The sequence below is a fragment of the Sphaeramia orbicularis genome, chromosome 15, assembly GCF_902148855.1.
Source record: "Sphaeramia orbicularis chromosome 15, fSphaOr1.1, whole genome shotgun sequence".
Classification (NCBI taxonomy): domain Eukaryota; kingdom Metazoa; phylum Chordata; class Actinopteri; order Kurtiformes; family Apogonidae; genus Sphaeramia; species Sphaeramia orbicularis.
The window spans coordinates 4,638,235-5,100,734 of NC_043971.1; the positions used below are offsets into that span (position 1 = coordinate 4,638,235).

General features: G+C 37.4%; 20 protein-coding genes, 1 long non-coding RNA gene and 1 pseudogene across 38 annotated transcripts in view; 16 read left to right on the forward strand and 6 right to left on the reverse strand.

Moving 5' to 3' along the window:
* The window catches only part of LOC115433801 (uncharacterized), an 18,138-nt gene extending 8,190 nt beyond the window's left edge, over positions 1-9,948 (reverse strand). The window contains exons 1-2 of the long non-coding RNA XR_003937426.1: positions 9,841-9,948; positions 334-339 (exon numbers count right to left, since the gene is read on the reverse strand). This is a non-coding gene — a long non-coding RNA (uncharacterized LOC115433801). The remainder of the gene's footprint in view (positions 1-333; positions 340-9,840) is intronic.
* A 26,813-nt stretch (positions 9,949-36,761) lies between these two features.
* Positions 36,762-56,867, forward strand: LOC115434547 (alpha-synuclein-like). 4 transcript variants are annotated; one of them, XM_030156581.1, is made up of 6 exons: positions 36,762-37,090; positions 47,902-47,943; positions 48,479-48,606; positions 49,179-49,205; positions 54,185-54,237; positions 56,308-56,867. In XM_030156581.1, the coding sequence occupies exons 1-6, from the start codon at positions 36,970-36,972 to the stop codon at positions 56,357-56,359; spliced, it is 423 nt and encodes a 140-aa protein (XP_030012441.1). In that variant the 5' UTR covers positions 36,762-36,969; the 3' UTR covers positions 56,360-56,867. The 4 variants fall into 4 exon arrangements, with proteins under 4 accessions (XP_030012441.1, XP_030012443.1, XP_030012442.1 ...); XM_030156583.1 differs by having other exon boundaries at positions 36,765-37,090; positions 54,185-54,241; XM_030156582.1 differs by lacking the exon at positions 49,179-49,205 and having other exon boundaries at positions 36,779-37,090.
* Positions 56,868-68,251: 11,384 nt separating this feature from the next.
* prkg2l (protein kinase cGMP-dependent 2, like) lies at positions 68,252-97,356 on the reverse strand. Its single transcript, XM_030155489.1, has 19 exons — positions 97,020-97,356; positions 92,929-93,303; positions 89,361-89,527; positions 87,981-88,094; positions 85,352-85,457; positions 85,077-85,140; positions 84,896-84,973; positions 84,512-84,606; positions 83,551-83,619; positions 81,186-81,284; positions 80,590-80,737; positions 79,640-79,776; positions 76,551-76,640; positions 75,298-75,439; positions 74,293-74,456; positions 71,829-71,951; positions 71,523-71,585; positions 70,307-70,373; positions 68,252-68,678 (listed from the first exon to the last, which is right to left on the reverse strand). The coding sequence occupies exons 1-19, from the start codon at positions 97,130-97,132 to the stop codon at positions 68,583-68,585; spliced, it is 2,310 nt and encodes a 769-aa protein (XP_030011349.1). The 5' UTR covers positions 97,133-97,356; the 3' UTR covers positions 68,252-68,582.
* A 9,105-nt stretch (positions 97,357-106,461) lies between these two features.
* LOC115433920 (leucine-rich repeat flightless-interacting protein 2-like) lies at positions 106,462-138,573 on the forward strand. Of its 6 annotated transcripts, XM_030155490.1 has the most exons (15): positions 106,462-106,638; positions 107,795-107,951; positions 114,019-114,105; positions 125,160-125,201; positions 127,363-127,494; positions 127,850-127,921; positions 128,747-128,917; positions 129,971-130,063; positions 130,370-130,462; positions 131,741-131,842; positions 132,893-133,025; positions 135,495-135,665; positions 135,751-135,830; positions 137,583-137,687; positions 138,171-138,573. In XM_030155490.1, exons 2-15 carry the CDS (start codon positions 107,862-107,864, stop codon positions 138,279-138,281), a joined length of 1,482 nt encoding a protein of 493 aa, XP_030011350.1. In that variant the 5' UTR covers positions 106,462-106,638; positions 107,795-107,861; the 3' UTR covers positions 138,282-138,573. The 6 variants fall into 6 exon arrangements, with proteins under 6 accessions (XP_030011350.1, XP_030011352.1, XP_030011351.1 ...); XM_030155492.1 differs by lacking the exon at positions 130,370-130,462; XM_030155491.1 differs by lacking the exon at positions 127,850-127,921.
* Positions 114,906-125,153, forward strand: LOC115433922 (leucine-rich repeat flightless-interacting protein 2-like). Its single transcript, XM_030155497.1, has 12 exons — positions 114,906-115,098; positions 117,475-117,534; positions 117,677-117,715; positions 117,935-118,006; positions 118,460-118,507; positions 118,623-118,691; positions 120,395-120,481; positions 120,978-121,037; positions 122,490-122,543; positions 122,675-122,731; positions 124,315-124,386; positions 124,620-125,153. The coding sequence occupies exons 1-12, from the start codon at positions 115,003-115,005 to the stop codon at positions 124,758-124,760; spliced, it is 855 nt and encodes a 284-aa protein (XP_030011357.1). The 5' UTR covers positions 114,906-115,002; the 3' UTR covers positions 124,761-125,153.
* A 3,337-nt stretch (positions 138,574-141,910) lies between the features above and the next one.
* mlh1 (mutL homolog 1, colon cancer, nonpolyposis type 2 (E. coli)) lies at positions 141,911-163,046 on the reverse strand. Its single transcript, XM_030156781.1, has 19 exons — positions 162,805-163,046; positions 162,483-162,573; positions 160,527-160,625; positions 160,362-160,435; positions 159,185-159,257; positions 158,668-158,759; positions 157,862-157,904; positions 157,279-157,367; positions 157,066-157,178; positions 153,457-153,550; positions 152,177-152,330; positions 151,756-152,096; positions 148,333-148,493; positions 146,953-147,061; positions 146,814-146,877; positions 145,467-145,631; positions 143,822-143,914; positions 143,328-143,438; positions 141,911-142,293 (listed from the first exon to the last, which is right to left on the reverse strand). Exons 1-19 carry the CDS (start codon positions 162,909-162,911, stop codon positions 142,138-142,140), a joined length of 2,229 nt encoding a protein of 742 aa, XP_030012641.1. The 5' UTR covers positions 162,912-163,046; the 3' UTR covers positions 141,911-142,137.
* A 31,719-nt stretch (positions 163,047-194,765) lies between these two features.
* Positions 194,766-216,561, forward strand: LOC115434365 (protein FAM83H-like). Its single transcript, XM_030156283.1, has 5 exons — positions 194,766-195,008; positions 201,952-202,406; positions 202,940-203,104; positions 207,599-207,723; positions 209,256-216,561. The coding sequence occupies exons 2-5, from the start codon at positions 201,960-201,962 to the stop codon at positions 213,214-213,216; spliced, it is 4,698 nt and encodes a 1,565-aa protein (XP_030012143.1). The 5' UTR covers positions 194,766-195,008; positions 201,952-201,959; the 3' UTR covers positions 213,217-216,561.
* On the forward strand, positions 211,861-228,598 carry LOC115434360 (androgen-dependent TFPI-regulating protein). 4 transcript variants are annotated; one of them, XM_030156278.1, is made up of 7 exons: positions 211,861-211,873; positions 220,308-220,461; positions 221,452-221,577; positions 221,664-221,765; positions 225,224-225,339; positions 228,185-228,336; positions 228,430-228,598. In XM_030156278.1, the coding sequence occupies exons 2-7, from the start codon at positions 220,309-220,311 to the stop codon at positions 228,465-228,467; spliced, it is 687 nt and encodes a 228-aa protein (XP_030012138.1). In that variant the 5' UTR covers positions 211,861-211,873; position 220,308; the 3' UTR covers positions 228,468-228,598. The 4 variants fall into 4 exon arrangements, with proteins under 4 accessions (XP_030012138.1, XP_030012136.1, XP_030012135.1 ...); XM_030156276.1 differs by lacking the exon at positions 211,861-211,873 and adding an exon at positions 220,120-220,234; XM_030156277.1 differs by lacking the exon at positions 211,861-211,873 and adding an exon at positions 220,132-220,244.
* A 7,834-nt stretch (positions 228,599-236,432) lies between these two features.
* herc4 (HECT and RLD domain containing E3 ubiquitin protein ligase 4) lies at positions 236,433-260,985 on the forward strand. 3 transcript variants are annotated; one of them, XM_030156250.1, is made up of 24 exons: positions 236,433-236,620; positions 237,505-237,773; positions 240,219-240,378; positions 240,542-240,618; positions 241,594-241,815; positions 243,237-243,328; positions 244,228-244,358; positions 244,498-244,649; positions 246,148-246,224; positions 247,227-247,351; positions 247,450-247,509; positions 248,937-249,048; positions 249,979-250,168; positions 250,260-250,432; positions 252,444-252,563; positions 252,661-252,759; positions 252,844-253,011; positions 254,535-254,678; positions 255,649-255,815; positions 255,959-256,025; positions 257,148-257,230; positions 258,000-258,183; positions 258,310-258,412; positions 260,037-260,985. In XM_030156250.1, exons 2-24 carry the CDS (start codon positions 237,548-237,550, stop codon positions 260,243-260,245), a joined length of 3,141 nt encoding a protein of 1,046 aa, XP_030012110.1. In that variant the 5' UTR covers positions 236,433-236,620; positions 237,505-237,547; the 3' UTR covers positions 260,246-260,985. The 3 variants fall into 3 exon arrangements, with proteins under 3 accessions (XP_030012110.1, XP_030012109.1, XP_030012108.1); XM_030156249.1 differs by having other exon boundaries at positions 243,237-243,324; positions 244,224-244,358; positions 260,037-260,245; XM_030156248.1 differs by lacking the exon at positions 236,433-236,620 and adding an exon at positions 237,210-237,391 and having other exon boundaries at positions 260,037-260,245.
* A 2,361-nt stretch (positions 260,986-263,346) lies between these two features.
* Positions 263,347-268,639, reverse strand: cox5b2 (cytochrome c oxidase subunit 5B2). 2 transcript variants are annotated; one of them, XM_030156273.1, is made up of 4 exons: positions 268,453-268,639; positions 266,213-266,289; positions 263,658-263,757; positions 263,347-263,573 (listed from the first exon to the last, which is right to left on the reverse strand). In XM_030156273.1, the coding sequence occupies exons 1-4, from the start codon at positions 268,553-268,555 to the stop codon at positions 263,461-263,463; spliced, it is 393 nt and encodes a 130-aa protein (XP_030012133.1). In that variant the 5' UTR covers positions 268,556-268,639; the 3' UTR covers positions 263,347-263,460. The 2 variants fall into 2 exon arrangements, with proteins under 2 accessions (XP_030012133.1, XP_030012134.1); XM_030156274.1 differs by having other exon boundaries at positions 266,213-266,283; positions 268,453-268,635.
* A 5,167-nt stretch (positions 268,640-273,806) lies between these two features.
* LOC115434367 (cytochrome P450 2J2-like) lies at positions 273,807-281,939 on the forward strand. Its single transcript, XM_030156285.1, has 9 exons — positions 273,807-274,004; positions 274,716-274,878; positions 275,034-275,183; positions 276,798-276,958; positions 277,158-277,334; positions 277,605-277,746; positions 278,141-278,328; positions 281,387-281,528; positions 281,625-281,939. The coding sequence occupies exons 1-9, from the start codon at positions 273,807-273,809 to the stop codon at positions 281,804-281,806; spliced, it is 1,503 nt and encodes a 500-aa protein (XP_030012145.1). The 3' UTR covers positions 281,807-281,939.
* Positions 281,940-288,462: 6,523 nt separating this feature from the next.
* LOC115434556 (cytochrome P450 2J2-like) lies at positions 288,463-293,817 on the forward strand. Its single transcript, XM_030156592.1, has 9 exons — positions 288,463-288,660; positions 289,000-289,162; positions 289,316-289,465; positions 290,900-291,060; positions 291,261-291,437; positions 291,664-291,805; positions 292,208-292,395; positions 293,398-293,539; positions 293,636-293,817. Exons 1-9 carry the CDS (start codon positions 288,463-288,465, stop codon positions 293,815-293,817), a joined length of 1,503 nt encoding a protein of 500 aa, XP_030012452.1.
* A 4,170-nt stretch (positions 293,818-297,987) lies between these two features.
* LOC115434354 (cytochrome P450 2J6-like) lies at positions 297,988-304,110 on the forward strand. The gene is made up of 9 exons (XM_030156265.1): positions 297,988-298,314; positions 298,872-299,034; positions 299,187-299,336; positions 301,003-301,163; positions 301,368-301,544; positions 301,770-301,911; positions 302,395-302,582; positions 303,588-303,729; positions 303,826-304,110. The coding sequence occupies exons 1-9, from the start codon at positions 298,117-298,119 to the stop codon at positions 304,005-304,007; spliced, it is 1,503 nt and encodes a 500-aa protein (XP_030012125.1). The 5' UTR covers positions 297,988-298,116; the 3' UTR covers positions 304,008-304,110.
* A 2,726-nt stretch (positions 304,111-306,836) lies between these two features.
* Positions 306,837-313,109, forward strand: LOC115434557 (cytochrome P450 2J6-like; annotated as a pseudogene).
* Positions 313,110-317,498: 4,389 nt separating this feature from the next.
* LOC115434355 (cytochrome P450 2J2-like) lies at positions 317,499-323,111 on the forward strand. Its single transcript, XM_030156266.1, has 9 exons — positions 317,499-317,696; positions 317,933-318,095; positions 318,249-318,398; positions 320,037-320,197; positions 320,405-320,581; positions 320,832-320,973; positions 321,314-321,501; positions 322,635-322,776; positions 322,873-323,111. The coding sequence occupies exons 1-9, from the start codon at positions 317,499-317,501 to the stop codon at positions 323,052-323,054; spliced, it is 1,503 nt and encodes a 500-aa protein (XP_030012126.1). The 3' UTR covers positions 323,055-323,111.
* Positions 323,112-330,125: 7,014 nt separating this feature from the next.
* Positions 330,126-332,970, reverse strand: dnajc12 (DnaJ (Hsp40) homolog, subfamily C, member 12). The gene is made up of 5 exons (XM_030156279.1): positions 332,668-332,970; positions 331,680-331,758; positions 331,352-331,491; positions 331,118-331,265; positions 330,126-330,688 (listed from the first exon to the last, which is right to left on the reverse strand). The coding sequence occupies exons 1-5, from the start codon at positions 332,743-332,745 to the stop codon at positions 330,606-330,608; spliced, it is 528 nt and encodes a 175-aa protein (XP_030012139.1). The 5' UTR covers positions 332,746-332,970; the 3' UTR covers positions 330,126-330,605.
* Positions 332,971-333,930: 960 nt separating this feature from the next.
* On the forward strand, positions 333,931-342,230 carry sirt1 (sirtuin 1). Its single transcript, XM_030156257.1, has 9 exons — positions 333,931-334,326; positions 334,707-334,826; positions 335,955-336,190; positions 336,285-336,437; positions 337,423-337,570; positions 337,658-337,737; positions 339,331-339,514; positions 339,611-340,147; positions 341,822-342,230. Exons 1-9 carry the CDS (start codon positions 333,981-333,983, stop codon positions 342,109-342,111), a joined length of 2,094 nt encoding a protein of 697 aa, XP_030012117.1. The 5' UTR covers positions 333,931-333,980; the 3' UTR covers positions 342,112-342,230.
* Positions 342,231-344,184: 1,954 nt separating this feature from the next.
* Positions 344,185-358,603, forward strand: cacul1 (CDK2 associated cullin domain 1). The gene is made up of 8 exons (XM_030156268.1): positions 344,185-344,697; positions 344,853-344,979; positions 350,795-350,897; positions 350,979-351,074; positions 351,167-351,269; positions 353,108-353,197; positions 353,306-353,444; positions 358,065-358,603. The coding sequence occupies exons 1-8, from the start codon at positions 344,379-344,381 to the stop codon at positions 358,102-358,104; spliced, it is 1,017 nt and encodes a 338-aa protein (XP_030012128.1). The 5' UTR covers positions 344,185-344,378; the 3' UTR covers positions 358,105-358,603.
* A 5,959-nt stretch (positions 358,604-364,562) lies between these two features.
* Positions 364,563-410,084, forward strand: mypn (myopalladin). 4 transcript variants are annotated; one of them, XM_030156236.1, is made up of 21 exons: positions 364,563-365,119; positions 369,494-370,585; positions 381,745-381,920; positions 382,004-382,055; positions 383,786-384,224; positions 385,205-385,279; positions 385,984-386,125; positions 387,143-387,166; positions 387,518-387,634; positions 390,321-391,050; positions 394,923-396,155; positions 397,061-397,193; positions 399,608-399,685; positions 401,336-401,557; positions 402,584-402,733; positions 402,966-403,045; positions 403,699-403,825; positions 405,895-406,102; positions 406,175-406,340; positions 407,311-407,444; positions 409,072-410,084. In XM_030156236.1, the coding sequence occupies exons 2-21, from the start codon at positions 369,495-369,497 to the stop codon at positions 409,248-409,250; spliced, it is 5,556 nt and encodes a 1,851-aa protein (XP_030012096.1). In that variant the 5' UTR covers positions 364,563-365,119; position 369,494; the 3' UTR covers positions 409,251-410,084. The 4 variants fall into 4 exon arrangements, with proteins under 4 accessions (XP_030012096.1, XP_030012098.1, XP_030012097.1 ...); XM_030156238.1 differs by lacking the exon at positions 399,608-399,685; XM_030156237.1 differs by lacking the exon at positions 387,143-387,166.
* An 8,033-nt stretch (positions 410,085-418,117) lies between these two features.
* On the forward strand, positions 418,118-419,193 carry atoh7 (atonal bHLH transcription factor 7). The gene has a single exon (XM_030156280.1). It carries the CDS (start codon positions 418,328-418,330, stop codon positions 418,736-418,738), a length of 411 nt encoding a protein of 136 aa, XP_030012140.1. The 5' UTR covers positions 418,118-418,327; the 3' UTR covers positions 418,739-419,193.
* A 4,678-nt stretch (positions 419,194-423,871) lies between these two features.
* On the forward strand, positions 423,872-438,071 carry pkd2l1 (polycystic kidney disease 2-like 1). Its single transcript, XM_030156256.1, has 14 exons — positions 423,872-424,163; positions 424,937-425,050; positions 427,499-427,626; positions 427,986-428,239; positions 428,554-428,778; positions 431,661-431,889; positions 433,283-433,453; positions 434,040-434,221; positions 435,678-435,798; positions 435,885-435,983; positions 436,067-436,188; positions 437,096-437,213; positions 437,656-437,789; positions 437,889-438,071. The coding sequence occupies exons 1-14, from the start codon at positions 423,872-423,874 to the stop codon at positions 438,046-438,048; spliced, it is 2,349 nt and encodes a 782-aa protein (XP_030012116.1). The 3' UTR covers positions 438,049-438,071.
* A 5,617-nt stretch (positions 438,072-443,688) lies between these two features.
* Positions 443,689-457,134, reverse strand: tial1 (TIA1 cytotoxic granule-associated RNA binding protein-like 1). The gene is made up of 12 exons (XM_030156267.1): positions 456,947-457,134; positions 456,231-456,327; positions 455,746-455,844; positions 455,558-455,612; positions 455,372-455,459; positions 451,696-451,771; positions 451,303-451,411; positions 450,535-450,630; positions 450,312-450,396; positions 449,437-449,560; positions 448,993-449,159; positions 443,689-447,288 (listed from the first exon to the last, which is right to left on the reverse strand). Exons 1-12 carry the CDS (start codon positions 456,973-456,975, stop codon positions 447,165-447,167), a joined length of 1,149 nt encoding a protein of 382 aa, XP_030012127.1. The 5' UTR covers positions 456,976-457,134; the 3' UTR covers positions 443,689-447,164.
* Between the last annotated feature and the right edge of the window lie 5,366 nt (positions 457,135-462,500).

Below are 462,500 nucleotides of genomic sequence, written 5' to 3' on the forward strand. Positions count from 1 at the left end.
CTTTGCTTTGTTCCATCCTGTACGTACTGACCCATGTGAACTCCTCATGTCGTACACTGCCACAGTACTGCACAGGCCTCGACATTTGACTGATGAAACCTGCCAGTACGCATCATTTGACTGAAGTATAAGACTGTACGTTTGGTCAAAAGTCTTGTTCAGTCAGGACTTTTTTTTAGCAGCTAAACATGGGCATCTCATTTTATATGAAGAGTTGGTTTTGTGTCAAATATGCAACATGTGGTTGGTGTGACAGATTTTATTTGTAACAGTAGTCTGTCTGTGCACTTTGTTTTTTTGTACTTTATGCCAAAAACGATCCCAATAATGGACTTAAAGCTTCTGTCCCTGATAGAACAGAGTCATGGGTGGAGTGGAGGTTCCATTATTGAGCTGGAAACACTGTGGAGGCTGTGGGTTCACCACGTCTGCTGCTTTTACCACCAAGCACCAGAAGAAGATTCAAACACACTGTGTACAGTTCTGCTGTCAACTAAAGTTATTATCGTTAACGAAAACCAAATGACCAAAACTAGAAGTGAAAAAACAGTTTTGTTAACTGAAATAAACAAAAAGTATAATTAAAAGAAAAAAAGAATAACTAACTGAAACACTACTGTGTGTGTCAAGGTTCGAATAGTTTTGGATTTTCATTAGAGTTTAGTTTTATTTAGTTTTGACATTTTTTCTCTAATTCAGTTTGTTTTAATTCGTTTTTAGAGCAGGTTTGCTAGTTTTTATTTTTTTCCTAAATGCTTAGTTTTAGTTTAGTTTTAGTTTCTTTATATCTTTTCTCTTCTTCTCTGTCGTCGTATTCAAATAATTCCCAGACAGGACTCTGCTGCTTTAGTCTCCATGTTTCCAGGTAGAGTGGGGACCAGAAGACGACTGGAAACCACAAGTGACGAGAAGTGACGGACCGTCAAGTGTCGTATGGTGCCGCTAGCTAAAATTGCTAGAGCGAAATAAATCGATTTCATATCAATCTGACAATGACAAAGACAAAAACTAAGGGAATTTTATCCATAATTTTTATCTGTTTTAGTTAGTTTTTCACACAATACAGTTTCAGTTATAGTTTTTTTCTTTTAATTATAGTTTTTATTTATTTCAGTTAACGAAAATGTTTTTACAATTCTAGTTTTCATCATTTCATTAGTTTTCCTTAACGATAATAACCTTGGTGTTTAAAAAACTAACTAAAACGTATAAAAATTATGGATAAAATTCCCTTCGCTTTCGTCTTTGTCAACGTCAGATTGATACGAAAGTGATTTATTTCACTCCGTCCGTCACTTGTGGTTTCCAGTCGTCTTCTGGTCCCCACTCTACCTGGAAACATGGAGACTAAAGCAGCAGAGTCCTGTCTGGGATTTATTTGAATACGACAACAGAGAAGAAAAGATATGAAAAAACTGAAATTAATACTAGAACTAAACTAAAACTAAGCATTTAGAAAAAAATGAAAATAAAAACTAGCAAACCTGCTGTAAAAACTAATGAAAACTAACTGAATTAGAGAAAAAAAAGTCAAAACTAAATAAAACTGAACTATGATGAAAAATCCAAAACTATTAGAACCTTGGTTTGAACAAACTGATTCATTAAAAAGTGATACAGACATTTTTTGGGGGGGTAAGATGCACAAAAATCAAGTTCACATTTATTTATTGCCTTTAATTGTTTTCAACAGTCGGATTTCTGCAGTTATTTAAGAAGAGTTTTCCACCAAAGGATTAATCGTACAAAACCTTCCTTTTCGTCCCATCTGTGACGTGGTTTTCATCCTGTTATGTCCTTTCTGCAGTTTTCCTCTTGTTTTGTCTTTTGTGTTGTTTCACACCGGTGGCGGCTGCTCGTCTTTCAGACAGGGGAAGTTCACTGTCGGCTTACATCAAAAAAATTGTCAAGTTCTTTAACCCTTTCATGCATGGTGGTCACTCCAGTGGACAGTTCTTCTCTTGTATATTCACAGGTTCTGTAGTTGTAGTTCCATATCAGCCGACACAGTGGACACTTATGCACCATCCCATACACTGACATTCAGACCATTACTGTAACTTTATGTTCTTGATAAACCTGATCATATTTGGGTGTAAATCAATTGCTAATTGTTATTAGACTGTAATTAACAGGTTTTTTTTTTTTTTTTTTAACAAAAAGTTTTTTTTCCATATTATTTGAGTGAATAATAACTAGCATAAAATGTGAGAAAACATCAGATCAGCGACATTAAAAATGTTTTTATTTCATAGTTTTCACACAGAATACACTGGTCTACAAGGAAAATGCTTCCAGAATAAAAGTAATGAAATTTTACCACATGAGAGTCACTGATAAAGAAAAGTCAAGTCAAAAATGCTGGTTGGCTGAACTTTCCAAGATACAGCCTTGGGTCAAAATGTGAAATTCAAGAATTAACAAGAGAATGGGTTTGACTCAAAAGGAATATTTGTCTCAGAGCTACAAGATCTACTTCAAAACACTGTCTGCACATTAGAATACATTCACTTTACAGGTTCTGTTTAGTGGAAGATTTATAAAACTATTATATAAATGTACATAAACCAACATATATGTGTAATAACACTTAATCATATACCTTGAAAACATCAGCAAACCAGCACTTTTGTCATTTATTTTCCAATTAATCTTATTAAAATACGTAATATTTAGCACATTTAATGTCTGAAGCAAATCATTTCTAAAAAAAATTGAAGACCAGTGATATCAGTAAATACGTGTTTCTTTGCTTCAAAGATTTCAATAATTAAATGGTGTCCTGCTAAGTGGACATTTTTGTAACTCCCTGAAAAACAGGTTCATGAAAAAATTTCAGTCCCATTATTTTTTTCATGCCTAAAGCTAACTAAAAACACTCAGGGAAAAAAATCTTGATTAAGGTTCTCATAAATCATACATGAAAGGGTTAAACCTCCGTTCCTTTTGAAGAAAATGCTCAGTGACCTTATCGAACCAAGCGGGCGTCTTTTCCAGGGTCTGGACCAGTGTCTGCAGAGCTGGGCTGTTCAGATGGTTTTGGCCCAGTGGGTTCCCGGTGTAGGACCGGAGCCTTTGAAACAGAAGCTCCTTTTACACCTGCACATGGAGCGGACACTGTTGAACTACTGACAACAGTTAACGATATTAAACTCCAACAAGAAATGATTAAATTATGGAACTGAAACAAGAAAACGTTGAAATTATGTTAAATTGAAACAAGGAAGTCCAATGAGTGGGTTTTATTTACAGCGCAAGAAATGAACAAGTAATTTGGTAGTGGTTTCTCTGTGGATTTCACAGCAGAATATGTGATGGTATTAAACTGAACTGTGTCAAGTGGAGAAAAAAAAAACCATACTTTGTCTGAGCAAAAGAAAAAGAGGAAAGTATAATTACTGTAAGTACAAAAATAATTTGGGGGTAAAATTGTTGGAGACCGGATCAGAGTCTTTCTACACTGAGTTTCCCTCCTGTTTCCTCTGGTTTTCCATTAAAAACAGAAAAATACACATTCATTCTTGTGTCCGTTCCATCTGATAACAGTACTGATAAAGATCCAGATTTGAGCACCTCCAATAGCAGCTCACTGTTCCTAATGTCCTCATCACTAATGCTAATGCTAATGCTAATGCTAATGCTAGGTAGGGTGTAAATTACTTAGGGGAAATAAAGTGTATGAACCTTTGTGTCTTTTAAGCGTTTTTGTAAGGTTGTGTTTTTTCTTTTGCGTTACTTTCATCTCCTTACATCTTTTTTGATCGTGTTTCATTTTCTTGCTGTTCCATTCATTGTGTGTGATATGCACATGCAGTAAAAACACCACATGATCAAAGCATCTGTACGTTTTTGGGACAAATATTCGGACCGTTACTCTTCTAATCCTTGTAACTCTAAACCTTATGGAGTTTGAAGTTTGAGAAAAGAATTGAGTCTGTATCGACAAACTGCAGAATTCCACACAAACCTGCCGTCTGTACGAAGGAGAGCAGCAGCGAAAATAATCTGAACTGACCAGAAAATGTCTGTATTCACTTTTCTCACAGCAGAACATGTGTTCTGAACGGTCGGTGTGTTCAGTCTGACGCCCCACAGTGTTTCTCCAACGGCGTGTTCGGACACTCTGTATTTACACGAACAGCTGTTTCTTAAGGTCACGGTGTGTGTTCAAGCAGATGTAGTCTCATTATTATTATTCTGTACAGAATGAACCTGCTGTATTTTGCTCGTATTCAAACTCATGGTGTATAATTTCTTGGTTTTAAACTTGTCAGATTATCTGAGAATGGATAAGAGGGCATTATACCAAACTGTTAGCATGCTTGTATTGTTTAGCCTTTTACAAACTATTATTTACTTTAACTTTGTTGTTTTTTTTTGTTAACTGAACATAAGACAGAATGTATGTTTTCCTTTTATTCGCAGCCACAAAGAAATTTGCCAGTTTTTGTCTTGCAGATTTTTGTGCAACATAACATTGAACTGAGATGTATAAGTTTGTTTCTGAAGATTCAATGTTTCCACATAACGAGGCATTCACTTCACACTGAGTGCCTTCTGTTTTAAGGCAGAGTCACAACTGAATGTTTATGAGGTAATGATATTGTTTGTGTTGTCTGAGGAATAAAAAAATAATCCTTTTTACTTTTTATAATCCAAACAAAGGCAGCTGTCGTCAGCCAAAAACAGATTCACTGTTCAAAAACATTTTGAAGCAATTTGTCTCTGATTCAGAATAAAGAAACCTATTTTTATCTGTGTGGGTTTGACGCTTGTGTCTGCGTGTGTAAAGTCGTGATTTACGGGCTCAAAAACCAGCCTCGAACGTAGCATAAGATACAATACGTGCGAGGGGCGGGGCTTGTGTCTGGAACCACCTGTCATTCATTAGTTTATTCTATTGTGGACAATCCCAATTAATGAACTGTATCCATAACAGTAAAAAGGGCAGCTTTAGCCAACATGGCTAGTATCCTGCTGTAGTCGCCCCCCCCCCCCCCCCCCCCCCCCCGCAATGACAATAGGCACCCTAAAAAAACATATTACCTATATTAACAATATATTCTATATGGAAGTGATGAAACCTGTTACAGCTGTAATGAATCAGCCACAGCTGTTCACACACACACTTTAACAGAACTGTTAACTGGACATGAACCAGGAGGAGTAAATACAAGTCAGAATAATAATGAACAGACGGAGTCAAAGGACCATATATGGACACACGGAGCATTACAGAAGGAAAAGTATCACAGGGAATGTCATCACTGATACATGTTGTAAATGTGTCCATCCAAAACTCAGACTGCTGTCTTCATCTGAGCTTCAGTCTGCTTCACAGGAAAACAAGAACCAAACTAAGGCAGCGATAAAAAAAAAAAAAAAATCATACAAGAAGTCCGGACAAATACCTTAAATATGTACAGAGATAAAAATGAAACCTGACAGGTTTAGCAGACACGTCAGCAGGTGGGACAAAGGCTGGGGTTTCCATGGCAACGGCCAGCATCCCGTACATCTGTCAAATACAAGTGACGTCACATCCTGAAGCACTGAACCTGCTTTGACTTTAGGGCCTCGAGCCACAGTGGAGAAGCTTTAGTACAGCAGAGACTGAGCTGTAGGCAAGGCTGTTATCATTAACATTTTCATTAACTGGAATAAATAAAAACTATTATAAAAAGAAAAAAAAAAGATAACTAACTGAAACTGTATTGTGTGTTCACAAAACTAACTAAAACGTATAAAAATTATGGATAAAATTCCCTTCGTTTTCGTTTTTGTCAATGTCGGATTGATATGAATGCGATTTATTTCGCTCTAGCAATTTTATCTGCTGGCACAGTATGATATTTAACGGTCCGTCACTTGTGGTTTCCAGTCGTCTTCTGGTCCCCACTCTACCTGGAAACATGCAGACTAAAGTTGGGAGAAAGCAGCAGAGTCCTGTCTGAGATTTATTTGAATACGACGACAGAGAAGAAGAGAAAAGAAATAAAAAAAAAAACCTAAACTAAAACTAAGCATTTAGAAAAAAATGAAAACTAATAAAAATTAGCAAACCTGCTCTAAAAACTAATGAAAACTAACTGAATTAGAGAAAAAAAAGTCAAAACTAAATAAAACTAAACTATAATGAAAAATCCAAAACTATTCGAACCTTGGCTGTCGGCTCAGATCACAGTTCAACAGTAGACTGTATGTACACGATAGACACACAAACACAGGACAGACTGACAGAAAAGCACAGAGACAGACTGAATAAAAACTAGAAAAGCACTCATAATTTAATCATCTGTTCCTTTTGCCAGTATCATTTCCTGAAAATTTCATGAAAATCCATCCATAACTTTTTGAGTTATCTTGCGAACAAACAAACAGACAAACAAACAAACAAACAAACAGACCCTGGCAAAAACATAACCTCTTTGGTGGAGGTAACTCCAAACTCTAGAAGAACTCTGGTGTTAAACTAATGCCGCATTTCCACTACATGGGACTGACTTGACTCGGCCTTTTTGCGTTTCCATTACAAAGAAGGACCTTTAATCTGGTACCTGGTACTAGTTTTTTGGTATCACCTCTGCTGAGGTTCCAGGACTGAGGACCAGATACTAAAAGGTGACGTGTAAACACTGCAGACCACTGACTGGTCAGAGCTGTCTGTGTGACCCGCCCTTTTACAAACACAGATGCAGAAGCTGACAGTGAATCTGTCTGTGGGTGAATCCACATGATGACAGTAAACTGTAAAACTACAGCATGGTGGGTCCAGGAGGTCCAGTCTGTAAAACTACAGCATGGTGGGTCCAGGAGGTCCAGTCTGTAAAACTACACCGTGGTGGGTCCAGGAGGTCCAGTCTGTGGTGGCCGATGTAACAATTCAGCATGAGTTTGACGAGACAAAACACAACGAGTGAGTTTATCAGCCACTCTGAGCAGATGACACAGAAGTAACGCACTGCATCGCTATGACAACCAGGTACTGTAAAGTGGGTGGTATCCTGTAATGGAAACGGTCTGGAATAGGACCTGGTACCAGAGTCAAGTCAAGCCGGTTCCACATAGTGGAAAGGTGGCATAAAGGACCAGTCCTGTGGAAGTGTTGAATTCATCCATGTGTTTGCAGCTGCTTTCAGAGCAGAGTTCATGTGTGAGCATGAACCGAAGTGTTGAACAGCTGCTGTGCTGTCCTTTGAGTCAGGACTGAACAGGTCTGAGTCCAAGTCCAAGAACCTGAACCCTAACCCAGGACTGAACAGGTCTGAGTCCAAGTCCAAGAACCTGAACCCAAACCCAGGTCTGAGTCCAAGTCCAAGAAGAACCAGCTCAAACACAAACACACTGAACATTCAGACTGGACCAGGACTCCAGGACCAGAACTGGGACACAAACAACACACACACACAACTATTCTGCAGGGTGGACGTGGATGTGGGCGTGGACGTTGAAGTTGGACGTTGAAGTGGACGTTGCTGTGGACATCAGTGTGGACGTAGACTGTGTCTGTGTATCTCATGGTGTGTTGCATGCCTTCACTCTGCAGCGCCCCCCACTGGCCTGGAACAAACATGTCATCATCATGTGCTGCTGTCACTCGTGTGTGTGTGTGAGTCCATGTCCAGTCCATGTCCAGTCCATGTCCAGTCCATGTCAAATCCACTCAAACACTGAATCCAATCAGCTGATCAGTGAAATAATGCTGACATGGGACGGCTCTGAAAGCGCACAGACGTTCAGTCTCAGTGTTTGTTTGTCTGGGATTTTCCTGCTGGAACAGACGGGAGGTGGATTTACTAAATCCAGCACGGCTCCCACAAACAGACGGGCCGGTCTGTGTTTGTCTCCACCACCATGTCCATAAAGACATTCAAACTCATCAACACCATGATCCGGTTCAAAGACCAGATACCCCAGCCACAGCGTGGACAAACCACAGGTGTGGACAAGTGGACAGGTGTGGACAGTCTAGTTTAGTTCGAGGCAGTCCAGGACAGCCTAGTTTGGGTGGTGGCGCCCCCTTCTGTGGACATTACAAATCCCACCGTGGAAAAGGACAATTAACTGACAATTAATAATTGAATGGATCCAATAGTTGTGGACAGTGACCTGCTGGTGGATGAACAGTGTCCACCCCTGGTCCCATGTCAGCATTGAAGTGTGTTCGTGAGTTGAATAAAGGAGTGAACTGACCCGACAGTAGAAGAAGAGAGAGATGGTCCCCATGATCAGGAGGAAGGGGACCACGACCACCCTGATGATCAGGTTTGTCACCAAGTCTGAAACACAACGACAACAATCAGGTCTGGGCTCCAAATGGGAAAATGGAAAATTAAGCAGAGAATGGGTTTAAGTCCAGATGAATATTAGTGTCAGACCGACTGTAAACACTGTCTGCACATGACAACACATGGACTGGACAGGTTCTACCAGTGGAACATGTACACACCTGTTGGATAAATAAACCAACGCTGTGGTCATTAGTTTAACGGTAAATCTGATTCAGATCTGGAACATTGAACACATTTAATCTGAGGCAGATCATTTCAAACCCAGTGGTGTCAGGCCCAACAAACCCCGCCCCCTCGCACCTATTGGATCTTATTCTACACCCTGGTGCCGTGATAATGTTCATGAAGTTGAATAAATAAATGACTTTTGACCGTTTTGATATTATTTCCTTGATGTTATTTCCAGGTCACAGACTCGAAGCTCAACATTTTAACCCACAGCACCTTTAATCACTTCCTCAATGGCAAAGTTCATTTGGTTTTTCAGAATAAGTTTATTAGAAATTACACATTTTTGATGAATTTTTTTTTTTTTTTTTTAATTAATTTGATTTCCTGACACTTTATAATGGCAGAGTACCACAATGTCGGGGAAATGGGGGGGGCGGGGGGGATGAAAATAATTCACCCAAAATGTGAAAAAATACATAAGTATGTCTCAGCTTTATGTCAGAGTGATGGAGAACAATCACCTCTATATTTGTGCCAAGTTTGAAGTAAACTGAAACAAAATTAATGGTTTTACAGACATTTTAAAAGTCACCCATTATAAGTAAATAGAACAAAAAACGATTTTAAAAAATGTGAACTTTGACCTACTGTTCCCAAAGTTTAATCCCATTTATTCTGGGTCAGTGGTTTTCTATAAACCTAATTAGGTCTGAATTCAACCAATAGATTTACTGCTAAAGTGTAAACAAACAAACAAACTGAACCAAAAACAACAGCCCTCGCCTCCCCTTTGGGGGCGGGGTCATAATTGTAGACCAGTGTATTCAGTCTGAAGAAGATCTGCACCAATGGGACAGATTTACATCCTGAGGATGTTTGTGCTGAGCTCAGTGGGATTCTGAGTCTGAGTTCAGACTGAAGTCACATTTGAGTCTAAGGGAAATGTGTCCATATGTGACCTGGATCTGATCTGGTACACACAGTCTGAACAGCACTAATCTGACCCGGACCACTGTCATATGTGGTCCTAAATCTGACCCGGACCACTGTCATATGTGGTCCTAAATCTGACCCAGACCACTGTCATATGTGGTCCTAAATCTGACCTGGACCACTGTCATATGTGGTCCTAAATCTGACCCAGACCACTGTCATATGTGGTCCTAAATCTGACCCAGACCACTGTCATATGTGGTCCTAAATCTGACCCGGACCACTGTCATATGTGGTCCTAAATCTGATCCAGATCTGATATTTTCCAATGTGACTTCAGTCTGAACGTCCAGGTCGCATTTACCTGACCTTCCTGTCATTGAAATGCGACAAACATCCCAGTTGTTGGTCGGAGCGGAGGAAAACCATATTTCCTTCTGTTAACACAGAGTGTGTCTGCATGGTCTGGTATTCCATCAGGACCTCTTTAGTGCATGTGGGTCACTTCAGGACCTCTTTAGTCCATGTGGGTCACTTCAGGACCTCTTTAGTCCATGTGGGTCACTTCAGGACCTCTTTAGTCCATGTGGGTCACTTCATGGCCACATTCAGTTCACACTCTAAACTGACAGAAGTCACATTTAATGTGGAATATGAACCAACACACAAACCAATCAGATTTGACCCAAATGCATTGTGGGTGTTTCGTGTGTGTTTGTTACCTCCCACAGTGAGATAGAGGGCGGGGCTCTGAGACGACGAGAAGCTGTGGTTATAAACGTCCACGTGATAAACACATGTGTAGTTCCCTCGGTGGGCGTAGCCCATGGAGGACAACAGGAAGTGGGCGGAGTGATTGACAGCCGGCAGGGTGAGGTTCAGCGGCTTCTCGGTGTCGGAGATCAGCTGGAAGGAGCCTCCTGGGTACTGTGGTCGGACGGAGCAGGTGACGGTGAAGTCGGAGAACACCAGCACCCGGAACCCCTGCCGGTAGACCTCAAAGACCCCGTCAGACAGGGAGATGTTGGGCTGAGGCAGCAGATCTGTCCACACACAGAGACATGATTGGACCAAGCAGCACACATGAGCACAAACAAGCAGTCAGAGAATCCATCCTCCTCAGAGACACAGATGGATCTGATCCACAGGAGTTTGGGATGGGATGAACACTGACCCATGAAAACATGAGGAATGGGTCATTTAGAGCACAGCTGACCTTCAAAGGCATTATGGGTAAAAAAAGGACACACATGTGGTGCTTTTACAGTCTCACATGTCAACATTTGGTCCTTTTGTCCTAAATGAGACGAATGGGAAATCTGTTTGTGTTTTCAGCCTCATCTGGTCCAAATGAAGACGTTCATTTGGGATCTGGACGTTCCAAAGGTCAAAGGTCAAACTTTGACACATTTGACAGAAAAAAAATGAACTGAGACAAAATAATCAACTGATGAAATGAACAGATTCATTAGATGAAACTTTAAACGTCAGAGTCAGAACCATCTGGTCACTGAGAATTCAGTTCAGACAGTTTGTGTCCGTTTGTACCTGAACACACCACGTCCACAGCAGAGGAGAGATAATAGGGATTCTCTAGTTCAACACAGTCCATCGGTCCAGATGTCAGCTTTACACAAGGAACTGAGACCACCCACACAGATCTGGATGAAGAATCATCTGTTGTGTTGACTGAAACAGCTGATCCACAGTCCAGATACTGACACACAGCAGATCCAGACTTCAGGTCCCAGAGTTTATCAGGGTCTCCTACTGGTCTCCACTGTCTCTGGTGTTGGATCTCCAAAGTACCAGCACAGCGGCTCGGCTGTCCCACCAACCTGACCCCACCTGGATGTGAGCAGAGACACAAAGACAGGAGGACTGGTTCAGCTGTTTAGGAAATGTTTGGACTCTCATCCAAGAGATGGAGAGAGACGAAACATTTTCAAAAGAGCTGAAGCAGACCAGCTGAACCGAGAAGAACCATGACCTGGACAAATGACAGCCTACAGACAAAGAAAGGAGGAGAGGCAAGATAAGATAAGACAAGATAAGACAAGACGAGACTTTACTGATCCCTCCATGGTGAACTTCCACAGCTGACAACAGCAAATACAACAATAAAGTGCAGGGAAGACGATCTGAAATTATACACTTATGAAACATCAAAAATCTGCTATTTTTTATAAGTATTTATATAAATATTAGAATTAGATGTAAATATTAGATTCATTTTTACATTATATTTGCACATGCACATGGTGTGATATGGGGGGGTTGTTACTGTGAACTGTTGTGTATTCTGAAGGCTGTGGGAAGGAATGACCTGTGCGATCCCTCATTCTCTCATTGGACGTGTAAAAGTCTGTCATATGGAAGCCACGCCCCCTTGGTACCTGAACAGGTGAGTCCTGCAGCTGTTCCAGGTGAGCAGGTCTTCCCAGCTGAGCTGGACCTTCTACAGTCCAGGACCGCAGACTCATGTCCTTCACACTGGAGCTCACTGGTCCAGACTGGAGCCTCCCCCTCTCCATAGAGCGCCCCCTGGAGGAGCCCAGGAGCCCCACAGCCCAGCTCCCTACAGACCACCTGGGTATCGTTCAGGTCCAAATCCTCTTCACACACCGAGGACCAGGACTGGTTGGACCGGACCTCCAGTCTGCCTGAACACAGACTGGAACCATGGACCAGTCTGACAGAGTCTGTGGACACACAACAACACACACACATGTTTAAAGACACAAAAGCCCCTGGACAGACGGCAGTGTGAGGGTGGACTCTGTCAAAGCCTCCTGTCAGTCATTAGTGACACAGGAACTAAACTGGACTCATGGACCAGTTCAACCAGAGACACAACATCCTCAAAGAAAACAGCAGAACACAGAACACACCAATAAAAGGCCCTTTAGTGTTGAATGTGGAGCTGAAGGACACAGTGAGTGTGTGCTGTTGTTGAACTGGATTCCAACAGAGGGCACTGTCTACATTCAGACTGGACTCAAACAGGCCTCAGGTCCACTCTGTGGATCCTCAGTCACAGGTTAGAGTTAGTTGAACGTCAGCGCTGGTGGACACACAGTCATTCTGAAGTCAGACTGAACATTCAACATGTGTGAGTGGGGTCTGTTCAAAGGCACACACACAATCCCAGTGGTCAGTGAATGCACCATAATGCAGTGGGTTTGATCAGTGACCTGTGCACTGGTTCATCTCAGACCACTGGAAACATGTGGCTCATGTCAAACATCTGCATTTAAGGACATGGTTTAGTGTCAGTGATGTTTCCATGGGGTCCTCAGAGTCCAGCAGACCCACATAGAGCTGGAAAAAAGAGCACATGGACCAACACAAAGTCCAGTTCAAACTAATGGACTCAGTCCTTCTGAGCTGTTCAACAGCCTGTTGGAAAGCAGAGTCATGTGACCACGTTCATGGACTGGAACTGAATTCAGCTGCATGTGTTTGATGTTTCAGTCCAACTGTCCAATGTGTGGACCTGGTCTGACTGGGTTTGGTTTGACCCAGCTCAGATAAAACACACCTGAATGTACTCATGGAAGAACTCTAACAGAATCAGGCCCATCCTCAACAGACTTACCTGAACAGGTGAAGGACAGGATGAAGCCAGTGGACCGAGGATCTGCTCTCACACAGTCCCTCAGTGCAGATGTAGACAGAAGACAGGTGGGGCTGATGAACCACACACGACCAGATGAACCAGATCTTCTCACAGAAACAGCAGATCCACAGTCCAGTCGACGACATATGACATCTGCTGCCTTCAGGGTCCAACGGTCATTATAAGCACCATATCTCATGTATCTCCATTCTCCATGTTGTTTGATCTCTACTTCACCTTTACAGCGACTGGCTCCTCCCACCAGTCTGACATCATCAGGATCTGATCAAATACAAGTGACAGATAAATGAGCTCAAAGTGAGTGAACTGATGTCAGCTGGTGTCAGTCAAAGCTCCGCCCACCTGTGCAGGTAAGGTCCACAGCTGTTCCAGATGAGCAGGTCTGTGCCCCTGAGCTTCCACAGTCCAGCAGAGCAGACTCATGGCCTTCACAGGTGAACGTCTGCACCACAGGAGCCTCCGCTGCTCCAGAGAGCGCCCCCTGGAGGAGCCCAGGAGCCCCACAGCCCAGCTCCCTACAGACCACCTGGGCACCATGGAGGTCCAAGTGTCCTTCACACACTGAGGACCAGGACCTGGACTGGTTAGACCGGACCTCCAGTCTGCCTGAACACACACTGGACCCATTGACCAGTCTGACAGAGTCTGTGGACACAGATGGAAGAAGACTGGAATAAAACTAGAGTCTGAAGTGGACTCGAAGGGACTCTAGTGGACTGGAGTAGACCAGGGTCTGGGGCTTGGACTATATAGTGGATTTTACTGGACTGTAGTGGACTCACATTCATATGGGTTTGGTTTGGATTCTTCTGTGTGACATGGTGTTCAATCAGCTGTTTGTTTGGACATGGATATTATTGATTGATTGATTGTATTGATCAGTTTGTGGGAGTTCACATTAAATCTGAGTTGACGTCTTGGACAGACCAGGATCTGAGAGTCCACAGAGTCTGGAGCCCACAGTGACAGTGGAAGGGTTAGGGTTCAGTGATAATGCTCTTACCTGAACAACTCAGCTCCAGGAATGAACGGAGAAATGAACCAGATGTAAAACAGTCCCTCAGTGCAGATTCATCACAGTCTGATCTGATCAACCAATTATCTACATCTGAATCAGTGTTTCTGCGTTTCAGTGAAACTGCAGATCCACAGTCCAGTTCTGCACAAACCCTGTTTCCTAACTTCCTGTACCAGTTATACCCTTCCACTGGTTTCCAGTTTCCATCCTGTCGTTTCATCTCCAGGTCACCATGACAACGACTGGCTCCTCCCACCAACCTGAAGTGGACCGACTCTGTAGAAATAAGACAGACCAGTCAGAGTCCAGTCTAGAACCACAACACCCCATCTGGACCACATGGACTGGATTGTTGACCACATATGGTTTCCATGTGTGAACAGTGTTTTCAGTCTAATTCACAGATTTTGTGTCCAAACGGACTCAGTTCATCCCTCATTCATTCAGTCAGTGAAGTGAATGGCTCAGTCTGCTCCTGTTTGTCAGTGTTTCCTTCACTTGTGGATCTTCAAAGCCACACTTGTCCAACTTAGAGCCCGCCCGATTATAGTGTTTTACCAATTAATCAACATCGGCCAATATGTAGCCGATGTGGCCGATATATTAACTTTTTTGCTGCGTGGAGATTCTGTCGCTCGCTGCTCCTGTGTGTGTGTGCAACACAGAGAGTCAGACGAACAGTAAAGCGAGTTAGTTTCACTTTCACTCCTGCTCGGACAATGACGCTATCACCCCCACACACACAATCACATTATCACGGAGCTACTGCTAATCCCCCTGCTCCGACTCCGACTCTGACCCCCCCCCCGGCGAAAATCACGGACTGCTACCATGCGCTCTGACAAGCATGGACCGCTAAACCCCCCCCCCCAAAAAAAATCACGGACCCCCTGTCTTATGAAGTATTCACACCCCCACACACACCCATGTCCATCCATTTCCTGTCTGCCTCACAGTTTCCTTCTGCAGACAGGCCTGGGTGTTAATAGTGTAGGGGAGACTGGGGACAGTTGTAACACAGGTCAGTTGTTACTCTTGCAGTTGCTACAATCAGGAACAACTTAGGACTCACCTAATTCACTGTGCACATGCTCAGTTTAGTCTGTAGTCCACATGGGAAGTTGTAGTGCCGTGAGGGAGACACATCAAAATTTGTGAGTGAAAACAGAATTTTGTGGTAAGTAATATTTTTTGCTCTAATTATTTTTGTGATAGCATAGTTTGCATTTGAAAGTTGTGTAAATTATCTTTGTCAGATAAAGATTTATGCAACTGTTAATCCACCTTTCCACAATTATCTGATAAAAGATTATTATATCCTGTGTAGATCAGCGTTCTTATTTTATATATCGGCCAATATATCGGTTATCGGCCAATATCAGATATCGGCCGATATATTGGATATCGGCTTTTTTTAAGCCCCCAATATCCGTATTAGTCCCAAAAATCCCATATTGGTCAGGCTCTAGTCCAAATGTCAGGAACAGGAGCTGAGCGTGCTCAGTGGAGCTTCTGTAAACCCATCCTTCCTGAATCCTCTGCATTGGCTCCAGTTTGTTCAGATGAAAACCACCTGAACCAGGATGTTCAGCTTCAGCCCAGTTCACATCCCTCCTTTGTGCATTTCTTACCTGTTGAAGTGCTGTTGTTTTCAGACAGGAGCCCTGCAGGAAAAACACAAAGGACAGCCATGAAAACAGGACAAGACTGGGATTAGAAATAAAACATGTTCACATTTGGAACCAAACAGGAAACTGAGGCTGATCAGGTTGGATCGAAATCTGTCTGAACTGTGTTTGTGCTTTGACTGTGACAAACGGCGTCTAAATACCAAACCAGTACATGGGCGGAGTCAAGGGAAGGCTCACATCTGGTCCAAAAAATTAAATGACAATCATCTACACCAAACTTATATTTTTAGGTCGGTAATTACTTTTTTTTTTTAAGAAAATGTATTTTGAAATGAGGAAAAACATGTGAGAATCATATATACATAGAAACATCTATAACCAGATAGAGACATAAACCTGCTGACCAAATGTAAACTGCATACAAACATATAGAAACCACATAGAAACATATAGAAACCATATAGAAACATATATAAGCCACTTATAAACAGATATAACCCAGTTCAGCAGTAAACCACACCTTAGCAGATATCTCATCTGTTAATCATTGTAACGGGCTAAGTACAAAGGCTGAACCCAAAAGCAAGACCACAGAGTACAAGTAAAATTGAGTGTTTTTATTAAACACTTTAACAAGTGAACAAATACAGCACAGAGAGAATGTTATGGCTGTGAAGTCACTGAGTCTGGGGATAAACGTCTGGGCTGCGGGTGGAAATGGCTGACGACCAGCAAGGCTGAGCCGGGGAAACCCCAACGGAATCCCAACTAGGAGCAAACAGAGGGAGGTCAAAAAACAAGCCAGGTCATACACAGGGGAGCAGACAATACGACAACGGTACATGGGGGACAGGCAGAACTCACGGTCAGTAATCCAGGCAAATGGTCGAAGCACAGGTAACCGGTGGAGGCTGAGGTATCAAAGGGAGAAGGCAGAGACAGAGTCGGGTACATGAACCAGGTCGTAGACGAGCAGGCAGGAAAGGAACAGGCAGATTTGGTGGTCGAGGGACGAAAACGGGTCGAAAACAGGCAGACAAACAAACAGGATCCAAGAACGCTGGTGAGTGAGCACAACAAGTTGTAGAACACAAACTGGCAACTAGACAGGGGAAGACACAGGGTTTGAATACACAAGAGGGCGGGAAGACAATTGGACACAGGTGGAGACAATCAGGGAAAGGAAGTAAAGACACCAGACATAACACATGAGGGAAACTTAACAAAATAAAACAGGAAATGACAGACAAAACAGAAAAGACAGACAAATCCAGACACAGTCTGGAAGCCGACATGACAATCATCTACAGTTCCATTATTAGCCAACATTTCCATTCAGCTAACTGTTGCTAGAACCATCAAACGTTTTTTAACCTTATAAAAGGTTACATACCTCTGTAATTGGATTATTTTTCTGCCTCCTCTTCTAAACTGTGCAGCTAAGGCCTTGGAAGACCTTTTCATGGTGATCAATTCTCCACCTTTACCTGGATGCTTAGTTCTACACCGGTCTGATTCTGTCATTCAGCTCCATTCTGTCTCTGTCACTCACACTCACAGTAAGCACCAGGTCTGGGAGAGTTCACCTGAGAAATTACAGGAGGGGTGGTTGTGCCGTTTTTGTTTTTTTTCTGTTTTTGTTTTTTTTTATCATTTCTTTATTTTTAAGACAGTTAATGAGGAATTATCATGTTATCAACACTAGTACTTCTTTATTTACTATCATTATTATTATTATTTTTTTTTTGCCTTCCATGACGCCCCCTCCAGCGGTTGTCGCCCTAGGGAACCAGATATGTGGTTTATCCCATGAACCCTAAACCAGACTTCTACCATCCTCTACCACTGGACTCTGACCACTGCACCAGTTTGTCTGTTTGCTCCCCTTTCTTTCTTTCTTTCTTTCTTTCTTTCTTTCTTTCTTTCTTTCTTTCTTTCTTTCTTTCTTTCTCTGTTACTAAATCCATCTCAGTGCATTTGAGTCCTATCATTCACACCACATGATAAGTTAGTACTAGTGATGCATGGATCAGCAGGTTAACCTGGGGGGTTACATTTGGGTCGGGTCAAAAAATGTCACTGTTTGCAGGGCGGGTCAAATAATTCCACAAAAGCCAGACCCAGGTTGGAAAAAAAAAAACCAAACAAAAACCCTGATCCATGCATCACTAAAGTAAATGCCATCCAGGGCTGTGCTGCTTTGTCCCAGCTTCAGTCTCCATATTTCCAGGCAGAGTGGGGACCAGAAGACGACTGTGAACCACCAGTGACCAGACAAGAAAGACTGTGAAGTGTCGTACGGTGTCACCAGCTAAAATTGCAGGAGTGAAATAAATCAATTTGATATCAATCCGACATTGACAAAGATGAAAACAATAGGAATTTTATACATAATTTTTATATGCTTTTGTTAGTTTTGTAAGCAGCAGAGTTTTTATTTATTTCAGTTAACAAAAATGTTCTTTCAATTTTTGTTTTCGTCATTTTGCTTGTTTTCGTTAACGATAATAATCTTGACATGCATCCATGCACACACACACGTACACACAAATACACACACATACAGTACATGCACACATACATACACACACAAGCACACACATACACTCACACACATGTACACACACACGCACACACCCTCTCAGTGCATTTCTCTCCTCCACGTTTGTCATTTGTTCACAGCCTGAATATTCCTCTTTCTAATGTGTTCTTTTATTTCTTCCTTCTCTTCTCTCTTATATATGTATATTTATATCTTCTCTTCTGTTTTGTCTCTTCTGCTGTTGAAGTCTTCACAGATGTTGCAGTTCAGAGTAAATGTGTCCAGTTTTGCCCCAGAGGGTCCCCAGTGCATCATGGGAGTTTAGTGGACACAGTGGTCTGACCACTGAGGTTTACCCACTAACAGAAGATCTGACCCTTTGGAATATGAGCATTTGCAGATACATGTGTGTGTTTGGTTTTAAAGGGTTCATGGTTGTGCTCCTCCACCTCTGAAGGCACGAGTTCAAATGGATCTGAACCAACTGAAGAACCAGGAGTTCTAGATGGCAGCGCTGCAGCCCCTTATACCAGTTCTTGGTTTTTTTTTTCTTTTCCTTTTTGTCTTTTCTTTTTTTCCCTTTTTTTTCTGTCTTTTTCTTCCCTTATACCAGTTCTCTCAAACTCATGTTAGTTCAGTTCCACATTCAGCCCAATTTGATCTCCAGTGGGCCGGAGCAGTAAAATTATAAGAGTGAAAAAAGTCAAATTACATTATGATAATGTTTACATCTACGTTTCCTTCAGAGAAGTACATGTAATTTACCATTATTCTGCCTGTTACTAAATGTTTTGTGTATTTGTAATTGTAATGTAACTTGTAATGCACATGTGTAAAGGATAAAGTGATAAACTGAGGCAGAATATTAGTAAAACTGCACTTGTTTTTCTTAAAACATTTCAAGTGATTCATGTTATTCAGATTTTTAAGGTATTTCAGGTTGTGCATATTTGTGCAGGTTACTCACATTTTTGTAAAAGGACAGTTTGTTAATATAAACATTTTCATGTAATATTACTTTTTTACAATAAAACAAAGATAAAATCTGCAGTTTTCATTATTTATAGGTTGTTACGATACTGTGTCTCTTATTTTGCAACACAATCTTCCAAGGACACACACAAGCACACACATTTTTTTTTCCCCACTCCCCACTCCAACCATCTGCCCTCAAACTCTGTTCTTTTTTCACCCTGTCCCCCAAATCCTACCAAATCCATGGAAAAAGTACCAGCATGTGTCCACATATAATGTGTGAAAACTGTATGACGTCTTATATTTGTGCTGTGCATTATCCTCAGTTCTTCACTGCAAATTTCGAAGAAAAGGGTTCTGTGGTGGCACACCAGTTAGGAGCAGCGGCCCGATGTCCCTAATCATCAATCTCAGTTTTGTTTGATGTACTCTGTGCTGTTGAATGACAATAAAGGCAATTCTGATTCTGATTTTACTGGTCTGACCCAAATGAGATCTACTTTTTCTGTATGTGGAACCTGAATTAAAATGATTTTTACACAATTGATTGTTAATATCTTCAGTATAATTCATCCCATGGGCTGGATTGGACCCTTTGGCGGACCAGATTTGGCCCCCAGGCCTTATGTTTGACACCTGTGCCTTATACTAAAGTACCTTTGGACGGTCAACTTTACTGGTCCAAAGTCCAAACAGAACAGAACCCAGTCCCACTGAACTGAAGGACACCACACATGTTCGAGACAGATCCACCAAGACTCCAAACATGGATGGAATAAACCACACCTGCACTGACTCCGCCCTCCCACTGGATTCCACACCTCCAGCAGATGGGACATCTTTGAAGTGTGTTGTTGTTCTTTTGAATTCTGTGGTACCGTTTGCCTTTTTAATGTCCATCTTTCCTGCTACGGGGACGACAGACAGACATGAACATGAGCGTTCTAATCTGCTCTGGGTTTGAAGGTTTTCTCTACACGGTCTCTGACAAATAAACCAATAAACTAAATCAGCTCAGTTTGACCCTCATGACAGTCACATTATCAAAGCAACAAAACTCCTTAGAAAGCCACAAGAACATATGAGGAACCTCTGAGACGTCTGTTGTACTTTTGAAAATGTATTTCCACAGTAGACATATACATATCCAAATGTCTCCACTTCTGGCCTCTTGCACTCACTCACATATTCACTCAGACTCCAACACACCAACATATCCTGCATTCTCATCTACTCACAGACATTTTTTTTTACCCATACTCCCCTGTCCTCTGCTCACTCACTTTCCACACAATCACACACGAACATCCAATACAATCCAATGGACACATACAACAGCCATGCAACATGCAGGATTATTTTAGCATCAAGCAGGCGCAGGCTAATATTACAGCATAAAATTCTAGTTCAGATATAACATTATTCTGGAACACAGGTGTCAAACATGCAGCCACAACCAGCCAAACCAAAGGATCCAGTTTGGCCCATGGGATAAATTTGTAAAATGCAAAAATTACACTTAAGATATTAACAGTCAAGGATGTTAAAACCATTTTAAGTCATTTAAATCTAAAGTGGGTCAGACCAGTAAAATACTATCTAATAACCTATAAATAATGAAAAAAGCAATTTTTTTCTCTTTGTTTTAGTGTAAACAAAGTAAAATTACACAAAAATTTTTATATTTACAGACTAGCCTTTGGCAAAATGTGAAAAACCTGAACAATTAAGAACAGCCTGAAATGTCTTAAGAGAAGTATGTGGAATTTTACCAGTATTCTGACTGTTATTAAATGTTTTGTGTATTTGTAGATCCACTGTGATCTGTAAGCTGTGATGCACATGTATAAATGATAAGCTATGGTGCAATTTTGTTAAAATTGCTCTTACTTTTCGTAAGAATTTTCAGATTGATATTTTTTCATGTTATGTTCACGTATAGTTCGTAGATGTAAACATTTTCATTATAGAATTTTACTTTTTTCACTCAAAAACATAGAGAAAGCTTTGGAGTTGATGTTATTTGTAAGTTCTTATCCTATTATTTGACTGGTCTGGCCCACTTTACATCATATTAGGCTGAATGTGGCCCCTGAACTAAAATGAGTTTGACACCCCTGTTCTAGAATCTCCCCATAAGGGGCCCACACAGAGGACTGCATGAATCTGCAGAGTCCTAAACTCACTCACAAAGGCCCACTACTTTTTTGTAAACTGGACAATGGGCAATTCATTTACACAACTCCTTGCAAACTAGATGACAGGTGACCTTTGAATATTTCAGACTCTGGTCCCTTTTTCTACCAGTTCCTACACCTTCTGTGCAGTACTTACACCACAGGCTGGAACGCAGGTATGCAAATGCTTGTCAGAGAACACTAGAACCACGACTCCTAATAATGCAATTGACCTTTTTCATAGATCCAATCCTGTCCCCAGGGCTGGAGGACTGAGACAGCAGTCACACACATTTACTTCTGCTCTGTCTCAAACAGAACACTTGGTCCCTCATGGACGGCACACAAACTCTGAACTGCCTATTCTGAAATACTAGACCCGGGTCTATTTACTGACAACACCAAGGGGTCCCAGGGCCTGTTGGGGAGTGGAGATCACAGATCACATCCAATCACTTTACATCAAGAGACAAAGCTGTCAGACAGCGCTGAAGCCTTTCTGCTGTGTGTATGTGTGTGTGTGTGTGTGTGTGTGTGTGTGTGTGTGTGTGTGTGTGCATGTGTGTGTGTGTCTGTGTGTGCGTGTGTGTGTGTGTGTGTGCGTGTGTGTGTGTGTCTGTGTGTGTGTGTGTGTGTGTGTGTGTGTGTGTGTGTGTGTGTGTCCATGTCTCATACCTTGGATCCAGAAGGACATACAGATGGTCATCAGTCTGCGGTCCATGTCCAGTTCAATGCTCGTCTCTTCTCTGAGTCGTCCTCTTCTCTGTCTCCGTCTTTGAACAGGACACTAGTCAGCTCTTCCTCGTTCTTATCTCCTCATCTCCTCTGCTGTGGTTGGGCTTCTACGTCACACGCCTTCACACATTTGAGCAGAAATATTTCACTGTGAGTCCCAACCGCTGTTTTCTGGACACAACTGTTCAATCATTTACAAAAAGGTTGAATCTACAACAGGGCTCTCACACTCATGTTCTTTCAGGTTTCACATTCAGCCTGATTTGATCTCCAGTGGGCCGAACCAGTAAAATAATTGTATAATCTATAAATAATGACAACTCCAAATTTTTGTCTGTGTTTTAGTGCAAAAAACCCCATTAAATTATGAACACTTACTTTTTTAAACTATTCAAACAAAAAAGATGTGAATAACCTGAAAAAACTGAAATTTCTTAAGAAAAATAAGTCCAATTTTAACAATACTATGCCTTAACTTATCATTTGTCCGTGTGCATTATGGATCAGATCTACAAAGACACTGTTGTTGGTCCATCAGTCTGGATGACGACCTTGACTTCAGTTTCTGTGGGTCCTGCAGTGGTTTGTAAGCCCTATTTTTGCCCTGAAGTATCTGCCACAAAGACACTAAACACTGAGGAACAGGCAGAAAATAGTTCAAATTGTGCTTAGTTTTCTTTAGACATTTCAGGTTGTTCATATTTGTACAGATTATTCATGCTTCATTGTTTCAGGATAGTTTGTAAATGTAACTATTTTCATAATTTAATGTTATTTTTTGCACTAAAACAGACAAATATTTGAAGTTGTCATTATTTATAGGTATAATGTAATATTATTTTCACATCAATCTGAGAAGAAAATCTGGAGTCATTCTTTTTTCTCGGTTCTTCTGCTGTTATTATTTGACTGTAGATCATATTGGTCTGTATAGGCCCTTTCCCGCCACAGGAACTTTTGCAGGAACTTTCTGTATTACCCTGAACTTTCAAAGTTCCTGGTGCATTTCCACCGAAAATTACCCTGGTAACTGACCCTCCCCCAGCCCTGAATTTACCCCGAAGAAGTTCCTGGTACAGAGGTAGTACTTTCCAGATTACCAGGAACTTTGAGGGGCGGAGCTGTGTGCTGGAGAAGGCTGAGTGGTGGACTAGACTGGCAGCATTTCCGCATTCTGTTCACTGCCAATATTTAACTCATTTAATTTCCATAAGCTTAGTATTTTGATCATTCGGAAAATGGACCAAAAGAGAAGCTACAACAAGTGGACGGACAACGAGGAAATTCAGACGGACTTTGAATTGCCGACATGAAATGAGCGAGTAACAGCTGTCGGAGCCAAATGTAAGACACATGCCTAAAGAAATACAAGAAAAGCCCAAGAAATTTATGCAGGATTAAAAGAAACTAAAGGACCACAACGGTCGCAGTGGATCTGACTGTCGAACAAACCAATGGTATGTATATGACAGAAATAGTCACTGTTTAGTTCATTCCATGCTGTAACAGTAGTCAGTGGAACATCAGCTGCTTAGACAACAGTGAAGGCTAAAGACGTTCATTTTGTCTTCTGTTTATGTAAATATACTATTTTCTTTTGTTCAGACAAGGAATAGTTTTTAGATGTTACCTGCTTGACAGTTTCGACTGTGACTCCAGTCTTCCTCAGAAGCGTCATCCGACATGCTGATGACTCGTCAGCAACACGTCCAGATGGATTAAGTGATTCAACAACCAGTAAAACGTTAAACCCAAACTGTCCACTTACAGAACTGTGTCCTTTTATTGTGCTAGAGGTTAGTTTGTGAATGTACATGAACTGGACTACAGTTTCTGTTACTGCTCCCTCATACATCATCAACCTGATTTGAATAAATTACCCTGAACTTTTGGGTGCGGTGGAAACGCAGTTACCAGGAACTCTTTTACCCCAAAAAGTTACTGGTAAATAAGTTCCTGGGAAAAAAGTTCCTGGGCCTTTTGGTGGGAAAGGGCCTTATGTGGAACCACAACTAAAATGAGTTCCACAGCCTTGACTGTGGAATTTTTGCACTTTGCTAATTCATCCCAGGGGCCAGATTGGAACCTTTGGTGGGACGCATTTGGGCCCCGGGACGCATGTTTGACACCACTGACGTAGCGGTTCATAGTAGCTCAGATTATAGTTAAAGGTTATTATATAAAAAACAGAGAAAACTGCTGTAAAAGTGTCTTTTTCAGTCCGGTCTGTCCTTAGCTGAACTGAACCCCAGTGTGTCCATCCACTGTCTCTGATCCAACTCCATGGGTGTTAAAGCTCAGTCAGTGTAGTCATATGTGTCAGTGTTAAAGCTGACTCTGTTCCTCTTTTGCTGCAGATCAGTTTTCAGATGGATCTGCTGTTTTACCCACAATCTCACTCATCACTTTTCTGATCCATATCACAGGATGGAAAGACTTGAACCCAACCACACTGGGTTCCTGTGGTCCCTGGTTACCATGGCGACTACAGTAAGAGATGCAGACCTGTGGATAGCAGATGCTATTATCGAGCCTCGTGACGCCTGTATGTACAGAAACAGGAAGTGGGTGATGATACAAATCAGCTCAACCCCGTGGGTTCATGTTTCCGTGTCTAGATTCAGTTCAGATACTGAGTTGAACATGATCTTGATCTGAAAGCTTCAGCTGAAGTAAACAGTAAAACTGAGTCAAACTGAAAAAGTCTGTTCCACACAAAGAACAGACCGTTCAACACAGCTGTGAATCCACGGTTTATTGGACACCGATGGCACATTCCATGGGTGGAGGTTAGAATCGACGCGGTTTCCATGGAAACAAATGTGTGTTTGTCCTGGATCATCCCATGAGTGAATACGATGGTGACAGAGGTTCTGAGCCACTGAGCAGTAGATTCAGATTCAGTTCAGACTGGAACAGGCCAAAGGATAGACCCAGGCCACAATAGATCTGGGTTAAAGCGTTCTAGGCCACATTAGACCCCCCTGGGCCACATTAGATTAGACCCCCCTGAGCCACATTAGACGCCACCCCCCCAGGCCACAGTAGACCCCCCTGGGCCATATTAGACCCCCTGAGCCACATTAGACCCCCCCCCAGGCCACATTAGATCCCCCTGGACCACATTAGACCCCCCCCCCCCTTCCAGGCCACAGCTGAACCCCCTGGGCCACATTAGACCCCCTTGGACTGACTTTTTCAACATTTGACTGGTTTGTGCTTATCGTTGTTTACCATGTTGGTCTGTGATTATTGTTGAAATATACTGTATTATAAGTTCTGCAGACTATCATTTAGATAATTACTAAGTTTCGTATACATCAGTTTTCTGTCTGTTATTTACATGAGTAGGACTGTAAACAGATGGAACCTTATCGTTAAGGAAGTAAAAGTCATGTGTTCTGTTGTATAAATGTGAGATGAGGGTGGGATTTAATAAGTTTTCTTCTTCCCACTCCTTTCTGAACAGTACATATTGAATTTATTTTGTTATTACTAGTGTACATGGGAATTGCTATTTTGTCTTGATCACCTTTATTTATAATGAATGTATTTGCTCTGATAATAGTTCTTTGTACACAAGAAATGTTTAATTTTTTCTTCTGCTCAAAACAAATAAATGAATGAATGAATGGAAACTCCTCAACGGCACTAATCTCTTTTAAAAGCCGTCAAACCTATACTTCCAGACAAAATTAACTTCAGTGGAATTCAGGTAGAACAGGCACATCATTTATATTTTCAACATTCTAAGCAAAAAAAAAAAAAAAAGTTTCATTTGTGAGTTATTTACAATGAATGAATGAAAATCTTTATTTTCAAGGATGCAGAACAAAATAACAAATACATAATACAATAATAATAATAATAATAATAATAATAATAATAATAATAATAATAATAATAATAATAATAATGCATACAAACTGCTTAATATGTTGGAAATGGTGTAGGCTAAAACAAAAGCTTATTCATTCTTTACCCAAATCCAACTTATTACAATTTAAAACATAAACTCTGTCAGTCTATATTAATATAACATGTATGTTTATATCAGTCAGTACAATAAGTAAAGTAAGTAAAGTAAAGTAAATTTTATTTATAGAGCACTTTTCACAGACAGAGTCACAAAGTGCTTTATCAATTCAAATCAGAATCAAATTAAGTTTACAGACCCAACAGAATCCTTCAGGGGCAAACACTTGTGATTGGTGACAGTGGCGAGGAAAAACTTCCCTTTAACGGGCAGAAACCTGGAGCAGACCCAGACTCCTGAAGGATGGCTGTCTGCCTTGACCAGTTGGGGTTAAAGAGAGAGAGAGAGAGTAAAGGAGGAGAAAAGAGAGAGCGATAGAGATATAGAGAGACTGGGGGGGGGGATATGATAACAATAGTTATCATATATATAATTCTACATCATATCCACTATATATGTGCTAAATATAAAGCCATGTAAATACTGTACAATACGCAGTTTTCTATCGTTTATAATCACATACAACTTTATTTATAATTTATACCATGTATGACTCTCTCAATGATGTTGCCTCTCTGCAGATCAGTCCCTGGTCCACCCCTCTGATCCCAAACCTTTCCAGTTTATGTGATTAGAATGTTGTGATCAACTGCATCTAAAGCTTTTCGACTGCATACGTTTTATTGTCAGTGTTTGTGATGAGTTCAATGACTGGGCTGTTGGTCTGTTACACTGACTGGATCAGACAGTAGTCTGTGTTTCTCACTGACATTGTCTGGTCATTTGTAAACTGCTGTTTGTCCAGTTTTTTTATAATTCACAACAATTGAAAAGAAAAATTCAGTTCAATATTCAACAAATATTGCAGCAGCAATAATACTTTTTTTCTGTTAAACAAAAGTGTTTTTTGTGCAGAACAAACACAATGCATAACATTCCACTGCAGTGGGATGCACACAGCTGTGTCACTGATGACACGTCAACTATTAAAGGAGTTGTCGACTACTTTTACCGTTGACTTTTGGTCGTCTGTCATTGCAGGCCTTCTGTTCACTGCCCTGGGTGGCCTTACCGTCTGCGGTGGAAACCCTGCCCAGGACCCTCTACAGGTCTGTGTGTGTTTCTGTACAGTACATATGGACACATCTGAACTTCAGCTGTTCAACTGATCCAAACTGTTCCAAACTGATCCAAACTGATCCAAACTGTTCCAAACTGATCCAAACTGTTCCAAACTGTTCCAAACTGTTCCAGACTGTTCCAAACTGATCCAAACTGATCCAAACTGTTCCAAACTGTTCCAAACTGATCCAAACTGATCCAAACTGTTCCAAACTGATCCAAACTGTTCCAAACTGTTCCAGACTGTTCCAAACTGTTCCAGACTGTTCCAAACTGTTCCAAACTGATCCAAACTGTTCCAAACTGTTCCAGACTGTTCCAAACTGATCCAAACTGTTCCAAACTGTTCCAAACTGATCCAAACTGTTCCAGACTGTTCCAAACTGATCCAAACTGTTCCAAACTGTTCCAGACTGTTCCAAACTGTTCCAAACTGTTCCAAACTGATCCAAACTGTTCCAAACTGATCCACACTGATCCAAACTGTTCCAAACTGATCCAAACTGTTCCAGACTGTTCCAGACTGTTCTACTGTGCTGTCATTGTTCCTGTGTGTGTGAAGGATGCTCATTATACAACCAGTGTGTGTGTGTGTGTGTGTGTGTGTGTGTGTGTGTGTGTGTGTGTGCGTCTGCAGACAATGGAGTCTTTAATTCAGATGAGACAGTGGAAAACAGCCTCAAACACATACACACACACACACACACACACACACACACACATACACACATATTTCTGTCTGAAACATGTTTGTTGTTACCCTGTGAGGTCTGATTCAGTCTGGAGGACAAACTCAAAGAGGACAAACTCAAAGAGGACAAACTCAGAGGACACCCTGAGTCTGTCAGACTCATAAAACCACAGATGTATGACTGTGTGTGTGTGTGTGTGTGTGTGTGTGTGTGTGTTTTTAAGCAGTCTGTAAAGGTGCAGTACCCCACCCCCCCACCCCCCCCAAACTGGCTGCGATCAAGTTCTTATCCAGAATATTCTTTGCTGATACCCATGACCATTCCTCTGGCCCCGTACCCCTCCCAATCTACGAGATACTGACACCAAGGTTATTATTGTTAACGAAAACTAAGGAAATGACGAAAACTAGAATTGTACAAACATTTTCATTAACTGAAATAAATAAAAACTATAATTAAAAGAAAAAATGAAAACTAACTGAAACTGTATTGTGTGTTTACAAAACTAACTAAAATGGATAAAAATTATAGATAAAATTCCCTTTGTTTTCGTTTTTGTCATTGTCGGATTGATACAAACTTGATTTATTTCGCTCTAGCAATTTTAGCTAGAGGCACCATATGATATTTAATAGTCCGTCACTTCTCGTCACTTGTGGTTTCCAGTCGTCTTCTGGTCCCCACTCTACCTGGAAACATGGAGACTAAAGTTGGGAGAAAGCAGCAGAGTCCTGTGTCCTGGGGGCCAAATGCGTCCCACCAAAGGTTCCTATCCAGCCCATGGGATGAATTTACAAAGTGCAAAAATTCCACAGTCCAGGCTGTGGAACTCATTTTAGTTCCGGTTCCACATACAGACCAATATGATCTACAGTCAAATAATAACAGCAGAAGAACAGACAAAAAAGAATGACTGCAGATTTACTTCTTGGTTTGATGTGAAAAAAATATTACACTATGTCTATAAATAATGACAACTGCAAATTTTTGTTTTTGTTTTAGTGCAAAAAATAACATATAATTATGAAAATATTTACATTTACAAACTATCCTGTAACAATAAAATATGAACAACCTGAAATGTCGAAAGAAAATTAAGCACAATTTGAACAGTTTTCTGCCTGTTCCTCAGTGTTTAGTGTCTTTGTAGATCTGATCCATAACGCTCATGTAGAAATGATAAATGGAGGCCGAATATTGTTAAAATTGCACTTATTTTTCTTAACAAATTCTAGTTTTTTCAGATTATTCACATCTTTTTTGTTTGGATAGTTATAAAAGTAAGTGTTTTCATATTTTAATGGGGGGGGTTTTGGCACCAAAACACAGACAAAAATTTGCAGTTGTCATTATTTCTTGGTTATTCTGTTATTATTTTACTGGTCTGGCCCACTGCAGATCAAATCAGGCTGAATGTGGAACCTGACAGAACATGAGTTTCAGAGCCCTGGTGTACAGTGTGATGTCTTTTCTCCTGATGATCTCAGCTGAACAACTTGCTCCAAATGACCTGTGTGAGGAATCCAACACCTGCCTGCTAATTGACTAGTACAGAGTTATAATGAGGGTGTGTGTGTGTGTGTGTGTGTGTGTGTGTGTGTGTGTGTGTGTGTGTGTGCCACCTGCATGTCCTGGTTATAATTTTGTCCTTCTAATACCAGTGACATGACTGTTTCTGCAAACACAGCAGCCTCAGGACACCATGTCGTGCTTCAGTTTTTGAGCCGTCCAGGTCTTTGTCACGGCAGACTACGGAGGCCTCTGACTGGCTCGTATCAGCCCACAGACTCCAGAAACAGGAGACGCTATGAGAACATGCTGCCAGATTTGAGCTTTTCTAATATTCAGCGAAAATTTGAAATGCTACCGATTCAAATATGAGGTGAAATATCCACCTGAACATGTGAATATGTGCAAAACATGTGCATGTGAATGCACCACCATTAGAGTTCAGCATTTTTAGACTGTACATTATTGGACTCCAACTCTGTCTACTGTTTACTTTCTGTGAACAATCCCACCGTACCATTCATTACATTTTCCAGATCTGAAACTTACATTCCTGCATCTGGGTTTATGTAAAATTATGATATTCTACCCACAGTTAGGGCCACAGAGTCTAACAACAACATTTATAACTTCAGTATTTTACCATATCAAGGTTATTATCGATAAATATAACGAAAACTAACAAAATGACGAAAACTAGAATTAAAAAAGACATTTTCATTAACTGAAATAAATAAAAACTATAATTAAAAGAAAAACCACAACTAACTGAAACTGTATTGTGTGTTTACAAAACTAACTAAAACGGATAAGATTTATGGATAAAATCCCCTTTGTTTTCGTCTTTGTCAATATCGGATTGATACGAAAGCGATTTATTTCACTCGAGCAATTTTAGCTGCTGGCACCATATGATATTTAACGGTCCGTCACTTGTGGTTTCCACTCGTCTTCTGGTCCCCACTCTACCTGGAAACATGGAGACTAAAGTTGGGAGAAAGCAGCAGAGTCCTGTCTGGGATTTATTTGAATATGACGACAGAGAAGAAGAGAAAAGATACGACGAAACTAAAACTAAGCATTTAAGAAAAAAATCTAAACTAATAAAAACTAGCAAACCTGCTCTAAAAACAAATTAAAACGAACTGAATTAGAGAAAAAAAAGTCAAAACTAAGTAAAACTAAACTATAATGAAAAATCCAAAACTATTAGAACCTTTTACCGTATATGGGCTGGTAACACACACACACACACACACACACACACACACACACCTACACACACACACACACACACACACACACACACACACACACACACACACCAATATCACTTTGCCAGTAAATATTCACACATACACTGATATTTAGCAGGATTTTTGAGTGAAATGTTAGTTACTTTTAGTTACTTTTCCATTGATCCTCAAATTGCACAAATAGAACTTGCCCATAAAAATTTGCCTAATGGAAAATTTTCACCAAAACTTGATTTTGGATGAAAAGTTTTTGCACTTGCAAGAGGTGGTTTTTCTGGCGTAGCCAAATTGGTATATCGTGCAAAACTGCAATGGAAAGACCGTTTTGAGTCACATGACAAAAAAAACAACAAAAAACCCCAGATGTTGATGAATGTTACAACAAGGAAAGAAAAAGAGCTTTAACCTCCTGAGACCCAGGAAATGTCAGCAAAGTACAAGCTTTTTTTTGTGTTTTTTTATTGAATAAATGCCAATATTGGAAACATCATGATGCAAGAGTTTTCTCAGATACAGTTTTTAAAATTTTTATGGAATGTCCATTGTGGTGGACAGTTTTCCTTTCTTTTTTTTTTTTTGTGTAAAGCTGTGAAACTCTTGTCCACAAATGTGGACAGAAAACCCATAGCTGGGTCTGAGGAGGATAAAACAAACATGTGTTGGTATGTGTGGACACACAAGGAAATCCAATCATTTTTTAATTTAGTACAAGATCGAGGGGTAACGAACATTCTAGATTCAAAATATAGATATTTATGTTCATGTTTATAGGAATGACTTTTACTGACATCTACCAGAATCAAGAAAATAATCAGCACATTTAAGATGTAATGGAAAAAATGACATTAAGCATTTCTGTTTTTTTGACATTTAGTAAATTTCGGTAAAGTTTTGCACATATGTTTAATGGAAAAGTGACTACTGTCTGTCATCCACATCTACCTTTAAAACAAGGAGCTGTTTGTTCTGCTGTAAGAGAGGATTTTTTTTATATATATAGAAATCGATATGTATTCTATTACTGTATGAGTGTGTGTGTGTGTGTGTGTGTGTGTGTGTGTGTGTGTGTGTGGAGACTGATGGTCAGTATGGATCTGTGATGCTGGGCGGACAGCTCTCAGCGCCATGGTAACCCCATAATGCCACTGATCTGCCACCCATCGATCCAGGAAATAAAGGAGGGAGACAGCTCTAAAAATAGAACTCCATTGGCTGCGAGCCAATCAGAGGATGAGAGGCACAGCTGGGGGTGTGTCTGACAGTGTGTGTTTATGCTGAGTCACAATCAGATTCCTGTCAGGACGGAGGAGGAGGACGACCTCTCCTGTCCTCTGAGACGACACAAAAAATCATCCCTTTAACTGACATTAAGTGACCAGCGGAGGTGTTTATGCTCGGACCCTATTTCCACCAAGGTTATTATCGTTAACGAAAACTAACAAAATGACGAAAACTAGAACTGAAAAAACATTTTCGTTAACTGAAATAAATAAAAACTATAATTAAAAGAAAAATTATAACTAATTGAAACTGTATTGTGTGCTTACAAAACTAACTAAAACGGATAAAAATTATGGATAAAATTCCCTTCGTTTTTGTCTTTTGTCAGAGTCAGATTGATACGAAATTGATTTATTTCACTCTAGCAATTTTAGCTAGCAGCACCATATGATATTTAACGGTCTGTCACTTCTCGTCACTTGTGGTTTCCAGTCGTCTTCTGGTCCCCACTCTACCTGGAAACATGGAGACTAAAGTTGGGAGAAAGCAGCAGAGTCCTGTCTGGGATTTATTTGAATACGACGGAGAAGAAGAGAAAAGATATGAAAAAACTAAAACTAAACTAAAACTAAGCATTTAGAAAAAAAATCTAAACTAATTAAAACTAACAAACCTGCTCTAAAAACTAATTAAAACGAACTGAATTAGAAAAAAAGTCAAAACTAAATAAAACTAAACTATACTGAAAAATCCAAAACTATTAGAACCTTGGTTCAGAGTGCAGAATTCGGAGCAAAGCACTGAATACACTGAACTGACACAGAACTGAAGTCACATGGTACACTGTTGCATCTAACATGTAGCTCCGCCCACCTTCTCCAGCCTCACTGTCTGCGCAGAGCAAAGAACACCATAAAACAACATATAGAGTATTTACAACAATCATTCCTATTCTATACTATATACTGTAATAATTAGTGGTTTCTTCCATCAGTTGCCACCAAGGTTATTATCGTTAACGAAAACGAACGAAATGACGAAAACTAAAATTGAAAAAACATTTTCGTTAACTGAAATTAATAAAAACTCTAATTAAAAGAAAAAAACGATAACTAACTGAAACTGTATTGTGAGCTTACAAAACTAACTAAAACGTATAAAAATTATGGATACAATTCCCTTCGTTTTCGTCTTTGTCAATGTCGGATTGATATGAAATTAATTTATTTCGCTCCAGCAGTTTGAGCTGGTGACACCATACGACACTTCACAGTCTGTCATGTCTGGTCACTGGTGGTTTCCAGTTGTCTTCTGGTCCTAACTCTACCTGGAACATACAGACTAAAGCTGGGACAAAGCAGCACAGTCCTGTCTGGGGTTTACTTTAGTGATACATGGGTCGGGTTTTTGTTTTTTTTTCTAGCGTACCGTGTGTGTGCGCGTGAGTGACAGAGACAGAGCAGAGCTAAAGGACAGTCAGTGTTGAACTAGCATCCAGGTTAAAACTGAAGAGTTTATCACCATGAAAAGGCCTTCCAAGGCCTTAACTGCACAGTTTAGAAGAGGAGAAAAGAGGAGGATGAAAACTACTCCAATTACAGAGGTATGGAACCTGTTAGAATGTTAAAACACGTTTGATGTTACTAGCTACAGCTAGTTGAACTGAACTGAAGCAAAGTTGGCTAATAATGGAACTGGAGATGATTAAGAGATGAGATATCTGCTAAGGTGTGGTTTACTGATGAGGAACTGGGTTATATATGTTTATAAGTGGTTTATATATGTTCCTATCTGCTTTAACTGCTGGTTAGCTGGTTTATAATATGTTCCTATCTGCTTTAACTGCTGGTGAGCTGGTTTATAATAGGTTCCTATCTACTTTAACTGCTGGTTAGCTGGTTTATAATAGGTTCCTATCTGCTTTAACTGCTGGTTAGCTGGTTTGTAATAGGTTCCTATCTGCTTTAACTGCTGGTTAGCTGGTTTATAATATGTTCCTATCTGCTTTAACTGCTGGTTAGCTGGTTTGTAATAGGTTCCTATCTGCTTTAACTGCTGGTGAGCTGGTTTATAATAGGTTCCTATCTACTTTAACTGCTGGTTAGCTGGTTTATAATATGTTCCTATCTGCTTTAACTGCTGGTGAGCTGGTTTATAATATGTTCCTATCTGCTTTAACTGCTGGTTAGCTGGTTACCTCCGCCAAGGAGGTTATGTTTTTGCCAGGGTTTGTTTGTTTGTTTGTTTGTTTGTCTGTCCGTTAGTGTGCAACATAACTCAAAAAGTTATGGACAGATTTGGATGAAATTTTCAGGGTTTGTTGGAAATGGGATAAGGAAGAATTGATTAAATTTTGGTGGTGATCAGGGGTGGGGGGGCCCACGGGGGGGGCCACTGATCAGCCTTGGCGGAGGTCTGCGCTCTTTGAGTGCTTCTAGTTTATATATGTTTCTATCTGCTTTAACTGCTGGTTAGCTGGTTTATAATATGTTCGTATCTGCTTTAACTGCTGGTTAGCTGGTTATATATGTTTCTATCTGGTTTAACTGCTGGCTGCTTTGTGCATCTCCTCTCATGCTTTGCACATCTTCGCATTGTTTCACGTAAGTGACGTTGTGTATGGATTGCACCCCCACTCAACCTGCTATAGGGAATTTATACATTGTACGGTACATTGTGTCTCTGCTCAGTCCATGAGCCGCCCTAACCCGACCCCCAAATAAAGTGTCCAGGGTAACCCATATCCGCGCCTCACTAATTTCTTTGAATAGGATGATGAGGAAGATAAAATATATGAAATAACTAAAACTAATACTAAAACTAAACTAAACTAAAACTAAGCATTCAGAAAAAAACGATAACTAATAAAAACTAACAAACCTGCTCTAAAAACTAATTAAAACTAACTGAATAAGAGAAAAAAAGTCAAAACTAATTAAAACTAAACTATAATTAAAAATTCAAAACTATTATAACCTTGGTTGCCACAGTACTGTGGAGGAAAAATGCACAACAGAATGAAGTTTACTCCATATATGACCACAGTACTGTACAGTATACTCCATATATGACCACAGTACTGTGGCAAAAAGAGGACAATGACTTAATGGAACAGAATCTGTGATTGGCTCTGGTACAAATACTAACATTTGATTAGTCTGTGGAAATAGACCACAGTACTGTGGCAGGAGCCATTGCCAAAAAAAAAAAAAAAAGTTTGTTTCTATTACAAACCTGGCATCTGAAGGGTTAAAAGCATGACAGTTATTAAGTATTTGGTATTTTTCTTCATGACTCTAGTTGATGAAATCCAAAAAAAAGTTAAAAAGTTAAAAACAAACTGTATGAAAACATTTTGACATCACTGCAGCGCTGTGCAGGTTACGCTCTGTAGGTGGGTAGGAGGGGCCTCTGTGGGCGGGACATTGGAGGGTTAAATATCTTTGAATTCCAGCAACTGAAAATGCTTACTTACATGTTTGTTTGTTTGTTTTTTTTCTTTAATATACATACAACCAATGGGACTTCCAACCCGAACAGCAGTGGTACTTGTTCCTGTGCTGTTGGACTGAGGGCAGACTAGATGCTACACTGTGGTGTTACATTCTGTTGGACCTTAACATGGTAACTACTACATCTGTGGAATTCAGTACAATGACCTTTTTGACCTGGTGTCTGAACTGTCAGTGGTTTCCAACCTTTTTTTACTCCTGACCCCATTTTAACATCACAAATTTCTGGTGACCCCAGACATTCAAAACAGAGACTTTTTTTTTGGCTAAAATTAATTTGTTTTTGATCGTGTAATAGTTTGCTATACTACATTGCAAATAAAAGTTAATTTTAGGCAACATTTAGGCTTTATAATGTAAAATTTTATCAGTAACTTTGAATTTTTTATCAATTACTAGAAATTTCAGGCGACCCCACAAGGGGTCCAAGGTTATAATAGTTTTGGATTTTTCATTATAGTTTAGTTTTATTTTGTTTTGACTTTTTTTCTCTAATTCAGTTAGTTTTAATTAGTTTTTTAGAGCAGGTTTGTTAGTTTTAATTAGTTTTTGTTTTTTTCTAAATGCTTAGTTTTAGTTTAGTTTTAGTTTTTTCATATCTTTTATCTTTCTCACTGTCATATTCAATTAAATTCCCGTACAAGACTTTCTCCAAACTTTAGTTTCCATGTTTCCAGTTAGAGTTAGGACAAGAAGACGACTCTAAACCACAAGTGATGACAAGTGTCGGACTGTGAAGTGCCGCTAGCTAAAATTGCTCGAGTAAAATAAATTGATTTCATATAAATCCGACATGACAAAGACAAAAACGAAGGGAATTTTGGCCATCATTTTTTTTATGTTTCAGTTAGTTTTGTAAGCACACAATACAGTTTCAATTAGTTATCATTTTTTCTTTTAATTATAGTTTTTATTTATTTCAGTTAACAAAGATGTTTTTACAATTCTAGTTTTCGTCATTTCATTAGTTTTTGTTAACGATAATAACCTTGGTGGGGTCCCAACCCCAAGGTTGAAAAACACTGTTAAGTGCTTATTAACTCTCTAATTGTAACTGTACTGGGGTTTTTTTTGGACTGTTTTTGAAAAAAAAAAAAAATCCAAAGTGCCCCTTTGATGGCCACCCAAAACTGGACTGTGACCTTGGCAGGAAACCAGTGTCATTACGACTGTGAATGTGCTGAAGCTCTGAATGCAATCAGTGAATAACATTCGACAGAATAATCAGCCGTGACACGTGAGCAGAACACACCGTCCTCTCCTCCCTCTAGATCTGTTTTCTCCCATGATGCCTCTGTGTTTTACTCTTTCATATCTCTACCTCCCTTTCTGGTAAGAGCTCCGACTCTCTCTCTCTCTTTCTCACGTGCCCTCTCTCCACCCCTTCTCTCTCTCTCTCTGTCTCTCTCTCTCTCTTTGGTCCATTAGCAGGAAGAACAGATCATAGACAGACGAGAAGAGACACCCAAGGCAGACGGAGCGCAAGAAGAAGAAGAAGAAGAGGAAAAAGAAGAAGAAGGAAACAACAAGGGATAGAAGAGAAGAAGACAAAGGAGAAGCCAGTCAGCATGGATGTTCTAAAGAAGGGGTTCTCCATCGCCAAGGATGGAGTGGTGGCGGCCGCTGAGAAGACCAAGGCCGGCGTGGAGGAGGCCGCTGCCAAGACCAAGGAGGGCGTCATGTATGTGGGTAAGAAGAGGGAGGAAGGAAGGATGGAGGATGGACACGAAGGAAAAAAAGAGTTCTTATATTTATAGGGAGTAAAAAGTAAAGAGGAAAAAAGCAGCATCTTTGTTCTGAAAAGAAGAAGATAAAATGAGTTTGAGCACAGATGGGTGGGGAGGGGGGGGAGGCCCAAACAAGTGTTGATGAATAAAAGAAAGAAAAGTTAAATTTAACATGAATCTGGACATTAAATTTTAAGATGCAGGAGGGATTTTTAGTGGGAGGGAAAGAGGCGTGGGACAGACGGAGGAGGAAGAGAAGGTTTAACCCAGGGCTTCAAATTATCATGTTCTTTCAGGTTCCACACTCAGCACGATTTGATCTGCAGTGGGCCGGACCAGTAAAATAAGAACAGAATAACCTAGAAATAATGACAACTGACAATTTTTGTCTTTGCTTTGGTTGCAAACCCCCCCCCCATTCAATGATGAAAATACTTACTTTTATAAACTATCCAAACTGAAAAGACGTGAATAACCTGAAAAAACTGAAATTTCTTTAGAAAAATAAGTGCAATTTTAACAATATTTTGCCTCAACTTATTATTTCTACATGTGCATTATGGATCAGATCTACAAAGACACTAAACCAGGGGTGTTAAACATGTGTCCCGGGGGCCAAATGCGTGCCGCCAAAGGTTCCAGTCCGGCCCCTGGGATGAATTTACAAAGTGTAAAAATTCCACAGTCCAGGCTGTGGAACTCATTTTAGTTTCGGTTCCACATACAGACCAATCTGATCTACAGTCAAATAATAACAGCAGAAGAACCGACAAAAAAGAATGACTCTAGATTTTCTTCTTGGTTTGATGTGAAAATAATATTACATTATGTCAATAAATAATGACAACTTCAAAGTGCAAAAAATAACATAAAATTCTGAAAATGTTTACATGTACAAACTTGCCTGTAACAATAAATTGTGAATAACCTGAACAAATATGAACAACCTGAAATGTCTAAAGAAAATTCAGCACAGTTTTAACTCTTTTCTGCCTGTTCCTCAGTGTTTAGTGTCTTTGTAGATCTGATCCATTATACACATGTAGAAATGAGAAGTTGAGGCAGAATATTGTTAAAATTCCACTTATTTTTCTCAAGAAATTTCAGTTTTTTCAGGTTATTCACATCTTTTTTGTTTGGATAGTTTATTAAAGTAAGTATTTTCATAATTAATTGTTTTTTTTGCACTAAAACATAGACAAAAATGTGTAGTTGTCATTATTTATAGGTTATTCTGTTATTATTCTACGGGTCCTGCCCACAGCAGATCAAATCAGGCTGAATGTGGAACCTGAAAGAAAATGAATTTGAGAACCCTGATCTAAACACTTGGTAATATGCAGAAAAACTGTTAAATTGTTAAAATTGTGCTTAAATTTCTTTATACATTTCAGGTTGTTCATATTTGTTTACATTTTATTGTTAGAGGATAGTTTGTAAATGTAAATATTTTCAGAATTTTATGTTATTTTTTGCACTTTGAAGTTGTCATTATTTATAGTCATACAGTAATACTATTTTTTTCACATCAAACTGAGAAGTAAATCTGCAGTCATTCTTTCTTGTCGGTTCTTCTGCTGTTATTAGTTGACTGTAGATCATGTTGGTCTGTATGTGGAACCGGAACTAAAATGAGTTCCACAGCCTCGACTGTCGAATTTTTGCACTCTGTAAATTCATCCCAGGGGCCGGACTGGAACCTTTGGTGGGCTGCATTTGGGCCCCGGACCGCATGTTTGACACCCCTGTTTTAAAGGCTGGAGCTGATGGAGTTGGAACATCTGTCTGACAGAAATAGGGTCGATTTAGAAAAAAGCAAAGAGAAAATAGAATGGAGAGATGGATGTAAAAAAGGACAACATGATGGTTTTGATAAGGTTTTGAGTTTTTGCTTTTCTGTTTCTCACATTTCTAACATTCCACTCAGTTTTGTCGTCACATAAATCACTAAATTACTGAATGAAACGACTCAAGCGCATAAAAAGAGTGGATGGAAAATGAAGGACAGGACGGATGGACTGATGGAGGACTCTGAATAATTCAGTCTGACGTTAAACTGCATGTTCAATGAGTAGAAATAGAAAGGAGGAGAAAACTGACCTATGTCTAAGTAACAAAAGCACAGTTTTACTCAAATAAGTACAAAAGAATAAAACGCAAAGTGGAAAAAATGAAGGGGAAAAAAAAGCTAAACAGACGAGAAGACGACTCTGAACAACAAGTGACGAGAAGTAACACACCGTGAAGGGTCGTATGGTGCTGCTAGCTAAAACGAAAAACGCTTTCGTATCATGTTACAAAGACGTATGATGTTGACAAAGACGAAAACGAAGGGAATTTAATCCATAATTTTTATCCGTTTTAGTTAGTTTTGAAAGCACACAATACAGTTTCAGTTAGTTATCGTTTTTTTTTCTTTTAATTACAGTTTTTATTCATTTCAGTTAGCAAAAATGTTTTTTCAATTCTAGTTTTTGTCATTTTGTTAGTTTTCGTTAACGATAATAACCTTGGTCCAGATCCATGAACCCGATCACAGACTGGTCCAGAGTCAGCGCTGTACGGGTGGATGTGGCAGATGCAGTTTCAGTTTCTGAATGTAGAAGCTGAAGCTGAGGAGTCAAGGGAAAGATGATGTAACTGTGTCATGGTGAGGGCACTGGGGGGGGGGGGGGGGGGGGGGGGGGGGGCTGTGCCATTACAGCGAAGTGGAGCGGAGTTTATTTTAATTATTCTCCAGAGATCCAGGAGAGTAAATGTTTGGGATTTTTCAGATACTTTATTTATTTATTTGTTTGTTTGTTTGTTTGTTTGTTTGTTTGTGTATTTATTTATTTATTTATATGGAGTTCCCTTTGCACCTTTGGATAGCATTTTTATTTTTTTATTTTTATTTTTATTTTTTTTTCAGGGTAAAGCTGTGAAACTCTTGTCCCCTTCAGATTACATAAATGCCTTGCTGGGCCTCAGGTGGTTATTTTAAAGTCAAAGTCAGCTTTTGCCATATGTGCAACACATACAGAAAACTGAAATTACAAGACTCTAAGCCCCCCCCCCCTCCCCCCACCCCCATGGAGCAAAGTGAACAGAGAAAAAAATATTTAAAAAAAACAGAACTACAACCGATAAACATTAATCATAGAATATAAGCATAAACAGCAGAGGGTTGAGGAGTCAATAAACAGACAAAGGTGCAACAGTGAAGTTGAACAGCTGAGGTATTGGTAATCAAAGTTATTGATTTAAATCAGGGGTCTCAGACTCATTTTAGTTCAGTTCCACATTCAGTCTGATTTGATCTCCAGTGGGCTGAATCAGTAAAATAATAACAGAATAACCGATAAATAATGACAACTCCAAATTTTTGTCTTTGTTTTAGTGAAAATACTTACTTTTATAAACTATCCGAACAAAAAAGATGTGAATAACCTGAAAAAACTGAAATTTCTCAAGAAAAATAAGTGCAATTTTAGCAATATCCTGCCTCAACTTATCATTTCTACATGTGCATTGTGGAACCAAACTACAAAGACACGGAACACTGAGGAACAGGCAGAAAAGAGTTAAACTGTTAAAATTGTGCTAAACCCTTTCGTACATGAATTATGAGAGCTTTAATCACAATTCTTTTTTTTTTTTCCTGATTGTTTTTATTCTTCTAAGCATTGAAAAAACAATGTGATTAAAACATTTTTTGTGAACCTATTTTTCATGGAGTTGAAAAAATGTCTACTCAGCTGGAAACCATGTGTTTCATTTTTGAAGTAAAGAAACATATTTACTGCTATACTGTGTGAAAACTATAAAATAAGAACATTTTTAATGCAGTTAATCTGATGTTTTCTCACATTTTAACAGATAATATGCAAAAAAAAAACCTTTTTGTATAAAAAACCCAAACTGTTAATTACAGTCTAATAATAATAATAATAATAATAATAATAATAATAATAATAATAATAATAATAATAAGTAACTGATTTCCACTCAAACATGTTAATGCAGATCAGGTTTATGAAGAACAGCAAAGTTAACAGTATGAATTACAGTGTATGGGATGGTGCATGAGTGTCCACTGTGTCAGCTGATATGGAACTAAAACGACAAAATCCATGAATATATAAGAGAACAGCTATAATAACTGTCCACTGGAGTGACCACTGCGCATGAAAGGGTTAATTTTCTGTCCCAGTTACATACATGTATATAGTGTTTTGTGAATTTCTGAGTCCATTCACTCCACAATAACCTGATTGTTGTGGTCGAATAAGTGTAGGTCGTTGGTTCAGAGCCAGCCCAGGTCGTCCCCACATGAACATTACAGTCCATTTGGAAAAGATGCACCAGCAGGTGTGTGTGTGTGTGTGTGTGTGTGTGCGTGTGTGTGTGTGTGTGTGTGTGTTACAGGAAATGATTAAAGGTTCCAGTCAGAGTGTGCATTCAGTTATCGACATGCAGGTGGATCCTCTGTGACTCAGGACATGGTCAGAGGTCTGGGGGTTGGACATAAACCCTCTGATCCTGTTACAGAACGGATCCATTTGCAGCTTTTATCGATCGTTTCCTCATGGATCTTTCTTCACTGTAAGACCGGATAAGTTGAGTTTACTTTGAAAAATTGAGTGAACCGGTTGCTTTAAAAAATGTAAGTAATGAGTAATGAAAACTTGAGTGTATTAAACTTAAATGCTTGATTTAAATGGAACTGCTATTTTAAGTCCAACACACTAAATGCCAAGTTAATTTAACTTAAGATTTGTTGCAACGTCAGTTGCTTTGTAAAATCATTAGACTTCATCTCATCTGTTCATTTTGCTCAGTTCCAATTTGATTTATACCAGGGGTCTCAAACATGCGTCCCGGAACCCAAATGTGTCCCACCAAAGGTTCCAATCCGGCCCCTAGGATGAATTTACAAAGTGTTTAAATTCCACAGTCCAGGCTGTGGAACTCATTTTAGTTGCGGTTCCACATACAGACCAACATGATCTACAGTCAAATAATAACAGCAGAAGAACCGACAAAAAAGAATGACTGCAGATTTTCCTCTCGGTTTGCTGTGAAAATAATATTACATTATGTCTATGAATAATGACAACTTCACATTTTTGTCTTTGTTTTAGTGCAAAAAATAACATTAATTTAGGAAAATATTTACATTTACAAACTATCCTGTAACAATAAAATGTCAATAACCTGAACAAATATGAATAACCTGAAATGTCTAAAGAAAATTCAGCACAATTTAACTCTTTTCTGCCTGTTCCTCAGTGTTTAGTGTCTTTGTAGATCTGATCCATAATGCACATGTAGAAATAATAAGTTGAGGCAGAATATTGTTAAAATTGCACTTATTTTTCTTGAGAAATTTCATTTTTTTCAGGTTATTCAAATCTTTTTTGTTTGATAAGTTTATAAAAGTAAGTATTTTTATAATTTAATGGGGTTTTTTGCACTAAAACAAAGACAAAAATTTGTCATTGTCATTATTTTTAGGTTATTGTTATTATTTTACTGGTCCGGCCCACTGGAGATCGAATCAGACTGAATGTGGAACCTGAAAGAAAATGAGTTTGAGAGCTCTGATTTAGATTAAAATGTTTTGCTACATAAACTACTTTGTATAATTATTAAACTTAATATATTGAAGTGTGTATGGAAGTTAGGCAGGAAGTCTGCTCACTGTAATATGTCAGTATAAGAAGTGCTTTTAACTTGGCAAGGCATTGAGATTTAACTTAAACAAGAGTTATTCTAGCTGAACAGTAAATCCATAGTTCTTCCTCTGGCTCTGACTCATGGTGCAGCTCTACAAAAATACAAACACAAAAAGGCCAATAAACACTGACATACACACATTCAGTCCAAATGAACACTAACAGCACAACCCGCTGAACCCCTGCACAGGAAAAGAACACATTTACAATAACATGCCCAATACCCACAATGCAATGCACAGATGAAAAAGGTGTGGTCATGACTTGGGATGTAACCATATGAAAATTTCATATCATGGTAATTGTGACCAAAATTATCATAGTTATCATTATTATCGTGGTATTGTTGAAATTGTGCTCAAAATGTTCAAAAAGTACTTATATACACACTAAAATAATTTAACCAAGTTGTATTTAAAATAAATAAATAAATAAATAAATAAAACAGAATAAAATAACAGGTACAGTGTCCCTTCTGTTGCAGAAACATTCAAATATTAACCCTTAGTGGTCTGAGCCTATTTTGTCTGTTTTTCAGTCCTTTTGATTTTGCCTTTATATACTATATAAACAAATGTTTACTATACCCATGTTTGGTATCTGTTTTTTCAGCACAACTTCCTCTATATCTTCTGCCTATTATTTTTTCACTTTAACCTACTATAAAAACATAAAAGGCCAGAAAACACACACACACAAAAAAATCCGATTTGAAAAATGTATATAATTTATTGCATAAATAACACACAGATGCTTAACGAACCTTTCCAAAGACTTTAAAAGTGAATATTGGTTCCAAATATTAGGTATATAAAATTAAAATTGTAATAAATTAAAATTATACTCAAATATTTGACATAAAAACAGATCTTTACAAAGGGTTTTTTCCCCTAAAAGTGTGGTAATTAAACACAGTTATCATGATAATTAGAATTTAAACGGTAATACCAACCAACTGCAATTTTACTGCAGTTTATAGTTATACCAGTAATCATTACATTCTTAGTCATGACTAAAACTTAGTGATTTAAATCCATTCAACTTTAACTGTTTTTCATACTTTCGACTATGTCTACAAATTAGTAGAATATACTGAACATTTTATAGTAACAGAATAAAACTGAAATCATTTAAGTACGTTGTAATTAAAGCATTTTAGTAAATACAAAGTCCGGGCTCACAGTGTGTGTGTGTGAGCTCTGCACTCCTTTAGTTTTACTGACAAAACAAATACACAGGTCGCAGTGATGTCACACTCCCATGAGCCACCTGTTGTTGTGTTGTTTTCCCAAATGGACTGTCGACTGCTGCTGGGAGTGGGGGGATGAGGGGGGATGAGAGGGGATGGGGGGGGGTGGGGGTGGTGGAAAACAGCAAGTGCAGAAGACAGAAGAATAAAATGTAGAGGCTTAGTGGGAGTAGGGATGTAACCATTACCAGTATAAGGATAAAACGCAGTCAAATTGCAGACGGTTAGTATTACCGTTTAAATTCTAATTATCATGATAACCATGTTTGATTACCGCACTTTTAGGGGAAAAAAACCCTATGTAAAGCTATGATTTTATGTCAAATATTTGAGTATAGTTTTAATTTATTATAATTTTAATTTTATATTCCTAATATTTGGAACCAATATTCACTTTTAAAGTCTTTGGAAAGGTTCATAAGCATCTGTATGTTATTTATGCAATAAAGTATGTACATTTTTCAAATTGGATTTTATATATTTTTGTGTGTTTTCTGTCCTTTTATGTTTTTATAGTAGGTTAAAGTGAAAAATAAAAGAGGCAGTCAATATAAATGAAGTTGTGCTAAAAAAAAAAAAAGATCCCAAACATGGGCATAGTAAACATTTGTTTATATAGTAATTTGCTTGTTCACTCTAAAAAAATATGTGTTCTATTGATTTGCGTGTCACATGTGATCAACTCAGATTTCCTGCACTAATGCCAGCAGGTCAAAGTCTTGGAGACCGCCCTGTTTAAATGAGCACTTTGTGTGTGCTTCTGGTTGTCGTCATGGAGACAGTCCGCTGTATAAACTGCTGTGGGATACACCAGCACTAATGACAACAGTGACTGGAATGATCCAGACGAAGGAAATGTACCGAAGAAGGAGTTTAGTTATAGAAGGTACTGATGACTCCTCCTGTGACTGGACCCAGACCATCCTCCTCCTGGATCAGACCTTATCCTGGTTTTGATTCTCCATGGAGGTTTGAGGTTAGCAGTTAGCGGTTAGCAGTTAGCGGTTAGCAGTTAGCACTGCTGCCCCACAGCAAGGTTCTAATAGTTTTGGATTTTTCATTATAGTTTAGTTTTATTTAGTTTTGACTTTTTTTCCCTCTAATTCAGTTAGTTTTAATTAGTTTTTAGAGCAGGTTTGATAGTATTTATTAGTTTTCGTTTTTTCCTAACTGTTTAGTTTAGTTTTAGTTTTGTCATATCTTTTATCTTTTTCACAGTTGTATTCAAATAAATCCCAGACAGGACTCTGCTGCTTTCTCCCAACTTTAGTCTCCATGTTTCCAGGAAGACGACTGGAAACCACAAGTGAACACAAGTGACGGACCGTTAAATATTGTATGGTGCCGCTAGCTAAAATTGCTTGAGGGAAATAAATTGCTTTCGTATCAATCTGACATTGACAAAGACGAAAATGAAGGGAATTTCATCCCTAATTTTTATCCGTTTTAGTTAGTTTTGTGAGCACACAATACAGTTTCAGTTAGTTATCGTTTTTTTCTTTGAATTATAGTTTTAATTTATTTCAGTTAACAAAAATGTTTTTACAATTCTAGTTTTCGTCGTTTTGTTAGTTTTCACTTAGGATAATAACTTTGGTTCAAACTGTCGCCTGTTCTCCTCTGAACTCAGCTCCAGCAGCTTTAGGGACAGTCTGAATACAGTCGTACAATGACAACAGTGTACTTCTACTGAAGTTTAACAGTCTGATAAAAACATGGACTGTTTCAGCCTCATAATACCTGTGTGTAAAACACCAAAACATCTACTGCCTTTGGTTTGATTACACTGGTCTACACATTTATACAAATGACCTGCTTCACACATTAAATGTGCTAAATGTTATGTATTTTAATCAGATTAATTGTTAAACTAATGACCAAAGTGTTGGTTTGTTGATGTTTTGCTGGTATACTGTATGATGGTGTGTTCTAACACATATATGTCGGTTTATGTATATTTATAGAGCAGATGTATAAATGTTCCACTGATAGAACCTGTACAGTTTCATGTATTGTCATGTGCAGACAGTGTTTGAAGTAGATCTGACACTAAAATTCCTTTGGAGTTAAACCCTTTCTATCATTAGTTCTTGAATTTCACATTTTGAGCTCAGACTGTATCTGTGAAACTACAACCAACCAGCATTTAGGACTGGATTAGTCTGGATCAGTGACTCAAATTTAAGTTGAACTCCTTTTCTTCTGGAGCCTTGGACTTGTAGACCAGTGTTATCAGTGGATCCTCCGTAAATGTCATGAGTCATTCTGTCTGTTCTTAAACCACACATTAGAACGGTTTATTTCAGCTGCACTGACACAGCGTAAAAGAACAGCAAAGCAAAGCCATTAGCACACATTAAAAGTGCACATTCATCAGATAGGTGTGTGTCTGCAGTCCTGGAGCTCTGCAAATGTTTATCAGCTTTTTCAGCCTCAGCTTCAGCTTCAGCTTCAGCTTCAGCTCATCTGCTGCTGGTCGTAAACAGATGCTGCATTACACAAACATACTGTTCAGACAAAGACTCCGTTCAGCCTCATGTGTCACATGTCCACAGCGCCCACTTAAAAGTCTGAAATACTAGAAAAAAAATGTTGTTACCGCCGTGTGGTTTCATGCCTCCGCTGATCAAGTCTGTTACAGTCTGTTCAGACTCTGGGAATTTAAGGAATTGAAGCACACATATTACGTGTATTTCAATTTAAAATGGTCACATACATAAACACTTAGAGGAGCATTAGTTTAACCCTTTATAGTTCAGTCCTCTCAAATTCAACATTTCAGCCTTAGTGTGTTTTTGGAGGACAGAACCAGACTTTATTACTTTTGTGAAATTTTTCAAAATTTTTTATCATGTAGAAAATCAAGGTTAATGAAGTTACCATATTTGGTTTCTTGCACATAAGTGGCAAAAAAAAAAAAAAAGTCCAAAAGTATATACACACACACACACACACACACACACAAGAAAAACTCATGCAAGGTTGAAGGAACATGTATTTGATAACATTAGGACATGACTTTTGTCCCAATGCAGATATTGTGGAGGTTCATTTTTGTTTTTGTTTTTGTTTTTTTGTTTTATATTTTATTTATTATTATTTAACACTCTTTTATTAAGTAATGTTAGTTCCTTTGTTGGGATTGAACAAAAATAATGTTATGAACTAATAGAATCTGAACATTTGAACAGGATGTTAAACTGTAATGTTTGTAAAATAGAATTTCAGTTTGAACACAGGAACATTTTGTGATATAACATTAGATCCTGTTGTGATCAAATAAAAATGTGTTTAGTATTTGTCCATATTTCTGGTGTAAATCAATTCTTCAAGGAAATACTCATTTAAAAAAAAAGAAAGAAACAAAAAAATTGCCTTTTTAACAGTATCGTGATATATCGTGTTGTGATCCTAGTATTGTGATTTGTATCGTATCACCAGATTCTTGCCAATACACACCTCTACACGTCAGCACACACACAATAACCCTGGACATGCAGAACCTCCAGAACCTGGGGTTTTGGACATCCCATCATGTCCTGACAACAAAATACATGCAGAAACGTTTGTCCTCATACCAGGCTCCCATGTTCGAAACATGACATGAATAAATAATGCAGACATCAGCTGAGCTTGGTTTGTCTCTGGTGAGAAACCAGGTCAAATTCAGTCTGCAGCAATTCAAAGGTCCCTCCAATCCCATTTTATTTACATTTAAATGACCGACATGGAACTGGAAATAAGACACGGAAGAAAGACAGTCAAGGTTTCAAAGACATATTGAAGTTTTTTTTTCTTTCTCTCCAGGGAACAAGACGATGGAGGGAGTAGTCACTGGTGTTAATACAGGTAAACCAGAAAACAAGTCAACAATTCAACTGTCATTATTCACTGACATTTTCTTTTTACTTCCCCTTTCTATACTTATGTACATGATAGTATACACAACACTGTATGTCATTATTTTCATACAGTGTCCATGTAGTCGTACCAACTTCAGAAGGATTGAAGAACTTTTTACTTGTAGGGAATGTATGGTGGTAAATCTGTGTCATCAGATTCTGAATTATAAAAGAAATTGAATTTGTGGCACTGACATTTTTTTTTTTGCACTGAAATTAAGTATCTGAATTGTTTGTCTCTGAATTCAACTATGTTCATAAATTTAGAATTTAAAAAAATCAGATGCAATAAATCCAGATGCAAACATTCAGGTGCAAAAATTCAGATGCAAAAAATTCAGATACTTAATTTCAGTGCAAAAAAATCTAGTGCTAGAAATTCAGTGGCTTTTGTAATTCAAAATCTGATGACAGATTTACTTCCATACTATTTTTTGTTGTCAATAGTTTACGTAGTGGTGGTTATTTCCTTTGTCCTCCAGTCGCCCACAAATCGACTGAACAGGCGAACATCGTGGCAGACACCGCTGTCACCGGGGCCAACGAGGTTGCCCAGGCAACAGTGGAGGGGGTGGAGAATGCAGCCCTGGCAAGTGGATTCGTTGCCAAGGTGAGTGAGGTCACCTGACCCCAGAGGGGATTCTGGGTATATACACTAATAATGATAATAATAATAATAATAATAATAATAATAATAATAATAATAATAATAATAATGATAATAATAATAATAATAATAATATTGTTCACGGTGAAATTATTATAGATGATATCATATAGTTTTTTTGTCTTTTTTAGACATTTATTAGAACAAATTCCTTGACGTACAGTTCAGTCTCATACATATTGCAAAGTTCTTGTCTTGTATATATTTTTTCCTTCTGAATTATATCAGATTGGGACTATAATTATTATTATAAGTCAATAGACAAGTCAAATATCTCCTTGAGAAATCTTGAGAAATATTTTTTAAATTTTCTTGCATTAAGTCAAAGTAAACACACATTTAAATCCTTTAAATGAAATGAAAATGAAAACAAATTACCTTGTACTTGTGTTTTCAACCCATATTAATTAGAAAATAAATCTGGAACAGATATTTAAATATTTAACTTGTTATAATGTGTAACATTTACTCTGTCTTTCTTCATTTCCAAATTCTTGGTGATTGGCTGAGAGCAGGAGGAGGCGGAACCTGTGAGTGAGGAGGTGCCTGATTGGTTGCATGGCTTAATGCTCATCACAGCTTCATTAATCTGACATAACCTGCATTCAAACCTGCTGAACGTCAACATTTACTGGTAGATTTGCACTGACTGGTTAAGAACCTACATATTAAGACAGTTTAACTCTTAAAAAATGTTATGATCACAAAAAATGATCTTTTTTCCAGTACACTGGTCCTCAACTCTTAATTTATTAAAATGTTCCAAATATTAAAGTACTTTAAACAACACATACTAAACCACAGGTGTCAAACATGTGGCCCGGGGGTCAAAACCGACCCACCAAAGGGTCCAGTCCGGCCCATGGGATGAATTAGTGAAATGCAAAAATTACACTGAAGGTGTTAACAATCAATCAAGGATGTTTAAATCATTTTAGGTCAATTCAATCAAAAGTTGGTCAGACCAGTAAAATACTATCAGAACAACCTATAAATAATGAAAACTGCAAATATTTCTCTTTGTTTTAGTTTTAAAAATGTAAAATTACACAAAAATGTTTACATTTACAGATTAGCCTTTTACAAAAAATGTGAATAACCTGAACAAATATGAACAAACTTAAATGTCTTTATAGTAGTATATCTAATTTTAATAATATTCTGCCAGTTATTAAATGTTTTGATGAAGTTGTGATGCACATGTATATATGATAAACTAAGGTGTAATATTGTTAAATTTTTAAAAGAATTTTCAGGTTGTTCATATTTGTTCATGTTATGTTCAAGTACAGTTTGTAGATGTAAACATATTCCTCATGGAATTTGACTTTTTTCAGTCAAAAGCATAGAGAAAACTTTGGAGTTGACATTATTTATCAGTTCTTATTGTAATATTTATATATTATTTGACTGGTCTGGCCCACTTTAGATCATATCAGGCTGTATGTGACCCTGAACTAACATGAGTTTGAAACCCCTGTTCCACAACATTGATTCACCAGTAAAGCCCATGGAGTTGGATCACTGACAGTGGATGGACACACTGGGTTTTTGTTCAGTTAATGACAGATTGGACTGAAAAAAAACACCTTTTCTTCAGTTTTCTCTGTTTTTGGTAGAATAATCCTCAAATGTAATCTCAGCAGGATGATTAAAGCACATGATCAGTAAATTAGATATCAGAAAATAGGTGAACTTCACTAGAAAAAATGCAAAATACAGAGGATAATATTATGATAAATGAAGATAAATCACTTAAAAAAGGTTAAATTCAGAGAAAAATTCATTTGGGAGCTGACACAAAAAAAAGTACCACTGGGTCTTTATGGGTTAAACCCACAGAGTTTTTAGTCCAGTGGAGGTAAAACCAGATCTGATGGAGTCGGTGTCAGACCTGAGTTTCTCCATCACATGAAAAGAAACTTTAAGTTCTTCTTTTATTCTGTGAATCTGTTAGAGAGTGTGAACAGATGGGGTTCAGCTCCATTAAAAATAAAACACAGGATTATTTATTTATATTTATTTTTTTTAACATTATTATTATCCAGACAGAGGCCCAGGACCCACTGAAAACAGGTTTGGACTAGGGCTGTGTATTGGCAAGAATCTGGCAATATGATACAAATCACAATATTAGGACCACGATACGATATATCGTGATATATCACGATATTGTTAAAAAGGCAAAAAAATTTGTTTGTGTTGTTTCTTCTTCTAAGAGAATCTTTCCTGGAAAAATGTAATTATACCAGAAATATGTACAACTACTAAATACATTTTTATTTGATGAGAACAGGATTTAATACCATATCACAAACTTTCCTCTGTTCAAACAAAATGTTAGAAATAATAGTTACTAAATAAATAACATTATGTTTACAGACATTAGAGCTTAAGATTCTGCTCATATGTTCATATTCTATTAGTTGTGAATAGAATGCATAGTGCACAGTCCATGAATCATCCAACATCAGAACATTATTTTTGTGCGATCCCAACAAAAGAATTGACATCTGCCTCTCTCAGACAGTAAAAAGTGCCTTTAGGATGATTGAAATAACACTGTTTTGTTAAATAATGGTTATCAGTTTTTTAAAAAATTATGTGCATGACCTGCAATATCACAATAGTACTTTTTTTAGTACAAACAGAGCAAAATACCCATGTGAATATAGAAATAAAAAAAAAACACAAAAAAGAAAAACAAAAACATGAACCTCCACCATATCTGCATTTGAACAAATACCTAAAAATATCCATACAATACTTTTTAATATTCATACAGTATAATGAAATGAAATATCACGATATATTGCAGAACTGATATTTTCTTACACCCCTAGTTCGACCCCCCAGTTGAGAACCACTGGTTTAAAGAACTCAGTTTCAATATGTGGATGACGCATTTGTTTAATAATGTGATTAGATATAGATTTAACATTTCCCCATATTTCCAGATTCACTCACTAGAATGGTTGATTATGTTTTTTGTTTTTTTTTCCTGAAAAATCTTGAAAATAAGCCCAACAAAGTAAGACAGGATAGGTGTTTTACTCACTGACTGGGTTTCATTTGAAATTAATAATAATAATAATAATAATAATAATAATAATAATAATAATAATACATCACACTTATATATAGGGGTGTGTGTTGGGAAGGATCTGGCGATACAATACAAATCACAATACTAGGATCAGAATACGATATATCACGCTATATCACGATACTGTTCATATGGCAAAATTTTTTGTTTCACTTCTTTTTTTAAAAGATTTTTTTATGGAAAAACTTATAGTGCAGTATTTGGATAAATAAAGTTTTAACACACAGCTTTACCAGTACAAAAAAAACCCACACAAACAAATAAATAAATAAATAATATTTTACAGACATTACAGTTTAAGATCCTGCTTAAATGTTCGTATTCTATTGCGAAAAGAATACATAGTGTTCAGTCCCTGAATCATCCAACATCAGAACATTATTTTTATGCATTCCCAATAGAAAAAACCAATTTTCTCTTTCAGACAGTAAAAAGTACTTTTAGGATGATTGAATTATCCATTATTTAACAAAACAGCGTTATCAATTTCAAAAAACTACATTTATGACCTGCGATATCACAATAGTGCTTTTGTAGAATACAAACAACAGAACAAAAAAACCCATGTGAATATAGAAACAAAAGAGCTGGAAAAACAAAAGACAAAAATGAACCTCCACAATATCTGCATCTGAATAAATACCTAAAAATATCGATACAGTACTTTTTAATATCGATACAGTATCGTGAAGTGAAATATCACAATATATTGCGATAACGATATTTTCTTACACCCCTGCTTATATAACGCTTTTTTGGACACTCAAAGATGCTTCACAAACAAACAAAACAAAAAGAACAGAGAGAGAGAAAAAAAGAGGCTGAAGAAAATGCACGTTTGAACCGGTGAGTTTGGATTATTTTACCTGAGTTCATCTGTTGGTGTCTCTCATGGACTCTGGTCGGTTCTGTCCAAAACAAGGGATGGAAAGAAGTGGATCAGGTTGTTGTTGCTTTGTACAAATGTTTCCTATTGCAGGATTCGATCCAGGTCAGAGACGGGGAAAAAAACAGGCATCAACATTCTCACAGTCACGTATACGCTGACTAACACGGCTTTTCCTTCAACCTAACATCTCCTTGGCTTCCTCCACTCTATAAGCAGTTGCTGTTTCTTTTTGTATAACCCTGGTGCTCATGTAAAGTTACATTTCTCCTGAAACACATACAGGCTAAACCAGCAGAACGCTGATCTGCAGATCTGTCAATAGTTTGGGAATTAATGGTTTGTGAAAATTCAATGGCTTTCTTTGCTATAAATTTGACAAAACTGAATATTTCAGGTTTTTAGACCAAATCAGAGTTTGTTAATGTTTTAAAATCATGGATGAGTCATGAATAAATCAGCTGCAGTTTAATATATGACCATAAGTAATGACCGACTCTCAGCCTATTATTGGTGTTTTTATTGTGCTGGTCTTAGTGGTTAAATCCATGTTTTAACAGCAGTTTAATATAGTGTTGGGCCAGACTTCACACAGATTCATGTAATTCCAATGATTTTACAGATGAACAACAACAATTTGACAATTCTGAGATTAACACATGAGAGGAGTAACAAATAAATTGTGGAAAGAAAATCAATAGAGTAGAAAAAGAATTAAAAGTAGTAAAAATATAAACATAAATGTAAACATGAAAAGTTGTTCAAATGGTTAAAAACAATACATTTGATATGAGCTTACGGAAGCATATTGCATTCACACAAAAAATTAAATTTGGCTCTGTTTTTCTGAATAACGAGATAATTATCTTGTAAAAACAGAGCCGAATTTTTATTTTTTCAGAAAACTGTAACTCATTAATTCGGATATTCAGAAAAACAGAGCCGAATTTTTTTAAACTTATTTTTTCTCGTAATTACGAGATAATTATCTCGTTAATTCGGAAAAACAGAGCCAAATTTATTTTTTGTGTGTGTGAATGCAATACGCTTCCGTAAGAGACAGTATTTTGTTTTGAAGGTTATTTTTGTCATTTCCCCTAAACCTGCCCCATGGTGGTCACAAATGCATAAATGAATGAATTAAAAAAAAGAAAATGTGTCTTTTATTGGAGTTTATATTATCTTTGGATGACCCATTTCCACCCTGGTAAACTAGTAGATATGGTCAGCATCATCTGACATTATCAACAGAAGGCTGAACTTTAAACTGATGTGGGTTCTGACTGTTTGAACCTGTTATTGGTGAAAAAAGCTTCAGTATTTCCATAGAAGCTGATCTTCAAGTCCACAGCTTCAGTGGAACCTAATGACAGTAGATTAAAACCTGGGAATGACAGTGAGGTGGGACACAGTAATGAGTGTACTTATCAAAATAATTAGCTTTACATGTTTACGGAGAAATGTAGCTGGAACTGCAGGTGCAGGTTGTCATGGTTACCACAGGTGTGTGTGTTTGGTTCGTTCTGCAGGCTGACCTCCCAAAAACAGAAGCAGGAGGAGAAGAAACTCAACAGGATGCACAGTAGGTAAGAAAACAAGCCAACACAAACTATGAGTGCATTTGGAGTTCGGAGTTTTAGGCTACGATTATATGTAGATGGGTATATTAGAAAACGGATATTTCCCGCTCTCTGTTTCCAAAAAAAAAAAAAACTCGTGCAGACGTGATTGTTTTTGGAAAACTCTGTTTGCATGGCCTCATATATCTACACCGTTCAGAGCATGCCAGGCCTGTAGATGGCAACATAGTGAGATGAACGAGTACCATTAATTAATCAGAAACCTGAAAAGAATCACAACTAGGGATGTAATGAAAATTTCATATCACGATTATTGTGATTAAAATGATCATGGTTACCATTATTATCACGGTATTATCACGGTTGAAATGTGCTCAAAATGTTCAAAAAGTACTAATACACACACTGAAATAATTCAACCACAATTGTATTTTGAAAAAAACAAAACAAACAAACAAGCAAACAAAAAACTAAAATAATAGGCACAATGTACTTTCTGTTGCAGAAACATTCAGATATTAACATGTAAACATCAAACATACAAATGTGCATTGAAGATGACACCTTATGGACACGGTTTGACCATTTTCCAGATCAAGTTTGAGTTGTTTTAGTTTCTTTTTCAGAGATAGATAAACAGTCTCTCTCTTTCTCTGTGTGCTTGGACCAGGTCTCTCTCTCTCTCTCTTTGTCTTTCAAAGTGTGGTAATCAAACACGGTTTTCATGATAATTTGAATCTAAACGGTAATACTAACCGTCTGCAATTTTACCACAGTTTATCGTTATACCAGTAATCATTACATCCCTAATCACAACAAAACGATACTTATGCTGCATTCCAGGCTGTTTTTTGAGCCCGTAAGTCACGACTTCAAACCACGACTCACGACTTTGTAATGTTCCAGGCAAGTCACGCCAAACTGCCTGAACGCAAGGAATTGTGGGAGATGTAAACAAACCAGCATGGTTTGTTATGTTCATTTACAATCATTTCTATCACTAAAGGTGTTTGTTCTTTGCTTATTTGAGGGAAACAGAGGAGGAAAAACGGCGCATAAGGCAAGAGAAGCTGTTCTACCTTTGATGTTATTTGTATATTTGGATTTGTATTTGATATTAATTTATTCTTGCACTCATCGGACTAAAAACTAGCTAACACTAGAGCAGCTGCTGATTATACAGAACATTTGCAGATAAATAATGTCAGATCAATACCTTGTTTTAATAAACAACCTGCATAAACACCACATCCATGGGGGGGCGCCATTGGTATGTGACGTCAGAACTCGGAACTGGGAGAACATGGATGTCGTGCGAGTTCACGGGTGGGAAGTCACAGGTTTGACTGACATTCCAGTGCATTTTCACCAGTAGAAGGATGGAAAAAACACCAGTTATGGGTGGACTGGAACGCAGCATGAACTGAGCTGAATGTGGCCCCCGGAAGAAAATGAGTTTGACACCAGTGGATGAAGCTGAGAAGTAAAGTTAAAAGCATTAAACAAATGAGAAAATAAAGAAGTTTGGTGCTAGCGAGTGTTAGCATCTTCACTAATTAATCTTGATAAGGCTTTTATGAGGAGTTTCCACATCTTCATCCATCATATTGTGTTTTTCAGTCGTTTATCTGTTCTGTCCAGTTCAGTGGAAGGTGCATGACGTCAACATTTACGTCTGTGTGCAGCGGTCATGAAAACTGTGGCGTTCATCCAAGATCTCCGTTTCCCTGTGTTTATACACAAACGTGAAAATGGAGATTAGCCAAAATCTCCATTTCGGTTGGAGTTTTAGAAACCTCTGTTTTTGGTACACATGCCCATTGATGTCGTGTAAACGATAAGCGCAAACACAGAGAAAAATCTCTGTTTCCAAAAATCCCCGCCTATGTGTAAATGTACTCTCAGCCTGTCACACATTGGGCAACATAGAGGGGGCGGGGCTTATGACTATAACTCCAACCAACCACAAGGGGTTAATCATATTTTGAATAACTGTTGTGTTCCTTGTAAATATCACATGCAAATGAATTCATCAAATTTGTCTGTCATTGATCTTATTTATTCATTTATAGACTCTCAGTACGACCAACCAGAAGTCACTTCCTGTTTCTTCCCGTCCAATGAGGAACAAGAAAAGAGGACCCTTCATTGTAGCCGACAGCGGAACTTCTAACCTTTGACCTATTGACCCTGATAACCCTAAAACACCCCTCTGTGTTCTACTGTGTGTAACTTAACCTCATTAGCCGACAGCAAAACTCCTCCTCTTGCCTCCTGTTGTCATGGTAACACTGCCTCTGCTTTACACATACACAAACGGCGAATTCAATCAGATGTCTCACCTGATTGGTCGGTGTGGAATGACATCATAGGAGCTGAGCGCTCACATAATTACGCTGCCTCTGTGTCCTGTAAGCCACACCCCCTTCCTGTCAGTCACTGGGCTGACTCCGCCCCCTGTCAGAAGGACATCTGAAGCCTTTCTGTGCATGTTGCTCTACTCACACACTAAAAATAACCACAAAACACACACACACACACACACACACACACATACACACTGCTGACATTAACGATGCTTCAGAACCAATTTTATAGAACAATAAGTGAAATAAAGACAAGTTTTAAACCAAACTCTTCCCTGCGGTTCTTTGTCTCTGGGGGTTTTGGGGAAACAATAAAACAAACTGTACTTTTGGGTATTACTGTCTAGTTCGTTAAATCCTTGATCTAAGGTTGTTTATGAAGAGAAATCAGTCCCAATAGTGATTTCTAGTTTTAAGATTCACTCAGATCCAAATCAGAATCAATTTGTACAGAGAAATGAAAATTAGAATCAGATCAGCTCTAAATAAGAAACTGATGCTAAAGAAACATTCAACTAAATACATGAAAAAAAGTGGGAGGCAGTGTTCAATACTAATAACTCAGATGACGATTGGCCAGATATGTGGAAAACACATCAGATATGCACTGATTCACAGATGTGGAGGGAGTTCTCTGGGAAGAATCTGATACGTTCTTTTGTTGTTGTTGTTGTTGTTGTTGTTGTTGTTTAATCACATCTAAGGTTAAGAGTAAATATCTGAGTATAAATGACCATTCTGGAGAGAATGTGGAGAAATGGAAGCAGACCACTCACATGTATTTTAGAAAATCTCATAAATTGTCTTTGTTTTGGGAAAATATACACAGATGTTTCTATGAAACTGGGTTTATTTTAGTATCTGACACTTTTCCATCTTTTTAGACCCAATAATAAGAGGTAAATGTAGACATATTTCCCCCCAGGATGAACCTAATGATGACCTCAGATAAACGCACAAAAAAAATTATACTCTTGCTCTGAGCCCATTAGCCCCACCCCCCATCAACACATTAGCATTAGTTGTCCGCTCCAACAGAAGTGAAAGTTGCTGCTTCGCTTGTTGCGTTCACTGTAACCAGAGACTCAACAAGGCTTAAGGTTTACAATTTATAAATTGTGACTTTTTAGTGCACTATTGCAAATTTATTTTCAAAATATTACGACTCTAATCACATAAAAGTAGGACATTATTTTCATTAAATTATGAGGTTTTTTAAAACTATGACTTTATTCTCATAAAATTATCACATTGTTTGTATTTGACTTTATTCTCATAAAATTACGGTTTTTATCTTGATATATTATGACTTTATCCTCGTAGTGACAAATGTTTTTATTTTCTTATGTGGCATTAATACACTGTTGTAGTTTATAAATGTTGAAAATATTCATAAAAATTTAAGTAAAAAAAAAAAAAAAAGCTTCAGTCAGAGGAGCAGATGCAGACAGAACAACAAAGACAGAAGTGCAGAATCCTGTACATCTGTCCAGCTGCATTATGGGAAATGTAGGCATTAACAGCAGACTACAGATCTGATTGTGTTTTCAGCTCTGTGGGGGTGAAATATAATCAGTGCATTTGTCCTTCACATATTTTCGCTTACTTTAAGTCAGTATCAGAGCATACTGGAGCATCTGGAAACACCTGGGTGTGGTGTCAGCCACGTATGAGGATGAAGATCGAAGAAGACGAAGAAGATGCAGCAGCAGATATTGAAGACAGTGAGCAGATGGGAGCAGCAGCAGCTGGTGGGACTGTGCTGGTATTTATAGAACACATTTGTGCAGTATTGATGTACGTTCACTCAATGAAGGAGGGTTTGTGCTGAAACGGGGTCAGTCTGATTTATTTACACCTTCTGCTTCTGGAACTCCTGCCTCACACTCGGTTCAGTCATTTAGAGTTTTCTGTCTTCGCTGTAAGCCCGGATGAGTGGAGTTTACTTAAAAAAACTGAGAAAAAAAATCAAGTAATGATTAATGAACTTTTTAAGTACATTTAACTTCAAATCTTTGTCAGCTGCCTTGCATAATTATTATGTGACAGGTTAAAATGCCTTATTTTTTGTAACTTAGAAAGTGCATTATTTTTTTGAAATGTTCCTCATGGGTCATTAATAATTGTATTTGTTCTCAGGTATTATTATATATTTATATAGATTGGTACTGGAGTACACAGGTACAGTATAATTACATTTATATTGAATTAATGAGAGAAAATACAGGTTTATATAAATTTAATATTACATTTAAAATGGTTGTTATTAAAATCATTACATATTTTGTTTAAAAAGCTAATGCATTTACAAAGGTTTTATTTAAAACAAGCGATGTACTGCTTTGTTCCATGTTTCATGTCTGATCGATATACTAAGAGGAAGTTGTTGTACGCATGTGCGTTGTTGAGATGAGTGTTGTAATGGCTGCCGTTGAATAAATTATGGACGAGTAAGGAGACGTAGCGAGTTCATGGTCTTTTCACACACACAACACAGCCATCTCCCTCGAATGTCCGAGCAGAGAGGGCAGCAATTACACTTAAAAAATTTCAATGCACTAAATTCCAAGTTGATCAAACTAAAAATATTTAGTAATAATAACTATGCAAAGCAATGCATAGGTCCTGGGTTTGATTCCAACACCAGTCGACGGGGGGTGGGACCTTTCTGTGCGGAGTTTGCATGTTCTCCTGTGTCTGCGTGGGTTCCCTCCGGGTACTCCGGCTTCCTCCCACCATCCAAAGACATGCACTAATAGGTTAACTGGTTAATCTAAATTGCCCATAGGTGTGAATGTGAGAGTGATTGTTTGTCTCCATATGTTCAGCCCCGCGATGAACTGGTGACTTGTCCAGGGTGTACCCCGCCTTCGCCCCTATGTAGCTGGGATAGGCTCCAAGCGACCCCCGTGACCCTAGTGAGGATAAAGCGGGTTCAGAAAATGAATAAATGAATGAACTATGCAAAGCAGTTGATATTACAAAAGAGTGTATTCACACCTACTTCGTTTAATCCGTTTAAAACAGACCAGAGTTTGTTTCCCCAGAAAGTCCAGACTTTTTTTTTTTTAGATTTATAGGTTATTCTGCTATTATTTTACCGGTCCGGCCCAGTTGAGATCAAATCAGGCTGAATGTGGAACCTGAAACAACATGAGTTTTAGAGCCCTGCTGTAGAACATGAGCTGCATTAATGACACTATCATCTTCCACATCCTTCATTTCTGTAAAACAAAACTCAGATTATAATAAGTTATAGAACTCCATCCACTGTGACATGTTTAATAAAATCAAACATCAGTGTTTATGATCCGTCTTTTAATCAGTGACAATCAGAACATGGATTTATTTTATTGTTTTCATCAAAGGGACGGTGCAAATTAACAAACACAACATGTGCCTAAACACACCATCAAAGCCGATGCTAATGTCCATCTGTTGTTCCTACATTCAGTGGTCCAGTCCAGCGGACTCTTTCAACACATGGATTCATTGTAATGGATTAAAATCAGTGTTTTCATTTGTTTGTTCAGAGGGATACAAAATAGCTCAGATGCACATTGTTGTTTTTTTCCCCAAATCAAGGGTTAATGGACTTGTTTTTTAAACAACATCAATATGTTTCTGTTTGAATAATTCATAACTAAAATACATTTATTCAATTATTATCATTGTTTTCATATTTTTGAGTCAGCCTCTATGTTTAAAGTTGTAGTTTTTACTTTAGATTTCTGTTCTCACTGACTGGCCCTGTGCTGCTGTCTGCCCTCTACTTCCCTCTAGTGGCAAAAACAACAAACTGCAGCTCACTGTTTTATTATTCATGTAACTCAGGGGTTCCCACAGTGGGGTACGTGTACCCTCAGGGGTACTTGGAAGAAGCCCAGGGGGTACTTGAAATATTTTGGGAAAAATACATTAAATAAGTCATAATGTGCTGAAATATAAAACATAATAAATACATTCATATAATATTTTTATAAGCTTTGGTAATTGAATGTACTGAAACTGTGGACTATTAAACAGCTCAAATAATGTACAAAGCTAAAAATAATCTGTTATGTATACAACAAATATACAGAAATTATTCAGTATTCATGGGGGGGTGGGGTATAATTTAAGGGAGAAAATTAACTTTAAAATTCACTTAATACACACGACTAGGAAAGGTTTTTGTGTTTCAGTCAGCGGGGTGAGACTGTGGAACAGATTTAATATAGAGTTAAAGCAACGTCCAAGCATGAAACTATTTAAAAGAACGAACAAAAACATGCTTGTTGTATAATTTGTTTTTATATACAGTGTCTGTGTGGTTCCTTATGCATAAGTACATATTTATGTAAATAATAATGGAAAAAAACAAAACAAAAAACCCCTAAACGTGTGCTAGGGTCATGGGTGTGCAGACTACTGACTTACCCCCTCTGTGGAGCAGGTACGTGTTCTACAAAGTAAAGAGCATTATTACTCACCCTGACCATGCGCTCGAAAACAGGTTTGTGTTGATGCCCTCTGGGAGGCACTATCTCACTCCCAGCAGGAAAACCAACCATTACACCAGTGTTGGGCAAGCTACTTGGAAAATGCAGTGAGCTAAGCCAACAGTTACTCTGCAACGAATGAAGTTTAACTACACAGAAGCACCAGCCAGTCTAAGTTACAGTTACACAAACTCTGCAGAAGTAGCTCACTACATGTGAAACTACTTTAAGTTACACCAACTAAACATGGTGAGAAACATAAGAAACTACATGTTTAAATGACCAAACACATGCAAAGTCATTTCCATTGGGTTATCAATATACATGTCAGAGTAACTAGAGTTAAAGACCAAAGATTACTGGCCAGTTACTGACATCTGCAGATGAGGATAGAGGTAACGATGCTCACTATGCTCCGACTGGAGTTCAAAGTCACATGAAGTCAAGGGCAGTAAACAGAATGCTGTGGATGGCTGTGCAGACAGGAGACCCACTAAAAACCAGAGGGGGGGGGGGGGCTCTACGTCCTGCGTCACACACATCGTGGACAGTGCACTTTGAGTTTCTTTTTGATGTGTGGAGGAGAATGATTTATTTTAGGTGAAATATGAACAAGGATCTGCTGTCAACTTCAGATTTAAGTATTTTATTTAAACAAATGTTCAAAAATAACTGTAACCCTATGTTTGCCTCATGTTGAATATATTTACATTCATGCAGCTGCTTGTGTTTCCAGTAAAACCTACAAACTGAACCTGATCAAACCAGGATCATTTTATAATAGTGAACAAATACTACTGACGGATTTTGGGTAAACTAAATAGAGTAGTCTGACATGTCACTGTTTCTACAACAGTGCATTTTTCTGGACGACTTAAAAAAAAAAAAAGAAAGCAAAAATTGAGAATATATCCACCTCTCCAGGGACCAGTACACCAGTGACAAACTGGTTCCTTTAGTGCAGTGTTTGTCAAACTGGGGGTGTGAAGTCTTTCAGGGGGGTCATGGGTTCACTCCTGGGTGTTTTGTTGTTCAGGTTAGAACATGTGTCAGGTGGAACTAATGTTTTAGTGTTGTTGCACCCTGGACTCATTTTACGGATGTACACCAAACCAATCTACTGCCATGGTGATCTGTCACTGGACACAGAGTTTAGGTTTGGACAATGGACAAGGACTGGACTGGAAAAGACACATGGACACACAGGTTTGTGTTTTGGACCAGTTTGGACTTTAATGTTCTCAGATGTCCAATGGAAATGGGCTCACTGACCCACTGATACTGGTCACATGTTCATCTGTGGAACCAACATGTGTTTGTTGTTCTAAAAAAAGTAACTTTATTGTCATAGTTGTAGATAACTGCACATTTCCTATTTTTATTTGGAAAAAATTTTGTCTCAGTGGGCAGTCTGGTTGAGTTTATTTAGCAATAATCTCAGTTATTTTTCTGAGGGAATCCGGCTGTACTGCTCTTCACTGTGGGTTTGTCTGCTCTGAAAAGAGCCTTTGTGGTGATCATTGTCCACACACCTCAGCCAACAACCATCAGATGTTCTGCACAACACAGGTCATTGAAGTGAACGCCTTCACCTGACAGGTGTGCGGTGTGGGTCTCATCTCCAACTCCGCCATGAAAACTCAGCCTCACATGATGTGCCTGGTCCGCTCCATCCCCTGTCTGCTGTCTGTTCACTGGTACCACCAGCAACGACAGGAGGATGTCAGAGAACAGGAAGTGGGAAAAGCTCCATCACTGTCCAGAGTTTGCTGAGCTGTCCACAAGCGCGGGCACGGCGCTTCCAAGAATGTGCACGATGACGTTCCAGTAAGACACGACCATGTTCTTAAAAAGGAACGGAGGGCCGAATTTATGTTTAAATAACTTGACTTTTTTTTTTTTGATGTAAGCCGACAATGAGCTTCCCCTGTCTGAAAGACGAGCAGCCGCCTCTGGTGCCTACCAATATGGCGGTGTAAACAACAATCACATGACCAGTGACATCAGCTGCAAGTCCCGAATAGTGAGTCCTGTGTAGACAGAGTGTGCCCCGTTCTCAACAGTCTGGAGTGCTTGTGTTGTGGATTATATAATTACATTTTATAGTCTACAAACTGCTTCTCCACTGTGTTAACCCATATAAAAACAGCATCTGTGGTCGTTACCACGCTACTGGATCAATAAAAGAGTTAAGCCACTGAAACCTTACTTGATTCAGGAAATATTGACGTTACCGTCAAGCTACTGAGAACTGTAGTAAGTTACTACTGCCTGACACTGCATTACACCAGTTCTTGTATTCCTTCTGCCATCAGGCTTTTAAACACCAGTGACAGTGTGTAGTGTAGGGTCCACTGTGCATTTACATGTGTTGTTTTTAGGTTTTAAATGTATGTGATCTGTTTATTGTTACTGTTGTCCTTATAGTTGGACCCTTCAGCTGTCCTGTCCATGTACAGATCTGAGTGGATTCTACTGTGGAATGTGTGTCTACTGTCCTGTCCTGCTGTGACCCATATCTGCAAACTGAACTGCCCCTAGGGGATAAAAAAAAAAGTGATCTGGATCTGAATCTGAAAGGGTCTGAATACTGATAGCCATGGGATATTTGACTTGTTCTATTTTTTATAGTTTGCAAAAATATCTACAATTCAGTTTTTTTCTGTCAAAATGGAGTGCTGTGTGTACACTAATGAGGAAAAAATTACCTTAAATGATAAGAAGAAGGGAAAAATTTAAGGGAGTCTGAATCCTTTCCATACCCACTGTAAATACTGGTCCAGACTCAAATCCACATGACCCCTTTGAACATCATTCCTTACATTAATTCCATTACTTCATGGAACCGAACAAAGCACAGGTGGACCTGACAGACCCTGGAGACCACATTGGACCTTACAGACCCTGGAGACCACATTGGACCTTACAGACCCTGGAGACCACATTGGACCTTACAGACCCTGGAGACCACATTGGACCTGACAGACCCTGGAGACCACATTGGACCTCAGATTGTTGACTCACTGTCCTCACTGGAACTGTTACTGTCACTGTCTTGTAATGTGTGTGGAAATGACCAAAAACAGTCACTTGCCTGATAAAGGGTTAACAGAAAACCACCAACAATTTTGTCCACGTGTGTGAAAACCACTGAAGGCTCAGTAATCGTATTCAAATGTCTGCCATTTCAATCCCACATCAACGTCCCACCACAGACTGCAGACTAAATAAGACAACACACACTCACAGGTCTGAGTGGAAGTGTTCCAGCTGTGAACAGAACCAACACTGATCAGCTTCTGTTCAGGGAGAAAAAACAACAAGCAGACTGTTTGTCAGAATCCACCAGTGGAGGAATTCAGAAACAAATGTGTTACATGCTTTCCCATTTCCATCTGCTGTCTGCCTCTGCACCCACTGCAACACAAAGAGCGGCACAAATTAGAAACACCATTCCATCCCCCTGATGACAGACCACCAGGACAGATCAGACCAGATCCATGTGGTCTACACGTCCTCATACCTGAATGATAGAATATGCAGAATCTCAAACCCACATATGGATTAAATCTGCAGACAGAAAACAGTAAAAATGCTACAGAATTTATATTTAAGCCCCATTTGTAGAATATGTATAACCAGGGCATTTAGAAATTCACCCCTGACATTTGTGTTATATTTAGGAATTCACAAGAGAAACATCTGGGATTTTCACTGAGTTAGTGACATTAACTCGACAGATTGGATGCTTATGCTCAATATTCATCAGAATCTGAATATTCTTTTAATCTCAGGGGAAACTGTTGTGTGTTAGAGTTGCTCCATATACGTATAATGAAAAGCAGCAGGATAGATAGATAGATAGATAGATAGATAGATAGATAGATAGATAGATAGATAGATAGATAGATAGATAGATAGATAGATAGATAGATAGATAGATAGATAGATAGATAGATAGAAATAAGCAGATGGGTGTGTGTTAAAAAGTTAAAATAATAAATAGCATAAATACATAAATACCATAAGTTCATAAGTGGAATACAAAGGGTTAAAAATAAAACCATTTCAGTGTGGGAGTATTAAAAAGATCATGTCTTTGTGAAAAGGTATGTCATTTTGTTGTGAGTTCATGTATTGTATTATTTACAGGATGTTAAATGCAAAGTGTTTGTTAAAATATTTCGTTAATATTAATAATATGGAAAAGTTGCGCAAATGTTTTATGTTTTGTTAAAAAGTAATGAAAATGTATATTTTACGTTATGTGTTTTATGATCTTGGAGAATAGTTTGGGGTCATGGGTAACAGGAAGTAGGAAGTAGAAGAGAGAGGGCGTGGTGAAGACGACGAGCGCGTGCGTGTTTGAGAATATGGCATAACATGGACAGTGTATTCAGTAAGAAAAGAACACCAGTTTAGTTCATGGAAGTGGTCGGACAGATCACAAAAGTGACTTTAATGGTGAGAGACTCTGTTTTGTAACAGTACTTCGGCTAGAAGTCCAACGTTAAAAAAACCATAGATTGCGACCTCAGTAAGTTAGCTGCATGTGGCTAGCTGTGGACTAAGCTAGCAGGTTAGCTAACAGCTAACTGCAAAATGCACGGAGACCCGGAGGACCCAGACTGAGCCCACAGCAGCACTAGAGCAGACGGACAGGAGGACTGCCGATTACCGGATTCTGGATTTCCTTTTTCCCTGGACGTATGGATTAACATTTCTTGGGAGCTGGTGATACAGGTACCTTTTTTTTTTTTTTTTTTTTTTTTTAATTTTATTGCCCTATGAGGTGAAGAGGCCATTTGGTTTTAGGCTGCAGCGTACAGGCCTGTAACAGTGAACATTTGAGTTTATTATTTAAGTTATTATTACTGATTATTGAAAAAAAACAACAACATTTGATTGTGAAAGCAATGATTTTTGGTGTGTTAATTGAATATTTAAGTAAATAGTTGAATATTTTGTTTTATAAATTGTGTGTATGTTTTGCATTGTAAATGGAAGATTTAAAGTGCATACAGTGTGGTTAAAGTGCTCACAGTGTTTAGAAAAGATTTAATTTAAAGGGTAAATGCTTTAAAAAAAAAAAGTATATTAAGTTACATTTCACTAAAAATAGTATAAAAAATAAAATAGAACCATAGTTTGAATAATCGTTAATATTGTAAGAGATTACATGTTTAACAAGGACCCAGGTTAGCTACCCCTGGCAAAGCAATGAAGAGCAAAGGGGTGCTACAGATAGATAGATAGATAGATAGATAGATAGATAGATAGATAGATAGATACTTTATTTATCCCATAGGGAAATTTACAGGTTCCAGCAGTATCACAAACTTAAAAACAACAGTAGTAAATACCTAGTAGTAAATACAAATACTAGTAATACAATACTAAAAAAGATTTATGTGTGTATATATATATATATATATATATATATATATATATATATATATATATATATGAGGGGGCGTGTTATCAAATCCCAGTTTGAGTGACTGTATGTGTGGATGAGTGGCCAAAGAAATGGACAAAAAGGTTGGATTTGAACCTTATCCATGTTAATGTGAGCTCAGCCTCAGCTGGATTTAAGGAGGCTGCCACTTGAAGGTAGTCAGACCCCTGTGTGATGATCAACGTCAGCTGTTGCCAGGCGATGATGGATGGAGGAGCTATTGACTTCAATCTGCAGGACGGCAACTGATTCATAGAAGACAAGCAGTGTGGACAACAGTGTGTGGGAGGAGTGAGCAGAGTGGGCACAAAATAAACCCACGTCTATATTAAGACCTTACACATAGGATTTGGATTTACTCATTATTGTCCTATTTTTAACCCTAACCCCCCCAAAGGGGGAGGCAGGGGGTTTGGTTCATTTGTTCCTTTGTTTGTTAACACTTTAGCAGCAAAACTGTAGGTTGAATTCATACCAAACTGGTTTATAGATTGCCAGTGACCCAGAATAGATGTGGTTACATTCACAAGTTTTTAATGAATATTTAAACTTCATAAAGGGGCGGAGCTTGTCGTGCCTAGCACCACTTGGTTGGTAGCTATTTTCAGATAAAATCCACGTTTTTCAAAAAAAAGTCCACGTTGCAATGACCAAAACACAGTCCTGAATTAAAATGACACCAACTAATCTATGCAGCAAGAATAATACAGATTCAGTCAAAAATATAGGCATGTTTATAATATTGTTATGGAATTAATACAAATGAGATTATTTTTACTAGGGATGCACCAATACCACTTTTTTCCAGACCAAGTACAAGTACTTGCATTTGAGTACTTGCCGATACCGAGTACTGATACTAGTCTTTAATAATCCCATTCCAGTTGTTAGTTCCTTTTGTAAATGTGCTTTATTGTCGTTGTCATTAGTCTGACTGGAACAAAGTGCTGCTACTGACATTTAATGTGTTGGAATGAGCGTTTCTCATTCAATCCACCAGGGGGTGCTGCTCTGAATTAACCATACTGGACAAATACCACGAAGAAGAGGAAAGTTTTTTGAGAAGAAGAAAGTCAGTAATAACAAACATGGAAACGACAGAGGTAACACCAATGTGATACTAATATTTCAGCGTTTTCTCTGGTAAGGTTTAAAAGCTTAGCTTCAGCAGGAAGAGAAAAGATAAATGAGCCAGAAGTTTGGTTTTCACTTCCGCTGGCGGCGGTCCGCACCGCTCCGTACCTCCATAGTATTATCAGTAGGATGTAAACCGGCCCAGCCCTGGGTAGTTGTCCTAAATGTGTCAGTAGTTTTTCTCTAACTCACACAGTGGCTCTTTGAACAGATCCTCTACCTTCACGGTTCTGCTGGTATTCTCTGTCTGAGTACTCATCCTCCAGCACCTGGAAAACAGATGGAATGTACGCAGAGGACGGACAGAACGCTGCGTCTGTATCTGTCTGTGTCTGGAACGTTACTGTCAGTCAGCTTTACTTTTATCACCGTCATTTATTTGGTTAAATCTTCACACTCCACACACATTATTCCTCCTCCTCGTACCTGCTGCACTGAACTGTGAATGTCACACGGCTGTAAGTGGAATCGGTGCAGTTGTATCGGATTACTTTTACGAGTACGAGTACAAGCACATACACTGAGTATCGGAGCCGATGCCCGATACCGGTATCGAATCGGTGCATCCCTAATTTTTAATTCACTGTGTTAAAAGAGTATTTGGGGTCCTTCTGGAATACCTTCAGAATCTGCCTCTACATTTACTAAGTCTGGGTTTATGAAATACATCAGCAGACACATGGAAGAGGTTATGGGAAAGCAAGAATTTCAACATATGTACAAAATCAAATATATAAAAAAGCCCTTCGTAAACCCACAGAGGGGGTTTGTTAATAATCATTATTGTATAACTGCCTGATAATGTGTATCTGGACTTAATTAAAACACAGAAAATGACAATGACAGTGTGGGCTACATTTTGATGTTGTTTTTGTTATAACTTTTCTTCTTTGTTTTCTGTACATTCCTTAAAAGTCCTTATCCCAGCCAGACGACTCATCGGGAGGCTCCTCTAGATCAGGAGGGAAAATGTCAAAGTGGCTGTGATCCGTCGGACCCTTTATCTGTGGACGGAATTCACACAAGATTAAACAGATAATTAACGGTCATCTTAAAATTAAATGAACAATCTGTCAATAGTCTTTGTTTTACTGTTTATTGCACCTTGAATACGAATGCACAAATGTCACTGAGCCCGTTTACATCCACACTTGTACTCTGATTAGTGTCCCATTTCCGGAGGTATCAGATGATTATTGATCATGCAAACAGCAGTGGCGGCTGGTGGAATAATTTTTTGGTGGTGCAGTATACAAGTCAGTTCTTGGATGTGCTATAACCACATATCACCACTAGGGGTGTAAGAAAATATTGGTTCTGCAATATATCATGTATCGTATATTACACAATACTGTATCGATATTAAAAAGTACTGTATCGATATTTTTTGGTATTTATTCAGATGCAGATATTGTGGAGGTTCATTTTGGTTTTTTTGGTTTTCTTTATTGTTTCTATTTTATTTATTATTATTTAACACTCTTTTATTAAACAATGTTATTTCCTTTGTTGGGATTGCACTGTTGGGATTGCACAAAAATACTGTTCTGATGTTAGTTCTGAACTAATAGAATATGCACATTTGAACAGGATCTTTAACTGTAATGTCTGTAAAACAATTTCAGTTTGAACACAGGAACATTTTGTGATATAACATTAGATCCTGTTGTGATCAAATAAAAATGTGTTTAGTATTTGTGCAGATTTCTGGTGTAATTCAATTCTTCAAGGAAATAATCATTAAAAAAAGAAACAAACAAAAAATTGCCTTTTTAACAGTATCATGATATATTGTGATATATCATATTGTGATCCTAGTATTATGATTTGTATTATATCACCAGATTCTTGCCAATACACAACCCTAATCACAAAATAGAAAGATTCCATATTTTCTTCTCGGTTTGATGTGAAAAAAATATTACATTACGCTTATAAATAATGACAACTTAAAATGTTTGTCTTTGTTTTAGTGCAGAAAATAGCATTAAATTATGAAAATATTTACATTTACAAACTATCCTGTAACAATGCAATGTGGATAATCTAAATAAATATGAACAACCTGAAATGTCCAAAGAAAATTAAGCACAATTTTAACAATTTTCTGCCTGTTCCTCAGTGTTTAGTGTCTTTGTAGATCTGATCCATAATGCACATGTGGAAATGATAAGTTGAGGCAGAATATTGTTAAAATTGCACTTATTTTTCTTAAGAAATGTCAGTTTTTTCGGGTTATTCACATCTTTTTTGTTTTAACAAGTAAGTCTTCTCATAATTTAATGGGGGCTTTTTGCACTAAAACAAAGACAAAAATTTGGAGTTGTCATTATTTATAGGTTATTATGCTATAATTTTACTAGTCCAGCCCACTGGAGATCAAATCAAACTGAATGTGGAACCTGAAAGAAAATGAGTTTGAGAGCCCTGGTCTAAACCACAGATTTGGATTATAACACTTAAGTGCATGTAAAGGCGTCAGATCTGATATATGATCTGATAATAACACCACATACCACAGCAGAACACTGTGAGCATGTGGTGAAACAAATGCAACATTTACTATACATTCATTCATATTACAGCAACGTTTTAGAAGCACTGTTGGATGATACGATGGTTGAGCTCTTACCTCCCTCCTCAGTGGAGACAGGAGTTTGTGTCGTCTCAAACCCTCCCAGTTAAAACCCTGGAACCATCTACGGAAAAACAAAATCACACTTTGCAACTTTATTGGACACTAATCAGATTTAGTTTAAAGATGTAAAATTAAAACATAGCACGTAGGAGTGTAAGAAAATAACGGTTCTGCAATATATCGTGATATTTCATTTCACAATACTGTATTAATATTAAAAAGTACTGTATTGATATTTTAGGTATTTATTCAAATGCAGGTATTGTGGAGGTTCATTTTTGTTTTTTTGTTTTTATTTTATTATTATTTAACACTCTTTTATGCACAAAAATAATGTTCTGATGTTCATTCTGAACTAACACAATATAAACATTTGAACAGGATCTTTAACTGTAATGTCTGTAAAACAGAATTTCAGTTTGAACACAGGAACATTTTGCGATATAACATTAGATCCTGTTCTGATGAAATAAAAATGTGTTTAGTATTTGTGCATATTCTGGTGTAATTCAATTCTTCAAGGAAATAATCATTTAAAAACAGAAAAAAAAAAAAAAAAAGCCTTTTTAACAGTATCATGATATATCGTGATATATCGTATCGTGATCCTAGTATTGTGATTTGTATCGTATCGCCAGATTCTTGCTGATACACAGCAGAATAACGTGCACACACTTGAAACCCTAAAGTTTTTGGACAGACGGACGGACAGACGACCAACTGATGACAAAACCCCGCGGCTAGTGTAGCCGAGGGTAAAAAAAGGCTGAGTATAGAGCTGATGTTTGTTGGTGAAGCTAACTCCATATGTCGCCTGTGGATCCAGAGGAGACTGAAACTATGAACCCGATGCATGTGTGATGGTTTGTTGTGTCAGATATTCCCCATGTTTCACTGTACGTTATTGCATCACAATCTGTTCATTCAGTTGGGTCGGTCCACTTTATTGCTGTAACAGATACACCTTCATATACATTTGCTCCATGGATGCATCTAAAAACCATAACATGAAATAATCTGTTAATATAATATCATCACTAAATATCTATGACAGTCATGCCTACATGCTGCATGCAACTCCTTCCTTAGATATTTATCTGTATTTTGGCTCATTGACGTAGTGATTCTACGAAAGAGAAAGAAATCCAGTCCCAGTGGAAACTTGTGAGAAGAACAGAAGAAACGTCTTTCCTCGTCAGAGTGAACCTACTTGTGTTTCTTTATGTCGATGATGCCATTCTTTTTGTTTCCGAGTCTTTCCACTGGGTTAAGCCTGAGGGTAAAAAAACACAGAAACATGTCCACCTGATGTTTACCCTCAGCTGTAATAAGGCTGTGTTTGTGTCATTATTAAATTAGTCCAACACAGGACTCAGAACCAGAACCTCCAAACACAGTCCGACTTCAGCTTCTGCTCTAATATCTGTGACGCAGTCATTATGAGTCGTAGAGCTAACCTGATCAGCTCTGGTCACATGACTGATGTCTCCGATGAACAGGGGTGTGATGCACCTACTTGCAGAGTCTCCTGATGAGGTCGTCCGGACGTTTGCGGATCCGTTTGGGGAAGTCCACCTTCTCAATGCCGTGGAGGACCATGGTGTAGGTCTTGATAGGGTCTGAGCCTCCAAACGGTGGACTGAAAATTAAACCAGTGCTTCAGTTTTTATCCAAAACTACTGAGGAGATTTGATGCAAAAGTCCATGAAGTATTAAATAACACTAGTCAGTCTTGAAATCCAGCATCAAAACAGGGTTTAGTTTGATCAGGTGTTTATCATGTGTCTGGACCAGTGGTGGTTTAAACACTATCAGAGACACTGACCTACATTTACAAACTAACTTCTAATATTTGTGCCATGAAATTGTATTTATTCCCAATAGACTATTTTCTTCATTTCTTAGTATTTCTCGTGGCTCCACTGTTTCCAGTTCATGAATGTGGATGGAAGATATTTGGTCCAATCAGATTTCAGCGTCTCTGTGTTTCCAGGGTTCATCTAATCTGCCCTAGTCCTTCAGAATCAGTGGTGAAGGCCCATGGAACTGGAACTGTAGAACATCAGGACAGTTTCTGGAACCAATCAGATTCCAGCTAGTTGGTCCCCAATGTTGTCATCATTTATCCTTCCTCTGATTGGATGGTCAGAGCTAAACTACTATTGGATGTTACGATTATTTTTGATTCATGCCAAGAAAGTGTGAAGATTTTTTTTCACCCACAATGGCTGACAGAGGAGAGGAAAATGATTTGGTCTACGACCAACTTAAAAATCCATTTTCAAGACGGACTTTAACAGAAAAATTGGACATGGTGTGTAGAGGTGGTCCAACCCCGACGCTAGCTAGCTGGTGGAGTGGACATTCTGTGTCCTCCAGAGAATCTAAACTTATGTGAGGAATCTGAGTGGACAGAAGAGACCATCAGTCTTGGCCTCCATGGACATAAAAACAGATTTATCAAAGATTATTCAAAGAAAGGAGGTTGTGCCGCGTCAAGTAGTTCTAGTACTTTTTGGGTAATTTTTTTGTAGATTAACTACTCAATTTGCAAACTACAGTTTTGGGCAACAACATAAAATTAAGGGTTTTTAGGGACTGAGCCCACGGGGAGAGGCCCTATTGTATTTTGTTAGTTTTTTATTATACCGAGATGCAATAAACTGGAATTTGACCTCCTTAACATGCTCAAAAACTCACCAAATTTGGCACACATGTCAGGTCCGGTGAAAAATTTGATGAAATAGAAAAATCAACTCCGTAAGTGCCAACATGTGCTCTCTAGCGCCCCCTAGATACACAAAAACAGCCCTAGTGGCCAGTAGGAATGTTGTAGAAACATGAAACAAGCACCAAAACTTTTGTCTCATTGAGCCCGACAAATCATACGCTGATACCCATGAGCTAACTCCAACAGGAAGTTCACAATTTGCCTTTCAAAATAAAACACTTGTATACAAACTTCCAGTAGGAATGTCGTAGACACTTAAAACAAATAAACCAAAAAAAAAAAAAAAAAACAAAGGGTGGAGGGAGGCATGACTGGTAACGGGTGGCAGCATGGGAGGCAGAACCTGGCCAGAGCGTGAGGTCCCACCCAATGCTGTTAGCAGCTTTAATTTATATTTATTTTTTGTTATATAAATTGTATTTCTCCATTGAACACAGATACTTTTTCTTTTTCCTCCTGAATTGTTTTGAAGCCATGATCATGTCATGACATCACAGCCAAAGCTGCCTCTGATTGGCTGGTCCTGGCACCACTCCAATACTTCACAGATGTGCGATCCTTACTAACATTGTGTGGTCGTCACTACCATGGACAACCCTCCCACCAGCGCCACCCCCGATAGCGACATACTGCCCCAACTATGTCCATATTTGGTTTCATTTACACCACATGTACATTCTCAATTTTAACGCTGAAAATAAAAAGCAGTAGCTAAAACTACTTTTTCAAGCTGTAGTTTTACAAACTCCATTCCTCCAGGGGTAGTACTGTAGTTTGTTTGAACTACTGCCATGATGAACTACTGTAGTTTTATAAACTATGCTTGCCATGTAGCTTCCCGTACACTGGTAACACCCTACCAGTGTTGTTTATTTGATAACGAGTGTGTTTTACAACACATCCTGATTTGTGTTGTTTGTTGTATCTGAGCTCAATAAAGAGCCTTTTTCTGTCCACTGGTGAGTCTGCTTATGAGTCCTTCATCTGGCCTGACAGGTTTCTTGCTATAGTAGTAACTGCATTCACCCTTAATATGCGAAATGTCTCTCTCTCTCTGTAATGCCACGCCTTGTTATTTTGAGTTTTTTGTCTAGTATTGATGGTTTCTAGAACTGTGATATCATAGTGGTGGTTTTAAGAGGTGGATTAGGTCGAGTAAGTCCCCACTGAAGGCCCAGGTACCAATGCACGGCCCTACACTGGTCTGTATTTGTAACAGTCTGAATAAAATCTGTCTTTCTTGACTTACAATCCAGTGAGAAGTTCAAAGATGAGGATTCCCAGAGACCAGCAGTCAGCGCCGAAGTCGTGTCCTTTGTTCATGATGACCTCTGGGGCCACGTACTCCGGGGTTCCACAGAACGTCCACGTTTTCTTTCCCAGACCGATGTGTTTAGCAAAGCCAAAGTCTGCCTAAAAAGAGAGGGATGGGTTTAAAGTAGAGCCGCAGACATTGAATATTTTTGTAATTGATTGATCTATCAATTATTTCCTTCGATTCGGTTCAATGACTATTTGAACAGGTGAAAAAAAAGCTAAAAATGTGAAAAAGTTGATATATCTATATCTATATATATAGTTATCCTCAAAATTATTCATACCTTTGCCATTTTTTGTGATTTTGTTGTTTTTGTGATGGCATCAATGAGTTTTGTCAAGTTTGTGTGTGACTTCTATGTGATACACAAGTGAAGGAATAACAACAAATGATACTTGAAGAAATCCTTTATTTCAGGAGTATTTTATTAATGGATTTCCAAAAAAACACCATGTTCTAAATTCTTCCGCTCCTAGGTTTACTCAGTCCGATGTCTGTTCTTAATAGTCAGTTGTAGCCTTTGTTCTGGATGATGCTTCCTGTTAGTGTCCACAGGTTCTCTTCTGTCTGCTGTGGGATGGTGGTCCACTCTTCCGGAGTGGGTGTAGGGTCAGAGTGTGTCCGGGCCTGTCTATGTTCCTGTCCTGTGAGGATGTTGTAACTGTAATGTTCTGTAATGTTCCGTATTGTTCTGTTTGTTTCATGAATGGTTGTGTGGTGTGTGGGTAGGGTTGCTTCTTCCATCCCCTTTTCAAACACGTGTTTATCTGTCTGTCCAGTTGTCATCTGTTAATTGTTAGACTGTGTTAGCAGCTTTGAAATAAACACGTGAACTGAGGCCAATTAATCAAATAATCGTTCTAGTTCTAGTTTAAAGTAACCCAGAGAGCTGTGCCGCTGAAACACCTCCAACTCCGACCCCGTTCTTTTTCTTACCAGTTTGACGTATCCATTTGAGTCCAGCAGAAGGTTTTCCGGTTTCAGGTCTCTGTAGATAATCCCCTTGGTGTGGAGGTAATCGAAGGCCTCCAGGACACAGCAGGTGCAGAATCTGGCTGTGGGCTCCTCGAAAAAACTCCTACATGGATGGACACCACATGGGGTCAGAGCATGGAATCACATTTGTATCGATAGAATCAAACAAGAAGGGTTTTTTTTTTTTTTTCAATTGATTTATTTCAAATATGGAAATGATACAAGCTTCCTGATTGCTACTAATTGACTTCTTTGCACAACATAACATAGAAATGAAAATTCAAGGAAGCACAGAATAATAATACACACGAAAAAAGGAGTTTGCGAGTGAATGTCAGTCAAGTGATAGATAGATAGATAGATAGATAGATAGATAGATAGATAGATAGATAGATAGATAGATAGATAGATAGATAGATAGATAGATAGATAGTTTCTTTTTCCATTCTACTTGGCATTTTCCATTTCATATTTTAAGTGTCTGGTTTAGACTGGCTCTAAATGTCAGACTAAAGTGTCATGTGATAACTTTTGCTATGATGTGACACAACATAAATACAATTTGATTGATTTCCGACTAAAATTTCTATAGTAGTAAAGTCAGGAATATATAAAAAAGGAGCACTTGCTATAGCCAAATATGATTATTATTGTAAAATACAATTATACATATCTTTTAACATATAACAGGCTACATCTGATTTCTTCAGTTTTCATTGAGATGAATGAATCAGCCTTCAAATTAGAAAAAAATAATGATTTGAAATGCATGTAATTATAATCTGTGCTGATAAAACATTTACATTTAGGAAAAGGAAATATATAACATAAATAGTTTAACCTCCTCAGACCCAGCTATGGGTTTTCTGTCCACATTTGTGGACAAGAGTTTCACAACTATACAAAAAAAAGAAAACTGTCCACCACAAAGGACATTCCATAAAAATTTTAAAAACTGCATCTGAAAAAACTGTTGCATCATGATGTTTCCAATATAGGCACTTATTTAATAAAAACAAAAAAAAGCTTGTACTTTGCTGACATTCCCTGGGTCTTAGGAGGTTAAGACATTTGTTCATGTTGTTCAACCCTACAATAAAAATGCCAGTTATTGGATTGATCTGATGGACACGTGGTAAACAGTTAGGAAACCAGAACATGTGGCTGGTTTCACTAGTTGTTGGTTCAAATGTAGTAAAAGGACCTACACTCACATGTCCCGCAGCACCGTCCACAGCTCCCCCCCTAGACACACCTCCAGCAGCATGTACACAAACTTCTGATCCCGAAAAGTCCGAAACAGCCTGGCACACATTCAGACAGAGGGAACGGATCATCAAGAGACTTTTGATTTACAGTAAAACTCAGTATATTCCTAGTCACACTACAGTTAGGAAGTAGAAGTTACACACTGACATCGATTTATCAGAGAAGAATGACAAATTATCAGCCATAAGTGAGCTGTAATCAAGGTTCTAATAGTTTTGGATTTTTCATTCTAGTTTAGTTTTATTTAGTTTTGACTTTTTTTTCTCTTATTCAGTTAGTTTTAATTAGCTTTTAGAGCAGGTTTGCTAGTTTTTATAAGTTTTTGTTATTTTCTAAATGCTTAGTTTTAGGTTTTTTTTTTATATCTTTTATCTTCCTCGTCGTCAAATTCAAATAAATCCCAGACAGGACTCTGCTGCTTTCTCCCAACTTTAGTCTCCATGTTTCCAGGTAGAGTGGGGACCAGAAGACGACTGGAAACCACAAGTGAACACAAGTGACGGACTGTTAAATATCATATGATGCCAGCAGATAAAATTGGTACAGCGAAATAAATCGATTTTGTGTCAATCTGACGTTGACAAAGATGAAAACTAAGGGAATTTTATGCATAATTTTTAGACGTTTTAGTTTTGTAAGCACACAATACAGTTTCAGTTGTCATTTTCTTTTAAGTATAGTTTTTATTTATTTCAGTTAACGCAACTGTTTTTACAATTCTAGTTTTCATCATTTCGTTAGTTTTCGTTCACGATAATAACCTTGTGGGAGACGGGACTATTCCTCAACTGTAGGTACCAAATTGGCCAGTTAAAAACATCTCAATTTCTCAGAACCACGCAGACAGAGAGACAGACAGTATTATATCGATGGGTGAATAAACTTTCGATGCATAAAAACCTTCTGACCCAAACAAGACCTCTCTTGTAATCCTGGGTCTTCTGTTCCTGAAAATCCCCGTTTTGTTTGAACTTGTGTCTGACAGTGAACTGCAGCTTTTGTTCTGTAAAGTCCCAGTGCGTAGAAACCCCAGAGCAGCAGCGTTCTTTAAGCAGACTCCTTAGAAACAACACTGGGAAAGTAAAACAGCGCTTCATACATCCTCCTCTGTTTTAGGGATTCAACTGTGTGGGAGAGAGAGGGGATGCTTTCTAGGTTCAGTTCTCTGTTAAAATGGACCAACAAACATACTGGGAGTCAAAGTTGCTTGGTACCCACTTCTTCTTCTTTTCTTCCTTTTATTCTGTGTACTTTGGCTTGTTTAATGAGGTTTTCTGATTTGTTTGTTTTACTTCTGCAAAGCACTTTGGGTTTGCCCGTGGGTCAAATGAGCCCAAAAAGGCCCCACTTGGATTTAAGTAATCCAGGACTACAGATCCTTCCACTGGATAATTACTGGAGTGATTAATATATTTTATCTACAACAAAAACCCTTTAACTAATGCAATGAATAGCCTCTCATTTCATAAACAACCATCAGTTTAGAGAGCAAAAAAACAGGACTGTTTCAAAAGTTATGGTCATGTGGTCTGATGGGTCCACACTGACCCTGTTCCACAGTGATGGACACGACAGGGTGAGAAGTGAGGTGGGTGGAATGATTTCCCATCATGCCAAGTGCCTACAGTCCAGGCCTGTGGGGGCAGTGCTCTGATCTGGGCTTGGTGCACTTGGTCAGGTCCTTACTAAACCAAGGTTCTGTAAAGTTATTTGTCTGTGACGCACCCAGGTGGGTGACCACAAAGGTGTAAATGTATGGAGAGAAATTTGTTTCTTTATTCATCAATCAAAAAGCATGGATTTGCAATTATAAAGAATAGATTTGCAACCAAAAAAGAGATTTGAGAGCAAAAGACAGTAAGAGGCAATCAAAAAAAAAGATCATTTTGTTTATAAATCAGTCCTCTTTGTTTGGAACTTCAAAAGTTCAAAACTTCAGAAGGCTGTAACCGACGCCATTTAGTGTAATCCATTACTTATGAGATACATTTCAATTTCAAAGAGCAACAGACTATCAACTTACCTCCCAGTAACATAAACACAACGGAGGAGTGGGTTTAACATAGAAGCTGGAGCTGGAGTCAGGTCAGACCCACCAATAGAAACTCTCCTGTCATCCATCAGCGTAGGCCACGCCCATTACGTGCAGTTAAATTCGCAAGCAAAACTTTTGAAGTTGCAAAGAGGAGTGATTTTCAATCAAAACTTTTGAAGTCTCAAGCAAAAGTTTTTAACTCACAAGCAAAGAGGACTGATTTATAAGCAAAATGATCTTTTTTTTTTTTTAAATGCTACTCACTGTCTTTTGCTCTCAAATCTCTTTTTTGGTTGCAAATCTATTCCTTTTAAATGATGAATAAAGAAACAAATTTCTCTCCATATTTTTGCTGTTATCTGAATATATACATATTAATCTTCTAACCCTTGGCTATATTCTGCTGGGTGTCTCTGTCAGTAGAATGGCACAGTCTAGTTTAGAATGCTGGGGGACACAATAGAACAGCTGCCCCCAGGGGTATTTAAAGGTGCTGAATGTAAGAATTCTGTTGCCAGTAATCATAAAACGGCCCTGAATGTCACCAGACATGAAGGAATCCTGTTCATTTCAAATACTGGCATCACTGACAGTAGTAGTCCAGACAGAATATTCGCATTTGTAAAGCTAACTGTCAGCCCACAGGTAATGTTTCTGTTGTCATTTTGTGTTTTGGTCTGATGCCCCGCCCACATGACAAATTCATGGGGTCCAGTGTTCCTGGGGGGGCTCATACAGTGGTGGAGGGGGCCCAGAGAGTTAGAGGAATAGTAAAGTGTCTTCAGTTTCACTCTCACTTTGCACCGCTCCTAAAATCATGAACCGCTATCCCCTGAGACGCCGTTAGCATGGCATGGCAATATGAAATGTAACTGAGACATTACATGGGTCAAATGAGTCCTCTGTCAGTCTTTACTGGTAGTAGACACTTAGTGGATTTTGATGGTCATGTAAACAAGCTGATTGAAGCCTACAGATAACCCTTCTCCTGTGTCAGACCTGATGATAAATGGTGAGTTTATCTGCTGGAGGATGTTCTTCTCAGAGTAGATGTGCTCCTGTTGTCTCGTGTCCACAATGTGCTTCTTCTTAATGCACTTCAGGGCGAATGTGACGTCCTCATCCTGTAACTTCACCTGAGAAACAGCAGAAAAGAACAAACATGGCTGTTTGAACCCAGTCTAATTGTGTGATCTGCTCAGTGGTGTAGTGGTCCCTGGAGAAGTGGGTATACTCTCAATTTTTGCCCTTTATATATATATATAGTCCAGAAAAACATTTTTGAAACAGTTTTAGAAACATAGGATAACGTTAGCCTTTCATAATGTTAGCCTACTCACATAGCTGAACTATTGCCTATAACATGTCTCCTCTACATGTGCATTCATGTGTCCACAAGTTTAAAACAATGACTCATTCTGAAACCACCTTAAAACTGACCTCAGAATTATATATTCCATGAAAGTAGGTTCTCTCAATACATGTCACTCATTAGAAAGACATTTATTCTGCCTTTCTTGTTCCATTTCCAATCATCGTGCACCTGTCAATCAACTGAGGTGGCACTGGCACCTGAGGAGGTGTCCAATCAGGTTCCAGAGGTGGACAGTGTGAAGTTAGTAATATTTTCCTCAGCATGACCCGCCCTCCTCTGCCTCTGATTGGCTCATCAGTCCTCATGCCTAAAGTTAACCAATCTAATCAGTGAAGGCACCGAGTACCAGCCAATTAGAGGCAGAGTAGGGCGGGTCATGGCTTCACTATCCTAGGGGAAAACATGGGCAATTTGGTTCAGATACGACTGAATGGAGCACATCAGGGGGATTTAGAAGTGAGTATACGCAATACTGACTGAAAAATAAGTAGTTATACTCCTTATACTGCCGTATACCCTGGAGTAGACCACCAGCTCTACTGAAAAGGAAACCCCTCCAGTCATTGTTCCTCACCAGCTCCACTCGTCCAAACCCTCCCATGCCCAGCGTGGCGATGATCTTCAGCTCAGTGAACGGCTCATGTGGAGGCAGCAGAGCGATTTTGTCCTTCAGCCTTCGCAGCTCCTGAGCATCTGCAGACTCTATGGGAGGAGAGTGAGGACTGACAGCACAACAAGACACAGTTAGATCATCTACAGTTGACCCTGAGCATCAACACTTCAACACCATCAACAAGAGCCATAGAAGGCCCTTTAACCACTGGACAAGGCACCTGGAAGGGGTGGAAGTCACTGCAAACAGTTTCATGAGGCTGAATGTGATGATGGTGTACCAGCGCCGTGGTAATGAGAATAGATTAGATACATTAGATTAGATTATGCACTACAAGGCTGGCCCCTTTCTGTGCAAAGAAGATGTGTTGAAAAAATGGCCAATTCACTAAAGAAAAGTGCAGTTAGACTGGTCATACAACACAGAAAGAAAGATGAACAAACTTAATCTAAGATTATATTATATTACATTACATTACATTAGGTTAGATTAGATTAGATTAGATTAGATATATTCCATGTAAAATGAGTCCAGTTGTGGATGAAGCTGAAACTCACATGGCGTTTCTCCTCTCATCACTCCTGGAAAGCTCCTCCACGTATTCCTTAAGGTATGATTGAAGCTCCTCATATGTGCCGACCATCTGGTTAAAATTACTGAATTGTGGACAGAGCATAAATACATTTAGTCTAGTCTTAGTGTACACATGCTGAAAGCAGAACAACATTAACCCTTAAAGACCCAAACATCCTCCTTTAACCTAAACCATCTACTGATCTAAACTGTTAACTTCCTGTTGATCCACTAATTCTATCAATCCATGTCAATAATTGCTGTAAAATACAGTTCTTCATCTTTTCATGGTCATCAGATATGACCATATTTGGACGTTCAGAGGCTCCATAGTTACTGTGGAAACAATGTCATCTTCTACAACATTAATTTACCAGTAAAACACATGGAGTTGGATCAGTGATAATGGATGGACACACTGGGTTTATGGATTATATATATTAGATCCATCCATTATCCACTGCTTCTTCTGGGGCCGGGTCACGGGGGCAACAGTCTAAGTAGGGATGCCCAGACTTCCCTCTCCCTAGACCCTCCTCCAGCTCTCCTGGGGGGACCCCGAGGCATTCCCAGGCCAGCCGAGAGACACAGTCTCTCCAACATGTCCTAGGTCTTCCCCGAGGTCTCCTCCCGGTGGGACATGCCCGGAACACCTCCCCAGGGAGGCGTCCAGGAGGCATCCGAAACAGATGCCCAAGCCACCTCAGCTGGCCCCTCTCGATGCGGAGGAGCAGCGGCTCTACTCTGAGTTCCTCCCTGGTGACTGAGCTCCTCACCCTATCCCTAAGGGTGCGCCCAGCCACCCTGCAGAGGAAAGTCATTTCGACCGCTTGTATCCGGGATCTTGTCCTTTCAGTCATGACCCAAAGCTCATGACCATAGGTGAGAGTAGGAACGTAGATTGACCGGTAAATTGAGAGCTTTGCCTCTCGGCTCAGCTCCTTCTTTACCACAACTGACCGATACAACGACTGCATCACTGCAGACGCTGCACCGACCCGTCTGTCAATCTCACGCTCCATCCTTCCCTCACTCGTGAACAAGACCCCAAGATACTTGAACTCCTCCACTTGGGGCAAAGACTCTCCACTGACCCGAAGAGGGCAGACCACCTTTTTCCGGTCGAGAACCATGGCCTCGGATTTGGAGGTGCTGATCCTCATCCCACTCGCTTCACATTCAATGTGAATAACATGAACAAACTGAATAAATAACTGCAATTTTTAACAATATTATGCTTCGGTTTATCACTTACAGACAGAATATTGTTAAAATTGCACTTCTCTTAAGACATTTCAGGTTATTCACAGTTTTTGCGAAATTATACTTTGTTTTAGTGTAAATACATGAAAATGTTTACATTTAAAAAGGAAAAAAATTGGAGTTGTGAGTATTTATAGGCTATTACAATAGTATTTTACTGATCCAACCCACTTTAGATACACACATAGACAACTTGTGCAATAAACTGCAGCAAAGACTGTATTTTTTGAGACGACTGAGGCTGTATGTGGTCAGCAAGCAGATTATGCTGATTTTTTACAGAGCTATCTTAGAGAGCCTCACCAGATATGGCATCACAGCCTGGCACGGACACTTAGCAGTCCAACTGAGGAACAGGCTGGCCAGTATGCACAAAACAGCAATGAAGATTATAGGTATGACAGAATATCAGTCCATAGATAATCTGTAGAACCAGTCGGTCATGAAACAAGCAACAAAAATCTCTTTAGACCCGACTCATCCATTGTCCTCCGAATACGAACTTCTTCCATCAGGAAGAAGATTTCGTATGCCAAAGTATAAAACTAACCGCCTCAAATTATCATTTGTCCCAACGTCCATTAAGCTGCTGAACAATGTTGAAAACTAGTGTAATAGAGCAACGTGCAACAAACACACAGCACTTTAACACTTTTTCCTTTTTTTTTTCCTGCACTTTAGGCGTCTCTACATGTTCTGTGTTGTGGTTGTCAACTGCAGTCCGTGTCTGTTTTATATGACAGACTAACTGTCATTGTTATAATGTGTCCATGTGATGTTTATGTTTATGTTTTTTGATCTTGTCTTGTGAAGCAGTGATATATAACACTGTGCCCAGGATGAATTTCCCTCAGGGGACAAAAAAGTTTATTTTACTTTACTTTAGATCATATTGGTCTGAATGTGGAATCTGAACTAAAATGATAGTTAATATCTTCAAAGTAACTTTTACATTTCACATATTCATCCAAAGGGCCAGACTGGACCCTTTGGTGTGCTGGATTTGGCCCCTGGGCCGCATGTTTGACACCTGTGGTCTAGGGAGTAACTGACTAGTTTCCAACTAAAGTGACTCCAGACACTCACTCTCTGTCCACAACCAGACACTGTGTATCGTTCTCATTACAGATGATGTTGGCTGAACGGACGTCCTCACTGTAAACAGAAAAACAAAACAAAAAAAAAACAGCAGTTTAGTCAATCCACCACCAACGCCACATGTTCAGAACACTGAGTGGATGTGAGCAGGCCTTTGTTGGTCCACATGCTCCTACAGCTTGGATCAGGAACATGAGGTTCAGTGGGAAGACAGATTCATCATCACATTGTGTACGGAATGTTCTCAAGGATGTTCTCCACTGTGGAAGCCCCATCAAAGCTTTAAGTCTTCATTTGTCACATTAAACACAAGTCTGAATCATGTCCGTCACAAACATCTAACACTATGTTCACACAGCAGGTCTTAATGCACAATTCAGATTTTTTGGTTAAATCCAATTTTTTTGTGTACTCGTTCATATTCTACATTAAATGCGACTTCTATCATTTCTGAGTCTGAACTGAATGACCATCAACATGAACCACATTTGATATCAATCGGCCTAATATTGCTTGATTTCTTACCAAAAAACTGATTTTCAACTACAGCACCCCCATGTGGATGACTTATAATACTGATAGAGAAGCTTAAATCTATAGGGTTCTTCCACTAGGGGTCCACTATGTTGGTTATCAAAGAGAAGAAATCCCACCAAATCTGTCCAAGTTATCGACAAAACACCAAGGAGATCCAGTGGCATTTGGCCTAAATATATAAATCTGTGAGGTGAAGTGTGAAGAAAAACGTAGAAACTAGATACAAAACAGGCCCAAATTACACTGAGGTGCAAACCCTAATGGGGGTGTTTGCATCAGCAAGTCATTCGTGCAAAGTCTAATGTGAGTGGATTCATAAAGTGGGCCCATTGTGACTCAACTCAACCATAGCTGTTTGTGGAGTCCACCTTTAATGTGGCTGTTCTGTGTCTTCAGACTGTTAGAACTGTACCTGATTAGTGCCTTCTCTCCAAAGTAGTCCCCCACCGTCAGCGTTTTGATTTCCCGAGGTTCAGTGAAGCCCTCTGTGCTCTGAGTAACAACGACCTACAAACAGGAAACAAAATGAGAAACAAGTACTTTTCCATCCATCCATCCATCCATCCATCCATCCATCCATCCATCCATCCATCCATCTATCCATCTATCTATCTATCTATCTATCTATCTATCTATCTATCTATCTATCTATCTATCTATCTATCTATCTATCTATCTATCTATCTATCTATCTATCTATCTTTTCATGTGTACGTATTTAAAGCTGATGAATAAATGACTCGATTATCTAAACTTCTTCTTCTTCTTTATCGATACCTTGCGTTCCTTTCCTCACCTCTCCTTTAGCGATTATAAAAAAGGTGTCCCCTTCTTCCCCCTCTCGGATTATGTACTCCCCTTTCTCAAAGTAGTCCTGAAAACATACATATAGGACAGCAGTTGAGGCTGTTATGGGCTTAGTTTGATCATTTCAGTTCCAAATATGCAGAAATATTCTCATTTTCAGATTTACTCACCACTTCCAGACAGTCGACGATCTTGGCCAGTTTCTCCTCTGGCAGCTCTCTGAGCAGAGACACACTGACGGACACAGTCATTTAACAGACGAATGATTGAAAGGCTTCACAAACCCATGCAGATGTAATACAGTATTTGACAGCAGTCGAACAGAAAAACCTCATTTGCGCTCATTTGCCTAATTCTTCCATGTGCATGAGTCTGGGCCCACTGATGGACCAGTGTTAATGAACATTCACTCTCAGGCAGATGTCTCTGGTTCCTCTGGTTGTACCTGCGCAGAAAGCTGAAGTACTCCTCATGTCTGGCCTTTGTGGTCCGCATCATGATGGCTTGGAAGGTCTGCCGGTCCAAAGCCCAGATGTGAGACTGGGACACAGCTGGACAAGAACACCAACCATTATTAAACTGATCTAATTAGCAACACTGACTAATGAGTTCCTCTGATATGTTCATGTACGAACTAATAGAATATTTTTTTTGTAAATACTGTCCTGGTGTCTGATGTGACCCCCAGGAACACATGGGGATGGGGGGGGGGGCATCTGTGACTGTCAAACAGGGGTCCATTCAGCTGTGGCAGGCTGGACAGGAGAGCATTTCACAGGGGGGCAAAGCTTTTCCCTAGGGAGGCACCACACCCTCCAGCCTCTGTGCATGAGTGAGTTACACTGACGCACAAAAAAAGTGCAACACTGTTTGTCTCTGTATTGGATGTGTGACTTCGGACTTAAATGGAGTGATGTGTAAAATGTTTCTTTTTCCGTCTGTTTTGCTTTCATTGTGTTTTACTTGATTTAAATAATCTAAATGAGGCTTATGCTGGCGGGGGCTGACGGCAAGGGTATATCCCCAAATCCCCACAATCCTCTGCTATATAACAAAGCGAAAGTCTCATAGTTATCATGTTCACACCAAGGACATCTGGCCTGAATAATGTTAGAAAAGATATTAGATATTCATTGGACAATCAATATGAGCTAAGTTTAGCTTGATTGGCTGACTATCTATATTATAAAAGCCAAGTGGCCTCTGTGTGTGTGTGTGTGTGTGTCTAGGGATTCACACTAAATCCGCACACAGCTGACTGCTGCAGTTTGTCGTACTTATGTATTTTTGGTCAAGGAACAGACTAGTGAAAATGGCAAGTTAATAGGACCAATATTTTTGGTGATGTTAGTCATTTTGAATACAATAGCCTTATATTTACATCGCTATGGCCAGAACCCTTTGGCAGTGACTGCTGGACAAATGCAGAACAACATGCACAAACACACAACAGCATACAAACTACCACATCTAGAACCTGTGGATCCCCACAGGTCAATGCGCTAATGTGCCTTAATAATGTCCAAAAAACAGATTTTTCAACAGAAGCTCCCCCACCATTTGGAAAAAAACACACCCCCTGGTGTCCAAATATGACATCATATAAACTCAAGGTAGTGATATGAAGAAAGAGAACTGTTAGACAAAGGATATGAACTGAATTTGAGCTACATGGACCTGAGAGTGTCAGAATAATGGTCAGAAAACCAATTTTTCCCACAAAACTCCACCTAGTGAATGAAAATGAGCCCATACAAACTCTGGATGGTAGACAGAACATGGACATTTGGAAGACCATCAATATGAACCACATTTGATCGCAATTGGACTAGTATTGGTTGACTTATGTCCAAAAAACTGATTTTCAACAACAGTGCCCCCATGTGGATGAATCATAATACTGATAGAGAAGCTGAAGTCCATAGGGTTCTTCCACTAGGGGTCCACTACGTTGGTTATCAAGGAGAAGAAATCCAACCACATCTGTCTGAGTTATTGACAAAACACCGAGGAGATCCGGTGGCAGTAAAACCATTCAGGGTAAAACCATTACATCCCCGAAACTCCATGTCAGGGATATAATAAATAACAGGTATGACAGTGGGTTAAACAAACATGATTCCATATAATCTGACAGTTGAATCTGTTGGTCTCTGTTATTTTAACTGTTTATCTCCATGAAGCAAAAATAAACAGATGTAACTGTAAATATTGATATAAAATACCACAGGTCAATACAGGACACTACAGTTTAAACTGTAACAGCAAAATTAGACTGAATGTAAATGAATAAAGGCACTCCTTTTACCACAGGTGTCAAACATGCGGCCCGGGGACCAAAACTGGCCCGCCAAAGGGTCCGATGTGTGATGAATTTATAAAATGCAGAAATTACTCTGACGATATTAACAGTCAAGGATGTTAGAATCATTTTAGGTCAATTCAATCTCAAGTGGGTCAGAACCAGTACAATACTATCATAATAACCTATAAATAATAATAAAAACTACAAATTTTTCTCTTTGTTGTGTAAAGAAAAAGTAAAATTACACAAAAATGTTTACATTTAGAGACTAGCCTTTTACAAAAAGATGTGAATAACCTGAAATTTCTTAAGGGAAGTATGTGGACTTGTACCAATATTCTGCCTCTTACGAAATGTTTTGTGTATTTGTAGATCCACTGTGATCTGTAAGTTGTGATGCATATGTTTAAATGATAAACTAAGGCGTAATATTGTTCAAATTGCACTTATTTTTCTTTAGAAGTTTCAGATTCATATTTGTTCATGTTATGTTCAAATACGGTTCGTAGATATAAACATTTTCATTACAGAATTTGACTTTTTTCACTCAAAAACAGAGAAAAAAAACTTTGGAGTTGACATTATTTATAAGTTCTTATCCTATTATTTATATTATTTTACTGGTCTGGCCCACTTTAGATCATATTAGGCTGAATGTGGCCCCTGAACTAAAATGAGTTTGACCCCCCTGCCTTATACCAAATTTAGGCCCTCATTAAACCAAATAAAGGCGCTCCTGAATGGACCTGTGCCTTTGTGTGCTCCTCACCTTTGACCGTGGCCGTCCTCTTACAGTTGTACAGAATGGCCAGTTCTCCAAACGCTGTCCCAGGACGCATCTCCCCCAGCAGCTTCCCGTTCTGGATCACCTCCAGTAAACCCTCTGGTCAAAACACACACATTTCAGCCTCTCCACCTTCATAAACATATGTTTTCATTTTCATGATCTAGACCACAGGTGTCAAACATGCGGCCCAGGGGCCAAAACCGGCCCGCCAAAGTTTCCAATCCGGCCCGCAGGATGAATTTGCAAAGTGCAAGTTATGGCATCAAACTCAAAAATAATATCATAATAACCTATAAATAATGACAACACCATTTTTTTTTCTCTTTGATTTAGTGCAAATAACATTAAATTATGGAAATATTCACATTTACAAACTATCCTGTAACAATAAAATGTGAATAATCTGAACAAATATGAACAACCTGAAATGTCTAAAGAAAATTAAGCCCAATTTGAACTATTTTCTGCCTGTTCCTAAATGTTTTGTGCCTTTGTAGATCTCATATGTAATGCACATGTATAAATGACAAGTCGAGGCATAATATTCATAAAATTGCTCTTATATTTCTTAACAAATTTCATTTTTTTCAGGTTATTCACATCCTTTTTGTTTGGATACTTTGTAGATGTAAATATTGGCATAATTGAATGTTATTTTTTGCACTAAAAGAATTTGAAGTTGTCATTATTAATTGTCTATCATGCTATTATTTTACTGGTCCGGCCCACTTCAGATTAAATTGGACTGAATGTGGCCCCCCGGAAGAAAATGAGTTTGACACCCCTGATCTAGACAAACAAAAATGTTTAAGCACATGGAAAATAGTTAAAAGTTTATTTCTGTAATCTCATAAAATTTCATTATGAACAGTTACGGTTGTTTTTCATAAATATGATAAAAAAAAATTCAAGTCATGTTTTTTGTTTTTTGCTCTAACACCGTTTAACACACATTTATCGATATTATAGAAGCCAAGTGGCCTCTGTGTGTGTGTGTGTGTGTCTTTGGCATCACACTAAATCTGTAAACAGCTGACTGCTGCAGTTTGTCATACTTCTGTATTTTTGGTCAAAGAACAGACTAGTGAAAACAGCAAGTTGATCAGACCAATATTTTGGAAGATATTAGTAATTTTGAATACAATAGCCTTACAATCATGTTGCAATGGCCAACATGCTTTGGCGGTGACTGCTGGACAAATGCAGAACAACATGCACAAACACACAACAGCATACAAACTACCACATCTAGAGCCCGTGAATCCACACATATTTTTTTTTTTGCACTACTGCTGTAAAAAACTCAACAAAAAGTAACTGTGGAAAAAAAACCTAATCAAAGGAATGCATGTGTGGGCCGACCTGCCAGTACATAGAGGTAGTTTCCGGGTTTCCCCTCCTGGATGACCAGCTGGCCCTCGGTGTAGATCTTCACGTACATACAGTCCACCATCTCCCTCATGTGCTGCGGCTCCAGCTTCTTCAGGAAGTCGTTGTTCATGATGGCGTCGTTGATGAGCTTCTTGGTACTAAAGATGAAAGGGGAAGTGGAAAAAAAAAAAAGCATTCATAATATTTTTCCCCCTTGTATCATTTTTGTATCGTATTTACTTTTTTAAAAATCTATTTTTTATTGTATATTCTATGTATTGTCTTTTTTATCCTCTGCTGTACAGTGTCCTTGGGTGTCGTGATAGGAGCTTATAAATAAAATGTATTACTATTTAGTATTATTATCTAAAAATAAAAAGCAGCTCATTATTGTCCTAATAGAAAAGTTAGTGGATTTGCATATTATGTAAAATGAGTATATGATTTTCCTCAGTACAAATGGCAGCTTTGAACCCAAGTGAACTCCACTGTTTTTAATATTAGCGCTGTTTTAACCTTTAACGACCCAAACATGCACCTTTAACCTAAACCATCTACTGATCTAAACTGTTTAATACCTGTTGATCCACTAATCCTATCAATCCATGTGAGTAATTGGTGTAAAATACAGTTCTTCATCTTTTCACGGTCATCAGATATGACCCATTTAGACGTTCAGAGGTTCTGTAGTTACCATGGAAACACCATCATCTTCAACAACATTGATTCACTAGTAAAACCCATGGAGTTGGATCAGTGACAGTGGATGGACACACTGGGTTTATGATCAGATAATGGCAGATTTGGTCGAAAAAGTCACTTTTTCTTAATTTTTTTGTGGTTTGATATAATCACCTTTGAATTTTAGTCTGAGCTTTTATGAACATATACATGATCAGTGAATTAAATATAGTAAAATACCTGATTTTCATAAAAAAAAAAAAAAAAAAAACATAAAATGCAGAGGATAATATTATAATAAGTGGTGATCAACCACTAAAGAAAAGTTAAATAGAGAGAAAAAATAATAATTTGGAAACTGACAAAAAGTAGCACTGGGTCTTTATGGGTTAATATGAAATGCTTTTTTTTTTGCTTATATTTTGACATTAACAGTTCACAGATATGTACTCAATTCATTGACAGTGGATGAAGATGCTTGTTTTTACATTCAGTTATTCATATCTTTCCTGAAAAAGTCCCTTTTTCCTCAGTTTTTCTGTTTCTGATTTAGTAACTTTCAATTTTAATGAAATGAATTTTAATGAACATCTACATGATCAGTAAATTAAATATAGGAAAATACCTGATATACACTAAAAAAAAAAAAGCAAAATACAGAGGATAATATTATAATAAATGGTGATAAATCACTTCAGAAAGGTTAAATAGAGAGAAATGTATTTGGGAACTGACAAAAACGTAGCACTGGGTCTTTATGGGTTAATATGAAATGCTTTTTTTTTTTTTTTTGCTTATATTTTGACATTAACAGTTTGCAGAAATGCACTCAATTCAATGACAGTGGATGGAGATGCTTGTTTTTACGTTCAGTTATTAATATCTTTAGTGCAAAAGTCACTTTTTCCCCAGTTTTTTCTGTTTCAGATTTAATAACCCTCAATTTTTAATGAACATCTACATGATCAGTAAACTAAATATAGACCTGATATACACTAAAAAATGCAAAATACAGAGGATAATATTATAATAAATGTTGATAAATTACTTCAAAAATGTTAAATAGAGATAAAAATGTATTTGGGAACTGACACAAAAGTAGCAGTGGGTCTTTCTGGGTTAATACTATTGTGTTTGTATATATCTGAGCTGAGACCCCAATTAAATCTTGCAAATATGTTCCTGAGTCTGTGTTTTTCAATATATTGCGTGGATGTGGTGGTGCTTGTGTGCTCCTGATTACCACATCACACAGACGTCGTGTTCATTCAGTCAGAAGGATGAGGCTGAATGGCTAATAGGTTGTCTAATTGAAGCCAATAATGAGCTGGAGCCTGTGTTTGTGGCACATAGCTTTTTGTTTCCTCTGTCTTCTATTATCCTCCTCATGCTAATGCACACGGTCAGCTGTGCACACTGGGAGGGAAAGGCTGTTGGACATCATGTTCAATATTCAAGTCAGTATTATACGTGCTCATATTTGACACATTTCTGCTAATCGATCACTATATGATCATATTTTACAGATTTAATCCTCATACTCTGATTCACAGGTGTCAAACATGCGTCCCGGAGGCCAAATCTGGCCCGCCAAAGGGTCCAAGCCGGCCCGCGGTATGACTTCGTGAAATGCAAAAATTGCACTGAAGATATTAACAATCAATGGTGTCAAAATCCTTTTAATTCAGACTTCACATACAGTCCAATTATATTTCAAGTGGGTCAGACCAGTAAAATATTATCATAATAACCTATAAATAATGACAACCCCAAATTTCTTTGTTTTTTTGGTGTAAAAAAAGCAAAATTACATGAAAATGTTTACATTGCCAAACTATACTTTTACAAAAAAATGTGAATAACACAAAAAAAATGAACAAACGGAAATGTGTTAAGAAAAGTAAATGCAATTTTACCAATATTCTGCCTGTTACTAAATGTTTTGTGCGATTGTAATGAACACGTGTAAATGATGAGCTGATAAACTGAGGCAGAATATTGTTAAAATTGCACTTGTTTTTCTTTAGAAAATTCAAGTTCACGTTATTCAGATTTTTAAGAAAACTTTGTAGATGTAAACCTGATCATAATATAATTTGACTTTTTTTTACTGTTATTTTACTGGTCTGGTCCACTGGAGATCAAATTGGGGCAAATGTGGCCCCTGAACTAAAATGAGTTTGACACCCCTGCTTTAATTATTACACCACCCCCCCATCCCCCACCAAAAAAAAAAAAAAAAAGCGAGGCAATGGGTATTGTTTTTGACTTGGTTTGTTTGTTTTTTGACACTCTAGCAGCAAAACTATTGGTTGAATTCAGACCAAATTGGGTTTACAGATTGCCAGTGACCCAGAATAGATCTGATTACATTTTGAGAAAAGTAGGTCAAAGTTCAATTTTTTTTAGGAATTTTTAAAGTCCCCCCTTTACTTTTAATGAAGTGAAATTTCAAATGTCTGAAGCAGCAAAACTATTGGTTGAATTCATCCCAAACTGGCTTTATAGATTGCCAGTGATGCAGAATAGATGTGGTTACATTTTGGGAAAAATAGGTCAAAGTTGGTATGAATTCAACTAAAAGTTTGGTTGCTAGAGTGTTAACAGACAAACAAACAAACCGAACCGAAAACAACATCCCTTGCCTCCCCTTTGGGGGACGGGGTCATAATATCAAATAGAGATTTAATAGAGAACGGTAATGTCGACTATTTGTAAAAACACACATTAGCAGGGTCGCTGAAAGTCCATATGTCATCATGTCACCCTGTGTTTGTCTGTGGTCTTCATTATAGAGGTTCATGTGGTTCTGGTTTTGTGTGTGATGTGCCTTTACTTCATCGTGTTGTGTTTTGTGATGCCTCGTCCTTTGACTCACTGTGAGTCTTTGTGTGTGGTCTTGGTGGTGGAGGTGTGGGCTATTCTGAACCCCCCACAGTAGTGGTCTGAGGTGGGCTCAGCAGAGACCCCCTCCTTGGCCTTCAGCCTTCGGTGGACTTCCACAGCGACCTTGTGGAAGCGACTCGGGCCTTGGTTGATGATGCTGAAGCGGCGGTTGCCATGGTGACCAGGTCCCGAGGGCGAGCGTCCCAGGCCGTCGGTGTAGACGTTGTATCCGATGGCGTCCTGCAGCTTGTCGATCTGGGAGATCTTTGCGTCCAACTCCCTCTGAAGGTGCTGCAGCTGAAGCTCCTGGGCTCGAAACTCCTGGTCCCGACGTTCCAGCTCCGCCTCCAGCTGAGTGATCCGCATCCTGAGGATCAGAGCAGAGGTTTATTCATTGAACTACTGGACATCAGTGGTACAGTATCTTGGAGTTTTCCACACCAAATATTGACCGAATCTAAGGATAAATGTTGTTAAATCTAAACCAGGGGTCTCAAACTCAGATCCTCGGGGGCCGGTATCCTGCATGTTTTAGATGTATCCCTCTTCCAACACACCTGATTCATATGATAAGCCTATCATCAAGCTCTGCAGAAGCCTGATAACGACCGTCAGGTGTGCTGGAAGAGGGAAACATCTAAAACATGCAGGATACTGGCCCTCGAGGATCTGAGTTTGACACCCCTGATCTAAACGTTGTCATTTCACGGTTCAGTGTAATCTTCAGTTCCATCTAGTGGTGAAGTTGCAGATTGCGACCAGATGGACCGCAAGTGATCTACCCTCCAGTGGCCACTAAAACCAAACCCCCCCCTCCAGACCTACTTTACCTGGTTTGCCAACGCTAGACTGTAGAAACATGGTGGTGCACCGTAGTGGACTCTAGAGTCTGGGATGATCCACCACCATGAAACCTGGGACAATAATTACAACCATGTTTCTTGGGAACCATTGGCACATCGAAGTCTAAATCAAACACATGGTGGTACTGTTCCCCCTCCCCACCACCACCTCTAACCCCCCCACCCCCCATGATCGGTCCAGTCATGTTGCAGTTTAGGTCCATTTAATATACAAAGAGGTGTGAAAAAATGAATACTATGAAAAACAGTAGTTACATCTCCTTAAAAAAAATGGACTCCATCATTACCAAATTTAATGCACATTGCTGGGCTGAGCGACATGAATCTATCATGGCCGCCCACGGGGTGGCCATGGCTCAGGAGGCAGAGCAGGTTGTCCAATATCCGAAGGGTTAGTGGTTGAAGTCCAGCTCTATCCTTGTCATGTGCCATGTGTATTGGGAAAGAATCTGCTGATACAATACAAATCACAATACTACGATCATGGTACGATATATCATGATACTGTTAGAAAGGTGGTTTTTTATTGGCTTTGTTTCTTTTTTAAATGATTATTTCCAGGAAGAATTGAATTACACCAGAAATATGTACAAATACTAAACACATTTTTATTTGATCACAACAGGATCTAATGCTAGATCACAAAATGTTCCTGTGTTCAAACTGAAATTCTGTTTTACAGACATTACAGTTTAAGATCCTGTTCAAATATTCATATTCTATTAGTTCAGAACTAACATCAGAACAGTATTTTTGTGAAATCCCAACAAAGGAACTAACATTATTTAATAAGTGTTAAATAATAATAAATAAAAAAAAAACAAAAAAGAAAAACTAAAAACTAAAATGAATCTCCACAATATCTGCATTTGAATAAATAGAAAAATATCAATAACAGTACTTTTTTAATATCGATACAGTATTGTGAAATGAAATATCGCGATATATTGCAGAATCGATATTTTCTTACACCCCTAGTTATCTGTATGCATTATAAGATTTCTGTGTGTATGTTCTAGGGATGTAATAATATGAAAATTTCATATCACAGTTATTGTGACCAAAATTATCACGGTTATCATTATTATCGCGTTATTATTGAAATTGTGCTCAGAATGTTCAAAAAGTACCTATTCACACACTGAAATAATTTAACCAAGTATTATTTAAAAAAAAAAAAAAACAAATAAAATAATTGGCACAATGTACCTTCTGTTGCAGAAACATCCAAATATTAACCCTCAGTGGCCTGAGCCTTTTTTTTTTTTCATTTTTCAGTCCTTTTGATTTTGCCTTTATATACTATATAAACAAACGTTTACTATACCCATGTTTGGGACCTGTTTTTTTAGCACAACTTTATCTATATCATCTGTCTATTATTTTTTCACTTTAACCTACTATAAAAACATAAAAGGCCAGAAAACACAAAAAAATATAAAATCCGACTTGAAAAATGTATATAATTTATTGCATAAATAACACACAGATGTTTAACGAACCTTTTCAAAGACTTTAAAAGTGAATATTGGTTCCAAATATTAGGTATAGAAAATTAAAATTGTAATAAATTAAAACTATACTCAAATATTTGACATAAAATCATAGCTTTACATTGAATTTTTTTCCCCTGAAAGTGCTGTAATCAAACACGATTATCATGATAATTAGAATTTAAACGATAATACTAAACGTCTGCAATTTTACCGCGGTTTATCGCTATATTGGTAATCGTTACATCCCTAGTATGTTCAAATACCACGCACTGAGGGTTAGGGTAAAGGTTTGGGTTATGTGAACCGGAGATCTTGGTGTAAATTGACACGAGATCAAATGACGTTGAATAACACACAAAAGGTCCAAAATACACACGTATGTCACATCAAATGCCAGAAGAACTGGTGTAACACACAACACAATGTCACTCATCAACAAAAAAAAACAACATACTTTGACAATAAAGGCCATAATGACAGATTTCCAGTGTGTTCATTCGTGTTTTCTGATAAACAAAATGTATGTGACCCTGGCAGTAGATGTGTGTTTGAATGTGTATGAATGAACTGCAAGACCTCATTACAGCCACTAAGTATTATTCAAAAAGAGCTATACAGATCATAATGTTGACTACCAGGAACACTCACACTCATTATTCTTACAGTCAAAATTACTCAAGTTCACAGACATTGTGGACTATCAAACAGCTCAAATAATGTACAAGATAAAAATAATCCATTACCAACAAATATACAGAAATTATTCAGTATTCATGAGGGGGTTATAATTTAAGGGGGAAAATTAACTTTAAAATTCACTTAATACGCACGACTAGGAAGGGTTTTTGTGTTTCAGTCAGCGGGGTGAGACTGTGGAACAGATTCAATATAGAGTTAAAGCAACGACCAAGAATGAAAGAATTTAAAAGGACGAACAAAGACAATTTTTCAGAGGTACAGGGATGAGGGAGGGGTTGGGTATCACTGGGTGTTATAAAGATGTACAAGTATGTGGTATGTGTATGTATATGTATGTATAGGTGTGTATGTGTGTGTGTGTGTGTGTGTGTGTGTGTGTATAGATCTGTGTATGAATATGTATTTACATGTATGTGTTATTGGATTATGTGTTGATGTAAATCATATTATATTTGTTCATAATAATATAAAGCCAGAAACCAAATTATTTAATAATAAGTATCAGTCATATTATGGTATATAGTATAGATCTGCTTAGACTAGGAAGGTTATTATTGTTATTAATTATATAAGGAGAAGGGATGGGAGTTTATAAGTTGTACTTCTTCTCACTCCTTTTTGAATATTTTATATGTCTTATGTTTAAGTCTTTTGTTTATTTATTTTCTTCTGTTTTGACATTCATATTCAAAATAAATACATCAATCAAATCAATCAGTGTTGGGTGGTGGGAGTTCACCACCACCGGTGTGAATGTGAGAGGGAATGAATAATGGATCAATAATGTAAAACACTTTAGGTGTTTTAAAAAATGTTCTAGAAATCCAATTCAAATAGACAATTATTATTGTTATTTAATTTATGAAAATAAATTCACACAACAAAAACCACAGACAAATGCTCAGTAAAACCTGGATTAACTATTTTAAATATTTTGATGTTAAAGCACAACCACCAAAACAAACTGCAGATGACAAACAAAACAAACAACCCCAGATTTCCCAGAATCCTCTGCACACACTAACCTGAGTACTTCAGTGAACAGAGCAGGAGGTTCAGGGTGAATGGAGGCCAAACAGCTGTTCTCCTCAGCCCTTTGATGAGGGGCTTTGATCGAACCGTTCCCCATTTCAGGCATTGGCTGGTCCTCAGGTCAGACCCGGTTCTGGACTGGTCCTCAAGTCAGACCCGGTTCTGGACTGGTCCTCAAGTCAGACCCGGTTCTGGATTGGTCCTCAGGTCAAACCAGGTTCTGGACTGGATCTCAGGTCAAACCAGTTCTTGGGCTAGTACTGATGTCTAAGCGGGTTCTAACCAAGTCCTGAATGTCAAACCAGGTCCTGGACTGGTCTTGAGGTTAAGCCGGATGGTCTTGAGGTGACTCCAGGTCCTGGACTCATCCTCAGGTCAATCCAGGTTTTGCACTGGTCCTCAGACCAGTTCAGATCCAGAGCACAGACTCTGCAGGATCATCTCCAGCCCAGCAGTCCTCCCATGACTCTACAGAAATTTAAAAATAATCAATCCTTTGTTTTTCTGTGATGATTCAGCTCCAGGATGTGGTTCCAAATAAAAGCCCTGGACCTGTTCTGCTCGCCATCCTCAAACACAATGACAGTGTGAGCTGAGGGGCTCTGAAGTGTTTGAATCCAAAAGGAGGAGGATCTGCTGTTGAACTGGAGCTATGGGGCGACCCCTGGTGGACTAACACTGACATGACAGATCAGGGGGGTCACAGTTCAGGTTCCACATTCAGACCAATATAATCTGAAGTGAGTCGGACCAGTAAAAGCATAACAGTTAAAGAAGTAAAATTACACCATGTAAACGTTTACATCCAGAAAGTGTCCTTAAAAATGAGAATAACATGAAGAACCTGAAATAGAAAAAAGAAAAATAATTACAATTTCAACAATATTCTGCTTCAGTTTCAACTCACAGATCACATGGATCTACAAATACACAAAATATTTAATAACAGACAGAATATTGGTACAATTACACTTTTTCTGAAAACATTTCAGGCTGTTTCACTTTTTGCAGGTTCACTTTATTGTGAAAGGATAGTTTGAAAATGTAAACATTTTTGTGTAATTTTTACTTTTTTAACACTAAACAAAGATTGGCGTTACTATTATTTACAGGTTATTCTGTTGTTATTTTACTGGTTCAACCCACTTTAGATCATATTGGTCTGTATGTGGAACCTGGACTAAAATTATTTTAACATCTTTGATTAATGTTCAGTGTCATTTTTGCATGTAATAAATTCATCCCAGGGGCTGGATCGGTGGTTGGCTTTGGCCCGCGGACCATATGTTTGACACCTGTGTATTAGATCATAATCAAAAAGAAAGATCAGAGTAAATAGAATTAAACTGAAAATGCTGATTGAACTGATCATATTTTATATTAAAGGGATCTGATAATGGGATATAATCAGGGGCGATTCTAGGATCTGACCTTCGGGGGGGCTCAGCCCCCGAGAAGCAGCTGACATCCATTCTTGACACAGAATTATTAGGCTATTGAATTGAATCCAGCTTTGAAATTTCTTAGAAAAGCCAAAGAGTTTTCCATAAAAGCATACATTATACAACAAGAATATGTGATAATCCAACCATGATCTATGTACAAATTCCACTGACGTACAATCCCACCACTGTAACAGCCATTTGACCAGATGAGTCTAACATCATCTTATACCTATGATGTTTAGTATTAATGATTAAGGATGAGCAATGATCAGCTTTTCTCCAAAATTAGTGAATGTAAACTGAGGAAAAGGCTCAGTTGACCACAGCTGTCTATGGTATTTTGTCTCAGCCTTTTTTGGCCTATTAAAAGGATAAAAGACCATATTGAACTTTAGGCTGTTTCTAAAAGCCTATGCCTTCTAAATGGAATGTAGTACTGTGTAAATATGATACTGTGTGCTGTCCATGGCATGGAGGAACGTAGTTCATGTCTCAATACATACCCCTTTTCCTCCAAAAAGAATGGATACGCTGAGCTCCTCTCTGCTCCTCCTCCTCTCTGACCTCCTCTCTGCTCCTCTTTCTCCCTGACCGTCTCTCTCCTAATTTTCTCCTCTATTTACACCCCAGTAAATACACGTTACTGACTTGACTTCTTCCTGAGAGTCTCTGTGCTTTATCTCCTCACAGGTTTTCCCAGGATCATCTCTGGACCTGCTGCTGTGGTCCTGCCTCTCTCCTCCTTCATCATCATCACCATAGATGTTCTAGTTCAGTTATCTGTGCATCAGCTGCATTCATGTGTCTCCCCCTACCTCCCCCCTTCTCCCCCAGTCTCTCTCTATCTCTATCGCTCTCTCTTTTCTCCTCCTTTTACTCTCTCTCTTAACCCCAACTGGTCTAGGTGGACAGCCATCCTTCGGGAGTCTGGCTCTGCTCCAGGTTTCTGCTGTTAAAGGGAAGTTTTTCCTCACCACTGTCACCAGTCACTAGTGTTTGCTCCTGGAGGATTCTGTTGGGTTTCTGTAAATTGGCTTAGAGTCTGGTTTTGCCCAACTCTATATGTAAAGTGTCATGAGATAACTTTTGTAATGATTTGGCGCTATATAAATAAATTTGATTTGATTTGATGTAAATTGGTGTGGTCTGTCTGTTCTCTTTACTTATTGGCTGATGAGAGTTCAGCTTTGGTGGCTGTGAAAGCTGGGGGTGGAGATGATTATAATACAAGAAAACACCACTTTTTATGCCGTCAAAAGTGACACAGAGCGACGTAAAATATGAGGTTTTAAAGAGCCATAAGATGGCGCTTTTTGCACCGCTCTTAGAACAGTACATGACGGCGTAAAAAAAAACTGTTTTTGTGGGAATTTACGCCGGTTTTTATGGCGTTTAGGTGGTTTGGACGAAGTTTTTTACGGCGTTTAAATGACCAGACGTGTTGTAAGAGTGGCAAATAGTGATAGAGTTGGCTTGCCATACAAAAGGTCCCAAATTTCCATATAACCACCGAAAATGCACAAAGATATGTATCTGCACAGTTTTGTGACATAACTTTCACTTTACCGTTCATAAATTCCACTTCTCTGTGTTATAAAGTGGACACTTTTAGACCATATGGGACTTCCATCAAGCGTGACATTACCTGACGTTTACTACTAAGGAAGCAGTCAAATTGTATGGTGGGAACGACTGGTCTAACACTAGTCAGTGAAGGATAGTGTTGAAAAAATTAAAAGAAAACAAAGCCAAATGACACTGTTTCAGTAAGTCCACCATTACTACTGCTGATTCGGGGGACAGTCCAGCTGTGGACAGTCCAGCCGTGGACAGTCCAGCTGTGGACAGTCCAGCTGTGGACAGTCCAGCTGTGCTGTGGCTGCTGCTAACACCAGTATTACTGTCAGAGGGCCTGCAGACTGCAGAGGCCACAGCAGCTTTAGCAGATGGAACAGAAGGACAGTCTGCAGACGCCATCGTCCTACCTGTAAGTGTAACTCCTGTATGTTATTATAAAAATAGTAACCGCTATTGTAACAGCAAGTGATTGGAACATTGAATTATATTGAACACAAGCTAACTGGTGTGTGTGTGTGTGTGTGTGTGTGTGTGTGTGTGTGTGTGTGTGTGTGTGTGTGTGTGTGTGTGTGTGTGTGTGTTATGGGTGTCTGCAAGGGGATTCCTGCACGTCCTGGAGGTATTGTGGATAAAAATCCCTCTTCCAGTTGCTCTGCCGCCTAAAAACAAAAACACTAGAGGAAGGTGTTTCCAGATCAATCAGTTCAGTAAAAGTATTAATACCACACCGTGAAAATACTCAACTAAATGCGAAAATGCTGCATTAATATCATGATCATACCATAATAACATACCATGATTTATATTATTGTGCCCACACCACCCCACCACCCCTTTTCTTTTTTGTTTTGTTTCATGCTTAGTGGTAGTTTGTATGTACGTGTGAAAGTTAAACTAAGAAAAACAATTCAAGACACTATATCTAAAATGCAGTATCCTCCTCAGACCCAGCTATGGGTCTTCTGTCCACATTTGTGGACAAGAGTTTCACAACTTTATACAAAAAAAAAAAGAAAAGAAAACGGTCCACCACAAAGGACATTCCATAAAAACGTTAAAAACTGCATCTGACAAAACTGTTGCATCATGATGTTTCCAATATAGGTACTTATTTAATAAAAAAAAAAAAAAAAAAGCTTGTACTTTGCTGATGTTTTCTGGGTCTTAGGAGGTTATATATTGTTTTTCCTTTCTTGAATAAAACAAATATTTTAAAAAAAGAAAAAATGAAAGCGCTGCATTAAAACAATTACCCAAGTACTCAATTCACAGTAAAATGTCCTCTATCCATGTTTTACTTTTACATGTGATGGTTTTGATTCATTTTCCACGGTACATGTTTAAGGTTGAGCTCATTAACATAATTTTATTAAATGTTGTGTAATTTTACACAGCAGTGCATCATATTTTATAATCTTATATTTGTCACGATCCCATGTTATGAGAACCACATACATGCAAAAAGGCAGTCCATTTTCCAGTGAATGGAAGTGGGTTTTTAAAGGGTTTATTCAGCTTAAGAAGGTGAAGGATTTTCTCAGGCCATAAAGGAACATAACAAACAATAAAAATCTACTCATTTGGAGATACGTAGTTTTCACTGAGCAGGAAGGGAATGAGGAACTGTAATCTGACAAGTAAATAAAGCTGTCAGAGGGGGGTAAATAGGGGAGTAAATAGCCCAATACTTGCCTCTGAGATGCATTAAAATGACACTAAAGTAAAGAACAAGGACCTAAAATATGTATCTGGTAAGAAAAAAAAAAAAGAGAATATAAAAGTCTGTTAATATGAATCATGCAGTGACTGTTGTCATTTTATTTCAGTCATGTTTTCAGTTTGAGGTCAACTTGGTGTTTTAACCAAATCAGACTCTTTCAACATTGGGAAACAATAGTTAACACTGTATTTTATTTATTAGACTGATTAAAACAGTTCCTCCTCACCCTTTGTGAGTGTAGTGAGTCATTTTACCCAAAACAAGAATCTATCATTATCTGCTACTGCTCTCTTGTGGATGAGAGTAAAACTACAGATCAACTTTCTGTGCAACGTTTTACCAGGTTGTATTTAGACTGGGAACTATATGGTATATTGACTGTAAAATACAACTTGTCTGATAGGCAGTGACAGTTCAAATCCAGTAATTTTCTTGCATTAAATCACAGGTGATGAGACTGTGATTGGTCATCGGAAGTAAAAGTTAAGATCGTTTCAGTTGCTACATTACAAGTTTAATGCTAAAATGAAGAGCAATCATAGAAAACTTAAAGAGACAGTTAAAAAATACAAAATAGTATGTAAAATATATATCTAAATAGATGCTTATAGAAAAGAAACATTCTATGAGGGTGCAAAAGTGCAAATTAATGTTAAAACTGTACAAAAACGTCATTCATATTGAATATATGCACTGAAAACTCCTCCATATAAATTACATTTTGAAAAAACTTTGACATTTATTATTAGAGACTCACAAAGACTTGTATTAGTATCAGCCAATACTGGCCCTGTTAAGACATCTGCAAATAAGATTATATTTATCTAGTGTTATATGTAGGTTGTTTTACACATTTTCAGGTCTGAGTTTGCTCTCATTCAAAAATATTATGATGAAGACCTCAAAGACAAAATAATTGGATAGATTTTTTCTTTTCTTATTATGAAGACTTCTTTGTTTTTCTGGCAGAAAAAGGTTGAAAAATGATGAATACATCAATAAATTAAAAAAACAAACAAACCAATAATAGCATTCTACTTGCATTTGCTCAAAGTTTCCCATCCATGCCATGTGCAAACAACATATTGTTACTCTTTTTATTTTATCAGAGAGGTTTCATACCCATCAATTAACAGATGCACTAGTTGTGAAATTCTTGGCTAACACCAGCCTTTTTAATATTATTTTCAGTTTGCTGCGGTTTCTTTCCTTGCAATTCATCCTCCTGTCTGTGCCAAATGAGCAAAGAAATTTTATTAAGAAAACTGTACTGCTATTTAGGGGTGTAAGGAAATGTCAGTTCTGCAATATTTTATGATATTTCATTTCACAATACTGTATCGATCTTAAAAAGTACTGTATCAATATTTTTAGGTGTTTTTTCATATGCAAATATTGTGGAGGTTCATGGTTGTTTTTATTTTTGTTTATATTTATTTATTATTATTTAACACTTTGTAAATTAAATAATGTTAGTTCCTTTGTTGGGATTGCAAAAAAAACAAAAAAGAATGTTATGGTGTTAGTTACGAACTAATTGAATATGAACATTTGAACAGGATCTTAATCTGTACTGTCTGTAAAACATAATTTAAATTTTAACACAGGAAAATTTGTGACATAGCATTAGATCCTGTTGTGATCAAATAAAAATCTGTTTTTGTATATTTCTGGTGTAATTCAATTCTTCAAGGAAATAATCATTTAAAAAACAAAGAAACAAACAAAAAAATTGCCTTTTTAACAGTATCATGATATATCGTGATATATCATATTGTGATCCTAGTATTGTGATGTGTATCGTATCGCTAGATTCTTGCCAATACACAGCCCTACTGCTATTAGCTCTATCCCTGTTGTATAAAGACATAAAGTCTTTGAACAAGTTGATAATATGCATTTTAGAAAAATCTTCATTATAACACAGCAGATAAACATCAGCCACTGCCATCAGTGAAACGATGTCAGATAGCTGAAGTAGCTGATGTAAATGTATTAATTCAACCTCTTTCAGGTGGTTTCAGACTGAAAATGGATGTTTTTATTTTAGGTGTTTCATCTATAGAAATTTACAATGCACTTAATTATATATTACTTGTTTTTGAGAGAACTGGGCTGTCATTGTTATCCATTTAAATACTGCATTGTCAGTCGGTTAAACAGTGTGATCAAAACACAATAAAATGTGCAAAAGTTTATAAAATGATCTCACCAAACAATCAAGTAAAAACAACACATACTAAAAAAATGTACTGTCTCCGAAGTAATTGTGTGTGACTGCTGAGAGCTCAAACTTTGATGAAATGAAGCAGAAATTTTTTGAATTGTGACTAAATTTAGCTGAAGAGCCTTAAAACACTAACAGAATTAAAGTGAGCAACTAAAGCTGAAGGAGCAGATGAAATGGTTGTCGAGACAAGACAAATAATCTTATCATATTTTTATTTACTACATTTGCCAGAACATTTCACCCATCTTTGCCAGATTTTTGACTTCAACATTTAAGACTTTGACAGTGTTCCAGAAGTATAAAAACAGAAATACAGTATTGGTCTGGATAAGTTTGTCACTATTTTCTGTTCTGTTTTTGTCAAATAGACTGCTATGACTACTTGTTTGTATATTCTTGTAAATAAATATGAAAATATTTATAAAAGGCTGAAGGAATTAGCTACTTATTTTTTTTAAATTAGACAATTGTCGTATCTATTCTGTACTGATTACATATCAATATACAATACAGTTCATTAATTGGGATTGTCCACAATATAATAAACTAATTAAAAAAAAAAAACAATATTGGATTTAAAATAAGAATTGTCTTCTTTTGGGTAAGGTGGGATTGTGGGAGGGATAAAAAGAAAAATGAAAGAGTATATGTTCGTTTTATCTCATTACGCTGCCATGCTGCAGCCTGTGAATTTACTTCCAATAAAGAAAGTAAAAAAAAAAAAAAAAAAAAGACTGAAGGAATGTCCATATTGGAAAAACAGTTTGTGTTTGTAGATTCTGGTTGCCATTAAAAGTCAGATTTTAATACAAGATTGTCATTCAACTATATAACTTTAAAACTATATAATGCAGCGGTTCCCAACCTTTTTTGGCTCGTGACCCCATTTTAACATCACAAATTTCTGGCGACCCCAGACATTCAAAACAGAGACTATTTGTTTTTTTGCTAAAATTAATTTGTTACCTCCACCAAGGAGGTTCTGTTTTTGCAGGTGTTGGTTTGTCTGTTTGTCTGTCTGTGTGCAAGATAATTCAAAAAGTTATGGATGGATTTGGATGAAAATTTCAGGAAATGTTGATACTGGCACAAGAAACAAATGATTAAATTTTGGTGAGGGGGGGCGGGGGTGTGTGTGTGTCACTGATCTGCCTTGGCAGAGGTCTGCGCTCTCTGAGTGCTTTTGTAATTTTTAATCATGTAATAGTTTGCTATACTATGTTGCAAATAAATGTTAATTTTAGACACATTTAGTCTATATAATGTATATTATTATGGACGGAGGCAGTAAATCCAGGTGTAGATTACTGCACAAAGTGAGAATTGGATTTTCCTTGGTCAGGATATGTACAATCAGTCCACCTTGGATTTCCAAGGCTGACAATTAATACTGAACAAACAAGAACTCAAACTATGAATTATGAAAGAGCTGCAGCATCTGAAACTGACCACAATGAACATTTGACACATAAACAGAACCACAGTGCTTCAGTTTCAGCTTCAGTTTGTCTTTTATATATTGTGATTGTCTCTGTCAACTCACCATATATTTTTTATTAGTAAGTTTTGTATTTTTTTTTATCAGTTACTAAAAATCAACCTGTACCACGTATCTCAATAAGATTCTCTTAATTCAAAAGAAATTTTTAAGAATGATCAGTTTTTCTAAGAGACTCCACTCATCTGCTCCTCTTTTCCAAAAATTCAATCTTCTCTCAGTTTTTGATGTGAACGTTTACCAGACCTGTGTCTTCATGTACAAATATGTTCACTTAACTCATATTCTTCCTAAAGTTTTTCACAATTTCTTTATGTTGTCTTCTGTTATTCACAACTTTCTGACACAATCTTCAAACAAATTTTATCTTCTGTACTGCCGAACTTCAGTCTGTCAGTATTCTCTGAAATATTGTGGACCAAATCTGTGGAATAATCTAAGACCTGAACTTCAATCAACATCTACTTTATCATTGTTTAAAAAGCATCTGAAAAGGACTTTAATTCATGAAAAAATGTAAGGCTGTGTACTACTTGATTTGTATTTGATGATTTGTAATGTGGATTACTTTTTTATTGTTTTTACTTTAGTTTATTATTTCAGTTATATTGTATTTTTGAATTCTTTTTTGTGTGTGTGTGTGTGTTGTTCTTTTTGGGGGAGGTATTCATATAAGCCTTCTTTTTGGCTTCTAACCTCTCCTGCACAATTTTGTTACTTGTTTGAATGTTTGTTTTTCCTATTGCTGTTTTTATTTTGTGCAAATCAAATCAAATCAAAATTTCAGGCGACCCCAAGGTTGAAAAATACTGATATAATGGTTTTGCAGCTTGCAGCTACTTGAACTGAAGTATTTTAGCCTGGAAAAACGGCTCTTTCTCTGGTGGTTTTAAAGTGTCCTACGGCACTTGAAGGCAGCAACACACCCTGATTTCTCCCAACATCCGGGGCTTTGGAGTGAGTCGGTGCGTGTGGAAAGTGGGTAAGGAGGGCAGCGGAGGAGCGGACTGATGACAGCTGTCAGTGGGAACAAAAACACTGCCAATATCTGAGGAGAACACGAATGGCTGCCCCGTAAACCGGCAACAAAAAGGGGAGCTCTCGTCGGTAGCATCGCTGGTCACTTGAAGGTGTTGTAAAGGTAAGGTTTTGTGTTTTTGGGGTGGGGAATATGACGTGAGGACCAGTGCCAGTTTGCCCTGTCTGTCTCAGGAGAGTCGAGGTTAGCAACAGCGGCTATCCCGGCTAACTAACCAGCTAAACGGCTCTGCTAGCCGGAGTCCCGGGGAATGTCTTCGGCGCTGGGGTCATAGCTTCGGAAAGGACGTGGCTAGGTGGTTTTTGTTTATATTACCTACAGCGGAAGCAGAGTAAGGAGCTTTTGGTTTGACGTAAGAGAACTGAAATGGGAATTTCGGGAGGAGGACATGCTAGTTAGCAACTCTGGTTAGCTTACCAATGAGCAGGCTAACCGTTCAGTGAACGTTAATCAGCTACCAAACGCCAACGGGCAGGACATGGGTGTATATTTAGCGTTAACCGGGCTGAAGTAGGTATAATATTTAAAATTAAGGAGTCATTATTGGGACTTTAACGAATGTGTGGAAAACCCTTTGATTTAACTTTAATTTTGAAGGAGTTGCAAACGTTTACCTGTCGCAGTTTACATTTATATATTTAGCATAACAATATTATTTGCTAATTGTACGGGCAGGTAACTCTTGAAACTGTCGGCTTTCCTAACTTCTCTTACTGCTACTGTTCACTAATCGTGAATCTGTGGTATGTAGTTGGATCATCAGACGCCCTCCAGGACAACTCATGCTTCGCTTGGGTCCTCTGACTCAGCCGCGTCCTGATCTAGGCGTTTTCCCTTGTGTTTATGGTTTGTACCAGTCAGCTTCAGGGCTTTTGTCTGCCTGATCTGTTCACTTTGACAGGTTCTGTGTACTCATGAGATGATGATAAGTTCTGTTATAACGGCTCCATCACTGAAGAAGCAAGAGTTTAGATCAATTCCAAAGTAATAATTATTGTTTTTAGGTTTTATTCATACGTTTTGTTTGAATACTGATTTGGAGTCCTGTATGTCAGGGTTAAAACTGGTTCATGTCAGCCACAAGTGTTTATCCAAAGCCCTTGAAGGTGCCATACATGAGTGAGTGTCTGTTTTTGTAGGAGTGACAGTAGAAGATAGGGAGTGTGTGGTTTGTTTGGGAGGAAACCCACATAAAACATATGCAATAAATGGAGTTTTAACTGTACTCTTCTTTGGTTTTTTTTTTCCTCCTTCCTAGGTATTTAACTACAGTCTTGTGAAATTTCTGGACACATTATTGGTGGTACTTGAATTCCAGCAGCAACATGGGGACACAAGGATCGGGAAGAAAGCGTGCCCCTCTTAAAGATCGGTTCTCAGCAGAGGATGAGGCCTTGAGTAGTATTGCACGGGAGGTAAGTTCATACTATATCACATGCGCTCTGTCTTTCCACTGCAAATCTGACTAGGACGCTCCTCTACTCTCCTTTATTCCACATTTATCAGTAATTTCATCACCAGATCAATCCTAATCTGATTTATCCAGCTCAAATTGCTGTATTTACCCTTGCACGGTTAAATAGACGTGATATGATAGGGTGTTCTAAATTTGAGCAGCAGGGCCATAACATGCTGATATAAAGGGAACATGAGAAGAAGATAGTTGAAACCATTGTCAGCACATATATTTGGTTGGCTGACAGTGCACCATAGGGCTGAGTAAGACGCCTTTTAAACCAGGTGATAAAATGTTTTGTTGTGCTGTATCTAGGCTACTTTCAGTTTGAACAATAGCCCCATAACCTCATATTGTTTTTAGTAGTTAACTAAACCAAAACACACTGATAATCCTACGTTTTGTGACAAATTTGTGCAAAACTGAATCCTTTTTAATCACTGGAATGGGCTACCTTTTATTTTGTTACTGGTTGAAATTGGTATACGAGTTACGTTTACATTTTCACAGTTTTCTAGACTTAACTTTGTAGTTCAGTTGTTTTCTAGAATTTATGATTAACTGAAATTATTTGGTATGATTACATACAATCTTCTGGTCATGGAAGTAACTGAAGGAACAAAAAAGACACTGGTTAAAAGTTTAGTCTGTGATTGAGAATTTAATTCGAATCCTAAATTCTGAGGTTTTGAGGTAGCAACTTGGCTCAAAGTAGAGATCAGTTGTTTGGTGATGGTGTGTTTTGAGCCAAATTTACATTATGGTCAAAACTTTTGCAATTTATTCTAAAATATGGACCTGCAAGTCTTTCTAGTTAATTTGTCTCCAGCCCAAGCGAGTGGAGACAGCTGGTTTGGACCACAGAGAATGAGTTGCCTTGTAGTGTTTTCATTTGGGGGGAAAACACAGGCAGAGGAGAGAAGCTGCCTGGCCTGTAACAACTTGCCCCAGGATTATTCCATTTTGTTCCACAGCAGGCCTTCCATTCCTTTGCCTTTTTTCACAGTGGAATGAAATGAACGTGAAATGCAAAGATCTCTTTCTCAGACTGTAAAGGAATAAATGATCCGGCAGGCAAAGATGAAATATCTACAGCATTTACACATTCACTGTTAATGTTTCTGTTCTAGTCCAATAATTTCTCACTTTTTTTTTACAAGTATGATGCAGGATACGTCAGGTTTTCCTAAATATTTGGCTTTTAATAATGATTTGTCTGTGGTGTTTGAAAGCTGTGCAGTACCTCATTCTTGGACACTAAGCACAAGGCTCCATTTGCTCTCTTTATAGTCATGAAGGCCAATCATAGAAACATGAGTCATCTGACCCTCCCAGTCAGGTCCTAAATCTGAATCTCTTTGTGGAGCAAACCAGAGATTAGATCAACTGTGCAGGGAGTTCAGGGGGTCAGTGCTTAACTTGTTGCAGATCACCACAGTCCCAAACAAATGTTGAAGACAGCACCTTCATGTTGTCTATGAGAGGTTTAAGAGATCTTTGCGGCTGCTTGTGCTTGGCACAGCTTGCTGCTGCGAATGACTGTAAATTTGAGCCCGTGCCGTTCTGAGGCCTCTTACATTACGAGGCAGTCAGTTCATTTGAATACCAGCCTGCTTACTAATGTCAGTGTCCAAGTGTTAGAATTAGATGATTATCTCAAATGCTTGTCCCTCAGATTAAGATCTAAGGGAGCTCATGGCACTTCAACAGGACAATCCTTGACTCTCCTTAGTGTACAGAGGGGGTGTGTTTTTTAGTGAAAGGAGTAGTTCATAGTTCGTAAGGTTTGTTGATGATTTCACTACTCGAGGCGCTGCTGCAGTGGAAAATGTCACACTTTCATTTTCCATGTCGCATCGTAGCTGTTTATGCAGTAGTGAACAGAGCACACATTACTTTGTCTGTCATTGGCTGATGGACTCATGGGTGGCTGCAAAGTGGTAAACAAAGTCTGACAGCTTGATCCAACTTCATCCCCTGATAATGCAGACTTTTTAACAGTTGGTGGAGTTTATTTCACGCCTAAAGCTTAGTTTTGTCTCTTTAAAATACCACTTATGACACTAGAAGTAAAGAAAACACTATTCAGATGTTACCTTGGCTTTGTCTTTTGCGTACCATAAACCAGTTTAGACTACGGTTTGTGTCTGATGTGATCATCAGTGTGTAAAAACTAACATGCCCATATTACCTTTATATCAGTAATGCACTGATTGAAATTTTGACCAACTCTTGAGTTTGCAGAACAGCAGCAAACTGAATATTCTTATGCATGTGGTCAAATGGGACTGCAACATACAGTGTTTTGGAACTGTTACTAAATAAAAATCTATATTATGCATTGTTCTGGATTATGTGAACCAACCATGAAGATCTTGATGCAATCTAATTTGGTGTAGAAACAAACTAAATTAAAACAAACTAAAGTAGGATTTTTAAGAAAGTGGGACTGAAATTATTATTTCATTGTAAAAAAAACATTGTTGTCAATCAGCTAGTCATTGTTTTCATTACAATTTAGTCTGTGTATTTCAGAAAGGACACTGGTTTTGTACTTCATATTTTTAGCTGGGATAGGCTCCAGCAACCCCTGTGACCCTAGTGAGGATAAAGCAGGTTCAGAAAATGAATGATCTTAACTGGTCTATTGGTGGTCAGTAGTGGTCATCTCACTCTGTACAGTGAGTAATCCAGGTGATTCCATAGTGGAGTGGTGGATCCATGCACTGCCCAGAGTGCTGGAGGTGTGTTTGACGGTGCACTTCAGCTGCTCAGGTTACCCTCTGAGCCCTATGATGTGGCAGTCGGAGAGTTGGGGCCGGATGGGCCAGGCTATAGATAGGACAGAGACAGAGGGCTCAGCTGCGCTGCTGTGCAGAGCAGGTCACACTGTCAGACAGCTCAACAGGTGCAGAGCACAGAGCCAACCACCTCTTGCCTTCTCATTTAGCCTCTCACTTCATGCACTCACAACTTTACTTCCTTTTCCACGTTGTACGACACAGGGTTGCAGTGGTGTCGTGATCTGACTATCGATTAGACTAAAATCACGCAGAGAATCTCCAGGAGAGCATTACAGAATGGATCATGTGGAACATGCAGTAATTTTAGAACACATGTCACTGACACACAAAAATATGTACAGTTCAGGACATGTAGACAATACTGATCTGTACCAGTCATAGTTTCACTTAACATGCATTAATTGCAAAGTGCTTTGAAAATCCATAATAAATATGCAAAGTTCAGTTGTATGTGCAAACCCAAAGCCTGTTCCCGCCCTGGGTCATAAACCAATAATCATATTTTTTGATAAAGGAGGGTGTTACAAGTGATTCACAGACAGTCAAGTCATTTAACAGGTGCGTTGTTTGGTTGCACCATCACTATGCTCTTGAAAAGTAATATCTGTCAGTTACAATATGACACAGCTGTGACATGGATGTAATTTTCACACAATAATATCAAGACCTGGTGAGTTATGGCTGAACCAGCTGACTGTGGTACATGCTTTACTGTTTATATATGTGCCATTTAACTATTTTCTCTACTTTGTGCTTTACTTACTTGTATGCCTTAGTAAAGTGGTTTAATTCACTGTTATGTGATTGAATTATCATTAAGCTTAAACATTTAAATTCAGCCATTATCCTGAACTGTATTAAATGTAGCTCTTGAACCATTAATTATTGACTGAAATGGGACATTTTTCAGCCACAATCACACAACCCATAAAGGTTAAGTATGCAATATTTTTCAACTTTATCACTGTACAAAATAAGAATTCTGTCTTGGATGTATTAAGGTAGTTTTTGTTTTTTGTTTTTTTGTGGGGTTTTTTTTACATAGAGATGATTCTTGAATTTCGCTCACCATTCCAACTGTGCATGGGTGACATCATGGGGTTCATGGTTTTTACTCATTGTCTCAGTTCGATAAGCTATCTTATCAGTGTAAAACAACATGGTTATACCATAGCTCTTGCCAAGTAAATACAGGTTACTTCCTTGTCTGGTGAACTTGGTATATTTTGTTTCGGTTCATGTACAACTAAGTAGAACCCAACTCTGGGTCATGGGTTGTTTAGCCTAATTGACACAGAGTTGTTCGCTTCAATAGTGTATACCCACAGGCCTTGTTTTCTACCACTGCAGATAAGAAATATGTGGAATGCTGCTGTGAGATACTGTATGCACTACACACAGTATTTATGGACTGTCATTTAGCTGGAGATAAAGGCCCAGCTCCACAAACAAATGTACCATTCTTTGCTGGTAGGATGTTTAGTTTCACAGTTTTTACAGTATGTAGTTGGTGATATGGACATAATGGAAGGACAGTCCACATCGTCACCTGTATGAATAATCTGAACCGTGTGGGCCCGCCCTTAAAATAGCCCTCTCCGCTGAGGTGCTTTTGTAAAATTAGCTCCCGTTCATAGTCTGACTCAGTTGGAAGGAAATCACTGTAACCGCTCCTCTCACTTTCAGAGCTGAGTTTCATGTAGAGTCGATTACTCCTGGGCTGGTCGAATTGTGAAACCACCTCCATGTTTACCGACCAAGCTGAAACCCAGTATAGTGACTCACTTTGTTCTGCTGTTAGTACTGTGGGTATTTTTCCTCTTCTGTTTGTTTGTGCACTATTGGAATTTCTCCCAAGAGGTCCTCAATTTAACCCCCCTGAAATTGATGGCTAACACATGTTGTTGCTGATGAGGCATGCCAAACACTCACTGTGGACATGACGACGAAGCCCACACAGGAAACTGGTCAGATAGGGCACCAGTGTGGCCTGGACTTCGACAGTGAAACCTGTAAAATGCATTTATTTATTTATTTACATGGTGCATTATCTTCTCCATCAAAGGCCTGCTATAATTACTACATAATCACTTGAGCTGACTGTGATCATTTGCTTAATCCTTAGAGTCATTTGTATTGACGTGTATACAGCCGGATGGTGCTAACAACATATCTGCATTTGCACATCATTATTGACTGTTTAACTGACACTTTCTAATGAGGTTGTATTGTTGCACCCCCCTCCTCTGACTTGATAGCAGCCGAGTGGAGAATTAGTGTCACCAACTGTTTATCTGAAGGGGCTTAACTTCTAATATTCAACTGGCCGCGTTTCGATAAGCATAAGACATTAACATCATGGATTTAACTGCAAAGCCAAACAACGCAGCACAGATGTGGGCACACTCTGGTTTTAAGCCAAGTTAAAAAGTTTGTCGACAAAGCCTTGAAGGAAAACACAAATTCAATTATTTCTGTGCATATGTTTCGATATTCACCACTGTTTGTCTGTATATTATTAAACTATTGTTAGACTTATACAGTATTGGTTATTTAAAGTAGAGCCCGACTGATATGGGATTTTTGGGGCTGATACTGATATTGGGGGCTAAAAAAAAAGCCGATGTCCAATATATTGGCCGATAACCAACATATATTGACCGATATATGAAAATAGAACATTAATATACACAGGATATAATAGTCTTATATTAGATAACGGTGGACATGTGAATTAACAGTTACAACTTTGTTTATTTCAAAGATAATGTACACAACTTTAAAATGCTGTATAATAGTCTTATATTAGACTAGTATGTGACCCGTGGGGAACTGGGGGTTGTAGATGTGGTAGATTTTATGCCAGGGAGACCAGACTTCTGGGAAAGGATGCGAGTCTGTATTTTATAAGTAGTGACATCAAATTTTGTAGACCACAACAGCAACAACATCCAAATTCTTTTTCTTCTGTTTCCATTTTAGAAAGTTTTCCAAGTTCACATCATTATTTGAAACTTTGTTTTTTACACAGTCAAACTTCCAACTCTCCTCTGATATGCTGATGCAAATTCTGTCATTTTTCCCTGTATATCTAAGCTGTCCTGTCTTGTTTTGTTTGTTTTTTTTTTTTCCTTTTGTGTTAGTTGGGTGTGTCTGCCAGGAAAAGCACCTTCACAAGTTTGTTTTCGTGGCTAACAAGTGTATTCATGTTGTGCCTGACAGGCGGAGGCAAGGCTTGCCGCGAAGAGGGCAGCTCGGGCGGAGGCCAGGGATATTCGAATGAGGGAACTCGAACGGCAGCAAAAAGAGGTACAGTACATCATAGAAACGTGATGAGACTGGCAAAGATGCACTGGGGTCGTTGTTCAACTGAGAAAATAACACCTGCTGATCTGGACTCAGATCTACTGTGACTCATGCACATCGACTTTGTTTTCTCTCATGTTTACCTATTTATATTTATGCTTAATATGACCTTTGCACATTTTGACATGAACTCTCCCAGTGTCCATAATGATCGGAAAGGTGCAGAGGATCTTAGGCTACATTCAGACTGCAGGCAAATGTGGCCCAAATCCGATTTATTTTTTTTTTTCCCCATATGTGGCCTCTATCTGATCTGTTAAAGACAGTTGGAACAGCACAAGTCCGATTTTTTTTTCAATTCTGACCCAGGCCACTTTCATATGTGGTCCTAAATCCAATACGTATCTGATATTTTACAATGTGACTTCAGTCTGAACGGCCAGGTCGCATTTATCCGACCTTTACGTTGTTGAGATGTGACAAACGTCACAATTCTGCAGCCCAGGAGGAGAAGCGGGGGAATAACATATTTCCTTCCGTAAACACAGTGCGTGCCTGCGTGGTCACGTATTACGTCAGGACCTCTTTTGCACGTGTGGGTCACTTCAGGGTCACATTCAGTTCATAATCAAAAGTGATAGAAGTCGCATTTAAACTTTAATGTGAACGAGCACACAAAAAAACTGGATTTCACCAAAAAATCCGAATTGTGCATTAAGACCTGCTGTCTGAACGTAGCCTTAGTTTTCAAACTTCAGAGGAAATGGATCGTATTTTAGATCGCTGGGCAAAATAAAGTGGAAAGTGCTGCATGTCCACAGATAAAACCAGAATTTCTATTCCTGAAGTAAATGTCACCCAGTTTTTACATTTCAGCAGTTTTGAGTGGAGTATGATTGTATGTTTTTCCTGGCACCTCGTCCCTCCTTCCAGCTTTCTTACCACTCATCCAGCAGCAGTAGCAGCAGAAAATGGGGTCAGATCCACCAATGGATGGTAGGCAAGCACGAGAGGGCTGCCTCCTCTTGTTCCACTAACAGTGCCTGTTGTGTGGAATTGAACCTCAGTCAACCTTGACCGTTTAGCTACACTTGACTCACTGTACCTCACTGTGGAAATATGCCTCAGCAGCAGCGTATTTGCTTTGGAGACACCATAATCTGTAACTGTGTGTGTGTGTGTGTGTGTGTGTGTGTGTGTATGTGTGTGTGTATTTGTGGAGCAGACTTTGGCCTTTGACTTTATTTAGGTTTGGTGAGTCTGCATGCAAGAACGTGGTTTGGACCTTTGAGATACAACTCCTCCAAACTTCAGTTGCTTCAGAACTTTGATGGCACAGCTTTGCATGGAAATAATGTGTGTGTGTTCACTGTGTCTGTGTTTTGACATGTGAAAAGAATTGGTGCCCTTGTTTTTTCTGAGTCAGATGTGCAGCATGTTGTATTAACAAGAGGTGGGACTATAGTGAAACGGATACCGATACTGAATCTCAATATATGTGACTGGTTTTGGTCATGTGACCCATACAGATAGTCCTAATTGAATACTTTTTTTTACCCTCTTCTAGGGATGCACCGATATGAGTATCGGCATCGGCTCCGATACTCAGTGTGTGTACTCGTACTCGTAAAAGTAATCCAATACAAATGCAGCGATACCACTTACGGCCGTGTGACATTCCCAGTTCAGTGCAGCAGGTACGCAGCGGTGGAATAATGTGTGTGGAGTGTGAAGAGTGTGGAGATTTTTCAAAATAAATGATGGTGATAAACGTAACGCAGACTGCAAGTAACGTTACAGACACAGACAGATACGGACGCAGCATTCTGTCCGTCCTCTGCATACATTCCATCCGTTTACCAGGTGCTCGCGGATGCGTAAACAGACAGAGAATACCAGCGGATGTACGGAGCGGTGCAAACCGCCGCCAACAGAAGTGAAAACGAAACTTATCACTCATTTCTCTTTTCTCTACCTGCTGAAGCTAAGCTTTTAAACCTTACTAGTGAAAACACTGCAATATTGGTATCACATTAGTGTTGCCTCTGTCGTCTCCATGTTTATTATTACTGACTTTCTTCTTCTTCTTCTTCTCAAAAAACTTTACTCTTCTTTGTGGTATTTGTCCAGTATGGTTAATTCAGAGCGGCGCCCCCTGGTGGATTAATTGAGAAACGCTCATTCCAACACATTAAATGTCAGTAGCAGCACTTTTTTCCAGTCAGACTAATGACAACGACAATAAAGCACATTTACAAAAGGAACTAACAACTTGAATGGGATTATTAAGTACTCGTATCAGTACTCGGTATCGGCAAGTACTCAAATGTAAGTACTCGTACTCGGTCTGGAAAAAAGTGGTATCGGTGCATCCCTACCTTCTGCCCTCGCTGCAGGGTATTGTCATCAGTTCATTGTTCGTCTGTCTGTCCGTATGTGTAAAAACCTTGGTGTGGACTGAAGGCCGGGGGTTTTCAAGTGTGGACATGTTATGATATGTAGTTACTTTGGTAATTATTTAGTTAATATGTCCATTGGTAAGGGAAAGGACATTTGTCTATTTCTATAATACACAACTTATTTAAAGCTAAATAAAGAAAAGTCGTTCTTTGTGTGAAGTTAATTTGTTTTCTACTTTCATACAATTTTTAGTACATTTTACAGTTTTATGGGTTTTTTTTTTGTCAAGATTTCAAAAGTTGTTTTTAGCCTAACTATACATCCTATATTTTCAATGTCAGTTAAGAATAATAAAAAAACAGTACTTGCAAAGATGCAGTATTTGATAAAAATTTTTTTTATAGTTTTGCATAAAATATATACAAAATGATCAGTGGTATGTACTGAATGTATTCAGTGTGAATATGCTACTTTTGTTACTAAAGATAAATCTACAGAGAATGTACTCATTAGGCATTTTTTAAAAAGTTAAATCTCTAATGAATGTGATATAATGTCCACCCCTACTTCATAGTGTCTTGTAGTGTAATTATACTCTAAATTATGAACAATAATACAACACAACTAAGAACTACAACTAAGGTAGTTGCTGCCATTGTTCTTATTCATGAACCCCTAAACAGAATGACAAGATCTGACCCAAACCCTGGCCCCAAATATGAAGACCTGAACTGTGACTTTAGAGGATCATCACACGCCTTCTAGTATCTGTTCCTGTGTGTCATTAATCGTGCTGCTGAACTCACAGAGGAGAAGCTATTTACAAATGTTTATGACCTCCATTTGGCTATAAACATGATGACAGAGCTTGTTTTGCATGGTTTGGTCTTTGCATAGCAACTACTGAGCATTATCTGTGAGCCTCTCCACTTTCGCTCTGTAATCTTCACCAACTTTCCTTCCTGACTCCAGGCTGACACCGAAAAAGCCAGATCCACTAGTAGTAGTAGAGCCAGCAGTCGTCATCGCCGGGTCTGTATCACCCCCCACACTTCCTTTTTGTCTGCCTGTATTTCCTTTCTTTTTTCTCCTGTAATCCTGCCATTAATCTCTCATCACCCATGTTTCTCTCTGTCTGCCTTTGTGCTGTGACTCCATGTTTCCACACCAGCAGGGGCTCGATGATGACGTCATGTCAGTCCGCAGCTACAGGGTGCGTACATAGTACAGCCCCACCACCGTTATTAAACCCATGCACTCATAGGGCACTTTCATGTGTGAAAGTCACTGTGGTAATCAGGAATGCACTAAAATGAATACATTTGGCTGAGATTCTTGTATTGGTTGGTGCTTATTTAGGTCATGGTGTAATCTACTTGTTTTAGAAAAGATTTTGTACTAATGGTCGGTTGGGTCTGTTTTGTATTTAAAGTCAACCTCATCAGCATTACGTGACTTGAGCTCCAGTAAAAGCCGTTCCAGTTCCCGTAAAAAGGATATACTGGTGCGTTGTATGTGCATGTGTGTGATCATAATGAATATTTTTGACGAACTGAAAATGTGGATTCTCAGCATGTAACCAGGGTTTATGTGTGCACAGCAGAACAAACCTGCATTTTAAAGGACACGCTTCACTTGGAGTCTTTTTTTTATATGCGAACTTTAATGTGGTGTGGAAAGAGACGTGAAACTGTCTTTGTTGAAAGTCGGCTGATTTTTGATTGACTTCTCAAGAAAGTAGGGTTTCTCTCTGGTCAAGCAGAACCATCATGGTTGTCCACTTAGCTTTGGCAAAAAGGGAAAAAAAATAAGTGGTTTGTTTGATCAGCTGCTGTGTCGGACTAACTGACGTACTGTGTAAAACCCATAAAATATGTTTTGGCTGTGCTGACCTAACAGTCTAACCACCTGTGCTCAGATTTTTTTTTCTTTTCATAAACTGCTTTTTCCTCTTCAGTCTGACGGCCTCTCCACTAGCTCCGCCCTCAAGAGCTCCCGCTCCACTGTATGTACTGTACCAGTGTGACGATCATGTATTTTTCTCTGCTTCCCTACTTCTCTTCTCGTCCTTTTGTCTTATTTTATTTATCTTTTTTTGAATGTTTTTGCGGACTGAACAGAGCTCTGTGTACAATGATCTGCATGGCTACAAAAAGGCTTCGTCCAGCTCCTCCAGGAAAGACCTGCTGGTCAGTGTATTCCCGTAGCATTCTGCTGCAGCCTTGTGCATGGAGGCCGTTTACAGTTATGTCAGTGGTTTGCTGTGGTGATTGACTATGTTTACATGCACATGATTTTTCAGAACTATCTAAAGGTAGTATTTTCCAGTTAAGACCTATAATCTGCTGATATTATTATTAATTATTATTATTATTATTATTATTATTATTACAGTGCATTCAGTATATGCGTCTAGGACTAATTTTTATTACCACAGTTGGTCTTTTTACAGCCTTGTACATTTTAAGGCTGAACAATAAAGATTGCCTCAAGGAAGTAAATTCCCGTATCAGGATAGTAAATTGAGTAATTCACCTGCGTGATCAGGCAAGTGGTGGAAAAAAAAACACGTAGCTAAGGAGTGAGATCTTTCACTTTCGTATCTTTGCTGTTGTTTGATAACTGCTGATTTAATTAAACAATATATAAGGACAAGAAGAGTCAACTGCAACCAAATGGATTTATGATCTATTTGCTCTTCTATGTCAACATCAAATGATAAGGCTCTAAAGAAAAGCCAACATTAAACAACATTAAAGGTGCCCTGCCACACAAAACTGTTTTTACTTGTATTTTTTGAAATATGTTCGGTCCATATGTGTTTGTTTTATGTAGTGAATTTTAAAATGAACCGCTGCCTCCTTTGTCTGTTATTTCCACTGAAAAGAAATAAGTGGAGAAATCAGGTCAATTAGAAAAGCTGGTCAGTGTGATGTGTTAATGCCTGAGCTCATTACTATTCACAAGTTCGCCCTGGTTAGACCACGCCCACAGAATTCGTGTAGCTCAGTGACAGTTTTCGTATACAGCAAGCTGGGGTGCTGTAAAAGGGGGGTAAACATGACAAATTCATGGGGCCCGGGGGGGGTGTTTCAGTGTAAGGTCCGCAGTACAAGAGAGGCGTAGAAGCCGGGAGTCAGACATTCAAAGTATGTTAAGATTCACTTTCAGTTTCCTGTAGTTCTTCTACTTGTTGTGCAGGGTAAAGGATGCTGAAAAAACAGGCTCTCATTCGCTAGCTGTTAGCCAATGAGAGTCAAGCAGATTGGCATGTTGAATATTCATGAGAACTGGCTCAAATTGAGTTGAGTCTTCCAGCAGGCTCTCTATACCACGTTAGAATGGGTGGAAACTTGGTGGCAAAGGTATTTTTTCCACAAAAAATGTTAGTCTATGGTAGAACTTCAGACATGACCACAAAAGTAATGAAATACATGTGGCAGGGCACCTTTAAACTTTAATGAAGGCTGGGAGAAGGATTTACAGAAACTTTTTGACACTAAATTTGTCTAGAAGGTGGTTGAAGTAATGACAGGAGGATGATGTGTTTGCATGGCCAGACAAGTCCAATACCAGTGGAACACATTTGAGTAATTTGTACCATTTTGCCTCTTCTAGTCAGAATGGGTTTTACATGCAAAGACTCATGTAAACTGGAATATGAGTGCCTTCTGGTTGCCATCTAATGAGCTTTTCTGAACCAGTGCCAGAAACAGTATGTGTGCGTGTAAATGTAGTCATAGACTTTCATCCTGACCCAACTGATAGTTCATTGTCTGAGTGTCACGCACTGTTAATGTGGACGCAGCGGTTTTAATGTGCCTGAAATGGTCTGACGTGACGACACTTGTAATGTCAGAGTTTGAGGGCGTATCGTGTTTTACTGTTCCAGACTGGACTGTACCATGATCAGAGGAACTACACCAGCCTAACGAAGACCAAACCTGCTCCTCCCTCCACCTCCTCTTATCAGCCACGGGTCGGTCCTCCCCTCACAGCGGTCCAACTGGTAGCTCTTTGACACTAGATACAGACTAAAGTGGTTAAAAGACAGAAACAAAACCCAACTCAGGCCACACATTCCTGTCTGGGTGAATTAGTTTATTAGATATTTGTGAAGGTGTTATGCAACTGCTGCACTAGCTGAAGTTTGTGTGATGAAAGAATCAAGAGCAAAGAATGTTAGTGTTCCCAGGTCACACAAAGCCAAATGTTGTCCCTCTTAAAACAGCTCTTAACCTTATTTGAATTGATGTAAATAACGTGTTCACTGATAAAGATGCTCCACCGGCTGTAGGGGAACACTCACCCTCACCTCACGTCTCCTCTCAGCCCTAAATGTTCCAGGGTCAGCACAACATCCGTCCTGTTTCCACTTGCCGCAGCTATTTTTTTAGTCAGCCCACCTCCCGTTCCCACCACAGCCCCCTCTGTCCTCTGCACTGACCTCTCCCTGCTCCTCTTCTCTCCAACAGGCCACTACTTCCTCCTCTGCCTCCACCACTGGCTCAGGGCTGTCTCGCAGCTACAGTGTGGTCAGTTTCAGTCCGCTGGGCTGCCAGCATCTGCTCCGCATGCGTTTAGTTACCTTCAGAAGCAAATCCTCCTCCTCCTCCCATGGCAACAATATTGACTTTTATTTAAATCAAGAAATCAGTGAAGACTCATTTTAGTGAGGGTTAAGGTTCAAAGACTCAATTCAATAGATACACAGGACATACAGACAGTTGAGATTCTGTTTCTCTTTCAGGTAGTTATTAAAAATGAGGTTAAAAAGAAATAGAAAAAGAATAAATAAGAGGTGTGAAGAATAAACTATAAAAGAATGTAAAATGAATACATCAATCTATTTACAGTGGTAGTGGTAGTGCAAAACGGTAATGGTTCAGTTTGTACTTTTTAGGAGGATTTAATCTAATGTTAGTAAGTAAAGTTTATTTATAAAGCACTTTTCACAGATAAAAATCGCAAAGTGCTGTACATAAAATGGGTGCAATAAAACAACATAAGAGTAATTTAATAAAATAAATAAAAAGGATAAAAACATCAACCAAAACTACAGACACCATCTCAGAGCAAATAAGATTATTGTTTCTGTCCATTTTTATTTATAAAGTACAAATTTAAATAAACACAAAGGTTTCCAAAGTGCTGTACAGTAAAATAAACACATAATAAGCAGATAAAATATTACTGTTTACTCTGCCACTGTGTTTCTACACTAGCCCAAACCTTAATCCTCCTTTTTTCCCCATTTTATCCAGAGTGGTAAGTAGTATTAAGGTCCACCACTGTCTTCTAATGTGTTTGTTATCCAGAGTTATCTCCTAACCACAAAGCCCAGAGTGGACAGACCAGAAGAACTATTCAAGGTTTTGCATTTTTCACATTTTTAGCAGCCATTGTATAAGAGTAGTGATTGGTATGTAGTTTGTGGTAGCCTGTTACTTTATCACCAGGTGCCACTATGTGTTTCACACTGAACCTTTAAACTGACATCACAGGCAAGATGAGATGTAAAATGTATATAAACAAATCTATATTCAGCGCATAATAAACGCAAGATACATGATGGCAATACTCTGCAAAAGCCAAACAAAGAGAAGATGAATATGAATGGTTGTGGATTTAAGTTCATTTATTGGGACCCAAGTGTTAGGTTTTTGGGTCAGAGCACAGAAACTAAAAGCAAAATATAGCTGATAGGATGCCATGGGCGGTTAGGATCATTTATATTTAGCCCCTGAACACTCAAGTACTTGAGATTTGTGCTTCAGTTCGATAAGACAGGACTTAGTGTGAAGCCAGGGCCTTTGTAGTTGGACTCTTAACACAAATGTCCTCCTTGATATGGGGAATACAGAGTGTTTCTGTTTATTGTTTGACCCTGAGCCATTCTACTCAGCCTGTTTAGCTAGTCTTTCAAAGGTTTATGCTCCATCTCTTGTTTTGCTGAGTCCTGCATTGTCTCCCACGTGTGCCCTCAGGCCTCTATTTGCGACGACACCGGCCTTTACGGCTCAGGCTACAGTTCAAGAGCTGTAAGTCTTCTGAACGCCTGTCAAACAGCCTTTTAGCACCGTCACCATTACAGTGGCTTAACGTTGCGCCCTGTGGTTCCGACGTTTGTCTCCCATATTGATTCCGTGTCCTGTTGTAATCCTACCCACAGCCCTCTGAATACAGCTGGTACTCCTCCGGGGCCAGCTCCACTCGCAGCAGCCCTGTGGTGAGCTCCCGAAAACCACCGCTACCCTGCATGACGTCAGCTAATGCCTCACATACACCAACACTGCTAACAGGCGCACGCGCTGCCTCCTCATGCGGGCTTTGTTCAGGAAAATAGCTGACTTTACGGAACATTGATGTGAAGGAAGAATGTGTTTTGCAGTGCCTGACGGGGTGTTTTGCAAAATATTTTAGCAGGATTGTCTGATTCTACTTCTATTTGGTGTGTTTTGTTCATTATTATTGCATGGACTGGAAGGATTTTAAGGTTTATGATTTGGAGTAATGAAGTTTATTCGTGTGTTTATTAAGGGCTGTGTGATGCTATTCCAGCATAAGGCATTCATATTATTATATAGATTATCTGTAAAGTCAATGAATGTTAAGTAGTTTATGTACATATGGATGGATAGTTTACACACAATGACCACATGAAAACCTGTGTTTTAATTATGGTTGCAGCAGATTAAATTTACTTATTAAACCCATAAAGACCCAGTGCTACTTTTGTGACAGTTGCCAAATGAATTTTTTTCTCTATTTATCCATTCTTAAGTGATTTATCACCGTTTATTGCAATCTCACCTTATTTATTTTGCATCTTTGTCAGTATAAATCATGTATTTTCCTATATTTAATTCACTGATCATGTAGATTTTCATAAAAGCTCAGATTGAAGTTGAGGGATATTTTATCAGAAAGAGAGGAAATCGATTAAAGATATCATTAACTGAATGTATAAACTACTGTCTCTATCCACTGTCGTTGATCCAACTCCATGGGTTTTACCAGTGAATCATTGTTGTAGAAGATGAGGGTGTTTCCACGGTAACTACGTCCAAATGGGTCATATTTGATGATCATGAAAAGATGACAAACTACATTTTACACCAGTTATTTACATGTAGTGATAGAATTAGTGAATCAACAAGTATTGAATATTTTAGATCAATAGATAATTTTTGTCAACGGTGGATGTTTGGGTCTTTATGGGTTAAACTTGTTTCCTTACATTTAGAACTTTTGTGCAATTGTTCAGTTAAACAAAATACCAATGTATGAAAAATTGACTTGACTGTAGTCTTTGGCTTTTTACCCTTGGGTCCTTTAAAACCCAAACCAAGTCTCTTAGGTACAAGGTCCTCCTTTTTGTCTCAGCTTGTCCTTGGCTTCTTCTGAATTACTCTGCGTCACATTTACTCTTCTCCGTGGTTGTTTGCGTTGCCTTCCAGCATATTTTCCCGCCTGCATACACGCCATAAAAGCAAGGCGTCGTCCAAATAATGACAAATAAGATCATGACTTGCGACACAACAAAATAACACTGACAGTTCTCTGTCTTTGTTAGATTTCATCATATCACACAGCCCTTCTCTAGTCGGTGCAGTTTATTTCTCATTGCATGGATCAGTATTACTCACAGGCTTACAGTCGTTACGGTAATTGAGTAATGTGTTTAATGTAGATGGATTTGTATTGATTGTTTGTAAGAGGACCCCTGTATGTAGAAGTCTTGGGCATGCAGCTGTCTTACATAACTGGATCCTCATCATGAGTGTGTGTGTTTGTGTGTACTGTTGTCAGTCTTCCTCAGATGATGACACTGTAAGCAGCGGGTCCCAGGAACGCTGTGGCCGAAGCCGCAGAAACAGTGCGGTGAGCCATAGTGAATAGATGGTGAACTAATGACATGGATTGACGCTGTTCCTTCTCAGTCCTTCATTACATAAATGATCAAAGAGTCAAAGTTTCAGAGTTGCTTTTCCTTCATTGTGCCTCCACAGACACACAGCAGGTCATGTCTTTCACCCCGGTTTAACACTTGGACTCTGCTCTGTTGTTTGTTTCTTTGCTTCTGTCCTTCGTCTCTCACCGTGTGTTGTAAACAGTGTTCTGACTTCTCGGACATTAGTGAATCAGCTGCTGATTATTTCAGCCGCTCCAACCGGAGGGGCAGTATTGTGTCTGACCTTGATGATTTGGGCATTCCAGACCTGGACACTGTAAGTGCCTTTACGAGGTTCACATGAATGGGTTTGGAAATGGAGTGCAACACCAGTGATGGCTAAGCTGTTATACTGATTTTTAATGATGCATGAATGAAAATAACATTTGGTGCCAACTTACAGCCTGTGTGTTTTCTTTTATTGACAAGTAGATGTGACCATAGCTGAGGTGAATATGACTGGATGATGTGAAGCTGCATGGGCCTGAAGGTGGGATCTGTAATGAATAAAGTGGTGTGATTCACTCACTCTTTCATTAGTGCAGTCTGTGAACATGCAGCACTTCTCGCCCAACTCATATTTTAACTTGTAACTAACTCTTCCACTTGAAGGAAAAGAAACGGTAACAAGCATGAACACACAGGCAGCATGTTCCTCAAAAGACCCTGCTGCTTATTTTATTATTTTCATTCTTTGTTTCAGCTGGATGAAAAATCTGACAAGCAGTATTCAGATTACAGCCGGGTGAGTGCATTTAATTCTCTTTACTCAAAGTACCGTAATTTCCGGACTATAAGCTGCTACTTTTTTCACACACTTTGAACCCTGCGGCTTAAACAACAATGCAGCTAATTCATGTTTTACGGGCTAACCAGCTTCATGCCGCCAATACATTTAGGCTCGTCACACCAGGCCGATGAAATTACCGAACAGGTCACAGTGGACTAATGAAACCGTTCGAACGCACTCACACTAAATTCTTCAGATCAGTCATTTTGCGCGTCATGCACACACCCTCATGGAAAACACACGAAGAAATGCATATGAGGCAGCTTTCAAGTTAAAGGCAATTGATCTGGCTGTCGAAGAAGGAAATAGAGCTGCGGCACATAAGCTTGGCATCAATGAATCGATGCTGAGACGTTGGAGACAGCAGTGTGCGGCTTATATTCAGGTGCGCTCAATAGTCTGGAAATTATGGTAATCCACCAAACAATTAACATATTTCCACCAGGGAACCATGGTACATTAGACTCACATTCAGTACCAACATAAATACCTTTATTAAGTGTAGTCATCTGTGAATTTTTTTTTTTTTTTTGCTTTTTTGTTTTTCTCATTCAAACTTGTAACATGCATTAATATATCATCATATTAGCCTATGAGTTAATCCAAAGGGAGCATAGACTGACTCACACATTATTTTGCAGGTCTCACAAAACCATCACAACATATTAAGAAACATACACAGTCTGGCCTTTATTCACACAGTCTATGTATGAGCTCAACCCCAGATTAGCTAATGTTGGGAGGGTACAGAAAATGGACAGAAAACCAGAAAGAAAGCAGTGATTTCTAAATTTGATTGACAGTCACAAAGTGGAAAAGTGGACTGTAGTCCCTCCTAGGAGACTCAGAGCTCAGAGAAATCAGCTGTTTACTCTTTCTTCTGTACAATATTTTAGCTCATTGTTTTGATTGTAACTGTCTTTGTAGTTGACGAGGGTTTTCTAATGTCGTCCCGAGCCTTCATTGAGTCCTTCATTCTTTTCTGCACTGTAGAGGGTGACGTCTAAAGCCCTTCTAGTCTTTTTCTAGAATATTCCTAAATATTTCAATAATATTCTCATGCATTTATTGACCATCTGGTGGTTCTCTACCTATCTCTGCTCCTAAAGGACTAGACCTTTCCTGGATGCCGCTTTTGTTCCTAATTATGACTAGGGGTATGTATTGGCAAGAATCTGGTGATGCGATACAAATCACAATACTATGATCACGATACGATATATCATGATATATCATGATACTGTTAAAAAGGCAATATTTTGTTTCTTTTTTAAAATTCTTATTTCCTTGAAGAATTGAATTACACCAGAAATATTCACAAATACTTAACACATTTTTATTTGATCAGAACAGGATCTAATGCTATATCACAAAATTTTCCTGTGTTAAAACTTAAATTATGTTTTACGGACAGTACAGTTTAGGATCTTGTACATATTCTATTAGTTCAGAACTAACATCATAACATTTTTGTGCAATCCCAGCAAAGGAACTAACATTACTTAATAAAAAAGTGTTAAATAATAATAAATAAAAATATAAACAAAAAAGATAAAAACAAAAATGAACCTCCACAATATCTGCATTTGAATAAATACCTAAAAATATCAATACAGTACTTTTTAATATCAATACAGTATTGTGAAATGAAACATTGCGGTATATTGCAGAACCGATATTTTGTTACACCCCTAATTATGACCAGTCACCTGTTCACATCACATTAGTTTTTATCTCTATATTAATCTTAAACTGCCCTGTTCCAACTTGGTAGGATTGTATTGCATTAATTTATGTTTACAATTACAGTGAGACTGACTAGAAAAGACATGAGATCTGTCGACTTGAACTATGCAAAATAAAAAGAAAAAAACGAGTCAGTTAATGGAATTAATAGATCATTCTGTTTTTCATCTTCACTTTCGATACTGTACCAACTTTCTCTAACTTGTGGTCGTAGTCCATCCCTGGAGGATTAAGAAGGACCTGATACCTGCAGGAGTCAGGTGACGGTGTTAAATAACATGTTGGAGTCAGGTTGCGCTGTGCCGTGCCTTTCTGTGCTGTGCTGTATTTTATTGTTTTGGTTGATCTTGTACCGTTCTTTGCGTCCCAGCCGTCCTCCCGCTGCGCCACCCCAGGCCTCTCAGCCGCCACCTTGGCCTCACTGGGCGGAACCTCATCACGACGGGGCAGCACCGACACCGGCAGCGTCTACGACCCGGACACCAGTCTGAGTGAACTTAGGGTAAGGCCTTCTGTGTACACGTCAAGTATCGCATACACTTCAAATCTAACTGTATCGTAGCTGATCATCACATTATCGTAGAGCTTTAATGCTAATCCAGATGTGACATATCTCAGCCACAGCATCGCCCCGTTGTTCCCTCCCTGCTCTAAGTGTCCGCTCACAGTTTTTCTTCATGTGCACGGGAGGACTGGATGTGACATGTGTCCTATTTCTTATGTCTGGCCGTGCTGGTGAATGCCAGCTGGCCTCTCTTTGGGATGGCAGCACGGGTGCTTTGTTATCTCTCCTTGATAATCCCCTCCCTCTGTGATGCCCTCGTTTACCCCATCAATTCCCTCCATCTGCTCTACAGGATATCTATGAACTAAAGGACCAGATTCAGGATGTAGAAGGGCGATACATGCAAGGGCTTAAAGAGCTGAAGGTAGAGGGGCTTGAGCTCGCAGCATGCCTTCTCTTGTCGTCCGGGAGCAAATGTGGCGTCACTAACCCCACTCCCTCCCACTCATACCCTCCTGTACCCCCTCCCCTACCCTCTAACACCACCGTCTCTGAGTGCTCCCACTTTGAGTTGCATAATGACCCTTCTATTGCATGATCTTCCCCTCACTTCCTGTTTTGATCCAACTCTCTGGTTGTGGCCTGAAGTGAAGACACTCCCACACGTCTTCTGAGCTCCAAGTAGTAAGAAGAGCTACATGCTCCACCTGCTGACAGATAACCGACACTATAACTCAGTACAAGCCTCTTCTTCCACCCAGATCCTCCATTTTTCACAGCATTCGAAGGCCCTACGGTTGGACCTCTGCAACTTCCTGTTTTCTTAGGAAGAGCAACGTTTGTTTCACTGACAACAGTAGTTTACTAACAAACCGCTCAGTCATGGTAGATCCTGATTCAGCTGACACACTTGACTTAGTTCACTTCTCATCCTTCTGTTTCCTGGCTCACTCATAGTTCTCTCTTTCAAATCCCTTTTCAAACCGTTGCCTTGTTTCACTCCTGAACGTGATTCAATGCAATGTGATTGTGCTCCGTTTCATTTACATGTTCATCACAAAGTACTGTCAAAAGTCCTGTTTTGAACATAAGAAACACCAAAGAACTCAGTCTTTTTGAGCTAACATGTAATTTGTGGATACTTGCCTTGTGTTTAGTGTTGTTGTACCAGAGCGCCCACCTGATGCATGTAGGTGAGCTGTGTTTCACATGATTTTACTGTTTAGTAACACACTCCCAACTCTACCAGGAGTCACTGGCGGAGGTAGAGGAGAAGTATAAGAAAGCCATGGTATCAAATGCACAGTTGGACAATGACAAAGCCAACCTCATCTATCATGTGGACACACTCAAGGATGTTATAGAGGAAATGGAGGAGCAGATGTCGGAGATGAAGAGAGAGCTGGAAGAAAAGTCAAAGGTAAAATGTTCTGAAAACAATGACACATTTCTATGATAATTATTGTAAAACGCCTACAAATAAATGAATGGGTTGGAACAGATCTGAAACTGAATCCACAATAACAACTTTCTGGAGTAGCAGCTCCAACTTTATGTCACTGTTGAGCTCCTCTGATGTTATTAATGTCATCTTAGATTATTATTTCATCTTCAACACATGATAAAACATGTAAATAAATGCATATTTTGTCAGTGGTATACATCACACTGCTTTTATTTTCTTCCAAACAATACAAGGATTGTTTTTATGAATTAACTCCGTAAACATGTTGACTGGACTTCGGCGAAGTTTCATATCTTAATGTAATATTCATTTAAAACTTTCTACCTTCATAAACTATATGGAGCAGTTTCTCTGAACACATTGAATTATGGGGCAACAAAACCATAACGACAAATTTTATATTATACTGCGGATTGAATGTTTGGAATAAATGTTTTAATTTGGTCTTCAGGGTTAATTTTAAATTCATCTTCTAAGTGTTTTAGGCGAGAGATTTAGGTGTTATTTTATTATGCGTAACCTTTTATTGTTTAATTGTTCTACCTCTGAAATATTTGTCATGCTCCAGTGATAAATATTCATTTTAATCCATAAGTTACTATCTGGTTTCTTCAAGTCTCTAATAGAAATATTCATTTGATATTTATAGTGATAATAATTAGCAACAAATAACATGAACATTTGTTATTTACCATGATCATTTTTCATATCAGTGAGAATGGGAAGTCCTACAAGATGTAGATGTGATGTATCACAATATTTTTGTCCATATAGTGTGGTTATCTTTAATATATTTAATATTCTTAACTGTAGTTAATTTAGTAAAACACAGATTCATTTGTCTTGTACATCAATGGCTCACACACACAAAAAAAACATCTAAACATAAGTGTGAATTTGTAGAAGGGTTACAGTCCAACAGACATGAGAATCCATTTATTTGAAGCCTGTTTCTGTGGGGTGGATTCTGATTCTCTGAGCTGATGATAAAATGTTGTTTGATTTCAGGAACTAGAAAGACAGAAACACACATGTACAGTCCTGCAGCACAAACAAGAAGAACTGAAAGAAGGACTCCGCCAGAGGGACGAGCTCATAGAGGTACGGCTGCATCTGGACCATAAAGGTCCCACTGGTCACACTTGAAAGTGTCCGAGTCTCTGTGCAGGATCTGGAATAGGCCTAGATGGACCCGGGTCTGCCACCAGATCCTCCATTCCACTGCTCTGTCCCCTCTGATGTTTCTCTGTTTCATAATTCTCAGCCCTTTCGCTCATTCCATTCTCCTGCCGATGCTCTCCTGTGTCTGACTGTGTTCATTTGGACCTCTTCTGTCTTTGCTTCACTCAGTTTCTTCCTTCTTTGTCCTTTATCCCGTCATCTTGTTTACTCCTCACCCCGCTCCAGGAGAGCCAGAAAATGCAGACTAAGTTAGATGCCCTCACCCGAGAGGTGTTTGACCTGCAGGAAACGATAAACTGGAAGGACAAAAAGATTGGGGTAGGAGGTCCCACCTGGCTGCTCTGGCAGAACATGGAAGGCAAAAGATGGAGTCTGTTGTCCTGGAACCTCGTCATTTACACGATGCAGAGTGTTTCCGTTGTGGTCTTTTGCCTCCCACACTGCCTCTGCATGATGGAGACCCGTCAGCATTAGCACAAACCTGAACCCCTGCACATTCTGTTTGGAGTTTTGCATGTTGAAATAACAGGATTTCAGTTTGGATCCAATCATTTCAACCTAACAGTTCTAGTCCTGTGTACACTAGCATTGGCAGTGGCTGTTACACTGTGTAGATGTGTACCGTATGTGTCAACTCTGATTCAGTGATGATGCTCCGAGCTGTGTGTAGTTTTTATTCAGAAGATGGATCGGACTTTAGGCCTCCTTTCCCCTCCTCTCCTCTAAACTTGTGCCTGTAACATTCCCTGTGAGTATTTAGCAGAGGTCGACCGATTCACCAGCACCGATTGGACATTTCACTGATGACATGGGTTCACTCATGTCCTTAGGTTTAAGACTGATTTTTCCGTTTTATTGTTCACATTTTTGTCAGTGTGGTTCTGAAACAGGCAGTAAATTTAATGTTCATCAGCCTCCACCAGTCACAAAAAAACTAAACACACGTCTAGAACTGGAGTTGAATCCATGAACTACTGTTTCTGCTCCAACACTTTGATAATGGACCTGAAATAATTCATATTTGACTCAAACTTAATTTTGTAAAACGGCTTTATTTGTGCATTATGAGCATGATGAGGTCTTTGGTTTTAGTTGGTTCTCTGCATTTATCAACGTCTGAAGATGAACTGCTGAGTCACTGTTCTTCATTGACATAAATTTATCAGAGTTTTCTCCAGTTTCTGGGGGTTCAGGGGAGGAAGACACACACACACACACACACACACACACACACACAGGTTTTAGATTTTCACATGAAACTCAGACATTAGCAGTAAAAGTCTAATATATATACGAGCTGGAGAAAACAGTTGGGGTTTGACTAGTTCAGTTCAATCCTCTAGTGCAGATAAAATCACAGTTCATGTCAGACTGTGATGAAGTGCCTCGTTACCGTCGTTAAACCCGTCTGTTCAGACTCTATCAGTCGACCTCTGGCCTGTGTCCTCCACTGTGTGTGTGTCCACATGTTACTGTCGGTTGTGTTGTTCTCTGTGCATGTCCGTGCATGTGGGTGGTGTTTGCATGTCGGTGTCGAGCCTCTCCAACGTGTCCTCTTCCTCTTCTCTTCTCGTCCTCTGTCGTCTGTGTGGCCAGGCCCTAGAGAGGCAGAAAGAATACTTTGATTGCATTAGGAATGAGAGGGATGAGCTCAGAGATGAGCTCGCTGACATCAAGGGGAAGGCCAAAGGCGGAGAGGTAGGTCTGCCCCGGTCCTGCACCGGTCCCTGTCCAGTTCAATACCAGACCAGTCCCAGTCTAGTTCAGTTTCAGACTAGTCTCAGTCTAGTTCAGTTCCAGACCAGTCCTAGTCCTGCACCAGTCCATTATCAGTCCAGTCTCACAGGAGAATCCATCCTTTTTATGAAAGTTCTGCCAAATGAACCAGTGTTTTTCCTTTTGGTAGAATCCGGTTCATGCTGTTCTTCTTTTTACCTCTGCCTTTGTTTTTCTTTGCTCATGCGTTACCTGTTTCCTGTTACTGCGTAATACATGGATATTAAAACACTGGTGATTTCTAGTTACACATGACACTGTGGTAAAAAATACTATAGTCAACCACTGTTTGTTGCTGATTTGTATAAAAGGTCAATACAGTCCTGATGACCTTAAGATTTTCATTTTTTTAGTATTAATTGATTCATCATCAGATGTTCTTACTTCACCTTTTAAGTTTTTTGTTGCCATTAATGTAAATATAGTTTATTACATTTGTAAATTTTACACTTAAGGAGTGTTTTTCCAGACATTTCTGTTCGAATGTTGGCTTTATAGACTTAATATTGAAATAAGCTGCACTTATATAAATATATATTAAAATAAGAACATCTACTATTGAAAAACACTCTGAGGAAAAAATTAAAACCCGACTTTATTAGACAGACTATTATATGTTATTTCTTTTGTAAATCACAGGTCATTATTTTCAAAGCTGAATATAGAAAATGAAAATCATATCAGATGAGTTTTGGTTGAGATTTTTTTTTTTTTTTTTTTTTTTTTAAAAGAAATCCAGATTTTCCCTGCCTTTGCTGTTTGACCCAGAACAGCCAAAATACAGTCATGGGTCCACAGTGTTGTCCAGAACTGCCACAAAAACAATCCATAATTACAGACCAGGGTTAGACCGTCACAGTAAAGTGCTTTTAGTTTTGATATGACTGGCGGTAAATCAGGACTCAGAGGTGTTAAATGTTGGTGCAGACATAGCCCGAGCGTGTCCTCATGTATCTGCTTGTGTCGTGGCAGAAACACGGTCTGGTCATCATCCCAGAGGGAACGCCGAACGGAGACATCAACCACGAGCCTCTGTCCTCAGGGATCACCGTGGTCTCCCAGGAGGCTGCCCAGGTTCTGGAGTCTGCCGGAGAGGGCCCGCTTGGTGAGGCCCCACCCACTCCCACATCTGCACCTTATCTAGGAATACATCCAACACTCAGTCAAGTTCAACACACTGACGTCAGACGAACCCTTTAACCCCTGAGACATTCATTCAATTAAACGTGCTGCTGTGAACTTCGTTTTACTGTGAGTTTTAGGCTCAAAACAGGGTGAATAACAGCAAAAGACAGAGAGGAACTGAAGTTGGACAGGTTTTTATTCAATAAGGCACTCAGAATGCACATCAATAAGGGCCTCTTTAGCAGCATGGAGATCGTTGGGTGACCATTGAGTAAGGCTGTGTATTGGCAATAATCTGGCGATACGGTACAAATCACAATACTAGGATCATGATGTATCATGATACTGTTAGAAAGGCAATTTTTTGTTTGCTTCTTTTTTTAAATGATTATTTCCTTGAAGAAACGAATTACACCAGAAATATGCACAAATACTACACACATTTTTATTTGATCAGAACAGGATCTAATGTTATATCACAAAATTTTCCTGTGTTAAAACTTAAAATTATGTTTTACAGACATTACAGTTTAAGATCCTGGTTCAAATGTTCAGATTCTATTAGTTCAGAACTAACATCATAACATTATTTTTTGTGCAATCCCAACATAGAAATTAACATTATTTAATAAAACAGTGTTAAACAATAAGAAATCAAATATAAACAAAAACAAAAAAACAAAATGAACCGCCACAATGTCTGCATTTGAATAAATACCTGAAAATATTGATACAGTGCTTTTCAATATCGATACTGCATTATGAAATGAAATATTACGATATATTGCTGAACCGATATTTTCTTATATCCCTATCAGTGAGCGATCAAAAATTGGCCCGATCTCTCAACGATCTCCTAAACCTCAAAAAAGCCATTTGTGTAAATGTTTGGGGGGGGGGGGGGTGCTTATGGGCTCGTTGTGCCTTTGGCCCCTAATTTAAACTGTCTGGTCAGTCGGATCAGGCGGGGGAGGGGGTCATTAAGATAGTCGAACCCATGCCCTCATTGATCTCTAAACCATCTCTATCGTCAGGGTGGAAAAATATGTTGTTCATTGACAGATTGCTGAGAGATCGTTGAGGGCTCCATGAGCGTTCATTGACAGATTGCTTCCCTTGGCGATCGTTGAGAGACTGTTTTGGACTGAGTCAAACCTTTGAGGCGACCGTGGAGATCACTGGAAGATCATTGGGAGATCTTGGTGATCGCTGGGCGCTCATTTAAAGACCGTTGAGAGATCTGGACATTTTTTCATTGCTCAGCGATCTCGTAACGATCGCCACCCCTGTGTAAAGAGGGTTTAAGAGATTTAGGATGTTGAACATAAACTGTGAACTGGAGCACACTGAACAACAACCAGGATTTGAATTTGGGCCCAGGAGTTTGAGTTTTTGGCTCCTTTTTTCTAAATCAGTCCAGCTGCTTTTTTTCACCTGATTGAACTCCAAAAAGTAGTTCCACAGTCAAAACTCTGAAAAAAAACACAGTAAAAAAAAAAAAAAAGGAAAATCACCACAACACTGCAAACAACAGTAAAAATAAAAAAAAAACAGTGTTTAATAAAAAAAAAAAGCCCAAACCATCTATTTCTATATTGAGTCAGTCTCACTCACTGCTCTGTGTTTTACCCCCCATTCCACAGGGGGCGGGGGGTGAACTGAGCATGCTCAGATGTTTATGGAAAGAACAAAGTCTACTCTATCAGCATGTTTAGAAATTTTTCCTGTTGATCAAACGGTTGAATTTTTCTGAATATTTAAAATAAATCCTACGTCCGAACGCTCACCACAGACATGTCAGGGTTTAAAGCAGTGCTTTTCAACCTTGGGGTCAGGACCCCACGTGGAGTTGCCTGAAATTTCTAGTAACTGATAAAAAATAAGAAACGTACTAATATAAAACATATGGTGAGTTGAGAGAGGCAATCATAGTACATAAAAGACATGACCAACTGTGAGTGTGAAACTGCAGCACTGTGGTTCTGTTCATCTGTCAAATGTTCGTTGTGGTCAGTTTCAGATGCTGCAGCTCTTTCATAATTCATAGTGTGAGTTCTTGCTTGTTCAGTATTAATTGTCACTCTTGTAAATCACAGCTGGACTGACTGAACATATCCTGACCAAGGAAAATCCAATTTTCCCTTTGTGCAGTAATCTACACCTGGATTTACTGCCTCCGTCCACAATAATATACATTATACAGACTAAATGTCTTCTAAAATTAATGTTTATTTGCAACATAGTATAGCAAACTATTGCATGATCAAAAACCAATTCATTTTAGCAAAAATAATATCTCCATTTTGAATGTCTGGGATCTCCAGAAATTTGATATTAAAATGGGGTCATGAGCTAAAAAAGGTTGGGAACCACTGGGTTAAAGGGTTCGACTGTATTCGCAGACGTGTCGGTGTGTGTTCCAGTGAATAAAGCAGTTTGTGTTCCACAGACGTCAGGCTACGGAAGCTGGCCGAGGAGAAGGACGAGCTGCTGGCTCAGATCAGGAAGTTGAAGAATCAGCTGGAGGAGGAGAAGCAGAAACACTCGAAGATGGACAGCGCATACACGGACGGAGAGAGGATGGAGAACGGTACAGACCTGCACTTTATCGAGATGCAGAGTAAGTGTTGACGCCCACTTAAACATGAAGGCTGGTACGACGTCTGAATGTGTCCACACTCAGTGAGTTTGTCTTTTGTCCGTAGGAGACGCCAACAGACAGATTAGTGAATACAAGTTTAAACTATCGAAGGCGGAGCAGGAAATGGGTACGATGGAACAAAACGTAAGTAACGTCTAACAATTCATATGATGGAGGAAGAATTAGACAGATTTGGTTGAAATGACAGGATGTGGGAAATATTTGTGTTTCCAAGATATGTTTCCAAGATTTTGTGCATTAGACAGATTGAAGTCATAAATTCAAACAAACATGGTCCCATCACATGATCCTGCATCAGCCTCAGTCAAGTGAAGATACATGGAATGTTCTAGAAAGAAGTCAGCGATTGTTTTCCTCTCTGAACTGATGGACTGAGTCTGGATTAAAGAAGTTCATCTCTATCTGCATTTTAACCAAATCCATAGTCTTCTAACTGCAACCAGACAGCATTTCTTCAAAGATAAGATAAGATAAGATATGCCTTTATTTGTCCCACAAGGGGAAATTCCAGGTTACAGCAGTGACGCTCAAAAAGCACACAAGAACAGAAGTGCAAAATCAAAAATAAAGACAAATCGAAAAAGTTATATATACTGTTTACAGTTGTGCGTAGAACATCGATCTGTCTCCACAAACACTGGTGTTCACATTTTTTCTCCAGTGTTTGTGACTAATCTCAGACTGTTTTAACATTTCTCTCACACAAACTTAGAATTCCATCATTTCAGAGAATACTTCAGTTTTATTCTTGTTCCTAAATTGACTTTAACTGTGGAAATTTTGTTAGTGTTTTCTCCAGATCTTACTCCCCCATCCACACTCTTATATTATTTATTTTACTTAAATTTTCCCTGATGCACCATCATAAACAAGAGAAACATGAAATTGATTTTTTTTTTTTTTTTTTAGATGGTCAGTTTTAGATTCAGATGTTTTATCCATTTGCGAAATTTAGCTCCAGTGGCGGCCAGTGGGTGTTATTAGGCTTTGACTTTGAAGAAAAAAAAAAGTGTCAGAAAAAAGAATCTGTCCATCCTAGATGTATTTTTAATGTTTTAATGATTTTTGATGATTTTTTGAAATATTACAAATGTGCCTTTTCCTTCTAATGGTCTGTATTTAGATGGTTTCTAACATGTAAATGGTTCCAGATATCAGTCTAGATCCTATTGATCACTGATAGAAGTCATACATGGACTGTGATTGGATGAGTTGAGTTCTCCTCCAGTGAAAGTCCCGCCCACTTCTATTGTTAGATTGATCTGCATCCAGACCACAGGACTGGAACGTAGAACAGAACCAGGACTGGAACGTAGAACAGAACCAGGACTGGAACATAGAACAGAACCAGGACTGGAACATAGAACAGAACCAGGACTGGAACATAGAACAGAACCAGGACTGGAACGTAGAACAGAACCAGGACTGGAACGTAGAACAGAACCAGGACTGGAACGTAGAACAGAACCAGGACTGGAACATAGAACAGAACCAGGACTGGAACGTAGAACAGAACCAGGACTGGAACATAGAACAGAACCAGGACTGGAACATAGAACAGAACCAGGACTGGAACATAGAACAGAACCAGGACTGGAACGTAGAACAGAACCAGGACTGGAACATAGAACAGAACCAGGACTGGAACGTAGAACAGAACCAGGACTGGAACATAGAACAGAACCAGGACTGGAACGTAGAACAGAACCAGACAACCTCACACATTCAACTGGCAGAACATGACGCTGCTGTCCAGGGACACTGGTGTTCTTTTATCGTCCCAGAGGACATCAGCCTCCTGCTTCTTCCTCCTCTGTAGTGTTCTCTTCATAAATCCACTCTGGTGCCTCTGAACCCTTTTTCGTCCTTTTCCAGATTAACAGACTCGAAGGTCAGGTATCCAGGTACAAGGCAGCGGCCGACAACTCAGAGAAAATAGAAGATGAACTGAAAGCAGAAAAAAGGAAACTTCAAAGAGAGGTAAACGCTCACAGCATCTGTTCTGTTCATTCCACCGTTTGAAGTGTGAAGGAGGCGCAAGTTAACCTGCTGCCTCCTCCTCCCCTCCTCTTCTTCCTCCTCTCTTCCTTCTCCCTCTTCCTCCTCTCTTCCTCCTCCCTCTCCCTCTCTCCTCTTCTTCCTCCTCCTCTCTTCTTCCTCCCTCCTCTTCTTCCTCCTCTCTTCCTCCTCCCTCTTCCTCCCTCCTCTTCCTCCTCCCTCTCCCTCCCTCCTCTTCTTCCTCCTCCTCTCTTCCTCCTCCCTCTCCCTCCCTCCTCTTCTTCCTCCTCCCTCTTCCTCCTCTCTTCCTCCTCCCTCTCCCTCCCTCCTCTTCTTCCTCCTCCCTCTTCCTCCTCTCTCCCTCCTCCCTCTCCCTCCCTCCTCTTCTTCCTCCTCCCTCTTCCTCCTCTCTCCCTCCTCCCTCTCCCTCCCTCCTCTTCTTCCTCCTCCTCTCTTCCTCCTCAGCTGCGTACGGCTCTAGATAAGATCGAGGAGATGGAGATGACCAACAACCACCTAGTGAAGCGGCTGGAGAAGATGAAGGCCAACAGGAACGCCCTGCTGTCGCAGCAGTGAGGTGGTGGCTGCGTCGCCATGGAAACCCTTAAACTCGCACCTCAGACCTCTGACTGCCACGCCGTGTCTGGAGCACATTTCCACTTCAGCTCTAACACTTCAACATTTGTAGCTAACCAAAAAAAAAAAAAAAAAAAAACAACTTGTAGCACAGGAGGAAACTGAACTGTGTCCTTTTTTTTTTTTTTTTTTTTTTTTTTAAACCATTCATTGGTTTTGTCTGGTGAGCCACCAGAATTTTGGGGAAACGACTCAGAAACTTAACTAATAAAACTCTAAAGTTGCTGCAGAAGCATCTGAGGACATTTCTCAGTCACTACTTAATTTACAGAGCTTTGTACGACATCATGTTATCCATACGGTTTTCTTTCTCTGGCTGGGTGCTTGGCTGTATTTTGTTTTGTTCTTTTTTTTTTTTTTTTTTTTGATAAGTTGCATGAATGAGTATAACGATGCTTTTAAGCCCCTCCCCCCCACCTTCCCCCTCCCCGGCGTCCCTCACAGTGAAGTGCCTTTTCACACCCGGAGACTGGGGGTCCGCAGCGCTCCATGAACCCCGACAGTCAGTGTTTTAACAGGTACAGAATGATGTATTTAAACCAACCAAGGTGCAGTCGTCATGAGAATATATAGAACCAACTGTGTCTGCTGCGGTTTCATTGAAATTTTTCAGATATTTAAAAGATTTCTTGAAAATAAATGTGTAATTTACAGAAAGGTGTTTGAATCTGCATCTTTTCTTGGCTTTTGACGTAAAAGGGGGATACGAGTACACGCTAGGGGTGTCAAACGTATGGTTCACGGGCCAAAACTGGCCGCTGAAGGATCCAGTCTGGTCCACAGGATGAATTCATGAAATACAAAAATTACATTTAAGATGTGAGATATCATCCCTGTCGAGCGAAAAACCTCGTAAGTCCATTTTTAGTCTTTTTTTAATTTAATGGGGGGTTTTTTCTATCGGTCAGTCTTCATGTTGGTCTGACGGTTGTAGAAATATTTAACCAATGAAAAATGTTAAACTGCTTGTGACTACATCTCTTAACTTCATGTATTTATATTTACATCGTTTTTCCAGTTTCCTGAAAAATAACCGTTTTGGACATAAGAGGTTTCCACCCGACAGCGACGATATGTAAGTAGCAGTGACAGGTGTCAAACTGCAGTTCAGGGTTAAATACAGACATATTTGATCTCCAGTGGATCAAACCAGTAAAATAATAAATATAATGGCCTGTAAATACTTTCATCTCCAAACTGCTGAAAATTGTTTTCTGTTTTACAGTGAAAGTCAAATTACATTATGATTTTCATTCATACACACTGTTCTTTACAAATAGCGGAAGACGATGGATGGATGGATCCTGAAATTTAAGAAAAATAAGCACAATTTTACCAATATTCTGCCTGAGTTTATCCTTCACACGTGTACACTATAACGTACAGATCACAGTGGATCTACGAACAAAACATTTAATAACAGACAGAATATTGATAAAATTGCACTTATTTTTGTTAAGACACTTCAGGTTGTTTAAATTTTCAAACTATCTGTTCACAAAAAATGTGAATAACCTGAACAAATATGGACATTTTCATGCAATTTAACTTTTTTCTTTTACAGTAAAACAGGGAAATTTGGAGTCATTATTTCGAGGTTATTTTACTGGTTTGACCCATTTGAGATCGTATTGATCTGAATGTGGAACCAGAACTAAAATAATTTTAACTTCATTGATTGTTTATATCTATAATGTAATTTTGGCATTTTACAAATTCATCCCATGGGCCGGATTGGACCCTTTGACGGGCTGGTTTTGGCCCACGGGCCGTATGTTTGACACCCCTGATCTATAAGTATTGAAAACTTCAGATTTTAATTTTAGTGTAAAAAAGTTAATTGTGAAAATATTTACATTTACAAACTGTCCTTTCACAAAAACTTCAAAAAAAAAAAAAAACCATCCACAACTGTTGATGTCTTAAGGAAATGTAATTGTACCAATATTCTGTCTGTTATTAAAAGTTTTGCGTATTTTTAGATCCACTGTGATCTGTATGTTTATGTGTAAATGATAAACTGAGGTAAATATTGGTAAAATTCCACTTATTTTTTTCCCAAGAAATTACAGGTTGTTCCTGATTGTTCAGGTTATTCACATTTTTAAAGGATAGTTTGCAGACGTAAACATTTCATGATATAATTCTGGAGTTTTCATTATTTATAGGCTGTTATTATTTTACTGGTCTGATCCACTTCAGATCATATTGGACCATTTGATACTATTTGACATCATTAGTTTATGCCGCAGGTGTCAAACATGCGGCTTGGGGGCCAAATCCGGCCCACCAAAGGGTTCCAGTCCGGCCCTGGGATGAATTTGTGAAATGCAAAAATTATACTTAAGATTTGAACAATCCTTTTATTTCAGGTTCCACATTCAGATCAGTCTGAAGTGAGCAGGACCAGTCAAATGCTATCATGCTCACTGCATTCTCCTGTGATTTTAGTGAATCCTGCAGCTCTGTCTGTTTGTGTACAGCGCCACATATAGGTGTGGCATACATATTACACCGTTTTAACCCAGTTTTCCCGTTTCTACCAGGACGCAGATATTTCTTGAAATGATCCGTGTATGGACGCAAAAGTTTTAGAATCTGCAAAAGAAAAATACCACGAGTGTTGTCATCTGGACGTAGCCCACAGGTGTCAAACATGCGGCCCAGGGGCCAAATCCGGCCCGCCAAAGGCTTCAATCTGGCCCGTAGGATGAATTTGTGAAATGCAAAAATTACACTGAAGATGTTAATCATTTTAGTTCAGGTTCCACATTCAGATCAATTCAATCTCAAGTGGGCAGGACCAGTAAAATACTGTCATCATAACATATAAATAATGACAACTCCAAATTCTTCTCTTTGTAAATGTAAATATTTTCATGTATTTACACTAAAACAAAGATTAATTTCACAAAAAATGTGAATAACCTGAACAAATATGAATAACCTGAAATGTCTTAAGAGAAGTGCAATTTTATCAATATTCTGCCTGTTATTAAATGTTTTGTGTGTTTGTAGATCCACTGTGATCTGTAAGTTATAATGTACATGTGGAAATGATAAACTGAGGCAGAATATTGTTTAAATTACTCTTATTTTTTCAGTTTGTTCATGTTATTCACATCTTTTGAAAGGATAGTTTGTAGATGTAAACCTTTTCATAATGTAAATTTACTTTTTTCACTCTAAAACAGAGAAAAGTTTGGAGTTGACATTATTTCTATATTATGTTATTATTTTACTGGTCTGACCCACTGCAGATCATACTGGTGTGAATGTGGAACTGAACTAAAATGAGTTCGACACCTGTGGTCTACGCCGTCGTATGAACCACACAGATGGTGGAAGTGGTGCTTTTTCTTTTTCCAGCTCCTTCTGAACATTTGCCGTTAGATTTCTGACGCTTTGGGGGAAAACGCTGTAATCGAAGTCGTGGTCCCACTCTGAGACTCATGACCCAGTTCTGTTTTTTCCTGGATTCGTGTCACAAGACTCACGTTCAGAAACCATGAGGCGCTTTTAAGAAAACAGGATCTGATTTTATTCTTCACGAAGCAGTCGTTGTCATGTCCTGTTTCATGAAGTGTTTATTTACAGAAAGTGAAAAACGGCAGCATCTGCAGCTTTGGAAAACGCTGAGGAGACAAATGAGACCTCTGGGACCAAAGGATGGAAAGACGACGCAGAGACAGGAAATGAAACATAAACAGAGAAAGTCTGATGTGAAGCGTGCGGCGCAGACTCCCAGCTGGTCTGACGTCGACTGCTGCAGCGTCCGTTAGGGGTTTCGGTCCCGTTAACATCTCTCAAACACTTTGTAAAGGTCGGGGAGGTTGGCGATCTGCAGGACGGTCCCGTCTTCACTGAAGCCCCGAGGAGGACTGAACAGAGAGCGGAAGGCCTTAAAGAGGACGTGTTCCACTTTCCAACGCCACGACTTCGACTCCACGTCCTGAAACACAACAACATTTACCCCCGTTAAAACCTTCAGCCAATCAAATTCAGCTTCTGTCGACGTATGAAAACAGAACCAAAAAGGAGACGAACAAAAGCTGAAAGACGTCGTTTATAAATGAATCTGTTCATGTTTTATGAAGGAGACGTGGTCAGAAATGGAACTGTGAACAATTCTACAGTATTTTTACTTCTAGGATTTGTTTTTTTTTTTAAATTCTAATACTTCTTTTTTTGTTTTTGTTGTTTTTACATCATTTCTTGTCATCTGTTTTCTTTTTTTAATTCACAACCCTGACAGCATCACCACAAACTTATGTGTGCTTTTGTTATTGATGGTGTGATTTTATTTATTTATTTTTAATTCTAAGACTTTTTTGTTTTTACATCATTTGTCATGTCTGTTTTCTTCTACTTCCTCTTTTTTTTTTTTATCACAACCCTGAAGGCATCACCACAAACTTATGGGTGCTTTTGTCATTGATGGTGTGATTTGATTGTTTTTCAAATACTAATCCTTTTTTTTTTAGCAGTATCTCTAGTTGTCTCCTAAAGGTAAGTAAATGAATAAAACCAATTTATTTGTTTTTATAATCGTTATGTTCTTTCTAACTACACTTCTGTTTGAAAAACCTTTAAAAACGATTTTTTTGTGGGGGGGATTAATTATATTTCAGTTAATTTTAATGGTGAAAATTGATTCATAAATTAAGTAAATCACATTTAAACTCATACTGCGAGATTCCACTGTTTTATATAAAGTGTATTTTTATGGTTGGACCAACAGGATTTGCATCTGGAATGAAACAAAGCTTCCATCTGTTCTGAAAGATCAGTTTTCTTTTTTTTTTAAACAACCCTGAAGGCATCACTACAAACTTGTCAGTGATATCTATCGTTCTATCTATCGTTCTATCTATATCGTTCTATCGTTCTATCTATATCGTTCTATCTATCGTTCTATCGTTCTATCATTCTATTATTCTATCTATCGTTCTATCTATCCATCCATCCTCCCTCCCTCCCTCATACCTGTGTTTCTCCAGGTTCAGCCTCCAGGATGTACTGCTTCCTGATGGAGTAAAACATGCTGCATTCTTTACTGAAGTCTCTGAAACACTCCTTCTCATTGTCCCAGTTCACCTGCCATGGAAACAGATTCACACACTTTCATTTAAACTGCAAATATTTAAACCAAACTAACCAATCCAATGATATTTATCCCAATATAAAACTATATTCTGACATTAGTCATTATTGTTTTGTATCCCAGACCCCTGATTCAGCGTGTCCACATTCTTTTGTCCATTTCATGGATGACTTAGATAATTATACTATGATGCTATGAAAGACTTAATCCTTCAGTTTATCACAAATACCTCCACAAAAGACCTAGTTTTGACTGCACAGGAGCAGAAAACTAAAGGACTCTAAAGCGTTCAGATACATGTAGTGTACAGCTGTATAAATATAACCCTCCAGTAGTGTTTTTTTTTCAGTATTTGAATGGTCTGAGTGGAGCTCACCTCTGTGGCCAGGCGGAGGATGAACATGGGCAGTCCCTCCATCACAGGGGTGTACTGATCCAACAGTAACGGGAGTCCAGTCAGGTTCCCTTCCTACAAGAACCAGCTCAGGTTAACACTCAGAACATTCATACATGTAGACCGGTACCAAGGTTAGAAAAGTTTGGGATTTTTCATTATAGTTTAGTTTTTATTTAGTTTTGACGTTTTTTTTCTCTAATTCAGTTAGTTTTAATTTGTTTTTATTAGTTTTCATTTTTTTCTAAATGCTTAGTTTTAGTTTAGTTTTAGTATTAATTTTATTTTTGTCGTATCTTTTCTCTTCTTCTCCATTATATTAAAATAAATCCCAGACAGGACTCTGCTGCTTTCTCCCAACTTTAGTCTCCATGTTTCCAGGTAGAGTGGGGACCAGAAGACGACTGGAAACCACAAGTGAAGTACCGTACGGTGCTGCTAGCTAAAATTGCTAGAGCGAAATAAATCGATTTTGTATAATCTGACATTGACAAAGACGAAAATGAAGGGAATTTTATCCATAATTTTTATAGGTTTTAGTTAGTTTTGTAAGCACACAATACAGTTTCAGTTAGTTATTTTTTTCTTTTAATTATAGGTTTTATTTATTTTAGTTAACGAAAATATTTTTACAATTCTAGTTATTGTCATTTCGTTAGTTTTCGTTAACGATAATAACCTTGACCGGTATCTATAGAAACGGACATTTCCACTTCTGTTTTCAATAATTACATCGTTCACTTCAGATCATTTTCATCCACATCTGAGGTGTCCAACTCACATTCTATCAAGTTCCACAGTCAATTTGATCTAAAGTGGATCAGATCAGTAAAACAAGAACATAAGAACCTATAAATGATGACAACTACTCATTTTTATCTTTTAGTGCAAAAAATGAAATTAAATTATGAAAATATTTACACTTACAAACTATCCAAACAAAAAAGATGTGAATAACTTGAAAAGACTGAAATTTCTGAAGAAAAATAAGTGCAATTTTAACAGTATCAACTTATTTACACATATCTTTAGCCTCATAGTATGCTTGCATGTCATATTTTTTGGCCAAATTGTGATATGACGTATGAGGCTAACGGTGCATTACAGATCAGATCTACAAAGGCACAAAGCATTTCATAACTGGCAGGATATTGTTAAAATTACACTAAATTTTCTTTAGTCATTTTAGGTTCATATTTATTGAGGTTATTCGCACTTTTATTGTTAAAAGATAGTTTGTTAATGTAAATATTTTCATAATTTAATGTTATTTTTTAGCACTAAAATAAAGAAAAAATTTTTTGTCATTATTTATAGACAAAATGTAATATTTATTCCACATTAAACCAAGTCATTATTTATAGGTTTTTTTTTCCTACAAATCGTTTCTCATTTCAAAATACATTTTCCTGAAAATATAAGTAATTGCCTACCCAAAAATATAAGTTTGTTGTAGATTATTGCAATTTAAGTTTTTTGACCAGATGTTAACCTTCCCCTGACTTTGCCCTGAACTGCAGATTTCATATGGATGAAACACAAAAACACATGAGAAAATGTTTTCCCACATATTGGCTAAATATAAACATCAGTGAAAGCCTTCAGCAGCAGCAGCGTCCATACTGACCTGGTCTATCTCCAAGGAGAAATAGTCCTCCAACATCTCTGCTTTCTTTTTCAGGAAGTCCACAATGTACTGAGCCAGACCCTCTTTGGGACCGTCGTCCTCCGTCCAGCCGCTGTCCTCTGAGTCCAGAGCCAACATGGCCAGGTCGTAAAGAGGAGCTGGAGTCTAAAAACACCACAGAAAGTCAACCAAGACTGAAAGAAAGTCATGGTGGATCAAGAAACTGACCTCAAAACGGGTCTGACTTGTGTTTGGTCACAGTATGTGGACACGTTGAATTCAGGTGTTTCTTTTCTAACGGGTCAATAATGACTGAATGAATAATAACAATAATGACTAATGTCAGAAGAGAGTTTTATATTATGGGATAAATATCATTGCATTGGTTAGTTTGGTTTAAATTGTTATATTTGCTTCTAAAATGACTCGGACATGGTTTTTACTTAATTTCTCTCAACATTGATTTATTAAGGAAATATTGATCTTTATAAACTATATGGCCATAAAATTTGGGACACATCGTGTCTACAGCTGTAAGATGTTCTGTTCATGAGGAGTTGAGATAAAAAACATCAATATTTACATAAAGTTTTAGTTTTTTTGTTTAAAATCCATGATCATTAAACTTTAAGGAAATATTGATGTTTTTATCTCAAATCCTCATGAACAGGACATCTTACAGCTGTAGACATAATGATATTTATCCCATAATATAAAACTATATTCTGACATTAGTCATTATTGTTTTGTATCCCAGACTCCTGTTAGAAAAGAAACACCTGAATTCAGAGACACGATGTGTCCCAATATTTATGTCCATATAGTTTATAAACATCAATATTTCCTTAAAGTTTAATGGTAGATTTTTCTTCCTCAGTGAGATGTGAAGAAAGTAGATGGTTAGATGTGGAAGAAAATTATTATTTACAGTCAGAGCAGGAAAAACATTCTAGAAATTTAGGGGAAGAACATTTAAAATCATAGTCATGGATAAAAAAATAAATCAATGTTGAGAGAAATTAAGTAAAAACCATCTGAGCCATTTTAGAAGCAAAGATAATAAATTAAACCAAACTAACCAATGCAATGATATTTATCCCATAATATAAAACTATATTACAACATTAGTCATTATTGTTTTGTATTCCAGACCTCTGTTAGAAAAGAAACACCTGAACTCAACGTGTCCATATACTTTTGTCCATATAGTGTGTCTGCTTCTAATCTGGTGAATTCAGTACATAGAAAATGACAGTTTCCTCAGCTGTAAATGGACAGATGGTGTACATTAAATACATGACATGGAAAAACTGACCAGAATTATATTTTTTTCCGACTTTTACTTACAGAAAGTCTTAATACACCAAAGTTCCCGAAGTCGTAGATCAGTATCTGGTAGAAAAGTTCTTGGCTGCAACAGGAAGAACATGGGCTCAGACAGATGTAGAGGTATGAAGGCTGCTGGGTTTGGGTTTGTGGTTCTGACCTGAGTTTGCTGGTGTTGAGCAGGTACAGTTTGGTGTGATGTTGGATCAGGGTCCACTGGGGATTAACACAGCCCACGAACGAGTGGTTCTGCAGCATCTCCTGGAGACCTGCACCACCCACAGCTCATTAGGACGATTTAGACACAGATGCAGCAGATCCAACTGGACCATAAACTTCTAAACCAGGCCTGTCAAACATATGGCCTGTGGGCCAAAACCGGCCACCAAAGGGTCTGATCCGGCCCATGGGATGAAATTATGAAATGGAAAAATTAGACTGACAATATTACCGATAAAGGATGTTAAAACCAGTTTAGTTCAGGTTCCACCTACAGAACAATATGAACCTTTTACTTGAAAAATAGTTTTTAAAATCTGTGAATCATAGTTTTTTGATATTTGACACAGTTTTCACATGGAAATATATTTTACCTTCTATATATAGCAGTGGTGGACCGTGCATTTCACTCCTAGGCCTTCAGTAGTGCTCCGTCTGAATCAGTCCACCCCTCAATAACTATTTTATGGTTCTAAAAACCATCTTGTTCTGCAGAAATGCAGTATAAAGAGCCGTTGCATCGCAGATAGATAACTCGTGTAGCCACAATAAATGCCTTTACTGAATAAACTAGAAAAGCACTCAGAGAGCGCAGACCTCTGCCAAGGCAGATCAGTGCCCCCCCGATCACCACCAAAATTTAATCATTTGTTCCTTGTGCCAGTATCAACATTTCCTGAAATTTTCATCCAAATCCTTCCATAACTTTTTGAGTTATCTTACGGACGGACGGACGGACGGACGGACGGACGGACGGACAGACGGACAGACAGACAGACAGACAGACCACTGCCGGCAAAAACAGAACCTCCTTGGCGGAGGTAACAAACCCGGGGTGTACAAGTCTCCTACTGCAGCTACAGCTGCGGCACACATGAAGCCTCAGTCACAAATGCCGTTACGTACGAACGCAGTATATAACCCCCTTTCACACTAATGAATGAACAACGTAAGAACAACGCACGGTGTTCATGGATCAGGAGGTCTTTTCCAGGACCCACATGTTCCTGCGGTGACCACAAGTAGAACACATTACGGTGTTATTAGGGGTCCCATCTGACATTCACACAAACCAACACAGACAGGTGGATGTAAGGTGCAGTGCAGCAGTAGTACGACATCTGTGGCGTTCTTAGAGGGGTCGAATACAAACTGTCAAGACGGAGTGAATGACTGGTCTCAAACACACGGTGTAGAACATATAAAGAATTGGTCTGAATGTGGAACCTGGACTAACATGAGTTTGACCTGATCTAAACCTACTCATGTTCATGACCCACATGTTCTGTGTTGAACCTGTGTGTGTGTGTGTGTGTTGAACCTTTGTGTGTGTTCTCTGTGATCTCCGCTCTCAGCTCTTTGATGCTGGTCAGTTTAATGACTCGTCTCTTCGGCGTCTGCGCTGCTGTCACATCCTCCTCCTCCTCCTTTTCTTCCTCCTGCTGCTGCTTCTTCTGCTGCTGTTCTACCCTTGGACGCTTCCTGATGCAGAACATGAACAAACACATGAAGAGGAACAACAAAATATGGGATGTAGAACCCAAACAAGCACGTCTTCAGGACCATCAACATCAGTCAGAGGAAATCTAACTGAGGTTTGTTGTTTTATAGAATGTACTGAGTTTAATTTGCTCCATTCATGAGCTGCACTTCAGAACAGGAACCTTCGACAGAAAACACAAATAACCTGTGATTTTGTAACGTCTGTCCACTTTATCTGTACGTATAGAATCTAATCAATTGGACAGAAACCACCCTTATGGAGGAGATAGACATCATATATTGGAGGAAATTGGCAAATGAGTCAAATTCACCATCACTTTAAAGTCGACATGAAAACTTCAAATCTGGTAAATGTTCTTATATTATCAGAATCAGAATACTTTATTTATCCCAGGGGAAATTGTTGTATATTATAGTGGCTCCATGCATGTCTAATAAAAAGTAGCAGAAAAAAAAAGATCAATATAACAAAAAAATATGTATATATACACTATATGGACAAAAGTATGTGGACATGTTGAATTCAGGTGTTTCTTTTCGAACAGCGGTCTGGGTACCAAACAATAATAACTAATGTCAGAATAGAGTTTTATATTATAGGATAAATATCATGACTATGGTCATATGAGCTTTGGGTCATGACCGAAAGGACAAGATCCCAGATACAAGTGGTCGAAATGAGTTTCCTCCGTCGGGTGGCTGGGCGCACCCTTAGGGATAGGGGGAGGAGCTCAGTCACCAGGGAGGAGCTCGGAGTAGAGCCGCTGCTCCTCCACGTCGAGAGGGGCCAGCTGAGGTGGCTCGGGCATCTATTTCGGATGCCTCCTGGACGCCTCCCTGGGGAGGTGTTCCGGGCATGTCCCACCGGGAGGAGACCTCGGGGAAGACCCAGGATACGTTGGAGAGACTATGTCTCTCAGCTGGCCTGGGAAAAGCCTCGGGGTCCCCCCGGAAGAGCTGGAGGAGGAGTCTGGGGAGAGGGAAGTCTGGGCATCCCTGGTTAGACTGTTACCCCCACGACCCGGCCCCGGAAGAAGCGGAAGATAATGGATGGATGGATGGATGGGATAAATATCATTAAACTGGTTAGTTTGGTTTAAATTTTTATCTTCGCTTCCAAAATGCAACTTAATTTCTCTAAACAGTGATTTTTGTTTTTTTTGTTTTTATCCATGACTACTGCCTCTAAATTTCCAAAATATCTTTCATGCTCTGTAAATAATAATTTTCTACGACAACTAACCATTTGCTTTCTTCACATCTCACTGAGGAAGAAAAATTCCATTCCATTAATTATTTAAGGAAATATTGATGTCTTTATCTCAAACAGGACATCTTACAGCTGTAGACATGTGTCCCAATATTTTTGTCCATATAGTTTAGAAACAATATTTCCTTAATTATAAAACTTTATTATGATGACATTAGTCGTTGTTGTTTTGTATACCAGACCCCTGTTAGAAAAGAAACACCTGACTTTAATGTGTCCACATACTTTTGTCTATATAGTGTGTATATATACATATTTTTTGTTGTATTTATCTTTTTTTTTTCAGCTACATTTTATTAGACGTGCACAGAGCCATTATAATATACAACAGTTTCCCCTAGGAATAATGAAGTATTCTGATTCTGATATTTGGTTCTAATCTGGTGAATTCAGTACATATACAGATGTCCTGTTCATGCTCTTTTGAGATAAAATAATCAACATTTCCTTGTGTCTGGTCATTAGAACTTTACTAAACCACTAAACCTCGTGTTGGACCAGGTCTTTTGCACAGTCCATGGTACATTATGTCATCTTGTCCCAGGTCGTTACCGTCGTGGTTTTAACAGGATCAGACTCTAGATGTTCTAATTTCACTTTCAGCCACGTGGGGGCAGAAGACACACTCTTCTTCTTCTCCTTGACCTGCTGTGACCCTCTGGATCTGTTCTCACTGTGTTACTGATTATCTTGGAGGCAGATTAAATGAATCCTCTCGTCTTACTCAACTTTATTTGCTGCAGGTCAATGTTCACGTTTACTCACGTCGCACAGAGTCGATGATATGTCGAGTCCTGATCTGATTCGACTCGTAAAATCATGTCTCAGTTACTCATGGATGACTAACTGAACATGAATGTGAAGAACTCGTACCTTGAAGACCAGGTTCTTTACACTAGAACCAGCATGAATCACATTTAACAGTAACTGTCCCTGTTTCTGCTGTTGATTTACTGTTTGTCTTGTTTCTATTTCATCATTTTATTCTTATTTCTGTCCTCATGCAAACACTTCCAATAATGTGTAATAACTCTGTATGTGAACTATGTGCAATAAGTCGTACAATAATCCTCTGTTCTTGCAATAACAATGCAATATTTATCCAAAGATAAATGCGCTATTTTTAATAGACTTGAGTTCATAGATATAAATACTGTTAATATTGTGTAAATTCATATTTTATGTCCATTTTTATTCTACTTCTATTATATTTTGTAAAATTTTATATTCTATTGTATGTTTTTTTCTGTTTGAAAATGCTTATTATTATTATTATTATTATAAAACTCTAATTATGTGACTTATCGCTGTAGTCTTGGTCTCCCTTGAAAAGGAAACTCCCCATCAACAGGACATACCTGGTTAAATAAAAGTTAAATAAATAAAACATATTTGTTATCTTTCTTTAGGTTTTGTAATTTTATATTCGCTCTATTCTTATTTTCTGACATATTGGCATTTTATTCATAATTGTTGCACTGACTGGAGTAGCATGCTATGACAATAAAGTCTATTCTGTTCTGTAGTGTTCTATTCTACTCTATTCTATCTCTACTATATTATTCTACTCTATTCTATATAATTCTATTCTATTCTATGCTGTAGTGTTCTTTTCTATTCGGTAGTGTTCTACTCTATTCTGTTCTATTCTAGTTTATTCTATTCTATTCCCTACTATATTATTCCATTCAATTGTATTCTACTCTATTCTATTCCATTCTGTAATGTTCTCTCCTATCCTATTTTCTACTATCTTATTCTATTCCACTCTATTCTATCTTATTCTATTCTGTTATTCTGTTGTGTTCTAATCTCTACTTTATTCTATTCTATTTTATTCAATTCTATTCTCTACTATATTATTATATTTTATTCTGTTTTATTCTATTCTATCATATTCCATTGTATTGTATTATATTCTCTACTATCTTATTCTATTCTATTCTATTCTCTTCTATTCTCTTCTCTTACCTTTGAATATCACAGGCTTTGTCGCTTCTGTCTCCGCCTCCTTTTGCTTCCTCCACTTCCTGTTCAGCCACAGCCTCCAGTAGTTCTGCATCATCCATCTCATCCAGGTCTCTGCTGGACTGGGCCGGTTTGGTTCCGGTCTCTCTAGCGCTGGTGCTGGGACCGGCCGGTTCAGGTTCTGGAGGCGGTTTCTCTTTGGGCTGGAGGAAGGCGTCCATCTTCTGGGCTCGACAGTCGGTCCTGACCATCTGATGGGCGTAGACTCGCTCTCCAGACTCTGAGGTGGAGCTGGAGGGTTTGACCTCGGATCCACCTGAGACCGACAGACCCGGTAACAGGGTCTGCAGAGGGAACATGGGCCGGTGAGTACTCCATCACATTTCTGTCTACTGTCATGCGTTTATAGATATTCTGGTGGTACCTGGGTGAAATAAGTACGGGAGGAGTTGGAGCCCAGGAGTTTGTCCTCAATGTGCTTCTGGACGCTTTCAATGACGCTGTCTTCATGTAGAAAGTGAACCTCGTGTTTGGTTGGATGGACGTTTACATCTACATTCTGGGGCGCGATCTCTAAACTGAAGAGAAAAGACACGAAAGTCAGATGAATTTAACAGTAACAGGGTCATTGGGTTTGGTTTGGGTCTTAACTGGATGGTGGGGTTTAAAAAAAAAATCAGCTTCTAAACTGGAAACTTTGTGTTGGATTTTACTCCAAAAGTTTGCTACTTATAGAGAGTGTGCAAAAATGTTGAAGAAATTAAAAATCAATCCACATCATTGTGGCTGATTGTGGTAAATATGTGAGAGACAAAGGGTAAACTTACGGAATATAATGGCATTAATTTACTGATGTTTTATACCAGGTTTCATTCAAGGGGTCAGAGGTCATAATAAATGGAGCCTTTATAACACAATTAGTTCAGTTTTTAGACAATGAGATTTATGGCGTTTAACAAATTGAACAAAAATAAGCAAAATGAAGAGAAAGAATAATGAACAAAATGAATGAAATAATCAAAAAAATTAACAAAAATGAACAAAATAACTAACAAAAAAGAAAAACTTAATTGCAGAATGAAAAAAAAGAGTAAAAATTAACAAAACAATTAACAAAACAAACAAAAATGATCAAAATAATCCGGTTTCATTCAACACGTCAGATGTTTCTAATTGTTTGTGCTGCTTCTCGTCATGGGGTCAGAGGTCACAATAAATACTAACTTTAACCTTCAACATTTTTAGTTCAGTTTTTTTATGTGTCTCTTAAGGAGTCGCACACACATCCTGTATTTTCTTGTTATATGTGAAGAAAAGAGAATGAGATGTAAATATATATATGCTCATTTCAACCAAAAACAGCATTTTAGCTCTGTAGATCCATCTGACTCTTCAGGTCAGATATTAGTGTTGGGTCTCAGATACTGTTATTTAAGATGAAGTTCCACTCTCTTCACAGAACTCTAAATTTATTTTCTGGCCGTAAACAGACGGTCATCACCAATTAACCTGGTGTTAAAGCATGAATCAGGAACCAATGAATGTGTGACTCATGTAAATAAAGTGATCATTCTTAGTCATCATGACTCATGCAGTGATAGGATTATTCTTATGTTTATTCTGTGTGCTCTTTGTCACAGTGACGATGAAAACACTATTTATGGATCAGCACTAATTCAACATCCAACAGGTGGTTTTTCTTACCTGAGATAGAGGAAAGGGTGTGTGTTCTTGGGCAGGTATGCTGCATAAACGGTCTCGATCGCCTTCTTCAAAGCACTTGACTCCACCAGGCGATCTAGAACGTCCGAAAATACGATCAGACAATGAGCTGATGACATTAAAGGAGTGATAGTTTGCTTTTTTAAATGGAATTATTACAGTTTCCAACATTTCCCTGTGGTCTCCATAAACTGTAAATGCTCTGCTTGGGTCTGAATTCTTCATTCATTCGACTCCACAGGTCCATCTTCAACCCTATTTCTGACTGACACCAGAAAGGTGGTTTTGAGCGCTGGCCCTTTAACCTCCTCAGACCCAGCTATGGGTTTTCTGTCCACATTTGTGGACAAGAGTTTCACATCTTTATACAACAAAAAAAGAAAACTGTCCACCACAAAGGACATTCCATAAAAATTTTAAAAACTGCATCTGAAAAAATGGTAACATCATGATGTTTCCAATATAGGCACTTATTTAATAAAAAACAAAAACAAGCTTGTACTTTGCTGACATTTCCTGGGTCTGAGGAGGTTAAATAGAATAGAATCTTTATTCTGTCAGTAGTAGTTTGTCACACATGTAAACATGCACCACACACCAACATTTGTCTACTGCCTTTAACCCATCACTAGATCATGCATCACAACCACTGCATGTTAGGAGCAGTGGGCTCGCCATGTAAGGCACCTGAGGAGCAAATCGGGGGGGGGGTGTTAAGTGCCTTGCTCAAGGGCACATCAGTCAACAACTCTCTGCCAGTCCAGGGAATCGAACTGGTGACCCTTTGGTCACAAGCCAACTTTCCCCAAATGCACATGAGCCACTTCAGGCCCCGCCCCCTCCAGGTTGTCGGCTGTGCTGCTCTGTCCTGTTCAATCAACAACTGAACATTTGAGGTAATGGGCTCCAAATTTGGACATATTTTCAATATGGACTACAACCACTGCTGCTGATAAACAATTATGTTGAACTGGAGAAATGTTTGTCTGAAGTCTGGACCTTATATGTGCAAATGTCGTGACGTAACTAGTTATAAACCATAACAAATTTACATTTATACATGTGGCAGACGCTTTTTTCCAAAGCAACTTACAGGGGAAAAACCAAAATAAAAGAATAAAATACAAGAATAGATTAAAGCTGCAAGCAGCATTGGGCGGGACCTCGCACCGGGCGATCCGCCTCCCCCGTGATTCGCCCCCAGCGTGATCCACCTCCCCCACGATCCGCCTCCCGTGACCGTCGAAACCTCAGCTCCACTCACACCTCTCCGTCCCGATACCAGTTCCCACCCTAAACTGTCTGTCCTCCTTATATCTGTACAGAACACCAGCGACCCTCTGCTGAAACACCATCACCTTTAAAATGAGACTTTTATTTTGGAAACCCTACTGTGTGTATGTGCATTTGTTTTATATGTGAGAGAAAGAATCAGTTTGAAAAATGATTTGAAATTGTATGAATAAGTGAGTATAAAAGTGATGATTTATCACATTTAAGGCTTTTATTTTGGAAAAACCCTATTGTGTGAGCATGTGTGTCTGTGAGAAAGAGTACTTTTGAATGAAGAAACATTGTACAAACAGTTGAGCATTTGGTCATAAAAATGAAAAGAAGTTATGCAATAGACATTTTGTATTTTTTTTTTTTAATTGGGGTTTTATTTTGAAAAAATGTACTCCGTGTACTTTTGAATGTGTGCAAAATTTCCAATATCCACAATACAATGCAGTAAAACCTGTTTCAAAATTTAAAAAAAAATAAAAAAAAATTTTGGATTACCTGGATCTTGAACCAGGGTCATCTTGTTCCATAGGCTGCAACATGAACCACTGCACTACAGACAGACACTTACAAGTGTGCACCAGGAAGAGTTTTATAGGGATTTTGTCATTGTTAAAAGTGAAACCAAACATAGTCTTCAAAAAATCACCATTATTCCATAATCGTAGGTCGTATCTGAAAAATTCTTTCACTTTTGGATTCTGCAGACTTGTGGGAATTTAATGAGGTATAACTGTTTTATCAAAAGCCTGAAATGAATAAGCAGTAATTGCAGAAACGTAGGGTAACATTCAAAGGCAGATTGCCAACTTCCTGTTGGAGTTAGCTCATGAGTGTCAGTGTATGATTTGTCGGCTCAATCAGACCAACATTTTGGCATTTGTTTCATGTTTCTGTGACATTCCTACTGGCCGCTAGGGCAGATTTTGTGTGTTTTTTAGTACATAGGTGGCGCTACAGAGTCCATTTTGGAACCCATGGGGTTAATTTTGATATTGAATGAAAGTGTTCACCAGCCATGACATACATGGCAAATTTGGTGAGTTTTGGAGCATGTTAAGGGGGTCAAATGGCAGTCTAAAGTAGAAAAAGTATGAAAACAAAACAAATTGCTATAAATCAATAACCGTACATCGTATCTCAAATTTTTTTTGCATGTGAGCGTTGTGGTGAGTCCCGTGAACGCGTAGATATGTCACATGTGGGGGAAAAACTCCAAAGTGAATAATGAGTTCCAAACATCACAACTTTGCGGGCTTGTAAAACAAAAACTAAGACACTTATGGAAAAGGTGTGAAATTGTTTTATTAAAGAGGGTTCACTCTATCTTTTGGCACTATTTAGAAGTCAATACCACAAACGATGTAATCGCAGTTAGTTTTAAAAATTTTATTTTGAAAGGCATATTGCGAACTTCCTGTTAGAGATAGCTCATAGGTTTCAGCACGTGATTTGTTGGACTCGATTAAATGAAGGTTTTGGCATTGGTTTCGTGTGTCTACGACATTCCTACTGGAAGTTTGCAATTTGAGCATTTTACTTTGAAAGGCAAATTCTGAACTTCCTGTCGGAGTTAGGTCATGAGTGTCAGCGCGTGATTTGTCGGGCTCGATGAGACGAAAACTTTGGCGTTGGTTTCATGTTTCTACGACATTCCTACTGGCCGCTAGGGCCGTTTTTGTGTATCTAGGGGGCGCTAGAGAGCTCATTTTGGCACCTATGGGGTTAATTTTTACATTTTATCAAATTTTTCCCCAGACCTGACATGTGTGCCAAATTTGGTAAGTTTTCGAGCATGTTTAGGGGGTCAAAATCCAGGTCAAAGTGGTGTGTGAATAATAATAATAATATAAATAAAAACGAACGAAAAACAATAGGGCCTTGCTTGCAGGCAAGGCCTCTCACTGTGTGAGAGAGCCTTACCTTTCGGCTCGGTCCCTAATTAAAGACATCAAACAGCAGTACAATTAGAAACAGTGTTGTATAGAAGGATAAAAAAGCAAAATGATAGACTAAAATACTAGAATAGATTAAAAAGACATAAAAATACAAAATAATACATTTAAAATGGAATGTTAAGAAATTAAGAAACTAAGAGGGAATTCAAACAGGTTGTAGAAATCCACTCGATTTTTGCCTGAATAAATATAAAGATAGTTTTGCAGCACCTGGGAGGGTTCAAATTCAAACTTTATGAACTATTAGGGTCCAAATACACAAATAAATGAACCACAGATGAATAAAAGTGGGTTTAGATAAATATGAGCCCTTTAAATGAACAGTGAGGGGCGTTTCTGTGGAACATACGGTTGATGAAAAGAACCAGAATGCATTTCTTCATGGAGTAGTTTGCGTTTGAGACGTAGCCTTTCATCTTGTAGTTGAGCTTCTGATCCTCACAGCCGACCTCGATCAGCTCCCTGGGAACACACGCACATGCCGCAGAGGCAGTCATGCAGTTAAAGCCAGAACCGGAAACGTAACAACACACAACCAGAGCTCCCATCGACCCAGTAGTACCTGCTGACAGCGTTTCCAAAAACACCTCGAATGTTATCCACCACCGACGCGTTGGGGAGAGTCCTCACGTCAGCCACAGTCTCTCCTTGCTGTAAAAAAAAAAAAAGTTCCAATGTCCCTGTTTGTCAGCGTTATGTTCGATCAGAATAAATAAGTTCTGGAAATCTGCAACAGCCCCTTCCAGCACACAATGGATTAATGAGGTTATGTCCTTTTTAAAAGTAGAGAAAATTAGACATTCAAAACGGGGAAACTTGAACAAATTCTACGATAAATGGCAACCGTTTATGGATTTTTTGAGACAATGTAATCCCTGTTTTTTTTTCTCTCCATCATTATTTATTTATTTATTTTCCTACGTTTATGTCACCAGTTTAATTATTTTATTCAGACTATGTCTTAGTATTCTTTTCATTGTATTGTTTGTTGGGTTTCATTGTTATTTGTTCGTAAAAAAATATGCAAATCTAAAAGTCTGAGACGTTTGACACAGCCCCTTCACAACAGCTCATGTTCGATCGGCCGGTGAGATGATAATAATCAGACTGTAAATAAAAAGGAATAAAAGCGGAGAAGATCTCACCTTCTTCACTGAGAAACTTTTCCCTGAATTGTGAATGGCATATCTGCAAAATAACACAGACAAATAAGAATAACGTAGACCACAGGTGTCAAACATGTGGCCTGGGGCCAAATCTGGCCCGCAAAAGGGTCAAATCTAGCCCCTGGGATGAATTTGTGAAATGCAAAATTACACTGAAGAAATTAACAATTAATGATGTTAAAATCATTTTAGGTCAATTCAATCTAAAGTGGGTCAGAGCAGTAAAAACTATCATAACTACCCATAAATAATGAAAACTGTATATTTTCTCTTTGTTTTAGTGTAAAACAAAAAAAGTAAAATTACACAAAAATGTTTACATTTACAGACTAGCCTTTTACAAAAAATGTGAACAGCCTGAAAAGTCTTAAGAGAAGTATGTGGAATTTTACCAATATTCAGAATATTACTAAATGTTTTATGTGTTTGTAGATCCACTGTGATCTGTAAGTTATGATGCACACGTATAAATGATAAACTAAGGTGTAATATTGTTAAAATTGCACTTAAACATTTTCAGGTTGTTCATATTTGTTCATGTTATGTTCAAATACAGTTCATAGATGTAAACATTTTTATTGCAGAATTTTAATTTTTTTCACTTAAAAACATAGAGAAAACTTTGGAATTGACATTATTTATAAGTTCTTATCCTATTATTTATATTATTTTACTGGTCCGGCCCACTTTAGATCATATAAGGCTGTATGTGGCCCCTGAACTAAAATGAGTTTGACAACCCTGATGTAGACGTAAACGTAGTGATGTGAGCTCAGATTCCAGACCTGCTGACCACCTCTATGATCCTCGAGTACTCGTCACCAGGACTCTTCAGAGCTTTCCTCCTGGTGGACACGTTATAGAACAGGTCCTCCACCTGAAGACCAACACAGAAGATACTTATAGTTTCTGAACATCTGTACATTTCATTCTAAAGGAGGAGGAGATACAGCAGCATGAAGAAGACTAAGGTCGCCTATAGCTTTGTCATTTTTGCAGAATTAAAATGACCATGAATGTGCGTTTTTCAGTCTGTGTCGATGGACTGTACATAGAACTAGAATATACACGAAATATGTCAACAGTATTAACCCATAAAGATCCAGTGCTACTTTTGTGTCAGTCCCCTAATGAATAGATCTCTCTATTTAACATTTCTTAAGTAACACATAATAAAAATAACTACTTTTCATCTGCAGTCCCTAGATATGTTTTTCTACTATGTTCATTTTACAACATGGGGACTTCGACTCTTGTAATTTCAGTTTTCTGTATGTGATGCACATGTGTGCAAAAACGTACCAGGATCTGTGTTCCCTGGTTTCCAGCGCAGGGTTTGGGAGGAGTTTTCAGTTTACCGTCGCTGTAGTTGGCTCTAGGTCAACAGGAGAAAAACATCAACCAGCAGATAACACAGAGCAGTTCAGGGTTTTCACAACTGTTAGAAATGAGCATCAACATTTGGTGAAAGATTCAATTTTTATGATTTGAGTCGATTTATTCATTGTTTAAATGTATATTTTTTCAACTCAAATGCACAAAGTTGAATTAGTGTTTAAAACTAAATTGCATAGCTCTAATACTATGTACAGTAAGTAACACGAAAGACAAATGTCTATTGTTTCAAAGTCTCAACAGGAATGTTTTTCATCATTTGGATGAAACTTTGCATTTGGGAGCACGTGGGACATTTGTATGAAGTCAAAACAAACAAACAAATATGGGGGAAAATGAAAGTGAGAAGAACAGAGTGATTCTACGTTTTTGACCACATTCAGATTTTAGGCTAATACTCATTTTGTATTTTTATGGGTTTTATACAGTAATATTTTAGATTTTGTCAAATGCTTAAGATTCTAAATAAAAGGTACAAATACCTTTTGTTTGAGTGATTGAACCGCAATTATCAGATTAATTTATTAGTTGTCTAGAATTAAATGAATCCCTAACTATTTTAATAACTTTTTTGACCAGTTTGGGTAATTTTTTATGTAAATAGATCAAATTCCAGCTTTACAAATTGTATTATTTTCTGAATTTTTTGCTTCATCTCTCACAGTAAACTTAATTTCTTCGGCTTGTGGATCAAACAGGACACTTGAGGGCATTGTCTTGGACTTTCAGAAACACAGATAAACATTTTTCACAATATTTTGAATACTTTAGACTAAACAACAAAATGAGAAGGTACCCGACAGTTTACTCAACAGTGACAGTAATTCTTATTTGCAGTCCCAGTTGAGTATCAAATGTAATAATTCATTCACTGAATTTACAGATTGTGCCTTATCATGTCATTATCTGGATAAGAAATCTCAGATATTTTGTTCATATCACATCATTTAATGCATGTAATGTTGTGATTTGTGAACACGCCTGCAGCTTCTGTCTTAAACTTGCCTTCAGTGACTCCATAAACTGTACAATAGGGTGAATGTAGTGATTAATGTGTAAAACCTCATTGTAAAGGTAATAGTACCTGTAAGCGCATTTAGCATCAGCGGTCTTAGTGGTGATGGTCACATGGGCAACATGACTGATACTGGCCAGAGCCTGAAAAGACGGAATGAAGCATCAGAAGTAAAAGAAGCAGGACGACTGTGTTTAATACGACATGTGAAGCAGAGTTTAACAGAGGCCTCACCTCTCCTCTGAATCCATAGGTTGAAATAGATGAGAGGTCGTCAAACGTCTGGAGTTTACTGGTGGTAAAACGTTCACAAACTATTTCCATGTCTTCTTTCTGCGTCATTGAAAGATGCAAAAGAACAGGAGTTTATTCAGTTCTGGTCCCTGTTTAGACCAAGCAGCAGAATTCAGGTCTAGTTACCGTCCAGTAGTGAAACAGACTGAACACCCTCCCCTACAGTGGCCCCAAAAACATGAACAGTCCTCAACCGAACCAGTGTCTGCTCAGTCCCTTCTGAGGTTTTTAGCTGATACTACCTCCTGTAAAACTGAAAAAGTAGAAGAGGAGACCTGTTTGAAGCTACTGTACTCTGGACAATCTGAATGATTCTGTATATTCCATTTGTGTAATTCATCTTCTTATATCCCCCTATATTTTACATCAGTGTTTTTCAACCTAGAATTCAAATGGGGGTCATCTGAAATTTCTAGGAATTGAGAAAAATTAAAAAAAAACTTACTAATAAAAATATATGGTGAGTGGACAGAGACAATTACAATACATAAAAGACATAAACTGTGAGTCTGAAACTGAAGCACTGTGGTTCTGTTTATCTGTCAAATGTTCATTGTGGTCGGTTTCAGATGCTGCAGCTCTTTCATAATTCATAGTTTGAGTTTTTGTTTGTTCAGTATTAATTGTCAGCCTTGTAAATCCAAGCTGGACTGACTGTACATATCCTGACCAAGGAAAATAAAATTCTCTCTTTGTGCAGTAATCTACACCTGGCTTTTCGGCCTCCGTCCATAATAATATAAATTATATAGACTAAATGTCGTCTAAAATTAACATTTATTTACAACATAGTATAGCAAACTATTACATGATCAAAAACAAATTAATTTTAGCAAAAAAATGTCAGGGGTTGCCATAAATTTCTGATGTTACAATGGGATCACAAGCCAAAAAAGGTTGGAAACCACTGTTTTACAAACTGGAAATCTAAGTTATTATTTTACTTGATCAATATTCGTCTAGATCTGCATTTCCTAAACTTACAGTCAGGCATCTGTTTTTCTTGGATGCCCAGTTCAAACAGTACAATCAAATACAAGACCATGATATGGTATTTAAATTTTCCTGATTAAAATAGAAGCTTTTTTTTTTTTTTTTTTGCTACATTGATCCATTCTGTCTTTATCCCTTATTGTAAATCTGGACTTGAATATGTGATTAATTTCTATGTCAAGTTTCACTGATAGTGACTCCCTCAGTTGCGATCATATACAGGATGTTGAAATGAATATAGGAGGATACATTTGTACATTTTTGCTTAACCAAAGTTATCTGAATGTACAGAAGAGTACTGAGTGGTATTGAGTGAAAAAGCTTAATACTGAGTACACTGGACAGATTCTCAGTAAATAGGCAAAAACACTGGAAGAGTTAATCCAGTGTGTTTGTTTCTGTACATACTGTAAGCATTGGATTTTGTTGGTGACTAGTGTGTTACTAGTGAGTCTTCGCTGTGCTTGACACTCGAATATTCTGTCATAGATTTACATCCTATGTGAATTATGCAACAACAAAAAAGAAAAAATGTTGCTGTTAAGGCGGTGGATTATGTGTTTTTCTAAGCCTGGAAACACACCAAACTTCTCCTGTGTTTCAAATTGAAAATGTTTTGGAGCCACTTATGTTACAAAAGGTGACAATTTAAAAGGTAAAGCATTTATCATCACAATAAAACACACCAGACTACTCCCTACATCAGTTGTTTACTGTTCCTCAACCATACCAAGGCAATAATTCTGTCTGGGTATTGAAGCATGAGGGGAAATACACTACCCATGATGCATTTGAACCCACACTGATTGCATGTGGGCTGTTACCCATGTTTTTCCTTTAATTTGTCATCTGTAAATACCTACATGACAGTTATATTTGCTGTAATATTCTCCTGTCCCTCACCCTGATGCCGGTGCCGTTGTCCTGAATCTGGAGGAGCTTCAACCCACCGTCTTTCACCGTCACCTGGATGTTTGTAGACTTTGCATCTAAACTGTAATATTTTAACAGAAACTTGTGCTTATTATACAGTTTAACAACCATGATGCGTTCAGGGTCACATGGCTGTTACTAGCAGGTGTAAACAAACATCTTTACAATACAGTGGACATTAACAGAGAAGACTTCTGGGCTTTATTTATTAGACATTAAAGTGTAAGAAGTGGCAGTTAGACGACTATTATTCTTATAATAGCCTTATCTATCTAGATATATTTAATTTTACCAGTTTTCTATCATTTCTTTGACGGCGTTGGCAGGACGCTGGATAACCTCCCCCGCCGCTATTCGGTTCACCACGGTCTCGTCGAGTCTCCGAATGACCCCCGCCATGTTTACAGAGCTGCAGACTTAGTTACCGACTAGCTAAATTAAAAACGACACCCATAACTCATTTAATGATTTAAATACACGTGTTAATCCAAAATTAAGCATCTCAACTTCTTATTGTAGGCTGCCATGCTAGTCCCAGAGATGTCAACAGATAAAGACGTCTCACTCTGTTTGAAAATAGTGGCGTGCAATGACTATCGTTTTGTCCTGATTGAATCATTTAATATGATTTATTTCATTGCGACAAAAAGCATTTTGGTAGTTTATTTCGTAATAGTGGTGAGATGTTTCAGGTATGAGCGGCCGTATACTTTAAATAACACCTGCAAGTGGTTCATTGTTTTTAACATATACGATCTTCGATGAAACAGCGCGGGTAGAAAACCTGAGGGCGGGGCTTGGAACGTCATTGGCGGAAAGTCTTCTTCTGTGTCTCAAATGTCGGTAGATTTTAGCTCAGTGACTTACACAGCGCTACCTATTTGTGGTTTAAATACAACTATTTCTGCTATTTATTCAGGAATTGTCGTTATCTATCTAGCAATTTATTTATTTTTTACTCTACCGTTGTTTACCAAAATTTTGTCTTTATACATACATACATACACACACACACACACACACACACACACACACACACACACACACACACACACACACACACATATATATATATATATATATATATATATATATATATATATATATATATATATATATATGAGAGACAAAGGGTAAACTTACGGAATATAATGGCATTAATTTACTGATGTTTTATACCAGGTTTCATTCAAGGGGTCAGAGGTCATAATAAATGGAGCCTTTATAACACAATTAGTTCAGTTTTTGGACAATGAGATTTATGGCGTTTAACAAATTGAACAAAAATATGCAAAATGAAGAGAAAGAATAATGAACAAAATGAATGAAATAATCAAAAAAATTAACAAAAATGAACAAAATAACTAACAAAAAAGAAAAACTTAATCGCAGAATATATATATATATACATATATATATATATATATATATATATATATATATTTTTTTTTTTTTTTTTTTTTTTTTTTTTTTTTTTTTTTTTTTTTTTCTACTTCATATTATAGTCTTGAAGAAGTAAATCAGTATTTGAGTGGTACATACATTTGGTTAATTAAAGCTTTTATCAAAGACTTTAATAAAACAATGACGTGCAAATATTTATTTAATGACCTTCAGTCAAGTTTTCAGAGATCTCTCCATTTTCTCTGCCCAGTTTATCCATTTTCTCCTTATATGATTACAAAAGTATCTGTATTTTCTACTCTTACATTGTCAGAAGAACGAGCCTTCCTTTAGTTTTAAATGAATTTCAGTTGAATTAGTCACTGTTTTCAATTTGTGAATCCAAATATATTACACATTATAAATGTAATAGATAAAAACAGCATAAAAGATTAAATAACACTGGGAGGTACAGATGGCAAAGCAAAAACTTAATAAAATATGAGATGAAAGCCAAGTAACAACACAAAAATAACATAAACCATGAAAATAACTGAAATAAGATGAAAGAATATGTAAAAAATAAAAACAAGGCAAAAATTATATAAAAGATGAGAAGAAAATTAACTACAAAATATATAGAGTAGAATAAAATGTAAACTCATTGTTTCCACACATCTGTATTATGGAATCATCAAGTTTTCTTCTTCAAACTAAAACTCATAGAAGCTTATTTTGACACACACTCAATATAAAACAGTGTTTTATAATCATCACATGCTGCATCAGCTGATAGTTTACATTATAGCTCTGTTAGCTTTGCTCTGTTTTTAGACTGAAAACAGCCACAGTAAAACCACAAACCACCTCTGTTTTCTGTTCAGTTTGTGTTGTCAACAGATGAATTAAAGATCTGTTTGGAATTCAATAAACAAGGTCAGAACTGTCACAGTTTAGTCTGAACTGTGGATCAATAAACTGCAGCTTAGCAAAGATAAGAATATCCCATAATAACTTTAAACCTTCATAAGCCTCATAATCAAACTCACTCGTGTAGAAACGCTAACATTTCAACATCAAACTCTATTTTGTTCCTTTACAGCTGAGTCCAGTGGAGAAAACAATGACAGCGCTTCAGCTTTTATCACTTTCACCCACTGTAAAAGTTGTCTCTCGATGGTTCTCATCCCATCTGGTCACTTTATGGTGTTGGTTTTTCTCACTATGGGAGTGACACACTACTCCCTCTGGTGGTCACATAAATCCCCAGCCCATCACTGTAAATAAATCCAGTTCATATCTGTACAGTTCAATACGTTAACATCTTCGGCAGAATTTCCCAGATCTTTATTCTAAACAGTACGATGGTCACTTTAGATCTTATTCTAACATCTGATAGTAGAAACACTACATTTTAAATACTTTGAGACATGGAGGCCTTTCAAACCGGAAACTTTCTAGAACTTTGAATGAGTCCTCCAGTGCAGTTGTAAAAACCTCCCCAGGAAAAGAAGACCTAGAATTACCTCTGAACAGTTACCGGCCTCAGAAACCACAGCAGCGTAGATTAGAGCCCGAGTGTCAGATCCAGATCACACGTCTCAACATCAGCTGCACAGACGAGCTACTGTACTGATACAATTATTGCACTTATACAGTTGATCCGATAGATTTGAAAAGTTCCCTATGAATCAGTGGTTCTCAGCCCACAATGACAAGCTGCCACCCACACTGATAAAACCTAAACTACACATATTTATTTATGAAAATCATTCAGTGAATATCACAGTATACCAACAGAGAAGACAAGTTTAATGGTAAACCAAAATAACCAGCATGTGGTGATGCTAAAAAGAAAAAATTTGCACTTTAAACTCGATTGAGTCTTTTAAAACATAACTGAAGACCTTCTTGTTTAGACAGGCTTTTATTTAGGGGTGGGTTTTAAGACCATTTGCTTTTATATTTTTGTGCTTGTGTCTGTGTATGTGGCTGTGTGTTTTTTTGTTTTTTTTTGCCTATGTATTTTCCTTCTGATTTTATTGTAAAGCACTTTGTTAAACCTTTCTGCAAAATTACTATATAAATAAACTTTATTATTATTATTTTTATTATTATGAATTAATTAAATTCCCTGCTTTGACACCAAATTAGGTCAATTTTAACCAAAACTAAAAAGTGCACTTGGTTAAAAATTAAAAGTGCATTCAGTCACTTATTCATGCATTAAACACACTGAAGTTTTTGTCTATATCTGATGTAGTTTTCATACCTGAGGTTCACCATGATATGAACTGAAATCTTTGGTTGTTCTTTTATGCTGTGAAATGTCTGGTGTTAATTGTCATTACTGCACATTACCGTCACCTACTGTTGGGGAGTGTGAATAGACGGCGCTCAGCTAAAATATAAAGCACAGGATTTGTTTCTTAATTTTATTTTTTGTCCAGACAAAGGCCAATGACCCACTGAAGACAGGTTTACGACCCACTCTTGGATTTAATTCACAGTTCAATTCAATTTTATTTGTACAGCCCTATATCACAACAAGGTTGTGTCACAGGGCTTTACAGAATTATTTGAATATGAAAATAAACAACAGTCAAATAAACAGTGGATGAAGGAAATGGGATAATGTCCCAGGCATCCCTCGTCCTTAGACCCTCCTTCTTGGCAAAGAAAAACTTCAAAAACCCAGTGGGAAAAGAGAAACCTGAGGGAACCTCGACCCACCAGCTGAGAACCGCTGCTGAAAGTCACGTTTTTAGAAGAAAAGCTGATGAATCGTCCATAATGTAAAAAAAAAACAACTGAAGATGTAATTGTTGCGGTTGCGTTCCAGCCCCAGTGGAACTGCAGCCATTGCATAGATTGACTCCACTGCTTCCTCAGCACATTCCCCTCAGAGTTTCACTGTAACTCACAGACTTGGACACATATTTGTCTCCATTCCACACAGAACCACATGTGTTCTGTGAATTTTCTTGGGTTTCTTCTTGGACTTTTTGGTACAGAATCTGAAAAAACACGAGGGTTCACATGGATATTTTTAGATGATTTTTTGAGAGTAAATCTGAAGACAGGCTCCATTGTGCTCTATTAGTATTTCATAATTCTGGCATGGTTATAACACGCCAGAATTACGCTGCTAAGCTGCTAAACTCTGGCTTCAGGCGTGGTGACCTCAGCAGAATAAAATGCTGCGTTGTCCGGGGAGTGGTGCTAAGTGGATATCATGACAAAGTCGAGCTCTGCTTTCATACATCACAGCAGAGCACTCACTGACTCACAGGAGAGTCAACCCAGCTTTTAACTGATATTTCAGGAGATTGCAATATTTTTACATGTATTTCACAGCCCAAACTCAAGCGTATGTGTTTGTCATTATGTCGTAACTGCAGCGAGGTAGATTTTTCATGTATTTGTGTTTAACAAAAATGAGTAAAAATAATCCCCTCATCTGAATTTTTTACCCTTCTGATCCATTCTTCTTTCTGTTTCTTGTTGTGGGTGGATTTTGTGTATTTTTACTAGTTTGCTCTGTATTTTAAAGGTTGCTGCATGGTACTTTGGTCCAAAGTGTGCTGTAGTTTAACTTTAATTAAAGCTGTGGATGCAGAAAACAGGGAAAAAACACACCAGAATGTCACTCTAACTCTGACTGAATCTAATCAGTGATTAATAATTACAGCCGTAAGTCATATATTTAACCTTTACCGATCTGAAAACACCTGATATTGTGTTAAAACTTCTATTTCAGGGTCGTTTAATCCAGAGAAGGAGGTGGAATTCCTCTTTGACCACTTTTCTGTTATTACTAAATGATTGTTTGTTTTAATTCAGTGTTATTACCAGTCTTTTAAAACCTGTATGTGACCTCTTAACCAGGTCGCCCTTGTAAAAAAACCCATCTTGATCGTAATTGGATCCTATATGACTAAATAAAGGATTAATAAAAAATAAAAACACTTCAATTAAAATATACTGAGAGCAAATTGTGCATTTATCCAACTATTTTTCCTGTTTTAGGATCAGCTTAAATGACAGTATAGAGTAAATAACTCTTTGAGGTTCAACTTCATAATGCAGAGGAGTCTTATTTAGGACTTAGAGGGTTTTTTTTTTTTTTTTTAATTTTTAATCTATTCGTGTTTTGTTTGAGTGAAACTTCAGGTGAGAAACAGACTGAGCTCCTGTTCACATGCAGTAACATCATACCTCTGGCGAGCTATCTCATGTCAGTCCAGGACGACATCCAAACAAGACAGACTCACTTTTAGCAGTGAGCGTTTCCTCGCAGGCTACACGGCGTTTTATATTCGCAGCTCCAGGTGTTGAACTTGGCAGGGTTTAGTGGTTCAGCAGCTTGTTACGCTCACTGCTCTTTAAGCTCTGCCTGTTTTCTCTTCAGTCCAATTAATCAGTGAAACACAAAGAGTCACAAACTCAGAAGCAAACCACACAACCTGAAAGGTCGCTGGAAGTATGAAAGGAAGTCAGAGTGGAACTGACAAACAAGTGGCAGAAATGTCACATTCTAGGAAGTCCATGTGCTGGTGAGGGCATGTGACAAGTTCAGGGATCTCAGCTTTTTTTGCAACATTTACCCACATAATCCAATCAATGAATCAATCAAATTTTGTTTATATAGCGTCACATCATAACAAAAGTTATCTCATGACACTTTACATTTAGAACTGGTCTAAAACAGACTCCTAAACCAATTCACAGACACCAACAGAATCCTCCAGGAGTAAACACTTGGTGACAGCGGAAGGAAAAACTACCTTTAACCATTTATAGTTCACTCACGGAAATACTCTGAAATTCAAATGTTTAACCCAAGCGTGTTATTGGAGGACATACCAAGACTGTATTACTGTTGTGAAATCTCTCAACATTTTTTAGTCATGTAGAAAATCAAGGTTAACCCTTTCATGCATAAATCATGAGAACGTTAGTCAAGATTTTTTTATTGAGGGTTTTTATTCTTTCTTAGGCATGAAAAAAAAATTGCAATCAAGTTTTTTTTTCTCATGGAATTGCAAAATGTCCGTGCATTTAATTTTTGAAGTAAAGAAACGTATTTAAAACCCAATATCAGAAAGTGAGATGAAAACAATGAAATAAAAATATTTTAATGCTGCTAATCTGATGTTTTCTCTCCTTTAACATATTCTAATACTAGTTATTACTCACATCATGGAGACAATACGCAAAAGAAAAAAAAACTTCTTGTCTAACAAATAACAATTGATTTACAATAAAACATATTAATATGCTAATCTGGTGTTTTGACACGTTTTAACATACTCTAATATTAGTTATTATTCACTTTATGGAGATAATATGCCAAAAAAAAAAAAGTTTGTTTAAGAAAAATGGTTAATTACAGTCTATTAACAATAACAAGCAATTGATTTCCACTCAGACATGTTTCTGCAGATCAGGTTTATCAAGAACAGCCAAGTTACAGTAATGGGATGAACTGAAGTGTATGGGATGATGCATAAGTGTCCACTGTGTTGGCTGAAATATGGAACTAAAACAACAAAACCCATGAATATACAAGAGAACAGCTGGAGAACAACTGTCCACTGGAGTGACCACTTTGCATGAAAGGGTTAATGAAGATACCATATTTGGTTCCTTATACGTAAGTGGCAAAAAACCAAACCAAACCAAAAACCCAAGAAGTATATATAAATAATACAAAAAAAAACAACACATGTAAGGTGGAAGAATCATGTATTCTAGAATATCAGAACATGTATTTTAGAACATTAGATCTATGTAAGTGCTGCTCCAGACCCCTGTCCACATCCACATGATCCCTTTGAACATCATTCCTTACATTAGTACCATGACTTCTTAGTACTCACTGTTCATGCAGAGGTGGACCTTACAGACCCTGGAGACCACACTGGACCTGAGATTAGGGACTCACTGTCCTCACTGGAACAAGTGACTATTTTTATAGTCACTCACCTGATTAAGGGTTAGCCCTCTATCAGGTAAGTGACTATTTTTGGTCATTTCCAAATACATTCCAAGACAGTGACATCAACAGTTCCAGTGAGGACAGTGAGTCACCAGTCTCAGGTCCAGTGTGGTCTCCAGGGTCTGTAAGGTCCACCTCTGCATGAACAGTGAGTGGACCTGCTGTGTTCGGTACCATGAAGTAATCCTATTATATAATACATGTTCTGTGTTCCATTGATGTTACAGCACAGGCGGGCGATTGTATGGATTTTCCTCAGCCTTCTCAGGCCCGATCACCGCTAAATGAATACAAACGTTACCTGACTATCTATGAGGCACAATGTTATGTCCGTATTCAAATGTTGTGAGGTATGCTGGGAGATTTTAGCCTCTCTTTACTTTGAATTCTTCATCCCTGCCGCCATACTCCATTTTCAGAAGTGTTTATGCTGCCGTTCATGACATTTCTACTGCTAGCAGACGATGCTATAATGTGAAGGCTGCAGTTCACTACAACTGGATGAATTTAATCATGCTTGACGGGCCGAACACATACATGCTCTTCCCTTCATGCCTCACATGTTGGCTCCAATTATTAGCTGCACAATCCAGGATTAAATGGTACTTTACAAATGGATAGTGGTGGCAGACAACTTCTACTTACCATGCTATCATACAATGGCACCACGGGTACAATGCCACTAGTGGTACTAATGTAAGGAATGATATTCAAAGAGATTATGTGGATGTGGACAGGGGTCTGGATCAGCACGCACGTTAGTCTAATGTACTAAAAGTGGTGTGCTAATGTTCTATAGTTCATGTTCCTTTCACCTTACATGTGTTTTCCTTGTGTTTTTTTTTATATACAGTATACTTCTTGTATTTTTTATTTTTTTCTATTTTTTATTTTTCTGCCACCTATGGGCAAGGAACCAAATATGGTAACTTCACTGACCTTGATTTTCTACATGACAATAAAAAATTTGGAAAAACTTCACAAAAATAATGAAGTCTTGTTATAGTCACAGAAAAATTATTAGACCACCCCTTGCTTTCTTCAATTTCTTGTTCATTTTAATGCCTGGTACAACTAAAGGTACATTTGTTTGGACAAATATAATGATAACAACATAGTAGTTTAATTTAAGAGGTGGTATCTATCCATTTTCCATGTTTTCTTGACAATAACCAAAATCACTTCAGTTTTTACATCAATATCTGTGGCACTGTACTGACAAAAACAGTGCTTTTAGACGTTCCATGTTTTCTTTTCTGTCTGTTTTAGTCACATGATACACACAGGAGTTAGGACTTGGTTGCATAACCATTGTTTTTGATGACTTTTGATGGTCTAATAATTTTTTCCACGACTGTATGTCCCCCAATAACACACTAAGCTTGACATTTTGAATTTCAGAGTATGTCATGCATACCATTTAAAGAGTTAATACTCCTACTCCAAATCCAAGTACTAACAGTGGATATACTACTACTGCAGCTGTTAGTATCAAGGTTATTATTGTTAACCAAAACTAATGAAATGACGAAAACTAGAATTGAAAAACATTTTCATTAACCGAAATAAATAAAAACTATAATTTAAAAAAAGTGATAACTAACTGAAACTGTATTGTGTGCTTACAAAACTAACTAAAACAGATAAAGATTATGGATAAAATTCCCTTCGTTTTCATCTTTGTCAGTATTGGATTTATACGAAAGCGATTTATTTCGCTCTAGTAATTTTAGCTAGTGGTACCATACGACACTTCACGGTCCGTCACTTCTCGTCACTTGTGGTTTCCAGTCGTCTTCTGGTCCCCACTCTACCTGGAAACATGGAGACTAAAGTTGGGAGAAAGCAGCAGAGTCCTGTCTGAGATTTATGGGAATGCAATGGAGAAGAAGAGAAAAGAGACGATAAAACTAAACTAAAACTAAGCATTTAGAGAAAAATGAAAACTAATAAAAATAAGAAAAGCAGACCTCCACCAATACAGATCCCCCCCCCCGATCACCACCAAAATTGAATCATTTCTTCCTTGTGCCACTATCAACATTTCCTGAAAATTTCAGGAAAATCCATCCATAACTTTTTGAGTTATCCTGCTAACAAACAAAGACACAAACACACAAAGCAAAGCGATCACAATACCTCCTGGCAGAGTTAACTAGTAAACCTGCTCTAAAAACTAATTAAAACTAACTGAATTAGAGAAAAAAAAGTCAAAACTAAATAAAACTAAACTGTAATGAAAAATCCAAGACTATTCGGACCTTGGTTAGTATCTGTAACAGAAACCTCTACCATCTACGTTACTATAATAAACACTAACACAACTGTATGGATAATTAAATGATGATGTCACATACATCCATATGCTTTGTTCCATTAACTCCAGATGTGAGCTATACCTCATTCTGACACTGACGTCATTCCGGTCCAAACGGCTCCACCTTTCCCTTTACACTGAAGGAAACACTGTAATGGCTCTGCATAACAGATGTATTGAGGGGATGTGATGTTTATCCTGAGACGCTGTCCCCGACTCAGCGCAGGACATTCCAGTATGTGCTGTAGCTGCAGGATATGCTACAGGATACAGTACAATAGAGCTGAGAAGAGAACGGTGAAAAAGGTGGAAGGAAGACGACACTGAAAGAGTCCACGCACAGTTTCTGCTCCCTCCCTGATGTCTGCGCATATTTACAGTCACACACGACAATGATGACGTAACCGCAGACAGCTCTTGTCCTCTGCGCTTTGTACGTTGGCTTTTTTAAAGGATGGGACAGTAAACAGTGTCTTCAGGAATGCCTCAGTCAACAAAGGGATGGGTGGAGTCCGAACTGGTTGTGTATCTTTCAGGTTACTCTAGGCCTCATTTATCTGCAGGTCCTGATCTTACAACAGCCTTTCATGCTTTTGAGAATCGAACAGAGACTCATTGAAACTCACATCACAGTGGTTCTACTGGATGTCACTAGAAACCCTGCAGCAACCTGTTATTGGTGAAGACAAAGACAGGAAGACACAGGTCAACATGTAAATGGGACTGCATGTATGTATGCTGGGAGGGGAATGAACATGAAGTTATGAAAAAAGAGGTGAAGATTATAATATTATCCTAATAATAGTAATAATAATGATAATACATCACACTATAGGGCTTTTTGGACAGTCAAAGACACTTCATAAACAAAAGAACAAAGGGGCTCAAGAAAATGTATGTTTGAACAGTGATTTGAAGTTTTGTGTTGAGTCTGAGTTCCTGATGTTTTGTGGGGGTGGGGTGGGGGGGCTGCAGCGAAGGCTCAGTCCCCCAAGGTCAGACACTTTGTCCTCAGTAGTGGGAGTAGGGAGGTTTGTGTTGGCTGATCTGAGGCGGTGGGTGTCCTCTGCATTTTGCATTGAAAATCAGGTATTTAGCTATATTTAATTATCATGTAGACTGAGTAAATTCAAAGGTTCCTTTATCCAAATGTAGAAAAAGGAAGAAAAAAGTGGCTTTTTCAGCAAAATATAGTACTGTGTAAAACTCTTATTATGTCAGTCTGTTATGACCGTGCAGCAACCTGCTACTGGTAAAGACAAAGACAGGAAAACACAAGTCAACATGAAAATATGACTGCATGTATGGCTACGTTCAGACTTCAGGTAACTTTGGCCCAAATCAGACTTTTTTGCCCATCTTTGACCTGTATCCAATCTGTTAAAGACAGTTTGAACAGCACTAATCTGATTTTTTCAAATCTAACCCAGGCCACTTTCATATGTGGTCCTAAATCAGATACATATCTGATATTTTGCAATGCGACTTCAGTGTGAACAGCCAGGTTGCATTTATCCGACCTTTACGTCATTGAAATGCAACAAACGTCACAATTGTCTGTACCGAGACGAGATGCCTCCATATTTATTTCCGTAAACACAGTGCATACTTGTGTGGTCATGTATCACGTCAGGACCTCTTTTGTGCATGTGGATCACTTCAGGGTTGCATTCAGTTCAAACTCAAAACTGATAGAAGTCACATTTAATGTGGAATATGAATGAGCACACAAAAACATGGATTTCAAAAAAGTGAATTTTTCAGCAAAATATAGTACTGTGTAAAACTCTAATTATGTCAGTCTCTTATGACCGTGCAGCAACCTGCTACTGGTAAAGACAAAGACAGGAAAACACAAGTCAACATGTAAATATGACTGCATGTATGTACGCTGGGAGGTGAATTACATCAGAATCAACATGAAGTTATGAGATAAGAGGTGATATTCCTTTCTATTAAACACTGTAGTCGACATATCCAGTTCTATAAGCAGCTTTAGAAATTACAGTAACTCGCAAAGGCCTAGAACTATACTTGTGGTAACTTCCAAATGAACGTTTCTCTACATTTTCTAAGTGATTTATTATAATACTGTCCTCTGTTTTTAGCATTTTGCATTGAAAAACAGGCATTTTCCTACATTTACTTCACTGATCAGGTAGACTTTCATAAAGACTCAGTAAATTCAAAGGTTACTCTATCAAAATGTAGAAAAATTAAGAAAAAGTGACTTTTTCAACAAAATATAGTACTGTGCAAAACTCCTAAAACCTTTATCTTTGTTGTTTTTTCAGGGTTGAAATGATCAAACATGTTTATTTCTCGTCTTTTCTTCACATACAACAAGAAATATGTGCACAGCTTTAACAGATACACAAAAAACTGAACTCAATCTGTTGTAAAGGTTATAGTCACTGTTTATTGTGACCTCTGACCCCATAACAAGAAACAATTAGAAACATCTGGCATGTGTTGGATTGGATGTTATAAAACATCTGTAAATTAATGAATAAATCTCATATTGCTTGAATAAAAGGGTTAAAGACATGTTAAGGTCAAAGGGAGGTCACAGTAAATATGGTCACTTTGTTTAATAGAAGCTGTTTTTACCTGAAACTGTAGTTTTTTCTGTTGTTCATACGTCACATATTTGTCAGATTGGATCTAAATACAAATGCGTATGTGTGGACGTCAGAACTTTACTACACGAGGACTTTTGAACGGTGCAGTTTATGATTAACTGAACATAAAACGAGCATGTATAACCACTGTCATTTGTCCAACAACATGGGTTTTATTTGTGAATTTATTGGTCGGCTCTTTTGCATTTAGCTGCATTTTTTTAAAGATTTGCACGGAGGATTGTGGGTATTTTACCAGACACATCCTTGAAATGTCTCCAAAAGAAAGACTCAGTTCTTGGAAGGATCCTGGACATTGGAACCGACAGAGGAAACGTGATGATGTAACTTTATGTAAATGAATCCTTGAAGGATCCTTCACTCAGTTTGAGAAAAGGACTGAACGTCATCGCTGTAAACTGGGTGGAACACACCACCTTCACCTACAGCAGCAGGGATGGACCACAGATGAATGAATGACCTCATCCAAACTAAATCAGAAAATATCCAACATCAGGAATCAATCAGCACAGTTTCAATTATAGAAACATGATGAAACAGAAGAGGGAAATCCTGTAGAAGTGATCAAACATGTCACTGAGTCCATTTACATCCACATTCAGAGGGATCAGATTATTCCAGTGAGCATATAAACAGCATAATCTGATCTGTTTTATCAGATAACAGCAGTAATCTGATTACAAGAAATCTGATTAACACACCTGGATTTGTCCCCAATACTCTGACGTCTTTGATTCTACCATCACCACATACATACATAAGTACTCCTAAAGAAATCCAACCATGGACTCAAACATCTAAACCATCATCTAATTATTTTGAGTATCCTTTTTTTAAGAGCATGCAAACTCATCTGATACAATTACCTGGTTACTCCCAGTTATCAGACTTTTATAGTTATATAAAGTAATGTGTGTAACCTTGTGTAACAGTGGCAATAAAAATCTATTCTATTCTATTCTATTCTATTCTATTCTATTCTATTCTATTCTATTCTATTCTATTCTATTCTACTCTACTCTATTCTATTCTATTCTATTCTATTCTACTCTACTCTACTCTACTCTATTCTATTCTATTCTATTCTATTCTACTCTACTCTACTCTACTCTACTCTACTCTATTCTATTCTATTCTATTCTATTCTATTCTATTCTACTCTACTCTATTCTATTCTATTCTATTCTATTCTATTCTATTCTATTCTATTCTACTCTACTCTACTCTACTCTACTCTATTCTATTCTATTCTATTCTATTCTATTCTACTCTACTCTACTCTACTCTATTCTGTTCTATTCTATTCTATTCTATTCTATTCTATTCTACTCTACTCTACTCTACTCTGTTCTATTCTATTCTATTCTATTCTACTCTACTCTACTCTACTCTACTCTACTCTACTCTACTCTACTCTACTCTACTCCATTCCACAGATGTGTCCTGTCCACAGCTGTCACTCCTAAAACTCTGAACCTGTTTCCATTCCACACCTCCTCGCTGCGCTGTGACTCTAAATCCACGCCTCTGGTTTCCACCGCTGTGACCTGGTCTCAGCTGAGTGTTTATGTGCGATCTTTTCTCCACCATGGAGGTGATGATCTCTGCACGAACACCCCCAGCCTCCTCTGTCAAACCTGTGTCATCTGTTAAACGGATCAATGCCAAAACAAAGCAGTCAGCGCTGTAGGTTTATCTCTTAGAGACACTGAATGTTGTGGGGACGCCGTCACCTGAGGAATGTGCCATGGCCTCGACAAGTGACAAATATAGACAGGACACCATCGTTCCCTTAATGATAGGAAGGATCCCACATATTGAACAAATTAATTAGTATTTTACGACGGTGTATTAGGGACACATAAGAAAATAAAAACGCTTGTCACTATGAGAATAAAGTTGTGATATTTCGAGACTAAAGTCATTATATAATGACAATAAAGTCATAGTTTAAAAAAAAACCTCATTATTTAATGAGAATAAAGTCATAATATAACAAGAATAAAGTCGTACCCACTCATCGAATAATGGAGAACTTGGAACATTTTGTGAAGTTCTTTCATTTGGGGTTTACGCACAAAGGCCAAACACTGAGCCTATTAGCCCCGCCCACCATCAACACATTAGCATTAGTCGAAGGACTTTGAAGAGAGTTTGCTCAAGTTTGGGTTTGTTTTGTCGTAAGAACCAAACTGATTTGGAGCAAACTGCCTCTTTTGAGGAGGAGAAACTGATGAAGTGTTCGTCTGTAGGACTATCGGTGTTCCACCAGAACTATAGGGTTTGATGTTTCTGAAGAAACTGTGAGGATTCTACTGTGAGTTTTAGAGTCCAGCAGAAGTGAAAGTTGCTGCTTCGCTTGTTGCGTTCGCTGTAAAAGTGGAAACTGTTGAATTTTCAAAATATTACGACTTTAATCTCATAAAAGTACGACTTTATTCTCGTTAAATAATGAGTTTTTTAAAACTACGACTTTATTCTCATTATATTATGACTTTATTCTTAAAATATTACGACTTTGTTCTTGTAGTGTAAAGCGTTTTTGTTTTCTTATGAGGCCCTAATACGTCATCATGGTGTTATTCTTGCATTGTTTTTATTGTAATGTTAATATTCAGCATGTTTCAGTCCACATAGCACAGAAAAAAAACACATGCAATCACACATCAGTAAATGTAAAAAATGTAAGAGCCATGTTGTGAATAGTAACAAAAAAGCAGGAAAAAAATCCCGTTCTCACTACGTTCACACAGCAGGTCTTAAAGCACCATTCGGATTTTTTGGTGAAATCCAATTTTTTTGTGTGCTCGTTCATATTCCACATTAATAGTGACTCCTATCAGTTTCGAGTGTGAACTGAATGCGACCCCGAAGTGACCCATATGTGCAAAAGAAGTCCTGATGGAATACATGACCACGCAGACACATACTAGATATGCAGGCATCTCGTCTCGGTGCAGAATTGTGACATTTGTTGCATTTCAATGACATAAAGGTCGGATAAATACGACCTGGCCATTCAGACTGAAGTTGCATTGCAAAATATCAGATACATATTGGATTTAGGACTGCATATGAAGTGGCCTGGGTTGGATTTGAGCTGTTTAAACTGTCTTTAACAGATGGAATATAGGTCAAATATGGGCCAAAAATCTGATTTGGGCTGCATTTGCCTGTAGTCTGAACATAGGCTCATTTCCAAAAGGAAGACACAATGAAAATGAAAACCCTGCCCCTTTGTAGAGCCACATTAATTTGTCATGTTTTCACATAGAATCAGGGTTCAAACCTTAAACAGTTCATAAGACAACGAGGACAAAAGTCAACATGCAAATGTGGCTGCATGTGTTTACGCTCTGAGTGGAATTACATTAGAATGAACATGAAGCCGCAGGTTATGAGCCAAGAAGAGCTGATATTTCTTTAAAATAAACACCTCAGACACTTATGCATCATCCCATACAGTGCAATTCATACCGTTACTGTAACTCTGCTGTTCTTGATAAACCTGATCCGCAGTGACATGTTTTAGCGGAAATCAACAAACAAAACAGGGTCTTTTTTATATATTATCTCCATGAAGTGAATAATAACTAGCATTAGAGGATGTTAAAATGTGGGAAAACATCTGATTAGCAGCATTAAAAATGTTTTTATTGCACAGTTTTCCATATCACTTTCTGATATAAGGTTTTAAATACATGTTTGTTTGCTTCAGAAATTAAATGCATGGGGTCCGGCTGAGAGAACATTTTTGTAACTCCTTAAAAAAAAAAAAAAAAACTAAAACGCATGGTTTTTTTTTCATGCCTAAAGAGGAATAAAAACACTCAGGAAAAATATCGTGACTCAGGTTCTCATAATTGCATGAAAGGGTTAAAAACCTCCAAATGAATTTTTTCCACATTTATCCTTTACTAAGTGATTTATCTACATGTATTATAAATATTACTTTCTGCATTTTGCATCTTGTATTTTCCTACATTTAATTCACAGATCATGCTTCATCATCATTTTACCTGCTTGGACAGTACAATAAGTAATAGTCTTGCACAGTTTTTATTATATTGCATGTTCACTGTGTTTCAGTCCATTCTATAACCGTGAGAAAACACATGCAATCACACATCAATACATGCAAAAAATGTTGTGAATAGAATCAAAAACTGCCAAAAATTCCCCATTCAGGAAAACATAATGAAACTGGAAGAACCTGCACCTTCTTCAGGGCCACATTATTTTGTCATGTTTTCACACAGAAACATGGTTCAAACTTTTATGACTTTTTTGGCTGTATCTGTTAGAAATCTATTACAGTTTTTATGAAATCGCAATTCAAGTTTACAGCTTTTTTTCTGATCTTATAGAGGAGATGAAACACTTATGGAAACATCAACACATTTTTCCTCTGAGTGCATTTACAACCAGTTCATCATCATAAATGTAGCTGCATTCGTCCTTTTTCAGACAATGTGATGACTCATTTTTATTCACCAGACTAGATTTTTTTTCCAAAGAAGGAGATAGAATGCATGTTTCCTTTGACCCCTTTAATTATAATATACTGAAATGAAGGTATGGATTTTTCCATCTATCCATCCATCTACTGGTTTTTTTAACAGACCAATTCATCACTTTCTGAACTCCGCCTTCCTCGTCTCTTGGGTCGAGCATGATCTCACCTCCTTGAGAATCACACAGACTTCCTCTGCCTCTCCGTCAAAAGCTGCGTCCAGAAATGGATTCTACAGCTGCTGCTTTTCCTCTTTTTCCCCTTTTGTTTATCATTCGTCTTCCTCATCAGTCCTTATCAGCTTCATATTATCAACGCATACTTTCCGAGGTCGCAGTGCACGCCTCATTTAAATCCACAAAAGCTATTAACCCATAAAGACCCACATATACACCAGTGTCCAAAAGCATCTACTGATCTAAAGTGTTTAATAACTTTAGAGCCACAGATCCTATCAATCCATGTAAATAATTGGTGTAAAATTCAGTTATTCATCTTTTTATGGTAGTCAGATATGACCCATTTGGACGTTCAGAGGCTCCGTAGTTACCGTGGAAACACCGTCATCTTCTACAACATTGATTCACCAGTAAAACCCATGGAGTTGAATCAATGACAGTGGATGGAGACACTGGGTTTATGTCCAGTTAATGATATATTTTACTGATAAAGTCACATTTTCTTCAGTTTTCTGTATTTTTATATAAAAACCCTCAACTTTAATTTGAGCTTCAATGAACATCTACATCAGGAGTGTCAAACTCATTTTTGTTCAGGGGCCACATTCAGCTAAATTTAATCTGAAGTGAGCCGAATCAGTAAAATAATAACCTAATAATATGTAAATAATGTCAACTCCAAACTTTCCTCTATGTTTTAGTGTAAAAAAAAAGTAAAATTACATTATGAAAATGTTTACATCTACAAACTATCCTTTAAAACGATGTGAATAACATGAACAAACTGAATAAATAAATGCAATTTTAATAATATTATGCCTCAGTTTATCATTCACAGACATAATATTGTTAAAATTGCACTTACTTCTCTTAAGATATTTCAGGTTGTTCATATTTGTTCAGGTAATTCACAGTTTTTGCAAAAGTATACTTTGTTTTAGTGTAAATACATGAAAATATTTACATGTACAAAGAGAAAAATTTGGAATTGCCCATACGTAGCTGGGATAGGCTTCAGCGATCCCCGTGACCCTAGTGCGCCAAAGTTATGGAATACAATTCCAAAAGACATTAGAGAAGCCAGTTCACTGAATATATTTAAAACCAAATTAAAAACATTTTTATTCTCATTAGCCTTTGAAAGGAGATAAAAATGGGGTCACAATTCAGGAACCAGGAATGTGCGGTTTTTCATTTTTATTTTATTTTATTGTATTTCTGTTTTTATTTTTTTATTTTACTGTATTTCAAATTTCATCTTATTTCATGCACTTCAAAAATTCTATGTATAATCAAATATTTTAATGTGCACTGCTTTTATTTTTATTTTATTGTATTTCTCACATTTCATCTTATTTCTTGCACTTCAAAAATTCTATGCATAATCAAATATTTTAATGTGCGCTGTTTTTATATTTATTTTTATTTTATTGTATTTCTAATCAAATCTAAATGTATTTTAATATTGTATTTTTTTCAATCAATGTGAAGCACTTTGGGCTACAATTTCTGTATGAAAGGTGCTATACAAATAAAGTTTATTATTATTATTATTATTAGTGAGGATAAAGTGGGTTCAGAAAATGAATGAATGAATGAATGAATGAGCATTTATAGGTTATTACAATGGTATTTGACTGATCTGACCCACTTTAGATCATACTGGTCTGAATGTGGAACCTGAACTAAAAGGATTGTTAATATCTTGGTTTAATTTTTGCATTTCACAAATTCATCCAAAGGGCCAGACTGGACCCTTTGGCGGGCCGGATTTGACCCCCGGACCGCATGTTTGAAAACTGTGATCTACATGATCAGTGACTTAAATGTAGGAAAATACTTGATTTTCACTTACAAATGCAAAACACAGAAAAATATTAGAGTAAATGGTGATAAATTACTTAAAGGAGTGATATTTTGCTTTTTTTAATGGAATTCTTCCTCTTTTCTCAAGTTTTCTCTGTTTTCGGTATGATAACCCCTAGTCGAACCTCAGCATGATGATTAAAGCACATGATCAGTGAAACAAATATGGCAAAAATACCTGATTTCCACTGAAATAAATGCAAAATGGAGAGGATAATATTGGGATAAATAGTGATAAATCACATAAGAAAGGATTAAATATAGAGGAAAAATTTATATATGAACTCTCACAAAAGTAGCACTGCGTCTTTATGGGTTAAAGCACAAGCAAGTCACATTTTAATACAATGTTGTGCTAAAAATACAAGAAAACAGCAAAATACAACATTACTCAAACAGTGAAGTTGGTTTCATGGCAACAAAACAACAAAACAGACGGTAAAGTCATTAAAAGGCGCGTCTAAAAGAGTAAGAACAGGCCTGGTCTAATGTACTTTCACCAGCTTAAACCCACATTTTGCCACCTGTTTGGGCATGTTTGTGCCCACATTAGAGGAAAAAAAAAAAGCCCATCAGCCCAGCCCTGCCATCCTATTCACATTAGGATTTTACATTCACAGTGCACGCTTTGAACTCTTACAGTTACCCTTTACAAAATCCCTTCGGTTTCACCTCCATTCTCCTAAAAATTCAGAGCTATTAGAGGATTTCAGAGACTTTAAACCTGTATCGACTGTAGGTGATTCACAGCAGCTTAATAGAGCGATGATACGTTTCCTTTTCTCTGGTTTGGACAATAGTAGAAGACGGATCCAGTTACTTTCAGATCTCTAAAAGTCAGAAAATCAGGCTTATTTTTAGTTTCATAATGATGCATAATGGTTTTTCAAGATGTCAGAATGCGACGCAGTGATAACAATTTGTTTGTCTGTCGGCAGGTTACATAAAAACATCAACTGTCATGAATCTTAATAGAATGATAGGACACAGGCCGGGGATGTACCCCTTAAATATTGCAGCAGATCCATTAAAAGCTGAAGAGGATGGAGATATTTTTGTGAAACATCAGAATTTGGAAACATACTCCTCCTTCTGCAGATTCTCCTGTTGATATAAAGTAGATAAACCAAGAATGAAGGAAGATGAAGCCTTTTATCAAACTTTCTAGGGTCGTGTCTGAGGAAATACAATCAGTGGTTGGTAGTCACAGCTGTCAGTCATGTGTTTAACCCCTCCTACCTTTCTGAAAATACCTATGAGCAAACAAAACATCCCATCATATAGATTATTATAATTTCTATAGCCTGAAAACAGAGTCCAGAGAAGTGAATAGGATTCTTATTTTCTCTCAGATGATGTTGGAACAGTAATACATTCATCTATATCACTTTTATCTCATCAACCAATCAAAATTAAGAAGAAGGTGGAATTTACAATATTAACTCAGTGATATCCTGGTTATTTATGATCAAACATTGAAGAATTAATCTGATGAAAGAACTGAATGTCCTCAATATCTGTTAGGTTATGGAAACTTTATTGTGTGAATAGAACATTTACAGTATATATGTTGTAATTTTCTTACAATGTGCAATTATTATAGAGTGAGTATATGACCCTCAACAAGGTACAAGACTTATCGTAATACTCCATACTTTGCTCTTATAGTTTTTTAATACATACTATATTTATTACTTTTAACCCAGTGCTACTTTTGTGGCAGTTCCCAATGAATGTTTCTCTATTTCTACCTTTCTTAACTGAGTTATCACCAATTTTGTTTTTATATTATTATCTTCTTTATTGGCATTTTTTTTGTGTGTAAATCATATCTTTTCCTACATTTGATTCACAGATCAAGTAGATGTTCATGAAAACTCAGAGTAAATTTAAAGTTAATTATATCAAAACGAGAAAAATGAAGACAAAGTTACTTTTTCAGCCAAGATATTGCTAACTGAATGTAAAAACAAATGTGTCCATCCACTGTTATTGATCCAACTCCATGGGTTTTACTGGTGAATCAGTGTTGTAGAAGATGACGGTGCTTCCATGGTAACAACAGAGCCTCTGAACATCCAAATAGGTCATATCTGATCACCATGAAAAATGAATAACTGTATTTTACACCAATTATTTACATGTATTGATAGGATTAGTGGATCAACAGGAATTATCTTATCTTATCTTATCTTATCTTATCTTATCTTATCTTATCTTATCTTATCTTATCTCATCTCACCTTGCTTTATCTTATCTTATCTTGTCTTAGCTTATCTTATTTTATCTTCTTATCTTATTTTATCTTATCTTATTTTATCTAATCTCATTTTATCTTATCTTATCTTATCTTATTTTATCTAATCTTATCTTATTTTGTCTTATCTTATTTTATCTTATCTTACTTTATCTTATCTTATTTGATCTAATCTTATCTTATTTTATCTAATTTTATTTTATCTTATCTTGTCTTATCTTCTTATTTTATCTAATCTAATCTAATCTTATTTTATCTTGTCTTGTCTTAGCTTTTCTCATCTCATCTTATCTTCAGTTAGACGTTTGGCTCCATGCTATTAGCAATTAGATGAATATTTCTATAGACAATAAGTTTACAAATTCCTCTCTATCATAATGTCTATTATGATGTCATAACATATTTAAAAAACACTTTCCAGTATAAAACTGTTTTCTGTCTGATGTTCTGAGTGCTGACCATCTGTTTATTCTTGACTGAAAAAAATCTTTCAACTATTCTCTGTGGTCAGACAATTGTAGAATTTTACAAAAAAAAAAGTAATCACAGCCAATAATGAAAAAATGCAGTGATGCGTTTGTGGAAGTAACATTGTTTTGTAACCATAGCAACGGTAAACGTCGGTCTGACATGCTCTGAAATGTCAGGTGATTGCAGGCGCCTCCAGAACAAAAAAAACCACTGCCTATGGACACGAGCTATTGTGGAATTTTTGGCTAAATGAGACTGAAAAAATCCCCAGGCTCTGCAGCTTTAAGATTGGCCAACGTTGACCTCTGTTGCCATGGTAACGACTAAACTAACTGGTAGTGGCAACTCATAATAAAGTGGAAAATGATTAGTCATCATTTGTGGTTTAATAATAATTCTGGAAGGAGAAGAACAAGATGCATATTTTTGATCATGTGACGCTTTATGTTGTGTTTTTGTGATTTTATTATTTATTTCTTTGAATCATTTTAATAAAAGACACTTAACGACCGTTAACTTTTAACTTATCAATCTCAGTGGCCTGGAGGTTTTAGTGAATTTATCTTGAGAAGAAGGAGAATTTGGGAATTATCTCATAAAGGAACAAACAGGCCATTTTGTTAGAAATGGTCATAATCAACAGATTAGGAGATAGATGTGAATATTACTGCAACTAAAGCTGTCAGACAAATGTAGTGGAGTAGATAAAAAGCTAAAGATAATGGAAATACTCAAGTGAAGTCCATATTTGAAATAAATACTGTACTTATAGAGGACTTTAACCCATAAAAAACCCAAACAGCCACTGGCGACCAAAAGCATCTACTGATCTAAACTGTTTCATACCTGTTGATCCACTAATCCTATCAATCCATGTAAATAATTGGTGTAAAATACAGATATTCATCTTTTCATGGTCATCAGATATGACCCATTTGGATGTTCAGAGGCTCTGTTGTTACCGTGGAAACACTGTCATCTTCTACAACGTTGATTCACTAGTAAAACCTATGACAGTGCATGGACACACCGGGTTTGTGTTCAGTTATTGATAGATTTACCTGAAAAAGTCACATTTTCTTCAGTTTTCTGTGTTTTTTTTAAAATAACTCTCAACTTTAATTTGAGCTTCAATGAACATCTACATGATCTGTGAATTATACATAGAAAAATACTTGATTTTCACTTAAAAATGCAAAACACACAGAGAATAATATTAGAGTAAATGGTGACAAATCACTTACAGCAGTGATATTTTGCTTTTTTTAATGGAATTATACATTTCCAACATTTCCCTGTGGTCTCCATAAACTGTAAAGGCTCTGCTTGGGTCTGAATTCTTCATTCATTCAACTCCACAGGTCCATCTTCAACCCTATTTCTGAGTAATGACACCAGAAAGGTGGTTTGGAGCGCTGGCCCTTCAAATGCACATGAGCCACTTCAGGCCCCGCCCCCTCCAGGTTGTCGGCTGTGCTGCTCTGTCCTGTTCAACCAACAACTGAACATTTTAGGTAATGGGCTCCAAGTTTGGACATATTTTCAGTTTTTACTACAACCGCTGCTGCTGACAAACAATTATGTCGTACTTGGAGAAATGTTCGTCAGAAGTCTGGACCTTATATGTGCAAATGTTGTGATGTAACAAATTAAGAAGGAATTAAAACAGGTTGTGGAAATGCACTCCATTTTTGCCGGAATGAATATAAAGATTATTTTGCAGCAGCTGGAGGGTTCAAATTCAAAGTTTATGAAGGGCAGGGGTGTCAAGCTCATTTTAGTTCAGGGGCCACATTCAGCCTAATATGATCTAAAGTGGGCCGGACCAGTAAATAATATAAATAATACGACAAGAACTTTTGAGTGAAAAAGTAAATTCCGCAATGAAAATGTTTACATCTACAAATTGTACCTGAACATAACATGAACAAATATGAACCTGAAAATTCTTTTGTAAAATAAGTGCAATGTTAACAATGTTACACCTTAGTTTATCATTTACACATGTGCATCACAACTTACAGATCACAGTGGATCTACAAATACACAAAACATTCAATAACAGGGAGAATATTATTAAAATGCCACATACTTCTCTAAAGACATTTCAGATATTCACATTTTTTGTAAAAGGATAGTCTGTAAATGGAAAGATTTTTGTGTAATTTTACTTCTTTTTACACTAAAACAAAGACACAAATTTACAATTTTCATTATTTATAGGCTATTATGATAGTATTTTACTGGTCTGATCCAGTTTACACTGAAATAACCTAAAATGATTTTAACATCCTTGATTGTTAATATCTTTAGTGTCATTTTTGCATTTCACAAATTCATCCCAGGGGCCGGATTGAACCCTTCGGTGGGCCAGATTTGGCCCCCGGGCCGCATGTTTGACACCTGTGTATTAGGGTCCAAATACATAAATAAATGAACCAAAGACTAATAAAAGTGGGGTTAGATAAATATGAGCCCTTTAAGAAAAGTGAAATATAGAGGAAAAAACTATTGCCACATAAGTAGCACTGTCTTTATTTATTTATTTATTTATTTATTATTTTGAACATGCAAAGAAACAAAATGAAGCCAATTAAAACAAAAACAAAATAACAGTTAAATGAACAGAATCTATCTTCAAGTACGTGCAAGTCTGAATTATGCTTGGTCGAAAAGGAGTAGGAAGAAGTATAAACGTATGGGTTAAAACACATCACACATAAGATTAATACAGTTATGAGGGGAAAAAAAATACTGCAAATAACTAAATATACTATTAAACAAAAAAAAAAGCCAGTAAAATACAGAAAAAAACTAAGTAACGTAGTCAAGACCTTAAATGTCAGGTCCTAAACAGGCCTGATCTGAGTCATTTTCACAGATAAAAACCCACATTTGCCTGTTTAAACACGAGTCCATTCAAATATCCCAGGTATGTGCAACAGGCAGCCGTACTATGCCGTGTAGTTTTTGAACACACAAACCCACAAATCCTCCTGTTGTCACCTGAACCTGTTGTTTGTTTCTGTGAATCTGTGCGTCTCAGGTCACCTTTCATAATAGTGGCTGGTTTTGAGTGACATTGTGTTATCTTGTAAATCTTATCGGTTACAGTGTGTTTTATGCAAACATACCCAGAGATGTTTTATGGAGGGGGGGGGGGGGGGGGGGGGGGGGGGAGGTGTATGGCGTGGCGTGGCGTTCAGGTTTCACAATCGAAGCTGTCAATGTCAGAGCCAGCAGTGAGTGCTGCCGTTGGTATGTAGTGTAGCAACTTTCTATGAACTATGGTGAACATTAAAGTGGATGTTTCTCCACCGGCTGCTCCTCTGTGTGTTTTTGGGTGTTGTCTGAAGGAAACAATGAGGGATTGTCTTCACGTCTTCTCTTGGGCTGTTGTTGCATCACTTCCTTTTTTTTTTTGTTTCTTTTACAGCTACATCAGATTCTGTCCAGACGAGGCTATTTTGGGTTTGACTGTGGTGCAGCCTTTAAAGGAGAATCAGAGCTTTTACAGCCTCTCACTCCTTTCAGGGTTTAACAAAACATGTAATACCAGGTTCTGTCTGAGGTCCAGGTGGCCTCGATCCAACCGGCAGCCAGTCGGATTGTTCATTCATTCAACCTGTCTGTAATCGTGGGTTAAATTTAGGCAGAAGCCTCATTCACGGCATCGCCAAGAAAAACAAGACACGGTAGAATCTGCAGTTACACGGACGATGTGTCGTTAAATCTGATGGGAAATGTTCCGATCACAGATGATAACTGAACTGTTTACATGGACGCTGATAGAACAATGTGTTTGAAAAAAAGCAGAATGGAACTGGGGTATTTAAGTTCACACATTCTACCAGAATTACAACAGAAGAAGAAGAACAAGACTCAGACTGAGACTAAAATATAGAATGAAACTCACAGATTAAGACAGTGGTTCCAACCTTTTTTGGCTCGTGACCCTATTTTAACATCACAAATTCCTGGCGACTCCAGACGTTCAAAACAGAGACTTTTTTTTTTTTTTTTTTTTTTGCTAAAAATGGTTTGCTTTTCATCATGTAATAGTTTGCTATACTATGTTGCAAATGAACATTAATTGTAGATGACATTTAGTCTATATAATGTATATTATTGTGGACGGAGGCAGTAAATCCAGGTGTAGATTACTGCACAAAGGGAGAATTGGATTTTCCTTGGTCAGGATATGTACAGTCAGTCCAGCTGTGATTTCCAAGGCTGACAATTAATACTGAACAAACAAGAACTGAAACTATGAATTATGAAAGAGCTGCAGCATCTGAAACTGACCTCAATGAACATTTGACAGATAAACAGAACCACAGTGCGGCAGTTTCACACTCACAGTTTGTCTGTTATGGACTGGGATTGTCTCAACTCACCATATATTTTATTAATAAGTTTTCTTTTTTATCAATAACTAGAAATTTCAGGCGATCCCATTTGAATTCCAGGCGACCCCATGTGGGGTCCCGACCCCAAAACTGAAAAACATTGGATTAAGACAAATTAAGACAAAGATTAAACTGTGACTGTGAGACTAAGATAAAGACTAATGCAATCACCAAGATTAAGATGGAGACTACCACAGAGTCAAAGAAAAAGATGATGACTTAGTTGACAAAGAACAATCAGATGAAAACCAAGACCAAGCCCGAGATGAATATTAAGAAGACTAAGGCAAAAATAAGAATTAGACGAAGACAAGAATTAAAACCATCACAAATACAAACAAAAACTAGGACTAAGACAAAGATACAAAAACTTAGATGAAAATGTAGACTTAGATTAAGACAAAGATTAAACTGTGGTTTTGAGTTAGACTAAGACAAAGACTAAAGAAATCACTAAGATAAAGACAGAGACTAAGACAAATTTGAAGACAAAGATGACGACTTAGTTGATTAAGAAGAATAAAACTAGGACTAAGACACACTAAGATGAAGAATAAGATGAAAACCGAGACCAAGACTAAGATGAATATTAAGAAGATTAAGTCAAAAACTAAGGGTTAGACCGAAACCAAGACTTAAACCATCACCAAGACAAACAAAGACTAGGTCTAAGGCAAAGATGAAGACTAAGGCTAAGACAAAAACTTCAACAAAGACCAAGACTTAGATGAAGACAAAGATAAAATTAAGACTTAAACTAAAACAAAGACTGGAACTCTGATAAAGACAAACTAAGATGAAAACTTAGACTTGTCTTACACCAACATGTAGACTAAGACTAAATCTGGACAAACACGGACTAAAATGAAAAGACTTCGACTGAGACTAAGGTTAAAGGCAAGACTAAGACTTGGACCAGATTAAAAAAACATTGTCTTCTCTCTTGTTATAACTAAGACAAACATAATGGACCCATTTTCTGAGACAAAACATCCTCTTTTTCTTTCATTATCTTCATCCTTTTGACCTTAAATATGTACAAAGTCTTCACCACAGACCAGTTTTGTTTTTCTACTTCTGTGGTTCTGACCTTCTCAGAGACACAACATATGACTTAATGTTGTTAATGTAAATCAAACGCAAACACATATGACGTCTTTCCATGGCTGATGGTTTTCTACAGGACGCAAAGGTCAAAGGTTAACACCAACCCAGTCCTATCTATCTATCTATCTATCTATCTATCTATCGATCTATCGATCTATCGATCTATCTATCATGGGGTCTGTTGGATTCAGATTCACTGTGGTACCTTTTAGCCATGGTCTCCTTTTTGTACTGAATGTCCTTCAACATTGTCAAATTTCTTGCTTATTTTGTTCAGGTTTTAATAAGTTTGTCTCACTTTGTTATTTTTCACTAATTGTGCTGCTTATTTTTTCTCTCTACTCATTTTGATATTAATGTTCGTCTATTCTTTCCTCTTATTTTTTGTTTGTTCTACTAATTTTTATTCATTTTGTTAATTGTCATCAATGAATCTGACATTTTATCTATCTATCTATCTATCTATCTATCTATCTATCTATCTATCTATCTATCTATCTGTCTGTCTGTCTGTCTGTCTGTCTGTCTGTCTGTCTGTCTGTCTGTCTGTCTGTCTGTCTGTCTGTCTGTCTGTCTGTCCACTAATACTATAAATGGTGTATTATCCTTTAAGTGAACCATGAGGACAAACAGAGACAGAAACAGTGAGGCTGTACTGTCCTACAGGTTTCCACACTTCCTTCTCTCCGCTGCTTTAGCTCTTATTGTTTGTGTTAGCAGACGTATTTTCATCAAATGACAGTGGTCTCTCCTTGCTCCTCCATTGTTTTGCGACATCCTCATATTTAGAGGTTTGAGGTGAACGTCCAAACCAACTGGAAAACCATGAACTGAACTAAAACAAGTTGTTTGTCTCATTTCATTTCCATGTGAAGTTGTGGTAGAAACATCGTTCTTGAACTCTAAGTGCTAATAATACTTTCTACATCTTGTTTTTGGGTGTTGTTGATGTCGATCACTTCACTGCCGGCTACAACATGAATTGCTCCTCAGGGATAAGAAATATTATGTTGACTTTGAACACAGTGAAAACAACAAGTGAACATTAATCATTCTGAGCTGTTCTTGTCATCGTGCAGTGAAATAGTCCCAAAGTTTTAGCAAAGTTTCTCAGTAAAACAGGAAAAATGGTACAAAAACCACAACTACAGTGGAGGTGTCAGGAAAACATGAGTTTTATTAAATGAACTGAAGCTCTGAAAGTCCAACTCAGTGCATGGAAAACATCTACTGAACCTGAGATCTGATTAACGGAGGAAAATTTGTTATTTTTATTGACTTCATATTTTTACAGAGAAGTTCAGTGTAAGTCAATGGGAGCCAGGACTTTTCAGAGCAGCACCTAGTGGTCAACAGAGGTATTACAACTTTAGATACTTTTCCACTGGTGTCATTTTGGAGCTGAGGTCCTTGACCCTTTGACGAAAATGTACCTAAACAACTGAAACAGTCAAATCAGTCCATTCTTATCCCTGATTGGTGGAACTGATGGTGTTACAACATCACCAGGTCTCCCCTATTGAATAGAATAGAATAGAATAGAATAGAATAGAATAGAATAGAATAGAATAGAATAGAATAGAATAGAGTTTATTGTCAATGTCCAGTAAAAAATATGTATTTATGAGGTAGAGTTTTGCAGCTCTCTGGTTAAAATGTAATATATATAATATAAATATAAAATGTAAAGATATATATATATATATATATATATATATATATATATATATAAATTTAAAAAAAAAAGTCACACATAACCTACTTACGGAAACCAAGAACAGCCATGGATTTATATATTATTTTATGGTCGTTATTTCATTATTTTGTAATAGAGAACCATACACAGAAGTCAGATGTGAGCAGATTACTCATCCTCCACATCACAGCCTTCAGAAGCTGCCGCTGACATGTGCTGTACAGAGCAGAACACACTTTCACCAACAACTTACCGGTACGTTAGAGTAACTAAACTAAAGAGTAAGAAAACGAACTTTGGTACCTCGACATAACCAATTATTATTAATTCATTAATCATGAGATAACGACCATAAAATAACATGTAAATCCATGACCGTTCTCAGCTTCTGTACCTACCAAATAAAATGTCAGCAAAATAAAATGTCAGATGTTGCAGAGTAATCCTGGTTTTTAATGAATGAAGCAAGAAATGAACCAAAAACATCAGATATCATTGATCTGTATGATGTAAAGACTGGTTTTACTGATACAAAAGGATTTTCTTCTATTTTAATCCTATAAAGTATCTTAATATGATGATGACAGTGACATTATAGCATAATTACCCATGAAATCCCTACAATAGACTGTATAATTATACTTGATGATTCATTCATGCTTAATTATGATGATTATTATAGTTCGGTTTCACCCTGTTTCAAAAGAACAGTAAAGTTGACTGATGCATAATCTGACTAAAGCTAAGATAGTAAGAGGTGAGAACAGCCTTCTGTTGAATAAGCAGTGATAAACAGAGGTTTTTATGGCCCAGCTGAGATTTCCTGATAACATAGTCATATAAAGTGTACGCAGAGCTGCAGCAGAGTCCTGTAGGACACGGGTGTCAAACTAAACCGGCCCACCAAAGGGTCCAATCCGGCCTGTAGGTTGAATTTGTGGGATCCAAAAGTTACACTGAAGATATTAACAATTAAGGATGTGAAAATAGTTTAAGTTCAGGGGTCACAATGGGATTTAAAGTGGATCAAACCAGTATAATAATATCAGAAGAACCTATAAATAATGACAACTCTGTTTTATCTGTTTGTTTTAAAGCAAAAAAAGGAAAATTAAATGAAAATATTTACATTTACAAACTCTCCTTTCACAAAAAATGTAAATACCATGAACAAATATGAACAACCTGAAATGTCTTTAGAGAAGGAAGTGGAATTTTAAAAATATTCTGCCTGTTATTAAATGTTTGGTGTATTTGTAGATCCACTGTGATCTGTACATTGTAATGCACATGTGTAAATTATAAACTGATGCATGATATTGTTAAAAATGCACTTATTTTTCTTATGACATTTCAGGTTGTTCATGATATTCAGATTTTTAAGAAAACTTTGTAGATGTAAACATTTTCATGATGTAATTTTACTTTTTTCACTGTTAACATTCTACTGGTCTGGCCCACTTCAGATCATACTGTGACCCCTGAACTAAAATGAGTTTTATGCCCCTGTATTAAAGTAACAACACATGCTATTTTTGCAACAAATTTTTACTTTTTTATCTTCATCATCATGGATCATATGTATAATATGGCTAGTAATTGTTCAGAAGTCATGTGTGGTTCCTAATAATACGAGTAAAGAAATATAAAGGCTAATTCAACTGCTTTATAACTGTATCAACTGATGCATGATATTGTGAAAATGCACATAGTTTCCTTTAGAAATTTCAGGTTGTTGTTATTCATATTTTTGACCCTTTCATGCATAGTAGTCACTACAGTGGACAGTGATTCTCCAGCTGTTCTCTTGTATATTCATGGGTTTTGTTGTTTTAGTTCCATATCAGCCAACACAGTGGACGCCTATGCACCATCACATACACTGATATTCAGACCATTACTGTAACTTTGCTGTTTGCAGTTATCAGTAAAACATGTTACTGATCTGCAGTAACATGTTTTAGTGTAAATCAGTTGCTAATTGTTATGAGACTGTAATTAACAGTTTTCTGAAACAAAAAGCTTTTTTTCTTTTTTTTTTTTTTCTTTTTTTTTTCGCATGTCCTCCTGAGACCCAGTAATGCATTTTGTCCTCTGTAGGGGACAAAAGTTTGACAGTTTAACTTAAAAGATGCTGTCCATTGCAAAGGACATTCCAATTAAAAAATCAATAAATAAATAAAATTATTTTAAAAATGTATCTGAAAAAACTGTTGCATTGTGCAGTTTCCAAGACAATTTTTAGTGTAAAAAAGCTAAAATTGTCAATTTCCTGGGTCTCAGAGGATATTATTTCCATGAAATGAGTAATAACTAGTATTTGAGTAGGATAAAATATGAGAAATCAGATTAGCGGCATTAAAAATGTTTTTATTTCATAGTTTTCACATAGTATATCACTTTCTGATGATGAGTTTTAACCCTTTCATGCGTAGTGGTCACTACAGTGGACAGTTACTCTACAGCTTTACTCTTGTATATTCATGGGTTTTGTTGTTTTAGTTCCATATCAGCCAACACAGTGGACACTTATGCATCATCTCATAAACTGCAACTCATACCATTATTGTAAATGTGCTGTTCTTGATTTGTTCTTGAGTGGAAATCAATTGTTAATATTTATTTTTTGCATATTATCTCCATGAAATGAGTAATAACTAGTATTAGGATATGTTAAAATGTGAGAAACATCAGATTAGCTGCATTTAACATGGTTTCATTTCACTGTTTTTATATCACTTTATGATATTGGGTTTTAAATACATGTTTCTTTGCTTCAAGAATAAAATTCATGGTGTAGCTGAGTGGACATTTTTGTAACTCCATGAAAAACAGGTTGATTTAAAAAAAAAAAAAAAAAAAAAAAAAAATCAATCACATTGTTCTTTTTTTTTCATGCCTAAAGAGGAATAAAAACACTCAGGAAAAAAAAATAAAATCTTGATTAAGGTTCTCATAGTTCATGCATGAAAGGGTTAAATACATGTTTCTTTGCTTCAAAAATTAAAAACATGGTGTCCAGCTGAGTGGACATTTTTATAACTCTGAAAAATAGGTTCATAAAAAAAATTCAATTGCATTGTTTTTTTTTTAATGCCTAAAGAGGAATAAAAACACTCAAGAAAAAAATATTGACTAAAGTTCTCATAATTCATGCATGAAAGGGTTAAAGGATAGTTTGAAGATGTAAACATTTCCTCATGTAATTTTACTTGTTTCACTCAAAAATGTAGAGAAAAGTTGGGAGTTGACATTATTTATAGGCTTTTTATGTTATTATTTTACAGGTTGAGCTCACACTAGGCTGAATGTGGCCCCTGAACTCACATGTAGTCCGCCCCTGCTGAACAGATCTGCAGATAAACTGTGCAGAGTCCAGCTGTGGACGCATGAGGATCCGCAGTGAACCAACCGGAGCGGATCTGAGGCGGGGCGAACCGGAGCGACGACGGCAAAACTTTTTCCTCCGTCCTAAACATAGTCGCCAACATGCCTTAAGCGTGACAGCACAACTGGTTTATCTGGGTACTGGAGGAAAACAATGAAACTGTAAACTTTTGGACACCCGGAGTGGAAATACGCACGACGAGGAGGCGAAAAGTGGACCGAAAAATGACGGGACTGAAGTGGAACCGAGGAGACGCGTAACGGCAGGGTGAGTTTCAGCCCAGAGCCCAGGCCTGAGGGTCTGTTTAAAGAACATGGACTTTAAGGAGGACGAATGAACATATGGTTTGGGTTCATGCGTTAAGACGCGCGGATAAGTTTTCCTGACACTTCATTTTAGATCCGGTACAAAAAAAAAAAAAAAAAGTTGCGTAAAAGGGGGAGAAACTCAAGCCAAACACGCACCTTCTGAGCTCAGATCAACAGCTGCTCTGTGTTTTCTGATGGGATTTGTGCTGGTTTGTTTGGACTTAGGCGTATTTCCTTTCGGGAGTGTTTCATAAATGTGGCTTTAGGTGAACTTACAAATGGAGAAGTGGGGTTTTGGCCAGAGGGAGGAGCCACACCCTGAACTATCTATTTACCCATCCATCCATCCATCCATCTGTCTGTCTGTGTATCTGTCTGTCTGTCTGTGTCTGTCTGTGTCCTCATTCATTGTGCTTTTATTGAGTTGTAACTGAGAGGATCACTGTGACAACCTCTGTCACAATGAAACCACAAATCCAGCTGAGTGACTGGGTTTCTAGTGTTGAAATGAGCTCCAGGGATGAAGGGGGGGGGGGGGGGTCTGTCTGCATTAAATATCAAATTAACACTTACAAAAGCTCTTGCATAACAATGTGACAAACATCTGCAGAAGGTTTCATGAGATGCACTACAAACTAGGGCTGTATGGTGTGACGTTCACTGTAAGACAGTTTACAGATCAGGTTAAGTGGCCTCATTGTACTGGAATAATGCCATCCTCCAGCACTATTCACTGATGGAAGACTGAAGGTTTTAAGTCTTATGTTGGTGAATAGTCCTGAGCACAGGCTATAAATGTACACAATAAGGACAGCTCATGTTATTTGACATTACTGTGCATCCATTTTCACATATTTTATCTTTGTTTTACCAGAAGTTTGTGAAAGACTCAGACACAAGTAAGATGAAAACAAGTGTTCAGAGAACACAAACATCTGCACCCTGAACAGTGTGCATGTGTGGACCGACTATTCCTTTTTTAATTCAACAGTTTCCAGGTTGTTCCATACAGCAGAAAAAGTTGAAGCTTGGTACCAGTCATGTGTCTGTCAAATTAGATTCAATTCCAATCAGTATTTGTTGAGTTCTAATGAAAAATGTGTGGTAAATGGGATTTTCAGTGTTAAATGTAAATGTCCACAGAGTCCACATTCCACAGTGGATGTGGACAATTTTGTGCCAGATACAAGATATTGTTCTAAGCTACAGGTGGATCCAATTGGAGGCTAATCAGAGTTGTTTTGAATTTTTTTTATGAATTTTCAAAAATTGCTCAATGATGAGAGATAGGAAAATTGTAGATTTTGTGACCTTGCTGTGACCTTGAACTTTGGCCTACTTGGCCCAAAATGTAATGGGTTGGTCCCAGGGCCTAGGCCTATCTGTGGGAAGATTTGGTAAAGATGGTTGGAATAGTTTTCCCGTAAAGTTGCTAACAAACAAACAAACACGCAAAGCAAAGTGATCACAATACCTCCTGGTGGAGATAAAAATATAACATTTTTTAGTAAAAACAGTATATTTTTGGTCATTTTTATTACCATAATGATGTTATTTTTGGACAAAAATGTGAAAAGCTAAACCAATAAACTACAAAAACCTCAAATCCACTGGTGATTACATCTGGTCATTTAGTCAGATTTGATGCTTTTCATGTTGATTTTTGTCTTAACCCATAAAGACCCAGTGCTACTTTTGGTGCAGTTCCCAAATGAATTTTTCTCTATTTCTACCTTTCCTAACTGATTTATCACCAGTTTTTTAAATTAATATTATTATTATATATATATTTTTAGTGTAAAGCATGTATTTCCCTATATTTAATTCACAGAAATGAAATGACAAATAAAAATGAAAACTCAAAGTAAATTCAAAGTTAATTTTATCAAAACAAAGAAAAATTAAGGAAAACTTACTTTTTCAGCAAAGGTATTGCTAACTGAATGTAAATCCAGTGTGCCCATCCACTGTCATTGATCCAACTCCATGGGTTTTACTGGTGAATCTATACATGTGCGTTACCTGACGGATGAAATATGGTCCAAATAAGGAAAAATCTAATATATATGGATATTTAGTCTATGGTGAAAGAAAATAATGTATAAATCAGAACCATTTGTGCAGATTCATGACTTAACAGGACACATTATTAACCTGTAAAGACTTTTGTGGCAGTTTTTAAATCAAATTTTCTCTCTATGTAATCTTTCTAAAATGATTTATCGCCATATATTATAATATTATCTTCTGTATTGTTCACTTTTCCAGTAAAAAGTGAGCATTTTCCTATATTTAATTTAATGATTATGTACATGTTCATAAAATCTCACTGGGGAATCAATGTTGTAGAAGATGACAGTGTTTCCATGGTAACTACGGAGCCTCTGAGCATCCAAATGGGTCATGTCTGATGACCATGAAAAGATGAAGAACTGTATTTTACACCAATTATTTACATGTATTGATAGGATTAATGGATCAACATGTATTACACAGTTTATATCTGTAGATGGTTTGTGTCACTGGTGGCTGTTTGGGTCTTTATGGGTTAATTTGGTTTAGATAATACTCTGAATGCTTCAGGTGCTGAACATGAAAAAAAAAACCCAAAAAAACTGGAATGTAAATATTAAAAATCCTGCTCATCCATCCACTTGTGTCAAAACTTTCAAGATGTTTTTTTCATTAGTAAGATTAGTAAGCGTCTGCTTTAGCACCAGCTCTTAACAGAATACTTTTCTAAAATGTAATGCACCAAGCAAATTTACCTCTTTATTTATTATGTAGAGTGGAGATGGAAGTTTGTACCCAATGTAAATACTAGTTTACAGATATAAGATAAGATATGACTCTATTTATCGTACATACACTCAAACATAGATATATATAGAAAGGAAACTTACCATTGAATGGTCAACACACAAGATGAATGACATTGGGGAAGTTTTATCTGATAAAGTAGTGGTGACTGGTTATTATCAGAGATTTTTTTAAAGGCTGATATAATAACAATAGGTTTTACAGGAAAAGGCCAATAATCAGTTAACCAGTCAAATATTATCCATGTTTGGAGTAGGGATGTAACGATTACCAGTATAACGATAAACTGCAGTGAAACTGCAGACGGTTAGTATTACCGTTTAAATTCTAATTATCATGATAACCGTGTTTGATTACCGCACTTTTTCAGAGAAAATGCCTATGTAAAGATCTGCTTTTATGTCAGATATTTGAGTATAGTTTTAATTAATTACAATTTTAATATACCTAATATTTGGAAACAATATTCACTTTAAAAGTCTTTGAAAAGGTTCGTTAAGCATCTGTATGTTATTGATACAATAAAGTATATACCGTACTTTCCGGGCTATAAGGTGCACCAGAATATAAGCCGCAGGTGTCCACGTTGTGACTTGAGATATTTACACAGAAAGATGTTAAACAGAAAGATTATTTAAATATTTATGTACATCCCTTAACTGCTTTTATCCAAACAGTGCCTGTAACACGACAGTTAAACGGCAGGAACAGGCTGGTTCAAAAACCCAGAAAAGTCATTGATCTGTATCTTCATCTTCCTTCTGCTCATTAAACCACTGCAGTCGTCTTCTTCAGTGTCAGAGTTGAACAGCCTCAAAGGCTCCGTCACACTCCTTCTACGTCTCTCCTCCATTGTTGCTCAATGGCACTTCGGTGCTGCAGCTCTATTTCCTTCTTAGACAGACACATCGATTGCTTTTAACTTAAAAGCTGCAAAATATGCATTTCTTCATGTGTTTTCCATGATGAGGGTTTGTGCATGACGTTCAAAATGATTGTTAAAAGTTAAGATTCAAACTTCTCTTCATCACCTCTTCCACCTGTCTGTCTCACTTTTGTGGTTCCCGCTACAGCGCCCCCTGGTGGTCGTTAGCCCATTAAAATCTATACTCGAGCTGCATCACTGTATAAGCCGCAGGGTTTAAAACGAGAAAAAAGTAGCAGCTTATAGTCCAGAAAGTACGGTAGATTTTTCAAATCGGATTTTAGATATTTTTTTGTGTTTTCTGTCCTTTTGTGTTGATATAGTAGGTTAAAGTGAAAAAATAACAGGCAGATGATATAGATGAAGTTGTGCTGAAAAAAGATCCTAAACATGGGTATAGTAAACATTTGTTTGTATAGTATATAAAGGCAAAATCAAAAGGACTGAAAAACAGACAAAATAGGCTCAGACCACTGAGGGTTAATATTTGAATGTTTCTGCAACAGAAGGTACATTGTGCCCATTATTTTATTATTATTATTTATTTTTTTTTAATACAACTTGGTTAAATTATTTCAGTGTGTGTATTAGTACTTTTTGAACATTTTGAGCACAATTTCAACAATACTGCGATAATAATGATGACCGTGATAATTTTGGTCACAATAACCGTGACATGAAATTTTCATGTGGTTACATCCCTAGTGTAGAGACATAATATTTTCACTTTAATTAAAATTGAGAACTAAATTTAAGTAATAAATAGCTAAATAAATCTAAATCACATGTCAAAATCAAAGCCACTAATCAGTAAATGCAGTAATAAACATCAAGTGGTAGAGAGCTGTATCTTTTGAGCTACATAATATTTCCCTGCAAATCCAGCATTTCATTTTTAGAAGTTTAATATTTGTTATTTACAGATACCAATAGTTTGGAAAATGTCCCATATCTACTGGTTACTGTACTTTTTTTTTTTTTACATGATGTTTGTTTTTGACCATTTTTTTCCACTAATCAGAACAAATAAAATGTGTTACTTGTAAGAATCAGATGAGGACGGTACCACCTCGGCCTCAGTATGAACCAGGTAAAACCCTGAGGCTTTGGGGAAATCGTTAGAATACCTTTGTGTTTTATTGGACGAAGTGTCCAGACCCTCGGGGTGTTCAGTCTGCGATCAGATGGTGAGATTTGAAAAACTGGAGCACAAATATCTTTGGTATTTATGATTGGAAAGCTGAATGAGTGTAATGTTTTCTGACGGTTGTGTGGTGTGGTAATGGCTGATCTGTGTCGTTCAGCATGTGTTTCTGTCACTAAATATGGATCTGATAATGAGTATTGTGTCGATTAATCTGTTGTTTAGTTTATAGATTAAACTGCTTCTAATTTTAATACAAAGATGTTCTGTTTAGAGTTAAAACAGAGTAAAAAAAAGAAATAATATTTTCATTCAAGAAGAATCTGAAAGTTTGGAGAGCTGTTTGGTTTTAGAACTATTAACCAAACTGATGAAGCTCTACAGAAGTTGGAATTATCGTAAGAAAAACATTTACATCAGTCAGTATCAAATATCAAATCACTGTTTAGACTTTAGAGGCTTGTTTGTCTTATGGGTGAAAGTCAGATGGTTATTTGAGGTTTTCATCACATAACAAGATAAATATTATGAAGAAGAAAAGACAAAAACACAACTAAACTGCCTGAATTTGTGATTTTAGTCCATAGTTTATAGTATGAGTTTGATTTTATAGCATTAAAGCACCTGCACTTGTTGTCTTTCTCATGATATAATGTTTTTAGTTAATTTAATCAGTGGAATCTGAGTTCAACTATTCAACAAGATTAAAATAATGTAAATGATATAATCTTTTTTTTTTCAAGATCAGAACGTGTAAAGTTCAATAGACCAAGATGATACCAAAACATTTTGCATTTTATTTGACAATGTAAGATAAAGATTATGACTTATTAAGAATTTTATATGATGGTCTTTACTATCATTTAATCCCTCAGCCTTATCAGACTGATTCAACCAGGAAATTATTACCACCTGTGGCCATCAGATGGTTTAATTCCACCTCATAGCCACATAATTATAACTACAACCATGTTTCTACACGCTTATTACCTCCGCCAAGCAATGGTGGAGGTTATGTTTTCATCGGGGTTTGTTTGTTTGTTTGACTGTTAGCAAGATAACTCAAAAAGTTATGGGCGGGGTTTGGGTTTTGATGAAATTTTCAGGAAAGGTTGATATTGACACAAGGAGCAAATGATTAAATTTTGGGGGGGGGGCTGATCTGGCTTGGCAGAGGTCTCCTAGTGCTTTTCTAGTTTATGTATATTATCATATTGATAATACTTGTCTAGTACATATTGTAGAAATTGTTGTTCTATTTGTGTTCTAATAGAGTGTTTTTAGTGTTTATATTTGGTGTGTGTGTATGTGTCGAGGCCCAAAACGGAATCTGGCCCGATTCAGAATCGGGCCGGCCCAGAATGGAATTCTATTCTAGGCCGGCCTAGAATGGAATCCTGCTGCTATAATGTTATTTTTATACCATGTTTAATGCAAATGATCTAAATTATTACAAAAATCAATACATGGAATTTGCAGATATATGAAAAAAAATGAAACAAACAACATTTTAATTGTAAACTATAATACACTTTATTTACAAATAGAACCTAGTGGTACTCCCCACCAATATATGGTACAGTGAAATCGACTGAAATTGACAATAGTTACTCAAGGTATGTAAGACTGAAAATGTAAAATTATGACAAATTATGGAATTATGGATCATTTGCATTAAACATGGTATAAAAATAACATTATAGCAGCAGGCCAAGAATAGAATTCCATTCTGGGCCGACCTGATTCTGAATCAGGCCAGATTCCGTTTTGGGCCTCGACATATATTTATGTATATGTGTGTATGTGTGTGTGTGTGTGTGTGTGTGTGTGTGTATTTTTGTAGTGTTGATCGTTTATTTCCTACTACTTTTTATTATACTTGCACGGAGTGACGGTAACACACAATGTCCCCATGGATTCATAAATTATTCTGATTCTGATTAATGCAGTGTCTGTGTGATCTACATTTTGTTTTTCTAATGTGAAGCCTTTCTTCTCATCTTCTTTCCTCAGAGAACCCCATGGCTCGCCGTTCTCAGTGTTCCTCTGCCGGGGAAAACCCCCTGGACCCAAACTACCTCCCTCCTCACTACCGGGAAGAGTACCGCTTGGCCATCGATGCCCTGGTGGAGGAGGACCTGGAGGGATATTATAAGTTTCTTCAAATAGCAGATGTGGTGGACTTCCTGTCCACGCCGGAGATCGAGTACATCCACAGATCCATCCAGCTCCCCAAGCAGAGCGCTCACCCTGAGCATCACTACCTGGACACCGGAGGAGGGGATGGATCCTCTGACACCTACTGGCCTCTTCATTCAGATGTGGACGCTCCGGGGCTGGACCTGGGCTGGCCTCAGGTGCACCACTTCATCGGACCCACGGAGGTCACCTCCCTGGTCAACCCCCCCGCCCCCGACATGCCCAGCATCAAGGAGCAGGCCCGAAGACTTATCAAGAACGCCCAGATGGTAGGTTCCACCTGTGAACCAGACCTGTCTATAAGATAAGATACGGTATGATATGAAAAGATAAGATCAGATACAATACGATACGACATGATATGATATGATAAGATAAGATAGATACAATAAGATAAAATAAGATAAGATATGATATGATACAATGTAATGCGATACAATATGATAAGATACGATAAGATATGATACAGTACAATACGATACAATACTATATGATAAGGTAAGAAACGATAAGATAAGGTAAGATAAGATAGGACTTTATTGATCCCACTATGGGGAAATGACTCAGTCAACAGCAGAAAACACAAAAATAAAGTGCAGGGAAGACAGAAAACAGAAAAATATATACTTATGAAACAACAAATATCAAGAGAAAAAAGAAAATCTGCTCTTATGTAAATATTTCCATGAATTTAAATTTAAATATTATATACATATTTACAGTATATTTGCATTGACATTAACATCGTCCTCTGACTGTTTCAGCTGCTTATGAAAGCCTTTGTTTGGTTTTGTTTCCTCAGGTGGTTGCCATAGTGATGGACATGTTTACGGATGTTGACATATTTGCGGATATTCTCAACGCCGCCATGAGAAACGTTGCCGTCTACATCCTTTTGGACGAGCAGAACGTGCAGTACTTTGTCAACATGGTCAACAACTGCAGAGTCAACCTGCAGAGCGTCCAGGTGAGTCCATGTGAAGGGTTAAATATTCTTTTGTGCTTCAGACTCAGAGTTCAAGATTTACTTTGAGTTTCACTGAGATTCTTTCACACCTTCACATTTAGTCTGAAGTTTATGCATGTTTCAGTTTCATCCAGACTAGACAGAAGTTGACCAGTCAACACTAAAAGGACTCTATAAACTATTAGTATTGGCTGAACTGGGTGTCACTTCATATCAAACCTATAATGTGCAAAAATATAACAACACTTTTGTTTTTGCTCTAATTTTTGATGGGCCGAAGTCAAAGATGTGTAACTTTTTCTATGAACACAACAGACCTATTCCTTTATGTTTAATCATCAGCTTTTCTGTTTTGCTGAGACATCCATCCACCTGACAGGTGTGTCAGGATCAGAACAGCCTTTGTTGTCATTGTGTGTACAATTAAATTTAGAGTGCTACTCCAGTCAGTGCAACAATATGAATAACTAGAAGCACTCACTCACAGACTTCTGCCAAGGCAGATCAGTGGGCCCCTGTGGCCCCCCCATCCCCCCACCCCTGATCACCACCAAAATTTAATCATTTGTTCCTTGTGCCAGTATCAACATTTCCTGAAATTTTCATCCAAATCCGTCCATAATTTTTTGAGTTATCTTGCACATGGACAGACAGACAGACAGACAGACAAACTAATGCTGGCAAAAACATAACCTCTTTGGTGGAGGTAATAAATTTTTTTTTAAAAAATTTTCAGAAAATAAGAATAGAGTAAATGTAAAATTACAAAAACTGAAAAAAAGATAAGAAAACCAAATATGAAATTTTACAAAAGTAAAGTAAGAATAGAGCTAAAAGTAGAATTAAAAATAGAAAATGGACATAAAATGTGAATAGACACAATATTAACAGTATGTAAGAGTATGTATATCTATGAACAAAATCAATAATATTTGATATTTTACTGTTTTTTTATCAGATTTGATGGCAACATCAGGTCCTGCAAAGTATTGTAAATATATATTAACAATATGTATATGTATGAACAATATCAACAAAATTAACTATCTATCTGTGAAAACAGACATATATACCTGTCAGGATGGTGATCAGATATCATTATTGTACAGGTGTGTCTGGACGGTCTAACATAAAAAAAAACACATTTATCAGACACTGAAGTGTGTGTATTCACTGATAGACAGAAGAGTGGGGGTCAGAAAACCACGATCTACCTCATGTAGTCCAGCTCATAGCCTTCACTTAGAGTTTCTGAGGTTGTCCACTGTGGTCTGGGTCTGTGGATGTGGGTCCACTCTGGTCTGTGGATGTGGGTCCACTGTGGTCTGTGGATGTGGGTCCACTGTGGTCTGTGGATGTGGGTCCACTCCTCTTCTATGTGCTGATATGATGATAGAACAGTCGGCTGCAGTCGGGTTCAGACCCTGCTGAGGATGACCACCTGCAGATGAGCTTCACTGAGATCATTTCTGACAGTTTGAGCAGAGGTTGATGGTTTATGTAAACCATGGGTCCATTAGGTTCCTGGTCTCAGATGATCCTGCATGTGAACGTGGCTGATGTTGAGGTCCTGGACTGATGTGACGATAACACACAGTCTATGGTTGAGAGGCCAGATGGATGCAGTGCCAAATGCTCATGAAAGAAATGAAAAAAAAGTATAACAGAGGAATGAACCATATATTAATGGTCAACAGCTCTGTTGGACATTCCTGCAGTTCGTACGTCAGCTGGACACACCTTTAAAACACAGTGCATGTGTGTTATTGGACTGTGAGATAAAACTGTGCATTTCAGAGTGTCCTTTAACCAACCTGACACACACCTGTGCAGTAATTACACATTTACAGATCACAGAATTATTTTACTGTCATTGAATATAAAAAATATAATGAAATTGAAAGCCCAGGGTAAAAACAGAACATATCTAATAATAAATAGTAAAATAAATAGAATAGTACAATAAATACAAATGAAAGCAAGATAAAAAAAAAGAAAAAAAGAATAATGCATAGTATGCAAAATTGCACAGTTATACTTAAAAATGCTGTTTATTGCAAAGGACATGCCATTAAAAAATAGATTAAAATAATTTTTAAAATGTATCTGAAAAATTTGCATCATGCAGTTTCCAATCACAACAATTCATTTAATGTAAAAAAGCTAAAACTTTTGCTTTCCTGGGTCTCAGGAGGTTATTATAATGATCTGTATTGCACTATTAATCGACCTGTAACCCTCTAACTTGGATGGTTCAGACTTTTCAGTTAAAACACTAAAAATAAAAGATTCAGCTCATCTATAAACCAGTCATTTGTATAAAACTGGCCTTTTATGTAAAATAAAAGATTTTCATCAAACACTAAAGTAGAACATTTAGAGTTGTACGTGAAAATTTTCTTTTATGTACATATAATCAATATAACCCACCTCATCGGTTGGAAGAAAAGTGCTTTTTATCACTGATATTTTGGTGCCAACTAGTATTTTTTTGTATATTTTCTTAAAACTTGATTGAAGCTGATTTCTAAAGTTTGAGCTGATATAAGCCTGTGTGCGTGTGTGTGTGTGTGTGTGCGTGTGTGTGTGTGTGTGTGTGTGTGTGTATGTGTATATATAGGTGCTATTTAACCTGCAGGACAAACACACATGTAAAAGGAAACGCATACAAACAAATGGATCGTTAAAGGTCACTGTCTCAGAGAACTGGTTGTGGGTATTTGTCCATAACTGTCTCTGTGTCCCACATGTCAACCTTCACACTTTGTTGTTTTCCATAAACTTTTCTAGTATTTTCTGAGCTGCAAAGTGGCTGAGGCGACACTGCCACCTAGCTTAGATTCTTACTAACTACATAAACAACAGGTGTAATCATTCAGAGTCAGAAAAGAGGTGATGAGGGTCTGATGGTCCAGGTCTGGATGTGGGATGAGTAGTTCAGGGACATCAGAGAATCACAGTCGCCTACAAAGAAAAATAAAGGGTTAGTTTGTGTTTAACACTTAATCAAAATCAGAATACTTTATTAATCATTGGGGAAATTGTTGTGTGTTGCAGTTGTTCCAAAAAGTAGCAGGAATGTACATATATATAAAGGTCTAAATATGCGAACATATTTAGCTCTAAATATAAATATTAAAACACCCTATTAAATACAATCAGAACAGAAATTTGTACAATATGTGCTACACAAATATTATCAATATGAGAAGTCAAAGAAATATGCCTTTTTGGGCATGTAAATGGAACTATTGTGCTGTTCTTCTGTCTAAGATTGTTTTGATTGTTGATATTTGTATTATTATGCATGTTGTGCTTGTTTGCATATATGTTAAATTTCATTGCATGTTCAAAATAAATCACTAAATCAAATCAAATCAATACATAATTAAGTGTGGATAAATATTGTGACTAGGGATATAACGATTACTGGTATAACGATAAACCGCGGTAAAATTTCTGATGGTTAGTACTACCGTTTAAATTCTAATTATCATGATAACAGTGTTCAGTTACCGCACTTAGAAAACTAGAAAACTTGATCTGAAAATGGTCAAACAAGCTCCACTCTGACCTGTCCAACTACTGTTTTTCCCATTCAAAAAAAACACTCAGGAATCGATAGGAGAATTGATAAGGAATTGGACTGATAAGCTTAATTGACAATGGCATTAATATTGATCAAATCCTATCAGTTCCCACCCCTGGTGCACATATCTCTTGTGTCCATAAGGTCCCATCTTTAATGCACATTTGTATGTTAAATGTTTACATGTTAATATTTGAATGTTTCTGCCACAGAAAGTACATTGTGTATGTTATTTTATTAGGTTTTTTTTTTTCCAAAATACAACTTGGTTAAAGTATTTCCGTGTGTGTATTAGTACTTTTTGAACATCTTGAGCACATTTAAACAATACCGCGATAGTAATGATAACCGTGATAATTTTGGTCACAATAACCATGATATGAAATTTTCATATTGTTACATCCCTAATTGTGACAAAAATCTCCTATAGAATAAAGTGCGTGTTTCGTTTCAATAGTTTTTGCCACTTACGTCATGACGTCTGTTAAACCCCTGAGTTCACTGACAAAAAAACATATTTTTCAGCCTGTGTTGTTTTGTGACTTTGATGTTTTAAAATTTGTTTCAAGCTCAAACTGACAAATTAACTGACCAGCAGTTTTTTTACAAGGGGAAATTGCTGCCTGTCTAGAACTGTAGTGGTTCAGAACAAAGCAATAAATCACCATTAGTTCCCCCTAGAAAAATGAACAAGAATGGTCAGAAAAATGTATGATTAAAAAAAAAAAATGCATAACCTATAGTAATCTATAGTTGTTTCTACGTCACCATCAAGGATGAAGAGCTCAAGATTGTTTTAAAATGTGTATTTTTATCATCAGTGACATTTGTTATGTTGTATAAGTCATTTTACAGCTCATAAAGCAGGTTTGAGTGTTCATTATGTCTTGATTTGTGTCTTGTAGAGTCTTCGTGTGAGGACGGTGTCGGGCATCACGTATCACTGCCGCTCAGGGAAATCCTTCAAAGGTCAGATGTTGGACCGGTTCTTGTTGACGGACTGCAGGGCGGTGCTGAGCGGAAACTACAGGTGAGGACTCTACCAGTCTACAGTTAATACCACAGGGATGAGGATGGTTTTTAACTTATTTGAACTTCATGTGAATGTATTCGGTTAGAATCTCTCTTTTCAGTCAGAGTTCAGTTTTTTAATTTTCTTCAGGGTCAGGGATTTTATTTGTCACTGTTCCTCTTACTGAGAAGATTAAGTATAAGTAAATGGATGAAAAGCAGCCACTGTAGATCTTTAAAGCATGGAGAGAAACACAGTTTATTTCAGTAAAAATAGTATATTTCATCGCTTATATGAAAAACATTCAAAGGCAGGAGAGAAAGTCAAGATCCTTCCTAAATATTGTGTCTGTTTCTGTGCAAGAAAATGAAAAACTCCTTCAGTCTGTTCATTTCTTTAATCACAGAAACCACAGATAGAGTTATAAAGCAGTTGAGTTATCCTTTTTTTTCTTTACTCGTATTATTAAGAAGATTATAGAAGAATATAGATTATAGATTATAGAAGAATATTAAGAAGAACCACACATGAATTATGAACAATTACTAGCCATATGTTACATATGATCCATGATGAAGATTTAAAAAAGTACAAATTTGTTGCAAAAATAGCGTGTGTCGTTACTAAAGTTGATTTTAGTTCAGGGGTCACAGTATGATCTGAAGTGGGCCAGACCAGTAGAATAATAACTGTGAAAAAAGTAAAATTACATTATGAAAATGTTTACATCTACAAAGTTTTTTTTTTTTTAAATCTGAATATCATGAACAACCTGACATGTCTTAAGAAAAATATGTGCATTTTCAACAATATTCTGCCTCAGTTTATCATTTACACATGAGCATTACAATTTATGGGTCACAGTGGATTTACAAAGACACAAAACATTTAGTAACAGGCAGAATATTGTTAAAATTCCACTTACCTCTCATAAGACATTTCAGGTTGTTCATATTTGTCCAGGTTATTCATATTTTTGTGAAAGGATAGTTTGCAAATGTAATGTTACTTTTTTACACCAAATCAAAGACAGAAATTTGGGGTTTCCATTATTTATAGGTTATTACGGTTGTATTTTACTGGTTCAACTCACTTTGGATCATATTGATCTATATGTGGAACCTGAATTAAAATGACTGTGACACCCCTGATAATATCTTAAGTGTAATTTCTGCATTTCACAAATTCATCCCGGGGGTCAGATTGGACCCTTTGACGGGCCGGTTTTGGCCCGCAGGCCACATGTTTGACACCTGGGCTTTAGTATAAAGCTGAGCGATAAAACAACACTGATAACTATCATGATAAATTGTTTTATCATAAAGTAATATCGTTTTTATATTACAGCATAATAATTTACTTTGTTTTATTGTCTTTAGGATTTAGTGTCTTAAGAACTTAATTTTACTCTCGAATGTCTTGACATGGAACAGTTTTGGTTACAAAAATTTTGAATGTTCTGCTTCTAGATTTCTGAAATGTTTTGACCATTTAAAACTGCCAATAACAATCTGGACTGATCAATAGTCTTTCTTATCTTGTCGTTGCAGCTTTATGTGGTCCTTCGAGAAGGTCCACCGCTGCATGGCTCACCTTTTCTTCGGACAGTTGGTGTCAACGTTTGATGAAGAGTTCCGGATCCTTTTCGCTCAGTCTCAGCCGCTCATCATTGAAAACATGGAGGATTTAAGCCATTTACAAAAAAGGCAGTACCCGACAGAAAGGCCCTCCCTCTACAGAGACTACAGTAAATTTCGGTCACTGGACATTCCTCAATCTGAAGACTGGCCGAGACACTCGTATGAGGAACATTCGGAAGTCGACTGGAGGATGGCGCCCCTCAAAAGACACGAATCTCTGCACGGACCGGGTGATATGTACGGCCGGTTTCCCTCCCAACAGGCCAGAATGGATCCATCCTTTGATCAGGGCCCCTCCAGGATACCCCTGATGGACAATCCAGCCTATAAGCGACACAGTTATGCAGAAGGTGGACCCGGCAGATACCCCTACGCCTTCCCACCACAACAGGGGTTACCAGACATCGAGGCCCAGGGGAGGCTTTTCCACAGGGGGCAGCAGCCGCATCCAGGACCAGGGCTAGGACCAGGACCTGGACCAGGACCAGGACTGGAGGGAGATTACAGTGGCTATGACAAGTTCTGGAACCCAGAATATCTTGCAGGAGAGCAGTATCCTGAACCCGGTTTACCACAGGACATGGAACCGCCTGATAACTTTGACCCTGTGCTTAACTATTTATCATCCACCAGAAATTTAGACATAGACCAAGGCTCTGAGAAATTACTACCTGTTCCAGATTTTGGTTCATCTCAACCTAGAAGACTGAGTGCAGGTCATCCATATGTATGTCAAACCTCACCCACACCTTCAAATCCAACTGATCAGAAGCAGTTTTATCAGGAGCCCAACATGGAGCGCAAGGATCCTATGGTGAAACGGGGGTTAAGAAACTGGAGGATAAGCTCATACCTCAGTGCGTTTGATAATCCAGAGGATGAAGGCTTGCCAAATGCGCCGCCTCAGGCCTCAGACCCATTTGAAGAGACTTCAAACCCCATTCAGCCAACAGTACAACCAGAGTTACCGATGACTAAAATCCCCAACGTCAGGGAGTTTAAGGTGCCAGCATTACCCAGGCCAAGTCAAATCCCATCTTATGTCAAAATGCAGGTACCCGTGAAGAAGATGCTTGATGAAAGTGCGCCAGTTGTAGCTGAAACTAAAACAACCCCATCACCATCAGAATCATCCTCAACGACGACTGACGGGGACAAGGTAGAGGAGATGGAACAGAAGGAACCAAAAACTTCTGTTCTCAGACGGGAGGAGTCATTCCGTCGGAAATACAACGCAGCGGTTCAGAGGAGCTCCAGGTTAAGATCCTCCCTGATATTCAGCTCTCTGGACCAGCAGTCTTCTCAAGATACCAAAGCGGAGGACGAGGATGGTAACAAAAACGAGACCGAGCAGACAAAGCTACCTTTCGCCACTCAGGTTTTCAGCCAAAGGAGATCTGCAGCGAGGGAGCCTTTTGAGTGGAGCCGCTACATAAAATCAGCCACAATTGACAACTCGGAAACATCCAAAGGAGAAGACAAAAATTCCAAAACGGACAGAACGGATACAGATTCAACACAGGACAAAGAACCAGATGAGCTTCCTGAAAACCAAGCTGCACAAGAGCCACAAAAACCAGTAGATATAGAAGGTTCTTCACCGTTGCTGCCTCGACCACAGCCTACAGGAGCTGAACTACCAAAAATTTTACAACTATTCCAACCATCCAAATCGCTGCTCAGCCATCCGATACAATTAGATATGAATGATCCCGATCAGAGGCTGCTGTTTTTCAAAGAGTTGGCTGCAAAACGTAGAGCTACCGAGGCTGAAAAGAAAACAGAAATGGCTCCAACAAAACCAGTAACTGATGTAAAAACAATCACTGCTGTTGAAAAAGAGGAGCCTGCATCAGAGGAAGCTTCACCAAAGGAAGTAGCTGAAAAACCAAACGCATCGTCTGAAGAAACAGTAGGAGAAAAAGCCACTATTACAGAAGATTCCAGGAAAATAGAATCTACAGAGACATCCGATAGGAGTAAAAACAAAGACAGTCTTGTAGAAAAAGATCCAAAGTCTCTCCAAAGCTGTGAAAAGGAAACTGTTTCAACTGATTCAGAGAAGATGGAGCTGAAGAAAAGCCAATCAGCAGCTGTTTCTCCAGAAATAAAACCGCCACAAGAACCCAATCTGTCAGACTCTGCTGTAATAGAAAGTAGCGCCAGTCCTTCACCTACGACAACGCCTGCTGCTGATGTTGCTGTTGATGGTGAAAGTGAAACTCCAAACCTTGATTCTACCTCAGAGGATCCCAAGTTGCCCCATGTAGAAGTCAGTGTGTCCTCCCCTGTAGCAACATCTGGTTCTAGCTCAGTTCCTCAAAACACTGAATCTGGATTTAGCTTTTCTCAGGTGCAAAGTTCCACCTCTGATTATGTCCTGCCACACACTGGTTCACAGGAAAGTCCGAGTTCTTCTCCTGGCTCTGTCTCCGTTCCATTAGAACCTATATCCACTGAGGAGACCTGCATAACACCTCCAACATCTGAAAAAACAGAGCAATCAGTGATCCATACTGTGGATGAAAGTGTCCAAAAATCCACCTCATTAACAAAGGAGTCAACCCAAGAACTCACTGAAGCTTCTGAAGATTCTGTTCCTCAGTCGACTTCTTCTGAGACTCCACTAGAAGCTGATACAGAACCAAATACATCTTCCCAGCCGTCCACCATAAGCTCTGATGAACCACGTACCCTTACCCTAGGTTCAGACAAAGATTCTCCTGGATCAGAAACCAGCTCTGTCACAAAGGAAGCTGAAGTTTCTACCAACATCATGCTCACGTCACCAGAGGACATCAAACCTGATAGAGCTCCAACCCCTCCATTTTCATCTGAGGTGTCAGATCTGGATGGTTCTACATGCAAATCAGCTCAGTCTCCACCTGAGCATTTGCCACATGACGCTGAACAGAGCATAGAGGAGGTTGTAAGAAGACCACCACGTGAACTAGAAATCACTGAGGAACCTGAATTTGAAAAAGCCTCCCATGAAAGTCCAACCACACCTTCTGAAGGTAGATTAGAGAATGGTGCCACTGTTGTAGAAACGCCTGAGTGTTTGCTAACAGGAACCAGCTCTCCTGTTACTTCAGATGAAAAATCAGACAGTGAAACAAGAACTTTCACCGAGGACATCCTACCAGGAGCAGCATCAGGTTCTCCTCTGTCTGAGTCAGTCATGGCGCCCGAGGCTGAGAAGACAGAAACTGACATGTCTGCGTCTGTCAACCTTTCAGAAACAGACTCAACAGATGCAAATAAAGAGTCGTCTTTGACTCTAAAGGAGCCTACGTCTACAGCTCCATCAGAGCCTAGTGTTCCAGAGGAAACACCTGAACCTGCTCCACGTGAAAGTACCACCACCGAACCATCTGTACCTGCAGAGAACGGCAAAATGGACGATCAGAGCGAGGACAGCAAAGACCTCGAGGACACAGAGGCCTTAACCGACCCCTCAAATGACCAAGAAAAGCAAAACAGCTCCTCCGAACCATCCCAAACCAAATCAGATGACTCGGTTCCTCCCCCGTCGTCGCAGTCCAAGCAGCAGAAACCGGCCCAGTCCCGGTACCACTCCTCCACCGCCAACGTCCTGTCGAGCAGCAACCTCCGAGACGACACCAAGATCCTTTTAGAGCAGATCTCCGCCAACAGCCAGAGCAGGAACGAGTCGGCCACCAAAGAGGCGCCGGTCACCGACGACGAGAAGGAAGACGAAGCTGACAAAAACGCCAAAAGACAGAAAGGAAGCGGGTTCAGGTCGCAGAGCGGGGGTCAGCCCAAGTCCAGCCAGGAGCGCGATAAGCTGCTGGAGAGGATTCAGAGCATGAGGAAGGACAGGAAGGTTTACAGTCGCTTTGAGGTGTGAACATTTGACAGACGGACGCCTCGAAAAGAGAAAGGATAGACAGAGTGGATGGAGAATGTGTAGATGGAAAGTGACCGATTGGACCAAAAAGACATAAAGGATGAAACGAACATCCACCAACAATGGACTTACTGTTATAGTGTGAAAACATAGACTGAGGTTATGTATGTGCACAAATAGTTTTTTACTGACTGTGTGGGTAGAGTGCAATGTATGCGACAATCTGGTTCTTGAATGTGTCTGTGATTTATTGACAGCAGTGACAGACACCATCCACCCAATCACCAGAGGAAAATGCTGCCATTGTACGTTTCTGCAAACAGCCGATGTGATTTCAGAGCCAATAATACATGTGCAGACAAGTGTGTATCAGCGTATTTTAACCTCCTGTAGTGTTTTGGTGTGTTTATAGGAAATAGATTAAGATTATAATATAGTTTTTATACTTAGGTTTAGATTAGATTAGATTAGATTAGATTAGATTAGATTAGATTAGATTAGACTTTATTGATCCCACGATGGGGAAATTCAGCAGTCAAGGCACCAACGGAAAAAAGTGCAAGAAAAACGTGCAAGCATAAAGATGGTGCAAAAAAAACAAACAATATAAAACAATAAATACTAATAGTAATAAAAACTATACAGATGATATGCAATTTTTTTTACATATTTTTTTAATGAGTTTATGACTCACAATATATTTATTGTTATTTAATCCAGATTTTGATGTTTTCCTGATACTAACAAAGCTCTTTCACTGCCTAAACTTAGAAATTTACAAGAGTTCTAGTGTAGTCTCTGCTCTCTGGTGGTAAAATCTTGGATTTTTGAGAATCCACATCCATTTTTACCACCCAAATTATTAAGAGAAGCAGTGATGATTTATGTAGAGATTAGATTTATGTATGTACTGTAGATCTGGTCAAAATAACGCATTCATTTGTTTTATGTGACTTACCCAGAGATACAGATTTTACTAATTATATTATAGCATCGCCAAAGCAACAGGTGTAACACTTCAAGTTACATTTTTTATAAATATTCTTTACATATAGATAACACAGCAGATGTGAGTTATTAAGTTATTAAGCCTCACATGCATTAGGGCCACCCTGATGGAAGAATATGAAATATTCCCTAATATTTTGAGGAAAAAAATATTGGAAGAATGTAGTTGTGATATTTGAAGGAAGAAGATGGTATATTTCTAGAACTAAGTTGTAACATTTTGAAAAAATCACAGTATTTCAAGCATGGAAAAAAAGTCATTTTACAAGAATGAAGATATATATGAAAAAGAAGTTGTAACATTTTGAGAAAAAAAATACAATACGATATTTTAGGTGAAAAAATCTGAATATTGTGAGAATATGGTCAGAATATTTTGAGAAAAAATCTTTTAGAAAAAAAGTTGTGATATTATGGAAAGAAAGTCAGAATATTGCACAATTAAAGATCATAATTATAAAATCATTTTACAAGAATAAAGTTGTGATATGTCAAGAGAAACAATCACAATATTCTGAACATGAAGTGCGAATATTTAAAGGAAAAAAAAGTCATGCATATACAAGACTAAAGATTTAATATGTCAAGGAAAAAATTACATTTTATGAGAATAAAGTTATAATATTTTGAGAAATAATGGACATCAAATTTTTGTGAAAAAGTTGTTTTTATGGAAATAAAAGTATAATATTATATAAAGAGTCATGATCCATGATAGTGAGGTCATTTAGAAAATAATTCACAGTATTGTGACATTAACATAATTTTTTTTTTTTTTTTTCACACGTGTTTTATGATAATTGTTTTTAAGAGGCTTAATATTATAAGATCTGTGGAGATTCAAGGAGCATCTGTTTGTATTTAATCCAAGATTTGGTTTAATATTCAATTTACTACTTCCCTTATTTGATGGTAGAACATTATTTATTAATGTCTGTATAGAAATTTTCTACATATTAAATAATATTGTGACTGTTCCTTGTAATGTTGAGGCTTATTAGTGAAATATCTTGATTTTTTCTTTAAGCCCTGATACTCCTTTATGTCATAATACAACAGTTAATATTCAGTTTTTTGCAAAGGATGGAGGGTTAAAGTACTGATGGATGTGAATTTGGATGTTGAACGGGCTTTTCCCACTAATATTGAAACTATTCTGTACCATTTGAGACATTTTAAATTACTATATTACAAGTTTAGTTTTCTTCTTCTGTCATCAGTTTAATAAATCTAATGCACAGCCTGGAATATTTCTCATATTTCACAGCAAAAAGATGAGGCAGTATCAGAACTCTATAAACAAATAACTCCTTATGCAGTCATATAGCTCATCCTCCTCAGAGGATATAAGGCATGTTTAGTTTTTTTTTTTTTTTTTTTTTTTTTTTTATTATTATTATTATATTGCAGTTTGCACTATAAAACCTGTTATGCAGCCACTTGTAGGAAACTATTTACTTAATATTGTTATTGCGTCATTTATGGGACCAAACAAACGCTGTCGTAATGAAAGACTTTATTATGTATGTGATGAAAATGGTAGTGTTATATGTCTCTGTTAGTGGAATAAGCCTCACTAAGCCGTACATAAGTCAGTTTTCCATGTCCCAACCCAACACTAATCTGTGGTTTGCAGAAATGTACAATGACATTATTTTCTGTCGGCGTCTGGGCTTTAATTATGTAAACGTTGTCCTTTTTTTTAGTCAAAATGTGACTTTATTATGTAGTCGATTATCTGAAGTAGTTTGTTCTTTTCTTTTTTTTTTCATCGTTACATTGATATTTAGGAATATTTCTCAAACACCTGGGTATGTAAACTCGTATCCATGCAGGATGTAAATACTTTAAAGGTTTTATTCTCAGACATGTTGGTGGAGAAACTGAAATGTCCAGTGAGTGTAAACGTTACTGCACTTCATCCACGTATGAAGATGTTCTGTTGAGTTAAAGACAGTAAAGGCCACAAAATGACAAGTTCCCACATTAAAAAAAAAGTCATACAAAGTCTCCATGATTCTGAACGACCTCCCGGGCCTTTAAATGGTGATTCCAGTGGAAAATGTTGCCAGTGTGTTTGTGTTTTCTCTTGTTGTGTTTAGTTGTGAACAGCCCAAACCACCTTCCATCTGCATCCACCGAGTGGCCACAGAGATGGAGAAAATATGGGTTTTGTTTTATAATTAAGGCGAACGAAGCCTTTCATTGTCTCTAAAAGACGTGCCTTAGCTTCTAATCTCCCTCTGTGACAGAAAAATGACACGATGATGTGTACAATACGAGCTGTGAATCAATAGCTGCGTTCACTTGTAAATAAAATGTCTGATATATCACTGATTTGTCTCCAGAGTGATGTAAAACTTCTTAATTTTATTAAATAAAGGTATTAAATGTAGGGATACTTGGATAATATCAGCTGTTATATATATCAGTTTTGTTTTGTGTGTATTTCTTTGGTACAAATTAGTAATAATGAGGATAAAGGATTAAAACAATTGTATTTTGAAGGGAAAAAAGATCATAGAAAAACAAGGGAGAGGAAGACTTAATTATTTAAGACTAGAGACATGATTATTACCTCTGCCAAGGAGGTTATGTTTTTGCCAGGGTTTGTTTGTTTGTCTGTTTGTTTGTTTGTTTGTCTGTCTGTCTGTCTGTTAGTGTGCAACATAACTCAAAAAGTTATGGACAGATTTGGATGAAATTTTCAGGGTTTGTTGGAAATGGGATAAGGAAGGAATGATTAAATTTTGGTGGTGATCAGTGCCCCCCCCCCACCCACCCACCCCCGATCACCACCAAAATTTAATCATTCCTTCCTTATCCCATTTCCAACAAACCCTGAAAATTTCATCAAAATCTGTCCATAACTTTTTGAGTTATGTTGCACACTAACGGACAGACAGACAAACAAACAAACAGACAAACAAACAAACAAACCCTGGCAAAAACATAACCTCCTTGGCGGAGGTAATAAAACAAAACCAACAACATAAAGAACACACAGGTTTGGACATAATAATAATATTAATAACATTAGTCTATATGATGTCTAATCCTGTGTGATCTTTATGCTGTTGGTTTTGTTTTATTCTTTTATTGCAAAAATCTGAAACTGATCTAAAATCTATACATGTGCATTACCTGACAGATGAAATATGGTCCAAATAAGGAAAAATCTTATATATGTGGATATTTCATCTATGATGAAAGAAAATAGTGTATAAATCAGGACCATTTATGCAGATTCATAAGCTAACAGGACACATTATTAACCCGTAAAGACCCAGTGCTACTTTTGTGGCAGTTTCCAAATAATAATAATAATAATAATAATAAAATTAAATTAAAAACAAAAAAATAAAAATAAAAATAAATAAAGTATATAAAAATAATTTAAAAAATAAAAATTAAAAAAAGAACCATTTGTGGGGATTCATGACTTCACATTATTAACCCATAAAGACCCAGTGCTACTTTAGTGGCAGTTTCCAAATCAAATTTTCTCTTTGTTAAACCTTTCTAAGGTGATTTATCACTGTTTATTATAATATTATCTTATGTATTTTGCACTTTTCAGTAAAAAGCAGGCATTTTCCTATATTTAATTTACTGATCGTGTCCATGTTCATAAAATCTCACAAATAAATCAATGTTGTAGAAGATGACGGTGTTTCCACGGTAACTACAGAGCCTCCGAACGTCCATATGGGTCGTATCTGATGACCATGAAAAGATGAAGAACTGTATTTTACACCAGTTATTTACATGTATTGATCAGATTAATGGATCAACAGGTATAAAACAGTTTACATCAGGATGTGATTGTGGCTGTTTGGGTCTTTATGGGTTAAATGAGTCCAGTCTGATTAGCTCTATTAGAACTATTTTTGAGTTGAATGGTGTTTAATGTATTTTTTTCCACTTATTGAAATGGTCTGATGTCGGTCCTCTGACGGTTATTTGCCTTTTGCATAATCTGTATAATGATCTTAATCAGATTAGTTACCGTAGCCTGGTTTACAATGGCTGCATTCTTTAGGCCTGTACGTGTTTTCACTCAGCGACTCTTTCGTGTTCAGTTCAGTTCAGTTAACGTCGGCGTCTGATGCCTCCCTCAGGCCAAACCGGATCTACATACAGCTGTGTTTATTACCCAGCAGACAGTGTGTTTTCTATAATTATTTAACTTTCCCAGACTATTATCTAACACTGGGATGTGTGAGATGCAGTAGAGACAGTGACAGATTTGACAGTATTGACTTTATACTAGATTTATGAGGTGTTTATGATCTGCTTTACAGGAAAAACAAGTGAGTATGAGAGGAACAGCAGCAGTCAATCCTAAAATTAAATACAGAGTTTAATCATATAACAAATGTACAGAGGAGGATTAGGGCCACTGGGGGAAAAAACATTAAGGTCCAGTGTATTCTTTTTATACTATTATTCTGAGAAAAAAGTCAGCATTCCGAGATTCACTATTAGATGAGCATAATAATAATAATAATAATAATAATAATAATAATAATAATAATAATAATAACCATAATAATATCCAGAGACCCAGGAAAGTAAATGTTTTGGCTTTTTTACATTAAATAATTCTCTTTATTGGAAAAAAAGTACACTGTAAAAAAATCTGTAATTTAACAGAATTTTTTACCATTTATTTTACAGATTTTTAAAGTTATAACAAGAAAAGCACTCAGAGAGCACAGACCTCCGCTAGTGCAGACCTCTGCCAAGACAGATCTGCCCCCCCCCCCCATCACTACCAAAATTTAAACATTTCTTCCTTGTGCCAGTATCAACATTTCCTGAAAATTTCCTGAAAATCCATCCATAACTTTTTGAGTTATCTTGCAAACGGACAAATAAACACGCACGCATGCAAACACACAAAGCAAAGTGATCACAATAGTAGAGGTAATAAAGTAATAACAGTAATCGTATTCATAACAACTATATATAAGTTCACCATTGTGCTTTGTATGCTGCGGCTGGATTCCCTTCTCTGTATGTTCGCAGGTGGTCTCATCAGTTGATTTTCATTTACAAATGTATTCTCGGGCTCCTCCCATCTTACCTCTGTACTTATATGCGGAAAAACCAACAGCAGTATGCGCCCCCCCCCGCATGGAACACCCTGCTAAACAACCTACATCTACCTGAACTTGTTACTATAGGTGAATTTAAAGCTATTTTAACCTCCTCAGACCACAACCAGTTTCACAACTCTATACAAAAAAAGAAATGAAAACTGTCCACCACAAAGGACATTCCATAAAAATTTAAAAACTGCATCTGAAAAAACTGTTGCATCATGATGTTTCCAATATAGGCACTTATTTAATAAAAAAACAAAAAAAGCTGGTACTTTGCTGACATTTCCTGGGGCTCAGGAAGTTAAAGGAGCGTGAAATCAATGAGCTAGGTCAATGTAACTGTTATTAAACTAGCACAGATGATTGTTTTGTAATTATCGATTGTAAGTTTTTGTAATATGTGTTGATTATGTCTTGTTTTGTTAGAAACTGTGCGTTATGCTGCTTTTCTTGGCCAGGTCACTCTTGAAAATGAGATTTGCAATCTCAACGAGGCTTTTTTTTTTTTTTTTACCTGGTTAGATAAAGGATCTATATAAGTGATATAAGTATGTAAGTAAGTAGTTATAATAATAATAATATGCAATAGGAAAACTAAACTAATGACAACATACAATAGCCAACATGTTAGAATGACTCTGTGTCTGTGCTTACGTTCTTTACTAGGTTTACTTCTTGGTGCTCCTGTTGCCAAACACCGTGACGCTGACTAATCTGACTGTGGACGTAACAGCCATAGGTCACATGTGGGTTATGAAAGAATCACTGCTTCGCCTCATAATCAACAGTGGACCTGTTGTCTGAAACGTCTTGAAAAGCCCATGGTGCAGAACACTAATCTGTAAAAAGCCTCCACTGAGTCTGAAGGGAAACTCTGACCGCACTACAACAGTGGATTTAAAGTAGTTTACAGTAGATTTCATTTATTTTACAGTACATTTTATTTATTTCCTGTATTTTTCAGTGACATTTCAGAATGTCCCCGACCCTGAGGACGGTGTTCCACCTCTGTGCGTTCAGCTGGTACGCTTTTGTGGTTCAAAGTATGGCTGCGAAGGATGGAGAGGAGCTGCCCAAAGGAATCTTTGTTTATGGAGGACCGTGGAAGTATCTGACATTCCTGAACCTGGTGAGTCTGTTTTCTACATGTCAGAGTCGACTTTTATTTTACACATTACACTTACTGTTACACAGTAGTGTCTGAGGGTCCAGATTTTTTTTTTTTAATCAATTCTGGTTTTATATTTACAGTATAATTTATTATGTATTGTGTGTTTGCTTTTGTGTTCAATATCTATCTATCTATCTATCTATCTATCTATCTATCTATCTATCTATCTATCTATCTATCTATCTATCTATCTATCTATCTATCTATCTATCTATCTATCTATCTATCTATCTATCTATCTATCTATCTATCTATCTATCTATCTATCTATCTATCTATCTATCTATCTATCTATTTCTTCTTATTTTAACCCATAAAAACCCAAACACCAAAATCATCTACTGATCTAAAATGTTTAATAACTTCTGAACCACTAAACTTATCAACATTTTGAAATATTTCACATAAAATACAGTTCTTCATCTTTTCATGGTCATCAGATATGACCCATTTGGACCTTCAGAGGCTCTGTAGTTACCATGGAAACACCATCATCTTCTACCACATTGATTCACCAGTAAAACCCATGGAGTTGGATCAATGACAGTGGATGGACACACTGGGTTTATGATCAGTTAATGAGAGATTTGCTGATGAAGTCACTTTTTCTTCAGTTTTAACAGAATAACCTTTGGATTTACTCTGAGCTTTTATGAACATCTACATGATCAGTGAATTAAACATAGGAAAATACCTGATTTTCACTGAAAAAATGCAAAATTGCAGAATATAATATTATAATTAATGGTGATAAATTGCATAAAGGTTAAACAAAGACAAATTCATGTAGGAGCTGTCACAGAAGTACCACTGGGTCTCTAAATTCAGATTGAGTGGTGCATTTTCAAATCCCTGTATATATATATATATATATATATATATATATACACATACACACATATTTGGAGGAAGGTCAGTATAATATAATATCTGCTTGTGGTGTTGCAGCTGCTGCAGATGGCGTTCTTCGGCCTGGCTGCAGTGAATGATCTTCAACCGGGGAAGACGTGTGGGAGTTCCCTGAACAGATGGAAAGACCGTCTGTTTGCTGTTTTCGCCTTCCCAGTGGGCATGGTGAGGAGCTTCACCACTGGCTCTTTTGTGATCGCTAAATACTTCATGTATTCTGGATTAAACTTGTGTTTTTTCGTCTTGTGTAGTTTGTCGTTGTGCTCTTCTGGTCCATCTTCGCCTACGACAGAGAGTTGGTCTACCCGGCATCTATCGACGCTTTCTTCCCTCCTTGGATGAACCACGCCATGGTCTGTCAACATGCATTTTACATTTGGGTGCTTCTATGAAACAGGGTTTATTTTGGTATCTGGTACTTTTTCAGCTTTTTAGACCCAATAATACAGTGATTTTCAACCTCGGTGTTGGGACGTTGGGTCGCCTGGAATTCAAATGGGGTCACCTGAAATTTCTAGTAATTGATAAAAAAATTAAAACTTATGAATAAAAATTTACATTATATAGCCTAAATGTTGCCTAAAATTAACGTTTATTTGCAACATATTATAGCAAACTATTACACGATCAAAAACAAATTAATTTTAGCAAAAAAAAAGTCTCTGTTTTGAATGTCTGGGGTCGACAGAAATTTGTAATAATTTATTTTTAAAAATTAAATAATTAAAACTTACTAATAAAAATTTACATTATATAGCCTAAATGTTGTCTAAAATTAACATTTATTTGCAACATAGTATAGCAAACTATTACATGATCAAAGAAAAATTAATTTTAGCCCCCAAAAAAGTCTCTGTTTTGAATGTCTGGGGTCGACAGAAATGTGTGATGTTAAACTGGGGTCAGGAGCCAAAAAAGGTCTGGAACCACTGCAATAATAAAAGGGAAATCTAGACATATTTAGCCTCAGGATGGACCTAATGATGACCTCAGATAAATGCAAAAAAAAAATTATACTCTTGCTCTGAGCCATCCCATGATTAATGCATTTTTAATAAAATATTGGGGCCAAAAATAGGACCAAAATTAGGACATGAAAACCTATCTAGGCGTCAGTGCATTAGATCTGAAAACATGGCTGTAAATGGTCTTATATAGCACGTTAAATAAGACACAGTGTTAAATGTGTCGATCCTAGTGGTTTTTCTAATCCATACGTGGGTTTTTCATCAATCTCAGTCTCAATCCAGGTTTTGTATGTAACTCATTGTGTCCACTGGTGTTACATACAGAACCTGCCCAGTTAAACGCATATAAATTGCGAATGATTTTGTAACAGTAGTCATTTCTGTGAAACACTCTGCCGTGAATAATTAGTTCAATTCCCAGAATGTACCTGAGATATTAAGGAAAAAAAATAGTAGTGTGTAATTTTCGTGTCCTTTTGACTGTTACATGCAGATTTTTTGTATCAAAAATAATGTAAAATACTATAAAAATCTGTTTTATCTGAAATATAGTTTCTCTTTCATCTCAGTAGGTATTTATTTTTAAAATAGACCCAAAGTGCTTCCAAACTTGCTTCATAACATTAGTCTACATCTGGTTTGAATTTTTAGCCCCTCTGTCCTGTTTTTAGGACCAGTTTCATAAAAGCACCCTTATATTTACAGATATACAGGAGATACAGTCCTACAGTAAATAACATGACAAAAACAAACAAACAAAAGAAATAGATAAAGGATTGTTGTAAAGAAACACAACAAATACCTGGTTTGGGAGGAGGAGGGATCACTTATAAATAGTCATGTTGGGTAATTGCATTGTTGACTAAACCTTCATATTAGGGTCAGGAAAATGTGGCTGTTTGTGGTGACATAAGATTGAACCAGTTGTGGAATAATGAGGAAAACACCAGGTTTATGGAACAGGGTGAGATTTTTATAAGGCAGGGGTGGCAAACATGTGGGCCGTGGCCCAAAACTGGCCCAACAAAGGTTCCAGTCTGGGCCCATGGGATGAATTTGTGAAGAGTAAAGATTAGTTTCAGTTTGTTTTAGATAGTTTTAGTTAGTTTTAGTTAGTTTGTGAAAAACAAAAATTAGTTTCAGTTAGTTTCAGTTAGTTTTAGTTAGTTTGTGAAAAACAAAAATTAGTTTCAGTTAGTTTTAGTTAGTTTGTGAAAAACAAAAAAATAGTTTCAGTTACTTTTAGTTAGCGTGTGAAAAACAAAAAATTAGTTTCAGTTAGTTTTAGTTAGTTTGTGAAGAGCAAAAATTTGTTTCAGTTTGTTTCGGGTTCCACATACTACAGAAGAGGATTAGGGCCACTGGAAAAAAAAAAAAAATTAAGGTTCATTATACATTTTTCATTATTGTTCTGAGAAAAAAGTCAGAATTCTGAAAATAAATAAATACGTACATTTTGACATTCAGGGATAGTGTCATTTTTGCTTTATGGCATACAGGAGGGGTACAGCAGGCTGATATGATGATGGATTTCAATAACTTTTTACACATCTGAGGGGTTCCAGAGGAAGACATTTCAGTACTAAATGAGCAAAAGGAAGGGAAACCGATATCAGTGGCTTTTTCTTCAAATTTATGCACACAAGTGTTGAAACATAACATTCAGTCACCTTTTGCTCGTTTGAGAAAAAAGTCAAAATTTTGTGATTAAAGTCAGAATTCTGAATTTTCCTCAGAATTCTGACTTTTTTCTCACAGTAATAATAAATATTTATATATATTGGCCCTTAATTTATTTGTTATCCAAAAGTATAATTCAGTGTTTCCTCTGGACAGAAATATGCATCAAGAGTTATGATAGATCAATGTTTTTATTAATTCTTCTACAGTTAGAAACACTTTTCAAAGTCTATGTTAATATTATTTTGTACAGCTCTTACACTTCACATCTTTTATGCAGTTTTTTCTTGCAACATCTTTTTTAAAAATTGTTTTTATTTTGCATCTTTTGTGTCATTTTCATCTTGATCCAAAAATCCCAAACTGTAGGAAGTAGTCTGAACAGACCGAATGAATGGTTTATTTATAATCATTACAGTTATGGGAGCTGCCGTGTTGCTTCTGTGATGATCTACATAAAAACTACGAAACACCTTTGGCTCTAATGGGGGATTTCAGGTGTTTATGGCCACCGTCTGCGAGGTCTGGGGCTATAAAGTTTAATACAGTCTGTAACTTCACCACTAGAGTTCACTGAATATTAACCCATAAAGACCCAGAGCTGCTTTTATGTCAGTTCCCAAATGAATTTTTCTCTATATTAAACCTTTCTTAAGTGATTTATCAGTATTTATTATAATATTAACCTCTGTTTTACATTTTTTCACTGAAAATCAGGTATTTTCCTATTTTTGATTTACTGATCATGTTGATGTTCATTAAAACTCAGGTTAAAGTTGAAGGTTATTCTATCAAAAACAGAGAAAATGGAAGAAAAAGCGACTTTTTTGGCAAAATATATCATTAATTGAACATAAACCCAGCGTGTCCATCCACTGTCATTGATCCAACTCCGTGGGTTTTACTGGTGAATCAATGTTGTAGAAGATAACGGTGTTTCCATGGTAACTACGGAGCCTCTGAACATCCAAATGGGTCATATCTGATGACCATGAAAAGATGAAGAACTGTACTTTACACCCATTACTGACATGTATTGATAGGATCAGTAGATGCTTTTGTTCAGTGGTTGATGTTTGGGACTTTATGAGTTTAAACACTGAACCTTTAAAAGTGTTCTGTCTTAAATCCTTCCTTAAATCCAGTTGTTTCTGTTTCTTCAGCACACATTCGTCCTTCCCGTTCTACTTGGAGAAGTCTTGGTACAACCTCACATTTATCCCAACATTAAACACGCTTTGACAGCGCTGGGCGTCGTGGGTTTGTCATATTTATCCTGGTAAGGCTTACTTCCTTTTCTTCTCTTTTACTCATCTTTTACTGGCTTTTTTATGCTGTGTTTTTGTATTTAATGTGTTTTATACCTGAGATGTTGTATCTCAGTGGGATAAACAAAGGTTAAATAAAGAGTAAGTGAACAATCTATGTATTAAGGAATGTAAATCATTACTTTAATAAGAAATAAATTTATAGATTTAGCTGAATTAATCCTTTTGTGCATAGTGGTCACTACAGTGGACAGCTTTTCTACAGCTGTTCTCTTGTATATTCATGGATTTTGTTGTTCTTTTTGTTGTTTTTTTGTTTTTGTTTTTTCTTTACACATATCTTTATTAAAGTTTTAAGACACTACATATCTTTTCTGACATGAATTGGTAACATTATGTAGATCTCTCCTGAGGATAAACCCCCAGAATCACAAGCCTTCCCCACAGTTTTCACACAATTTATCAGTAAATACATGTTTCTGTGCGTCAAAAATTAAACGTGTGGTGTCCAGCGGAGTGGATATTTTTGCAACTTCATGAAAAGATTCATAAGAATTTTTTTGTCATTATTACTTTTTTAATGTATTTTTATTTTTTGGGTTTTTTAAAATTATTTTTATTTTATTTATTTATTTTTTATTTATTTTTCAGAAGAAAATTTTCTATCACATTGTTTTTTTCATGCCTAAAGAGGAATAAAAACACTCAGGAAAAATTTTTGATTAAGGTTCTCATAATTCGTGCATGAAAGGGTTAATCACTAGAGTTGCACGAATGCATCTCATTTTAATCCCTTTTTTTTGTTTTTAGCTCTTCTAAATTCAAAGGTTATATCAAAATGTAGAAAACTGGAGGAAAAGCAAAATATAGTACAGTGCAAAAGTTTTAATACCTTTATCTTTGTTGTTTTCGCTGGATTTAAGTGATCGTACATATTCATTCCTCATCTTTTTTTCACATACCGCAACAAAATACAGTAAAAACATGCATAGTTAAAAGACATTCAAAAAATTGAACTAAATGTCTTGTAAAAGTTAAAGTCTCCATTTATTGTGACCTCTGACCCCATGACAAGAAGCAACACAAACAATTAAAAACATCTGACATGTGTTGAATGAAACCTGGAATAAAACATGAGAATATTAACACTACCAGTTATGGGTCCCATGACAGCATGACCGTTGTGGACTCTACATAAATTGACTATCTTCTCAATTTCTCAATCTGTCGGACGGGTGACGGGGGGGTTATGTACCTGGGGGTGCAGTACATACACAACGTCACATACGATACTGTGAAAACGAAACTTAACATTCTGTCAACATTCGCCTCCCGACTTCTACACCTCTCTTATGCAGCAGATCGTGCCCAAAATTTCCACAACTTCTATACCCACTGGGCCCCCTCCACTGCTCTATGGGCCCCCCTCAACTACTGGGCCCCATAAATTTGTCATGCTTACCCCCCCGCCCCCCCTTATTGGCGTCCCAGCCTGTTAATAAATGTTTTGTGTATTTGTAATTGTAATGTAAGTTGTAACGCACATGTGTAAATGATAAACTGAGGCAGAATATGGGTAAAATTGCACTTTATTTTCCTTAAGACATTTCAGGTTATTTGTGTTATTCAGATTTTTTGTATACATAAACATTTTCTTCATATAATTTTACTTTTTTTCACTGTTATTATTTTACTTGAGATCATCTTGGGCTGAAAGTGGCCCTTGAACTAAAATGAATTTGAAAGTCCTGTTCTAAACAATTGTATGGGCTGTTTTTAGGAGAAAAGTTAGTTTTAAAAATGACTAATTAATAGAATCCGAACCTGCATTTTTAACAGTTTGTTTGATTTTTTTAGCTTCATCTTAATTTTAGTTATAAACAATTGTATCTACTGTTTTTAAGTGAAAAGTTATAATAAAAAAAAGGACTAATTAAGAATCTGAACCTGCATTTTTAACACTTTGTTTGATTTTTTTTTGCTTTATTTTAGATTTAGTTCTAAACAATTGTATCTGCTGTTTTTAAGAGAAAAGTTATAATAAAAAAAGACTAATTAATTGAATCCGAACCTGCATTTTTAACAGTTTGTTTGATTTTTTAGCTTCATCTCAGTTTTAGTTCTAAATAATTGTATCGGCTGTTTTTAAGAGAAAAGTTATAGTAAAAAAAAGACTAATTAATAGAATCTGAACTTGTATTTTTAACAGCTTGCTTGATTTTTTTTTAGCTTCGTCTTAGCTTTAGTTCTAAACAATTGTATCGACTGTTTTTAGGAAAAAAGTTATTTTTAAAAATGACTAATTAATAGAATCCGAACCTGCATTTTTAACAGTTTGTTTGATTTTTTAGCTTCATCTTAGCTTTAGTTCTAAACAATTGTATCTGCTGTTTTTAAGAGAAATGTCATAATACAAAAATAATACAAATTAATTTAATCTGAACCTGTATTTTTAACAGTTCTTTGGATTTTTAGCCTCATCTTAGCTGTAGTTCATATAAATGTGCTGTAGTTTTATTCGATTGTGCCTAAACTTTACTAATGTGTCTTGGATCTTTACTGTAACTCGTTGAAACTCGTCCTGAGCGTCTGTTCTGTTCATTCACCTCCAGTCAGCCTCAGGCCTAAAACTGTAAAACCTCCTGTAATCGTCTGCACTCACACTCTGAAAACATGAACAGAATGTACGCATAGAGGGTGATATATTTGAAGTACACGTCCGTTACAGTTTGTGTTGTTGCAGTTATGAGGGGAATGTGTCCGATGGTGAACGTTTGTACAAGAAAAACCCGTTCTCTGAGCACACGCTGAACCGATGGACGCGCTGATACTGACTGTTTGTGTCCCTTCCTGCAGGATCATATGGGTTTACATGTCGGTGGGCATTTGGGTTTACCCCCTCCTCGGACACTTCAGCTCTGCAGGTCTGATGGGCTTTTTCTTCTTTAACATGTCAGTGGTGACTTTACTCTACGTCTTAGGAGACAAACTCAACAGCCACGTATGGGGTGAGAAACATTTACAAAAAAAAGCATGTCAAAACCTGTAAATGTGTCTCTAATCTCCCTCTTTTCTTCTTCTTCTTCCTTTTCTTATTGCAGGTAAAGACATGAGTGAAACAACAGTAAAAGTAAAATGATCCTCAGATTCTTAAAGGAGTGACTGACATACAAACATATCCTCTTTTTCATATAAATGTTACAGTAATAAAAGTGTTTTTAAGTAAATTAAATTAAATCAACACTAATAAAGAAAGATCCATTCACATCAGTGTGGTCCTCCTGTGCATATTTTCACATTTTGTTTTTTTTTTTCTGAGTTAACATTTAATAAATGTATTAAATGATGTTCTTCATAAAATTAATGAGGGGATTTGGAGCAGAAGGGGATAAATGGATTGAACATTTTTCTAGATGCTCATAAAACCCATCCTTCAAAATAACTAATAAAATGAACAACAATGAAAACAAAAAAACAGCAATATGATGAACCAAAAAGAAAATCAATAAAATGAACATAAATGAAGAAAAAAGTCAATAAAAAAGCAGAAATTAACAAAAATCCAAGAGAAAATGAAAAAATAATTAACAAAATAAAATAAAAATGTAAAGAAAGCAAGAAAAATCTACAAAATTAACAGAAATTAACAAAAAAAGAAGAGAAAATAAGAAAAATAATTAACAAAATAAACAAAAGAATGCCAAAAAATTAAGTAAAAAAAATAAAAAATAAAATGAACATAAATGAAGAAAAAAAAGTCAATAAAATAACAACAAAAAATGAGCCAAAAATAATTAACAAAATGAGCAAAAAATGCAAAGAAAATAAACAAAATTAACAGAAATTAACAAAAAAAGAAGAGAAAATGAGCAAAATAATTAACCAAATTAACAAAAAATGCAAAAAAAAAAAAAACAAAAAAAAAAAAACCATCAACAAAATTAAAGGAAATTAACACAAAACAAATCTATAAAATGAAGAAGTTGAATGAAAACCGGTCAGATCTTGAAGGTAGAGCTGTACATTCGTGATTCTGTCATTTTCTGCATTATTAAATCATTCACTTCCACTTCTTTTCCGACCGATGCAGTCACATGTTCCAGACATAAAGTCTCTCCAAAGTCATGTTTAACCTCGACACTGAGGATCATTTTCCATCCGTCATGACATAAATGAACAACTTGACTTGATGCTGAACAGCCTCGATCTGACGTCAAAAAACAACTGTTTTGTTTTTGGGGTTTTTTTTCCAATAACTTGTGTGAATTCATCTGTTGAAGAACTTCATGCTCCGTGTAAATCCCTGTAGCCTTTCAGATGGTGGAGGTAGTTTGGATCCGCATCGACTAAACCCACCGAAAGGATCCGAGCCAGAAGGTGAACGTCTTCTTCACTCAGATCCTTCTGTTGGACACAAAACAAACACCTCATATCAGCTAATAGTATGTAACATTTTGAGTTAATATGTAGCTGAATCATTAATCATTTCTGCTCCTGCAAATAAGAGGAATAAGTAAATTCAAGTCAAAATGAACTAAATAATGAAGAAAATAAACAAAAAAAATCAATACAACATAAAGAAAAAGGAACAAAAAAAATTGAGAGAACGAACAAAAATAGGAAAATCGACTAAATGAACAAAATAAACAACCATGAGTACAAAAAGAAGTAAAAAATAATCAAGACAATGAACAAAAACTCAACGATAACAGAAAAAAATAAAATAATGAAATTAACAAAAATTAACAAAATAATCAATGCGAACAAAAAGAAGCAAAAATTATCAAGAAAATGAACAAAAATGAACAAAAACTCAACTATATGAACAGAAAGAAGTAAAAAGTAATCAAGAAAATTAAGAAAAATGAACAAAAAATTGACTATATGAACAACAAAAAAGCTAAATAATAAAATGAAAAACGAACAACATAATCAACTACTTGAACAAAAAGAAGCAAAAAATAATCAATAAAATTAACTAAAACAAAAACTCAACTATGTGAACAAAAAGAAGCAAAAATGATCAAAAAAATTAAGAAAAATAAACAAAATAATCAACTATATGAACAAAAACAACCAAAAATAACCAACAAAATAAACAAAAAAAGCACAAAAAATTATTACAATAAACAAAAGGTTGTTTTTTGTTAAACCTTATATTTAGGTCATGACTGTTTTTCCTTTTTCTTACGTACCATCTTCCCGTTGGTAGACGACTCCAGCAACTGTGACTTATGAGGTTTATTCACCTGTTGGAGATTAAAACAAAGACAAAAGTCCCATTTTATTTCCTGCTTCCTCTCATTTGGATAGTTTCCGTAACATGTGGGTTTTTTTCCATTGTGACTCTAAGATTCATCTCCTTAAATAAAGCAGTAAAAGTCTACATTCATACGATAATGGAGGAAGTCTGGTCATTTCTTTGAGTAAAAGGAGCAGAAATAAATAAATAAACTAGATTTACATTCTACATTTGTCTCTTAAACTCCATCAGCTGGTCTCATGTCCACATGTCTGACCACTGTTGTTAAAGTTCAGTGACATACTTTGGGAAATATGTCTTTGGAACATGAGTAAAGCTGTTTCCATCAAACTCAAAACGGTCCGTTTGCTCAGGTTTTATATTCTATTGTGACTTAAACATGGGTTAATGAGATGTGCCAATCATTATATTCAGTTTTTATTTACACAAGGGCTGTATTCATCTCCATCAAACACCATATTGTCTTGTTGCTATAAATGTCCTTCATGTTTGTTTGAGATCAATGTGATGCAAAACCTTTAAAAACCCTGAACTTTCATGTTGTATGTCATGATTTTATCTTCATCCTCCAGCTGATGGAATAAAGGTTATATAACACCAGACAAAAAGATAAAAAAAACAAAAACTAAAAATGACTCTAGGACATTACGTAATACTTCAGTTTATGCATTAAAGTATTTACTAATTAAAATAATTATATTATTGATAATTTTTCCAAAGCTAATCTGTAGTATTTCTTGAATAAGAACCATAAAATTAAGACTATTTTACCTTGTTATATATCATTAATTTGCTCATATTTGTATTGCATACAATTTTATATATTGTATATATTTACACATGTTTGTATTTTATTGTGTTGTTTATTAGTTGCATAGTGTGCTGTCGCTGGCAGAGACCGCCTGCTATTTCAATTATTCTATTCTATTCTATTCTATTCTATTCTATTCTATTCTAGTCTAGTCTATTCTAGTCTAGTCTAGTCTAGTCCAGTCTAGTCTAGTCTATTCTAGTCTAGTCTAGTCTAGTCTATTCTGTTCTAATTCTGCTCTGTTCTGTTCTAATTGTATTCTATTGTATTGTGTTCTATTCTAGTCTATTCTAATCTATTCTACTTACTGAGTTATCATGTGCTAACCCATTATTTTACAGACACTTGTAGTATTTCTATATAAAATACCATTTTTAGATGATACAGTGACTCCATGTCAACAACAACAACAACAACAACAACAGTCCAGATTTAATCCATAGTGAGAACAGGACAGAGGACAAAATTCAGATTTCAGGTAAATTACATCTAATGACACAAAAACACGTTTGGCTGCTAATATTTAGAGAGCCCAACATGGAAAATCTAATATATATCTCATATTTATTTGAATACGTTTCATATTGAGGTGTTTTGGTTTTTCTTTTTGTTTGTTTTTTTTCCTCTCTCTGACTCAGAACATCCAACATCCAACACTGTCGGTTCTTACACATGATCATTTAACAGGTGAGCAGTGACTCATTTATAACTACAAACCAATGACTAATCACATGTTGATGAAATGTAAATAACCTCCCTAAAATACCAAAAAAATCAAGATCAAAGTACCTGAATCCACCCTGATGTAATATGTACTATAGTTTTCTTACTATAATGAAAAGTATAATTTAAGGACCTACTACTACTACTAAAGTCAATGTTTCAGTATCTAATATTTTAGGTCCAATGTCCAAGAAGCTCATCTTAATTATATTTAATACAACACTAACAGCTTCTTTCCTCTCATTTGAAAGTTTATGTTCAGAACTAAAAAAAAAACAAAAACAAACAACAAATCATTGTGGAGAGCATAAAAAATGGTTTCAGTCCATCAATTTTCATTTTAATCTTTTTGGATGTTGTTAATATCTGAACTTCTTGGTCTTTTCTTAATGTCTGTAAAAAAAAAAATAAATAAATAAAAAATACAAAAAGCTGGCATGTAGCTGCTCAGATGTGACAGATTTGATGTCTTTCTTTATCATATCTAAAACAAACTGAATGAGAACAATTATAGAGTTTTTGGAAACTTCCAAAATATTGATCTGAATACGGATTTTTTATTTACAAGAACCCAGAACCATTTCTTTTTGTATCTTCCTAAGACTCAGACATGGATTTAATGGTGCAAAATGACCAAAAAGATGTCAATTTATGTATTTTTTTTGTTGAAAACTATGCAATTCTCTGTCAAAAACAAGCTCCAAACCTCTACCGGTGCTCATAGGTTTTCTACAAACTGAGGGAAAACACTGGCGAGACTTTAAACTAAAAGTGCAATACAACAGATCGATAAATAAATAAATAAATAAATGCATCAGAAAGAAAAGCTACTATTAAAATTAGTGTTAATGCTAGAATCTGAATAACTAAGTAAATGTACTTGTAATTCATGCAGTGGAATAAAATGTACAGTATTAGCCTCTAAAAGCAAAGTACAACTCCGAAATTATTATTTTTGATTATTATTTATGTTTTAATTGTAATTGTGTGTTTTTCAGTTTTGTAAAGCACTGTGAACTGCCCTGGGTATGAATTGTGCTATACAAATAAATCGGCCTTGCCTTACCTGAAATACTTGTTACTTGTACTGCAGTAAAAGTACACATATGTGGATATTTCACTGTGAGATGTGTGGGTTTTTTTACAAATAAAACCGACATAAAAAACAGAAAACATCTCTTACCTGTTTAAGTCCTTTAGTAAAAACCATTATAATGATGAGAAGGCCCACGGTGATCTGAGCAGAACAAACTCCAATCAGTTATTTACCTTTTACACTGAATTCAAATGACAAAAAATGAACAATAAAGGAGCGTTTACTTACAGCCACTAAGTCCAACATGTGTCCTGTGTGGTCCTCGTCCTCCTTGTGCTGTGATTTGTAACTGATGTGAGTCAAATATAAGAAAAAGCTGCATAAGTAACGACAGGAAAAACACCCCAGAAAAACCTGCAGGACAGGACCGGTGGCATTTCATACCTGGATGATGGCAAAGGGACACATGAGTTCGCAAAGTTACGCAAAGCAGTGCGTAAAACGGCCTGTTGTTGACTGACAGTTTCCAATTTAACATAAGTGTCTGCTGGAAATAGCACCATGCATGTCACACCCAAAAAATCTGTGAAATCATATGAATAACAGGGTTTTCCCAGGTTTCAGGAGTATGTGTGTGTGTGTGTGTGTGGGGGGGGGGGGGGGGGGGACTTTCTCAAACTTAGGCTTGGATCCAAAATGAGTCAGAGTTCTTGCTGTTTTTTTGTTTTGTTGGCAGAAATAAATATAGAGCAATAATATTTTAACATGAGTTCATTTTCCTAATTAAAGCAAAAGAGGAGTGAGTCAAACAGGGTGACGTAAAAGAAGCAATAAATTAAAAATGACCTAAGAATCCGAAAATTATGCAAAAAAGACTCATAGAGGAATCAATAAAAGTGGATGTATTCCATTTATGATGTATTTTCTGATGATGAAACACTGAATTAGGCTTTTGGTCTCGAGCTGAAAAAGTCTGAACTGTCATTTGTGGATGTAACCACTTCTTGGACTCGACACCTCAACCATTTTGAGACCAACTAAAATAAAATAAAATAAATAAATGAGCGTGGAGAGCATAAAAACAGTTGAAGTCGTGGGCAAGTTCTATTTTTAACCTTTTATTTAGTGTTATTTATTTCATATCTGCTGCTTTTAACAAATTTTTGCACAAAAATGCTAAAATATTGACATGGAGCTGCTGAAATGTGATAAACTTGATGTCTTTCTCTGCCATATCTGATAGATACTGAATGAAAATGGGTTTGGTGTTTTTGAAAATGGAAAAAATATTGATCTGAATACTGTTTGAAAAATGCTGCAACAGCTTTTAGTAATTTGTTTACATCCAGACATGGACATGATGGTCCAAAATGAGTAAAAATTGTATGATTATATGTATTTTTCCTGAAACTTGTTTTTTTTCCTTCAGCAAAAACAATGAAAATGGGTTTGGCAATATTCAGTCATTCATTTTCTGAGCCTGCTTTATCCTCACTAGGGTCATGGGGGTCGCTTGGAGCCTATCCCAGCTACTTAGGGGCGAAGGTGGGGTACACCCTGGGCATTTTGCCAGTTCATCGCAGGGCTAACGGGGTTTGGCAAAATTCAAATCTTTAAAAATTATTTATCTGAATAATCCTTTTTTTTTTTTTGAATCAACAGAAAGCTAGAATCACAGCTTTGAGCAGTTTGTTTACATTCAGACATGGAAATGATGGTCCAAAATGACAACAAATGCTGTGACTGTACATATTTCTTCTTGAAAAATGTAAAATTTTCTCATAAAAACAACCTCCAAACCTTTCTCTGTGCTCTTAACTTTTCGAGAAACTGAAGGAAAACACATTAAAAGAGTCTACAACACTATTAAATATTCATGAAAAAAGTAAATTTGAAGTGTTTATTTTCACTGGACTTGAATGAAATGGGTAATAACTTTATCCTACAATAGTTAAAACACTAACAGTCTTGATAAGTGAAGTCAAGGTGACATAACAGCCCATTAAAACTTCCACTTTCCTTTATTTACCAACTGAACTCATAATGTAGGATCATCTACACGTGTGTGGGCGGGGCCATGTCTATGTGTTCATTTATACAGCATGTGCACATATGGAGCTGCAGAGACGCGCATGCGCAGGTCCGCTCGATCTAGAACATTTTGGATGGTTCGCGACATTTCTTGACGTGCATCAAGTGGGTTTTAATATAGAAGCAGCAGCTTTTCCGGTTTGGTGAATTTGTCTTCAAAATAAAAGCACACATATCAATGAAAATACCAACAGAGTACCACTGTTAAGATATTTAAATATAAGTAAAAACAAAAAATACTACATAAATCTACTTGTACTTCCTGAAAGTATTCATCAGCTAAATGTAATTAAAGCGTGAAAATAATCCCTTTTGACTTTTCCTGCTGTTTCTTGTATATTAGATTGTTTACATTTTTAAGGTTGAACTTATTTCCAGTACTTCATATAATGTTGGTGATTTATAGCAACATGATGTTTACAGTATCTACAGCAGACCCTCATTTAGCTTCTGTATTCTTAAAGTCATTTAAAAATAGGGGTATGAGTAAATGTATAGAAACTGATCACAAGTCCTGCTTACAACATATTTGAGCTATTACGTTTGAGGTGTTTATAGAATGTTTTTAAAGGAAATAATACATGCATTTCCACAAGCAAAACACAAAAGATTACAGAACAGTTCATCCTGAATTTATGTGTGCAGACTCAGCAGGATAAATAAAAAAATATTGATATTTTCAACTAATTCAGAGTACCTGAAAGCCTGTATTTTAAATGGTGTACCACTGCCTGAATTGGGTGTTTTTGTTCAAAAACTGACACAGACAAAGGATAAACTGGTACATCACAGTTCACGACAGCACAGGAAATAATGTTAAAACTTCAGTAGTATAACCTACTACTAGAATAGTGGTCTAAACTGGCTCTTTACTGGGAAATGATAATAATAAAGTGCTCTTGAAGATGATAAAAACAGCACAATTTAATATTGTAATAAAATAATAACAATAATAATAATAATAATAATAATAATAATAATAATAATAATAATAATAATAATAATTTGTAGTAGTTTTAGTAACTTTGAAGTACATTTTGCAGTGAATGCTTGTATAATTTTGACAGTTTGGGTTCAGATATTTATTAAGTATTTCTAATGTAACCAAAGGCTTTTATTTCTAAAGGGTGTGTCGGTGAAATTGACCCTCACCTCCTTACCTTTACCTCCGTGGTTCTTCCACGTACCGTACAGCAGTTGTTGACAGACAGACACACTGGAGTGGAGGATTGGGAAGGAATTTGGCCGACTAGCTGATACCTGACTTCTGACAGAAAGCACAGAAATGTGCTGCTATGTGCGGCGATAGCTATCGCTGCAGCTAACGAGCTAAACGTTGGGAAACAGTGAACAGATCTGGCGGCTTTGGTAAGGTTTGCTTGCTTTTACCGTCCTAGAAATATTCAACGGTAAAAAAACAAACAAACAAAAAACAAAAACGTTTCTTCTAAGTTAGAGCTGGCTGTCAGTAAATAACCCTTTCTGATGGGGGCAGATAACGGTGCTGTCTCTGACTCAGTAAACTCTGAGCTCCGGCTAACGCTCTGTCATGACATTAGCATGCTAACATTACAGCAGTGTTAGATAAACGCTGTGTATTTACGTAATAAACGCTTTTAACACTAGTCCAAATAGTCTCTTTAAATCCTTTGCTATCAGGTCTTATCGTATTAGTTTCAGTTTAACTCAAGCTAACTTAACCAAGTCAAGTTGTATGAGTGTGTGCGTCTGCCCCGCTTATCTTCATGGTAAAGGACCGTTAGCTTAAAAGACACACACTTCCGTTTCATTTCTGTCAGCATATCAGCACAAATACCCTCCAGAAGAGGGTTTACTGTCATATAACGTTTATTTAAATAAGAATTTACAATGCAAATAAACTGTCGTAAAATATAAACGTTAGCTTTTCATTTATTGAAGCTGCGTTGGAGCTTTAAACTTTAATTTGAAATTCCTGACGCCCCAACCGGAAGTGTGATTTTAGCCACTTCACTACTGTAGCACGGTTAATTTAATAACTGTCGCTTACTTGGTTGATTTGTTTACATGTTACCTGCTCTACGAGTTCAATGCATTGATGTTATAAATGTTTATAAGTCCCCCAGATGCTAGTTCAGCTGAACACGCAGACCTTTACATGTATGGTGAATGTTATTTGGATGCACCGGGGTTGGTTTTCTTGCTAGGTCCAAGCTGAAATGTGTGGAGATGTGACTGTTGTATTAGCTGAGGTGTGTCTTATTTCCACACAGGCGCTGATCCTACCGGCTTGCAAAGCCAAAAGGGAGAGGAACAATGCTGTGCTGGGGCAATGCTTCCTACGGACAGCTGGGCCTGGGTGGGATTGATGAGGAGATAGTGGTTGAGCCACGAAAATGTGAGTTCTTTCACGGGAAGCAAGTGTGTGATGTGGGGTGTGGCCGTAGGCACACATCCTTCCTGTTGGAGGATGGAACTGTGTACACCTGTGGATGCAATGACCTGGGCCAGCTGGGGCATGAGAAGTCCAGGAAGAAACCAGGTTGGTGATATCCTGTCATTTATTTAACCTGGTGATGGTCTCTGTGAGTTTAAACATATTTATCTCAGTGTCCTGAGAAAGAGAGCAGAGTAGATGTCAGAATAACTCAGGTGTAAGTCAAAAACACTGCAGGGTTAGAAGCTCTAATGTTGGCTAGGTTTGTACAATTAATAGAAACACAGTCGTAATCACATTATCAGTTTGTGCAATTCTGTAATCATAAGAGGCTGCAATTTAAGAGTTCATGATTATGGGGATTTAGGATGAACTACTTGCAAAAAATGGGAAAAATAAAGGCAACAGCAAACTGCAATATTGCCAACAATAATTGCAATATGACAAAATTTTGGCCAATACCCACATTTAAAATAACTTTGGGGCAGGTCTATGCAGATGTTGATGTCACTTTCTGTTTCTCTACTTTCTGTTTCTTACTCCACCCATGAAAATGAAAGAAATATTCATCATGAATATAAAAATTGTCATTATTTTAAAGTCTTTCAGTCCTTCATCACATTATCTTTGAATAAACCATAGATTCAAATGTGCAAATTTATGGAAAAACTTTTGCGCTAACACAGCAGATATGTCATTGGTGAATAGACGTCTTAGGCTATATGACAATCACGACCAATACCAATGTTTGACTGATGTATCGGCAGCTCCTTTATTCTCACCAGATTAATATTGACCAACAATACTGTTTTCTAAGTCAGAGATCAACTGTTAGTGGATTTTAAAGGTGGATATGATAATGATAGTTTAGAGCAGGAAAAAATCTATCACTGATTAATCAGCTTTCATCCCCTGGCTCTTAGGGGTTTGATGTACTTTTTATACGGTTGTGTTTGCCTTTGTATACCACATTAAAATTTTGTTTATCATACCATTGCTTCAGTACTAAAAACTTTTCAAGGATTTTTATTGTCATACCAGCACACATTTACACATGAGATGGCATGAAATTTGGTACTTGAGGTCCCAGATTTAACCCAGTAAGATCTATATATAAGCAATATGTACGTTAAAAAAAGACTTTTTATGACCAGTAAATTCTATTTCACTTAGATATGGATCCAAAAACTCAAACGGTTTCCAAATATGAACATTTGTTAGTAAAACTGTGACAAAATTAAGTTTTTTTAATGCTGGTGTGAGTGTGGACACTTACATTAATTTCATTTTAAGTAAAATTTAAAGCATTTGAGTGGGAGGAGGTGGGTAATAATTAAAGAAGAACCCTCAAAGTTAAAGTTTTGAGAAAAAAAAGGATATTCTCCAAGAGTAAAGTGATGAAGTTAGAGGAAGACCAGTTGTGATCCCTAGACATGATCTTGCTTGTAAATTTGACATTCATCTTTCCATACTCAAATACAGTCTGTCTCAATCTAGATCTGTTGGGTGTGGTGTCTAAATGTAGCAGCCACACCCTTCTGTACGTTCAACCCTTCAGCTCAGATCTGCACCGAGGATCCATCAGTTTTATCTTCAGTATTTCACATGTACCTTAAAGTCCTAAAAACCTTACTAACACCATAAACCCTTATCCACCTTTTAGCAAATTTGAGTTTTACGTTCATATGGTTGAAAAGACTTATTTATGTGATAAATCTGGGGGCTGCTCCTGCATATCTGCATCAAGGTTCTGCAAAAATAACTTTCCCAAGTTCATCAGTATGTTTCATCACTTGACACCAGCAGAAACAGAGCCAAGCAGCACATCGACTCTCAAACATATAAACAGTTACTGAAGGCATCTACTGATTATCAACCATGTAGTGAACGTAGAAACATTGTCATCTTCTGCAACATTCATTCATGAATTAAAACCCATGTAGTTTAACAAATGACAGTGTTTGTAGTCACTTATTTTTATGTTCAGGCAATGGTTTATTTTGCTGAAAATGTCACTTTTGCTTTGGTTTTTTTTTCTGTTTTCATATGATAACTGATGAATTTACCCTGAGGTTTTTGAACATCTACATGATCAGTGAAATAAATATAAGAAAATACCTGATTTGCACTGAAAAATGCAAAATGCAGAGCATATGATTAGAAAAAATGGTGATAAACCACTTAGGAAAGGTAAGATGTAGAGGAAAAACTCATTTTGAAGTCACCACAGTAATAGTTTAAGGGTTCAAATAAAATGATTTGAAATTGCTGCTGCTGCAAGTGGGTAAAACTTTGGTTAAGCTAAAACTCTGAATATTCTTATTTGACCACTACTCTTCATATCTACTAAAGTGCCCTAATTTTGAGACATTACGTTTTCATCACTTTTCCACCATTTTTATTCACACCAACTTCTCCGTTTACTCAAAATATTGAACTCTGACAGTTTCCGGTCTTTGTGTAAATCCTTCCCAGTAGAAGGGGCAGTGTATGAAAAGGCTAAAGGCGTCCTGGTGATTCCTTACTTTACTTCTGTGTCTGTTCTATCAGAGCAGGTCGTGGCCCTGGATGCACAGATCATCGAGGCGGTGTCATGTGGAGAGTCTCATACACTCGCCCTGAACGACAAAGGGCAGGTTTTTTCATGGGGTCTGGGCTCGGACGGCCAACTGGGCCTCGGTAACTTTGAAGAATGTGTTCGTGTGCCTAGGTAAGAAACTGGACAGGGGTGTGTTGCCCAACAGATTATTGTTATTCGTATTATTTGTCTAATTCTGTAAAGTGTAGAATTGTCAGTGTTATTTTTATAAACGGTAGAACACATTGGGATAAACTTAAACCACGTCTGTTTCCTTCTTCCTTTAAAATGGCAGAAACATCAAGACTTTGTCAGATGTACAAATCGCTCAGGTAGCCTGTGGGTATTGGCACTCGCTTGCACTTTCAAGAGGTGAGGATGTTTTATACACACGTTGCAAATACACCTTCACCTCCATTTCCTCTACAGAAAGAAAGACCTACACTTTCACGGCTTTTATTGATCTGTGTGTTAATTGCCACTTTAATAGCAATACACTCCCTATAATGCTGTGTTCCTACAGCCTATGAAGCATTATTTGGACAATATTGCACTGCAGAAATTAGCATTTTCCTTTCATCACAGTTTTCAGTGCATTATTGCAAATGCAAAGTCATTTTGGACACCACCTGAAACAAATATACAACTAAATGACTATGTGACCGTCAAGTATAGTTGGACTTTTCTAACAAGCTTAAAGTTTTCTTTTCTTAGTCATTTGGTAATACAGATACAGATGTGATAGATATGGTGTCAAGCATCAAATCATGTAAAGATTTTTTTTTTTTTAAATTGGAAAAATATAACATTTTTCTCTAAGAGGACCCTCCTAAACCATTCATCCAAGTTTGAATCTTCCACAGATGTAGATAAAGCCCTGGAAAAAGCCAATGTGAATGTGCAGTTTTTCAAGTATAATGATAATAGTAATAATAATAATCATAATAATAATAATAATAATAATAATAATAATACATTGCATTTATAAAGCACTTTTCATTCAAATGAATCTTAAAGTGCTACAGAGAAAAAGAAAGTCCTTGAAGAAATACTAATAAAAAAAAAATACTTCATATAAAACAATACCATTACATTATCTTGGGAGATCCTTCGAAACCTACAACCCTTGAACCTTGTAAGACCTCCAGAAACCTGCTATAATTATGATGATAAAAAGGCAATTAAAAAGATTAGACTCACCTTTGGAACCCTTCAAAATACAGGTCTTGTGTTTTGAGAAAATGGAGGATCTATGTTATAAAAGGTCTAACCTGTGGTGCATGTTTTGTGTTTGTTATAATTACAGGACATTTACCCATCTGGTGTTCTGTCTATGTCTTTGCACAGGGGGCCACGTCTTCTCCTGGGGCCAAAACCGATACGGTCAGCTTGGGCTGGGACTAAACGGACAGAGCATCGCCACGCCCCAAATCATTCAGTCTCTGCAGGGCATTCCTTTTGCTCAGTTATCGGCGGGTGGTGCACACAGCTTCGCCCTTACACTCTCAGGAGCCGTGTTCGGTTGGGGACGCAACAAGTTCGGTCAGCTGGGTCTCAACGACACCAACGGTGAGGGCACTTTGGCTAAAACCATAAATCATGGCTGAGAGATGCAGCAGTTTCCAGACAGAGTTCAGAGAAGTTTTAGACATTTTCACAGCCTGTCACATAAACCCATTAACCCATAAAGACCCAAAACTCCACTGGCGACCAAAATCATTTACTGATATAAAGAGTTTAATACCCGCTGATCCACTAATCCTATCAATACATGTAAATAATTGGTGTAAAATACACTTTGTCATCTTTTCATCGTCATCAGATATGACCCATTTGGACGTTCAGAGGCTCCATAGTTACCATGGAAACACCATCATCTTCTGCAACATTGATTCTCCAGTAAAACCCATGGAGTTGGATTAATGACAGTGGATAGATTTACTGGGTTTATATTCAGTTAATGAGAGATTTGACTGTAAAAGTCACTTTTTCCTCAATTTTCTCTGTTTTTGATATAATATTCAACTTTAATTTGAGCTTTTATGGACATCAGTTATGATCTGTATATTAAATGTAGGAAAAGGCCTGATTTTCACTTTCGAATACAAAATATTGAGCATAATATTAAAATAAATGATGAATCACTTAAGAAAAGTAAAAATAGGAAAAAAAAAAACATTTGGGGACTGCCACAAAAGTAGCACTGTGTCTTTATGGAATGGAACTTTATGGAAGTTTCTGGAAGTTTCCCTCGTAGGACTAATACAGGCATATCTTATCTTTATCTCATCTTATGGGTTAAATAAATATGACATTGTAAAAGTCTTGTACCAAAACAGTCATGATTATGTTTGCAGATGAACTGTGTTAGAATTGAACACAGAGAAATGAAGATGCATTCATGTACACCTTGTAAATTCTGAAATTTATAATGGTCCATGATAATCTTAAATGGGTGCACATATTAAAACAGGACAGGACAGTGGCCTGGCCGTGGCCTAGAAGGCTGGAGAGTCGGCTTGTGACCTTGTGGTTGCTGGTACCATTCCCTGGACTGGTAGAAAAGTTGTAGGCTGATATGCCCTCGAGCAAGGCATTTAACCCTTCATTTGCTCCCCGGACGCTTGATATGGCAAGCCCACTGCTCCTAGTCTGCAGTGTGTGTGTTCCTGCATGTTCTATTTATGGGTTAAAAGCAGAAGGTTGATTTTGGTGTGTGGTGCATGTGTCTATATACTGACAAAGAAAGAATCTTAATTTTTGCTTTTTCTAATTAGTTTTGTTTAAATATATCCTACATTTGTCATTACACTCAAATTATGCAAACTTATGACCATGTTAATAGTGTAGAATTATCAGGATGGTCCTCAAATTTGCAGCACTATCAAAGCATGTGTTGATATATCAAATGTATTTTTTTTTTTTTTTTTGCTATACCTTAAACTTCTTGTGAAGGTCTAAAGCTAGGCTAACCTTCTGTTTCTTTTCAGATCGGTACTTTCCGTCTCTGCTGAAGTCCTTACGATCACAGAGAGTGATTTACATCTCTTGTGGAGAAGACCACACAGCAGCACTAACTAAGTTAAGTTACTTACCTTCGTACCTTTTGTTTTATTTGCAGAGATGCACCGATTGATCAGACAGTTGAACTGGTTTGATAGTTGTTTTTCTGCTTGGATCAGCTGCAAAGAACAAAGTTATTTGTGGTGGAATGAGGAGTGGTTCTGCAAAACTCAAAACAGAATTCACAGATGTGTGTGTCTAGTTGATACACCTGCAATGTTGTACCTGGAATATTCTTGATAATATGAGTGAATATTCTTTATTCTGTGGTTAAAGTAGTGTGTTATTACCTGTACCTTCCTTACAGTTTGGGAACCATTCTTACTATTGTTCATTACCTGGTTTATCTGCTGTGATATGGACAAGGAGGATGAGGATAACCCTCCCCCAACATTTACAGTCATTTCAGGAAGCTTGGATGATTTCATGAATCAGATTTGACCAGATCAGTGTATGTCATCACATTTATGCAATTACAGCAGGTCTAAAGTAAACCAAGGGAGTGGGGGGGGACTCTGCAGAATTACCTGAACACTGATAGCTAATGGTACAGTATGGTTTTCTGTAAAATAATGGTAGATATCAGCACATAGTGGGTTTTAAATGTTACTATAATTTATATGAATAAAATGAACACTAGACACAGTTTGCACCTGATGCATTATTTGATGATTTAAGTCGTTTTCAGGGGGTTTAAGTGCTTATTGGTATTTACTGTACGGGTCAGTCGTTTGCATGTTGACCACAAACACTTCCTTTAAACTAAATACTGTTACAGTGTAAAACTATTTGTAGTCAGTTTTCTGTTTGGGAAAATCTAGTGTAAGATCACTGTCATGATATCTTCCTTCTTCCTGGAGCTGTGGCGTTTACTTGTGTCACGGAACATCAGAAAAACCAGTGCTGATGACTTTACAGGAAGGAGGTGTATTTACATTTGGAGCTGGAGGATATGGACAATTGGGACATAACTCTACAAACCACGAAATCAACCCCAGGAAAGTGTTTGAGCTCATGGGAAATGTAGTCACACAGATTGCATGTGGAAGGTACAGTTTATATTTCAACTTATTTTTTTTATATTACTTCTATTTTACTTATTATGTTCCCAAATGTGATTGAAAATGATAAATGTATGAAGTATTGGTATAATTAAAAGTCAATGACTACAGTTCTGTGTGAACGTAGGCAGCACACCTTGGCCTTCACGCCCTCCTGTGGGAAGATGGACTCTTTTGGCCTGGGAGGTAACGGTCAGCTCGGTACCCGTTCCACCTGCAACAGGAAAAGCCCCGCTCCAGTCAAAGGCCCCTGGGTCCCCAACACTCCGACTGAGTCAGGTGACAAACTCTATTCTAGACAAATACACTGATATTATCTGTGATTAAAAAAAGAAGCTCCTTATGTTGATAATTTGTTTTTTTAGGAGTCACTTGATGTAGTAGCCCCGCATAAGCTAAATAACAAAACAATGAATGAAAAATGAGTTTTACTCATAGTTGAAGCAAAGATGTCATTTTTTGGGGAGTTATTTTATGTTTGTGCAAAAATCAGAAGAACCATAGTATTTGTGGCCTCTTCCCAGTGCCATCATGTTCTAATTAGCAGTTGTCGTACGGGTGCTTGAAATCCTTGAAAATGCTTGAATTTCAATGTTGTGTTTTCTTTTTTTTTTTTTTTATAAATTATTTTTTATTGACAGTCAATATCAGACATTCACATCTGGCACATCATATGTACATATATCATACATCTGTTGTCTGCTCTAAATGCCAAAATAATATTTTTGTTTTATGTCCAAACACTGAAAAAAAAGGCAGGTAACCAAATAAAAGAGGGAAAAAAAACCGAAACTATGTACATGTAGGGAGTGATCTTTTCCATACAACACAATCACTGATTTGTGAAAACAAAATCAGGCCTTTATGGTGTGACATAGTTGACCCAGTTTGAAGTGAATTTATCCAATTTGTGATTAACAAATGCTGTTATCTTCTCCATTTTAGAAATGTCCATTGTGATTTCCATCCATCCATTTAAAGTTCAATGTTGAGTCTGAGAAGTACTTGTTTACAATGGTAATGCTACGATGTGATTTATTTATTAATTTATTTTTTATATTAACTCAATCCAAAGCTTCTTACAGAGAGATGATACATTTTGAAAAATATAACTTGATGTCAAAAAAGAAAATTCCCAGGTGTTCTCGGGTCAACTCCAGGTACATTTTTATCTTAATCTTTGTCTCCGTGCGAGTGTGTCTGAAGAACACAGAGTGGTTTCCCTTTTTTTGGGGAAAAAACTTTGTGTTCTCCTTTAATTTCTAAACATTTTTGCTATTATGAAACATTATTGTAGATGTTTATAGCATAACATAATGTACATTATTGTGATAAAAAGTGAAAAAAATAATAATGAGGTTATGTATATCTGTATGTATTTTACCCCAGTGATAAGGTGAAAATGATCCTTGAAAGTGCTTGAGTTGGACCTCGAAAAAACGTGTACGAACCCTGAGTTATTTGTACCGACAAGTCCATAATGGAAGGCCACATCTTATCGAAGTCCTTCATTTTCTTTTGCCAAATAATTCACGAGTAACAAGACATTTCTTTAAGAAGGTCCTGGAGTGTCTTTAAAGTGTCAGGCAAAAAATGTAAGAAATTATTCTACAAAACAGAATAGTAAATAAATGTTAACTTTTGCAAAATTAAAAGTAAACAAGTACCTGAATCGCTCATTTCAATGGTTGAACTCAGCTTTCTGTACAGAATTTGTTTTCTCCATCACCTTGTTTATCCATATATTTACGTCTTATGTTCTTATATTAAATTACAGACTCTCAGCAGAACTGTTGTGTCAAGAGGATTTATGCTGGAGGAGATCAGAGCTTTGCACACTATCGTACTGCCAATGTAAGTGTCCATCGCCACATTTACATCCACTTTTAGGTCATAGTTATTGAATACACTCAGACTTGTTAACTATTGAGACTTTGAAATGCATTCCCACCGGCAGTTCGCACTTTAAACTCAAGTCTTCTAAAAAGCAACTGAAGACCTTCTTGTTTAGACAGGTTTTAGTTGGGGGTGGGTTTTATGAACATTTATTTTATATTTTTATGCCTGTGTGGAGCGGTGTGTTGTTGTTGGGTTTTTTTGCCTATGTATTTTACTTCTGATTTTATTGTAAAGCACTTTGTGAAATCTTTCTGCGAAAAGTGATATATAAATAAACATTATTATTTTTATTATTAATATTATTGTTAATAGTCCAGTCCCTGATGGAGGACTACATTACCCATGATGCATCTGTTTGACTTGTAGTTCTGCTCGCTCGTGGTTGTGTATGCTACTTTTCATTTTGGTCCGACGGGACAGCAGCATCCACGGAGCAGAAATTGACATCCTGTCATAAGCCTGTGTTAATCCTGTGTGTATGAGTACTGTGTGCATCCTTAAGATATAACCACACACACACGCATCCACACACATATACCCTCTAACTCAATCATTCAACCAATACCTGTACCAACATTGCATCCCATGTACCTGCTCCCATTTCTTCACCCTCATTAAACCTCAGAACTGTACCATTGGAGTTTGTCTGTTCCTTCTGACCGAGGAAGACTCAGTTGAAGAGCAATCCGAATCAACATCCATTAGACGCACACAGTCTATTACAATTATTTTATTATTATTATTATTATTATTATTATTATTATTATTATTATTATTAACTGTTGTACTAAGAAATAGTTGCATAAAGAGCCGGAGAACATTTAAGCTGAATGCTGCACCGTCCTGGTCCCTTTATTGTCTTTTATTTATTTAATCAGAATTTCAGAGCTTTCCTTCCCTTTTTCTCTTCAACATTAATTTACATTCTTAAGATGTTTTCTATAACTTTGTTTTCAGAATTGCCAGCACATATATGACAAGCGAACACAGGACCAGCAGAGAAAGATTTGCACCTTAACTGAAGACGTTATTCAGAAATGGCTGAGCTACACACCAGGACGACTCCCACTGGAAATCTCCAAGTAAAGTCGTCTCTTCACAGTGATTGTGTTTTTCCACGTTAACATCATCTTCTTTTTGATGCGTTTTGATGCTAACTCGCCTCTTATGATTCCCTCAGTGAGGTGGACCTTGTGTTCTCCTCAGCAAGCTGCCTCAACGGATCTTTTCTGTCGATGAGGTAATCACATTTTAATACTCTTCCATCTGTAGTTATATATGAGGGCTGTTTTTGAATTCCAGCGTTTTAGTGTAAATCTAAATCAGACTCTTGGTCTGATTAACTTGGACTGCTGTGGTCGTAATTGCACTCAGGTGTAAAGGAAAACTACCATGCAGAGCCCCTTAAAAGCCCATTCATGTTCACTTTACATACGTAAATAGATACGTCTGTTTCAAATGGTCTAAAGTGTCACTGCCTTCATATTTCCATGCATCCATTGCGCTGGAATGAGTGTTTGTTAATCAATCCACCAGAGGACGCCACTACCACAAAGAAGAGTAAAGTTTTCTGAGAAGAAGAAGAAAGTCAATAATAACAAACATGGCGACGACAGGAGGTTTTACTAATGTGGATGCTAATGTTGGTATTGAAAAGGGTAGTTGTCATAAGTACACTACAAACAAAAAGTTAAGGATATTTTTAATTTTTGGGCAATTTTTTTCAGTTGGGATTCTTGCACAGTGCTTTTTACTTTTTGTGTGTGAATTGCATTGAAACCCATTTTTTTTAATGACATAGTTTTATTTACAAATGGCAAAAATGACAAAAAAAACATGAAATATCCTTAACTTTTTGTTTGTAGTGTATGTCAGAAGTTTTTCACTGTCTCACACAGTCACTCTTTGAAAAGTTCTGCCATTTCTGTAAATTATTCCCTTTATATCTCAACACTGCCCCCTGTGGTTCCTGGGGGTACTGCTCTGTAGTCTCCATTTGGATTTGCAACCACAAACTCCCAGAGGACGGACGTAATTACATGAATTTTCTAAAATATTTTTCATACTTTGACTGTAAATAATAATTCTCTACCACAACTGCCATTCGACTTTCTTCACATCTCACCGAGGAAGAAAAAGATCCCATTAAACTTTAAGGAAATATTAATGTTGATATTGTTTACAGTCAGAGCACTAACAATATTTTAGAAATGTAGAGGTAGAATGTTTAAAATCATAATCATGGGGAAAAAAAACAACCAATGTTGAGAGAAATTAAGTAAAACCATCTCTGAGGCATTTTGGAAGCAAAGATAACAATTTAAACCAAACTAACTAATGCAATACAATGATATTTATCCCAATATAAAACTATATTCTGACATTAGTCATTATTGTTTTGTATCCCAGACCCCTGTTAGAAAAGAAACACCTGAATTCAACATGTCCACATACTTTTGTCCATATAGTGTATGACTTAGACAGTTGTGCTATGAAGCTATGAAACACTTAATCCTTTAGTTTATCACAAATTCCTCAATAAAATGTCGTTTTCACTGCACAGGAAAAGAAAACTAAAAAAAGAGTCTAAAGCCGTTAGATAAATGTAGTAGTATAGTGTTTGTGTCTTTGATAATTCCTTCATACTGGCTGTGTTTTCTCCTGCAGTCATCCAGATCATTACAGTACCAGCAGTAAATGCTCAGGGGTGGATATGATCATGGCTCGTCTCCTGTTTCACCGACTGATTCAGCAAGATCACCCTGAGATCGCTCAGCAGGTCAGTCATCAAAGACATGAAGACTTTCCTTTTTCTTTGGTGTTAATCTTACTGTGCGTTGACCTTTCATACCACAAATGCATCTTCATACTTTATCACTAATGTTAAATATCAACTTTTATAGTTATTCCAAGACATATCTAATACCAAAAAGCAAGTCTATTCCCCTCAGAAATTATAGTTATTATATTGATCGCAAAAATGACCCAATGTTCCTCAAAAAACATGTCATACCATTAAAAAATTTTAACTTCTCTTATTTTATGACATTGTAGTTTTTGTATTATTACTCCAAGCTTCCATAGGTGGGTCAAAATGAATGAATGAATGAATGAATGAATGAATGAATGATATTTTTTTCAATGGAATTTCACCTGAATCTTTGATTCATTCTACATTAATTTATTCTACAGCAAGACTGAAGGACTCACTCACTCACCAACTGGATGTTTACATCGTGCTATTGCTGTTATATATATATATATATATATATATATATATATATATATATATATATACTTTGTTTTTCCGATTTTTAACATATTTTAAAAAAATTAAAATGTTGAATATAAATGAAATATAACAGATATTTCAAATATGAAATTATTCTTTTGTGGACCAAAATGTAATTAAAAAAAATATTATTTTTAACATGAGAAAATGACAATCATGGAATAAAAACACATTGGTTTTAACAGGGGTCATTTTTGACCCAGTCACGGAGGAGTGTATGGTCCAGACACTGGTGCATCTAAGGGTTAAAACAGTGTGGACATTATTACTGTATGACCTGTTGAATGGTTGGATGGTTTCTGTCAGTTCTGTCAGTCTAAGCTGCTCATTCCCTTCTTCACTGCTTATGTCCTTTGATGCCTCATTCCTCGATTATCGCTGCAGACATCAACAGTTTTAACTCTGTTTTTTTCCCAGATTGCTGCTAGTGTAGAGAAGCACCTAATCCCCAGACTAACAACCTCTCCTCCAGACATCGAAGCGCTGAGACTCTACCTCACTCTTCCAGAATGCCCCCTTTTTAGCGAGCGGAATAATTACGTGACCATCTCGATCCCGTTTGCCAAATCACTGATCAGCTTGAAAGAGGCTCCACTGAAGGTTCTAGGTAGGTTGGAGAACAGTTGGACTACTGCAGCAGCTTCAGTCCTCTGGTCTGTCTGATGTTTTTTGTATGTTTGTTTTTCTGTCTGCTTCAGGAAACTGGTGGTCTACGTTTGAGCCCCCAGTCTTCCAGCGGCTGGTGGAGTTGTATAAGGAGGTGGTGGTTTATCTGCTGCAGATGCACAAAGTGGGCATTCCTCAAGTAGAGCAGAGAATCTTCTCCTGTTTCCTGGACACTTCTCTCCGTCTCTTAGACATCCTGCATACGGTGAGGCTTCTTTCAGTAGGAAGTCACTAGATACATTAGATTAGATTAGATAGAACTTTATTGATCCCTTGGGCAGAACCATCAGGAAATTAAAGTTCCAGTAGCAGCACAACAACAAACGTACACATATAAGAAATATTACAAGAAAATAGTAATAACAATAGCTGTCAGACCTCCTTCATGTCACCACTCCAGCCCGTTCCCTCAGGTCCTCCTCCTCCATCCAGCTCACTGTGCCCTCTGTCCGCCTCAGCACCATGGGAGGCCGAGCCTTCAGCCGCTCTGCTCCTCAGCTCTGGAACTCCCTCCCACCCTCCATCTGTAACTGTGATTCTCTCCCCACATTCAAATCCAGACTCAAAACTCACCTTTTCAGAATAGCCTACCCACCATAAGTTTCACTCTCCATTTTATGTCTTCATTTCTATATATAGTAATTATTCTTTTATCTGTTTATTTCTTTGCATTTTATGGATTGTCTGTTTTATCTTGTTGTACAGTGTCCTTAGGTGTCTTGAAAGGTGCTAATAAATAAAATTGTATTATTATTATTACTATTATTATTATATAGCTATAACAAACAGTAGTGAAAAAACTGGCAATTGCACATTATTGTAATAATACATTTTATTTATAAACGCCTTTCATGACACATTAAAAGGTACTAGTAGAAATGATAAATGATGAAGTAATAATAATAGATAAGTAATTATATTATAATGTAACAATACAGCATGCATAATAGATAGATACACAAAAAAATAATGATAAATAGATAAAGATAGATAAATAATAGATAAACAAAAACATATATTTTTAATAGACCTGTACACATCTACTTACTTCATAAAACTGTAATTTGCATTCTGTACATATTACAATATAAATCCTTACTGTAAATATATGTATACATAAATATATACAGGGTGGGGAAGCAAAATTTACAATGAACATTTAGTTGTTTTTTCTCAGCAGGCACTACGTCAATTGTTTTGAAACCAAACATATACTGATGTCATAATCATACCTAACACTATTATCCATACCTTTTCAGAAACTTTTGCCCATATGAGTAATCAGGAAAGCAAACGTCAAAGAGTGTGTGATTTGCTGAATGCACTCGTCACACCAAAGGAGATTTCAAAAATAGTTGGAGTGTCCATAAAGACTGTTTATAATGGAAAGAAGAGAATGACTATGAGCAAAACTATTACCAGAAAGTCTGGAAGATACTATTAAAGAAGAATGGGAGAAGTTGTCACCCGAATATTTGAGGAACACTTGCACAAGTTTCAGGAAGTGTGTGAAGGCAGTTATTGAGAAAGAAGGAGGACACATAGAATAAAAACATTTTCTATTATGGAGATTTTCTTGTGGCAAATAAATTCTTATGACTTTCAATAAACTAATTGGTCATACACTGTCTTTCAATCCCTGCCTCAAAATATTGTAAATTTTGTTTCCCCACCCTGTATTTTAATAGACCGGTTCTTTGTACACATCTACCCAGTTATTCATATTTATCTTAACTTTTCTCAACCCATTGTTGTTTTCTCTAGTTGAATGTTTGTTTATATTAGATAGATAGATAGATAGATAGATAGATAGATAGATAGATAGATAGATAGATAGATAGATAGATAGATAGATAGATAGATAGTCAGTCAGTCAGTCAGTCAGTCAGTCAGTCAAGTCAGTCAGTCAGTCAGTCAGTCAGTCAGTCAGTCAGTCAGTCAGTCAGTCAGTCAGTCAGTCAGTCAGTCAGTCAGTCAGTCAGTCAGTCAGTCAGTCAGTCAGTCAGTCAGTCAGTCAGTCAGTCAGTCAGTCAGTCAGTCAGTCAGTCAGTCAGAGGATAAAAATTATAATGAAGTGTAACTGGGACTTGACATGTAATCAGTGCACCAGGTCAAATACTAAATACTAAAATGAAGTGCTGCTGTTGTTGTTTTTTAACTACAACTGCACATTATCAAGTGTATACATAGAGTTAGTTTCAGGTTTCATGTTTCAGGTGAATGAGAGGGCAGGACAAATCATCCAATACGATAAATTCTACATTCATGAGTTGGACGACCTGATCGACATCAGAAATGAGTACGTCACATGGATCCAGAGGCAGATGTACCCGATGGTGAGTCTGCTGTCAGTGCACGTTCCACCGTTCCACCTCATTAGATCCGTCTGTGTTTAGGCATCGTTATGATTGGTTTATACCTTTGTATCCTCAGGGTCATGACGGTGTGGTGACTCTGTGCAGGTATCCTTTTGTTTTTGACGCCCAAGCCAAGACCACACTCCTTCAGACTGATGCTGTCATACAGATGCAGGTAATATTCACCATGTTGTCCGTTTGTGTAACTGTATCTGTGAAAATATGGAAACTAACCTCTAAATGTCCCTTCTTTTGGTAGATGGCGGTGGACCAGGCACAGATGCAGAACTTCAGCTCCATGTTCCTGCCCGCGGTGGAGTCTGTTAACCCCTGCCTCATCCTTATCGTCAGGAGGGAAAATATTGTTGGAGATACTATGGAAGTCCTCAGGAAGTCCAAGAATGTAGACTACAAGAAACCACTCAAGGTACAGGTTTATAAGGGGGTCTTTGACTTAAAGTGATGATCACAGTTACAGGAAAAGCGGTATTTTTACCACGTAGTGTAAAAACTAGTGTAAGTAAACCCTGTATTTAGGATATTTTTACTGCTTTACCATCACATAATTTCTAACATAATACATTATACACTATATGTGTGATAACCTGCTTATTATAGTAAATTATAGATGTATAGACTTGTTTCTACAAGTACGTTTATTCTGTGATTATTAAACTATATATACATACACACATATTGTGCATACTATATTATTTTATAATATTAAAACTAGGGCTGTCAAAATTAACACATTAACGTGGATAAATCCATCATCATTATTAATCTGATTAAAAATTTTAACACAATTAACCCATCTGCAGCAGAATGACTCTGAACGTCTCTGGGTCAGTTTGTCCAAGTAGAGTTAGTGTGGGGCATGTGTAAATGGTCAGTTAATCCGGCAGTGACAGGCAGCAGAACCAACCCATAAAGATGGAAGACACTAAACGGCACGTTAGCCCTCTGGGTGGAAATATGAGGACCAAAAAAATTTTGTTTTGAACACATTAAGTGCATATATATATTCCCTTCTTTCTTGAGTCTGTTTGCTCATGCAAAATGAAACGCAATTAATATAGATAAAAAATGAATGATATTTAATTGTGACTAATCGAAATTAATCCACTGCAACCCTGTGATTATTCTGATTAAAAAAATGTAATTGTTTGACAACATAATAAGCAACTTATTATTATTACTACTATCACTTTGACACTTGTTTCTACTAGTACTTTCCAATTTTTCACTACTGTTTTTCCATAGTTATTGTTTTGCTGTTTTCTTGTGGTATTTCTTGTGTATATATTTGGTGTTGTGCTACTATTGGAACCTCAATTTCCTGAGGGTTCTGCCCAAAGGATCAATAAAGTTCTATCTAATGTAATCTAAAATTTAAAGCAGAAATTTAATCACTAATAGAAATTGTTTTGGTCTTGGTCATTTAGCCTTTGTTTATGTATAATATTTTCTCGGTTATGTTGTGAATAGCCACAGGAACATATGTGCATGTTCTAAAAAAGAAATTAAAGAAGCATGAAGTAAACTTACAGAAGAGCAGAACAGACAAAGCTTTTACTAAACTTCATCTAAAACAAAAAATGACATTTTTGTTGTTTTGAGAGGAGCTGTAACTGTATTTTTTGTTTTGTTTTGTTTTTTTTTTGTGGTGGAAGAGAAGCTTCATTAAATGGACTGAATGAACAAATGTATGTGGATTCTACAGGTAAAAACAATCCTACACCAAATATCCTGGAAGCTAAAATATTGTTTTTCCTTTCTGCTCCGTGTCTCCTCCTGCTTCTCCAAATCAGATCTGACTAAAATCTACAAATAAAACACTTTCTGTAGGAAAAACTGTCAAATGTAGCTGTGCGGTGGAGTGGGGTGGGGTGTATCTTAGTGAAGTCATCATGGATACTGTTGTGCTAATGTTTGTGAAAACACTCGCAGGTGATCTTTGTCGGAGAAGAAGCAGTGGATGCAGGTGGTGTGAGGAAAGAGTTCTTCCTCCTGATCATGAAGGAGCTGCTGGATCCCAAATACGGCATGTTCCGCTACTATGAGGAGTCCAGGCTCATCTGGTTTTCCAACAAAGTGAGTGATTATGAGGCTCATGATGCTCAGATCTCACCAGCTGTGTTTAAAGATCCACTAAACTTTGCAGATAATGGGAATAACAATGAGGTTTTACTGCATGTAAATGTCATACTCTGGTTTGGAGTAAATCAGTTAAAACTTCATTAGAACTTTTTTCTACTGTGGGAACATTATAATTAATAAGTACAACACATAAGTATTCATCCTACACATAAACACATTAACTCGATAAGGGCTACCATTATAATAGCTTAGATTTCTTTGGGGGTTTTTTTGCAATAAAAGTGTCAGAAAATGTCTTTTTTGCCAATTCTTTTGCACCTTTTTACAGGAAGAACTTAACTTTTAATATCTGGCTGTAAATTATCATTGTTATGTGTTATAAATGCTTAAAACAGTGTGTTATAGTAAAAAATAAAAAAAAAACAGATTTGCATTTTAATGTTTATTATGAAAAATAACTGTAATGTTCATAATGAAATTTTATGAGATTATAGAAATAAACTTTCAACTATTTTCCATGTGCTCAAACATTTTACTTTGTCTAGATCATTCTGTGCCCATGTTCTTCTTATTTTTAGTTATTTCTAGTCGTTTTTAGCCTGTTTAATAGTCTCTGTTCACTTTCTGTCTAGTTGTACACAGAACCCCTCATTTCACACATCTGTCGTCTGCTTCTGTTACAGACTCTGCATCTATATAACAATGGAAAGCTCTGAATCTCAGCTTTTAGATGAATTTTCTTGAATTTTTAATTTTCTCAGTAGTGCGAACAGTTGAGGAGTTACAGTAATTTCAATAACAGTGAATGCAAAATGGCAGACAGTTGTGCCTCCGGTGTCACAGTCATCTTAAAAGGGTTAAAACTGACAAATGGCTCAGTGTGAGAGATGACAACATCCTGTTTTTAATTCATTAAAGTAGACATTCTGCTTCTGCTTCTGTAAACTCTTCGTGTCCCTTCCAGACGTTCGAGGACATCGACTTGTTCAACCTCATCGGGGTCATCTGCGGCCTGGCCATCTACAACTTCACCATAGTGGAACTTAACTTCCCTGTGGCTCTGTACAAGAAGCTGCTGAAGAGGAAACCGACGCTGGACGACCTCAAAGAGCTCATGCCAGATGTGGGAAGGTCAGATCAATGAACAGTCGTCTGAGGTTTCCATTTCACATGTTTATGAACCTGCTGTTGTGTTTGACTGCTGCGTACTGTTTGAATGAAAATGTTACCATTTCTCTACTGAGAAGTGTTTGTGTTTGTATCTTTAAAACCAGGAGTCTGCAGCAGTTACTGGACTACATGGAGGATGACCTGGAGGAAACCTTCTGCTTGAACTTTACAGTAAGATCACAGCCCCACAGCAGAATAAAACTGAAATCCAGCATCTGAGTTTTAATCCTCAAAATGCCTTAAAGCTGCAGCTCCTCGATAATTTTCTGATGTTAGTTGGAACAAACTTGATAAAAGCCTTAAGAATTAATGATGGACAGATTCACTTGGTTGTAATTTGCGACTTCACCACTAGATATCACTAAATATTATACTTTATCAATGAAGTACACTATATGGACGAACGTAATTGGACACATTGAATTCAGGTGTTTCTTTTCTAACAGGGATCTGGGATACAAAACACTAATGACAAATGCCAGAATTTAGTTTTATATTGGGATAAATATTGAATTGCATTGAATTCCTGTTTGTGCATCTTTGCATTAACTTTGTTTGTAATGACACTGTGCAAGAAACCTTTTTTGTGCTTGATCTGAACACAGAGTCACATGGGAAGTAAAAAAATAAACCCCTCAATTTTTTTTTTTACTTGCAAGTATGACTGGAAGACGTTTACACAATAAAAGTTGTAATAAGCAGTAGTTTTTAACCACTGAAGTAGAGGGCTTTTATTTTGTGACAGTTAAGGAGTGTAGATTGTAGAAAAGTGCATTGAAGAAGTGGATCCAAGCGAGGTTTTATATTCAGTATGACAATTTCTACTTATTAAACTGAATAATTAGCAATAAAGATTTTCCTCTTCAGTTAAAGGCATGTTACCTTCTGCAGCTCGAGAAATAATGTATCATTATTCTAAACGTGAACATTTCAAGCTGTTTTTCGTGTTAATGGAGAAGTTTGGTTTAGTTGTTCTGGGGATTGTTTTTTTTTGTTTTGTTTTTTGGTAAATGCCAAAAAAAATGGAAATTGTGCAACAATTCATTTTCAATTGTTTTGTCACATATGATACAATGTTTGTATTGCTCAATTTCTGCAAAACTCCAAATAAACAAACTTTGAAGAAAAAAAAAATTAAATTAGCCTAACCTTTACAACCGAATGTAAAATATATCTTTAGTTAGATTCCAACTCTCTGAAACCTTTAGAAACCTTAAAAAATAAAAGCATGAAATAAAAAGTTAGATGTAAATGTCATAAGATCAGGATCTCAGACTTAGTTGTGTTTTTCAGATCACAGAGGAAAACTATGGAGCCACTGAGGTGTTCGAGTTGGTGCCTAACGGTGAAGACATCAACGTGAATAAATCAAACAGGTAACGTCAGAGGTTTGGAGCAGAGCTGTGAAACTGTTTAGTTAATTTAGTTTAGGGGTCTTAAACTCATTTGAGTTCGGGGTCCACGTACAGCCTGATATGGTCTCAAATGGGTTAGACCAGAAAAATAATAAATGAGAAAAGTAAAATTACAGTAAGAAAATGTTCACATCTACAAACTGTCCTTTAAAAAAATGGGAATAACATTAACAACCTGAGATTTCTTTAAAAAAAAATAAGTGTAATTTTGATAATATTCTGCCTGAGTTTGTGATTTACACATGTGCATTATAACTTACAGATCACAGTGGATCTACAAATACACAAAACATTTAATAACAGACAGAATATTGGTCAAATTACACTTACTTCTCTTAAGACATTTCTCGTTCGTATTTGTTCAGGTTATTCACTCTTTTTGTGAAAGGATCATTTGTTAAAGTAACCATTTTCATGTAATTTTACTTTTTTCCACTTAGATAAAGAGAAAAATTTAGGGATGTGTTATTTATAGGTTATTATGATTGTACTTTACTGGTCTGATCCACTTTAGATCGTACTGGTCTGTATGTGGAACCTGAACCTAAATGACTGACACCATTTATTGTTAATATCTTCAGTGCAGTTTTTGCATTTCACAAATTCATCCCACAGGCCGGATTGGACCCTTTGGCGGGCCGCATGTTTTGGCCCATGGACCACATGTTTGACACCCCTGATTTAGTAGAAACGGGTCACCAGTTTGTCTGATTTTCTTTTTTCCCTCCAGGCAGGACTTTGTCAACGCTTACGTCGACTACGTCTTCAACACGTCTGTGGCTCCGCTGTTCGAGTGCTTCTATGCAGGCTTTCACAAAGTGTGTGGAGGGAAAGTTCTGGAGCTGTTTCAACCAAATGAACTGCAAGCCATGGTCATAGGCAACACTAGCTACGACTGGGCAGAGCTGGAGAAGGTCTGGAGGCGTGGAATGTTTTACCTGAACAGATTTACTTTGATGGAATGTTTTAGTTTAACAGATTTACTTTGATGCAGTCAGACTCTGGGTGTTAATCGTGCACGTTTTTTCTGTGTTTGTCAGAGTACTGAGTACAAAGGGGAGTACTGGGCCGACCATCCCACCATCAAACTCTTCTGGGAGGTTTTCCATGAACTTCCTCTGGAAAAGAAAAAGCAGTTTCTCTGTAAGACGCTCCTCTGTGAATGACTCCAGTAACATAAAGACTGGGTTTACATGCACAGTGACATCCCACTTTTATTCCTAATGTAGCAGTATTTGCTGGTGGAATATCTGAATACATCCAAAAAAATCAATGTCATTGACAAATTAATCGCCCGACAGCTGGACTTTTTTTTTTTTTTTTAGTAAAAAGAAGTAAAACAAGTTAACATTTTCTGATTCCAGATCTAAGTTCTGTAGATTTTCAACTGATAATTGATCTATTTTCAGTAAAGTCAATATAACATTTTGATGTAATTGCTCAATTTTGTTCATTTAGTTGATTATTTAGTTGCTTTTATTTAATTTTTCGTCCATTTTGTTGATTATTTAGTCTTTTTTTGTATTTTTTTCTGTTAAATGTTTTTGTTTTGTTTTTTTTGTTCATTCATTGTCCATAACACCAGTATTTTATCATTATTATTAGCCCTTTTAACCTCCAAACAAACAAGCAACATAACTATAACAGGGGATGGGGGGACTCTGGCACCTAAAGGGTTAATAAAAATGAATAAACTAAAATAATTTTTAAAAGTCTTCAACAACAAAAAAAAAGTGCAAGTAAATATTAAAGATTTAGACATTTTGGGTACAAAATAAACCTTTTAAGACAAAAATTATATATCTTGTTAATGGAAAGTATCAATAATCTGTAAAGTTATTGCAATATTATATAAAATGATCATATTTTATTTATTATTGTTTTATCACACAGTCCTAGTTAGAGTCATTGTCTTACTGTATGATGCGGACAACTCTTTACATCCAGACCTTCAACATTTGGATAAAAACAACAAACAAATCCATATAAGAACATTTCTGGTTTTGTGCATAAATGTGCAGGTTTTAAGCTCAGATCTATAAACCAGGGTTGGTACAGGTGCTTGAAACCCTTGAAAATGCTCAAATTTCAATGTTGTGTTTTCAAGGTCTGAAAAGTGCTTGTATTTTAGTTGAAGTGCTTGAAAGTGCTTGTAATTCTAACTGTGATGTGATTTATTTATTTATTTTTAATATTAACTCTGGCAGGTTAGATGGCAAGCCAAAACTACTTACAGAGAGGTTATATTATTATTATTATTATTATTATTATTATTATTATTATTATTATTATTAGCAGGTGTTCTCAGGTCGACTCCAAGTAAATGTTTTATTTTAATCTTTGTCTCGTTGCAAGTGTGTCTGATGAACGCCAAGTGGCTTCCCTTTTTTGGGTAAAACCTTGTGTTCTCCTTTAATTTCTAAACTTTTTGCTATTATGAAACATAATTGCAGATGTTTATAGCATAATATATTGTGTGTTATTGTGATAAAAAGTGAAAAAAATGATCACAAGTATATATATTCCTGTAGATATGGATTTTACCCCAGTGATAAGGTGATGTGCTGGAAAAATTTGAAAATGACCCTTAAAAGTGCTAGAATTTGACCTTGAAAAATGTGTTCAAACCCTGATAAACACACTCTGTGAATGAGGCCTGTTGTCTTTCAGAATAAGAAACACTATATTCTGTGCATGTAAACATAGTGATAAAGCTGTTTTTTTAACCTTTCCGTTTAATTCTAACCGGTGTCTCTTCTGTCCTCAGTGTTCCTCACAGGCAGCGACCGAATCCCCATCCTGGGCATGAAAAGCCTGAAACTGGTGATCCAGCCCACGGGCGGGGGGGAGCATTACCTGCCCGTCGCCCACACCTGCTTCAACCTGCTGGACCTGCCCAAGTACACGAGTAAAGACACACTCTGCGAGAAGCTCCTGCAGGCCATAGATCACAATCAAGGCTTTAATCTGGCCTGATGTGCTACAGAAATGCCTACGACTCCAGTACCCAGACTGCGGATGGAAAACCGCATTCCCAGACATTTGGTTTTGCACATTTCTGCTCAGTCTGAACTTTAGGAATCCAACACTGATTGGACAGAGGAGGTCACATGACACCAGAGAGGAGAAAGGGTTGGATGTTTAGACTTTAACCTTCATCTTGGCTTTGGTTTTTCAGCTTTTTTCCATGCCATCACAGTGTTTGACACCCATAACAAGCTGATTCACGTTTGATATTGATGCTCTTGTAGATACGCTTTTATTCATGTTTGGATATGAAGAAGCAAAACTACTAGTACAAAGTACGTGTACAGCAGCAGTAACGCCTGTAAAATACCTGACATGCGGCAGCCTGATACGAAAGCGCACTTATGCTCAGACTTTATACGCAGTGAGATGTTGGTCATGTTCCCTGGTGGACGAATGTATCACAAACGCCGACGACGAGGCCGCCACAGTGAATCACGAAACGTATTTTCCAGACGTTAACGTTGTTGTGTCCACTTCATGCACATTCAGTGTTTGAGCGCGGACGATGTAAACTAACAGCTCTTTATGTTTGACAGAATTTCCGTTGTGACAGTTTAATAAGGAGCCGTGTGAGGTGTTTGCTTTAGATCTGGAGTGGATTTTCTCAGCTGTGAGCCTTAAAACGATCCACAGACAAAAAAAGTACAGCCACCAAAATAAAATTGAGTTAACTTTTGGGGATAAAACATTGTCCTGTTGTTTAATTCTTTATTGTCTATGGTTGGGTCTGTTTTCACATCTCCTCAGGTGGGACTGAGTGGTAGAACATGATGGATTTACTTTAATTATTAAAACTATGAAACCTGGAGCAAAACAAGCAGATATCTGGTTAATTTAAAGTCAGTCAGAGAATTTACCAAAAACAGCGAAACCAGGACGTTAATGGTGTTTCCTCACATTTGAGCCTGATTTTAACGCAGTGGAAGAGTACAAAAACATCAACACTGAGTCATGCTTTTTCCCATTAAACTATGAATAATGCATAAAACACTTACATATACTTGGCATCTTTAAAAACGCATGGGTCAGAATAATATGTATATTTCCAGATATATTAAATTAATTGGTTTGGGGTTACCTTCATATTAAAGAGGGAAGTATTGGTCATTAGAGAATGAATTGTGGACAAATTGTGATCAGCTTAACAGGTTTATTCAGTCACTGAATACAGGTACTCAGAAACTGAAAGTGTCTGATCCAGTATCAGGTGTGTCCACCTCTGGCTTCCAAACAAGCAGTGCAGCGACAACACATGGAACCAAGTCTCATGATCCTGCCCTGAGGGATCCGACCACTCAGACGACTGATTGTACTGCGATGACAGCGCAGACGGCGAGCGACTTCACCACGGCTCAGACCTGTTCGTAACATGCCAATGGTACGTTCTCTCCACTGGATTGTAAGTCATGGCATTTTAGCAAAAACATTTGTGTTTTCTTTGCTGCCTTTATGTCGGCTGTTGACCACACTTAGTTACCCGTCAAGTGTGACTCTGTATAAGAGATTCGACTCAGTGGCTGACACTAAGGGATTAGTCTAAACACCAACATTGCGCGCGTCAGGAATGAAAAAAATACAGCTGTTATCTGTGTTACTCATCTCGTGAGCAGCATATACAAAATAGGCACCTGAGCAAATAATTTTCTGGAAACTAGACCACGTTTGGACTGTGCCTTTTTAATGGCGTTAAGTATATAACCTGTCTGTGTCTACAGGAACCAGACACTTACACTGACCAAGGTAATTTTCTCTAACGAAAACTAACGAAATGACAAAAACTAGAATTGAAAAAACATTGTCGTTAACTGAAATAAATAAAAACTATAATTAAAAGACAAAAACAATAACTATTGTGTGCTTACAAAACTAAAATGTATAAAAATTATGGATAAAATTCCCTTAGTTTTCGTCTTTGTCAACGTCAGATTGATTACCTCCGCCAGGGAGGTTATGTTTTTGCCAGGGTTTGTTTGTCTGTTTGTCTGTCCGTCTGTTAGTGTGCAACATAACTCAAAAAGTTATGGACAGATTTGGATGAAATTTTCAGGGTTTGTTGGAAATGGGATAAGGAAGAAATGATTACATTTTGGTGGTGATCGGGAGTGGGGGGGCCCACGGGGGGGGGGGGCCACTGATCAGCCTTGGCGGAGGTCTGCGCTCTCCGAGTGCTTCTAGTTTGAAATGGATTTATTTTGTTTGAGCAACTTTAGGTAACAGCGCCATACGACACTTCACGGTCCGTCACTTCTCGTCACTTGTGGTTTCCAGTCGTCTTCTGGTCCCCACTCTACCTGGAAACATGGAGACTAAAGTTGGGGGAAAGCAGCAGAGTCCTGTCTGGGATTTATTTGAATACAACGGAGAAGACATGAAAAAATAAAACTAAGCATTTAGAAAAAAACGCAAACTAATAAATACTAGCAAACCTGCTCTAAAAACTAATTAAAACTAATTGGAGAAAAAAAGTCAAAACTAAATAAAACTAAACTATAATGAAAAATCCAAAACTATTATAACCTTGACACTGACCATTCTGAACACTGACAGTGGAAGTGATTATATTGATAATTTCCTTCCAGTGGTACTTTTTACTGGGTTGCATTTATTAAACACCAAGTGAACATTTAGCCCATGAAGTTCATGAGTTAGAAGCAGCAAAATGAGCAACATATGGAACTCAGTGACTTTGACAAGGGCAATACTGTAATTGTAATGGTGAGTCACTCATAGATAATAATGCAGGGGTGACAAACTCATTCTAGTTCAGGTTCCACATTCAGCCAAATATGATCTCATGATGATGAATCATGATGAGTTTATACAGTTCTGGTCCTGAGGAAACTACAGTTAGACTTGTGTCTAAAAAGGGTTAAGGAACCACTGGATCACCTTCAATTAACAACGCATCCTCAATTAGAATAGTTCCCTCAAAACTGGTAGAAATGCAGGTCCTATCAGTACCTAGAACCAGAACTTGTTTAAAGCGGCCTCATTAGTGAGAAGTAGCTCTTATCAAATCCTAATGAAACAGATTCCCAACAGCACCGTTCAGTTTAGGGTTACATTTTAATGATAAACTATATGTTTACAGCAGGTGCACACATTGCAGTATACGGCCACAGAGGAGGCGGATCCACCGTGATACGGTGTCCCGGTGGTTTTCAGTGAGGCAGGTCATGGTGGATCAGTTTGTAGTGTGACCCACATGAGGGGCAGCGCTGGGCCTCGCCCTCATGGAGCCAGAACCACACGATGGCGGTGTTGTCCTCCTCACCTGAACAGAACAGCGTCATAGTCAGTGTGATGTGTGGTGGACACGTTCTTTAAAGACCAGTGGACCTGAGTTCAGGTGACTTACACAGACAGCCCACCATCCTCTTCTTGTTGATGCTTGGTACGATATGAGGGTCCTCTTTGGTTCCAGCGTACGTCTTCGGCTTCAGGATACTGTACGGATCCTGTCACAAGGGTTCAATGACATGAAATAGAGTAGAATAGAATAGATCTTTATTGTCACTGTTACAGGAATAATGAAATTCAGTTTAGTAGTAAACACCTAAAGTGCAAGAACACTATATAAAAATATCACAAAATTATACTGAAAAATACCGACAATCTTTTTTTTTTTTTTAATTTAACCTTTATTTAACCAGGTTGGTCCCATCGAGATGAAGGATCTTTTTCAAGGGAGACCTGGCCAAGACGTCAACGATACAGTTGCATCATTACAGTTTTACAATAATAAAAGCATTTGCAAACATAGAAGACAACATACACAGTCAGTCGAAACAATATACAAACACTACGAAGATAAAATACTAAAATATACAAAAAGCTAACTCTATACTACAGATAAAAGAAATTATACAACATAGTGTGGTGTCAGAAACCAGTATTTGAATCCAAAGTATTCAATTTGTATTCGAAAGTATTTAACCTGTATTCATTTGCATGCCAGAAGTTATTCTTAGTGTAATGTGATGCTTGTACCAGAGTAGCTGACTTCTTTTCCTGGGAGAACCGCTACAAAAAGACACGTGTGCCGATGGAAAGTTTTCAAATCATAGTGGACAAAAAGTAGACGCGAGTGGGAATTTTGGACATTCTGGGAAATAATTTACATATTCTAGGAAAAGGTTACATATTTATATATGATAAATGACAGGTGTAGGAATGTAGGAATTATGTCCAAAATAATTATGTAATTATGTTCGAAGTAATTATAAAATGGCCTTGACTGTCACCAGACATTAAGGAATCATGTTCATGTCAAATAATGATCTCTCTGACAGTAATAGTCCAGACAGAGTATTTGCATTTGAAAAGCTCAGTGTCAGCCCCGAAATAATGTTTCTGTTGTCATTGTGTGTTTTGGTCTGATGCTCCGCCCATCACCTGTCTGCCAATCACCAAGTCAGTAGCCTTTCAGCCTCCAGGTTGGCAGTTCCACTGAGCTGCAGCTGGAACACTTCTGATCACAAATGTCTGACCTTAATAAACCTAAAAGCCCTCTGATTATTCCCAAATACGTTGTGACAAAGTAAGAAGCAAAACAAGGATATGTGTAGGAGATGATTTCGAAACATGGAGACGGATGAAAGCAGAGAAGAATTTGAAGACCAACAGCAGATAGTCTGACCACCGCTAGGAACCACTGAGAGCCGGGACCACGGTCTCTGCACCTGGTCCCAGACCAGTGGTGTCTTCTCCCGGGGTCAGGCTGTGGTCTCTTCTCCTGGCCCTGGTGAAGAGACCGGGTACCGGTGTAGGACTTGTCTCTTGCCATGGTAGCTCCTTGTAGTTCAGTGTTTTCTGTGGAAGTGAACTCTTCATGTAGCGATGTGTAATCCAAAAGGGGGGTCGGGGTACGATAGCGATCTGTGCTGCTTGTACTTCACAGAAGTAAAAGTGAAACTTGAGGCTCATTTCTCTTTTCCTTATCTCCTGAATCTGTGTAAACTTTCATTTGAGTGGGCAGGATGTTTGTCCTGTTCTATTATATATGATACTTTTGTAGATTAAGTCTGGTGATGGTTTTTTTTGTATGAAATTTATGGTGTGGTGGCAAGGATTAATGGAAACACTAGTAGTAGACGCTCACGCTGGATCTGGCAACCCCTAGTGTGGGGGGAGGAGGAGAGGATACCATGCTCTCCAGTATTTTGAATGTGATTGCAGAACCAGTTTTGGCCACAATCCTACATACTGCACCTTTAATACTGGGAAATAGTTGCATATGTATGTATGCTGTCCAATCTAGATAGAGAGTAAAAATTTACCCTATCATGGACAAAGCCAAAAAGGCGTGCTCTAATGTGACTAGAATATTGTTCTAAATATGGGAAAAAGGGTGTGGTTTATAATTAAAACCCAACCTATTTTGGGGCAAATAAAAATGGTTTCCCAGAGTGAAAAAGTCAGTCGTTTCTGTAGATATCAACTCAGTGTTTATTTTATGCATGAATAAACACTTTATGCGGCTCCAATTCTGCTCCAACTTTGACTTGACTCTGTGTGCATTTACTTGACGAAGCTCCGCTACATAGATTAGGAAGTACAGAGACATAAATAAAACATGATAAAGTACAGTGTGGAAGAGCATCAAAGGGACCAAAGAGGTCTCCCACCCGCGGCAGTAAATTTTACACAACAATAGAGTATATACAGGTAATAAAGGTGTGTGGGTTATGATTATTGCACTGAGGTAGGGTGAGTTTGAGATGCTTGTACTTATTTCCTTTTATAAAGCTTTACCCTTCAAATATTACCTACATTTACATTTAGCTCTTTTTTCAAATTTGTTTCTCCATAGTAAACGTGTTCCCATAAATACTCAAATGAAATCTACCTCCTTTCTTGCAGTGGAGTGTTTTCACCTGTACTGTAGCAGAGGGTCTGATACTCATACTGTACCTTTCCCTGTTTTAGAGCCTGCAGGGCCCGTCTCTCCAGTCCTGTGGCCTGTTCATCATCTGTAGGAACTCCTGAAAATAAAACCACAAAGCAGGAAAATATTAAACTTAGTGCTGTCTTCAGATAAACCACCTCAAATCATTAATGCATTTGAAAATGGTCTAACTAATGATTTTGCTTTAAAAACAGTGGAAGCTGTGTGACGTCAGCAGAGCTAGTAGATGTTTACTAATATCAACATGTTAAAAGCAGAAGGGGAATGTGGGAAATAACCATGAACAGGTGAGTTAACAGCCATGTTTTCAGGTTTATAAAATTATTAAATGTTTTAAGTCCTGTTTATGGCCGTACATTGTAAAGATCATTGTTAGCTTACTTCCTCACACTATGTCATTTATCATTATTTATTTTTATTTTATTTAACCTTTATTTAACCTTTATTTACCCCGGCAAGCAATTAAGAACAGATTCTTATTTACAAATGCAGCCTGATCATTATTGATATGTTTACTGTCTCATATAGTGTACTGCACCCCAATTAATTTGCATTCTGCCTCATGTAATTGTTTACAGCTTCATGTTGTACTCATCTTTATTTACTTGATTACACAGTGTATTATATCAGTGCTTGTTTGTTTGTTTACAGCCTCATACACTATACTGATCACTGTTTACTTACTTACACAGTGTGCTGTCTTCTTGTTTATTTGTTTACAGCCTCAAACAGTGTATTCATCGTTGTTTATTAACTTTGTCACACAGTATTATATCAGTGTTTGTTTGTTGACAGCAGGGGTGTCAAACTCATTGTAGTTCAGGGGCCACATACAGTCTAATATGATATATAGTGGGCCGGACCAATAAAATATTAGGATAAAAACTTATAAATAATATCAACTCCAAAGTTTTCTCTATGTTTTTGAGTGAAAAAGTAACATTTCGTAATGAAAACGTTCACATCTACGAACTGTACTTGAACATAACATAAAAATATATGAACAACCTGAAAATTCTTAAGAAAAATAAGTGCAATTTTAACAATATTGCACCATAGTCTATCATTTATACATATGCATCACAACTTACACATCACAGTGGATCTACAAATACACAAAACATTTAGGAACAGGCAGAATATTGGTAAAATTCCACATACTTCTCTTAAGACTTTTCAGGCTGTTCTTATTTGTTCAGGTTATTCACATTTTTTGTAAAAGGCTAGTCTGTAAATGTAAACATTTTTATGTAATTTTAATTTGTTTACACTGAAACAAAGAGGAAAAAATAACTTTTTTCATTATTTATAGGTTATTCTGATAGTATTTTACTGGTCTTACCCACTTCAGATTAAATTGACCTAAAATTATTTTAACATCCTTGACTGTTAATATCTTCATTTTTGCATTTCCCAAATTTATCTCACGGGCCAAACTGGATCCTTTGGCAGGCCAGTTTTGGCTGCATATTTGGCACCTGTGGTTCACAGCCTCATACAGTGTACTGATCCTTCTATATTTGTTTACTGTCTCATATATAGTGTACTGTATCACTGTTCATTTGCATTCTGCCTCTTAGTGTTTGTTTACTAAACTGGAGCAGGTCAGACAGAGGACAAACAGGCGGGTCGTCCTCTGTTGACTTTTTGTTTTTCTGTTTTGTATCTTTCATGCATTTCTGCATTGTATGTCTCCATGTAACTCCATGCCTGCCTCCAGACCCAGTCCTCAGCTGACCTCCACCCTGAGGCCCGCCTGTTGCGGTTCCTGGACTGTAAGCGAAAGTGCACGTCGGCAGTGAACGCCTCCCACACCAGTCTCATATCAGGAAACTGGCATCAAATCAACAACTTGCTGCCAAAGGAGGTGGGTCCTGCACAGGCCTTCTACAAACTCTAATCCAAATGACCTTCATTATGTGGCTTTCACTCATTTTAGAGCCATTTAGTTGAGCCTAAACACATCATTACATTATAACAACAACAAAAAACAAATATTAGGTTAACTGCGATTTAATTTTTACCTGTATGTAATTGTTTTGTTTATCGTGAATGTTATGAAGACTGGAGCTGTTCATGAGCTCCATAAACTTCATAAAACCGATATAAATCTTCCATGTTAGCTTCATTTTTGCTAATTTTAACCGTTTATGACGCACATATAACGGTGCGCGTCTCCGTTTTCCTCCGTCTAGTCTGGTCCCTGAACCTACCTCCGTCAGCGTTTAATCCGTATTAACTTTACCTTTCACGGTGGTCATGGCCCGGGGAGCGGGTCTAACGGCCGCAGTGGTCCTCAGCCGAAGGGCCGTGGTCGTCCAGGTTCGGAGGAGAAGCCGTCCCGCCATTTCTGGTCTTAAATTCAGGTACCGAACTAGAAATGAGTCTAACACAACTGACAGATGGACTGAGATGACCCAGGCCGCTCTGAGTGACAGGCGGCTGGGCCAATAGGAGGAGAGCACTGACCAAATCAACCAATCGCAGCGACCAGAGGGCAGAACACGGAACAGGTGTAAAGATGCAAGAAACAACCTGTGAATGCAAATACAATCAGAGTATTCGCGTTTATTTTTACAAATGCACTGAAAATCTAACATATGAGACGCTCCCACTTTAGAAACATGACAATATGAACAAGATGAATCGACATATACTGAGTGACTGATGTCAAAATTGAATATTTGTAATGTTAAGATGATAGATTCTCGGTAGATGATAAAATATTTATGGATTCTAGTCTGTATTTTCTCTATACATCCAGCCTGCATGTACATTTATATTATTTTAAATAAAGTTTGTGTGTTTAATGTATGCGATTAATATCCAGCGTGTGTATGTAATGGTTAAAATATTCCGGTAGAGGGCAGTGTGACTAAATTTTAATAATAAGTAATTTCATTAAAGCCTAAGGCGCGAATTGTGGCAAAGGTCTGTGGTTTTACTATACCTTGTTATTTCCAGCTCAGCTCCTACAGTAAATCTAAAATACACTGTGCACAAACAAAAGTTATACTCATACAGTTAAGTGCCGAAAATGTGCCAGTGAAACCCAGTCTAATCAGTGTATAATTTATATCTTACATCTACCTTAGAATGACTACATCTTGTTGTGCCGAATTCTACTCCCTGCCAAAAACTACATCGGGCAGCAGCTGCCGAAAACAGCTCCCCTTCCAAAGTCAGCCATGAAGAGGACAATGTGCACCAAATTCACCCTGCCACACCAGAACAGCTCCAAATGTGAGCTGCTGAAGCCATTTCCCTCCTTTAACTTTGCAAGCTCATTCTGATTGGGGATGCAGTTTTCGGCAGTACCCAGTGCCGAATTCCGCTCCCTGCCGAAAACTGCATCCCCAGCCGTGGAAGATATAGTTTTAGTATCTGTTTTTACTGTTATATATTTTGTGTGTTGTGTGTCTAAGATTTAACTTTTGAAAGTTTTATATACTTTACAGTTAGCCCATTCTTTAATATTAAACAGACCAAAAACAACAGCAATATTGTCCTCTTCATGGCTGACTTAGGAAGGGGGAGCAGTTTTCGGCAGGGAGTAGAATTCAGCACAACACATCAGACACAAACACTGATGTATGAGTGGCAGTAATAATGCAACACAAAAAAATTAAAAGAACTTTGCAAAGTAATCATGAATTCATGATTCTTTTTCTCTTTTTTCTTTCTTTTTTTCAATCTCAAAACATGGTGGCATCATGATAAAAACCTGTCATCCGCTATTTACTATATGTGAAAGATAAAACAGTCCAAAAACAATTTATTTGTTGGCTGTTGTTACCACACATCATTCTGTAAGATTTTTGTTTGTTTGTTTTCTCAACAAAGTGCATTTTTCAGAGAGGTGGTTTTGTTTTTCAGTCGTCGGTATGTTATTAATACAAATGACCAGGTGTGTTCACCGCTGACGTCTCGTGCGCCAAAGTCGCCTCTGTAAACTATACGTTCAGTCGCCGGGTGCGGTGGCACGCGCCTGTAATCCCAGTTCCCGGGAGGCTGAGGCTGGAGGACCGTTTGAGCTCAGGAGCTCTGAGCTGCAGCGGACTATGCCGAGCGGGTGTCCGCACTAAGTTCGGTTTGGATATGGTGCTCCTGGGGGAGCCCGGGACCACCAGGTCGCCTAAGGAGGGGTGCACCGGCCCAGGCCGGAAACGGAGCAGGTCAAAGCCCTCGTGCCGCTCAGTAGTGGGATCGCACCTGTGAATAGACGCTGTAGTGCAGCCTGAGGAATACAGCGGGACCCAGTCTTTTCCAGTCCACATCCACTGCAGTAAAACACACACACCACGGCCTTCACTTTTAAACACTAATGTTTCCTTTGTTTTCTGGTTCTGTTAAAACACAAACCGCTGCTGTTCTCTGTGTCCTGCACCGCCTCCTACTGGACAGCAGTGGTATTTACCGGCACCAGGTTCATTAAACACCTTCAGTCTGCTCTGTACTAGATCTGACATTTAACCCAAATGTAGACCCAGTTTAATCCAGGGTTAAAGCAGTTTTCATATGACTGAGCTGTGAAAGGTGCAGTTTATTGAAACATCTTCTTAAAACATCTTAAAAGTCTTGATTGTACAAATTTACATTTGACACCTTAAAAAAGTCTTTAAAAGATATTAAAATTGATATGGTAGGTCTTTAATTAGAAAGCAATGTTAGTCTACTCAGTTCCAACCCAACAATTTATGCTGAAATTAGAAACCAATTATCTGTAATTTTGCAGCCCCCCAGTGAGAAATGACTCAGCGTTGGAGTAAATAAATTTTCCTAAATTCTAGGAGTCACAGATTTTTGCCTGTATGGCTGTGAAATAGGCATTAAAGTCTGTTCTAAGTAGTCTTAAATAAAAGTCTTAAATTTAACTTTTAGAAGCTTATAGGAACACTGTTACTGTTTCACTGTAAAAGTTATATAAGTTACACAATTTCACGTCAGAACAGACCTCTACCAGCTCAAGAGCTAAAACAGAAACGTGTCTCTCCAAGACCAAAACTCACCCTGTCAACCACTACCACATCTACAATTTAACAGACTCCTCTGCTGCCAAAACAGTATGTGCAACAAAACAAGAAAATGTCATTATGATCAAGTAATGGATGGTAATTTACCAACTAAGAAACAGACAAAGCAAATAATTATTTTCTCATTTTTTACTTTTTATCTGTATGAGTTATTGTTGGTGGTGTTCTGACCTTTAGACTACAGGTCAAATTTAAAGACTCACAGGAGAGAAACCTTTCAGTTGTTCAGTTTGTCAGACAGGTTTTAAAGGCAAACATTTAGATTCCAGTTGAAGATGATATGAAGTTTGTCTCATGGTGCATTATCCTACTGGAAGGAACCATCAGAAGGATTTACACTGTGGTCATGAGACACACACTGAAATACGATACAATTACAGCTGAAACAAGTTATTTTACTGGGTTTATGAAACTTTGCAGTGCTTTTTTATGACATGAACTTTATTAAGTTTTTCTTTTTTAAAATAAAAAAGGGAAAAAAAAAAAAAAAAAAGACCATACATGATATACATTTCCACACCTTAAGCCAGTTATCAATGCAAGTACACAGAAGACATGTGGACAATCTCAGACAAGACAAAACATAAACTAATGAAGACGATACCAACAATACACATAAACATGGTTACAACAGTCATTACTCATCACTAATTCCAGTTCAAATTCTTGAGCTGGAAACATCATTGACCTGTGTAAGAAAAGTACAGGCCCATTTGTCGTCATAGTCATCTACTCTATTTAACAGTCTATACGATAATCTTTCAAATGCTGCCATTTGAAATGGCCATTTTTGAGAAGTATGCCACAGGGGAAAGTTAGAGTCAATGGAGCCTTCCACTCCCTTACTAAGAGTTTTCTCCCCAGCATGATGGCAGTTTGTACTCATTGTGCAAGAGAGGAAGGCAAAAAGCTCAAAACAGAAGGATCCCCTAGCACATAAAGCCTGTTAGTAAAGCAGTGGTTCCCAACCTTTTTCGGCTCGTGACCCCATTTCAACATCACAGATTTCTGGCGACCCCAGACATTAAAAACTGAGACATTTTTTTGGCTAAAATCAGTTTGTTTTTGATCATGTAATAGTTTGCTATACTATGTTGCAAATAAAGGTTAAGTTTAGTCAACATTTAGTCTATATAATGTATATTATTATGGACGGAGGCAGAAAAGCCAGGTTGAGATTACTGCACAAAGGGAGAATTTGATTTTCCTTGGTCATGTCTTTTATGTACTGTGAGTCTCTCTCTCAACTCACCATATATTTTTTATTGATAAGTTTTCATTTTTATTTTTGTCGATTACTAGAAATTTCAGATGAACCCATTTGAATTCCAAGCGACTCCACGTGGGGTCCCGACCCCAAGGTTGAAAAACACTGTAGTAAAGGGAATGCCCTGACCAACAACTTTCTTCACTACAGAAACTTTGCAGTGCTGCCACACAGTGGCACTGTCCAGATAGTGGACAGTGTAGCCACACTGTCCACTATCGGCCCTTACGCAGACAGATGTGTACTTTCCCAAATCAAACAGAAGGCACCTGAGCTCAGTTTTGAGTGTCATGGCAAACGCTGTGAATACTTATGTACATGTTATACTTTTGTTTTGTTTTTTTAATGCATTTGTAAAAGTTTCAAACAAACTTTTTTCACTTTGTCATTATGAAGTATGGTGTGTAGAATTTTAAGGTAAAATGAATTTAATCAATTTTGCAATAAGGCTGTAACACAAGAAAATGAAAAATAAATAAATAACTAGAAAAGCATTCAGAGAGTGCAGACCTCTGCCAAGGCAGATCAGTCCCCCCCCACCCCCACCCCCGATCACCACCAAAATTTAATCATTTGTTCCTTGTGCCAGTATCAACATTTCCTGAAATTTTCATCCAAATTGGTCCATAACTTTTTGAGTTATCTTGCACATGGACAGAAAGACAGACAAACAAACCAATGCCGGCAAAAACAGAACCTACTTGGCGGAGGTAATAATAACTTTACCTTTGTAGTAGGACATTTGGGCTTATTTTGGTATCCTGGATGTTGTACTGAACAAAGTTAAATCTGAATAAAATACAGACTTTCCCATTGTAGTGTAAGAGCTGCAGGATTTGAATACATTTTCACAGCACCAAAGCAAAATGAAAAAGGAAACACATTATTCTGAGACTAATCTTTAAGGTTTTAATGTAATGTGTGGTGCATATCTCTGTAAAGTCCAAACCTTTGACCGGTGTGTTTGTTGACATTGTATGAACCATAGGTGAGGACAGATCCATGCATGGAGGTTGATAAACTCATGTCTCTGAGAATGGTGTCAGCTACACCTTGATTTAAAACATGTTTCAATGCTGTGTAAACTGACTGATGTTATGCAACAACTCTGATATCTTTATATATAAAGAGGTCAAAGTCTGATAAACCCAGACCTTTAACATACTGCTCAGAGCCAAATACATCAAAGTTCAATCCCAGAGGACGGAGGGAGTTTAACGGCTCTTTACAACAAAACATCAGCCTTCGGTGTCACAGACAAAGAACATAAACCCAGAGCCTCATCTCCTCGTTTCCAGGATGGATTCACTCTTTTCTGGATTCTTTGTGAACTTGGATGCCACTGCTTTGCTGCTCTTCATTGTGGTTTTCATCCTCACTGCAGATTACATTAAGAACAGGAGGCTCACAGGGTTCCCCCCTGGACCCACAGCACTTCCTGTTGTGGGCAACATATTCACCCTGGACCACAAGAGGACACATGAGAGTATGACTGAGGTACAGTGACTTAAATGAAGAAGACATAAAAGTCCACGTCCAACATTCTGTTTGTTAGTTTAGTAAAGTTCTAATGTCCACACATATGCATTTGGCTCTACATTTAGATCCAATCTGATGTATGTGAAGTATGAACAGCAGGACAAACAAAAGTTTCAGGTTAAAAACAGCTTCTATAAATCCAAGTGTTCATATTTAGTGTGACCTCTCATTGACTTTAACATGCTTTTAACCCTTTTTATTCAGACAATGACATTTATTGCATTGATTTTCTGTTTTATACCAGGTTTCATTCAACACATGTCAGATGTTTTGAATTGTTTTTTCTGATTCTTGTCATGGGGACAGAGGTTACAATAAATCGTAACTTTAACCTTCACAGCCTATTTAGTTAAGTTTTGTTTTTGTGTTTTTTAAGGCTGTGCACATATTCCCTGTATTTTCTTGTGTGTGAAATTTAAAATTTGATTGACTGATTTGATTGCTTTTCCCCTGTAAGTCGCTTTGGAAAAAAGCATCTGCCAAATGCATAAATGTAAATGTACATGTGTGAAGAAAATAGAACGAGAAATAAATGTGTATGCTCATTTCTAGACTTTTGCAGGGTACTGTATATCTCCAAGATGGTCTTGTTCTGGATCATCTTTTCACCATCTGATGTGCTTCTTCTCATTTAAAGTCAAGTCTTTGTCCTTTCTTAAATGCTGACAGTTAGCGGGCAGATATGGAGATGTGTACAGCATGCGAATGGGCCAGAGGTGGGTGGTGGTCTTAAATGGGTTTGAGGCTGTGACACAAGCTCTGGTAACTCAGGGGGACAGTTTTTCAGACCGCCCAGGCCTCCCTCTGCACGATGACACATTTCGTGGACTAGGTGAGTGGATCTAACATAAACCCAGTTTGTTTGTACAGTTCCACTCATAACAAACACATACAGACTCATAAAGTAGTTTGCAATATCACCTTCATACAAATTCTTCATGAGAACAGTCAATTTTTATAGGATAAATCTTGTTTTCTTTCCTTGAGGTGTAATTTTAAGCAACGGGCACATGTGGAAGCAGCAGAGACGTTTTGCACTTTCTACCCTGAAATATTTTGGATTTGGTAAGAAGTCACTTGAACCTGTGATCCTGGAGGAATTCACATACGTCGCAAAAGCGATCAGTGCCTATAAAGGTAAAGACTGAATGCAAGATTGAATGTGTGTGTATGTGTGTGTGTGGGGGGGGGGGGTCCACAGCCATGTCCTGGGTCTAAAAAGGACAATATTGTCTAAAGATGTGGTCTGAGGACATTAACCAGACCCCCTCCTCTTCCTGGTTTAATCTAGAAATGCACCCTTCTTCCTAAGCCCCGCCCCCTTACTTACTGCTGCTGTGTGTGTCCAGTTTTGGCTCTCTACATGTCACTCAGTGGCGTTTTCCATGTTATCACAGAGACATTAGAGGAAAGAAATGGAACCTTCTATGAAAATAGTCATGAAATAACTGTGAGAGTTTCACAGAAAAGACTGAAGAAGATATCTTCAGCATATAGAGGGAGTTTGATCAACAAAGACTCTTTGTATATATATATATATATATATATATATATATATATATATATATGTATATATATACATATACACACACATATATATATATATACATATATATACATATATATATACACACACACACACACACACACATATATGTATATACACACACACACATATATATACACACACATTTTTATTTATTTATATATATATATATATATATATATATATATATATATATATATATATATATATATATATATATATATATATTCTTGCAAACTTTAATTTAGTTGGTTTTGTATCCAGAGGTTGAATACTATAACTATGCACAAAAACATCAGTAAGATTGGTTTGAGACATGTTTTTCATTGTTTGCTATCATCTTTGTACTAAGCTAGCTAATGCTAGCTAGTGTCTAAGGTAACTCTGAGGTAAGACGCTAAATAATTTTAGCTTGTAGCATGTCTAACAACAACAGTTGAGCCCTTTTGTTTTTTTTTTTGTTTTTTTTTTTTTACACATAAGTCATTCTTGCTAAGTTTTACGTGGTTTTATATCCTTTAAGGTTAAATACATACTATTACCATGCAAAAAAAAAAAAAAAAAAACAATAGTAAGGTTGGTTTCAGACATGTTTTTCATTGTTTGCTAACAACCTTGTACTAAGGTAGCTAATGCTAGCTAGTGACTTATCTTAGAGCATCCAAAGAGTTTTTTATTGTTACTTATTGACTCTGTTGCCCATAAAGATGGAATAAAACATTTTCACTCTTCTCATGAGATGATTGTGACAATGTGATTATTCCTGATTAATAAAGTGTAACTGCGCAGTATGTGATCATTACACCAGGTCAAAGGTGAATACTGGTGTGTATAAATAGGAATAAAAAGAGGAATGTGTCTGAAAATAAAATTATTCCAACTTTATGGTCAGCAGTGCATTACAGTCCTTTTGATCTATATCTGATATTTTATGACTGTCATTAGAGAAATTTGATATTACTTCCTTTATAATTTCTAATTTACCTTTGACTGATCATTTAGATGGAGAAACCCCTTCACATCCTTCAACATCCTCAAACTAAAATATGCACAACATATTATTTATCGTGTGTTTATGTATGTGTGTGGTCAGTCTGTACATAACACATGAAGCGGTTACTAACCCTGTTCACCTCATTAGGAATTGAGTTGCATTTAAAATGTACAGATTAGAGTTTATATCTACTTTCTGTCTCAATGTGCAGGTAAACCCTTTAATCCTCACCTCATCGTCAACAACACTGTTGCTAACATCATCTGTTTGCTGGTCTTTGGACATCGCTTTGAGTACGGTGATGAGCAATTCAAGAAACTGATGAAACTGTTCGATCAAAGTTTTCAATTGGAAGTCTCAGTTTCTACTCAGGTATGATCTGAAAATAATCCTGTGCACACTGAGGTACTGAGGGGGTTACATTTTGATTTTAATTCAGTTTTAGGTTTATGAGTGTGTATGTTGTTTTATTTTTATTTTCATTTGGTGAGGTTGACCACTTTTTCCGTGAATTTTTTTCAGGTTTTTTGATCAAAGCATATGATATGCTTGGATGTGCTCTGTTCTACAGCTTTACAACGCCTTCCCTCAGCTGATGAGACGTTTACCGGGACCACATCAGAAATACAAGAGAATTAATGAAGAGCTGAAGGACTTCGTAAGAACAGAGGTTAAAGACCACAAACAGAAGTGGGATCCTTCAGATCTACGAGACTTCATCGACTACTACCTGAAAGAGATTCAGACGGTGACTGGGAAATCGTTGTTCTTGAGGATTTACAGCATTGAACATAATATCATAAATTCACATGGCATATCAGTTATTTGTATGTAAACTGCATCAGAAGCATCCTGTTAAAGTCTAAATGCATAAAAATGGAGCACATTTTATACACAAGTTCCTTCATTCATTAAAGAAAATAGAAAATCACAAATCAAAGGAGCTCAGTGCTGACATCAAGTCTTATAAATGTTTCAGAACAGGTTTAACACTATGTATATTTTCCTGTTTTCTCAGACTAAAGGACAGGATGACAGTACTTTTGATGAAGAATGCCTAATCATGTCTGTACTGGATTTGTTTGCGGCTGGATCTGAGACCACATCCACCACCCTGCGTTGGGCGTTCCTCTACATGGTCAAATACCCCGAGATCCAGGGTATGGGAGTAGTTCAGGGACAAAAAGCACAAATAAAGCAATTAAACAAACCTTAATCAGGTCAAAGTGATTTATAGATGATTGATTTTTAGATTAAAATACAATAAAACATACAAATACAACAAAAAACACAGAAATTACATAAAAACAGGTGTCATGTCTTCTTCTGAGTAAGAACTTGATGAAAAATTGAACAAATTAACATCTTCTATTGATAGCGGTCATAGAATCCACCAGTGTTTCCCAATTTTTGGATTAGCTTCAATCTGACAGTTTGTCCCTCAAATACAGCACAGTAATGGCAACTTCTACATATCAAATAAAACACTGTACATCCTTATGTGGCTGCCTCAGTGTGATTCAGACTTTGTTTTTCTTTCCTTCTGTGTCACAGAGAGGGTTCAGGCTGAGATAGACTCTGTGATTGGTCAGTCTAGACCGCCGTCAGTGGACGATCGTGCAGACCTGCCCTACACTGATGCTGTGATCCACGAGATCCAGAGGATGGGGAACATAGCCCCCCTCAGCCTCCCCCATGTCACCAACAGGGACGTCCATCTGAGAGGACACACCATCCCAAAGGTCATTTACAACACAGTCGCAACAGAATAAAAGCTGCCATTGTAGGTTTATACTGGATCTGCACAGTTAACTCGGATTATATAGATGGAAAAAGATGGGATTTAATGTTTATTAATGTTTGATATTTGGGATTCAATGAGACCATGTGTTTAAAACACGCAAAACAAAAATCATTAAATTAAAAAAAAAAAAAAAAAAAATTTTTTACTTGTTTAATTTTATAGGATTGACTTGGAAAAAATACACATTTTAGGTGTATAGATACATCTGTGGATGCACTGGGACACATCATCAGTGATGTTTCCTGACATCATCAGGTGTTTCAGGTCTCACATCAGACACCTTCCCTCAAACTTTCTAATTTTCATAAACAGTTACTTTTATGTTGGTCCTTGGTATATAAGCATAACTTTTCCCCTCACAAATGTTATATATGGAATAACCAGAATATATGTTTCAAACGTAAGTCATTGTTTTTAAAGAATTGAGTTGATTACGGAACACTGCTTGTCTGTCAATTGTTTAACAAGGAAGGTCAGTTATTTACTTATAGTGAATTTTTGTTAGAATATGAAATTCCGGTACTTTCAAGAGAATATGCAATTGTGTTTGATGCTATCCCTTCAGGTTTAAAAACTTTGATATCTTCTGCTATTAGTCCTTCAACAACCGTTACCCCTCAAACTGCGCAATCAGAATTATACATAGGAAATTTAGATCCATTCTTGAGTAAAAAAAAGCTAATAATAAATGCATTAGAGAAATGATTCAAAGGGATACAATTTGTAAGCCAGCTACCATCTTTTTTTGGAGTAATTTATATTCTGATGTGGAATGGGAAAAGGTATGGTTATTACCAAGGAAGTTTTTTATTTCAAATAAAGTGAGAGAGGTATCTTTAAAACTGTTACATAGGTGTTATCCAACTAATTCAGCTCTGATTGAGTATAAGATCAGTGTCGACCCTTTTTGTTCATTTTGTCATAATTCGGATGAAACATTAACTCATTTGTTTTGGGAATGTGCCTTTTGTCAAATATTTTGGTGTGATATCAATTATTTTAAATAGAAAGCTGGACATTTCTCTTAACTTCAAAATTGAAGCTATTTTATTTGGTTTCTTTATTACTGATTTGCCTGTTCGGAAATTGTTTATTCTTAATCTCATTTCCTTATTAGCTAAATTTCATATTCATACAAGCAAATTTGCTAATCAAAAACCCAGCTTTGTAGTCTTTAAATCTTATTTGAAATCTTATCAAGACACACTCAACTCTTGCACTAACCCTAAAGCTATGAAGACTAAAGCCTTATGTAACGAATTTAAGTTGTAATCTATTTATTTTTATTTCATTTATTTATTTATTTTTCTCTCTTCTTGTTTATTCCTTTACTTTTATTTATTTATTTATTTTTCTTTTAATTTGCTTGCCTATTTGTGTAGTTGTATTTGATTCTTCCTGCCTCACCTCGAGCATTATGTTATGTTGTGTTTTTTTCTCTATGCCATGTTCTGGTCTATGTGTATACAAGGTTTTGTAAATAAAGTATGAGGAAAAAAAAAAAAAACACCATCCCTCAGGTGACCGCGCCAGGGTTGATCAAGCCCTGACTTGTATCCCTGCAGCGTTGGCCCACTTTTTGGACCTTTTAATCCAAATCCACCTCAAGGCTCTCTCTGTGACCTCTGACTAGATGGCTCTCCTCTTCACAGCTCCAGTGATGCCAAAGAGGGTGTAGGTCTTGCACAGGGAGCGTGCAGCAAACCCTCTACATCCCACCCCTACCGCCTCACAGCGAGGTTTCCAGCCCCTCCTTTGACACTCCTCTGTGAGCTCGTGGTATTTGAGTTGTTTGTGCTCATTTGCTTCTTCAGTCGGTCCTCCCAGGGGACTGACTGTCAGTTCCAGTAAGAGGACAGTAAGAAGTGGATGTCAGCGCCACATCTGGTCTCAAAGTGGTTGGTGTTATGTAATCTGGGAACTTCAGCTGCCTGCTCAAGTCAACCTGCAGCTCTCAGTCTGAGGCCGATGAGAGCAGGCTGGCTGATGGTGTTGGCTGGAGTTGGCCTCCATCACTGACCTCAGTATTTGGTCATGTTGCCAGCAGTCGCAGTCATCTCCAAGGGCTACTGGGCAGCTGCTCAGGATGTGTTCCAGTCTTCCTCTTCCTGGACATAGATGACATGTTGGAAGGTCACTCTTGCCCCAGACGTGCAAGTGAGCTGGGCTGGGTAGCATGTCATAGACAGCTGGGACGTTCTGCCTTCCAGATGTCGTCCCAGGTCAGCTTCCTCTCCAGCACTCCTTCCCACCTTGTCCACCCCCCCCCCTACTGCCCTCACCTCCTCAGTACCAGCTTGCACCTTCTCTAGGACCAGATGGCACCTGTCCTTGCCTTGAGCCCTGTCATACCGTTGCTGTGTGATGGCTCCCAGTCCTGCTCGCCCGACTGCCACCGTCCCCATCACAGCTGACACTCTGCCAGCTCCAGCCCTTCTTGAGCTCTCCACTTCCTGCCCATCTTCACCACAGAGCCGACGGCTGCGACTCTGGAGTCACTGGAGTCTCAGACTAGTTCAGAACAGTCTGTAATCTGTGCATTTGCCTTAAAAACTGAAACACTAGACTTAACTCACAATACTGTCCACAATAATCACAATATTAATTTTTCAGTAAGTCCTACAGCCAAGTTGAGTACACATCCTAACCCCTGTAGGTTTTCAGATTCAACACATAAAAGGTTGGTTTTCTGTCCTGGTGTCTTTCCCAAACCCTAAACAAGTTCTGCCAGTGTCTAAACTTTGCCATAAATTGTTCAGTATTAATCTCAAAATGACAGTTATTTATTATACAAAGGTGCACCGTGAGCAGCTAAAACACAACATTAACATAATATTGTAGACACTTACTTTTGGTTGAAAGTCACAGACTGCATAAGTCCCTGTGATTTGCTGAAACGTACAGCTCCATCATTTTCCTCTGGTTTGGTTATTTTTCGTGCTGATTTTGGCCACGTTATGTTTCCTGATTGAATCGTCTGATGGCTCTGATTCCAGGGTGTTACAATTATACCTAATCTGACATCTGTGCTGTTCGATAAACGTGAGTGGAAGACGCCCTTCACATTTAACCCAGGACACTTTCTAAATGAGGAGGGGAAGTTTGTGAAGCCAGCTGCCTTCATCCCTTTCTCTGCAGGTGAGGAACAGTCTGATGAAATCCTCCAGTTCTGCAGCAGCGTCTGACAATAGTGACCTGTCTGTTTTACCTGTGTTTATTTTGACTCTGTCTCAGGGAAGCGTCTGTGTCTCGGGGAGAATTTAGCCAGAATGGAGCTTTTCCTCTTCTTCACCTCCTTCATGCAGCGTTTCACCTTCTCCATGCCTCCAGGAGTGAAGCCTGTGTTGGATTATCGCTTTGGAATCACTCTGTCACCTGTACACTATGAAATCTGTGCAAAACCACGACATGAATAGATCACACAATTCATTTATCAAGGATTTTTGTTTGCTGGAGGTACAGCTGTCATCACTGTCTTAGTTACTGTACAATTACAGCTTTTACAGGAGAAATTAATCCTCAAAATCAAAAGTAATTGTGAAAAAAAACTTCAGATTTACATGTAAAATCAACAATTTTAATGGTTTCCTTGATCTAACAAAGAAATGATGCTTTTCATAGAATTATTCACTGAAATCTACATTGTGTTTATAACAGACCAAATTCAAACATTTAAAATAAAGCATTTTTTCAAATTAATTGTCACTTTACCAAGTCTCACTATCCAAAGTTCTGTACAGGATTAAAATATCAGTCAAATATCAATGAATTGGCTTATTAAGAGTCTGGTTTTCACCAGGTCTAAATGTGAAGTGTCATGACTTAAGTTTTGTTATGATTTGGTGCAATATAAATTATATGACTTTGATTTGGAAAAAACAAAACAAAAAAACCCAGTTCAATTTAGTGTAATTAATAGATACTGAGTGACTCATGTCGAAGTTGTTTTGGAAAGTGGACACTGTTGAATATTTATGATTTTATTCTAATAAATTCTCGGTAGATAATGATAAATATGTGAAATATAGTCTTTAATTTTTCTCTGTTAATTACGTCTGCATGCACTTTTATTTTTTTACATTTACAATACGTGTGTTTAATGTGTGTAATTACCCATTTAAATGTCTCAGAATGTCTCAGGCACCTAAAGGGTTAATATGCAATATGAGTATGTAATGATTAAAATAGTCCAATAGGGGGATGTGTGACTACACAAACAATCTTTTTTTTTTAACGTTACGGACTGTTGGGTGCATTTTAGACAGTTTTTATTCTCAATTTTTGTGATAATTTTGTGTTCATCCATACAGCATGAGTTTTGGCAAGAGTGTAACTTTTTATTTTATCTTGTTATTTCCAGATCAGCTCTCTCAGTAAATCTAAAATTTGTTGTGTAAAAACAAAAGTTGCACTCTGTTAAGCACAAAAAATGTACCATTGAAGCCCTTTCAAATCAGTGTTTAATGTATTTTACAGCTATCTTAGGAAGAGTACATTTTCTGCTCAGTAGTATGAGTCTGGGTATTTAACACCGACAAAAAAGAATAATAGACTGTAGTATTTCAATACACAAAATATCTACTTTGCATGTAATATAGTAAAATAATTCATTTTTCTTGTTTTCCTCTGTTTCTTTTTTTCTTTTTTTAAACCTGGCATCTGCTATTAGCTACTTGGAAAAAGTAATATAGTCCAACAACATTTGGACAATAACAGACTACAAGAGGATTTTTTCAACAAGGTGCATTTTTCAGAAAGATTGTTTTGTTTTTCAGTCGTCGGTATGTTATTAATATACACGACCAGGTGTGTTCACCGCTGACATGTGACCCAGTGACATCTTGTTCGCCAAAGTCGTCTCTCTAAACCACAGGTGTCAAACACGCGGCCTGGGGGCCAAATCCGGCCCGCCAAAGGGTCCAATCTGGCCCTTGGGATGAATTTGTGAAACGCAAAAATTACACTAAGATATGAGCAATCCTTTTAGTTCAGGTTTCACATTCAGACCAATTCAATCTAAAGTGGGCAGGATTCAGTCAAATACTATCATAATAACATATAAATAATGACAATTCCAAATTTTTCTCTTTGTAAATGTAGATATTTTCATGTACACTATATTGCCAAAAGTATTGGCTCACCCATCCAAATAATCAGTGTTCCAATCACTTCCATGGCCACAGGTGTATAAAATCAAGCACCTAGGCATGCAGACTGCTTTTACAAACATTTGTGACAGAATGGGTGGCTCTCAGGAGCTCAGTGAATTCCAGCGTGGAACTGTGATAGGATGCCACCTGTGCAACAAATCCAGTCGTGAAATTTCCTGGCTCCTAAATATTCCACAGTCAGCTGTCAGCTGTATTATCAGAAAGTGGAAGTGTCCGGGAACGACAGCAACTCAGCCACGAAGTGGTAGGCCACGTAAACTGACAGAGCGGGGTGTTACGACCCATTGGTGGGTCGTAGTGTCATTCTGTGGGTGTGTCCACTTTTGTCTGTGTGAGTGGATTATATGTTACAGGTGCTGAGCCAGATGCTCCCCTGTGATTGGAGCAGCACCGGGAGGCGGACCTTTAAAGACCGTGGAGCTGGGCCAGTCACCGGGTCGCTCTTCCTCCACTCCCAACCCCGCCTCCATTCCGCCAGCAGTCCTGTTCAGAAGTAGGGGTGGGCTGCCCTGTTGTTTTATCTCGTTTTCTCCTGTTTTTTGTAGGAAGGTTAGACCTTGTATTTTGGTTTCTTTTATTTTGCAGGTCAGCCTAATTTTTCATTAGTGCAGTTTTGTTTGTCGTTTTGGCCAGAGCCCACCCCGAAGTTTCAGCTGCCTTGTGTCTAGTTTTCAATATCCTTATGTTGCACCTTGTAAAATAAATCACCTTTTTTGTTAAACTTGCACAACCTGTGTCCAGGGTTTTCTTCTCTGTGGCTTGGGAGTGAGGAAAAGTGATCACACTCTTCATGTTGCACCCTAGGGTCCCCTAGCCGGGGCGTAACAGGGGTCAGCGGATGCTGAGGTGCACAGTGCGAAGAGGTCACCCACTTTCTGCAGAGTCAATGGCTACAGACCTCCAAACTTCATGTGGCCTTCAGATTAGCTCCAGAACAGTGCACAGAGAGCTTCATGGAATGGGTTTCCGTGGCCGAGCAGCCGCATCCAAGCCATACATCACCAAGTACAATGCAAAGCGCCAGATGCAGTGGTGTAAAGCCACTGGACTCTAGAGCAGTGGAGGCGCCTTCTCTGGAGTGACCAATCGCGCTTCTCCGTCTGGCAATCTGATGGATGGGTCTGGGTTTGGCGGTCGCCAGGAGAACGATATTTGTGGGACCGCATTGTGCCAAGTATAAAGTTTGGTGGAGGGGGGATTATGGTGTGGGGTTGTTTTTCAGGAGCTGGGCTTGGCCCCTTAGTTCCAGTGAGAGGAACTGGGAATGCTTCAGCATACCAAGACATTTTGGACAATTCCATGCTCCCAACTTTGTGGGAACAGTTTGGAGCTGGCCCCTTCCTCTTCCAACATGACTGTGCACCAGTGCACAAAGCAAGGTCCATAAAGACATGGATGACAGAGTCTGGTGTGGATGAACTGGACTGGCCTGCACAGAGTCCTGACCTCAACCCCATAGAACACCTTTGGGATGAATTAGAGCGCAGACTGAGAGCCAGGCCTTCTGTCCAACATCAGTGTGTGACCTCACAAATGCACTTCTGGAAGAATGGTCAAAAATTCCCATGAACACACTCCTAAACCTTGTGGACAGCCTTCCCAGAAGAGCTGAAGCTGTTATAGCTGCAAAGGGTGGACCCACGTCATATTGAACCCCATAGACTAGGAATGGGATGGCACTGACATTCATATGCAAGTCAAGGCAGGTGAGCAAATATTTTTGGCAATATTATGTATTTACACTAAAACAAAGTATAATTTTGCAAAAAATGTGAATAACCTGAAATGTCTTAAGAGAAGTAAGTACAACTGTAACAATATTCTGCCTGATACTAAATGTTTTGTTTGTAGATCCACTGTGATCTGTAAGTTATAATGTACGCGTGTAAATGATAAACTGAGGCAGAATATTGTTAAAATTACATTTATTTTTTTCAGTTTGTTCATGTTATTCACATCTTTTGAAAGAATAGTTTGTAGATGTAAACCTTTACATACTGTAAATTAGCTTTTTTCGCTCTTAAACATAAAAGTTTGGAGTTGACATTATTTTTTTATTATTATGTTATTATTTTACTGGTCCGGTCCACTGCAGATCAAATTTAGCTGAATGTGGAACTGAACTAAAATGAGTTTGACACCCATGCTCTAAACTATACCTTCAGTCACCCGGTGCGGTGGTGCGCGCCTGTAATCCCAGTTCCCGGGAGGCTGAGGCTGGAGGATCGTTTGAGCTCAGGAGCCCTGAGCTGCAGCGGACTGTGCCGAGCGTGTGTCCGCACTAAGTTCGGTATGGATATGGTGCTCCTGGGGGAGCCCGGGACCACCAGGTTGTCTAAGGAGGGGTGCACCGGCCCAGGCCGGAAACGGAGCAGGTCAAAGCCCTCGTGCTGCTCAGTAGTGGGATCGCACCTGTGAATAGACGCTGTAGTGCAGCCTGAGGAATACAGTGGGACCCAGTCTTTTCCAGTCCACATCCACTGCAGTAAAACACACACACCACGGCCTTCACTTTTAAACACTGATGTTGGACAAGTTCTTTCATTTCGTGGTTCTATTAAAACAAGAACCGCTGCTGTTTTCTGTGTCCTGCACTGCCTCCTGCGTCCGGGGATCGGGTTGTCGGGCTCCCTGCCGTCTACTGCCACCCAATCCACATTGCACCCGCATTGCTCCCGGGGAAAGTCTATTCCAAGGTACTGGAGAGGAGGATCCGACCAATAGTCCTCGGATCCAGGAGGAACAATGCGGTTTTCGTCCCGGTCGCGGAACGCTGGACCAGCTCTATACTCTCCATCGGGTGCTCGAGGGTTCATGGGAGTTCGCCCAACCAGTCCACATGTGTTTTGTGGATCTGGAGAAGGCGTTCGACCGTGTCCCTCGTGGTATCCTGTGGGGGGTGCTTCAGGAGTATGGGGTCCGGGGCCCTTTGCTAAGGGCAGTCCGGTCCTTGTATGACCGAAGCAGGAGCCTGGTTCGCATTGCCGGCAGTAAGTCAGACCTGTTCCAGGTGCACGTTGGTCTCCAGCAGGGCTGCCCTTTGTCACCGGTTCTGTTCATTATTTTTATGGACAGAATTTCTAGGCGCAGCCAGGGGCCGGAGGGGGTCCGGTTTGGGGACCACAGGATTTCATCTCTGCTTTTTGCAGACGACGTTGTCCTGTTGGCCTCATCGAACCTGGACCTTCAGCGTGCCCTGGGCCGGTTTGCAGCCGAGTGTGAAGCGAGCGGGATGAGGATCAGCACCTCCAAATCCGAGGCCATGGTTCTCGACCAGAAAAAGGTGGTTTGCCCTCTCCGGGTCGGTGGGGAGTCTTTGCCCCAAGTGGAGGAGTTCAAGTATCTTGGGGTCTTGTTCACGAGTGAGGGAAGGATGGAGCGTGAGATTGACAGATGGATCGGTGCAGCATCTGCAGTTATGCAGTTGCTGTCAATCTACGCGGTCAATCTACGTTCCTACCCTCACCTATGGTCATGAGCGTTGGGCCATGACCGAAAGGACAAGATCCCGGATACAAGCGGTCAAAATGAGTTTCCTCCGCAGGGTGGCTGGGCGCACCCTTAGGGATAGGGTGAGGAGCTCAGTCACCAGGGAGGAGCTCGGAGTAGAGCCGCTGCTCCTCCGCGTCGAGAGGGGCCAGCTGAGGTGGCTCGGGCATCTGTTTCGGATGCCTCCTGGACGCCTCCCTGGGGAGGTGTTCCGGGCATGTCCCACCGGGAGGAGACCTCGGGGAAGACCCAGGACACGTTGGAGAGACTATGTCTCTCGGCTGGCCTGGGAACGCCTCGGGGTCCCCCCGGAAGAGCTGGAGGAGGAGTCTGGGGAGAGGGAAGTCTGGGCATCCCTGGTTAGACTGTTACCCCTGCGACCCGGCCCCGGATAAGCAGTGGATAATGGATGGATGGATGGATGCACCGCCTCCTACTGGACAGCAGTGGTATTTACCGGCACCAGGTTCATTAAACACCTTCAGTCTGCTCTGTACTAGATCTGACATTTAACCCAAATGTAGACCCAGTTTAAAGCAGTTTTCACATGACTGAGCTGGAGAACGTGCTGTTTTTCTCATTTCACTAAATGTTGGGACACGTAAACTACATGCATGCACGTCCATTTACCTTTGCATTTGGATATTTGGGTTTATTTTTACATCTGAATAGAATGCAGACTTTTCAGCATTACTCGTCAAGCATTAAACCGAGAGTCCTGTTCAAGGTTTTACTGAAATTTCACTGCTCAGGTCTCTTAATTGCAGTTTAATTCTGTTTAACTGCATTTTTCTGATGTGAATACAGACTTCTTCTGACTTTTTTCTTTGTGTTATATGAAAACCTTCAACCAGTGTGTTTGTGGACACTGTATGAACCATAGGTGAGGACAGATCCATGCATGGAGGTTGATAAACTCATGTCTCTGAGAATGGTGTCAGCCAGAGCTCCATTTAAAACATGTTTCAATGCTGTGTAAACTGACTGATGTTATGCAACAACTCTGATATCTTTACAAGGTTTTAATGTAATGTGTGGTGCATATCTCTGTAATGTCCAAACCTTTGACCAGTGTGTTTGTTGACACTGTATGAACCATAGGTGAGGACAGATCCATGCATGGAGGTTGATAAAGTCATGTCTCTGAGAATGGTGTCAGCTACACCTTGATTTAAAACATGTTTCAGTGCTGTGTAAACTGACTGATGTTATGCAACAACTCTGATATCTTTATATATAAAGAGGTCAAAGTCAGGTAAACCCAGACCTTTAACATACTGCTCAGAGCCAAATACATCAAAGTTCAATCTCAGAGGATGGAGGGAGTTTAACGGCTCTTTACAACAAAACATCAGCCTTCGGTGTCACAGACAAAGAACATAAACCCAGAGCCTCATCTCCTCGTTTCCAGGATGGATTCACTCTTTTCTGGATTCTTTGTGAACTTGGATGCCACTGCTTTGCTGCTCTTCATTGTGGTTTTCATCCTCACTGCAGATTACATTAAGAACAGGAGGCTCACCGGGTTCCCTCCTGGACCCACAGCACTTCCTATTGTGGGCAACATATTCACCCTGGACCACAAGAGGACACATGAGAGTATGACTGAGGTACAGTGACTTAAATGAAGAAGACATAAAAGTCCTCGTCCAACATTCTGTTTGTTAGTTTAGTAAAGTTCTAATGTCCACACGTATGCATTTGTCTCTGTATTTAGATCCAATCTGATGTATGTGAAATATGAACAGCAGGACAAACAAAAGTTTCAGGTTAAAAACAGCTTCTCTAAATCCAAGTGGTTGTATTTAGTGTGACCTCCCTTTGCACTTAACATGTCTTTAACACTTTTAACAGTTACATGGGGGTTAATATACTGTACATCTTTTCACCATCTGATGTGTTTCTTCTCATTTAAAGTAAAGTCTTTGTCCTTTCTTAAATGCTGACAGTTAGCGGGCAGATATGGAGATGTGTACAGCCTGCGAATGGGCCAGAGGTGGGTGGTGGTCTTAAATGGGTTTGAGGCTGTGACACAAGCTCTGGTAACTCAGGGGGACAGTTTTTCAGACCGCCCAGGCCTCCCTCTGCACGATGACACATTTCATGGACTAGGTGAGTGGATCTAACTTAAACCCAGTTTGTTTGTACAGTTCCACTCATAACAAACACATACAGACTCATAAAGTAGTTTGCAATATCACCTTCATACAAATTCTTCATGAGAACAGTGGATTTCATAGAATAAACCTTGTTGTTTTTCATCAGGTGTAGTTTTTAGCAACGGGAACACCTGGAAGCAGCAGAGACGTTTTGCACTTTCTACCCTGAAATATTTTGGATTTGGTAAGAAGTCACTTGAACCTGTGATCCTGGAGGAATTCACATACGTCGCAAAAGAGATCAGTGCCTATAAAGGTAAAGACTGAATGCAAGATTGAATGCGGGGGGCGGGTGTCCACAGCCACGTCCTGGGTCTAAAAAGGACATATTGTCTAAAGATGTGGTCTGAGGACATTAAACCAGACCCCCTCCTCTTCCTGGTTTAATCTAGAAATGCACCCTTCTTCCCCTTACTTACTGCTGCTGTGTCTGTCCAGTTTTGGCTCTCTACATGTCACTCAGTGGTGTTTTCCATGTTATCACAGAGACATTAGAGGAAAGAAATGGAAGTTTCGATGAAAATAGTCATGAAATAACTGTGAGAGTTTCACAGAAAAGACTGAAGAGGATATCTTCACAACATAGAGTGAATTTGATCAACAAAGACTCTATGGAAAGATTCCAAGTAATGCTAGATTGTAGCATGCTATTAGAAAACAAAGACAGTTGGATTTTTTAGTATATATATATATATATATATATATATATATATATATATATATATATATATATATATATATATTCTTGCGAACTTTAAGTGGTTTTGTATCCAGAGGTTGAATACTATAACCACGCACAAAAACAACAGTAAGATTGGTTTGAGAAATGTTTTTCATTGTTTGCTAACAACTTTGTAAGCTAGCTAATGCTAGCTGATGTATAAGGTAACTCTGAGGTAAGATGCTAAATAATTTTAGCTTGTAGCATGTCTAACAACCTGTCTAACAAAAAGTCATTGTTGTTAAGTTTTAGGTCATTTCATATCCTTTAAGATTAAATACATACTATTACCATGCAAAAAAAACTATTGTGAGGTTGGTTTCAGACGTGTTTTTCATTGTTTAACAAACTTGTACTAAGCTAGCTAATGCTAGCTAGTGGCTTACCTTAGTAGAGCATCCAGTTTTTTTCATTGACACTTAAGACCATATTGTGAAAGTAGCTTTAAATACATACTCTGTTGCCCAGAAAGTTGGAATAAAATGGTTTCACTTTTCTCATGAGATGATTGTGACAATGTGATTATTCCTCATTGATAAAGTGTAACTGTACAATATGTGATCATTACACCAGGTCAAAGGTGAATACTGATGTGTATAAATAGGAATAAAAAGAGGAATGTGTCTGAAAATAAAATTATTCCAACTTTAAGGTCAGCAGTGTATTACAGTCCATTTGGTCTATATCTCTGATATTTCGTGACTGTCATTACAGAAATGTAATATTATTTCCTTTATAATATCTCATTTACATTTGACTGAACATTCAGATGGAGAAACCCCTTCACATCCCTCAACATCTTCAAACTAAAATGTACATAACATATTATTTATAGTGTGTTTATGTATATGTGGTCAGTCTACATAATACCTGAAGTGATTACTAACCCTGTTCACCTCATAAGGAATTGAGACGCATTTAAAATGTACAGATTAGAGTTTATATCTACTTTTCTGTCTCAATGTGCAGGTAAACCATTTAATCCTCACCTCATCGTCAACAACACTGTTGCTAACATCATCTGTTTGCTGGTCTTTGGACATCGCTTTGAGTACGGTGATGAGCAATTCAAGAAACTGATGAAACTGTTTGAACAAAGTTTTGAAGCACAAGTCTCAGTTTCGGCAGAGGTATGATCTGAAAACCCATCATCCTGTGCACACTGAGGTACTGAGGGGGTTACATTTTGATTTTAATTTAGTTTTAGGTTTATGAGTGTGGTGTAGCTTTATTTTTATTTTCATTTTGCGAGACTGACCACTCTTCCTCTTAGATTTTTTCAGGTTTTTTGATCAAAACGTGATATGTTTGGATGTGCTCTGTTCTACAGCTTTACAACGCCTTCCCTAAGCTGATGAGACGTTTACCGGGACCACATCAGAAATTCATGAGAATTATTGAAGAGCTGAAGGACTTCGTAAGAACAGAAGTTAAAGACCACAAACAGAAATGGGATCCTTCAGATCTACGAGACTACATTGACTACAACTTGAATGAGATTCAGACGGTGACTGAGAAATCATTGTTGTTCTTGAGGATTTACAGCATTGAAAATAATATCATAAATTCACATGGCATATCAGTTATTTGTACGCAAACTGCATCAGAAGCATCCTGTTAAAGTCTAAATACATAAAAATGGAGCACCTTTTTGTACACAAGTTCCTTCGTTCATTACAGAAAATAGAAAATCACAGATTTAACACACTATATATATTTTCATGTTTTCTCAGACTAAAGGACAGGATGACAGTACTTTTGATGAAGAATGCCTGATCATGTCTGTATTGGATTTGTTTGCGGCTGGATCTGAGACCACATCCACCACCCTGCGTTGGGCGCTCCTCTTCATGGTCAAATACCCCGAGATCCAGGGTATGAGAGCCGTTCAGGGACAAAAAGCACAAATAAAGCAATTAAACAAACCTTAATCAGGTCAAAATGCATCTCATGTAATTTATATTTGGACTAAAATACAATAAAACACACAAAAAAACAACATGAAGGTTTAGAAATGACATGAAAACAGGTGTCATGTCTTCTTCTAAGTAAGAACTTGATGAAAGTTAGAACAAATTAACATTTTCTAGTGATAGCGGTCATAGAACCCACCAGTAATTTCCAGCTTTTGGATTAACTTCAACCTGGCAGTTTGTCCCTCAAATACAGCACAGTACAGTAATGACAACTTCTACATATCAAATAAAACACTGTACATCCTTATATGTCTGCCTCAGTGTGATTCAGACTTTGTTTTTCTTTCCTTCTGTGTCACAGAGAGGGTTCAGGCTGAGATAGACTCTGTGATTGGTCAGTCTAGACCGCCGTCAGTGGACGATCGTGCAGACCTGCCCTACACTGATGCTGTGATCCACGAGGTCCAGAGGATGGGGAACATAGTCCCCCTCAACCTCCCCCATGTCACCAACAGGGACGTCCATCTGAGAGGATACACCATCCCAAAGGTCATTTACAACACAGTCGCAACAGAATAAAAGCTGCCATTGTAGGTTTATACTGGATCTGCACAGTTAACTAGGACTATATAGATGGAAAAAGCTGGGATTTAATGTTTATTAATGTTTGATATTTGGGATTCAATAAGACTGTGTGTGTAAAACATGCAAATTCAAAAGTTGCAAAGTCATTAAAGTTTTGTATTATTTCATATTCATTTATGCCTTCAAGTCCTAAACAGTCACCAGCAATGAAATGTATCTACTGATGACTTTTTCTTCAGTTTTCTTTGTTCTGATATGACTTCTGAATTAACTTTGAGCTTTTATTAATATCTACAAAATCAGTGAATTAAATATAGGAAAATACCTGATTTTCCCTGAAACATGCAGAGAATATTATAATAAATGGTGATATATCACTTAGGAAAGGTTAAATGTAAAGAGAAATTCATTTGGAAGTCACCACAAAAATAGGTGTAGGTCTACAATGGTTAATTTTGAAGGATTGATTTGGAAAAAATACACATTTCAGATCAGTCTGTAAATTGTGCATTTGTCAGGATAACAAAAAAATAGACTCCAATCACAATGCTGTCCACAATAATCACAATATACATTTTTCAGTAAGTTATGCAGCCAAGTTGAGTACACATCCTAACTCCTGTAGGTTTTCAGATTCAACACATAAAAGATCTGAAGTTAGGATTTGGAAAAGATCATGGTCTTTCCCAAACCCTAAACAAGTTCTGTCAGTGTCTAAACTTCACCATAAATTGTTCAGTATTAACCCAAATATGAAGGTAATTTATCAGACAATGAGCAGCTAAAACACAACATTAACATAATATTGTAGACACTTACTTTTGGTTGAAAGTCATTGACTGTATAAGTCCCTGTGATTTGCTGAAACGTACAGCTCCATCATTTTCCTCTGGTTTGGTTATTTTTCGTACTGATTTTGGCCACGTCATGTTTCCTGATTGAATCGTCTGATGGCTCTGATTCCAGGGTGTTACAATTATACCTAATCTGACATCTGTGCTGTTTGATAAGCGTGAGTGGAAGACGCCCTTCACATTTAACCCAGGACACTTTCTAAATGAGGAGGGGAAGTTTGTGAAGCCAGCTGCCTTCATCCCTTTCTCTGCAGGTGAGGAACAGTCTGATGAAATCCTCCAGTTCTGCAGCAGCGTCTGACAATAGTGACGTGTCTGTTTTACCTGTGTTTATTTTGACTCTGTCTCAGGGAAGCGTCTGTGTCTCGGGGAGAATTTAGCCAGAATGGAGCTTTTCCTCTTCTTCACCTCCTTCATGCAGCGTTTCACCTTCTCCATGCCTCCAGGAGTGAAGCCTGTGTTGGATTATCGCTTTGGAATCACTCTGTCACCTGTACACTATGAAATCTGTGCAAAACAACGACATGAATAGATCACACAATTCATTTATCAAGGATTTCTGTATGCTGGAGGTACAGCTGTCATCACTGTCTTAGTTACTGTACAATTACAGCTTTTTCCAGGAGAAATTAATCCTCAAAATCGAAAGAAATCATTAAAAATGTCAGATTTACATATAAAATCAACAATTTTAATGGTTGTTACCTTTTAATAACAATAAAATTATGCTTTTCATAGAATTATTCAATAAAAATTACATTGTGTTTATTACAGAACAAATGAATGAATGAATTAGTTAAATATTCAAACTAATTGTCACTTTACCAAGTCTCACTGTCCAAAGTTCTGTACATGGTTAAAATATCAATTAAATATCAATGAATTGGCTTATTAAGAGTCTGGTTTTGACCAGCTCTAAATATAAAGTGTCATGACTTAAGTTTTGTTATGATTTTAACGTAATATAAATTAAATATGATTTTGATTTAATTTGGAAAAAATAAATACAAAATATAAAAACAGTTAAATTTATATAGAATAAATAGATATTGAGTGACTCATGTCAAAGTTGTTTTGGAAAGTGGACACTGTTGAACATTTATGATTTTATTATGATAAATTCTTGGTAGGGCGACATGGTGGTGCAGTGGTTAGCACTCGTGCGTCACAGCAAGAAGGTTCTGGGTTCTATTCCAACACCAGTTGATGGGGGTGGGACCTTTCTGTGTGGAGTTTGCATGTTCTCCCCGTGTCTGCGTGGGTTCTCTCCGGGTACTCTGGCTCCTCCCACCATCCAAAGACATGCACTGATAGGTTAGTTGGTTAATCTAAATTGCCCATAGGTGTGAATGTGAGAGTGTTTGTCTCTATATCTTCAGCCCCGCGATGAACTGGCGACTTGTCCAGGGTGTACCCTGCCTTTGCCCCTATGTAGCTGGGATAGGCTCCAAGCGACCCCCGTGACCCTAGTGAGGATAAAGCGGGTTCAGAAAATGAATGAATGAAATTCTCAGTAGATAATGATAAATATGTGAAATATAGTGTATAATTTTTCTCTGTTAATTACATCTGCATGCACTTTTAATTTTTAAATTTACAATACGTGTGTTTAATGTGTGTTAAATGTTTAAATTTAAATGTCTCAAAATGATTCAGGCACCTAAAGAGTTTATGGAATAAGAGTATGTAATGATTAAAATAGTCCAGTAGGAGACAGTGTAACTACACAAACTATCTGTTTTTTGAACGTTAGGGACTGTTGTGTGCATTTTACACACTTTTTATTCTCAATTTGTGGATAATTTCTGTTCATCCATACAGCTTGAATTTTGGCAAGAGTGTGGCTTTTTATTTAATCTTGTTAGTTCCAGATCAGATCTTGCAGTAAATCTAAAATTTACTGTGTAAACACAAAAGTTGCACTCTGATAAGGACAAAAAATGTACCACTGAAACTATTTCAGATCAGTGTCTAATGTATTTTACAGCTACCTTAGGAAGAGTACTGCTCAGTAGTATGAGTCTGGGTATTTAACACCGACAAAACAGAATAATAGGCTGTAATATTTCAATACACAAAATGTCCACTTTGCATGTAATATATTGAAAATGATTCAGTTTTCTTCTGTCTTTTTTTTTTTTTTTTTTTTTTTTTTTTTTTTTTTAAACCTGGCATCTGCTGTTAGCTACTTGGAAAAAGTAATACAGTCCAAAAACATTTGGACAATAACAGACTACAGTGGATTTTTATTTCGGCAATTTTTTTTCCTCGACAAGGTGCATTTTTCTGAAAGATTGTTTTGTTTTTCAGCCGTCGGTATGTTATTAATAGAAATGACCAGGGGCCTCGTGTATACAGACTTGCGTGGATTTCATACTGAAACCTGCCGTACGCCCAAATCCAGAAAAGTCCGAACGCACAAAAAAATCCAGATGTATAAAACTGTGCGTACGCCCGAATCCAAGTACATTTCCTTTATTCATCCCAATCAGCGTGGAATTCAGCGCATATGTTGGAGTACCTGACTCCTCCCTCTCCACGCCCACATTTAAATATGCAAATTAGTATAAACGGGGTCTGCAGGTGGGGTTCCCTCTGGGATTCCACTGTCTGCAGGATCAGACGATGACGTCAAGGTGGACGCGAAGCGGAGGCCAAAACAGGCGGAAGTAGAGAAGAGGACGAACTGAGACTGTTTGAGGAAAGAGTCGCCGATATTGTGACACTTTTCTTACAGGGCTGATGCGGATCACCCCCAAGATAAATATATATTTAGTATTAGTGTAAGTCACACATTAGTTCATTCTATGGGTCATACAACAGTCTGATCACAGCCAAACTAGATACAGGTTCATGTGTGATCATGTCAGGAAATCAAAGAGGAAATCCTAGACTTTGACTCCTGTTTAATCACTCAAATTATTATTTTCCAACAATGAGACAGAAGAAGGTCAGACCCAGTATCATCCTCCTGTCACGGAGGCTTCTGTTGACTCCCCAGTGTTAGCCGGTCCTCCGGTCCGCCACAGCCCACTGCTGGTGCCCATCCGACCGGCATGGGTCTGTGCTGACCCGGGTCACCAGAGGACATCGTGAGGACAATCGGTGGAGTCAATGAGCGACTGGACCGACTAATAAATGTTCTCACAGACATGAACACTACATTTATCAGCCTATGAATTTTATGTCCTTGTCTCTTTGCTGTTGCTGAATGTCCATCCGGACAGGATTGGCATTGATGGATACAGGGTCTAATTGGTTCTGGTTCTGGTTCTGGTGGTTGATGTGCTGCTCTGACAGTAGGATGACGTGCCGGTGCGTTCATTGTTCTTCTGTGTATCTCCGATGTGCACATCAATCAGAGGAATGACCTTTTTCACATTATTAACAGTTTCTCAGTGTCACCTCTAAGTGTCGCCAATGGTTCCAAAGCACTAGAAACGTGCGTACGCCAGCTGTGGACTTGGCGTGAAGGACCGCACATTTCCACGGTCATTTCAGTCTTTATACATCTGAACGTGAGCGTGGAAAAGGGCGTACGCCAGGTTTTTGTGCGTACACACGCTTTATACATGAGGCCCCAGGTGTGTTCACCGCTGACGTCTCGTGCGCCAAAGTCGCCTCTGTAAACTATACGTTCAGTCGCCGGGTGCGGTGGCGCGCGCCTGTAATCCCAGTTCCCGGGAGGCTGAGGCTGGAGGACCGTTTGAGCTCAGGAGCTCTGAGCTGCAGCGGACTATGCCGAGCGGGTGTCCGCACTAAGTTCGGTTTGGATATGGTGCTCCTGGGGGAGCCCGGGACCACCAGGTCGCCTAAGGAGGGGTGCACCGGCCCAGGCCGGAAACGGAGCAGGTCAAAGCCCTCGTGCCGCTCAGTAGTGGGATCGCACCTGTGAATAGACGCTGTAGTGCAGCCTGAGGAATACAGCGGGACCCAGTCTTTTCCAGTCCACATCCACTGCAGTAAAACACACACACCACGGCCTTCACTTTTAAACACTAATGTTTCCTATGTTTTCTGGTTCTGTTAAAACACAAACCGCTGCTGTTCTCTGTGTCCTGCACCGCCTCCTACTGGACAGCAGTGGTATTTACCGGCACCAGGTTCATTAAACACCTTCAGTCTGCTCTGTACTAGATCTGACATTTAACCCAAATGTAGACCCAGTTTAAAGCAGTTTTCACATGACTGAGCTGGAGAACGTGCTGTTTTTCTCATTTCACTAAATGTTGGGACACGTAAACTACATGCATGCACGTCCATTTACCGTTGCATTCGGATATTTGGGTTTATTTTTACATCTGAATAGAATGCAGACTTTTCAGCATTACTCGTCAAGCATTAAACCGAGAGTCCTGTTCAAGGTTTTACTGAAATTTCACTGCTCAGGTCTCTTAATTGCAGTTTAACTCTGTTTAACTGCATTTTTCTGATGTGAATACAGATTTATTCTGACTTTTTTCTTTGTGTTATATGAAAACCTTCAACCAGTGTGTTTGTGGACACTGTATGAACCATAGGTGAGGACAGATCCATGCATGGAGGTTGATAAAGTCATGTCTCTGAGAATGGTGTCAGCTACACCTTGATTTAAAACATGTTTCAGTGCTGTGTAAACTGACTGATGTTATGCAACAACTCTGATATCTTTATATATAAAGAGGTCAAAGTCAGATAAACCCAGACCTTTAACATACTGCTCAGAGCCAAATACATCAAAGTTCAATCCCAGAGGATGGAGGGAGTTTAACGGCTCTTTACAACAAAACATCAGCCTTCGGTGTCACAGACAAAGAACATAAACCCAGAGCCTCATCTCCTCGTTTCCAGGATGGATTCACTCTTTTCTGGATTCTTTGTGAACTTGGATGCCACTGCTTTGCTGCTCTTCATTGTGGTTTTCATCCTCACTGCAGATTACATTAAGAACAGGAGGCTCACCGGGTTCCCCCCTGGACCCCCAGCACTTCCTATTGTGGGCAACATATTCACCCTGGACCACAAGAGGACACATGAGAGTATGACTGAGGTACAGTGACTTAAATGAAGAAGACATAAAAGTCCATGTCCAACATTCTGTTTGTTAGTTTAGTAAAGTTCTAATGTCCACACGTATGCATCTATGTGCACATATGCACTTTTGCAGAGTCCTGTATATCTCTTTGATGGTCTTTTTCTGGATCTTTACTGACACATTTCTGTTGGTGAATAGGTGAATGGATTTAGAGTGAAAAATGTGACTAAATATTTAGTTGCAGTCTAATTTGAATTTGCTGCACCACAGTAGGCTCTGTCCATAGTGTAATCTATGTGTTAACACTTGGAGAAACCATGCTGTATTTGACATTAAACTTAAGTTAGTATGTTTCATCCATGTCATAACTTGTGAAAACAGAAGCTAAAATCTGGTGCAGTTTTTATTTAAAGAAGTTTACTTACAACAAAATGTACTTCAGATAAAACTCCATGCTGCCGTTGTGTTAATATATACTTAAGTGGGGGTTAATATATTGTACATCTTTTCACCATCTGATGTGTTTCTTCTCATTTAAAGTCAAGTCTTTGTCCTTTCTTAAATGCTGGCAGTTAGCGGGCAGATATGGAGATGTGTACAGCATGCGAATGGGCCAGAGGTGGGTGGTGGTCTTAAATGGGTTTGAGGCTGTGACACAAGCTCTGGTAACTCAGGGGGACAGTTTTTCAGACCGCCCAAGCATCCCTCTGTACGACGACATATTTCATGGACTAGGTGAGTGGATCAAACTTAAACCCAGTTTGTTTGTACAGTTCCACTCATAACAAACACACAGACTCATAAAGTAGTTTGCAATATCACCTTCATACAAATTCTTCATGAGAACAGTCAATTTTATAGAATAAATCTTGTTGTTTTTCCTTAAGGTGTAATTTTAAGCAACGGGCACATGTGGAAGCAGCAGAGACGTTTTGCACTTTCTACCCTGAAATATTTTGGATTTGGTAAGAAGTCACTTGAACCTATGATCCTGGAGGAATTCACATACGTCGCAAAAGAGATCAGTGCCTATAAAGGTAAAGACTGAATGCGAGATTGAATGTGTGTGTGTGTGTGTGTGTGTGTGTGTGTGGGGGGGGGGGGGGGGTCCACAGCCATGTCCTGGGTCTAAAAAGGACATACTGTCTAAAGATGTGGTCTGAGACAACCAAACCAGGCCTCCGCCTCCTTACTTACTGTCTCTGTGTGTGTCCAGTTTTGGCTCTCTACATGTCACTCAGTGGTGTTTTCCATGTTATCACAGAGACATTAGAGGAAAGAAATGAAAGTTTCTATGAAAATAGTCATGAAATAACTGTGATAGTTTCACAGAAAAGACTTAAAAAGATATCTTCACAATATAATCTGAATTTGATCAACAAAGACTCTCTCTCTCTCTCTCTCTCTCTCTCTCTCTCTCTCTCTCTCTCTCTCTCTCTCTCTATATATATATATATATATATATATATATATATATATATATGTACACACACACACATACATACATACATACACATATATATACTTGCTAACTTTAAGTGCTTTTGTATCCAGAGGTTGATTACTATAACCATGCACAAAAACAACAGTAAGATTGGTTTGAGACATGTTTTTCACAGTTTTTTTTAACAACTTTGTACAAAGCTAGCTAATGTTAGCTAGTGTCGGTAACTCTGAGGTAAGATGTTAAATAATTTTAGCTAGTAGCATGTCTAGCAACCTGTCTAACAAAGACAGCTGAGCATTTTTTATTTTTTAATTTTTTTTTACATGTAAGTCATTCTTGTTAAGTTTTAGGGGGTTTTATATCCTTCAGTGTTAAATACATACTATTACCATGCAAAAAAAAAACAAAAAAAAACAAAAAACAAAAAAAACAACAACAATATTTAGATTGGTTTCAGACATGTTTTCATTGTTTGTTAACAACCTTGTACTAAGCTAGCTAATGCTAGCTAGTGACTCATCTTAGAGCATCCAAAGAGTGTTTTATTGACACTTAAGACCATATTGTGAAAGTAGCTCTAAATACATACTCTGTTGCCCAGAAAGTTGAAATACAATACAGGGTGTCCCAAAATAATGTATACACACTTTAAATAATATATGTATTATATGTACTATTGCATTTTGAAAATTAAGTGAATACTAATAAACACATACTTTACAATTATTTAAAGTGTGTATACATTTTTTGGGACACCCTGTGTATTCACTTTTCTCATGTAATGATTGTGGCAATGTGATTTATTCCTGATTGATAAAGTGTAACTGCGCAGTATGTGATCATTACACCAGGTCAAAGGTGAATACTGATGTGTATAAATAGGAATAAAAAGAGGAATGTGTCTGAAAATAAAATTATTCCAACTTTATAGTCAACAGTGTATTACAGTCCTTTTTAGTCTAGGTATATCTCTGATATTTCATGACTATTATTAGAGAAATGTAATATTATTTCCTTTATAATATCTCATTTACATTTGACTGATCATTTAGATGGAGAAACCCCTTCACATCCCTCAACATCTTCAAACTAAAATATTCACAACATATTATTTATCGTGTGTTTATGTATGTGTGTGGTCAGTCTGTACATAACACATGAAGCAGTTACTAACACTCTTCATCTCATAAGGAATTGAGATGCATTAAAAACGTACAGATTAGACTTTATATCTACTTTTCTGTCTCAATGTGCAGGTAAACCATTTAATCCTCACCTCATCGTCAACAACACTGTTGCTAACATCATCTGTTTGCTGGTCTTTGGACATCGCTTTGAGTACGGTGATGAGCAATTCAAGAAAATGATGAAGTTGTTTGAACAAAGTATTCAAATACAAGTCTCCGTTTTGGCAGAGGTATGAACTGAAAACCCATAATCCTGTGCACACTGAGGTACTGAGGGGGTTACATTTTGATTTAAATTTAGTTTTTGTGTTTAAGATTGTGTACAAACTTTTATTTTTATTTTCATTTGGTGAGGTTGACCACTTTTTCTGTGAATTTTTTTCAGGTTTTTTGATCAAAGCATGTGATATGTTTGGATGTGCTCTGTTCTTCAGCTTTACAACGCCTTCCCTCAGCTGATGAGATGTTTACCGGGACCACATCAGAAATTCAAGAGAATCAATGAAGAGCTGAAGGACTTTGTAAGAACAGAGGTTAAAGACCACAAACAGAAGTGGGATCCTTCAGATCTACGAGACTTCATCGACTACTACCTGAATGAAATTCAGATGGTGACTGAAAAATCATTGTTGTTCTTGAGGATTTACAGCATTGAACATAATATCATAAATTCACATGGCATATCAGTTATTTGTACGTAAACTGTATCAGAAGCATCCTGTTAAAGTCGAAATACGTAAAAATGGAGCACATTTTATACACAAGTTCCTTCATTCATTACAGAAAATAGAAAGTCACACGTTTAACACACTAAGTATATTTTCCTGTTTTCTCAGAGTAAAGGACAGGATGACAGTACTTTTGATGAAGAATGCCTGATCATGTCTGTATTGGATTTGTTTGGGGCTGGATCTGAGACCACATCCACCACCCTGCGTTGGGCGTTCCTCTTCATGGTCAAATACCCCGAGATCCAGGGTATGAGAGCCGTTCAGGGACAAAAAGCACAAATAAAGCAATTAAACAAACCTTAATCAGGTCAAAGTGGTCCATAGGTGACGAACCAACTTCACAAACTCAGAGAGATCACTCTAAGTAAAGTCAGGTGCTCTGCGTTGCTGACACCACTCCTTGCACTTGGATTTCCCTTGATGCCTTGATGGATTTTGACGCCATGCTCATTCTTGAATAGTCCTCTGCTGATGTTGCATCTTCTTCTGGCCTCTGCCTTCTGTCTTTCTGCATCCATTCTCATAGTTCTTTTGCCATTCCCCGGTCTTTAGCTGTTTGATCTGTCCAAGATGGCAGATCACCCCCCCTCGGTCTGCCAAGGTGTATTCTCTTTGTTTACAGCACAGTACAATAATGACAACTTCTACATATCAAATAAAACACTGTACATCCTTATATGTCTGCCTCAGTGTGATTCAGACTTTGTTTTTCTTTCCTTCTGTGTCACAGAGAGGGTTCAGGCTGAGATAGACTCTGTGATTGGTCAGTCTAGACCGCCGTCAGTGGACGATCGTGCAGACCTGCCCTACACTGATGCTGTGATCCACGAGATCCAGAGGATGGGGAACATAGTCCCCCTCAACCTCCCCCATGTCACCAACAGGGACGTCCATCTGAGAGGATACACCATCCCAAAGGTCATTTACAACACAGTTGCAACAGAATAAAAGCTGCCATTGTAGGTTTATACTGGATCTGCACAGTTAACTAGGACTATATAGATGGAAAAAGCTGGGATTTAATGTTTATTAATGTTTGATATTTGGGATTCAATGAGACTGTGTGTGTGTAAAACATGCAAATTCAAAAGTTGCAAGAGTCATTAAAGTTTTGTATTATTTCATATTCATTTATGCCTTCAAGTCCTAAACAGTCACCAGCAATGAAATGTATCTACTGATGACTTTTTCTTCAGTTTTCTTTGTTCTGATATGACCTTTGAATTAACTTTGAGCTTTTATTAATATCTACATAATCAGTGAATTAAATATAGGAAAATACCTGATTTTCCCTGAAACATGCAGAGAATATTATAATAAATGGTGATATATCACTTAGGAAAGGTTAAATGTAAAGAGAAATTCATTTGGAAGTCACCACAAAAATAGGTGTAGGTCTACAATGGTTAATTTTGAAGGATTGATTTGGAAAAAATACACATTTCAGATCAGCCTGTAAATTGTGCATTTGTCAGGATAACAAAAAAATAGACTCCAATCACAATGCTGTCCACAATAATCACAATATACATTTTTCAGTAAGTTATGCAGCCAAGTTGAGTACACATCCTAACTCCTGTAGGTTTTCAGATTCAACACATAAAAGATCTGAAGTTAGGATTTGGAAAAGATCATGGTCTTTCCCAAACCCTAAACAAGTTCTGTCAGTGTCTAAACTTCACCATAAATTGTTCAGTATTAACCCAAATATGAAGGTAATTTATCAGACAATGAGCATCTAAAACACAACATTAACATAATATTGTAGACACTTACTTTTGGTTGAAAGTCATTGACTGTATAAGTCCCTGTGATTTGCTGAAACATACAGCTCCATCATTTTCCTCTGGTTTGGTTATTTTTCGTGCTGATTTTGGCCACGTCATGTTTCCTGATTGAATCGTCTGATGGCTCTGATTCCAGGGTGTTACAATTATACCTAATCTGACATCTGTGCTGTTCGATAAACGTGAGTGGAAGACGCCCTTCACATTTAACCCAGGACACTTTCTAAATGAGGAGGGGAAGTTTGTGAAGCCAGCTGCCTTCATCCCTTTCTCTGCAGGTGAGGAACCGTCTGATGAAATCCTCCAGTTCTGCAGCAGCGTCTGACAATAGTGACCTGTCTGTTTTACCTGTGTTTATTTTGACTCCGTCTCAGGGAAGCGTCTGTGTCTCGGGGAGAATTTAGCCAGAATGGAGCTTTTCCTCTTCTTCACCTCCTTCATGCAGCATTTCACCTTCTCCATGCCTCCAGGAGTGAAGCCTGTGTTGGATTATCGCTTTGGAATCACTCTGTCACCTGTACACTATGAAATCTGTGCAAAACCACGACATGAATAGATCACACAATTCATTTATCAAGGATTTTTGTATGCTGGAGGTACAGCTGTCATCACTGTCTTAGTTACTGTACAATTACAGCTTTTTCCAGGAGAAATTAATCCTCAAAATTGAAAGAAATCATGAAGAATGTCAGATTTACATATAAAATCAACAATTTTAATGGTTGTTACATTTTAATAACAATAAAATTATGCTTTTCATGGAATTATTCAATAAAAAGTACATTGTGTTTATTACAGAGCAAGTTAATACATTTAAAATGTTCAAACTAATTATCACTTTACCAAGTCTCACTATTCATAGTTCTGTACAGAGTTAAAATATCAATCAAATATCAATGAATGACTTAAGTTTTGTTATGGTTTGATGCACTATATAAATTAAATATGATTTTGTTTTGATTTGGGAAAAAAAATACAAAATATAAAAACACTTAATTTTATATAGACTAAATAGATATTGAGTGACTCATGTCAAAGTTGTTTTGGAAAGTGGACACTGTTTAATATTTATGATTTTATTATGATACATTTTCGGTAGACAATGATAAATATGTGAAATATAGTCCACAATTTTTTTTTCTGTTAATGACGTCTGCATGCACTTTTATTTATTTTTTACATTTACAATGCGTGTGTTTAATGTGTGTAATTACCCATTTAAATGCCTCAAAATGACCCAGGCACCTAAAGGGTTTAATATGCAATATGAGTATGTAATGATTAAAATAGTCCAATAGGGGGCAGTGTGATCTACACAAGCTATCTGTTTTTTTAATGTTAGGGACTATTGGGTGCATTTTACACACTTTTTATTCTCAATTTTTTGATAATTTCTGTTCATCCATACAGCTTGAATTTTGGCAAGAGTGTGCTTTTTATTTTATCTTGTTAGTTCCTGATCAGCTCTTGTGGGAAAATCTGAAATTTATTGTGTAAAAACAAAAGTTGCACTCTGTTAAGCACAAAAAATGTACTATTGAAACCCTTTCAAATCAATGTCTAATACACAGGTGTCAAACTCTGGTCCTTGAGGGCTGGTATCCTGCATGTTTTAGATATTTCCCTCTTCCAGCCACACCTGGTTCAATTAATGATCAGCTTATCATCATGCTCTGCAGAAGCCTGATAACGATGTAATGGCTTTCAGGTGTGATGGGAGAGGGAACTATCTAAAACATGCAGGATACTGGCCCTCGAGGACCGAAGTCTGACACCCCTGGTCTAATGTATTTTACAGCTACCTTAGGAAGAGTACATTTTCTGCTCAGTAGTATGAGTCTGGGTATTTAACACTGACAAAAAAGAATAATAGGCTGTAATATTTCAATCTACAAAATGTCTACTTTGTATATAATATATTGAAAATAATTCATTTTTCTTGTTTTCTTCTGTTTTTTTTTTCCAACCTGGCATCTGCTGTTAGCTACTTGGAAAAAGTAATATAGTCCAACAACATTTGGACAATAACAGACTACAAGAGGATTTTTATTTAGACATTTTTTTTTCAACAAGGTGCATTTTTCAGAAAGATTGTTTTGTTTTTCAGTCGTCGGTATGTTATTAATACAAATGACCAGGTGTGTTCACTGCTGACGTCTCGTGCGCCAAAGTCGCCTCTGTAAACTATACGTTCAGTCGCCGGGTGCGGTGGCGCGCGCCTGTAATCCCAGTTCCCGGGAGGCTGAGGCTGGAGGACCGTTTGAGCTCAGGAGCTCTGAGCTGCAGCGGACTATGTCGAGCGGGTGTCCGCACTAAGTTCGGTTTGGATATGGTGCTCCTGGGGGAGCCCGGGACCACCAGGTCGCCTAAGGAGGGGTGCACCGGCCCAGGCCGGAAACGGAGCAGGTCAAAGCCCTCGTGCCGCTCAGTAGTGGGATCGCACCTGTGAATAGACGCTGTAGTGCAGCCTGAGGAATACAGCGGGACCCAGTCTTTTCCAGTCCACATCCACTGCAGTAAAACACACACACCACGGCCTTCACTTTTAAACACTAATGTTTCCTTTGTTTTCTGGTTCTGTTAAAACACAAACCGCTGCTGTTCTGTGTGTCCTGCACCGCCTCCTACTGGACAGCAGTGGTATTTACCGGCACCAGGTTCATTAAACACCTTCAGTCTGCTCTGTACTAGATCTGACATTTAACCCAAATGTAGACCCAGTTTAAAGCAGTTTTCACATGACTGAGCTGGAGAACGTGCTGTTTTTCTCATTTCACTAAATGTTGGGACACGTAAACTACATGCATGCACGTCCATTTACCTTTGCATTCGGATATTTGGGTTTATTTTTACATCTGAATAGAATGCAGACTTTTCAACATGACTCGTCAAGCATTAAACCGAGAGTCCTGTTCAAGGTTTTACTGAAATTTCACTGCTTAGGTCTCTTAATTGCAGTTTAACTCTGTTTAACTGCATTTTTCTGATGTGAATACAGACTTATTCTGACTTTTTTCTTTGTGTTATATGAAAACCTTCAACCAGTGTGTTTGTGGACACTGTATGAACCATAGGTGAGGACAGATCCATGCATGGAGGTTGATAAACTCATGTTTCTGAGAATGTTGTTCGCCAGAGCTTCATTTAAAACATGTTTCAATGCTGTGTAAACTGACTGATGTTATGCAACAACTCTGATATCTTTATATATAAAGAGGCCAAAGTCCGATAAACCCAGACCTTTAACATACTGCTCAGAGCCAAATACATCAAAGTTCAGTCCCAGAGAACGGAGAGCATTTAGCCGCTCTTTAGAAGAAAACATCAGCCTTCGGTGTCACAGACAAAGAACATAAACCCAGAGCCTCATCTCCTCGTTTCCAGGATGGATTCACTCTTTTCTGGATTCTTTGTGAACTTGGATGCCACTGCTTTGCTGCTCTTCATTGTGGTTTTCATCCTCACTGCAGATTACATTAAGAACAGGAGGCTCACCGGGTTCCCCCCTGGACCCCCAGCACTTCCTATTGTGGGCAACATATTCACCCTGGACCACAAGAGGACACATGAGAGTATGACTGAGGTACAGTGACTTAAATGAAGAAGACATAAAAGTCCATGTCCAACATTCTGTTTGTTAGTTTAGTAAAGTTCTAATGTCCACACATATGCATTTGGCTCTACATTTAGATCCAATCTGATGTATGTGAAATATGAACAGCAGGACAAACAAAAGTTTCAGGTTAAAAACAGCTTCTATAAATCCAAGTGTTCATATTTAGTGTGACCTCCCTTTGCACTTAACATGTCTTTAACACTTTTAACAATTACATGGGGGTTAATATATTGTACATCTTTTCACCATCTGATGTGTTTCTTCTCATTTAAAGTAAAGTCTTTGTCCTTTCTTAAATGCTGACAGTTAGCGGGCAGATATGGAGATGTGTACAGCCTGCGAATGGGCCAGAGGTGGGTGGTGGTCTTAAATGGGTTTGAGGCTGTGACACAAGCTCTGGTAACTCAGGGGGACAGTTTTTCAGACCGCCCAGGCCTCCCTCTGCAGGCCGACACATTTCATGGACTAGGTGAGTGGATCTAACTTAAACCCAGTTTGTTTGTACAGTTCCACTCATAACAAACATACAGACTCATAAAGTAGTTTGCAATATCACCTTCATACAAATTCTTCATGAGAACAGTCAATTTTATAGGATAAATCTAATTTTTTTTTTCCATGAGGTGTAATTTTTAGCAGCGGGAACATCTGGAAGCAGCAGAGACGTTTTGCACTTTCTACCCTGAAATATTTTGGATTTGGTAAGAAGTCACTTGAACCTGTGATCCTGGAGGAATTCACATACGTCGCAAAAGAGATCAGTGCCTATAAAGGTAAAGACTGAATGCAAGATTGAATTGGGGGGGGGTCCACAGCCATGTCCTGGGTCTAAAAAGGACGTATTGTCTAAAGATGTGGTCTGAGACAACCAAACCAGGCCTCCGCCTGCTTACTTACTGCTGCTGTGTGTGTCCAGTTTTGGCTCTCTACATGTCACTCAGTGGTGTTTTCCATGTTATCACAGAGACATTAGAGGAAACAAATGGAAGTTTCGATGAAATTAGTCATGAAATAACTGTGAGAGTTTCACAGAAAAGACTGAAGAAGATATCCTCGCAATATAATCTGAATTTGATCAACAAAGACCCTATGGAAAGATTTTGTGTAATGCTAGATTGTTGTATGCTATTAGCAAACAAAGACAGTTGTATTTAAAAAAAAAAAAAAAAAAACGTTCTAACTTAAATTTAGGGTGGTTTTGTATCCAGAGGTTGAATACTATAACCACACACAAAAACAACAGTAAGATTGGTTTTAGACGGTTTCAATTGTTTAACAACTTTGTACTAAGCTAGCTAATGCTAGCTAGTGTCGAAGGTAACTGAGGTAAGATGCTAAATAATTTTAGCTTGTAGCATGTCTAACAACTCGTCTAACAGACAGTTGAGCATTTTTATTTTTTTTATTTTTTATTTTTTTACACATAAGTCATTTTTGTTAAGTTTTAGGTGGTTTTATATCCTTTAAGGTTGAATACATACTGTTACCATGCCAAAAAAAAAGTAAGGTTGTTTCAGACATGTTTTTCATTGCTAGCTAAGTTAGCTAATGCTAGCTAGTGACTTATGTTAGTTGAGCATCCAGTTTTTTTCATTGACAATTAAGGCCATATTGTGAAAGTAGCTCTAAATACATAGTTGCCCACACAAGATAAAACATTTTCACTCTTCTCATGAAATGATTGTGACAATGTGATTTATTCCTGATTGATAAAATGTAACTGTATCGTATGTGATCATTACACCAGGTCAAAGGTGAATACTGATGTGTATAAATAGGAATAAAAAGAGGAATGTGTCTGAAAATAAAATTATTCCAACTTTGTAGTCAACAGTGTATTACAGTCCTTTTGGTTTGTATCTCTGACATTTCATGATTGTTATTGCAGACATTTGATATTATTTCCTTTATAATACCTCCTTTACGTTTGACTGATCATTTAGATGGAGAAACCCCTTCACATCCCTCAACATCTTCAAACTGAAATATTCACAACATATTATTTATCGTGTGTTTATGTATGTGTGTGGTCAGTCTACATCATACCTGAAGTGATTACTAACCCTGTTCACCTCATAAGGAATCAAGACGCATTTAAAATGTACAGATTAGACTTTATGTCTTCTTCTCTGTCTCAATGTGCAGGTAAACCATTTAATCCTCACCTCATCATCAACAACACTGTTGCTAACATCATCTGTTTGCTGGTCTTTGGACATCGCTTTGAGTACGGTGATGAGCAATTCAAGAAAATGATGAAACTGTTTAAGCAAAGTTCTGAGATGGGAGTTTCCATTTCGGCAGAGGTATGAACTGAAAACCCATAATCCTGTGCACACTGAGGTACTGAAGGGCATGGATTTTGATTTTAATTTTAATTTCGTTTTCGGTTTAAGTGTGTATGTTGTTTTATTTTCATTTCGTGACATTGACCACTTTTTCTGTTAGAATTTTTCAGGTGTTGTGATCAAAGCACATGACATGTTTGGATGTGCTCTGTTCTACAGCTTTACAACGCCTTCCCTCAGCTGATGAGACGTTTACCGGGACCACATCAGAAATTCAAGAGAGTTATTGAAGAGCTGAAGGACTTCATAAGAACAGAAGTTAAAGACCACAAACAGAAGTGGGATCCTTCAGATCTGCAAGACTACATCGACTACTACCTGAATGAGATTCAGACGGTGACTGAGAAATCATTGTTGTTCTTGAGGATTTACAGCATTGAACATAATATCATAAATTCACATGGCATATCAGTTATTTGTACATTAACTGCATCAGAAGCATCCTGATAAAGTCTAAATACATAAAGATGGAGCACCTTTTTATACTCCTTTTTAAAATCACAAGTCAGAGGAGCTCAGTGCTCACATCAAGTCTTCTGAATTTTTCAGAACAGGTTTAACACTATGTGCATTTTCATGTTTTCTCAGACTAAAGGACAGGATGACAGTACTTTTGATGAAGAATGCCTGATCATGTCTGTGTTCGATTTGTTTGCGGCTGGATCTGAGACCACATCCACCACCCTGCGTTGGGCGTTCCTCTACATGGTCAAATACCCCGAGATCCAGGGTATGAGAGTAGTTCAGGGACAAAAAGCACAAATAAAGCAAATAAACCTTAATCAGGTCAAAGAGCTTTATAGATGATCAATTTTTCGAGTAAAATACAGTAAAACATACAAATACAACAAAAAACACAGAAAAGACATAAAACAGGTGTCATGTCTTCTTCTGAGTAAGAACTTGATGAAAGTTTGAACAAATTAACATTTCCTAGTGATAGCGGTCATAGAAGCCACCAGTGTTTCCCAGCTTTTGGATTAACTTCAACCTGACAGTTCGTCCCTCAAATACAGTACAATAATGACAACATTTATGTATCAAAACACTGTACATCCTTATGTGTCTGCCTCAGTGTGATTCAGACTTTGTTTTTCTTTCCTTCTGTGTCACAGAGAGGGTTCAGGCTGAGATAGACTCTGTGATTGGTCAGTCTAGACCGCCGTCAGTGGACGATCGTGCAGACCTGCCCTACACTGATGCTGTGATCCACGAGGTCCAGAGGATGGGGAACATAGCCCCCCTCAGCCTCCCCATGTCACCAACAGGGACGTCCATCTGAGAGGATACACCATCCCAAAGGTCATTTACAACACAGTCGCAACAGAATAAAAGCTGCCATTGTAGGTTTATACTGGATCTGCACAGTTAACTAGGACTATATAGATGGAAAAAGATGGGATTTAATGTTTATTAATGTTTGATATTTGGGATTTAATGAGATTGTGTGTTAAAAACATGCAAAACAAAAGAAAAAAGTCATTATAGTTTTGTATTTTTTTATATACTCGTTTAACCCCTGAAGTCAAAACAAGTCGCCAGCAACAAAAACATCTACTAATGACTGTTTCTTGCATTTTCTCTGTTTTGATATGACCTTTGAATTAACTTTTTTATTAATGTCTACATAATCAGTGAATTAAATATAGGACATTACTTGATTTTCCCTGAAACATGCAGAGAATATTATAATAAATGGTGATATATCACTTAGGAAAGGTTAAATGTAAAGAGAAATTCATTTGGAAGTCGCCACAACAGTAGGTGTAGGTCTTCAATGGTTAATTTCGAAGGACTGATTTGGAAAAAATACACATTTCAGATCAGTCTGTAAATTGTGCATTTGCCAGGGTAATGAAAAAATAGACTCCAATCACAATACTGTTTACAGTAATCACAATATACATTTTTCAGTAAATTATGCAGCTGAGCTGAATTCACATCCCAGATTTAAGAAATAAAAGTTCTTAACTTAGGATGGCTCTGATTCCAGGGTGTTATAATTGTACCTAATCTGACATCCGTGCTGTTTGACAAGAGTGAATGGAAGACGCCCTTCACATTTAACCCAGGACACTTTCTAAATGAGGAGGGGAAGTTTGTGAAGCCAGCTGCCTTCATCCCTTTCTCTGCAGGTGAGGAACAGTCTGATGAAATCCTCCAGTTCTGCAGCAGCGTCTGACAATAGTGACGTGTCTGTTTAACCTGTGTTTATTTTGACTCTGTCTCAGGGAAGCGTCTGTGTCTCGGGGAGAATTTAGCCAGAATGGAGCTTTTCCTCTTCTTCACCTCCTTCATGCAGCGTTTCACCTTCTCCATGCCTCCAGGAGTTAAGCCTGTGTTGGATTATCGCTTTGGACTCACTCTGTCACCTGTACACTATGAAATCTGTGCAAAACAACGGCATGAATAGATCACACAATTCATTTATCAAGGATTTTTGTATGCTGGAGGTACAGCTGTCATCACTCTTAGTTACTGTACAATTACAGCTTTTTCCAGGAGAAATTAATCCTCAAAATCGAAAGAAATCGTGAAAAACATCAGATTTACATATAAAATCAACAATTTTAATGGTTGTTACCTTTTAATAACAATAAAATTATGCTTTTCATAGAATTATTCAATAAAAATTACATTGTGTTTACTACAGAACAAATTCATACATTTAAAATATTCAAACTAATTATCACTTTACCAAGTCTCACTATTCATAGTTCTGTACAGAGTTAAAATATCAATCAAATATCAGTGAATTGTCTTATTAAGAGTCTGGTTTTGACCAGCTCTAAATATAAGGTGTCACGACTTAAGTTTTGTTATGATTTTAACGTAATATAAATTAAATATGATTTTGATTTGATTTGGAAAAAACAAAAAATATAAAAAACAGGTAAATTTATATAGAATAAATAGATATTGAATGACTCATGTCAAAGTTGTTTTGGAAAGTGGACACTTTAATATTTATGATTTTATCATGATAAATTTTTGGTAGATAATGATAAATATGTGAAATATAGTCCATTATTTTTTTTTCTGTTACTGACGTCTGCATGCACTTTTATTTATTTTTTACATTTACAATACGTACAGAACAGAGGAGGCGTGCCAACTCTGCAGCTCCAGCAACCCGAGTCTGCAGCACATCCTCTCTGGATGCAATGAGGCGCTGACACAGGACCGGTACAGGTGGCGCCATGATAAGGTGTTACGCAAGTTAGCTGAAATCCTGGAGGTACGCAGGCTGGAAGCTAACAAGGCCGACCCACTAACAGCACAGCAGCAAATCCAGTTCGTCCAGCAAGGCAGCAAAATCCAGATCAGCAGCACAAAGAAGAGGTCCCCTCTCTCCCCTGGAGGTGGATGCAACATGAGAGTGGACTTGGACAAACAACTAAAGTTCCCTCAGGACATTACACCTACCAGCCTCCAGCCAGACATTGTCCTCTGGTCTATCGCCACAAGGACAGTTATCATGGCAGAGCTCACAGTCCCTTGGGAGGAAGGGTTGGATACTGCCTTTGAGAGGAAGAAGGAGAAATACACTAACCTGGTAGCTGCATGTTCCCTAGCAGGGTGGAAGGCAACGGTTTCCCAGCAGAAGTTGGGTGTAGAGGTTTTGCTGGAACCTCCACCCAGCGGCTTTTGGTATTCCAAGGAGTTACTGGATCCAAGCTGCAGAAAGGACTAAAGGACCTGGCAGAGGAGGCAGAGCAAGGCAGCTTCTGGTTCTGGCTCCAGAGGAAAGACAGAGCATGGGGGAAGGAAGGGGGTTAGGGCTTCTGAGATGTTTTGGTATGCAGTCAGGCCTACACTCGACTCAGGGAAGTGGACGACCCTGCCATCCATAGTCCCTTGGGCTTCATTCCAGATTCACAACCACAGTAACACAAGGACAGGAGGTGGGGAAGGATTCATTAACCAGCTGCAGGGAGGGGCACAGAGACATCCCTGTCACTGCCCCACCACCCTGAGATGTTCTGGGATGAAAGGGGCGAAACATTGGTGAGGGGTGGCTCCTGGCTGACGACCCTGCAGCTGGCCCACTGGCACCGTCTGAGGTGCGACAGGCAGAAATGCCCTGCAGGTTATGCCTACCTGTGCTTCCATCTATACGTGTGTTTAATGTGTGTAATTACTCATTTAAATGCCTCAAAATGACCCAGGCACCTAAAGGGTTAATATGCAATATGAGTATGTAATGATTAAAATAGTCCAGTAGGGGGTAGTGTGACTTAAACAAACTACCTGTTTTTTAATGTTAGGGACTGTTGTGTGCATTTTACACACTTTTTATTTGCAATTTTTGGAGAATTTCTGTTCATCCATACAGCTTGAATTTTGGCGAGAGTGTAGCTTTTTATTTTATTTGTTAGTTCCAGATCAGCTCTTGCAGTAAATCTAAAATTTACTGTGTAAAAACAAAAGTTGCACTCTGTTAAGCATAAAAAATATACCATCAGAACCCTTTCAAATCAGTGTCTAATGTATTTTACAGCTATCTTAGGAAGAGTACATTTTCTGCTCAGTAGTATGAGTCTGGGTATTTAACACCGACAAAAAAGAATAATAGGCTGTAATATTTCAATACACAAACTATCTACTTTGCATGTAATATATTAAAAATGATTCATTTTTCTTGTTTTCTTCTGTGTCTTTCTTTCTTTCTTTTTTTTTTTTTTTAAACCTGGCATCTGTTATTAGCTACTTGGAAAAAGTAATATAGTCCAAAAACATTTGGACAATAACAGACTAGAAGAGGATTTTTTATTTAGGCTATTTTTTTCTTTCTCAACAAGGTGCATTTTTCAGAAAGTTTTGTTTTTCAACCGTCTGTATGTTATTAATATAAATGACCAGGTGAGTTCACCGCTGACATGTGACCCGGTGACGTCTCGTGCGCCAAAGTCGCCTCTCTACCTTTGCATTCGGATATTTGGGTTTATTTTTACATCTGAATAGAATGCAGACTTTTCAACATGACTCGTCAAGCATTAAACCGAGAGTCCTGTTCAAGGTTTTACTGAAATTTCACTGCTCAGGTCTCTTAATTGCAGTTTAACTCTGTTTAACTGCATTTTTCTGATGTGAATACAGACTTCTTCTGACTTTTTTCTTTGTGTTATATGAAAACCTTCAACCAGTGTGTTTGTGGACACTGTATGAACCATAGGTGAGGACAGATCCATGCATGGAGGTTGATAAACTCATATCTCTGAGAATGGTGTCAGCTACACCTTGATTTAAAACATGTCTCAGTGCTGTGTAACTGGCACGTGCAAAGCAGGGACCGGGACCGGCTTGAGCCTTTCCCGCTTTGATCCTCTGCCTACAAGTGCCCTTTTTACTCTTTTTTTTTTTTTTTTTTTTTTTTTTTTTTTGCGCAAAAAACTGCAAGACTAAAATTTTCGTGACTAAAATTCTGATCAATGATAATAAATGTTAAGAGTGGTTTAATTTGGCTGTCACTGGACCTGGTCATGATGCCCTTTCACCTCTGTCAGGCCCCGCCCCTTCCTCCTGTGCAAACTTGCATGCAACACGCGCGCGCACACACACACACGCGCACACACGTCATGTGGTCTGGAGAATCAACGAGGAGGCGGGATTCAGGGTACGTGAGAGTCCACCCACTATCTGCCCAAAACATTCACTTGTCTCTTTGTGGTCCTGGTCCTATTCTTCAACAACTGTAGTTTTGGAGCCAAAAACCGATCGTAAGTGAGTAAATAATTCAGTATCATCGTCACGTCATGGCATTAGCTCCCAGACTAGCCCACTCTAACAGCTGCTGCCCACCTGAGTCTGAGTCCTGCTGAAGCACTCACACAGATTTGTTTATGTTTGATTTCCATCAACTGTTGAGTTTTAGCCACAAAACTGTAACACATGCTAATAGTCCTCACTTGCTGAAACAGTCCCTTTTTCGTCAGTTTTCTCTGTTTTTGCAGAATACCTTTAAGTTTACTCTGAGCTTTAATGAACATCTACATGATCAGTAAATTAAAGTAAAGGAAGTGATTTACACTGAAAAATGCAAAACACAGAGGTTTTTATTATAATAAATGGTGATAAATCACATAAGAAATGTTAAAAAGAGAAAAAAAATCATTTAGAAGCTGCCATAAAAGTATCACTGGGTCTTAATAAGTTAAAATGTGCTGAAGTAATTAAATTCTGCTAAACCAATATAAAATTGCATAAAAAGAAAACACATCCAAGTCTTCTTCTCATCCAATACCTAAATCTGACCCTTTTGGTCTACTAGAGTCATAAAACTCATGTAAAATCCCCCGACTCTTTCATCAGTGCCAACACTTTGACATTTCTGGTTTTGTTCCAGAAACTGCTGGATCCATTCTCGTAATATCTGTGTTCACCTCAAACATCTTGAGTGAATCTTATTTGAAATAACCACAAACCTCCACAAATATTCCCATCAACCTGCTCTATATTAAATGATACAGCTATAAATACTACAATATAAACTTTATTATTATCATGTAATGTTAAATGGTTTGGCTTGGGTTAACACTTCCTCTACATGGTTATTTCTTAACAGTGGAAAACCTAAATATCATCATAAATATGTCCTAGAATGAAAAGAAACTAAATATTCAGTGTATTACTGTAAAAGTAGGTGTAAAACCAGATGTAAAATGAAGGTATTTCTAGTTATTAACATCCACTGTCATGCTTTTATACATAATTTAACATCTGTTATTAAGAATTTGTCTTGGACTTACACTGCAAAAATCCAAATCTTACAAAGTGTATCATTCTCATTTACTAGTCAAAATATCTCATCACACTTAAAATAAGACAGAATCACCTACAGAGTAACTTGTAAGGGAGATAAAATAACTTATTTTTAGACCACATCTAGAAAATCTTATTTCAAGAAATCTTACCGAGATAATTTTCACTTGTTCCATTGGCAGATTTTTTTGGTGAATTGAGCAAAAAAAAAAATCTTGAATTAAGCAAGAAAATCTGCCAATGGAACAAGTGAAAATTATCTTACTAAGATTTCTTGAAATCAGATTTTCCAGATCTATTGTCTAAAACCAAGTTCTTATATCTCACTGAAAAGTTCCTCTTTAGGTGATTTTGTCTTATTTTAAGTATGATTAGATATTTGGACTAGAAATGAGAAAAATACACCTGGTAAGATTTAGATTTTAGCAGGGTATTATTAACACACAAAAACTTCTACACATTACATCTTTATTTCCACTTATATATAAACTGAACGTCAAAAGAAACTTGTCACATATTCTTTGTGATGCCATTTCACACCATTTTATTAAATATGAAAACAAATTCTTTCTTCTTCTTAAAAAAAAAACATTTAATTAACAAAAAAAATACAACAAACAACAAAACAGTGGATGAGTATCCAGAGGATAATGTAAAATATGACAAAGGGTAGTTCAACAAAGTTCACATTTAGCAACAAGCAACATTATTAATCCACAGCAAGTCAAAGATCTCAATCCCATTGAACATCTGTGGGATATTCTTGGTAGATCCGTGTATGCTAGGCGTCCAGCACCTGGCAACCGCCAGATGTTCATACAGGCCCTTCAGGAAGAGTGGGACAACATCCCCCAAGATAGGATCAGGAGGTGAATCCAGAGTGTGCGCAGAAGGTGCACAGCCTGTGTTAGGGCCCAGGGAGGACAGACCCAGTACTGACAACATTGATCTGGACCATTTGGTCAATCTTTGACTTGCTGTGGATTAATAATGTTGCTTGTTGCTAAATGTGAACTTTGTAATTGGTGGTTATTCGTTTTCATTTGCCCTTTTGGAAGTTTGAGCCCCTGCCTCTTTATAGCTCTCTGCACGGCCCTGCTGTGTAAACTGACTGATGTTATGCAACAACTCTGATATGTTTATATATAAAGAGGCCAAAGTCTGATAAACCCAGACCTTTAACATACTGCTCAGAGCCAAATACATCAAAGTTCAATCCCAGAGGACGGAGGGAGTTTAACGGCTCTTTACAACAAAACATCAGCCTTCGTTGTCACAGACAACGAAAATAAACCCAGAGCCTCATCTCCTCATTTCCAGGATGGATTCACTCTTTTCTGGATTCTTTGTGAACTTGGATGCCACTGCTTTGCTGCTCTTCATTGTGGTTTTCATCCTCACTGCAGATTACATTAAGAACAGGAGGCTCACAGGGTTCCCTCCTGGACCCACAGCACTTCCTATTGTGGGCAACATATTCACCCTGGACCACAAGAGGACACATGAGAGTATGACTGAGGTACAGTGACTTAAATGGAGAAGACATAAAAGTCCACGTCCAACATTCTGTTTGTTGGTTTTGTAAAGTTCTAAAAACAGAAGTGTTCATATTTAGTGTGACCTCCCTTTGCACTTAACATGCCTTTAACACTTTTAACAATTACATGGGGGTTAATATACTGTACATCTTTTCACCATCGGATGTGTTTCTTCTCATTTAAAGTAAAGTCTTTGTCCTTTCTTAAATGCTGACAGTTAGCGGGCACATATGGAGATGTGTACAGCCTGCGAATGGGCCAGAGGTGGGTGGTGGTCTTAAATGGGTTTGAGGCTGTGACACAAGCTCTGGTAACTCAGGGGGACAGTTTTTCAGACCGCCCAAGCATCCCTCTGCACGATGACATATTTCATGGACTAGGTGAGTGGATCTAACTTAAACCCAGTTTGTTTGTACAGTTCCACTCATAACAAACACATACGGACTCATAAAGTAGTTTGCAATATCACCTTCATACAAATTCTTCATGAGAACAGTGGATTTTATAGAATAAACCTTGTTGTTTTTCATCAGGTGTAGTTTTTAGCAACGGGAACACCTGGAAGCAGCAGAGACGTTTTGCACTTTCTACCCTGAAATATTTTGGATTTGGTAAGAAGTCACTTGAACCTGTGATCCTGGAGGAATTCACATACGTCGCAAAAGAGATCAGTGCCTATAAAGGTAAAGACTGAATGCGAGGTTGAATGGGGGGGGGGGGGGGGTCCACAGCCATGTCCTGGGTCTAAAAAGGACATATTGTCTAAAGATGTGGTCTGAGGACATTAAACCAGACCCCCTCCTCTTCCTGGTTTAATCTAGAAATGCACCCTTCTTCCCCTTACTTACTGCTGCTGTGTGTGTCCAGTTTTGGCTCTCTACATGTCACTCAGTGGTGTTTTCCATGTTATCACAGAGACATTAGAGGAAAGAAATGAAAGTTTCTATGAAAACAGTCATGAAATAACTGTGAGTTTCACAGAAAAGACTGAAGAAGATATCTTCACAACATAGAGTGAATTTGATCAACAAAGACTCTATGGAAAGATTCTGAGTAATGCTAGATTGTAGCATGCTATTAGCAAAGACAGTTGGATTTTTAAAAATATATATATTCTTTCTAACTTTAAGTTAGGTGGTTTTGAATCCAGAGGTTGAATACTATAACCACACACAAAAACAACAGTGAGACTGGTTTGAGACGTTTTTAATTGTTTGTTAACAACTTTGTACTAAACTAGCTAATGTTAGCAGGTGTCTAGAGAAACTGAGGCAAGATGCTAAGTAATTTTAGCTTGTAGCATGTCTATCAACTCATCTAACAAAAAGTCATTCCTGTTTAAGTTTTAGGTGGTTTTATATCTTTTAAGGTTGAATACATGCTATTACCATGCAAAAGAAACAAAACCCCAAAACAATAGTTAGTTTTTTTTTCAGACTTGTTTTTCATTGTTTGCATGGTTCTCACTAGGATTTTTTTCACAGCATAGGGGCACCATGTATGTGGCGCGCGCCGATACACGGCGTGAGTTTTGTAGGGGGGTCCGGGGGCATCCTCCCCCGGAAAATTTTGAAATTTATAACACTCTGAAACACTATTTCCTGCATTTTGAGGGGCAAATTTTGAGGAATGAAGCCAAGTTTTTGTCTTTGTTACAACAATGATTAAAAGCAAAAACAGGGTTTTTTTTTTGAATTTGTGAATGGTAATTATTGATGGGAATTACTCCACACAGGATAGTCGGAGTGGCACTCACACTACACGCACACACAGGCTAAATTTTAGATGTAATTTTCCATGGGTGATCGGTCCGTTTAAATAAGATAAATTGATTGAAGTCTCATTGTCAGCCAATGAGCATAAGGCAAGTGATGTTGCCGGGCAGGCGTCAGACAATACCAAGGCACACAAAGGGCTGTTGATTATATTGTTCTCATTTCCTGTCTGCAGCATTTCAATTGAAAATCGATTAATCGTGCAGCCCTAGACAAAGGAATATTTTTTTTCAAATTCAAATCTCGTTATCATTACGCTGGACGATCACACACACACACACACACACAAAACACCGCTACGCTGGTTGAAAGACAGCGTCGCAGGTCAAATCACTGTGTCGGGGTCCCCCGGAACAGCGTCGGGGGCCCCGACGTTCAACAACAGTAGCAATATACGCAACATATTATTTATCGTGTGTTTATGTGTGTGGTCACTCTGTACATAATACATGAAGTGATTACTAACCCTGTTCACCTAATAAGGAATCGAGACGCATTTAAAATGTACAGATTAGACTTTTTCTTCTTCTCTGTCTCAATGTGCAGGTAAACCATTTAACCCTCACCTCATCGTCAACAACACTGTTGCTAACATCATCTGTTTGCTGGTCTTTGGACATCGCTTTGAGTACAGTGATGAGCAGTTCAAGAAACTGATGAAATTGTTTGAACAAGGTACTCAGTTGGAAGTCTCAGTTTCAGCACAGGTATGAACTGAAAACCCATAATCCTGTGCACACTGAGGTACTGAAGGGCATGGATTTTGATTTTAATTTTAATTTCATTTTAGGTTTGCATGTGTATGTCATTTTATTTTTATTATCATTTTGTGAGATTGACCACTTTTTCTGTTAGATTTTTTCAGGTGTTGTGATCAAAGCACATGACATGTTTGGATGTGCTCTGTTCTACAGCTTTACAACGCCTTCCCTCAGCTGATGAGACGTTTACCGGGACCACATCAGAAATTCAAGAGAGTTATTGAAGAGCTGAAGGACTTCATAAGAACAGAGGTTAAAGACCACAAACAGAAGTGGGATCCTTCAGATCTGCGAGACTACATCGACTACTACCTGAATGAGATTCAGACGGTGACTGAGAAATCATTGTTGTTCTTGAGGATTTACAGCATTGAACATAATATCATAAATTCACATGGCATATCAGTTATTTGTACGTAAACTGCATTAGAAGCATCATGATAAAGTCTAAATACGTAAAGATGGAGCACCTTTTTATACTCCTTTTAAATCACAAATCAGAGGAGCTCAGTGCTGACATCAGGTCTTATAAATGTTTCAGAACAGGTTTAACACTATGTATATTTTCATGTTTTCTCAGACTAAAGGACAGGATGACAGTACTTTTGATGAAGAATGCCTATTCATGTCTGTATTGGATTTGTTTGGGGCTGGATCTGAGACCACATCCACCACCCTGCGTTGGGCGTTCCTCTACATGGTCAAATACCCCGAGATCCAGGGTATGAGAGTAGTTCAGGGACAAAAAGCACAAATAAAGCAATTAAACAAACCTTAATCAGGTCAAAGTACTTTATAGATGATTGATTTTTCAAGTAAAATACAGTAAAACATACAAATACAACAAAAAACGCAGAAAGTTAGAACAAATGAACATTTCCTAGTGATAGCGGTCATAGAAGCCACCAGTGTTTTCCAGCTTTTGGATTAACTTCAACCTGACAGTTCGTCCCTCAAATACAGTACAATAATGACAACATTTATGTATCAAAACACTGTACATCCTTATGTGTCTGCCTCAGTGTGATTCAGACTTTGTTTTTCTTTCCTTCTGTGTCACAGAGAGGGTTCAGGCTGAGATAGACTCTGTGATTGGTCAGTCTAGACCGCCGTCAGTGGACGATCGTGCAGACCTGCCCTACACTGATGCTGTGATCCACGAGGTCCAGAGGATGGGGAACATAGTCCCCCTCAGCCTCCCCCATGTCACCAACAGGGACGTCCATCTGAGAGGATACACCATCCCAAAGGTCATTTACAACACAGTCGCAACAGAATAAAAGCTGCCATTGTAGGTTTATACTGGATCTGCACAGTTAACTAGGACTATATAGATGGAAAAAGCTGGGATTTAATGTTTATTAATGTTTGATATTTGGGATTCAATGAAATTGTGTGTTAAAAACATGCAAAACAAAAGAAAAAAGTCATTATAGTTTTGTATTTTTTTATATACTCGTTTAACCCCTGAAGTCCTCAACAGTCACCAAAACAAAAACATCTACTAATGACTGTTTCTTGAGTTTTGTCTGTTTTGATATGACCTTTGAATTAACTTTTTTATTAATGTCTACTTAATCAGTGAATTAAATATAGGAAATTACTTGATTTTCCCTGAAATATGCAGAGAATATTATAATAAATGGTGATATATCACTTAGGAAAGGTTAAATGTAGAGAGAAATTCATTTGGAAGTCGCCACAAAAATGGTGTAGGTTTTCAATGGTTAATTTCGAAGGACTGATTTGGAAAAAATACACATTTCAGATCAGCCTGTAAATTGTGCATTTGTCAGGATAACAAAAAAATAGACTCCAATCTCAATACTGTTTACAGTAATCACAATATACATTTCTTAATAAATTATGCAGCTGAGCTGAATTCACATCCCAGATTTAAGAAATAAAAGTTCTTAACTTAGGATTTGGAAAAGATCATGGTTTGGTTTTCTGCCCTGTGTCTTTCCCAAACCCTAAACAAGTTCTGTCAGTGTCTAAACTTGATCATAAATTGTTCATTCATTCATTTTCTGGACCCGCTTTATCCTCACTAGGGTCACGGGGGTCACTTGGAGCCTATCCCAGCTACATAGGGGCGAAGGCGGGGTACACCCTGGACAAGTCGCCAGTTCATCGCAGGGCCATAAATTGTTCAGTATTAACCCAAATATGAAAGTAATTTATCAGACAATGAGCAGCTAAAACACAACATTAACATAATATTGTAGACACTTACTTTTGGTTGAAAGTCATTGACTGTATAAGTCCCTGTGATTTGCTGAAACGTACAGCTCCATCATTTTCCTCTGGTTTGGTTATTTTTTGTGGTGATTTTGGCCACATCATGTTTCCTGATTGAATTGTCTGATGGCTCTGATTCCAGGGTGTTACAATTATACCTAATCTGACATCTGTGCTGTTCGATAAACGTGAGTGGAAGACGCCCTTCACATTTAACCCAGGACACTTTCTAAATGAGGAGGGGAAGTTTGTGAAGCCAGCTGCCTTCATCCCTTTCTCTGCAGGTGAGGAACAGTCTGATGAAATCCTCCAGTTCTGCAGCAGCGTCTGACAATAGTGACCTGTCTGTTTTACCTGTGTTTATTTTGACTCTGTCTCAGGGAAGCGTCTGTGTCTCGGGGAGAATTTAGCCAGAATGGAGCTTTTCCTCTTCTTCACCTCCTTCATGCAGCGTTTCACCTTCTCCATGCCTCCAGGAGTGAAGCCTGTGTTGGATTATCGCTTTGGAGTCACTCTGTCACCTGTACACTATGAAATCTGTGCAAAACCACGACATGAATAGATCACACAATTCATTTATCAAGGATTTTTGTATGCTGGAGGTACAGCTGTCATCACTGTCTTAATTCTATGACTGTGAAGAAAAGATAAATTAAAAAGAGTAAACGTTGGCAAACACTTTCAATTAAAACTGTACAGATGATTACTGTACAATTATAATTAATTTCCTGTAGAACTTAAAGTTTCAAAATAGAAGGAAATCGAGAAAAAAACTTCAGATTTACATGTAAGAAATTATCAATATGTATGTATATATTCTTTTGTAGTACTGATCATTTCTTTTCTGTTACTTTTTATTACCCTCGACCCTCGCCACAGGCAGGGTATTGTCATCAGTTCATCATCCATCTGTCCATTTGTGCAAAAACTTTGGCGTGGACTGAAGGCTGAGGGTTTTCAAGTGCGGGTTCATTATGTTTATACTTGCACTGAGCAAATGTTACACACAACAAGCGGTCCCAGGCACAACAGACCCCACCCCTCACACGTATTGTAGCTTCTTTTGGCAAGTATCCAGCTGATTACATGTCTATGCGTGTGCTCATGTCAGCATATCAATTCCCTCTATATATGTGGCAAGTTTGAAGTAAATTGAAACAAAATTGATGTTTTTATAGACATTTGAAATGTCACCTATTATAAGGAAAATGGGAGAAGAAAAAAGATTTTAAGAATTCATAAAAAATTTGGACTTTTACCTACTTTTCCCAAAATGTAATCACATCTATTGTGTGCCACTGGCAATTTATAATCCCATTTTGGTATGAATTCATCTAATAGTTTTACTGCTACAGACATGTGAAATTTTGCCCATTATAAGTAAATGGGGAAAAAAAAAAAAGATTTTTAAAGAATTCATAAAAAATTTGAACTTTGACCTACTTTTTCCAAAATGTTATGAGATCTTTTCTGGGTCACTGGCAATCTATAAACTCAAGTTGGTATGAATTCAACCAATAGTTTTGCTGCTAGAGTGTTAAACAAACCGTACCAAAAACAATACCCCTTGCCTCTCCTTCGGGGGGTGGGGTAATAATTTTCCCCTGGGTTTTATAATGTAGTAGTGCACAGGTGTCAAACATGCGGCCCAGGGGCCAAATTCAGCCCACCAAAGGGTTCAGTCCGGCCCGTGGGATGAATTTGTGAAAAGCAAAAATTACACTGAAGATATTAACAATCAAGTGTGTCAAAATCATTTTAGGTCAGTTCCGTCTAAAGGGGATCAGACCAGTAAAATACTATCATAATAACCTATGAAAAATGAAAACTGTAAATTTGTCTCTTCATTTTAGTGTAAAAAAAGTAAAATTACACAAAAATATTTACATTTACAGACTAGCCTTTAACAAAATGAGAATATCTGAATTTCGTAAGAGAAGCATGTGGAATTTTAATAATAATCTCCCTGTTATTTAATGTTTTGTGTATTTGTAGATAATCTGTGATCTCTAAGTTGTGATTCACATGTATAAATGATAAACTAAGGTGTAATATTGTTAACATTTCACTTATTTTACTAACAAATTTTCAGGTTGTTCGTATTTGTTCATGTTATGTTCAAGTACAATTCATAGATGTAAACATTTTTATTACGGAATTTACTTTTTTCACTCCAAAGTTCTTATCCTATTATTTATATTATTTTACTGGTCCGATCCGCTTTAGATCAGATTGGACTGAATGTGGCCCCTGAACTAAAATGAGTTCGACACCCCTGTACTACCGCATTGACCCATGGGGATCTAGGGGTTCTAGATGTGGTCGTTTTTGTGCTGTTGTGTATTTGTGCATGCTGTACCGCATTTGTCCAGCAGTTACTGCCAAAGCGTTGTGGCCATAGCAACATGATTGTAAGGCTATTGTATTCCAAAATTACTAATATCTCTGAAAATATTGGTCCTATCAACTTGCTGTTTTCGCTACGGTCTTCTTTGACCCAAATACAAAAATATGCCAAACTGCAGCAGTCAGCTCTTTATGGATTTTGTATGATTCCTGACACACACACAGAAGCCACTTGGCTTTTATAATATAGATTGTGATTATGATAAAATCCACAGTCAAGTAAAAGGTAAACACTGTAAACCTTTTACTAACAGAATAATTATGTTTTTCATAAAATTATTCAATAAATCTACAAGTACGGATTAATACATTTAAAATAAAAATGTTATTCAAATTAATGGTCACTTTACTGTTTTAGTGTCTTATTAATTTTTCAATATATGTTCTGATTAAACACTCATTAATGCATATTCAGTCAGCCATAACATTATAAACACTGACAGGTAAAGTGGTATTATTGTTGATGATGTCATTCCAATGGGACCTGTCAGTGGGTGGACATATAAGGCATCAAATGAACATGTGCACCTCAAAGTCGATGTGTTAGAAACAGAAAAATGGACAAGAATAGGGATCTGAGCAACTCTGACAGAAGAGAAATTGTGATATCCAGATCATGTTTCACATAAATGCTGCTTCACCTTTATTATTATTGTCCTTGTAAATGTATTTGTTAGTTTTCTATTAAATCCACTGTCATGTGAGCCAAGGTGTGATGGAACCACTGTTTTTACTGATCTTGTTCAACTGATCTATTCATGAGGGAATCGTGCAGAAGGAAAGACGGTGGTCAATGAAGGAAAGGACGAAAAACGAAGGATCCATGAGGTGGAGAAACAGTGGACGTTTGTGGAGAACCTGATGGTAAGTACTGGTTTTGTCCACTAGGAGACGGTATTTTTGTATTCAGTGTAATGTGATGTTTCTGACTGGTCTGCTCCAATAAGAGTCTAAAAATGAGGAAAACAGGTTTAAGATAAGACAAAATTAAGTATAACTGAACACTATTTTATATTGTACACTGATTTGTCTGTCCAACGGTTCATATTTTGTCTAAAATGAACAAAATACTAATAATATGGGCTGCATTACGTATTTGGATCTTCATTATAGACATAATAATAATAATAGACATACTAGGTACTGGTAGTTTTCTTTGTTCGACAGCAGAGGAGTTTGTTCAAATGTAGATGTGGTTCACAGGGTGAGTTTTGGTCCTGGAGAGACATGTTTCTGTTTTGGGTCTTGAGCTGAAAAAGGTCTATTCTGAGGTGAAACTGTAATTTTTTCCCTTACTTTTACAGTGAAATACTTATTTTCATTTTATTTATTTATGTATTTATTTATTTTGAACATGCAAAGAAACAAAACAAAGCAAAATAAGACAAAAACTACATAAATGAATTTAAATGTACAGAATCTATCCTCAAGTACGTGTCTGAATGTGCATGGTTGAAAAGGGGCAGAAGAAGTATAAACTTATTTAATCGTACCCCTCAGATGCTTTTACACCTTTATCACTAACTTAAAATAGGAATCAAACAATTTTTTTTTTTTTTCTAATTTAGCATTTAACCCACAACTAAAACATAATGTAGTAATTGAATTATGCACAATAATATGATCGTGGTGGTACAGTCATACAAACAGACAACAGTTTTCCTCAATAATCATCAGCACAACATTATCCATAAACAAATATCCCTCATTGTCATTAATAATACTGTACCTCACAAGAATCAATTCTTTATATCTTTTTTTAAATAGGAAAAAACAGCTCATTTCCCAGCTCTGTCAAATGAAAGGTGCTTTGACCTTGGATTAAATTCGCTCTACATTTATAGAACAGACCAGACTGAGGGTGGTTCATGAACCCGGTGCCGGTGTTGTGCCAAGGTACGCATCCCCGCTCAGAATTGTTTCCCCTGGCTGCGGGAGCTTTTTTTTTTTTTTTTTTAACTTTTATCTCACAATTATAACTTGCCATGGGGATATTTCTTTTTTTCAGTGGTGGAAACAGGCCTCCATGCATAGGAAGCCCGTTTCCACCACTGAAAAACATATTTGTGATACCCTGTGTTGAACTTGTTAAGAGTGTGTTTGTGTTTCTGCATTATGTGTGTATTCATGTTCATGCAGTGACTGTTTCGTTCCTGTGCCTTGGCCGTGTGTGTGCATGTGCAAAGAGAGTGGGGAGAAAAAAAGAAAAGAGACACACGGTGTGTGACTGTTCGGTTCAGTTTAGCAGTGTAAGTTGCAGCTGTAACAACAACTTCTGTTCCTGACTGCTTCGTCCCTTCATAAAGCCTGAATCCACTGGAACTATACTCTGTCTCAGGTGTTATCGACTTCAGGGCTATTACAATATTATGACATAAAAAGTCATAATTATGAGATAAGAGTCATGAGTATGAGATAAAAAGTCGAGATTATGAGACTAAAAAGTTGAAATCATGCGATAAAAAGGTCCTAATTATGAGCTAGATGTCGAAATTATGAGGTTAAAAAGTCAAAATTATGCTCCCGAGGCCAGGGGTGTTGTGCCAAATTCTACTCCCTGCTGAAAATTGCTCCCCCTTCTTAAATCTGCCATGAAGAGGACGAGGTTGGTTGGTGACATACCTATTTTTTTAATACTGTATATATATTTACACTTCTCTCTTCTTCTTTAAACTGTTTTGCTCTACGCACCACCAGAGAGTTGTCTCTTATAATTTCGTTGTACATACGTATAATGACAATAAAGGCATTCTATTCTATTCTATTCTATTCTATGTGCACCAAATTCACCGTCACAACTTTTTCTCCTTTCTGACTGTAGGGTATGAAATTAATTGTGAATTATTCAACCTCTTAACACCATCATAGCTGTGTAGCAATTAAGTAATGAATAATACTGTAAGATATTGCAGTTCTGTTTTTTTATCTGGTTAATATTAACCCTTTGATGCACAAATTATGAAAACCTTAGTCAAGATTTTTTTCCTGACTGTTTTTATTCCTCTTTAGGCATGAAAAAACAATGAGATTGATTTTTTTATTTTTTTTTAAATCAACCTATTTTTCACAGAAATACAAAAATATCCACTCATTATGACACCATGTGTTTAATTTTTGAAGCAAAGAAACATGTATTTAAAACACAATATCAGAAAGTGACATACTGTGTGAAAACTATGAAACAAAAGCATTTTTAATGCAGCTAATCTGATGTTTTCTCATCGTTTATCATACTCTAATACTAGTTCTTACTCACTTCATGGAGGTAATATAAAAAAAAAACTTTTTGTTTGAGAAAACTGTTAATTTCAGTCTAATAACAACTAGTAATTGATTTACACTCAATCATGTTACTGCAGATCAGGTTTATCAAGAACATAAAGTTACAGTAATAGTAGGAATGTCAGTGTATTATGGGATGGTGCGTAAGTGTCCACTGTGTTGGCTGATATGGAACTAAAACAACAAAACCCATGAATATACCAGAGAACAGCTGAAGAACTGTCCACAGTAGCAAGCAGATCTGCAATTTGCAATATTCGACTACAGAAGTACAGAAGTACAGAGTTTTTAGCAGGGAGCAGAATTCGGCACCAGATATTGCTGAAAACTGCATCCCCCAGTACAATCAGCTTGTGAAGCTACAGGAGTGAAATGACTTCAGCAGCTCACATTTGGAGCTGTTCTGGTGTGACAGGTGAACCTGGTGCACTTTGTCCTCTTCATGGCTGATTTAGGAAGGGGAGGCAGTTTTCGGCACAACAAGGAGAAACACTTCTGAGCAGGGATACGCACTTTGGCACTACACCTGTAAATACCACTGCTGTCCAGTAGGAGGCGGTGCAGGACACAGAAAACAGCAGCGGTTTGTGTTTTAACAGAACCAGGAAACAGAAGGAACTGTCTAATATTAGTGTTTAAAAGTGAAGGCCGTGGTGTGTGTGTTTTACTGCAGTGGATGTGGACTGGAAAAGACTGGGTCCCGCTGTATTCCTCAGGCTGCACTACAGCGTCTATTCACAGGCGCGATCCCACTACTGAGCGGCACGGGGGCTTTGACCTGCTCCGTTTCCGGCCTGGGCCGGTGCACCCCTCCTTAGGCGACCTGGTGGTCCCGGGCTCCCCCAGGAGCACCATATCGATACCGAACTTAGTGCGGACACCCGATCGGCATAGTCCGCTGCAGCTCAGAGCTCCTGAGCTCAAACGATCCGCCAGCCTCAGCCTCCCGGTAGCTTGGATTACAGGCGCGCGCCACCGCACCCGGCGAGGAATACCGACTTTTGTAGGGCTTTTATCCTTTACAAAAGTGACGTCATCACGCAGACTGGTGACGTCAGCACGGAGCCCCACCGGCGACCCCAGGCGGCGAGAACTTGAACTACAACGACAGGATGATACAGAGACGGAGAAAAATAACTACATAAATAATATAACAATAATAAGGGAAATATTAATAATAATAATAATAAAATAAGTTTAAAAAATTAATAATTAATGAAAGACTTGAATTTTGCTCTATTTCTGTTATTTACTGCAGGGTTAAAGACTCACCTGTTCACTGCTGCCTTTGACTAAAAGGCTTTTTACTTTTACATTTTATTCTCTCCTTCAAAACTCTGCGCTGCTACTCTTACTTTAATGTGTTGTTTTCTTACTTGCTGTTTTAATCACCTTTACATGTTTCTTTTATAATGTTTTAAGTATGTTTCTTTTTCCTTTGTCGTTGTATTTCAATGTCCTGTGAGAAGCACCTTGAATTGCCTTGTTGCTGAAATGTGCCATACAAATAAACTTGCCTTGCCAAGGGTTACTGTTACACATATATGATACTAACAGTAGTTACAAAGGTGCACTCCTGTAAATGTCATTTATCATATATATATATCCTACTGCTTCTTGTCTGAAAACAGTGAAGTGTCATTAAATTATTCTTGACTTTATTTAATATTTAATTGCTGGTGTATCCATAGAAAACAAACCATGAGTAAATACACAGCTAAAAGAAAAATGAACTCTAAAAAACAATTTAAAAACTAAAAACATTGTTAAAAGAAAACTGTTTTAGTTTTGATGCTTTTCATAGTGATTTTTAATTATTTGTCTTATAACGATACAATGGAAATAATAATCATAGTAGTTTTATTAATAATAGTGTAATACTAACTGGGAAAACTGTGAATATTTATTTGAACTTATAATGAAAAAAGAAAACAGAGGTCAAGTATTGCAGTCCAAAAATATACGTTTAATTATACCATGAACACAGTGAACACTGCAACAATCTGAAAAATAACAGCAAATAACTTATAGCAATTTTAAAGATACTTCAGATGCTCGTAGAATGGCTTTACTGGGCTGAGATAATCTTATATACATTATGTTATAAGACATGGTGCACATAATCATCCACATAAGCAAAATAAAGCACATAAAACAGTGTAGTTTATAACACTGAAAGCAGCACAAGTATAGATTTGAAACAGAATACATTTAATATATTCAGTATCAGTCATCGCTTGGAACAATTCACAACAGGATTTAATGCACATCAACATAAAATACTCATTTACTCTGATTTAAAATCTTCACTTTCCAGGATTCATGGACCATCATCACAACAGTGGACAAAACAGTTTGTGCAACATTACCTGAAGCAGCAACACAAAAAATAAACACACAACTTTTTTTTTTTTTTACTGTATATTTAGATTTCATAATTTCTGAACTTCCGCAGCAGATTGGATGGAGAATCCGCAGCCCAACGGAAACGCAGGTGATAGTATTCACCTAAGCAAAAAGAGGCAGTTTAATTCAATTATAATCAGTAATACTATCACAATAACACTTGTGTTATTTATCTGAGGCTTTAACAATAACAAGCAAAAACCATAAGTATTGACAATCTGAGCATCTGTGAATTAATGCGAAGAAAAATAAAAACATTTCACAGAAAAGAAGAGATGGAAGAAATATTACTGAAGATGTTACCTGATGCTGTAGTAGATCTAAAATCTAAATGTCCGGATACTAACCCGCATTTGCCTATTATATTAATTCAGTTTTACTAAACATTTATGGTGCATTAAGAACATTTGATTAACATTTTAGAAATAATTTTGAAATAATATTTTAGAACTCTAATTTGACTCATCATTTTTAATGGGTACAAAAGTAACCAATGACCAGAACTGTGAAACCATTTTGACATAAACTCACCTGAAGGCGGCGTGGCATCAGTGGAAGGCGTCGTTGCCTCTTCTTGGTCACCGTGGTCATGATCCTCAGCTGGTGAAGTGTCCTGGGTTTCAGGTTTTGACGCCTCCAGCATCGGTTCCTTCTTGTTTCTCACCGCCCAGTGCATTGACTTCAAACAGGAATTCAAACACATCACCATGTTTTCCTCTTACTTTTCAGATAAGAAGACAAAAATGAAGTAAAAGATTCACAGACTGTTTTCACAGAGTCGTTCAAGGCCTGCCAGTCGTGGAACGGTATCGCTACTCCACTTCTTTTCCACAGGTCGTAGTTTTTCCTTTTAGTTTCATTGCATAAAACCTCTTTGGCCTCTTGTAGCTTCTGAAAATCTGCCACTGGGACATGGAGAGACAATCATAAAATATGGATGGTTAAGAAACTCAAATTTATCATTCAGCAGCACTTGCTTTTTCAACAGTATGCTATCAAATAGGGAAGAGACTGCATTAAAATGTGTCATGTTTCTAACTAAATTAAATCCTGGTATGTGTTTGCCTTAAAATAGAAAATATGCCACCGTTACCTGCTGCAGGGTTGTTGAGGTGTTTGTCCGGATGGCACGCCAAGGCTCGGATCTTGTATTCATTGATGATCTGTTCAGTCTGTAAAGGAAACATGATAAAATACCTCACTCTTTTATTCTTCAGACCCTACACACTCAATACAATACAAATTATATCCACAAAATAAAACACATATTGTGCTTATGCTGCCAATGCAGAGAATATAGAGTAACTGTAATGTATCACCATGTAAGAGGTAGTAATTTACACTTCAGGGGTTGACATTTATTTTCCAGACTTGTCTTTTAAAGGATGGACTGAGTTTAACAAACCCTTTTGAACAGGTAGGAAGAGTACTGGTTGTATTCAGGGCTGTAACAAATAACTGATTTTCATTATTTTGTTGATTATGTGGTCTATGAATTTTACTAAATGATTAAAGCAGTGTTTCTTAACGTCCATACTGTTTATGTTCTTAAATGTTTTATTTGATCCACATCCAAAAATATTAACTTAAGGTCAAAGAGGAAGAAAAAACAGAAAATGTTCACGTTAAAGATGTTTTTTCCTTTGAAAACAACGTGAAAATCTACTGCACACTGTCACATTTCTTTTTACTTAATATAATATTTTGCTTCAGAGTTAATTTTCTCTAAAGCATCTGTCGAATGTCAAGTGATTCTTTATAAATATTCAGATGACATGTTATTTCTTATGTAATGCTCTGTGTATTCGTCTGTATTATTCATTTGGACAGAGGTTGGAGGACGCCTCCTCTGACTCATATCCATTGAACGTCAACAGGTTGGTCCAGACTAATACCTGGGGTTCATTCCTCTTTTTTGGTGTAAAATCTGACAAATCACTTTAGACATGTACTTGTTTTTCTGTGTTGTCTTCCATGTTTGTCATGTCAAAGTCAGCTTTGTTCAACACGTGCGTTATGACAGATTTCACACAATTGCCTTCCAGCAAATAGTCCTAGCCCTCCCATTCTCCAGAACCTACCGTGGATAACTCATCACATCCTAATAACCCGTAATAATCCTCCAGGTCCTCGGGTTTGCAGCTCAAAACCGCCTCCATAAAACAATCTGTTCGGTGTTATCTACGGTCCGCGGAAACAGCTGCTCAGTTTAGAGGCCGCCGGCTCCAGACGCTGATGTTTCAATCCCAAAGTTTGTGTAGTTTTCTCAGTTAAAGGATAAATTGTCAGATCCAGGCGGAGTAAAAGTTTTAATGATCCGTGGGGAATTTCAACTGATTCTCAACTGATCAACGTTTTCTCAATGTACGACGTATGAGGCGTTCAGGTGCTCAGCTGAAGCTCCGACACATGACAGCAGGAGTAAGAGAGCTTACTTGGCGGAGTTTTTTTTTCCTCCAGGTGTTTTGTATTTTGTAGAGATTGTAAATGTCTTTGAAGCAGTTCTGCGATTTGCAATATTCGACTACACAACTACAATTTCAAATAAATCATTCCTTATTTTTGTATTCAATGTTAAAAAAGCAGCTAAATTAATATTTTGTTGCATCTTTTACACTTTTTTTTTTTTTGCATCTTTCATGTGTAGTTACAGGTTTTGTTGTTGTTGTTTTTTTCATGCCAAAAATTACCCGCTATACAAATGTATGTGTTGTGTGCTTTTTGCTGTTATTGCAACATTTCTATCGTTGTCATCTTGTTTTGGTCATTTATGTTATTTTTGACTTGTTGCAGATTTTACTAAAATTTAAAACCAAAAGCAGAAATCTTTTTTTTTTTTTTTTTCACTTGCAGCCCTTACACTTAATAGAAATAATTACATGAGATTATTGTCAATACTGACAAATATGAAAATTCCAATTACAATAACATTTGTGGCCATAATGCTCATTCCTAGAGTTGGGGTTGAAGAAAGACTGCAATGCATCCTAAATTTCTGATGGAATTTTAAAAGAACGTAAAAAAAAAAAAAAAAAAAAAAAAAAAAAGTTTTTAAATGAGGTTTAGTTTAGTTTAGTTTATTTCAGACACAGACATAATATGAAACATATAGAAGAAATAAATAAATAAATAAATAAATAATACACAAATTTTAAAAAAAAAATCAAATAATAGAAAAAAAAAAAAAAGAACAACTGTTGTGCCTGAAAGGGAGGGAGGTAGATAAAGATCCTGGTGAATTTGAAAGCAGCACCATTTTGTTATGGTTTACGTCATTGACGTAAAAGGGGGAGGGTCCGGACAAGGCTATTGGTGGAGTGTGTAACACGTGATTTATGCAAATGAGCCAGCTGTCCGAGAGGAAGGATCTGCTCGGCGGCTCTGCGGGCTGAAGATGGCGGACGGAGAGAACAGTCTCGGAACGGCCTTTTCAGGCGCCTCCGATATGGATGAACCAGCCGCGAAAAGGTCCAAAATAAGTCCGGTGACCAGCTCCGGATCTAAGGTCGCCAAAACAGATCCACTCCCGTTGGTCTCCGGGGCCACAGACGGCTGGGAGGCAGCGGCGGATTGTGCGCAGGCAGCGGAGAAGGAAGCGGCGCCGGTGATGGCGGTAGAGCAGGCCCCGGCGGCGCAAGGCGGAGACAACAATGGACTGGGACTGCCGGGCTCCGAGCCGCACAGACCGGCGGAGAAACAAGACGACAGCGCCGTGTTCGGGACAGCCGAGGAGGGTGTCGGTAAGAAAAAACGGCTCCTTCTCAAAGCTTCAGGTTTTTAGTGTCAAACTGTGACCGGTTAGTGTTTTTACCAACTTAACCGGCGCGTGGAAGGTAACGACAGAAGTTAGCGAATGTTAACGGTAGAAGTGTCCTGGTAGTTAAAGTCCTTCCCTAAACGGACACATTTGGGCCTGGTTTTCACTTTATAACTGTGTCCAGACGTGAGGAGTCCGGTCTCGTAGATTTATGGAGCGGAGTTCCCGTTCCTCAACTTCTTCTTCACGTCATGAAAGTTTTGGTGCCAAGTTTTCATGTGTTAGTTTCACTTACATCCACTCCGCTGGGGCTACACTGGTTTGAACGCAGCCTGTCTTATCCTTCATCCCTCCCTGTGTCAGAGTTCGTCGGACACCATGAGCTTCCCTCCAACGGCCTGGCTGTCACCCCGGAACACATCGAGGAGGATGACCGGTCCTCACACGCCAGTTCCAGCGACTGGACCCCGCAGCCGCAGATAGGTACGGGACAGGCACCGGGATGGAGCCCGTCAGACTAGAACTGAGCTTAACCCCAGCAGGAGACGGCTAGGAAATGAATGACAGCTGGTGTGGAATCGGCCATTTACTTGAGACACTTTATCGTTTTAAAAAAGTAGTCCATATTCCCTCCAAATTCTGATTGTTGCTCCTAAAGTTCAGTATTTTACTGTGTTTTTAGTCTGCTCTGACAGTGAGCTGAATATGTTTGAGTTATGGCATGACATGTTTTCACTGTTTTCTATTAATTGAGGAACGAAAGATTTATCCACAAGGAAAATAACTGGTAGTTGCAGCCTGTTATACTATAAATATTATCATCGTATATAAATCACTTTATTGTACCATGGTAAATGTAGGAATGAGCATTACAGCCAAGAAACAGTATCATGACGAAAACTTTCATTCAAGTCCATAGTGATAATAATGTCAAATATTTATTTCTTTGCTGAATTTTGATCCCAAGTGATGCAGTAATAAAGTTATTTGTGCCTTAATTATCTGTAAAGCATGAAACAAGATGAAAATTATGCTAAAGGCACAACAAGATTAAAAAATACACCTGTTGTTTCAAGTTTTAAAGTCTTAATGTTGAGGGGAAATGATTATTTGTAAAAGACACAAGAGAGAAACGCAATCATAATTTCACTTTGGGTTAAAAAATAAAGTCATGGTTGAAAGGAATGCTACTTGTAGCTTTAGATAACTCATAAATGATGTTAAAGATGCTACAAGATGTGATTTATCAGGCTTTGTGGCTAAATCACGATGAACAAAATGACCTCAGTCTCAGTTATGACTCAACAAAGTGAAAATTACAGAAAAGATGGGGATGGTTATTTGTGGTTTTTGTTCTTCTTTCTTGTCAGAACATGATGCTTGCCCAACATTCAGATATGCCTGAGTGAAATGAAGTGAAATAGCAAATCACTGAAATGTTTCTACATTAATTGTAATGTAATAGATTCACCGGCTGTTTATTATGTCTCAATGTCACAATAATTATCCTTCTTCTTTGGTCACACAGCCTTACTCATACTATTATCTGTTTTTTCATGTTAGTGATTGCTCTCAGAGTCACAGCGTGAATCTTGTCCTGTTTTCGTTCAGGTTCCTACAGCTTCATCCAGCAGCACATCAGAGAGACTGATCCTAGGACCATCCTGAGGGATCTGCTGCCGGAGACTGTGCTCCCACCTGATCTAGACGACATGACGCTGTGGCAGATCATCATCAACATCTCAGAACCACCCAAAAGAAAGAAACGGAAGGACATCAACACCCTGGAGGACGTGGTCAGGCTACTTCATGAAAGTAAACGGATCCTGGTTCTGACCGGCGCTGGGGTTAGTACGACTGGACTGCACCATGGGTTTGTGTGTCACTGAGGGAGCTTTTACTTTTGTTTTCTAAGTGTGTGCTTTTACCCTTTCCTTGCAGGTGTCTGTTTCATGTGGAATACCAGACTTTCGCTCCAGAGATGGAATTTATGCACGACTCGCTGTAGATTTCCCTGATCTTCCAGACCCTCAAGCTATGTTTGACATCGAATACTTCAGACGGGACCCGAGGCCCTTCTTCAAGTTCGCAAAGGTTTGTTCATTGTAAAGCCACAATGATTATTTTAACAATTTTGATAATTATCAGTTTAAGCAGGTTTTTTTTTTTACAAGTCACCTTAATTGTCAGTATTTTCTGCTGTCTTTCTTCCTCCATAAACTGAGAATTTACCAGTTGTTCAAGCAAGATGGTGTCATCCTAGGTTTTGGGAAATACTTTTTCCTCTTTTTCCTGATGTATTATTGAGCAGATTATTAATTGAGAAAAGAATCAATAGATTTAGAAACAGTGAACATAATCATGATCAGCTTTAAATCATTACACGATATAAAAATTTTCTTCTTTTGTTCAGCACCAGTAAATTCATTTACTCAGCAAATGCACTCATTCTTTTTCTGTCATACAACGCAATTTATCAAATTGTATTTAAATGGGTCAATTTGACATTAACCTATAATTATTTAAAGTGCATTATTTGTTAAGAAGAAAAATAAGAAATGACTTTATATGAAATGAAGCAATTACTGAAGAGACACATTCATATTGTGAATATAATAACAACACACAGGTTATAGTTTAAAATTTTGTCTCCAGAGAAAGATTTATTGCTCAGGCCTCTCTAAATGAATATTTTCAGTATCAAACTTCTTTCTCTTGGTTTCAGCTGTTTATGAGGCTAAACACTATAAACTGTTGTAGTAATATGTTGTCGACGCAGAAAACAAGACATGAGAGAAAGCTAATCTGTGCAGCACATGTTCATCTCTTGTATATTTGATTTTTTTACACTACAATGAGTAAAACAACAATGTATCTAGAGTAGCCTTTATTGTTATTATACATACGAACATTGGTGGAGGAACTTGGTGAGGTACACTAAGTATAATACAATAAACATGCAGGACATACATAGATGTTTACACCTGTTTTTAGGCAATCCAGACAATCCACTGCAGGGGTGATGTGTGGTATTTCAACACGTTGTAAAGATTGTTGACGTGTCTTATTGTTGTTGCAGGAGATCTACCCTGGTCAGTTCCAGCCTTCGCCCTGTCATAGGTTCATATCGATGCTGGATAAACAGGGGAAGCTGCTGCGTAATTACACACAAAACATAGACACCTTAGAACAAGTGGCTGGAGTTCAGAGGATTATTCAATGTCATGGTAAGTGATGAACTGGTACAGTTAACGAGCCTGCTGAGGGTGTTTTTACAACAACTAACTCATAACTCTTACTTGATCACGTTTCAGGTTCTTTTGCTACTGCGTCCTGTCTCATCTGTAAATACAAAGTGGATTGTGAAGCTATAAGGGAAGACATCTTTAACCAGGTACAATGACTGGAACATATATGTTTATTGACTCGGGCTGATTCACACAGTAAAATTCCTGCCTGGAATATGTTCTAACGTGTATGAGCTGAGTAATTTTAATTTGCAACTCAGAGCTTCTGATCAACACTGGAGGGAGAGGTGTGTTCGACTGGCTTCGACTCCAAATATCAAGTCTTTCTCAGGAGTCATTTACTGAACCTGTTATGGGAAGAGATTCCCAAGGCCCTGGAAAAGTTTGAAAATTATTGAAAAAATTTGGAAAAGTCATGGAAGGGATGTAAAGTCTCCTCACTTTTGGAAAAATGAGCCATTTTACTATTTATAGAGGTCATTAGAATCTGAGGGAACTCCACAGCCCAACAAAAGTTCAGTGCTTTGGTATTTAGTCTTTAGTTGCGATCACGGCTGTAATGACACATAACACTGTGAACCTAGACCTGATTAACTGAATCAACCACAGATCATAACTCTACCCCACAGGTTTGTACTCTAGGCACAAGGCATGATGGGTAATCACTTCATCTGCCGCTCTCATCACCCTGATGGAACAGAGTCAATCTGGACTCATCAGACTACATGACCTTTTTCGATTGAAACACAGTCCAATCAGTTTAAAGGTCAAAGAACTGAAACCTATTAATCACTGCAGTAATTAATGGAAGGATCTGAAATATTAAATAGTTAAATCCAGGTGGGGTTTTTTTGGCCAGGTGGTGTATAATCACATAAGAGGAACTAAACATCATTTCTAAATATCAGAAATGAGACTGGAGCAGACAGATTTGGCTCCAGAGTGTCTTTAATAAAATACTATGAAGTCGAGGCCATTTCAGTGAAATAAATGACATTCCATTTCCTTTGGAGCAGTACATGAATTAACTTTTGGGTTGTGTTTTCCCTTTTCTGATGTTCACTGGAACAGACATGTCATTTCACAGATCGGTACATTTCATTGAAATCATGACTGAAGCAGAGCGACGTTCAGTGAGCTGCACCTGTAGTTTACCTGGTCAAACAGGACCAAAGGTCTGCTGTGGAAAAAAAAGAAGAAAAAAGAAAAAAATACCTTTGAAATGCTGGTGACCTGATTTGACAGAAGCAGAAATGGCATCCTTATCTATCTAAGCAAATATTTAGACTTAGGGCAACGTATACTTACGTTAACATAACGGTGTTAATGGACACACAGTGGATGATGTTCTGCAGATAAACCATTTTCACAATAAAACACTGACAATTAAATAACTTTTACGTTTTCTACCGAAACTACTCCAGGTTTAGTGGACTTTCTGTTACTGTTCTACAAAACAAATCTCTGAAGTGCTGTTAGATCTCATACCTACCAATGATCCAACTGGTACACAAATGAAATTATTGACAGTATCTCCTGCATAACGTCCACCAGGGGTGTCTGTCTGTCAATCTCAAAAGCACTACGGAAAAACACTGCCTTGTGATTTGAGTAAATAAAACCTGTGTCGTACTGTGTGACAGAAATGTAAGATCCAACCGACTGATGCATGTACGTACCTCTGCGTGCGCTGATGGAGTCGGTTATAACAGCTGTACATTTGTTCATGTCTGTGGCAGGTTGTCCCTCATTGTCCGCGGTGTCAAGATATTCCTTTGGCCATCATGAAGCCTGACATCGTCTTCTTTGGAGAGAATCTTCCAGAAATGTTCCACAGAGCTATGAAGCAGGACAAAGACGAGGTGGATCTCCTGATAGTCATCGGCTCGTCTCTTAAAGTTCGACCAGTTGCCCTCATCCCAAGTATGTTTTTATGAGGCATAAAGTACTTTTTGTGTGTGTTTTTGAAGTCGATAAAACTACATAACGACTCTTGTCTTGTTGCTGATCCCATTCCAGACTCCATTCCTCATGAAGTGCCTCAGGTCCTGATCAATAGGGAGCAGCTGCCTCACCTCAACTTCGACGTGGAGCTACTAGGGGATTGTGACGTCATCGTCAACGAGCTCTGTCATCGATTGAGTGGAGACTTTGAGCAGCTCTGCTACAACACTATAAGACTCACAGAGATCACAGAGAAACCCCCACGGTTAACGGAACAGCCACCAAACGAGGCCTTGTCTGCTTCCAGCGATGCAGCACATGAGGAGCAGAAGCAGCACAGTACAGACTCAGTAATTAAGCCTTCAGAGGAGACAGAACGTCTGAATGTCACAGAGACTGCTGGTAATAACATTACACCGCCAGAGCCTTGTCCAAACGCCCAGTGTCCCAGCGCAGAGACGGCAGAGCCTTCAGAGCCTTTAGAGTTACCAGCAGAAGACGCACCAAAAGAAGAGAGCGCCGAAGTCAAGAGCCAAACCTCCAACCTTGAATTCAGAAGACGATGCTGGATGAGTCGAATCAACAGGAGTCCGATTAGCAAACGCCTTGAGAGTAAGATTTGCAGAGTAGTGACACACAGAAGTAGAAGAAATACAGAAGTAGAGTGTGAATGAGAGGGTGAATGAATAATGGATCCATTGAACACACTTTAAGTAATAGTAGTAATAGTAATAGAAAAGTACAATATAAATCTAATCCATTATTATTATCATTATTATTATTATTATTTTAATAGACCTGAAGGGTTTAAAGGTAGAATTTGGAAGAATAACATTGTTAGCCTCAGCATAATTGCCTAAGTCATATTTTTTTCCAAGTCATAGCCAATGATGCAAAATGAATCAGCAGTGTGGGTCAGTGAACTTACACAGATATCACAAATTTGGTCAAAAATATGACTTGAGTCAATTATGCTGAGGCTAATGATATCCAAAAATTAATTCAAATTTCAACAGAAGGGGGCAGCATTTTACCAGGAAGGACATTACATTTCAACTCTATAAGTAACTAGAAACTTATAAGTTCAACATCGCTGTCTCCAGTGATGAAGGAGAAAAATGAGGCTTCTTTTCTCTGGCGGTGGTGATGTACATGTCCTCCAAATGACTGACAAGAAATCAGAATCTATCAGTGTTGTTGAACTGGACACACAGTAGGGCTCACTGTGACCAAGACCTCCATAATGTGGCTTTTCGTGTTCATGTACTCCTTCAGTGTGTGATTTTTACATAGAATTTCAGTATCGGACAACCAGTGTTATCGAGACAGAAGATTTGAGATGAGACAAAACCATTTCAGAACACCACAGATAAAGGTTGTAGAGGTGTAAACCGACTTGTCCCAGCTCAAACTCTCTGAAAACATCATCACTAAATCACATCTAGAGGTCTGTGTCGTTATTTACAGGCTGTAGTTCTGCTGTTAAAACAAAGCACAGCATTATCAGCGATTTCTGTGTCAAATCCTGTCTCTTATTAAAGGTGATGTCATCTCTAAAGGACTGAAAGGACAGTTTTATGTTTGTGCCTGAAGTGTAGCTGCAGTAACTCACCATCACTGACCTCAATCATATTTTAAGACGATACAAATTATAACCAGCTATAAACGAACATGAAAATCCAGTGGTGATGAGCTCCTAAACCTCACTGTCTCTTCAATTTTCAGACATTTTCCACTGTAGTGTTTTTGTCCCTGTAGTTTAGCTTTTAACTGTTTCTTCGGAGATTTGCACATTCACCTGTAGCAGGTTGTACACAACTCCCCTTTAAATCCTCGCACCCTTCTCCTGTAATACTGGTTGAACTTCTCCTCTAATATCAGTTCTGCATCTGCCTCTGCTGCCGACCAAAAGCTCTACCTCTTTTTAAAATGATCGGGCAAAGTAAAACCCTAACATTCCCACCTGGAACTGGCTGCTGGAAGGTGGTGACTCTTCATCCCTCTTGTGGTACAAAGTGGTATTACAGACATACAGGCTAATCCTATCTGGTTGATATCAAACTGATGCCTCTGATGTAATGTCTCAACTCTTATTTTGTCACACTCGCATATTTTATTATGTTTTAAACAAAAAAAAAAACAGATTGCCCCTTTTAAGCAAAAATCTTGACCACTCACACTCATTAAATGTTTGCTTCAGAGTATTAATTTCAGCTTAATTACAAATTCATGTCATTGATTGTCTTTTCACATTTTCCTGTAAATTGTCTTGTGTTTTTTCCACAGACGGCCAGTACCTGTTTCAAGCTCCGAATCACTACATCTTCCATGGGGCCGAGGTTTATTCCGACACCGAGGACGAGACATCGAGTTCTTGCAGCAGCGACAGCGACGAGTCCGAATGCAGCGCAGACGGCGTTGAAGACGACAGCGAGCTGGAGGAGACGAGTCTGCTGGCGGCGGACGGCGAGACACACCTCAGAGACACAGTACAACATGTTTCAGCCAATGAGGCCACATTGAATGCGCAGACAGACAGTACTTCAGAAATGACTCAAAGCACCACACACCTTTAAATGTACCCAGTCGACAAAGCACTAATTGTCTTTTTTATATAAATATATATATATGTTTCGTATATTTTTGACTCATCGACCTTACTATTATTTTTCATAAAGTTGAAATTGCTTGACAACTTCGTGTGAATATGCAGCAATTTTTTTTCCTTGTTTTTCTTTCTGGTCACATGCATTGTGTCTGAAATCTCATACTGTATACTACGTATGTGTATACTACTACTAAATAGAATGCAGTAGTTAATGGTTTTCTTTTCAATGTGCTCATTTCTTTTTTCATTCACCTTTTACAAAATTTAAGAACGCTATCATCTCCTGCAGCTTTCCATGAGTGCAACAGTAGATTAATCTTTGATTTCTTAATTACAGCCTTTAATTGCAAATACTTTGTCACTCTCAATCAATAGCATAATATCAAGATGATGATATTGTGGTTTAATGTGTTAACATTGAATAACATGTAAATATGTAATCCTACTGCCTACTAAATAGTGGGTACTATGAGTTTCAGACACATACATAAATGATCTAAAGACGGTTTACTTGAACAAATTGTCTATCCTGCAATATAAAAGGTTCGGCTCTGCCCTTACATGAGGGAATCTGCTGGAAAAAGGAAGTATACTCTTTAATTTTAGACCAAAGAACACTTCATTGGACACACTCCTATGTCGTCATAAGCTTTGTATGTTTAACCTGTCATTTAAATCTTTGGACAAATATAACTGATGGCAAGGTGTTCCTTCTGACATGTGGCAGCTACTTTTTATGGTCAAGCTTCTTATTTTTATACTCTGGTGTGAGACATACTCATCAAAGAGTAGGTGATAGTTTTTATTTGTACAAGTTCTTCTAAATTCTATCAAGCCTTAGGAATATATTCAGTTTAGTTCAAGTTGAAAAATGGCACTTTTCTCTTTCCTTATGATGGTAAAACCGGTTCTGTTGCCCATGTTAATTTACACGGTGATAAGAGCATCTTTCAACATACAGAGGAGTCTACTGCCTGTGAACATGAGTGTTGGTAGACGTATTTGAGCCAGTGTGTTGGATTCGTGTCTACACCAATGTAGAACTCACATGCCATTGGATGTTTTGTTTATGGTTGAAGAAAATAATACATTTTTACATCATAGCTGTTATCTTTTCTGCGGTTCTCAGTAAAAAAAGACAAGACTGAAAAACACTGACCATTTTTTTCCTGTTATTTCAGACTACAAATATTTCTGGAAATCTTTATAATTGTACAGATGTGCACAGTGCGCCCCCTAGCGCCGTAAAACTCCCGATCCAGTTAATTCCATTCTGTCTATCGATTCAATCTATGGCAAGAGCAGACACTTTAATGTGGAAAAGGTTAAATAACAAGACGAATCGGTATATAATGTAACCGTTAAAGTGTCTAACAGTTATGTGTGAGTGGTGGTGCTGCCCAGAGATGCAAGAGCAGAGTTAAAAAAAATAAATAAATAAAGACAAGTTAAAGTTAAGAAGACGCCGCCACCTTTGTAGGGGATAACGTTCCAGAGACCTATGTAAACAAAGTCAACAGTTTTCCAATTAGGGTGATTTAGAATGTGTTAACGGTTTTTATAGTACATAAATGAAGGCTACTTTATATCATGTAATTTAATCATCAAATAATTTGTAGTAATTCATTGGACACAACTCAAAATTGGTTACTTTAAATATGGCTCATTGTGCGACCGGTCTGGACTGCCCCTAGTAAGATGGCAGAGCTACCGTTAACTTTTTTTTTTATTATTATTATTTGTTTGTATTTTTAATAAACGTTATTTTACTATTTAATTATTATTTCCTTAGAACTGATCGAACAAGACGCGCATTAGTGAAAGTGGTGGTGTCGTAACGAGTTACACATTTTTCTGTCTTTTTTCCTGACAGTTCTGAGCATGCGCATTAAGGTCAAACGTAGTTTCCAGCTGTTGTTTCACTTCTAACACCAAGCCGGTCAATATATTAGTTATCTATTAATTAGTGTGTGGATTTAAGACGTGTTCTCGGTGAAAAGATTTACAAAATTATGAAATGAAGCGTTCTTGTCATGCGGAATTTTTTTAGAACTACATTTCCCATTGTTCTTTACCGTTCTATTTTGCGACGTGTCGTAAATCTAGTTAACAACAGCTCGAGCGAGATGGACACCAAAGACGCCTAACAGTTTTTTTCTGCCTTTACTCTTTAATGTATTTTGACATGTTTATCTAATCTGTTGGCGACAGGTTTCGGACGCAGTGGTTGTTAAGATGGAGGCTATGGAGGATGACAGTTTAGAGCTAAAAGACGACCATAATCATAACTATTGTGCTAGCAGCAGTAAAGTCCGCACGTATCTGAGCAGCCAACTGTCGGACGTAACGACGGTTCCGCAGCCCGTGTGTTCGCCGGTGCCGGTGGGAGACAGCCGGAGAGGGAAGCTCCGGTCAGGTACCACCGGTAGCTCCAAGTTTATGGACTCGGATTCGAGCAGTGAAAGCAGCGAAGTGAGCGAGACGGACAGCGGGGCTCCTCCTGCCGCCGCCGCCGCTGAGGGGAAATTCTCCCTCGACCCCACATCCAAGTTCCGTAAGTTTACATGTTTGGACACAAAGGCCTGGTTTCCTGTGGTCAGTCTGCAGCCGCACGGACACTGCAGTGGTACAGTAGTTCCCAGGCCGGACAGTTTAGTCTGGGCTGTAGTCGTCCCTTTAACCCAGTGTTGTGTGTTCTCTGTGCTCCAGTTATGAACGCGTTGGCCGTAGAGGACTACCGGAAGAACCACTGGCCCAACCTGGAGAAGGCGATCGACCGCCTGCTGATCCAGAACCCCACAGACCACATCTCAGTCTCATATGCTCAGATTTACAGGTAAGACAAACCAGTGCAGACATGTCCAAACACTACCATACACTGAACTCCTACTGGTGGAGAAAGTGTTGAACTCATGTTTCCCTCCAGTTGTGGACAGTTTAAGTAGGTAAGTAAAGCTTTATTTATATAGCACTTTTTAAAACAACATGGTACAAAGTGCTTCACATAAAGGGGAGATGAATCAAATCAAATCAAATTTTAAGCCAATTTACAGAAACCCAACAGAATCCTCCAGGAGCAAACACTTATGACTGGTGACAGTAGTGAGGAAAAACTTCCCTTTAACAGCAGAAACCTGGAGCAGACCCAGACTCCTGAAGGATGGCCGTCTGCCTTGGCCAGTTAGGGTTAGAGTGAGAAAGTAGAGGAGGAGAAAAGAGAGAGCGATAGAGAGAGACTGGGGGAGAGGGGGGAGGTAGGGGGAGACACATGCACAGATAACCAAACTAGAACATGTATAGAACAGTATAATAAACACTATCGTAATTATATGGATAAGTGAGTGATGATGATAAAGGTGGAGAGAGGCAGGACTACAGCAGCAGGTCCAGAGATGATCTTAGGAAAACCTGTGAAGATCCAGGGAAAACCCGGTGATGATCCTGGGAAAAACCGGTGATGATCCTGGGAAAACCTGTGAGGTGATAAAGCACAGAGACTCCAGGGAAGAAGTCAAGTCAGTAACATGAATTCACTGGGGCGTAAACAGAAGAGATTTAATGAAATGCTTGTTTATAAAAGTGAGTTTTTAAGAGTCGCTTGAAGGTGTCTACAGAATCTGATGATCTGATGTGATGGGGAAGACTATTCCAGAGGGTTGGGGCCAGAATTGCAAAAGCACGGTCACCTTTTGCTGAGAAGTTGGAGCGGGGGATGGATAGGAGGTTAATGTTTGATGAACGGAGTGGTCGTGGCGGTGAGTAGGGAACTAGGAGGTCAGAAATGGAACTGGGGGTGAGGTTGTGCCGGGCTTTAAAAGTAATTAGGAGTATTTTGAAGTGGATGCGGAATTTTATTGGTAGCCAATGTAGCCAAGTTTAGGTGCTGTCATGTCATCATTGTGTCATTTTTTTTAGCATTGTTTTGTATCTACTGTTACGTTCTTTAGAAATACCTCAAAGAAACATACACGTTTACTTTAACCCTGTCATGCATGAATCATGACAGCCTTAATCCTGAGTGTTTTTATTCCTCTTAAAACATTAAAAAAATATATATACAGTTGAATATTTTTCATTAACCTATTTTTCATGGGGTCGCAAAAATGTCCATTCAGCTGGACATCATGCATTTAATTTTTGAAGTAAAGAAACATGTATTTACTGATATACTGTTTGAAATCTATGAAATAAAAACATTTTCAATGCTGCTAATCTGATGTTTTCTCACATTTTAACATATACTAATACTAGTCATTACTCACTTCATGAAGATAATATGCAAAGAAAAAAAATGTTTACCCCCCCCCCCCTATAAATTACAGTCTAATAGCAATAACAAGCAAACATGTTAGTGCAGATCAGGTTTATCAAGAACAGCAAAGTGACAGTAATGGTATCAATGTCAGTGAATGGGATGGTGCATAAGTGTCCACTGTGTCGGCTGATATGGAACTAAAACAACAAAATCCATGAATATACAAGAGAACAGCTGGAGAAGAACTGTCCGCTGGAGTGACCAGTATGCATGAAAGGGTTAAACCAAAAACCTTCTAAATCAGAAATCTCTCCATATATTGTACAATTCTCGTGTTCTTCCATGTCTTAACTCTTGTGCAACGATATGGGGTAACAATTATAAATCAAATATTAATTCTATATTCTTACTTCAAAAAAAGGCAATTCGACTTGTCAATCAAGCACAGTACTTAGCTACAACAAATCCCCTACTTATAAAATTAAATGCTCTAAAACAGCACTACCTTTCCGACCTTAATACTCTTATTATAATGTATAAAGCCCATGTTCATATGCTCCCCTACGGTCTACAGGAGATGTTTGAGCCCAGGCAAAGGAATTAGAATTTAAAGGGAACTGAAATCTACAAGAAAATGAAGTGTAGAACAAACATAAAAAGCCAGTGTATCTGTGTCAGAGGGGTTCATCTGTGGAATAATCTGGAACAAAACTCAAAAATGTCTTCTTCAATTTTTTGCCTTTAAAAGGATGTATAAATCCACTATAATAACAAAATATAGAACATTATAGAAGTACGCATAAAATATTATTGTAGTTAATTGGTTATCATGATAAGAAGATATTATCACATTTATTGATCATTGTATTTGGAGTAAATATTTAAAGTGCACGTAAATATTATAGTTTATATTAAAAACAGTTGATTACACAAATCTGATTGTGTGTGAGGTGACTAAAAAGTGTATATGAATGGTTTGTATGGATTTTTTGTGTTATTGTAAAAATATACAGAGGAAAATGTGTTAACAATGCAAAGGATGCGGATCTAGTTTGATTATTAGTTTGTTAAAAGGGGGTGGAGTCAATAAGTTATACTTCTTCCCACTCCTTTTTGAGCGCGGAAAATTTTATTTATTTCTTTATTTTTGACCATGTTGTATGATTCTTTGTTATCTGATGATTCTGTGTCCTCGAAATAAAACTACTACTACTACTTTAGCAAATAGCTAACTAGTTTTAGAAATAAATACCTGGGATCTTTTCTTTCCAGGGTGGTACAGTTGACTAACGTGTTTTTCTTCATCTTAAGTTCTGGGTAAAATGCTTAGATGATGTGCAAATGTCTTGCAAATTGAGGAAAAACCTAACAGTATGTGAATTTGTCCAGCACATTAAACATTTATCAATTGCTCTGCTTCAGAATGTATCAGCCATTCAGCAGTCTGATGAAAACTCTGACTCAATATCACATATTTGCTTTAGTGTAAAGAGTTTCACAGAAGAGAGTTCCAGGAACTACAGATGGAAATGAGCACTGCTGCTACAATCTGGCATACTTACGGAAATTGTTGTATATGTTCATTAATATGCTGTCCCAAATAAATAAATAAGTAGTCAAATACTTACACTATTTCAGATAATACTTTATCATTTTTTTATACTTTATTTTTTACATACATTTTACAGTGAACAAAACAAAACAAAAAACAAACAAAAAACAAGACCACAACATTTAGAGCATCTAGGTTCAACCTTTAGACAAAAAAATACAGACAGATTCAGGACAATTTAAGCCAAAAAGTCAAAATAAGCATACATAATTATAAGAATATACAAGTTCAAGGATTTCTTTGATACTTTATGATCTTAACTGAAGGAAGGGTTGTACTTTTACAGTTTATTTGGGGTTTTCGGTCTCACTAGTGTTGGGTTCTGACCATCTGGTCAGGACGTCTCCATGGTGACGTGTGTCATGTCCAGCAGGGACACATTAGAGGTATTATGTCTCAGCTGGTCTGGGGATGCCTCTGTGTCCTCCTGGAAGAGGTGGAAGGGACAAGGAGGTCTGGGCTTCCTGTCTCAGTCTGGTGTCGCCAAGATGTGGATGTAGAAAAGCAGAGGACGATGGATGTATGAGTGCTTTTTATCTCACCGGCTGATGGCCATGAGTTCTAGTGAAGGTGCCGTGTTCGTCTTTGTCATTGTCCTCATCTGGAATTCCTTCAAACATCTTCTCCGACGAAACTATTGGTCAGATTCATTTCAAATTTTACATGCATCTTCCTTCAGACAATGTCTACAAAGTCTGTTCACAGTTTTCACAAATTTAGATTTTTGAATTTTCGACAATTTTTAAAAAATATTAAAAATGTGCCTTTCCTTCTAATGGTCCATATTTTGATGGTTTATCACATGTAAATGCTTCCAGATATCAGTATTATTCCTATTGATCGCTGATAGAAGTCACATATGGACTTTGATTGGATTAGTTCAGTTCTCCTCCAGTGAAAGTCCCGCCCACTTCTATTGTTAGGTTGATCTGCATCCAGACCACAGGACTGGAACATAGAACAGAACCAGGACTGGAACGTAGAACAGAACCAGGACTGGAACATAGAACAGAACCAGGACTGGAACATAGAACAGAACCAGGACTGGAACATAGAACAGAACCAGGACTGGAACGTAGAACAGAACCAGGACTGGAACATAGAACAGAACCAGGACTGGAACATAGAACAGAACCTGACAACCTCACACATTCATCTGGGGGTTGATTCAGATAGAACATGACACTGACGTACAGGGACACTGGGACTATTTTTTCTAGTAAAGGATCAGAAAACCTCTAACTCTGCTGTCATTAGAACTTGTATTTGTGATGTCCTGCACATTCATTTATTCATTCACTCATTAATATATTATTTCAGAATGATATGTACTGTCGAGGGTAGCACGGTTATTTTCACTGTGTTTATTCTTTGTTTTTACATGTTTTTTTTTTTTATCTTGTTGCATCTTTTCTCTTTTTTCTCACTTTCTTCTTCTTTGTCCTTTTACTTTTTTTTTTTTTTTGTCTTTTTTTGTCTTTTACATCAATTTTGGTTCAAATCAAGAGTCAACTGAGGCCTTACTGACAGAGTTTGCATCATTTCTCGGGGTCAGTGTGGGTTTCTTTGTCTGCTCTGGTTTCCTTCCACAGGCCAAAGACAGACACGGTGACAACATTTGTCCAGGGTTTTAAGTAAAGGACAGAGTTTACTTTAATGTGAAATGCTGCTGCAAAATGAACAGAGTCAGTCCTTAATATGTACAGCAATTTTGTGTTTTATGCATAGTCAGAATTTAGTCTGATATATGTAGAATATTTGAGTTACTTATGGGATCTGACATAGGAATTTAGGGTAGGTTGAAGAATAGGGTAAGGGGGCGGGAAATTATAAGTTAAACTTCATCCCGCTCCTTTTCGAATGTTGGACTTTCTTTTATATAATCTTTTTGTTGTTTGGTTTTAATGCAAATTCAGAATAAGTAAATAAACAAGTGTTCAGAGAACACAAACCTCCGCCAAGCACCCTGAACGGTGTGTATGTGTGGATCGACTATTTCTTTTTAAATTAAACAGTTTCAAGGTTGTTCCATACAGCAGAAAAATTGCGGTCAAACATGGTAATACAAAATTACAAAAGTCAACAGAGCGTAACGGAAGAGAAATGGAGCAGAACGATATTTCATACAAAGTTGAAGCTTGGTACCAGTCATGTGTATGTCAAATTAGGTTCAATTCCAATCAATATTTGTTGAGTTCTAATGAAAAATGTGTGGTAAATGGGATTTTCAGTGTTAAATGTAAATGTCCACAGAGTCCACATTCCACAGTGGATGTGGACAATTTAGTTCCAGATACAAGATATTGTTCTAAGCTACGGGTGGATCAAATTGGAGGCTAATCGGAGTCGTTTTGAATTTTTTATGAATTTTTGAAAATTGCTCAATGATGACAGATAGGAAAATTGTAGATTTTATGACCTTGCTGTGACCTTGAACTTTGGCCTACTTGGCCCAAAATGTAATGGGTTGGTCCCAGGGCCTAGGCCTATCTGTGGGGAAGATTTGGGAAAGATGGTTGGAATAGTTTTCCCCTAAAGTTGCTAACAAACAAACAAACATACAAACACACAAAGCAAAGTGATCACAATACCTCCTGGAGAAGATAACAAATAAAGAAACAAGTGTGTTTAGGAAACACTCGTGTGGTAACTAAGGACAGTTGCACACATAAAAGTCAAACTTCACACATCATTCATCACAAAACTCGCCCAGATATGTATTTTAGGATGAAACATGGTTTGAAACTGCTCCTTTTTAAGTGTTTACTTTGTTTTTTTTTCCAGTTACGTCTATAAGTGTGTGTGTCAGCAGCACTCAGAGCTGCTCTACAGCGATCTGACGTCCAAAATATCATGTCACCTGCAGGAAGTCTCCACCCAGCTACATGTAAGTGCATTTTAACACAAAGACATCTGTAATCCCACATAAAACAAACGGTGGACTGATCCCGGTGTGGTTTCTTTTCAGGCCAGTCCGCCGGATAACTTCATCGAGAACTTTAACGTTGCGTTGACTCAGTACACTGCGTCTCTTCAGTGTATAGTTCCTGTTTTCATGTATTTGGTATGTGTCTTTTTTTCTACTAAACGACATGATGACTGGCTGGTGAAATTCTAGTTGTACTTTCCATTCAACCACATCTCTCCTATTTTCAGAACAAGTTCTACATCGAGTCAAAGCTTAACAGAGATCTGAGAGAGGATCTGATGAAGCTGTTCGCTGATCACGTCGCTGAAAAACATGTAAACACGCTGATGCGTGAGTACTGTAGTTAATTTTATTTCCTTTTGGCCTCAGTTTGATCACATTCCTCTTCTTAGTCCATGTAAACCTGTAATGTACATCACAGTATCATTAACATGTTTTTTTTCTTTTGACTTTGGGGTTTTAATTTGTTAACTGTCAGCTTCAACTTGTAGCAAACAACTGTAATATTTTCAGTATTTTCAGGCTGTTGAAGGAAAACTAATTTTCTTTTTTATGTTTTAATGTTTCGAAAACCAGAACAATAAATCAAACAATAAATCAGAATCATAATACTTTATTAATCCCAGGTGGAAGTTCTTGTGTGTTACAGTTGCTCCATTCAAGTATAATAAAAAGTAGCAGGAAAGAAATTCTTAATACACCAACAACAAAAAGAGATTACTGATGTGTTTTGTTTTGTTATGAATATAATTTTAGCCGTTCTTACTGTTTTCATCCTGTTTCATGTTTTAAATCATTTTCATCTTGTTTTGTCTTCGATGAATAATTATAACCACAAATAATCGTCTGGTTTAATATTCATCATGATACTTTTTAATGTGTTTTTGTCGTGTGACACGTTCCATTTATTCCGTTTTTGTTTTGTTGTGGTTTTTCATTTCCATCTTTCTGCCTCATTTGCATTATTTTCATCCTCTTGACATTTTTATAACGTTCATTACAAAACAAAACCTTTAATGTGATTTGTCTCTGTTTAGCCAAAAACAGAGTTTATTTATTTATTTATTTAGTCTGATCATTTTACATTTGTTTGAGACTTAGAGTCTGAAGGGGAGGGGGTGGGATGGGGTGGGGGTTCAGGTGGAGTTTGAGTTGGTCTTCAGTTGGACACGGCTGGTGCTGATTGATTTAATTAGATGGATGTTAGTTGATTGTTTTTTTCACCGGTGTCTGTTCCCTGAGCAGTATCTGAAAAGTCTGTGGAGGACTAGAGTATGTGCACTGGTATGTAGAGCACAGTTTGTTTAAACTGGTTAAGTTATTGATAGAAAATGCACCACTTCTAATGTATGTTAGCCGTTCACTAGGTTAGATAGAGGACAGTGTTTAAAATGTCATTGGTTTGAGGTTTGCCGTTCTGACGCTGATTCAGTGCATAGATTAATTATGCATTTTGTGCATGTAGTGAATGTGTGTGGCATTCTGCAACTTCAAATTTAAGTATTAATCTTGGCACTTACCAGCTGCATGTGTGTTAAATATATTTACATACATTTAAAAGTAATTGTTGTTTGAAAAGATTCCTGATGTGTCTGATTAGGTGTTTGAAATTGGGTCGTGTGTGTTCATTATGGAGCTTAAATGTAGTTTATAGGTCAGTTTTGTGTTGCATTATTAACTTACTTAAAATATTGATTAAATTAATGAAACTCTTAGGTGAATAAAATTATTTGGAGTTAAATAAAATGACCCCAAATGCAGAAGAAATGTATATTTTTAATTTGTATATGTTTAGTAGTTTATGCTGCTTGTGTTTGATTGAAATGTTTGAAACTGATCAACCTGCATTACCTTTTTACTAAGGTTTATCAACCTTCAGGCTGCATTTGTAAATAAGAATCTGTTCTTAATTGCTTGCCTTGGTAAATAAAGGTTAAATAAATAAAAAATAAAATAGCAATCAACCTGAAAGATCCAGAAGTGACTTAGCTGTAAAATAAAGAGGATTTTATTGGATTTGAATTGTCCAAGCGTCCTCTCTGGTCTTCTCGGCCATTTTCAAGTTCAAGCAAAACACATTCTTTTGCCGTATGGTTCAGCTCAGGGTCACCTGTTCAACTCACAGCTTCCATGTTGATCCTGAAACTGATGGAACGTGTTTGTTTCAGCTCTGCTCATCAAAGCTCACTCGATGCCGTTTCAAGTGCAGCCATCGACCATGGCCAGCGTGGTCAAAGGCCTCTACAGCCTCCGACCAGGTCAGCAGCGTCCATCCTCTTTGTTTCCCCAAAGGCAGGAGACCCCCCCCCCCCCCCCCCCAGAGTTACTGTCCACCAGACTTCAGCTGTCACTGTTTTCTGTTTCAGAATGGGCTCAGTTGGCCCCGGCGCTCTTCTCTGGGTTTATTCCTCAAATCCACCCTCCTGCTGTGGAGTCTCTGTTGTCCGACTACGCCGCTCACGACCAGAAGCTGCAGATGGAACTGTCTATGAACGGATTCCCACGGTGAGACACTTTTCATCTGACTTACACATGGGATTCACAGATGGTAACACATTTAAGCAGAACAGAATATACAGGTGCATGTCAACAAACTAGAATTTATTTCACAGTCAAAGTGAAACACATGTTTATATATACATTCATCACACACAGACTGGTATATTTCAAGTGTTTAGTTTTTTCATTTTGATTATTATAACTTACAGCTCATGAAAAACCACATCCTTAATTTTAGAGCATTTGCCTTCTTTCATCAGGCGTCAGTCATTATCAAACAGCATTAACTCATAGACAGAAAAGAAGATGACGTCTCTAATGAGAATGTGATTTACAGCCATGATGTGATTTACAACACCTTCCAAAAGTGTCAAACCCTCGTTCTCAAAGACCAGCAAACAGTTAATAAACTGTTAATATTCCTTTAGATTAGATAGAACTTTATTGATCCTTTGGGCCGAGCCCTCAGGAAATTAAGGTTCCAAAAGCAGCACAAACATCAAATATACACACAAGAAAATAACAACTATGAAAAAAATAGGACCAATGGCCCTGTAGCTTAGCGGCCAAATTAAAAGCTTTGGGAAATGTATCCAGATGCCATTTATTATCACCTAGTTCTGTGTATTTATTCTATTACAGAAATAGCCCATGTTTTGGTCATATTCCAATCAGATCTGTAAAAAATTCAAATTCCAACTATATATCATTGATACTTACTGATTTATTGCATCGATCCACTTCCTATCTCTTATAATGGGGAAATTTTTCAAAGTCGCACCAAATCCAGAATCAGATCCAAATAATTTCAATACCTTGGGTTGACATCATCATAAAGAAGCTGTATACCAAGTTTGAAGTCAATCAGAATTGTAGTTTCGGAGAAGAAGACGATTGAAAGTTTTGTAACGGACGACAGACGACACCGCCGGACGCCGCATGACGACAATAGCTTACAGCCTATTGGCTGGTAAGCTAATAAAAAACGGTGGTGGAAAAACTGCAGTTGCACATTAGGAAGTACTAGTAGAAACAAGTAGCAAAGTAGTAATAATATTAGCTTTTTGTGGTATAATATAATTTGCACTAGATAGACGGATGGATGGATGGATAGATGATCACAGGATAAAAACCATAATAAAGTGATAACTGTAACAGTTGTCATAACCACTATATATTAGTATGATATAATATTAATAAGCAGCCATAAGAGAACTAAATTACCAACAAGAAAATAAATATTGCACATAATAATAACACATAATAAAAAGTAAAATATGGAAGAAAGGCCTTCATATATTACAATTTTCAAATCTTTACAATATTTTAAAAAAGGAGAAAATTGCAGTTCCCAGATGTGCTTTCACTGAGCAGATATGTCCGGCTTCATATGGATGTAACTTTTTTTTGTCAACAGGAATTTTTCAAAACCAAAAACAGATGTAAAAAAAAAAACTAGACAAAATTTGTTTAAAAAAATGAGCTATAATGGGGCACTGGGGTAAAATGTATATATATATATTTGTACCACATATGTATACCTCCCCTTGACCAGGCCCTCTAAGGCTTTTAAGGAGTTTGACACAGGATAAGCTGCTGTTAGGATCATATTCCCCCTCATTCGCGGTGGTTCTTCAGTTAAGGACCGTTAGGTTTACATTTTAGGATGTTTCCATGTGCGTGAACACCCCTACATAGAATCTAAAACCACCAGATCCTTTGTCTGTTGAGGTGTTCAACAATCCTGAAATCTTTTAGGTTCTTTTTTTGAGTTGAGCCACAGACAGTCGTGTTGTTTTTACCTCTGTCGTTGCGTCAGCTGTTATTGGACAAACAGGCACAGACAGACCAGACTCAAACAAATGAACTCCCGTCATGGTTATCAAGCATTCATATTTACCTAGCTCCTGGGGTGGAAACCTTTGCTATTTAAAGAGTCATTTTTGGACAGATTTTAAAAAAAAAAATAGAGCCAAAGAAATGTCCTTAATGTTTTACCACAAAGTGTTGACTCTGTGAAGCTGTCGTTTGTCATTACTGCAACAAAAATGCACTGGTATGTGAAAGACAAATTTGCTTTATTTTAGTGTCATAAAATAAAAAGTCATCTACTTCTATTTTTGGATTCACTCAGAGTGTAGTTAACATTTATACAACTGCATGGTTGTGACAATAACAGTAAAATGTGAAAAAACTCAAGTGTTATTCATGTCCATATGTTTTTTGACAAAGCCACAGGGAGCCACTGGAGAACAGCTAAAGAGCCAAATGTGGCTTCAGTTTGATCACATTCATCTTAGCCGTGTTGTTCAGCTCTGTCCTTCCTAACTTAGACCTTCCGTGTTGATCCTGGAAAAAGAGCAAAATGCAGGTTTCCTACGGGTGCTTGAAATCCTTGAATGTGTTTGAATTTCTATGTTGTGTTTTCAAGGTCTGGAATGTGCTTGAATTTTAGTTGAAGTGTGTGAAAGTGCTTGCAGTTCTAACTCTGATGTGATCTTATTTTATTTTAATATTAACTCTGCCAGGTTAGATGCCAAGCCAAAGCTACTTATAGAGAGGTGATAGATTTTAAAAAATAAAACTAAAAAAGAACATCAGCAGGTGTTCTCAGGTCGACTCCAGGTACATTTTTATCTTAATCTTTGTCTCGGTGTGTGTGTCTGAAGAACGCCAAGTGGCGTCCCTTTTGTTGAATAAAACTTTGTGTTCTCCTTTAATTTTTAAACGTTTTGCTATTATGAAATATAATTTTAGATGTTTTGTTTTTATCAATGTATTTTAATTCATATTGTTTTTCAAACATACAAAGAGTAAAATAAACACTGAGATATATAACAGAGGTATAAGACACCACAAAAAATAAATTAATTAATAAACTGAAACTTAACATAAAAAAATAAATTAAAAAAATGAAAAGGTTCCACTATGTTATTACCCAAACACTTTGTCCACAGCACACATTATCCAGAGTTGAGGTGCACTGTCAGCTGTTCTACATAAGAAATGAAAGGTTGCCATACCACATTAAACTTCCCCATTGATCCATTCAATGTGTATCTAATCTTTTCTATTTTAAGGAAAAACATGACACCACATTTCCATCTGCCAAAGGGGGAGGGGGGGGGGGGGTTTGTCATTCTTCCAATTTAAAAGAATGAGTCTCCATGCTAAAAGGGAGGAGTAGGAGATACTATTTAACTGTAGCCTTTGTAGAGGGAGATCTTCTAATGGTATGCCAAAAAGTCTGATAAAATAATTTCAGATGTTTATAGCATAATACAATGTACATCACTGTGATAAAAAATAGGGAAAAAAAAATAAATCCTGAGTGTATATATATTTCTGTAGATATGGATTTGACCTCAGTGATAAGGTGATGCACTGGAAAAATGTGAAAATGACCCTTAAAAGTGCTTGAATTTGACTTAAAAATGTGTACGAACCCTGCAGATGTGGCCCAGGAGCCACAGGTTGCCCACCGCTGTCCTAGGTTCACACCACTGCTTCAGTTACAAGGTTTTTATTGTGATTTTTCATTGACACGTTGGATGTTCCTGCTCATAAATTCCTGTTTTTAAAAAATGTAAATTGTGCAACAGTTGGAGGTTTCTGCCTTTTTAAAAGGAAGTTTTTCCTCTCCACTGTCACCAGTCACAAGTGTTTGCTCCTGGAACAGGGCTGTCAAACTCATTTTAGTTCAGGTCCACATTCAGCCCAATATGATCTGAAGTGGGCCAGACCAGTAAAATAATACCTGTGAAAAAAGTAAAATTACATTATGATAATGTTTATCTACATCGTTCCCTTAAAAATCTGAATAACGTGAACAACTTGAAATGTCTTAAGAAAATCAAATGCAGTTTTAACAATATTATGCATCAGTTTTTCTGTTTATCATTTACACATGTGCATTACAATTACAAATACACATAATATTGATAAAATTGCATTTACTTTTCCCTTTTACCTTTCACCTTGTTCATGTTTCTTCAGGTTATTCACATTTTTTTGTAAAAGGATGGATAGGTAATTACATTTTCATGTAATTTAGCTTTTTTCTTACTTACTTTTTTACTATCTGCATTTGTCATTATTTATACCTTATTATGACAGTATTTTTCTGGTCTGACCCAATTGAGATCTAATTGGTTTATATGTGTATGTATGGAACCTGAAATAAAATGATTTTTACACTATTGATTGTCAATATCTTCAGTGTAATTTTTGCATTTCACAAATTCATCCAGATTGGACCCTTTGGCGGGCCGGATTTGGCCCCCGGGCCGCATGTTTGACACCTGTGTCCTGGAGGATTCTGTTGGGTTTCTGTAAATTGGCTTGAGAGTCTGGTTTCGACCGGCTCGATATGTAAAATGTCATGAGAGAACTTTTGTTATGATTTGGCACTATATAAATAAAATTTGATTGAACTTATACATATATATATATATATATATATATATATATATATATATATATATATATATTATTTTTTTATTTTTTTAATACATATGATACAGTGTTCGTATTGCTCAATTTCTGCAAAACTCCAAATAAACAAAGTTTTGGGGGAAAAAAAAAATCCCTGTTTTGCTGTTGATAAATGACTCTTTGTTTCCTCAGGGGCGACCAGTCTCGGAAACGGGCCAGCGACGATTCGTGATCAGGACGACGTCGGCGGATCCTTTGCCCAACCTTCAGCGTGCCTCCTGCATCTTAACACACTCGGTACAATATTAGCAACGTTTCCCCGTCTGGACTGGAGGTCAGGCAACACTGTGAAAAGACAAATGGTAGAGTTCTGTCGAGCAGAATCTCAATCTGCTGCACTAAAAAGCACAGACACTTCCCTTCAGTGCTTTCCTCTGTGATTCAGTCTGCTGAGTTTGACCCTGTTCCTTTCATCTGAAGAGTGCCTTTACGGAGTCTGATCATCCATCCGACGGGGACGGGCTGATCCTGGTCATTCATAGAGCTGGGCGATACGACCACAACCATGTTATCATGATAAATGCTTCCATATCAAACCAAACCAGTAATTATTACAATAATGTAGGAAGGATTATTTCTCTTCAGCAGCAAAAAGTAAGATGATAATTAGTGGTTTTAAATTATTCATAAAAGATGAAAACAGTGTAAATAAACACAAGATGAAACCGATATAAAAAAAACCAGAACAAGTTGAAAACAACATAAAAGATGAAAATATTAGAGCTGCAACCGATTAATCGATTAGGTGCTTGAAGCGAATGCAAAAATTTACGATTCGATTAATCGACACGAATTGATTGAAGGGAAATATTCTACTGCAGTTTTCCTGAACTGAAGCTTCTCTGTGCGTCACAATAAGCGTCCGTGTGAAACACAACAGTAGAACCAATGTTTAACAGCAGAGAAATGAAGGAAACAAAGCTCTAATTCAGGAGAATTGTGGTTGAATGATTTTTTTTTTTTGGATCACTTTGAGTCGATTAATCGGTCACAGCTCTAGAAAATATAGTTTTGAAAAAAAAAGTACAATAAGACAAAAATGTGAGAAACAAAAATACAAGACGGAACAAGATGTAAAAAAGAAGTAACAAGATGAAATCAACGTAAAAGACAAGATAAAAATAACGTTAAAGGTGAGACACAAATGATACAAGGTGCAAATAACGTAAAAAAAAAAGTACAAGATGAAAATGGAGAAAAAATAACTAAGACAAAAATGACATAAAAAGTGTAACAAGAGGAAAAACAACGCAAGAGAAATAAGATGGAAAAGACGTAACGGATATGAATGACAAGAAAAATATAAAAGTAGCAAAATGAAATGACACAAACGATGCAACAAGACAAAAATTACACAAGATGAAAGTGATATTAAAAAAATGAGACGAAAACAGTCAAACATGAGACAAAAACAACAAAACATGAAAACTTATGTACATATAAAAAGCGCAATAAAACAAAAATGACAGAAAATACACGAGGAAAAGGAAGTAAGAGAAATAATATGATGGAATGATGTACAAGCATCAAGACGCAAACGATAGATAATTATGACAGACAGGATGAGACAAAAAAGATGTAGAAACATGATTTAAATGACAAGATAAAATGACACATGAAAATAACAAAAAAGATCTAAAAAGACAAAAACACAAAAATGACGTAAAAGACAAACTCTACTTGGGACTGAAAAGACGTAACAAGACAAGAACAGCGTGACAAACACAAACCGACCGAACACACTGAAGCATTTGTCTGTTTTTAACCTACAATGTGAAGAAAAGATCAAGTCTATCGTGATCAACATTATCACAACATAAAAACATATCACGATAATGGCGTTCTATCGCCCAGCCCTAGTCATTCATTCCTAACCTTTAACGTTGGAAGTGTCTTGTGTCATTTTTGATAAACTGGGCTAATCAAGACTTTCTACTGCTGCTAATGATGCTGTCATGTGTTAAAACTACAAAACCCATCATGCACTGTGTCAACTCCGATCCTCTACTCCATGCTGCCTTCACTGTGTTGGTAAAAACCGGATCGCATTTTCCAGTTATGCCAAAGAGGATTTGCAGTTTAATAAGTGATGGGATTCACCGTCGTCACTGAGCCGTTTTATTATTTTTATACTAATTAATAATAATTCATGACTTTACTCTGATCATATTTTCAGTTATTCGCTGTTTATTTTTTTAACTTTGTGTGCCGCCTTTGCAGGGATTGTGACGTGGGAGATTACACTGAGTGCCAGAACGCTTATCAAAACATAACATACACTATATGGACAAAAGTATGTGGATGCATTTTATTCCGGTGTTTCTTTTCTAACAGGGGTCTGGGATACAAAACAATAATGTCAAATGTCAGAATATAGTTTTATATTATGGGATAAACATCATTGCATTGGTTAGTTTGGTTTAAATTGTTATCTTTGCTTCCAAAATGCCTCAGAGATAGTTTTTATTTAATTTATCTAAACACTGATTTTGTTTTTTGTTTTTTAGTCCATGACTGATTTTAAAATTTCTAAAACATTTTTCATGCTCTGACTAAATAATTTTCTGCCACAATTAACCATCTACTTTCTTCACATTGTACTGTATGTCCCCCCCAAAAAAATTACACTCGGACTTTCCGCATTGAGAACTTTGAAAATAATCAAACAATCTAAATGCTATTTCAGGGTATGAAACTATAACTTGTTACCTACATCTTGTGGAAAAACCCCATTTAATTTGGTCCAGTAGTCATGGAGAAATGTGGATCTTTGTAAAGCATGTCGTGGGTTTGTTTCTTCCAAGTTTGGTACTTACCAACGTTTGGAAAACTCAGAAATCTGCTTCCTTTTTGATGTAATTCATTATATATATATATATATATATATATATATATATATATATATATATATATATATATATATATATATACAAATAAGCAGTCACTATTTCAAAAGAGATATTTTTGTGCAAGAACACAATGAACAACTTCGTATTTGTGGACAATGGACAACACATCTCCTTACAGAACTTGGAGGGAAGGGACTTCTGACATGCTTTACAAAGATCCCCACTTCTCCATGAACACTGAAGTAAATCGAATGGGGTTTTCTGCAAGATGGAGGTAATAAGTTATAGTTTGATGCCCTCAAATTGCATTTTGATTGATTCACTATTTTTAAAGTTATTATTGCAGAAAGTCCAATTGTTTTTTTTGTTTTTTTTTTTTTTTGGGGGGGGGGGGGGGGGGGACATATGGTAGATTTTTCTTCCTCACTGAGATATGAATAAAGTAGATGGTTAATTGTGGTAGAAAATTATTATTTACAGTCAGAGGATGAAAAATATTTTAGAAATTTAGAGGTAGAACATTTAAAATTATAGTCATGGATTTAAAAAAAAAAATCAATGTTGTGAGAAATTAAGTCAAAAGCATCCCTGAGTCATTTTGGAAAAAAAGATAATTTACCGTATTTTCTGGACTATAAGCCGCACCCACCAAATTTTAAAAGAAAAAAATATTTGTACATATATAGGCTATAATACCTGACTATAAGCCGCAGGTGTCCACGTTGTAACATGAGATATTTACACAGAAAGATGGTAAACAGAAAGATTATTTAAATATTTATTTCCACTAGCGGCATTGTACCCGTGGTTCCTTGTACGATAGCACCCTCCCGTGGTGCAACAGCTGCATTGCACGCAAACACCCTCCTGTGTCCCATGTTGCAACATCGAGCGGACATCGATGGGACGGACAACGGACAAAGGGCAGGGCCAAAACCTGCGTTATATAGTAGGATACCTTCACTGCTTTTTTTCCAAACAGTGTCTGTAACACGACAGTTAAACGGCAGGAACAAGCTGGTTCAAAAACCCAGAAAAGTCATTCATCTGTATCTTCATCTTCCTTCTGCTCATTAAACCACTGCAGTCGTCTTCTTCAGTGTCGGACTTGAACCTCCTCAGAAAGGCTCCGTCACACACCTTCGACGTCTCTCTTCCATTGTCTCTCATTGTCACTTCCGTGCTGCAGCTTTATTTCCTTCTTGGACAGACACATCGATTGGTTTTAACTTCAAAGCTGCATCATATGCATTTCTTCGTGTGTTTTCCATGATGAGGGTTTGTACATGACATGCAAAATGATTAAGTTCAGCTTCAAACTTCTCCTCTTCATCACCTCTTCCACCTGTCTGTCTCACTTTTGCGCTTCCTGCTAGAGCGCCCCCTGGAGGCCGTTAGCCCGTAAAAATCTATACTCGAGCCGCATCGTTGGATAAGCCACAGGGTTCAAAGCGTGAGAAAAAAGTAGCAGCTTATAGTCCAGAAAGTACAGTAACCCAAACTAACCAATGCAATGATATTTATCCCATAATATAAAACTATATTCTGACATTAGTCATCATTATTTTGTATCCCAGGCCCCTGTTAGAAAAGAAACACCTGAATTCAACGTGTCCACATACTTTTGTCCACATACTGCAGTATTGGACATTTTGTAATAATAAGTTGGTGTGTTTTTAGAATTAACCTGAATCATCCCAAAAACACTGAACCTGTTGATTTCCGACCTTTAAAAGTGAATGTGGGGTGTGTTCGCTGCTCCTAACGTGTCCATATAAAGTCTGTTCATAATGTAAATAGTTTGTCTTCACTCGTCGTTGGTTGTACTCCAGCTTTTGTCACAGTAGATGATTTGATACGAGGTCTTACACTGTTTTAAGTGTAACTAGAAGCTCAGGCCTGCGTTCAGTTTCTGTTTGTGGGTCTTATAGTTGGGTCTCATTGTCTTATGTAAAATAAACTAATTTCATTAATCATGGGGCTTTTATGTTTTTTATTCAGTTTTCTGGGTGTCTGGGGTCTGTTTCCAGTGTTAAATAGGTCTTAAAATCACAGTTAAAGTTATTAGAAGTCAGTTTTATTCTCCATTTTATTTCTTTTTGTTAAAATCAAACTACATTATATTATGTACCTTTACTTTATAAAACCAGGGCCTGTCAACTTTACAATCCCTATGTGTGTGTGTTGGGGGGGTGGGGGCAATGGGGTCACCTGAAATTTTGAGTAATTGATTTAAACATAAATAAATAAATAAATAAACTACTACTACAAAAAATATATGGTGAGTTGACAGAGACAATCACCATACATAAGACATGACTGAGTGTGAAACTGCAGCGCTGTGGTTCTGTTTATCTGTCAAATGTTCATTGTGGTCAGTTTCAGATGCTGCAGCTCTTTCATAATTCATAGTTTCAGTTCTTGTTTGTTCAGTATTAATTGTCCTCCTTGTAAATCACAGCTGGACTGACTGGACATATCCTGACCAAGGAAAATCAAATTCTCACTTTGTGCAGTAATCTACACCTGGATTTACTGCCTCCGTCCACAATAATATACATTATATAGACTAAATGTTGTCTAAAATTAACGTTTATTTGCAACATAGTATAGCAAACTATTACATCATCAAAAACAAATTCATTTTAGCATAAAAATGTCTGGGGTCACCAGAAATTTGTGACGTTAAAATGGGGTCACGAGCCAAAAAAGGTTGGGAACCACTGATCTACAGCGTTAGTCTGCCTTCAAACTGAACATCTGTCCCTCCTCATAGATTCTACAGCTGATATATTTGATGTTTGGAATCCTCGTCAGAATTCTGAGAAAAAAGTCTGAATCAAACTTTTTTTCTCAGAGCAATAATAAAATATATTGTTGGACCTTAATTAATTTTTTTCCCCCAGTGGCCCTAATCATCTGTACAAAAAAGAATATCAGTTCCATAAAATAAAGGTCTTCAGCTAAAAAATGACTTGATAAATGATGTGTGCAAATTTACTTTTTCATGTTGATGTTCACTTTCTCTTGATCAAACCTTTGTTTTAACTTTATCATTTTTCCATAACGATTACATCATTAAGGCATTTCTTACACAATTTATGAACTTGTCTCCCCCCCCCCCCCCCATCCAGGTGGCATCCCCACAAATACATCCATATAAACGCACATTTCAAATGAACAAACAGAACACCAAAAGGAAAAGGGGGAGAAAAAAAAAAGACTCAAACCAATTTGTGTTGATCATTCCGGTCATATCACCAACATTCTGGACCTTTGGCATAAGAAAAAAGTCCCAGCAGTCAGACTGTGGGCACTGAGAAGGCTAGGATGGCAGTAAAAAGTGAGGAAGAAAGAAAAATACATGAAATAAAAACAAGGAATCAGGCAAAAGGCAGGTTCTTGATGAGTTATGAACTGTGACCAGTTCTGTCATATTTATCCTCCAACCTGTGGACCATATACCTAATTTTTTCCAGGTCTGATCCCATCACCTCTAATCCAATGAACAGGCAGGAGGGTTCTTCCCCTTCCAGTTCAGTCATATCAGACGGCGAGCGTACAACGATGCAAAGGCAATTGCATTTTTGTGGAGATGAGACATGTTTAGCTCATCACTAACTACGCTGAAGATACCTGTCAAAGGGTCAGGCTGCAGTGTTTTGCCAGGTATCGCTGAAACTGATTGGAAGACTGAAGACCAGAAACCATACAAAGATGGACATGACCAAAACACGTGTCCCAAAGAAACAGGAGAATATTGACAGTTTGGTTCATCAGACCCTTCTGTAAAGTTTCTAAACTACTTATTGAGTCTTAAACTCGCAGCAGGATTCCGACTTCAGCTCCGGACTGGAAATGTTTTTGTACCTGAAAGTAAAGTCGGCCCAGCTCCGTGGTCTCAGCTGTTTTCAAGGCAAACGTTTGGAGTGTGAAGTGCTCTGTGAACATGAGGCTGGACCTGGGGGGGGGGGGGGGGGGCTTCTAAATCTGACGGAGCCCGGGAGGAGGAATCCCTTTACAGCACGTCCCCCCCCCGGCCAATGAGCGGGGACGCCACCCAGACACATGGGCCAGGCCTCCCCAAAAATAACCTGCCACCGCCGCTCTGACAAACGCCGCTCCTTCTACCGCTGACAGGTTACCGTAGATACTCGCCTCGGACACATTTTCCTGTAAAGCCAAGGTGACTGAGGAGAAAAAGGGGAAGTCTGGGCGGCCGCCGGAGCGTCAGACATCCCCCGGGGAAGAGCTGAATCTCCCAGTTTGACACAGGTGCGGTCTGAGGATTGTGACGGGTCCAGTCCTGCACAGGGTCCTGCTGGTGTTCATCTGAAGGTAACCCCCCCCCCCCCCCTCCCTTTTATCCATCTGTTAATTGTTTTGTTCCCGTCCTCTGGCCTCGGCTGCTCTATTTGTGTTTAATTGAATTATCCAAACCTCCAAACATGCTGCAGTGTTTATCCAGGACCCGTTCGTCTGGTCCACGCCGTGACCTCGCTGGGCGCTCGGTGATAATTATAGCCTTGTTTGTGTAATTTAATGATTGTTTTGACTGATCAAAAGCCTGATAACAAGGCTGCACAGGATGAAGGGCCCTGCTTTTTTTTTTTTTTTTATTATATGTTGATTTTCTTCTTGTAAACTGACCCCCCCTCCGTCTATTCTTAGATATGACTCGGTGGGCTCAGAGGCTGTTTGCAAAGGATTAATGTACACAACAGCTGCAGCGGCGGGTCCGGTGGAAGGGCATTCGGACTCGCTTAATTGCGCTGATTTGAGTGTCAGTAGCATATGTGTGGCCTATCTCGTGTCTGGATTCAATAACTGCTCATGCCCAGTGTCAGAAAGCTTGTGTGGAGACTTTAAACGCCGGATACGGGTCCAGGTTCGACGTGGAACTGGGGCAAAAGGATCAGGCCCGTGAGTCGGGTCGGAGCCTGAACCCGATCCTCTGTCCACATTGAAATCGGGCTCAAATAAAGAGTTATTTTTAGCACATCCTCCAGGCTCAGGGGTTCTATTGGACAGGTTTAACTGGGAGATGAAGCGGTTCAGTCCAGGGTTAATGCCATCGATTAAAGGGTTTGAGTCAAAATTTGAAGAAAAAACAGTCAAACTGTTTGGAAATTTGGAGATTTCACCTGCTGATTAACAAAAGGGTCCGATCAGATGGTTATTTTAATTTTCTCAATTATTTTCCTCAGTTCTATTCATTTTGTTGATTATTTACGGTGTTTTTTGCTAATTTTTGTTTATTTTTTGATAACTTGTTTAACTTTTTCTTAATTTTGTTGATTTGGGTGTTTTTGTTCATTTTGTCAAACATTTACTTATTTTTTCTTCATTTTGTTGATTGTTTGGCCCATTTTTGTTATTTTTGTCAATTATCGAGTCCATGTTTTGTTCATTTAGTTGGTTATTTAGTCAGTTTTTGTTCATTATTTGGTTAATTTTTTATTCTTTTGTTGATTTCATACATTTTTGTTTTTGTCAACTTTTTACTTGTTTTGTTTGTTTTCATTTTGATTATTTGGTTCGTTTTCATTTTGTCAATTAACTTTTTTCTTAATTTTGTTAATTATCTGGGGGTTTTTTTCTTTTTTTTAATCAATTACTTATAAAATATGCACATGTTGCTCACTCTGTTGGTTACTTGGTCAGTTTTTGTTTATTTTGTTGATTATTTACTGGTTTTCATCATTTTCATAATTTTGTCATTTATTTTCTTTTGTTGATTATTTGGTATATTTTTGTTCATTGTCAGTTACTTAATACATATGTTGCTCATTCTGTTCGTTACTTTGTCAGTTTTTGTTCATTTTGTCAATTATTTTCTTCACTTTGTTGATTATTTGGTATATTTTTGTTCATTTTGTCAGTTCTTAGTGCATATGTTACTTATTCTGTTAGATTACTTTGCCAGTTTTTGTTCATTTTGTTAATTAATCCATTTTTGTTTTGTGTTCATTTATTGATTTAATGCTTATTCACTAGATTGGCTTTTTCAAACAAAACAAATGTGTAATGTAACGTTCATATTTTTTTTTTCTCTATCAATACTAGAAAAGGTGAAGTCATGTCAAGTAAACGCTAGGAGACACGGTGCGCTTTGGTTTTGATTAATGATTTATCATCCGTCTAATTGTTGGTCTATCACAGGAAACGGACGCTACGAACTTGATGATTTTATGGAATATGATGCGTCGCTGTGGATTAAACCATTCAGATGAGCTCTGTCTTAAACAGGAAAATGAATCTAAAGTATCAGATTTCATAATAAAACCTCGACAGGAACCATTTAACTGCTCAGTAACATGTTGACTTTTCATTCCTGAGGAACTTTTTGCTGGTTGGTGTCTTTTAGTTGGACGTAGACCTGGTGTGGTGTGTTTCTGAAAGCGAACACTCACATATACTTACACCCAGTAACGTTAAAAACAATCTGGTGCCAAATATCTGAGCAAAGATAGAACATGAACAGAGACTGGAGCATGTGTGGTAAATATAAGGCTTAATTTTAGCAGGATTTCAACCCTGTTACTGAGTGTGTAACAACACCGTGAAAATAATCCATGACACGGAAAAGTCCTGCGATGAAACCTGAAAGTCTGGAGTTATCAAAGATGACGGACTAATAGGTTTATTTAGTTTATGTTGTGTCCACTTCTGTTCATCTTGATTGTTTAGTTCAGTTTTGTTCATTAATCTGGTGATCTTTTGTTCATTTCTGTTCAGTTTTCATCATTATGGTAATTATTCAGAGCATCTGTATTAAGGGTATTGATTATTTAGTCTTTTTTTTTTAAATTCATTTCTGTTCATTTTGTTTAGTTTTGTTCATAATAATACATTTTATTTATAAGTGCCTTTCAGGACACCCAAGGACACTGTACAGCAGAGGATGTTCATGTTCATTATTACTCAATTTGTTTTCTGCTGATTTTTTTTTTTTTTTTTTCAATATTCTGGTTAGTTTTTGTTCATTTCGGTTCATTCTGATTCATATTTAGTGAATTCTTTATTGATTTTGTTCAGTTTTCTTCATCATGGTTGTTTGAGCCTTTTTTTGTGCTTCAGCTAAAAATTTATATTTATATTTGATTTCTTATTAATAATTTGTGTATTATATGAATATCAAGTAATAATAGCATAAGTCTTGACAGCATTGTGTGATGCAATCCTATCGGCTGCTAAGATTATAAAACGTAAAGAAATCAAAGCGGAACCGGAAGCCTGGAGCCCGGGAGCATCAGTCTTTTGACGGTCATGTAATTTAATTTAGAAATTCATCTTTTGTTTGTATCAATCTACGTTTTAAGTAAAGACCACGAACAAAAGTGGGATTCCAGACCCTTTGTTTACTGATATGTGTCGCGTACAGAAGAACTCTGAGGTTCACAGCTTGTGAGTTATACGCCATACTCACAATGGTGATTATTTGGGTCATTTTTAATCATTTTACTCATTGTTCTATTTGATTCTGTTAATTCCTGTTCATTTTGTTCATGGTTCATTTTTATTTACATTATTGATTGTTTAATTCATTTTCTCATCTCGTCTTCTTCCTCTTACCTGGGTGTGGGTGGTGGGGGCAGCAGCCTCAGCAGAGGAGCCCAGACTTCCCTCTCCCCAGCTGCTTCTACCAGCTCTTCCAGGGGGATCCAGAGGCGTTCCCAGACCAGCCCACAGACAGAATCCCTCCAGCGTGTCCTGGGTCGGCCCCGAGGTCTCCACCTGGATGAACACGCCCAAAACACCTCCCCAGGGAGGCGTACAGGAGTCATCCTCACTACATGCCAGAACCACCTCAACTGGCTCCTCTGCTCGTGGAGGAGCAGCGGCCCTACTCTGAGTCCCTCCTGGATGTCCCAGCTCCTCCCCCTATCTCTAAGGCTGAGCCCCCCCAACCTAAGGAGGAAACTCATTTCGGTCACTTGTACCCGCGATCTCATTTCGGTCCTTACTCAGAGCTCACGACCATAGGTGAGGGTCAGAATGCAGATCGATCGGTAAATGAAGAGCTTTGCCTTTGGCTTAGCTCCCTCTTCACCACACTGAACCGCTTTAGCGTCCGCATCACCGCAGACGCCGCCCCGATCCGCCTGTTGACCTCCCGCTCCATCCTACCCTCACTCATGAACAAGATCCCGAGATACTTGAGCTCCTCCACCTGACGCAGGACTCTCCCGACCCCCGGTGGGCACTCCACCCTTTTCTGGCTGAGGATCATGGTCTCAGACTCAGAGGTCGCTGCTCGATGAAGCGAAGAGGACCACATCATCTGCAAAAAGCAGAGACCAGATCCTCCCACCACCGAACTTGACCTCCTCCACCACCCGGCTGCACCTAGAAATTCTGTCATTTTCTGTTCCTTTCTGTTAATTTTGTTTTGGATTATTGTTTGTAAATTTTATTTATCATTTTTAAGACATGTGGTTTTCTATAATAACCCCTTTGTTAAAGCTCCTACAAAACATCCAGCTTTGAAGGCTTTTACAGTTAACTCTATATTGGCTGAATTTATTGATGGATTTAAACAGTAATAAAATCCAAAATAATTCCAACTGTGTTAAATTTCAGGAGATGTTGACATTAGTCAGTATTTGTCATTATATTAAACTGTTCAAGTCCACTCATCACCCAGATGCTCTTATATTTTTACTCATTAAACCTTTAATAAAACCCAGTCTGTTGTATTTACTTCCACAGAATGCAAGACAACAACCTGGAGCAGCCGCCGTCGCTGTCCCAGCTCCTGAGGGAGAGCTACCTGGCCGAGGCCCGGGCCCAGATGAGCCGCTCCGACGCCCCCCCGTCCCGCCTCCAGATCTACGGCTCTCTGAAGGGCAAGGCGGAGGATGCGGGGGGGTGCTCGGACCCTCACTTCCCAGACCTGTCGGCCTTCCTCAGCCAGGAGGAGCTGGATAAGAGCGTCAACCTGGCACGTCAGGCCATCGGACATGAACCTAGAGAGGAGAGGTCAGAGGTCAAGGCCCCTGTGACCCCACAGACCCCTTCTGACAGCCCCTCCCCCTCCGTCCCCTTCACCAACCCTCCTCCGTCTGCCTTTGTCAGCCCTGAGCTCAGAGAACTTCCAGCATCTCAAACAACGTTCACACCGGACAGAAAGATGCACAAAGCACCTGCACGGCAGGACCCGGTGATCCAGACCGGGACCGGGGACGGGTTCCAGGACCTCAACAGGTCAGCACGGACCGCCCCGTACGGCATGGAGACCCAGTCCAAGAAGGAGTTCCTCAACAAGGCAGCGGACTTCATTGAGGAGCTGTCGTCCCTGTTCAAGGCCAACAGCTCCAAACGGATACGGCCCCGGGCCTGTAAAACCCACCGGACCCGGGCCCAGACCAAGACCCAGACTGACGGCACCATTTATGCACTGGGCTCGGAGGGCAGGGAGCGCACTGTCCTGCCCATGGAGGTGGAGGAGGTGGAGCAGGATCAGAGACCCGGACCCGGACCAGCGGTCAGCCTCCAACCACAGGTCCAGCCTGACCCTGGGATCGGGACCATGGAATTTCAGGACTGCAGGATTTTAGAGGATCCACATCAGCCGCAGCAGTACGACTTGGCCTCCCAAGAGGTGGAGGAGGATCAGGGGAAGGGGGAAAGAGAGGGGGAGGAGGCTCAGACCTGTGGCCTGACAGGCCCCTCATCGTCCCCCATGGAGCCGCTGTGTGAACCTCCTCATTTCATCCAGAAACTGAAAAGTAGGGAAGTCCCTGAAGGCACCAAGGTCCAGCTGGACTGCAGAGTCCGAGGACTCCCGGTCCCCAAAGTCCGGTAAGAAGAACCCGTACCTACTCAGAGGGGGATGAAAACAGACACCTTCAAGCTTTAATAAGATACAGGAATAGGAATAATTAACGACATTTATGTCCTGAACTTCCATAGAAGAAATTAAACAGGGAGAAACAGTGATTAAATAAGTAGAAATTTAAGTAGAATCCACTTAATGAGATAAAAAAAAGTTCATAGCGCATAGAAAATTAAACTCAGTAGAATTAAAAAAAAAAAAAAAAAAAAAAAAAATCTAAACTTTGCTTTGTGTCTCAGAGGAAACAACTCTATATTTGACTGAAACATCTAATATTGACGTGTATGTTGTGAGGTAATGTCATCTAGATCTGCACTGATTATAGATTAATGATCAGGTGTCATTTATGCACATTTTCTTGATAAGTATTTTTCTTTTTTTCCTCATTTTTGTCAATTTTCTTGATTCACTGTCATCTTTTACAATATTTAATCTAAACAGCAAAAGCACCAAATCCCATTACAGGAACTACAGGTGTGTTTTAATTTTGTTGCATCTTTCTGTGGTTTTTTTTTTTTTTTCCTCTTTAAATGACTGAATCCTCTTATTTCTACAACTTTCACTCAGGCTCAAACAGCAGCCTTTAAATAAATAATTAATCGACAAGTGCTATGATAACTGTCAATATGGACTAGTAATTTTAACATTTGTATGTGGCCAATAATAACTCTGATCTATCGGCACAATTTATACCAATTTTTTTTTTCTTTTTAATTTACAAAACAAATTTTTACAGTCAAATCTTACATTAGTCATATAGAAACTCATGGTTAAATGTTTTTGCACTGAAACATCTTGTTTTCTCATACTTTGCTGCTTCAGTTATTTTAGATTTACCATGTTTCTGGGGTATTTCAGAATGTTTTTTAAGCAGTTTAAAGTTGAGTAAGATGTTTATTACCAACTAAACCACATTTATCCAGAGTCAGTTTGTCACTGCAGAAACATTTGACCATGACGCTGCACGACGACTGATGAGTAACAGCAAAAGAAGTGAATCATGGGTTTGGTTTGGGGTTTTATGTGACATGTGACAACGTCCAGCAGCTGATATTACAGGCTGCATGCTTCTACCATGATCAGATTTTCAGTTTTTGTTTTACTCTCCACAAACAGCCTTTTATCGGTGCCACAATTAGTGAACACTGTCTTGTTTTAAAGGGGTCATATTTATCTAAACCCACTTTTATTAGTCTTTGCTTCATTTATTTGTGTATTTGGACATTGATAGTTCATAAAGTTTGAATTTGAACCCTCGGGGTGCTGCAAAGCTATCTTTAAATTCATTCCGGCAAAAATCAAGTGGATTTCTACAACCTGTTTTAATTCCTGCTTAAATTGTTACGTTTTATAACTAGTTACGTCTCGACATTTGCACATATAAGGTCAAGACTTCTGACGAACATCTCTGAGTACAACATAATTGTTTATTATCAGCAGCAGCGGTTGTAGTAAAAATGAAAATATGTCCAAACTTTGAGCCCATTACCTAAAATGTTCAGTTGTTGGTTGAACGGGACGGAGCAGCACAGCCGACAACCCAGACGGGGCGGGGCCTGAAGTGGCTCATGTGCATTTAAAGGGCTAGTGCTCAAAACGACTTTTTTCGTGTCATTACTCAGAAATAGGGTTGAAGATGAACCTGTGGAATTGAATTAATGAAGAATTCAGACCCAAGCAGAGCATTTACAGTTTATGTAGACCACAGGGAAATGTTTTAAAATGCATAATTCCATTTAAAAAAGCAAAATATCACTCCTTTTAAAGGCTTTCTTTCTATTGGTTGTTGGTGAAATAGTGACTCTACAGGGAAAGTGATGATGTTTTTCATATTCCAAAGCTTATATTCTTCATTACAGATAAATCTAATAACAGATTATAGACAACAACGCAGAGATAATATATAGAGAATTGTTTGATTTTGGCAGGAAATGTAATAACAGTGTGTTTTGATTGACGGTCTAGGACGGATACAGGCTCGGAGTCCTGGTGTGGGACTAAAGGGGGATGGTCTTGTTAGTCCTGCTGAACATTGTTGAGCTAACATATACTTGTCCAGGGAGAATGTAGCTCTGGGCCATTTTTAGACCGGACGGCCATCGTGAGCTGTAGTCTACGTCTGATAATGGAAATGACCGGCAGAGGCAGGAACAGGAGGCAGAGTCTGGTGAGAAGTTTGACTTGTCTGATGATTTTACTGTGATTTCTTTTTGTTGCTTTTTCCAAACATACTCGATAGATTCCAAACTGTGGTTCTTCTGTCAAAGTTAACACTGTTTTGGGTGGATTTTCTCATCGAAAAGTGGTTTTTATTGCCTTTAGTTTGATGCAAGTCTGAGCAACGTTTTCATGATAAATGTTAAATCATTATTTCTTGTAACTTTAAAGGCTAATTAATGGTCCTGAGTGGGAAAAAAAATGGTTATAAGTGATTTTATGTGTGGGCTTTTTTTGGTAAAACATAAGAAATTGATGTAATGGATGTGACAAAGCACAAATGGCATAAAACGTGATAAAAGATGAAAAGGTGGAAAAGGCAGTAAAGATGAAAATGTAAAATGAGGAAAATGATGCAATAGATGAAAGTCATAAAAGAAAAAAACAAAATGAAAATGCTGTAAAAAAAAAAAAAAAAAAGACAAGTTGGACATGAGATGAAAAAAGTGCAGAGATAAAAAAATAACATAAAAGATGAAAAAAAATGTAAAAATTTAATAAGACATAAAATGACATAATGATGAAAATTATGCGATGCGTGAAAATGTCATTAAAAAACAAAAAGACAAACCAAAAAAGACAAAAATGATATAAAGTTGAAAATACTGAAAAAGACACAAGATGACAAAGACGTAAAGAGACAAAAATGACAAAACATGAACATAAACATTAAAAGATAAAAACAGTGTAAAGGACAAAACCATAAAAGCTGCAACAAGGTGAAAATAAAAGATATAAAAAGACATAACATGAAAATTTAAATCACAAAATCAGACAAAAATGATGCAAAAGACGCAACAAGACAAAAACACACCTGCTGTTAGATTTAGGTCTTATTTTGTTCACTAACATTTACATTGGCGTAACAGGAACTGTTGCGATATAATCCTATCGTGATATCCGTTCTATCATAAATAGAAATGATTTTGATATCAGCCTTGTATCTCTTTCCATCGCAGCCATGGTTTGATGCTGCTCCTCTTTTGTACCGTGAGGATCCCTGAGTGTAAATAGAGTCGTCAGGTTCATATTTCCCGTCAGTCTGCGGGGTGACGGGGCCGAGCATTGTGTGTATTCTGCGTCTATGTTTAGCCTGATGCGTATGTGATTGGGTCATCGGCCAGAGCTCCCCGGCTCCAAAGGGAATCTCCTGCTTGGTTCTGGACTCCACAGGGGGAACATAACCCCGACAGGTGCAGCGAGCACGACTCTGCCTCGCAATCCTCTCCTCCACTACTCATGCTTTCAATTTAGAGCGCAGGTGTCAAACATAGGGCCCGTGGGCCAAAACCGGCCCACTAAAGAGCCCAGTCCAGCCCCTGGGATAAAAATTACACTGAAGATGAAGTATCAGGTTCTATATTCATCCCAATTCTATCTTAAGTGGGTCAGACCAGTAAAATACTATCATAATAAGCTATAAATAATGACAACTACACATTTTTCTCTTTGATGTAAAATAAAAAATTAACACTGCATAAAAATGTTGACATTTACCAAAAATGTGAATAAGCTGAACAAATATGAACATGAAGTGCAGTTTTAATATTCTGCCTGTTATTAAATGTTTTGTGTATTTGTAGATCCACTGTGATCTGTAAATTGTACTGAGGAATAATATTTTTGAAATTGCGCTTACTGGTCTTAAGACGTTTCAGGTTGTTCATGTGATTCATATTTTTAAGGAAAGTTTGTAGATGTGAAAATTTTTACGTGATTTGTGAAGATGAACTATCATTTTAGTTGGCGCTCCACATTCAGCTCAATTGTAGTGGGTCAGACCAGTAAAATACTACCATAATAACCTATAAATAATGACAACTACACATTTTTCTTTTTGTTTAATGTAAAAAAAAGTAACATAGCATGAAAATGTTGACATTTACAAACTCCTTTCACCAAAAATGTGAATAACGTTAACAAATATGAACAACATGAAGTGCAATTTTAACAATATTCTGCCTGTTAAATGTTTTGTGTATTTGTAGATCCACTGTGATCTGTAAGTTGTACTGAGGAATAATATTATTGAAATTGCACTTATTTTTCTTAAGATGTTTCAGGTTGTTCACGTTATTCATATTTTTAAGGAAAGTTTGTAGATGTGAAATTTTTCATGTAAACAAATGCAAAAATTTGGAGTTGACATTATCATGCAAGTGGCCCCTGATCTAAAACATCTTGGATCTTAGCTTGTCTTTTCATGTAATTATTGATTTTGTTTTATTTCCTTAGATAACTGAGGTGGGGACTCAAAACCGGCCCACCGAACGGTCCAATCCGGTTCCTGGGATAAATTTGTGAAATGCAAAAATTACACTGAAGATCAACTATCATTTTACTTCACGTTCCACATTCAGCCCAATTCTATCTGAAGTGGGTCAGACCAGTAGAAGACTATCATAATAACCTATAAATAATGACAACTACACATTTTTCTTGTTGTTTAAGGTAAAAAAAAGTAACACTGCATGAAAATGTTGACATTTACAAACTCCTTTCACCAAAAATGTGAATAAGCTAAACAAATATGAACATGAAGTGCAATTTTAACAATATTCTGCCTGTTATTAATGTTTTGTGTATTTGTAGATCCACTGTGATCTGTATGTTATAATGTACATGAGTAAATGACAAGCTGAGGCATAAAACTGTTAGAATTGCACTTATTTTTCTTCATAAATTTCAGTTTGATAATTTTTCATGTTGTTCACACTTTTTTTAAAGGGTAATTTGTAGACGTAAACGTTTTCATAATATAATTGTACTTTTTCGGCATTATTTTTATATTATGTTATTAATTTACTGGTCTGGCCTACTTCCAATCATGCTAAACTAAAATGAGTTTGACCCCCCCTGATTTAGAGCCTTACTCATTAGAAGTGACTGGACTGAGGCTGAAAACAGACTGCACATTCCAGCCTCAACCCGGAGGAAAAGACTTGTTTGGAGTTGTTGTTTCAGTTTGTGACGTCTCATATTTAGGACGTTTCAGACTAGTCTTGGATGCTGGTGATTTACGAGCTTAGTGATAGGACAACGCATCACCTCATTCCTCTTCCTATTCCTGGATTTTATAAAGCATTAAGGAGATTAAGGAGTCATCTGCTCGGAATAGACAGAGCTTGACGTAGACGCACAGGTGTCAAACATATGGCCCATAGGTCAAAATCAACCCACTAAAGGGTCCAATCCGACCCATGGGATAAATATGTGAAATGCAAAAATTACACTGAAGATATTAACAATCAAGGATTTTCCAAAAATCATTTTAGTTCAGGCTCCACATTCAGATCAATATGATCTCTAGTGGGTCAGACCAGTGAAATATTATCATAACATAGAAATAAGTCAGGGTTTCTACAAGTTAAATTTAAGACTTTTTAAGAACTTTTTAAGACTACTTGGAACAGAATTTAAGATAAGACTTTATTGATCCCACCATGGGGAAATTTAACAGTTTACAGCAGCAATATGCTACACACCAGCACAACAGAAAGGCAGGTAGAAATATATGTTCCTAAAAGTATAAAAATTTAAGTATAAAATGTAAAGATATTTACATATTTACATAGTGATTGCACATATACCTGATGTGATATGGGGGTGGTGGAGGGTCACTGTGTAATGCTGATGTCACTGTGTAACGCCCATTTCACAGTGTATTTCAGTCATACTGGCAAAAATGACTGAATTGAGGGAAACTCGCATCAGCCAGGTGGAGAATGATCTTTTCTCCAAACAGGCCTTATTATTAAATTTGTACATCCTCATGTTTACTTTTCTCTGGCGAGCTGTCCCTTAAAGTTCCCAAAGCTGACTTTGGGAACTTTAAGGGACACGGCGTGACTAACGGCTGCACATGTGTTGGGCTGAATGTTGAGTCATTTCCCACCGGGGGCCGCAAAGTTAGTGATAATTGGTTCCTAATTTTAATATAAATTGCTGGGTTAGAACGGGTGGAACTGAGTGAACTAACGTTACTTTCTTTGCAGCTTGGACATTTAACATTTAAATGCAAAGAGATTTACATAAGAGAACTTTGTAGATGTGAACATTTTCATGATAGGATTTTACATTTTCATTGTTGTTAATTTACTGGTCTGGCCCACTTGACATCATATTGGGCTGAATGTGGAACTTGAACTAAAATGAGTTTGACCCCCTTGCACTGGTGCATATGTTGTATGTCAGAGAAAAAAAAATGCTGAGGAAAAATTTAGTAAAAACCATCTCTGAGGCCTTCTGGGACCAAAGATAACAATTTAAACCAAACTAACCAATGCAATGACATTTATCCCAATATAAATCTATATTATAACATTTGTCATTAGTAGGTTTTTTTTTAAATCTGTGACTGATTTTAAATGTTTTACCTCTAAATTTCTAAAATATTTTTCATGTTCTGACTGCAAATAATAATTTTCTGTCACTACTAACCATCTACTTTCTTCACATCTCACTGAGGAAGAAAAATCTCCCATTAAACTTTAAGGAAATACTGATGTTTCTAAACTATATGGACATAAATTTTGGGACACATGTCTACAGCTGTAAGATGTCCTGTTCATGCTGATTTGAGATATATATTGTTTATACATTTTGGAAGCAAATATAACAATTTAAACCAAACTAAAAATGCAATGATATTTATCCCAATATAAAACTATATTCTGACATTAGTCATTATTTTGTATCCCAGACCCCTGTTAGAAAAGAAACACCTGAATTCAACGTGTCCCCATACTTTTGTCCAACAGATACGTCTTAACCCATGATGATGATGAACCTACTTTTCACATTCTCATGACAGTAGTGGATGAAAATGCATATTTCACATTTTCTTTTGCTGATTTTACAGAATTTTGGAAAGCCTCTGAATTGAAAACTGACCATGATTTATTTAAAGCAAAAATAAGCGTAAAAACTAATAATAACTCCATTAAATCTAACATTGTGTTGTATTTCTTATCTTCTTACCATAGCGTGGCCTCTAAACTGACGTGACATGCTGCTGCTGCTTCTTGTCTTACAGGGAAAAGGATAGGGCTTGCTCATCAAAACGTTTTCCTCTTGGCCTGCATAGCTTTGCTGAGTGGCACGAAGCCAGACGCACTATTAGGGAACTGAAAGACACCGCACCGCACTCATGGAAACACTGCTGTAGGGCTGACGGAGGGAAAGTATGGGCTATAGAAAGGACATTAAAAACAAAAAGAGCCATGAGTGGACATTCTGGAGATAAACTATCACTGGATTATCTACAGATTGTTTTAGACTGAGCAAAAGGTGACAAGAGAAAACTGAATAAAAGTGAAAAATCTCAATAAATACATGGAGAAGGGAAGTTAACTCCACCAAGGGTCCACAGTCCTGTAAACAAACTAGAAAGACTTTACAAGACCAAAATAGCATAAAAATAATGTAAAATATGTAATTAGATGTAAAACATGAAACACAAAACAAGTGACGAAGCATTAGATGTAAGATAAAAAAGATGTAAGAGGTCAAATGTGAAAACAGTGTTGAAGGTGCAAACAGACAAAAATGGCACAAAATACATAAAAAGCTTAACAATGTAAAAGACTTAAAATGGGCAACAAGATGGAAACAATATTTAAGAGACATAACATGATAAAAAAACAATCTTAAAAACGTAAAATACAGAAGATGAAAACAAACTGAAGATGAACAGACAGATTATAAACACTGTAAAAGATACGATAAAGACAATATTAACAATGAAAACCATGTAAAGGATATTAGAAGACTAACATTACGTAAAATCCTCAGTAAACCACAATAAGACAGAAACAGTGTTAAAGATTTATCAAAGTGAAACGAGCTAATTCTGTTACCGTTGACGTCTCGAGAAGATGAATCAGCATCTGAGTTCAATCTGTTCCTGAAAGAAAACCCAGACAGGAAAGGAAAATAAACAAACACCAGTGAACGTGGGAGGGTGTGGAGGAACCGAACTGAGCAGCAGGTTTTGTGAACATCAGTGCAGTAGTTTTTGTGTAATCCTGTTGACGGACATTATCTATCCATGACACAAGGGGTCAGTGATGAGCTGAAAACAGCTACTTTTACAATAGATAGATAGACTTATTTATCCCATAGTGGGTCATTCTGCTAGCAGTCTCCAATACAGTTTGAGTGGGTCAGAACACTACAAAAAACACATCAACATTTCAGACATCATCATCACACACATACACACAGTCAGTGTGAGCAGCTTAATGCGATCATTAGTATATACGTGTACAGCAGCAGCAGCAGCAGCATACAACATCTGAAGGAAAAAAACAGACAAGCAGCAGTCTGATGGCAGAGGGAATACATGAGTTTGTGTATTTGTTTGTTCTCCTCTGAGGTGCATAGTAACGTCTCCCTGACATTGGGTACATTCAGAAGTGGTGGACCACGGCTCAGGAGGTAGAGCGGGTCGTCCATTAACCGAAGAGTTGGCAGTTCGAATCCCACCTAGTCAGCCCGTTGTGTCCTTGGCAAGACACTTCACCCACCCTGCCTCCAGTGCCACTCACACTGATGTATGAATGCGTAGTGGTCGGAGTAGGTGCTACAGGTGTAGTTTACCGCCACCAGAGGGAGAATGTGAGAGTGAATGAATAATGGGTCAATAATGTAAAGCACTTTGGGTACCTAGAAAAGCAGCCATGGCTCAGATGGAAGAGCGGGTTGTCCAATCGAATCCCGCTCTGTCCACGTGCTTGGGCAAGACACTTCACCCTCCTTGCCTCCAGTGCTGCCACTCACACTGGTGTATGAATGTGTGTGAATGTTCGGTGGTGGTTGGAGGGGCTGCAGGTGCAGACTGGCAGCCACGCTTCTGTCAGTCTGCCCCAGGGCAGCTGTGGATACAAATGTGGTTTACCACCACCAGAGTGTGAATGTGAGAGCGAATGAATAGTGGATCCTCTGTACACGCTTTGAGTATGCATTCATAGAAAGCGCTATACAAATCTAATCCATTATTATTATAGAAGTACTACACATGCAGTACATTCAGTAGTATTACACACACCAGAGCTTAGCTCCGCCTCCTTAGGTCCACAACAAACCCCACCAGAGCTCAGCTCCCTCTCCCTCAGTGTAAAACAACCCTCCTGTTATTCAATTTCATCTCCTGATAAACTAAATAAACTATGAAGTTGAGTAAGTGCAAGACGACCCAGAGACACACCTAAATATAAGGGCTACGTGGGATTATCAGACGTCATGTCATGATGCATTCTATGGTTCTAGTATCTCAGTACATCAGCAATGAGCCGCTCATCTAAGCTGTGATCTATTCTAAACGGATCCTAGAATTCTAGAGCCGACAGCAAAGTTGGACACAAATAACTTGTTACTATTGCATGATAAAATTACAAAGATAATAAATAGAAAAGCATTAACATCCTCGTTGCTTAGATAACTATTCAGTTACAACCTACACATTTAAACCCAACAACAACAAAAAAAAACTATTAAATGAGTTGTGGGCGATGTGAGGGCAATGTAATGTAGATCAGGGGTCACCAACCCCAGTCCTTGAGAGCTGCTATCCTGCATATTTTAGATGAGTCCCTCTTCCAACACACCTGATTTAAATGATGAGGCTATCATCAAACTCTGCAGAAGCCAAATAATGACCTGTCAGGTGTGGAAGAAGGAAACATCTAAAACATGCAGGATAGTAGCTCTTGAGGACCAGGGTTGGTGACCCCTGGTGTAGAGGCTCATGAAATAAAACGACCATTGACCATGGGCTGCACAAGGGCTCCCCCTCCTCACAAAAGTCAGTTTTTGGCACATTCAGTAGTCCTACACAATGTACACATCTTTAGTTTCATTTACTTAACGTAATTAGTTCATATGCATCTTTATTTTGATTTAGTTTACATCTTTATTTGAACTTTCTTTACATTATTAGATCGTTTGCATCTTTAGTTTCATTTATTTTACGTCACTGGTTCATTTTTAGGATCAGGACTCACTAAATGTGAATTCAACTCCTTCCCTCAATAAACAGCATCCAAATATTAGTTTTCTGTTATTTAGTTATTACTTGTTCATAATTTTATTAAGTTTTTCATTGAGTTTTGTTAATTTATGATGATCAAAACTATAAATGTCTTAAGTTTAATTAGGTTTACGTCATTAGTTAGTGCACATATTTAATTGCCTCCGCCAAGGAAGTTATGTTTTTGCCAGCGTTGGTTTGTTTGTCTGTGTGCAAGATAACTCAAAAGGTTATGGATGGATTTGGATGAAAATTTCAGGAAATGTTGATACTGGCACAAGGAATAATAGATTAAATTTTGGTGGTGATTGGGGGGGGGGACTGATCTACCTTGGTGGAGGTCTGCGCTCTCCCAAGTGTTTTTCTAGTTATGTCATTACTTCATATGTGTCTTTAGTTTCATTATATGGTTTATACATATACCAGGAATTATGTCTGTCCACAATTTTTGTGCATTCTTTACCACTAGGTCAGGTGCAATGCACAGTTTGATGACTGAATTAGAATTTTCACATTATACATTTAAATTTTTTTTTTGTTAAAGATTGAATGTTAAGTCTTGTGCAGAATAATGGTTATCTTAGTTTGACTGAACTACCCAAAAAGGACAGTTATTTAGTTAAATCTAATATATAATTATCTTTAATTTCAAATTTAAAACTAATCCCTGACAAGGTGGGGTATCAATGAGGAGGAGGGGCAAAGGGTTGTAGCCCCACCTACTTTTTCACTTTTTTTTTTATAAATAGGTGAGAATGAACCAACAGGTCACTAAAAATAAATAAATATTCTATCTTGAATCCAACCTCCTTGAAACCTAACTCAAAAAAGACAGTTGCTTTCTTCATAGTGCCTCATTTGTTGTAAATTTTCTTTCAGGTGGTTTTGTGAAGGTAAGGAGCTGGAGAACAGCCCTGACATCCAGATCATCACTAACGGGGAGCTCCACTCTCTGATCATTGCTGAGGCTTTTGAAGAAGACACCGGACGTTACTCCTGCTTCGCATCCAACTACTACGGAACAGACTCCACGTCGGCTGAGATCTACGTGGAAGGTGGTTTTCACGTCTGTTTCATCCTGGTTCATCGTAACAGTCATGTTCAAGTCTTAATGAGGAACTATTTTCTACTCCAACAGGTGCCTCTTCCTCCGAGTCTGAAGCAGAGCAGCGTTTTGAACGAGTAGCTCCGTGAGTTTCATCTTTTATACCTTTATATCCCTCCTGCTCTACAGCTCAGTTAAATATTACACTTTTTATTCCACTTTTTCATCACTTTCCTATCCACACATCATTTAAGTGTTGATGATGACTAAATTCATTAAAACCCCTGTGGTTTCACTTGTAATGCATCACACCAAAGCCAAAAAAGGCCTGTTTTTCATCTTGTAAAGAATCCATTCTTTGGAGAAACATGGTTGACTACTATACCTTCTCATGGAGTGTCCGACACATCCAGAAGGGCTTGGTTAGGCTGAGAAAAAGGGCTCTGAGAAGGGCTAAAAAAAGAAGACACAGAATACACAATAAAAATGGACCTCAACACTGATCTCCTGTGTGTAAATCTACTCTAGTATTACATCACCTGGTTCATGTCATCATCTTCCAGCATCTAAAGAGGAACAGGATGTAGATGTTTTTCTGATTGATGGAATCAGGTTCTGCTTTGAGATGCTTTCAGGGAACATTGTTGTTATACTTTTCGTACTTTTTAAATTATTGATGATGTTTTAGATGTATATTCTTAGTTTAGTGTTTTATGTACTGTTTTAGAACGGACTTTTATGGTGTTTTACGTATATTTTAAGTGTGGATGTATGATGTATGCAAGATTTAATGTATAGCTGTGATTTTGCGTTACTTCTGCTGCTGTCTTGGCCAGGACATTCTTGAAAAAGAAATTTTTAATCTCAATGAGCTCTTTCCTGGTTAAATAAAACAAAAAGTACACTGCACTGTTTATCTGGCGACTACCCTGCCTCTTGGCCAGGTCGTCATTGTAAATGAGAACTGGTTCTCAACTGACCTACCTGGCAAAATAAAGGTTAAATAAAGGTTAACACTGACTTCCATCTGGTTAACTCCACACTGAACTGATGCTTTAGTGCAACCAAAGCAACGTTATAAACATGTGACGGTCTTGTAGAATATGATGCATCATCACAACTAGATCAAACTACAAACACAATGTGGAGTAGTTCAAATGAGTTCAACCTTAAACATACAACAGATTTTACTTAAAACAGGTCCATAAGTATCTGAACAGTGACAAAAGAATGTGGACCAGGGAGAAAACTCAGTGTTTGGTGATGTCCATGGGTACCAAACTTCAGGAGGTCAATGACCATAAAGGATTTTCATTCAAGTATTAAGAATAATCCTCATATTTATAGCTATTTTAGTTTGTCCAGTTACTATTGAGCCTCTGAAAATGGAGGGATGATGTTTATAATGGTTGCAATTCCTAAACAGTTAATGAAATATTTTAGCTAAACCCCTTGAATGACAGCTCACATCAGAATCCCATCTTTAGTTTCATTTCAGATTCACTGTGTTGGTGAACAGGGGCACCTGTGTCACTGTCCACATACTTATGGACCTGACTGTACTTACTTTTGCGTACTGGTTGGCACAAAAGTGCAACTGAGCTGTAGTGCACATGCTCAGAATTGCAATTGTGACAATTGTGCTTAATATACAGAGGCTTTTCTGAATTATCCTTTAGTGTTTTAAGGAAAATGTATACCGGTAGTTGTCAGAAAGTACACATTCTCTGCTTTAATTTGATGAATTTCACCAGAAAGGCATGTACATTTAGCTGATAATACTGACATACTTTTACACGAGTAAACGATTTGATTCTTCCTCCTCTCCTGCTGTTAAGTCTGGAACTTTGAAATGTTCTTCTGTGGTTTTCAAAGGCAGCAGAGGAAAACCCCAAAGTCAGCCCCGTCTTTACCTCCACCATCGAGCCAAACTCTGTCTGCAGAGGAAAAAGAAAAGTCAGTTCAGCCCGAACAAACAAAACCCACTGAGGAACCAGAACCAGCAGAGGACCTCAGTTCTGCACCAACAAACCACACCTCAGCAGAGACTGAGACCCCCGAGTCAGACCAGTCAGTCCAGACCCCAGACCACATACAGATACCGGAGTCGTCTGAGTCGTCCACGGTTCAGTGTGCTCAGGACCAGACACCGGCGCCACTCGTCCAGGTGTTCCTGCCTCTGCAGCCCGCTGATACCGAACCGACACAAGCCCAGGAGGAGTCACCGCCCATCCCACTGCAGACCCCACCCCTGATCCCAGTGGTGTCGTCTGTTCTGTCGGTCCAGGCTCCGACACAAACACCACTAACTGAGGTAAAACAGATCACACTCTGGTTTCACTTTGACTGGGTTTTGGTTGAAATGGGTCAAACAAAAAGTAGAAACAACAACTATAATTTAGACTGGATAGAAGATGATCTCTAAATCTTTAATTCAATTTTAAGGAAATATTGATGTTTTTATGTCAAATCATAACGAACAGAACACCTTACAGCTGTAGACGTGTCCCAATATTTATATCCATATAGTTTAGAACTATCAACAGTTCATTAGAGTTTAATGGGAGATTGTTCTTCCTCAGTGAGAAGTGAAGAAAGTACAATTATCAACAATTATCAGCATAGTTGGTGATCCATTTAATAGTTGACATTTAATCACTGAATTGAACTATTGGGTTGTGAAGTTTAGTTTTTCTCATTTAAGGAATGATAACATATCCCTTAACCCTTTATTAGGTAAGTGGCTATTTTTGGTAATTTCCACAAACATTCCAAGACAGTGACAACTACAGTTCCAGTGACGACAGGGTGTCAGCAATCTCAGGTCCAATGTGGTCTCCAGGGTCTGTAAGGTCCACCTGTGCATGAACAGTGAGTGGACCTGCTTTGTTCGGTACCATGAAGTAATGGTACTAATGTAAGGAGTGATGTTCAAAGGGATCATGTGGATGTGGACAGGGGTCTGAATCAGCACGCATGTTATTGTAATGTTCAAAAAAGACATGTTCTTTTCACCTTATGTGTGTTTCTCTTGAATTTTTTTTGCCACTTATGGGCAAGGAACCAAATATGGTTACTTCATTAACCTTGATTTTTTACATGACAATAAAACATTATGGATTTCACAAAAGCAAGTCTTATGTCCACCAATACCACACTAAGGTTGAAATTAGTATTTCTATACATGAACTATTTAACCACAAGGTAACTGAAGGTACTCCAGAGGATTTAGATGCTCTACATCTGGTTCTGAAATCTTTTCAATCACTTCCTCTCTGGGCTTTTCCTCTTTAGATTCAAAGCCCCAGCGTCCCCTTCCTCCAGGGGCTGAATGGCCAACCCATCATGGCAGCCCCCGTCTTCACTAAGGTACCATCAGCCTCTACAGCACAGGTGTCAAACATGTGGCCCGTGGCCCAAAACCCACCCTCCAAAGGGTCCAATCCAGCCCCAGGGATAAATTTATGAAGATTACACTGAAGATATTAACAGTCGATGATGTTAAAGTCATATTAGTTCAGGTTCCACATACAGACCAATATGATCTAAAGTTATATCAGCCTAGTTAGATACCATTATAGTAGTGTAAAAAAGGATAAATACATGAAAACATTTACATTTAAAAACTATCCTTTCACACAAAAGGTGAATAACCTGAACAAATATGAACAACCTGAAATGTTTTTAGAGAAATAAGTGTAATTTGACCAATGTTGTTTAATGCTAAATGTTTTGTGTATTTGTAGATCCACTGTGATCTGTAGGTTGTAATGATAAACTGAGGCAGAATATTGTTAAAATAAACTTATTCTTAAGAAATTTTCAGTTCTCATTTTTTGTGAAAGAATAGTTTGCTAATATTTATTTTGTAATTTTACTTTACTGCATTGAAATAAAGACAACAAACTGAGGTTGTCATTATTTATAATTTAATCATTATTACTTTGCTGATTTGGCCAGCTTGAGATCAAATAGATCTGTATGCGACCCCACAAGAAAAATGAGTCTGACACCCCTGCTCTACAGGATCTGCCCCGTGTCGTGGTCTAACACTCTCCCCCTTGTCCCCTCAGAATCTGCAGGACCTCCTGGCGTCCGAAGGCCAGCTGGTGGTGCTAGAGTGTCGTGTCAAGGGGACGCCATCTCCTCGAGTGGACTGGTACCGGGAGGGAAAACCCATCGAGGACTCTCCAGACTTCAGGATCCTACAGAAGAGTAAGATGCTGTTCAAGACACTTTCATTCATTATCAGAAAAAAGACGAGTTATAATCTGGGTTCAACAAAAAATAGAAAGAGCACTTCAAATGTACCGCTTCATAAACATACAATTAGCAATAAAATATAGAGTTGAGATTTCAGGAAAGATGTTTGACAAGGTCTCATTCTCTATTTGAACATACACATTATGGACAAAAGTATGTGGACATGTTAAATTCAGGTGTTTCTTTTCTAACAGGTCTGGGATACAAAACAATAATGACTTATGTCATAATATAGTTTTATATTGTTCCACCACTTCTGTCAATGCATCCTCAAAAATCACTTCCTATAATGTGCAATAACTCTAAAAATGTGAATTTATGCGCAGTAAGTCATGCAATAATCTTCTGTTCTGCAATAACAATGCAATATTTATCAGAATATAAATGCACTATTTTTATATAGACTTGGGTTCACAGATATGCACACTATTAACAATGTAAATTTGTGTCTATTCATATTTTGTCTATTTTAATTTTCTTCATGCTACTTGGCTGTTCTTATGTTATTTTGTAAATGTCTAAAATTAATATTCTATTTTCTTGCCTTATTTTTATTTTTTGTAATTTTATATTCACTCTATTCTTACTTTCTGTAGTACTGGTGTTTTATTAATTTTGGTGCACTGACTTGTTTACTAATTTGCACTACAAATTTATTGAACACAAAGTGACAATAAAGTCTATTTTATTCTAAAATATAGGGGAAAGTAAAAGTTAGACAAGAAAGTCAGGAAAATACAAAATAATACAAATACATCTCAGATTATTAGTGATAAATTCATTTAGTCATTAGTTCATATGAGCAGACTTTAGTGGGTCATTTTAAGGGTTTGCTCATGTGGTTTTAACTGGTTTATTTTGCAAAATACTTACACTGAAGTGTGTTTTAATCGCTGCTGAGTCACTGTAGAACTTTCACATTTCCACTTATTCGTCTTGTGTCATAACCGTGGTCTTTTTTTTTTCTAGAGCCCAGATCTCCAGCTGAATCAGGTACATATTTAATTACTAAACTCACCTGTTTCATGTGTAGAAGCAGCTGTCCATCTGTCTGTGTACACTGCTGCTGTGTGTACATATTACTCTGCTCAAGTGTTTATAGTCCTTGGCCGCGGCTTCAGCTCCTCTTTGTACATAAGCCAGGGCTTCTTTTCCCTGAATGTAGACCTTATAAGGTAGAGTCTCTCCATGGCAGACCACTGCAACCTGCTGGAGCTGCTCACAGACGACCAGTCCACAGAAAACACACTGTGATGGTTAAGAGATGAGCATTAGATGGTTGTTCTGTATCAAACCAGCTTAAAAATGTGAGTATTGCTTTGTCTTTTTTGTTTCTTTTACCAGAGGAAATATGCACGTTGGTTATTGCTGAGGTGTTTCCTGAAGATTCGGGGATGTTTACATGTACAGCAAGCAACAAATATGGAACCGTGTCCAGCACTGCAGCACTAAGGGTCAAAGGTAAAGTGTCTCATCAGCAGGGATCACATTTATACCTCGAGCTGCAACTGACCATTAATGATCTAATGATTGTCTCTCTGCTATTTTATTGGCTTTAAAAATGTCACAAAAAAGGTAAAAAAAAAAAAAATGTTGATTAGTGTTTCAACATCTTTACTGGTTTTGTCTAAATTTGTTCAGTTTAAGGTTGTGTGTAAGATATAAGAGGAGTAAATGCAGAAATGTAATGTTATAATTAGAATTATGTCATTAATGGGGACACAACATTGTATTTTCATTACCTTAGATTGAGTCGTTTTTACAGACAGAGCAGGTCACCTCCACGGACACTTCCATATTGTTTTGCCACGTTTCTACAGTTACTCCAAAACATCCTCCTCCTTCCTTTTCCTCTTCTTTTCCTATCAAATTTCCTATTGTCAGAACATCCAAAGATATTAGGCAATACACAAGTGTCATCCAGTGTTTTACTAAGGTGTATTTCCCTGCTCTTCCCAGCTCTTTTTATTTGCTTTTTCAATTTGCACAAAATTTGGAAAAGTTTAAAATTTAGCAAGAACATATTACTTCAGAATCAGAATACTTTATTAATCCCCAGGGGAAATTATTGGATGTTAACAGTCCCTCCATTCAAGTAGAATAAAAAGTAGCAGGAAAGAAATTATCAATACAACAGAAAAAGAAAAATGAGGCTTACGCAGTCAAAGGCCGACAGCAAAGGTATATCCCTGAAATCCCCCCAGTCCTCTGCTATATATGTATAAATCTATCCATGGATGGATCAATGGACCTGATAGTGGCAGAACAATGGTCAGAGAACCAATTTTTCCCCACAAAACTCCACCCAGTGAATGAAAATGACACCATATGAACTCTGGATGGTAGACAGAAAATGGACATTTGGAAGACGATCAATATGCACCCAATTTAATCTCAGTCGGCCTATTATTGCTTGATTTATGCCCAAAAAACTGATTTTCAACTAAAACGCCCCATTTGGATGACTTATAACACTCATGGAGAAGCTGAAATCGATGGTGTTCTTCTACTCGGGGTCCCCTATGTTGGTTATCAAGGGAGAAGAAATCCAACCAAATCTATCCTAGTTTTTTTTTTTTTTTTTAATATGGCAAGGCGAGAAGGATAACCTTCTTATCCAACAAAAAAAGAAAGGAAAACAAAAATCAGCGTGCAAGGTAAATAAAAACAACTACATTAAGCACTTGGTGTAACAGATGTACCAACATGATCTAAATATGGCTGCCAAATTTTCAAAAAGGTGTTATATTGTTTTCTGAGACAATAAGATTTTTTCCCGGTGGATGCAACTATTCATCTCAAAAGACCACGTATCAGTAAGAAGTGGGCAATCAGATTTCCACGACACCATAATGCACTTCTTGGCTACACATAGAGCAACTTCCATAAATTTGAGTTGTGCATTGTTGAGAGAACCACAAATACTTGTAAAGTTCCCCAGTAAACACAGTTTAGGGTCTACTGGAACATTAACGCCTGTGATCCTGGTTAAAGTGGAGCAGCAAATCTGTCCTAGTTACCGTGTTCACACTAAGGAGATCCAGTAGCAGCATTTGGGGTAAAGCTATTATAGCGCTTTAGTAACTGCAATCAAGTCAGATTTGGCAAGTAATGATGTGTCTGCATGTTCAGGAGAAACATACAACTATTAATACCAGATTAGATGGAAAACACCAACAAAATGCTTGCTTGTATGAAGAGCTCCACAAACAAATTTCAGACAAAAGTGACATATGATCCAGACCAGAAGACCAGTTTGGGTTATAAACTATTGACCAGCCTACATCGATCGGATGCTCCATCAACAGTTCAGATCATCTGTTGAAAATAATATAAAATAACAACAGACCAGCACTAGATACATACATCTGGATTTCATTTTGCAGTTCGTCCAAAAATTCTGTTAAGATTTGCAATACATTTGGAAGGAACCCCACCTACTGTATTTGAGGGTAAACCAGACTTAATACCCCTGTCTAAACAACAGGGTCTTCAGCTGCTTTTTAAAAGACTCAACAGAATTTAAAGTGCAAAGTGACAGTGGTAATGCCTTCCATAGTCTGGGGCCACTGCTTGAAGGGCCCGATCCCCTCTAGTTTTGAAGTGGGTGTGGGGGATGACCAGCAGGCACTGACTCAATGATCTAAGAGCATGTGTAGCGTTATGATTAGGGCAATTTTAGCAACTCAGAAACGTAAACAGGGCCTTGACCATTTAAGTGAGAAATAAAATTTTAAAATAAATGCTAAAATGAACTGGGAGCCAATGTAGTTCTGCTAAAACCGGTGTGATATGTACTCTTTTACTGGTGTGAGTTAAAAGTCTTAAAGCAGCATTTCTGAACAGCCCGAAGAAGGTGATGAACATCTTTGTGTTTTGAACAAATAAAAAGGCTGTTACAGTCGTCTAGGAAGAAATAAAAGCGTGAATGATCATCTCAAGTTCTAGTTCTAGTTGTATGTTTACAATCTTGTGCTACCTTTTAGGGTGACAATTCAACATCTGTCCAGGGACTGCAGATGAAAAATAGCCGTTATGCTAACTCTGGTGCATTTACAGTCATGTGAATTAATGTATAATGTCCCTGTTAAATAAACTAATGAATAAAATCAAGTAAGTACCTTTCTTTCTTCTTTCTTTTCTTCAGGGAACGGTAGCAGCAGCCACCATGTGAGGCCTTTCAGCAGTTTGACAGTGGAACCAGCTCAAACGCACCCTCCCCCGTTAGATCTCACCCCTCCCACCTTCAAAACTCAACCAGAGGTAACTGTGACCAACAGCATCAAACCCCACTCCAGCACCATCCGCCTGGACCCGCTGGTCTCTAGCACCTTACGCCTGGACCCCCTGAACACCAGCACCCTCCGCCTGGACCCCCAGAGCTCCAGCGTGCTCCGACCGGACCCCCTTCGCACCAGTCTGCCCAGTCTGGAGCCCACCAGCCTGAGCAGCAGCCTCTACCTGAGCTCCAGGAGTACCAGCACCCCCGCCTTAGACCCTCTGCACTTCCACCGGGACCCTCCTGGATCTGCTGAACCACAAAGCATCCTAAAACCTTCCTCTGTGGTTGAGACTGGGCCGGAGCAGGAAAAGCCTCAGCCCGCATCGCCTGACATGAAAACCCCCAAAGCCAAGGGAACCCCAAACGGGACCCCCTTTGTGATACCCCTCCCAGATCCTCCGCCAAACTCCTGCTTAAAGTCAGGAAATGGAACCAACCATAAACAGTCCCGGTCCGGCTCCAGAGTGGGTCTGCGTGTGCACTTTAAACTGCCTGAGGATGAGGAACAGAGTGACCCGTCCAGTCAGTCTGATGAAGACGGGATGCAGGCGTCCATCAGCAAGGAACCGCCTCCAGTGTTTGCAAAACCCAAACTGTGAGTACATTATGTTCACTGACGATTATTTTCTCAGTTAAATGATCAGTTGTTTGATCTGTAAAATGGTGGAAAATGTCGATCAGTGTTTCCAGAGTCTGAGATGATGTCCTCAGATGTTTTGTTTGGTTGGAGATGTTCAGTTTAACGTTATAGAGAAATAAATAAACCAGACGATACACTATATGGACAAAAGTATGTGGACACATTGAATTCAGGTGTTTCTTTTCTAACAGGGGTCTGGGATATAAAACCATGATGACTAATGTCAGAATATAGTTTTATATTGGGATAAATATCATTGCATTGGTTAGTTTGGTTTAAATTGTTATATTTGCTTCCAAAATGCTTCAGAGATGGTTTTTACGTATTTTCTCTCAACTTTTACTGTTTGTTTTTTTTTTTTATCCATAACTATGATTTTAAATGTTCTATGCTCTAAATTTTGAAAATATTTTTCCTGCTCTGACTGTAAATAATAATTTTCTACCACAACTAACCATCTACTTTCTTCACATCTCACTAACGAAGGAAAATCTCCCATTAAACTTTAAGGAAATATTGATGTTTATAAACTATATGGACATAAATATTGGGACACATTATGTCTCCAGCTGTAAGAAGTCCTGTTCATGATGATTTGAGATATAAACAATATTTCCTTACAGTTTAACGAAAGATTTTTCTTCCTCAGTGAGAAGTGAAGAAAGTAGATGGTTAGATGTGGTAGAAAATTATTTAGTCGGAGCACGAAACAAATTTTTTAGAAATTTAGAGGTAGAACATTTAAAATCACAGTCATGGATAAAAAACACAATCAATGTTGAGAGAAATTAAGTGGAAAAATTTAGAAGCAAATATAAAAATTTAAACCAAACTAACCAATGCAATATTAATCCCAATATAAAACAATATTATGACATTTGCCATTATTGCTTTGTACCCCAGACCCGTTAGAAAAGAAACACCTGAATTCAATGTGTTCACATACGTTCGTCCATATAATGTTTTGAACTTGAAGAGGCTAGAATGAGAGAAATAATGGATTAATTGATTGATCATTGCATATGTAGAGTAGAGCAGATAGGCATACTTAAGTATTATGGAATAAAACCATGTTGAAAGTCCAAAGACATAGTTGTAAAAGGTGGGGAAGGTTTTCAGTGGTGGAATATAATAATGCAAAATAACGTGTTTTAACTCAACTTTAAGTACAAATTTAGGTGCTTGTTCTGCATCTCAGAGGTAAATAATGTAAGTTTTACTCCTCTACATTTGTCCGATGGCTTCAGTTCCCCTTCAGAAACATTCTTTTCCTGTTCAGTCAAAACCATATATGTCTAAAACTGTTGGTTTTGTGATAAACCAAAGGTTCTTTTATGGGTTGAGAACCTTTTCCTCCCTCCATAAGGTTCACTAGGTTAGTGAAATAACTGAATATAACTTTAATTATTATGTTGTCGTTGTAAAATCAAATGAGAAAATGAGAATTATTTACATCTACAGAGGAAGCAGGTTGTTTCCATCAAGTCATGTTTCTACAGTAGCTCAGGATGGACTTACTCTTCTTTTGTCTTTTGAAAATGACCCTTAAAAGTGCTTGAATCTGACCTTGAAAAATGTGTACGAACCCTGATAATAGCAGAACACTGACAGGGGCTGTTACTTTCAGTATGTGAGGGTTTTTTTCACTGCGTCGGTCGGGTGTTTTAATCTAAATCAAATGTCATGGGCTGTATTAAGAGAAGCAGAGGAGGGAGGTTCCTCCTTTGCTGGGTTCATCCATCAGCTTTGGTCAGACCCAGTTCACTACTGAATAAACCTGGACCTCAGATGTGGATCTTCCGACTTTCCAAAACAAAGGATGGTGTTTTTTATTTGTAAGTCTGTCTTTGTGCATTTACATTTATCTCTGGTGATTTATCATGTGGTGCTTAATGTGTCCTGTTCCTTTCAGTGATGGTACTCGTATGGGAATATTGCCATTTTCTGCAGCTTTATCCTTCTACTGCGCTACACCTCACATGCAAATATTGTCTTTTTTCAGTCTGCTATTTTTGTCTGACAACTTTAGTTTATAGTTCAAGAAGATTTTGCACAATGGATGATATAAAACAGATTTAAAATCCAACACGTCGCTAAGTTTAAACCAATAATTTCCAGCTTTTTTGTCTTCCAGCAGTGTGTAGTCGACTTCAGATGTTCACAAAAATAATGGTGTTTTTTTTTCCCCATCAAACGTCTGACTTGCTTTCATCTCAGTAAATGTTAAAGTCATCCATTATGTCATAAAAACAGATGCATGGATCAGATGTTTTCTTTTCTCATTAATCATATGATGAGTGTCTGCTCCTCCTCCACTTACATGCAACTACATTTCTATATTGCTATATCTTTATATTATTTTGGATTTTTCTTGTCGGACTTCTGCTTGCAGTGGTTTATCTGAACACAGCTGCGTCAGTATTTTCCTTCAGTAATTGCTTCTACTGTTGAATTTACAGATTTGTGTATAAATACAGGGAGCTTCGTATTTGCAGTGAAAGCTGAGATCGTCTTCAGCTTGAAGGGTGTTTTGTTTGTCCTGTCCGTGGGCCATAAAAGGGCAGAATATTCCTAGGCTCATTCCTTCTGGAGTTCACAGTCCTGCTGCGATTTATGAGAGGAGTACAGCAGCTTCTCTCACATCCAACACACATCATGACTTTTTTTGGTAGTTCATATTAGATTTGGTTTTGTCGTGACTAACTGGGTTCAGCCTGTAATTTTATTCACAAAACTGTGAAATATCAAAAAAATCATTTTGACCAATAGTGAAAATGCGGATTTGCGTGATTGTCTTGAAACTCAGTGTGCTATTATTGCACATTTTTAAATTTTGTTCATTGTTTTTGTAAGATTGTTTATTTAATTCATATTTCAGAAGAACTTATTCACTGATTATATTGAATATCTCAACAAAACAAGCTTAGATTAAGCACTGAGTGACATCGCACATTTTTCCTTGGTTATCTTATTAGCAGTAACACAACCTTTTAATATGACACTTTTTTTTTAAAAAATTCTGTCCACATCAGGTATATGCTCCTCATTCAACAAATCAACTTTGCGGCCATTTTAGACAGTTTTTTTTGGCATCAACACTAAAAGTCCATATGTACCTTCCAGTACATTTTAATCAAGAGGGAGGATTAGGGCCATAGTGAAGATAAAAAAAGACAGCTGGAGCATAATCATACTATTGTCTTGATAATGCAAGAAAAAAGTATTTATTTTTTCAAGAAAAAAGTTGTGTTTTTATAAGACACAAAATACATCAGTCAAAATTATGAGCTGAACCACAAAGGACTGAATCTGTGAGGATCTTTCCAATTTTACCAAAAAACCTGAATATCTGGTTATTTTTGAGAATTATATTAAAATATCATTTGATATACTCCTACTATTCCTCTGATATTTCCCCTTCTTTATGAGTTTACTCTCGTAGCATTATGGTTTTTCTCATGAAATGTTGTGACACTTTTCTTAAAATATTATATTTTTTAATATTCAGTACGGTCCTAATCCTCTTTGCTAAGTGAGAGCTGCTGAAGGAATGTGTCTGCTTTTTAAGTCTAGTTTTCCTTGATTTTTGCCTTACACCGTAGTTTTGCAAAAAAAAAATTGTGCCTAAACAAGGAAAATTCTATACGGAACACTGATTTCAGAATGCAAACAGAACATCTTCAGGTATAAAAAACCCTATGAACTGTAAATGTTGCTATTTTTGGATGATTGTAAGAGAAAATATTCAGAGTTATCTGTAAAGGCATGATTCTGTCTCCATTATTCTGAGATTCCAGTCTTTACTTTGGGTTTGTCTTGACCTACAGGGACCCAGCTCAGCTCCAGCTTCTGCACAACCAGGTCCTGTTGGAGCAGCAGCAGGATACTGACCCTCCGACCCGCACCCAAACCCAGCCTCCACCCCCCACCCTGCCTCAGGCCCACCCCCCGATTCAGGTCCAGATCCAACCTGAGGTCCAAAGCTCCCATGAGCCAAGTCCAGTGTGGTCGCCCAGGATACACCGTGAACCCCCGCAGATCTACACCGTGACCACAGCAGCTGCACCTCCACCTGCCACCGCCCCTCCAGCTCCCATCCTGACTCCCACTCCTGCTCCCATCCTGACCTCCACCCCTACTCCCATCCTGACCTCCTCTCCAGCTCCCATCCTGACCTCCATCCCTGCTCCCATCCTGACCTCCTCTCCAGCTCCCATCCTGACCTCCATCCCTGCTCCCATCCTGACCTCCACTCCGGCTCCCATCCAAACATCCCCCCCTGCTCCCACCCCTACCTTTTCACCTCCTCCCATCCACTCCCCTCCTTCTGCTCCTCATCTGAAGATGTCCTCAGTGGTGACCTCCCCTCCACCTGCTCCACAGCTCAACACTGCTCCCCCTGGTCTCAGCACCGCCTCCGTGATCCAGATGAACACCATCCACGCCTCCCACCTCAACCTGTCCCCTGCTGCTTTTAACAGAAGTGCACCCACTCCCCAGTTTTACTCTCCTCCCCCTCCACCGAAGCTCAGCTCCACAGATCCAACCCCTTTACATCAGATCACATCTCCTGCCCCTCTGCTACGAAGCACCCACGCCTCCCTCATGAACCTCACTGCCACCTCCCTGACCTTCAACTACACCCGGCCCAAAGAGTTCATCGCTGCCCAGGCCTTCTCCCCGGTAAGAAGCCCCTCCCCCACAGAGTCCCCGGTCCCTCTGCTCCACGAACTGGCCGCCGAGCTCAACTCCTCGGCAACCAGCTCCCCGACTCTCCCACCTTTCTCCCCTCCACCTCGGATCTTCCCCACCAGGGTTCTCCAGTCGCCCACCAGCCCCCCGTCCCTTGTGTCGTCTCCCACTCCAGGTTCAGCGTCGCTCCTGAACAGCGTTTTCGCCTTCAGAGCCCAGTCTCCTCCACAGGCCTCCTCCCCGACGTCCAGCAGCTCCACCCCAAGCCCCATCCAAAACCCGGTGGCGTTCCTCAGCTCCGTCCTGCCTTCCCTGACCCTGTGTCACCCAACAAACTCCATGGGCCTGCCCAAAGGCGCTCCGGCAGGGTACGTCACCCCCACTTCATGGACCAAAATATTGAGCTACACTATATGGACAAAAGTATGTGGATACGTTCAATTCAGGTGTTTCTTTTCTAACAGGGGTCTGGGATACAAAACAATAATGACTAATGTCAGATTATAGTTTTATATTATGGGATAAATATCATTGCATTGGTTAGTTTGGTTTAAATTGTTATCTTTACTTCTAAAATGACTCACAGATGGTTTTTACTTTACTCTTTCAACATTGATTATGTTTGTTTATTTTTAATCCATGACTAGGATTTTAAATGTTCTGCCTCTAAATTTCTAAAATATTTTTCCTGTTCTGACTGTAAATAATACTTTTCTACCACAACTAACCATCTACTTTGTTCACATCTCCCATTAAACTTTAAAGAAACATTGACGTTTATATGTCAAATCATCATGAACAGGACATCTTACAGCTGTAGACACGATGTGTCCCAACGTTTTTGTCCATATAGTTTATAAACATCAATATTTTCTTAAAGTTTAATAGATTTTTTTTTCGAAGTGAGATGTGAAGAAAGTAGATGGTTAGTTGTGGTAGAAAATTATTATTTACAGTCATGAAAAATATTTTAGAAATTTAGAGGTAGAACATTTAAAATCGTAGTCATGGAAATAAAAATCAATGTTAAGAGAAATTAAGTAAAAAAACATCCGAGACATTTTGGAAGCAAAGCTAGTAATTTAAACCAAACAAACCAATGCCATGATATTTATCCCAATATAAAACTATATTCTGACATTAGTCATTGTTTTGTATCCCAGACCCCTGTTAGAAAAGAAACACCTGAATTCAGCATGTCCACATACTTTTGTCCATATAGTGTATGATAAACAAAACACCACATCTTGACCTGTTTCTTTTGTCTCTTCAGGGTCCTTAAGAAAACACCCAAGGTTCACCTACCGTCGAATGAAGAAATCCGTGAAAGCAAAGAAAGTCTGCTCATCGACATCGAGAAAAAGCTTCGGTTTAAGGATGATTCTCCACAGTATGTACATCAACAGGTACGAGGTATTTTCTGTCTGGATTAACTGTAGTACAAGGCCTTAACTAACCAGTGTTGTCGTAGTTAAACTAGTGGTTTAACTACCTTTTGCTAGCTTGGCATTGCTAGACTGAGGCTAGAACCTTTCTGGTCATTTTCGATTTCCAAGAGGAGATATCAATGGTTGCAGACAGAAAACACAATAGACACAATCTGATCGACTTGACAGGGTTTAATGTTAATGTTTTGGGTATGAAGTCTACTTTTCCAATATCAATTTTTGTCTTACTTCTGTACAGAAGTACGTTTATGGGGAGTTACTATGTTTGTGGGGTTAACAGACTTTTTTTAAGGAATTAAATGCACATTTGTAAATTCAAGACTTTTAATACTTTTTAAGACCCTGCGAGGACCCTGTCATATCAAACCCACCTCATGTCACATAAACAGATCTGTGTAAGAGTCCAAACAAGATGATGACAACAGTGGATTGGTCTCTTTTCCCTCATCAGTCCCACAAAAAATGATCCGTCTCATCCAGTTCTCGACGGTGTCACCCTTTTCTAAATAGTTCTGTTGTAGCCTGAAGCCAAACGCCACTAATGATGACACTCAACATGATCCACGAGACTCACTGTGTCTCAGCGTCTCCGAATACAAAGGATATTTCAGTCTCCATTTCATCTGGTATCACTGGGATCATGAATGTCAGTTTGTTAATATGTTTGTGTCATTAGTCATTTGTATCTAACTGTTTGTGTCAGTTAGATACAGTCAGTGAAAAACCCATTTCATTCCCAGACATTCATGCTTTTTCATTAATGTGTATTCATTAAAGCTGCAACTAACGATTACTTTAATCACTGATTAATTTTTCGACTGTTTTCTCAATTAATAGATGAGAGCTTTGTTCTAAATAAATTCTGAAAAAGTTGAAAAAATTACAAGTTTTTGGTTTCATCACAACCCAAAGATATTGACTTTCTGTCACAGAGCAGGAAAGAAACCAGAAAATATTCATATTGAAGAAGCTTTAAAAATGACATCGGTGATATATCGTTAGCCTCATAGCATTAAATGAATCAGCAGTGTTTAGAGAGTAAACTTACGCAGATATCATAATCAGGCCAAAAAGATGACATGGCAATTATGCTATGAGGTTAATGATATTACTGATTAAAAACAAGTGGATTATGTCTCCTCAGATCAACTTCACATTATTTTCTTCTGCTGATTAAAATAAAAAAACATATAAATATGAATTCACATTATTTTACTTTTTACTATTTTACTTATTTTAAGCACTTAAGTTAAATTAAAAAAATAATAAAGCAAAATAATAATAAATAGTAAAATGCACTGAAAATTAACAAATTAATGAACAAAATGGACAAATATGGATTTAAAAAAAACTAACAAGATAATCACCAAAATGCACAGAAAAGGAACAAAATAATCAATGAAATGAGAGAAAACCAAAGAAATAAAAAAGAAAATGAATCAACAAAATTAATAAATATGATAAGATGATTAAAAAAGTATCAAAATCAAAGAAAAGAACAAAATCAATAAAATTAACAAAAAATAACCAAATAAGCACTAAATTTGCATTAATGTATTCAGTGTCTCAAATCTTTAATAATGAAATAAAAACAAAAAGGTTAAAGCACTAAATAAGTTAAACAAAATACTAGAAAAATTAGCAAAACAATAAACACTAACAAAAATCAACAAACTAGTAAATCAACTACATTATGTACATGTACATAAATTTAAAATGATCATTGAAAATACACAGAAAGTTTAAAAAAGGAACAAAAACTAGCAAATTAATGAACAAAATGGAGAAATATGAACAAAAATACGATACACAACGCAGAAAATGAACAAAACACAGCTAAATTAACAGAAACAAAATTTTTTAACAAAATGGAAGAATAAAACTAAAAACAATCAGCAAAATGCACAGAAAAGGAACAAAATAATCAATGAAATAAGAGAACCAAGCAAATAAACAATATGAACAAAAACAAAAAATTAGTCAACAAAGTGAATAAATATGATAGCAAGATGATGAAAAAGTATCAAAATCAAAGAAATTAACCTAATAAACACTGAAATTTGTATCATTTTAGTCACAGTGCCTCAAATCTTTAATAATAAAATAATGGCGCTGAACTGAAAATGGTTCATTTATCAGGTTTAAATGTACAAATAATCAAATCAATCACATGATGCTCAACATGTGACTGATTGAATAGTCGAGTGGTGGATGAATGAAGTGGTGGTCGCAGCTCTAGTGTCACCATAACGTCATGAGCATGTCCATAATAACCACGAGTGTCTGAGACTGAACGTTGTCCATTCATCAGTGTTCATCTGTGTGTTTGTGTGTCTCCGTTGGTGTTCATCATCATCCCTATCCTCTCATAGAAGCTGAGTTATGAGGGGAAAACAGCGAGCAGACCCCTTGGACCAAACATTCCTGCTACTGTCATTAACTATGATGAGGTACAAGCACCGCTTTGCTCGAGGCTGTATGGGTTAGAATGTTTCAGGCCCACACGAAGGAACCTGGGTACTCTCCTTGACTTATCTCATTACCATGGTTACGTGATACGTCTAATCACGCCTTTAAAGCTTCTGTTAACTAATATGTAACCTGCACGAATAATCTGAGAACACATTCAGGGTGTCAGTTGGTTAAATAATGCACTTTAAATGTAACTATCCCATAGTTTCCACCTACTGAAGCTTGCAGCCCCTTTTCACCCTACTTTCCGTCCAGTTAAACCTACATATTTTCTTTATATTTCGCATAATTTTCTTGCCTTTCACCTACTCCAGGGGTGTCAAATATGTGGCCCGCAAGCCAAAACTAATGTGCAAAGTGCAAAAATTACACTGAACATATTAACAGTTAAGGGTTGATCTCATTTTAGTTCAGGTTCCACATACAGACCAATGTGATCAAGTAAAATAAGAGCATAATAACCTATAAATAATGACTCAAAATATTCTTGGTTTAATGTGAAAAAAATTATATTACATTATGCCTATAAATAATGACAACTCCAAATTTTTCTTTGTTTTAGTGCAAATAAATGTTGTTTGTTGTTTATTTCGCACATCAACATTTAAAAACAAAACAAAAAAAAACATATATATATATATATATATATATATATATATATATTCAAAAAGGAGCGGGATGATGTTCAAGTTACATATTCCCGCCCCCTTACCCTATCTTTTTTACTGACAATAAATTCCCACGTCATCTCCCCAAAATAACTTAACAAATCTTATACATATCAAAATAAATTAAAAAGTTAACTCTGTCCATTTCATAACAGAATTACACATCAAAAATAAACCCAAATATCATTAAATTACGAAAATATTTACACAAATTATCCTCTAACAATAAAATGTGAATAACCTGAATAAACAAGAACAACCTGAAATGTCTAAAGAAAATTAAGTGTAATTTTAACAACATTCTGCCTGTTAAATGTTTTGTGCCTTTGTAGAGCTGATCCATAATGCACATGTAGAAATAAGTTGAATATTGTTAAAATTACACTTATTTCTCTTAAGAAATTTCAGTTTTTCAGGTTATTCACGCCTTTTGTTAATGCAAACATGTTCATAATTTAATGGGGTTTTTTGCACTAAAACAAAGAAAAATTTGGAGTTGTCATTATTTATAGGCTATTATTTTACTGGTCCAGCCCAGCTGAACTGAAAGACAATGTGACACCCCTGACCGACTCCATTCAGTTAAATATTATGAAGAAGGTGTTTAAATGTACACGAGGTTTGTTTAACACTGCAGTTCACTGTTACTGTTCATCTTTCTGTTCTCTGTTTTGCCCTCAGCCTTATTTTGTCCACTGTTATTCAAACTCGAGGCCTCTGCATGATCTTCTCCGTCCAGTGGCATTAAGTGAACGTCAGCACTCGTCTTGAACTTTGTTTTACAGACGTCACTTTAATGTCTCTGTTGGGCAGAAGGTGCACGTTGTATCGCGGTCGAGAGTCTTGAGTTTCGAGCTTATCTCTGTTTTTTAAAGCTTCTATGAGCGACGTGTGCATGTCCTTCTGGGTCCAGCCCAACGCTGACGCTCCGTAATGAACCCAGTGGTTTCCCTCCTCCAGGAGTACAAAGTGTCCAGCTTTGAGCAGAGACTAATGAGCGAGATCGAGTTCCGTTTGGAGCGAACGCCAGTGGAGGAGTCGGACGACGAGGTGCAGCATGACGACATCCCCACGGGGAAATGCATCGCACCCATATTTGACAAGAAGCTAAAGAACTTCAGAGCCATGGAAGGAGTTCCTGTCACCTTCTCATGCAAAGTCGTGGGGATCCCTATTCCAAAGGTCAGAGGTCAACAGCACTGGAGTTAAAGCTGTTTCAGCAGCTCTTACCTTCTACTCCACTACATCTATGTGCAATAAGTCGAGCAATATTCCTCTGTTCTTACTATGACAATGCAATATTTATTCAGATACAAATGCAGTATTTTTTATAGACTTTCATAGATATTCACATGGTTAATATTGCTAATATTCATAGATATACATACTGTTAATATTGTAAACGGTGTCTTTTCATATTTTATGTCTATTTTTATTTTATTCTACTTTTAGTTCTATTCTTATTTTACTTTTCTTGAATTTTTTTATTCTATTTTCTTATCTTATTTTTAGATTTTGTAATTTTATATTTGCTCTATGTCAGCCCTGCGATGAACTGGCGACTTGTCCAGGGTGTACCCTGCCTTCGCCCTTAAGTAGCTGGGATAGGCTCCAAGCGACCCCCGTGACCCTAGTGAGGATAAAGCGGGTTCAGATAATGAATGAATGAATGAATATATTTGCTTTATTCTTATTTTCTTACATATTGTTTTTTTATTCATATTAACCTATCTCAGAGGCAAATATTATAGTTTTTACTCCACTACAACTGTTGGACAGCTTCAGTTTTCCTATCACTTTTAGATTATGGTGATGGTCTACAGTTATCAGTCTGCTTTAAGATTAATATTACTCAACATTGTGTGAATTGGTTTGGTGGCCCTCTCTCTCTCTTTAAGACCTGATAGACGCTCTATTTTATTTATTTATAAAGCCCTTATTCGTCTTTCTGTATATATCACTACATTATTTTTGTAATAAGGGCACATTCAAATTATTTCATTATGTCATATGTCCCACCTGTTTTCACTGAACGTGGAAAATCTCGTTTCACTCTGTGCAGCAACTCACATTTTTAGTGTCATTATATAATTTTACTATAACTGTTTGTGTTTTAGTTAATGATTTTTAAATTGATTTTTATTGTTTTCTTGCTTTATAATAACAGTGTTGTTATTTTCTCTCACGTCTTTGTGTGTTTCTGCTCAGGTTTACTGGTTCAAAGATGGAAAACAGATTCTGAGGAAGAATATCCACTATAAAAGGATCAGAGAGGGGGATGGGACATGTGCTTTACACATCGAATCTGTGACCAATGACGATGACGGAAACTACACCATCATGGCGGCTAACCCTCAGGTAAAACTTAAAACCTACATGAAAACCCCAAATGAAATGAAAACAATAAAAACTCAACTAGCAGAACTACTACTGGACAAACCTTTATCGAGTTTGTTCTGTGCTGAGGTGTCACAGTATCTAAAACTTCAATAGAAGAACATAATATAATACTAGGGTACAAGAGTCCATATGACAACAACAGAGTGAAATAAGACATGTCTAAATGTGATTTTCTTTTTGATACCTTCAGGGTCGAATCAGCTGCTCGGGTCATCTGATTGTCCAGACAGGTCCTCCTCGCAACCGAATGACACCAATTCACCCCCAGAGGTGAGACCAGTTTCACTGAAGGATCAGGAACTGTTTTCTATTCACCTACAGAGTCAGAGATTTAAGGTTTTGTTTACTGTTTATTGTTGTATCGTTTCTCCTCTACATGTAATTCTGAAATCATGTGCACGAAAGAGTTTTATGATCTTACTATTTATTTCTTTTTATATTGTGTTACGTTTCAGTTTAGTTTCACATGTTTACTCGTTTAACTTAAGTTTTAATAAACTTCAGCGTTAATTTTAGTCTTTTCTGTAATATGCAATCAGATAAAAACAAAACCTGTGGTTAAAACAATTCTTTCTTAAGCTATGAAAGATGTGAATCAGTCAGTCTTTTTTTGTCATTGACCAGAAAAAAAAACAAGTGTACACAGCAATGACAACATTATGTAACATATACGTGAATATGGCACAAATATGCGAATAGTTCTCAGAAAAGATAGAACGTTGATGTCAAATAAACCCAAGAAACAAGAGGAGGATTAGAACTAAAAACACCTTTCTGCACAAATTAACTCCAGTTTCAGATATGTAAATTAAGCTAATCTGTTTTTCCACTTCTAGTTTTCATCATGTTGTTAATTCTTGTCCACATTATTAACCTCAGCATGTATCTGTGTGTCATAACACACTTTTCTCACCTCTTCTCAGGGTACGAGCTCGTATACAGGAAGTTGAGAACGAACAAACACAAGAGCGTTTCTTTCGGCCTCACTTCCTCCAGGCTCCAGGAGACATGATGGCTCACGAGGGGAAACTCTGCAGACTAGACTGTAAGGTAGGAAGCATTAAAGGAGGGTGAGAAATGTGACTGGGCTCAATATGATTAACTCTTTAAGTGCCAGACAGTTAAGGGGCTAATAAGCCTTAAAAGTGCCACAGAATTTGGCCGTTTTTCAGTATTTCGCGTCGTTTTTATAATATTTGAAGAATCCTGCAGGAAACCGCTCGGTAACATCCGACCGATTGCTGATTAGATCCAAAACGCACCGGACGCAGCCAATTCATTATTGATCATAATTTGCATAATTTATAATAATAATAATAATAATAATAATCTTTATTTATATAGCACTTTTCATACATTAAAAACTGTAGCACAAAGTGCTTTACATATCAGTTTAAAAATCAGTACCGCCCCCCACCCACACACCGGCACGCACACACACACACACACGCACACACACACACACACACACACACACACACACACACACGCAAACCCACAAGCTCACACATACTTAAGAAGACTGACTGAGCACGGGTAGACCAGAACAAAAATGTACAAGTAAAAGTAAAACATCAATTTAGGAGGCGCTGTCTCAGGGAGCCATCCTCACCAGGAGGCAGCCGCCGACCCCGGCGACCAGGCACCAGCAACACAGCCCCGCATCCCAACTAGTGGGAGAGGGCCAACTGGGACCCCCACCCACCAGAAAGGAGCGGACCCCAGTGAGAGAAGGCGCCACAGCCCCCGGAGTCCACAGCCGCCCCCCGGCATGGAGGGCTCCCTCTGATGAAACACCGGAGAATAAGAAACATTAAAAAGATATAAAAATATTATTCGGTCGCGTGACCTCAAATTCCCGTCTGATTGGTCTCAAAAGGGGGACACAGAAAGAACGTCATCGAAATGTGAGAAAGAAATGGGGGTGGATGGTTTGTTTGTACACAAATGTGGCGTGTTCTCCAAAGCCGATCTGATCGGCCCGTGGCACTTTACAGGTTGTTTTCGTAAAGCCGATTTAAACGGCCCATGGCACTGAAAGAGTTAATCAGGATACTGCAATTTTCACAATACTATCAAATCATTGTGTCCTTGAAAATTCAATGCTGGTTTTTGGGACTGAATAAAGTTGAAGGAACCATAGTTATTTGTATGTTGACCGTAAAAGTAAAAAAAAAAAGTTGAAGCTGAAGTTAGAGATGAAACAAGTTAAAAAGGATGTAAAAGACACAAGAAAACAAGAAGAACATAAAAAAACAAAGCAAGATGGAAAAAGATACAAGATGTAAAAGATGCAACAAGACAGAGTATGTAAAAGGTACATTAATTAGAATTATCAATAATAGTGAATATTACATAGAAGACAAAATAAGACAAAAATGATGCAACAAGATGAAAAGATGTTACAAGACAAGAATGACAAAGAAGATGCAACAGGAAGAAAATGTAAAAGATGCAAAAAAACAGTTGCAACAAAACCAAAACTGATGTAGAAGACACAAGATGAAAACAATGCGAAAGAGAACAGAAAAAATGAAACAAGATGAAAACTTGAAACAAGACACAAAAGATGCAACAAGATAAAAATGATATAAAAGACAAAGCAAGATGAAAGTGATGTACAAGAACCAATAAGACAAGAAAAACTGAAAAGATCCAACAAGACCTAGAATGATGTAGAAGACACAAGATGAAAGCAATGTGAAAGACAGAAAAAACAAGATGAAAACTTGGAACAAAATGAAAAGATGCTACACAACAAAAATGATAAGACAAAGTAAGACGAAAATGATGTAAAAGAAACAATAATACAAGAAAAACTGAACACAAAACAAGATAAAACAAAACATTACAGGCCTAGAATGATGCAAAAGACAAAATTAAAAAGATGCAACAAGACAAAAATGATATAAAAGACAAATCACAATGAAAACAATGAAAAAGAGACAGTGCCACTAGAAAAACTGAAAAAACAAAACAAGACTTGCATAAAAAAATGGAACAAGATGGAAAACATGTGAAAGACAAAACCAAACAATGTAAATACATAGTTCAGTTAAAGTCTTCCAGTCCTTCCAGAAGCTTCTCTAGACTAAATGAGGCCTTCCTTTGCGGTGCAGGTGAGCGGTCTGCCCAGCCCAGAGCTCATGTGGTTGGTGAACGGGAGGCCCATCTATCCTGACATTTACCATAAGATGTTGGTGCGGGAGAACGGCATCCATTCGCTGGTCATCGACCCTCTGACACAGAACGACGCTGGAACGTACACCTGCATCGCAAGCAACAAGGCCGGACAGAGCTCCTTCAGTCTGGAGCTGAAGGTTGTAGGTAAGAACCGGATGAGTTTAGCCTTTTACCATCTGCTCTGAGATGAAGATTAATGAGTGTCATCCACTGTAGAGAAGGAGATGAAGCATCCTCCTCAGTTTGTGGAGAAGCTGCAGAACATGGGGATCCCTGAAGGAACGCCGGTCCGGATGGAGTGTCGGGTGCTGGGGATGCCTCCGCCGCTCATCTTCTGGAAGAAAGACAACGACACCATTCCTAGAACCAAGGACAGAATCAGGTTAGAACCAGAACACACCTGTCTGTGGAAAACTGTGAGAGTTGAGATTTTGGATTTATTTTACTGCTGCATTCATGTGTTTCATCTTCGACACTTTTACCTGCAGTGTAAACGTAGCCATAGTGCAGAATCAGGTTCTTACAATTTATTGGTGATGGGCAAGTGGTGGGCTCAACATGTGCATTAAAGCTAGATTAGACAGAACTTTATACATCCCTTGAGCAGAACCCTCAGGAATTTAAGGATCCAGTAGCCGCATAACAACAAATGTACACATATAAGAAAATAGTAGTAACTAGAAGCACTCTGAGAGCGCAGACTTCCGCCAAGGCTGATCAGTGGCCCCCCCCGTGGGCACCCCCGATCACCACCAAAATTTAATCATTTCTTCCTTATCCCATTTCCAACAAACCCTGAAAATTTCATCCAAATCTGTCCATAACTTTTTGAGTTATATTGCACACTAACGGACAGACAGACAAACAAACAAACAAACCCTGGCAAAAACATAACCTCCTTGGCGGAGGTAACAAAAACTATAAAAACAGTACTGAAAAAACAGGCAATTGGACATTAGGAAGTACTAGTAGAAATAATAAATAAAATAGCAATAAAGTAATAAAAATAATAGATCACAATAAATAAGTAATTATGTTATAATATGCACAATATGTAAATATGTATCATTTAATAATCACACAAAAAGTATAAAAAAGGTAACAGTAATAGTATGATTATAAGTATGCAAGTAATATTATTTGTAGTAGTAGTAGTAATAATAATAATAAGCAATAAGAAACAGAAACTGACAACAAACATTGCATGTTGGACATAATAAATATAATAAGACTAGAATTTTAGACTAATGTCAGATTATCATGTGTACTGGAGTATTTTTCTGTATTAGTTCTGTAACTTGATTAAATGTTCTGAATCCTTCCTCCACTAATGTTTAATTTTTCTTTCCCAGTATGCACCAGGACGCCACAGGATACGTGTGTCTCCTGATCCAACCAACAACAAAAGACGATGCTGGATGGTACACGGTGTCAGCGAAAAACGAGGCTGGCATCGTCTCCTGCACCTGCAGACTCGATATCTATGGTAAAGGATCTGAAAACCCTGTCAACTGTCAGCTTCAACAGGATAAAAGCTGTGATAAGAATATTAGTACAGTGTCAGTTACATGGACTTCTTGAATTATGCTGTAGCCATGACATGTCCCATTATTTTAATGTGGGGATTTTTTTCCCTCAGTGAGATGTGAAGAAAATAGATGGTTAGTTGTGGTAGAAAATTATGATTTACAGTCATATTTTAGAAATTAAGAGGTAGAGCATTTAAAATCATGGTCATGGATAAAAAAACTGACCAAAATCAATGTTAAGAGAAATTAAGTAAAAACACCTTTTATGGACAAAAGTATGTGGACATGTTGAATTCAGGTGTTTCTTTTCTGGGATACAAAACAATAACGACAAACGTTATAATATAGTTCTATATTGGGATAAATATCATTGCATTGGTTAGTTTGGTTTAAATTCCAAAATGCCTCAGAGATCTTGTATTGTACACTCATCTTGTACTTGTCTGTGTTTAAGTGTTTTTTATATATATATATATATATATATATATATATATATATATGTAATATTTTTTTTGTTTATTTATTTTTTTTTAATTGCATGTTGATTTATACTCTTGTGCTACTTTTTAGGGGACAATTCAACATCTGTCCAGGGACTACAGATGAAAATTAGTCATTAGACTGACTCTGGTGCATTTAATGAACCAAATTAAAAAAAACAAAACAAAATCAAAAATAGATGTTTTTTAATTAATTTCTCTCAACATTAATTTTTTTTTTTTTTTTTTTTTTTTTTAAATCAATGACTATGATTTATATTTTTATATTATAAACTATATGGACAAAAATATTGGGACACATCATGTCTACAGCTGTAAGATGTTCTGTTCATGATGATTTGAGATAAAAACATCAATATTTCCTTAAAGTAAAAACCATGAGGCATTTTGGAAGCTAAGGTAACAATTTAAACCAAACTATAGCTGTAGACATGATGCGTCCCAATATTTATGTCCATATAGTTTATAAACATCAATATTTCCTCAAGGTTTAATGGGAGATTTTTCTTCCTCAGTGAGATGTGAAGGATGTAGATGGTTAGTTGTGGTAGAAAATTATTATTTACAGTCAGAGCATGAAAAATATTTCAGAAATTTAAAGGAAGAACATTTTAAATCATAGTCATGGATTAAAAAAAAAAACAATCAATGTTGAAAGAAATTAAGAAAGAACCATCTCTGAGGCATTTTGGAAGCAAATAACTATTTAAACTAAACTAACAAATGCAATAATATTTATCCCAATATAAAACTATATTCTGACATTAGTTTTGTATCCCAGACCCGTAGAAAAGAAACACCTGAATTCAACGTGTCCACATACTTTTGTCCATATAGTGTATCTGTAAATGTTCTACACTCTATTATCTTTGAGCTGGTTCTTACTCTTTCAGTGTTTCTCTAAAATCTTTGAACTTAGTTTCTCCAGATTGAAGAGCCTCCTCAACATCAGATATTTTTTGACATAAACACCTGTCCACATACTTTTGTCCATATAGCATATATTATTTTATAAGCGGTTTCCAGTATCCTGTAGCTCTATTGTGCCGTGAATATTAATCATCTTTATTTACTGTACCTCCAGCACAGTGGCATCAGAACATCCCCGCCCCCATGAAGAAGACTCCACGCACAGGAAGCCGCTACGCTGCTCTGACAGGACAAGGACTGGACATCAAGTCGGCGTTCCCTACGTCAGAGAACAGCCCCATCCTGTTCGCCAGCTCACCCCCCGAGGCCACGCTGGAGAGCGAGGAGCTGTAACGGCAGAGCAGATTGTCATGACGTTTGTGTGATGCGCTTGAAGTTAAACACTCAGAGACGACGGCGATGGGTTAATGTGTCACCTGCTAGACGCCAACGCTATCAGCACTAATAGAGGGTTAGCCACCATTCCTATATACTCGAGTTTCACTACAGGAAAATGACAGATTTGCGAAGTCTTAGCTCATGAGCCATCAGAGGAAGCACTTTGTGATCTCTGACAGGTTTTTCTACAGGTTTTAGATACAATGTTAAGGTTGTTGAGAATAATTGTTTAACTTCAAATCTACTCTTATGGTGATTATTTTAACATATTAACCTGCTGGTAGCGATAGGTTCTATTAATGTTTATATGAAAAGTAGAGTTAAGTTATTGTTCATGAATTACCACATAGTTTACAGGAGATGGACGAGCGCTTTCTCCTACATCTGACTATTATTTTGTCAAGTCCATCACTGGTTCACCATTTTGCACCGTTTTTCATGTATGCGAGTGAAAAGGTTGATTGCTCCGAACGTCTCATTGTGGTTTGAAACACTGACACAGTTTCTTTACTGTATTCGCTTCAGGTGATTTAACGTTTTCATGTTTGTATTGGAGATATTTCTCCTCAGGATGTTTTATCAGTGAAATGAGGCCAATTAGATTATCAGCTCTGTCAAAGGAGTTTATTTGTCCCATGAGGTTGATTGTTCAGACTTGAAGATAAATCTACAGAAATTTGATGAAAACTGAATAAAAGATAAAGTTTGAAAGCACATATTCAGCTAATGTAAAATTGCACATTGTAAAATAGTTTTGTCCTTCTCAGAATAAAGTTATATTTATTCATTTATTGAGTTTTGTGAAATTATTTTGATTCTGCATCAACTGCATTAAATTGAGTCATTTTATATCAAATCACCCATGTTTATTTTGCTAATTTGGTGATTATATTAGGTCATATTTGATTTTTTTGTCCAGTTTCTGTTCAATATTATCTAGTTTGATTTCTTCATTTTTTTACCATTTTGTTGATTATGGTTTGGTTTTTTTTGTTCAATTATTTTCCTAATTTTTTTGTTCCTTTTGTGTATTATTTTGTTCATTTTCTGCAAGTTTTTTGTTTATTTTTGATCATTTTAGCCTTAATTTGATCATTTCATTAATCTATTGTGCATTACTTTCATTTTGATATGACTTTCGAGATATTTCCTGAATTCTTTCTTCGCCTGTGACATAAGCTGAAAATGTTCAGGTTGTCATTAAACAACACATTTGAGGATGTCATCTTGTTTGCAACTTTTCACCATTTTCTGACAAAAAACGTCTATAAGTGACAAAATACTCAGCTTATTCATCAACAGCTAGTCATCAAGCCCTGTCATTTTTTTCCCAAAGATATCTGATAGTCTGACCTGGGAAATTTTTCTGAAACTGGGTGATTTAATATGGAATGACTGCTCTTTTTCAGATAATGGTGGAGTTTAATTTTCTTCCTCTGGTTTTGCATGTAAATGATGTTGTTGTTAATGAGAGCTTGTTTTGCCTGTAGTGTGATGACGACCGATTAGCTTAAACTGATGCCAAACTCACAGCAAATAGGAGAGCTCCGAAGCCAATTAAGCATCGCTAATCAGTCCAATTAAAGGGAAAAGAGTTCAAATAGGCAGAAAATTACATTCACCTCATGTGACCTAATTAGACTCTGAGCCTCATCTGACCAGCTGCCAAGACGACTTGTTCACTGGCTGCTTGGTGGGTGTCACTAAACAGCCAGATACACAATAATACGACTATCTCCAGTGTTATTTCAACTGATGAGAGAAGAACCTTAATAAACAAATAATATCACCATCATTACTCCCTGAAAATCTAGAATTTACTGCACGGTTCCTACAAGTTAAATTTAAGACTTTTTAAGACTACTTAAAACAGAATTTAATGCCTATTTCAGGGCCATACTGGCAAAAATTTGCAACTCCTACAATTTGGGAAAATGTTTTTATTTACTCCAATGCCTTGATTCCCACCACTCAGAGTCATTTCTCACCTGGGGGTACAAAGTTAGTAATAATTGGTTCCTAATTGTAATATAAATTGTTGGATTGGAACGGGTGAAACTGAGTCAACTGATGTTACTTTCTTTGCAGCTTGGAGACATTTAACAGACATATTAAAACATAACAGAGCCAACAAGTTTATGGAAACATAACTTAAGACCTACCACATCAAATTTAATACCCTTTAAAGACTTTTTTAAGGTATTAAATACAGACTTGTAAGACTTTTTAAGACACAGCATGAACCCTGTTATTGTGTTTTTTAATCCTATTGTATCAATCTGGAATATTCAGGGAAGTCTACAAATTCAGTGTAGTTCAGCTGAAGTCAGAATTTTACATTTTTATCCCTGAAAAATGTAATAGAGCAAAGATGCTACCCACTGTCACTTTGTTTACAGAACAGAACCAGAAAATCATTCAATACTTTTAAGCCAAACAATTTTACAATTTTAAGTGGTGCTTTTTGTTGTTTTGCACAAGGGGGCGTTATATTAAACATGTTTTGTTGAATACGTTGGAAACTGTATGTTGACCAAATTGCTCCAAATTCTTGAGTTGTACCTCAATAATCAGGCATTTAACAACATGACACATCCTCACCTCACTATGTGCATGAAAGGGAGACCACACTTCCTTCAAGATGGCGCATCAAATCGATTTCTGGGTCACCGCTGAACATGAAGAAGTCGAGGAGATGAGCTGGAAAAATAATTGAGAAAAGGTGATGATCTTGTACATCTAGGACTCTTTCCACATTTAACCCTCCAGTATCCGGTCCAGAGACATCCTTCATAACCAAAGCATGTAATCTGCTCAGTGCTGTAGTGACGCCAAAATATTTTTCGTACAGTTTATTTTAACTTTTTAAAAAATTTTATCAACTTGAGCCATAAACAAATCAAATACTCAATAACTGTCAAAATTATTAACCCTTTAAATGCCACGTTTGTAATGTAAACAAGCCATATTTTGTATGCCAAATTTTTTTTTTTCAATCTACTACATAAAAATTTGATTACTTATTTTTTTATTTTTTCATCCTGGCATATGTCAATGACTAACATCAACATCGGTTAATATACATTATTACTTTTTTGTGCTAGGTCAAATGTTAAATGCTAAAATGTGTCAATGTGCATTTTTTACTCACTTGGTAGAAGGGTGTTTAGGAATTTAACATTATTTACAACGTGCTGATTTTAGTGGATGGGTCAGAATTTTAAAAATGATGCAAAATGAACAACGTTTGAATTCTGACCTGAAACAAATTGTGAAAAATACTATGCATGCATAATATGCTCACCCTGCTACTGGAAGGTTAATTAGCTCTGTTCCAGTGCTGGAGGTCCGTCTCCCATCATCCGCTGGTGTTCTGGAAAAGAGGGGAAGTCCTTTAAGTAAATCACACGTTTCAGATGATGAACACAGGATGTAGCGACAGTGCATTTCCAACATAGTCTTGGGAGAAAAGTTGTTTGGAAAATGTGCACATAAGAAAGCACAGTGGTGATAAAATGGCTACCGACAAAAGATGAACCTAGAAAAGATGTCTTTTTTTTTTAACTTGTGCAATTTATATTTGCATCTTACAGTTTGTTGTTCTTTCACATTATAGTGCGGACAACTTTAGGCTCATCAGTCAATTCTCAATTTTTCACCTCAATTGCTCAATTTTTCCAACCAGAAAGTAATCTTGGTTCACCATCTAAAAGGATCTCTGTTCTCTAAAATGGACATTGATGAGCTGTGACCAAGGACCCACAGGTAGAAGTCATTTCAGTGATTAGACCCCCGATGTGAAATGAATTAATTTTTAAGATGATTAAATGTAGAGACAAACCAGTTTGTGTTAAATAAACAAATATATCACCCACTGAAACACTCTGCTGTGTTTTGAATTAAAGGTTAATGTTTATATGAAAATATCTGCCAGATCATAAAATACTGCAGTTAATATCTCATGTTCAGTGTAAAAATAGTTTTTGGATGGATTTTGGAGTAATTACAAGACAATGACAAAGGCTTTGGGTGCAAAAAAACAAAAGAAAAAGAAAAGCTAAAAGATGAAAAAACTTGAAAACAAGCCCAAATATCTAAAAAAGGTTTTGATTTTGTCATCTTGTGTGGATAGTTGTGGACAGATTATAGTGTGATTTCTTCAACTTTCACTCATGATCTACTCAGACTGAAATAACAACATGGTGATCTAATGAGACTTTTACACTTTGACCTTCATAGAAATGAAACATATGATTCAACCTTTGACCTCCACAAGGAGAAGAGGAGCTGTTTTCACCGAGTCTGGACAGAACACTCATTTTCTCCTGCCTCCTAACCCTAACCCTGACCCTCCTCCTCTGTCCTATCGCCTCCTCTCTCCTCTTCCTATCTCTTCCTCCCTTTCTTTTTCTCTCCTCCCCTATTCCTGTCCCCTCTTCTCTTCTCCTTGTCTCCTTCTCTCCCTGTCTCCTCCTCTCTTCTTCTCTCCTATTACTGTCCCCTCTTCTCCTCTTTCTTTCTGCTTCTCTCCCAGTCTCCTCCTCTCTCCTCCTCTCCTGTTCCTTGCCCCTCTTCTCTTCTCCTTTCTTTTACCTCTTCCTGTCTCCTTCTCTCTTCTCTCCCTATCTCTTCCTTCCTTTCTTCTTCTCTCCTCTTCCTATCTCCTTCTCTTTCTTCTTCTCTCCTTCTCTTTCTTCTTCTCTCCTCTCCTATTCCTGTCCCCTCTTCTTTCTTTCTGCTTCTCTCCCTGTCTCCTTCTCTTTCTTCTTCTCTCCTCCTCCTGTCCCCTCTTCTCCTCTCTCTTCTTTCTCCTCCTCTTCCTGTCTCCTTCTCTCTCTATCTCCTCGCTTTCTTCTTCTTCTCTCCTCTTCTCTGTGACATATGGTTTTTGACAGAGTGCAGGGCAGCCTCCGGTTGTCGGAGCAGCCAATCAGGCCAAGGTCTGCGGAGGACGACCGGCGAAGGGCCACGTCTGAGAGCAGACCCTCAGACAAGACAAGCAGCAGCTGGCCAACTACATCAATCTGTAATCAATGAACCAAATGGTAGATGGGATTATATGCCTAATTGCACAGCTAACCAGTCCATCCCAAAACGACCAGACAGCATCAGCTTGTGTCCATGACCCAGTACCAGAGAGAGGCATTATTCTGTCCTCTGATGGTGATTAATCATTCATAACCTGCCTCTACAGCCAAGCCTCCAGTTTGTCAATACAGAGCGATGGAGCTACGAGTCCACCTGACAAAAGACGGAGAAGAAGAAGAAGAAGAAAACTGTTTAACAAAACGTTCAACACACTGGTCGTTTTCTACACCTTATAACACATATAAATATCATTTCAGACACTAAAATACAGGCCATTAAAAGATGTGATGAAAAAGTGGAAAATTTTAGTAGTTTTTGGCATTGTTGTCATTATCATGATATGTAGTTTTCATTTGTCTTTAGGGTCTTTACATTCTCAGGTTAAAACACTTACAAAATGTTTCAGCATTTGATTGTTTTCCATCATTTTACTCATGAACATTTTGATGCCAAAAAAATAGCCTTTAAAACACTTTGATTGGTCCAACTCAAGGTTTCTGACACATTTTGCTGTTTGATAAGTTGAAAATCCTGAGTTAAAACCCACAAAGACATGTCTTTTTACAATAAGGAGAAGAGAACCAAGAACTGAAAAAAAAAACAATAGTAACATATTTAAACACATGAACAGGAGTCACCAAAATATGTGACATACACAGTAAATATGGATAAAATGAAGCGAGAAATTATCAAAATGTTCAAAAAGCCCAAATAAATAATGAAAAAATTTGCTACAACTGGAAGGAATTCTTAAGACAGACATAAGAAATAAACTTTTTATGGATAAACTTGCACTTTTTACACTAAAGCAACGATTATTAAAATTATTTTAAAATATTTTTCATCATAAATATGCATCACACATAGTGCTACAATTAAATAACACAATTATTTATTTTTTTCCAATGAAAACATAGAATCTTTTCCAGAAATATTTTTCATCTGTACTGTCGTCATCAGCTTCATTTATGTTTACAATTTTTGAGGGTTTTATTTTCTTTTTAAAGGTTAAAACACTTTATTTCTATAAAAATAAACTCCACTTTAAAGCTTGAGAAACATTCTATTCTATTTATATGACTGAAGAGTTTTGATGATGTGGTTTTAATTTAATAAATAAATGACTTGTGTTACAATTTATTATCTAATTTGTAAAATAAATATGAAACCAATTGTTCATAAATCCATTTGTTTAGTTTTTTTTGTAATATAGCACATTTCATCCACACAAATGCAATGAATGCGAATCATACAAAGAATATGATGTAGTTTGATATTTAATTAATCTTTGCTAATGATCCAGAGGAAATAAAACCAAAGTGGCTAATATACAACAGACAGAACCATAGTGTAGTTACATAACAGAGCAGGAAACGTCCTTTCACTGCAGTAAAGGCTCTTATAGTGATAATAACCATAATCTGAGATTAGCCTGAGGCAGCAGAAGTGTAAGTGTGGTCTGAAGCGCAGGGATTTGGATTATGGCTCTCGACAATATGGACCAAGATGGTGAGCAGATTAAAGCCCATCTGAGGTTCACATTCACTTTGTGTAAAGGTAGGACATAAAAACGCCAGAGTTCTGCTCTGAAAGCTCATTAATGTGAGTCAGTTTGTGACTCACAGTATGTGGGATGCATTAATACTGGGCTCCACATGCGACATTAATAATTGATCTGTGAAGTGGCCCGAGAAAAACGAGACAGACTGAATAATTTGTCTGTCTGTCCTTTCCATCTGCTGCCACTGAATCTGGAGACGCACGACATCGACAATAAATACGTAGAAACTGAAAAACGAGTCAAACGAGCTGAACGATTGATCGATTAGTCGACCGCCATATGGATAAGTGATCAGATTCAGATCAGCACCTTATTTTGAACATTTTTTTGTTCATCTTTGTTAAATTTAATTCTTTTTTTCTTTATTTTGTTCCTTGTTTTTGTAATTATTTTTCAGTATCAATAATTAATTTTTTTGTCTTATTAATATATTATTGGCTTTTTTGTTAATTTTGTTGATCACTTTGTTATTTTTCTTTTTCTCATTTTAATTACAATCAAAATGAAAAAATAAGTACGCGAGTCCTTGTTCAACATTTTCATCCTTATTTTAAATAGAAAATGCTGAGTAAAGTAGATCTCAGGATATAAAATGCAGTTTGTTTCTGATCAGTGATATATAATTAATTTCATTTTTCTTCTTTCTTCCTCTTTTCTTTTTTCCTCCTTTGGAACAGTAAATTAATATCTTTGGATGATGATTAAGATGTTGTATTGATCATCATTTTCTGACATTTTATGAACAAAACAAATTGAGGAAGTAATAAACATTAATCAGATTAATCAACCTTGAAAGTAACTGTTAATTGGTGTTAAGTTACTACTGGATTTTTATTATTATTAATATTATTAATATTATATTGTGAAATATATAATGATAACAACTTACACATAGCCACTATTTTTTCCTCCACTGCCTTTCAGAAAGTGATTTTTTTCAGGATGAGGAATCTATTGTGATTTGGTATTAATTATACTTTACATGAACACAAGCAACAGGAAAAACACTAGGATGATCTAAAACACCTACATACATCTGTTCACACTGAAAAATATAACGTCATTGATTATGTTGTTGAATTTTTTGTTTTTCCATCTGGGCGTTTTGTTCCTCTAGTTTTTGTTTATTTTGCATAGTCGTCATTTTTAAAACTGAACCACAAATAAACTGTACATTTCTCTGAATCATATGATGCATGTACTGACTTGAATAAGTTGAAAACTGGCAAAAACATACAACTGTCCAGAATGTTCTATTCTGTGCCAACTTTTAAGGTCTGACTCAAAATAAAATAATAATAGATCCTATAATTTGCCTGAATATAAAAATACATTTTTGGGAATATTAGCTTATCAATGAAGACTATATTTGCATCAACATCAGTCTTAATGCATGACAATAAATACAATAACCTAAGTGATTGTTAATATTTTGTGGAAAAATATTGAATCTTGTCTCTAAAAGTTAAGTTTGCAATAATAATTCTGTTTGGAATAAAGTAAAAATCAATAATAGCAGAAAAAAAATTATGATAAATACTATAATTTCAGTGATTTATCCATATAAATCGAGGTGACTATTTCCTTTTGTGTCAAAAATGTTTTTGCATTAAAAATGTGTTTGTGCCAAAATGCTAGTTTAATTTTTTAATGTTTTTTTGATGAGAGTGATTTTCCTCATAAAATTAAGGAAGTCTAACATTTTGTGAAAAAAATGTAAAATATTTTCCATAGGTGGTTTATTTTCACTAACAATCAATGGTTTAATCTTTAACCGTATGACAATAAATACTATAAGTTTTGTGTTTTTTCGATGTGCATTGATGTGACTGGTTCTTTTTGTGCAGAACCCATATTAGCTGCTGCATAAAGTTTGTTTTCTCCACAGGCTGCATCAGCTGTGCTGAGTTGAGCTACCAGATGGTTGGTCTTTTGGTGTTTGTGACACATGGCAGTGAGTGAAGCCACCGATCGCCCACCCCCAACATAATTGGAATTTCATTAAGGTCTTGTTTGTGTGTATGTTGAAAGTGGGTGTGTGTGTGTTTCTCTGTGATGAGGATGAGGATGAGGGGGAGAGGGTGAAGACTCCACCTGCTGCCACCTGTTCATCTGCTGCATCTTATAAAAGCTGCTCCTTAGTGTCTGCAGGATCACTCAAAACCTTCTGACGGTCTGGACCAGTCCGCTGTGGGGTTTCAGGTCCACTATCTGGTCTCAGATCTCCTCTCAGGTCCACTATCTGGTCTCAGATCTCCTGTCAGATCCAATATCTGGGATTTGACACCCAAGACAACACAACCCAGACCTTCTAAACCTGAGGAAACATCTAAGGGATCCTGAAGTCCTTCTGATCCAGGAACTAATTCTTCAGGCCAAAACCATGAAGTCCCGTCGACCCAGCTGCACTGACTCTGGATCTGAATCCTCCTCGGAACCAGACTCTAAAAGTCCTGAGAAGTTCGAGACGGCCACAAGGCGCCGGATGGCAGCCAACGCCCGTGAGCGGAAGCGGATGCAGGGTTTGAACACTGCCTTTGACCGGCTGCGTAAAGTGGTCCCTCAGTGGGGTCAGGACAAAAAACTGTCCAAGTACGAGACCCTGCAGATGGCCCTGAGCTACATCATGGCCCTGAACCGGATCCTGACGGACACCCGGAGGCACAGCGCTCCTCACAGACAGTGGCTGGACCTGCAGTTTGACTGCGTTCAGCCTGAGAACTACGCCATGTCTGAACAGGACTACATCCACTCGTTCTCTTACCAGTTCGACGGACACCAGGTCCACGTTTAGAGACCATGTGCTGCCATTCTGAGCAGAAAACCAGTCATGTTGTTGGAAGTGAGTGACAATGTGAACATTTCCTCCAGTCTAGGAGAAAGTAAATACATTTGTATTGCATTAATTTAATTTGTAAACATGTATTTAGTCTTTTTTTTATGACAATCTATACGCTTCTATTTCAGTTTGAAGCCTTTTTTACATTTTTGCAAGAATATTGAGCAGGTGTTTTTTGTTCAATGTTTAGTAAAATACAGACAGTTGTGTGCTTTTATCAGTTTTTTTGATATGGCCCTAAAACTTTGTGCAATGTTTAATGGATTCAGAGAAAATCATTGTGGTATTAGCTGCATAGAAGCAGTCGATATGGAACTATTTTGTTGTACTTCAAAGTGTTTGTAGAGTTAACATGCAGACTTCTATTTTGTTGAATTATAGTTTTTGATCAAAAATAAAAACTATTTTGTATGAAACACATTTGTCTTGTGCTTCATTGCCTTCTTTGTTGTGAACACTTATGAGATTATTCCCATTCTAAGACACAGAATTTAATTCTGCAAGTAAGACCAACACTATAACCCTTCATCAGTCCCACTGGGACAATTCATTGCAAGTAAATACAAGATGCAAGATAGTTATATTCATAGTTGACTGTTTTCTTAATCATCATTCATTGTTGGTTCAATAAAATGTCAGAAAATGGTGGGAAAATGCTTACAAAACCCCAACAAGTTTAGTATCATAGGAAGAAAAAGAAATTAAAAAAAAAAACTGTAATGTAAAAAGCCAATTCAGTGAAGTCTAACTTTTATACTCAAACCAATTATCAATTTTTAAAACTGTTAATAAGAGGCAATGTTCTTGCAGGAGCTTCGTAAATAGAGATGACACCAAAAAGGATCATGAGTTTGTCTGTGTGAGACAATAAGAATAAAAATAGTTCTGGATGTTCTTCTGTCATTAACAAGTAAAAACTTGTCAGTGGTTCATGGATGATTGGTGCATAGTGTCCCTGAGAACAACTTAACACAGAAAATAAAACAGAAGTCCAGCAGCAAATCAATAAAATATAAACAAAAGTTAGCAAAATAAACAAAATAAGGATCAAAATTGGAGAGAAAATAGGGGAAAAAACTAAACAACTACAAGAAAATGATTTTTTTTTTTTTTTTTTTTTTCAAAAATGGACTTAAACAGAATATACAACAAAACAGATGAACATGTACATGAGCGACAAAATGAACAAAAATGTAAATGAAATTAACAAAATAAGAAACAAAATGGTCAAAAAAGACCAAAAAACCCAACATACAAAAATGAGCGACAAAATTAACAAAAATGGAAATACAATCACTAAAATAAAAAACACAATGCTAATAAATTGTCAGAAAAGGCCAAAAAAAAAAAAAAAAAACACAACACACAAAAATGACTGAAATGAGCAAGAAAAAAGACAAAAATGCCCAAATTTAGCAACAAAACAGACAAAAATGAACAGAAAAGAACAAAATAATCAAAATAGACAAAAATTAGGAACAAAATTAACAAAAATTAGAAATAAAATGAAAAAAATAAACAGAATTACCAAAAATGGACAAAAAATGTAAAATAAAAGCCAAAATGTACAACTTAATCTAGTATTAATCTAGTATTATCTGGTTGATCTCATGTATTCATAAGTACAGTCTCGAGATATTGGATAAAAATGTCCCTAATAAAGGTGGTCACCACTAAATCCCAGAAAACCCTGGAAAAACCTTCATCAGAATATGAAAGTCTTGGTATTTCATGCTTCTGGTCAACTTAGTGTCAGTAAATCAGAGGTCAGTCCTCGGTGGTACATCGTGTCCTCGGAGGGTCATGGTCACCTCGTTTACACCACAGGGAATAAATCAGTCTTTGTCCAAAGCACCTGTGTCCTGAGATAAGACACCGTTACGTCAGCATGGACCCAAAATATCAACATGTCAAATGGACTCTTTTATAAGACTGAAAATAAACTGAACCTTTGCATCTTTCCCTTTAACAAAACACCAGGTTCTAAAGTTCAGAATGAACATGAGAGTAATTTTACTCTTGTAATATTTTCTCAATTAATCCTTTAGTTATTTTGTCCAGACATCCTCAAATCACCTGTTTAGTTAAAGATGTTCAGTTATTGTCACAGAGGAGAAAATGAGAAAATATTCAATGTTAAGAAGAAAAATTATATCAAATTTTGTTGATCAAACGAAATGAATAAACAAAAATAAAACAAAAAAGTTAACATTGGTCAAAATAATCCAAAAAATGAACAAAAACTGAACACACTGGCCAAAATAATGCATGTAAATCAACAGAAAATTTGCCAAAAAAATGTAAATAAATAAAATTACCAAAGCAGTTAATTTAAAAAAAAAATTGATAAAATAAATGACAAGTGAACAAAACAATTAACACAACGATCAATAAATTGCCACAAAAAAAAAAAGAAGAAAACTTAAAAAAAAAAAAGCTGAAATAGGAAGAAATAAAAAATAACAATAACCAGAATGAATATACATCTTACATTAAATTCACTGCGAAAATGGTTCACTCATCAGATGAGATTTATTTGATCATTCAGATGACACGTGAACAAATGGCTCAAAGTGATTAACTGCTGATCCACATAATCCTTAATGAATTTAATAGTTACTGACTAGAGTCTACAGCTCTGCAGCTCCAGACTGAAATGGCTCTGGTCTCTTCTGAAAAGTGACTGTTAGAAGTTTACAGAGTCTGAATCGTGGCACAAGCCAGAGCAGATTAAGGAGGCCTGTGAGCCAGATCCTGCCACAGCTTCAGCAGGGAAGCAGAAATTAAACTCTATTGTTTGCTAATGGCTGTGGGTAATGGCTCTGTTCGGCGCTGCTGGAGCGTGAACAGACGTGGCTGGACCCAAACTCCATCAGAGGAGCTTCAACTGTACTCCAACTGCTGCTGAGGAGACAGTGGCCATGATGTGATACTTTTAGATCATTTCCTGACGGGTTTAGGGTGACAAACATACGGCCCGTGGGCCAAAACCAGCCCCTGGGATGAATTCATGAAATGCAAAAATTACACTTAATGTATGAATCATTTTAGTTCTGGTTCCACATTCAGCCCAGTTCGATCTCAAGAGGGTCAAATCAGTCAAAAACTATCACAATAACTTCTAAATACTGACAACAACATTTTTTTCTCTGTTTTAGTGAAAAAAAAAAAAAAAGTTAAGTACAGGAAAATGTTGACATTTACAATCTATCCTTTCGCAAAAAATATGAACAACCTGAAAAATAAGTGCAGTTTCAACAATAATCTGCCTGTTCCTAAATGTTTTCTGTATTTATTAGATCCACTGTAATCTGTAAGTTCTAATGCACATGTGTAAATGATAAACTGAGGCATAATATTGTTAAAATTGCACTTATTTTTCTAAGAAATTTCAGGTTGCTTATGTTCTTCGTATTTTTTAAAGGATAGTTCGTACATGTAAACATTTTCGTACAGTAATTTTCCCTTTTTTACACTAAAACAGACAGAAAACTTTGCAGTTGTCATTATTTATAAGTCATTAGGTCATCATTTTACTGGTCTGGCCTGTTTGAGGTCATACTGGTCTGTATGTGGAACCTGAACTAAAATGAATTGGACATCCATCTGAACTCACTGGACACATAAACAGGAGTAGATGTAGTGGTAAAGACACTCAGCTGATGATGATACAGACGCTGCTCTGAACGCTCACACACCAAGTAAACGCGTCCTGACAGTTGGCATGCCAAAAATGAATAGACGGCAGAGTTAAAAGTGCGTAATAGTAATGAGGTCGTCAGTGACACTGCAATTACACTCTTCATTAATTCAGACTCAAGCACCGACAGTTGGTGAAAGAAAATATAATTGACACGCAATTCATTGATTGTGTTCAATACAGGGCGTTACGGGATGAGTTGTTAATCAATAGTGACAACAATGTGCTCAGCATGGAGGTAAGTGAGAGGCCAAACAAAATTAAAAGTCTGAATTACTCAGTCCTCCAACAGTAGTTGCTTTTTAAGCAGCAAGTGTCCTCTGTTTATTTTATTTTCACTTAATTTAATCAAGAACAAGTGATTCCCTGTCTACACAGGGATTAATTTTAAGTCTTAACTATCAATCTTTTCAAAAACTTCAAAATTTTTCAAAAATACACAAATTTAGAGAAAAGCACACATAAAGAACGTGTAAAATTTGAAAAGAATCAGATGAATAGTGGAAAAGAAATTATTTGGACAAATTTCTAAGTTGACATATCAAAAACGTGTAAAACTGCAAGTCTCCTAGTGGTAAAGAACATGTGTCCAATTTCAAAAGAACAGAGTAAATAGTGTCTGAGAAATGGGATGGACAAAAATCTCCAACGGACAGATGGAATTCCTGGTGTAACTATATACATTTTTATACACCCCCCCATTTAGAAAGTAAAATAAATCAACAAAAAAGGAACAAAAAAGAAAATACTTGAAGAAATGAAAATCTATGAACAACTCAATAAACTGAAGTAAATAAATAACTAATAACTAAATAAAAAAAATAAAATCAACTGACATCAATCAATCATTTTTTATTAACTGAAAATAAGTTGAAAATGGTTCAATCATCAGCTGAAAATGTACAGATTTTGGATGTGGACTCAGAGTTCAAGTTTAGGCTCTAACTTCATCACATTAATTAAATGTATGAACTTTTTTTTTTTTTTTACTTTTTATATTATTTTATTTTTATTATTTATTAACAGTCTGGTCTAGATCAGCTGAGAATGTAAAGTGTCATGAGATAACTCTTGTTATGATTTGACGCTATGTAAATAAAATTTGATTGATGTACTTTTTATACATACAGTGGACATGGTTTTAGTGGAAAAAATCAAAGGCTGATATGTTCTTACTATCCACATCCTCATGCTGGTCCTGTCACGTCCCAGTTTGTTCAGTGTGTCTTTACCTTAGTGAGCTTCGACTCTGTGGCTGATTGGCTCCTCCCATCACAGCTGATGTCATCCAGCCTTTAAAACCCTCTGACCAGCAGGTGTTCACAAACCACCTCCACCACTCCACTCCAATCCGCCTGAACCTGAACGCCACACACAGGAAACGCACCATGAAGTGTCTGAACAACCGGGCCGACAGCCACCTGACGGGGCAGGTGGAGTTGGACGGCGTGGGGAACGGGTCCTGGGTGAACCAGGCCTACTGCGGGTCACCTGTGCCCCTGCCCCGGGCTGTCAGCACCATCTACAACCCCCAGCCCCTGTTCCAGGGCTCCATGGACAGCGTGTACAAACTGGACACCCCCGGCCCCTTCGCAGAACCCCCAGCGACACTGGAGACGCCGGAGTCCAGTGGACAGAGTCTGGTGAAGAAACGCAGAGGCTGCTGCTCCTTTATCAAAGGTACCGACACCTTCTTATAACATAATTACTTATTTATTAGCATTATTACTTTGTTCTAATGCGCAATTGACTGTTTTATCACTATTGACTCAAACAGCCACTGGTAACCAAAACCATCTACTGATCTAAACTGTTTTACACATACTGATCCACTAATCTTACACACGTAAATAACTGGTGTAAAATGCAGTTTTTCATCTTTTCATAGTCGTCAGATGTGACCCATTTGGATGTTCAGCGACTCTGTAGTTACCGTGGAAACACCATCATCTTCTACAACTTTGATTCACCAGTAAAACCCATGGAGTTGGATCAGTGATAGTGGACGACACACTAGGTTTATGTTCAGTTCATGAAAGATTTTGTTAAGAAAGGTCACTTTTTTCAGTTTTCTGTTTCTGATATAATCCTCAACTTTAATCTGAGCTTTTATGAACATCTACATGATCAGTGAATTAAATATAGGAAAACACCAGATTTTCATTGAAACGACCCAAAATACAGAGGATAATATTATAATAAATGACAATAAGTACTTGAAGAAAGCTTAAATATAGAGACAAATTCATTTAGGTACTGCCACAAAAGTAGCACTGGGTCTTTATAGGTTAATATTTTTATGTAATATTTCTGTAATGTGTGTATTCGTTGTTGTGCTGCTACTGGAACCTCAATATCCTGAAGGCTCAGTTCAGGGGATTAATAAAGTTCTATCTAACCTAATCTAATCCATTCTATTCACTGACATAACTCCATTTTCTCATGTGTGTTAGGGTTGTGGGGGACAACGTTGACTGAAAACACCTCAAACAACAGGGAGCTGTTTGTCCGAACCACTCTGCGGGAGTTACTGGTCTATCTGGTGTTTCTGGTGGACATCTCCCTCTGTAAGTGTTAAAACTCACACTGGTCAGAACGTCAACATGTGCAGGTATGAGTATCTAACCCTATAGTGTCTTTAGGAGGTTGATGTGAACGTAAGCAATCCTTAGACTGTTGCATTCAAAAATTATTACCAGGAAAATGTCAAAACATATTTTTTTCCAGTTTGAAAGCTGATTTTTTTCCTGAATTGTGGTTTAACTTACTTGGTAACAGATGTAAGATGAGAAAAACACACCCCTGTGACCTGTGATTTCAGGATTTATCTCTTATATTATTGATTATCTTTATTTCAATTTAATTTTATACGCGTTTGGTTAATTTCGTTGATTATTATTATTATATATTCATTTTTTGTTGGATTTTTTCAAATTATTTTATTAATTCACTGTCTTCATGTTAATTTGATGTTTCATTTAACATTAAATAAAGAAAATGAGTACAATCTGCAAAAAAAAACTATGTTAACGATGGTTATTTCATCAGCTTTATGGTCAGAACATTTCAGAAAATCTCTGAGTAGAATATTCACAACTACAGATAATGAACACTTTTTTCAGTAAAATTAATAGTACAAGTGTGTTTTAACTGAGAATATGAACAATCTAAAGCCAAAAGACAATAGAGGCACACTAGTGAAATAAAACATAATTATCACAATCATGATCATTTTATGCTATAATTCTCAGTGAGATCATTTGTATTGATTAATTTCTCTCTGTTACTGTTTCATTTTGATTTCACTATTAATTCTCAGACTTTTTAGGGGATAAAGTCCTCAAATGTCTCATTTTCTCTGAACTAATGTCCAAACCTTTTTCCAGCTGTTTAATATTAATATTCAGAGCATTTTATCATCGGTGTTTATTTAATTTTTGGCCTTTTCCTACAATTTCTAAATGTTCATGGAATAAAACATCTACAACAAACACAGATTAACGTAAAATTTAGAAAATATCCTCTGACAACTGATGATTGATAAATTGGTGAAACAGTGGTTTACATTTTTCCATATTCATTCGAATGTATGCAATAGTTTTGGGGGTTTTTTTACATTTATTTTTAAAATAAGAGGAAAAAAAGAACAAGCAGGTCAAAAATATAGTTTAGAGTGTTTTTGGCAAATACTTTTATATACCTATAACACAGAAGGGATTTCTTCTTGATCTAATGGATGCAGTTGTTACGGTTTTTAAACCATTTAGATATTATTTATTTATTATCTTCTTTCAGATTTCCAAATTTTAGTACAGTTATAGTAATAATAAGTCCTGAAATATGTGAAATTATACACCTTTATTGAACAATGTACAAATTCTTTTGCAGGAGAACCTCTAAAAGATCTGAATTTGCACTAATTCTTCGACTACGACCATATCTCAGCTCTCTGAAAAAGTAGGAAAAGTCTGAAAATCAAAAGTGCACATTTTTTTCACTACATTCACATTTATTCTTTTGAAGACTCATTTAATAATGTTTCCTATTATCCCTGCCGAGTCTATGGGCATGATACTTTTCTGACATTTTTTTGTTTGTTTTGTTTCGGGAAGTAACTGCTTTAAATGAGCAAGTGGCACCTTTTTACTTAACATCTAATTCAACTTTGTTCATTTACTAAACTTCCTGCGAGACTTGTGCTCATATTTAACACTTTATGCACATTGAAAATGCATCATGAGTTGAAGAAATGCTGTAAATGTCAGTGGCATTACTGAGGTTAAATATGGTGACCATCACAGATTACAACACAGATATAATCAGACAGTGAGACTTTGTTAGAGCTGATAAATAAATCTGTAAAACATTAAATCCAAATTCAAGCTATTGTGTCTAAGAGTAACATTAGATATGAATAAACGTTCTGTGCTTGTGACGAATTCCCCGCATCCTCCCTAAAATGCTAGCTTTCATATCTCACCACATTTTCCACTCATTTTGTGTCTGACTCGTCTGATGACTTGCTTAAGCTCTTTATGCGCATTCAGTGGTAGGATGTTACTGTATGGAGCACTTTGGACTGTTGATTTACGATTAAAAGCTTCCTCCTGCTTTACCCTTGACGACAAACGCCCTCCCCATCTCTGTACCTGGAGCCTTTGTCCTGCTGAACATTAGGAGTAAAAGGGACACGAGAACTGGTCCTTTTGCTTTTTAGAGATAAGAGCATTTGCCTCTGTCTTTTGTTGCTTTGTCTGGGTTGGATTTACATTGTTTGATGAGGCTATTTGCGTCAAGCCAGCATGCACTCTCTTCAAACAAATTACAGCATCTAACCTGGATCTTTTTCACTGCCCAGACATAAACAACAATTCTTCAATGAGGCTTTGCGTGTGTTGCTGCTGAGCCATCTTATCTCAGACAGATGGACAGAGCAGTGTTTAGACCATAGCCTGTGCAAAGTCAGATAGGAATCGATGATGGGCTGTAACAGTGTGATTTACGTCGTTTTTCAGTGACATACGGTATGACCAGTTCCAGCACCTACTATTACACTAAAGCCATGACGGACCTGTTTGTGAACATGGCCGGGGACAATGGGGTTAAGTTTCAGTCCATCAGCACCATGGCCGACTTCTGGGTTGTAAGTTTTCATCCGAATCCACGCAAAACACACAAAGCCGCTATTTTCACTACAATACAAGTAGAACATAATTTCATCATACATTCTGAAATACTTTATGCAACAAATCAAAAAGAGTTATATATTGGTTCAGCATTACTAAGATTCAAGAATGTTTGTCATGTGTACAAACAATGAAATTTAGATTGTAGTTCTCAGCTAAGAAGGTGCAAACTTAAATATTCAGATATATTAAATGAAAACAGTATAAACACAATATAAAACACACTATAACTATACTAAAGTTGGATATTAAGTGCTTCACAAATAAGATTCTCCTCTTGTGTTCAACTAAATCCATTCTGTCTCTACATGAACAGTTTGCTAAAGGCCCGCTGCTCGACGGCCTCTACTGGACTAGATGGTACAATAATCAGTCCATGGAAAATGGAGACCAGTCCTTCATTTACTATGAGAACATGCTGCTGGGAGTTCCCAGAATGAGGCAGATCAAAATCAAGAACAACTCCTGCAAAGTCCACAACGACTTCGAGGATGAAATCACAGGATGTTTTGATGTCTACAACGACAAGAAAGAGGACGATCTGAGCTTTGGCCTCATCAACGGCACTGCGTGAGTCGCACAGTTCTTTTCTTTGGTGATGCTTTCATACAGAATACTGTTTGTGCAAATAACATAACATGTTAGAGGTTAAATATTGCTTAAACACAAACTCTCCAAGTAATTTGCCTAAATGATATTCCATACAATTGTACTGTTCATTAAAAAGTTTATGGTACAGGAAGTAAATCCTCAACTTCCTGTTCATTCCATGGTTTAGAGATCTTTTCAGAAAAAACTTGAATAACTTTTAAGAGTCCCCTCCGAAATGTATTGCTCCACACATGTACGCCAGCTATGTTTGAGGTTGTTTAACTCCTCTACAGTTGGACTTACCACACAGAGAAAGAGGTCAAGGGTTCATCTCACTGGGGGCTGCTGACCACCTACAGCGGAGCCGGATACTACCAGGACCTGAGTCGCACCAAAGAGGAGACCACCGAGAAACTGGATGAACTGGTCGAAAACCTGTGGCTGGACAGGGGAACCCGAGTTGTCTTCATTGACTTCTCCACCTACAATGCAAACATCAACATGTTCTGTGTCATCAGGTAATGAAAACAAAGGACAAGAGAAATTAATAACAAGCAGACGAGTTACTCCAACACTGACATACTTGTACTTTATTTGGGTATTACCATTAGATGCCTCGTTACACTCTAATTTCATTACATCTCAGGGTCAAATATTGTCTTACTGCACTACATCATTTTGACAGTTTTTCAGATAAAACCTTTAAACAACAGACAATATAACATGCATATATCAACCAAAAATTATGTTAGTTTGTCAAATAGCTACTAGCTGATTAATCCATACTTGGGCTTTGTGTACTGGGCTATAAACAGTATCTCAGCTGAATGAATATTATTGCAAATACTGAAACAATAATATTACTGGACAGATTTCTGTCTTCATCCAGGTATCAGATGAATTGTAGGAGAGGATCATAGCCATCTAAATTACACCTTAGGAAATTACTATTACTTTTGTCATATTTAAATTGAAAATACAGTCAAAGGACGTTTGTACAACCTCAGCAATAAATGACATTCTATCTGTAGTTATATAGATGAGAGGATGAAAAATGAAAAGACAAAAAATAATATTTACACCAAAGTCCAAGTTCTTCATTAGTCGACATTATTAGTTTATTTCAATTTTTAATTCGATTACTATTTTTTCTGAATTAGCACGCGCGCACATCATGCTAGCTAAATGCACCTGCTACTGTACATTAAATACAGAACACGCATTATTTACTATTTTAAGCAAAGTAAAGCTATTAATTCTCCGAGAGCACTCTGGCTTGGCGTTAATTTTAAAGCAATATAATAGTTACGAGTTTATACTCTGAACACTGATGAATAAACTTAGCCCCAAACGCCTGCTAGCAAGGTGGCTAGCTAGCCTAATCCTACTAGCAGCTAACAATTAGCATAAAATAAACGTTAATTTAGCTAGAATTTTTTTTATCGTGACTACACATTATCACTAGAACGCCGATGCAATGGATAATAAATGTGAATCCAGTCCAGCAGGAGGAAAATACCGAACAAGCAGGTAATTTTTCCAGCTTTTTTAGCTAAAACAGCTAACTATCGCTAGCCATTTTAAACACATGCTACAAATAAGTACAAATACATACAAACAAATGCGCTGCGACCGATCATCCATGCCGTATCGGAGGTGAGTGGATTAATGGAAAAGCTGGATCAGATAATAAATGTGCACAAAAAAGCTTCTAACACAAGCCTACTGGTGTTTACCTGGATTGTTTCCTTCTTGGGTCTACATTTGTTTTGGGTGCTGCACCTTGACCTTATAATGACTGAGGCCAAAACACTGCATTAACACTTGAACCCCCAGACCCATTTCCAACACAGTCATCTTGTGTGTTAACAACTCACATTTATCTGAGATTTAACAGGCCAAACAGTGATTTCTCCTAAATGTTTCAGGTGGATTCAGAAAGTCTAAAAACTGGAAGTGTGTATCAGACGTTTGCTTTTTCCTCTCCCATTAATCATGTAATGAGATTTATCTTATGTGACTGTTTATAAAACTTACATAATGTCCTTCAAACCTGCTTTAGATCCAGCAGAAACATTAATCCATAAGGACCCAAATATCCCCTGGCAACCAAAATCATATACAGATGCAAAAAGTTTAATACCTGTTGATCCACAAATTATATCTATACATGTGTATACGTATGTGTAAAATCTAGTTTGTCATTTTTTCATGGTCATCAGATATGACCCATTTGGACGTTCAGAGGTGAATGTGGAAACACTGTCATCTTCTATAACACAGGTGTCAAACGTGGCCCGGGGGCCAAAACCGGCCCACCAAAGATTCCAATCCAGCCCACAGGATGAATTTGCAAAGTGCAAGTTAGGGCATCAAACTCAAAAATAATATCATAATAATCTATAAATAATGACAACACCAATTTTTCTCTTTTATTTAGTGCAAAAAACATTAATTTCTAAAAATGTTTACATTAAGAAAAGTATACTTTGACAATAAAATGTGAATAACCTGAACAAATATGAACAACCTGAAATGTCTAAAGAAAATTAAGTGTGATTTTAACAATATTCTGCCTGTTACTAAATGTTTTGTGCCTTTATAGATCTGATCTGTAATGCATATGTATAAATGGTAAGTCGAGGCATAATATTGATAAAATTGTACTTATATTTCTTAACAAATATCATTTTTTTCAGGTTATTCACATCCTTTTTGTTTGGATAGTTTATAAATGTAAATATTGGCACAACTGAATGGTATTTGTTGAACTAAAATCATTTGGAGTTGTCATTATTTATTGGCTATCATGCTATTATTTTACTGATCCAGCCCACTTCAGATTAAATTGGGCTGAATGTGGCCCCCAGGAGAAAATAAGTTTGACACACCTGTTCTATAACATTTATTCACCAGTAAAACCCATGGAGTTGGATCAATGACAGTGGATGGACGCACTGGGTTTATGTTCAGCTGATGATATATTTAACTGAAAAACTCACTTTTTCTTCTGTTTTCTCAGTTTTTTTATATAATAACACTCAACTTTAATTTGAGCTTTTATGACATTTACATGATCAGTAAATTAAATACATGAAAATACTTAATTCTCACTCAAGAATGCAAAATAATGAGCATAATATTAGAATAAATGGTGATAAATCACTTAAAAAAAATCATTTGGGAACTGACACAAAAATAGCCCTGGGTCTTTATGGGTTAATATCACTTGATGATTCCTTAACAACCCAATACTTTAATGCTAGTTTTTTCTTGTATACTTTTCCTGCAGGACTGGTAGTTGTTATGGAGTATCTTTACATTGCTGTACTTTGACATAATTATGTACTTTTACAAAAGGATCTAATTATTTCTACTGATTCCTGGATTCCTTTGACAGATTGGTGGTTGAATTCCCAGCGACTGGAGGAGCAGTTCCTTCGTATCAGATCAGAACAGTCAAACTCATCCGCTACATCACCTACTGGGATTACTTCATCCTGGGCTGTGAGATGGTCTTCTGTTTGTTCATCCTCTACTACATAGTGGAGGAGATCCTCGAACTGCGAATACACAAGTTCTCCTACTTCGGCAGCATTTGGAATATACTGGATATTGTGGTTATAATGGTAAAATGTTATTTCTGTCAAATGCAGCTGGGTGATATGGCAAAAATGTTATGCTGATAAACATTTTCATATCAGTCAATACTGATAATTATCATGATAAATGTCAAATACATTTTTGATCCTCAGTTAAAGGTAAAGGAAAAAGGTGGTTATTTGTGATTTTAAATGATTCAGATGCAACAAATAACATAAAACATACAATAAGATAAAACAAGATGAAAATATTGTAAATGACAAAACAATACAAAAACAATGTAAAAGATGCAATTAGACAAAAACAACATAAAAGGTCCAACAAAGCATTAGATTAAAAAAAAACAAAAACAAAATGACAGTGACATAAAAGATGCAACAATGAAAAAGACACTGAACTAAAACAAAATAAAATATAAAATAAGATGAAATGCAAAAAAAATGCAACAGTTCAAAAACTATGTAAAAGATGCAACAAAACGAAAAAGATCCAATTAGACTAAAACGACATAGAAGACACAGTCAGTCAAAAATTATATAAAAAACACAACCAGATGAAAAATGCAAGAAATACAATGAAATGAATATTGACATAAAAGATGCAATAAAATAAAAAACAAGATCCAGCATGACAAAAAATGACATAAAATGCGCAGCAAAATATTAACAATGTAAGAGACGCAACAAGATGAAAAAGACCCAGCAATACATAAACACTATATAAAGATAAAACAAATGGTGCCAGGCACAACAAACCCCACCCCTCATACGTATCAAAGTCCATTATAAGTAAATGGAAAGATTTTTTTTTTTTTTAATCATAAAAATATGAACTTTGACCTATCTTTCCCAAAATGTAATGACATTTTTTCTAGGTCACTGGCAATCTATAAACCCAATTTGGTAGGAATTTAACCAGTAGTTTTGCTGCTAAATTGTTAACAAAGAAACAAACTGAACCAAAAACAATACCCCTTGCCTCCCCTTTTGGGGGGTGGGAGGTGGAGTATTAAGATGAAATAGATGAAAACAATGTTGAAGATGCAATAATAAATAAAAAACAAAGTAAAAGATGCAACAAGGGTAAATATCAGAAATTAAAATGACATGAAACTGATGTAAAAGACACAAGATGAAAGTAATGTAACAGATATACGGCAGAAAACAAGTAAAAGGTGCAATATGAAAATGATGTAAAAGACATAATATGATGAAAACGACATCCGACACTATCAAAACAGCAAAAGCTCCAACAAGAAAACCTAAACTGTAAAAGATGTAAACAAAAAAACCATATGACAAAAAAAAGATGCAATCAGTAAGAGACATGTTTATTTTGTTATCGTCCAGCTCTGCTTTTAAATGTTCTTTAAGTTTTTTTCGCCTCTTTACTCAAAAATGTAAGTGCTTCTCTCTGCAGCTCGCCGTCATTGCCATCATCTTCAACATTTTCCGTACGGTCAAAGTGGACAACCTGCTCGGAAACCTGCTGCAGCAACCAGAAATCTACGCAGACTTCGAGTTCCTGGCATTCTGGCAAATGCAGTACAACAACATGAACGCAGTCAACCTGTTCTTCGCTTGGATCAAGGTAAACAACCAGATTTAACCCATGAAGACCCAGTGCCACTTTTGTGGCAGTTTCCAAATTAATTTTTCTCTATATTTAACTTTTCTTAAGCGATATATCACCATTTATTACAACATTATCCTCTGTATTTTTCATTTTTTCCTATAAATCATGTATTTTCCTATATTTAATTTAGATGTTCATGAAATTCAAAGGTTATTATATCAAAAGGGAGAAAACTAAAGAAAAAGTGACATTTTCAGCAAAGATATCAATAACTGAATGTAAAAACAAGTGTCTCCATCCACTGTCACTGATCCAACTCCATGGGTTTTACTGGTGAATCAACGGTGGAGGAGATAATGGTGTTTCCATGGTAACTGTGGAGCCTCTTAACATCCAAAAAGGTCATATTTGATGACCATGAAAAGATGACAAACCATTTTACACCAATTATTTACATGTATTGATAGGATTAATGGATCAACAGGTATTGAACAGTTTAGATCAGTAGATGGTTTTGGGTCTTGATGGTCTTCATATTTAGGAGCAGGATTCAGTTGGGTTTTGGTTCCAGATGTTGTGTTTTTTTTTCTGGTTCCCGCAGGTTTTCAAGTACATCAGCTTCAATAAGACCATGACTCAGCTGTCGTCCACTCTGGGTCGATGTGCCAAAGACATCGTAGGATTCGCCATCATGTTCTTCATCGTGTTTTTCGCCTACGCTCAGCTCGGTTATCTGCTCTTTGGGACCGAGGTTGAGTCCTTCAGCACCTTCGCCAAATGCATGTAAGAGTTTGATCCCAGTAGAGACGACATAAATAGGATGGAAAAACAACCTCCTGCAGCTCCAGGTCCATTCAACTAGAATAGAACACAATACAATACAATACAATACAGTAGATCTTTAATGTTACTTTTACAGGAACAATTAAAATCCATTTAGCAGCTCTGTTTCTGTTCATCAATCAATTCACTGATTAGTCATTGACTATCAATTTAATCTGCAATTATTTTCACTCATTCATCAGTTTGAGTCATTTGATTGATTGATTGATTGATGTATTTATTTTGAATATGAATGTCAAAACAGAAGAAAATAAATAAACAAAACACTTAAACATAAGACATATAATACATATTCAAAAAGGTGTGAGAAGAAGCATAACTTATAAACTCCCACCCCTTCTCCTGAAATAATTAATAACGGTAATAATCTTCCTAGTCTAAGCACATCTATACTATATGCTATAATATGACCGATACTTATTAAATAATTTGGTTTCTGGCTTTATATTATTATGATAATTAATACATTAAATATGATTCCAGCTCAAAGGTTATAATATGATGTGAATTTTTGATGTGATGTTTTTTATAAGCCTATTTTAATTTTGATTAATTCATTTGATAATTCTTGTTGATTTTGATGATTATTTTCTATTAATTTTGTGGTTATTTTGTTCCCTTTTGTTCATTATTTGGCTCATTTTAGTTTTTTTTTTTTTTTAACTTACTGCTTGTTTTGTTAAATTTGGTTCATTCTTTTGTTAAATATTTTGTTAAATTTTATTATGTTTTTAGAATTATGTTGTTTGGTTACGTCTGATGTTGATCATTTTTACTGATAATTTTCTTCACTTTTTTTTTTTTGCTGTTTTGGTACTTTTGATTAACATTTTGTTCACTTTTATTCAGTTTTTTACTCATTGTGTTAATTATTTTTTGCATTTTATTGATTATTCTGTGAATTACCTTCATTTTATTGCCCATTTTTGTAATTATAGAAATTATTTTATTTTATTTATAAGTTTTTTCATCATTTCTTTGAATTAGCGTTTACTATGTTAGTTTTATGTATTTGTCTCCATTTTTTATTTGGTGATAAAAGTAAAGTGAGTTTTTATTCACTTTATTATTATTATTTTTTTTATTTCCAGTAGTCATAGAAAAAGCAAAGTGATGTGAGGTCGATCCGAGGAAACACAAAGCACTTGTAACATGTTATTGATATAATTTTTCAGGCTCTTTAATGCAGATAGTTTTTCTTCTGTTTCCTCTGTGATAGTAACTGAACATCATTTACAATACTGCCTTGATCAGTTTTCACCATTTTCTACAAACTACTAATTGCTTAATAAACCAAATAGATGATAGATTAATCATCATTAGTTGCAGCTGCAGAAAAAGCTACTGCTGCTCAAAACCTCATAAACAAACTAATGGCTTCGCTTCGTTTGTGCAGATTCACACAGTTTCGAATCATTCTCGGAGACTTCGACTACGACGCCATCGATCGTGCAAACAGAGTTCTCGGACCAATCTACTTTGTCACATATGTTTTCTTCGTTTTCTTTGTTCTTCTGGTGAGTCAAGTTCCTAAAGAAAAAATTTACTGTATTTCCAAAACCAATGATTAGTGGTTTTATGTCATCATTCATGTTTCTCCCAGAACATGTTCCTGGCCATCATAAACGACACGTATTCAGAGGTGAAGGAGGAGCTGTCGTCACAGAAAGACGAGCTGCAAATTACTGACATCATCAAACAGGTGACGACGGAGAAAAGAGCGTCATCGTCTAATGAGATAATAAAGTTAAATAAAGTTTTAAAGCCGACCTTTTTGTCTTGTAGAGCTACATGAAGACGTTCACGAAGCTGAAGCTGAAGAAGGAGAAAATATCTGATGTTGAGAAGGCTCTTCAATCTGGAGCTGGAGAAATCGAGTTCAAAGATTTCAGAGAAACACTGAAAGAGTAAGAACCAGCACAAAGATAACAGAGTGTAGTACATTTACACATACAATATATGGACAAAAGTATGTGGACACGTTGAATTCAGGTGTTTCTTTTCTAACAGGGGTCTGGGATACAAAATAATAATGACTAATGTAAGAATATAGTTTTTTATTGGGAGAAATGTCATTGCATTGGTTAGTTTGGTTTAATTTGTAATATTTGCTTCCAGAGATGGTTTTTACTTAAATTCTCTTGATATTGATTTAGTTTTTTTTATCCATGTCTATGAAGTTAAATGTTCTACCTCTAAATTTCTCAATTATTTTTTGTGCTTTAACTAAATAATAATTTTCTACCACAACTAACCATCTACTTTCTTCACATCTTCCATTAAACTTTAAGGAAATATTATTGTTTATAAACTATATGGACAAAAATATTGGGACACATCATGTCTACAGCTGTAAGATGTCCTGTTCATGATGATTTGACATATAGACATCAATATTTTCTTAAAGTTTAATGGGAGATTTTTCTTCCTCGGTGAGATGTGAAGAAAGTAGATGGTTAGTTGTGGTAGAAAATTATTTTTTACAGTCAGAGCAGGAAAAATATTTTAGAAATTTAGAGGAAGAACATTTAAAATCATAGTCATTGATAAAAAACAAACAAATAACAAAATCAGTGTCAAGACAAATTAATTAAAATCCATCTCTGAGTCATTTTAAAAGCAAAGATAACAATTTAAACCCAACTAACCAATGCAATGATATTTATCCCATTATATAAAACTATATTCTGACATTAGTCATTATTGTTTTGTATCCCAGACCCCTGTTAGAAAAGAAACACCTGAACTCAACGTGTCCACATACTTTTGTCCATATAGTGTAATTTAACCCTCAGTGCTCTGTCTATCTCACAGAATGGGACACGCTGATCATGAGATTTCTGCAGCGTTTTCACAGTTCGACCGTGACGGGAACCAAATTCTAGATGAAGACGAACAAGAGAGTATGAAGAAGGAGCTGGAGGAGAAGAGGGTTTGTCCAACAGAAGATGTTTGTTTACTCCTTAACCCAGTCTGAAAAAGTCATGTTTTCTTCAGTTTTCTCTGTTTCGATGCAACAACTTTTGGATTTACTTTGAGCTTTTATTAACGCCTACATGGTCAGTACATTAAATATATGAAAACACCTGATTTTCATTGAAAAAATGCAAAAGGTAATACAATAATAAATAAAATAAATCACTTGCTAATGGTTAAATTTAGAAATTCATTTGGAAGTCAACACAAAAAATAATCCTGGGTCTTTATGGGTTAAAAAGAACATTTCAACCTTCACTGAGATGAAACTGTCTTTTCTGGATTCACTCCCAAACTATGAATCCTTATTTTAGTTGATGCTGTATTTCAGACGTCCTCCTGAGATGACTGTGTGAAAACAGGCCAGTCTGAGTTCTGCATTGTTTCTCTTTCACCAGGATGCTCTTAGTGCTGAACTGAAAAACCTGGGGGTGAACTATGAGAAGGATTTACTGGAAAAAGCTCCTGTGGTGTCAAACGAACAGAGGAAACACGGCGGTCAACCCTTTATAGAACGGGAACAGTTCCTAAGGTCTGATCTGTTTGACACGTCACAAAAAAGTAGCATTTTCCAGGATTAAGATGAATAAAAACCTCAATTACCTGTGTTTCTTCTTCTTCTGCTTTAAAGACTGGCCAGAAATGTCCTCCATCTTGAAAGCTCTGTGGCCGCCGTCACATCCAGGGTCGAACTGATTATGGAGAAACTGGGAATAAACAACGAAGCAGCAGGAAAACAGACGAATGACATGAAGAATGATGTGAGTATGAAGGAGCAGGGGAGGAAATAACATCACACCAGGAAAGAAGCCCTTAAATAGTATATGTTTTGGTTAGTTTTTTTTCTCCACAATATTTATTTTTTATTTAAGTTTTACAGGTAAGATATCAAATAATATCAACAACATAGGTTCTCTCTGATATTATATAAAACAGTAGGTAATCTATTACAAGTACATTGTGTACAGTGAAATAAAATATCAAGTTTTCACTCATAAAGACCCAGTGCTACTATTGAGTCAGTTCCCAAATTAATTTTTCTCTCTATTTAACCTTTCTTAAGTTATTTATCACCATTTATTGTAATATTATCTCTGTATTTTGCATTTTTCAGTGTAAATCACGTATTTTTCCCTATATTTAATCAGCTGATCATGTAGATGTTCATAAAAACTCAGAGTAAATTCAAAGGTTATGATAACAAAACAGAGAAAACGGAAGAGAAAGTGATTTTTTTTCAGCAAATCTATCAATAACTGAACATAAACCCAGTGTCTCCTTTCACTGTCATTGATCCAACTCCATGGGTTTTACTGGTGAATCAATGTTGTAGAAGATGACGGTGTTTCCATGGTAACTACGGAGCCTCTGGACATCCAAATGGGTCATATTTGATAACCATGAAAAGATGAAAAACTTTATTTTACACCATTTATTTACATGTATTGACAGGATTAATGGATCAACAGGTATTAAATATTTTTGATCAGTAGATGCTTTTGGTCGCAGGTGGCTGTTTGGGTCTTTATGGGTTAAATTAAGGAATTATCTTGACACGATGGATGGATGTGGCCAGTTGTAAAAGTAAAATACACAACAAAAATATGGTTCATAAATTCATTTCTGAATGTTTTTTGGTTTAATGCTTATTTTAATGAATGTGGTACATTATTTAGTTAATTTCTACTATAATTGTTTTTAGTATTGTTTTATAATTTACTGATCATTTTCACTTCATCATGAGGTTTTTGTCATTTTCAGTATCACTGTAAATTTTTAAATCATTTTGTTCATTATTTTGTTCCTTTTACTGATTATTCTGAGAATTTTACTGTGTATTTATAGGGATCGTTTTGATCAATTTGGCAACATTTTCCTAATAGTGCTAACTATCTTAGTTTTATGTATTTGTTTTCTTTCTGTTTTATGTAGTGATAGTTTTAGAAGTTCTTTATTTTTATTTTCAGTGGCAGTTGAAAATGCAAAGTCACGTGAAGTCGATCTAAGGAAACAAAAAGGACTTGCATTTTTGATGAATAATATATGACTGATATAATTTTGTCAGACTCTTGTGAAAATGATGTAGAGGAGGTGAAAAGGTGAAAACTATGTAAAATATGCAACAAGGTGTAAAACACAAGTCAGTAAAATGTCACATTATGGCAGATCAGTTCATATCTATATTATAAAAACAAAGTGTCCTCTGTGTGCGTATTTGTGTGTGTGTGTCCGGGGATTCACACAAAATCCAGAAAGAGCTGACTGCTGCAATTTGTCATACTTGTGTATATTTGATTAAGGAACAGACTAGCAAAAATGGCAAGTTGATAGGACCAATATTTTGGGAAATAGTAGTAATTTTGGAATACAATAGCCTTACAATCACGTTGCTATGGACAGAACACTTTGGAGGTGACTGCTGGACAAATGTGATACAGCATGCAGGAGTACACAACAGCATAAAAGCTAGAGCTGAACCGATTAATCAACTCAAAGTGATCCAAAAAAAATCATTCAACCACAATTCTCCTGAATCAAAGCTTTGTTTCCATCATTTCTCTGCTGTTAAACATTGGTTCCACTGTTGTGTTTCACACGGACGCTTATTGTGATGCACAAAGAAGCTTCAATTCAGGAAAACTGCAATAGAATATTTCCCTTCAATCAATTTGTGTCGATTAATCAAAGTGTGAATTTTTGCATTGGCTTCAAGCACCTAATTGATTAATCGGTTGCAGCTCTAATAAAAACGACCACATCTAGAACCTGTGGTCAGCGCACTAGTTTTTATATTGTTGTTTCATAATAAAGGTGTGTGTTAATTGTTTCCTACCCAGACCGATGAACCCGCCTCAGATCGGAGTATCCTGGACCGGGTTTCCAAGGTCGACAGGTCACAGATGAGGCCGACGGGTCACCCCAACTCCCTCTTCGACTGTCGCATGTGATTAAACTCCACCCTTCAGGTGTCCGACCTCCGTCACATGTTCAGATCAATATGGAACACTTTGCCTCAGCTGCTCTTTACACGTCATGGAAATATGTACATATGTACAAACATGTTTTTGACTTTATTTATCCACTATGTAACTGCACTAAGGCTGACGACGCTGAAGCTCTGCAATGTTTTAGATCAGGGGTGTCAAATATAAGGCCCGTGGACCAAAACTGGTCCATAGTAGGAATTTCCAAAGTGCAAAAATTACACTGAAAATATGGGTGTTCAGGGGCCACATACAACTAAATGTAATGTTAAATAATAACATAATAACCTAGAAATAATGACAACTATAAACTTCTCCTGGTTTAATGTGAAAAAAGGAAAATTATAATGAAAATATTTACATTTACAAACTATCCTTTTTACAAGAAAATGTGAATAACCTGTACAAATATAAACATTATGAATTTGTGCAATTTTACCAATATTTTACCTATTTATAAATGTTTTCTACATTTTGTAGATCCACTGTGATCTGTAAATTTTGTTAATAATAAACTGAGACGTAATGCTGTTGAAATTACACTTGTTTTTTTTAAGATATTTGAGGGTGTACATGGTTGTTCAGGTTATTCACATTTTTATAATATAATTTAAATCTCACACTAAAGCAAAAGGATTATTATTTATAGGTTATTATTTTACTGGTCTGGCCCACTTGAGATCACATTGGTCTGTATGTGGAACCTGAACTAAAATGAGTTTGACACCCCTGTCTTAGATGATCCCTGAACGTAAATCTACATGTTAGTGCTGATGATGTGTATTTGTGTGCGATTATAAGCCGATTCGCCGCCGTACAGCTACGTCTGACTAAGTGAATGTTTAAGTGAACTTTAGTCACTATCATTAACATGTATGGATATTGTAGTTGCTCAAAATGATCAGGCCCTTTATACTTGATGCATAGTTTGGTGAAATTTATCTACAAACTAATTCCAGAATGTGTTTTTGTATAATAATAATAATATTAATATTAATAATAAAGACTAGTTACAGGACAGATATGTAAACAGAAAAACCTGCAGTAACTGACAGCTCTAACATGAGGATATAGAGTTTAGATTAAAACAGGGATGTAAAATAGATGACCCGTGGGATGAATTTGTGAAATACAAAAAAAAATTGAAAAGAAAATAGACTGAAGATATTTACATATTATATTTAGGGTGTTAAAAATCCTTTTGTCACATATAGACCTATATGATCTCAAGTGGGTCAGACCAGTAAAATACCATTATAATAACCAATAAATAATGATAACTCCAAATTTTCTCTTTTAGTCTAAAAAAGTAAAATTACAACTACCCTTTCATAAAAAATGTGAATAACCCAAAACAAATATTAACCTGAAATGACTTAATAGAAGTGGAATTTTACCAGTATTCTGCCTATTAAATGGTTTGTGTCTTTGTAGATCCACTGTGATCTGTAAGTTGCAATGAAGTTTAGACTAATATTGTTAAAATTACACTTATTTCTCAAGAAATTTCCAGAAACATTTTCGTAATATAATGTGACTGTTCTGACCCAGCTGAGATCATACTGGGCTGCCTGTGCCCCTTGAACACGTCTGCTGGAGATGATGACACATTGCATCATCAAAGTCTCAACAGGTTCAGACTAAATCGTCCCAAAGAATTATTTTACACAGTTTGTCTCTCCAGGTCAAAAAATAGATTAATTAGTAAAAAGTGGTTTGGATCAGACAGGGAAAAAGTGATAGTAACACTGAGATTATAGAGAAAACAGTCAAATTCAGCCAAAAAAATCCCCTTTTGCACTCAGAAAGGTGGTACAAAAATGATGCATTACCTACAGACGGATGCCACTTTCCACAATAAATACATAAATAAAAAAACAACACAACATGAGAGCAGGACAGGACGGAGTCATTCTACTGGGACTGGGACGGAGGAGGACTGAAAATCCACTCTAGTAAAATATAAAGCATGTTAACGATCAAAGTGCACTTCATGACTTCTCCAACAGAACATGAGTGTTGATTCTAACGCCCCCCTGTGGCTCAAAGGTTGATCGACACTGTGGCTGGTGGATATTATCATCTGGGGAAAAGAAACTCATATTAAACAAGTAGTGTCAGTCACAACAAACCCCGCCCCTACACATATTTCACCCACTATAGGTAAAGATTTGAAAAATTCATACAAAATTTGAACTTTGACCTGGGTCACTGACAATCTATAAAGTCAATTTGGTGTGAATTCAACCAATAGTTTTGCTGCTACAGACGTGAAATCTCGCTCATTATAAGTAAATGCCTGTTAAAGGGAAGTTTTTCCTCACCACTGTCACCAGTCATAAGTGTTTGCTCCTGGAGGATTCTGTTGGGTTTCTGTAAATTGGCTTAGAGTCTGGTTTTGACCAACTCTATATATAAAGTGTCATGAGATAACTTTTTTTTTTGTGATCTGGCGCTATATAAATAAAATTTGATTGAGTGATTTGATTGGTTTTCCCCTGTAAGTCGCTTTGGAAAAAAAGCATCTGCCAAATGCATAAATGTAAAGGTAAATGGGGGAAGAAAAAGATTAAAAAAGATAACATAAGGGGGATTGTTTTTTGGGTTTTATCTATGGAAGTAAATCTGTCTCATCAGATTTTGAATTCTAAAAGCCACTGAATTTCTAGCACTGAATTTTTTTTTGAACTGAAATTAAGTATTTGAATTTTTTTGTCTCTGAATTCAACTATGTTCGTAAATTTAGAATAAAAAAATTGAGATGCAAAAAAATCTGATGCAAAAATTCAAATGCAAAAAATTCAGCAACAAAAAATTCAGAAGCAAAAAATTCAGATGCAAAAAGTCCAGCGGCAAAAAATTCAGATGCAAAAAGTCCAGCGGCAAAAATTCAGATGCAAAAAATTCAAATCACATCTGCACTGACCGTCCTCCTGCATCGGCGTCACTTGACCAACCCAATGTAACTCAACTGGCTGGCTGTTCGTTCGACTTGAGATAGAATCGATTGCTTATCCTTGGTGTCCCGGATGTGTGATCTGAATTTTTTGCTTCTGAATTTTTTTTATTCTAAATTTATGAACATAGTTAAATTGAGAGACAAAAATTTCACTTACTTAATTTCAGCGCAAAAAAAAAATTCAGTGCAAGAAATTCAATGGCTTTTATAATTCAATATCTGATGAGACAGATTTACTTCAATATTTATTCAAGTAAACTATAAATATTACCAAGACTATTTCTAGTATGTATTTCTAATCATTACTGTGAACAAAAAGGCTGAGAAAAGTCTAGAAATGCTGTCAGTTACATGCATTTACACTGCATTTACTTTAAGGTAGAAATGTCAGAATGTAGATAAATGTTAGGATTATTGAAAAGGGTTCAGATTAAAATGTTTTCTGTAAAATGGAGACACAAGTCGTCAACTAATAAATGTTCAACAACCAGGTTCAAATGTTTATTTATTTGAAGTGACACCGACTTTTCCTTCGTTTTGGAAAATGGATTTCCTTCTTACATCACCTCTTTCCTCCAACTCATATGTACTACTGTCAGAAAAGCAAATTTCCATTACATTCAATATTTTAACCAACAAATATATTACATGTCATGAGCGTGCAGTTCAAGCTAAAACATGACCGGCCTCCTGTTGTTTCTATGGAAGACAAGGACGACAGACGCGCTTAGGATTCATTTTGTAAGAGTAGAGGATGCAACCGATACACACTGGATTCACAATATTAAATCTAAATGAACGAAATCCACGAAAATTCAACACATAAAAAATTAAATTCGCTCTAAATAAAAAAAAGGAACGAAAAACTCAATGAACGAAAAAGCTGAAAATAAAAGCAAAATTGACAAAAACCTAATAAAATAAAAGGAAAATTAACAAAAATGAGACAAATTTAAACAGAAAAAGATTAAACTAAGCACAAATTTACAAATAACAAAAAATAAATAACCAGACTTTACTAGAAATGACTCGATCTTGTTAATTAATTTAACTAAGATCTTATCTATTAAATGAAATAATGGTTGCAGCTCTAAACTTATGGCTTTAGGAAATAAATCCAAGCATGACCGTCGTCAGCTTCCTGAAAAATGGCACAAATTAAAAAAAAAAAAAAAGCAAAAAAACAAATGAAAAGAAACCTCAATTTAAAACAATAAAACAAATTTGGATTTACCAACTCTTCAATTAAGGCTTATTTATAAATTATATTGCTGAAGTTTTACAATGGCATGTCTTTCGTTCTACCTACAGTATGTACATATTCTCTAATGCTGGAAATCCAGGTCAGTATTTACACCATTAGCCAACATGACCCTGTTTAATTAATGTCAGCTTTTAAAAAAACAACCAAAACTCATCAAGTGTGTTGGCAGGAAAAGGAGAGTGGAGCAAACAGAAAGTGTAAAACACTGTACAAAATGGCACCAAAGCAAATGAAACCCAAACGGCAGGACGTCTTTGAGAGATCCTCTTGTCAAAAGTGTGTGTGTTTTGTTTTGTTTTTTTTAAATAATCGGCCTGGGATTTAGTAAAATACTGAAAAAATTCAGAGTGCACCAAGGGGGGAAAAAGACCCCTGCTTTGATTTTATCTACTAGGAAATCTACAGCATTTAGTATAATTAACACAAAACAAAATGTCTTAACATCTTCTCTTTTCCCAAGAGTTTGTTTTAAAGTTAGGGGCTGGTTTTTCTTGCTGAATTAAATCCAAAAATTCTCTGTTGCCTCCATAAGAATAAAATAATCATACAATAAAAGACAAATAAAAGAAGGAAGTCTTGTAGATTTTATATTCGTCTAGGAAACCAGCCCCAGAATCAGCATCAAGAGTCACCTTTACAAAGTGTGGGGGTTAAGCTGTTTCTTTGTTTTTTTTTTAAACAATATTTTCTTTATACAGTGAGCATGTCCGGTAGCAGGGTTATAAATTAGTCTAATCTATGTCGAAGGTGTAAACTGAAGTTCATCAAAAGCCTGCTAACAGCATGCTGATCCGAACACCCCGATGCAAAAGCACGAAGAGTCTGTGAAGGTGAAGAGTATTTGTACAAACGTCACCGGAGCTCCGCCTCTAGGTCGTCTCTCCATTAAAGCCACAGTTATGTAGACAAATAACAGGATTTTATAAGTGTGAAGTGGAAAAGTGATCTACTGTCCCAGGGCCTCTATTCACAAAGCGCTTTTCGGTGGATTTGTAAAAACAGCTGGAGGGTTCGGGTCGATTCACAGGAAGTGTGTTTCCATAGGTGTATTTTATGGAAATGTTTATAGCAGAGCAAAAATCAAAAGTAACTTCCACAATTTCATAAAAAACGTTGACGCTCGCTTGAGGTTGTTTGTCTGTTTCGAAGAAGAGTAAAAGCGGTGCGATAATGTACTTCCGATTTTCAGCACCTTTGAGTGAAAACTCCATAATCTACGTCATCTGAGAGGAAACGAGAATCCTTGCTCTTTTTCTGATGAAGACCTTGTCCAATCACAGGTGTTTTCAGACAGGTAGGCGGGCTACACATGTGACTGACAGTAATAAGAACCAATGAGTAGTCAGTTTTCCTCAGACATAATTATTGTGCTAAAAGTTTGGAAGAGTACATTTTTTTTCTGCTTTTCCACAACATCGTGAAATAATGTCAGGTTTGTCTATATTTATATTTAGTGTTTTTTGAGACAGAGAAATATTTTTCCTCCTTGATGTTGATTCCTGCAGCTGCAAATCTTATATCTACTGCCTGTAATCTTCTGTTATAATGATTTTCTCCTGTAAATCACTCTGAGAGGTGCTAAACAGATGAACTTTTACCTATTAATAGGATATGGAATGACCATTTAAGTCACATGACTGATCCTCTGCATCTTTATAAGTGTCCAATATGAAACTAAAAATGGCTGGTCACGTCATCAGATTAGTGCGAAATGATGAGAGCAAATTCATGAAAAGCATTTTAGATGGAAACGGCAACAGAACGCTCCACTTCTACTCTGTGTGTAACGTAGCCTATAGCGCCACCTTCTGACAACATTACACAAACTAGTTTATTGACCTCAAACCAGTTTGTGAAAATGCACATAATTCACTTTTTGTCTTTTTAAGGACTCTTCTTAGTTCTCTCAGAATCTGCTTGATGTTTTATGAAAACGACTGACGCATGTTCACTACGCGTCATTTTAAAAACAGGTCGACAGTACAAAGATAATCCATAAAAGAAGATGGAAGAGGAGGGTTTGTCTTCTGTTGTATAAAATGACAGAAACATGCTGCAGACAAGTAACTAAACGCATCTGTAACAAACACTTCTTCAATGAAAATATTCATATAAACATACTGGCAGACGGAGGCAGATATTGTTATAGTTTAAGATTTGAGGATTTGACTCCTGGTCTCCATGCTCCAGATAGTGTGCCTTTGTCTTAAATGATTCAATTATTGTTGCTCAGTTTTACTTAGTTTCAAAATATTATAATAACTCCATATTCATTTACTCAGAGTGTGATGGGATAAGATGCATTAATGGCCGATAAGTCTTAAGAGTCATCACACACTGAGTAAAGTCTCTGCAGAACCAAACATTTCAATGAAAAACATTAAATGGCTGAAGAATCCTTTAACGTCTACTTCGTCAAAGATAACTGGTTGGCTAAACTTCAGAAGCCCAAGAGCACTTTTCCATGACACAAGTATTTATCATTAAATAACATTTTAAAAAGTTCTGAGTGAAATGGAAGTTTCTGTTTAAAAACGTTGTGTTAAACTCATTGAAGATCAACTATTATCAACAAAGTCTTTGTGAATACGGCCCTCTGCCCTTCCTTTACCCGCGTCAGCAGCTGTCCAGATGAAAGATGCTGTGTAGACTAAAAAAGCTGACAAAATCCCCTTGTAATCGACTTCGCCTGGCACCGGCTCACTGCGTTTGGTAGCCCGCCATGCTGAAGTTTGCCAGGTTGGACATGACGGGGCCGGGCTGGGCGGCGGCCTGGGTTTGTGGAGATCCGAAGCCTCCCATCCAGGCTGGTGACTGGGACTGCCTGTAAAGGAAACGCAAAGTGGGATCAGCATCATGACCCCATCAACAAGAGGATCACACAAAAGGTTTATGATCAAACAGGCACTGTTAAGAATAAATTAAAACAGAAATAATCAAATCAAATGTACTTTATTGTCCCCAAGGGGAAATTTGTTTTGGGCAAAGTACTGAACAACTGCAAAACAATATAGTACAATTATATACATACACACATACATACAAAACAGATGGTAAACAGCTCTTTGAGTGCAAATGTAGAATATCGTCACCTTCCTAAAATCATCCTAAACATCATTTTTGTCTAAAATGACTTTTTTGCCATCAAATACTCTACTTCTAGTTAAGTTTTTAGTTTTTCCTGAAAAGTATGACTTAGGCAATTACTTTAGGAAGGTGCTGATATTATAGATATAGATTATTACACCTGTGCCAAACAATAAAGAAATAATGACGAAAATTACATTTTACTTTGGATAATTGAACAGTATGGTGCAACAATGAACTGTAATGTGCAGATTTTTTTGACCCAGTTCTGTTTTTTATACTTCTAATGGATCTATAATTAGACTAAAAACAACTGAGCTAAAACTTAATCGACAATGAAGGCATAAGATCAATAGAAAAATAAAATAATTTATGACCAAACTAAAACCAGCTGAGCTAAAACCTAATCAGGAATAAGTGCATAAAAAATACATGAACACCATAAAATATTAGCTGTGAATTGCGATTTATTGGGTGAGTTGAATGTAGAGGAGTAGTACAGAGATGGACAGGAAAGAAGAGGAAGGAAATAAAAAGGAGACAAAATGAAAAGAAGAATCTGAAGAGTTGGAATGAGTTGAAGTTACCACCTTCCAAACTAAAACAGGAGAAGATGCTGGAGTGAAGTCCATACCTCTGACAGTGTGTGACTAAATCACAACCATCCTGAACCAGTAGAGGCGTTCTACCACTTAATACTGAAACTATAACATAATGAGGCTAATGGTTTTATCCAGGTCAATGTTAAAACCTTTAAGCTTTCCTCTGCATCGCTGTTCCTTAGCAACCATTCTATTAAATGTCACTGAGGGGCTACAACGTGTGGCGGAACAATGTTTGTTATCATTACATTATCACATTTTGTCATCGTTGTATTTATTTAATGAAACCTTGTACTGGCCCTTTTATAAAAGCATAAAGGCTGTGATTTACACACAGAGTCTTAAAACGCCCCTGGTTTGCACATGTTGGACATTGCTCAGTGTTTTGACAGTGTACGAGAGAGTGAAAGTGTGATGTTGTGGCCGTTCACAAATCTAAATTTTAAAAAAAGGAACAAAAACTAAATGAACATAAAAGTTGAAAATAAAAATAAAATTGACAAAAACCTGAGAAAATAAAAAGAAAGTTATCAAAAATGAGAAATTTCACACACACACAAAAAAAAAAGCACAAATTTACGCATAACAAAAGCATAAATAACCAGACTTTATTAAAAATTACTCGATCTACTTAATTTAATTCATGACTTGTCTATTAAATGAAAATAACTCCGCAGCTCAGACACTGTTCAGTGTTTTGACAGTGTATGAGACAGCCAAAGTATGATGTGGCAGTTCATAATACTTGGGTCCCAGAGGACACTATATTTCCAGGCAGATTTCTCCACTCTGCAAACCCCTGCATTATGTGAAAATAGATGGAACACAGTACAACTCACTCTACTCCAAATCCCTGCTGGTTCCACGTCTGGCTGTACATGCTGTAGGAGGGAACCTGCCAACCATTGGTCACGTACTGTCCATACTGCTGCTGCTGCTGTTGTTGTTGTTGCTGCTGCGGATTCCCATAGACCTGGCTCCACTGCCCCCACTGCCCAAAATCCACCTGAATGACGACAACAGAAGAAGATGTCAAGAGAAAAATTTGTGGTTAAACACGAGGACATTTTAGTGTTTGCTCAGTGTTATAATGAAATCTGTAACTCATAATAATGACCAAAATAATTATGAAAATCACATCATGGGGGGGGGCATAGAATCCATATGGCAAATGACAAAAATCTGTGACCCCACCCCCCACCCCAGAACTGGAAAATCATATTGTAATGTTGAAATTCTCCTGTTAATCACAAAGTTTTAATCGGTTGCTGGTGTTCTCCAACCTGTTGTGGATTTTTGGCCATGTCAGGAGTCTCTTTGCCCCAGAAACACTTCACTATGTGACCTTCAATGACTGTGCCGTTTACTGAAACGATGGCATGAGCAGCACTGTCATGAGAAGAAAACCTGTAAAGAAAAAAAAAAAACAGTAACTTAACAGGAAATAAGAGGAAACCGAGTGTTAAGGCCCATTCACTCTCTACATTAAAAGCCACATACATATACGGTTGAAACGTTTTGTCCATCTTCTACATTCATTATGTCCATATTTCTGTCTATCCTCTGGGAGTTTGCGTGTGTGAACTCCATCGGAGAATACGAAGCAGTACCAACGGCAACCATAGGGGGGCAGTATTGAGTGGTGTGCGTGGTGTATGAGTTTGTGCAAGAATGGGTGAATTTGAGGCTTTGTAAAGCGCTTTGGGCACCATAAAAGTGTGGAAAAGCACTATATAAGTACCGACCACTTACCATTTTACCCCTCTAAAAATCAACATTAGTATTCACATTAGTAAAACCTCATCTGTCGATGCCATGTTTGTTGTTATTGACTTTCTTCTTCTTAAAAAACGTTACTCTTCTTTGTGGTATTCGGCCAGTATGTTAATTAAGAGTGATTGACAAACGCTCATTCCAACACACTGGACACATCTAAGTATGAAAGCAGTGACGCTCGACACTGTCTGAAACAGACGTATCTATTTATGTCCGTAAAGCCAGCATGACAGGGCCTTTAGACTGTGAGCTTTCTGATTTCATAGTCAGTGCCAACACAGAGGTCTGGGGTCATTGTGGTCCCGATTGCCCTGTCATTCAGTCGTGCAGTGTGGGTCTGTTGACATGTAGGGCCGGATACAGAAGTGAACTGTGGTGTTACCTGATGAAAGAGTATCCTTTCTCTGGAAAAACTCTGATTTCCATTATTTGTCCGAATGGTGAGAAGGTCTGTCGCATCAGATGTTCTGAAATAATTAACATATAAAACAATTATAGCAAACTTTAAGGTAAACAGACAGAAAGTGCCTGAAAAGTAAAAACATTTCAGTTCTGAGTTGTCTTAGGTGTGCAGTATTGGTGTTTGTACAGAAGCATACACTTGCCTGTTAGTCCTGACTGGATCCCTCCACAGTACACGGTACAGTTCTGAGGACTGGACTGGGTCACCACGTCATCAAATCGGAGCTGCTTTGAACCATCTGGAACAAATTCATACAAACAATTATTAGCATTAGTGATTTAAAACATGCTTCACGTCTTGTCAATGTGGAGTCTGAATTTATGGCTCCACAAGTCAGTACAGAACGTAATGGGTGATGGGTCATGTTTGCTGGTTTTCATGACTTGATGCCCGAAGTCCCTAATATGTTTTCTTGCTCAGGTGCAACCGGCTGTAAAATTATCAACCATAAACTAAATTCTATTCAGTTTTCCTATCGATGGTCATTTCATTCTAGATGATTTTAGTCTGATTAGTATCGTGATGAGCATGTTGGGAGAGTTCTTATCTTCACTAGGCCTGAATCTACTCAGAAATTCAGATCAATGTGGAAAATGGAAAATATTTTGATCATGTGAAATAAAGCAGGATAGAATTCATGCACAGCCAATACACTAGCCCTTCAGTTACAATCTGTAGACCTTGGTAATCACTCAAATGTACATGAGGTTTCTATTTCTATTAAGTTCAACTAAGGATACCTGTGTTTAAGCTCAAAACCTGCTCATTTCTGGCAGTTTTTACTTTATAAATGACAGATTCATGCTTGATTTAACTCACAGACAACGTCTACAATCCCTTTAATCTATCGGAGATCAGCAGGTTAAACTGGTCATGTGAGAACAGGGTTTAACAGAGCACTGACACTCACTGTCCTGAGAACTTTTCGGAGCAGGCGGTTTGCGAGTTGCCCAGTTGGTCCTGATCTGACGTCCTCCGAGCCACTGCCCCCCCATGTTGAGGATGGCATTCTCTGCATCCTATGAATCCAAATCGGTGACAGTTACTCCTCTGGATTTGACCAGTGTAATGCGTTTATTCGGGCCATATCAATCAAAACAGCTGTCTGAACACAAAATACTAATAACCCTACAGTGTAAATGTTGGTCTCATACAACGACCCGAGCCATGTTAGATATATTAAATTGTGGCTATCATTTCACTAGGATTAATTCTATTTTATTCACAACAAATAAATGAATGTAAGATAATAAACAGAAAATGGAAATAACCTTCAGTCTGTGTTCTTGCACTGGAGCCTTACCAGTTTGTTGTAGAAGGACACAAATCCATACCCCTTTGACTTGCCTGTCGTCATGTCCTTCACAACACGAGCATCCCTGGAGGAAAACGTGAAAATGGCTTCAGCGAGCTTCATAGTTTAGGCGCGTCAAACTAAAAGGAACCACGCAAAACACACTGAATCCACTACACTGTCCTAAATAAATGTACATTAGCTAATCATGACCCTGGACTGAGCACTGACTCATAATATTAACTTCAAATCAACACTTATAAACAAAAAACAAGTACAAATACATGCAGCCTACAGTACTGGCTCTACATAAGTTCTGTTTTATTAATGGATCTCTGCCACTAGAGCACCACTTGTCCAATCGTCACAACAGTAGGCTACTGGTTTAAAGTCACAAAGGAACATAATTATATGGATTACCATGCATTCTTAAATTCTGCTGCTGGTGCTCGTCCTACACATAGAAATATATAGAAAATATCAAAGAGAAAAAAAGGAATTAAACGGCATACATGGCCTGTTAACAGATTTCTGTATTTTCCCTGGTCAATTCTTTACCACCAATATGGAGTATGGAGTTTGGGGAGCTGCAAATTTTGAGAAATTGACATTTTCAGAAATTTTGGAAGAGGTTCATTGCACTAGAAAACAATACTATGCAAATCAAAAAAATGAGACAATTTAAACACAGATTTAGAGGAATATAATAGAGTATTTGAATTTGTTAATCTAAACTATATCATGTTAATACATATTATCTATAAAGACAAATGGAAAGAATGGAATAAATAGAGAAAAAAAAACTACATCTGAGTCTCCAGAGTGCACAGTCCTTGCTGTTAGCCTTCAAGCTCCTGTCCAATCCTATGAGCATTTCTGTAAAATAACCAAAGTGCTATTACTTCACTGACACCCACAACTATAGGTACGATGAAAGCTGTTCAGGTTCATACACAAAGCTTACATTCACTGACATACAAGTTACTTACCACAACCTAAATGTGCAAAGATAAATAAGCTATGGGTAGAGCTGCAACGATCATTCAATTAATCAATCAGTCAACAATGATTTAATATACTCAACATTTCATCAGTTTGGGTCATTTTTAATCTCAGAGGCATTATTAGGGTTGTGGAATTTGGGCATTTTCACCTGGAAAGTGAATCATTGTCAAGTTATTTCATGGTAAATTAATTTAAAAATTTCATATAACCAAATGTTCAGATCAGCTGCCTGTTTTTTTTTTGTTTTGGTTTGGGTTTTTTTACTTTTGATTATTTTTTGCGCCGTTTTATTATAATTATTATTGTTGTTTATTATGTACAGTGTTGGGAATTTTTTTTCCAATTTTCAGTCATTACTGTTGATTTTTTTTGTTTAATTTTTAATTTAGTGCTTATTTTGTTCATTTTGATTTAATACCATCAGGGTCTTTCCTGCACACAGAAATAACATACTTTTCTAACAAGCATCAAACCAAGTGAATTTCAGCCTTTTGTAGCTCGTTGCTGTGTAACACATGTCCTGCACCTATAATCTTTTACCAAATAGAAAAATTACAAGAGGTTTATTGGCCTAGAATGAAGCATAGGCTGCCAAAGGTTTTACAGGGTTAACTAAACTTATCAGTCTGGTGATTACTTAGAATTAACATATTGTTTACCTGAAGAAGTATTGACTTAATAAAGTAACTAAAATGTACCAAACTGCTTTATATTACCATTTCCTTCCACCTAAAATAGAGCCTTAAAATAAGTTTCTTCTCAAATGTTTTAGCCAGTTAAAAGCTAATATGGAAAGATCTATCTCCTTTTGACTCAGGAAAAGTTAAATCAAAAAGAACAAAATTTCTCTCCTCTTGTGTGACAGTAACTGAACATCTTTTCTTGTGAACTAAACATTTGAGGAGGTTGTCTTGATCATTGTAATCAACAACAAACCAAATAATTGAGAAAACAGTCAACAGATTAATCAATGAAAGTTGCAGCTCTAGTTACAAGGTGACACAACAGTTATGAAAACAGAGACAAGTAGCCTAAAGAATCATGTTAATATTCAAGAACTGTTCAGTTGGTTAAAAACACCATTAAAGCAACAAAACAGTAAAACAGACAATAAGAGCCCATTCTGATACATATGGACAAAAGATGCTATTGTTAGTCCATCATAAACCATGTTTACATGCATCGCTGTAGCCCCTTTTGCACTAATGAATACAGCAAGCTGCTGAAACAAAAATGATCTAATTATATCTGCTGCGAAGAGAATAAGAAGAGATTCAATCAGTGTCAATCTCTCCCCCATGTTCACATTAAGAGGGCAAAAAACATTTGATAAAGCTGCTCATTTAGGACTATCTAATTCATACTCTCAGAGTCGTGCATAGTTCTAGACAATCAGAACATAAATAGTTCCACAGATGGTTCATGAAAGGTTCAGTCTCAGCCTTCTGCAGGTTTGGTTTCCCCTTCACAGTTTCTAAGTCTCCAGGGAGGTGTATGATCTGTTGGTTTGTTGTGTCTGCAGGAGTACACAAAAACTACAGCACTGATAACCATTATATGTGGTGGGAGGGTAGGGTATGGACCAAGGAGGACGAAGTTACACAACAGTGTGTGCTTTTTCACATCGTAAGGTCATTGAAAGGTTCTTGATTAAACTGTGACAAAAACACACAAAAAACGTGACAATGCAAAAAAAAATCTGCAAATGTACTTTAAAAAACAACTGCATTTTAAACATGAAAATGGATGTGTGCAACTCTTCTTTTTAACCCTTCCCACCATTGGTGCTGTTGTAGAATCACCTGTTTGGGATTGCTCGAGTCTTGCCTTACCATTTGTTAAAATAAATAAATAAATAAATAAAAATTTTACTGCTTTGTAATCAGAGGTGTGCAGACCACTGGCCTCTCACAGATTACCTAGTTTTCAATTGTTTGTGAGAATGAATGAATTAAAACATCTAGGTGATACAGTCATAGAGGGGGGCTGGCCTATCAAGTCAGAATGACTGTAATTGTCAATGAGTCTGTTTGGGTAAAAGGGCTCTGCAGGGCTTCAGTTCCCTGTAGAAAACTACTGTAAATGTTTTAAGATGATGCAGTTTTGTTATTTTAGTCTAACATGCCTGAACTACTTCTGTTACACATTATCCACGCCTCCACCTTCAGCCTCTTCCAGACCTTGTAACACATTTCAAAATCATGCAGTCCTCGTTGCTGGGTTGAAGTAGTCAGTGCCTGGTTTAAGTGTAACTTTTCCCCCATTTCAAGTCAAATGTAACAGAATTCTCATCAGTTATTATGTAATCCTGCTGACAAAAACACCAGCATCTATTTTACATGATGCCTTATTGTTGTTTTGATCCACAAAAGATGTTCTGGTGACACCAGGCTATAGTTTAACTGTTAAGGAGAAACAACTACCTTCAGGAAGCCAGCCCTTATAAATCAGTGTCTGAGATCATGAATATCTAAAGTTCCCTCCCCCCATAGGTAATATGTATATGTTTGAATGTCACTACCATGTAATAGGCATGTAAACATTGTCATGGATGGTTGTCTAAGAGCATACACAAGCAAAACATTACAATGAAATACTTTAAACTTCCAAACTTTATCATAAAACATTGTTACTTAAAACATTGAACCTACAAAGACTAGCCTTCAAAAGACAAACTTACGAGATTTTTCCAAAAGGTGCAAAGGCAGCTTTGACATCCTCAGTGGTAATCTCAGGGCTCAAATCACCCACAAAAACATGGAAGTGATCTGCGAAAAAGAAAAAAAAAAAAAAGTAGAGACAATTTAGCATCATCATCTACTTGAGCTTTATTTAATCATTAGTAGATGAATTTTGGAACACTTACTGGATGTGTCTTTCTTCTGGCTACTTGGTGTCGTGGCCCAATTTACTTTGACCTCCTAAAACACAGAAATTAGAAGAAAACATTTTAAATAATGTGTACTATTCTGCTTCTACATAATAAAGGTTAATAGAGAGTTCAGACAACAGATACCTGCATTTTTTTGGTTTAAATTCAGCAAATTATCCTACCTTTCCTAGTATCTTCCTCCCATTCATGGCTGCAAGTGCTGCAGCAGCATCTCTGTGTTCAAAGAACTCCACAAAGCAATAGGGGTCATTGCTTGTATGCTGCAAGAGACCAAGGCAAACATTTCATGTCATTAATAGATAAATCTACCTTCTTTCTATCACCTATGATTGCCTTTCTTGCCTCGTGTCTTACCTCCTCTGAGATATGTGCAGAGGAGGAAAGGCCCATACACGTTTATTATAGAGATTTAATGAGCCAGTGTTTAAAGGGGTTTATATTCACTGAGAAGGGAAATGTTTAGTGTATGGAATGTATTAACGATAAACAATAAAACCTGTTGCAAAAAGCAAAAATTACAAAGACCACACACAGGAACCGCATAGAGTAGTTGATATGATTTTAAGCCTTGCTAAAATCTGTAGAATTTGAAAGACCTATATCGAATTCAAAAAGGACCATATAAATAAGTAATATTGCTGCTTACCTCTGTAATCATCTTACAGCTTTTGCAGGGGCCTATCTGAGTGAAGAGTTGCAGAATCAAAATTTCTGTGACATCCCTTGAGAGGTTTCCCACATACCTGGAGAGACCAGAGGAGGTTCAATTTGTAATTATGCCTTGGATTTGGACATTTACTATGTCCATATTTAGAGATCAGCACATTGAGTTAAGTCCACATGCAGCTCCAATGTCGACATCCACCTTTAAAAACATCTTATTTCCAGATTACATACAGTTTCTTCTGGCTAATGTATCTTCTCGCTCCATCGTCATAGAGAGAGTATTTAACCATAATCCATCCCGTTAGGTTCACTAAGGCACTGTGCAAAAATACTTATTATATAACACCACTTCACCAAAACCTGGCAACGTCTGTTATGATTGACTGCGCTGAGTTATTAAAGCCTCTTTATTTACGTTGACGCTAGCTTGACTGACGTTACACGTTGGCCTAACGTAATAGTTAAAACAGACAATAACCACCGTTAACTTTTACATATTCACTAACTACATTCAGTTATAACATTCGACGTTTGTGTAGCTTACAGTTACAATTTAGTTGTCGATGCTAACTTGACATAAGGAAGCGTTTAGTGTGAATGTTTTGTAGCTAGCACAAGACCTAGCTAAGTTAGCCACTGTTTTCCGACGTCAACAAAGCTAACGTCTCCGCTGATGATGCACACAATGTTACTTACAGGGTTTTGGGGTGGCTTTCGTCATCCATGACTGATGGCAACAGTCACCAGTGTAGAAAATGTTAGTTACTAACTAGCTAGCTAACGTTTACCGCCTCCAGTGTACGTCTTTGCTTGCTAACTAGCTTAGAAGCTAACACACCGGGCACTAAAGATACGTCACGCTGGGAGTCCAGGAAGCGTCCGTGAATGCGTCATGACCTACGTACGTATATTTGCGTAAAATTTCACAGATTCAAGTTTAACCTAAAGAAAATATACGCATCTCAAGACGACGGGTGGCGAGATAATCTTTTAATTAATCCCTGAAATCAGAAAAGGCCGAACAGTTACTGTCATCTTTTCAGTCAGGATCCAGTTTGCGTGAGTTTATTTTGAAGTCTAACGTAAGGGTGTGCTTGTTTTGAATACCGGTGCAGGGCGGTGACCTGTATCACGGAGACTTCTGTGGAATCTGAACTCTGGCATGTAGTCTGACCTAGAACCTATAAAAAGTATATCCAGGTGGTAAATGTGATGATCTCATGTGATCAATTGAGACTAAAATACCTTTTAACTAAATAGACGGATAAATAAACAAACTCACACTAATTACTAAATATAGACCATATATAGACTGGTCTATATTTAGAATTGTCTTGATAAACACTGAACATGGCTGATATGACATTAGTTAAACGTACTGCCCATTGTTATGTAATGCCCATCACTGAAATATTCAAGTGGGTATAAAATAGAAATAAACTGTTGTGTGATGATGCAGTAAATCAATTTTGTATTTAGTATTCCACCTTATTTTATATATATATATATATATATATATATATATATATATATATATATATATATATATATATATATATAAATATATATAAAATAAGGTGGAATACTAAATATATATATATATATATATATTTGTATATATATATATATTTGTATATTTAATTATATATATAATAATTAAAATTTTTTAGTAGACTTTTGAGTTCAGAGTGAGACATTAACTGATGGTTCTACATGCTTCTTCCTCTCATTAGTTTTTTTTCTACTTCTTCTACTCCTGACTAAAGTTTGCAAAAGTATGAAAAGTGCTTACATGAAATTATTCATGAAATATTCCACAAATAATTGTCTGTGCTGATGCTTCTGTTTCCACAGACAGCACTTATTTCCACACATACAACTGAATATGGCTGAATGAAACTTTATATAGAAATTAGCTCATTTTACAAACTCATATATAGACCTATAAGGGATAAACTGATGTTTATGTTGTTTTTTTATACCACCCATTAAAATCAACTTTACTATCTGTGTAACAGACATTATCAAAGTGCTGCGATTATATTTTTAACTTAAAAAAGCGAGTGAAAATATTGTGATCATCAGAATCTTAGCCCAAACCTAACATGTGAACTTTACAGACTAAAACTGAACCAGTTTCACTAAAATTAATTTAAAATATGACTCCCTGTTCAAATAATATTTTCAAACCAGCTACTTAGTTTCTCATTTTGTTCATTTTTGTTCACTTATGCTCATTTTCCAAGTGCAAACACTTATTTTTTTTCTAATTTTCTGTTTTTGTTTTTGTTTTTTTTTTGTTTTTGTTTTTTTTTTTTTAATTTAGTACTTGTCTTATTTGGTTTTTGTTACAAATCTTTTATCATTTTGATCATGTTTTGTTCATTTTGTTGAGTATTTTAGTATTTTTTTTATTATTATTAATTTGTTTTGCCTCTGTTGATGTGCTTTGATTTACAGTTTATTTTCTCAGTTTTTATTAGTTTTGTTGATTGTATTTATTTCTGTTATCTATTTAATTTACAGTACTACTTCATTACATGTTGGGGTTTTTTTGTTTAGTTTTTTATTTAATTCATATTTTTGTCATTCTGTTTATTTGTCACTTAATTTCATTAACTTCTGTTCATCTTCTTTTTGTATTTAGTTTACATATACTGGCTCTCAGCATTAAATTTAAATGAAGAAAAAAGTGAAAAATCCTTGTGTTATTTTGTATTTCTGCAGGATCAATGAAGTACATCTGAGGCAACAAAATTCACTTTTGAGGCTTTTTCTAGTTGAATATTTTCTGGTTTCTTTCCTCCTCCGAAACGGAATATCTTTGGGCTGTGACTAAAAATAACACTGGAGGATGACTGGGAAAATTGCCGACAATAATCACTAGTTGCAGTATGTGTTTATCATTTCCAGTTGCTTAAAATAGTGAAATCAGCCTGTAAATTTCAGGATGGGATTTGAGACGGTCGGCGACCAAGTGACGATGAGTTTAAGGCCAGTATTTAATGTCCTCATAGTATTAGCCTGCATGGGAATAGTCCTATGATTAATAAAGAGCTGTCAGTAGAGGTGTCACCGTGTGCCCACTCCACACTGCATCACACCAACACAGTTACATAATTGTTACCAAATCATAGCGTGCCCAGACTGAATTCCCTTGGACCACAATTTACCAAGTGGGAGTCAGTGAACAGAGATTATTTGGGAAATCTTTTATGATGGAGAAGATGGGGATTCCCTTGTCACAGAAAATAGTTTTGTATGTGAGAAGTGGAGCATTTGCAAATTATGAATACATAAGGAAATATCAGTGTAGTGACTGAACTAGGAGCCGACGATGGTGGATTTTAAAGACAGAGTAAAAGCTGATTAATCATGCTGCATTTTATCATGTTACCACTGACTCCAGTTATTGTTGCTGTATTTTTCCATGATGTCATTAACGCACCTTTAAAATGAAAACATACGTGAATTTAAAATTAATGTAAAAGCTGCAGCTCATTCTAGGTGCAATGACAAGTGTTATAATTACTACCTGTATATATCCTGTTTGTTGTGCATGCCTCTCATCTGTAGTGAAGAGTTAGCTTTTGTATATTCTTTTGTATATTTTGTTTATTTCACAAGTTCTAGTAGTACTTTAGTAGCTCATGTATTAATATTTTATTCTGAAGCCTTTGCACAGTCCTACTTTTTCTTAATACTCTGTGTGATATTTTATTTTATTTTATTTTATTTTGCTGCTAAATTGAACTGAGCTGCTAAACTGATTTTCATTGTTCTTGTGACAATAAAGATCTCTTCTCTTCTCTTCTCTTCTCTTCTCTTCTCTTCTCTTCTCTTCTCTTCTCTTCTATACACTGAATAAAAATATAAATACGACTTTTGTTTCTTACTTCGATGGGTTGAACAAGCTCAAGGACGTGTTCCTCTTTCCATGTACATAATAAACCTATTCATCTCAAGTTTTGTCCATCAAAAGTAGCACAAAAATAAAAGTGTTTGCATTTACATTTTTATTCAGTGTATTAGTCATCAGATCCGAGTTCTGCTGATACTGGTATTTACTAAAATATCCCGTTGTTGCTGATTAATCTGTCTCAAGACGATTCAGTGTTTCAGTAGGAGGGATGCCCTTTTCTTTGTCAGAGAAAAATAATAAAATGCATATTCTGTGGAATTTTTCTCAACTCTTCCTCTCCTCTGTGACTCTTTGGACATTTCTGGACTCAAGATTGATTTCTCAATATGTCTCCTCACTTTATGAACAGTTAATTAACAGTTTTTTTTTCTCTGAAGTAGTTACTCTGTGCTTATTAGTATATCTATAGTCATTGTTTTGCACTTTGGCTCCTCTTTTTCCATTTTAACTGAAACCAATTATTTCCCATCCTGGGATTGATAAAAAATTTCTGTTATGATTTTGATTCAGATTTTTGGTCTGAGGTCTTCATCCATAGACTCTGTATAAGAAGTAGTAATTCACATTTTTTTTGTGAAAATTTTTTTTCACAATTTAATTTCAAATGTTTGCACTAAAACAGAGAGAAAAATTGGAGTTATCATTATTTATGTGTATATATCTGTATGTATCCTATACATTTATATAAATTATTATACTGTTTGACTGTTCCAGCTGCTTGAGCTCAAATTGGTCTGTATGTGACCACTGAACTACAATGAGTTTGACTCCTTGTATTAAAGCTTTGACTTCATTTTGTAGAAACAAGTATTTTATTTCTATAATGCTGGTGTGGTTTGGATGATAACTCTACTGGATTATTTCAGTGGTACAATGGCAGGATTATCACTCTCCTAAAACAACAACCTCAGAGTTACAACAACACCCTGAAAAGTTTCAGTTTCAACAAAAACACACATCGTTTTTTCAGTTTAGTTACTTCAAATCCCACCAAAACAACTTCTCTCCCAACACTATTTTGCAAAAATACACTTACTGTTCTGAGTGATGCCCAAGGCCAGAGGGATTCATTTAGAAAACAAGACAAACAGCCCAGAGAATTTTTACCTTTATTCTGAAACAATAGTAGACAGTGGCACAGTCTTCACAAAGTCTGGATGTGTAACAAGAACACAATAACACATTGGGAGTTTCTTTTTGTTTTGTTTTTTTTGTTTAGAAATTATCTGCCTCAGAGATTAAATGTCCTAAAACTGACATACTTTCTTAAAATGAATTGGAAAACAAATTACCAGTGCTGGTTAGCTGATGTTTTCAATGTACACTCTAAAAAATTATTAATAGGGTTAGTAAGTTAAGCTTAAAATCAAGAGCTTTCTCTGTTTAAAAAATTAAGTTTGTTATATGTACACATTTAAATCAGTTGATAAGTTATTTTATTAAGTTGGTCTAAATGAAAAACAAGGAAAATAGTCTTAACTTAATAACATTGATTTTGAACAGACATTTCTGCCTTAACTTATCATATTAGTATATTAAGTTAGTACATCTTAAAAATCTTGAAATCTTGTAATCTTCCTTTAAAAGCTGAGTACAAATCTGAGGTGCCTAATGTTTATATTTAGGTCCATTTATCCTATAGATTTCTAAATGTTCCAGTATAAAGAACTGTAAAGTGAGTGTATTGTCATGTACAGACTGTTTTGGGGTAGATCTGGTAGCTCTGAGACAAACATTCCCTTGGAGTAAAACCCATTCTGTCATTAATTCTCACTATTTCACTTTCTGACCCACTGGTGGAATCAACAGCCAACCAGCATTTGACCTTAATTTATATTTACTAGTGACTCAAACCTGTATTTCGTTGATGTTAACCAACTTAAATTGGTGTTTGTAGGCAATATGCTCTGCTCTCTATTCTGTTACACACAAAATTCACTCTGTGTTTTGATGTAAACTCCAGGGAATCATGAACATGAACCTTTGTCTTGTTTGTTTTGATGATCCACTCTGATAAGTTTAAAGGTGCATTTACTCATCACTTTATTTGCAGAATTTTAATTAAACAGAGACCAGAGGTGCATTTTCTCAACCATTATTCTCCCAAATAATTCATTCAGACTGCACTTTTGTATCTTTTCTCCATTATTGTATGTATTACAGTTTGTACAGTTCTCTCTTGTCCTGTTTTCCCTGCAGAAGACTATATCAGGAAACTGTGCAAACAATGACATGCATCTCTGCACCTATTTAATAGATATTTAATCCAGACCTTGTCTCTCCCAGACCCATCATCTCCTGGTTCTTACTTCATTTGACATTCAAAAC

Excerpts from the sequence above, each read along its gene's own strand:
- LOC115434365 (XM_030156283.1), top strand. The coding sequence starts at position 201,960 with ATGGCTCGCCGTTCTCAGTGTTCCTCTGCCGGGGAAAACCCCCTGGAC. Across the intron at positions 202,407-202,939 it reads TTATCAAGAACGCCCAGATG|GTGGTTGCCATAGTGATGGA; the intron begins GTAGGTTCCACC and ends TTGTTTCCTCAG. Across the intron at positions 207,724-209,255 it reads GTGCTGAGCGGAAACTACAG|CTTTATGTGGTCCTTCGAGA; the intron begins GTGAGGACTCTA and ends TTGTCGTTGCAG.
- LOC115434354 (XM_030156265.1), top strand. The coding sequence starts at position 298,117 with ATGGATTCACTCTTTTCTGGATTCTTTGTGAACTTGGATGCCACTGCT. Across the intron at positions 301,545-301,769 it reads ACCTGAATGAAATTCAGATG|AGTAAAGGACAGGATGACAG; the intron begins GTGACTGAAAAA and ends CTGTTTTCTCAG. Across the intron at positions 301,912-302,394 it reads CAAATACCCCGAGATCCAGG|AGAGGGTTCAGGCTGAGATA; the intron begins GTATGAGAGCCG and ends TCTGTGTCACAG.
- LOC115434360 (XM_030156278.1), top strand. The coding sequence starts at position 220,309 with ATGTCCCCGACCCTGAGGACGGTGTTCCACCTCTGTGCGTTCAGCTGG. Across the intron at positions 220,462-221,451 it reads ATCTGACATTCCTGAACCTG|CTGCTGCAGATGGCGTTCTT; the intron begins GTGAGTCTGTTT and ends GTGGTGTTGCAG. Across the intron at positions 228,337-228,429 it reads ACTCAACAGCCACGTATGGG|GTAAAGACATGAGTGAAACA; the intron begins GTGAGAAACATT and ends TTCTTATTGCAG.
- sirt1 (XM_030156257.1), top strand. The coding sequence starts at position 333,981 with ATGGCGGACGGAGAGAACAGTCTCGGAACGGCCTTTTCAGGCGCCTCC. Across the intron at positions 334,327-334,706 it reads GACAGCCGAGGAGGGTGTCG|AGTTCGTCGGACACCATGAG; the intron begins GTAAGAAAAAAC and ends TCCCTGTGTCAG. Across the intron at positions 334,827-335,954 it reads GACCCCGCAGCCGCAGATAG|GTTCCTACAGCTTCATCCAG; the intron begins GTACGGGACAGG and ends GTTTTCGTTCAG.
- LOC115433920 (XM_030155490.1), top strand. The coding sequence starts at position 107,862 with ATGGGGACACAAGGATCGGGAAGAAAGCGTGCCCCTCTTAAAGATCGG. Across the intron at positions 127,495-127,849 it reads CCAGTCTGAGTGAACTTAGG|GATATCTATGAACTAAAGGA; the intron begins GTAAGGCCTTCT and ends TCTGCTCTACAG. Across the intron at positions 133,026-135,494 it reads TGCCGGAGAGGGCCCGCTTG|ACGTCAGGCTACGGAAGCTG; the intron begins GTGAGGCCCCAC and ends TGTGTTCCACAG.
- cacul1 (XM_030156268.1), top strand. The coding sequence starts at position 344,379 with ATGGAGGCTATGGAGGATGACAGTTTAGAGCTAAAAGACGACCATAAT. Across the intron at positions 344,698-344,852 it reads CGACCCCACATCCAAGTTCC|TTATGAACGCGTTGGCCGTA; the intron begins GTAAGTTTACAT and ends TCTGTGCTCCAG. Across the intron at positions 350,898-350,978 it reads AAGTCTCCACCCAGCTACAT|GCCAGTCCGCCGGATAACTT; the intron begins GTAAGTGCATTT and ends GTTTCTTTTCAG.
- LOC115434367 (XM_030156285.1), top strand. The coding sequence starts at position 273,807 with ATGGATTCACTCTTTTCTGGATTCTTTGTGAACTTGGATGCCACTGCT. Across the intron at positions 274,005-274,715 it reads CACATGAGAGTATGACTGAG|TTAGCGGGCAGATATGGAGA; the intron begins GTACAGTGACTT and ends AAATGCTGACAG. Across the intron at positions 277,335-277,604 it reads ACCTGAAAGAGATTCAGACG|ACTAAAGGACAGGATGACAG; the intron begins GTGACTGGGAAA and ends CTGTTTTCTCAG.
- mlh1 (XM_030156781.1), bottom strand. The coding sequence starts at position 162,911 with ATGGCGGGGGTCATTCGGAGACTCGACGAGACCGTGGTGAACCGAATA. Across the intron at positions 152,331-153,456 it reads CACCCTTTCCTCTATCTCAG|TTTAGAGATCGCGCCCCAGA; the intron begins GTAAGAAAAACC and ends TTTTCTCTTCAG. Across the intron at positions 147,062-148,332 it reads CACAGAGAACACACACAAAG|GTCTCCAGGAGATGCTGCAG; the intron begins GTTCAACACACA and ends TGGGTGGTGCAG.
- LOC115433922 (XM_030155497.1), top strand. The coding sequence starts at position 115,003 with ATGTTTTTCCTGGCACCTCGTCCCTCCTTCCAGCTTTCTTACCACTCA. Across the intron at positions 117,716-117,934 it reads TGTCAGTCCGCAGCTACAGG|TCAACCTCATCAGCATTACG; the intron begins GTGCGTACATAG and ends TTGTATTTAAAG. Across the intron at positions 124,387-124,619 it reads GAAGCCGCAGAAACAGTGCG|TGTTCTGACTTCTCGGACAT; the intron begins GTGAGCCATAGT and ends TGTTGTAAACAG.
- dnajc12 (XM_030156279.1), bottom strand. The coding sequence starts at position 332,745 with ATGGAGGCGGTTTTGAGCTGCAAACCCGAGGACCTGGAGGATTATTAC. Across the intron at positions 331,492-331,679 it reads CCTCAACAACCCTGCAGCAG|TGGCAGATTTTCAGAAGCTA; the intron begins GTAACGGTGGCA and ends TCCATGTCCCAG. Across the intron at positions 330,689-331,117 it reads TGATGCCACGCCGCCTTCAG|GTGAATACTATCACCTGCGT; the intron begins GTGAGTTTATGT and ends CTTTTTGCTTAG.
- mypn (XM_030156236.1), top strand. The coding sequence starts at position 369,495 with ATGCAAGACAACAACCTGGAGCAGCCGCCGTCGCTGTCCCAGCTCCTG. Across the intron at positions 386,126-387,142 it reads CTTCAGGATCCTACAGAAGA|AGCCCAGATCTCCAGCTGAA; the intron begins GTAAGATGCTGT and ends TTTTTTTTCTAG. Across the intron at positions 407,445-409,071 it reads CTGCAGACTCGATATCTATG|CACAGTGGCATCAGAACATC; the intron begins GTAAAGGATCTG and ends CTGTACCTCCAG.
- cox5b2 (XM_030156273.1), bottom strand. The coding sequence starts at position 268,555 with ATGGCGGGACGGCTTCTCCTCCGAACCTGGACGACCACGGCCCTTCGG. Across the intron at positions 263,758-266,212 it reads AGGCTCTAAAACAGGGAAAG|GATCCGTACAGTATCCTGAA; the intron begins GTACAGTATGAG and ends CCCTTGTGACAG. Across the intron at positions 263,574-263,657 it reads GAGGATGGTGGGCTGTCTGT|GTGAGGAGGACAACACCGCC; the intron begins GTAAGTCACCTG and ends TGTTCTGTTCAG.
- LOC115434556 (XM_030156592.1), top strand. The coding sequence starts at position 288,463 with ATGGATTCACTCTTTTCTGGATTCTTTGTGAACTTGGATGCCACTGCT. Across the intron at positions 288,661-288,999 it reads CACATGAGAGTATGACTGAG|TTAGCGGGCAGATATGGAGA; the intron begins GTACAGTGACTT and ends AAATGCTGACAG. Across the intron at positions 291,061-291,260 it reads AAGTCTCAGTTTCGGCAGAG|CTTTACAACGCCTTCCCTAA; the intron begins GTATGATCTGAA and ends TCTGTTCTACAG.
- herc4 (XM_030156250.1), top strand. The coding sequence starts at position 237,548 with ATGCTGTGCTGGGGCAATGCTTCCTACGGACAGCTGGGCCTGGGTGGG. Across the intron at positions 240,619-241,593 it reads CTCGCTTGCACTTTCAAGAG|GGGGCCACGTCTTCTCCTGG; the intron begins GTGAGGATGTTT and ends GTCTTTGCACAG. Across the intron at positions 255,816-255,958 it reads CTCATGCCAGATGTGGGAAG|GAGTCTGCAGCAGTTACTGG; the intron begins GTCAGATCAATG and ends CTTTAAAACCAG.
- tial1 (XM_030156267.1), bottom strand. The coding sequence starts at position 456,975 with ATGGATGACGAAAGCCACCCCAAAACCCT. Across the intron at positions 455,460-455,557 it reads CCAGAAGAAAGACACATCCA|ATCACTTCCATGTTTTTGTG; the intron begins GTAAGTGTTCCA and ends TCTTTTTCGCAG. Across the intron at positions 450,397-450,534 it reads GATCCAGTCAGGACTAACAG|AACATCTGATGCGACAGACC; the intron begins GCAAGTGTATGC and ends TAATTATTTCAG.
- prkg2l (XM_030155489.1), bottom strand. The coding sequence starts at position 97,132 with ATGCCTGAAATGGGGAACGGTTCGATCAAAGCCCCTCATCAAAGGGCT. Across the intron at positions 93,304-97,019 it reads CTGTTCACTGAAGTACTCAG|GATGCGGATCACTCAGCTGG; the intron begins GTTAGTGTGTGC and ends TCTGATCCTCAG. Across the intron at positions 80,738-81,185 it reads GATGAGAGGAGAAACGCCAT|TCCTCACTCTCCTCCCATAG; the intron begins GTGAGTTTCAGC and ends TTGTGCTGTCAG.
- LOC115434547 (XM_030156581.1), top strand. The coding sequence starts at position 36,970 with ATGGATGTTCTAAAGAAGGGGTTCTCCATCGCCAAGGATGGAGTGGTG. Across the intron at positions 47,944-48,478 it reads AGTCACTGGTGTTAATACAG|TCGCCCACAAATCGACTGAA; the intron begins GTAAACCAGAAA and ends TTTGTCCTCCAG. Across the intron at positions 48,607-49,178 it reads CAAGTGGATTCGTTGCCAAG|GAGGAGGCGGAACCTGTGAG; the intron begins GTGAGTGAGGTC and ends GGCTGAGAGCAG.
- pkd2l1 (XM_030156256.1), top strand. The coding sequence starts at position 423,872 with ATGAAGTGTCTGAACAACCGGGCCGACAGCCACCTGACGGGGCAGGTG. Across the intron at positions 428,779-431,660 it reads AACATGTTCTGTGTCATCAG|ATTGGTGGTTGAATTCCCAG; the intron begins GTAATGAAAACA and ends TTCCTTTGACAG. Across the intron at positions 433,454-434,039 it reads TGTTCTTCGCTTGGATCAAG|GTTTTCAAGTACATCAGCTT; the intron begins GTAAACAACCAG and ends TGGTTCCCGCAG.
- LOC115434355 (XM_030156266.1), top strand. The coding sequence starts at position 317,499 with ATGGATTCACTCTTTTCTGGATTCTTTGTGAACTTGGATGCCACTGCT. Across the intron at positions 318,096-318,248 it reads TGACATATTTCATGGACTAG|GTGTAGTTTTTAGCAACGGG; the intron begins GTGAGTGGATCT and ends GTTTTTCATCAG. Across the intron at positions 320,974-321,313 it reads CAAATACCCCGAGATCCAGG|AGAGGGTTCAGGCTGAGATA; the intron begins GTATGAGAGTAG and ends TCTGTGTCACAG.
- atoh7 (XM_030156280.1), top strand. The coding sequence starts at position 418,328 with ATGAAGTCCCGTCGACCCAGCTGCACTGACTCTGGATCTGAATCCTCC.